The sequence below is a fragment of the Canis lupus genome, chromosome 3 (assembly GCF_003254725.2).
Source record: "Canis lupus dingo isolate Sandy chromosome 3, ASM325472v2, whole genome shotgun sequence".
In the NCBI taxonomy this organism is placed as follows: domain Eukaryota; kingdom Metazoa; phylum Chordata; class Mammalia; order Carnivora; family Canidae; genus Canis; species Canis lupus.
In genome coordinates, this window is record NC_064245.1 from 84,142,876 (window position 1) to 84,714,136 (window position 571,261).

The window sequence follows — 571,261 nt, forward strand, 5'->3', positions numbered from 1 at the left end:
AATAAATAAATAAATTCTGGAGCTGTAAAGTACAATAACTAAACTAAAGAATTCACTAGAAGAATCCAAAGGCAGCTTTGAGCAGGTGGAAGAAAGAAAGAGCCAACCTGAAGATAGGAGAATGGAAATGAGAAAGAAAGATTTTAGAAAAAAAAGAAGGAAAGATAGAAAAATGATTTTAGAAAAGTAAACAGAACCTAAGAGACTTGTGGGACATCACCAAGGAGAAGAGGAGAGGGAAAGAGGCAAAGAGAATGTTTTCAGAAACAATGGCCAAAACTTCGCAAATTTAATGAAAGGCATAATTATAAATAACCAAGATACTCAACAAACTGCAGCAGGATAAACTCAAAAAGACCCCCACTGAGATGCACTGTAATCAAACAGTGGAGACACAACGAATCTTTAAAGCAGCAATAAATCAGTAACTCATCACATACAAAAGATCCTCAATAAGATTATCAGCAGATTTCTCATCAGAAACTTAGGAGGCCAGAAGGCAGTGCACTGATGTATTTAAAGTGCTGAAACAAACACATAAAAACCCAAAAAACCTGTTCACCTATATCTGGCAAAACTAGCCTTCAAACATGAAGAACTTAAGACATTCCCCAATAAACAGAAGCCGAGGGAGATCGTTTCTTCTAGACCTTTTCTGCAAGAAATGCTAGAGAGAGTTTTGCAGGTTGAAAGGAAAGGACATTAAACAGCAACTGGAATTTGCATAAAGAAATAAGGATTACAGTAAAAGTAAATACATGGGCAATTATAAAAACTAGTATTGTTATAACTTTGGTTTGTAACTCTCTACATCACTTTTGAGTCTAATTTTGTTCTCCACATCACTTAAGAGTCCAATTTATTTAAAAACAAAACAATTAGCTTATTAGCTTATGTTTTTGGAAACACAATGTATAAAGATGAAGTTTTGGGACTTCAGCAACCAAAAGCTTTGGGAACTGGAAAGGAATTGTGAAGGAGCAGAGATTTGTATGTTATTGAAGTTAAGAAGATATAAAGTCAAATTAACGTGCTTTAACTTTAGAATATTAAGTGAAATCCCCATGGTGACCACAAAGAAAATAGCTATAGAATATACACAATAGGAAATGCGAAGGGAATTAAACATCCCATTTCAAAAAATCAGCTAAACACAAAAAGCCAATAAACACAGTAATGCGGGAAATGAGGAACAAAAGAAAAGCTATAAGGCATAGAAAACAAATAGTAAAATTACAGAATTAAGTAACTCATCAGTAATTACTTTTAATGTAAATGGATTAAATTCTCTAATCAAAAGACAAAGATTGGTAGCATGGATTAAAAACATTATCCAATTATATGCTGTCTACAAGAGACTCGCTTCGTTTTTTTTTTATAGTCCTTTCCTTTCCCCTAAGTTTTTATTTAAATTCCAGTTAGTGGGGTGACTGGGTGGCTCAGAGGGTTAAGTGTCTGCCTTTGGCTGAAGTCCTGATTCTAGAGTCCTAGGATCGAGGCTTATGTCCACTCCTGGCTCAGGAGGGAGTCTGCTTCTCCCTCTCCCTCTGCTTCTCACCCTGCTCATGCTCTCTCTCTGTCTCAAATGAATAAATAAAAATTTTTAAAAGATAAATTCCAGGTAGTTAACAAACAGCACAATATTAGTTTCAGGTGTAGAATTTTGTGATTCATTACTTACATTCAACACCAGTGCTCCTCACGAGTACCTTCCCTGATCCTTATCACCTATTTAGCCCACTCCATCCCTCTTGCCCACCTTCCCTCCAGTAACCATCAATTTATTCTGTATAAATAAGAGTCTGTGTCTCGGTTTGCCTGTCTTTTTTCCCCCTGTGATCCTCTGTTTTGTTTCTTAAATTCCACACATGAGTGAAATCATATGGTATTTGTCATCCTCTGACTGACTAGTTTTGCTTAGCATAATACTCTCTTGCTCCATCCATGTCATCACAAATGGCAAGATCTCATTCCTTTTTATGGCTAAGTCATATCCCATTATATATATACATACCACATCTTCTTTACCCATTCATCAGCTGGTGGACATTTGGGCTCTTTCTATAATTAGCCTGTTTTTGGTAATGCTGCTATGAACATTGGGGTGTATATGTATCCCTTTGAATCAATATTTTTGGATACTTTGGATAAATACCTAGTAGTACAATTGCTGCATTGCAGGATAGTTCTATTTTTAACTTTTGAGGAACCTCCATACTGTTTTTCAGAGTGGTTACACGAGTTTGCATTCCCACCAACAGTATAAGAGGGTTCCCCTTTCCCTGCATCCTCACCAACATCTGTTGTTTCCTGTATTATTAATTTTGGCCATTCTGACTGATGCGAGGTGATATCTCATTGTAGTTTCGATTGGTATGTCCCTGATCATGAGTGATGCTGAGCATCATTTCATGTCTCTCTTAGCCATCTGTGTGTCTTCTTTGGAGAAATGAAAAGATTCACTTCAGATCCAAAGACACAAACAAGATGAAACTGAAAAAATTGAGGGGCACCTGGGTGGCTCAGTCAGTTGAACATTCTACTCTTGATTTCGGCTCAGGTCAGGATCTCAGAGGTGAGATCTGGCCCCATGCTGGGTTCCTCAGTCAACTACAAGTCTGCTTGAGATTCACTCCCTCTCTTCTGTGCCTCCCTATCCTCCCCTCGCACATGCTCTCTCTCTCTCAAATAAATAATCATAAAACAAAAACAAAAACAAGACAAAATTGCAAGCTGCAAAATTGAATCTATACCAGTACAAGTTAAGCAGTTTGGGAAGTTTGTTATTCTGTTGGAGGAAACCACAGACGTAGCAGGCATGCTTCAACTTGATCGTTTTCAGGGTTGGGTTTCACTAATGAACAGAGGAAGGATTTTTGTGTGTGCATGAGAACCTCCAAGATGTCCAGTAGAAGGATTCAACAGGGAATGTTTTCCATTAAAAAAAAAAAAAAAGTTTTTGCTTTGTTAAAAGCTGTGTGAGTGTAACTCCTGATGGGGCAAGAGCCTTGATAGGAATAAACAAAGACATTGTCGGGGCAGGGGGGGCAGGAGTTATAAAAATAACACTCCCCCCCCAAAAAAATAAATAACACTCCCTGGGATGAAGTTTGTGTCATCTGTTCTAGCAAGATGAGAAGGGACCACAAAAATCTTAGGAACCTGTGGTGGACTGAAAGATTGATCCCAATTCTTCATTTTCCTGCTAGAAAAGCACATTTTAATACCCTTGACATGGTTTCATGGTGGGCGGACTGTTCTTTCCACTCTGGACTTTGGGTTTAATGTGTGACTCATTTTGACCAGTGGGATATTAGAGGCTGTTGCATGAGCAGAGGCTTAAAATGCCCTAGTCAATCCCTGCTCACTTGCTATAGCCACGGGCTCTGTAATAAGATGCTTGGAGCAGCCCAGAGCCAAGCCCAGTCACCCCCAGCAGGAAGCAGGGTCTCCCTGGACCTGTGAGCAGCAAATAATGCTATGCCTTCCGCCACAGGTCCTGCACTTGCTGGTCAGTGCAGCAAGAGTAGACCAACAACGTGGTACCCCTCAGACAAAGCGGTTATATCGAGGTCAGATTGTTGTCAAACTTAAAATGATACTCATTTATTTTTTTATTTTTTACAAAAATTCGAAGCATTACAAATCTGCTGACCTTTCCTGTGATGAGCAGTAAATGTTGCTAGAATGCTAATTAGCAGATATTTGATGTTAACTCCCTCTTCAAGATAATGGTGATTTTTAATGATGAGTACAAGTCATCGTTTTTAAATATATATTTATGCTATGGAAGGATTGGCTTATGCTGGAAGTTTCCCACAATATTTCAGGAGGCTGCTCCAAATGACTTATGCTTGTTCCCTTTAAAAGCAGGACACTGGAGAGTCTTAGAAACTGAATTTTCTTCTGCTTGGAGACTGCATTTTCTTCTACTTAAAAATCCTTTTTTGAGCTTAAGACCAGTCTATTTTACTGTGTGTAAGTTGTCACTCAATAAACAACATTTTTTTTCCATTTCCTTTTTTTTTTAATTGAGGAATAATTGACATTCAACTTATTAGTTTCAGGTGTACCACATGATTTGATATTTGCATATATTCCAAAATGATCACCACAGTAAGTTCAGTTAATATCCATTATCACACATTTTTTTCCCTTGAGATGAGAACTTTTAAGATCTACTCTCTTAGCAACTTTCAAATATGCAATATGGCATTATTAACTAGAGTTGACATGCTGTAAATGACACTCCCATGACCTATTTAAAAAAAATTTTTTCGAACAGAGAATTTCAATGGTTTTTAAACACATTTGTTAAAAATATAGAGACAGAACACCTTACAGTTAGTTTCTAAGAACGAATGATTGACATTAGGGAAGATGGAAATTTCCTGCCTAAATTTCAGTAACAGCCCTTGCATAATTGATGGGTGGGGATTATGATTTGGTAAGCAAAGCAAATGCTACACTACTTCCAGGCAGATCCACATGTCTTAGTTGAGGTATCTTTCTCAGCTATAACAGACACAAAATCAAGTACCAAAATAAGCTGAAATTCGAACCAGACTTTTGAATTGCTATGTTACAAAATGCTAAGTCAAGATTCTCAAAAATAGTGAAGCATATTCAATCACTTTGCTGCCACTAAAAATATTATTATCACTATTAATAATATATAGTAGTGGATATAAGTAATTTTCAATACGAAATACATAAAATTGAATTACTTTAAAATATTTTATTTTTGTAACATCACTGTTAAGTATCCATTTTGCATAGTTTTATTATGTACATGACAATGGTATATGTAAGCAATTTTTAAATAAGTAAACCTATATGAGCTCAAAGTAAACCCTCAAAAATGTTTTACCCATAGGAATGGCACAATCTGAAGTTTCAAGCCCACTCCCCTAAAAATATCTTACGTCCATGGGCTCACACTTAGGCACTTCTTGTCCAACATCTTTAGTTCTCCTTGCTGCCTCTTGCTTTCTATTCAGGCGTGCACACCTCCATGCTGTCTTGAAATCAAACACACAAGAACATCCTCGTTTGATCCTGTAACTTCTTCTCGCTGAGTTTCTATTTCTCTCCTTTTTACTGCTAATTTCTGCTCTTAGTAGGGCATTAGCGATGCCCCTGTTGCTTGAATACTCGTTACCTTCATGCTTCTTTTTTTCCTTACCACCTTCCCCAGCACACACACACACACCACACACAGACCCTGTTTGGAAGAACCTACAGATACATCTCTGAAGCTGGTCGTTTGGATGTTCCTTCAGATCTTAACGCCAAATCTGAAAAACTTTCCTGGGATGCCTGGGTGGCTCAGCGGTTGAGCGTCTGTCTGCCTTTGGCTCAGGTCGTGATCCCGGGGGTCCTGGGATCGGGCCTTCCTGCAGGGAGCCTGCTTTACCCTCTGCCTGTGTCTCTGCCTCTCTCTCTGTGTCTCTCATGAATAAATAAAATCTTAAAAATAAATAAATAAAATAAAAATAAAAATTTTTGGTTGATCATTGACATTCTAGCCCCCAAATTTATTGCCCTTTTGTATTACTTTAAAAACTATACACAAAATAAAATCTTTCACCTTCGTTGTGCATTATTATGAGAAATCCAGTGTCTTGTTAGTACAGCTGAAGATCACTGAGTGAGAGATACTAGTCACTCCCCTCAAGATGGTTGTACCAGCCTGCTCTGTTGGGGCCCTCTCACCATCTTGCCATCTTGCCATTCTTGGACACCACCCCTTCTTTCATTCCCCATGTCCCTGCTGACAAGTTCACTGTGAGGAATTATCACAGAAGGAAAAAAAAAAAAAAAGACAAAACAAAAACCAACTAAATATGACATCGGTGTAAGTCAGATACCAAAAAATTCCTAAAGTTCACTGGCTGTGCCCCTTCAGTGGATGGGGGACAGGGGTGGAATTGGGAGCCAGGGAGGAAAGCCAATATTGGCTGTCTACCTCCTTAGCCACAGGCCAGCCACCATGTTGCAGAGAGTCCATTCCTCAATCAGATCAAAGACCACTCTCATCTTTCCACACCCCCAGGTCTGACTCCCCATCTCTAACTCACACAGAGGCTAGACTTCTAAAGGCCGCATACAATCCCTGCCCCCTAGGAAAATCAGGCTTTGACCTTATCACATAAAACAGTTTAGTTCTGTGATTCTCAATCCTGGCTACACACTAGAATCACCTGGGGAGCTTTTTAAAAATGCCAGTGATTGGACTGTACCTGCCGAGATTCAGAGGCATGTGCTTCGAATTGGGGCTGGGGAATGGTTCTGTTTGAAAAGCTCCCCATGTGGTTTAATGTGCAGCCAGAGTAAAGAAATCCCAGCTGTCTGCTCCCCGTGTCCGCTCCTCCATTCGAGTATAAAAGTGTGCATTCTTCTTTGCATAGCTAAAGACCTACTCACTCCTTTCTCCACCAGAAGCAAATCCCAACTGATGACCTTTAACAAAATAAATAACAAGCAGAAGCTCTAAAATTATTCATTTTCCCTTAAAGGCTGCACAGTCCCTCAGATCAAGGCCAACCGCTCAGGCTTTTTGTAAGTGGGAAAGACCAGTTTCAGCTTGGGTCAAGAGGGATTGTGGCAGGGGGTGGAGTCTCATCTCTCTCTTCTGGAAAAAAACCTAGGGGCCTGTGACTTTAAAAAAATTTTTTTATCCTTTTCCAATTCACTGCAGTAAACATTGCCATCTCCCCATTCGCATTGAAACTTTATCCTATCTTGACTAGAGCAATGTTTCCACAAGCCAAGTCTCCCTCCTGGGGCTCATCACTGTTTGGTTCATCGTCTGCCTCTTCTTCCTCTTGCTTGATTTATTTTAGGCCCTCCCCAAGGCTTAGTCCTTGGCTCTCAGCTTTGTTTTGTGTTCACAATTCCTCAAATTGGTTATTCACGCTGATATCTTCAGCAGTCACATCCACCCTTTCTTCTAAGTGTCCTAAGTGCTCGTGTTCGTGATACAACGGCGGACTGGAATCCACAAGGCCCCTGCCTCGCAGAGCGTGCACTCTGGTGGGAGGAAGCCCACTTATTCAGAAGAGACACACAAGCAAATGTACAAATGCAAGTTGTCTTACGGACAGGGACAGAGCTCTGAAAGAGCGTATGACAGAGGGACAAAAGGGATGCCTCTAGTTGGGGACATGAGGGAAACTGACATTTTGAGGAAGGATAGCTGGAAGGCAGGCGGGGTAAGGACTCCCCTGGTCATCCTTCCTAAGAGGAAATGACCCTTAAAAGCATTTACACCATCTTGGAAGGAACCCTCCACCCTTTCCTACGTGAGGGATAGATGACAAAAACCTGATTGGATGAGTGGCACAGGGAGGATTAATCAGATTAAAACAGCCAACTAGTCCACAAAAACAAAAACAAAAACAAAACACAAGAAAACAAAACAAAACAAAAAAACTCTAGACTTAGAAATTCCAGTGGCAACCCTCTCAGGCTCCCTCCCTCCTTGGGAGCTTCGTACCCTCTCACCCAATAAACTTTACTATCGTCCAATAAGCCTTGCTTTGCTGCCCACCACCATCTACCCCTTCACTCTTCAAAGCTGCATGACCAAGAACAGTGGGCTCTGGTGGAGAAAAATATCCTGCAACCATCTGAGCTGGGGTCTGAAGGGTGAGAAGGTGGGATCTGCAGGTGCAAGGGCCATGGGTCTCCCCAAATAATTTGTGAACTCCTTAAGGAGACACTGGGTCTCCAACAACTTCTGCTGGACCCAACACTCAGCACCAAGCCTCAGAAGCTCAGGAAACACATACTGATGTAACATCCTCCCCTCCCCCAAATAACAAAACATCCCCGAGGTGACTGTTTTGTTCACCTAGCACATCTCCTCCAAGTAGAGGAACAGACTTTCTCCTTCCATTCGAGTGATAGCCCCCTCCAAAGCCCTGCCTGATTCTTTAGCCTCTGAGCGGGGCTATATAGTCCCTTATTCCCCTGACAACTTGGCCTTTCTTTAGCCCTCTTCCCTACAAAACGAAACAAATCAAGCCCATCTTCAAAAGGTAAAAATAAACAAAGAGAGACCACAAAACATGACAGGTGGTGTTGACTTCTGGAACATTTGGGATCCGGTTCCAATCCCAGGCACTGCTGGAGCTGATTTTTATGATTCCCATAAAATTTGTATTAATTCTGTGAGCGTGTATAGGACCCACAATTAATTTCAACCAATTTGGGTTAAAATTCTGCCCCTTACAACTGACAGAGGACTAATGAAGGCACTCTGGCTCAACTCTAATTCACAAACAGGTATTTTCAAGGGGGTCAAATTTGTCTTTAATTAACAGAAAAATGGTGGCCATTATTTATGATAAGTAAAATCAACAAGGACATGGCACCGGAACAGCGAGATGAAAAGGCAGTGGTTGCTACTGTTACGAAGCTCACGGTCAGCAGGAAAAACACTCAGCAAATAGTTCCCTACAGAATGACAAGAGCAATGACAAAATTATATACAGGATATGGTCATTCTACCACTATATTAACTCCAATTTCACCTTGTCATTTCCCATTTACGGACAACTAGTATTTAAATGGCATTTGCCTCTGTCCTCTGTCCACCCCCAATGTGGAGGAGGACAATTTATTTAAAAATGCAAGGCAGTTTAAAAAATCTTATAATTACCCTTTCCTATTCTACATACGTTCCATTCATAGGTATACGTCAAGTAGCCAGTCAGCTTGCCTTTTCCTCGGTTGCGAAGTAAATCATTTGAGAGCAGGAAGGTTTGGGAAACATTGTCTTAACCCTTCTCCTTCACCATGAATAAGCTGACTCTGATGCTTTCTTCACACATGTGCAACGTTTAAGTCATTTTTCTTGGCTCTTTTTCAGGCTGTGTCAAATTCTTTCTAGAAGCGAGGGAATGGAGAAAGAAGATGTGAGTATATCCAATGGACTATAGCCCATCAGAAGGCTGAATACCTGCCATCTACATTGGCGTGGATGGAACTGAAGGGTATTAGGCTGATGAAATAAATCAATCAGAGAAAGACAATTATCCCATGATCTCACTCACAGGGGGACTGTAAGAAATAGTGCAGAGGACTGTAATGGAAGAGAAGGAAAACTGAATGGGAAAAAAATCAGAGAGGGAGACAAGCCAGAAGAGACTCTTTTTTTTTTTTTTTAATTTATTTATTCATGAGAGACACAAAGAGAGAGAGAGGCAGAGACAGGCAGAGGGAGAAGCAGGCTCCATGCAGGGAGCCCAACATGGGACTCCACCCAGGCTCTCCAGGATCACACTCTGGGGCTGAAGGCGGCACTAAACCGCTGAGCCACCTGGGCTGCCCCAGAAGAGACCCTTAACCCTGGGAAACAAACTGAGGTTTGCTGGAGGGGAGGTGTGGGGGGGGAGATCGGGTAACTGGGGGATGGGCATTAAGGAGGGGGCGTGATGTGATGAGCTCTGGGTGTTATATGCAACTGATGGATTATTGAAAACTACATCTGAAACTACTGATGCACTACATGTTGGCTAATTGAATTTAAATTTTTAAAAAAAATTGAGGGGATGCCTGGGGACCCAAAGCTTTCCTTCCAGATCAGAAAAGCACTCTCACTTTCCTTGTGATTCCCCTGAGCATATATTGAGCACCAGGCTGGGCGTGACCTGGAGCAAGTTGCTAATTCTGGGAACCTCAGTTTGCTTATCAGGTAAGTGGGGATGACACTGTTACCTCTCACAGGATTCCATGGAGCCTGGCCTCTTATGAATGCCCAATGAAATGCCAGCTGCTGTCCTTCTATAGCATTTGGTCCAGCCTGGGTGTCACTAAAATGCCAAACTTCTATGTGTTCCGTGTGTAATCGAGTCTTTCACGACCTGACTCACTGCCATTCATTTTCCCCAAAATTTGTCTCACTTGTTCCTTTTGAAGTTTTTTTCCCCCCCTCAGGAGATCATTTTCTCTTTGGCAAAGGTGACTTTGAATTACATTTATTTTCCTCAATGTGTTAACGACGGGCTCAGTGAAATAATCAACAAGCAATATAAACAAGCTTTAAAATGTTTTCATTCACATAATAAGAACTAAATCATTTCGACCTCTATCTTATAGGCTACCAATCAGCGTGATTCTCCAGGGTGACTTTCAATCATCTGTCACTCTGCTGATATCACATCTTCCTGATTTAATGAGGAAAATCCTTATAAACATCAGATTTTTATGAACTGCCTGAAGCAGTGGTAAGGAGGAGAGAGAACACCAGAAAGACCTGGCCTTGCTTGCAGAGAGAGAGAAACATCCAGAATAAACTTGAATAGGCCATGTAGGTGGCTAGAAATAAAACCAACGATAAAATATTTAACTGCCTTGTAGGAGTAGGAGCCAAGTTCAAGTATTTTAGCTCCAAAAAAAAATTACTGCCAGCCAGGTTCTATTCTAGGCACTGGGGATATAGGACTGAATAATAGAAATTCCCTGCTTTCATGGATTTACAATCTAGTGGGAGATGACAGACAAAAAAAAAAAGGAATGTGTACATTACATTAGGTGGCTATTGGTCAGTATGAAGAAAATAAACAGGTAAGAATGGGGGTGGGAGGTAGAAGGATTGCATTATTTTAGAAATAATGGTCAGGAAGACCTTTATGATGAAGTGATATGTGAACTGAGATCTTAACGGAGTGAAATATCTGGCCATGCAGATATCTGCAGGAACACATCTTGGGCAGAGGGGACAGCAAGTGCAAAGGCCCTGAGGCACTGACATACTTAAGGAAATGGTAAGGAGGCCAGTGTGGCTAGAGCATGGGAGCCCGGGAGGGACAAAGGAAGAAGGAGGAGATAATGTCAGAAAGGTGGTGAGGTGTCTTGTCAGACACAGAATAGCTTTGTGGTTTTTTTTGTTTTTTTTTTTAATAATAAATTTATTTTTTATTGGTGTTTAATTTGCCAACATACAGAATAACACCCAGTGCTCATCCCATCCAGTGCCCCCCTCAGTGCCCGTCACCCAGTCACCCCCACCCCCCGCCCACCTCCCCTTCCACCACCCCTAGTTCGTTTCCCAGAGTTAGGAGTCTCTCATGTTCTGTCTCCCTCCCTGATATTTCCCACTCATTTCTTCTCCCTTCCCCTCTATTGCCTTTCACTATTATTTATATTCCCCAAATGAATGAGACCATATAATGTTTGTCCTTTTCCGACTGACTTATTTCACTCAGCGTAATACCCTCCAGTTCCATCCACGTTGAAGCAAAAGGTGGGTATTTGTCGTTTCTAATGGCTGAGGGATATTCCATTGTATACACAGACCACAGCTTCTCTATCCATTCATCTGTCGATGGACACCGAGGCTCCTTCCACAGTTTGGCTATTGTGGACATTGCTGCTAGAAACATCGGGGTGCAGGTGTCCCGGCGTTTCACTGCATCTGTATCTTTGGGGTAAATCCCCAGCAGGGCAATTGCTGGGTCGTAGGGCAGGTCTATTTTTAACTCTTTGAGGAACCTCCACACAGTTCTCCAGAGTGGCTGCACCAGGTCCCATTCCCGCCAACAGTGTAAGAGGGTTCCCTTTTCTCTGCATCCTCTCCAACATTTGTTGTTTCCTGCCTTGTTAATTTTCCCCATTCTCACTGGTGTGAGGTGGGATCTCATTGTGGTTTTGATTTGTATTTCCCTGATGGCCAGTGATGCGGAGCATTTTCTCATGTGCATGTTGGCCACGTCTATGTCTTCCTCCGTGGTAATTGGAGATAGAGCTGACCAGATTTACTGATGGGCTCAACGTGGAGGCTAGAAGAAAGCAAGGGATCAAGGTCGATCCAGAGTTTTGCCCTGAGCAACTGGGAGAAAGAGCTAACATCTACTGAAATGGACATGGAACAGATTTGAGATTGGAGGTGGAGGGGAGCAGGGTGGGGATTTGAGAGCTTGGCTTTGCCACACCAGGCAGGGCCCGGGCCAAGGTGAAGCAAGTATGGTGTTAGCCTTAGACAGAAAATTGAAAATTCAGTAATCAAGATAATATTTTTTTAAGATTGATTGATTGATTGATTTGAGGTGGAGGAGGGGCAAAGGTGGACAGAGAAAGAGAGAATCTGGAGCAGACTCTGTGCTGAGCGGGGCTCGATCTCATGACCCTGAGATCACGACCTGAGCCGAGACCAAGATCAGACACTTACCTGGCTGAGCCCTCCAGGCGCCCCAAGATAAGTATTTTATTTTTTTAAAGATATTATTTATTTATTCATGAGAGACATACAGAGAGAGCCAGAGACACAGGCAGAGGGAGATGCAGGCTCCACGCAGGGAGCCCGATGTGGGACTCAATCCTGGGTCTCCAGGATCACACCCTGGGCTGAAGGCAGGTGCTAAACCGCTGAGCCACCCGGGCTGCCCAAGATAAGTAATATTTTAAAACATACTTAAAAAAAATAAAAATAAATATTTAAAAATATTAAAAAATAAAAATTGATGGTGAACAAAATATCAAGAATTTAAAAGTAGGCTATTATGGCTTGTTTGTTCGTGAGCCTGTATTGTTCTGCAGCAGGAACGACCATTTACATCAGCCTGTGGTTCCCCGTGGGACCCCTCGTTCCCCTTAATGAGGGTTGACAGTGGCCTTTGGGGATTAGGTCACAGAGCTCTACGTATCGCCTTTTTTTTTTAAAGCGTAGAACTTCTGCTGCCTTCAACACCCAGTTCAGGACATGGAGCGTGTTCTGATAAGCGCAGAGAGGGGCTCAGCTGTCTTCTTTGACTTTATGCTGCAATGTGCTCAGCAGGGGAGCAAATCCGAGCAGAAAGAGCAAGTGTAGACGTGGAGCCTGGAGTGCTGGAGACATGAATGTGGCAGTGTGGACCAATAAATGTGGTATTTGGAACCATGGGCTGGTTGAGCTCGGATGGAGAAACAGCAGGAAGGCAAAGGAAGTTAAGTGGTCTGAGGGGTACACCCTGGGGAAGGATACGAGGACGGGAGAGCAGCCTCACAGACATACCCGAAGAGGAACAGGCAGGAACCCACATGAGGCAGCGTTGTCACGGAAATCAAGGAGCAGGAGTATTTCAGAAGGAGGGAACGGAAAGCTATGTATAGAGATACGACTTCCGCATCTATAAGATTGGTAAAGATTTTCCAAGGTTTTAGTAAACTTGTAGCAGGTGGAATGGTGACTCCTGGGGAGATGGACCCACATCCTAATCCAGGAACCTGTGGACGTTAACCTTATGTGGGAAGTGGGTCTTGGCAGATGTAATTAGTTTGAGGATCTTGAGATGAAGAGATCCCCCTGAATTATCCGGATGAGCCTGAAATCCAAAGACAAGTGTCCTCATACGAGGAAGGTAGAGGGACATCAGGCAGCCGGAGGAGGACAAGGCCCTGAGGACAGAGGCAGAGTCCAGAGTGAACAGGGCCACAAGCCAATGACACCCACGAGTCCCTGGAGCTGCCGGAAGCTGGAGGAGGGAAGGATGATCCTCCCCCAGAACCTCTGAAGGGGGCATGGCTCTGCCACCATCTTGATGGTGACTTCCGGTCTCCAAAACTGTGCAGAAATAAATTTCTCTCATTTTAAGTCACCAGATTTGTGATCATTTGTGCACGGGGACCTCAGAAAATGAGCGTAATTGAGGGAGGCGGGGAAACCAATTCTCTCACACATAACTGATGGGGGGTAAATTGGAGAGCACCTTTTATGGAAGGCAATTTGGTGAGATTTATCACCATTTCAAACACACACACCCTTTGAACCAGCAATTCCAATGACAGGAATTTATCCAACAGCTAGACTCACATGCCTACCAAGTTATGTATGTGCAAGGTTGTCCACTGGAGCACCATTTGGAGCAATAGACTAGAAACAATCCTAAATGTGTTGACCTTTGTGTTAAAGGAGCTTGACTCTGATACGGAACAATAAAAACATGACTTCATGTGTTCTCTCATTGTGGGCCTAGCTTTTTTGTCCTGCCCCTACATGAAATCACAAGCTGTTCTCATTTTTTTTCCCCCCAGACACTTAAGATAATAAAAAATGCCTTTGGAGATTTTTATTACCATGTTGCCCCTGTGGTATGAGCCTGAATATCCAGGCTGATATTGAAACTGTCGTACTCTGAGCCTGTTTATGGATGGCCCCCCTCTCCCCCAACACAGGTGGGGAGTCTGCAGCGGAGGGAGGGGCTCGTTTCCATCCGGGCTCCTGTCCTCTCTGCCCCACACTGAGTCAGCCTCTGACTTCTCCGGAGTTTAGAGGGCTGGAGAGGGGCAGGGGCAAGAAAGGTAAGGGACAGAAGAAGGCTTAGTTAGTTGTCATAGATACGATCTGGCAATGGTGACTTCAAGGTGTCAGGGTGAACCAGTCAGATTTACATGAACTATAACCACAGACAGCCACCGATGAGAAGGACTCAACAGCCACCATCTATGTATGGACAACCTGGGTCAGCACTGGACCAGGTGGGCCGCCAGGACTCGGTTCCATACTGTCACTCCAAGCCATACTTCTTCCGGCGTGTGGCTTCTCCCTCTCCTAGGGCCTCACCCAGCTCTGCTGTGGGTGGGGAGGAGGAAAACCACGGAGGATCCTGAGGGGTACACTTCCCTTGGGAAGGTGTCTGTGGCACCCTCTGCTGTCCACCCCCTGTTGGCTGGAGCTCAGTCAGATGAGCCCACCCAACTGCAAGGGCAGCTGGGAAATGCGGTCTAACTGTGTGCCTGGGCGTTAAAATGCATCGCCTGGTCTCCACTTGTGTGGAGACTCTCAAGCTGATTCTTTATCTGGAGTGATGCTTTCAGGGACCCCCCCCCCCCGCCTGCCAGAGATGCCCCGTGTGGTTACAGCTTCCTTCACCACCACCAGCCCGTCGCCCCCCACAAATGGGCCGTTATGAAGTCGTCTGTTGGGCTCACAATACCCCTCCAGAAAGCTCTTTTGGGTGGAGTCCAGGATGACTTCAAGCTGCATCCCTTCAATTTGTCCCCAGTGGGGGTCTCTACTCAGCCCCCTAAGGCTGCATCGCCCAGCCACCTGCCTTGTAGAATTTCTCTGAAGTGGGTCAAGTACGAATCCAGGAGTTACTTCACCTCCAGGGACGCATGCTAAGATCTCTTGCAACCTGCAGAATTTGACGTAGGGTGTGGAGGCAACGCTGTCCCCTCCGCCCTCGTTGAAAGAAGGCCGAGTGCACAGCACACGCAACTGTCCTCAACCTTGACCCTGCAGAGCATTCATCTGGGGTCACGAAACAGGTTCTTCAAAATTTCTTTTGCAAGTCCTGCAGAGATGGCCTCGTGTCTGGCTTTGGAATGTAGAAGTTCTTGACACACCGTGTTGCCTGCGGTGTTTTTGCCATGTAAGAGATGTTTGCTGCTGTTTGTTTGTTTAACACAGTCTAATTCGTCATTCTTTTGTCCCTAGGTCAAAAAAATTTTTTTTTCTCATCCTATTCCTGGTCTTAAAACTTCGATTCTCCTTCCAGTTCTCCCATTACAAACCGAACTGCTGTGGGCAAAAATCACACTATGGGTCTAAACCTTTGTTCCTCTACCAGCAAAATGTGAAGTAAAACCTTGACATAGGTATGGTGCAGGTTAAGCTCACCATTATCTGTGGAAGCATCTGGCACCGTGCTCTGAGCAACTGAACGTTCGCCAAGACAGACTTTCATTCCAGTCCAAAGGTGTCCAAGCTGTTTGTAAACTGCACATCAGTGAGTGAGTGGTGGTTTGAGGCTTAGGTTTGCCATGAACAAATGGCTTTAGAGGAGAGGCCCTGATGAGAACGAATTTGCTAGAAATCGAACCTGGACTTACCCTTCCACGTTCCTCTCAGTTGGATGCTCTTATTTTGTGGGCAGCGGGCCGCTCTGTATATGAAGAGCTTGGAACAAAAATTAGGTTCAGATTTTACTTCATTTCGGCCACCCCCCAGCCCAGTCCTGTGTAAACACTGCCAAACCATAAAAGCTACCTACTGTTTCCTGGGAAGATCTTTTCTGAATATAAAGCACCCTGGGAAGCGGTGGTGGGGGGGACTGATAATGCGCTCTAAAATCAAAACAAAGGAAATAGAGCAACTGGGGTCCTGGTCAATGTTTGGGTGATATTTAGTCCTGACAACCAGGGAGCCCTGTCAAGTTGGCATACACGGGGAACAGTGACACGGGTGGTCCTGATGGGTTAAGTCAACCTCTGGCATGTCCGGTAGCACAATGACGTCACAGGCCAAGCCTGAGGCTCACTGTCACCTGCTGGGTGCTTTCTCTCACAGTTTGCTGCAGGAAGCATCTCCTTCTTCTGGGAAATTGGATGTGTGTGAAAAATGGGTAGCTCAGGTAATTTCCAAAATCAGAGATGGAAATTTTCAGCTATTTCCGATTCTTGGGGCTCTGGTCAAGCTCTCACTGGGTATTGGGGCACATGCCAGCGCCCGGTAAGTTCTCATCTAATTGAGAAATTAGACAAAGGTGTTCTTTTTTTGAGCAAGCGTGTTTATTTGCTATGCTGCTGGGTATTTGTCTCTTAAAGTTAGGGAGGGAAAAAAAAATTAGAGAGGAACTTGACGCACAGGGTCCCAACTGAGGCCGAGTGAGGCAAGGCCCTGTGCCAGCTTTCCTTGTTCCAGCTCTCCTATCTTAAACGAGTGTCCTTTCGCAGTCTATTTAGTGCCCTGTTTCTTTGTTATTTATTTATTTATTTATTTATTTATTTATTTATTTATTTATGCTTTTTTGTTAGCGATTTCTCTGCTTCAAATAGTCCCTGTGAGTAATGGCGAAATGTTCCCAGTGTTCCTAAGGGCCAGAAGGCTTGCAATGCGCCCTGCAGAAAAAAATGCATGTCAGATAAGCTTCAAAAATACGCGTGTCAGACAATGAATCAACAATATATGCTAAATACAGTGTCTTTAAACAGAAACACCCATGAAAAAGGTATGACCAACTAATGAAAACGAGGCTACAGGAGTCCTTGTACATACCCAACCTTCCTTTTCCCCTGGGAATAATGGTTGAACATCAACTAATTTGAAGTTGTCGACAACTTTATAGAACATTACTACTGCAAAGAATGAGAATCGACTATAATGATAGCCGTCACTGTAATATACCAATATGTCATTTTGTCATCATTAATACACAATAGTCAGGACTATTATTATTCGGACAGAAGAATTGGCAATGGAACATTCCAGTCCAAGGGCCTCCTGATAAAGCCCACCCCTGGGGTGGGGGGTGAGGGTGGGGAAGGAGCGAGGACAGGGGCTGGGGAGTTGCAGGAACTCCTAAGGGTGTGCTAGTCCTTATATAAGCATTATTTCTGGAGACCACCAGAGCCCTATTTAATCCCTAGGCCCCATTAGCCCTTTCTCAGACACAAGTGATGTGGTAAGATTTTATTTCAGAGTCTCCACATGTCTGTTGCAGGATGTGGTCAACCTGCTTTGATGTAATTTTTTTTCATAGTTGGGGTGGGAGGGGGTTGCCAATGGGAAGTGCTAACATGATGAAAGGGTTGGGGAAATTGGCTCTAGGAGAAAAGACTAATGAAATTGGCATAATTTTCCACAAGGAGAGAGGCAAAAACATCATAATAGCCTTCCAATAGACAGAGAGACCATCATGAAGGGCTACGAGTGGATATTCTTTCTGTCAACTAAGGACAGATGGCTTGAGCTGGGAATAACACAGACTATTACTAAAGCTGAAGCTTCCTGGCAAATCCACAAATCCCGCATTAATAGTGAGTTCCTGTGAGTTTTTTTCTTTGAAATGGCTTCCTTGTTCCTATTAACAGTAAAAGCAAAACATGTCCTGCTTTAGCAAATGAGACAACACAGAAAAGGATAAAGGAAAAAGTTAAGCATGCTTAATAAGAGATGGCCACTGTTAATTTTTTTAAGACTCTGTTTTAGAGCATTTTTAATCTCTAATAAGATTGAGAAGATGTAGAGATTTCCCATACATCTCCTGCCCCATGCATGCATAGTGCCCCCTATTATCAACAACCCTCACCAATATGGTATATTTGTTATAACCGGAGAACCAACGTGAACATGTCATAATCACCCAAAGTCCATAGCTTACCATAGGGTTGCCTCTTGGTATTGTACATTCTAGGGGTTTGGAAAAATGTATAATAACGTATATCCATCGTTATAATACCATACAATGTATTTTCACTGCCCTAAAGTCCTCTGTCCTCTGACTACTCATTCCACCCCCTGCCCACCCAACCAACTCCTGGCAACCACTAATCCTTTTCCTGTCTCCATAGTTTTGCCTTTTCCAGGACGTCAGACAGTTGGAGCATACAGTACTTAACCTTTTCAGATTGGCTCCTTTCACTTAGTGATAGGCATTTAAGTTCCCTCCCTATTGTTTCATGGCTTGATAGCCCATTCCTTGTTAGCACTGAAGAGTTTCCATTGTTTGAATTTCCAGTTTCTTTATACACTCCCCTGCTGAAGGACATCTTGGTTGCCTCCAACTTTTGGCAATTATGAATAAAGCTGCTTTAAACAACTATGTGTTGGTTTTTGTATGCACTTAAGTTCTCAACTTTTTTGGGTAAATACCAAGGGGCACAACGATATTTGTGCGGTATTGTGCGGTATTTGCTGCGTTGTATGGTAAGAGTACGTTTAATTTTGTACAAAACCACCAAAATGTCTTCCAAAGCGGTTGTACGGTTTTGCACCTCTACCAACAATGAATGAGGATTTCTACTGCTCATCAGAATTTGTTATCAGTGTTTCAGATTTTGACCATTCTAATTGGTGGGTAGTGGTATCTCATTGTTATTTTAATTTTCATTTCCCTGATGTCTTTGGTGAGGTGTCTCTTAAGGTCCTTGGCCCATTTTTTAATTGGGTTGTTTGTTTTCTTATTGTTGAGTTTAAAAGTTCTTTGTATATAGTGGATAACAGTCCTTTATCAGAGGTGTCTTTTGCAAAAATTTTCTCCCAGTCTGTGGTTTGTCTTCTAATTCTCTTGACACTCTTTTACAGAGCAGAAGGGTTTATTACTTTTTTTAATTGACTGAAGTCCAGCTTGTCAATTATTTCCTTCATAAACTATGTATTCATTTTTCGATGCTGTATCTACAAAGGCATCACAACACCCGAGGACATCTGGAGTTTCTCCTATGTTATCTTCTATGAGTTTTATAGTTTTGTGTTTTAAATTTAGGTCTGTGATCTATCTTGAGCTAATTTTTGTGATGAGTGTGAGATCTCTGTCTAGGTTAAATTTTCTGCATGTGGATATCTAGTTGTTCTAGTACAATTTGCAGAGGAAAGTTTCTTTGCTCCATTGAATTGCCTTTGTTCTTCCGTCAAAGATCAGTTGAGTATATTTATGAAGGTCTATTTCTGAAATCTCTGTTTTAGTCCATTGATTTCTTTTTTTTTAATTTATTTTTTATTGGTGTTCAATTTACCAACATACAGAATAACCCCCAGTGCCCGTCACCCATTCACTCCCACTCCCCGCCCTCCTCCCCTTCTACCACCCTTAGTTTGTTTCCCAGAGTTAGCAGTCTTTACGTTCTGTCTCCCTTTCTGATATTTCCCACACATTTCTTCTCCCTTCCCTTATATTCCCTTTCACTATTATTTATATTCCCCAAATGAATGAGAACATATGTTTGTCCTTCTCCGACTGACTTACTTCACTCAGCTATTGATTTCTTTTTTTCTTTAATTTTGACTTTAGTGTAGTTAACATAAGTGTTACATTAGTTTCAAGTGTACATATAGTGATTCAACATTTCTTTACATCACCCAGTGCTCCATCATGACATGTGCACTCCTTAATCCCTATCTCCTATTTCACTCATTTCCCCCCACCCACTTCCCCTCTGGCAATCATTAGTTTGTTCTCTATAGCTAAGAGTCTGTTTCTTGGTTTCCCTCTCACTCTTTTTCTCTCTCTCTGCCTCTCAGTCTCTTTCCGTTTACTCCTTTGTTTTGTTTATTAAATTCCATATGTAAGTGAAATTATTTGTATTTGTCTTTCTCTGACTGACTTATTTCACTTAGCATTATACTCTCTAGCTCTATCCACGTCATTGCAAATGGCAAAATTTCCATTAATTTCTTTGTTTATTCTTTCTCCAATACCATACTGCCTTGATTATTATAGCTTTTTTTTTTTAAAGATTTATTTATTTATGATAGATATAGAGGCAGAGACACAGGAGGAGGGAGAAACAGTCTCCATGCCAGGAGCCCGAGGTGGGACTTGATCCCGGGACTGCAGGATCATGCCCTGGGCCAAAGGCAGGCACTAAACCGCTGAGCCACCCAGGGATCCCTATTATAGCTTTTTTAGTAAGTCTTAAAGTCAGGTACTGTCAGTCTTCCAACTTTGTTCTCCTTCAGTATTGTTTTGGCTATTCTGAGTTTTTGCGTCTCCATATAAACTTTAGAATCCATTTGTCAATCTCCATGAAATAACATTCTGAGATTTTGATTGTAATTGCACTAAATCTATAGATCAAGTTGGGTAGAACCAACATCCTGACAATATCTAGTCTTCCTATCTATTAACATGGAATAGTTCTCCATTTATTTAGTTCTTCTTTGATTTTGTTTCTCAGAGTTTTGTAGTTTTTATCAAATAGATCTTGTAGATATTTTGTTAGGCTTATACCAAAGTTGAAATCTTTTTTCTTTTTTGGATGCTAATGTAAATGGTATTGTGTTTTTAATTTCAAATTCTACTTGTTCATTATTGGCATATAGGAAAAAAATTGACTTTTGTATATTAACCTTGTATGCTGCCACCTTGCTATAATTGCTTATTAGAAATTTGTTGTCAAATATTTGGGATTTTGTACATAGACAATTGTATCATCTACAAACAAAGAAAGTATTATTTCTTCATTCCCAATCTGTATACCTCTTATTTCCTTTTTTTTTTTTTTTTCTTTGACTTATTTCATTGACTGGAACTTCTAGTATGATGTTAAAAGAAGTGGTGAGTTCCTTGCCTTGATCTTAGTGGAAAAGCTTCAAATTCCTTTCCATTAATATTTTATTGAATGGTTTTTCAGAATTTTGGGGGGTACATTTCCTTTTATGGGAGAAGCATAGAGATAAATCCCCAAATTGCATCTGACACCTTTGGCATGAGACTGTAATATTGTTTCCTTTTCATGGAAACAAATAAGGTTCTTAAACAAGGTATGCCAACTAAAATCACTATCTCTTTTATTTTAATGAAGGACAATAAGTGTCATCCAAAAATCTGTACTTTAGAGTTCTTGTTTAATAAGCTCATTTGTTTGTTCTTTTGGTATGCATTTGTCTCCTTAAATTTTGGAGAAACTTATCTCTTTTCCTTCAATATAAAGACAAAGTCTTGAGTGGACTTCTTCATTGGTTCACAGTTGCCACCCTGGAACAGAACTCTCCACTTGATGGGGATGACCTGACCATTCAGGCAGCAGGCAGTTCAGGCTCACTGCGAGAAGAGGGCATCCTCTTCTCATCTCCAATACAAATGAAGGATACTAGTAACAAGCCCCAAGATAATTAAGAAAACTTAGTTTTCCATCTTCAGGAAGGGGACTGAAACAGTGCAGGGAACATAATCACCATAGCTAATACTCATGTAACATTTACTATGTGTTAGGCACTGCCATAAGAACTTTAGGAATTAAAAAAAAAAAAAGAACTTTAGGAATTAACTCATTGAAAATTCTGAACAAATTGAAGAGGTAAAAACACCATCCCCCTTTTACAGATGAGGAAAACCAGGCTCGGACAGGTGGGGAACTTGCCCAATAATACAAAGCCATTAAGTGGTAGAGCTGAGCTGTGAAACTAGGTAGTCTGGCTCCAGAATTTGCATATGACCATTAGGCTGATACGGTCTCTCAAACAGCATCTAAATACTATTCGGGCATTGCACTTACAGAGGATAAAAGGCTTGAGAAATCAAGGTATAAAAGTCATGTGAAACCCTTGTTTTAGTCTGATGATGGCTTTCCTGAACAGTAAAAGATGAGAAGAGGCACACACACACAAAAAAGTAGGGTGGAAAGAATTCAAGCAATGGTATTAGGATGGAACTGCATGTGAATCCCACTGCTGCCAGGCTGGGCTGCGCTACTTTTGGAAACATTACTTCACATCTTGGAGCTTTGATTTGCTCATCTGCCAATGAGTTGAATGATACTCGTCTCACAGGGCTGCTGACAAAAATGAGATGTTGAATCATGCCTGTGGCCTGCACTCTGCCTTCTTGTCTCCTGACTCCTGAGTAACTGTGGGCAGCCTCTGTGTCTTGATTGCTCCCTACTCACTTGTGTGAGGAACCCAAGTCACTTTTTAGTTTTCCCCCAAGAATGCACTTGCACAGAAGCATCTGTAAATAATATAGACTTGACTGAGGATTGTGTAGGAGCAACGAAGAAGAGCTTTGCATATCACTCACCACAGCACATGAGTTAATGTTTTTTCCCCCAACTTCCTTCTCTGCTAACCTGCCTCAAGAGGGCATGAGGTCATGCGGGCTATGGCTTGAGCTCCCCCTACCAGTCTTTCTCTCCCTTTTTTCTTCCTTCTTTTTTGTTTTTCTTTATTGCCCCAACTCCCTACTCTCAACATTTAGACTCTTTTTCCCTCCAAGATCTTTCAGCTGCAACAGTCCATCAAACTTTTATTACCCTATTACTTTGGCTCTAAGTCAGCTCTGAATTCTACACTAACACATACGAACTTGAGACATTGCTCAGCAAACAAAGGCCCTCTCCTTATTTTATCAGGACCCATTATGTGGTTATAGATCACTGCATTAAAAACCTACCCCCAGTCTTACTGGCTAACATAACAACAAGCATTTATCTCTCACAGTTCTTTAGGTTGATTAGGCTCAGATTGGTGGTTCCTCTGCTCTGCATGGTGTCAGCTGGCCTGATGATCATCAAGAGGCTAAAATGGTCCAAGATGGATTATTCATATGGCTGGCAGTTGGTGCTGGCCTTCTTCTGGAAGCCAAATTGAAGCAACTTAGTCCTCCTCCATGTGGCCTCTCCACTTACTTGGGCTTCTCACGGTATGGCAACTGGGTTCCAGGAGGGAGCACTCCCAGCACCTGGAAGCAGAAGCTGCAGCTCTCTTAAGGCACAGGCTTGGAAGTTCTATAGTAAAAATGTCTACTACTTTCTATTGGTCAACGCTAGAGACAAGCACATTGAGGGGAGGAGAGGCAAAGAATTTGTGCCATCTTTCATCCACCACACCCATCGTTTTGAAAAAAGGATTGTCAATAACAAAATGTTCTTCCATTATCAATTCAAAGGATTTGAGATATAAATGCCGGAATGAAATTTCTGACTTTTTCCATCTCTTTCGATGAATGGATACATCAGTGGGTTTACAGGAGTGAGAAGACAAAGAATGCTAGGAAAGACCCTAATTTTCATATCTGCTTACGAGAACCCTCTTTTGCTTAATCTTAGAATACAAACCCCAAAACAATTAAGATCATATTGATCAGATAGCTCTTCTTTTTTTTTTTTTTTAAAGATTTTATTTAATGAGAGACACAGAGAGAGGCAGAGACACAGGCAGAGGAGAAGCAGGCTCCCTGTGGGGAGCCCAATGTGGGACTCGATCCCAGGGCCTCAGGATCACGACCTGAGTCAAAGGCAGAGGCTCAACCACTGAGCCCCCCAGGCATCCCAGATAGCTCTTCTTTATCTCCTCTCCAGCTGTGATGTATTGTTCATCCTTCACTCACCCTAAAGGGGGTGGGATATGACAGATGACAGAGAGGGGGTCCTGGCCCATATGTCTGCCCTGCTCTCAGGCTCAGATTACCAGCATCACACTCATCAGCACATCCCTGTGTCAAGACCCTGAAGTGTTCCTCCTCTTCCCTTCATTTTCTTTGCAGATTAAGTTTATTATCATCTGAATGGTACATTTAAAATCTGACAGGAAATCAAAAAGCAATATATTTTATGTTGCCAGTAAAAAGCAATTGTCAGATCCCAGCGAGCCACAAGAGCTGAGTCCAAACATTCTCCAGTAGCCGTAATGAAAAGAAATAAAGAGAATTCTTTTTAACTGCCCCACGTCAGCCTTCGCTTTAGCAATAATACATTCAGCAGTAACCTTGTAAACAGAGCTTGAGGGAACTGGAGGAAAAGTCTACATTGTGACCCAACTCATTCCTCTTGCTAATTAAAAGAATCTCCTAAGTCTAGACATGGATTAACTTAAATTCCTCTAAAAGACAGAAAGTAATTTGGACAATAAAAATAATTAAACTTTCCAAATATGTAAGAGCAGTTCTTAAGAGACTGGGAAAAACAAAAGCTTCTTCCTTAGAAATATAAATAATTTCCTGAAGTAGAACCGAGCTGGTTTTTAGGCAATCCTGAGAGGACTGAAATAGTTTCATTTGGACTCAAATTATGTGATTTCTGATGACCTTCCAAATATATTTTATTCAGTTGACTCTGGCATGATACATGTACACATCTTAAAGGAGGCACCCACCATGGGGGCATCAGTCGGATTGTTCATGTTTTGCTTGACGTAAGCACTGGATTCTTAAGTAGTTGAATCTATCGATCTGTTCCTTTGTGATTTCTTCTATTGCTTTTATGCACAGAAAGTCCTTCCTTATTCCAAGATTGATTCAATATTTGCCTATATCTTTTTCCAGTCCTTTTAGGGCTCCCTTTTTTACATTAACCCTTTAATTGCTAGAATTTATTCTAAAGCATTACAGTGACTGTTTTTTACATGGTTGGCTGACCAGCAACTTGGATACATCCTTCACGCGCATGTGTGTGTGTTGGGGGCGCGGAGGAGTGTTCCCACCTTATCTGTTTGTTCTTCTCCCATGGTAGAAGCCAGAACTCGATGTTCAGCTGCCTTCGGAAATAGGGCACAGCTATATGACCAAGAATCAACCAATTCGTGTGGAATTTCAATTAAAAAAAAAAAACAAACAGTGATGAGCAGAGTAGGGGGTCTCCAAAAATCCATTCTGGGGAGCATGGTGGCATAAAGCTCCAGACCTCAAAGGCAGTGATGATAGAGGTTTTAGTGGCACCAGCTTCCTGGCTACAGCGGTGAGGTCTGGAGGTTAGTGCTCAAAGGTGAAGGGTGGGAGGGCCTGTGTTGTATTTGGGCTATTCCTGGTTGCATAAGTCCCCAGGACTGATTCCTGACCTGAGAGAGTCTTGGGGCTCCTTAATATCTATTAATAAGTTCCTTTTCTGCTTAAACTAGCTTTAAAAGATTGTGTTGTCTGCAACCAAGAACACTGACTGATTCAAAATGCTTTGAGGTGAGAATAGAACTTAATTTTTTTTTCAAATACATATTCAATTGCTCCTATATGAGTTGTTGAACAATAATAGCAATCTATTTTCCCCCAAAACTAATTTGAAATGCCATCTGCTATAGACTAAGATGATTGTGATCCCCTAAAATTCATATGTTGAAATCCAAATCCCCAGTTTGACGCTATTTGGAGGTGGGCCCTTTGGGAGGTGGTTAGGTCAAGAGCGTGGAGTCTCATGAATAGGCAAATATAAAATATACCCCCCAAAGTGACTTCCCCACCTTTCCACCATGTGAGGACAGAAGGAGAAAAAGACTGCCTGTGAGCCAGTCAGGGTTTTTTTTTTACCAGACACCAAATCTGCTGGCACATCGGTCTGAGACTTCCCAGCCTCCAGAACCGTGAGAAATAAATTTCTCTTGTTTATGAGCTGTGTAGTCAATGATATTCTGTTGCAGCAGCCCAGCCCAAACAGACTAAGACACCATTTTATTTCTTTAAATACGTTGGGGTCAGTATCTGCACTCCTGATTGTGTTTGACTGATCAATAGTCAGTTAAATTGTCTGGAAAAGGAAGGAAAGCAGACAACCACAAACCTTGATATGGACTGTGACAGTGTATCTCTGTTTTCTGATTCTACCTACAGATAATTGTGTTCTTGCCTTGACTGCTATTCATATCATTTAAAGTAATGTGATTTTTACATTCTGAGACACCACTCTTAATTCTTTTTCCTTTAACAAAGCCAACCGTGGAGATGCCTACCCCCTCCATACCCACGTCAAACAAACATTCTGACGGCAGTTTGAGAACTCTGCTCTTTAGCTGTTTGGTACTATAAAATAAAAAATAAAAATTCAAGGGATGCACAGAATTTTTCCATTTCATACAGCTCATATAGACAGCTCTCTTCTTTTCCGTGTAGGAGGAGTAAAAATGAAGCAACAAGTATACTGAACCATGAGTCTACAGGCAGGGTGGCTGTTATCAGGGACCCTTTGCTCCCTGCTGCCTCATTTTCTACTTCAACCAGGTGTTCCCACACCCTCTCTTCTCACAGCCTCCAGCTAGGGAAGTAGAGGAAAGAGTCTTAATTTAGGCGTCATGAGGACTAGGCTCAAATCCCATTCTACCACTAACTGGCGGCGTGGTATTGGGCAGCAGGCTCTGAACATAGGACAACAGCCACGGGTCTGAGTGGATAATTAGTTTTCTAGGGCTGCCATAACAAATCACCACAACCTGTGTGGCTTGAAACGACCAAAATTTATTTTCTCATGGTTCTGAAAGTCAGAAATCTGAAGTCAAAGTGTGAGCAGGATTGGTACTTTCCAAAGGTTCTAAGGGAGAATCTATTCCACGCTTCTCTCCTAGCCTCCAGTGGTGGGCTGTGATCCTTGTTGTTCCTTGGCTGACAGAGACACCCTTCCAATCTTGCCTTGATTTCCACATCACCTTCTTTGTTGTGTGTCTCTGTCCTCTCCAGATCTTAAAAGGACATCAGTCATTAAGGCTTACCCTAAATCTAAGACGACCTCATTTTGAGATCCTTGATATAATTGATATATTGCCAGGACCCTGTTTTCAAATAAGGTCATATTCTGAGAATCTGGGTGGACATGGTTGGTCAAGGGGGAACACTATTCAATCCAGTACAAGGAGTAAGTAAAGATCAAAGGCGAGAGCCTGGCTGAGGTCAGTGCCTAATTCCTGCATTCTGATCTGGTCGCCTGGGAGCCAACACAAGAGATGGGTCAGAGCCAGAGGGCTAAATGAGGGCAGTAAGAAGCCCAGCTCACCAGAGAGAAATAAGGCAAGGTGGATAAATGAGGATATTAGCAAGATTAACCTGAAGGTCAGGGACACTTGGAGAAGTATGAACATAACCAAAGGATCAAGGGAGGTAGAGCAGAAGAGACAGTTTGCCACTGCTGCTGATCTGGCTACCCACACTAGCCTTCCCATGTCTGTGAAGATTAATTCCAAGTGAACTGGAGTGGATCCCAGCCTCTCCGGATCCACAGGGGCCAAGCTGCTACTTCCTATGCAGCCCCTGAGCTGATAGCTTACCAGACGGTTGGCTGATATGCATCTGCAGCTAGAGTCTGAAATTCATTTTGCAGGACGAGCGGATAGGCATGTGTTTTGCCTAGAAGAGCTTCGATCTACCAGACCAGCTTCTGGTCCATAAGCCTCCTCTGTGTTTGCTCTACTTTCAGGTCCCTTCTGCATCACCTCCTTGATTTTCAGTAGGGCTCCCCACTTGGACTGAACCCCTGCTAATCTGTGAGGTTAGACCCCGTAGCCAGCATGTTCCACCACTGCCTGGGGTCCTGTTTCTGACTAACTTTTGCTGCTAACAGACATTTGCCCTCTTCTGGTTTCTCTCTGAAGGACCAATTCCTCCCCCAGTTTCTGTCCTGTGCCATAGGTGGACTTAATTCCTATTCTAGCTCTAGGGTGGGCATGTGTCTCGGGGTTGGCCAATCAGATATTTTCCTGACCTAGTGATGAGTTACGGGATGCGCATGTCACCCAGTACAAGCCAATGAGACATAATCAGGCTTCTGCTGGGATTTTCTGGAGAGGGCCAGATATTCTTTTCTGCTGATTATGAACCAGGAGATGCTGGCAGCTATCTTGCCACCAAGCAGAACCTGAGAATAGAGCAAATATACAGGAAGGTATTGCTCAGAGGTGGAAAGACTCGATTTAGCAACATCAACTGAATCTCTGGATCAAGACATATTTAAAGCTAAAATACTCTTGAACATTTCAATTTCATTAAACTAGTAATTTTATTTTTTTGCTTAAAGTCATTGGAGTTTGTTTTAAATTTCTTGAAACACAGACTCCCGATTACTACCTGCTACAAACCTGATGGATCCCCTCTACCCCAGAATTAAAACCCTGCCAATGCCTAGCTTCTGGGGTCTCCCATGCAATTGTGCCTTTCCTCTGTACCCCACTATCACTCAGGGCTGTCTCGAGGGGGTGGACACTCACTACTTTTGGCTACCCAGTATCTGCACACATCACCCTTTCTATTCAAAGGGATTCCTCTCCCTGATTCCTGGCTACTGGTAGCATGGACACCCGGCCCAGATTTTTGAGACTCAGGTGTTCCATTCAGAAGGTGATACAAAGATGTAGGGACAGTACTCATAGCAGAAATGGTGGTTTTGAATCCAGTGGCCACAATGCCACCATGGTAGTCTAGCCAGAAAGTTCCTGAGCTGTGGTTATGGCTTTGTTTCTGCTACTCTGGGTTCCTGCTACTTTTTCCAACTGGCTCTCTAAATCTTCCATCATTTATATGAGAAATATATCTAATGACTCTTTTTTCTGCCCAGTTTACCAAGCTTAGTTTCTGTGGCTTATAAACAAAAGCCCTGATGATACATTTGATGTGCACATCAGTGCACTTAGTGCCCATGGTTTCCATGGCCTGCTGGGCACTAAATTTTGCACAGAAAGTGGAGGGGCTCTGAAAAAAAAACAAGCATGAACAGTGGTAAACAATGCTCTCCTCCTGAATCAAATGCTACTGAAACTAGAAATACACACTGCTCATAGGAAGCCCACATCTAGGGTGGCTCAGTGAGTCAAAGCTAAAGGTCTCTTTAACAAGCAAGAACTTAACAGCTCCTGACCTCTGTGTGCTTCATTTTGCTCATTTGTAGAAATAATAATGTGAACCTTGCAAGGTTTTGTGAGACCTAAATCCACCGCTGGATTGTATGTTTTATGGGATAATCATCATGTATATCTTGCTCACTATTGAACAAAACCACTAGGTCCAATAGTGCCTAGAATGTGGTATCTACTCCATAGATATTTCTTCAATTAATTAATAGAATAATATTTGTAAATCACTTAATCAGGCCACCATAGAAAATGACAAATGCTATGACAAGATTATTAGGATCATAATACAGTTTAGCCCCAGGGTTATCCATTCAAGTATGATAGATCTCCAGGGTCAGGATATCTTCCAAGCAAAATTCCTAGTTTCAAGGAAGGGCTCAGGAAAGTCAGACATTTTCATTGGGTTTTCTAGACAACAATGATGTAAGTGTTTATATTATGACAAGCAACTCTTGCTGCTGTAACACATCTCCATGACTTCACAGAAGAGCATTTATTTCTAGCTTGTATAAAGTGTGATAGAGGTCAGATGATGCTACTGGATAGAATGTCTTCAATAGTGACTCAGGGATACAAGCTCCTTCTATCAAATGGCTCCATCATCTCTGGAGACCTTTGCTTCTAGCTTTGTAGCTAGGGAGCAAAATAGCATGGAGAATGGCCCAGTGTATTAGTTGGGGTTCTCCAGAAAAAAAAAAAAAAAAAAAAAAACAGAGCCAATAGGATGTGTGTGTGTATATGTGTAGATAGATAGATAGATAGATAGATAGATAGATATAGATATCTATCTATCTATCTATATAAAAGATTTATTTTAAGGAATTGGCCCATGCAATTTTGGGGACTGGCAATTCCAAACTCTGGAGGGTAGGCAGCCAGGCTGGAGGCCAACGAAGAGCCAATGCTGCAATTTAAGTCTAGAGGCCAACTGTCAGCAGAATTCCCTCTTGCTTGGGGGAGGTCAGTCTTTAGTTCAGTTCTTCAACTTATTGGATAAGGCCCACCCACATTATGGAATGCAATCTATTTTACTCAACTACCCATTTAAATGATCATGTCATCCAAAAATGCCCTCACACATCCACAGTAATGTTTGACCATACACCTGGGCACTATGGCCCAATCAAGCTGACACAGAATTAACCATCAGACACAGACAGTATACTTTATTGTTAGACCTGGAAGTGGTACATATCACTTTTGACCACATTCCACTGGCTATAATTCGTCATCAGGCCCCAATCTCCCCACAAGGAAAGCCAGGGAATATAATCTTCCCATGTGTCTAGGAAGAGGAAACTGGATTGGCAAAGATCTAGCCAGTCTCTGCCACAGTGTTTTTAACATAAAGAATCCTTGATCCAGGAAAGAGCAATCCCAAAAGTTCTAGAAGAAAGTGAGGAGGATGTCCAACAAGTTGCCAGAGTGCAGAGGGTGGCAAGGTATTGGATATCCTGGGAATTCAGAGCAGAGTGCAAACCAAGATCACATGACCAAGTCTATTGTCTGGAATATCATTTGAAAAATTTAGTGGAATTAAAATAATTTTAAGCCTTGACCAACAGCCTGTGCTGAATATTCTTTTTGGCAAAATAGCTATGAAAATCACCAGAATAAAAAATGCATTACTGTGCTTTCAGGTTTCATTCCTGCCGCGCGCCACCCCCCCACCCTTCCCACCCCCCAGTTCTTAGTACATGAGACTTTCCTCGAGAGAACTCACTTGGATACCGTCCTTCTTCAGTATGGAAGCCAGTGGGGTCAAGAGAGAGTAAAAAGCAGTGGTTTGGAGGAAAACTGATTCCTGACATTGGGGACTAAAAATAAGAATATTATGGTCAGGGGCGTCTCGGGGGCTCAGTTGGTTAAGCAACCGGCTCCTGATCTCATCTGGGGTCTTGATCTCAGGGTTGTGAGTTTAAGACCCACATCGGGCTCCATGCTGGGCATGGAGTCTATTTTTTTAAAAAAAGAATATCATGGTCAGAAAATGTAAGATGAGTCACAAAGTACAATTATTGCATAGTGCCTGTTTAAAAGGAGGAAAATAGAATGGAAAGAGCACATCTTTTATAATGAGACACACAGTTCAGTACCATGGTTCCACACATCAGGCAAGTTTCTGAATATTTCTGAATTTTACTTACAATGTTTTATAAGTAGAGATTTAAAAATGTGTACCCACAAAAAGAACACATCACACATGGTAGGTCTCAGAGTTGAAGTTCCCTGGAAATGCATGGCTTTTAATGAGCCAGGCAAACACATCTTATCTCATTTAACCATCACAACAACACTATGAAACTGAGACTATTATTGCTCACATTGTCCAGATGAAGAAAGATTTGATAACTTGCCTGAAGTCATAGAACTAGTAATTGGTATAATCAGATTTGAACCCAGGCAGTCTGATTCCAGAGCCTATGCTTTTGACTACATAGTACATATAATGGATAACTTAGAGTACGGGTATGCTGTAATGCTGGTTCAGAACACACAAATACATTATTGCTAGAACAGGGAATCCAAGAAATGGAATAAAGAGCGATTTAGGAAATATGATACAGATGGCATTTCAAACCAAAAGAAAAAGGATGAACTAGTATTTCATGGAGTGTGTTGGAATAATTGGCACCAATCTATTAAATTGAAAATAAACTAAAAAGTGTTATGAAAACATTGGAGAAAAATCAGTTCTTGATTGAGGTTGGTTTTCCTTACGATGAAATGAAACCAAGAAATCACTATGTCAGGAAAAACTGACAAATTTACATGAAAATCTTCTCTTTGGCAAATTAGAGTACAATGAATGATCATAGGTCATGATATAAATAATTCTATAATATGAAATCTTTCAGAGACATGAGATAAACACACAATTATATATATTAAGTGTCCCTTCAAAATCAATAAGAAAAGGTCAAAAAACTAAAAAAAATACAATCAAACGATATATTCAGGAAATTCACTGAAGAAATATTAATGGTTAGTAACTATTAAAAAGGAGAAAATGCCTACCAATAGTAAAGGAAGAGTATTTAAAATAGCAACAAGACTCCATTTCCCATCTGCTGCCTGGTAAAGATATTTTTTAAATTATTACCTCTGGTATTGACAAGCATATTAAGAAATAGTCATTTTTGTGTGCTTGATGACAGCATCAACTGATAAAACCTTTTTGGAGCATTATTTCATGATATCTCTCAAAAATATATGAATATATGTGTTTAATCCGTGTCCCCAAAATTTCACTCTTAGAGCTGAACCTTTAGAAATAGTTGCACCAGTGTGTAAAGATATGTACAGAAGGATACTTGTTGCTTTATTGTCTATAATCATAAAAAACAGACAAAATTTAGGTGCTCATCAATTGGAGAAGGGCTAATTAAATTATGGTATAAATAAACTATCACCGTTATGCAACCTTTGGAAAAAATGAAGTAGAACTCTAGGTGCTCGTCTGGAAAGTGTCCATCACATATTCCTAAGTAAAAATCAAAACTATCACAGAACAATCTAAAGAGTCCCTACTGCTACACTGAAGAAGTGAAAATTGAGAATGAGAAAAAGGAATATTTTTTATACAGATATGTACCTTTTTTTTTTTCAGAGAATATGTTTGAAACGCATACACAATTATCAGGAAAGATCCAAATATAATTTGTGAACAGTAATTATTTCTGGAGAGTTGGGCAGGGAAAGGTGGGTTAATGGAGAGTGTTTTGTGCTTTTAATTATGTGTTCTTTATCTGAAATCAGTGCAGGAAGTATGTGCGAATTTTATAATAAAAGAGAAGAAAACAATATGCAAGAGAAATACGCAAAAAATATCATCCTAAGGTCAGCAGCTTTTACGGTTGTCTCTTTAATCTCTGGATCTACAAATAGAAAGAATGGCCGAGAATATTTAGAAGCAGAACGTATTCCAACCACGCAGGCTGGATGGCACCGATTCTCAGGTACTCAGGGAATGGGAAGATGTGACCGCAAAGCCATCAACTATTATTTTTTAGTTCTCAAGAAGGATAAAGGAAGCTCTTGAAAAATGAGAGCACATCGCCCTTCTCCTCCAAATGAAGAAAAGATGACCTTGGGTTTACAGGCTGGACATTTTAAACTCTGCTTTTATCGCTGGGAAATATATTAGAGAGGGACCTTATGCAAGTAGAGATGCAGCCTGCTGGGATAAACAGGAAGCTGCTGGGGGGAGCGGAGGGAGTGACATCATAATGAAGTGGCCTCTTAGACTTTCCGGTCACACTCAGAGGGGTGGAACCACTAGCCCATTGAAGGTGGCTTGGAGCAGGCAAACACACCAGTCCCACAACCAGCTGAGCTGAGTCACACCTGCTGTGCTACTTTTGAGGACGGGGGTTATGACCAGAACTCGGTCACAGAAAGCCAGCTCACTGGTGTAGGCCAGGCGTATTGGCCCTCTCAACGCGACTTCCAGCAGGATCCCAGTTACACAAAAGCTGTGTCCCCAGTTATGCATCAACAGTATTTTCCATCACCTCTTTCCTCCTGTGGTCCCACCTAAAATTTAATGTCTAGTGAAAAAGAAGGCCCTTCTACAGGGCACTCCCAGGGTGAGGTAGGGTGGATCTGAGGGGGTGGGGGTGGGGCTCACTGACCAATTTTCAAGGGTTCTTGGATGGTGTGTTAGTCTAACATTCCACTTGTAGAACCATTGGCTAACTCAGCTTCACCAGGACCTTACACCCTGAGACGGCGGAAGTTGACTCCGATAAAAATCAGGAAAAGGGGCAGATGCCAGAGGAACAACAAATGTCCACTGCAGTCACATAGGACAAATCACCAAAACCACCTGAGCCTCAGTTTTCTCATTTACATGATATGTGTGAAAACTCATCTCCTGAGTTTTCACTCATGTTGAGAGGATTCAAGTTATACAAATGAAAACACTTGTAGTTCAGAGAGCGCGATTCAAATATATTAATATCACTGTTGACCTTGAATAATAGGAAGGAAAAAATTAAATGAGCAAAAGAAAAAAAAAGAAATGAATCCAAAACCAGGAATGTCATATACGAAATTAATACGGCAGTGGGAAAAAAATCAGCCGGGGCCACAGACTTCAAAATGATGGAGCAACGTGACAATTTGTTGAAGAATTACTCTTGACGTTGGCATAGGAAAGAAATATCTGTCTGGAACTGGGAGCCAGGGAAGTCTCGGTGTTCTTGAGACCAAGGGGAGCGCTCAGCCTCGGCCGCCAGGGATTGGGGGCAGCAGTAGCAAACAGCAGTGAGAACCCAAAATGAGCTCCAAAGACAGATGTTAGCATTCTTCTGTAGACAAGAAAAATGCTGAACTCTTCTCAAAATGTAAATAAAGGCTTACTCGGCCTGCCTCTGTTCCCTGGCTCCCTGAATGGCCTTGAGTCGGCACTACACACATTTGGAAAGATAAAGGCATTAAGGTTTGCTTTATGAAAAGCAAACATTTGTCCAACATTTAACTTGTTCAGGGCTACCTGCGCAGGGTCATTAGATAATGCTTATTTCTCCGGAGGGAATAGGACTTTTCACTCCCGTGGCAGCGTGATGTCTCGGGAAAATAGCAGCTTTTAAAGGCCAACATCTGGTTTAAATGCCACCTCTGCCAAAACAAGCCCTCTGTGCCCCGTTATCGTACCTCTAGAATGGGGGTAACACGAACCCTCGCTTTATCGGTATGCTGTGAGGATTTAGTGTGTTAACACATGGAGACCAAAGCACACGCAGCAAATAGCCGCCAAGATCATTATTATCATAACTAATCAGCAACATTCTATCAATCAAGGAGACTGCTCATCGAAGCAGGTGTGAAATCAGGATTGCAACGAGGTCAAACATTTCCTTTTGGTGGCGTGGAATACCCCCTGAGATTAGGGAAAGGAAGATAGGGAAAATGAGAACTTACTAAGATCCACAAGGGCCAGGATTATATCTGTTCTGTCTATTGCTCTGTTCCCACCACGTTGAATAGCGACAGGTCCATATTCAGTGCTCGATAGGTTGTGTGTCGTGCAATTCCTCACGTTTTGCTTTATTTGCTTTATTTATTTCTTATAATACTGAAAGGTAGATGTTATTGCCATTTTACACATAATCCAAATAAAACAAGGCCACCTTAAAAGAAGCACAAATCCCACCTGATGGCATGGAAGGCGACATGAACATGCGGGGGAGCAGGATGTGGAAGTACGTGGTGGTGGTAGGGGGGAGCAACATTGCACAACGGCTCTAGACCCTCTCTCCAGAACTCAATATCCTCCCCATCAGAGAGGGGCCCAGTCACCTCTCTCTTCTTCCTCCCCGCAACGCCACACCTTCTCAGCCACCTGACATTCCCTGGTCCTCTCTCCTCTCCACTCTCAAATCTTTTCTCCCTGTGATAGAAAACATTCACGTTTTTCCAAAAAAAAAGTTATTTTTCCTTATACAATATATTAAATTTGCTGTCAAGGGAAGCAATTTTATAACCGCGAAGCGTTATGTTCATTGTGGGTTACATACGAGTCTTGCTGGGGTCTTCCCCAAGTATGTGGACCCTTCATTCCCATTCGCCTTGGTCTCACCTGCTTCTTGACATGGGTCCTGACACTGAAGGAAACATTTCCCTTAGGCTCCACAGAATGCCATCTTGGCCCCTCTCCTTATTTTTTTTTCCTCCCCATGAGATAATTCTCCTCACCATCATGACCCTACCATCTGCTCTAGAGTCACCAGGTTCTTGCAGGCTCATCCCACGCCTTCCTCTTTACCTTCATCATCCCTTCACTCATCTGGAAACTTTTTAATTCTGCAGTGATTCGTCCTTCAAAATCTCTCCAGAGCCATTTAGAATAGAATCGTAACTGTGTTAAAAACTGAACTAATCGATGATTCCTAGCATAGAAGTTACTAAAAGGCAAAGCCTCTAAAGACAAATCCAGTAGGCTTTCCTTATAACAAAGACATTGCCTCTCCGCTTGTTGCACTAGGACAAGGCCTACTTTTGACCACCGTGTCCATTAATATTTACTCCAAGACAAAAGATTACCAAAATGTATTATGAACTGGTAATGGAAACCATGTTTTTCCATAAATAAACGAATTTCTTCACATTTCACACGCTTTGCTGCCTGGGTCTTCAAGTCACTCACTTGTTCTGTGGTTTGGATATCTCCCCAGTAAGACTTTTCTACTTGTCAATAAATTTGAGCTATGGCAAAAGACAGTGCTGAACTCAGTTGTTTCCCATCAGCTGTAAATTTTCTGATGTTTAATCAGTGACGTTTATAACTAAGATAAGTTCCATTTCTCATACTTTCGTCTGAATTCTGATAGGAGTGAGGAGTGACATTGGCCAAAGATGCCTCCCTTGTATTATTAGGGTTTGTTCAGTGTAGGAATTGCTGATGTTGATTACGGGCTTCTCTGCATCCGTTACCTACACAGACCTCTCCCCCAGTGTGAATTCTGTGATGTCGCTGGAGGTTTGCACTCTGCCTGAAGGACTCCTCACAATGATGACATTCAGAGGCTTCTCTTTGATATGCATTGTCTCATTCGACGCGAGGCTGGCGTCATAGTTGAAGGCTCTGCCTTCTGAAGTCATTCTACTCATAAGTTTCATCTTTATTATTCATTATGCGGTGCCTAGTAAGGTCTGAGCATTTGCAAAAAGCTATGCCCATTACAGTCACAGGTTTCAACCACAATATGAATGTCCCAGTAGAGAGTCAACACCGAGCAGTGGCTAAAGAGCCTTTCAGATTCATTATATCCAGAGCATTTCCCTCCCAGTATATATTCCTTGATGTTGACCAAGGTGTGAGCCAGGGCTAAAGACCTCCTTCCATGTGTTACATTCACGCCTTTTTATTCTAGTGTGAAGTCTGTGATGTTGATGGAGCTGTGAACAGTGATGGAGGCCATCGCCCAGTCCTGATCCTCAGTGAATTTCCCCCAAAGAGTGAATGACTACTCTTAAGCAAAATAATTAAATCTTTTGTGAATTCACTACATTTCTGATGGGACGAGCACTGGGTGTTATGCTCTATATGGGCAAATTGAATTTACATGAAATATTTTGAAAAACTCACTACATCTCCAGATTGTCATTCTTGCATAGGTTATGTTAGCCTTCATTTAAGTGTGTTTCTTTTGGAGCTGTGATCATGTGGATGGTCATCGTGTGCTCTCCCTGTGGGAGAAAGGTGTTGGACACAAAGAACTAGCTTCCACTAAACTTGTCACATCTGTGCTCTTTTCACAGAAGGAGTTGTTGATGGCTGCCTCTGCCTTCAAACTGATCACCCCCTTGTTCCAGTTTTTGACTACGCAAAACTATCTTTCGGAAATGGCTTGTAAGATTTTCCATCATTAACTTCCGGTATGATCCTTGATGCAAACCCAACTTTGGAGTTCACCTCTTTGCCACACAGATCACTTCCTTTTCTATGCGTTCTGATGGGACACATGATCAGAACTGAAAACCCCCAACCACTGTGAGACGTAGAATAATGGTTCCCCAAAGAGGTCCATGTCCTAATTCCTGGCACCTGCTGAGATGTCACCTCACATAGCAAACAGGCTTTTGCAGATGCAATTGAGGGCCTCATAATGGGGAGATTATCCTGAATCATTTGAATGGCCCAATGCAACCACAAGGTCCTTAAGAGGCAGAAATGGAAAGACAGGGAGGGAGATGGGACCGAAGAAGGAAGGTCCACGTGATGGGATGTAGGGACTCTGCTGTGGTTGGCCTTGAAGATGGAGGAATGGGACCGTGAGCCTCCAGAGCCTGGGAAAGACAAAGATTCTTCTCAAAGTCTCCAGGAAAAAAAAAAATAGGTCTACTGACTCTTGCTTTTAAGCCCGAGGCTCTCATCTGCCTTCTAATCTACAAAACTGGAAGGTAATACATTTGTGTTGGTTCAAGGCACTAAGTTTGCAGTAATTGTGATGGCGGCAATAGGATACTAGCACAGCAACGGTGACCACCACCCCTGCAGCTGTGACGGCGTACAGGGAGGCTGTCTTTGCCTCACTGTGGCAGACGTGGGAGCACGCCTCTCTAATCTCCCATCAGGAGAGAGCCTATTGTGGTATGTGATGCGTGTAACAGCTGACAGCCTTGAGGGGCTGCACCTACGGGACCCATGACAAGGACATCCTCTCGTTGGGTGCTCCCAGCTGATGACTGAGCCTGCTGGGTGTCCTAGAGCCCAGCCATTCCTCCCCATCAGCCTGGCAGCACAGAGCTGCACTGCTGACCGAGTCTCTTCTTATCCAATCTTCCTTCCTTCCCTCTTTCTTCACAGATGTCCAACTTCCCTCCTACACTTCCTGCTTCCTCTCCTCTTTATCCTACAGGCATCCCCCTCCAAGCCAGTAACTCTCAGTATATCTAATTCCATCTCGGTGTCTGTTTCATTGAATACCCAGAATGACACACCGTCCAAGGCCCAGCTCCAAAATTCCCTTGTCCTTGTAGTTGGCCATGAAACAGTCTCCTGTTTGCTCCTGTCTGACTCACCACTGTCCCTTCATATCTTAAATAATTGGCCTCCCTTAGTTGGTTTCTTTAATTCTCTCTCTACCTCTCACCCTGATGGAACCCATCCAGAGCCCTGGTTAAGCAGACAAAGATCCTTGCCCATTTCAAGGATACTGTGATGTGCAATGTGTGTGCATGTGTAGGTGCGTGTAGAAGAGGGTTAATACTAATAATCTAATATCTGTCCTTCTTTCTCTGTCACATACTGATAAGGGACCCAAGGCTCAGAAGGCCTGAGTAACTTGGCCAAGGTCTCACACCGAGAACATGATGAAATCACTTTCAATTGCCAATCTTGCTGATCGTAAAGCCCTGCTATTTCAACCAAATGGTGCACACTCTGTGCGTGCAAACATATTTCTGAAGACCCCCACAGGTGTTTATTCTAGAATTTAGATGCATCTGGAAGAGTAGGGGAAGAATCACATCAAGACCCTATTTACAGGGATGCTTGGGTGGCTTAGTGGTTGAGCCCTTCGGGCCAGGGCGTGACCCTGGGGTCCCAGGATTGAGTCTCACATCAGGCTCCCTCCATGGAGCCTGCTTCTCCCTCTGCCTGTGTCTCTGTGTGTCTCTCATGAATAAATAAATAAAATCTTTTTTTAAAAAGGCCCTATTTACATGAGGAATGAGGATCATCTTGGGAAAACACTCATCCCAGGCTAGAGTTAAGTGTGCAGATGTGATCCAAGCTCAGCAAGATGACTATGGAGGGAGGGCTGGAGCCCAGCATAGGATTTCCTAGTCACTTCCACAGTCTGCCTTCTGACTCAGGCCCTGGGGACGCATACCTGAGTCCTGGAAGAAGTAATTATAGTAACAAGCTCTTTCTCAATATATGAATAGAGAGAAAAAAAAAAAAAACCACTCAGTGATAGTATATCCAGGTTTTTTTTTTTAATGTGGGTTTTTTTGTTTCTTTTTAAAGATTTATTGATTTATTTTGGAGACAGAGAAAGTGCATGCTTAGGGTTTGGGGGTAGTGGAGCAGAGGGAGAGGGAGAGACTCAAGCAGACTCCGTGCTGAGCATGGAGCCCGACTCAGGGCTCGATCTCATGACCCATGACATCATGACCTGAGGCGAAACCAAGAGTCAGACGCTTAACCGACTGTACCACCCAGGTGCCCCAGTATGTCCAGTTTTAATAAAGCAAAGAGGAAAGACATGAGGGCACAGACAGTGTGAAAAATGTTTATGACAAATAAAAGTCCCTCTCGGTGCAGCCAGAGGCAAGAGCGGGCTGGGACGGTCTGGGCAGTCAGTTCCTGTAAGAGAGGCAAGTTGCCAATAACACAGGAGCCAGAGAAGGCCAAGGGGATTGCAAGGTAAATATTCAAGGGAGCAGCTGCTCACCACTCCTGTGATGCTAACAATGCCAGTGTCAGGCTCTAGAATGTTCAGTGCCCCGTAAAACGTTTTCTATGCTCTGTAAGCGACAGGACTCATTCCATATCTGTGCTTTCCTCCTGCTTCCCGCGCCCTCCCCTGTGCCCCCCATTCAAAAGGAAGGTGATGCTTCCGAGGTTTTGAGACCCTTGGGATTTTGTTTTTGTCTTTGTTTTGTTTGTTTTTTATTTGAGTCTGGTTGACACACACAGTGGTACATAAGTTTCAGGTGTACAGCCCCGTGACTTGGCAGGTTTCTACATCATGCAGTGCTGCCCACGAGTATAGCTACCCCCTGGCACCACGCGGTGCTCTTGCAGCCCCATTGACTATACTCCTTATGCTGTGCCTTTTATCCCCGTGACGTATCCACTCCATGACTGGAAGCTTGGATCTCCGGCTCCTCTTCACCCATTTTGCCCATTCCCAATCCTCCTCCCCTCTGCCTGCCATCAGTTTTTTTTTTTTTTTTTAATTTAACCCACATGCTTGGCATGTGACAGCGTTTAATAAATGAAAGCGAATCTATTTAAAATAAGAGTAGCACATACACCCTCTAGATGATTTGGAAACTAAAGCAGAGACCACTCTCACCCTCAAGCTCTTCCACTGAAGTATACAATTTTTTTCCTGTTGATTCCAAAACCTGTGAATATGCTTTTGTTGTTTCTCGGTGGGAGTCATCCCCCAGAGTCTACATTGTTTGGTCAGAATGGTTGACTCCTTGAAACATTTACCCAGGTAAGAGGTAGCATCAGCAAAGATTTGAGGAAAGACGATGCCTTCAAAGGTCTTTTGAATGAGCCAATAAGTCACTGCTAGTGACTCTATTTCTCCTCCATCCCCAGTATCAACTTTAGTCTCGGTTTTCCTCTCTTATCACCACCTCTAATTCAGTGGACTCCAAACTATGTTCGTGAGACAATTCATTGATGGCAAGAAGTTCTATTTCTTTTTTCTTCTTGTCTTTTAAAAATCCCTCCATAGTTTATTTTAAAGAAAAATAAATAGACCTATAGAAAGGGAACACACTCAAATATTTTTGGCTGATGGAAGATAGACGAGAAAAGTTGAGATCTCAATTTTAGTCTCTCATATTTCAAGCTTTCCGGATCCTTTAAGGTTATTCTTTTTTTTTTTTTCCAATCTTTCACTCATCAGATATTCATTGAGTGCTGACGATGTGCTATACCTGTTCCAGGGGTGGGTATACAACATTCAGATGGGAAATTTCCTTGTGGTCACAGAACTTACCGGGAGATACAGACAACTTTTATATATCTCTATATAGATACAATGTTAAATGCCATATAGTAATAGGAACAAAGAAATAGGTCAGGAGCTGGAGATGATGGATGGTGCTATTTTAGGTGAGGTGGTCAGGGAAGGCCCCTCTCAGAAGGTGGCGTTCAAGTACAAGTTAATAAAATCAGGGCAGGAGCCAAGCAAGTTCAGGATGGACTGCTGTAGCAGAGAGCCCACAGTACAGCTGCCCAAGCAAGATATAGATTTATCTCTCGCCTAAGTATAAGACTAAATATAAGTAATCCAGAGTTGATATGATAGGGACTAGGACTCTTCCTCTGGCTTATGTATCATTCCCTAGAGCAGGGGGTCAGCAATTGCTGGCCACTGTCCCATAATGGGTTTTTTTGACATGACCCCATAACATTCACCATCCCATCCTCTGGTCCTCCCTCTTCATTGCTCCCTAGTCTATAAGCCCCAGGGCAAAGGTAATGAGGCCAAGCTTTGAGGTTGGGATCTGGCAAGGAGCTTCCCTTGTGCAAACTTCAGGGCCGGTGGAGGAGGGGCCACAGCCTGAAGGAGTCTCTGAGCTGTGAAGCTTGTGAGCAATTTGCTTTCCTGAAATGTGGAGATCCCAGCAAGACCGGTCAGGGAGGAGCACTGCAGCGAGAAGGGACCAGGGGTCAGGTCTACCTGAAACACCACCCCCGGGGTGCAAGGGCCAGCAGGGGGGGCTCCAGGCGGCCCTCCCAGCTTCACACAGGGGAACGTTGGGTGGGCTTCGCTCGTGGATGCCACCAACGCCGCCCCAGGGGTGGCCCAAGGGCCGTTAGAAGAATGTGGATCTGCATCGTCTCGAGATTTCACAAAGAGGGGAAGACAAAACGAACCTCTCCTTTCCATCCCCTGTGTTTGTGAGGTTGGTCAAGAAATGAAGCAATTCGCATAACATCACGATTTGTGACCATGAGGCCTGACACAATCCTACCTCATTGCCAGGGCTATGTTTAAAATCACAGATAAAATAAAGAGCGTGAGGCTTGAAATATTACACATAGATTATACTAAGTGGCAGCGCTGTCTCTTCCAAAGGTTTAGAGGGCAGGACCATCTTCCAGCTCATAGCCTGTGGTACATCAGGACTCCTCGCCTCTCCCCACCGCTGCGGTGAATTAGGAAGGCTCCATACTTAGACCCTAAGAAAGAAGCCATCATATGGGATCTAAATATAAAAGCATCTAGCTTGCTTCTCTGTGCTAATCACAACACTACAGAAGGTTGCATGAAGGAACCAGTAGGAGTGTGCTCATCATGGTGACCCATACAGGAAAAAGAAGGGGTGGGGTGGGGGTCGCCCTGGCCCACTACCAAGAGGCAGAGTGTACGTGAGCAAAAGTGGCTCCAGACATTGAACCTGGCTCAGGCCCTCTCTGCCTTCCCCCCTCATTCTCTCCAGATACCCAACCGCCTCCTGGTTGCTCCATTTCCAGAACCAAGTCTCGGGAAAGCCCCGAATGTGATTTGTTCTAAGGAGAGTATGACTGATAAGAGCCTAGTGTGGCCCCAATCCTGAGCATCTGGTTTTTAACAAGAATGAAAGAATCTGGTTCTGAGAAAGAGAGTGCATGTGAAAGCCAGGAGGGCAAGGCTTCCTTACCTCATACCACGATGGATGGATGTCTCTTCGGCCCTAGAGCTTGGGGAGGCCTGGAGAAAAGGAGAGAGTTTCTTTAAAAGCTCTATGGTGCCAAGGTGACAATGCTTGACTTAGCCACTCTGGAAAACAGTTTGGTAATTTTTTCAAAAAGGTAAACACACGCTTACCGTAAGACTCAGCAATATCATTCCTGGGAATTTGTCCTAGAGAAATTAAAACTTAAGTTCACATAAAGACCTGTCCATGAGGGGCACCTGGGTGGCTCAGTCGGTTAAGATCTGGCTTTGGCTCAGGTCATGATCTCAGTGTCCTGGGATTGGGCCTGGGTTGGGCTCCCCACTCACCGCAGAGTCGGCTTGTCCCTCTGCCCCCATCCCCCCACCTCGCTCATGCTCTCTCAAACTCTCTTAAATAAATAAAATCTTAAAAAAAAAATCAATCCATGAGAGTTCACAGCAGCTTTACTCATAACTGCCCCAAACTAGGAAACAACCTAAATCATCTTCTCTAAGTGAATGGATAAATGCCCTATAGCACAACCACACGGAAAGGTACTCTCGGCAGAAGAAAACAACAAACTACTGATACACACAACTTGAGTGGACCTCAAATGCCTTATACTGAATAACAGAAACCAGTCTCAAAGGGTCCACACTGTCTGATTCCATTTATATAGCGTTATCAAGAGACAAAAGGAAAGTGATGGAGAACAAACCCATGGTTGTAGGGGTTGGGGTAGGGGAGGATGCGCCTATAAAGGCAACAAGAGAGTGGGGTTTTTTGTGATGATGGAACAGCTCTGTCACTCGCTTATGGCAGTGAGTGTATGAATCTGTATATATGCCCTAAAATTTGTAGAAGTCTATGGACACGCCCCCCAAAAGTCAATTGTACCATATGATGATTTAAGACTTTTTCTTTTAAATCTTCAATACATCTAAAGAAGGAGTGTTTGATGTGGCTTATGGAGACCTGGGTCTCCACTTCTTTGCAAGTGTGATATTCACTCACCCATTCACTCATCAGCCATCAGCCAGCCAGCCCTGCGTTCATGCCAGGCGGCTATTACAGATGCACAGCCAGAAGGGAGAGTTTCTGCTCATAACCAACTTGTTCCGGGGGAGGAAACCAAAGCTTATACGCATGATTTTAACCTGGTTTGATAGAGATACGTACAATGGCAGGATGGAGGCACCTAGAAGGGGGCCCCAAGTCACACTGGGAAGGTCAAAGGTGATGTTGCCCTCAGAGCCTCTGTTCGCTCATTTAGAAGTTTGGAAGAAATTCTTATTTCTTCCAGATTTTGTTCATTTAGAAGTTTGGAAGAAATTCTATTTTTCTCATCTGTTCTAGAGGCTTGTTTGGGGAATTAAGTTCATAGGAAGGTGTATGACCTGTAGAGCATGGTCATACAAGAGTCTTAGGAATATTCAGATTCAGAAAGAGCTCTTTGCTCTCTCAGAACAAATGGGCGATTTTAAGAATAGTGATTTCGTAGGTAAGTTACAGGGTGGGGAGAAGAAAACAGGAAGTCTCTGCATCTTCCCAGGCTGTTTTTGAAACATGTTTTTATAAATTTGCTTTAAAATTTTTTCAATGAAAACTGAATTTTATTTCCTATTCAGGCTTTTCCCTGCTGTGCTAACAATTGGATTTCTACAACATTGGATGGAAATGAAAATAAAACAACCTACTGTAGAAGTTATAAACCAAAATCAGACATGATGTTTTTTTCTACTATTCATCCTAAAAGATCTCTCAGACTTTCTGTTTTCCTATAGAAAATAAATCTATAACCAATGGGTAAAAGGTGAAGGCAGGCATTATTTTTGCTCATACATAGAAAAATTTTTTCTCTCAAGATTAGTGATGAATAATAATAATTACTTTTGAGCACTTATTATATGGCAAGTGTTTTATAGGCAATATCTCATTTAATCCCTAACAACAGTCCTCCAGATCAATGCTACTTCCATTTTACAGAGGAGGACTCCAAAGCTTGGAGGGGCAAGTATTTACAGTTGACCCTTGGACAACATGGGTTTGAACTGTGTGGATTAATTTACAGGTGTTTTTTAATATATATAAATACAGTATAGTATTTATATACAGTACTCAGTACAGTAGTATAAATGTATTTTTTCTTCTTTATGATTTTTAAATAAAATTTTCTTTTCTCTTATTAAAAATGTAGTATATAATAACATATAACATCGAAAATATGTGTTGACTACTATGTGATTAGTCAGGCTTTGGTCAACAGTAAGCTAAAAGAGTTAAGTTTTGGGGAGTCAAGATTTATACATGGATTTTTCAACTGCTCGAGGGGATGGACACCCCTGATCCCCACATTGTTCAAGGGTCAGCTGTGTTTAAGTCATCCGGAAGGTCAATGTTAATGCCAGAACTCCAATCCAGGGATGTAGGTCACAAGCACAAAGGATAAATGGAGAGAAAATATTTGTCACAAAGTTAGAAAATATTCAGTAACAGAATAGTAGAGAGCTCATAAATCAATGACAGAAAGAAAATGCGTAGAAAAATTAGCAAAAGAAACAAGCAGGTAATCCACAGGAGAAAAACACAAACAATAAAATACAAAAAGATGCTCAACATCGCTAGTAATCAAAACTGCAAAATAACACAAGGTACCTTTTTTCATTCATGATATGGGGAAAGAGTGAAAAGATTGATAATAGTAATGGTTGGATGTTGATATGTGTGGATCTGGTACATTGCTGGAGGGAGTAGGAAATTTGGTGGTATCTTTTATATTTTTTAAAATGCACCTAATCTGTGACTCAGCCATCCCAGTGTTTTGGTGTTCCTCTAGACAAACATCTGCTCGTGTGCTTGAGAAGTGTGTATAAAAATGTTCACTGTGGTTATGTCTGCAAGAGCAAGAATCCAGGAACAACTTAAAGGCGCTTAGTAAGAACACAGTGATAGTGGGGCACGTCCACAAAATGGACTACCACACAGTAGCTTAAAAGAATATGGCAAGATCTACAGAGGCTGAAAATCCTCTAAGATGATCTTCTTAAGTGGGAAAAAACCAAGTAGCAAGAAAAAAAAAAAGATGTAGTACAATATCATTTGGGTAAATGGCCCTGTAACGCACAGCGACACCGTGTAATTTCCAAGGGGACATGGATGGGTATTTAATGATAGAAAAAGGATATAAAATGAACTGGTAACAATAGTTATTTCAAGGAAAGCTCCTGGAATTAATTGGTCAAAGGGACATTATATCAAATGGTTGGGTTTTTCCCTAAAGTAAATGTACTCCTGAATTACTTCTTAATCAACAGTATTTAAAATAAAAGAAAGGAACCAGATGTGGTTGACTCCATAGCCAGAGGTTATGGTCACCTTGGTTCTTTACCTATGGTTTATGGTTGGATTTCTGCAAGTTCGCGAACTTCCTGAAACCACGTGTGCAACTGTGTGCCTCGAGGAGTGCAAGTTTCTCCTTCGGTGGAGACTCATAATATCGAGTTTCCAAGGGTGACTTAAGACCCAAAGGTGATCAACAACAACTTTAGTAGGACACGTTCGTGTTCTGTGGTGGCCTTAGCAGAGTGGCCCAGCCTTTCTGGAAAACGGGCATCCTGGTGGTTCTCACCTCATGGGGGTCAATGTGAGGATCACGTGAGCTGGTGTGTGGAAAGCTCTGGAAACAGAAGTCCATGACCTTAGCTGTGACTACTACTTTCAACGTTGGTGCCATTGTGTATGGCTTGGAAAGAGCACTTCACTCGGGAGACTTGAGTTCTCAAGAGAGTCACATCACAAGGTAAGTCCGGGAGACGATGCCATCCGGCCAGTCTGGAGGTCCCGCAGTTTCAGGCTCCTACTAAATTTCTTCCATCTGTAAGAACAATAAAATGCCATCAAGTGCCATGCGCCCTCCCGTCTGTCTGCCCAGCCTTTACCTGGCGAGCACCAGTGCCTGCTCGCAGTGTGCTCGATGTGGTCGGAAGGCGGGAGGCTCCAGGGGCTCGGAACCCCTGCGCCACATCCCCAGCTGGGGGCTGGGGTGCCCTGATTACTCCCTGACCTGTCCCTGGCTTCCTCAGATAACTGAATTTCAAACTCGAGCTTTTATTATTGACAGGCAGAGACAGTATCTATATTTCTAGGCCTTGCATCCGCTGGGCCTGGGAGGGGGCGGAGGCCCAGAGTGCTCTCCTGACCCTCCTCTCAGCAGTAATCAGCCAGCTCGGCCTTGCGGGTGCTTAGACATTTCAAGGCCCTCGTGCTCCCACTGGCTTTTACTTTTAGTCCAGTTAATGGATTCGGTAGTCGTGACAATCCCAAAGTAGAGAATGGACATGTGGGTCGACCAGAGGCCAGCCGGGCTCAGCTTTCTAAAAGGTTCCCTCAAGAGCCCAGTTGTCAGCTCCCCCGCACCCCGGATGCTTGGGAACCTCAGGGCTTCAGTGACCGACAGTGTGCGGCAACCTTGTCTTCCTACGGTGGGCACTTGTCCCTGGGTAGTGACAGTAAATGAGTAGGACACTGGCTGGCAGACACGGGCCCAGGCCTCCGCCGTCCCCAGAGGCGCAGCCACAGCTCTCTTCCTCCACCGAGTTGTCTTCTAACTTAGGAAGGAGGAAGGGGCTTGGGGAGGGTTGGGGACACCAAAGGGGGGCGGGGAGGTGCAGGGCCAGGTGGTCCTAACAGAAGCTGGGGCTCCATCAACGGCGCTTGTGTGGCTCAGACATGTCACCAGAGTTCATCCAGAACGTTCCAACCGGTGCCTCATCCCACGGGATCCTCACAGGGCTCTGTGAGGTTCATACTACGATCTGTACTTTAAGGATGAGGCGTTGGACATTCAGAGGGACAAAGGCCCAGGGTGGAGCCCAGCTGACGTGAGATCGCGGAGGCTGCACAGTGGAGACACACACTAGGTCCTCGTGGTCACCTCCAGGCAGCTGCCTCTTGGCGTCCTGTTCCGAGCAGTCCTCAGAGACCCGAAGAAAGACCGGGGGACTCCTTGTCTGCCCGCAGGCTCTCAAGTTACCACCATCCGCCCCCAGGGGTGTCTCCCAGTGTGTGTCACACGCTGTGGAATTCCATTCTGAGATTCATGCCCTGGAGTCCTTTTTTTAAAAAATTTATTTATTTATTCATGAGAGATAGAGATAGAGATGATAGAGATAGAGATAGAGATAGATAGATGGGGCGGGGGCAGAGACCCAGGCAGAGGGAGAAGCAGGCTCCAGGCAGGGAGCCCGATGTGGGACTCGATCCCGGGTCTCCAGGATCACACCCTGGGCTGAAGATGGCGCTAAACCGCTGCGCCACCGGGTGGCGACTCCATGCCCTGGAGTCTTAGAGGCTCACCAGGCCCTCGGCAACCGTGCAGAGACCCCGATGGGAGTGGGAGTCGGCCAGCAACCGCTCTGGGTCCCTGTCGGACGTGGCAGGTGTTAGGGTGACGCTGATGCGGTGATGCAGTGAGTACAGAGGCCCAAGGCTGCACGTACCGCCTCTGTGGGACGGATCTCCCTCACCTGCAAAGAGGAAATGATAACACCACGGAGTTCTGATGCATCAGGGGTCCCGAGGAACGGAGCTGGGTGCTTGCCTCGAGGGGTTGATGACAGAGCTGCCCGCAGCAGGCCCGGTCCTTGTCTTCGTGAAGCTTCGGGCTAGTGGGGCAAGGGCACACACGTAGTATCACGAACCCGAGGGAGGGCTGTGCAAGCGCAGAGGAAATGAAGGAAGAGACCGGGAGACATCTGGACATCCACCAGGGCCCCTTGGTCTAGTCCGGGCCCAAGGGGCGGGTTGGCTGCGAAGCCTGCTCCCTCGCAGCGGGTGAGGCCTAATGGGAGGAAGCCAGGGGCAGAGCGGCTGGGAAGAGAGGCCGGTGTGTGCCCGCAGCCTGGGGGTCAGGGGACAAGGGGGGCCCGGAGCCAGCGCATCCTGCATGCATGGACTGGGGGACGGGAGGAGGAAGGGTATAAGATGAAGCCAGGAGGAGGGGCAGGGCCCTACTGGGTTAGAGAGCTTCGGGTGACCAGTGACATCCTGGTCTGTGTTTTAAAAATGCAAGTTACTGCATGAAGAGGGATGGGAGGCTTGGTGTGGGGGGGAGCAGGGAGATGGGTTTTGAGGCCTACGACATTCCCCACGTGAGCGGCGAGGGCCACCAGGGCTACGGCGGAGGTGGAGACCTAGGGACACGGGGAGAAATTGGGCAGCGGTGTATCTTCCACCTGAGAAGCAAGACGGTTTGATGAAGTCCCAGGGAGCGGGATCGGAGGGCAGGGCTGTGTGGCAGTGAAGGGAGAAGGCAGAGCAATGGGGCTGTGGGCTGGAGAAGACCGCTCGGAGGCGGGGTAACGTCGGACCCTCCAGAATGCTCGGCCCCAGGTCGGAGGCAAGGAGTCAGACAGGAAACCTGCAGGCTGCGGAAATAGGATCTGAGTCAGAGAAGCGAAAGCCACCGTGACGTAGCCTGAACACAGCTGAGGAGGGATAGCGTGAGGCAGCGCCAGCAGCTAAGACACGCAGACTCGAATCCACAGTGTTTTTGTTAGGATTGGGCTGCAAAAAAAATAAAAATAAAAATAAAACTAAAAAAAAAAAAAAAAAAGAATTGGGCTGCAAGAGGCAGAAAAGCCAAAGTAACATTTGCTTAATAAAGTAGGTTTATTTTTCTTTGTCACATACATGAAGTGTAAAGGTAAGGAGTCCCGGGCCAACGGGTACATAAATTCTAAGACCATCAAGGATCCAGATTCCTTTTAAGAGCCTGTCCTGCTACACTCGACCACCCGCCTCGTGATACAAGGAGGCTGCCCCCGCTCCGGGGATCACGTCTCCATCCAAGCCAGGGGAACGAGGAAGAGGAAAGAAAAGGGTCTGCGAGCTCCCTGTAAAGATACTTCTCAGGAGCTGCACGCTCGTGCGGCCTACACCCCGTTGGCCAGAACCCTGTCACGGAGCCGTCCCTCGCTGTGGAGGAAGCTGGAAAACATTGCATTAGCTCTGGGCAGCCACGTACCCGGTTAAACATTGGGGATCCAGTTACGACATAAAAGGGGGAAGGGAGGCAGCGACAGCTCCACTCAGCAGCTGCTGACAGCCAGATGTAAGTCAAACATCATTATGTTTGAGTAGAGTTCCCATCGAGCAATGAGGACGACATGAAGACCATAATGAACATCCCATCTGGAAGGTTCTTCCTCCAGGGAGTCCTGAGCCTCACTCCCTCAATTCCCTCCCATCTCTGCTCTGATGCCACCTCCCCTGATCCCTGCCCCTCTTGACCCCCCTAAGCTGGCTTTGTTTTCCCTCATGGCACTTACCACCGCGCGACATCGTGTCCTCTGCTGACCTAGGTGCTTCTTGGGTGTCCCCCGCTAGGCTGGGAGCCCAGTGGGGGGAGCTCGCTGCTGGGAACCCAACCCGCGTCCAAGTTCCCGCCTCATGGCACCTGTTCACTCCATATTCGTTGATGGGATAAAGAAATGGGCAAAGCACACCAACAGTCCCTAAAGGGCGCTCTGGTTCATCTTAGGTTTGCATGAATAGCCAGAGAAGGAACGCGACTGGCAGCGAACCCCGTGGAAAACAGGGGGCATCTGTGGCCATGGAAACCCTGCAAATTAAAACAACCTCCAGGCGCCTTTTTTCATACATTAAATCAGCAAAATGAAAACGGAGACTGATACCCTCGGATGCTGGTAAAGAGGATAAGGAACCAGTAGTAATAAAAGGCAGCCTTACAAACGGGAACGAGTAAATAAAATCTTAAAAAAATTAAAAATAAAAATGAAGAGGGATCCTTGGGGGGCTCAGCAGTTGGGCATCTGCCTCTGGCTCAGGTCGTGATCCCGGGGTCCTGGGATCGAGTCCTGCGTCAGGCTCCCCGCATGGAGCCTGCTTCTCCCTCTGCCTGGGTCTCTGCCTCTCTCTCTCTCTTATGAATAAATAAATGAAATCTTAAAACAACAACAACAAAACAAAAAAACAAATGGGGAGGAGCTTCTAGAAAGCGGCTTGCCAGGGCCTCGGGCTACCGGTTGGAGGAGGTGGTACCCTGGGCATTGGCAGCTGGAGGGGGTGACACGCCGGTGCATCCGGTGTGAATGGAGCCCTTGGAGCTGGCTGATGGCAGCCCCGAGGTCACCGATGTCCACCCTGTGCTACAAAAATGTGTGCATGAGTGTTCCCTACAACGTCACTTGTGAAAATAGAGGGCTAAATCCAATAACAAAACATTCAGCCCTACAGAAATATTTTCGGAAATCGAAGTACATATTCTTTTTTTCTTAAATATTTGATTTATTAGAAAGAACAAGCGGGAGTAGGGAGGTGTGAGGAAGGGGCAGAGGGAGAGGGAGGCGTAGACCCTCTGACAAGCAGGGAGCCCCAATACAGGGCTCGATCCCAGGACCCTGGGATCAGGACCCGAGCCCAAGGCAGACGCTTGAGACACTGAGCCACCCGGGTGCCCCAGGTGCACCTATTTTTTTTAATATATTTATTCATGATAGAGAGAGAGAGAGAGGCAGAGACACAGGCAGAGGGAGAAGCAGGCTCCCTGCAGGGAGCCGGACGTGGGACTCGATCCCAGGACCCTGGGATCACTCTTTGAGCCGAAGGCAGATGCTCAACCAGTGAGCCACCCAGGGATCCCCTGGAGCACCTACTCTTAATGAAAAAATAGACACCACTTTGACATAATACTCTGGAGAAGAACTAGAACATGACAATGAAATAGTGCTGGGTAAAAAAAAAATGAATATACAAAATAGTATGTATGCAAAACTCTGTAAATTCTCTGGGTAATAAGGTTATAGATTTTTTTTCACTTTCTTATCTAACTTTTAAAAAAGTAAACACATTTTTCCAAACCTCGCAAAATGTCAATTTCTCATTTTCAAAGTTTTCATCAGGGAGACGTGGGTGGCCCAGCGCTTGAGCCCCTGCCTTTGGCTCAGGGCGTGATCCCGGGGTCCTGGGATCGAGTCCCGCGTCAGGTTCCCTGCAGGGCGCCTGCTTGTGTCTCTGCCTCTCTCTCTCTCTGTGTAAACAAATAAAATTTTTCTTTAAAAATCAAAGTTTTCATTAAAACTGCATTTTCAAAGAGCAGTGAGGAGGATGCATGCCATACACAGAGTGATTCCAAAGTTGCTTTTAAAAAGATGTGTTTAGAGGGAAAGGCTGGAAAACTATGCTCCTAGCCATAAACAGACATGATCTTTTTTTAGTAATTTTTTCTATTTAAATTCAATTTAACAGACGTGATCTTGAGGCAGGGGCATTAAGGACGAGCTCAATAGCCCTAAGGACAAGAAATATGGTAAATGCCTGCTATTCTCATTTGCTGAACGTTCATGACATGCCAAGCACTCCCCTGGGCGCTTTCCACACCCGGTGACCTGTAATGTCCCAGCCGTCGGGGGGGAGGGGGGGGCACAGCCACCTTCCAGGTAAGAAAATCAAGTTCGAGCGAGGGAGGCAAAGCGACTTGCCCAAACCCAGCCGTGGCTGGCCAAGCAACAGCCTCAGCAAACAGGATCCCCCTGCAGAAGCACGTTCCTTTCATCAGAAAGGAGCCACCGTGGTTTCCCCAGGGACAGCCGGTGGGAGTCCCCCCACCCCAGGCACCCAGGTTGCATGCACTCTGCAGGGAGCAGGGGTCCACCCCTGGAGTGCCCCAGCCCTACCAGGAGGTTCCAGAAGATGGGGATGGCTAGATGGGGGGGGGGGGGGGGGGGAGGGAAGAGGAGAATTCTAGCAGGCAGGGGTCTGGCTGTGTTTGGGAGGAGACTGAAGAATAAGGAATTTATTTCTTTTTAAAACATTTTATTTAATTATAAAAAATAGTGAAGGGGAATAAAGGGGAAAGGAGAGAAAATGAGTGGGAAATATCAGAGAGGGTGACAGATCATGAGAGACTCCTAACTCTGAGAAATGAACAAAGGGTAGTGGAAAGGGAGGTGGGCGTGGGGGGGGTGACTGGGTGACGGGCACTTGAAGGGATGAGCACTGGCTGTTATGCTATATATTGGCAAATTGAACTCCAATAAAAAGAAAGTAAATAAATAAATAAATAAATAAATAAATAAATAAATAAAATTTATATTGTTAGTTTGATAGTAAAAAAAAAAAAGATTTTATTTATTTATTCCTGAGAGACACAGAGAGAGAGAGGCAGAGACACAGGAGGAGGGAGAAGCAGGCTCCCTGCGAGAAGCCCAATGTGGGACTCGATCCTGGGACTCCAGGATCACCCCGGGCCGAAGGCAGGCGCTAAACTGCTGAGCCACCCAGGGATCCCCATGACCCCTCTAATTATACCTCTCTCTCTCTCTCTCTTTCTTGATCCACAAAATTGGCAATGACCGTGTGAGGGATGGGCTAATGAGGAAAAAAAAATACTTAGGGATTTTTTTTTTTGGTGTCTCAGAACAATTGTTCCTTAAGATGGGGTGGTTTAGGGAGCGGCTACGGATTTCCTTACCTTAGAACCAAGTGAGGTTGTGCGTGGTGGTCTGTCTTTGGAGTATTTGCCAGAGAAGAGAGTCTCCAGCACCACAGGGCTTGGGGGGGGTCGTGCGGGAGGCGCCCACTTTCTGCAGCGGGTACTGCGTGCCTGGAAGCAGGGAGGCATCTACACCGTTTCGACTCAATTTAGTCGATGATGATCAATTTGCCTGGAGCTGGATCTGAACACAGGTTAGGCTCCGAGGTGACCCGGGGCACTCCCGTTTTGCCCAGTGTATTAATAATAGTCACCTGTGTCCGTCTGTGGACTGATTTCACGAGGGCAGGATTCGTACCAGCCTTGCTGGTGGCTTGTTCCCGGCCCCATCCCAGCGGCTGACGCCTGGAGGCACCAATACATGCGTGAAATAAGGACTAATCCCCTGGAAATGCATCAGTTCCTCCCTCGGAAGCCCTCAAATCTCCCGTGGGAATTCTCTCTTCTGGTTTCATTCCTACGTGACCCTGGGCCGGAGACTCAGAGAGAAAAATCCAGAGCTGGCCAGGAGAAGAGCCAACGTGACGGAGTCGTAAAAAGGGACAATAAGCAATGAAATACTGGCTCTCCCTATTTTTTATGCTTCATCCATTCACATTTCCCAAACGCATACTTTATGCCAATCACTGGGCTCCAGTGCTAGAGATAGAGACCCCTTCACCCGGCCGTGGTAAGGGGGGGTGTAAATAGAGCATCCCTACATCCCTAGCAGTCGCCTTATCCACTGACGATGAGTGTCCAGCACCGTGTCCCAGGCATTGTTCCAAGGGCTTCCCACGGATTGCTTTGTTTAGGGGCAGCATTGTGTTATCCCCATTTTAGAGATGAGCAAGCTGAGGCTCATCATCAGCTCATCATGAGGTGCGGTGATTTGTCCTGTGTTCCTCAGCCGGCCAAAGGGGAAGGCCAGGCGCGGGTGCCCGCCGCTGGGTGCCTGTGCTCATCTCTCAATGGCTCGCAGGGAGCTTCCCAGGAGAGGTGACCCTGGGATCACTGCCTTTGGAATCACAGGGACGTTGGATAAAAAAGCAGATTTTCAGGTCTGGGGCTAGAGGGTCAGAATCCCTGGGAGAGGGAGCCTGAAAACCCCCATTTTTTGTTGTTTTTTTTTAAAGCACTAACCCAAGCGTTTCCGATGTGCACTGACGTTGGTAAAGATGTGCCACACTCACCGCTTGGGAGTTTACAGACTCCCTAGCACCCACCCTCCTGTACTGCAGCCTTGCCTCCTGCCAACTGCTGAGTTGCTTGGAATAAAGAGGAAAGGAAGGAGGGAGGGAGGGAGGGAGAAGGGAGGGAGGCAGGTCAGCGGAGCCCCCTCCTCTCCTGCCCTTGGACCTGCAGCAGCACATCCTTCCACCTGCTAAAGCTGCTGATGGGGGCGATGAGCCTCAGGAGGGGGCTCCCTCTGCAGCTGAACTGCCAACTGCTGGGAATGGAAGCAGGGGGACATAGAGCTGTTCCCAGGGCTCTAAACCTGAATGGCGATCCCTCCCCGGAGCAGGACAGGACCGCACCGGCCCCCTCCTAAGGGGCAGAGTCCAGGCTGGAAAGATTCGGCCAACAGGGCACCCGGCAGGAAGGAGGAGCAGAGCCGAGGGCCCTGACCACAGACGGGCCGCAGATCCTAGGATAACACAGGGGGTTCCAGGCCGCGGGGAGGGGAGCCAGGATGGGCATGCGGGGGGGGGGGTGGGGGGTGGCCAGCGCTGGTTCTCCCCAGCAAATCACGGAGCCCCTCTGAGCCTCAATTTCTCTCTCTGCGCTTGGAAGGAAAATAATAACTTATTTGACGGCCTCTGGTATTGTGATGTGTGATTGGGTGCACACCTCCTGGGTCTGGCCCTGCCCCTGGCTTGAGGCAATTGGCCGATTTTCATAATAAATGTCTCTGAAGCCGTCCTGATCCCCATTGGACAGAAGGGAGTGAGTCTCCGAGGGATTGAGAGACCTGCCCGGCAGCGCCCAGCAGGTAACGGGGAAGCCAGGATTCGATCCCAGGTCCGCCTGGTGCCGAAGCCTGGCCTCTTACTGACTGCTGGCAGCTTCTCCAATCTTCCTTCCACTTCCAGTTGCCGTGACCGTGGTTTCAAAGAAAAGAGGTGTCCTCTACCCTCCCAGCCCACATCCTCAGCCCCCGCAGCACACGTGCCAGGTGGTTCATCCGTATTCAGCAAAGACGCAGTGCGGAGCTCTGTCAATCGAGAGCTGTCGGTACACAGCGGCCCAGCGACACCTGGCCAATGGGCCCAGTGTCAGCCCCGCCAAGTGGCATGTTGGAAACACAGGTGCCACGGCTGTCATCTACTTCCCCAAAGGTCTCAACTGAGGGGACCATCCGTATGAAGGACACTAAGGGACTTGGAGGGTGACTGAGCTTCAGCGAGAGCCCAGACTCCCAGGCCGGCCTTCCCCTCTGATCTTACCTCTCACCGTTTGCCCCTCACTCGCTCCTACTGTCAGCTGTTCCCCAAAGAGGCCAAGCTCATTCCCACCTCAGGGCCTTTGCACTTGCTGGGGCCTCTGCCAACAGCCACTGTTCTTCCTGCCTGGAAGACGCTTTCCCCAGATCTCCCTTAGGCTTCCTTGTCTTCCAGGTCTCGGATACCAGCTCCCCTCCTTCCGATCGCCTTTCCTGAGCACCTCCTCTGAATTAGTATCCCCAATCCACTCCCCTCCGGCCCATCCTCTGGCTTGACTTCCGTCGTGGTGCTTAATTCTCCCCGCAAGGGTCCTGTCCACGACTTGGCCTCCGTGTTCAGAAAGTGCGTGGCGAGCGGTGGCCTCCCAGTGAGTCTGTGCCGAGTGAATGGGCAAGTGAATACATGAACGAATGGGAGATCTCACTAAGGTTTTTTTGTAATAAGGATCCAGCAACCTCCATCCCAAAGCACCCCTGTCCTTCCAGCTAACAAGGGCAGCGACCACGAGAAATAGCCCTGGGGTTGGTAACAACTTAACAACCGGCGGGCGGGCCTGTCCACACGCACGGCCGGGCATGGTTCCAAAGCTAAAAAGGCACTAATTGCTTTTCTATAAGGAGGTAGGGCGGCAGTCCCTGCGTGCCCTTCAGTGCCGATGGCCTGCATTATCGTATCTGTTACCGTCTTGATTGTCCCTGTGTCACTCAGCCAGCGTGGGCTTTCTCCTGCGCGTGTCCAGGTTGGGGCCAGGTCCCCACTCAGAGGCGAGAGGTACTGACTGGGGGAGTGAGCGTGGCTGTGTCTGGCGTGGGTGCCCGGGGCGGACAAGCGTGGGAAGGGTTAACTGGCAGCCTGCGGGCTGCGCTCGGGGCCCTGGGCCTGGCCGGCACGGGCACGGGAGGGGTGGGCGCCGAAGGTGGAGCCGGCGCGGCCTGCCCTGGGGGAGCCAACGCTTGCCCAGCCCGACCCAGTGCGGGAAGTCACGTCGGCCGCAGGAATGGCTGGAAAAGCCCACACCTGGAAACCCCTCCCTCCCGGCCCCTCGGCGGCAGGTCGCCCCGGGCAGGCTCCCCGGGCGCCAGAGGCGTGAGCCCAGGGTGCGCACTCACCGGCCGCCGGCCGCCGGCACTGGGACAGCAGCAAGCGAGGATGGAGGTGGCCGACAGCCTGCTTGGGAATGGCAGCGACGTCCCCCCGCCCTGTGAGCTGGGGCTCGAGAACGAGACCCTGGTCTGCCTGGAGCAGCCCCGCGCCGCCAAAGGTAGGCGCCGGCCCCTCGCTCTTTCCATTCCCCGGAGATGAGGTGGGGGGAGAGCTCAGCCAAGACCAGGCTGATGGGGAAAACCGAGCCAGGTCCCCTTGGGCAAGGCTGCGCGAAGTCAGACGGTCGCAAGTTTGGACGATGGAGCGAAACGCAGGACGGAGTCAAATGCCCTTATTGCTCCCCGCCGGAGAGCTGAGGGGTCCCCGGCACGCGGGGTCGGGGTGGCGGGCGCTGGGGTGGGGGGATCGGCAAAAGCCAAGGGAGGAGGAGCTGAAGTGCAATAAGCCGGGGTGTGTGTGTGTGTGTGTGTGTCTGTGTGTGCGTGCAAGTGTCAAAGCTGGAACTTACCAGCAGCGCAGAAAAGGTGCTGTCACCATCTAGCTGTCACCTTTCCTGGGGGGGAAATCCAGCGTGAAAAAGTGATGAAAGGGAAATGACGCTTAGCAGCTGGGCGAGAAAGCAGCCACCAGTCACTGGAGAAGCTTTGTTCTTAAGAAAAAGTGGGGCCCCGGGCGATGCTTTAACAAACCGACCCTTTAGAAGCCACCGGGTCACTCGGTGCGCTCCTCCTCCTCGGTCTGTTTCGGCCAAGTGCTGTCAATGGAGGGATAGTGGGGCTCGGTGGGGTCCACCCTCCCTCGCCCCTAAAATAAATTAAAATTAAGAGTCTGCAGGAAACAGCCGTTGACTTGGTGTGCTCAGGTTTTAACGTTCTGCTCCCGTCCCCTCCCGGCTCGCCCCGTCCCCCCGCAGAGTGGCAGCCGGCTGTGCAGATCCTCCTGTATTCCCTGATTTTCCTGCTCAGCGTGCTGGGGAACACGCTGGTCATCACGGTGCTCATTCGGAACAAGAGGATGCGCACCGTCACCAACATCTTCCTGCTGTCCCTGGCCGTCAGCGACCTCATGCTGTGCCTCTTCTGCATGCCCTTCAACCTCATCCCCAACCTGCTCAAGGATTTCATCTTCGGGAGCGCCGTCTGCAAGACCACCACCTACTTCATGGGTGAGTGGCTGCTGGGGGCTCTCGCTGGGCTCGACCTTCCCAAGCCCCTGGCAGCCTCAGCGAGGCCAGAGCCAAAACAGAACAGAACCCCAAAAAAGCATCTGGCTGTGTGGGGCTGGGTGTGGGGACGCAGGTGCTAGTGTTAAGGTAGGTCCATTCTCCTGTGTCCCCTCCCCACCTCCCCCCACCCCGGGAGTCAGTCCCCGGTCGTCCGTTTGCAGAGCTCAGTTTCTCGGAGGGAGTTGCAGAGAAACCGCAGAAGAGGTTGGCTTTGCTTGCTTGTGCTAGAAAGATAAAAGGACTCGAGCCACCCGGTCCCTTCCTGGAAGGTGGGAGCCCTGCCCAACCCAAGCCGTGGCTTCTGCGGGTGGTGAGGGTGGTGGAGGAGGGTCCTTTCTGTCGCTGCTCCTGCCTTCCCAGGGAACCAGGGCTAGGTGAGAACCAGTTGCATCCCAGCTCTCGATGCCTGTGTCAAGATTCACTTCCCAGCCTGATCCCAAGGGGCTGAGACCCTCTTGGACAGAGAGAGAGAGAGAGAGACAGACAGACAGACAGAGAGAGACAGAGAGCCCCTCTGGCACTATGTGAGGAGTTGCCTATGCTCCCAGAGCCTGTGGGTCACTAAGCTCACCCCGGTTGGCTGAGATATGCAGCTCGCTGCCTTTGCCAATCAAAATGATGACGGTGACAAATAAAAACCAGGAGCGCTGATATTTTTGAGTACTTTTATGCACCAGATGTTGTACAAAGGGCTTTTACTCCCACCGTCTCACCTCCCAACCCACCCTGCAAGGTATACAGTAGTCATCCTTCACAGTCTCGCCGAGGAGGGGACAGAGGCACAGAGAGGTCACCCATGTGCCCAGGGACAGCCAGGTGGTAGGTAAGCCTCAGGGCAGAGATGTGAGCCTGGATCGGAAGCCACCACGGTGCCGGGTGAGTAAGCTGCCCCAGTTGCCAACTGCCGTAGCTCTCCTGAAGCTGCACAAAGAGATGTCTCGGCCTCCCCGTCTGCCAGGTTGCCTAGTTCTTTCCTTGCCCATCCTGAGAACTAGCTGCGGGGAGGAGGGGAGGCGGGGAAATGAGGGAGGGGAGTTTTTTGTTCTGACCTAAGCCTTGCAAGCTGTGCAGCGCTGAGTTGGGCCGGCTCGGGCAGGCCACCCAGGAGAGCTTTCAAAGTCTTACCTTCTCCCCAGTGGAGGAAGCGGGATCCAGCCCTGACAAAACGGGTGATGAATTACTGATCTGTGTGCCACAGACAAACAACCCAGAAAGTGTCAGTCCTTGTCCAAGAACTCTGAACACGAAACCAGACTCACAAATGGAAGGGGTCATTAGTAAACAATGAAGCAATAATAGTTACCAGCATCCCCGAGGGCTTTCAGTTTTCAAGGCCCACCCATATGTATCTTATGATAATATTATTTAAGAGTCTTAGCCAGGGTCTGTGAAAGGAGATTAAAAGCGAGTGCTTGTGTGATTGCACAACACTGTAAATGTAATAAATGCCACAGAAGTGCCCGCTTGAAAATGGTTAATTTTATGTGATGTGAGTTTCACCTGGAAAAAAAATAAAAACCCAAAGGGTTTTTAAAAATAGCTAAAATGAAAAGCAAGATAGTGCTGAAGCTATTTGCGATGCCATAACAGTTTTGTTGGATTTTTAAATCTGGGGATCTTGATTCTTCCCTTGATTTTGTGTTCTCCTCAATACTATTCCTAATATTCATTAAGTTAATATTCATTAAGCTCCTCATAGGCAGCCGAAAGAAAGAAAGAAGAAAAGGAAACAAGGAAAGGAAAGGAAAGGAAAGGAAAGGAAAGGAAAGGAAAGGAAAGGAAAGGAAAGAAAGAAAAGAAAAGAAAAAGAAAAGAAAGAAAAGAAAAGAAAAGAAAAGAAAAGAAAGAAAAGAAAAGAAAAGAAAAGAAAAGAAAAGAAAAGAAAAGAAAAGAAAAGAAAAGAAAAGAAAAGAAAAGAATGCTTACCTGATGGTGGGTTTATAATAAGAGTGGGCCCATTACACAGACTTGACCCTGAAGTCTTTGGAGCTACACTCTGTAATCTAAATGTCATCAGTTCCTTGGGGTAAAATGTAGGAAAACACAGACCTCCTGTCTCAGAATGTGAGTTTTTATTTAACAATCTTGGGGTTGTAAATCCCTTCAAGTCTCTAAGGAATACTGTAGGTATTTTCCCCTAGGAAAAGAACATTTTTAGACATGGTTTCAGAGAATTTCTTCTCCCAAACTTAGATCAACTCTAAGGTTTAAGAAATCCTGCTAAAGGTAATCAGAAAAAATTGACAGAATGCATGGATGAATAATTAAGGGGACTTTTAAGGGCATAAGACGTGATAATAACTATACACGCTCAAAATACCAAAATTAAGGGTAATTAAGCTTCTCTGACGATGCCTACGCACATCATTTTAAATGAGGTGTTCTGAGGTCTTTCTCCCTGGTGACACATGCTTGTCCTACGATACACGGAACAGCAAACAGAATGCTGCGGGAAGCTCCAGTCCCCCCACCAGGAGCAACCTTTAGTTACAGAAAGGCGTGCCCCCCCTCATCCTTTCTTCACTATGTGCTTTGTTGACAAACTGCTTTTTTTGTTGTTATTTTTATTTATTTATGATAGTCACACACACAGAGAGAGAGAGAGAGAGAGAGAGAGAGGCAGAGACACAGGCAGAGGGAGAAGCAGGCTCCATGCACCGGGAGCCCGACGTGGGATTCGATCCCGGGTCTCCAGGATCGCGCCCTGGGCCAAAGGCAGGCGCTAAACCGCTGCGCCACCCAGGGATCCCGACAAACTGCTTTTTAAAAATTCACTGTGTTTCATTCTTACGACAGTCTGTACTAGACATTCTCTGAAAGTTTTAATGCCTCCCGCCCAGACCCCAGTGACCTTTCCGGGTCCCAGGCCTTGAGAACCCCGGGCTCCTAGGTGAGTTTGATTTCAGGTTATGCTCCGCACTGGAGCTTTTCTCTGGGTGGCCCCAAAAACCTCTTCTGCGGGGTAGGAACACATCTCACCCCCTTGGTTATTGATTAATGAGCAACTTCAGCCTGAGAAGGAGTGTGGCTGCAGTCGAAATTCAATAAACTTCTTGAATAATTGGCAGCAAGATGCATTCGTAGAGACATTTCTTTAACTGCCTTAAGTCCTCTTTGAAGCTGGGAATAAATCATTAAAAAAAAAAAAAAACAGGTTGAAGCTGGGAATAAATCATTAAAAAAAAAAAAAACAGGTACATGATACTTCCTTACCCCCTGAGTGTTGTCGCTTGTTATCAAACCTGTGCAGAGCAGATATGGCTGAGCTAGTGTGCAAATAAACTTTGGATTTCAGAGCCAAAGAAAGAGTGCTCCTCTGTTTTCCAGGCACGTCGGTGAGCGTATCCACCTTTAACCTGGTAGCCATATCTCTGGAAAGATACGGTGCGATTTGCAAACCCTTACAGTCCCGGGTCTGGCAGACGAAATCCCACGCTTTGAAGGTGATCGCCACCACCTGGTGCCTGTCCTTTACCATCATGACTCCCTACCCCATCTACAGCAACCTGGTGCCTTTTACCAAAACTAACAACCAGACGGCGAACATGTGCCGCTTTCTACTGCCAAATGATGTGATGCAGCAGTCCTGGTAAGGCCTGTGGTGTTTATTCGTGTAATACGACTTGTTCGAGTCCACGCTTTTTATAGGAACTGGAATGTGTTGTCCGGAGTGGCCGGGGGATCAGTTTCCTGGAGATTTGGGGAAGGATTACTGTAACCGCTTCTTTAGGATAATGGTGAGAGAGAACACCTGGTCTCTGTTTTAAATGCCATCCACATATTAGCTCAGTTAATCCCCTCAAAACCCTATAGGGTAGGTACTATCATTGGGCCCGTTTTACAGATAAAGCAACTGAGACCTGGAGGGGTTAAGTGAGTGGAGCAAGGTCACAAAACGAGAAGATGCAGAGCCTCTCTGCTCACCCACAGAGCAGAATGCCTCTGGATGGTCTAGGGGAGGGTTCGGCTAGAGGATCTGGGGGGTTTTGATTTTCCTAAGAACTGAAGATAAAGCAGAGAATGAGTCCCAAACCCCACGTGGGCTTTTTTTTTTTTTTCTTTTTAAGAGCTATGGTTCTGGCACGGAACGCTTCCCTAGAAATAAACAGGCTCGAATCTAAGACTTGATTCTTTGCTGACTAGCCAACCGACATTGGGCAAGTTCACGTAACCGCTCTGAGGTTCAGGTTCTCTGTCTATGCAAGGGTTCAATAATACAGGTTGCTGGTTTTTTTAAAATCTACCTCATTGGGTGGCTGTAAGATTCAAATAAGAGTATATGTATGAAAGTGTCATTAAATAGCTTAAAAAATACAAGCAGAGGGTACTACGTTTACTAATTCCAAGCCTATTTTAGGATCAGGGAAACTAGACACTCAAAAATGGCTCAAAACTGAGATAATCTCTGCTTCTTTACCTTCCTTTCTTTTTTTTTTTTTATTTCCACCGAGTAACATACGCACACACACACACACACACAGAATTATCTTGCAAATGAGAGAAACATTTCCAAGACTTGAAAAGGAATCTTATCAAAATATGTCCAATTGAAATGAGAAATGGCCCCACCACCATGAGCCTCTGACAATTTTATGGCCTGATCGTGTAACCTTACACATGCCAGACGGCAAAAATGATTTAGGGGCCAGACTCATAAAGAAGGCTGTGGTGCTTCAGGAATCAAACCTGTTTAGAGAAAGCACAGCTCTGCCCCGGCCAGGCACTAGAATGGGAACGCCACCGTGCCAAGGGGTCGGGCACAGCCGGGACACCAGATTTTGCAAAACCAAGGAGATTTTCCATCATTCCTATGTATGCGTTTGATGGTTCTGTTGTAGAGTCAACACATAGTATATTGTGATGCTGAAGAGCACTGTTCTAGAATCGTATTCTTTGGGTTCAAACCGCACCTTTGCCACTAGGTGTGTGACTTGGGACGAATGAGTTAATCCCCATGAATTTCAGTTTCCTCACATGTGAAATAGGTATTATGATCATAGTGCCTACCACAAGGATGACGATGGGAGTTAAATCTAATGTTACGTATGTGTATATATGAAATATTAGTCTATATATAATACTTAGCTTGGCACATTGCTCAGTAAGTCCTCAGTGAGCGTAAGCTCTTGTAAGTATTATGTTTTTGGTAGCAGCTTTATTGAGATTATTCACATACCCTTTGTTGTCGTTCTCATTGGTTTTACATGAAGATGTGTTTCAGGCACAGAATCACACCAACCTTTTCCAATCTAACTCGTCCCCATAAGAGACTACCTGAAGAAAAAAAAAAAAGAGAGAGAGAGAGAGAACAACCTCAAATGACTGAACTTCCAGACATAGAATTTCCGAGGCTATTAAATACTAGTAATTAATGTGTTTGCTCAGACCAGTTAAAATGGAGATGAACCCTATTTATTCCATCCCGTCTGAGTCTGAAATACTAGAGTTGATGGTTATTGAATTTTCTTTTTATTTTATTAGGCACACGTTCCTGTTACTCATCCTCTTTCTTATTCCTGGAATTGTGATGATGGTGGCATACGGATTGATCTCTTTGGAACTTTACCAAGGAATAAAATTTGATGCTATCCAGAAGAAGTCTGCTAGGGGTAACTATCTTTTCGCTCTCTGTTTATGCCAACATTTCACAAAAGCTTGTCTCCCGTGACTTAAATAGATACACCCAGCGTGTATGTTGGGGATTTTTGCAAGTATCCTTAGGAGGCCCTACGTCGTAAGGCACAGTCATAAGACCTCGCGTCCCTATTCCCTCATCTGTAAAATGGTGAATATGTTCCCCTCAAAATGGTGCTGCGTGGAACAAAATGACATAATGTGCACGTACCCAATTATCACCTGAGGGTTGGGCATCCCTCATTTTCTGCAGTGCTGCGTTCAAAGGGACCCCTTCCGCAACCGAAGGGAATTATAACTCCGATTCCCCATCCTTTCTTTGTCACACGCAGTTGCCCAAAACCTAGCTTCTTCCCACGCACTGCGATCCCCTGGCCACTAAAATTTACCCCCACCCCTCTGTGGATACAACTGGGTGCCCTTCTCACTCCACCCCCACCCCTCCGCTCTTTTACCACAACTAGAGCTGCTTCCATCTGGGTTGATTCCTGCTCCTTGTCCAGGCCTCTCAGTAAACGCATTCCAGAGGCTGACCGAGCAAGCAGGAGCCTTACCTGAGAATCTGGGGAGGGGAAGAGTGTGTTCATTATCTAATAATTATGATCCTTATAATTGACGTGCATAGAAGATTCTTTTATTATATAGTATGTGTATGATAGAGCCTATATTATTGTTTTCTAAGATTTAATTAATATGTATTTGAGAGAGACAGAGAGAGCAGGGGCAGGGGCAGAGGGCGAGGGAGAGAGAGAGAATCTCAGGCAGACTCAATGTGGGTTTTGATCTCAAAACCCGCAGATCGTGACCCGAGCGCCCTGAGCCCCCCCGGGCGCCCCACATTGGTTTATTAGTGTTAAGTGGCTTTTCCTCTGAAGGAAAGGGCCACTGTCGATCAGTGATCACCCTTGGCAGCGAGGCCCCAGGGTGCTCAGGCTTGGAGCGACCCCCTTGCTGCAGCGGGGAGGCTCCCTCGCCCGTCCCCAGCAGTCAGGGGTGTCCCTTGCCCCCCTGCAGACAGGAACCCGAGCACCAGCAGCAGCGGCAGGTATGAGGACGGCGACGGCTGTTACCTGCAGAAGGCCAGGCCCCGCCGGAGGCTGGAGCTCCGGCAGCTGTCCACCCCCGGCAGCGGCAGGCTCAACCGCATCAGGAGCACCAGCTCTACGGCCAACCTGATGGCCAAGAAGCGGGTGATCCGCATGCTCATGGTCATCGTGGTCCTCTTCTTCCTGTGCTGGATGCCCATCTTCAGCGCCAACGCCTGGCGGGCCTATGACACGGCCTCTGCTGAGCGCCGCCTCTCGGGGACCCCCATTTCCTTCATCCTCCTGCTGTCCTATACCTCCTCCTGCGTCAACCCCATCATCTACTGCTTCATGAACAAGCGCTTCCGCCTCGGCTTCCTGGCCACCTTCCCCTGCTGCCCCCACCCCGGTCCCCCAGGGCCGAGAGGCGAGGCGGGAGAGGAGGAGGAAGGCAGGACCACGGGGGCCTCTCTGTCCAGGTACTCCTACAGCCACATGAGCGCCTCGGCCCCGGGCCCCTGAGCGGGACCCCACTCCAGAGGGGCAGCAGGCAGGGGGCGGAGGGGGGGCCAGAAGGAAGATGTCATTGCCGGTGGGGCCTGTGCACGGTCTGCTCTTCCTCCTTCCTCCGGGTTCCAGGGGAGCTCCAGCAGAGTGGGGCCGTGACTTGGTCTCTAGGCAATGCCAGGCAGCCCATGTCCAGCAACATTCACCATCAGAAACACCTCAGCAGGCCAGTAACAGGAGTCCAACGGGGCTCCTACTTCAGATGCAACGCCAAACACATGTTCAAAATGGAGATGTGGACCCTCCTTGAGCTTTAGAAGCTTCTAGAACATCCAAGGTGGGCCCTCCCCTCTAGTGACCCAGTTCTATGGCCCGCTTCATCTGCTGGTGCAGAAGGATGGAGGCTGCTTTGCCCCTGGAGAGAGTCTATCATGTACACAGTGTAACCATCCCCCGCCCCCCGCCCCCATCAGAAGCAAACCCTCTTCTGGTCGTGTGTTTGAAGTGAGACAACAGCCTGACTTTTTTCTTTTGGAGGTTGGTGAAGGACGTTCAGAGACATAATTTTATCCAAAGAGCAGAAGGAAAGTTGTCTTAAAGATTGAATTTGGAATTTATATTTCTAAAAGGCAAAGAGATGTGTGACAAATGGCTCCATATGGAATGCGAACTTCCCATAGTGAATATTAAGAGCCAGAAGGTACGTGGAGATTTTTTTCTGCTTGAATGACATAGATCGCTTAACTCTGTCTTTATATGGTGATGTTGAACCCCATGGCCTCTTGGCCTCAACGTAATTTCCCATACTCCTCTGGCACTTCCTCTTTTCCAGAAAGACTCGAGGTACAAAGGAGAGTTGTAACCTATGTACCTGCCCAAGAGGGGGGAAAACACGTGTAGTCAGTCCCAGGATAAAAACTGGCATACGCGGGCTCCATTCACAGATAGCTTTGGTTTTTTGTTTGTTTGTTTGTTTGTTTTTTATAAATTTATTTTTTATTGGTGTTCAATTTGCCAACATATAGAATAACACCCAGTGCTCATCCCGTCAAGTGCCCCCCTCAGTGCCCATCACCCAGTCACCCCAAACCCCTGCCCACCTCTCTTTCCACTATCCCTTGGTCGTTTCCCAGAGTTAGGTGTCTCTCATGTTCTGTCTCCCTTTCTGATATTTCCCACTCATTTTCTCTCCTTTCCCCTTTATTCCCTTTCACTATTTTTTATATTCCCCAAGTGAGTGAGACCATATAATGTTTGTCCTTCTCCAATTGACTTATTTCACTCAGCATAATACCCTCCAGTTCCATCCACGTCAAAGCAAATGGTGGGTATTTGTTGTTTCTAATGGCTGAAGAATATTCCATTGTATACATAAACCACATCTTCTCTACCCATTCATCTTTCGATGGATACCGAGGCTCCTTCCACAGTTTGGCTATTGTGGACATTGCTGCTATAAACATCGGGGTGCAGGTGTCCCGGCGTTTCACTGCATCTGTATCTTTGGGGTAAATCCCCAACAGTGCAATTGCTGGGGCGTAGGGCAGGTCTATTTTTAACTCTTTGAGGAACTCTTGGAGGAAAACACAGTTTTCCAGAATGGCTGCACCAGTTCCCATTCCCACCAACAGTGCAGGAGGGTTCCCCTTTCTCCACATCCTCTCCAACATTTGTGGTTTCCTGCTTTGTTAATTTTCCCCATTCTCACTGGTGTGAGGTGGTACACAGATGGCTTTGAAGGTCAAGGCTGTCTGTGCTGTTAAATACAATCTATGTATTTGTCAATAATTGTATTAATTTTATATATATATACACACACACAAACCAAACATATAAGTATGTTCTTTACATATAAGTGTATTCTCCTGTGTGTTTAAAAAAAAGAAAAAACAATAGTGAATGGATGTGGGAATTCAATCATTGTTATCGTTTTGCATTCCTTTACCACAGCTGGAATTCCATGTGAACTTATCCATGCAAATTAGGGTTGAAATCTCTCTCCTCTAATTTAGAAATCTCGATGAAAATAAGACATGAGCTATAAATTTAGATAGTAGGAGGCACATTTCTAAATTAGAATGCATCAATCCACTCTGCCGGCGCGTCTCTGTTTATCTTTTTTTTGGGGGGGGGGCAACATTGTCTTGACAGTTCGATAAATTAACGCAGGCATTTTTGACAGAAACAAGGGTACATGCTAGTGTAGGAATAAAAAAGGAAAGAAGACTGGAAGGGAGGAGGGAGGGAGGGAGCATGGCTTCCATTCCTCCAAGCCTCTGACAAGCGAGCTTTTCTTTCCCTTGCTTTCATGGGACCATGACCATCCATTGTTCCAGGCCTGACATTCTTCTGGATGCACAAAGGTCGGAGATTTCAATCACGGAAAAAAAAATCAGTGTGAAAAGGAGAAAGGGGAGGACAGTGGCAAGAAGGGACCATGAATAGGGGAAGGGAGGTGGTGTAACCTAATAAGATGTGAGTGTCACCATTTGATTTTTCAGGTGGGAGGGCCATGTGCTAACAGACAAAAAATTACTGAGGACAAGACCATATATTATAGGGGACTTTTCAAGCCGGATGTTAGTTTTTCTATTTCTCAGGCTGCGATATCATGTTTAGTGTTTATGACTGGTCATCTTAAATATTTCAAGGTAAGCATTCAGCGGCCTAAAGCAGGTACTGCTAAATGATAAAAGGCGTAAGACATGAAGTTGTCTCCATTATTTAAGTAAACTCTACAAAATCTAATTTTCCTTCCAGAGGAAAAAGCCTTCCCCTTCAACACGGTTAGCATATATAGAAAGACAAATCGGGCCCTCCCTGCGTTATTGGGAACCTCAGGAAGTTCCAAAGGTGGAACCATAGGGCTATCAGATTCGGCAAATAAAAATAGGGGATGAAAAAAAATAAAAATAAAAATAGGGGATGTCCTGTTAAATTCTAATTTCAGATAAACAACGGATCTTTTTTTTTAGCACGAGTATGTCCCACACCCTAACATACGTCCTGTATTTTAGGTAGCAACCCTACTTTAAAACAATTTTTAAAATACATGAAAATATAAATGAGATTTCCCAGATAGAGGACAGTAATGTATGTGCCTCTGTTCACTAAAATTTATTGGATGGTCTTTCATATGATGGAAGTTTAAAAAAAAAAGAAGAAGAAGAAGAAGAAATACGTTATTAACCTCCAGACTCTGTGTCTGACCTTTGAGAACTCTCAACAGGCTGATTTTACTTGAGAAACATGTTTATTAACATAAAGCTGTCCTGGTACTTTGTTGAATCAAGGGCCCGTATTTCATGCCGAAGTGGATGACTAATGTGAACTTGAACAAAAGGGGATGTACAGTTAAGAAAACAGATTCACCAAGTTCCTGGTATCTTCTAGTGTTTTCCAGTAGCTTCCACGCATCGCCGGTGTGGCAAATTACATCTCTGATCTTGGCTTAACCCACGTGTCCCAATGGCTTCTGCGCCCTGGTTGCTGCAGTACTTTCTCATAATAAACTTGTGGTGAGTGAGCAATGCGTGGATCTGTGTTGGTCCCACATGTCTGCGTACGCTCAACCTGTATCACCTCCATCCAGCTAAATGTACTTGTGAGGCTCGTGATCGTAGCTGTTGACCCTCCGGCCTCCACTGTGATTCCCTCCAGTGTTTTGCCCGGCACTGCACACCGGGACTGATCAATAAACGTGGTGACTAACGTCTACCCTGCCTCCTGTGCTTGGCCGAGCGCTCTTTCTGTCCGCGGCCGTGACTCTCCACAAGGGCGCATGTTCTTGGGAGAGTACCCAGGATTTCTAGAGGGCTTTTTCCAACACTGTGTGGATCTTCAGCCAAGAGTTGGCCATGTGAGCATCAGCAGATGCACATGTTGCCTTCTTTCCCTTCCTTTTGTCCCTTCCTGTGGGGGGGGCAGGGGTTGCGTGTGCATGCTGGTGGGGGTGTGGGTGTAGGTGTGAGTGTGTGCGTGCACAACTGGAGATTTTACTAATGGGAGGATGTTGTGTCTGTGAATAGCACCCGACAGATTTTTTTTTAAGGGCTGGAGAAGGGGTGCCTGGGTGGCTCAGTCGGTTAAGCGTCTGTCTTTGGCTCAGGTCATGATCCTTGGGGTCTTGGGATGGAGCCCCTCATCAGGCTCCCTGCTCCACGGGGAGGCTGCTCCTCCCTCTCCCTCTGTCCCTTCCCCAGCTTGTGCATTCTCTCTCTCTCTCCTCTCCCTCTCTCTTTCTCTCTTGCTCACTCTCAAATCAATAAATAAAATCTTTAATTAAAACAAATAAAATAAATAAAAAGGCCAGGCAAAAGGACAAATACCGTATGATTCCATTCACGGGAAGTTACTAAAATGATCAAAAATCCTAGAAATAAAAATAGAAAGGTATTTAGGAAGGGCTGGGGGAGCGACGAGGGGGAGTTAGTGTTCAGCAAGTATAGGGTTTTCGTGTTGCACGATGCAAAGTTCTAGAGGTCTGTTGTGCAACAACGTGAAAATCCCCAACAGTACTGAACTGACACCTAAAAATTGTTAAGGTGGTAAATGTAACATTACACTTTTTTTTTTTTTCAAGCAAAGTGGAAAAGCGAGGCAGGAGTTGGTCTATCACATCCCTCGATTTTGCTCTTCTCTGGCCTCGCTCTCCTTAAGGAGCGGAGCCAAGAACCATCACGACATCCCAATCCCTGCGGAAGCGCCCAGCTCACTGGGTAGGGCTGTGAATTCTCTGGAGGCCCCCCAGGAGCCCTTCGCTGCTTCCTCCCGCCTGGTGCTCTCAGCACGACCCCCCCCCCCAAACATCTGGTTCCAACCAGGGAGCTCCAGCCCTCCGCTCCTTTGACTTGGATGCATCTGGCCCTCTGGCTTCCCAGCCGCCGTTGGGAGGGGGGTGTAGGTTCCAAATTCCCTGCACCTGCTCCTGCAGCGAAGGGCCAGCGGCACCCCCCCCCCCCCCACCGCTTCCCTGCCAGCCCAGCCGGGGAGGGATCCCAGCTGCTCCTGCCAGGAGGAGAGGTCAGGCGGCACCGGTTCTCCGGCACCCCGCGTTGCTCGCAGCGCATACAGGTGCCCGTAAGTGTTTGGGGGATGAACGAATGAGTGAACGAATGACCATATTTCGATGCAGTTGTTCCTCAATGCGATTCTTTCCTGGCCCCTTGGGGGCAGCGGGAGGATCCGGCGCGGAGCGGGCCGTCGAGCCGGACAGGGGACAGCGCTGCAGGCAGCCGCCTCCCAAGCCCAGCGCCCCCCGCTTTCAGGTTCACCGACCAGAAACGCCTGGCCCGCGGGCAAAGCGGAGTCCGGACGCCTGTGTCCCGACTCTAGCCCTCGTGCTTACCTCCTGGGTGGCTCCAGGCAAGTCACAGCCCCGCTCTGACACTGCGTGACCCAGGGGCTCAGAATGCGCCAGGTCCCCTTAGAAGCCCACACCTGCTCCTTCACCCCATTGGCTTCCCTCTGACTTTGCAGCCAGAGGAGCGGCCCGACGCCCAACCGCGTAGCACCTCTGAGGAAGGTGGCCTCGGGAGCACCTGAGGGAGGGCTCCCAGGCCGGGGAGGAGAAGGGCGCAGAGAGGAGGCTGCAGCCCCCGCCCCGTCTAGGCCACAGCTGCCCGGAGCTACCCGTGGAGAGCTAGGCCCCGGCGCACCAGCCCCCTTCCCATTGAAATGTTGGCGTGACAAGCCACTGCCAAGAGAAATTTGGCCTGGGTGACGGGGACCAACACCGATTAAAGCCTGTTTTGTGCACTGTGCAAGTCACTGGTGACAGCAGGTGACAATAGACACGAAAGGACGAATGTCTGCTATGCGTGTCATTCTCAAAGCCAGGTGTGCGAGGCGTCATTCTGCACATCTCGCGGGTGAAGAAACTGAGTCTCAGAGGGGGCGGCGACGTGTCCAGGGTCAGGCAGCCGGTGAGTGACAGACAGGATCGGGCCCCATCGGACGCCACCAGGCTGCTGTGGAGGTTAGGTGGCAGCCCGTGGGGTCCAACAGTCAGGCGGTCAGTCCTGTCTCCCGGGACGCCTTGCAGTTGCTTGTCCTCGTGCCACGCCCCCCTCGGAGGCCAAGTCCTGCCGGCATCCTCGTCCCCTCCGTCCCCCGGGACCCTCGGTCCTGTCTCTGAGCCCCGGGCTGCGGAGGATCTGCGAGCTGGCTCTGAGCGCCGTGCCCTGGCTGCTGCTGTCGCCGTGTTTATTTTTAGAAGAAAGATAACACGCTTTGTCACCTCACTGGGAAGCCGAGAGGTAATGTCCCTAAAGGAGCTCTCACCTCGTCGCAAACCATCGACGTTATTGAGGCAGACCCAGTGTCTGGGAATCATCAGCAGGTGACACACCGAGGCCAGCGGGCCCATCAGCCTCCCGCTCTGCCCCTCACCTGTTCCCTGTTCAGTGAGCCCCTCTTTCCCGGTGAGATCGGCACCCCATTGCTCCCTGCAGGGCACCCCGGGGGCCTCGGGTGTCAGGCAGGCTGGAGGTCCCCTCCCAGAGCCTGCGATACCCCCTGGGCTGGGGGCGCAGGCCGCGCGGGGGTCCTCGGCCGGAGGACCCCTCGGGGTGTGAGGGACGTTGAGGACACTAAATTTGAAACAATATTAAAGGAGCTCAAAGGAAGATTTTCCACACGTGGACTGTGGCCGCGGACACAGGCAACAAGGCCTCTGAGGTTCCAAAGGGAGACAGGCTGCGGCGCGGTGACCTGCCAAGGGGTAGGGACGCGTGGTCTGGGGTGCACGTGTTTCTCCACCTTTCTCTTGCCCCTATAAATGCAAAAGGGGGGGGTCCTTTGAGATGAGTCGGCAATCCCGTGCTGTGGCCTTCTCCTCTCACCGCGGGACCAGGCAGGAGAGACTTCCAGAAACATTTGGAGAAGGTGGGCCTTTTTGCCCGAAGGGAAAACGAGCATCGGGTCTTTCTTTCCACGGGACCTCAGCTGGGGGAATAGTTCGCGGGGAACTCGGGTCTCCTGGATGCAGCATTTGATCCTCGTGCGCGGTGCTGTAAGGCGAGCAGGGAGAGCCCAGCCGGAGCTGGGCTTCGAGGACGGGGTGCGAGCTCTAAGTGGGTGGGAGCTGCTTACAAGCAGGGATCGCCCCAGCTGGGGGGCTAAACAGCGGTGCCTTCCTCGCGGTGCAGAAAGCTGGGGAGCCCAAGACCCAGGGCCGCCTGACTCGGATCGTGAGACCCTCCTCGTGCTCGTGCTTTGCAGGACGCCCTCCTGCCACAGCTTCAAACCAAGGAGCCAGACTCTGTCTCTGCTTACAGGGGCTCGAATCTCACTCGTGGGGGCTGCACCCTCACCTCTTAGTTACCTTCCAAAGGCCCCACCTCCTACTGCCCTCGAGCAGGGGATCGGGGTTCAGCAGGTGAATTTCGTGGGGACGCAAGTATTCGGTCCCCAGCAGAGAGGACGGAGGCTCTGGTTCCGCGGCCGTACCAGGCCCCGAGGAGGCCAGCCAGGCCTGCTCGTTCACGTGGGCTGTGCCAACGCGACAGGAGCTGATGGAGGCCGCGTCACCGCCTCAGGACACCATGCGGTGTTGGAGGGTCCCCCCCACCCCACAGTAGGTGGTTGGGGAGAGGGGTAGGGTCTGGGGAGGGGGGGCAGTAGAAGGCTCTGGAAAACCTGCAGTGCTGCCCCCCAGGGGAAAGAGCCGGCACTAGCACATCTGGCGTGACAAAGAGGATTTGTCCACGGAGCAAGAATCACAGAGCACCTCACTTTTGCTGGTTTACCACTTACCCCCTCTTCCTGAGGACGGGGGAGATGGAGCAGGGACGAGAGAAGAGGAGGGAAGAAATCCGTCAGCCTCCTCCTCCCGGGTGGGTGTCTTGCCCGGGCTGGTCTGACTTAGGGGGGAGGCGAGAAGCTGCAAACTGGATGTGAGATACAAGGTTTGATTTAGGGGCGCCCCCGAGGGGCTCAGCGGGTGAGCATCTCCAGCCCAGGGCGTGATCCCGGGGTCCCAGGATCGAGTCCCGCATGGGGCTCCTTGCATGGAGCCTGCTTCTCCCTCTGCCTCTCTCTCTCTCTGTGTCATAAACAAATTAAATCTAAAAAGAAAAAAAAAAAGGTTTGATTTATATCATATCTGATACCTACAAATTAGGTCATCCTAAGGAAGAGAAAAAAGAGGCGGGAGGCGATGGGCAAGCTAGGGGGGCTGCCCAAGGTGACTGTGGGGGCACTGGGGGTCCCCTGACGGACAGGGATTGAGGACAGAAATGTAAAGCCATTTCCTGCTCGATCCGAATCTTTCGCCGTGTGTGCTGCATGCGGAGGGGTCTGGTCGACCGTCACGCCTTGGGAGCGGTGGCCCGTCGTGAGGGGACCTAAGACGCCGTGTCGCTTACTGGGCCAGCCCGGCGGGTGTACTGGGCTGTTACTGGGAACACTCTTTTTTTTTTTTTTTAAATATTTATTTATTTATTTACTGGGAACATTCTAATCAGACTCACGTCTCTACTTACCACCCCAAAAGCCACAGGAGCCTCTCAGCGGACCTCCCGACTCCCAATTCTCTCCCGTCCTGCTCACCCCACTGTCCCATCATCTAAAAGCCCCTGCTTCTTAGCCTGGCATCAGAGTCCCCAGCACCTGGGAGCCAACCCTCCTTCCAGACTTCCTTCTCGATCAATCAGGCTTCTCTTCCTTTCAGAGCAGAATGACCTGCTGCCCCCCAAGTTTGCACTGGGGGCACCGAGGCCTCCCCTAGTTTGCTCTGGGCTCCTTTTCTCTTTGGCTCTTTCTGTGAAAACCCTGTCGCTCTTCCTAGCTCAGCTCACACCGTTGTCTTCTGCATAAAACGTCCAAAATCCTCTGTTGGAAAGGCTTTCTCCCTCCTCTGAGCGCCCCTGCTTTTGTATATTTTTAGTTGTCCCGCAAAACCTCGTCCCCACCCTGCTCCTCATTGCTTGCACTCTGTACGGGCGGTGTTACGTCTGGGAGCGAAAAAGAAAGTCCAGTTCTGAGGCCTCTACCGCGGTGGAGCTGCACCAGAGGAGGCAAGCTCATTGTCTTCTGTTAGTTGTTGGGGTGCGGGGGGGGGGGTTCTCCGTTCTCACCAGGAATGCTTCACAATGCACTGTCCAGTGAAAAAAAAAAAAAAAGCCTTAATCGGTAGCGAAAGTTTGCTATTTCCATGGTGCCATGACTCCCATCACGGGCAACTTCAAGTTACCACATTGTTGAGCGTGGAATTGGGAGATGCCCACCATTTTAGAGGTTTCCACCTTGTCATCCAATAACATCAAGAGCACAGATGAGAGCAGAGGGTGGTAGGCGAATTAGGAAGTGATGCTTTCTGAGTGTTTATTACCAAGTGCCCCGAAAACTTAACAATTGGCCCTTGCAAGCCAATAAAGTCCAATTCTCACACACCCCTGGTCCTACCCGATTGCTATGGACACGTTTGTGTCCACCCCAGATTCACATATTGAAATCTCACCCTCAACGTGGTGGTATTTGGAAGTGGGGTCCTTGGGAGCTGGTCAGGTCACGAGGGTAGCAGCCTGGGGAATGCGATTAGCACCCTCGGAAAAGAGACCCCAGAGAGCTCCTTGCCTTTGTCACCATGTTGAGGACACTTGGCTATTTATGAACCAGGAAGTAGGTTCTCACCAGACACTGCATCTACTAGCACCTCGATCTTGGGCTTCTCAGCCTCCAGAACTGTGAGAGAGAAGTGTTGGTTGTTTAAGACTCTCAGTGTGTGATATTTTGTGAGAGCAGCTGAATGGGCTAAGATACCAAAGAAACGCATGGAGAAATCTACTTGGGGTTTCTGGATTTCTTGGCCGGTTTTTATGGCAATTTGCTTCAACAACAAGCAACCCCCAAATCTAGCACAGAGCATCATGTCTTGGGGTTTGCGAAATATGTTTGATGAACGAATATCCCTTGCCTCTAAAATAAAGGATTGGGACTTCGTTGGTGGTTTCTAAATGTTAACACAAGGAAACTTCTCATTTTTACCCCAAGCAGTTCTGTTCGGCCGCCCAAGTAAGAAAGAGGTAATGGTAGTGTTGTTCTGTTTGAAGGAAGGAGGCTTTAAGACACTTTCTTGAAGTCCTAGTGGAACCCCCTGGGTTCCGCAGAGCATGGTTTGAAGACCACTAACTTAGCTCCATGCCAGGACGAATAGGCGATGATCCTGGGACCTGTACTCTATCAGCCGTTACACCAGTGACTTGAATAAAGCTTGGCCTCAACTTCCAGACTTGCGGTGCACTTGGTTGGCTGAACGAGCAGACCTCTTTCCACGAGGCTCTCCTTAGACGCGCTTGCAAGCTCCACGCCAGCCCACCCGACCAGGCCACCCACCCCGCCCCGAGCGGTGTCCTGGCCCCGTGAGTGCCGGCCAGGGCCTGGGGCCCGTTGTCTCTCCTGCATCGGAACAACCCGTGACCCCGTGTAAGAGCCAACCTTTCCCAGCTGGCCCGCGCCAGCAGCCATCACGGGGCTCTCAGGCCGGCTGAGATGACCCGAGTTTTCCAATCTGGAAAGCTCAGCCAAAAAATAAAGGCCCCGACTAGGTTCTATCCCCGCCTTAGAGGACTGGGATTCCCCAGATCCCGAGCTTGCACAGGAGGATCAACGGCCTGTGACCGAAGGTGCGCCCCGACCTCCCACCGTTCCCAGTCCCTACGTGGGTTTTCCCAAGGCCCGTCCCACTGGGCTCTAGTGACGGCAGCAGCCGGAGTGCCTGCCCTTCCAGGGCTCGTGCAGCCGGGCCGCGGGCACTGCCCGAAAAACTCGCGGGGCGTGGAGGAGGAGCAGCCAGAGGTCAGGTGGAGGCCCTCTGCTGAGGAATACACGCCCCCTCCCCACGGGTCCCAGCACCTAGCTGCGAGGGCACGCTGGGGACAGGTGTCCCACATGCCTCCTGCCGGGACTGCGGTGTGTCCCCCTCAAGGTCACGTGCGGCAGTCCTGACTCCCAGGACCTCGGAATGCGGCCGGATTTGAAGACTGGGCCTTTCCCGAGGTGATGACGTTAAAATGGGGCCCTTTGTGGGGGGGAGACCCTAATCTCATCTGACTGGTACCCTCCTTGTCTTTGAGCAGACCAGGGACACCTGGGTGGCTCAGCGGTTGAGCGTCCTGAGATGGAGCCCCGCATCGGGCTCCCTGCATGGAGCCTGCTTCTCCCTCTGCCTGAGTCTCTGCCTCTCGGTGTGTCTCGTGAATAAACAAAATCTTTTTTTTTAAGATTTATTTATTTATGATAGAGAGAGAAAGAGAGAGATTGAGGCAGAGACACAGGAGGAGGGAGAAGCAGGCTCCATGCCGGGAGCCCAACGCGGGACTTGATCCTGGGACTCCAGGATCGCACCCTGGGCCGAAGGCATAAAATCTTTTTAAAAAGAAGAAGAAGAAGAAGAAGAAGAAGAAGAAGAAGAAGAAGAAGAAGAAGGAGGAGGAGGAGGAGGAGGAGGAGGAGGAGGAGGAGGAGGAGGAGGAGGAGGAGGAGGAGGAGGAGGAGGAGGAGAAGAAGGAAGAGGTAAAGAAGAAGAGAAGAAGAAGAAGGGAGGAGGAGGAGGAGGAGAGGAGAAGGAGGAGGAGGAGAAGAAGAAGAAGAAGAAGAAGAAGAAGAAGAAGAAGAAGAAGAAGAAGAAGAAGAAGAAGAAGAAGAAGAAGAAGAAGAAGAAGAAGAAGAAGAAGAAGAAAGAAGAGGAGGAGGAGGAGGAGGAGACGAGGCGCCAGGTGCATCAGCACAGGCAGTGGCCAGGTGCAAGCCATGGAGAGGCCTGGGGGGGGACCCGATGCTGCTGCACCTTAACCTTGGACTTTCAGCCTCCAGGACGGTGGGTGCAGCGCCCCGAGGGCCGCCCTCCTCCCTCTGGCCCAGGGCAGAGGAGATGAAGCTCCCCAGAGCCCTCCCAGAAGCCCGGAGAGCCTGGGCCGGGTCCTTCCACCTGCTCCCAGACCCCGCCTCCCTCCGCTGCTCCGGTTTCCTCCGCGCGGAGCACAGAGCTGCAGCTGCGAGAAGGAACCAGCCGCGGGGGGGGGGGGGGGGGGGGGGGGTGCTGTCCCATAAACGGAGATGGGCCAGCGACGGGTGTTCAGCCCAGCGGAGGAACTCCCCCGAGCCCCACCCCAGCAGGTGTTTCCTGGGCCCTTCCAGGTGTACGCTTGCCCGAGAAAACACGAGAGGCCACTGGAGTTAGCATTTCCGACTCGCAGGGAACAGCGGGGCAGGGGAAGCGTGTCCCGCGGATCGCCGGGCCCAGGACTGTCGCCGGGCAGGTGCTGCGGGGGGGTGGGGGTGGGGGCAGAGAGGTCGGCCAGGCTGTGGCACCGTGCACCCAGGGCAGAGGCGGGCACAGGTGCATAGCAGGTGCTGGACCCCCGGGAGGGGGCAGGGGGGCCCCGGGGACACCACAGGACACTCCAGTGGGAGGGTCGGCGCCCCACATGGGCCTCAGGGCGCCAACACCAGGCAAGGGGCCTGTATTCCACTTCTGGAAACTCGGGGGTGCGGGGGAGAAGTCACGTCTCCAGTCTCTGAGCCCCCCCGCCACCCACGGCTCTTGGCCCCTTGGCCTGTAGGACACCAGCCGCTGGCCTTGTCCCCGAGGCTCCTGCCTGCATGGTGCCCCCCCCACCACCACCCCCTCCCGTCTCCCTCTGGCCAGGCCCCTCGGGGTGGCCTCGGTCTGGCGGCATCATGGGACATGCACAGGTTCTGGAGAGTACCCCAGACCCCGCATCGGGCTCCCCGCAGGAAGCCTGGTTCTCCCTCTGCCTGTGTCTCTGCCTCTCTCTGTGTCTCTCATGAATAAATAAATAAAATAAAAAAAAAGAAAATTTTTCTTAGCATTCAGAGGCTGGAAGTCCAAGATCAAGGTGTTGGTGGGGCTGGTTCCCTTTTGGGGCCGAGGGGCACTCTGCTCTAGCCTCTCCCCGATACCAGTGGCCGGCTGGCCGCCTTTGACGCTCCTCGGCCGGTAGATGCGTCCCCCCGTCTCTCCCTTTGTGCTCACGCAGTGCTCCCTGGTGCTCACGCCCCCGTGCCCCGATCTCCCGTTCCTGTAAAGATGCCAGCCGTGGTGGGTTGGGGCCCACCCCAGTGACCTCATCCTAGCTGAGGGCGTCTGCGATGACCCCATCTCCGAGTAAGGTCACGTCCTGAGGTCCTGGGGGTTAGGCCTTCAACATGTGAATTTGAGGGACGCCTGGCTGGCTCATTGGTTGAGCATCTGCCTTCGGCCCAGGGCGTCATCCCGGGGTCCTGGAATCGAGTCCTGTATCAGCCTCCCAGCAGGGAGCCTGCTCCTCCCTCTGCCTGTGTCTCTGCTTCTCTCTCTCTGTGTCTCTCATGAATAAATAAATAAAATCTTTTAAAAACAAAACAACACAAAACAAAACATATGACTTTGAGGAAGGGGGTGTACCGTTCAACACAGAGCAGTGGCTTCAGGCCTAGTTCTCCAGCCCTCTGTGAGATGGGCACAAACCACTGTGCCCGTGAAGTATGTGCTCATCTCCCGTGCTGTTTCCATCAAATGCACGATCCTCTGGTTGCTCAGCTCATGTCAGAAAGCGGTTTCAATGTGTGTGTCTCTTTCCTGTCTTCACAGCTCTTTGAGGTCGAGTCTTTTTTTTTTTTTTTTTTTTTTTAATGGGGCACCTGGATGGTTCAGTCAATGAATCGTCTGCCTTCAGCTCAGGTCATGATCCCGGGGTCCTGGGTTTGAGCCCCACATCAGGCTCCCTGCTCAATGGGAAGCCTGCTTCTCCCTCTCCCTCTGCTGTTCCCCCTGCTTATCCACGCTCTCTTCTCTCTCTCTCTGTCAAGTAAATAAAATCTTTTTTTTTTTTTTTATTTGAGAGAGAGAACACGTGAGCCCAGTGCAGGGGCGTGAGGCAAAGGGAGAGGGAGAGAGAACCCCAAGCAGACTCCATGGAGCGTTGAGCCCGTCACAGGGCTCGATTCCACAACCCTGAGCTCATGACCTGAGCCAAAACCAAGAGTCAGATGCTTAACTGACTGAGCCACCCAGGCGCCCCTTGAGGTGGGTATTTTTTTAAGATTTTATTTATTTATTTATTTATTCATGAGCGACACACAGAGAGAGGCAGAGATACAGGCAGAGGGAGAAGCAGGCTCCATGCAGGGAGCCCAATGCTGGACTCGATCCCAGGACCAGGGAGCATCACCTGAGCCAAAGGCAGAGGCTCAACCACTGAGTCACCCAGAGGCCCCCAAAGGGATATTCTTTTTTTTGTTGACCTTTGAACCTTTTATTGGCCTCCTGCTCCTCAAAGGGTACCCTGTTTTGCTGTCTCAGTGCCTCAGAATTTTGGTGTCATTGGTCTCAGACACCACCTTGCCATCCACGGCCTTGCGGGTGGTGGTCTTCTGGATGGCCTGCAAGGAGTTGCTGTTGTCCAGGGCGTCAGTAAGACTGAAGTCCTCCCTGTCTTCCAACAGGTGACGATAGGTGGCAGGCTCAGCCTCCAGCTTGACCTTGACATTCAGCAGGGCCTCCTACTCCTGGGCCTGGGGCTCCCCTCTGCCCGGGTCTGGGACAGCTTGAACTCCAGGTGCAGCAGGACCCCACTGAGTGGCTCCATCTGCATCACGTAGTGGTGCACGTAGTCTCAACCTCCCTCAGGCTGTTCCCCAAACAGGCTGTTCAGGTTTCTCATGGAGTCCAGGTTGATCTCCAAGGACTGGGCGGTACGTCTCAGCTCCGTGAGGGTCACCTCAGCTTCTCCGATCTCAGCGGCCTGTGTGGTGACTCTCCTCCATCTGCTGGGACCAGTACTTGTCCAGCTCCTCCCAGTTCTTCTGAGCCAGCTCGTCATCTGGGCCCGGATATCTGCCATGATCTTGCGGAGGCCCTGAGATTTGGGGGCATCCAACCCCACCATCAACCCAGAGTTGGCAATTTGGTTTTGTGGGCCCTTTACTTCCTCCTCATGGTTCTTCTTCATGAAGAGCAGCTCCTCCTTGAGAGCCTCGATCTCTGTCTCTAGCTGCAGCCGAGTGACATTGGTGTCATCAAGGACTTTGCGGAGCCCATGGATGTCACTCTCCACAGACTGGCACATGGCCAGCTCCGTCTCATACTTGACTCGGAAGTCGTCAACAGCAAGCCGGGCATTGTCAATCTGCAGAACGATGCGGGCGTTGCCCACAGCACTTGCAAAAATCTGAGCCCTCAGGTCCTTGATGGTCTTGAGGTTATGCCCTCAGTCTCTGACCTGGGGTCCCTCCCTCTCCAAGTGTTCCCAGATTTTCATCTCCAGCCTCTGATTATCAGCCTCCAGTCTCCTCACCCTTTCCTGGTAGGAGGCCATGTGGTCATTCAGGTCTTGCCTGGTCTCCTTCTCGCCCTGGATGCCCCCTATGCCCGCCAGACCCCCAGCCATCACTGTGGCCTGGTCCCTGGACCCCCAGCTGCCCTGGAAGCTGCTGGAGCCAGATACAGAGATCCAGGAGCCCGAGCCCCCTGCGCCTGCATAGACGCTAGCTGCACTGCTGCTGATCGGCTGGACCCAGTGGCTGGGTGACTGCATGGAGCCCAGGGACCGATAGTTGAAAGAGAAGGTGGAGCGGGTGGTGAAGCTCACCCTGTTCAGAGAGTAAGAGGGTGACACGGGAGGCCAGGACTCAGGCTTGGGCCAGGAACCAAGGGGGGTATTCTTAACCTCATTTTATGGTTGACAGAGGTTGAGAAACCTGCCCAGAGCCACATCCACTCATGAGGGCAGAGCAGGAAGTCCCAGCTGAGACACACGCATGCACTGGCCCCTTCAGAGGAGGGACAGGTGAGTGAGGTGCAGGACAGGGGCCCATCTGAAAAAGTCCCTAATAGAAAACTGAGCCCCTTATAGGGACTGAGCAGGTGCCCTGGTCTTCTAGCAAGCTCTGACCCCCACCATCTGACTCCCTGCCATCTGATCCCCACCAGCCAGCCTCCACCATCTGACTCCTCACCATCTGACCCATCTCCATCTGACCCCCACCATGTGATCCCGACCGTCTGACCTCTACCATCTGACCCCTTGCCATCTGACTCCCACTATCTGACCCTCTACAATCTGACTCCCCACCACCTGACCCATCTCCATCTGACCCCCACCATCTGACCTCCACAATCTGACTCCCACCATCTGACCCCCACCATCTGACCTCCACCATCTGACCCCCACCACCTGACCCACCTCCATCTGACCCCTCCACTCCACCCCCACCTGCACCATCTGACCCCTCACAGGAACAGTTTTGTGCAGCATTGCTTCACATTTGCAAACCTTCCTGCTTGCTGTTCCTGTCCCCCCCCCCCTTAGATCCGAAGCACCCGCAGGGCAGGCCCAGGAGCGTCTGCATGCTCCAGTGTGCCCTGCACAGGGTCCACCCAGACAGGTGCCAATGATACCACCAGCCCCCAAACTGTTTGAACAAAAGCCCAGATGGAAATGGATGCCATGGGGTAGTTACATCATTTTCCCCACCCTGCCCCCTGATACTTTAAACAGGTGGGCTCGCCAGGTTTTCATCACTCATAAAACCGCAAAGTCAATGTTGCTATTTCTTCTTTCTGAAGCTCCATCACACCCTAGTGACTTGTTAGTAGACATCTGGGACTTCACCCGCCCCCAAGTGGCCCCTGCCAGGTGTTGGGGGCAGGGCGGGTTTTCATGCCTCCCTGTCTCTCCCACCGGGTGAGCTTCCATAGTGTGAACTGGGTCCTGCTGATTCACGAGGGGCTGGGATGGGCGGCTGGCATGCTGGCCCCACCGACGGGGCTGGAGAACCAGTGTCACCGGAGGAAGAAAAACGCTGCCACTGTGTCCTGCAGCCCCTGGTGCCGAGCTGCTTGCGCAATGCAAGACCAAGGCCAAAGGTGGGGGGCTCTGCACAGGTGCACTCAGGGCACATGGGACAATGTGTTTGGGCCTATTATTGTCAGTTCCAATCTGTCAATTTCTTATTTTTTCCTTGGCAATAACAAATTACACTTATTAACTATGAAAATACTCTTTTTTATTGAATTTCTTGTGGGAAAGATAATCTCGTTAAAGTGAGTTGGAAACCCCAGTTCCTGGCCCTCTTACCCCTCTTTTTTTTTTTTTTTTTTTTTAGATTTTATTTATTTATTCATGACAGAGAGAGAGAGAGAGAGGCAGAGACACAGGCAGAGGGAGAAGCAGGCTCCATGTAGGGAGCCCAACAGGGGACTTGATCCCAGGTCTCCAGGATCACGCCCTGGGCTGAAGGCGGCGCTAAACCACTGAGCCACCTGGGCTGCCCATCCTTCGTTTTTACAGGGGGAATTTTGAGAAATTTTGGGATCCTGGACAATGGCTGATTTTTTATCGAGGAGGGTGGTGGTGCTGGACCCCGGCTGAGCAACAGACGCTTGAGCAAGAAATAAATGCTTGACATATGTCACTGAGCTTTGAATGATTTGTTACACAGCATTACCGTGGCCATAGCTGACTGACTCAGCGCCCTTTCCTGTTGCCTACCTCCCCGCTCTGTGCACCTCCCATCCTTTCTCCTGTCTTCTCTCTGTCAAAATCTTTCAGCCTTGGGCCACCTGCATGGCTCCGTGGGTTAAGCACCTGCCTTCGGCTCAGGTCGTGATCCCAGGTCATGATCGAGCCCCGTGTTGGGCTCCCTGCTCGGCGGGGAGTCTGCCTCTCCCTCTCCCTCTGCCTACTGCTCCCCCTGCTTGTTCTCTCTCTCTGTCAAATAAATAAATCTTAAAAAAAAAAAATCTTTCAGCTTAAAAGGTCTGAGGCCAACATCTCACCTCTCAGAATAAATGAAAATTACAGACTTTTCGCTTCTCAAATGTCTCTTCGTGGAAAGACAGCCTTCGCTGTTAGGATTGCAGGAACCAGCTAGCAGATGACGAAGGCACCTAAAACTGGGGACATATTTTTTATTTTTAGGTCTCCTGATTTCACAGTCCTAGCAGCCTAGGTGGGGCTGACCCTGACACACAGCTGATTTTAGGGGGGAAGGCTTAAAATACTGAAAGAAGGACTTGGCCAAAGCTATGCTTCTGTTTCATTCCATCATTGGCTCCGAAGAAGCTGAAGCATGAGTTTGCAATTCTAGCCGGTGCATGAGGACTTCTCCCTTTCCCGAGCTCTCCCGGAAAGTTTGGCCAGATCCCCAGCCCAAATGGCAGCATGTGCTCGGGAAGATGATTAATGTTAGCGCGAGGCTCCAGAGAATCTCTCAGGGCCCTTTTGTTTATTAAATAGAAAAATTCATGTTTAAATATAATGTCAAGGGGATGACACGGACCAACATGATCCAAGACAGACTGCCGGCCCTAACCATTGATAACTACGTGTTCTTCAAGTTTTGACTTCTGGGCTGAGAGCCCTTAAAGCTTTTCCAGGAAGTCTCAAGCTACTCAAGGAAGAGGTCAAGGGAGGCCGGCAAGGCCTGTCTATTTCTTGCCATCATCTGCTCTTCATGGCAAAGGCTGTAGCTTTCATGCTGCAGATAAAGTACATAGTCGGGTCAAAGTCAGGATCCGTAGAAGGGGGCCGATCCTGACTGCCTGGCCTGGGCTAGAGAACACCCATGGGAGCCATGACTCTCTGTTCGGTCTTTCCCTCCTTTAGCGAAGAGTTATTGAGAACCTCCGCCGTGCCGAGCCCCCGAGCCCCGCTCCAGGACAATGCTCAGGCTCCCTGGTTGGGTCCTGGAGGTGCAGACACACACGAACACAGAAGAGTGGTTTGGCAATATGGACTATGAAGGAAACAAAAGAGGACAATATGGTACCTGTGGCCAAGAGGGGATGCGCTACACCTGGGTCAGGTGGCCAGGAACGAACAGAAGCTGAAGCGTCCAGGCTGCTTGCCCTGTGACAACACTACTGTAAGAACTTCACGCATATTTGCTGGTTTGAGCCTCACAGCAACTCTGGGGGAGGTACTACTCCTGCCCAAGAGGTGAAGTAACCTGCCCTGAATCACAGGGCTGGGAAGTACAGGAGCTGGGTTGCAGGCCCAGGCCTTGGCGCCACGGTTCTCACATTTACCTGCTACACCAACATGCTACCTCATGGAGCAGGTGACGTCAGAGCTGAACCCGAAGTAATAGGAGGGGGGCCCACATGAAGATCCGGGGAAGAGTGGGGCCACTGCAGTCCCATAGGCAAGAGATGACGGAGACATAGATCAAGGTAGCAGCAATGGGCACAGTGACAAGTGGCAGTTCGGGGATCCGTGTTCACTCTTGGGGTCATTCTCCATTTCAACGTCATTTGTCCTGCTAACCTCTAAGCTCCGCGAGCACCTGTGCCTCGTCTGTTTTCCTCATCTTATGTCCCGATGCTTCATACGGGGCCGAGCTCATAGACAGATTTAGTAATTCTTTTTAGATTAATGAATTCATTTAACTGGAGGGCACCCGGGTGGCTCAGGAGGTTAAGTGTCCGGGCTCTGCGTTCAGCGGGGAGGCCGCTTGGATACTCTCTCTCTCTCTCTCTCTGTGCCTCCCCCCTTAAATAAGTAATTGCATCTTTTTTTAATAAAAATTTATTTTTTTTTGGTGTTCAATTTGCCAACATATAGCATAACACCCAGTGCTCATCCCACCAAGTGCCCCCCTCAGTGCCCATCACCCATTTACCCCCACCCCCCGCCCACCTCCCCTTCCACCACCCCTAGTTCGTTTCCCAGAGTTAGGAGTCTCTCATGTTCTGTCTCCCTTTCTGATATTTCCCACTCATTTGCATCTTTTTTAAAAAATGAATGAGTGGGACGCCTGGGTGGCTCAGTCGGTTAAGCATCTGCTTTTGGCTCAGGTCATGATCTCAGGGTCCTGGGGTTGAGCTCAAGTCCTGGGGTCCCTGCTCAGTGGGGAGCTTGCTTCTCCCTGTCCCTTGGCCTGCTGCTCCCCCTGCTTGTGCTCTCTCTCAAATAAATACATAAAATCTTTTTTAAAAACATTTATGAACATTGGACCAGTCTGATGTTACTTTGAATCTCAAGTCCTTCACCTGTTAACTGTTGGACCTTGGTTACTTAACCTCTCTGATCCTCACTTTGATTTTTCCAAACAGTGGGAGCTATAAGACAGTCCCAAGGTTGGGTGTCAAGAGAATTAAATGAGATAGATTATGTAGAGTCAAGCACAAGACTGCCGTAGGACAGGCTTACGGAAATGGCGGTGTCTGAGTTGTTTTCCCTACAACACACACAGCACGGTTGTTCTAGGGACATGAACCCATTGTAGAATTTCCAGTTGAAAGGGCCTTAAGGGGCCCCTGGGTGGCTCAGTGGTTGAGCATCTGTCTTTGGCCCAGGGTGTGACCCTGTAGACCCGGGATCGAGTCCCACATCGGGCTCCCTGCATGGAGCCTGCTTCTCCCTCTGCCTGTGTCTCTGCCTCTCTCTCTCTCTCTCTCTCTGTGTATCTCTCATGAATAAATGAAATTAAAAAAAAAAAAAAGAATAAAGGGACTTTAAGTCCTTGTGACCCCAAGTGTGGTCCAAGGACCTGCCCATCCGTGTCCTCTGGGAGACTGTGAGAGATAAAGGAACTCACACCTCAGACCCACTGCATCTGAGTCTCTGGAGGAGAGACCCAGTTATCTGTATATTTAATGAGCACAGCCCACCCCCTCATCTTGTGTGATTCTTATTATCAAAGAAAACGTTGGGATAGCTGAGCTGGCTCCAGTCCGAGATCCCACCTCCCAGTACTGCTCTGAACACAGGGACCCCAGCCCCCAACCCTGCGCTTGCTGCCTGGCCCTCCGCACGCCCACCCGCCTGCTCCCACTGCCATGGCTCAGGCCCTGCTGCTCCTAACGAGCCCCTGGCAACCTGACAACCACCCCATTAGCCGTCCATGCTGGGCCATCAGCTGGGCTTGGGATGGTCCAGTAGCATCGCACACAGTGGGAGCACGACCCGGGCTGGCTCAGCCCCCGATGTCACCGAGGGGGACACCGAGCTCCCCTCCTGCCTGAGGAAACACAAGGGAACAGGAAGCTGCCTGACGGGAAGGCAGCCTCACTTCTAAATCCCAAGCTACATAAACCCTAAAGGTGACGTCTAAGCCGGGACAAGTTCCTACCACCCCATCAAACGTTTTCCAGGCACATCCACACTCACTGCTCATTAACCAACTCGGAGCCCAGGGTGTCATAAAAATGTGTTCATTTCTAAGACACGATCGAAACTTCCAGAAACTAAATTTTCTTCTCCTCATTGGTGCAGAACTCACCCTAGTGAGGCGCAGGAACCTGCTTTTCATCCTTGGTGACTATTCATTTGGATCTGCCAGGCGCTCTGAGACGAGAATGCCTTGCCCACCACCCCGTACCACCTTCGCTTGGCACCTCAATACATCTGCTTTTTTTTTTTAATTTTTATTTATTTATGATAGTCACAGAGAGAGAGAGAGAGAGAGAGAGAGAGAGACAGGCAGAGACACAGGCAGAGGGAGAAGCAGGCTCCATGCACCGGGAGCCCGACATGGGACTCGATCCCGGGTCTCCAGGATCGCGCCCTGGGCCAAAAGCAGACGCCAAACCGCTGCGCCATCCAGGGATCCCTACATCTGCTTTTAAAAATCAGTTAGGGACCGTCCGCACGGGGGTGATGGGCTGAGTAATCACGCTGAGACATACCTTCAGCGAGGCAGGGACCTGCTCTCTCTGCCACCAGCACCCTCCCCGGCACGAAGTGGACATTCGTTTATATTGCTTGATAAATGCCCTCGAATACAGAGACGTGAGTGGACTTGAAAAGATGCTCATCAAGATGATGACTGGGGGCAGGGGGGGGGCGCCTGGGTGGCTCAGTGGTTGAGCGTCTGCCTTGGGCTCAGGAGTGACCCCGGGGTCCTGGGATCGAGTCCCGCACCAGAATCCCCGCAGGGAGCCTGCTTCTCCCTCTGCCTGTGTCTCTGCCTCTCTCTGTGTCTCTCATGAACAAATAAATTTTAAAAAAAGAAAAAGAGATGGTAAGTGGAGGCCACATGGGGTTCCTGCTTTTACCCAGGCTGTCTGCCTGAGCCTTCACTGTGCCCTGGCTCACCTTGAGCTACATCAGACAAGAAAATCTGGGGGGAGCGCCGGATCCTGGGCAGCCACTCTGGAAAACTGTGTGGAGGTTCCTCAAAGAGTTAAAAATAGACCTGCCCTACGACCCAGCAATTGCCCTGCTGGGGATTTACCCCAAAGATACAGATGCAGTGAAACGCAGGGACACCTGCACCCCGATGTTTATAGCAGCAATGGCCACGATAGCCAAACTGTGGAAGGAGCCTCGGTGTCCATCAACAAATGAATGGATAGAGAAGCTGTCGTCTATGCATACAGTGGGATATTCCTCAGGCATCAGAAACGACAAATACCCACCATTTGCTTCAACATGGATGGACCTGGAGGGGATTATGCTGAGTGAAGTAAGTCAGTCGGAGAAGGACAAACATTCTATGGTCTCATTCATTTGGGGAATATAAAAAATAGTGAAAAGGAATAAAGGGGAAAGGAGAAAAAACGAGTGGGAAATATCAGAAAGGGAGACAGAACATGAGAGACACCTAACTCTGGGAAACGACCAAGGGATAGTGGAAAGGGAGGTGGGCAAGGGTTTGGGGTGACTGGGTGACGGGCACTGAGGGGGGCACTTGATGGGATGAGCACTGGGTGTTATTCTAGATGTTGGCAAATTGAACTCCAATAAAAAAAATTAAAAAAAAAACAAGATATGTGCAAGGAAGTTAAATTAAAATCCATATTTTCTGATTGGGTTTTTTCACTGAACAATTAAATATACATGGTTTTCCTTGGCTTGAAATTTATGGCCTTGTTGACCTATAATCATGCCTTCTTACTGTGTGTATTATAGAGCAAATTCCATTAAATCTAAGTTTCCTGCAGTTAAAAAAGAAAAAAGAAAGAAAGAAAGAAAGAAAGAAAGAAAGAAAGAAAGAAAGAAAGAAAGAAAGAAAGAAAGAAAGAAAGAAAGAAAGAAAGAAAGAAAGAAAGAAAGAAAGAAAGAGAAAATCCGGTTTCCAGGCCAAGTTCAAACTTGCTGCCACCTACTGGCTGAGACTTAACACCTGAGTCCATTTAAATTTCAACCAGGCCCAGGTGAAACTTAAAACATTTGCAGAAAGTTATGGAAACAAGGTCAATTAAAAAAGACTTGGCGGTGATATTCCATTTTCAAGAAGAATGAACATAAATTGTTTGGGATTAAGTGTTTTAAAGGCTTAGATTATAAATTAGGGCTCAACGAAATCTCCAGTCAACAAACTACGTTACAGGCTCATATGATGGATGTGCTGTTTCTGCCGGACTTTTCGGCCACTCCTCCACAGTCTGTGAGTTTGGAAAAAAGCAAGTTGGGTCTGAATGTGTCTCCTGAAGACACTGCAGCTCAGAAATGTAGAGATTCAGAAGGCTGGCAGGTACAGCAGTCTGCTCAGTAGGATAAGCCAGGAAATCCATCCTCCCTGTTCCCCACAGTGGGGGGGGGGGGAGAGAATATTTACTATACTTTTTGAATATCTGATCTTTCATGGAGGGGGTTGTGCTTGCAGAGAAACGCAGAGCCCTTCACACTACCTCCCGCTGCATATCAGGGGAAGGTCTGGTCCAAGAAGTAAAATTGCCCCAGAAAGAAAAGGCCTGGACACACACACTCACACACACATTCTTCATTTCAAAGATTCTTCCAAGACTCAGGTGGCTCAGGAATGGCCACTAAGAAACTGATGGTCCTAAAAAAAATAAAATAAAAATAAAAATAAAAAAAAGAAACTGATGGTCCTAGAATGGGCCCTGACTTTTAGACACCGACAGATCCGACGTCTGGTTGCTGATTCTTCAGACTGATGTGGAGCCACGAGCCCACTCTGGGCCGGGGGCAGGAGGGCACACGAGGCTGTGGTCCAGGAAATACTCTGCTTCCTGGAAAAGAGATTTAGGGCCTCTGAGGTTCTCCTTGAGGACAGGTGTGCCTGTGTGTGCGTGACTTAAGAGTGGCCTCTTGCACAACCTCTCGCTGTCTGGCATTGCCAAACCGTCCCCGCACCCCACCTCGACCCCCACCCAGTGACCCTGGGCAGTCTCCCTACAGCTCATCGTTCTACAAACTCATCCAATAAAGATTTATGGAGCCATAGCAGGCCCTGGGAACACAGGGGCGAGTGAGACAGCCTCTCCTCTCTAGGCCTCGCCTTCTGGCCCGAGAGAAAGGCAATAGGCAAGCTCACAAGTGCAGAAGCAGTAAGTGCTACACAGAAAAGAAAACGGGGGATGAAGGTTGGTGCTTTGATTGGCTCCACCCCAGACCCAGATTCCTAAATACGCAGAGAAGGCAGGGGAGATCACTTAACGAAAATCTTTTTTTTTTTTTTTTGTTAAATTTTTATTTATTTATGATAGTCACACACACAGAGAGAGAGAGGCAGAGACACAGGCAGAGGGAGAAGCAGGCTCCATGCACCAGGAGCCCGACGTGGGATTCGATCCCGGGTCTCCAGGATCCCGCCCTGGGCCAAAGGCAGGCACCAAACCGCTGTGCCACCCAGGGATCCCCTTTTATTTCTTTTAATAAAAAGCACACATATCTTTGTCCTGTCTCTCCTTGTTTCTTTTCTTTTTTCTTTTTTTAAGATTTTATTTATTTATTTATTCGTGACAGACACACAGAGAGATGAGACACAGGCAGAGAGAGAAGCAGGCTCCCTGCAGGGAGCCTGATGGGGGACTCGATTCCAGGACCCCGGGGTCATGGCCCGAGCCCAAGGCAGGTGCCCAACCGCTGAGCCACCCGGGGATCCCCTTATGAAAATCTTGAGAAGAAGGTGCAGAGGCCGCGGGGGAGGAGTTACAAATGATCGGCGCTGTGGGAAACAGGGAGAGGGGACTGACCATCAGCAGGGACAGCAACTTGGGGCAGGCCAACTTCCCCCGGGTGCCGTCCTAGGCACTTCTCAGAGGTGACGCAGTCCTGGTGATGGGCCTGTGGATCGGTAGCATCAGTAGTCCCAACTCAAAGAAAACCCACAGAGGGGTTAAAAGACTTGCCCAAGTTTACATAGCCCCCCCAAAAAATTTTTTTTTTAAATTTAAAAATATATTTTAAAAAAAGCAGAACCAGGAATGGGACCCAGGCAGTCAGCTCCAGAGCCCATGCGCCTCACTATGCGCCCTGCGGATGGTCCTGCGGCTCTGAGCCCTGGTGCCAAGCGGGGCCCCACACGTGATAGGTGTTCGCTGTTGGTGGAAGGAATAATAAGTAAACGGAGCACTGGTTTTGCCTGCGTGAGTTTCTTATCCTCAGACCACAAGTGCCTTGTTTTCTGGGAAGATGCTTTATCCTGCTTCCCTGTCCTCCCAGGCTGGAGGTTCCTAGCGGGCAAGGACATTTTTTATTTTTAGGGGGAAATGAATACATGATCACGATGAAAAAGAAAGGCCCTCGCCACCCGCCTTAGATGTGATGCCCTTTAAATTTGTACCACGAGCAGCACATTGGAAACAACCTTTCTGGGCGATTCTGAGGACATCGCCTGTCTCCCCGCTCTCCTGGGAAAGGAGTCTTCATGCCACTCACCCAGCAGTGGGTGAGGGCCACCGGGTCCCACAGGCTGCAGACCCGCAGATGCAAGCTGGCAGCTGCCCACAGAGTGGGGACGAGGGCTCTGGGTCCTGAGGGCTGGAGGGACAGGGGAAGCCTATGGCCTGAGGCTAGTCCTGTCCCTGGCACCAGCGGGCATCGCCCAGGTGCGGCATAGCAGCTCCGCCGGTGGGTGCCTTTCCTGTAAGTAAGCCCCGTGCTTGAGCGTGAGCGGGACCTCGGGGCAGAGGAGACCCACGGCGTCCTTCAGTCACCCACGCCCTTACCCATCCCTTCGGGACACCGCTGAGCCCTTACCAAGTGCTGGTCACTCAGTGCTAGGGGTTTGGAAAAAGAGAGACCAAGCAATCATCCTCGTTACTGAAAGGTCAGGGAGCCAAGAGCACCCAATGAGGGTGGTGGTGGAGGGTGAGGAAGAGACCCGGGACAGCTCCCAGATGAAGTGATAATCGGGGCCGACCCCAGTAGAGCAAATAGGAGTTCAAGGTGATGAGGGTCAAGGGGAAAGGCATGAAGGCAGAAGGAAGAGACAGGGCGAAGGTGGTGAGGAGCGGTTGACCCAGGCGGTGTGGCTGGTGCCGAAGTCGGGGGACGACGGACAGATGAGGCTGGAGAGACAAGCAGGGCCCACCCCTGTGGGACTTTAGGATTTGTTAGGAATCTTGTCCTTCACACTAGGGCACTGACAATCCAGTAACAGGGAAGGGGTTGAGGGGACAGAGATGTGATGCATTTCTATTGTAGAGAGGTCCCCTGGCTGCTGCGTGGGCGAAGCCGACTCGTGGAGAGGCTAGTGGAGAACTCCATACGAGAGATGCTGGACGTCTGGATGGTGGAGGATGGCCTTGGCCAAGGATAGCGTGAAGAGACGCGTAGGACCCGAGTCAGCAAGACAGCTGTGATCAGAGCAGGTTCAGAAATGTACTTTATAGTCCCACTCCTCCCACCGTGGGACAACTGCGAGGCTTCCGAGGCCCTAGGTCCTCGGTCTTCTTGGAGGCCTTTCCCCACATTCATGTCAGGTACCCACATCCCACGTTAAATAAACGTGGTTCTGCAGTAAAAAAAAAAAAAAAAAAAAAATTTGTTTTGAAAAGATTCTTATAATTTTGCCTTTTGAAGTATTCAGCTACATGTTTAATACACTTACGCGGTCAGGGTCTTAGCAGTCTTTGGGCATAGCCAAAAATCTTAGCCAAGTGAGAAAACCTAACCATAAATCATTTCCAAATATAGTAAAATCTTATACCTTATTAGATTATACATCATACATATTATGCATTAATATTTTACTACATCAAATAAAATATAATAAAATGAAAGATATTTGAGTGTTACATTGGATGATTAATCAGGTTAACAGTGTAATATTTTGTGTCCATCTTGCCCCCGGCTCCTCTAGCCCTGCCTCCCCGCCCCTCCCTGGGCCTCACCTCCTCTCAGCCCCTGGTTGACCTTGGCTGTTGCCGGAACAGCCACCTGGGGCAGGAGCCCCCCGACAGCACCTCACCCGGGCTAGGTCTCTGCCCCGGGGCTTCCCTGCCTCCCCTTCCTCTAAGGGGCCTACGGAGGACCAAGGTGGTCCTTTATTTAGAAAGCACTCACCCCACGTAAGGAGCTCAAAAGGGTGAACTAGAATCGTGAGCCCTGAGTCTTGATTAGAATTGTTACAAGGGCACCCCTTGACCCCTCGACCATGGGGGAAGGATAAATGTTATCTCCCCCGCTCCCCAAGCAAGGGCACTGTTCTATTTCTGGTCGCGTCCTACTCGGCTTTCAGGGTGGTGCCCAGTGGGATGAACCGCCCAAGTGATGACCTTCCCAGGGCGCGTCTACGTGGCTCTCCCCCTTCCTCTGCACACCATTCCGGCCTCCGTCCACGGCTCCTTGGGTTCCTTTCACAAAATGAGCCATCTGCCTGTAAGCTGTCATCTCAGGCTCTGGCTTTTGAGGGAACGTAGGCTAAGACAGTTGGTACTGAAAGTGGTCTACAATGCAGGTGCCCCAGGGACACTGGGGGACATTGGTGACCGATGGATTTCCTCGGATCCCCTTTATCTGGAAGGGGCAGCAATTTGTCCTTTCTGGAACTGATGCCCAGGCCGGATCGGCGTTTGCGTTCCCTGCCCACAGCACCACCACCAGCGCGTAGGGCTTCGGCTCAAGCAACCGATTTATGGCGGAGAGGCCTGGCAGTGGGCGCATGGCCCTGAGATCCACGGGTTCTGCGTGTACAGTGTCACCTGGAAGCAGCTGCCTAATAGAATGATAGAAGGAACTATTAATGGTTCAGCTAAGATGCCAGCTCAGAGAAGCACCCTGGGGGTGGGGGGTGGGGGTGCTGTCCTTCAGGATGTCATACATGCACTGAAAGGTGCCCGGGTAGCTCAGTTGGTTGAGCCCCTGACTCTTGATTTCAACTTGGGTCACGACTTCGGGGTCACGGGATCAAGCCCCACATCGGGCTCCACACTCAGCGCAGAGTCTACTTGAGATTCTCTCTCTCCTTCTCCCTCTGCCTCTCCCCCGACTCACGCTTTCTCTCTCTTCCTCTCTAAATACATAAATAAAATCTTTAAAAAGAATGTCATACATGCACTGAATCATGGACCAAAAATATGCAACTCTCTTCCCAAGAGAGAATACTCAGGTCCGGGAAACAAAAGATTGAAGTGGGGTTTCTGCCTTTCACTATCCCTCCCAGGAGCCTGCTTACGGAGTTTGCTCCCTGCTCCTCAAGTTCAAGGCTTTGCCAGGGCCTGAGACTGGTGACTGGTGAATTGAGGGAACCCATGGTTTACGGCTTTCTGAAAAGGTGACGGATCTAGGGCGGGCAAGAGACAGAGGGAGGCGAAGAGGGGGAAGATGAAGACGAGGTGGCCTCCTGGAACTATCTGTGAGAGCTGTGGGTCCTGGGACCGGCCGTGCAGGTGGAGGTCACCGGCCAGAGGCCTCGAGGAAGTGGACGTGGGCATGACAAGATTCTGCACCCAATTCCACTGTGGGGTCCCCGCCACCCGCAGCAGCTAACTCTGGGGCCCCAGCTGCGTGTCCTACCACCTCACTCGGTTCTGACCTGGAGATAGCATCCCATCCCGATCCCACAGGTGGCGGGCTCAGCCCTACAAGACTGCATCCCTGCCCCCCTCCCCACCTTGGAAGTCCATTGCCAGTCCAGCTTGTCACCTGCCACTTCGGTTGCTCAAGGCAGAGCGGACGCACAGGGAGCGTTAGGTGTTCTTCAAATTTCTACTAATGAAACTGCTTTTGAGGAATTTCTGTGGTATTTATCGCCCAGTTCGATATTAAGCATCAGTGAGACCCGCAGGCAGTCAGGGACCCTGTGAGAACCCGGCTCCAGACGGGCTTGATCTCCTCCGAGCTGTGCGGGCTGTAGGTGAGCCTTCTGGGCCACAGGGGGACATTTTTCTGATCCTGTCCCTCATCTTCTGACCCACCAACTGGCTATGGATTGGGGGTTCCAACGCCCCCCCTCCTTGGGTTTGATTGATTTGCTAGAGCAGCTCATGGGACTCAGATGAACGTTTTACTCACTAGGTCACCAGCTTGTTGTTTATACAGGATATAACTTGGGAACAGCCACCCGGGAGAGACACATGGGGCAAGGGGGGGTAAAGGGTGTGGAGCCTCCATGCCCCCGCCTCCCGCCCCCTACCACCCCCCCACTGCGCGTGCCCTCTCTGAACCCCTCCTTTGGGGTGTTTAGGGAGTCGTCATTACGCAGTCACCACTGCTTAAATCATGGGCCTTTGGTGATTGAACTGAAACCTCCAGGGCCCTCCCCTCCCTGGTGCTTCAAGGCAGGGGGTGGGGTGGGGGGGAGGTGGCGGTGGGCCCCACCTGAGGGCTCACAACCCCGCAGAGGACTCCACTGGCCACCACCCCCTGCCTTAGGGACTTTGGAAAAGTCGTCTCATTAGCATAACAAAAGAAACGTCGACCTCATTTATCACAGGAAATTCCAAGGGTTTTAAAAGCTCTGCCAGAAATGACAAAGACCAAATATGTCTTTTTTTTTTTCAAGATTTACTTATTTATTTGAGAGAGAGAGAGAGAGGGAGAGAGAGCACACATGCGTGCAGGCAAAAGAGTGGGGGAGAGGGAGAGAGCAGCTTAAGCAGACTCCCCCCTGGGAGCAGAGTCGGCCGGTGGGGCTCCTCCCAGGACCCCAGACCCAAGTTCAGGACCTGAACCGAAACCAAGAGTCGCAGGCTTAACTGACTATGCCACCCAGGCAGGCACCCCTTTGAAGATTCATTTTTTAAAAGATTTTATTTATTTATTCATGAGAGACACAGAGAGAGGCAGAGACACAGGCAGAGGGAGAAGAGGCTCCCTGCGGGGAGCCCGAGGGGGACTTGATCCCGGGTCTCCAGGATCAGGCCCTGGTAGAAGGCGGTGCTAAATGCTGAACCACCCGGGCCACCCCAGCTCCTCTTTGTCCATGTGCATCAGTCAGTGGACACTGGGGCCCTTCCCATGGGCTGTTGTCGCGGCGCTGCTATAACCAACCCGGTGCACGTACCGCTTCAACTTTGTGTCTTTGTGTCCTTCGGGTGAATCCCCAGTGCTGCCATCCCGGGGTCACAGGGCATTTCTCTTTCTAACTTGTTGAGGAGCCTCCCCCCTGCTTCCCAGAGTGGCTGCGCCAGCTCGCGTTCCCACCAACAGTGCAAGAGGCTCCCCTTCCTCCGCATCCCCCCACACCTGTGACTCCTGTGCCCTTGATGTTGCTATCCTGACGGTGCGATCTCACCGCGGTTTTAATTCGCATTTCCCTGCTGCCCGCTGCCGAGCGACGTTGCGCATCTTTTCACGTGTCTCCTGGCCACCTGCAGGCCTTTGGAAAAAAATGTCTATTCGTGTCTTCTGCCCATTTCTTAACTGGATTGTTTGTTTTTTGAGCTCTAGCGTAGGAACTACTTATTAGGCTCGTTGCTGGAGGCAAAGGAAACAAAAGCAAAAATGAGCTTCTGGGACTTCATCAGGATAAAAAAGCTCTTGCTCTTTTATCAGGCAACAAAACTGAAAAGGAACCTATGGAATGGGAGAAGGTATTTGCAAACGACATATCAGATAAAGGGTTGGGATCCAAAAATCTATGAAGAGCCTTACTTTAATTTTATCTGCAAGGACGCTTTCTCCTAAGACGGGCCCCATTCACAGGTTTGAGGGATCAGAGTGTGGATATAACTTCTTGGGGCCACCATCCCCCCCGGTACATATGGACAGACCCGTCTGTTTATTCTTTCCCCGGATGATAGGCACCTGGGTTGTTTCCAGTGTGGGGAGCATGACAAATGCAGCCGCACTGAACGTCCGCAGGTCTTCGCTCGGACCTACGCTTCCACTGCCTTGAGTGTGGGACTGGGGGGGTCATCCCTTCACCTTGCAACACATGAGCCGCTTCGAGAAGCGCAAGTGGCCTGTCCCTCTCCGTCCACCTGTGGGTGGCCGTGCCCAGAGGCCCCGGGCCCCAGCCCTCGCCACTCGGCTCTGCCCCGGCTTCAGGCAGCTCTGGTGTGGTCCTCCGGCCCTGTGCGGTGGCCCGGGCCATCCTTCCAGCCTGGAGGACAGCTATAGGCCTGGGAGGAGGAGCCTGAGCAGCCCCCTGGGACCCAGTCTCCTTTGCCTGGGCCTGCGGGCTCAGGCCCTGACGTGGCCTTTCTCCTGCTGTCACAGGGGCCCCGGGGGAGCCTTGCACAGCCCCGCCCAGATGCCATTCCCTAATCAGCCTGTAGTTGCCTTATCTCGAGAAACAAATGAACAGTCCCCACGGCTAATCTGTTGGGGCTCCCCCACGGGGACAGGAGCTCCGACAGCCTGGCCTGTGTTTGGCTACACTTGTCCTCCTGGCCGTTCAAAGGAGCCTTCTGTTTAAGGTCAACATTTGCTTTCGAAACTTTCTTTGTTTGGCCTTTCTTTTTTTTCATTATTTGCTTCTGCTCTGTCCTTGCCCGGCGGCGTGAGAACGCCCGGATGCCGGGGCCCTAAGCCGCGGGCACCTGCGTGGGGCGGCCGTGAGATCCTGCGCACCTGCGTGACCCTCCAACACCGGCCTATGTGCCTGGACCGAGACCCTCAGACTCGGCAGATGGAGGAGCCAACGGAGCTGTGGGGAGCCTGGCCTGCTGGGGACTCACCTGTTTGGGGGTGGGGGGGTGGGGTGGGGGCTCCTACCCTGCAGGTGAGAAAGCTCCCCCGGGAACCGAGCCCTGAAGCATCTCCACCTCCTGCATCCACCGCTGGCTCTTTGATTTATTCATCTGTCCTTGACCTTCTGGCTACACTGCAGCACTAACTCAGCCTGTCAGAGGTGTCCTTGCTGTCATCCTTCCCCCTCCTGGACGCATTCCCATCCACTTAAAAAATTTTTTTTGGTGGGGAGTCCCTGGGTGGCTCAGTGGTTTGGCTCCATCTTTAGCCCAGGGCCTGATCCTGGAGACCCGGGATCGAGTCCCGCATGGGGCCCCCTGCATGGAGCCTGCTTCTCCCTCTGCCTGTGTCTCTGCCATTCTCTCTCTCTCTCTCTCTGTGTGTGTGTGTGTCTCTCATGAATAGATAAATAGAATCTTTTTTAAAAAAATGTGTGTAGATGCGTGGCAATGACAATGGATTTTAGTTTGCGAGGTTTACCTAAGCACTCGTCTTTGAAGTGTTTTTTTCATAGCATTACATTTTTTTTTTTGCTTGTTGATGTCTCCTTTTCCCTTACGCTTTTATTGTTTTGCTAAAATGTCTTCCTTCTCTAAGAGAGATAGCAGTTCTTGAATACTAGACTGCATATGCTTTGTATCGCCTCGTGAAGGCTCTCTACACTGTTTTGTTCTTGGCATATTGCCCTACGTCCCAAAGTTCTGTGGGAAATGTGGGTTCACAACTCTGCCGCTGTATAGACCGTTATGAGGGCTAAGATCTATATGATATAAAAATGGGGAAATGAAACCAAACTATCAAACCAAATTGTCAACCAGTTATCATTTTTTATTAACAAAGCAAAATTGCCTTGCCGCCCACTGGTTGTGCAGCGAAGTTGTGCATGGCAAGGATGCTTGTGGCAAAAATGCTGGATGCTCCTCCAGACGTAGAGAATGGTCGATGCAAAGGCCCTGGGGTGAGAGCACGTTTGGTGAAATCTGGGGAAGACAAGAGAAGCCGGTGTGTCTGGAAACCAGTGGGCCCAGGGTGAGGGCGAAAGATGAGGACCAAGAGGCCGCACGGCACGTTGGCGGGGACCAGGAGGGGGACTTAGGGAAGGGGGTCGGGGGCTTTCAGCAGCAGCAGGACACCTTTTGGAGGAATCCCCGTAAGAGGGCCCGGGAGGAAGCAGGAGCAGCTGTTGGGCGGCCACTGCGACGGCCAGTGGTGGCTTGGCTCCCGCGGTGGCGGAGCAGGTGACCGGGGTCACGGTTTGCAGGTGTTTCCCAGGACCTATTGCCTGGCCTTCGGGCTGGGCGAGTGGCGTGAGCCGGACAGAGGACCAGGACTGACTTGGAGTTTCCAAGGAGGCCCGCGAAGAACTGGGGGTGCCCTTTACCCAAAGCGGGCGGTGGGCTGGGGGCGCTGGGATGGGCCCGGGAGGATGTCGAAGGGTGGCCCTCAGGCGTCCCCAGTTCTGGGGACGTGGGGAGTCATCGCCGCAGGAGAGAGGCGGGAGCCACCACTGTGGGGGGTCGGCTGGGAGTCGAGGGGACAGGACTTCGCTCTGGGGCTGCCCCGGGGGGAGGTGGGGGCCACGGAGCCTTGAGCGTCCCTAACCTCCCTCCACCTCGGAAACGGTGGGTTGGCAAATATTTGTCTTTAAGAGCAGAAAATAAAGTGTTTTGCGTGCCTTCAGGTGCCGCTTTTGATCTTTTTTTTTTTTTTTAAGGTTTTATGTATTTATTCATGAGAGACACAGAGACAGAGAGAGAGAGAGGTAGAGACCCAGGGGGAGGGAGGGGCAGGCTCCATGCGGGGAGCCCGACGCGGGGCTCCATCCCGGGACCCCGGGGTCACGGCCTGGGCCCAAGGCAGACACCCAACCGCTGAGCCCCCAGGTGCCCTCCTCGATCTTTTGAAAGATCTGAGCTTTAGCCACACGGTTAGAAAGGGCCCCACCGGGCACAGCCCCGGGTAGGCCCGGTCCTCGCAGCGCGGCCCGCTGAGCGCAGCTCCCCTTGGGTGCCGGCGCCCTGCTCTTCACACCCAGCTGGGGGGCGCCTCTCGGGGCAGGAAGGGTTAAGCGGCACCCTCCCAAGGGGCGCCCGGCGTGAACACACATCCAGGGCAGCGGGGTGGCCACGGTGGCGATGGTGGAGCGTAGGAGGGTCGTGTGTGTGTGTGTGTGTGTGTGTGTGTGAGAGAGAGCCTGGGGGCTGTGCGGTCGGGGCCCCCCGGCTCACCTGGCACCCACAGGCCTCTTCCCCAGAGGAGCCCAAGTGTGGCTGGGTTCATTCAGATCTAAAATCCCGGCGAGGGGAGAAGCGGCCTCCGCAGAGCCAGGCCCCCCGGGAAGTGTCTCCGCGGAGAGATGCCGCTCACCGAGGCTCTTGTCATCAGCCATTCAGTCTCTGGGCTTGCACAATTGCTCTCATGAGAAAAGCTTAAAAATGAGCGGTTTTGGGCAGCCCGGGTGGCCCAGCGGTTGTGCACCTGCCTTCAGCCCAGGGCGTGATCCTGGGGACCCAGGATCGAGTCCCACGTCGGGCTCCCTGCATGGAGCCTGCTTCTCCCTCTGCCTGGGTCTCTGCCTCTCTCTCTCTGTGTGTGTGTGTGTCTCTCAGAAATAAATAAATAAAATCTTTAAAAAAAATGAGCAGTTTTGGCGTTTTTTTAAACCAAAGATTTTTTTTAAACTTAGTTTTTTTTTAACTAATATATATATATATATATTTTTTTTTTTTTCGTGCAACATTCCTCCAGCCTCTGGGTACACCAATTTCTTGGGTGCTTCGAGGCTCTGGGGTTTCTGACACGTTGTCAGTAACGGAGGCTTCTGTGCATCCTGTCCTTGCGCACGAACACGTGGCATTTTTCGACAGGCCACGCCACGGGCCCTGTAACACGCACCTGCCCAGCCCACTAGCCAGCGGTTTGGCATCGAAGGCCTCCCCGAGTGTAAAGAGAAATTTTCACTCTGTGTTGCTTCACAAAAAGCCCGGCCTGGGGCAGCCGGGTGGCTCGGTAGGTGGGGCCTGGACTCCCCATCTTGAGTTCAGATACAACAACAGCAACAACAATAGTAACACCTGTTCTAAGGCCACTATAGTGAGTTCACAGTGACTTGGAAAACAATGACGTTGGTTCAACAATCACCCTTGTGGAGTCAAGAGGCACTTCGCTCTTTCTGCCAGTCACTCCCATTTCTGTCTGGGGGGGATCCACGAGGCCCTCACTACTCGAAGTGGGTCCCCTGGGAGTTTGTTAGAGATGCAGGATCTCCACACCCAGGCCCACTGACCCCACTGACCTACTATAAAGTTTGAGAAGTGCTGCCCTGGGCTTGGGATTGGAACCTTCCTTGGTGATCCCATCAGGCTAGGACTTTAGGCTCCATCTACCTGCGGGAGGCTCCCAGATGTGTATCTCTAGCACAGGCCGCGCCCTGAGCTCCGGACCCAGACACCTGACTGCTCACTTGACATTTTAACTTAAAAACAAAGAGTTATCTCAGGACACCCAGGTGGCTCAGTGGTTTAGTGCCTCCTTCAGCCCAGGGCGTGATCCTGGAGACCCGGGATCGAGTCCTGCATCAGGCTCCCTGCACGGAGCCTGCTTCTCCCTCTGCTTCTCTCTCTCTTTCTCTGTATGTCTCTCAGGAATAAATAAACGAAATCTTAAAACAAAAAGAAAAAGAAATTGTTATCTCAGGACACCCGGGTGGCTCAGGGGTTGAGCATCTGCCTTTGACTCAGGTGGTGATCTCTGGGTCCTGGGATCGAGTCCCGCATCAGGGTCCCCGCAGGGAGCCTGCTTCTCCCTTTGCCTGGGTCTCTGCCTCTCTCTCTCTGTGTCTCAGGGATAAATAAATAAAATCTTAAAAAAGAAAAGACTAATAGTCATTTCAAAATTACCAGACCTAAAATCTACTCTGCATTCCCTCCTGCCCCTGCCAGCCCTCAGGCTCCTCATTCTTGCAAGTGGCACCTGCGTTCTCGGGGCTGCCCTCCCTGTGGGGGGACGTCCCCCTGAAGTGGCCCAACACAGCCGGCAGGACGGCTGCTGGATCGGCTTCCTGGGGCCCCGCTCAGCCTCGGTGCCCGCCTCTGGCTAGGCTGGCTCTTCCCCAAGGAGGGGCTTGCCCGCCCTCCCTCCCTCCCTCTCTCTCTCTCTCTCTCTGGAAAGTGGGCAGATGTGACGCTGCTGGGCTGTTTGGGTGCTCAGATGCCATGACCTCACCTCTAGATGAGCGACACTTTCAGGTCGAGCCCTTAGTAGGTACATACGTGTGTGCGTGCAGATAAATAAGGTTTGTGGATACGTCCGGCCTCTCTCCACTACAAGGAAAGCTCCCTGTAAGCGGAGCTTTTTGGCTTTGCTTTTGTGTTTTAAAGATTTTACTTATTAGAGACAGAGAGAAATAGAGTGGGTGTGCACGAGACGGGGGAGGGACAGACGGAGGGGGAGATGCAGACTCCCGACGCGGGGCTCCATCCCAGGACCCCGGGATCCCGAGCGAGCGGAGCGAAGGCAGGTGTGTAACCGACTGAGAGCCAGCCGGGCGTCCCTAAGCTGAGCCTGTGTGGCTCCCTCTGCAGTACGAGGCTGGAATGGAGCAGAATTCACCAGTTCCGCGGGGTTCCTGACGCCGGGTGCGGGGCACAGGCTGCAGAGCACACGCTAAGGGAGGGCGCCGCGGGCCCCCCCCTCTCCGAGGCCACCTCCCCGCTGCTCTCCAGCAGGCTCGGGAGGCCACCAAGCCCCCGGGGTCCCCTGGCCCACAGGGGGCTTTGCCAGCTGGGGAGCCCTGCCGGTGACCCTCGCCCTTCTCCCTTCATCTCGTCATCGGTGAAATTAGGGTAACCGGGGCCAGACTTCCTCCCCAACAGGACCTCAGCTGCAAGGACACCCCACCTTCGAGTGAACCTGAGCGCTGAAGGGGGGACAGGGGTCACCCCCAGGTCCTCCCGACCCAGCAGTTCCCCTCGCAGGTCAGGTCCTCCGTGGGAACGAGGCCCGTGGGGGCTCCCGCGTGCTTCCTGCCCAAGGGCTGCGGGCCCGAGAAGGTCGGGCCGCGGGGGCAGCAGAGGCCCAGGCCGTGGAGGGAGCCCCCCACACGCTGAAGAGGCCGGCGGGGCGGGAGGGGGCTCCTGAATGGAGCCCGGTGAATGGGCTCGCGGGCATTTACTGAGGAGTAAGAGATGTTTCCACGTAAAGCCTTTAGCACGGAGAACACTCTTAATACGTCGGATTCGGGGATCCCTGGGGGGCTCAGCGGTTCAGCGCCCGCCTTTGGCCCAGGGCGTGATCCTGGAGTCCTGGGATCGAGTCCTGCGTCGGGTCCGGCAAGGAGCCTGCTTCTCCCTCTGCCTGTGTCTCTGCCTCTCTCCCTGTGTCTCTCATGAATAAATAAATATTAAAAAAAAAATACATCGGATTCCAGAATTTATGGTTTGTAGCCCCCAGTGACTGCCTAGCGTCTGTTCCCCGTCCTCGCGGCCTCAATTTCCTCTGTGGGTAATGATCTTCCCCTGTCAGTCTGGGCCTCAGCACGGGACCAAATGAGCCCCGGAGGTTCCTTCTGACTGACCTTCCCTCTAAATGCACAGTGGGAAAAAAATAATAACAATAATAAAAATAATAAAAAAATAAATAAATGCACAGCGGGGGGCAGCGGCCTAGGTCCCACCAGCACTTGCTGTATCTGCAACACTGAGTCTGGAGCAGAGGCCTTCGGGATAAGACAGGGAACGCCCGGGGCGAGGGCCCCCCAATGAAGCGGGCTCCGGAACCCACAGGCAGGAGTGGTTTCCAAGCGTGATCCAGGCCTCCCTTCAATCCCGTGGGCTTCTGTTTTTCTCACAAAATCTCCTTCCCCTAATAACCAGTCTTGGTTTCTGACTTTAAGAACTATTTTAACCCCAGCGAGGGCCGTCGCAGTGAAGATGTGCGTTTGTAAACCTTTGAAGTATTAACAGCAAGACAGTCGGATCACTGTTTTCTCAATGAATAGGCCAAAACCGGGCTTGAGGACCAAACCCCCCACTGATCCTCAAAGACCCAAGGCAAATGGACTCCTGAACCCGACTGAGGGCAGTCGAAGCAGGTGTATCTGGGCTTGGAGGCTACCCAGAGGCAGGACCACGGCGGAGGGCTTCTCATTTGTGCCCCTCCTAGGAGCTAGGGGTCATCCCGCCCCACTTAGAAATGGGGCAAAGGAAGAGTGGAGAGCTGCACAACCACCCAGATAAACCACTGGCGGAAGGGGGTTTATGATTTGAGCGCCAACCACTCAACGGCATCATCCAGACCCTGGTCTCTGAGCTCTGGTCTTCCTAAAGCCGACGGAGGAGGTCCAGAAACACCTGAAGTTATCAGCATTGGCTACTAAACCTGTTAGACATGAAGACCCATTATTATCTTCACTGGGAAGATGGAAAATGTTTTGAAGTCTATGGGATCATTCTAGGGTTATGACATTTTGCACATGTACATGGAGGACAAGCCAAGCAGTCAGCCGGCGGATATCAACATAATAATAATAACAGGAACAAGAAAACACCTGGCAACTGAATAGCACTTTCAAGTTTTCATAAAGCATTTTCAACCTGGAACTATGTGTGGATTTTTCAACTTCTCTAGGGCTGTTTTTCTCAACTGTAAAATCTGAGGATAGAAATAGAACAGCTGTTCCCTATAAAGTTCCTTAAGACCGAACTTGTCACAGAACCACTCCCTAGTAACCCGAGTCTAGTGTGGCGCTTAGACCACTGGGCCAGTCTCTTCATGGCTCAGGCATGAGCTCACAGGGTTGTGGTGAGGAGGACATAGTGGCCTTCAGTTTCCAAGTGGCCAAAGTGACTTCTCCCAGTCTTGCCTCACCTCTGGTCTCTCAGCCCAGTCCATTCATCATCTTAGCTAACTATGGAGAAACCCCAGTCAGGACCGACATATGCTGTAAACCCGAATACCATCATAGGGACGGACGCCCAGTATGTCATTTATTTAAACTGCAGCCCAGGAACAAGCCCGGCTATGGACGGAATTGTGCCTCCATGCCATCCTTTCATGTTGAAGCCCTAACTCCCAGGGACTCCCTCTGGAGATAGGGCCCTCGGGAGGTAATTAAAGTTAAACGAGGTCCTAAGGTGGGGCCCTAGTCAGATAGGACTGCGGCCTGCCGCAAAGACCAGATGTCTTGTGTGCCACGTGAGGCCACAGTGACGGTGGCTGTCTGCAAGCCAGTAAGAAAGTTCTCACCTGAACCTGACCATGCTGGCACCCTGATCTGACTTCCAGCCTCCAAAACTGGGAGGAAAAAAATCAATTTTTGTTGTTTAAACTACCCAGGCCATGGTATTTTCTTACGGCAGCCTGGACAGACTAAGACAGCCCTTAGTGGAAATTTTCCCAACTGGCCACACCCTGATTGAGCTCAGAGCCTAGATTACTGGCTTTAAAAATTCCCATTTGTGTCTTTAACAACGAGGTCTAGCTTCTGGCACCGTCCAGAACTAGGGATGGACATTCCTGTTTCTAAGCCAACAGCTGTCTATTCCATTATCCTTCAGCTAAAGTTCTTTCCCCCAAACCACATCATTTGCACTTTTGGAATCTCAAGCTCATGAAACCTCCAGGACATTTGGCGATTGTTAAAATAACAATCATCCTTGAAGTCACAATTATTTTTCCCCAAAACTTTTCATTATATCATCTAAATATGTGCAGACCATATTAAGAACTTAGTTACCATTAGTGTTGTGTGGTGAGGAAGAACAGAGGAGAGAGGAGGCTTGCGAGGAGAAAAGTTAGTTCTAGGTAAATGGAACAGCGGTCAGGGACCACCCAGGAGGCCACCGTGGAAACCACCCACTTACACTGTTTACTCCTTTTTATGAAGGCAAGGGGTGCTACTAGATCAGAAGTTTGGGATTTAAATAAATACTAGTGACCTTACTCTGTCCAGCACCCGTAGAGATGATCAACCAGATAAAGGTGCCAGAAATGACTGACCTACATGTTCCTAAGAGTAAGGTGATGGGACGTAAGAGATGAAGAGCAAGGACTACAACCATTATGCCAGAAAGAACTCGATACACACCTAAACTTCATACTTACCTTTAAATATTTTTTTCCACAGAATACCACAGTTTAAAGTGCCAGCTCTCGAAAAGCAAAACATTCTATAAATTCCAAGTTTTCTCTGTGTGTGGTATAAGCGGGTTCTTGTGGTCAAAACCTTCTCCCTTCTCCGTAGTAGAGAATATTCATCTGCCTTTTCAATGAACCAAGAGGAGTCGTGATTTCCATATATGTGAGCATAACACCTTTAACTATTTATTGACTATGTGCCAGGCACACAGGCGACTTTATCCCGAACCCAAAGAACGATGTGTATGGCTGTCCAGTCTTACAGGTGCTAGAGCTTGGCCATATGGTTTAGGCTCTAACCCTTATGTCAAGATGGATCACCTCTTTGGATGCATCAGCTTCATCCATCTCCCTCATGATTTCCTAGCACTAAACTTTTTTTAGGGTTTCTTTTTAGTCTATCTTCCTAGACTTTTTTTTTTTTTTAATTTTTAAAGAAGACTCCCTTCAGTGATAGCTTATGACTAGAATCTGATGTAGCTTTGCCCTCTGCGTCTCTGTAAATGGCAATCATCTAGAGGTTCAGTGACAAGAAGAAAACATACTTAATGGATCTTTGGTAAGATTGCTCAGAAAGGGCTCATGCACTATTTATAGGAAGGAATATATGCTTATTACTCTCTTCTAAATTCTACATCAAGTAATCACTCTCAATCTCCACCTTTAAAAGCTTACAACTAAATTGTCTCTTATTTAACAATCATTATTTTTAGAAGCAAGAGATCTTTGGCAAAATTCTGGTAATCTATTTTTTTCTTTTGGGAGAAGTCAGATAAAAAATAAACTTGCTATGATTTAAAGAATATGTAACATCCCCCCCCTTTTACTTTCTCTATTACACAAAGAATGCTCTCTCTGATTAGGAGCCCCCGCTAAAAGCATAAATCATCATTATATGCTCTTCTGTATAGTAAATCAAATGGCAACTTTATATTGGAAAGCAAGCTATTGCTAAATAATACTCTTTAATCTTGTTGAGAGTAGCTTGAAGTGTTCCTGAACTGGGAGATACGCCCCTTGAGTGACAAAGCCCCTCTCCTTATTTACAGGGGGGAAACCCCAGAACTCTCTTGGAAGCACGACATAGTTAAAAACACCAAAAAGGAAATCCACATAGCTATCAATTCGATGTGATGCGATAGCAAGGTAAGATTTTGTCATACACAAAATGTGGTATGTAATTTAATTGTATCTTTATGAAGTATTCTGAAATCAAAAAAAGATCATACATGCATCAGGCACATCCAACAGAAGACTTTTACAATGGTTTACATTTCCTTTTTATTTATTCCTTGAAACTGCCCGTATTGCAGGATTCTCATGGATGAAATATGGAACTGAGCAGATTCTTTTTTTTTCTACAAAATTATGGTATAAACTTGCTCAATTTTCTATCTTATTGCTAATAAACCTTACAGGCGCACAGTTTGTAAAATAAACCCCTTAAGGACTGAATGCATAGAGCATGCTGCAAGGTACAAGAAATAAGCTAAAAATGAGCATAAAAACCTACATCTGGACCAACACAGTACTGAATGCTGGCAAACATTTATCACGACACAGGGAAAAATTAATAAAAGGAGATACAGTTCAGTCCTGAAAGGGTTAAATAGAAACCCTAATATATTATTGTTTCTAATCATCCATCCCACATTACAGTGCTTGAAAACAAAGTCAAAAGTCTGGCACAGAAAATTACACACATTTGTTCAGTACTCATCAGAAAACACAGCTGCTTTTGAAATCAAAGTAAGTAACTTGGTTAATAATTGAATAGCATTTTGTTTAAAAAAGGAACCCCTCCCCCCTGTGGATTATCTGGTTAAACAGGATGAGTTTATAAGTTCTCAAAAACTGCATTGGGAATATTCTGTGAGGGCACAGATGGTACCAGTTTCGTTAAAAAGAAACACACAACTAACCAGTTATGACCGCAAATAAGTCTGTGCAGAAGAGCGATAAATTAACACACAAATGAGGATGCCTTTAGTTGCCACAGTTGAAGAGAAGTCAGCAGCAGGTTAATTATTATCCTAGTGTTCAATTCTGAAATCATTCAAAATCAAAAGGGCATTCTACATTCAAAGCCCTTAACTTGCCTTCCCAATTTGTATGATCAATTCAATGGAACTAATAAAAACACACTGGATCACAGACTCAGCTTCTAGCATACTTTTAGAAATTGCATAGCTCATGAGAGCAGAAGACACACTTCTAAAACAGAATTAAAAAACAAAAAAACAAGAAACAACCCCAAACTCGAATGCTCTCTACTTTATCTGAAGCGGTCGGCATTCTAAGAAGAGAGTCTTTATGAGGAAAAAGGACCAGCATCTCTAGTAATGCCATCGGAGGAGGGGTTAGGTTCTACTATAACCAGAGGTCAAGGCTCCTATAAATTACACATTGAAAATGATTCGTAAATCCACAAAGTTCTTTTTTTTTTTTTAAAGCAGCTGACAAAAGAACTACTGATAAAAAATGAAGCTACAACAGACAAATAATTTCAGTCTTTAGTTTGTGGTATGCAGAATGGCATAAAATAGCAAGGGAAATGCCTGTATAAGTACATTCTTGGACTTTTCAAACAAACAGGAAAAGGCTTTACAGTTTAATATTTCAAAATTATCTTATTAAAAGAAACAAAGAGCCAAAATAAGGTATAAATAGTAAAAAAAAAAAAAAAAAAAAAAAGCAAAGTTCATTTTAATAAAGTCATAGAACTTGAAAAATTAATTTGAGCTGCAAAGGTAGGTAAGGAATAGTTTGTTCTTCAAAAGTATCTCATCTGTTATCAGTTAATTTAATACAGTTTCATAACTAAATACCAAACCTGGGAAGTGGAGGAAATGTGTGGCCCATTCAAAGTAAAGCAGTACTGAAAATATTTCCACGCTCCGAACAAAAAGCACTGTGTAAAGACTACTTCCGTGACTCAACAGAGAATAAATACTACTCAGAAATAAGCAAGTTTGCAAGACGCTAGTAAACAGTTAAAACAAAGACAGATAAGGCCACAATTCTGCCCTCGATCACTGAAACAGATTTAAAAAGTGTGAGGCAGGGTTAGCTTACGAGAGAAGCTAGTGACTGGAGCAGATCTGAAGAGAAGGCTATATAGAGAGAGTAATGCAGCCCGTGAGTAATTAAAAAGGCTTGCAGTAAGATAAAACCACAATAACTTTGATTTAACCACTAATGTGTTTTACAAATGACTTCCCCCTTGAAAACTGAGGAAAAGGTGATTTAGAGAGGTTAGGAATTGTATTTACAATGGCATAGTCTGAGCAAAAGAATGAGTGATGAACACAGCAAAGCTGGGGGTGACCAAAAAAGCTACTAATAGGGTATTTAAAAAATCTTCCAAAGAAAATGTTTTCAAAATCGCCCAGGACACCAGAAAGACAATGTTCTGTAAGGAAACACTGCAGGAAGTTAGTTCTGCATTCATAAGGTACTTGTGGCTCCTGTTTTATGGGACAGTAAAAGCTTACCACAATCTAGAGGTAGTTTTTAACTCTAAGAAGGATGATTGTATTACTAGACTGTGTCCTGTAACATTACACACATGGTTCCTGTACTAAATGTAGCCCAATTGAGTCTGCCACGATTTCTAAGAAACCGAACAAAGGCATAACCCAAGTGCAGGGATGGAAGCAATGTAAAACCGGCGAGCCTGGCATATGAGTCCAACACAACCCTGAATGCAACTAAATCTTAACTGAATGGAAAAGAAATGTTATCTGAGCAGGAGACATTTGTGGAGATGCTCAGTGCTGGGGAAGAGAAGACGAAGAAAGGCAGGAGAGATGTGGAAAGATAAATTACATTTGCAATTTTATAATCTCACAACTATCTGTGCTAAAGTACTGTCTTTCAAGCTATTTTAGTTGGTCATCTAATAAAAGGATCTTGTTTTAAGGTTACAATGATGTTTTGACCTAGGCTACCAAAAAAAAAAAAAAAAAAGTAAACAAACACATGCTTTTGCTGAGATTTTCCTCATTTATCCAATAAGGGCACCATCTACCAACTGGTAGCAAATACTTCTCATGATATATATATTTTTTTTGTCATACGCTGACAAAGGCAGAAAACACCCTGCTGAATGAAATCACTGGGAACATTCCAAGTTCAAAATAAAATGTTTAACTTACACATAATACAAGGTATGTACAAGATCAGGGGGTTAGGGGTTGGGGGCGCTGAACAAACCCTGGAACATGGAGATACATTTACGCATGAGCGAAGGGGAGAGGACGCTTCAAATACCAACATGTTCTGTGCCATTAATTCATTAATGACGAAATGGCCATGTTTAATTCCATGTAAATGTTAGAACCTCTTGGAATACCACTATAAATACCTTTTTTTTTTTTTTAAGAAAAAGGAAAACAAGGAAGTAAATACGGACAGTGTCTGAGAACAGAGACGAAGTTAACGTACATTGCATGTATTGCAGGCAAGGCAGAGGCATTTCTTTTTAAAGCTTTTGCACAGACTTCATATAATCTTAAAAAAAATACGCGGGCCTTTACAAGATTTGACTTGCTGAAATCAAAACAATTTCGACTCATAAAAAGTCATAAGACATCAGCTTAAAAAAAAAGTTCCAGCCTTAAACCAAAAAAAAAAAAAAAAAAAAAAACCAACCAAACAAAACCAACCAGAAACAAAAACAAAAACCTGGAAGAATATGGTAATCAGATTAAACAAGCATGGTCGGGCTTGGAACTTGAATGTACTGAAGAGCAGAAGCTCCAAGGGGCGGAGAGGGAGGAGAACAACCTATTTGGTAACAAAGGTGGACTATATACTGTGATATAAAAAAAGGTATGGTGAAAATGTACCTTTTGCTAAAGCTTATACAAGTTCCTTGGTCCGTAAAAACTATGTTAGGTTTGTGCCTTCTAGTTTGATTAACTTTTATTCCAGCCACATCTCTATTTCTTGCCCATTTAAACAAAACCAAACAAAAACCAACCAACCAAACAAACAAACAAAAAAAGAACAGCTGAAAAAAAAATCGATTTCCAATAGTTTGTACATTTTGACGTTTTGCTTGTCTGTTTTACTGTGGCTTCTGCACTTCCAATCAGCACTTGCAGGTAATGGGGTTTTGGAACAGTATCACCTGGTATGAAAAGTTTTCCCAAGAAACCACAAAAGATTGTTCATCTTTTTCCTTTTTCTTTCTCTCTCTCTTTTTGTCAACATTTTGCCACACTCGAGTCAGTTTAAGTCCTAGCAAAAAGACGGTAGTTAGGACACCACTGTTGCTGCAGAGGATGTGACACTGGTTGAATTTGTGCTGACGTTTGTGTAACTTCCCTCGCTGTTTGTGTTTGATTCATTAGGGGGCACTTGGCTGGAATTGGCTCGGAGGATTGCTCCTGCTGCGCTGCAGTGTGGCCGAGGCCCCGGTTCTGGTGTGTAGGTAAAGGTAAGGCTGGTAGAATAAATGATCCCATCGTTACGGACCAAAGTTACTGGAACCTGGACTGGCTGCCGGACCCATCTCCAACCTTCTCGGAATGCAGAAATGTCTGGGACAACACAGAGCATGCTCTCGCCACATCTGAGGGGGCAACAGAAATCACTTAAAATAGCCACGTCCGTTTTAGAACTGGGACTTCTGACACACTACAATCAGTATTAGGAAAGGATCTCATGTACACCACCACCCCCCCGCCCGTCAAAAACTCTAGATGATGGAAAAAGCTTCATTAATTACCTGTACATAGTTTCAGCTTCTACATCTCCAAACCACACCCGTAAATTTGGAGTGAAATTCTGTCCTGTAAGTTCAAGCATTGCTACGTCCCCACCGCCATTCAACTGAAATTCACAGAAAATTAGACACTGTTGAGAAACTTTTCATTTTTCATTAAAGTGCACAGATTAGTTTTTCATTTGACTATGATCTATGGAAAAAAAATGGATGACTAAAACTCTTCTTTTAAATTATACGATTATGGGGGCACCTGGGTGGCTTAGTTAAGCAACCGCCTTTGGCTCAGGTAAGTGATCCCAAGGTCCTGGGACAGAGCCTGAGACATGAGACACAAGACATAAGGGAACCTGCTTCTCCCTCTCCTTCTGTGCCCTCCTCCCTCCCCACACCCCTACCTCTGCCATAGTCTCTCAAATAAATAAATAAAATCTTTAGGAAAAAAATAAATGAGTATAAAGACAAAGTGAGCTAATAATATATCTCAAGATAACATAAGAGTGAATTTAAACTTCTGTTTTCTTGTATAAAAGTATGCTCTTATTTTTTTTCTTTTTTTCTTTTCTTTTTTCCTTTTTTAAACCAACAGGTGATGTATTAACAAAATCCTCAAATCATAAGATTTGAAGAAAAATCAAATTTATTGTGAAATAAAATCATCCCAAGTCAGGGCCGAAAGCAGTTGCAAAGAGCTAAGAGTCAACGTGTGAGGAGGTGGTCTTACCTGAAGACTTTCTACGACAGGCACAGGGGTGACGGGGGCAAGGACAGGGCCCATCCCCTCATAAAACGTATACTCCGCCTTATCCGTACTAATGATTGTCCAGGAAGCTCCATCATTTATCATCTCTTTATTTGGTTCTTTTGGGCATGGAGTGGCCTTACAAAGAAAGAATGTTCAGAAAGGCAGTATTACATACACTGCAGGGTAAGACAATTCTAACAAGGTAGCACTCAAACACTGGACTTAACAGGGGAAGAGTTTGGTAAAAATTCATGAACATCCCAAACACGGTGCTTTGCCAGTCCTTAAACACAAACAGAATATTTAATACAGCAACCTCACATTCAGCAGCTTTTATTATAATATGAAATATTTTGGTGACATTATTAAAAATGACACCTTTCACAATGACCATTTGAGAGTACACCGGTACCTGAAAACATCAGTATTTGTGGTTTAAGTAGCTATTTAGAAGTCTTTACGGGGCCCTAAGAAAGAAACCAGGCGCCCCTGATGCTTAGAGGCAGTTAGAAACTCGTGCAATTTCAGCAGGAGGGAACCAAGATGTGAACTGGCACTCGCCTATCCCTACCTTAAAACACCCAGACCAGCCCATCAGCTCTGGCTGAGGAGAATGGCTGCATGTGGTCATCTCTCTGAAACAGGTCTTTAGATGTTTACAAATGAGTTTCACATCAAAGTATAATTATCCTATGCAATGGGATACCCATGTCATACACGAAAGACTTCTGAGTGAACACAGTAAAAAATGAGCTTTCGAAACATCTCATCATTACGATCTTGGAAGACCCCAATGTAAATCTAGTAATTATGAACCCTCCCCCAAAGTACACGTGTATCTATATATGATGTCTTCACACAGTTTCAGGAGATTCATTGAACAACCAAAATCTACTTTTGGATGATCTGAGGAAAACTTTTCGGTTCCCAGAACTGCAATTATTTCTACAAAAACATTGTTATAGTTTTGAGTTCTTCATTAAGTTAGGGTGACTGCCATATCTTAGGATCACGTAGGTTAAGAACCACTGGACTCGAGATAAATATGGGAGAACAGCTTTGTGTATTTGGGTACAAATAACATTAAATGAGAGTTTCCTGTTTCTGTATGCTGTTAAGCAAAGAGATGGCACATTTTTACCAATAATTTAAGAACATACCTGAAACTGGATTATTCTTTCTTGAGAAAGGCACAAGTACATTCTTTCTGTATCCTTAAGGTAAAATGCACATTTATGGAGTTGTGACACAGGATCATCTGCATCCAGTAATGCGGTCTGCTTATCAACCTTCCTAATTATCTATATTTCAATGATAAAGAAAAAAGTCATCACATATGGAGAGCTTTCATTATGTACACTGCCAGGAGTACAGAGAAAGAATATGCTATAATAATATATCGCAGTTCACAAAGACATTCACAAACAATGAGGTGAAGTGTAAAAAACACTTTCAGATCATAAACATAGTAGAATGTGGAAGCGGTTACCTTCTTCTGTAAACACCTGAAAAATAGGGCAGGCAGCTACTTGTTTTCCGGATCATTGCTTTTCAAACTCTGATGTGCATACAAATCTTCTGGGATCCTTGTTAAGAACATATCTGTTCTAATCCCACAGATCTCATGGGGGCCTAACAGTGTGTATCTCTAACAAATTGACAGCTGATGTTAATCCTGCTGGCCAATAGACCATATTCTGTGTAGCAAGTTCAGTGGACTCTTCCAATAATATACAATGACATCAAAGGAAAACCTAACTCTAAAAGAATACTATGCGTATGCTAGTCAATGCAGTCCATTATCTATAGATCTGTTTTAAAAAATCTAAATTAAGTATCATTTTGCGGCTTAGGAAGCGGGCTCAAAATCACCTGGTTGGAAGCTGAAGGACCAGAGTGCGATTCCAGGGCTGGCTGGTTGCCTGCCCAGCCTGAGCTCTATTATATTTTATAATTCAAATATTTCACAAAAAGCACAGATGAAAGAGAATCCTATCAAGTCTGAGATGTCACTTAACCCATAGAAGGTAATCACTGAGTGTTTGATGATTATGAAGATCACTCTCAAGAGCACACAAACATGTTACAGAACTATTTCTCATCTAAAATCAAAAGTAAAGAAAATCCTTCCTTGACTACACATCCTTCTCCCTCCCTTTCTACTCCATTTCTTTGCTTATGGCAAACTCTCATCCTCACTGTCCAATCTCCTGAAGTTAACTTCAGCCTTTTGTCTCAAAGTCTCCACTATAATTGCCCTTGTGGAGAGCCACCCAGGACTTTGGGAGAGATGAATCCGTAGGTATCAGGAGACATCTGTCCTTAGCTTGCTAGCTTTCTCAGAAGCACTGACACAGCTGTCCTCCTTTTGGGGACAGCCGTGCTCTAACTGGCCTTCAGAGTACCCCAGGGCCAAGTCCTCAGACCCCTTCTCCTTCTTCCATCCTCTTTCCTTTCTGCACTACTTGGAGGTTGGCAAATCCTAAAGTTTTATCTCCAGCCCTAGGCTCTCTTCTCTGGCACTCATATATTTAGCTAGACTCAACAGTTCCACTTAAGATACTGAATAGGCTACCAAAGTCTTAATCAAAACACCAAATTTTAAAATTCCTCCTTTGCATGATCCTCTTCCAACTCACAGGTCGATAAGCAGCACCACCATTCACTCAATCTAAAAACCTCAAGTCACCCTCGACTCCTTGTTTTCTCTTACACCGAATCATCCAATCTATCAAAAAATTCTGTGAAGTCTCCTTTCAAATAAATCTGTCACCTCTTATCACCTTACCACTACAATACTGGTTTAAGATGCCACCACCAGCTCCTGCCTGAATTATGACAGAAGCCCAACCACTGTCTCTCTGCTCCCACTGCTATACCCCATGTTTTCCTCCTTTCACAGAGCAGCTGAAATTACCCTTCTAAACATAAACTAGCCACCAGGCCCTGTTTAAAACCCTCCGGTGGCCTCCTAGTATATGTAGATAATATCCCAATTCCTGCCACTTGTTCCCTCCATCCCTCTCCCCAGCTCGGGCTACCATGGCTTCATTACTAGTTCTCTCACATTCCCATCTCAAGTTCTTTTTGCACTTGTGCTGTTTGAAATGCTATTCACAGTCTGTGGTTCCCAACTTCATCCTGGTCTCTGCAAATATCCCCACTCCAAAGATTTCTCTGACCACTCGAAGGACTCCCCTCAGTCTGTATTCTCTTTATCCTGTTTTAGCTTTATTTTCTTATCACTTGTATTAACCTTTAATATTTTAATATGGGTGTTTCTTTAGCTGATTTTTGTCCATCTCTCTAACAAAATGTAAGCTCCATGAAGACAGAGAGCCTGTCTTGCTCACCAATATATTTCTGGTGTCTGGCACTGTCAGGACTATTTGCAGGATGCACGTATGAATGCAGGATGTAATACTTTGCTCCACAATGAACATCCTTAATAGTAACTACTCAGTTTTATAAGGATTAAATCAACATATGTAGAAGTACTTAGAACAGTACTATCAATATCATGTGAAATTGTTGGCTTTTATTACTTTAAATCTTAATATTCAAAGATTCTTCTTTAACTAAGCCACAATAGTAAAAAAAAAAAAAAAAAAGGGTCCCAATCTTTTAAGTTAACATTCTTTGCATTTACAGTTTTTAGTTCTGCAGGTTATTAGAATATTGGCCATTCTATTAAAACCATGCCAATTTCTGAGTTTAAGGGCAGACAGTACACTTTTAGCAATTATAACTTCTAAGTCTGGAAGACTGACTAAACTCAAACAAAATGTTTCAATTCAGTGCCAAAGTCTTTGAGTTATATTTAAATTTGATGAGGTTTGAATTTTAGAGAAACAACTGATTTTTGAATAATGTTAAGTCTAAAGCGTCCTCTAAGTCTATAGCACTCACTCATGCTTCTCCCATCACGTAAGAGTCATGATTTGTATAGAGTACTGTTACTTGAGTGCTCCACTGTTTCTCCACTAGCTAAGAATAAGCACATTGAGACCATGAACCATGTTTGGCTCAATTTTATTCCCCACAAGAGTTCTTTGGACATAGACACTGCTGAATGACCTCTCACCAATAAAGAAACCAAAGATATTCACTAGTGTTTGGCATCAAAAACTTGCTTTGGTCATTTCTAATTATTGAGAAAAGTAGGGAAATCTGATACCAGGTATTGCAAATATTCTAACTTAAGCTATCTGTCTGGTGAATTCTACATTCATAAAACATCAGGAATTATTCCAGCTGGTGTTCTCTCCTCTATGCTGGCTCTGTAACTTTGTTGGTACAATATTTAACATATTTCTGAGATAAACTGGATACAACACTGTCCCCCAGCCTGACCTTGAATCAGGGCTACTCATAAATCCCCTCCATCCTAACTAAACTGTACTGTTTCAGAAAAGAAGGGGGAACACAAAGGAAGGAGTGTAGGGGCTTTTGCTTTCATTTTGCTAAGAAATGCAGTTTTTACAGTTTCAAAATCATCCTAGGGAACAAAAAGCCTTAAACACCATGCTTCTCTCTCAGAGTATGAAATAACAATTTAATTTTCAATAAATCTATCTTCTTGTGGGAGAGTAAACTAATAAAAACTATACTTATATTTTTAAAGAAATAAGAATGCCTATGCTTCTGAAAACCTGGTCCCATGATGGGATATAACAGGTACCACAAAAAATGAATACAGAGTATCTGTATTAGTTAAGGAAAGAAATCATAACATAATTATTTAGTGCCCTCTATTGAACATGTACAGATATACAACCAAAAAGGAAAATTCCATAAAAATTTATTAGAGTAGTGTAACAGAAAGTCATTACGAATGAAATCCATAAAAACTGGCTGACTTAAATCGTTTTTAAAATAAAGTGGAATATAATTGTGAATAATGAATAGCAGTGATTATAGATGCATGTTCTTAAATTAAAAAGCATGAAATTGAAGTGTATTTTTACATTTGAATGCTGTGCCTATTTTACTACACATATGACTAAAGCTAAAGTAGAGCCATACCAATCTTGGGAGTGCCATGCCAGTAACAGAACACACAAGTTTGACTGTTTGTCCATAGTGGATGTAGCCATCGCGAACTGTGAACTCTTCTCCTTCTGATTCATCATCATCCACTACAGTAGAGTGAAAAAAAAAAAGATCAAATTATTATCTTGTAGGATTCATTAACTTACTCAGGAAAACAATAAAACAATATATACTTATATGTCTTATTATCAAAGAATTTAACAATTTCACACTAAAAACATCAAATATGCATTCTCATACTCACAGAGATGAATATAAAATGCTCCCCATTGCTGAGAACTGGCATGGAAATTACCTCCTTCTACATGTAAGTATCTGGTACTAACTGTCTGGGATCGAAGTCGATTAAACAGAGCCACCTTTGTTCCTGAGGCAATGCATACTGCAAAGAAAAAATAGCTTCTATTTATGTGATTGGGAGAAGGGAGCTGTACTTGGCAAATTGTGATTATTCTTTACAAATTGATACTACCCCCCCCCCAAAAAAAGTCAAAGTAACTCATTGATAATGTTATGCTAAAAAGATAAACTATGACCATAAGAATAATTTTAAAAATTTTAAAAATTTTAAAATGAGGACTACACAGTATGTTTCATGCAGTGCTATACAGTAAAGGGAAATTATTTTTTAAATAATAAATATCAAATAGAAAATTGATTAAATATAATATCATTCACCTATTTAAATAATGTGCATCTAAAATGCATTGATAAATATCTCCCTAGAAGATCCCGGAGTGGAAAAGCAGACTCTAAAACCCTCTGTATACTGTGGTTTCATCAGGTAAATACACACACACACACACACACACACACACACACACACACACACACATTTATGTGATTGCACGTTCTCCATGTGCTCAAATCCAATTCTATGGAATGTATTCATAGAGAGAGGTCTAGGAGAATGTTTACCAAAGTTGATGCCAACTGCCTCTGTGATTTTAGAGATTTTGATTTTTTTCTAAATACCTTGAAGTATGGTGGTGCATGAAATTTCATGGAGAAAACACACACACACACACACAACAAACCAACCACATCTATGTAAGCAGGAAAATATTCTGAAAGTGAAATATGTTTTTTGCCAAGAAGATACTTATGATCAATAGAAAAACAAAGTTAGAGGTTAAATAAAATCCTCTAATTTGAATTAGAAATAGTCTGGGGGTGCCTGGTTGGCTCAGTCAGTTAAGCATCTGCCTTTGGCTCAGGTCATGATCCTGGAGTCCTGGGATGGACCCCAGGTCAGGCTCCCTGCTCAGTGGGGAGTCAGCCCCTCCCCCTCTGGGTCTCCCTCATCCCACTTGTGCTCTAATAAATAGATAAAATCTTAAAAAGTCCAAATACATGACATTAGCAAGAACCCTCTACTATCACTATAAATAAGCCTTGTCCTTCAGCAGCAACAAAAAACCACAAAGAAAAACAAATTTAAATCTGACCAAACTTCTAAATTAAATCTATAAAACCAAACTTAATAGACAGGTTCCTCTGAGCCCTGTTTTCAAGTAGGCCTCTACCTCGGGCCCAGGGATTGGCCTGCCCAGCCCAGTTACTCCAAGAACCTGCTAAGTCATCTTCCCACCCTCGGTATCTGATCAAGTTTCTCATCTCCCACTCTGCCTATCGGGCCAACTTTTAGCAAAAAGCCTGCTGAGCAGGCTCCTCTAGAACACCCTTACCCTTAGTGTTTCCTCTTAGTCATTTTCTACCCACCGACCCCTCTGTCCCGTAGCTCCCGCCATGCTGCTCCTTGACTATATAAATCTTTACTTGTCCTGGATGTATAGAGAACTGAGCTCAGTTCTACATTGAAGTTTCTTCTCCATACTGTCATAGTACTGAACAAAATTCACCTTTATCACCTTTAACTAGTGTCTGGCTCTAGTGTGTTTCTCTTTGATACTACAAATTTACAAAAATACATTAAACTACATCTAGGAAATGAAATTAACAAAATCTAATATGTGGAAATCTCCCAGAGCTAAATGTCTTGGTCTCCTGAATCAACACATTACAAGGGGGGAGAGAGACAGAGAGAGAGAGAGAGGGAGGGAGGGAAGGAAATGAAAATGGAATCCACAGATGATAAATACTCAAGGACATGTCTACACATTATTTCTGGTGGAGATTCAAAATGTGAATTGTGATTCAAACAAAAAACTTAAAAAATAACATTTTAGACAATTTTATATTTGATCGACTAGGTATTTGATGAGATGAAATTATTTTTTATAGTTGTTTTATGACATATTTGTTTTTATGTGATCATAGTTTTATAATTATATTAAAAAAAATCCAAGAGCCCCTATCTTTCAGAGATACATATTTATAGATGATTTGTCTTGGATTTACAACAAACTAAAATGAGGCAGAGGAAAGCAGGGTGAGAGAGGAATATAGATGAAGTAAGACTGGCCTACAGTTAAGATCACTGCCAAAGTTAGATGATGAACACAAGAGGTTTCATGTAATTATGTAACTTTCTACTGTATTCTATTTGAAAACTTCCATAATATAAAGTAAATGATTACAGTAATAATGACTGAGAGAGCTAAAACCAACCAATACATAAAAACTCAGTAAGTTCATAATAAGACAAAATGAAACAAAACAAAAGCAATTAAACTACACAAAACTCCTAAAACCTCACTGGGCACTTTAAAAGAAAGAATACTATTATTGTTATTCTACAAATTAGTAAATAAGCATTCATCCTACCTTTCCTCTGTAGACTATACTTGAAACAAACTGCTAACAAATTAAGTCATAAGTAAAAGAATTAGAAAAAGCCCTTCGTAAAACGCTGGATTTAAGCAGCAATCATCAATAGTTAAGGTTGCTGAGGAACTCTGTAACAGATGGATTAGGCTAACAACAGCTCAACTTACTCTAAACAATTTTAAGGATCAAGAAGTGGGGTGATCAGATATCATATGGCTTCTGATTTGAAGGAAACAAAACATATAGAGGACCACCTAATTCTAAACTAAGTCTTTAAGTCTAACCAGCAGTTTATGGAAAATATGAGAGACAGAAGCACATGTAATCAGCCAGATTCAGAATATGGAAATTCCAAAAGAAAAATGCCCAGTTTCTTCAACCAACAACATGGAAGAAAAGGTTGGAGGGGGAGAGAATACCCTATTACAGATTAAAACGTATGGACCTTCTTTGGATCCAAGTTTGAACAGGCCAACTGCTAAAAAAAAAAAAAACACCATGGAAACATAACTGCAAAAAGTCTGCAGAGGGACTGGCTTTTTAGATGGCATTAGAGGACTACTGTCAACTTTTTTAGGCATACTGTTGCTTAAAAAGAAAGTTATCTGTTAGAGTCACTCCTGCAGAAATGGTGGCTGAAAGAACAGGATAGCTGAGATTTCCATTAAAATATTCCACCTGTCAGAGAAGGAAGAGGCCATGGAAATAATAAAACAGCACTGGCAAAACCTGTTGAGGCCAGGTATATGGTCACCTTACACTCCTTTCTCCCTTTTACTAAGTCTGAAAGTTTTTCATCACAGAGAGTTAAAATAAAGAAAAGCAAAGGAGATGTAGGAGTTGAAATCTATAATTTAAATCAGACAGCATTTATCTTTGGTAGTCCAAAAATTTGCTCATGAGACAGCAATCTTTGCCAGAGTAACCATATTAAAATTTTTGTTTAGGTTTTCAGGATGGCCTTCCAAAGCCTGCTTAAGAATAGTGTCTCTCAAAGAGGAGCTTTTGACATTCTTGGTGGATCAATTCTCCATGGAATGAGAATGAAAACATTTAGCATCACTGGCCCAAAACACCCAATGCCATCATCACTCCCTAGTCACTCATGGCAAAAGGGAATAAAACCTCCATTTTTCCATATGCCTCTGGGGAGCAGTGAAGAACCCAGTCTGGTTGGGAACCATTTCCCTAGACCAGGTACTGTCCATTTCAATTAAAAAAAAAAAAAAAAAAAAAAGAAAGAAACCCATAAAGTGGCAATAATAAATTAATGTGACAGTTTCAGATAAAGTGAGGGCCACAAAAATATTAGTAAATAAATTTGCTATCAAAAAGCATAATTTTTAATTTTTAATTAAAAATATAGTTGAATCTATCTTATCAATTTATGGTGGGAATTGGTGGCAAAAAAGAAAATTCAAGCATACATACAGTCAGCATTTTTCAATGACTGCTTCTTTTTGGAAGGTTTGGAAATGACTTTTATCCGCTTGCTGAGGAACACACCAATGTCATCGCTGTTGCCGTAGAACATCTTTACAGACAACATGAAGTGCTTTCTTTTGTCTGAATCAGATATGTACAATGTTTTGGCTGTGCAATAGTTCTGTGAAAGAAAAGGAGAATTTCAATAGCACCAAAACCCTGTTGGTTATGTACTTACAGCTCAGCATGGCCGTAGCTAGGTTTTCAATGAATGAATTCGATGAATAACTGATAAAACTGCAAAAATTACTGAAATTCATCTCTGAAGACAAAGCACTGTCAGTCATCTTTATCAAGTCTATAAAATACTAACATTGTGATCCATTTTACCCTAAGACTGTTTTAAAAGTTTTCTGTTTTATATAGCTCTACACCTATATCACAGAATTATTAATGCTACAGCAGTCTTTTTTAAAATAGAATTTTACAGTTAAAAAAAAAAAAAGCCCATGACTGTATTTCTTCAAAGAACACATATACATAAGGCTATCTGAATTCAACAGAATTATGTTAAGAGTTTTTAGCAGTGGTCCTTTTGAAAATAGTGCAGTGTTTTTCTTAGTTAGACTTTAGAGAACCACCTGTAAATCTGATGAAAACAGCATTAGACTAATCAGATAGTTATAAAATATTTTAATGCCAGAAAGTGATATGAACATAGATTAAAGAACTCTTTATAAAAAAGGGGGTGACTGCCCAATGGGTAATTCATATTATTATATCATCCAAAGACTGGACTGAGGGGTGCCTGGCTGGCTCAGTCAGTAGAGCATGAGACTTTCGATCTCCCGGTTGAGTTCAAGCCCCACTTTGGGGACAGTGCTTAATTTAAAAAAAAAAAAAAAAAAAAAAAAAAAAAAAAAAAGAAGAAGAAGAAGAAGAAAGAAAGAAAAAAGAAAAAGAACAACAACAACAACAACTAGATTGAAAGGTAACAGAGAAAATAAGCACATCAAGATGGCAGTTTACCAGAAAATAAATTCTGGTAACTGACAAGATAGAATTAAGGAGATATTGCACTAGCAAAACAGTAGCAACACTCTCAATGCTATTGTTTCAAATATATATGACAAATTCTAAAATCTTTCCTACTCCCCTGATCGCCGTGAATTAGGCAAAGAAATGAATTCTTGATCTCTTTTTCCACATTGGATAAATGATGCTCAAACACAGCTTAGATATTTAAAATATTTGAATTATATTTTTTAAAAGATCAATGTTCTACCTTAAAATTAGGTTAAACAAGTTTCTTTGACTACCTCTGTTGTTTCTTTTAAAAATTAGGAAAAATGCAACTCATTTAGGAAATAGCTAATGTACTCTAGGTTCTTGATTTTTTAAATTGTAATCACAAGCAATTTTAGTAGCAAAACAAAAACAATGCCGCAGTTTATTTCACTTCTCAATAACAAAATCATGTAAGAAAATGCAGGTGCCATGTGACTATTTTACACTCAATTAAGTTTGCAAAAATTCAGAAGTATGGTAAAAGCTTTGAGAAGCTTTGTACTGTAGAAGACAAAATGAAGATAAAGTTAATAATAGCAATAAGAAAAATGAAAACAACAGTACTTCGCACTCATGCAGCTTTTTTTTCTCAGGATCTCCAAGTTCTAAGAGATGCTGCAAATACAATAAAAAACACTGAAGGTCAGATTAAGCCTAAACTATGGAATTGTTCTGCACCATAAAAGACACTAGGAAAATAAGTATCAACGTACTAAAGCAGAGAGTTACAGGAAACAAAAATAAAATGTGTGTCTAAATGAAGACAAATTCGGGATGCCTGGGTGGCTCAGCGGTTTGGCGCCTGCCTTCAGCCTAGGGCGTGATCCTGGACACATCGGGCTCCCTGCATGGAGCCTGCTTCTCCCTCTGCCTCTGCCTCTGCCTCTCTCTCTCTCTCTCTCTCTCTTTCTCTCTGTGTGTGTGTCTCTCATGAATAAATAAATAAAACCTTAAAAAAAAAAATAAATGAAGAAAAATTCTCAAGGGAAAAAGACTTTCACCCAAAGGGTTTTATTTGGAAAAAGCAAATGCATGTATATCCCTTTGGAAAAAAAGGAAAATGTATCCCTATTTTTACAAAAGTGAGTAATCTGAATCCATAAAACAAACAAACAAACATCATACCTGGGGTAACTTAATTAGAACCATTATTTAAAAAAAAAAAAACTGTAAGATTACAGACTACAAACTACTCAAATTCCATTCTATGGGGGCAGGGGGAAGAACGACTCACTATTCAGAAAAAGTATTACAGCTTTGAGAAAATAAATAAAGTTTAAAGTTACATTTGTCATACTAAAAGGCTAGATTAGCTAACAAAATTCTAGAATAGAAAATGGCATGTAATAAACCTTTCTGTAAATAATGAACAATTCAAGAACAACTCTTTGAAGACAAGATCTTCATGCCGTAGTAAAAAAACCTTTGCCCCGAAATGAGTATCAGATCTAATACTGCAAAAGTAGAAATATGTGAATTATACAAACAGTGCTAGCAAGAGAGGTTTAGGGAGTATATTTTTTAAAAATATGTAAGAAAAACACAAGTGGGCTAAACAGGGAGTTAATTCATGTTTTATTGCTTACCTAGTTCCAATTATGTAAGATATAAAATTGAGGAAATTAATATTTAACAAATTTAAAACCTTAAGTGAAATCTCAGATCCAAAATATTACTAATAGAGTCAAATGTCATGACCATATTAAGCACTACATACAGTACTTTACTGTAATGCATATTAAGTACAAATACCCAATAGTACAAAAATAAATAGCCCTTCTTTTTGAGTAATGGCTAATTGAACCATTCATTGAGCAGACTGTTGAAAGAAAAGAGTATTACCTTAAATGAATGGAGGTAAAGTGAGACAGGCAAGAGCAAAGGGCCCTCTCTCTGAAGCTCAGCATTGTAATGCTCCGGCTGTCTTTGCCTACCTGGGCCCACATCTACCATGTTCTTACATCTTTAGGTTCCAAGCACAGAAGATGCTCCTTCCACCTGGAATGCCTTTCTGCTAACTCTCAACTCAACAAGTCTTAACTTTATATAATGTGAGACTTCTCTAATAGCATTTTTCATTAAAACTAGTATTAACTAGTAACTTAATATTTGGCTTATAGACATTATACTACCCATTAGTAGATGCTTTCAATACTAGTTAATGCTCAAGGTTTCAGGTATTCTTTTGTCTTCTGTGAATTTTTAAGGCTTGGGGAAAGAATATAATGATATAAGTTGAAGAAACAATACTAAGCCACGATGCTGGGAAAGGCAAGTGGGGATGCTGTTTGTTTGTTATTACTTCCTTCAAAATGCTGGAAGCTGATTAAAAAAAAAAAAAAGAAGGGGCGGGGAGACGGCTGCATGGCTCAGTGGTTGAGTTTCTGCTTTCCGCTCAGGGTATGATCCTGGAGTCCCGGGATCAAGTCCCACATCTGACTCCCTGCATGAAGCCTGCTTCTTCCTCTGCTTGTGTCTCTGCCTCTCTCTGTCTCTCATGAATAAATAAATAAAATCTTAAAATAAAGCAAAATAAGATAAAATAAGATAAAATAAGATAAAATAATAAAATAAAATAAAATAAAATAAAATAAAATAAAATAAAATAAAATAAAATAAAATAAAATAAAATACTGGAAGCTGGAACTGGTTAAAGCAAGCAATGGAATTCGGTTAACAGTTGTATACACTGGTAGCTACAATCTCTGGCTTCTCACTACCTACCTAAGTATTCTTTTCATAGTACCAACTGTCTAAGTGGAGACCTATAACTCTTGAGACTTTCTACAAAATAGTAAAATAGGGGAGACACAGCTAAGACCTATCAGATCAGCCTATCACTTAAATATATCCTTGGGCTCAAGGGCCATAATTTAGATATATTTCTTACTGTTCTATTTTCTTTTAAAATGAAACCACCTTTATGGTAATAAGCTTTACTACCAACCTAATTTAAAAAATACATAGTTGATAAGTTTTATTTATAAAAATTATAAAGATACAAATGTCATAAAAATATTTGAAGAAGGTCATTATTAAGGCTTCTTAGTGTGCATTCTGTGTCTAGCTCATCACCTTCAATGTTACCTGCCAGCCCCCATCCCTATTGCCAACTACGATAAGGCAAACACTAAGATAGTCAGTGAAGATTTACTGAATGAGGAAATAGCTTCTTTTGTATTATTTTAAAGGAGAGTCATATGATCGTTGAGAACAAACCATTTTTCGAATTTTAATATTAAGGGAAAAAATAATAGTTAAATGCTAACTCAGTAAGAACTATTTTTGAATACTAAAGGTATAGACTGAAATGATTAGTTTCTAATAAAATACAATTAATAAAACTAATAAATAAATTCCATTTCCTAACAAATTAAACCCCTAAAAGTCTGAGTAAAGCTAATTGTGGCTATTTTTGTCAATAGTGTAGTTTTGTTCCACAGAGAAGCTAGACATTTACAATCTTTACAACCCACGTAAATACTTCTAAGAATTTCTCTCTTTGCTTCCATATAAGACTGAGAGTAAAATATTACTGAACTGTGTATTTTCACTGTTTATTGAGTCTCATATACCCGTCAGACACATGAGAGAGTAGGCTTTTCAATTATTATTGGCTTCCAATGGAACTTTTTTCACAGCCTGCTAAAACTGCCCCCAAGCTGAGGAAGCTTGCCGCGTGCCACTTTTAGATGTCCACAAGCTCATTACTAGACCATAGCTATTTGAGAACTTTATCTCTGATGGGTGAGGCTGTGTGTATCTGTGGGAAGGTGTTCAGAATATTGCTACCAAAAGCCATAAAAAGAAAAAAAAATCACCACCACAAAAACAAATAAGAAAACCACATGCTGCCATGGTGCCTTTTAGGAGAACCAACACAGTTTTAATTTACCTTTCCTTCCAAGTTCAGCTGCTGCATTTCTTGGTCACTATTTCCTATTCCAATAAATGCACATGGTTGAGACTCTTGTTCAGAACAACCATCCCGTTCCATTTGTTCTTTTTTTTTCTTCCATCCACTGCCCATAAGATACACACAAGGAGGAGGGCAAAAAAACCTGAAACAGTGGGGGAAACACACACACACACACACATACACACACACACACACCACACACAAAAAAATGCAATTAGATTCAAGAAAAATATTTCCTTTCCTTGAACATATGAATACAAAATTATATTGAACTGCATAAGTAACCTCCTAACGAAACATTTTGGTGAAGCCTTTTGAAATGCAAATAGTCATGTCCAGAGCACAGAAATCAAGGCTTCCACAAAAACTACATTTGTTCAGAGCAGGTTCATCTATATTGGAATCATGCAATCAATTACATTAAATACTTTTTGGAGCAGGGAGTCTCCCTTTAATTTTCATAGAGCTCAGAATTCTGAACTATTGGAATTCAGCAAATCCAATGAAGTCTAAAAGGTTACAGAAGATGATACACCACTGCGGAATCTGCAATTATTAATTAAGGTCTACTCAAAAATGATATATTATTAATCAAGGACACTATTGTTAGGGCTAATACACTTAACTATATTTGGTAATTAACCTGGAAAACAGAGTAAGAGCAGCATCCTAAGTAGAAGTTTTCAAAATATTAATAAAAGTAGAAAAATTAAAAACAAAGTGAATGACTGGATTACTATGTTTTCTGTATGTTCCACCCTGAACACCTGGTGCAAGTGGATGACTGAAAGAACAATGACATTGTACCCTTTCAACTCACAGATTACCAACGGATTTGGTTTGCTAGCTGCCAAAAAACCTGCCTTCAAAAATTCTTCCCACCTAGAATAACTTCCTTATATCGTTGACCCTTGAACACTGTGGGGGTTAGGGGTGCCAGCTTTCTATGCAGCAAAAAAAAAAAAAATCCATGCCTAACTTCTGACTCCCCCAAAACAGTAGCCTACAAATAGCCTACTGTTGACCAGGAAGCCTTACCATTAACATAAACAGTCAACACATACTTTGTATCTTATATGTATTATATGCTGTATTCTCACAACAAAGCTAGACAAAAGAAAATATTACTAAGAAAATCTTAAGAAAAATACATTTGTAATATATAGTATTAATTGAAAAAAATATGCACGTAAGTAGACCCTGCAGATTGAACCCATGTAGTTCAAGAGTTAACTGCTATTTTCTCTCTAGCAATTAAAAAATATCTATTTCAAAGCCTAGCTCAAGCCCCTATTTTATAGCTCAGATCATCAATCCGGTCCTTACACAGGGTATAATTTGCTTTTGCTCAATTATACATATTGGCTTGTGCATACTTTAAAACGTTTACACCATGTCTCATCAACGGGTCTGAAAACCAAATACCTACTCAAATAGGAGCTAAGTAAACTCAAATAGTAGCCAGGTAACTAATTTAGTGGGTGAACCAGGCTACAATAAATAAGTAGGAATATCCTTTAATAACACAAAGAAGTAGGTTCCCTCCTTTCTTTCTTGAAAACACACAGTCCTGATGGTAATTCCCACTTTCTGTATAGTTATGAGTAAAGGAAAATTTTTATTTCTTTTAAGCCTACTAGAAGAAAAAGAAGAACTTAAATGCAATGATAAGCAGCTATTGGTGTGTGATTCTGATGATAACGAGGCACAATACAGAATAGCAAGCCTGTGAACACACAGTTTGCTCAACTACTGGCATGTGGACCTAGTGTTGGTCACATCCTCCGATTGTTCAACAGATGCTTGAAATTAAATTTTATATGAAGTTCCTTATAAAATTTAGCCACTAATTTATGTTTTTTAACACTTTGTAGGCCAAGAGCGTGCAGGCTTAAGTGACAAAATGTGTACATGTGCCTATTTGTGTGCATGTATGTAACACACTGACAACACCAGGGTGGATTTGGCCTCAGCCCTTCCTAAAGGTAGTTAGTATCTACTTTTTGTTTGTTTCCCCCCTTAGCACCTACTACAATATTGACTGAACTGAATCAAAACTATGTAACAACTACTTTTCACTCAACTCTAAAGACTACTTTAGGAGCAATTTATATTAATTTATAAGTGAGCTGGGTTTATGTAATATTTATTAATTTACCACATTATTACACCCCTAGTCTGTACCCCTAGTGTATGAGGCACTGGGAATATAGGAGTCAAAAAAAAAAAAAAGACAAAAATTTCTGTCCTGATGGAATTCACACTCTAATAGAAGCGACACACAATTAAAAAACAAAACAAAACAAAAAAAACATAATTGAGTAAGGTAGCTTATATATTCTGTTAGCTGGTGAGAAGTACTGAGGGAAAAAATTAAGCAGATAAGGAGTACTTAAAATGTAGAATACCTACGTAGCCAGGGAAAGCTTCCTTAAAAGGTAAGCCCGAGTTACATCCTAAAGCAATGGGTAGCTGGGGTAGGAGTATTTCAGTTGAGGGAAAATCAAGTGTAAAGGCTCTACAGTAGGAAGGACTAAAACGGACTGTGTCTAAACAAACACAGACCAGTGTGGCTGGAGTTGAGAATAGAAGATGAAGCCTAGATAATGGAGAAGAAGATGAAGTAGGCCCTGGGGGTCAAGCTGAGTGAGGAGGGAAGCCACTGAAGTCTTCTCATATTTATCTAAAGCAATAAAAAGGCAGCAGAGCAGCTTTCATGCCTACATACTCTCACTGTGGCTGTGGATACAGAGGTCACAGCCGAGGTAGTGGGCTCAGCTCCAGGTCACTCCAAGTTTGGAGGGATGCCTGGAGTAGCTGGGCTAGTACTGGAGTTGGCTCAATTCAAGTCTACGGCAGGGATCTTTCTGGCCTCTCACACTGGGAGCCTCCCAATGCTTACCATGGCACAGACTCAAATACCTAGCTGGCACACTATTGGGAGGTTGAGAAGGCATCAATTTAAGAAACTTGCCTCCTATTAGTGTTTTTTTTTTTTTTATTGAACGCTGATATTAAAATTCCTTAGTAAACTGGTATACCAGCTATAAAATTCAGAGTGGTGCTTCAGTAGAGTGTACCAGACATGGGAGTCAAATCTCAACAAGCTATCATAAAAGATATTTTTTATCTCACACCTAAAATAATATAAAGAGGGTTAAAACTGTAGAAGATTGGGTAGTACTGGCTTTCTCAAGAGTATTGTGATAAAAGGGCATAAACAAGGTATAAAATTAGGTTGCCAATCAATTCTTCATCACTTAAAACTCAGACAAGATTCTATATTGAAAGTGCTTTCCAATAAGAAAAATAAAGACTTCACAAATGCCTTGTGTTTTTTGTCAACTCTACAACAATTCAAAAAAGTTGCAATGTAAGAAAACAGCAAATCCAGTACAATCTAAACATCGAGACTATTTCTATATAATGCGTTGATGAAAACCGTATTCTAAACACCCCATATTGTCACCCCCTAGGAAACAGCTAATGAGTCAGGTTTGCATTTCCAAAGACTTCAGTAGTAACATCATTAAATAGAAGATAAGCATACACACAGCAAAAGAACACAGACAAAAGAAAGGAAATTTTTCCATCTCTTTGGGTCTTCCTCAATTTCTTTCAGAAGTGTTCTGTAGTTTTTAGGGTGGAGATCCTTTACCTCTTTGGTTAGGTTTATTCCTAGGTACCTTATGCTTTTGGGTGCAACTGTAAATGGGATTGACTCCTTAATTTCTCTTTCTTCAGTCTCATTGTTAGTGTATAGAAATGTCACTGATTTCTGGGCATTGATTTTGTATCCTGCCACACTGCCGAATTGCTGTATGAGTTCTAGCGATCTTGGGGTGGAGTCTTCCGGGTTTTCTTTTTTTGTTTTTAAAAATTTTTTATTTATTTATTCATGAGAGACACAGATAGAGAGAGAGGCAGAGAGGCAGAAGCAGACTCCATGCAGGGAGCCCAATGCGGGACTCGATCCTCGGTCTTCAGGATCACGCTCTGGGCTGAAGGTGGTGCTAAACCGCTGGGCCACCGGGGCTGCCCTCTTTTGGGTTTTCTTTTTTCTTTTCTTTTTTTTTCTTTTGGGTTTTCTAAGTACAGTATCATGTCATCTGTGAAAAGGGAGAGTTTGACTTCTTTGCCAATTTGAATGCCTTTTATTTCTTTCTGTTGTCTGATTGCTGAGGCTAGGACTTCTAGTACTATGTTGAATAAGCAGTGGTGAGAGTAGACATCCCTGTTGTGTTCCTGATATCAGGGAAAAGGCTCTCTAGAAATGACGAATATCTACCATTTGTTTCAACATGGATGGAACTGGAAGGTATTATGCTGAGTGAAGTAAGTCAATTGGAGAAGGACAAACATTACATGGTTTCACTCATGTGGGGAATATAAAAGAATAGTAAAAGGGATTACAGGGGAAAGGAGAGAAAATGAGTGGGAAAAATCAGAGAGGGTGACAGACCATAAGAGACTCCTAACTCTAAGAAACAAACAAGGGGTAGTGGAAGGGGAGGTGGGTGGGGGGGGGTGTTGGGGTGACTGGGTGACAGGCACTGAGGGGGGCACTAGACGAGATTAGCACTGGGTGTTACACTCTATGTTGGCAAATTGAACTCCAATAAAAAACTATACAAAAAAGAAAAAGGAAATTAAAGAGAGTGAGGATTAAAAAAAAAGTCACCTAATTGACAGAAGAAAAATTAAAATACACCTGATACTGCCATATGGAATCACTGAGTTTTTAAATTTGGGCAGTTGGTCAGTATGTACCAAATACTCAGTGAAAAGTCTGACCAACAAGTGGCCAGCTCCCAGAGTTTAAGAGCCACTATAAAAGAATATGCTACAAAACAATGTGCCTTGATTTTCTGCATGTCCCCTACATAGCTCTATCTAGCAACTGTGACAAACAATGCTTTTTTCCTGCCACTTGGTGGCAATATGCACACATTTACAATGTTGCTCATTTCCTAGTTTAAACAATCAGTCTTTATTTTCAGAGAATGATTCAACAACTTTTTCCTCAAACCAGGAGATGGGGTCTGGAAAATACCTTACAGATTCAAAGAAGCCTTTTCATTCAGCCCAATACATAAAATAGGTCAGGTTAGACAAAATCCAAACATCATTTATGTTATCTGACCTTTGCAGAATCATTATCCTTTGATGATTATTCAATCCAAAAGTACCAAAATAGAAATGTTTTTACACACCACAGTTACCTCATTTAAAACACATTCTCAGTATGACTTCAGGAGCATCACCTCATTGTCTACATGGCTTTATTGTCGCCTCAACAGCATCTCTATCACCTTCACTACTGCTTAATGACTTCCGTTGACACAAAGTTGAAGGAATACTAATATGTCAAATGTAGTTTCCTTGTGATTAATGAAAATTTTCCTCCATACAAAATAATCTTTTTAAAAGTCTGTTTTACTTTAACCTGGAATAATCTTCTTTAATGAAAAAGTAAAACTAATCATTAACATCAGTGACCAGATGTCCAAAAAAATAAATATTTGTTATTAGGCACCAAAGTTAATACCAAGGACAATTTAAAATTTAAGGATAAATTTTCCTGACCTAGTATTTCTTTTTTTTTCTTTTTTTTTTTCTGACCTAGTATTTCTAGCCTCATTCACTGGAGTTATTTTATAAGCCAAGAAGACTGTGGTCATGTCCCCAAGTTACCTTGTGCCTTATGCCTTAGCAGCTTTTCAGAAAGGCCTGAATTTGGATTAACAAGAAAGAAGGCAGATCTTACTCTTTCCACTGTGTATGCCACCAGTAAGGGGCCAGACTTCGTCCGGGAGGCTGGACCACACGAGCAGTTCCTTACCACTAATCCTTTTTTAAAATCAAGTAATTTTAATAGGTTTTCACCCTTTGTTGTAAAATGAATACATATCTACTCTGAAATTTTAATAACACAAATATGTAAAAACACAGGAAAATAGTTCCTTTGGCCTTTTTATTTCTTCATTCTTTGGAGGCCAGAAGCTTAGATTCTTGAAGCTCTGCTTTACCTGGTGTCTTAGACAAGCCAGGACATACCCAAATAGAGAGGAAGTGAAAACAAAGGCAATCACAACAAAGGATAACCTTTAAATCACCTACTTGAGAAGGCACTATCTCTTTGTCCTCATTTATTTTTGATAGTGACTAACAGGAAGGAACCTCATTTGGACTTAGGCGTAACTTCTTAAGTAGCTGTTCCTTTCTATTTTCCCCTTGGGGCCTCAGTTATCCAGTATTAAATGACACAGTGACTTTCAAAATTCCTAGTAAAGATCCTTTTGCATAGTACTGGCACCTAATTTCCTAACCAAAATAAGGAATAAATGAATTAATGAATGAATCCAGTTGCACCAAAATGCACCTTCAAAAACCCAGAGAAAGAACAGCAATAAACACGTCTACTAATGATTTCCATTAGACGCAGCCCAGGTTCTCTCAGCTGATAGTAAAGGAACGATCCAAAGCAAAGTTCACAAAGTTTGTGTTCTTTAGGCATCATCATCTCCTCCATCTTCAAGCTCTACTATATGTGACCAACACTCAGACACAAAATGGAAAACTATGAAAATTAGGGCAATAAAAAATATGAAATTTGGAGTTATAGTCACAGGGGTTCTAATCCTGGCTCCATGGATTCTTAAATTAAGATGAACCTAGGCATATTAAAGTCTCTGATCTTTCATTTCCTCATTCACAGAATGAGGATTATAACATACTGACTTTACAAGATTATTCTGAGGATTAAAAATTTAAAATATCTGTAAGGCATTTCCAGTCGGGTCCCTGATTGGAGCTGAATAAAGGACAAGTGTTTCTTCAGGTTCATTATGAAGTGTAAGTCTGGCCTGCTAGACTAATCAAATATTGAGGGTGTTTACTTGTTCTGTTTCTTCGAAAGACAATCTGCTCTGCACACACACCCAATTACATTAGTTTTTTTTTTTTTTTTTAAACAGAATATCCAGTAACAATGTCATAAGAAAAAGGAGCCACTATCTTGATTTGGTTCTGTGTCTCAAACTGTGGATACCAACTTCTTCCCATATTTAATTATAAATGAGATGGTTAAGTCTTACTAGTAAAAGAGATTCACCATCATCTCAGCTTGGATTGAGAGGACTTTAAGAGATCTCTTAACTTTCTTCCAGCACAAGAATTAATCACACAGTTACATTTTGCTCCTCTTATGCATTATGCTAAGTTTTCTCACAAACTCTAAAATTCTAAGTTATCTCACAAACTCTAAAATATCAGTCATCCCTTTCAACCCAACACCCAACCCTGAGTTCTCGTTCTTTCTCTCACTTCAGTTTGGTGCCTTTCTGACCAATCCAGAAAATCTTTCATCTTCCCTCACAAGCAGCCTTTGTCCACAAAATGCTTAACAGTCTCAAAGAAGTCCCAAAGACAAGAAAATCCCAGCAACCAAATGAAAAAACAAACAGCAAAAGTTTATAATTATACATCTTGAATGCTGAAATTTGTTAAGATACTGCATCAAATACTAAATACGAAGATCACTTTGTTATACTTTAATTCTGCTAATCTGACTTCTAGGTTATTTCCGCAGTGGCCACATTCTCAGTCGTACAAAGTGAGTACTAACTCAGTTTTGCTATTTTTTCTTAACCTGAATAGGCACAGGGTCTAGGTGGACAGGACTGGGAGCTCTTTTCTTTATAATCACTCCACGGTTCAAATTCAGGGATTTGTTTAGCCTTCTCCTTTTCAAAAGTACTTTGGGGAGATCACATGTTTATAAAACTACATGTTCCACCAAAAGGAGAGCTATTTTTTGAACAAGCTAATGCACCACCGAAATACTTAGGGAATATCATGTGGGCTGCCCACCCCCCATCACAGGCAATTTATGGATTATTTCATTTCATGACATCGGGGATCTAGCCAGATGATCTTTACTATATATGCCACAATTCACTTTGTTTCTCCCTTTCAACAGAGACAAATGCCCTATTTTTCATTTTGTACTTACAAATTAACCCAATAAAAGAAATCACCTCTAACTTGTGTATTAATACATCATTTGCAAGTTCACTTGATAGCTACAATTAACTACCCACCAGAAAAACGACCTTACCTTTTTTCATTTCCATATGACTTCTGTGCAACTTTTGCATGAAGAATAAGTACTGTTTGATCCCCTCGCTCTTTTAAGTAATTTCGCATAGCTTCCCTAAAATAAGATATAAATATTACTATTATAGGAGTAGGATTTAGAATATTACTATGCTCTGTGATGAAAGGAATGATTAAAAATATTTTAAAATAAGCAAATATAAAAATGAAAACAAAGCAAAACAAATCCAATAACTAAACTTAAGGAATATTATACAATGGGGCAATAAATACTGTTTATCTTCAACTCTATATTTTATTCTTTAAAAGAAACTGTCCCTCATTCCTGGAATTTATGATGTTACTGAATTAAATCATAATTAGAACTTATAGAGAAGAATAACTATAGAATAACTAGAATCATTATATACATTGCTTATTTTGCTTTCAACTGTTTATAAAATTAATGACATGTAACAGTTTCATATTTAATAATCTAATTCCCCACCACCACCAGCACCACTCTCCCAGCTATTAGAATCAATATTTTCCAACAACTACAAAGCTGTAACAAATCATTAGGTCACCTAAACTTATTACACGTTTAATTATTACATGTTCTTAAAATAACAGCCTACATAATACTACTATGAAAAGGCCATCATTTATACATAAGCACACAATTACCCTGACGGATGTTACTGAAGATAAAACAAAATTTCATAAAGATTAATTCAAATTAGTGAAAAACCAAACGATTTCAACTGCCTATTATGCATAAGCTTCATAAGAAGCCACTGTCTGAATTTGCTGAATCCCAATTCTTGAGACGTTTTACGCATGATGAAATTAAAGCAAAGGTACTTCAAAAACAATCAACGAGCACTTTTAATGCATTAAATGCTATTTTATTTATATTGTAAATAAAAGACATGCAGAAGAAGATAGCTATCCAATAACAGTACATTATTAAATGTAGGGAATTCTAGACTTGCAGCACTTAGAATGTAAGTGGCTGGGGGCAAATCAATTCACCTCACGCAGTCAGATAATAATGCAGACCTAACACAGAGTGGTTGTGGGGATTAAATGAGATAATCTAGATGGCAGCATGTGTGGTTTCTGATTGGAATACTTGTTAGTGGGACACCTGGGTGGCTCAGCGGGTGAGCATCTGCCTTTGGCCTGGGGCATGATTCCAGTGTCCAGTATCGAACCCCTCATTGGGCTCCTTGCAGGGAGCCTGCTTCTCCCTCTGCCTATGTCTCTGCCTCTCTCTGTGTCTCATGAATAAATAAGTAAAATCTTAAAAAAAAAAAAAAAGGAAAAATAAAAAAGAAAAAAGAAATATCTGTTAGCTGCAAGGCAGGGCAGGTAACACTGAGATCCAATAGCTTGAGAATTAATCCCTACCTCTGACAAAGAGCTTTTATTTTAAAAGTCCAGTGAAGACAAGAGTTTGGAAAACAAATTGTAATAAAATACATGACTCAGAGGTATGAACAAAAAGCCCCACTAAGGCAATATTTGTGTAAAGGAAGGGAGCCGTGATAAAGAACTACAGTTAACTCTTGAACAAAGTCGGGGTCAGGGGAGCCAGCACCCTGCACAGTCAGAAATCTGCATACAATTTTTGACTCCCCTCAAACTCAACTACCAATAGCCTACTGTGGACTGGAAGCCTTATCGACACCATAGTCGATTAATACATATTTTGCATGTTATATATGTATTATACACTGGATTCTTACAATTCAGTATGCTAGAGAAAAGGTTTAAGAAAACCATAAGGAAAATCCATTTACAGTAATGTATTGTGTTTATTGAAAAAATCTGCATATAAACGGACTCATGCAATTCAAATACCATATTGTTGTTAAAGGGTTAACTGTACATGCTTCGAAAAATTTCTTAGAAGAGTTAAATTCAAAAGGAAGAGGAGCAGACCCAGGAAGTGGGAAGAGGAAAGAAGGCGGCATTCCAGGATCTGGAAGTAGTAAGTATAAAGACACAAGAGACCCCACACATTTGGGTACACCGAGATTCAGGCTGAGGGATAAGGCAGACACAACGAAACAGCAGCTGCTATCTCTTGAGTATTTATTGTGTGCTAGGCCCTGAACTAAGCACTTCCTGTGCACTACTTCATTTAATCCTCATAAACCAGAAAGGTAAGAGGATTCTTAAAACCACTTTGAATTTCTTGCCCAATGTGTTGCAGTTCCCGGCAGTTCGGAACTCAATTCTTTAGGAGTCTAAAGTGAGCCATGGCTGTGATGAAAGCAGACACACTGGGTAGTGTCCAAGTGTGAAAGGCTTGTTAAACCCTTTGAAAATGTGACCTTTGTACACTTACATACTAGGTCTGAAAAGTTAAGTCAAATATCACTCTATGATAGATGATGATAAAAGTGGTAGCAAGTAATAAAATTTTTAAAAGACCCGGGAAAAAATTTAAGTGTAAATAAATAAATAAGCAAAATAAAATCCTTCTCTTTGAGAACTGGGATGAGATCATTTAATTTTATCCAAACCCATTATAGAAACAACACCCTGGTGCTAGGTAATTTGCTGTGAAACACATATACACATAGGTCTGAATCTTAACTGATCTCTTACCAAGCCTGAGTTTCCTCAGTTGTAAAATAGACGCATACATACATATTTAAAGTAAGTCCAACAAACTAACTTATACCAAGTATCAGTAATCTCTTGCTATTATTATTATTCTCTTGGAAGGGCTAGTAGGGAGCAGGAGGACAAGGCATGGCAATACTTCCAATGAAGTTTGACAGCAAACTTAAAAAGGGCCTGGAGGTAAATGATCCCGCACGTCATTTGACTTGAAAGGCGCACTACCTGTGGGCACAACAGGTAAACTGCACATTTACCCATTTTCCCCTTAAAGATTTACTGAGAGGCTGTTACATCCTAGGCACTGACCATCATGCCAGTTGCCTGTATTGGAAGCAGCTATGTACAATTCTGATCACGACAGAAGATTTCAGATCTCAAGTGGTTTATGGTGAGTGCAAGATGACAGCTCTAGTTTTCATTCTCTCCCTTCGTATTTATAATATGAATTCTTGAAAAAGCAACAAGAACCTTCAGATAATCATTAATAATAGTTATCTAGTAACTAATTTGCCAAATAGGTTCTTTCAACAAGGGGGAAAAAAAAAGAACCCCTTTGCTTCCTTGATAGAACTTCAATGTGTGAAAATTCATTTCCTCCAGCATTCTTAAGGAGCCATAACAAATAAAAATGATATACTCTAAAGAAACACAATTCAATAAAGCCTATAGAATGAGAGCCCACGTGCCTTCCATCTAAATAGAGTAGGGTTTCATCAACAGAATGGGGTTTCAGTTTCAGCACTGCTGACATCCTGAGCAAAACAATCCTTTGCTGTGAGGGGACTGTTCTGTGCACTGTGTGTTCGGTTTCCAAAGTAACCCAGTCCCATATATACTGTAGCCACAAACATTTTAGAGAGCTGCAGAGTATACCTTGGGGTATTTGGCAACATTTCTAGCTTCCACCATTTGATGTCAGCAGCACCCTTCCTCAAACTGTGACAACCAAAACTGTCTCCAGGTTTTGGCAAATGTGAAGAGGGGTGCAAGGGGGAGTCATCTGGGTTAAAAACCACTGGTTTAGAGAAAAGTCAAAAGTATTTCAACAAGATGGTAAAGTCATCTGCTGTTCTTTTAAAAAAGAATAAGGGAAATTTTATCATTGAAAAACATAATGTAAGTATTATAAGAATCTTTCTAGTAGAATTACTACTTTGTATTACTGAATTGTTAAAAAGTAGCAAAGTTAAAAGTAGTAATTTCTTGGAATAGTTACTATTCTAACAACTTTGAAGTATATTCTTTGTTGACTTGTTTCATTTAATGATTCCTTTAGAAGGTAAAATATTCATTCTGAATAAAAACCAATTAAAAATTATGTGAAGAACATTGTAGCAACTGCTTTTGAAACAGTCTGCTTACTCAAAACATAGAAGCTTATCTTTTAGAAAAACAGTATTTTATTTCTATCGATATTTTTACTAACATAAAATCATGGCAAGTGCCATGCTAGGTTATTATGTTCAAACTGCCTGTCATTGTATTTGTTCATAATTTTTTTTAAAGATTTTATTTATTTATTCATTCATGAGAGACACACATAGAGAGAGGCAGAGGGAGAAGCAGGCTCCATGCAGGGAGCCTGACATGGGGCTTGATCCCAGGACTCCAGGATCACACTTTGGGCCAAAGACAGGTGCTAAACTGCTGAGCCACCCAGGGATCCCCCAGAAACCCATTTTTATAAAGTGTTTCCAAAGTAACCCCGTCCCCATATATACTGTAGCCACAAACATTTTAGAGAGCTGCAAAGTATACCGTGGGAAATACTACTATAGGCTAGGTTTTAGAAACCATGCCAGCAGCCTTTCATACTCCCTAGGAACTAAAAATGCCTTTTACATTTTTAAGGGATTGTAAAAATGAAAAGAAAGCTATGTAACATTATGTGGTCCTCAAATCTTAAAATATGTACTACTTGGCTCTTTACAGAAAGCATTTGCTGACCCCTGTGCATAGGCAATTAAAAAAAAAAAAAGATAATTTTAAAAGCTGCAAAACAGAATGAATAATGACATTCTAATTTGTTTAATCAATTACGTATACCACACGGTTGACATTTAATTCAATTAAAAAAAAAAAAACCCACCTCTTCCTTGAAACTGGACTTGGTGATAGGATACTTGATAGCTCAGAAGCCTGAGTTAGACTCTTCTCACCTCTCCTCTGGAATGTTGCCAAAAGACATCCAGATTCATGCCACCCCTCAACCCAAACAAAGTCCATGGAGCTGCCCTATTTCTGTCAGATTCAATAGTTAGGTCTTTTACATCATCACAGACAGTACTTCTCAAAGTGAGCTCCACCAACAGTGTCAATTTGCAATGGAGAGTGCTCTATTCAAAGACGTTTTAGAGCAACTAGATCACATAAAGTAAAACCAATTCTTTCATGGCAGGACTACTCAATCTTAAGCAAATCTCTAAGAGAGGTATCTGTAATACTATATTGGATCAACTATTAGACCAGACCAAGATCTGTTGTTTTTTCCCCGAGTGCCAGTTCTGAAAATGATAATCCAGAAAAAGGGCTAAAAAAGTCCCTCATAATACTAAGGAAACATAAGGATGCCACAGTAGGTTTCTATACCTATTGGTGACCAAGGCCAAACAACAGTACAGGTCATGTTCCTAGGAGAATGCTGGCAAATCTCATTCCACTCCCTCTTATGATAAAAATAAAATGAATGATCCATACAGAATTCTATGGAATTCTATGAAAGTTCATATACAGGTAAACTGCTTAATGTCCTTTCTCACAGCTTTGAGACAAATCCTTTCATAAATTTTTGGTTTCTAGTCCCCCTCCCAAACATACAAGCCATTACACTGTAAGAATTGGGCCATTCATCGCTAATAGAATATCACTTCTGTGTTCTACTATTTTAAGTTTATTTTGGAAATAAACAATTTCACTACTTCTTTAAGGCTTTACTCATGTAGAGGAAAATCTGAGACTTGAAGATTTTGATAACATGATAACAGTAGGGAGTACTCATATTCAAAGGTAGATCATCACCTTGGTTCTTAGATATCTAGGCCTGGATGATCCAAACTTGGCTCCTTGAATCCCAGGGACCACGTGGACCCTTCCTATTCCAGCTCATTTTTCTTCTTCCCCAAGATGCCCTACAAACATACGACTGGCCTAAGTAAAGTTGGATATTAGTTGCGACTACTTTAATATGAATTATTTACTACTTATAAACTATTTGACTAATAACTATATAGACTGAAGGTCACACGTTACTATCAATGTATATTTAACTTAATGGTTTTATTTTACTATAAATCTAATTTGTTTCATTTTGACTTGGTTTATATGGTGTTTGCTACTCGTGGTTGTCTTATGATAAAGTAAATGGAAAATCCATAATTAGGTTAAAACATGAATATTGTGCTCTATAAAACATAAAGTAACCTCTGACTTCTAGAAAAGAACCAGAACAGACATTAATCTGACCTAATCTAATAAGGAATGGATGATTCTCTTGTCATAAGTTGAAGGGAATGGATCATAAATAGGCATAGCAAATAGCTGCTTAAGCTATGATCCAGGGCAGACAAGAAGAATACACTGCTTTAAGAGTTTCTCATTAGGCATTGGTAAAATGCTTCTCAAAACTGCATGCTATGTTCAAGAAAGACAAGACATTCAAAAAGAAGAAAATGGGAGCTCATTCAAAGACAACAGAATCCCAAAATTAATACACAAATATTTATAAAATATACATAACCTGTGTTGAAGTAAACAACAGATACAGAGGTTAAATCCTAACTCTCCTTTTAGGATGTTATTACTTACTCTAGGGCAACCTGAAAACAAGCCAAGGAAGAACTTCAGAAATTCAGTTTTTCCAGAGTCTGACCAGGAGAGGAATGGAGGTATGTACAAGTACACTGAGAACAGAGGCATGGTAGGGAGACCAAAAGGGATGGGGTTTCAAAAAAAAGTATTAGTCCAAGTGACAGGGAAAAAGTTTTCAGAGTAAATAACAAAATAGTTCCAACAATTACAGCAAATCTTTAAAAAAAAAAAACAAAAAACCTAATGAAGGAAATCCCAGTACTAAATGAATTCAAGCAAACGCATGAGTTGGTGGAGAGCAGTCTGCAGTGTCACAGAGGGGGAAGAAAGTTAGGAGTACACGCCTTTGAAGACTGCCTATAACTCAAGCATATTCAAAATTCCAGTTCTAACCTTCTGATAATTGACAACACAGCAAAGTCTCTTAATACAATGGGGTATTACACTGAATAGCATCTGTGTTTTCTAAAAGCATGTGTTATATAGCGCTGCTGCAGGTCATAACTGCGGAGCTCAGACATATTCCCACATAAGGGACAGGCACACTCGCTGTGATCTAGTCAGCATTCCCAGAGACTGACATCCTGCTGTACTAAAACTAGTAGTTTCACTGATGACCCCAGGCTCTAAGTGACAAAATGAGAAGCTTCCACAATAAAAAAACAACTATTTCTATATGATAATGTAAAGTCTGGTTATTCTGTCTTTGAATCCACAGTTATACTTGAAAGCCTCATGAAAGGGACTATTTCAAGAGAACAGGATGCCCTTGGAAGTTAGGACTCAATGGTTTCTAAATGTATTTCTGAAAGAATGTAATATTCAAAAGAAAAAAAAAGTGAATCCACAATAATGCTGAGTAGAACATGGTGTTAATTATCCTTAATCAAAAATTTACATTTTGTGTATGTAGAACTGCATTCTAAGCACTATCCAAAACATTGTCCTCTAAATAGACCATTATTTAATACTGCTTAATTCAGAAGATGAGGCTAGGAACAGAATAGAGTAGGTTTAAAATACTTATTTTTTAAGGAACCTTCTCTAAATTAACTCCCTACCTCCCCTGCACCCCAATAAAAGGAGATATATCAACTTCCTTTAAAAACATTTTAGAAAAAAAATAAAATAAAATAAACATTTTAGAACGCCTGGGTGGCTCAGTGGTTGAGCATTTGCCTTCAGCTCAGGGTGTGATCCAGGGGTCCTGGGATCAAGTCCTACATCAGGCTCCCCAAGAGGAGCCTGCTTCTCCTTGTGCCTGTGTTTCTGCCTCTGTGTGTCTCTCATGAATAAATAAAATCTTAAAAAAAAATTTTTTTTTAATTTATTTGAGAGAGAAACAATGATGCAGGGGGAAGGGGAGAGGGAGAGGGAGAAGTAGACTCCCCACTGAGCAGGGAACCTGACTCAGCTGGATCCCAGGACACTGGGATCATGACCTGAACAGAAGGCAGACGCTTAACTGACTGAGCCACGCACTTGCCCCTAAAACATTTTTTATAGAATAAAAGACACTAAAGTTTTCCTAACAGCGAAAACTCTTAAAAGGAAAAACTGGGAAAATGTGATTAAAAGGAACCAGAGGAAACCTAAATTTGCTATACTATCAAAAGGGAAAACTTCCTAATTTTTAACCTTGGGTTTAAAATTAAATTTTTATCACAGAATTGGTCGCTGACTTTACATTCCAATTTTCTGTTTTATAAAAACTATTTTACTAAATTTGCTTTATGCTAGCTTTCATAATAAAGAATAAGGAGCGCCTGGGTGGTTCATTTGGTTAAGTGTCTGACTCCTGATTTCAGCTCAGGTCATGATCTCAGGGTTGTGAGCCTGAGCCTCGTGTTGGGCTCTGCACTGGCCATGGAGCCTGCTTAAGATTCTCCCTCTCCCTGTGCCCTCTGCCTCTCTCTCCCTCTCTAAAAAATAAAATAATAATATATTTTTTAAAAAAGATAATAAAGAATAAAAATCCTAAGTTTGCTCTCTTTAAGAAAGAGTTAAAAAGACATAAAAGCTTAACTGAATTATCCCTCTGGAAGATACATTAATCCCTTTTAAGGTATTTTTAAAGGACAAAAGCTAATAAAACCTTGTACAACTTTATTGAGATTGAATTGAAACACAATAAGATGTATAAATTTTAAGTGTATGGTTGGGTAAGTTTTAGCATACGTATATACCCGTCACCACAATCCAGGTGAAGATAGTCATCATTCTCAAAACACTACCATGAACATCTGTGTTCAAGTCTTTGTGTTCACATTATGTTTTAATTTTTCTTGATTACATATGTAAAAATGGCATGGCTGGGCCCTATGGTAGGGCACTTTCTTTTTAAAGTGCCATATTATTTTCCAAAGTTGCTGTACTACTTTACATACCCACCACCAAGGTATAAGAGTATTAGTTGTTCTAGGAAGTATCTCATTGTGGTCTTACTTTGCATTTCTTTAATGCATATTTGCCATATATACACATTGTCTGGAGTATCTGTTCAAATCATTTTCCCAAATGAAAAACAGGTTATTTCCTTATTATTGACTTTGTTTGGAGTTCTTTTCATAATCTGGATACAAATGTTTTATTCCTAATTTGGATGAAGTAAAACTTATTCATTTCTTTTTTCCAGAGGTAGTGCTTTTGGTGTTATATCTAAGAAATCTTTGCCTAACCCAGGGTCACAAAGATATTCTCCTGTATTTTCTTGTAAAAGCTGCATAATTCGAAGTTTTACATTTAGATACATTTTTATATATGGTTCCATGCACAGATCACAGTTATTTTGTATTTATGTGTATGTAAATGGTAGGGACATATGGATATTCAGTTGTTTCGGAATCCTTTGTTAAAAACTCTAACTAAATTGCCTTTGCACCTTCATTGAAGAACATATATCTCAAGAACTATTTCTGGCCACTATTCTGTTACAGTGATGATCTACTTAGTTATTCTTATGCCAATACCATCCTTGATTACTGTATATAGCTTTCTACTAAATTTTGAAAACCAGTAGTCTAAATTCTTCTATTCTTCTCTTTTTTCAAGGTTGTTTTGGCTAGACTAGGTTGCTTGCATCTCCATATAAATTTTAGAAACAGTTTGTCAACTGCAAGAAAAAGTCCACTGGGATTTTGAATAGTATTATGTTGAATCCATAGATGAATTTGGGCATCTTAATATTGAGTCTTCTGTCCCAAGAACATTTATTTAGGACTTCAAGTTCTCTCAACATTTTAAGGTTTTCAAGGTGTATAGTTTTCGTTATGACTGTGTCAGATTTTCCCCTAAAAATTATGTTTTTTGATGCTTTTAAATATAGCATTATTATATTTCAATTTCCCATTGTTGATATAAAAATACAATTCATTTTTATATGTTGATCGTGTTTACTTTGATAAAACTCACCAATTAGTTTTAGCAGCCTTTTTTTAAGACTCTATAGGATTTTCCATGGCAAAAATCCACAGATCATTTTCCACAGATCATGATGTCTGCAAATAAAGACAGTTTTACTTCTTTCTTTCCAATGTGGATGCCTTTCTTTTCTTTCCTGGACTTACTATACTAACTAGAACCCCAAATACAATGTTAAATGGAAGTGGTGAAAGCAGACAACCTTGCATTGTTCCTGATCTTGAGGGAAAACATTCAGTCTTTCACAATTAAGTATTGTGTTCACTGTAATTTTTTTCATAGGTATACTTTTTCAGAATGAGGAAAGAACCCTTCTATACTTAATTTTTTTTCTATACTTAATTTGATGAGAATTTTGGTCAAGAATGAATGTCAAAAGCTTTTCAAAACCCCTTGAGATGACCAGATGATTTTACTTTTTGCTCTGTTAATATACTGAATTACAGTGACTAGCATTTTTGAGATAAAGCCGTACTGTTATTTTGACTGTGAAAATTTAAGACTTTTTGTATCTGTGTCCGTAAGTAATTGGCTTATAGTTTTATTTTCTTGAAATGTCTCTGTCCTGAGTTTAACAGGGCAACGCTATCCTCATAGAATGAACTGGAAAGAATATCCCACTCTCCGATTTTCCGGAAGAGTGTATATAGAAGTGGCATGATTTATTTCTCAAATGTCTGGTAGATACTCACAGTGAAATCATCTGAGCCTGTAGTTTTCTTTCTTTCTTTTCTTTCTTTCTTTCTTCTTTCTTTCTTTCTTTCTTTCTTTCTTTCTTTCTTTCTTTCTTTCTCTTTCTTTCTTTCTCTCTCTCTCTCTCTCTTTCTTTTCTTTCTTTCTTTCTTTCTTTCTTTCTTTCTTTCTTTCTTTCTTTCTTTCTTTCTTTCTTTCTTTCTTTCTTTCTTTCTTTCTTTCTTTCAGATTTTATTTATTCATTCATGAGACACACACAGAAAAGGCAGAGACATAGGCAGAGGAAGAAGCAGGCTCCCACCGGGGGGCCTGATGTGGGACTCGATCCTGGGACTCCAGGATCATGTCCCGAGTTGAAGGCAGATGCTCAACTGCTTGAGCCACCCAGGTGTCCCTGAGCCTGTAGTTTTCTTTGTGGGAAGATTTATAATTACAAATTTTATCTGTTTCTTCTTGAGTAAGCTTTAGTAGTTTGTTAATTTCGAGCAATCTGTGCATTTCTTCACAAGTTGTTGAATTTATTGGCGAGAAAGTCATTTCTAATGTTTGCTTGTTACCTCCTTTCCAGTTTTTTTTATGTCTAAAAAGGTCTTTGTCTTGCCTGGAGGTTACTACATTTTTCCCCTGTGAGTACTTTAAAGTCTTGCTTCACTGTCATCTCCCTAGCAAGATTTCAGAAGAAAACCCTCATCATCCTCATCTGTCTTCATTCCTTTGTATATATCTTTTTCTCTGTTGCTTTTTAACATTTTCTCTTCATCACAAACTTTAAGTAATTTGATGACAATATGCTCCAGTGTAGTTTTGCACTTGGGTTTACTGAGTTCTCAAAACTACGGTTTTACAGTTTTCACCAAATCAAGGAAAGTACCAGCTGTTATTTCTTCATCTCTTCTTTTAAGTCATACACCCCCCTCTTTGAAGACTCCAATTACTCGGATATTAGCCACTTGAACATAAACCCCGGTTCACTTATGATCATGTTATTTTACCACCTTTCTCTGTTTATTTTGTCTAGTTTCTATTGCTATGTATGCAAGTTCATTAGTCCCTCTTTGAGCAGCATGTAGCTGTAATTAATCCCATCAAGTGTGTTTCTCCTTTAGTATTATAATTTTCATCTCTAGAAATCTGATTTAGGTAGCTTTTTAATCCTCTATGTCCTCTATTTTATTTGTTCAATCTTTAGCTCAGGGATCGCAAATCTGATACAAACCTCTTTGTGACAGAAAATTGTACTCCAGTGTACAGACATGTCCATTGGTTCTTTTGCTGCTTTTCTACAAGAGTTGAGTAGTACAACAGAGGCTACGTGGGCCACAAAAACTAAAATATTTACCACCTGACCCTTTAACAAAAAAATATGCAAACTCCTGATGTTAGCATACTGAACATTTAGAAGTCAAATATAATATCTGCTGTAATGTCTTGTCTGATTCCATCATGCATGTCATTTCTGGGTTGGTTTTAATTGAGTTTTCTCCTTATTAGGGATTTTATTTTCCTGCTTCATTGTATGACTGGTGTTTTGATTAGATGTTAAGACTCAGTAAATCTTACTTTTGAGTATTTGATATTTTTCTATTCCTGTAAATATTCTTGAGCTTTGTTCTGGTATACATTTAAGTTACTTGGAAATAATTTGATCCTCTCAATCTTATTTTTAAGTTTTGTTAGGTAAAACCAGAGCAGCATTTAGTGTTGGTCAAATTTTGCACCACTACTGAAGAAAAACTCTTCTGTGCTGTAGTACTGTAGCAGATGTATCATGAGTTATAATATTTTTCCACTTTAGTTACTGGGAACAGTCACTTTAGGGATTTTTTCCTCTAATTCTTCAGATTGGTATTTATCTCCCAGCCTTGGATAGTTTCCTCACACATGTGTGCTAATCAATACTCAGCTGAAGACAAGATGGGACCTTCTGTAGATCTCTGGATCTTTTTCCTCACCAGCTATTTGTCCTGGCAACTCTAGCCACCCTGGACCCCTAGATACCTAAGCTCTATCTCTTCACAGCTCAAGGTGCTTACCAGGCTCCACCTGGATTCCTTCTGCCTACATCATGTCCTAGAAGCTCTCTAGGTACTATGCTAGGGCAATTCCAGAGCTCATCTCCTTTGTTTCCCTTCTCTCAAGGATCACTGTCCTTTTTTGCCTGCTGTCCAGTACTTTGAAAATCATTGTTTGATATATTTTGTCCAGGTTTTTAGCTGTTTTAGTTTGGAGAGTAATTCCAGTCCCTGTTATTCCAACTTAGCCAAAAGTAGAAGACTTAAAAGCTAACTAAAATTTTCCAAACAGGGAAAATTGCTTAAAGGGTAAATGGAAAAAGCATGATAAGGTAGACAGGACTTAATTATATTACTGTGTATGTTTAAGGAAAGGAAAGGATAATTTCCTAAGGATATTTATTATCATCACAATGATTGCTATTTTTACAGATATCCATTAAAAGCAAGTGATTTATTCATCAAAATACATTTTATGGTTAGGAGTCATTCCAATATATTACTATTGATAATAAAAGTATCAATTAAATTGCAATTTAAAAAATGTCTATACATGTGAATTAAATAATTCTGCTTAGAATTTCTTCAAGAAATATACAAACATGTAACTGTATCTAATGTCTTTAGAAATTTTTTGAAATTTAAGTAATTTCAGACTTCTAGGAAAATAGCAAAAGTAGTGCAAAGAATTCCTTGTCCCCTTTTCTCCAGACTCCCCAAATATCAGTATTTTGCCATATTTATATATTTTTAAAGATTTTATTTATTTATTCATGAGAGACAGAGAGAGACAGAGAGAGAGAGAGAGAGAGGCAGAGACACAGGCAGAGGGAGAAGCAGGCTCCATGCAGGGAGCCTGACATGGGACTCGATCCTGGGTCCCCAGGACTGTGCCCTGGGCTGAAGGCAGTGCTAAATCGCTGAGCCACCAGGGCTGCCCAACCATATTTATATATTTTTAAACCATTTAAGAGTCTATTATAGGCATAAAACCCTTTTACCCAAGATACGTCAGTGTTAGTTTCCAAAAAAAAAAAAAAGATATGCTCTTAAAACAAGCCAAATGCAATTATCACTGATACAAATACTTGTATATACAGATTTTATTCAAATGTTTCCAATTGTCCTACAAATGTCCTTTATTTGGGAGGTGTAAGACAGTGTTGAGAAACTAATACCCTTGGACCACATCAGGATAGCCACCAGTTTTTCTAAATTGAGCAGGAATACAGACATACAGTTCATGGATATATTGATATTTTTTACTAATCTGGGGATATAAAAACTGAGATGAGAAATCATAATAACCTCAGTGTGGACCAAAAAGTCTAATATGTTTATTATCTGGCCCATTATAGAAAACATTTGCTAACTCCAGCTTCAAAACAAGAATTTTTTTCCTGACCCAGGATTTACTGAATTTAGTTGTCATATTTTTGTTCTCCATTAGTCTGCTATTCCTCAGGCTTTGTTTTTCATGATCTTGATAAGTTTGAAGAGCAAATGCCATTTATTTTATAGAATGTCCCTCATTGTGCCTATTTTCTTATGCTTAGACTTAGCGTATGCATTTTTGGCTGGAATATTACAAAAGTGACATTATGTCATCCTCCTCAGGATGCACTTGATGTTTATTTGTCCCTTACTAGTGATATTAATTTAGATCACTTCATTAAGGTAGTGTCTGCCAAGTTTCTTCACTGTCATGTTACTATCGTTCACTTTATAATTAATACATACTTTGTGAGGATATGCTTAGAAACTAAATATATGGTTCTCATCAGTCTTTAAACCAATAGTTTAAGATTTCACTGATGATTTTTGCCTGAAACAATTATGACTGTAGTGGTTGCCAAAGTGTGATTTCCTAGTTCCATCATTCCTTCTACATTTATTAGGTGGAAAAAGAATTCCTCTCCTTCACTATAGGATCATTTCTTTAACTCAGTGTAGACTTTTAAACTGTATTTTATTCTATGGGTTCTTATCTATTACCGTCATTATTTATTTTGAGGATGAAAGTGTTCATGATTTGGCTAAAGGGAGCCTTCTCAAACCAGTTCTCTTTCTGTGTCCCTCTGGCATGTCCCTATAATTCTTTGCATGAAACAGCTTTTTAATAATAACAATGATGTGAAAATGACCCAAATGGTCATCAATGTGAAATACTAAATAGGGAGTAGTGTGAAGGCAATGAAAAACTATGGAGACGTGAAAGAGAACAAGGTAGAAGATGTACAGTTAAGTGGAGTTAAAAGGTCCAGAACAGTAAACTATGAATGCTAGACTTAAAAAAAAAAGACAAAAAAAGCCAAGCATATGCTTATATATGCCTGTAATTTTCTTGAAAGATACTCACAATGCAGGATTAACATTAACTCTAGGATGTAACTGTGCAAGTGGCTGTCTTACTTTTTATTTTATAACTGCTGATTGTTGAACAATTTAAAAATCATTTTCGAGACTAATACTTTCAAATTTAACATTTGTAATTAAAATATATATTGTAAAATTAATTTCTATAATTAGAATACAATGTAATATTTATAGTCTCCTTAAAAGTGAGTATAATCTTATATTTTCTTTAAAATTCTTTTCTAGGGCAGCCCAGGTGGCTCAGCGGTTTAGCGCCACCTTTGGCCCAGGGCGTGATCCTGGAGTCCTGGGAGAGAGTCCCATGTCGGGCTCCCTGCATGGATCCTGCTTCTCCCTCTGCCTGTGTCTCTGTTTCTCTATGTGTGTCTCTCATGAATAAATAAATAAAAATATTTAAAATAAATAAATAAATAAATTCTTTTCTAAAGCATTTATTAAATTACCTTAAATAATCAATATATTGTGACTATAATTAATAAATTGTGACTAGCTAAATGCAGCTAGATTGGCTAGAAGGAAGCTATCTTTACATTGTCGCCCTTGTTATATTAACTATATAATACTCAAGATTAATTCTTGAAAGGTTTCACTTTCCCCTTTGAACTGTATCCCATTATCGTCTTTTTCTGGGGGGGGAGGATGTGAATAAGCTTATGATATAGATACTAATATTTGAAAAACTTCTTTTCAAGAGCACCTAACAATTTTTAAGATGACAGGTTCTGATATTTTCATGAAACATTTGGGTAAAAGACTAATATTATGCTTACCTCGTGAGTCGTTTAGGTGGAGGCCGCTCACCAAATTTTCTGGAAAAAATAAGAAAAAATAAATAAATACATAAGCTGTATGACACATTTCCACAGTAAGCTTTTTAGGCACCGTGAAATCTTCTTTATGACTTATACTTCAGCTCTACTAATGAACAGCATAAAGGAAAATCCTCTAATAACCATCCATGCCCAGAAATGGTAAAATAATGTACTTTAAAAATGGTTCGTAAACAAATCAACACACCCTAACTAGGTCTTACACACCCACTCTAAGCATGTAGCACAATGATTAGATGAGGATGACACCATGCAACCAACCAACCAACCAACCAATCAACCAACCTCAGCAATGACAACAACCAAAGATCTCCAGTCTCACACAACCTGTGACACTCAGAAAAATCCACAAAGCCCAAGAGGTGGTGGTATAGAGCTTACAAGTGTTTGTCATGTGTCAGGCACTTTGCTGTACATTCTTTATACCTTACCCTCTTTAATCATTACAAAACAACTCTGAACTACATATGGACTCACTAAAAAAAGATAGAAAGCAACTTGCCCACGAAGTAAATTAGTAGCAAGCCGAGTTGAAATTTAAACCTAGATATTGACAAATATTATCAACATTTGTATGGAACCACAGAAGACCCAGAATAGCCAAAGTAATCTTGAAATATAACAAAGCTAGAAGTATCACAATTTCAGATTTCAAGATCTACTACAAAGCTGTAGTAATCAAAACAGTATAGTACCAGCACAAAAACATATACATAGAACAATGGAACAGAACTGTAAACCCAGAAATAAACCCATGCTTATATGGTCAATTAATCTATGACAAAAGAAGCAAGAATATACAATGGAGGGCAAGAGGCTCTTCAATAAACAGTGCAGGGAGCACTGGACTATGATATGCAAAAGAATGAAACTGGATTATTTTTTAATACTACAGACAAAAATAAACTCAAAATGGATTAAAGACCTAAATGAGAGACCTGAAACCATAAAAATCCTAGAAGAGAACACGGCAGTAACATCTGACCTTGGCCAAAGCAGTATTTTTCTAGGTGGGTCTCCTAAGGTAAGGGAAACAAAAGCAAAAATAAACTGTTGTGACCACATCAAAATAAAATGCTTGTGCACATCAAAGGAAACCATCAACAAAACGAAAAGGCAACATACTGAAGAGGAGAAGGATCTGTAAATGATATATTCAATAAAGACTTAATATCCAGAATATATAAATAATTTCAATAACTTGACACCAAAATAATCTGATTAAAAATGGGGAGAGAGGGATCCCTGGGTGGCGCAGCGGTTTGGCGCCTGCCTTTGGCTCAGGGCGTGATCCTGGAGACCCGGGATCGAATCCCACATCGGGCTCCTGGTGCATGGAGCCTGCTTCTCCCTCTGCCTGTGTCTCTGCCTCTCTTTCTCTCTCTGTGACTATCATAAATAAATAAAAATTTAAAAAAAAAAAAGGGTCATGTCCCCATTTAAAAAAAAAAAAAAAATTGGGGAGAGGGCCTGAATAGACATTTTGCCAAAGAGGACATACAGAGGGCCAAAAGATGCATAAAAAGATACTGAACATCACTTATCATCAGGGAAATACAAATCAAAACCACAATGAGATATCATCTTACAGTCAGAATAGCTAAAATCAAAAACAAAAAATAACAAGGTCGGCAAGGATGTGAAGAAAAAGTAACCCTTATGGACCATTGGTAGGAATGTAAATTGATACAGCCACTGTGGAAAACAGTACAGAGGTTCCTTAAAAATTAAAAATAGAAACTCCTGGGACTTAGTACTTCCACTACAGGGTATCTACCCAAAGAAAATTTAAAAACTCATTCAAAATGATATATGCACCCTTATGTTTAGTGCAGCATTACTTACAATAGCCAAGATATCAGAGCAAATTAAGTGCTGATGAATGGATAAGGAAAATATGGTGTGAGTGTACACACACACACAGGAATATTAGACATAAAAAAGGAAGATCTTGCCATTTGAGAAAACATGGATGAACCTAGAGGGTATTATGGTCACTGAAATAAATCAGACTGAGAAAGACAACAACCCTATGATTTCACTCATGTGAAATCTAAAAAGAAAACAAACACTAAGTGAAAAAACAGAATCAGACCTGTAAATATACAGAATAAACTGATGCTCGCTAAAGGGAAGGAACATGGGGGTGATGGGCAAAATGGGTGAAGGGGAATGGGAGATGCAGGTTTCCAGTTAGGGAATGAATAAGTCACGGGACTATAAGGCACAGCATAGGGAATATAGTTAATGATATTTTAAGTGTTGTGCACTATCAGAGTGTAACTACACTTGTGGTGAATGCAGTATAACATAGAAAGAAGCTGAATCACTATGTTGTACCCCTGAAACTAGTGTAACCTTCTGCAACTGTATGAAAATAATTTTTTTTAATCCTAAATGTTGACTACTTAACTAGCTTATAGTATAAGGCCCCTCAGAAAGAAATATGCTAAGTGGACTAACAAAAGCATTTCACCTGGTTGTAAGAAGGGCAAAGAGAAAACCTAGAGCACGGACAAGGATGCACAATGCAGGCTAGAGTCAGAGTATAACACGGAGGGTAAGAAAAACGCTCTAGAGTAAGGCAGTTGAGTTCAAATCCATGATTATTTTCTTACGGTGTGACTCTGAAGTTACTTAACTCTCTAGACCTCAGCTTCCTTGTGTAAAATGGGCACAGTGACTGTGTTTACCTCAGAGGCGTTGAAGGGATTAAATGTGTTAATAGAAAACACACAGAACAGTGCCTGGTATGCAGTAAGTGCTCAATAAATGTTGGTAATTATTACTATATCTTAGTTATAAACCGGTAAGCCAAAATAATAAAATAAAGGAGTTAAATGAGGTGCTAACAAGGATGAATGAAAACAAAGGAAGAAACTAATTCTTATGTGATGACCTATTTCCTCTGAAATAGGAAATGTGGTCTTCTGAGAGATGGTGGAAACACAACACTTGAAAAAGGACCAATAGAATTTTGTTTTCTTTTTTAAAGCAGATTGCAGTTATAGACTGGTTAAATGACTTGTTCATAATCACAGCTACAGGCTGTAAAGCCTAATTTGACTTCAGATTTCTCCACTGTATTTAATGTCCCACAATATTATTAACTTTGATGATAAAGGTCTTGGAATACAATGCGGTTCATTTTGTTGTGTAATTTAATGCTATTTGCGACACTGTTTATGAACTCAAAATTTATAAGCAGTGTGTATCTGTCACTATCAATGTTTGTTAACCCTGAAATACTGAAAAGTGACTTAATTGAAATAGCAAAAATATGACTAAATAATCCAAGTTTTTATTGGAAGAATTACTTATTCTTTGATTTTACCCTCCAGGACATTCAATTTTAAAAACCAAGAAACAAAACACAATGTTTTAGTAGCAACATCAGTAAGGCCACTGAAGACCATAGGTTTTGAAATACTGGCACATCTGTGAAATTCAGTTACGGAATTAAAGGCAAAAATCTACTCCTGAATCTTTTTCCACAGTAAAGACTTCTTTGAATCTTTGAAACTGATTAAATGTACCATTATAGCATGTGATTAAAATGTAACTGCCTTACTGGGTTAAATATAGTTTACAAAAACCAAGAGGTTTAAGATAGGCTTTAAAATACTTCTTTGTATGTGTAAGAGCACAGCTATACTTTATAAAAAGAATAAATAGATAGATAGACAGATAGATAGATAGATAGATAGATAGATAGATAGATAGATAGATAATAAATTAAAAAATAAAAAGAAGCAAAGTGAGACTTGGCCAGAATCTACCCAAGGGGTTAAAATGGTGAAAATTTGACAAAGATATAGTTAACAAATGAAATACAACTTTTTTTTTTTTTGAAATACAACTTTTTAATGAAGACGAGGACACAGTACTCTTTATACTAGCTACTAGTATTCCAATCATCAAGCACCCTTTGGGATCTAACATAAGTGTCACAGGACTAGTAAGAGAGCCAATGAAATGTAAATTTTGTTTCTTGGTGCTCTGAAATGCTTTCAAAATTAAATTACCAACTAGACATTAATTAAAATAGCTGTTTCTACTTCTTTTTGGAAACACCTAGATGAAGTTAGATGAAGTCAACAATTACAAAACATGCTCATGCAGTAAAACTGCTCCCATAGAATACATGTGCAAGAGAACTCTAATAGTTTGCATGCTAAGCTTGAACAGCACTTCAAATTTTATCATCATTCTATCTTGGTGCCTTCTTAAGGGTAGGGGATCTTATAAACATTACTAAGATTAAACTGTTTCTTGAGTATATAATAAAGCATCTCCAATAATTGTCAGGTGTGACCATATTCCTTTATTTAATGAATATGCGATCACATTCCTATTTATCTCGTTAAAACTAATGGTTACTGTATCCACTGCAATGGAGGAATAAGAAAACGGGTTTTCTGAGAAAAGTCCTGAAATGCATTTAGTAGGTTCACAACGCAAAATTCTGAAGGTTGCAATTGAACTAATTCTAACTATTTAACAAAATTCATAGGTCTACATATTTGACAATGTTAAGTTATATAACAAGGTTCTATATGGATCCTGCACTTAACAAGATCCATTTCACTACTAATCTGATATATAACTAATACATAAAGATTCAAATTATCTACTGCAAAAAGGTCCAACTTTAAATATGAATGACCCAAGAAAATCCATAATGTAATATTTATATCATGCATCCAAAATATTCACTTTTCAGCAGAAATGACTACAGTCCATTATTAATTTCTCAGAGATGATGGAGGTGTAACCAGTGGTCCCGGGCTACTGAAACAAGACAACTGAGAAGGATGTAACCTCCTGGACTATCACATTTATTAAACATGTTTCTATGAGAACAGATATCCTATGGGGCAGACTTCAAAGACAAGTCATGCTTGCAGCCAGCCTTATCGGGTGGAGGAGAAACATGCTTCCTCTCTTAATTCCATCTACTGGGTAAAACATTTGAAAAGCACTGTTTTCCTTAATTTTTTATTCTACCTTTTCTTTACAATAAAAGAAAAATTTCAACTTAACTTTCAGCAATCTGGCAGCAGTTTGTGAAAAGCAGCAGGAAGAGCAGAGAGAAAGAAGGGTGAATGACACTATCATCTCCAGCTATGCGCAGCATCTGCATTCTTAGGTATCTCCAATATTACTGTCAGATTAAGGGTGCCTTTCCAAAAAAGCCATACCTGAAAAAGGACTTTCCCAGGTTAAATCTGCAATACACCGTAAGTCTTCCGATCTAGATGGCGTAATTGAGTCGTGAGAACACTGGCATCCATTAACATTGCATATGAAGATCTCATATGGAAAGTATGCATCTTAAAATCTATGGCCTCCACAAGAGGGGGCAACAGGACACTGGGCAAACTAATTTCATATATTAAAAGACTGAATAGGGCAAACTGATATCAAATGCTTTCTAATATGATACATTAAGAAGACACAGTATCACTTCTGTGAAGTTACTGTCAAAAAATTCAGAACTTGAGTTTAAACATGAGGAAACTTAACAAACCTAGAGTGGAAAAATCAACAAAATAACTGAACTATACTTTTAAAAGTATCAAGGTGATAAAAGACAAAAAACACTAAGGAACTGGCCCAGATTCAGAGGCTAAAGACACATGATAACTGAGTGCAACATACTATCCAGCATTTACTTCTGCTTTAAAGGATATTATTCAGACTGACAAAATCTGAATAAAACGAGCAGAGTGGGGCAGCCCATGTGGCTCAGCGGTTTGGCATTGTCTTCAGTCCAGGGCGTGATCCTGGAGACCCGGGATCGAGTCTCATGTCGGGCTCCCTGTGTGGAGCCTGCTTCTCCCTCTGCCTGTGTCTCAGCCTCTCTCTCTCTCTCTCTCATGAATAAATAAATTAAATATTTAAAACACAAAACAAAACTAGCAGAGTGGAGAACAGGATTATAGCAATTTTAATTTCCTGGTTTTGATAACTGTACAGGAGTTATGTAAGAGACTGTCCTTATTTTTAGAATAATCACTGCAGTACTTAGGGAGAAAAGAGAATGTTGTCTACTTCTCACCTTCAAATGGTCTAGAGAAAATACGTGTGTGTGTGTACATTTAGAGGAATAAAGCAAACGTGGTAAAATGTTAATACTTGAGATATCTGGGTGAGCTCCTTTGTAGTATTTTTTGCAATTTTTCTGTAAACTGAAATTATCAGAATAAAAAGGCCATACTCAGAGAAACATTAATCTCTTCATCAAGTTGCTGGCCTGACCCTGCTTGCCACAGAACCTGGTGCTGACAAACCTATCAAAAAACATTCATGGGAGGTGTCACATAAAAGACTATGGCCAGCTTCCTGGCATAGCTTTTATGTTCTCACGACAATTATGCAAGATTCGCTTGCTGTAGATGTAAAGCGTGATAATACTCAGTGCTAGTGTACAAACGGAGAAACAGGAAATCTCATGCACTGTTGGAGTTTAAATTTGTGCAACCTTTTTGGAAGACATTTTAACAATGTCTGCTATAATTCTAGATGGGAATTCAATAATTCTAGATGTGAATTCGAGTTCCTAGCCATTTTGATCCTAGAAATTTATTATGTAGGTAGGCAAATATGCATACCAAAATACTGGATAAAGCATCATTTATGTTAACAAAAAAAATTTAAATTCCATGTGTACAATTAGGAATAGATTGTTGAATACATATCACCTCCCAGTCACAGGTTACAAACACACAACAAAAAGTGATCCAGTTAGTAGCATTCGTTTTCAAGGAGGAAGTAAGATCTACATTTTCATCTTTTCCCCCCAAGTGCACATATAAAACAATACATATACCCTACACACAATTAATTATTTGTGATAATGGTGGGCAGTGGTAAAAATTTCATTTTGCTCTACAATGCATTATACAATTTATTTTTTTTAAATTTTTTATTTATTTATGATAGTCACACACAGAGAGAGAGAGAGAGGTAGAGACACAGGCAGAGGGAGAAGCAGGCTCCATGCACCGGGAGCCTGACGTGGGATTCGATCCTGGGTCTCCAGGATCGCGCCCTGGGCCAAAGGCAGGCACCAAACCGCTGCGCCACCCAGGGATCCCGCATTATACAATTTAACAGGTGTTTTATTCTTTACTAATTAAGTTTGACTTAGGTAAACAGCAAAATAAAATTGCATTCTCTGGGTATCAACTCACACACCAAGTCTGGAATACAAGTAGCTTAAAATTAAAACAGAAAAATGCATAGGAGTTAAAAATTTACTCAAAAAAATTTCACTGAGCAGGCTACTTTAGAAAAAATATGCCCAATTCAAATAAAGTCACACCCTTATGGAAAACACAAAGGAAAATACAATGTAACTGAACTTTAAATAGGTTCCACTATTAACCAGCTGTTTAATTTTTGTTAAGAACTCCATCAGAATCTTTACTTGGCTTTATGAACTACCTTTTAAGGCAGTGTTCAAGGAATGGAAAGTGTCATCTGATGAGAACACAAAATGTATCATTCATGGGAGAGGTAGGAAAGTGCTATAGTTAATTAAGTACATGAGGTCAGGAACTGGGTTGCTTAAATCCAAATCCTGGCTTTAATGAAAACTAATGGAAGGCACCTAAACTCTAAGTCTCAGTTTCCTCGTCGGAAAACACAGATAAAAGTACTTCTATATAGGTTTCTTGAAGAATTTAAAATGTTCCTATGTGTACAGCATCTAAAAGAATGCAGGTCACTGCAAAAGCACTCAGTAAACACCACTACTCCTCCTTCAAGACTGGATCAATGATATTTATTCTAACAAATACAGTAAAACTGAGATGGGCCTTTGAAACAAATACATATGTATACTGCTTTAGAAATCCAGGTAAATAACCATACACCTCATAAGGGACTGGAATCCAGAATACAAAAAGAATTCCTCTAAATCAACAACAAAAAATCTGATTTAAAAATAGGAAAAGGGGGTGCCTGGGTGGCTCAGTTGGTTAAGAGTCTGCTTTTGACTCAGGTAGTGATCTCAGGGTCCTGGGACTGGGCCCAGCTTCAGGCTCCTGGCTCAATAAAAATAGGAAAGGGGAAAAGGACTTGAATAGACATTTGTCCAAGAAGATAAAAAAATGGCCAATAAGCATGTGAAAAGATATTCAACATCACTAATCATTAGGAAAATGCAATTCAAAACCATAATGAGATACCACTTCACACCCATTAGGATGGTGGTGATCAACAATAACAGAAAATAAAGTATTGGAGAGGATATAGAGAAACTAGAATCCTTATACATTGCTGATGGGAATGTAAAATGGTGTAGTCACTGTAGAAAACAGTATAGTGGTTCCTCAGTCAATTCCAATTCTGGGTATAAACCCAAAAGTGAAAGCAGGGACTCAAATAGATACTTATACACCAATGCTCATAGCAGCCAATATTCACATCAGTCAAAAGGTGGAAACAACCCAAATGCGAAAATAGCAAGTAACGAGATGAACAAATGGGGTATATACATACAATGAAATATTATTAAGCCTTAAAAAATATATATGTATATATATATTATTCTGAAACATGCTACCATGTGGATGACCTTGAAAACATTATGCTAAGTGAAATAAGCCAGATACGTAATAGAAAAGTAGAATGGTGGTTGTCAGGAGCTGGGACTGGGACTGGGGCTGAGGCAGGGGCAGGAGAGCAGAGAGAGGTAGTACTTGATGAGTACAGAGTTTCAATTTGGGAAGATGGAAAAGCTCTGGAGACAGATGGTGGTAATGGTTGTACAATAATGTAAATGTACTTACTGCAACTGAACTGTACACTTAAAATAGTAAATTTTATATTGTATACATTTTGCCACATGCAAAAATACATTCAGTTTTGCCTTAAACTATGGCTTACAGAGAGATAATGGCTCAGCTTTGAGGGGTCCTATGTTACTACTGGTCAAGTGACAGCTGCCTAGTAACTTAAAAACAGACAAGTAGGTGCCAAAACAAAATAGACAAGGGGTATAGGTAGAAATAGTACACATGTGTACAAACATACACACACATACCCACAAATACACACAAGTGGTTCCTACTACTATTATAGCAAATATACAAAAGGAAAAAGAGAAGTCTGTTTGAGAATCTATACTTTTCAAGGAAGAGTAGCTAAACAGCATGCAAAGCAACCCATCAAAAACTGTTTAGGACTAAACATCTTTCATTGAAAATCCACAAGTGACCATGGACAAGTGGCTTATATATGAGATGAAGTCACAAAATTTTCTCCCATGTACTTCTGCCTCACCCCCACTTCAAATTGTAAGCAGTGAAGATTTTTTCCTCTCTACAAATTTTCTGTCAGACATGTTAAGATTGTCAGTTCTTTAAAGGCTAGGAAGTCAACTGAAATTTTTTTGCAAGAAGAAATAAATCTCATATTAATCAGAAGAGGTATTAACTTTTATCTCTTAAACATTCTTTCTAACCCTAATGAGACAAGGGAGTAAGAGAAGGAAGGAGGGAAAGAAGGAAGGAAGGAAGGCAGGAAAAGTAAAAGACATTTTCCCCCTACCTAAAATGAAATATAGAAGGCCTAAGGTCAGGATACCTGCGTGGCTCAGTTGAGTAACGGATTCTTGATTTTTGGCTTAGGTTGTGATCTCCAGGTAATGGGACTGAATGAACCCTGAGGAGGGCTCTACACTTTGCTTGTCTCTCTTCCCCCACCCCTGCTCTTGTGTGTGATAGACAGATAAATTCATTCTTTTAAAAAAGGGGTGGAGGGGGAGGGAGAGAGAGGGAGGGAGAAAGAGAGAGAGAGAGAGAGAGAGAGAGAGAGAGAGAAAGGCCATAGGAATATATAATCATCCATAACAGGTTTTTGTTTGTTTGTTTGTTTGTTTACCTGTTCTTCTAGTTATCTGTTAACCACTGCCTAGGACAAGTGAACAAGAATTGGTACTGATAGGTTAGAACCTCCAAAAGTGGCCATCAATAATTTCCACTGGGGAAGTTTAACCTACAGCAGAAAGGGCCAAGGAGATTTTTAATAGGAAAGGATATGAGGAAGACAAATAAGTTACATTTCAGGAGGTTTCTCAGGGTAAGTTCCTAACTCCAAAGAATTAACAAACTACAGAAAAATAGGTAATTTTCAATTTTCAAAAAATGTATTAATAACTGCCAAAAGACTTTGCAATTTTAAAATTGGATTCTATATGGAGTCCTAACACTCTAAAAATAAAAGTTTCCATGTACCTGGTGAGGAATCAAAGGATAAATATGGTGGAGAGAGGCCAAGCATTACACATCATATGAAAGGAAACAGGAGAAGTAAGTAGGAAAAGAGTGTTTCCCTGTAAAAGTCAGGTCCAGTGGGTTTCTCCCTAAATTAATCCTGATTCCATAGATTAAAATAGGTTCAGAAGCACTACCAAGCAATTAGGCAGTATGTGAAGATCCGTGCCTTTTCCTTAATAAAAGCACACTCTAGAATGTAGTGATACTGCTAGATCACTGACAAACATATGCTTGCTGACTTCTGATTATTACTGCTGATGAAGTTCAAACGTAGTAAAAACTTTATAATCACATTATGTGTAAAAATGGGTACCAAAAGACATGTACAAGAATGTCCATTACATCATCAGACATAACCCCAAATTAGAAACAAGCCAAAAGGCTATTATAAGGAACAGATAAATTATAATCCTACAATAGTGCTATTCAGCAATCAAAGTAAACTATCACCACACATATGACCAGTTTATCACTAGCAAAAGCTGCCAGACCCAAAAGGTACATTATTGTATCACTCTGCTTATATGAAATTCAAAAGCAAGCAAAACTAATCTGCAGTGTTCACCAGGATACAGGTTACCTTCAAAAATGCAGTATAGACTAGAAGGGGCTATAAGACGGCTTCTAGGAAGCTGGTAATTTCTTTCTGCATCTGTATATGATGTTCACAAATCTATTCACTTTGTGAAAATTTACTTCATTGTACATTTACAATTTATGTACTTTGTTTCTGTAAGTTTATCACATTAATTTAGAAAAAATATTTGTGTATCTTTAATATTTTTGAATGAATGGATGGTTTTGAGGGAAAAAAAAGTTCCTGGACTTCATTCTTGTCTTCAGATTTTAATATCAAAATTTTATAAGGCTCTGATTTCTAGTCCTTGGCTATACCACTCGAAGATGTATTTCATATTAAAAAAAGTTAAATATTATACCAATGAGGATATAAGTCCTAACAAAACTGGTCTTCTTCCCTCTTCACCCAAATTGCAGATCATATTCCAACAATCTTCTCTCCTACTTAGTAGGCAAAAAATTAGGATCATCTGTGGTCTTCTGTTTGGCAAATCACCTATCACAAGATTATGCATTAAAAAAAATCAGTAAAAAAAATCACTAATTATGCAGTGTCATAGAAAAATATTGAGCATGTACTAGGACAAAAATGTTCCCCTTATTAATCTTAAAATTGGCTTCCTTTGCTTATCTCACCCAAAACTGAGAAGAGGAGGAGAGAGAATGGTATAATTGTTTTCCTAGAGTCTGGGTCTTTTTTATTTTAACCATTTAATACACATTTAAGTGCCTACTATGGGTTAGGCACTGCAACTAGACATGGAATATATAGCAACAAATAAGATACGCTGTCTCTATCTATACAGACCATACTAATAGCAGTAGTAGAGGGCCCCATTAGGCTAGGAACTGTGCCCTCATATCTCAACTTCATACAGGTGCTTATAAGGCAGGCGCTATTATCAGTCTTATAAGGCAGGTGCTATTATCCTTATTACAAGAAGAGGAAATCAGCTTAGAAAGTACTTGCTCAAGTTTACGTAATGGTAAATTTTGTTCAAAACATGTTACGTTTTAAACATAGTTTTAAATATAAAACTACGGTAAATTTTGTTCAAAATGTAACGTGTTTTGAACAAAACATAATATGAACTTAGATCATGATTTTCCATACGCTCTTGCATTAAGATAGAATTTAATTACAGTTCAATTCTGGATACTAACATGTGGAGAGGGTGTCTGGGGAATAAATTTTTATGATAGGATTATAAACTGCAGTAATTGATCCTAAAACCTTTTATGATACAAGATTTGGTTTGCTTCAGTGAGAGGTCAACAAAAAACCCAAAAGGAAACCTTCTTTCATTACCCTTCCAATACTTTAGCAACTGACTAAATTTCAGAAAGAGAAAGGGTGAATTTTCCTTTGAATACTAGAAAGCGGAAAAAATGCTGTCCAAAGCTATAAATACCTAAAATTTAGTAAATCTAAAGACAACTGCTGTGGAAGCCATATCTTGGCTACCACATAGATACATACAGACATGTGTACACGTATATGTCATAAATTTGACAATTACTCATACATTTCCCCTGCACAAGGGCAAATGTTACAATTACACTGGGAGCTAGGAGTCTCATGACTCTGTTTATACTATCAATCACAATTCTGCAAAGTACATTTTTTTCTGAGCTGAAAAGGACCAAGAACCTACAGACATCTTCAGTTAACAAAGAGGCTTTACTTTTTTTTTTTTTCTGTTGGTAGAAATTATACAGGCACAGTACTGGCCCAACCTCCCTCAAGCCATCCATGTTTGGCCAATTTCTTAAATAGCCAAATCTCAAACACATAGTCTGGTACTCTAAAGTATTTGAATTTAGCAATGCATCTGCCTTTTATTTTCCTCTTAAATAATCCAGACCCAGAATATTTATGGACAGGATAGATAGTGCATAAAGGTAGGGCTATAGCTCAGGTTTATTTATTTAAATTTTATTATTTGAGAGAGAGCGAGCACACGTGCACAAGTGCAGGGAAGGGGCAAAGGGAGAAAGAATCTGAAGCAGACTCCTTGGAAGCTAATGGGGGAGGAGGGGCCTGAATCCCACAGCTTCAGAGAGGAGGACCTGAGCCAAAGTATGCTTAATTGACTGAGACACCCAGGTGTCCCTACGACTAAGGTTCATAAAGGAGTTAAGCACTTTCAAAGAATCCTGTCCCTAAGGGCAAAATAAAAAATGGTAATTATCCTTTTAAAATATATAAAATAGGACATTGGATTAAAATGGAGAATTTTATGAACAAAAATAATAAAATCAAATTTCATATGTTTGGAATGGGGAAGAGATTTCCAAAACGGTCTTTTAAAAAAACATTATATATTCATTTGAGAGAGAGCATTTAAACAAGCGCACATGTGTGGGAGGTTAGAGGGACAGAGAAACCCAAGCCTCTGTGCTGAGTACAGAGCCCCACATGGGGATCCCACAACCCTGAGCTGAAGTCAAGAAACAGATGCTTAACCGACTGCACCACCCAAATGCCCCTCCAAAATGTTTTTTATACCACCACTGCATGAATAAGGAAACACCTTTCTGCCTAAATGTTAATACCCAAAACAATACATTTTTTCTGAATTGTAGCTTTGCCTTCTGTTATCATAGGTCATTATAATAGACCTGCATTTGTGGTAACACCAAAACCACTCTGAAGAAGTGGTCTTAACCACAACTCAAAGCTTAAAGAATGGCTTTCTGCCAAATTATATCTGAGCCATCAACCTGTCACACTGCCTTCATGTACTGCTGGACCAGTACTAGGCCCAGCAGCTAGTATCTGCTCCCACAAGCCTCACAGGAGGCCCGGAGGCTCTGAAAGGTAATACACAAGACAGGGGCACAAGGGTCAATAGTGTCATCTGACAGCAAACTGCTTTGCCCTGGGTGGTACCATAAGCTACCTAATTCTCCAAAACTCACCTGAGAAGCCTCTGCCCAGCAAAAACAAAGGGAAAGGTTCTGAATTGAGAATGATCTTAGGGCAGCCCGGGTGGCTTAGTGGTTTAGGGCCGCCTTTGGCCCAGGGCCTGGCCCTAGAGACCCGGGATCAAATCCCGTGTCGGGCTCCCTGCATGGAGCCTGCTTCTCCCTCTGCCTGTGTCTCTGCCTCTTCTCTGCCTCTCTCTCTCTCTGTGCCTCTCATGAATAAATAAATAACATCTTTAAAAAAAAAAGAATGATCTTGAAATGATTAAAAATATAGATCATCAGTAACTCATGGTGGTGAAGTACTAATCCAGGAGCTTGGGGGTAGCCGTAAAGAAAACAAGGATAAGGCCTTTCGTAAGTGTAGGCTGAACTCTCACCATTTGGGTCATTCATGCTATGTATTTACTTGGTATTTTGCTATGCCATGAATTTAAATTATGTAAACTACAAAGCTGTTGTTAGAGCTAATTCAGTAGTTAACTGTACAGTCAACTGGCATCCAGCCTGACATCCAACTGTCTAACTAGAAAATAGGAGAATAGGTTTTCTTTAAATTCCACTGCAGCAACTTAATTCTTAACACCAACTTCTATACCTGTGTGCTCCCTAAAGACATGCTGTTTTTCTTCTCTATAGTATGAGTATTATTGACCTCTTCCCCTCATTTTTGCCTTCTGTCACAAGCCAATTCATTGACTAATACCAACTGTATTCTGAATTATTTCAGAAGGCTGGATGAAGCTCTCATTACTACCTAAATCCACAGCTTCTTAAACTGGCCTCATATATCAGAAGAGAAAAGTAGATAACAAACAACAAATAGAATGTATCTCCTTATATATGCTCTTATTTAATTCCCATTAACAATCCTGAGAAGGTAGGAATTATTTCCAACTTAGATGGGAAAGTTAAAGTTCAGAAAGTCACACGGTAGGACTTTCCCCTACTTTCTGATTAGACACTGCCATACTAAGGTCAAGATAATAAGATCCACCCTCTGGTCTTTATAATAAGACCCATCCTCTGGTCCTTAAAGTGCTTATCTTCGCCTTACCCAAATAAGGACTTTTTCCCCTCCTAATTTACTGAAAAATTAATTCCTATTTGCTTTTTCCATTAAACAAAGTACCTATCATATGAACATTTATTTAATGTTTCAGAAAAATCACGTTTTACCCTGTAAACTATTTCTCAGCAAACCAACACTGCTGAATCCCAAGGATGTAATACTATAGTAATCCAACTAGAAAATATGAAACAATGGCATAAAGTTAAATAAACCAGGGAAATCTGATGGGTTAATAGCTCTGGGGATTAGTGGAATCCAGAGCCTTTAAAGAATTATAACTAAATATCGCAGTAATGGGAAAAAATGCCAACCTGTTTCCACAATAAATTAAATATGCACAGTGGACTTTTTTTAGGCCATAACTTTCATGCTGAACAATCTTTTTTTATTTTTAAATAGCAGAAGTGTACATCAGAGAAATATGGCCAAAGCTATAAGCTTATATTATTCACATTAATGTTGACTCAAGAGTGTATAGTATTAATACCAAGTTTTTAAATATAAGCCTATACACAGTATATGTTCACTAAACTAATAAGCCAGAATAGCATGTCATGTTAAAAAAGAAAAAAGGCAATAAAAACAAAAAAAATTATGGAATAGTAGCTCAAACTCTATTATTTAGACTATTTTAACAATAATTATGAACAAGCCAATCTAAAATTAATAAATTATTATCTACATTGGAGAAAAAAATTATAAAGTCTCCCAAATAAGCTGATATTAAATTTACAAGCTTTACAATGCAGAGAAAAAGTAACTACTTTACCCAAGTAAATGATGATAAATTTCCTCACTTTCATTACAGTATTTTCTCCTCAGAGACTGTCCTGATATAGGTTACCATTATTACTTGCTCAACAATATCGTGTTCCTTAATGAAGCATGTTGACAACTTCCAAATAGCGATAATCCATGTTTCTGACAGATTCTGTAAGTGGCATCAAGATCTAAATGGAGCTACAAACAATACACCTGAAGGAGAGGTCCTTAGAAGTCCATATTCATTCATGTAATTTTGAGAAGTCTAAAACGAATTGAAAGGAGAGCTTACATATACTAGGTATAGGTCTCCAGTAATTTCACGTAGGCAATTTTTCATTGCAGTATCAATAAACAAATACTAACATAAAACCCATTATATATAAACCAATATAATGATACAATTAACAGGCTAACTTCCTGGGCTTTTAAAATGACAGTAGTTCCTGGGTCTGAAGGAAAGTTTAAGATAAAATAGATCCTTAATTCTAATATAAATTGGAACTTTGGAATGAAAACCAAAATTAAAAGGGGGTCATTTAAACTGTTGATTTTTTTTCCTGGTTATCCCTCAGTGCCTTGGTTTGGTTCTAGTATTCCATAAGAATTAATCCTACTAGTATGGTCTCTAAATCAACAAATCTTTTAATCTGAAAAAGGAATACTCCTTGCCTGGGGTCAGCCCTCTTGACTTCTGGACAACTTGTTAGGACCTATATTTTATACTATTTTCATAATATCCTCATTTCTCACTTGGTCTGCCCAGGTTTGAGACTCAAAAGCACTGTTCACATATTAAATAGGAATGTAGAAATGATATCCATGTTTGTTCAGGTTGCATGTAAATGAGGGAGGAAGAGGGTTGTAAGGTAGGAAGAAAAGAGAGGAAAACACTGGAATGTGAGAGAGCAGTAAAAGAGAAGAGAAAAGGATTGCCTTAGCAAGTGTCAGAGCCACCAAGCTGAAGAGAAATAAAAGCAATGGAGTGTCTAGCAGCCATAAAAGGGCAATTGTCCACCTCCTAACAAACTAAATCTGGTCAATCCCAAATATGGAAATGTTTTAGTTGAAATACAGAGCTTTTCTTCTGTGGGATACAAGCACAGATCACAATCATTCTTTCCCTATAAAAAAAACCTCACACTTGGAGATCTACCACTGTGAGAAAAATCTGTTGAATTATTATATAAACTATTTCCAACTTTTGTTCCCCCAAAGTCCAGGTCTTTCCGGCAAAAAAAAACAAAAAAAAACAAAAAAAACAACTTTAGTCCTTTCACAATTTTTCTAGGACTTCAAGTCTCTATATGTGTAAAATACAAGTGTTCATTTTAACAACCTGGAGAGCTGGACAATTCTAAGTCCAATACTCATTAAATGTTAGCTATTATGCATCCAAGACTTTTTTACTTTTTTTAAAAGTAGGCTCTACACCCAGCATGGAGCCCAACACAGAGCTTGAACTCATGATCCTGAGATCGAGATCCGAGGTGAGATCAAGAGTCAGACATTTAACTGAGTCACTCGAGTACCCCAAGATTTTCTTTTTTTTTTCCTTTTAGATTTTATTTTTTATTCATGAGAGACACAGACAGAGAGAAAGGCAGAGACACAGGCAGAGGGAGAAGCAGGCCCCATGCAGGGAGCCCAATGTGGGACTCTATCCTGGGTCTCCAGGATCACGCCCTGGGCTGAAGGGAGCACTAAACCGCTGAGCTACCCGAGAGGTCGAATTTTCTCAGTCTTTATATAAACTTTAACTCACAAAAGAGTGCATTAATGACAGGATGCCTGGGTGGCTCAATGGTTGAGTATCTGCCTTCGGCTCGGGGTGTGACCCCAGAGTCTGGGGACCCAGTCTCGCACTGGGCTCCTTGCAAGGGGCCTGCTTCTCCCTCTGCCTGTGTCTCTGCCTCTCTCTCTCTTTCTCTCTCTGTGTCTCTCATGAATAAATAAATAAAATCTTAAAAGAAAAAAAAGTGCATTGATGACAAAACTGTAGAAATGACCAACTTTTCAAGCAGTGAATACTTCCTTATATATCCACGCATTGTCTCCATTGGTAAGTTAAGAAAATGGCCTGTGTTGCCATTGCAGGACAGATGCAGGTCTTAATAATCTGTATTACCAAAAGTTCATTCGTCTGACAAGTATTTACGAAGTACCTGTGATGACTAGGCACTGTCTTGGGGCAGGGAAAACGTGAATCAACAAAACAAAGTGTGTAACTGCAGGGGTAGAGAGGGTAAGATTGAAAATTGGTTCCCAGCAGCTGGAGCAACAGCTTTCATTTCAAAAGCACTTTCAGGGGGTTTTCCCTGTTCCCAGTCATCTCAGTTTGATACGTTACCGGCATCTCCTACATCCCTGCCCCAGGGTGACCTGTACTCACAGATTACTCTTTCCAAAGGAATTGCAAACTTTTTTGGGTGAGCTTTAATAAGGCTAAATCTCATGCATACTTCATTAATCTAGATGCTTAGCTGCTACCATCAGCACTTCTAGCACATTTTTAATCACCTTCGTTTGTGCACAGTCCAACTGAAACACAAAAGCACTCAACCAAAGTAAAGCTCTGAAAATGCTCTCTGTCCTGCCCATCACCCCAAGCTTTCCTCCCCAGGATTTCGTATAACAAATAATCAAGGAACAGGAGGGAAAAGGCAGTTGTCCTTTCTGATCTCTATTTTCCAAAGTCGTACATTTCCAGTCATTATTTATAAAGATTACACGCTGACATGATAGTTGTTAAAGCAATGTCTGAAGAGTTGTGGGGGCAACAGAAGCTGCCACTATTGTATTCGAAGTTTACTCACTCCAATGTGTAAGGACCTGGCCACGTCGCAGATAAGGGCTCCAGAACGAAAACTGTACTCCTCATTTCAGTAACAGTTTTGGCATGTGTGCACATTTTCCATATCACCTACATACTAGTCTCCTCATGATCACCTAATAAGTCTGTACTTACAAAACAGGGGCACCTGGGTGGCTCAGTTAAGGCTCCCACTCTTGACTTCGGCTCAGGTCATGGTCCCGGGGCTCCGGGACCCATATCAGGCTCCATGGTCCATGCAGAGTCTGCTTAAGATTCTCCCTCTCTCCCTCTCCCTCCGCTGGCCCCTGCACACCCTCTCCTTCCCCTATCCCCGCAAATAAATAAATCTTTTAAAAAAATATTACAAGATAAACTTTGTTGTGTTTTTGAAAAGGAAAATATTCCCTGATTTTCATGAAAATTACTCATATAGCATATTCCACTTTTCGATGAGGTTTATGGTTAAGATGGGGTTCTAAAGTATTCTTTTAATAATATATCCCAGATACCAGACATGCAAAATAGCATTTTTCAAAGTAATGAAATATAAATTAGCTTGAAAAAGTACCGAATGCTAACAATGCTACTCTTTATAGAAAAGATTTTTAAACTTTACTTTCAGAATCTAAAACACTGCTTTAAAATTTTCCTGAAGCAGCTCATCTTCATTTTTAGTGTGTTTTTGACTTCTTTTTAGTAACCAAAAATATACTGGAACAATATCTAATAACTAATATAGTAATTTATGATATGTTCTTTCTTCTACTCCTAGGTATGTCGCTGGAGTACCATGGTAGCCACTGATCTCCATTCTAGGCCAACCAAACTAAAATGTAGTTTAGTTTCCTCCTAAAACTACACTTTAAGAGAAAAAAATCTACCAAAGAAAAAGAATACAAGTTGCTCTCATTCTCATGCATGATGATAACTAAAGTAAAGGGACACAGTTTTGAAGAACAGATGCCACAAAGTGACAGGATGAAATCCTGCTCCCTCAACAGGGCAAAAAGCATGAGGTAGCAAGTGATGAGATTGGAGTAAAAGGACTAAAATAGTGATGGAAAGCAAGCAATGTAGTTGATAAGGGAGAGAGAACTGGAGAGTCTGGGAGAAAGCAAGGTCAGGTGGGGGGTAGGGGTTTTTGGAGAAACAGAGTAATAGAAAAAAGGGATTAACTCTCCCATTCTCTGAATCCACACACTCTTGTTTTCTACCTTCACCACTAGCAACATATTCACCACTAGCAACATATGCCTGTACAAACTGGTGCAAAGACAAGCAACCATCATTAAGGTACTTATACTACTGATGGTAGTTGGGGGTGGGGGAGTGGTATTACTTTATCTTCTGTAATTTCAAAACCTAGTCTCTAAGTTTAGTATATTGTACCCAATTCAGAGCAGGAACCATGTTCATTTGACTCAAATTCCAAGAACTTGCAGAGAAAGATGAAATGTGCTTATCATCTTTTGGCCTCCTATTCTGGCAATGATTTCTTCCATTTTTCAACTCCCAAGTGTAGAAAACTAATATACAAATTCCATTGCTATGAAACAATTTACCAGAAATCTTCATTCTCTTATTGTTTTCTAGGGAGGAAGAAACTATTTTAGACACAACCCTAAAATATACATATGCTGACACTGTCTTAGTTTGAAGCTACATTTATCTTAAAATATTCACCAGAAACTGTGATCATCTTCAATAAATCTGTAAAACAAAAATCTGCCCGTTATAAGGACACTGTGGTAGGCACAGGCACTAATCCAAAAAAAACAAAAGCTCTAACATTTACCCTAAATATTGTAATATATCTGATTTATGCTTAATCTTTTTACAACATTAAACTTTTAATCTACCTTCTGAATAAAAGCAGCCCCTATTGCATGAAAAAGTCTTAACATAAAAGGACTGGGAAAATGAATTGGGTGAGCTTCAGTAAATATCATCAGGTTTTGGGTTTTTTTTTAACTGTATGGGTCACTTTCATCAATGTAAAGTAAGAGTAAATTCCTCCTTTACTAGGAAATATTCTAAATTCCTTACCTATGAGCCTTTATAAGTATTTACCAGGGTAAGCTTGGGCACCAACAACATAACAAAAAATAAAAACAAGGTTTCACATCTAATTAATTATAGCCTACCATCAGAGATAAGACTACTGAGCTGATAATCCTGCTTTAGATAGCTGAAGTCTGACTTTGGTCAGTTTGGCAGCCTCTATTTGTAAGACTGTAAGAGTCTCTCAGTTGATCATTAACTGAATGTGGGTCTCTGCAATTCAGTACATATATGTGCTCCTGAAACAAAAGTTTTACAAAACCATGTTGTGGGATATATTCACAACATTCGCTATTCTGTTCTTTTCTGCTTCATTTAATTTGAGGGGAAAGGCAGCAACTTATTAAATGGACTCCAGAATGGGCTGCCACTAGCAGTCTGAAGATCAGGAATCTATAGATGATAAATACCAGAATGTATGTCAAGGGGCAGTATACTAGATCAGTCTACTTAATAAAACAGACTTGATTAATCCCACCCAAAAGCTGTTGTTAAGTTCTCCTCTACTCCACTCCCTAGATACTCTCCAGTAATAACCTTCACTTCAAACGAAACGGATGGAAGAGTGATCCTTGAGGGTAATATACACCATGGCGTACCATTATAAGCACTGGAACCTATCCTGGTCACCTCCTAGCAAGGCAAAACAAGACAGAACTAACAGCACCTGTGAGAGACATCTGTGATTATGGTAGACATATACTTAGTGGAACTAAGATAATCCAATTAACATACTCATAAATGGGCATATATTTTGTTTATTTCTACATTGCAAAAATTTGAAACAAAAGGCTTTTTAAAAAAATACCCTTTTCTACATTCAGGCACTCTGATATTTTCTATTCTAATATGTGTCTTAATGCTGGTCATAACCCACTAAATCGATTTCTTGACCCACTAATGACTGGGTTGAAACCTGCAATTTGAAATATATAGTGTTAGACACACAAATCAACCTAGCAGGATAAGAGGACCACAGATAAATTATAGGTCTCTAGTGGCCACCTTTCACTAATGAGAAAAAGCCCAAAGAATTGAAAACATCAAACAAATAGTGATTGTTTATTTAGCTCTAGGAAGATCTTATGAGAAACTGTAAGACTCAAGATAAGAAAAAAATATAATACCACCCCCCTTTCAAACAACAGGTTCGTGATCTGGCATTTAATAATCACTACTACTGTTAATCTAACACTCGCTCCCTGCACAACATCGTGTGTATAATTTATTTACATAGGCAGATATTTATATAGGTACGTATATTTTATACATACACATATAAAATGTATTAACATAAATTATACAATTATGTACTTATTATATTTTTAATATACAAATTTAAACTTTTTTCCAGATAATTTTTATAACCTGTTAAAATAATTAAGTGTTAGATCTGAAACACAGGTCAGTTGGCCCATGAGTCTAAGCTCTTAACCACTAGGCTATAAACTTTCCACAGGAGTTCTGAGCCCTGGCTGTGCATCAAGAATCCTCTGTGGAGTTACAACAAAACAAACAGATGCCCAAGTGCTACCCAAAAAGAGATTTTTAAAGTTGAAGTAGCAAATATTACAGAGAATTACAGTTTGTAAACAATGTATCAAATATCATCTCTAACTCATGTCAGAAAAGATCTTTTTTTAAGAGCACACCACTGTGTGCCATCAGACACGAAATACCTGGTTGAAGTGAATGATTGCCTTGGTTAATAAGCAACCTACTTTACCTACAAACTGTGATTAGATCACTGTCATAATAGACTGGAATTTAATATAAAGCCATTTTGTCTTAGGTTTAATAACTAAATTCCATTTAGAATTTAAGTGCTGACATATCAAAAGGATCTTAACATAGGACAGCCTAAGTGATAAAAATTACAGACTGCACTAGTGTATTTCTATTGAATTTATCTATCCATGATTTAAACAGTTACCTTCTCAACATACTTTCCTTTATTACCTAAAAGATAAAGAATTCTGAGCCTAATGTAATATTAATAAACTCCACATTCTTCCTGGGCTCATTCACTTCCACCATCCATAAGAAAACATTTAGTAGCAAGAACACAGTACAAAATTAGGAGGTTTCTAAGGTTTCAAATAATTAAAAAGTGCTTTTAACTACATCAGTCAAATAAAATGTATGAACATAAAAACCGTACAATTTTTGACGGTTAAGTGGGTAATATGAAACCTAGAATTACCACTATTAGCAACCACAAATAACAGGGGGACTACATACCACAAACACATAAATGATTAATTACGTACATACATTAGTGAAGTGATAAAAATCACTGTTAATAAGGAGCCACTCATTTTCCTCTCAGGAAAAATTCTTTGTAAAAGACAAAAACAAGCACAAACTATAAATGGTTCACATAAGCATTATCTTGTTTGGTCAAATTAAGGCTCCAACTAAAGCATTTATCTATTTCCTATTCAGGCCATGGAATGACAACACTGCAAAGGACTAGTCTATGATGTAAACCAAAAAGCTAATTACAGACCAATACATGAATAATACCTAAACTATTTGGTGAAAGAAATTACAGCCCATTACTATTAAAATCCAGGGGAAGTATCTACCCCAGTCTCTTCTATAACCATATATCTCAAAAGGGAGGGGGATCACTCATCAAGCTTGTGATATATGGATTTTTTTTAACAAAAGAAAAAATACTATTGCCATAGATCCATAACCAAAATCTATAATCTAATTATTAAAATCTCTTAAAATATGTGATAATTAAATATAGAATCATGAGCATTCATTCTATCCATGACCTTGGGGTCACTGGGAGATTTCTAAAGCATACCTTTTAATCCACGCCATGGTACTTCAAGAACATGTTAAGGTAAGTCACAGCTTGGAACACTTCGATGCACCTCAAAACACCTCTGCCAGTGTATCTGTATCATTCTCCTTTCCTTTTGAGATCATAATGGTTCCGAAGAACTACAATGCTTCCATTTGAATGATAGTCTCATAATTTCAATGACTTAAAAACAAAAACAAAAAATAAGGACTTAAGTGTCAGTATGTTAAGCCACTAGTGCACTGTTAACTGCTGCCATGACTAAGAAAAAACACAGAAGCTGCTGCTGCTACTATGTCACTCTTGTCATTTTTAAGGTGAATCCTCATATGAATGAGAGGGAGTACATGCTTAATGGTCAGAGTGACAGCTTTTGCTTCATGGCGAGCCATCGAAACCCCACAAATCTCTTTGCCCCAACAGATTCTTCACCTTTCTTCTCCAGAAATGAAAATGACCTAAAAGACAGGTCTGAACACTTGGTAGGTGCTTCTGATTGACCAACTATACTATTCTGTGTTGTATGAGAGCTGGAAACCACCCACACTCCTGCACAAGAGGGAACTCGTTAATAAACACAGCAGAGGGCAACCCCGGGTGGCTCAGCGGTTTAGTGCCACCTTCAGCCTAGGGCGTGATGCTGGAGTCCCTGGATCGAGTCCCATCGGGCTCCCTGCATGGAGCCTGCTTCTCCCTCTGCCTGTGTCTCTGGCTCTGTCTCTCATGAATAAATACAATCTTCTAAAAATAAACACAGCAAAGAGTCCTGTCCCACCTAATATTAATGTCACTGAATCATTTTAATTCCAAGGCGCTCTAGTTTTAAAAAAGCTTACTTCCATTAAGAGTATGCACGTATCCATGAACAATAGTTAACTATCAAGTTGTACTGTTGCTCTGTGATTGCCTTGGCAGGTTATTGGTCCCCCTTTCCTCCTCACTCCAACCCACCTTTCTTATATAAGAACACGTAAAACATTACATTATTTTAATGATATGAAATTTGTGTGTCACATTTTAAATCTAAGGATTTACTCTACTTTTGCCTCAAGTTTGACACTCTGTAATAGTTACTAGAAGGAATACTCAAGCTACACAAAGAAAGTAACTAAATTATCAATAACATATTGATACCAATTATCATACACAATTGTCATAAGGCAATTAAAATTACTTTAGGGTGACTGATCAAGAAATTTTTTAATAAAAGCAAACCATAAGAAGGGCTTCTGAAGGAAAAGTCACTGGAAGAGGTTACACTCTGGGCCTGTGGAACAGCTTGTATAAAGTTAACAAGCAAGAAGTGGAAAATGACAAATTTCCCAGCTAAAGCTAAAAAGTATGTCCTAAGGAGAAAGTGGAACTATTTCCTGTTTAAAAGAAATAGACTCAATTGATGAAAACCTTTCAAAATCCAATGTCTGAAAATAACGTATTTCTGAGATTTAAATTTATTGCAGGTTGTGGGGAATGCAGATTACAAAATGTAGGTCACTCTTCAGAAACCTGATAATAGCAGCAGGATTGCACGTAGGAGAGAACTCTACCAGACTAGGCAGGAAGAAACTAACGAAGAACAGAATCAAGGGACCTGGTCCGGCCATCTTTTTTTTTTTTTTTTTTTTTTTAAGATTTTATTTATTTATTCATGAGAGACCCACACAGAGAAAGAAAGAGGCAGAGAGAGTCACAGGCAGAGGGAGAAGCAGGCTCCATACAGGGACCCCAACATAGGACTCGATCCCGGGTCTCCAGGATACACCCTGGGCTGCAGGCAGCGTTAAACCGCTGCACCACCAGGGCTGCCCCACAGCCATCTTTTTAAAACTGATTGTTACACCACTCCCTCTAACCCCTAACCCTTCCCACCTGATCTTATATGTTAAAACTACCTGGAAACACTGGCATTGTTTCTGATATGTACTCTGTGCCTCTAAATAAATGCATCCTCCACACAACTGTGAGGTTAAAGATCTGAAGTATATATAGCTCCTTCCCCCTGCACATAAAAATTAATGTCAACTATTGGGAAATAAAACAAGATATAATAAATATGCTAGATAATAAAGAATAAAAGCCTAGGTCTGAAGCACTCACTCATTACCTCATTTAACTTTCAGAACCTAAAAAAAAAAAAAAAAACTTTCAGAACCTTATTTTATAGAGGAGAAACACTCTGGTCAAGGGACTGATCCAAGAAAGCATAGCAGTAAAAGAACTAGGACTTAAATCTAGATCTTCTAGCCAAAACACCAGCACTCTTGTACTACAGTATTGTCAGAGAATACTGTTGGAGAAAAGGGGTGGTACTGAGACTAACACTTGCTGACACCGCACCAAAAACTGTGCTGAGCATTTTCATGTTATTTCATCCTTACCTCCCACTCCTAAGACTGACAAGGTGCCTCCTTTTACAGTGAGGAGATGGAAGCTCAGAGATTTAAGTAATCTGCTATGCCAATCAATCTTCCAGAAGAATGCAAGTCCAACAGTTATGTTTGTTTTTTAATCCAGCTGATATAACGATAATTTTACAAGTGCTTCTCATTCAAAACCCAGTTAACATATGTAAATGGATTTGTAACTTAAGACTATACACACTAAAGTAAAGCCACTAAGAATCAGGATCATATACACTCACTAAAATCAGAAACTCCATTTGTCCTACAAATGAAATCTACTATTTTCATGAAGTTATACACTTGAAGACCTTTTGAAGATAACTTGAAAATCACAGTAGTAATCAATATAAATTTTAGGTGACCAAATGAGCATGAAAGGTATTTTCCTTAAGAGGGTACACTGCCAGGGCGCCTGGCTGACTCAGCTGGTAAAGACTGTGACTCTTGATCTCAGGGTCATGAGTTCAAACCTCATGTTGGGTGTGGAGCCTACTTCAAAAAACAAAACCCAAAAAAAAGGGTATACTGCTATATTTTTCCAACTGGGCCCTGTCCCATAAACTAGTACCAGTATTAGCCTCATGGGAGGAGAAATTTATTAGCTAAGAGAGGTGAGGCCATTCATTCACAGTCAGGTTATCGCTAATTAAAAATACAAACAAAATAAAACAGAACTTTAAAAAAGCACAGATGGACAGCTCCCTTCAGTGCCTCAAAACACTGTTAAACTAAAAGAGAAACAAAAAGCACTGAAAAAAAATCCCCCAAATTAAGGACAGGAAACTCCTAAGCGACTTCAAATTTGAATGGAAACCAGGCTTCCACACTGCATGCCACTGTTGAGTAACAAGTTAGATGACTCAAAGAAACCATTTTTTAAATTGCTGAAACAAAATCTTGCAGAATTATTTAAGAGTCAAACTGTTATTGTAAAAAACTTGAAAGGGTCTTTTAAACAGTGTCTTCATCAATAATAGCATTAACCCTTCTGTTTAACTCATTTTATAAGCATTAATATCCAAAAGAACGGATAATAGGAATGGCCGTCAGAAATTCTGATGCCCAACTACATACCTTTGAATTTCAAAATTAATGTTTATTAAAGGCTGTGGATCTGTCTACAAAACATTTCACTTCTTATAAAAGAGACCAATACATTTCAATGCTAGTTGTTACAGCCTCCTTCACTACGCTATGTCCAAAAGAAGAGCTGCTGTCTTTGCCTTTCTAAACCCTATTATCTAACTACCAAAGACCTGGAATACACTAGGCACTAATGATCTAATTACATGAAAATGTTATAAACTCCATTTGGATACATGATTGACAACTAAAAGGAGAAAGTTCACGATATGCTCTAGACACATAAATACTTAAGTGAATGAAAGAAAATATTTAGGAATGGTTTATACATGCTACAATGACAATATTAAGAACAACAAAGATTTTGAAAGAAGGCAGCTTAACCCAGAATACCATTTTTGACTGCTGAATTTTGCTTTGTAACTATTGAATACTTAACATACAACCATTTTGAAGGTAGATCAGCACTACTGCTAAAGTATAAACTTCAGAAAATTAGAAACAGATGCCAGTAACTTGAAATTTTTGTGCTTTTACAAACAGCCTCACATAGTAATCTGAAACGGCAATGATGAATGCATTCTGATGTTCACTGCACTATTACTTACTGGGAATAGGACTGGGGATTTCTTTCTAATAACACAAGAATAAATTATGGCATATCCATACAATGGAAATTATAGTCGATAATACTGAAATTTGTAACATGGGAATATGCTAATTATACATGTGTTTTCCTACACTGGGTATGTCTGTATGTATTTATATATTTTAACAAATGTAGATTATAAATATATTTGTAAATATCTAAGCTCCATGAGATCAAGAACCATTTCAGACATACCTCCAGCACTTATCACAATGCCTTGAGAGGTGTCTTCACATAGGTGACAATAAAGCTTGATGGTTAGAAGAAAGGTCTCTGAAGAAAAGACTGCCTGGTTCTGAATGTGAATCCCAGATACACAATTTACCAGCTATACAATTTCAGGCAAGTTAATAATCACTAGGCAACTTATCTTCTCCTTTTGAAAATTTGAGATAAAAATAACATTCAGGGGATCCCTGGGTGGCGCAGCAGTTTGGCGCCTGCCTTTGGCCCAGGGCGCGATCCTGGAGACCCGGGATCGAATCCCACATCGGGCTCCCGGTGCATGGAGCCTGCTTCTCCCTCTGCCTATGTCTCTGCCTCTCTCTTTCTCTCTCTGTGACTATCATAAATAAATAAAAATTAAAAAATAAATAAATAAAAATAACATTCAAAAAATGGGAGAAAAAAATTAGTTAATACATGTACAGGCTTTAGAATACTATCTGACACATAGTAGTAGTGCCCCAATGAATGGGAGATGGGGTGAGAAAGAGAGACAGTGGGTTCAAATACCTGAGTAAATTAATGGATACTATCTTTAAAATACAGATAGAAATGCTAAAAGCATATACAAATATTGAATAGAGTTTTTCAAACTTTGCTTACCTCAACCCAACCTACATTTTTACATAACAACCTGATACACACTCCTGTAGTTATATTGTATCCTATTCTATCATGAATTTATTTAAATGCTAGTTGTAACCCACTAAATTCATTTCATGACAACTAGCAGGTCACTTTGTAAATCATGGACTCTTAAATTGCCCTTTATTTTTGTCCTTCAACTTTATTTCTAAACAAGGGGCAAGGGGATTCCTGGGTGGTGCAGCGGTTTGGCGCCTGCCTTTGGCCCAGGGCGCGATCCTGGAGACCCGGGATCGAATCCCACGTCGGGCTCCCAGTGCATGGAGCCTGCTTCTCCCTCTGCCTATGTCTCTGCCTCTCTCTCTCTCTGTGTGTGTGACTATCATAAATAAATAAAAATTTAAAAAAAATAAATAAACAAGGGGCAAGACTATTTACCCATTAAATCAAGAATCTAAGGTCAGAAAATACTCCAAAAAAGTTTTTGATTTCTCACATATTTTTTTATTCAAAATTTTATTCTTTACCCTTAAATCACCAGAAATCTTACAGAAAAATTTAAGACCATTAAAAAGTGACACAAATTTGCCAGCTTTTAACATATACCCAGATGAACTTACTCTTGAAGAAATTAAATTGGGTAAGAAAAGAACATAAAGTTAAGAAAGGAATGAAAGAATACAGGTTGCTGGGTTTAGTATCTAGATGGAGAACTGCATTCCCACAGGGTCTTTTCTGATCCAGCTTCTGGTCCTCTCCAAACTCATACAAAGACAACATATGTTCTAGCCACACTGGAACTTACACATCTCTCAGAACACACTATGGTGTTTTAGATCTCCTGGCCTCTGCACATGCTATTTTGCCCCACTCTCCCACATCCCTGAACTGCAGGAGCAGTGTGAGAAACAGACTTTAACATCACATGATAATATAAGAATAAAGGAAAGAAAAAAATGAAATAGGTGAGACTAGAAGCGAACAATCTTTTAAATGTTTTCAGTGCCTACAATGTATGACATGTGAGCCAAGTTGGTATTTTTACGTAAATTCTCCCAAGTTAATTATGTATAAAAAATGTTTAAAAAGAAAAATAGCAAATGCTGAATTGATGAAACAAAGTCTTTCAAATTAGATAATGTAATGTACTTGATGTGTTCTTTGGACATTTGAATTTTAAACAAGTTTGGCAAACCAAGTCCTCAGCAACAGTCCAGTTATATATGACGACAGAAAATTAACCACCACTATTATCAAAAGTATGAAAATCACATATTCCAGGAACTTCAACTCTAGTTTTTGGCAATGCTAAAAAGGATTATAATAAATCTAAAGCTAAATCTGATTGAATAATTTTTTTTTTTTTTATGATAGTCACAGAGAGAGAGAGAAACAGAGGCAGAGACATAGGCAGAGGGAGAAGCAGGCTCCATGCACGGGGAGCCCGATATGGGATTCGATCCCGGGTCTCCAGGATCGCGCCCTGGGCCAAAGGCAGGCGCCAGCCAAACCGCTGCGCCACCCAGGGATCCCCTGATTGAATAATTTTCAAAGAATCTAACAATAATGAACTACTCTGATTCCCATTCTGATAATAAAATCGTAAGTCCTTTTCCAATGAGGAACAAGGGGACATCAGAACCTACAACTAAGAGGATAAACTCAGGATCAACAAGGCTCAATAACTAAAGGACACTTGCGACCTAACAATTTTGAAAGATAGAGTATTCGGTTAATTTTACTTTGGAGGGACTCCCAAATGGGAAAACTCTTTTCTTAAAAATGTATGTCTTAATCTTCAGTAACTCTGATTAACAACTTCCATCAAAGTGGCCTGCTGCTGCTGCTACCACCCTTAACGTCGCAAACACTCAGGATTCAACCACGATGTGCATCCGTATTTTCGCTAGAATTCTAGATGGCACAGTAAACACAGGTATAATTTAAACATAAACACACACATGCATACACACACACACACACACACACACAACTATCCTTTTTCAAACGGACTGATGTTAGCAAGTTGTTACCTGTCCACAAGACCAAAGGTAGGAGGGTGGGGAAAGTGGAGAGGGACATGAAAAACCAGTAGTTCAAAAGTGTTGAGTAAAGGACATTAGGGAAGGAAGAGTAGTAATAGTAGCAGTAGTAGTAGTAGTAAAGCAAATCAGCTCATAAACCCCCACGTTTATTCAAAACAAATCAACAGAAGCTTCTTTCCATTCCAAGACTTGAGAGGAAACTAAATAAATGGTGAAGAGACTGAAACAAATTCACTTCTACTTTCTTAGTACTTTTTATGTACATACATACTTATAAAAGTGTTTATGGGTGGACGGAGTTTGTTATTTCTCCTTCAGCTTAGTTGCCCAGGGAGCTCTTTATTTAAAATAAAATGTAGGGGATCCCTGGGTGGCGCAGCTGTTTAGCGCCTGCCTTTGGCCCAGGGCGCGATCCTGGAGACCCGGGATCGAATCCCACATCGGGCTCCCGGTGCATGGAGCCTGCTTCTCCCTCTGCCTATGTCTCTGCCTCTCTCTCTCTCTTTGACTATCATAAATAAATAAAAATTAAAAAAAAATAAATAAATAAAATAAAATGTAAATTTTGGTGGCTTAAAAGAGTATGTTGTCATGAGTGATACAAGAATGTGCCAATCAAGTTCTGGACTTGGAGTCAGAAATCACAGGTCAGAAACTTACTGGACATGTAACTTGTCAGCACTCACAATGTGTCTGTGTCTAACACCAGAAAAAAGCTGCAGTAATAATGCTTATATGGGAAAGTATCTAAAACACTGCCCCCCTGAGGAGGCATAAACATTTATTTACTTTGCAAGCACAATCACAATGTCTGCTAATGCCACAATGTTAGAATCAAAATAAAACATGTTCCTAGGAATATTTTAATGTTCAAGAAGTACTTATGATTTAAGTTCATTTAAAAAAATGTTTGCACTTAATCTTTATTCCAATTATGGGGGCGATGATCTAGTCTGTGGCTCTAATTCATGCCTTCAAGCAACCTCTCCTTTCTCGACAAATTCACTAGCTTAACAAATATTTGAACAACTACAACGTGGCAGCCCTTTTTTAAGCACCAAGGACACTTCAGTGCACAAATCAGACCAAAGTCCTTGGCAGAGTTAACACAATAATTAAGAATTTCATATGGTGGTAAATGCTATGAAGAGAAACCAAGTAGGAAAGGACAAGGACAGGAGATGGGGTACAATTTTAAATAAGCCCTCACTGAGGTACTATTTGAGCCAAGATCTGAAGGAGGTGTTGAAAGGAGGATTCCATGCGAATGAAATAAACAGCAGGTCCAAGATTCCTGAAGCAGGAGACCAGCGTGACTAGAACACAGAGACTGTAGGTGGATACTAAATGAGACATTACATGAATGTGGGTGGGAGTGTGGACGCACATGTTCTGGGGGACACCACTGATCACGAAGGCCTTCAGCTTTTTATTCTAAATTTTGAGCCAAGGAAGATCAACATCTGAGCCAAGAAAGCTCAGCGGGAGTCTGGCTGGTGAGCAGAGAAAGATGGTAAGGCAGGAGAGAAGAAGCAGCAGAGATCAATTAGGCGGCTACTTGACTGTGGAAGTAGAGATGACGGAGCCTTACACCAGGGGGAAAGCAGTGGACACATCACTCGTGAGGAAACTATGGGCCTATTTTAAAGGTAAAATGACAACAACTCTGTTCACACACCGGATGGTGGAGTTGGAGGGAAAAAAGGAAGAGGCAATGGTGACTCCAAGGTTTCTCGAGGCTCAGCAACACAAAGGACGGAGTTACTTACGGAGACAGGGAAGACCTCAGAAGATTTAAGGAGGGAGCTTTCAGTAGTTTGGCTTGGACATAATAAATTGGATATGCTCAGATATTCTAATAAAGTTTATTACAGTTTATCAGAGCTTTCTGCCAAGGCTAGGGAGATGTGGCCAACCAAGTTAGTCTACTTAGTTCTCTCCTGCAATTGGATATAAATATCCAATTTAAAAAAAGGAAAACTGAGGAGGTAAAAGTATTATTTATTAAGCAAGTGTTCTGATAATCTTATTATTTTAATTACACATCCTATGCCATCTGCACTTCTCAGTATTAAATAAAAGATAATGTGGTAAGAATATTTAAGAAAATCTCTAATTACAGAGACTAATCTGGGAGAGAGAGAGTCCATATTCAAACACTGTAGAGGTAAAACAAGGCAATTTTCAACTAAGAAGAGCAACTTATCTGATTGATGCTCTCAAGCCACTAAAACACCTCTCAGCCTCAAACCCATAGATTAGAAATAATGATAAATAATAAATTTAACAGACAACATTCACAAAGTGCTCTCCACATGCTAAACATCTCATTTAAATCACCAACTACCTTCTGATAGCTTATCTTTTACAATGACACTGAAAGAAATAAAGCTAAAGAGCTATCCTATAACTTTAGTCATCCAAGAAAGAACTACTTTAAGTCTCCAGAGACTCTTTAATCTGTTGTTTTAATTTTCCATTACCATCTTCATCTATATTTTGTATTCTGTGCATGCTTTTCAATTTTCCAGTGCCAAATGTTATGAAAATTTGATGTGCAGCAATATATGTGGGTGTATGTTTTGATAGGAAAAGAACATCGAGGAAAAGCATACATTAATGAGTTCTCAACACATTTTCCTAAGATGGAATTGTACTGAAATGTATTAACAGAAGTCACAACTCAGACAGCAAGTCCACAATCACAACTCTGCTAGAGAGTAATGGACTGCAGAGAACAAGGCAAGTGAGTACGTGTTTTCTAAAGAGTAATGAATCTCCCTCATACACTGATTCTCACCTCTCTTTCTCATTGTAACTTCAACTAGAAAATTATTACAACAAAGGAATCAAGATTTTGGAGACAGTTTTACTATTAACAGGTAACACCTTCTTGATGGCAACTCATCCAGCCCTACCTTATAAAAACCTGTATCACCTAGGTTAGTTCATCAGTGCAGGGGATGTTTTATTTCATCCACTTAATCATTCAAAATTCTTTCAAAAACTGATTCCTCAGTCAACCAAACTACAATATCTATTACAACACCTCTCTGTTTGGGGCACTTCAAAGCGCACAAAATTGTGTACATATTACTAAAGCTTCTCAAAATCCCAAAGATTATATTAAAAACCCCAGGTCTTCTAAATTCTGTTTATGCTACACCTCTGACCATTATGGGGTCTACCCACTGGTAGGATAAGCATTTTAGGTCATTTTTCCAGTAGCCATGATATGTAGGAGTTATACCTTTTGTACTCCCCTCAGTGGCAACAAACACTATTTCCTAATAGTGGATCTATACAACAGTACCATGGCTTGCACAGTTTTATCAAATTCAATTTTATTGTGTTCATACTCTAAAAACAAAAGGCCCACCCCCACGCCCCCGCCCCCAAAAAAAAGCAACAAAAGCAACTCAAGTATCCACTGGCAAATAGATGGATTTTTAAAAAATGTGTATGCATACAATGGAATACTATTCTCTCATAAAAAGAAATTCTGACACATGCTGTGTAAGGTGGATGAAACTTGAAAACATGATGCTAAGTAAAATAAGCCAGTCACAGAAGGACAAATACTCTATGAATCTACTGATTATGAGGTACCTAAAGTCAAATTCAGAGATAGAAAAAGTAGAATTGTGGTTACCAAAGTACTTACTGGGGCTCAGGGTAGGGAGGAATGGGGACTTACTATTTAATGGGTTCAGAGCTTCAATTTAGGAAGATGGAAGAAGTTCGTTCTGGAGATAGGATGGTGGTGATGGTTGTACAATGATATGAATGTACTTAATAACACTGAACCATACAATTAAAAATAGCTAAAATTTAAAATTTTTTGTCACATGTATTTTACCACAATAAAAGAGTGAACACATCTTATAGAATATATCAGTGGAGTAACTTCTATTTCTTTATATTTTAATTAAAATTTCCATTACTTTCCCCAAACCTAGACTTTTCCCAAATATAATTCTCATTCCACTTTTACTGACTTCATAAAAGGCACCACCTATGCATTCAGAAAGCTACAACATTCAATGTTTTAACTTCTCATTCAAAGCCGCCAAGACTTAAAAACTGATTTTAAATCTGTACCACCACTTGAATCTGATTCCTTCCTCTCATTTTTCATGCTATGGCCTTCATTATAGCATATGATCACTGTAACCTCACAGCCAATCTCTTCCATCCTCAAAATCCTAGCCTTCACAGTTACTGCTCTTGAAATACAGCTCACATGTAAAATCTTTTTATAGGGGAGACACCTGGATGGCTCAGTCAGTTGAGCATCTGACTCTTGGTTTTGGCTCAAGTCAGGATCTCAGGGTTGAGATCAAGCCCCAAGGCAGGCTATGGCTCAGAGTCTGCTTGAAATCCTCTCCCTCTCCCCCAACTCGGGCTCTACCTGCATACACATATGTGCTCTCCAATAAATCTTAAAACAACAACAAAATGTTGAAAGGCTTCCACTGTCTATTCAAATTCAAACTTCTGAACAACACATTAAAAAGTACTTTGTTATTTGGTCCAGCCTACATTTCTAGATTCATCTTCCAGAAGCCCCTTACCTCCTAAACTCTATATCAGATTCTTTATTCCCTTTTCCCTCATCATATGTACTAGGCCCTCCTGCCTCCATGCTTTTACTCATGCTTCTTTATCTGTACAGAATCCCCTATTTCCATTCCTATTGAAATCTATTCATCAACTCTCGCATATGCCATATATATGTAAGTAATATAAACTTTTGAAGAACAATTTGGCAGGATCAAAACTATAAATGCATATATCCTAGCAATTCCACTTCTCAGTATGTCCCATAAAAATATTCATGCAAATGTGGCACACAAGGATATTTACTACAGTGTTGTTCCTAAAAGAGAAATACATCTAGTTGTGCACCAAATGGGAACTGGCTAAATAAATGGTTACACCTACATTATGAACATGGAATACTACACAGATTTTAAAAAAAGAGCAAAGTAACCCTAAATATATTCCAAGAACTCAAGAGTTGCCTTTAACTTTTAAAAATACACATAACACATAAAATATGAACACAACATGAGCCCATCTACCCTGAAGAAAACCCAAACTATGGGCAGCCCGGGTGGCTCAGTGGTTTAGCGCCGCCTTCAGTCCAGGGCCTGATTCTAGAGACCCAGGATCGAGTCCCATGTCGGGTTCCCTGCATGGAGCCTACTTCTCCCTCTGTCTGTGTCTCTGCCTGCCTCTCTCTCTCTCTCTCTCTCTCCCCCATCCCCACCCTGTGTCTCTCATGAATAAATAAAAACAGAAAGAAAGAAAGAAAGAAAGAAAGAAGGAAGGAAGGAAGGAAGGAAGGAAGGAAGGAAGGAAGGAAGGAAGGAAGGAAGGAAGGAAGGAAGGAAGGAAGGAAGGAAGGAAGGAAGGAAGGAAGGAAGGAAGGAAGGAAGGAAGGAAGGAAGGAAGGAAGGAAGGAAGGAAGGAAGGAAGGAAGGAAGGAAGGAAGGAAGGAAGGAAGGAAGGAAACCCAAACTCTATGTACGTACTTTAAATATGTTAAGTACACAGAAAATTGTCTGGAAGAATGCATCCCAAAATTTTAACAGTGGTTACCTGTGGGGAGGGGGGTGGAACTGGGGCTGATCATAATAATGACATAGGAATATATTCTTGTATTAACTGCGTAACATGTCAACAGATAACAAACAGGAAGAGCAGACTCTCACTCCTGATCTATTTGGCCCGAGCCAGTTCCTACCCCATTTAGCCAATGATACAGAACCTAACCGAATGGCAGTGGCTATAAAGAGCAAAACGCATGCAGCCTATCTTGGCACAGACGCACCTTGGCATTCACAGCTGTAACACACTTGGGTCCAGCTCTAGCAGCATCGAGAAAACAGCCAGTCTCACTAGGCCACTACTCAGGCTTACCTTTCAACTGGCTTTCTGTTTTCTTCCATTAAAGGAATGTTTACAAACACTGGCACTCGTGGCTTGTGAATAAACTCATCTGTCGCCAGCAAGAACCACATCCTGACTGGAAAGGCAGAGAACAGAGTCGGTCCCTGAGTATTCCTGAACAAAATCTCCTGCCTCCGCATTTCCAGAACTCATCTTCCTCTCGTGTAATTTAAATGTTTAAAAGTAAGAAGAGGAAGAAAAAAAATCCTTGCTTAAGTTTTGCTGAAACCCTCAGTCTGGATGAATAATTTCTTCTCCTATACTGCAAGGTTCCTTGTGAAAGGTGTCTGATCGTAGGAGCCTCTGTGTTCTCCTTATGTTATAGGTAAAAGCATCCATAGAGTCCCCACTAAAGCACAAAACTACTGAGGACTACACTGTCTTAACATATCTTTTGTAAAACTTAAGGTGTTCAAAATCCTTGCCTGTACCACGTTTTCAAGAAAGGACTCTGAAAAGCATTTGTGGAAAATATTCCAGTGTATGACGCTAGGCAGTTCACAGATATTTTTGACTTCAGAAATAAAAATGTCAATAGGCAACATCAATTCAAAGAAGACTCAATACTAAGTTTTAAATAAAGTTCCATTTCAATGTATCTGGCAAAACAAAAGCCTTGAATTCGAAGAGAATAACTCTCAAAATCTACACAAAGTATGAAGTATAAAACTTTCCATGGCATTTAAACAGAAGAAAGTTCATCCCTGTTGTAACCTAAAGGAAAAACCTTATCAGGTCTGTATCCCATTCATATGATAAGAGCCTAAACATTTTTTTTAATGATTTATTTTATTTATTTATTTTTTAAAGATTTTCTTTATTCATGAGAGACAGAGAGACAGAGAGAGGCACAGACACAGGCAGAGGGAGAAGCAGGCTCCATGCAGGGAGCCCGACGTGGGACTCGATCCTGGGTCCCCAGGATCACACCCTGGGCCGAAGGCAGGCACCAAACTGCTGAGCCACCCGGGCTGCCCTAAGAGCCTAAATATAATCACAGCTTCTGCATATTCTGATTATTTGATCAATTCCCTATATAAGTCTTTGCCAAAATATGAAAATACAAATCTCTTTTACTACATCTTATGTATGCTTTCCTTGCGATGTACATTTGGTGGTAAAAACACAATCCTGTCTTCTCATATTTTATATTAACTAAAATTGACAGATGCAAAAATTATTGAAAATGTTAAAATTTGCTGAAAATATTCCTTAATAATGGTATATGTGATGTCATGCTCTGAAGAATATTGTGAATTTTAAGAGCTAACATTTATTAGTAAACTTCATGTGTAGAAAAGATTGCCTAGTATTATCTCATTTACTTACCACCAGCTCTGTGGGTAGGTTTTAATAATTCCATTTTATAAATACAGAAACTGAGGCTTAACAAAGCCAAGTAACTTGTAGAAAGGAACATTTAAGCAGCAGAGCCAAAATTCAAAGCTTAGTCTGAGCCCAAAACTAATACTTACCTGCCACTCATCTTAAGTAATTTTATATATCCAACCAAAACAAAAATAAAATTCTGTTCTTCTACACTGTAGGTTTCTCTGCTGTGAATTACTTCTTAGGCAACTAGAAATAGGGGAATGAGGCTGGTGTGAAAGGAAGTCGTGTTGGCAAATAACACGATGTTTCCTAGCATGTTAATGTTTTGAGGCCACAGGAACAAGCTCCTTCACAATTAGAGGGCAACCCTTAGCAACAGAATATTGATTATTTTAAGGAAAAAAACCTGAAAACCTACAAAAGTACTTGTCTTTCTTGTAAGTAGTGGCTGATTCAGTGGCTTGAGGAATTGTTTCTCTTTCAGCTAAATTCACTTATTTGGCAAAGCTGCCTGTGCAGATGAGGAAGCAGAAAAAAAAAAAAAATCCCCCTGTATTCAAACAATGGACAAATGAAGAAGGCTACACATCTTGGAGTAGATTTTTAATTTTAATGAAAATAGGCTCTTACAGGTTCTTCCAGAACCTACATCTAGGAGGCTGGAGCTCAGGAGGGTTTAAGACTCCAAAGATTGAGGATTGCGTAATACAAGGTACACAAAAGCTAGTCTTTTGTTTTTTATTAGAATTGCTACTGGTTTGGGTTAATATCCAAGAGCAGAGTTCCATGGATTTTCAGTAATCTCCCCCATCCCTTTTGCTCCAATAAGCTTTCTTACTTACACAGCAGGATTTTACAGACTTGAAGATTTGTCAAAGATATATACGGCATCGTGGCAAAAACTCTTGTATGCAGGAGACGAAACAACTCTTATGAACCTCCTGCATATATGGACGTAATAAAATGTCATGGATAGTTTTTTGTTTGGTTTTGGTTTCTAAAAGCTTTGAGGTGAACGCCAAACCTAAAGACAAAACAATGTGGATCCCTGGGTGGCTCAGCGGTTTAGTGCCTGCCTTCTGTGCAGGGCGTGATCCTGGAGTCCCGAGATGGGAGATCAAGTCCCACATCCTGCATGGAGCCTGCTTCTCCCTCTGCCTGTGTCTCTGCCTCTCTCTCTCTCTCTCTTTCTCTCTCTGTGTGTGTGTGTGTCTCATGAATAAATAAACTTTAAAATAAATAAATAAAGACAAAATAATGAATGTGTGTTAAAACTGCTACCATTAGGACAAAAGTGAAGAAGTAGAGATCCACACTCCTTTGCATTTACAATTTAAATGACTTTTTGTTGATCCTTAAGCAAGGATCAACAATATCATAAACAATATCCACTCATTGTGATCCCAGGCAAAGGTGCCAAGAAACACACCCAAACACACAAAAGCAGCTCTTAGCATATTTTCCTTCTTAACTAGAGAAGCTGATATTATAGAGTAACCCTACTGAGTAATCTATTGCATCAACTAAGGCAGTAGGTTCTATCCAGCATACATCTAACTCCAAATATAAAAACAGAAAGCTCATAGAAAAAGATAAAACACAGTTTGTATAGAAAACAAGCCATGTAAAGATATTTTGAAAGACAGTTGCCCTGAATTAATTGCTATAACATAAAGCATTCTCAAAAAAAAAACAAAACAAAACAAAACAAAAAAACTGTTTCAAATGATGCCTGGAGACCTAAGTATGTGGTTAAATGGGTTCTAGTACCAATTCCAACATGCAGAGGGGATTTCCCACACTAATAAGCAATTCTCTAGAGACCAGCAGGATGTCCTACAATTCAGCTCAAATCTAACACTACCCAGAGACAGATTCCCCCAGGTGAACAGTTCAGTTCCACAAGACTGCCCCCTTCCCCCAAACATCAGATGCTGGTAGCAAGCCAAGGTTATTAAACCCATGCTTCTGACAGACCAACTATAGATTGGAAGCTCCAAGCACCTTCTCCTTGAGTTTGATTAATTTGCAAGTGCAGCTCACAGAACTAAGGGAAACACTTTACTTATGAGACTTCCTTTATTATAAAAGGATATAACTAAGGAACCACCCAATAGAAGAGATGCATAGGGCAAGGTATGGGAAAAGGGCAAAGAGTTTCCATGCCCTCCCCAGGGACAACATCCTCCCAAGTAAACACCTCAGCCCCAAGTCTTCACCAACCTGGAAGCTCTCTGAACCCTGATCTTCTGGGGTTTGGTGGAGGCTTCATTACACAGTCCTGATTTACTAAACCATCAGCCTTTGGCAACTGGTTCAACTTACAGAGGTGGGAAGGAGGGGAGGACTCAAAGTCACAGGGTTGGCTCATCACAGGGTTGGCTCCGTGGGCAATCTGCCCCCATCCTTAGGCGCTTTCCCAAAGTCATCTCATTAACACAAGAAAGAAACTCTTATCTCGGGAATCATTTAGGAAATCCCAAAGGTTTTAGCAGCCGTGAGCCAAGCACTGTAGGTAAAGACCAAAATATATATAAAAAGACAGTGTGGTCATCTGACTGACCAAATACATATTTCTTATAAATCACAATATCACAATGGTCAAATATATATGTCTTTTCTCATTGATCTAAATATTAGACCTTCGTACTGCCCTACTTCCCTATCTCTATCTGAATCTTAGTATTTGTTTCCCATGTCAGATTACATACTAATCTCTAGAATAGTACTACATTTATTGTTTAAATAAACAGCATTGGGAGAAAAGTTATGCACCTTACTATAATAAAGTAAAAATTCTTTTTTACAAGTAATTATTTAGGTAATCCAAAATTAACGTGTAAAACATATTAACTCCCGAAGAGAGGAAAAAATAAAACAAGATGAAACCAGAGAGGGAGACAAACTACAAGAGACTTTTATTCATAGGAAACAAACTGAGGGTTGTGGGAGGGGAGGATGGGAGAATGGGGAACTGGGTGATGGACATTAGGAAGGGCACTTGATGTAATGAGCATGGCTGTTATATAAGACAGATGAATTATGGACCTCTACCTCTGAAACCAATAATACATTATATAATAGAATGTAAATAGAATTTTTAAATGCAAAAAAAAAAAAAAAAAAGTCCGTGACAGATTCCCAGTAGGAGTAGAAATTCAAAAAACAAAAGAAAAAAAGGGGGAAATGTTAACTCCTGGAAAGTTCTTTTTCTTTACATTTGGCTCAGGCAAATAAATTTGTTCATTTTCCTTACCTAATTTAGAGGAAAAGTTATTCAAAATAATGTTTCTTACCAAAAGTTGGCCTGCCTAATTTTTTTTTATCCGTCCCCATGAAAATCCAGAAGCCACACAAGCAAATTAGTACTTTGGATACAACCTCATCTCAGATGCTCACACCCAATTATCTATTCTCCACATCAAATGAGAGTGACCTTGTTATTACCATTGTTTAGGCCAAAATCCACAGGGCCATCGCTGACACCCCTCTTTACTTCACATACCATACATAATCTAGGTACACGCTGTCTCTAGGCACACACACACTTTATAAGTGTTATTCCTGCTTGCCAAAATGTTCTTCCCCCATACATACACACCTCAATTCTCCATTTATCCATTTATCCTTTGGCTCAAATGTCACCTTTACATAAGTGAGACTTTACATAAGCACTCCATCTTGTTACAACCTCTTCCTGACATGATACTCCCTATCAACTTTTTCTTCTAAAGCCCTTATCTCAATATTTTACTTCTTTGTCTTTTGTCTTTCTCTCACTAAAATGTATTTTTAATATTACTTTTTTTTAAGATTTTATTCACGAGAGACACAGAGAGAGGCAGAGACTCAGGCAGAGGGAGAAGCAGGGTCTCCGCAGGGAGCCAGGAACCCGGGGCCACACCCTGAGCTGAAGGCAGACGCTCAACAGCTGAGCCACCCAAGCGTCCCGTTAACAACACTTTTTTTAAAAAAAAAGATTTCATTTATTTAGTTGAGAGAGCATGAGCAAGGGAGAGGGAGAAGCAGATTCCCTGCTGAGCAGAGCTGTCAAGGGGCTTAATCCCAGGACTCCAGGATCAAGACCAGAGCCAAAAGCAGACACTTAACCGACAGCCACCCAGGCACCCCAAAGTATGACTTAAGTAACTCACACCCCCAAGCTCCACCGACTAAGCGAGCCAGGTACCCCTTCTCACTAAAATGTAACCTCTATACACTGGCAAAGATTGTTTTGTCTTGTCCTAGTACCTAGAACACAGATGACACTCAAAAATCTTTAAATATGACACCAGAGCTCATTCTATGTCAGAAGACCCCAACCTGAAAAGAGATATCCCACAATATGAAGGATTGGTAATGGTGCTCTCACTGATTTGTTTCAGAATATCACTAATTACCTACTTCCATGACCTGAACTCTTAGAAAACAGGGAAAGGCCTTAGGATGATTTCCTCAACAAAACAGATATTGGAGAGAATACTAATAATCAAGCACTCTAAATAAATAAATAGCAGAAGGGTACCTCTTTCCTCCTAGTATTCGTTCTTTACCAAGTAAAAAAAAAATGATTAGCTAATCACATGAGACTATAACAGGACAGTCAAGGAGCACCTGGCTGGCTCGGTTCATAGAGCATATATGCAACTCTAGATCTTGGGGTTCTGCACTTGAACCCCATGTTGGACATAGAGATTACTTAAAAATTAAAGAAGGGGACATGAGAAAGATAAGAGAGAGGGGCACCTGGGTGGCTCAAGGTTGAAGGTCTGCCTTTGGCTCAGGTGGTGATCCCAGGACCCTGGGATCCAGTCCCGCATCAGACTCCCCACAGAGGAGCTTCTCCCTCTGCCTATGTATCTGCCTCTCCCTCTGTGTCTCTCATGAATAAAGAGAAAGAAAGAAAAGAAAGGAAAGAAAGGAAAGGAAAGGAAAGGAAAGAGAAAGGAAAGGAAAGGGAAAGGAAGGAAAGAAAGGAAAGAAAGGAAAGGAAAAGGAAAGGAAATGAAAGGAAAGAAAAGAAAGAAAAGAAGAAAGAAGAATAGAAGGAAAGAAAGGAAAGAAGAAGAAAGAAGGAAGAAAGAAAGAAGAAAGAAGGAAAGGAAAGAAAGAAAGAAAGAAGAAAAGAAAAGAAAAAAGAAAAGAACCAAGATACTTTTAAAACTATAGGCTTGACCAGGTCGAAAATGGCAGCGGGGCAGCTGTGTTCCGGCTCTCTGGGCTGCTAGGTCCGTCCGGGGCACAGCTGGGGTGGTCCATGTCGAGGGGTGCCCACGGCGAGGAAGGGCAGGAGGGCGAGGAGGGCTCAGCTCGCACGTGGAAGGCCCTCACCTACTGTGTAGCACTCCCCAGCGTGGGAGTGAGCATGCTGAACAGATTCCTGAAGTTGCATCACAGAGAACACAAGAGACCAGAGTTCATCGCCTACCCCCATCTCCACATCAGGTCCAATCCCCTTCCCTGGGGAGATGGTAATCATACTCTATTCCATAACTCTCATGTGAATCCACTTCCAACTGGCTATGAAGATGAATAAAGAGAACCTGGACCACCACCCAGTGAGGACCACAGGACTGGTTTGGACCATGACTCTGCACACGGACCAGCAAAGTATATGAGACCTTAAGCTCACCTTCCTTACTTTGATGACCAGTATACTAATCCTCCATCCCTTTGCTTATGGCAGGAGATGGCTTCAACAAATAACTTAGATTGGTCCATGAAAAACAAAAACAAAAAACCTATAGGCTTACATCTATTATCAATAACCTCATGCTACATATAAATTTTACCCTGAAATATTAGCAAATGACAGCATAAAGCAATTACAACTAGCAAGATTCTTAAAAAATTAAGTACTGGGGCGGCCAGGTGGCTCAGGTCCTGATCCCAGGACCCTGGGATTGAGGTTCCAGGTCAGGCTCCCTGCTCGGTGGGAGGCCTGCTTCTCCCTCTCCTCCCACTCATGCTCTCTGTTGCTATCTCTCTCCCACAAATAAATAAATAAAATCTTTAAAAAAAATTAGTACCCAAACACATACGACATTGCTATGGATTATGATTTTTTTTCTCTCCAATAAGGTTTAAGAGTAGTTATTTTCAACTGAGAACTATGGAAAATTTCCCAGAATTTAACTATGTATGTCTACATGCCTCTTTTGCTGTGGCTTCTTATAAAACAGTATAAAGTAAAAAGCCACCTATTATGGGAAAAGACTTGTTCTTCCTGCCATGGTAGAAACAGCTGAAATATGACTTGGGGAATAACATGAACATAAGCCAAAATGTATTTTCTGTCAGTAAATAACTGTATAAACATACACACAAAACAGTGCTGAAAATCATGAAGAATTTTATTAGGAAAAAAAAAGTACATAGCGTGGAAGATTTGCCATATAGTTGGTAGTATAGATGGTTTTACTAACATGCCTCAGTTTACAGCTTTTGCTGACTTCTGAATGAAATGCAAACATTTCTAAGAAAATATGTGAAAATATTCTCAACTGCAAATTCATTCTACAGTTAAATATTTAATGAATGCCTTTTACATAAAAGGCATTCTTCCAGGTGCAAGTGAGAGAGCATTGAACAAAAACACAAGGTATCTTCAGGAGGAAGCTTCTTTGGCTTCTTTAATAAAAGCATTCTATGGAAAAGCAATGAGAGCATTATCTGCTGAGAGTGGCTGCTTTAACCAAAATAAAAGGGAGATTCCTGTAAAAAGCTTACTGAAATCCCATCACACAAAAACTCATTCATTTCATCTTTCATTAGCAAACAACAAAAATGATGACAGAATGGCACAAAGTACTACCAGATGTTATGGACGTGGCCAGTTTCATAAAATAACCAATGTATCTTCATGAGATAAGGAGTAGCCACGAAAATCTGCTATACCACATAGAGGTCTGCTCTTTATCTGGTGGCAAAGAATTTAAAAGGGTTGTGAAACTTGAGTTACTCGTTTTTCTTATACAAAAATGTCCCCAAATTGATTAATTTTCCTGTGAAGACCAGCAGTTTCCTGTAGTATGCTATCTAGAAGTTATTTTTGTAACATTAAAAACACTTAAGGTAAACAATAGCTTGTCAGCTAAGAAAAATCACCTGACTTGTACAAAAATAAAATGAACTTGAATCTAGTCCTCTGAATGACTCTATCACAAGAAATTAACCAAGATTTTAAAAAATAATGGAGTATATTTATATTATGTACATTTTCCCAACTTAAAAATATAGCAAAGTGGTCTTTACAGTGCCACCACTAAAAAATAAAAATGAAGATAAAAAGGGATTCTTCTATTAAAGTATCTTTAAAACCTTACTTGATTTTTAGCACAATACTTTTTAACATTTCAAATTTCTGTACATATTTTGATGTGTCCATTATTAAAGCACAACGGTTCACTGTAATTCCTTAACGCGCAATTACATATACCGGGGTACATGTTAGCTTTCTACGGACACAGGTGAGCAAACAGAAGTCTGGAGATTATGATACAGTGCAAAACAGAACAAGCTGCTGCATGTGTCACACAGCTCACAGTTCGCATCGCTGAAGACCCCAAAGACACACAACCTTCGGCTTCACAGAAACTGACTAAATCCACCACTTCAATGAATCACAGAGACACCAAGCAAAAAAATGTGAAAAGAATCAAGCATAAAAATCACCCCTTCAGTAGAAAAACAATAAAGAACCTCAATCCTAAAATGAAACAGTCAATATGGAAAAGACTGTGAGGTTAACAGTCAAATTCCTGAATGTCCTCACAGTCAGAGCATTACTGAATGTGTTGTGCCCGCCTCCCCAGCAAAACCCCTTTAAAGAAAACCCAAAGAGTTTCATTCTTAGCTTCATCCCCCTTTCCTCTCTGCGTTCCTTCCAATCAGCATCCTTAGTCTTCCTTTAAAAGCTCCATCACAACCCTATGGCTCCACTCACACTAAATTCACTGCCATTGTTCCTGAAAGAGTTGTCTCCACGTCCTCACCCATGACAAACCATATTACAGCTCCCACCACTTCACGGAAATTGTTCTTGCCAAGGTCTTTGAAGCCCTAAATCTGGTGAACATTTGGATTTATAGCATTTGCCCTCTTTCCAGCATCTGACACAACTGACTAGTTTCCCTCCTCAAAGTATTTTTGTGACACAATGCTGTCTAGGTTTTGTCCCACCTCTTCTTTCATTATTAGTTTTTCCCCACTGGTTTCCACACCTCTACCCATTCCTTAAACATTAGTGCTCACCAGCAGTTTGTCCCTGCTTACCTCCAACTCTCCCAGAGAGTTTTGCCCCCTCCCAAGGTTTTAATTACCATCTAACAGCTTTCAGGTATGCCTCTCCAACCCTGACCTCTCTGCTGAGCTCTAGGACCCAGACCTAATACATACATAACTGACCACCAGATGTCTTCATCTAGCGCTCCTAGAAGGGCCTCAAACTCAAGACACACTAAACCAGAACCTTCTCCCCCTAACACTAACTCAACTCCTCTACTATGCCATCTATTTCAATGCCATTTCATCTCAACAAATGCCGCCACCTCCCTGCCCCTGACAACAAGCACCCGATTTTTTTTTTCCTTCTTGACAAATTTGTAATAGCTCCAAAGCTGAGATCTACCATAACTCTATTCACTCTTACAACTTGCCCAAAACAGTTATATTAAAAAAGTAAAACCCAGCCCTTATCTTTCCAAAAGGCAACATATCTCCAAAAACATCACTGTCTGCCTTTCAGATATCATTAAGAAATGATTTCAAAATTAAACATTTCTTGCTATTGAGTAAACATAGCCTACAAATGTAAAGTTCTTAGAATCATATTAGTTGACCGTGGTTTTGAAATTTCAGGAGCATAAGTATACATGTGAATCTCCAATACACGTGTGCATGTGTTTTTAAATTTCCAACACAAAGAAAACAGACATATTAACAAGGGGAAGACAATCCTATTAGTAACCAAGTAAAATCTCCATAAAACTTTTGAAAAAAGATGTGATTTTATAATTGTAAACCCCTGCATCACTATATTCTCTGAAAATCTTCCTCACACATAATGGAAACCTATCTGTAAGCCTAACAAAAACTCCCAATGCCTCAAAGCACTGATGGACTGGTCATCTGACTAGACAGAAATGAAAATAGCACACTGATGTCAGAGCTGATGAAAGTCAAAAAGTGGAAGAGGGTAGCTAAGGAATCCCTGAAAGGACAGCTGAGGCATTAGTAGCCACTACTGATTTCTCTAACACAAACAGATTACCTTCCCCAGGAGCGTGGGAACTACACACACTTCCAACTTTTACAAGTTCTCAAATTTACTAAGTCATTTTATCATCTGCATCATATTCTATTACCAGGTGTGATCTTTCAAAAGGTGTGATTAGGAAATCATCCAACATAAACATGAACCTCAGTAAGCAGTGTTAGGGACCAGTGCTAGGAAAGCCATCTGTTCAATGGAAATAATATTTCTACTTCCCTAGTGATTACAGCTATCCGTAACAACTGTGAAATCCCAAGAGAAGAAATTTTAACTGCCTCAAAACTAATTATTCATATAAACTGGCCAAGAAATTAAATGTTACACAAAGGGCTCTCTAACCCTCTAATATTTTTTGGCTAATTATTCCACTGGTAGTCTACATCTGCTCTGCTAAAATTTGCTTATGAATCAGAGGTAACTCACTGAGAATGCTTTTATATTTAAAAGTGACTACAGATAATAACTACAATTCACAAAAACTGTTACTTTTAATGTGCATAAAATCCTCCTGAAAACATGTCCCACACAATAAAGGAACAGATGTTACTGTCAAAGTTTAAACATTATTACTAGGAGGAATGAGACTAAATTTAACAAAAAAAAAGTTAATTTTAACAACACATTTTTTAATATCTTCAATACTCAACAATTTATCAGGAAACATGTTAAGAACTGCCTTTAAAAGTAAAGTGGAAAAAATAAAAGTAAAGTGAATCTATTATGATGATTTAAATATATATATAGTTCAGAGATTTACAAATATATATTCTAAGACTTTCAGAAATACTGGCCATAATCCCACATATACTGCAGTGGGAGTTTTTTGGTCATGGATCCTCATTTGTTCCAAATGTCACTTTTCCACCCCTTTTTTTTTTTTTAAGAAAAAAAAATTTTTTCTAGAATTCTTTTGAGAAATTTATCTTCTAGATACTTTGATAGAAAATACCACAGCTTCTTTATTTCTTGTAGCTCAGCTCTAGATGTGATATTTAAGATCTTGGAGTAAAACTACTTTTAATAACCTACAGTTAACTATTTGAACCTGCTCAGTAACTTATTAAAACCATATGCCTTTGAAATATGCACTGTGCCTAAAACTATTGATATGTATGAACTAATCATACCAAATAGAAAATACTTAAGTTCCAAACAACCAAACACTTATGGGTTTTAGTGGACTCAGTAAGAATCATTCACAAGAGCTATTATACACAGTAGTTGTTGAGAATAAAAATATTTGATGACAGACACTATGTCCATAAAATATTTTAAAATTACAATTTACCTTTATATACATCCAAATAATACATTTAGAGAAAGAATCATCAAAGCTGTCAAGCAAAATATTCCAAATTCCTTCAGTCATAAGAAAGAGCAGCAGCAGAAATGACTGCTCCAAAGATTACCAGAACAGAAACACTTTCTCAGTTTGTACTATCCTAACTCACCCCCCCTCAAAACACATTTACCCTTAGGGATTCACAAATAACAAACACAGAATTCATTTCAACCATGGCTACAATTTGTAAGCAGCCTTTCATTGCTCCATAAAGGCTCATCATTGTAGATGCTCATCAGTTTTTAAGCCACATCCACAGCTGGTGTCTTAGAAAAACAACATTTGCAGCAAAAACTTTAAAATTACATTTATAAAACAGTTTGCATAAAAACAAAATGAAAATTACTCCAGTATAATACAAAGAAGGAATGTATGTAGAGTACCAAAAGTATGAGACTCAAGTCATTCTTCATAGTAATACCTTTTGTTTACTCAGTATAAGAATTATTTTTTAAGTTCTCTAACACATATAGTATCATGTTTAACTTAAAGCCTAAAGAGCTATTATTGACACCAAAAAAATAAAAATAAAAAAGTGAAGCAGAGATATCACGAAATTAGTAGCGAATAGAATCTGTTTCACAATCTCCAGCCTGTGTTCTTTCCACAACCTTTCTTCCAAAATCATAAATTGAAATGCAGAGACAAAAATCCCACATACAACTGGTCTAAAAAAATAAAGTCTACTTTTAAAAATCCCACATAAACCAATTCCCTGCTCAATTTCATCCTCCTGCCTCATATCTTTACTCTAGCTGGACCGAGGGAAGAGGCTCTTCTGGTTAGCGATGAGCACAACTAATCATGTAGACTGATGATTAAAGGTTAATCATGAATTTGGATTTGGGGAGGAGGTGTAGAGAGGAATGCCCGGTGGCATTATCACATACTAGATGACACAATCATCATAACATGCTCATCACAAGAAATTGGAACCCAGAGACATGAGTAAATTCCAACTCTCCCACTAACTAGCAGGTATACATAGTTAAATTTCTCTAACACAGAGCAATACTACCTTCCACACCAGAAAATGGCAAAGGCTAAATATAACCACAGATCTCAAGGCTACTGAACTACACGCAGGTAATAGATTATATTTAAAACATATCAGATGAATCTGCACTAATACTGGGGGCCTATAAAACTTTCTAACATACAGTAGTATAAGCAGGATTTCCAATCAGTGAGAAAAGGACAGGGCATTCAAAAAGTGATGTTGCTGGAACACTTCCCTGGTTCATTCATTCATTCAACAAATACTTACTGAGTACCATCTATTTACCAAGCACTATTTTAGTAGGGCAGAGAAAGACAAAATCAAAAGGCAATACCTATCATGAGAAGTTGTTACATGCAAGTGAGAAAAATAAAATAGGAAGGAGAACAGAATGTATAGGATAATAAGTAGCGAAAATGTGGTAAAATGAGAAAGTACTAGAAAGGAGACCAAGAAAAAGGTGCTAGCAAGGTGGCAATCCAGGAGTGTGGTATCCTACAAGTGAAGTGGAAAAAAAAAAAAAAAAAAAAAAAAGAAATGGGGAAGCCCAGGTGGCTCAGTGGTTTAGTGCCGCCTTCAGCCCAGAGTGTGATCCTGAGGACCCCGGATCAGGTCCAGCGTTGAGGTCCCTGCATGGAGCCTGCTTCTCCCTCTGCCTGTGTCTCTGCCTCTCTCTCTCTCTGTCTCTCATAAATAAATAAATAAAATCTTAAAAAAAGAAAGAAAGAAAAAGAACAAGAAGGGCGTGATCCAAGATACCAAATGCTGATCAAGTCAGATAATATCTGAAAAAAAAAAAAAAAAAAAAAAACTCACCAATACATTCAGCTCTAGAGAGAACTGGTAAATTGAAAGGAGCAGTTTTGTTGGAGTGGTGGAGATAAAAGCCTGGCTGAAGTAGGTTTAGAAGAGTAGAGACAGAAAGAACTCTCCGTAGGAAGTTTGTTGCAAAGGGCAAAAGAAAAAACAAAACTAAAGGGGAGTGTGGAATCCAGAGAAATAATAGCATGTTTGTATACAGTCAAGGATACTTCAAGAGAAAGCTAAAAATTGATATCAGAGACAGGGAAGGCTAGTTGGCTACTCCAATGTCCTAGAGTATCTGAGAAGGGATGGGATCCAGTGCACAAGTAGAGGGCTTGCCCTTCCTTAAAGAGGAGTTCTCACAGTGATGTACAAACTCCAACAGGCATCAGAATCAGCTGCAGGGCTTGCTGAAACAGACTGCTGCTGGACTCCACACCTCCAGGGCTCCAGATACAGGAGGTATGGGGTGGAGTGAAAGAATGTGTACTTCTAACAAGTTCCCAGATTATCCTTTTGCTGCCCATCCAAGGATCTCATTTTAAGAACCACAATCTATACAACAGAAGACAGAAATAACTGAGTATATGAAAACAATACATTTGGTTACACATTAAGAAAAAATAAGGTCAGAGTCTACATCACATAACACACAGCAAAATCCAACCAACAAACCAACCAACCAAAACCCTCCCCAGAGGGTTAAAGGGATAAATCATTTTTTAAATTGTACAAGAACATTTATAAGAAAAGCACAAGAATGCTTGTATAATCTCAGGCATGAAGATGACAAGCAAAACACAAAGCCAAAGGAAAAATTACAAATTTGACTACATAAAAATTTTAAATTCAGTAACAAAACTGAATGACAAATGAAACACTAGGAGAAAATATAAGTTAACAAAAAGTATCATCTGGAAAATAAAGTTATTTTATACAAAATCAGAAAAAGACATTTCATCAGAAAAATATTGTCAAATCGAACTTTGAATGTAATTCTAGTATATACATTTATTTTTAAAGTAGTCTAACAAAAAGTAAATCTAATACTTCCTTTAAAGTAATAATCTAATAAAATCGTCTTTTCCTTAAAGCCTTTATTAGAGGGCAGCCTGGGGTGGCCCAGCAGTTTAGCCCTGCCTTCAGCCCAGGGTGTGATCCTGGAGACCCGGGATCGAGTCCCATGTCAGGCTCCCTGCATGGAGCCTGCTTGCCTGTGTCTCTCATGAATAAATAAATAAAATCTTAAAAAAAAAAAAAAAAAAAAGCCTTTATTAGAATTCTCTGGGACTGCCTGCCACCTAAAAAAGCTTGGAAGCTTTCAGGTAGAGATAAACAAAAGCTCTATCAGCACAGGGAAGGGCAATGAATGGCAGAGTCAGAAGTAAAGCAGTGTGAACTTGAGTTAAATTACTAAATACCTGACCCCCAGACTTCTTATGTATAAAATGGAGATACCATCTCCCTCAATGTAGTTGAGGACTCGGTAGATACTCAACAAAATGTCAATTCCCTAAAACCCCTTAATATGTTTGATAAACTATTGACAGTTAATAAAAGGATGTCAGCAATCCCACTAAAAATTAAAAAAAAAAAGTTGAAGACTATACTCCTAATTGTTCACAGAAGCTAATTTCCTGGCGGAAGACTACAGTGGCTGACTTTCCAAGATATATTTAAGTAACTGTTGAATTTCTTATGTATCTTTTTCCAACAGAAAAAATAATCTAAGTGTTTGCAGATGATATTAATTAACCCTTAAGAAAAACTTCAAAAAAAAAGAAACTGGGTTTCAGTGAATGATATGCTACTAAATCCTAAATGTAAAAAGATTTCCCCTATATTGTGGGGGGAGGCCAGGATGAAAAATGACTTGTTTACCAATAATTAGAAAATAATCTTTGAACACTACAGCTACTAAATTTGTTTTTTTTTTTTTTACAATTACAATAGGGAAATGGCCACTCCCACTATTTCTATCCATTGAATCAAATGACGACACTCCTTATAATAAGCTGTAAGCAAATTACTAAAACTATCACTACTATCTGTGGAATGCTGAAAGGATTTAATTCACTTCCTTGACATTTGGTTAAGCACAGATGACAGATATGACACATTTAATGAATTCCATAGTCAAGAGAATAATACTGTCTTGACATACACACTAGAAAAATCTCTGTATAAAAACTCTCAGATTCATAAATGAGTCCATCTTCCAGTGTAAAATTTCAGGTTGTGGCCTCCCTCCTTCCCTATAGGACAGTCTTTTTTCTAAATCTCTTCTTGTGTCCTTTCATTTTCTCTAACAGAGGCTCCAGAAACAACCAGCTCCAATTTGGTGCAAGTGGCAGAACTCAAGATGCTCCGGAGGCTAGAGGCAGAGCCTCGGGCAAGCCAGGGGTAACCGAACCCAGGAGTTCTGCAGCAAGGATGACTAAAGCAGGCAGAGTGGGTGAGAAGTGTGTGCTAAGAACAAATGTGTTCTAAAAGAGGCCACCCTCTTTTAGAGGTCAGTCAAAAATATAAGATAGAGAACACAAGCAGCATCAAAACAGGAAAACAGCCAAGGAGGAAAGAAGAGGCAGGCGTGGGGCTGATGGTTTAAGCAACACTGGCAGCAGCCCTCCAGCCTAGCTTGGGGCGGAGAGATTTGTATTCTTGGTCTAAGTCCACACTGAGGGGAAAAAAGGGGGGAAAAAGACAAAGCAAATTGCATGTAACATTAAAAAGGAGTGGAGGGACGCCTGGATAGCTCAGTGGTTGAGCACCGTTGGCTTAGGTTATGATCCCTGGGTCCCAGGATCGAGACCTGCATCAGGCTCCCCGCAGGGACCCTGCTTCTCCCTCTGCCTGTGTCTCTGCCTCTTTCCGTGTCTCTCTCATGAATAAGTAAATAAAATCTTAAAAAAAAAAAAAAAAAGTGGGGGGGGGGGCAATGGAGTGGTATAAATAGAACAAAAGACCAGCATAAGTCTCTCCCCAAAAAGCAAACTAGCACTAGCTCAATCACTAAAGGTATCTCAGCCACTAGCCAACTAGAAATCAGTCCATCTGTGCCTTTGCTTAAATAGTTACTTTAGAACACATGATTAGCAAGATCTTTTCCAACTCTGAAGTCTACTGAATCTAATGGAGTTAATAATCTGTAACACTGGTCACACAGGATGTAGTTACACACTAGTTACATGCCATGGTATGTTACAAGGAGAATACAATATACCAAATATAAATAACATAGAATCACAGCCTAGCATCCCTACAAACTATACTTCATTGCCTTTCATTAAGTCCAGTAAGAAACAAAGTCCCACAGTCTCCTCCTTTAACCATAAAAACCATAGCCTAAAGTCTAACCACTAGGCTTCACTGTCTATACATTTGGAGATGGGGAATTTGGTTACTTGTGCAGTTTCACTGAGCCTCCCTTCAGCTTTTCTACAGGACATTTGTAATGGCATTACGCTTTTTCTATTTTCCAATACTCTGAGTTTTCTATCTACTGTGTGTTTCATATTCCACTTCAAAAACTGTGGTGCAGAAATGGCAGAAAGACCATAGTCTAGGAGGTCAGTTTCTCCATAGGTTCTTAGAAAAACTAATCTATGCTGAATATCAGACTATCACTTAGACTAAGTGCCACCTAGTGGCAAGTGTTATATATTATTAAATCCTTGAATTCAAGTCCTGTTCATCCAGCAAGTAACTTTCTGGTTGGTAACAGTTGCACCATAATCATGCAAAGTAAGTAAAATACTGATCCTGTCCTTACAGAGGTCGCTGACAAATTAGACTTAGAAAGGGAGAAATACTCAATACAGATATATTTATGTAACTGCAGAAAGATGTTAAATGTCACAAAAGTACGCAAAAATTTACAGAAATAGGCAAATTAAGTATTCGGCATTTGTTCAAAAGCTAAAAAAAAAAAAAAAAACACTGTTGTGTAGGTTCTCTTGTACCTGCGCACCTCACTCACACTTTCCCATTTCTAATTACTTCATCCAGCTTTCAATCGTTTGGTTCCCCCACACACACTGTTTCCTCCTACCTTTCCCTGCTCCCCTATCTTATCCTTTAAATTCTACACCAGATAAGGGGAAAAGAAGGGCCTACTACTCCCAGAACTAAGGCATTTTATATCTCGTATCTCATTTAACCCTCACACCAATACCACAAAGTATTATTTTCTCTAATTTTTCAGACAAAGGCAAGACAGATTAAGTGAAATGCTCATAGCCGCAGCTCTATAGTGCACTGATTCCAAAGCTCTCTATATCATCCTGTCTCAAAAAGGGCTCCTCTGTTCTTTCCATTCCTAGGCCTGCTACCATGAGCATCAGATCTCGATTATATTTCTCCTACAGACTCCATCTATCTCAACCTATTTTACACTGATAACACTCCGTCTCACCTCTTTAACAGCGGCCAATGCCTTCCTACCAAACCTTGGTTGATACGCAAATCCTTAACTTAGCCATTCAAGGTCCTCCAAGAAGCCGCAACCACTTTTCCGAGTTTATTTCCTAACACCCCCTTACCAACTCTCACCTCTTCTATGAACTCTCTTCCAATTAAAAATAACCATTCACACCTTTGTGTTCCCACCAACATAATACATGTTACAACACTTATACTCTCCCTCATTATAACTATCTGTGCACTTTCCACTAAATCATTAGCTTCACCAGACTACTTAGTCATCTTTATAGGTCATGGTCTTGGGGTCATGAGATTGAGCCCCGTGTGAGCTCCCGTTCAGCAGGAAATCTGCTGGAGATTCTCTCCCTCTAGGGTCCCTCTGCACGCCCCCCCCCCCCTGCGCATGCACACACACTCCCTCTTTCTCTCAAATAATCTTAAAAATAAAAAACAGGGGTGCCTGGGTGGCTCAGCAGTTGAGCGTCTGCCTTGGGCCCAGGGCATGACCCTGGGGTCCCGGAATCAAGTCCCACATCGGGCTCCCTCCATGGAGCCTGCTTCTCCCTCTGCCTACGTCTCTGCCTCTCTCTCTCTCTCTCTCATGAATAAATAAATAAAATCTTTAAAACAAAACAAAAATAAATTGGCCAACCTCTTTAAAAAAAATAAATAAATAATTAAATTAAAAAAAATAAAAAACAAACAGAACACTAAGGCATGTTAGCAAAATAAGGCAAGCTCTTAGTGGGTCTGCAGGTTTCCAATAAGTGAATACCCTTCTTCCAATTATGCAAACCAGCCTAAAGCTAGTATATTCTGTCTGCAGCAAAACAGTTCCAAAATAAAAATTTCATAATAATAAACATTGGTTCTATACTTTACAAGGCAACTAATATTGCAGTTATAGAACACAATCTTTATCACACCAATAAAAAATAACAGGGTTTCATAAAGTGATAAACATTTTTTCTGGTTATAAAAACTTTTTATGAGAAATTCTCTCTTATTCATTTACGATTCTATCATCTAATTAACAATGCACAGAAAAAACATTGGCTCTAAGGCCAAGTTAAAACTATTGAATACAGAAAAGGGAGCGTGGGAGATAAAAAGAGCCAGCTTAATTTTCTAGTATATTCCAGCTCACATCCAACAGGTGCAGCATTTTCATCTCAAGGCTTTTGCAACTTAGGATACCTAAGCAACAGTGGTTTCTATATTGTTTTTGTAAACTTACAATAGTGCAAATATTTCCCAAGACTGCCATGAACATGACCAATCTGACTGAAAAGCTGTCATGCTTATCATTATATACACTGTGTCAACGTAACAAACCTACACAAATATTTATGCAGATAGGTAATTACTACCAATTATACAACCCAAGTCAGAGTGCCTCTAATGCTTGTTTTTCCTCAGAACTATGTTCAGGAAACACATTATCCTTTTCATACTACTAGAATATCATTTCATTCCCTGAAGCAGAAGCAGCCCTAATGAGGCAGTAAGTGACACCATGATGTTGTGCCAGGCCTAAGGGGCATCCAGAACTGTGGGCAGGGTGTATTAAAGGTGGTAGTAGGGAGGCATTCAACATTCCTACATTATTACGGCTGTTCAAGCAGAGAAGACAGCAGTAACAAGTAGACCCCAAAAGTTGAGGGTGTCTCAATGACAACATCCATGGTCAAGCAGTAATTTACCAAATATGTCTGCTCAAAATGCCAAGGCACATAGTTCAAGGGCTGCGGTCCTCTGCGCTAAATACACTGCTGCCTTCCTAAAACATGGCCCACAAACCACAGGTTACAAAATAAAAAGTCCATCTTGAACCCTGCCTGTGAAAGGTTAGCGGGAGAAACCATTTGTTACAACCAAAATATCTGTATACAGTGCTTTACTAAGTGTATATACTTAAACATATATTGTTCTGTTTGACCTTGATAGTCACATGCCCGTGAGATAAAGACAGCAAAACTGTCATTCCCTATTACACAGAGGTAAAGTCTGAAGCTTGGAGAAACTGCAACCTGCCCAGAATTCTGGAGGATTCCTGAAGATTATCAGATTATTATTTGGTTCCATGGCATGGGTCCCCCACACACAGCAAAAGAAGCAGTCCACAGAGTCAAGTTTCAGTGTACACCCCTAAGCATCTCAGAAGGACTTAGAACATGTAAAAATAGTAGAACCTTTTGAGAAACACCAGTCAACCATACAAAAAACAAAATGTGAAATTTAGGCTTGTCAATTTTGTACAAATGGTAAGTATAATTCTAAAGGAACTTTTATCCAAGATTTTACTATAATGTTTTTAGAGGATATGAGACTGCCTATAGCTGAACACATCAATTCCTTTGGGTAACTCAGCAATTAAACTCCCTAGAGAATCAATAAAATTCCCCCATGTATTTCAAATTTTGCCTACAGGTACAAAGTTGTGGCAAGGTTTCAAAGTACTTGAATCATCTGTTCAAAAACCCTTTTTAGTGTGTCCTTATCATGTGCTGGACACTCTTGAGTATAAGAATATATAAATGATTATGAAAAAAATGGTATCTGCCACCAGGTAACTAAATAAAAGCCTTTGACTGTTAACAGACAATTACAACTCCCAAGAGAATTATCCTGAGTCCTGTAAGAACACATGCAAGCGGCACTGAACCCAGCCTGGTGGATTTCAGAATATCCTCAGACCTAAGTCTTTGTTTTTTTGTTTTGTTTGTTTGTTTAAGATTTTATTTATTTATCCATGAGAAACACAGAGAGAGGCAGAGACAGGCAGAGAGTGAATGAAGTAGGCTTCCCATGGGGAACCTGATTCGGGACACACCCCCAGGACTCTGGGATCACAACCTGAGCCAAAGACAGGTGCTCAACCACTGAGTCATCCAGATAACCCCCCTCAGACCTAAGTCTTGAAAAATAACCCAATACCAGCACTTTTCATGTACTGGGAGGCATTAAACTGCTACACCCATCCAGGGAACTACAGATTCTCTAACATAGCTGGAGCACTGAATATGAAGGGAAACTAAGGCATACAGTTCAGCTAGAGAAAAAGTAAATGAAACAGTCATAGAGGACCCTATATGCCAAGCTAGCTAATGTTTTTTGAGCACCTGCTACATGCCAGGTATCCTACTAAGTGTTTTCTTGCATTCAATCCTCACAACAACCCACTGAGCTCAGAATAATTACCTTGCAATTGATGGAAAAGGCAAGAGTTGTCAATGTTAAGAGGTTTTAAATGGCAGAGACAGAATTGGTACCCAGTCCGGATTAAATCTGAAATGTGAAGTCATAAACTCTCTACTCCATTGCCTCTTTAATGAAGGCTGCTAGGGGGAGCCATTGAAAGGTTTTTAAACTAAGAAGTGAAGTGATCAGATTTGCTCCTTAGACTGTGTGGAATCAGGATAAAGGAGGTGAGTCTACTAACAGAAAAAAGCTGCCAATGTTTATACTAATCCATATGAGAAATGATGAGAACATGAATTGTGGCACTAGGGGTGAAGGACACAGACTCTAGATTTTTCAGGAGGGAAAATTTTCAGCTCTTAGTATCTAAACGTGAAGGGTTAGTGTTGAGAGGAATCCAGAAACTCAGCTTGTGGAACTTAGCTGGGACATGGTATCATCTACCAGGAACAGAGAAGCAACAGGTTTCATTTGTTCAGAGCACCTCCTAAATATAAAACGCTTTTCCTAGATCAAGGGCCAACACTGAAATCACGGTCCTGGTTGTTAGAAAATATTCTTTAGAGCAAATGAGAAGCATTAAAAACTATAAGGGATATTGATAACAGTCATTACTAATAACAAATTTAGCCTAGAGTCTAATGAAAACATCTTGTGCCACCATTTTTAAAACATAGTAACCCACATGCATAAAATAAAAACTTAAAAATCACCATATGCAGAAAACAAATCAATAGACGGAAAGTATCCCATAATTTTACAATGTGTTATTACATGAGTTTGACAGATTTTCAATCTCTTATACAACAAACACACCACCCTGTAATTTGACTTATCCCTCTCCCTCTAAGCTTATAGGGGAAAAAAAAATGTATTGGTTTTATTACCCAACTATAATACATATTTTCATTTTTTTCATCCCACTATCACCACTGTGACTTGCCAAGAACTTTGTTCATAACCTCCTACTTGACTTCCTATAAAATATGACCTACTTCACATCAGCTTATTTCAGTAACAGTTCCTAGACTTTAACCACACCTTTCATCCAAGGATGCTCTCTGTAAATCCTAAGGCACAGCAATCCTGTGCAGATGTGGCAAGTTATTACAATTCCCATTTTACTACATAGTTAGGAAATTGGCCCAGGGGAAGTAGAGTAACTTGGAAATAATCATAAAGCCAGATGCCAAGAATAACAACTTTTAGTCAATCCATGAGAAAATACTGCCCCTAGTTGAAATAACATGAAATTTAGTATTAGGAGGAAGCAAAAAATGTTTTAAAGCCACATCCTAGGTTTTTAAACTTTATTTTTTAAAATGACCCAATCCTAGAATTAAGATTTGTAAGAACTTTCAAACACACCATTTCCCCCACTCTAGTAATGCCTTATCGACCCAGCATGTCAAAGATTATTTAATGAGGTACAGCTGGCAAGAGTGGCTTTCCCCCTCAAACCATTTTTTTTATCTTATCTTTTTAAAAAGACATGGATAAAAATCTGTTATTGGACAACAGGTAACTTTTTAAAAACCTAATTGCTTAAAATCTTACAAAGCATATATTAGAATAGATCTGAAGATCCTACAAGTGAGCTGTTTTTTTTTTTTCCTGAAAACACACTTGCAGACCCAGCTGCAATATGCATGGATAATAAATTTAAAGCTTTAGTAGTCAATAATCAGAATGAAAGTGTCCCAAGCTCAACTCTTCCCACATATTTGTAAGATTGCTGCTGTTTGACAGAACTTAGTGAAGGCGATGTTTTATACGATCACGAAATACAGGTCTTATTCAAATTAGAAATAAAAAACACAACTCAGTTTGTAAAAGTTGCTTTTATGATGTTTGTGTGATCATTCCTACACGTACAAGTCAGAACAAAATACCTACCATTATTACCCCGTATTTACACTTTGTCGAGAGTCAGAAAAAGCATACTCAAGATTTCACCTTCAAAGGAATGATTATGCATGAAGAACAAGTACGGAGACAGACGGTTACTGGTAAAATCCACTCACGGAACCCAGACTGCAATTTTTCACAAAACCCTCACTTATCAATTATGAAACATGATTTTCCACTAATTAAAATTCAAACTACTAAGTCTCATCACAGGCTTCAAAAAAAAAAAAATGCTTTGACAACGTTCCTCACATTAAATTTTGTATATCCTCCACTAGTACCACTTTAGGTGGAACTTTAGTTTATAAAGAAATGACACTCCAAAGGATTCTCTGGGCAACACAACTTCTAAAGTTAGTGGTCAATTAATAAGGGGGAAGAAAACAACTTCCAAACGACACATTTAACCTAAAAAAAAAAACAAAACAAACAAACAAACAAAAAAAAACATTTCATCTAGTAAACCTGGAACATCGAATAATTCTTATCCCCAGCACCGGAATATTCAGGCTGCTTAAACACACCACACCACTCTCCGCCCACCCCTTCCCCAGCTCCCAGTTTTCACATTACCATGACAATAAGCACTCTGAACAATTTAAAGCTCCTTTAACATTAGAAGTGACTTTACCTTACTTAAGACTATTACTTAAATGTCTTTTAATTGCATTTGATTAATGCATTCCACAAAGATTCTAGGAGCAGTATTCATCAACCAGAAACCGCACTCTTAAGCGTGTTCCTCATTTCAACTCCAAAGATGGGACAGAAGGGTTGTCACAAATCTACAGGGCGAAAGCACATAATTACAAACTATCTGAGGATTAAGAGAAAAGTAAAACATTCATATCAAAACTCCCAATCAGGATGCCTTCCCTTTTACCCTATAGGAGTTACTAGGAAGAAAAAAAAAAAAGAAAAGAAAAGAAGTAACTCCAGACCTACGGTCTAGGAGAGGCTGAAATTCGCCCCCGGAATACGCAGAGGTCTGCAACATCAGAAAGCACTCGACGACTAGTTCACGGAGCAGAGACACCCCCGGTGGAGCGCCGCCCGTCCCGGCGCAGCAGCTGGCACCGAGCCCTCGGGTCGCGCGTCCCCCGAGCGGCCTGCGACACCCCGGGTCCGCCAGCGCCAGGCTGCGACAGCGGGGGGGGGGGGGGGGGGGGGAGGCCGGGGGCTGCGGCGGCGGCAGGGACCGAGGGACCCGGGGACCAGGTCCTCCTCCGGGGCTACTGCTGTTTCCAAGCAAAACATCCGCGGGCCCGAGAGGCCACGAAGCAAACTGGAGACGCTGCGATCCCGGGAGGCGGGGGTGCCTGTGCGCGCGTGTGTGCGGGTTACACGGGATCCCGAGATGGGGGCGCCGAGGGGGCGGGGTGTCCCCGCGGGTGCTGAGACCCCAGGCACCGCCGCCGCCGCCACCGCCGTGGGGCTGCAGCGCGCAGGGGCGGGAGGGCGGGCGGGCGGACGGACCGACCGACCGACGGACGGACGGAGTCCCCGGGGCCGAGCCGCTTCAGCCGTCGGCGGGGATGCGAGCGCGGGGGCTGCCCCGCCGACCCGGCCCCGCGTGGGGGACACAAAGGCTCGGGCCGCTCGGGTGCCGGGCGCAAGGTGAGCGCGGAGCCCGGGAAGGGGCACGAGCACACGCAGGGGCCGTGCCTGCGCGCTGGGCAGGGCACAACAAAGGGGCACGGGAGGAAGGACGGCCGAGGGAGGGGAGGGAGGGAGGGGGCGGACAAAGCGCCCGAGGCGGCGAGACAAAGGGCCGGGGGTAGAGAGTCGCGGGGGGCAGCGGGCGAGACAAAGCGCCGGGGGCTCCGGGGCCGCGGCCGGGCGAGGAGGCGACGAGCGCCCGCAGGAACAAAGCTGCGCGGGGCCGGGAGGCCGGGAGGACGGGCCCCGGGCGGCGGGAGGCGGCGGCGCGGGCGGCGCGGGAGGCGCGGGCGGCGCGGGAGGCGCAGGAGGCGCGCGCCCCGCACGGCGCCCGCGGGCCCCGCCGCACTCTCGCCCGCACCCGCGCCCGCACCCGCCGCCGCCGCCGCCCGCCCCTCGCGCCCGAGCCCGAGCCGGAGCCCGAGCCCCGGCCACGGCCACGGCCACCGCGGCGCGGAGCGGAGCGGAGCGGGCAGCGCACGGCCACGCGCCGCCGCCCCCGCGGCCCCGGACGCCGAGCGCGCCGCGGCCCCCGAACGCGCCGCCCGCCGCGGGCTGCGAGACGCCCGCAACTTTCCCCGATTCCCAGCGCTCCGATTCCCCCAGACTTACCCTGTCACAACAGGCGCCATCTTCCATAAACTCTCGCCAAAACTCCAACCCTCGCGAGATTCCCCCGGACGCCTTCCCCGGTCCCTCTCCCCCGCCCCTTCCCTTTCTCCTCACTCCTCGAGGCCACCCAGCCCCCGCGCGGCTCTTCCCCTCGCCGCCGCCTCCGCCGCCGCCGCCGCCGCCGCCGCCGCCGCGAAGAGTCGGACGCCTCGCGCCGCCCGCGGAGTAGGGGATCCTGCTCGCCGCCTTCCCTGGAAACCTACCCGAGCGACGGAGCATGCGCAGGCGGCGCCTCCGCGGGCGAGCCCGCAGTGTGGTCCATGGGGAGCGCTCCGGTTATCCGGGTTTTGGGACGCGCCCTGAGGGACGGACGCGGAGACTGAGGAAAACCGGAGGGGATTACGGCGGGGACCGGGACGGGGACGGGGACGGGGACGGGGACGGGGACTGGAGGGGTCAGGAGGCGGGGCCGAGGGGAAGGGAGGAGGGGTCCTGGGAAAACCGGCCGCGTCTCACAGGCCTGGAGGAGACGCCTCCTCAAATGGGTGTTTTCCAAGTGGCTTCCCGCTCACTCCGGTTCCCAGCCCTTTTCATTCATTCAGACGTTCATTGGACGCCTCCCTTATGCTAATGTCCGCGTTACAAGCCGGAGCCGCGGAGGCGCCCGGAGCCGGGGAGGGACGCGCCCCGCACGGCCCGCGCCCCCCCCCCGCGCCCCCGCCCGTGCCCGTGCGCGACAGGGCAGCGTGGGCCGACCCTCCGGGGACCCGCCTCCCCCTCCCCGGGCGTGGAATGAGGTCAGGCCGAGGCCCCTGGCGAGGCACCCCCCGCCGCCGATGTGCACCTCGCAGGCGCAGGCCCGAGCGCCCCGAGGTGGAGGCTGCGCCGGGACCGAGCCCCCGAACCCCACGCCGCACTCCCACCCGAGGAGCCCCCGGGGCGGGGAGCTGCCCGCTGGCCGAGCCTCCTCGCCGTGCGCGGCCGCGTGTGAGCCCGGGTGCAACGGGGACAGACCCTGCCCAGGTGCCCCGGGGGCCTGGCACCGTCCAGGAGGCTGATCGCCGCCCGGGACGCACTCCAGCCGGCCCACGCCCGGAAACCCCGGAGCACAGGCGGGCTTGCCGTGTGGGCATTTAATAGAAAGAAGGGCCCGAGCTCCGACGGCCCCCTCCTACCTGCCACATCCCCTCCGCCACCCCCGCCACCCCCGCCACCCCCGCCACCCCCGCCGGCCTTGCCCTTTCAATTCCTAGAGATTTCCCAGCTCGAGCACCGGCCCCTCCCGTAGGGAGCCCCAAAACCCGGAGAACTGGAATCCGCCGCCGGAGGCCTGCCCTAGGCGCTGCAGGATTGGCGCGGCACACGCGCGCGGCACTGCGCATGTGCGCAATGCGGGCAGCCCAGTCTCACGCTACACCTCCTTCCCACCGCCTTCCACTACTCAACTCAGACACAACACGGGCCGTGGGAAATTTCCTAAACCTCGCGAGAACGCGCCCACTGCTGCCTAGGCTTTCGCCCCCAAATCTCGCGGAGCCCGGGCGGGACAGGTGTTTGTCTAGCGCGGCTCCCGGCGCTGTCCGTGCCGCGCGTGCCCGGGCGGGGCGGGGCCGGGAGGGGGCAGCGGCGGCCGCGGAGGCGGGGAGCGGGCGGGCGCGGGGCCGCTGCGAGGGGCACGACGTCTAGCACACACACGCCGCGTGACACTGGGTGGCGGGGTGGGCGGGCTGCAAGGGAAGAAGGGGAAGCCAGGAGATTAGAAACCGCGCTCGGCGCAGATGGTTAAGAGGTCAGACCCGGGGGCAGGGGGAGCCGCAGGCCGGTCCCCCGGGGAGGCTTCCTGTCGCCTTCCTCGAGCCTGGTACTTTCCTAAAATGTGTTTGACGCCGCGCCCCCGGCCTCCCGGAGCTGGCGGCCCCCGGTGTCGGGTTTGAGTCATGCCTCTGAGTCACCTAGTCCGGCCACCCCTCGGCCTGCCTCGAGGCGAGTTCGGATTTCCTGAGCCACTCTCTTGAAGCAGTGGGTTGTTTTTTTTTTTCTGAACTACCCGCTGGCATCGCGAGTGGAATACGGGGGGATAAATAAATAAATAAATAAATAATAAGGCAGGTGGATGCTCTGCCTCGTCGCCCGGCACAGGGTCCACCTGCCTCTCAGGGACTCGGTTCACAGTCTCTTCTCCCCTCACCTCTTCTCAGCCTTTGGAAATTCATTGCTGCATCTGAGTTTCTGTTCCTGTGTGTTTTGTTTTCCTTTCCTCCCACCAGTAAGCGTTAAAACTACGGCTTTGCTCTCAACCTCGCCCTTCTGCGCGTTTGCAGAAATATTCATTCCATCGCGGGTATTATTTCATCAGACGTTTTAGCAACGACTCTTTGAAGCCGAGTGCCCTCTTTTGAATATGTTAGTCCAGTGAATTAATTGCTGGCTGGCTGCGTCCTTCAATCAGGCACGGTTCAGATTGCCCCGGTGTATTTTTCTTTACCAGCCCAGCCTGGGGATGTCTGGGAGCTGGGGGTTTGGTGATCCCACAGACCCGCAAATGTGGGATTGAGTGGAGCCTTGATTTTTGGAGGAGGAAAAACCCTCATCATCCTCTGATGGAGGCTCATCTCATGTTCCGCTTGTTCCATAGCGGACAAGAAATCAAGTTGTTTTTGTTTTTGTTTGCAAGGTTTTTCGTTATGTGTGATGCTGTGTGTGCATTCGCCTATCCCTTTGATTAAGTATTTCACGCAGAAAAAGGGAAGATGTAAGAGCATTTAAATATAATAGCTCCCTGTGCAAGTCTGACTTGGAACAGGGTAGCCCAGAAGGAGGACAGTGCCCATGGGCAAATTCTTTAGAGTCTTCAGCCCAAGAAGGCATTTATTTCAGTGATGCTCTAGTCTAGGCCATTAACTTAGTTTGGAACCAAGGCCATCTGAGAACCCCAGCCACAGAAAGCCATGGTGACCACAAGCCAAATCACAATTCCTCTTCGCCCTAAAACATGCTCTGCCCGCTTTCTTTTCCAACTCCAGTAAAAGACAGCTCCATCCTTCTACTTCTTTAAGCCAAGGATCTTGGAGTCCTTCTTGCCTCCTTTTCCTCTCACATCCAGTATCCAGTCTAACCAAATCCTGCCAGCCATTCCTTCAAAATAGACCCACAGTCCCAACATTTCCACACCTCCATGGCTACCAACCCGGTGTGACCCACCTCCTTTCTCACCTCCTCTTCAGAAAGTCTCCTAACTGGTTTTCCCTTCTTCCATTCTTGCCCTCTTTCAGTCTATTCTCAGTGGAGCACTCAGAACAACCCTCTAGAACTCGCCATGGTTTTCCCATTTCACTATAAGGACTTGCACAATCTGACCTGCTACTCAAATTCCCTGACCTCCTGACCTCCCCTCTTCCTCTTCCTCTTGCTCGCTAAGCTCTAGCTAGCAGGCTATCTTGCTGTTCCAGGACAAACCAGACACACTACCAACTTCTTTTGCTCTTTCCTTGCTTTTTACCTTGCTCGTTCTTTCACTGCTTTCAGATTTTTGCTTAAATGTCACCTGAGGGATCCCTGGGTGGCTCAGCAGTTTTGTGCCTGCCTTTGGCCCAGGGCATGATTCTGGAGTCCCAGGATCGAGTCCCACATCAGGCTTCCTGCATGGAGCCTGTTTCTCCCTCTGCCTGTGTCTCTGCCTCTCTCTCTTTCTGTGTCTCTCATGAATAAATAAATAAAATCTTAAAAAAAAAAAAAAAGTCACCTGAGACCTTTCCTAACCACTCTCCACAAAAGTGACTCTTCATGCTCCCTATTCCCTCCTTCTCTATTTTTCCCAAGGCACTTATAAATTAATATACCACATATCATACCTGTGTATTGTGTTTACTCTCTGCCTCCTCCCATCATAATGTAATTTTTTTTTTAATTTTGTTTATTTATTCATGAGAGACACACAGAGAGAAGAGCAGAGACACAGGCAGAGGGAGAAGCAGGCTCCATGCAGGGAGCCCCACGCAGAACTAGATCCCAGGTCTCCAGGATCAGGCCCTGAGTTAAAGGCGGCGCTAAACCACTGAGCCACCCGGGCTGCCCCATAATGTAATCTTAATGATCACCGGGACTTTTGTCTATTTTATTTATTGTTCAAAACTAAGCCACTAGAACAATGCCTGGTACATGATAGGTGCTCAGTAAGTATAGAATGAACAGGATGTCTTCCACAGCAAGGGAGAAATTATTCTGAAGACACACAAAGCCTTCTAGGGTTCAAAAGTATGGGTATTAGACCAACAATGAGTGCCCCAGGGCCAGCCTGCTCGGGGAGGAGAAGAGATCCTATAGAGCAATCATCTGTGTTGACTTTCTGGAAAAAAAAAAAATCTTGCTCCTGGGTTAGACCAGTAGATGAAACTACACTTATTTGAAGGGTTTCCTTTATTCATTTTAGAACCTCAAGAAAGAAAATACTATTGGCCAGATGTCAAGAAACAAGTATTCACATATATTCTAATGGGAGTGAAAATGGGTATAATCTTTATGAAACCAGTTTTGCAAAACTTGTCACTACCCGTTAATCCTACAACTCCATTTCTAGAAATCTATCCTACAGATATACTCACACATGTATGAAATTACCTATATATTGTAGCATCATTGATGGTAGAGAATACTGGTAACAATGTAAATGTCAATCAAGAGGTGTCTTATTTAGAAAAAAACTCATGGGGTCCCTGAGTGGCTCAGTGGTTGAGCGTCTGCCTTTGGCTCAGGTTGTGATCCTGGGGTCCTGGGATCGAGTCCCTTATCAGGCTTCTGGTAGGGAGCCTGCTTCTCCCTCTGCCTATGGCTCTGCCTCTCTCTGTGTGTCTCTCATAAATAAATAAATAAATAAATAAATAAATAAATAAATAAATAAATTTATTTAAAAAGTAATAAAATATTTTTTAAAAATCATACCTAAAACAAATATAACACTGTATTAACTCTACTGGAATTAAAATTAAATACTTAATTTAAAAATCATGATAGATTCACAGAATTGAATAGTATGCATCTATTAATGAGGTGCTTTTTATGTACTTATGTGAAAAAAATCACAAAGTTTAAAAAGCAAGATACAAAGTAGCATTAGATAAATACACACTTATTTGCCTATATGTATCTAAAATGGCTTTGGAAGGACACAATAGAAACTGTAAAGGACTCAGTGGTTGGAGGATGTAGTGAGGGGGTGACTTATCTCCCAGTCAGCTGTCTTGGATACTTTGAATTTTTGTATCTAATGCAAGTATTGCCCATTCAAAATACAAAACATAGAAAAGAAAAAAAGAATAAATGTGCCAGAAAAAAAAATTTACCATATAAAATTATTTCCGTTGTACTATTTGCTAGAAAATTATTTTCTTTTTTATAAAAAGATTTTATTTGAGAGAGAGAGAGAAAAAAATAATGACAGATAGCAAGAAAGTGAGCAGGGAAGAGAGGGAGAAGCAGGCTCCCTGCTGAGTAGGGAGCCTGACAACAGGGCTCAATCCCAGGACCCTGGGATCATGACCCGAGCCTAAGGCTACACCAACTAAGCCACCGAGGTGCCCTAGAAAATTATTTTCTAACAGACATTATGTACTTGACCTACCATCTCAGTAGAATTAACTGCAAAACTGTCAGTATTCCAGTCTTTGGGCAACACTGAACTCACCAGCAAGTCCATCCACACAGCAAGTTTAGAGTCCCTACCACTTCACGTCAGACATGATCTTTGGTGGTTTAAAAAGGTAGATAATGCAGAGACTTCAGGGGACTCCCTGGCTAACGGAGCGCAGTGTAATTCTAGGATAGATGTGGGAGTTTAATGGCAATGGAGTCTAGTGGAAGAAGTACCTAACTCTTGATTGATGGACCCGAGGAAGCCTTACAGAGATGATTATTGAACTGACTCTTAATAGAGGGGGAGGTTAGAAGACGATCAGAGGAGGAAGAAGCATGAGAAGCACAGGAAACAACATGTTCAGGCTCTGAGGTGTGAAAGAGTATCTTGTACTCAGGGGAACTCCAGGTGGGGGTTTGGTGCATGTAGAAGCAGCGGGTAGGCATTCTAAGCAGAGTCACAAGAAGGGTCTGGAGAAAGGTCCTCAAACCTTGGCGTCAGCATCTCCTGGGTCCCACTCCTTAAGACTCTAGAGGGGAAAATCTGGGCGGAAGCTTAGGAACAGGCATTCCTGGCAGGCTGGTCAGGGATTCTGATGCGAATTGTCCATGAGCCAAACTTGGAGAATCTTTGTCATAGGGATTAGACCTAATCTTTCTTCAAGAGTTTAACATTAAAGGGAGTAATGGCCTGTAGTTTCTTTTTAAAAACAATAAACAGGGATCCCTGGGTGGTGCAGCGGTTTAGCGCCTGCCTTTGGCCCAGGGCGTGATCCTGGAGACCCGGGATCGAATCCCACGTCGGGCTCCCGGTGCATGGAGCCTGCTTCTCCCTCTGCCTGTGTCTCTGCCTCTTTCTCTCTCTCTCTCTCTCTGTGTGACTATCATAAATAAATAAAAATTAAAAAAATATATACAGATTGCTGCTATACAAGTGTCAACATTAAAAAATAATAATAAAAATAAAAACAATAAACAAAACATTTAAATATTAAAGGAAATGAGGTTCAGAGCCCTTGAGTGTATATCCAAGGAGCATGTGAAGCAGTTAGTGGCAATAAGATAAGCACATTCATGAAGGGGGCATGCTTTGCTGTGGTGGTTTAAACTCGGTGGCACAGGGCAACCTTTGGCTCAGGTTATGATCCCAGAGTACTAGGATCCAGCCCCACGTTGGGCTCCCTGCTCAGCGGGGAGTCTGCTTCTCCCTCTGCCTCTGAGTGTACCTCCCCCTGCTTGTGCTCTCTCTGTCAAATAAAATCTGTAAAAAAAAAAAAAAAAAAAAAAGAATTTTTAATAAAAAATAAACTCAATGACACATTTCAACATTGCTTTTTTAAATAACTTTTTAAAAAATTTTTATTTATTCATGAGAGACACAGACAGAGAGGCAGAGACATAGGCAGAGGGAGAAATAGACTCCTGAGGGGAGCCTGATGTGGGACTAGATCCCAGGACTCTGGGATCAGGACCTGAGCCAAAGACAGATGTTCAACCACTGAGCCACCCAGGTGCCCCTCAACATTGCTTTTATTCAAAGATTAAGTGACACCATCTTGTATTGATGAGACACAGTAAAACATTGAACATTTTGCCAGGCAGCCTCATGATGAAGAACGTGGGCTCTAGCACCACGTTGCATAGGTTCTGCCTCTGAGCCCTTGGACAAGTGACTGCCTATTGCTAATGCCTGAGTTTTTGCTCCTACGAATTGGAGATGATAGCACTTAATTCACAGGGTTGTCATGAGGACTGAAGACGTTCATTATGTCATGAGGCTTCAAAGTGTTGCTGATGTCTAAATCACACAGAATGATACCTGTCACATATTTGCTGTGGCAGTGTTAGTTTTGATCATTGTTATTTTTTTATCATTGTTATTTTTATTCAATAAATCCATAAGTTGCATTCACCTAATGAAAATTCTTGCAAAGCATGTGAAATATCTTTAACACTTCCAAAATCAGTGTTTAAATTGATGAATGTACTGGTCATTTTATCCAGATTGGTGTGAATTCACTTCTTTATCCTATCCCACTCAGAAATGGCACTACTGCTATTATTGTTATTCCATTTTAAGAGGTGCTCATGTCAGAAAAGGTTGGGAAACTTGGTGTAGATGGCCAATGAGAGCCTCTCAGGCTGTAAAGCAGCATTTGGTGTGATTGGATTGTAAGGTAGCTGTGTGCCTAAGAAAGCTTTACTGACAAATCATATTAGAAATTAGGAACTTTTTCAGAGAAAGAAAATACCATAGGATTCCATTTGTATGTGGAATTTAAGAAACCAAACAGATGAACATAGAGGAAGGGAAGGAAAAATAAAATAAGAGATGCTTGGGTGGCTCAGTGGTTGAGCATCTGCCTTTGGCTCAGGGTGTGATCCTGGGGCCCTGGAATGAGTCCTGCATAGGGCTCCCTGTAGGGAGCCTGCTTCTCCCTCTGCCTGTGTCTCTGCCTGTCTCTGTGTGTCTCTCATGAATAAATAAATAAATCTTAAAAAATAAAATAAGGTGAAAACAGAGAGGGAGGCAAACCATAAGAGAGACTCATAACTAGGAAACAAACTGAGGATCACTGGAGGGGAGATGGGTAGGGGGATGGGGTAACTGGGTGATGGGCATTAAGGAGGACACATGATGTAATGAACCCTGGGTATTATGTAAGACTGACGAATCACTAAATTCTACCCCTGAAACTAATAATAAAGTATATGTTAACTAAACTGAATTTAAGTAAAAAATAAGAAAAAAAATTAAGAACTTTACTCCAGAGAAATTTCCTTCTTAAAAAAAAATTATTTATTTGAGAGAAAGCACAAGCGGGGGTAGGGACAGAGGAAGAGAGGAAGAAGCAGACGTCCCACTTTGGGGGCTCCATCCCAGGACCCTGGAATCACGACCTGATATGAAAGTAGGTGCTTTACCACCTGAGCCACCCAGGCGCCCCACTCTAGAGAAATTTCTTAACTTGTGGTTTTCATTCCTCTTTATACCCCCCCCCCACTTCTTTACTAACAGCATCCCCATAGTTTTCTACTACATGTTCATCAAGGTTAACAAAATGTACAGGAGACTGAAAGAGTGTCAAGGATTCCATCAGGCTATGTAATTCTAGAAGGAAAAGAAGGATTAAAAGAAATAAAGAGAACCCTGAAAATGACTCATGGAGTGGGCTTCAGGAGAACTTGAGTAACAAAAATAAATATTCACTCTTTTCTTTCCCATTGTGTTTGATTTGCACAGGATTCTTTAGCCCTGGAAATTTGATTTTTTTTCTCTCTCTTTTTTTTTCTTTGCAGCTCCAAAGCTTCACATAACTTGCTAACATGTGCAGCAGTTCAAGAAGGTGAAGTAAGAAAAAGAACGGGCCGTTCACTCTACTGATGTGGAACGTGAATGGAATCAAATGCACATTTGGTGTGTACAAATCTAATAATTTGTCAAAAGTTTTCATAGCTAATGTAATTGGAAGAAAACGTTTCCATGTGTGATTGATATGCCTTGTTCTTTTTATGGTAAAAACAAGATAAAGCCAGTTTTACAAAAAATGACAGCACTGTGCAAAAAAATAAAAAGACAATGCCACATGCATCACAACATACCAGTTATTTGTTTACAAGGGAATATATATATAAATTTTGATTTCCTAAACTTTCCCCTTTGTCATGTATCAGATATTGCAGTGGGTTTGGGTTCTGTGCTGAGCCAGTGTTGGACACCCATAGTTTAAAAACAGCTGGGATGTGAAGGAAAGAGCACTGGACTAGCTCTACCACTGCGTCCTCCCTCCACTACAAGTCAGAAGGCCAACTGTGGGCAAGCTCATTTTTCCTCACCTGCTAGTGGGGAATGTAAAACCTATTTCTCAGGCACAAATTAAGAATTGGTTCAGACATTACACAAAATAACAGTGTATGCAGTAGGTACTCTGTAAATGTTACCTCTTTAGAAGGGGCAGCCCGGGTGGCTCAGCAGTTTAACGCTGCCTTCAGCCCAGGGCCTGATCCTGGAGACCTGGGATTGAGTCCCACGTCGGGCTCCCTGCATGGAGCCTGCTTCTCCCTCTGCCTGTGTCTCTGCCTCTCTCTCTCTCTCTCTGTGTCTCTCATTAATAAATAAATAAAATCTTAAAAAAAATTCTGTCACTCATACTGATGCTCAGCTGAGTTTTGTTTTGTTTTGTTTTTCTATTAGAGGGACTAATACTAACTCCTTTAGAGATCTGTTGCAAAGATGAAACTAGAAAATTATGTAGATGATTAAATGGAAAGAATTGTCTCTCAATAAATTCATTGTATTTTTTTTGGGGGGGGTACATTTTTTTCATAAAAATCTGGCTATGGTGATATAGGAAATCAAGAGGATAGAAAAAGATCCCCACATTTTCTCCCCTGGCCTGTGTTACTATTAACCTTGGGCACAGATGGCCTTTATCAGTTTTTCGGAGAAAGCCTACCAGAAAGGTTGTACTGTTTGCATCTGTGTTACTTTGTGTCATAGATAGTGTAATGATAAGCATCAACTGATAGATTATGACCTTTGTGGCTAGCACCCTTGTCCAAAATAGACTAAGATCAACTTCGGAACCAGTCTATTCAAGCAGTGACAAATAGTGAGAGATAGCAATTCCTGTCTTGTGAAATACCTAACTGTGTCAAAAACAGTTGATTAACCACGAATCCCCTGGAACTTCGTAATCAAAGTTGTACATTGTCACTTTAATAATTGCCATTATATCAGGATGTACATATTTTAATTTTAACTAATTTAAAAACTTTTATTTATGTCAACATGTAGGAATTTTAAGAAGACATCTTGTGAAATTACTGCAGGAAAAAGGTTATCTAAGATAATTTCAAATTATTAGGCTAGTAATAAATATTGAGTATGGGCTTAGTTTCATGCAAGAGGTATGTTTGAAAAGTTTCACCTCAATCTCACAATGTTGTATTTAGTTTGTAAAAGGCATTTAGAAAAACTGTATCTAAAGGCATCTTTAAAGACTTCATGTTAGGGGCATCTGGCTGGCTCGGTCGGTAGAGTGTACAACTCTTCATCTTGGGGTCATGAGATTGAGCCCCATGTTGGGTATAGAGTTTGCTTTAAAAATATATAAATAGGGAAAAATTAGAGAGGAAGACAAACCATGAGAGACTCCTAACTCTGGGAAACAAAGGGTTGTGGAAGGCGAGGTGGGGGCGATGGGGTAACTGGGTGATGGTTATTAAGGAAGGCACTTGATGAGATGAGCCCTGGGTGTTATACTCTATGTTGGCAAGTTGAGTTTAAATAAAATGTAAAAATAAAGTTATTTTTTCCTTATAATAAATTCATAAATAAACAAACATCAACATGTGTTTTTTAAAAACTAAATAGAGGGCAGCCCGGGTGGCTCAGCAGTTTAGTGCTGCCTTTGGCCCAGGGTGTGTTCCTAGAGACCCAAGATCGAGTCCCACATTGGGCTTCCTGCATGGAGCCTGCTTCTTCCTCTGCCTGTGTCTCTGCCTCTCTCTGTCTCTCTATGTCTCTCATGAATAAATAAATAAAATTAAATTTAAAAACTAGGTAGAAATTTTGAAAAATACTCCATGTTAGATATTATAAATAGTACTGTTGTCTATATAGTTTTTGCTACTTAAATGGTTCATGATTAGCATCCTGTGGAGGCTAAAATATATTAAGGTATTATGAATATCCCACTAGTGGAAAAAACATTTCTCAAGATCTTAACTACAAATTGCCTCCCATCTAAGTACTTTGGAAAGATTTGGAAATTTATGCATGCTTCGTTTTTCTTTTTTTCTCCCAGCTTTCCAAACACTTGGCTTAAAGTCTACCCTCAGAATTACTCTTGACTTCAGTGCGAGTTATAAACTATCATCTGGGAGAAGCATTTGGCTCTTTCTTTTCAAGTCTAAGGTCCTCCAGAAATGTTCTTATGAAATGCGAATCTGATTTTCATCACACAGTTTTACCTACATAGCATCATATTTTCCTTCACCAGCAAACACTATTTTATTTTTAACTTAGCAAAGCTATATCTGTATTTGCATGGTACTTTCCAAGTTTCCGAAATAGGCAACAAATCAAAGAATCTAGGCAAAAAAAGGACTTAAGAACTGAAAGATAACTTCTGAAAAATATATTACATACAGAAGTATTTAGTTTTATGCCATAGAGGGTTTTTGAAAAGCTGTGTGCCAATCTAACATGCAGGCAAGCAGCTTTCTATTTAAAGGGATACTGTGATATACAGTTTGTCAGTCCACAGTAAATATAATTGAATCTACACTATCCCAAGCCTTCTCACAAATATCTCAATCAGTCCTCAGGACAAAGTAGCAGGGAGGGGATTTTATTCCTTGTGTGATTGTTTGTTTGTTTGTTTTAAGAGGGAGGAAAAGAGAGAGAGAAAGAGAGAGTTGGGAGCGACAGAGGGAGAGAGAAAATCCCAAGTAGGCTCCATGCCCAGGGCAGAGCCCAACAGGGGGCTTGATGTCTCCACCCCGAGATCATGACCTGAGCTGAAATCAAGAGTTGGATGCTTAACTTACTGAGCCATCCAGGTCCCCCCTTTATTCCTGTTTTTACAGGTGAGGTTCAGAGAGCATGACTTACACAAATTATACCTCTAGAGATGGAGTTTCTGATTGTCAGTGAGTTGTTTGTTTGTTTGTTTTTACTATGGAAATTTAAATGATTTTATTATTACAACCTAATAGAGTCTAATATCTTATGTCAAATACTCAGTAACTGATTATAATTTTAATAACTTATTTCCAAGAATATAATTGGTAATGAATTCAAAAAGATTTATTTTTGAATAGCTGTTTTTATGAACTAGTGAATGGCTAAAGGGTGGGTAGCCAAGGGAGGGAGAAGACCTAACTCCCTTGGAGATTTTTTGGTATGATTATTATTTTTAAAAATAATTCACCAAAGATACCACAAGAGAGGAACACTGCAAACTGATAAATATAGACACAAAATCCTCAACAAAATACAAATGGCCCTTACCTTACAATGGTTCGACTTACAAGTTATTGACTTTATGATGCTGTGAAAATAATATGCATTCAGTATAACCCATACTTCAAATTTTCAATTTTGATCTTTTCCCAGGCTAGCAATAGGTGGTATGATACTCTCTCATGATGCTGGGCAGTGGGAGCAAGATGCAGCTCACAATCAGCCACGCCATCACAGGGGTAAACAACTGATACACTTACAACCACTCTATTCCCATACAATCATTCTGTTTTTCACTTTTCTTATGGTATTCAATAAATTACATGAGCTATTCAATACACTATTATAAGTAGACTTTGTGTTAGATGATTTTGCCCATCTATAGGCTAAATGTAAATATACTGAGCATGGTTAAGGTAGTAGGCTAGGCTGAGCTGTAATGTTTGCTGTGTTAGGTGTATTACATGCATTTTCAGCTTATGATATTTTCAACTTACGTTGGATTTATCTGGATGTAACCCCATCATAAATCAAGGAAGATCTGTACTAATGAACACCAAACAAACTAGGAATAGAAGGAAATTTGTTCAACATGAGACAGGGCATCTATGAAAAATTCAGAACAATATCATATTTAAAGGTAAAAGACTGTTGTTTTTCCACTAACATCAGGAAGAAGGCAAAGATTTCCACTCTTACCACTTTTATTCAACATTGTACTGGAGGTTCTAATCAGATAATTTGGCAAGAAAATTAAATAAAAGGCATCCAGATTGGAAAGGAGCAAAATTGGGTACCAGCATGGCTCAATCCAGTAGGCATCTGACTTTGGCTCAGATCATAATCTCAGGGTTCTGGGATCAAGCCCCACATTAGACTCAGCAGGGAGTCTGCTTGTCTCTCTCCCTCACCTTCTCCCCTCCCTTCACTCATGCTCTCAGTCTCTCCCTCAAATAAATAAATAAAATCCAAAAGAAAGAAAAGAGTAAAACTATTCCTATTTGCACAATACATAATCTTATAGAACATTCTAAGGACTCCACTAAAAAAGTGTTAAAGTGACACCTGGGTGGCTCAGTGGTTGAATGTCTACCTTCGGCTCAGGATGTGATCCCAGAGTCCCCGATTCAAGTCCTGCATCAGGACTGCATGGAGCCAGCTTCTCCCTCTACCTATGTCTCTGACTCTCTCTCTGTGTCTCTCATGAATAAATAAATAAATAAAATCTTTAAAAAAAAAGTGTATTCTAGATACACAAGTTTAGCAAGGTTGTAGGATACAAGGATACAATGGATACAAAAATCCATTATATTTCTATATAGTTGCAATGGACAAGCCAAAAATAAAGAAAACAATTCCATTTACCATAGCATCAAAAAGAATAAAATACTTAGGAATAAATTTGATTAAAAAAAGGTTCAGTTCTTATACTCTGAAAGCTACAAAACATTGTTGAAAGAAATTTTAAAAGATCTAAATAACTGGAAAGGCATCTCATGTTCATGGATTGAAAGAAAGATTATTAAGATGGCAATACTCCCAGATCGATCTGTAGAGTCAACATAGTAACAATCAAAATCCCAGCTGTCCATGTTGCAGAAATGACAAACTGTTCCTGAAATTCATATGGAAATTCAAGGGAACCAGAATAACTAAAACAATCTTGAAGAAAGACAAAGTTGGAAGATTTACACTTCCTCTTTTCAAAACTACTACAAAACTATGGTAATCAAAACTATGTGGTACTGGAAAAAAGTAGGTATGCAAATCAATGGCATAGAATGAGAGCAGATATAAGCCCTCATATTTATGGTCAATTAACTTTCCAACAAAAGTCTCAAAACAATGTAATGGGGGGATGCCAGGGTGGCTCCGTGGTTGCGCATCTGCCTTGGGCTCAAGAGTGTGATCCCGGGGTCCTGGGGTGAGTCCTGCATTGGGCTCCCAGCATGGAGCCTGCTTCTCCCTCTGCCTATGTCTCTGCCTCTCTTTGTGTGTCTCTTATGAATAAATAAATAAAATCTCACAACCAAAAGCAAAAACAAAAGCAATGTAATGGGGAAGAAATAGTCTTCAACAAATGGTGCTGGGACAGCTAGATATCCACAAGCAAAAGACTGAAATTGGGCCTAAGCTTCATACATATTTATAAGTGGCCTTAAAATGGATCAGAGATCTAAATGTAATAACTAAAACTGTAAAACTCATAGAAAAAAGCATTGAGGTAAATATGCATGACCTTGTACTAGCAATGGTTTCTTAGATATGACAACAAAAGTATAAGCAACAAAAGAACAATAAACAGATAATTGGATTTCATCAAAACTAAACTTTTATGCTTCAAAGGGACACTCTCAAGAAAGTGAGAAAGACACCCCACAGAGTGTAATAAAATATTTGCAAATCATGTATCTGACAAGGATCTAGTAGTATTCAGAGTATATAAACGTATACACATATGTAAACAGTTCTTAAACTGAAAATAAAAACTAGGGATCCCTGGGTGGCGCAGCGGTTTGGCGCCTGCCTTTGGCCCAGGGCGTGATCCTGGAGACCCGGGATCGAATCCCATATCAGGCTCCCGAAGCATGGAGCCTGCTTCTCCCTCTGCCTGTGTCTCTGCCTCTCTCTCTCTCTCTCTCTGTGACTATCATAAGTAAATAAATAAAAATTTAAAAAAAAAAAAAAAAGAAAATAAAAACTACAACCCAGTTTAAATACAGGCAAACAATTCAAATAGACATGTCTCTACAAGATATGTAAACCATCAACAAGCCCTTGGAAAACTATTCAATATCATTAGCCATTCAGGAAATGCACATCAAAACCACAATGTAATACCATTTCACACCCACTAGGATGGCAGTAACCAAAAAGACAGATAATGACAAATGTTGGCAAGGAGGTACAAAATCAGAACTTTCACACATTAATGTGATGGAAATATAAAATGATGAAGCCACATTGAAAAACAGTCTGCCAGTTCTTCGAATGGCTAAAGGTAAACCCAGCAACCCCATTCCTATGTGGATACCCAAGAGAACAGAGAACATATGTCCACATAAAAACTTGTACATGAATATGCATGGCACCATTATTCATAATAGCCAAAAAGTAGAAACAACCCAAATGGCCATCAACTGATGAGTGGTTAAATAAAATGTACCATATCTATAAAACAGAATAATACTAGGCCACAAAAAGAAATGAAGTACTGGGGCACCTGGGTGGCTCAGTGGCTGAGTGTCTGCCTTGGGCTCAGATCATGATCCCCGGGTCCTGGGATCAAGTCCCGCATCGGGCTCCCCTGAGGGAGCCTGCTTCTCCCTCTGCCTGTGTCTCTGTCTCTCTCTGTCTCTCATGAATAAATAAATAAAACCTTAAAAAAAAAAGTACTAATACTTGTTACAGCATGGATAAATCTTGAAAATACACTATATGAAAGAAGTGAGTCACAAAAAGATCCCATATTTGTATGATTCTGTTTATATGAAATATCCAGAATAAATAAATCTGTAGGGATAGAAAGTAGGTTAATAGTTGCCTGGGGCTAGGGAATATGGGGCGGGGGAGGGGAGTGACTGCTAATGGGTGAAGGACTGACTCTTCTGGAGGGATGAAAATGTTCTAAAATCATGGTGATGATTGCACAGCTCTGAATATACTAAAATCCATTGACTGTAAACCTCAATGGGCAAATTATATGGTATGTGAAGTATGTCCCAATAAAGCTGTTAACCAAAAAAAAAAAGGGCAGAAAAAAATTAAAATGTAACTATTCAATGACATGATAATTTTTGTCTTAGTCGCTGATATAAATATTAGCGTGCAGGCAAATAAATAATAAACTCCACAGAATATCAGGGAATAGTCATCATTATGTCAGTTGATTTACCATCCAGCTTCATTTCAGAAGTGGACTGATCTTGTTTTAGGACTGATCTTGTTTTAAGATAAAAATCATAGTTGAAATGACTGCAAACCAACTTAATCCAAGGACTTCTGGTACATGATCCCATTTGATCCTCCCATGCCCTTGAAGAGGATTCCTACTCCCCCTTTTAAGAGCTAAGGAAGCTGTGGCCCAGAGAAATTATGTAGCCTTCCTCAGGGCACACTCAGTTATAGATATAACTAGAATATCTGTAGCTATATATCTGTGGGCTCTTCTGACCTCTCCTATAGCCCGTCTTATGCTAGGCCGACTGGGTCACTTTCTCTTTCATTACCATCGGTGAATTAAAATCCCAAGGCTGGGACTTGTAGGGTAATTACGTAATAGGTATGTTAATGTTACTTTGAGAACCTAAGAATTGGGACACATCTCTAGGCCACGGGGGAGAGCTAATGATGGGGGTGGGGAGTTGTGGGGTTGGAGTTGGAAATGGAACTTCCTTATTTTCAAATGTGCAGGAAAGGATGACGAAATTGAAAAGAAAATCCCAAAAGTTCCTTCCAGCTCTCAAGTTCAGTCAGTTTAAGACTCTACCTTAATGGCGCTCAAGGTACCTGGGATACAGATACCAATTTCTTTCCCCTCCTGACTTATTCTTGTCCCAGGATCCATGATTGAAGTGTCCCCTTCAGATCTCTAATGCCTACAACTTCATCAGGAGGCGTGTTTTCAGACTTTCTTCCCCGCTTAGTTATGCTCTGCTGGCAAAATGCACGCCAGAATTATCTTTGTAAATTTAGTTCTTTTATACTTATTTAGAAAAATCATCCTTAGGACACATATTTAATTGCAGTCTATACCAGGTCTACTTCTCATCCTTTGCTAAAATTGCCTTTCAATGTATGACAGATTGTAAAAACAAACCACTTTTTTAAAAACTTGATTATTTTTAGAATGAGTAATATGTACACATGGAACAAAATTTAAAATTTATAGTAGTGAATGCACATAGCGTCGCCAGATCTAGCAGATACAAATATAGGACACAAGTTAAAATACGGTTAAATTTCAGATAAACAACAAATAAATTTTTAGTGTGGATTTGCCCCACCTGGGATTTGGGACGTATTTGTACTAAAAATTATTTGTTATTTATCTGAAATTCAAATGTAAGCAAGTATCCTGCATTTTAGCTAACAATACTAACTGGCAGAAAAAAAGTAAAAATCCCTCTGGCTGTGGTCTCCCAGGGGCCCAGTCAGTTATCCTTTAGAAGGGCAATCCTATAACCAATTTCTTGAGTATCCTTCCAGGGATATTCTATAATTAACTTTCTTTTTTTGCAGCAAAGTTATCAAGCCTCAGTACAAAATAGATTTTGGAGAAACAGATCTAAACCAAATATAACAGTGTCTGTGTTTTTAATTTGGACTCATGACCGTTACTAAAGGAACTTAACAGAGACCATGTGACGCATAGGGAAGGGATTTTAGTTCATACCAACTGGGTAACCTTAAGTATGTTCCTTAACTTCTAGGATCCTTTGCAAAAGGAGGTTAATACTGGGGCACCTGGTGGCTCAGTGGTTGAACAGCTGCCTTCAGCTCAGGTCATGATCAGAGGGGTCTTGTGATGGAGTCCTGAGTCCTGTATCAGGCTCCCTGCAGAGAGACTGCTTCTCCCTCTGCCTCTGTCTCTGCCTCTCTCTCTCTCTGTGTCTCTCATGAATAAATAAATAAATTTTTAAAAGGAAGTTAATATTAATACTCACCTCATTCAGTAGTAGTGAATAATAAATAACACATGTAATATATATGCAAAATGCCCGGCACAAGGTAGGCGTAGGATCAGCAGAGGCCCTCTCTGAATGTTTGAGGGTATTCATTCATGTGTAACTTTCTTAAGAAATTCATCATAGAGGCCTCTGTCTGGAAACATAGGTCGGATAAACTAAGTCTGTCTCAGTAGAATCTTCTAAATTTGCCCTTGGGTAACCCATTAACTCAATTTTCTCCCTATAGCCTCTACTCCACCAAATACATCATGCGGAGCCCTGATGGCTCAGTGTATCCTATCCCACTTTCACCTCGTAGAATCTATTCCTCTGTCATCCATGGATTCAAAAAAAGTATTTACTGAACACCCACCCTGAGCAAGGCACCATTCTAGGTATTAGGGAGACAAGTTTGAGCAAGTAAAACAAGATGGGGGGATGGAGACACAGATAAGAAAAGGGTAAACATAAAAGTAAGACTATTTTAAATAATAATAGAAATTATGCAAAAAATTAAACAGGAGTGGAAAAAGGTGGGGGAGAGATGAGCTGACTTTATTCAGACCAACTGCCCTCCTAATACTAAATTTCTTCCATCGTTTTTAAGCTGCTAAGAGTAGTTTAATTGTGTCATTCATTTAAAAAGGTTTTGAACAATACAAGTAGAAAGCCATTTTAAGATCTTAAGACTCAGCAGTATGGGGATCCCTGGGTGGCTCAGCGGTTTAGCGCCTGCCTTCCGCCCAGGTCATGATCCTGGAGACCCGGGATCCAGTCCCACATCGGGCTCCCTGCATGGAGCCTGCTTCTCCCTCTGCCTGTGTCTCTGCCTCTCTCTGTGTTGTTTAAAAAAAAAAAAAAAAAAAGACTCAGCAGTATATAGAGACCAAGGTCTTTCAAAACCGTAGACTTAGCTCTTTCTACCCTTCTTTGGTAAAGTCTCCATGGGAAGAGGAAAAGTGATGAGCATTCAAGTTGACTGCAAATTATGAATGAGCAAAGCCTCAGGCCAGTTATTCACATTTATAATTCACCCACACCCCAGACACACACACACACACACACACACACACACGCACACAGTGCTGAAAGTTGGCTGTTTTCACACCCAGATCACAAGAGGACAAACCAGATTTGAAGCCATCTTTCTGCCTTATTTATGTTGGTTAATCTATAATTGCATGCCATTTCCACTACTCCCAAAACCTTGCTTTCTTCATTAAGAAGTTTTCATTAAAAAAAAAAAATTACTGTAAAGGAAGTTGGGATATGTTGAGGAGGTTTGGTGTAAATAATTCAGCATCACAAAAAAAGCACAATATAAGAAGTCCCCACTTTTCCTGTTAGATCACATACTATCAGAGCTAATATTCAGTAGTGGGAGTGATTCCTACGTTATTTTTAAAGCAACTTGGCTATCTTTTCTGAGACGCTGCTTGTTTGCCAGGATAATGCAATTCCTGTTTGTACATTATGAAATGAGTACAATTTAGGTAAAGAAAATCTTTTTCCTTGGTTCCTCCCAGTGAAATCATGCATTTTCATGATGATTAAAAGCAAAACAGCCAAAAATGCTATATTAGTTCACAAAAATTTCTCAGAATAGTGTGTTAAAACTGAAACTGACACATTACGGAGGTGGCGAAATCTACTCACATTCAATTATATATGGGCAGAGAAAGATTAGATACCATCAGTGTTTGCAGATCTACACAATGTGTTAACTCTGATATTGGAAATAAACATGACATTTAGGGTGAATCCTCTAGATGAGGTTGTTCTTCTAAGTAGGGTTAGAAGGTTTGATTAATTATTAGACTCATAAAATTAACTAAGGTATAAGATGAGAAATATCTAAGATATTATTATACTCAGCTTTGCTAAGATAAGAATCGTTTTGAGTTGTGACTGCTTGCCAGCCTCTTTCCTTTTTTTTTTTTTTTTAGATTGTATTTATTCATTTGAGAGAAGAGAAACCACCAGAGCAGACAAGCTGGGGGGAGGGGCGGAGGGAGCAGACTCCCCACTGAGCAGGGAGCCTGACCTGGGGCTCCATCCCTGGACTCCAGGATCACGACCTGAGCCAAAGCAGATGCTTACCCAACCAAGCACCTCAGGTGCCTCGCCTTCCAGCTTCTTCGTTGACTCTCCCTCCCCTGCCCTGTCCCTAAATATTGTATCTTTTGATGTAAAAATTATATTTATTTCATTGCCTCATTCTTTTTTTAGAGCTTTTCTTTCTTTCTTTCTTTCTTTCTTTCTTTCTTTCTTTCTTTCTTTCTTTCTTTCTTTCTTCCTTCCTTCCTTCCTTCCTTCCTTCCTTCCTTCCTTTTTTTCCTTCTTCCTTTCTTCCTTCCTTCCTTCCTTCCTTCCTTCCTTCCTTCCTTCCTTCCTTCCTTCCTTCCTTCCTTTCTTCTTTTTTTTGGAGTAGGAGGGAAATGGGTTGACATATCTTGCAGTACTAATGCAACTTTCTCTGTTCTCCCTTTTTTCTTGGACGTCTAGATTTTATTTTTATTTTTTAAAGATTTTATTTATTTATTCCTGGGGCACACACACACAGAGAGAGAGAGAGAGAGAGAGAGAGAGAGAGAGAGAGAGGCAGAGACACAGGCAGAGGGAGAAGCAGGTTCCATGCAGGGATCCTGACTTGGGACTCGATCCCGAGTTTCTGAGATCAAGCCCTGGGCCAAAGGCGGCGCTAAACCGCTGAGCCACCTGGGCTGCCCGGAAGTCTAGATTTTAAATGCTTCTAAAATGGTTAATTGTAATTCTCCTTGCACTCTTTTTATAGATTTACTTCTTTTTTTTTTTTTTGAGGGTTTTTGTTTTCATTTTTAAAGTTTATTATCATTATTATATTTTAGTAATCTCTACACCCAATGTGGGGCTTGAACTCACAACCTTGAGATGAAGAGTCATGTGCTCTACTGACTGAGCCAGCCAGGCGCCCCCAGATTTACTTCTTAAAAGTGCTTTTTCTTTTTTTTTTTTAGAATATTACTTTGTATGTTAATAACTCCACAGGTCTTCCTGCCTCTAAAATTTGGATTCTCTTGATTTGGTGATATCAATTTTGGTTTTTGTTTAACAAGTTAAGTAAAAGCCTTGTTGTCCTCTCTAAAACTTGTGTTCATCCCAAATCAGCCTCCACAGTTAATACTTGAATTAATATGCTAAAAAACAAGCTCATTAAAAATACTGCATTGAATTTAATTTTTATAGGAATTTATAAACCAGAATGTGTCCTCAAATTATCATTATATTGGACAAATATCAGTTATTAAGATGATCCTTTTAATACCTCCTCATCCTCTTTATTCACTGTAAAGGGTTTGGTCTCTTTTGGAGGCACACAACTAGTGTGGAGTGTAGCTTTGCCCATCTCGTGCAAATCCCCTGTAGGGTTTGTAAAACTGCAACCCATAATCCCCTCTTGAAAAAACACACTGATTATTTGTGCTTATGCTAGTTCCAAATATTACAATAGTTTCTGGATTTTTGCCACATTCCTCTCTGGATGGTCATTTGGGAGACTTTGTTTATAATGTGTGTTTTGAATGAAATTTTAAAATTCCAAGACCACAGGATGTAAGACTCAATTGTGGGTTAAACTTAATTTTGCATTTTTTCAAAGAAGCCCTTCTTAGATTACAACAATAGCAAACATTGAATAGAAAATGAGAGAAGATATGTTTTTTAAGGATTAGTGTATGAAAGAATATAAGAGAAAGCATGCTATTTCCAAGGATTAGGGAATGTTTTCAAAATGGCCTATAGTGTTTAGCTGGTGGCTGAGGTAGATTAAAACATTAAGTTGTTTTATGGATATCGGGAGAAACATTTTCTTTAGTAATTGTGCTAATTGTGATTTTAAAATCAGAAATAAAACCCTGAATTTAAAATAGCACCTCCCCCCAAGAAATTCGTTAAGTCCTTGGGGATAAACAGTAAAATAATGTTTGTTTTTTTTTTTTTTTTAATGTAAGGCAATGTTAAAAATATAAAAGCTCCTTGGGGACTTTTTCCTTCTAATAAATTCTATTTTTCCCCCTTATTCTCTTTGTTTATTTTAGGAGCTGATGCTTGTTAAAAAACCCTCAGAGATTTTAGGACAAAATAAATTGGCTTTTCAAAAAAAATGTAAATGGAAGCTTTTTGCATCTGATTACAAGCTTCAAGAAGGTTTTCGTAACGTTACAAGTGAAAGACTTAATAAATCGGTGCGTTTGACTTTAATTGTTTTGTGCTCGGGCTGGCTGTTACCATTGGATGTATTCTTGGACTCTCCACTGCTTATTAAACAGAAAACAGTGACCAGAGTAGACAAGTTAAGGCCAGCATCCTCTATCGACTGTAAACTGATGCATGTCTCCTCAAGATGTCTCAGTTTACATTCTCCCTATAAATCTCTCTCTCTCTCTCTCTCTCTCTCTCTCTCTCACACACACACACACACATACACACACACACACACCAGCGATTTCTATGACATAACCTTTCTGGAATTCTATAAACACAGGATATGCAACACGGGTTAACCACTTGTCTAGGAAAGAAAATAAGCAGACAGTTGCCCACAGAACACATCTTACATTTAAGCTTCTATGAATGCCAAGAAAGTGATCCAAGAAAGTGATCGCTTTGAGTCCCTGCCTGAATAATAACAGGACCTTGAAAACACTATTGCTATTTTAAATGGATGTTGCTTGTTAACAGAATGCAGAATGAATTATGGCCTCTGGATGAAGCTCTTTTCTTTTTGGTTGACCTTGATCTTCAGAGTGGGTGTGGTAGGTAGCCAACTACAAATGTAGAGCTTATATTGGGTACGTAGTACGTAGACAAATATTCTACTCCAAAAGAAAATAGAACGTAAATGTTAATGTCATTGGTTAAAAGAAAAGCAATTGTTATTCATCGAGGTAAAGAATAAGATATTAATAGTGCGTATATGGCAGCTTTCTTGAAACTTACGAAATAGAGTGGAGAATAGATGAAGGTAAGTAAAATGAATGAATTAATTAATTAATTAAAATTTTATTTATTTTTTTAATTAATTAAAATTTTAAAAAGGATAAGTTAATGGCTTCTTTGCTAAGACCAGAGTGACACTGAGCCTGGCTAATCTTGCCCTAACACAGGGACATCACCCACAACTTGGTGCCTCACAGCCACATTCAACAATGGACTTTGGGCCTATCTCTGTTCTCAGTGACCTGGGGGTGAAGAAAAGGGGGATTGTTAGAGGTAGGGTAGGGTGCGTGGGGTGGGTGTGGCCAACAGCCCTGTGCTCTGTAATTATCCTGGGAGATCACTGGGCAAGATTTAGCAACTTTTCTATTCATTCTGAGTGATGACATCAGAAAGCGACGCTGCTGCCGATTACAGAAGCTGCCTGTCAAGGAGTCCAATCTGTCCGTCTAGCCTCCACTTAAGACAGATCCCAAGGAAGGATCTTCAGTGGAGGCTGAGGGAATATTTTATATCCATTGCACCCTTACCAAACTCATCCGGGCTCATTAATTCAGGTGCTTTCTTTAGCAGATCTCAGTGGGAAGGACGTGTCTCTCGGTGATGGCTCTCCACTAAACATTAGGGAGCCAAGTGGTGTATTGTGGTTATACAATTATACAATCTGATTTCACCCTTGGGGCAACTCTGCAGCATCACAATCTGAATGTGAACCCAGCAGAAGGACCCAGATTGTGGAGGCAGGGAATCCCTTAGGAGGCTCCTTTCTCCCCCTTGGAACATCCCTCCATCAAAGGATTATTAGATGAGCGGGACCAAGCTGCTGAACATCCACAACCATCCCTCTGCTCCAATCCCCAAATCAGCCCAGTGATTGATTCTTGGACGTAGCATGGCAAAAAGAAGAGATGGAAGGGGCTGCCAGCAGACTGGCCTCTGTCATAACACCCATCATGCTTTCTGGTCCTGCATCCATCACGGTGCAGTTACTCTTGGCTTTCCAAAAAAGACAACTACTCACCAAGTGAAGCGACCTCACCGTGAAAGAGAGAAAAGAATCCCTCCTCCTCCCCACACCTGTGCACGCACACAGACACTCACACCTTCTCGTCCTGGACCGCAGCCATCCTTGTCACTTCACCCAACAAAGTCGTTCTTCTCATGGAGGAAATGTGGGTGTAATGAAAGAGGAGAAAAACGATCTTGTCATTTCCCTACTTAAATGTTGTCACTTATGTACAGCATTTCATCCCAAAGCCCCAACTTAGTTGGTCCAGAGGAAATGTCTAGAAGGGATCATTCCTGGGAAGGGCAAAACCTGGTGAACGGGGCAGCACTCACCCAGGGGCTCAGCGGTTCTTCCCTGGTTCCTATCTCTTCATCACCAACCCTATCCAATCCATTGGTAAGGCCCATTAGTTCTTTTCTTAAACTATGCCCCACATCTAATACTTTTTACCCTCTCCCCACTGCATCGTAGTCTAGGGCACCATCACCTCTCTTCTAGGTACCTGCATTACCATCCCACCTTCTTCTTACTTCGACTCTACCCCACCCCCACCCCTACAGTCCATTCTCTGTGGGATATCCTGGTGTGATCTTTAAAATGTAAATCATGTGACTCAAATTTGAAACTTCAATATGCATATCTATTATTTTTTTGTTATTCCTCGAGCATTTTGCTCTGGCAATGAGCGTTGAAATTAGCATTGGATTTTTTTGTTGTTGTTTTGTTTTGTTTTAACCCAAAAGCTGTGTGCTGTTTTACAGGAAACAAATTGCAAGCTGAAGGCACCACCTTCCGGATACAAGAGCAAAGGTGGGTGGTTATAGCTGTCAAAGGGAGAGGAAAGGCGGGAGAGCTCTGGGGGCCTGGAGCCCAGGAAGGAAAAAGGATGCTGAGGGCTGATTTGCACCCGGAGCAGGGGCCTTGGCTGAGCCGTGGAAAGACCCCTCCAGGGAGTGGCTCCTGCCCACCCCCTCTCCGTTTCTCCCGCTTCCCCCCTCCTCCCTCCCTTGGGCCTGTGCTCAAGCTAGATTCAAATACCTTTAATTCTCGAAAGCAGGGACACTTTCTTGCCTCACCCCACCTTTCCTCTGCTTAAAAGAAGGGGCTTCACCCCACTTTTCTTCCTGGTGAATATTTACTCAGTTTGTATGATGCCCCGGGCTAAATTTCCCCTACCAGGAGCTAATTTCTTGTTTCCCCACTTGCTCAGAAAATGGTAAAATTGTTAAACCTGTTCTTTTTCTCTAAATGGCCACTTTGTAATAAGATCTTTCAGCAGTTTTCCAATACCTAAGGTTTTCTATGTGCCATGAAAATTAATATTTATAATTCCATTTGACATAAAAAAAGATTATACCAAACACTGTCCTATTAATAGGACAGGCAAATAACCTCACCTGCTCCACGCAACCTACGGACCAGAAGAGGATCTAAACACACTTGTGGTTCTGACGAGCGGCCGGCCCACCTTGACTGCCTCCTCCTCGAGACTCTGGGTTATTGTACAAAGAGTAACACTTTTTCTCTCTACTCTTTCCATGCACATCGATTTTGTCTCTGCAGCACTTCTCAGCTAGGTAGTTTGGAAATATAGGTCATAAACGGAAAGCAAAGCTTGTAAATGAATACTTACTGGCTCAGGGCACAGACACTGTGTTCAAGAAGAATGCTTTTTATTTTTTTAAATGAAGGATGATTTACTTTATTACCTGCCCACTTCCTTGAGGGAAGACCAACAGCTTTAAAACAGAAAAAAAAAAAAAAAAAAAAAAAAAAAAAAAAAAAAAAAAAAAACCACACAGAAATAAAGGCTATTGATTTTTATGTGTTGAATTTACAATCCTATTCTGGAAGGTGGGTTCCCATGAATAAACAGGAATATTTATAAGTACTATGATATCTAAATAGAAGCACACTAAATCATCTACTTTTAGGGGAACATTTAGGGTGTATTTTTCAGCTAACTGGACAAATTCTGAAAGAACAGGAGTAAAGAAAGCACATTATTACTCAGTACTTTTATGGCAAGACTGGACAGCTGCTTGCACCTGCCCTAACTTTTTTTCGGGCTAAAGTTATCTATTCCAGGATCCTATGTCATGCAGTAGAAAGCTTTGGTTTCAATCAGTCACTAACCCAGGACCTTGGATATATTTGAAATTCCTTTTGGGGGAAAAAATTGGCCAAGGCTTTTGACAGCACTGCTTCTCACACCCTGGCCAGAGTGGGCTGGCTCTCCTTGGCGACAAGAATGCCTATTGGCATCTCACCCTTAAAGTCACAGAATCATAGCATTTGGGCCCCAAAACAGACTTTAGAGTTCAGATGGCCCTTACTTACTTTACATTTTTCTGTAACATTATATTAGCATTCCCTGCTCCCATATAGGAAATATCCAAAAACCCCTAATTTAACTGACAATGCAGAACGTTTGTATGCTAGATGGCTGATAGAGGATGTCAAGACAAAGAAATAAGATCCAGCAGCTTATTTAAGGACTCTCACTGACAACTCCTGATATTCGAAGGATATTGTCCAGCAGACGGATTAATCATCCTGTTCATGTATACTCTCCAGTTTACATCCCTTAATTTGGTAAAGAAATTGGAGGACAGTTGGCCTGGACGGCATTTTCTTTAGCTTCTTGATCAAATGTTATTTACAAAAGTTAAAGGTGACCTCTGTTGATATACAGGGATGGTCCGAGAAGATCTTTCACACAAGCAAGATTGAAGATACTGACCAGAATGTCAAGTTGCGTTATCTCTACACAGATCCATGTGATAAATTCCCTCCCGAATTTAGCTTTAGGCAATAAGAACGTGGAGGCCGGCTCTTGTCAGAAAGTGAAACCTCTGTTGCCTATTATGTTTCTCTTTTCACCTTTGCTGCCAGAAAAATATGAACCAAATTTATTGCCAAGTGTAATCTGATAAACTCTGGTGCCTAAAAGTATTTACTCCTCCTGGTTTCTTAAATATTTCATTTGTAAATGGCCTCAAGTCACTGTTGAAGTCTCAAGTCTGGAGGCTGACAATGAAAATTTAAATGAGAAAAAAAAATGAGTGAGGACAACTGGTGGGTAACAAGGAAGGGTCAAACTTGCCAGTGACACTTGTCTGTGCAAAGCCTTTTGAGGCAGTAAAGAGATCTCGTGTTTTGTATCAGAAAATCTGGGCTTAATTCCCAGCTATACAACTTAACTTGCAGAATAACCTTACAAAAGTTACCTAAGCCTCCATTTCCTCATTTCTAAATGGGGATATTAATGCTGTTGATCCACTGGGTTGTTGTGACAACCAAATGAGAAAACAAGGGGAGATGCTTTCTCAATAGTGAGTCACTCTAGATGTGTTCGTTGTTGTAACTTCCGTCCTCTATCTTGCAGTGCTGACCCGACCTCACCAGTACGTGATGTTTGAGGGAGTTTCAGAATAAGTCCACAAATTCACAAATAAACTTAGAAATTCTTTGATACTCCTCGTTTTAGGAGGTGGCGACTAATTTCTCTCCCCTGGAGTGAGGGCTGTATTTAACAACTTGTTTCTGGCAAATAGAGTGTGGCAGGAGTGACAGTGTGCGACTTGTGAGACTAGGTCATTAAAAGTGTTGTGGCTTCCTCTTTGCTCTCACTCTTAAATCACTCATTAAGGGGAAAGCCAACTGCTGTGTCATGAGGACACTCAAGCAGCCTTACACAGAGCTCCATGTGGTAAGCAACTGAAATCTTGCTAAGAGCCAAGCGAGCGCACCATCTTGGAAGCAGACCCTTTGGCCCCAGTCAAGTTTTCAGAATGCATCCTCCAGCCAACTTCTAGCCTATCGACTCCTGAGAGACCGTAAACTAGAACCATCTGGCTAAGGCTCCCCTGAATTCCTGACCTTCAGAAACTCTATAAAAGAAGATATATGTATTCTTGCTTAACTAAGCCCCTAAATTTGGGCTAACATTGGGGGTAAGGTGGGGCAATTTATCATTGGGGGTAAAGTGGGGCAATTTATCACACAGCAATAGATAACTGATAAAATGTCCCTAGTTACCTACCCGTTCTCTTGGAGAACACTATTGAGGACAAATAGCAGGTCTTATTTATTCTCCTCAGATGTTGTTATTAAAAGTAAGTCAAGTGCCTCAATATATTAGAATAAAAAAATAAATAAATAAAAATTAGAATCATTGCATTGGAAATCACCTCCGTGGGGAAGCCTGGGTGGCTCAGTGGTTGAGCATCTGCCTTTGGCTCGGGTCCTGATCCTGGGGTATTGGGATCCAGATTTGCATCAGGCTCCCCGCAGGGAGCCTGCTTCTCCCTCTGCCTATGTCTCCGCCTCTCTCTCTGTGTTTTTCATGAATAGATAAATAAAGTTAAAAAAAAAAAAGAGGAAACCACCTCAGTGCCATGTGGGGCAATACACTCATTTTGCAAATGGGAGAACCAGGTAGCAGAGAGGTGAGCTCTTCAAGGACATTAAAATGAATAGCAAACATAGGGCTAGACCATTTCCTGGTCATCTTCCATTTGATATCATCTTTCTTTCTTTAATGATCTAAAGAGCTCCTTTATTTTTGAGCACAGATCGAAGAATGATGGAATGGTTCAAAATTGATACTTTCTATCTCCCATACCATTCTACTTTTTTTCCTTTGCCTTTTTCACCTGAAAAATGCCAATCAGTAGTTTTTAGTTTATGACATCATTTTCCAAAAGACTGGGTGGCCCTCAGATAAGGAAATTGCCCCAAATGAACATATGTTGATGTGAACACCTTCTGTTTGTAAGACACTGTACACACACACACACACACACAAAAAGACACTGTACAGGATCAAGGAAGATGAACTAAGCTCTTAAGTTTCTCACAATCTCACAATCAGAGGTACTAAGCACAGTTGGAACAATGAATTATGGGATATTGAAGGACAGAAGGATCCTATTTACAGTGTTCTGTAATCACTCCCCCAGAATAAGGTCCAAAGCAAGTCTTCAAAATTAATATGCCAGCACGAAAAAAATGTTTTAAGGAATTTTAGACTAAACTCTTCAATACACTCCTAGTGAGCAATTTTGCTCATGTAATTAATAAGCTTCTCTAAAACATCAGGTGCTGTGCTAGGCTCTGGGCATATATATAATCTATATTCAGGTAGGGATAGTTCAAGAATTTCTATGTAAAACAGAATTAAGGAAGTAGCGTATGGTTGGAAAATGGTGCTGGGGACTTGTCTGGAATCTGCATTTGGTAACATGCCATCTTTACATAGGGGTTTGGGGTGGGATTTGAAATTGATGGCGATCGTGAGCCATTTGGAGCCATTGCTATACATACACTATTGATGACATTATTGTCTTTGGCATCAACTCCTATCCCTCTCCCTTCTCCCACATTCTCTTTTCAAACTGTTGGAAGAACAAGGCTGTAATCTTTATTTGCTAAAATTTCAAGGCAGAGAAGTCTTGCAGAAGATTTTCTGAAATAATAGCAGGGATGGTACCAGTTTGAGGTAGATACAGCTGTTCCTACATGGGGGATGGATGAAATGGACTGGGGTCAGGATGATAAATGTTCATTATTGTTTTAAGTTGCTCGGTTCTGTTGGATGGCAAAAGGTAACTAAAAGAAGGTGGTAGATATTCCAGATCACCGGGCCCTGGCTGCCACCATGGTCGTGGTAGAGGTGTGGAGGCTTAGATTAGTTTTCTGGGAATGGGGCTGTTATGCAGGAGTGCAAAAATGCCTTGCCAGACACGAAGATACATGTTTGAAGGAACATTTAAATTTAACCCGTCCTAGAGATGGAAGTCATACAGTAGGCTTTCTCATGCCAAACAAAAGAGGAAAAAAATAGAGTTGATATGGACCAGATAAGATGCTTTGGGGTATTCTCAACATGGTAATGTCACTCTCTAATCAAATAACTGCTAGTCAGTTGCAAAACCAAAATTTATTTCCATAAGTAGGAAGCTGTGTGTTGGGGAATCGTAATTACAGTAAGGGCTAATAAGTGAAAGACAATTTTTAAGAATCCAGCAACACAACTGTTGAGGAAATACATCTGAGCTTGTTCTGATGAATGAGTGTGAGGACAGTAATCTCATGATTTGTAACTTTTTTTTGTCTTTACCCCTCGTCTCTCATTTTTGGATTTTGTAAGTAACATATCCTAATAATAAAATAAGTACTATTGAAAAGAACTTCCCAGTTTGAGAGGTGCTTTCAGTAATCATGACCTGATTGTATTCCATAATTTGGATACATTGATTAATTTAGATTTTGCGAGAAAATGGAGACTTGTGGGTTATATAAATGGCTGATATCATTTACTTTATTAAGTTTTTGGGACGCCTTACCAAAACCCAAAAATCACCGTATTAAAAAGCTTATTTAAGTGCATTCTGTAGGAAAGAGGAGAAACTCAGTAGCTTCTGACTCCCTTTCCTTTAGAAAACCATGTAAGATATCTTTAATTAAAAAATAAGAGTTTAGGGATCCCTGGGTGGCTCAGCAGTTTAGCTCCTGACTTTTGCCCAGGGCATGATCCTGGAGTCTCTGGATCGAGTCCCACGTCGGGCTCCCTGCATGAGCCTGCTTCTCCCTCTGCCTGTGTCTCTGCCTCTCTCTCTCTCTATCATGAATAAATAAATAAAACCTTTAAAAAATAAATAAATAAAAAATAAAAATAAATAAAAAATAAGAGTTTATACTTCAAAATCAAAGTGGCAATAGTGTCTTGATTTCAACTAAATATTTCTTTCTGTTACAATATTAAACTACTATGAAATATATCAAGCTCATTTGATGTCATCATTTACATTTCTTAGATGCTCATTTGAATACAAAATGTGTCATTCCACTGTCTCTCTTTTTTAAGATTTTATTTATTTATTCACGAGAGACACGCAGAGAGAGAGGCAGAGACAAAGGCAGAGGGAGAAGCAGGCTCTCTGCAGGGAGCCCAATGCAGGACTCAATTCCAGGACCCTGGGATCACTCTTTGAGCCAAAGGCAGATGCTCAACCAATGAGCCACCCAGGCGTCCCCCACTCTCTTTCTCATGTACCAGTTTATTTTGTTTCTTTCTCAGATCATTTTGTTCCATGTTACCACATTTAATACTAATCTGGATATTGGAATTTGAGCACAATCTCAGAGTAGGTGGGGATTTTAACATGGTGCTGGCAGCTTATCCCAGAAGAAAGAAATGCACCGACGTGGTTATGTTCCTTTTCAAGGGTTTATTTCTCTTGGTGACCTGATTGTACTGTCCATAGCAAAATTCCTTTTTAGATGATTCATAGGCAAGATTTATATTAGCAAAAAGAAAAGGAGGATTAAGGATGGAGGGAGTTATTTACATCTTGTAGAATCCCTAGAAAATTTGATGGAACTATGACCCTTTCCCTAGATAAACACACACAGAAAGTTTGCATGATAATTTGTCAGGGGAGGCCCTCCGGGATCTAGATAATTTGGAAAGGATGAAGCACTTTGTTTGAAAGAGTTCTATGACTCAAATAGAAAGAGGATTATGATTTTTTAAAAAAAATATTTTATTTATTTATTCATGAGAGACACAGGGAGAGAGAGAGGCAGAGAGAGAAGCAGGCTCCATGTGGGGAGCCCAACGTGGGACTCGATCCCGGGTCTCCAGGATCACACCCCGGATTGAAGGCAGCGCTAAACCACTGAGCCACCCTGGCTGCCCAGAAAGAGGATTAAAGTAGAACAGAAGGGTTTTAAAAAATAACTTTATAAGTTCAAGACGAAGAACTGTTTAAATTAGCATAACTCTTTTGCTCCGACATCAAGAAATCAGAACTCCAGTGTCTATGATTATTTACATGTAGCCAGTTGAAGATGGATACACTTATTGGATAATCCCATCTTTCTGATTTGCCTATTCTGAAGAGATATATATATATACATCTTGCTTGTCTCCACCCCACCCCCAATGGCTGCTAAAAGTAACCCATAGAATATAAATCTTTTTCAAACACTGAATATTTTATAATTATGATAATAAACAAGTCAGAGAGAATTTTAAGATGATGTAGTAAAGTGGTTTCAAACATTTTTTTTTTAAGCAATGGGACTCTCAGTAGTATCCTAAAATATAACAGATTAAACTGGCTTTTTTAGCATAAATTGTTTTTATATGTTAAAATGAAAACAACTCTTAATTATAATGTCATTCCAAGAGGCTGTTTTTGTTTAACACAAACATTTAGAAATAGGATCTAATGGAAAATAGTTACAGGCCCATCCTCCATTGTATTTCTGTATTTAGTTTGGGCTACTCAATAAATATTAAGGAAATTCTGATTCAGATATAAATGTAGTTGCAAACAGTCACAATTTTTAAATAGTCACCTTTCAATCTCAGGATATTCTTCAAATAAATAAAGAGGGGAGGAATACAAAAAAACTTGATAGCAAACAAACAAAAAAAAACTTGATAGCACATGGGAAGTCTCGAACTTACAAAAATTTAGCATAAAACTCATCTGAGTGTCCATTCGCTTTTTAAAAATTTTTATTGTGATAAAATATACTTAACATAAAATTTACCATTTTAATTATTAAGTGTGCAACCCCATGGCATTAAGTACATTCACAAGGTTGTACAACCATCACCAGAACTATTTCCAGAACCGTCTCATCCCAAACTGTATGTTTTTAATTCAAGGTTTTCCAGTCCATTTTTTTTTAAAGATTAATTTATTTATTTAAGGGAGGAAGGGGGCAGAGGAAGAGACTATCCAAGCAGACTCCCACTAAGTGAGGAGCCCGACTCAGGGCTTGATCTCACCACCCATGAGATGAGGACCTGAGCTAAAACCAAGGGTCGGTCCCCCTTAACTGACTGAGCCACCCAAATGCCCCTCCAGTCCACTTTTGAAATTAATTTTTTCCATTACCCTGCTTCAGGAAGATTGACATCAGCTGCCTAACCCACAACAGTAGCGTGAATAGCTGTTTGCAGAGTCCTGGAACTCACATCCAACCCTTGCCCACCCCATCTGTGTCTGACAGCTCACCCAGAGCAGGGCTCCCCAGGAAGACTCCACCCTGACTGTGGGGGCCACTCTGACTGCAGGCTCTTCTGGAAAGACAGTATGCAGCAGGGTGCTGAGCCTCTGAAAATGCCTTGTCTGGCATTAATCAAACCATTTGCTTTTAGTAACCCATTTTAAAGCAGTAAAAAATGAAATTTGAGTCAAATGTTTGCAAAGCTCCTCAAGCACCTTTATAGAACAGCTTTAAAAAGTAATGGTGCCCTCAGTGATCCGAGGCACAGAGAAAGAAGTGACGGGGACAGATCCCACTGCCCGTGGGTAGCCAGGGCAGGGACGGCGCTCTCCCGGCCACCAAACGGTGCTGCTTTTTTGTTCGTGCCATCCTGAGAGGCAACATCTCTTTATGGGTCTAGTCTCGAAAAGACGATTGCAACGCCACTCACAAAACTCCTTTTGCCTCTCTCTGCACCTGAAAATGAGGAGTTCAGATGTGGCGTGCAAAAACCTGCTATCTTCCTGGGAGGTTTTACTGAAATTCATCACTGCTTGTCTAGTCTGGTCTCAGAATCATCCTAAATTAAAAGCAAGTCGAAGCGACTACAGAAATCGGTGTGAACATTTCAAGTATCATTTGCAAAACAGCCTGCTATGCAAACCTTGTGTTCTTCTGTAAGTGGACCCTCCACAAGCGCTAGGCTCAGATCACAGCCTCCTCTGTTCAATCAGGTTTAATTTAGTGATATTTCATTAAGAACTGCCAGATATAACAGACATTTACCACATACAGTTAACCTCTATCGAGTACCTACTATGTGCTGGGCAATTTTGCATCCACCAGTAAATTCATTTTGGCATTCCAGATTGCCCCCATAGAGATTTGATCTTCAAATTGTCCTTTGAATTGGCTCTAACAGGGCAGCCCCAGGGGCGCAGGCAGCGGTTTAGCGCTGCCTGCAGCTGGGAGTGTGATCCTGGAGACCCGGGATCAAGTCCCACATCGGGCTCCCTGCATGGGGGCTGCTTCTCCCTCTGCCTGTGTCTCTGTCTCTGTCTCTTTGTCCGTCTCTATGAATAAATAAAATCTTAAAAAAAAAAAAAGAATTCGCTCTAACATCTTTCTGGTTCCCTCATGGATTAATGAGCTAAATGACATCCTTAGCCTATGTTCGTTTTACATGTGCGTGAGAGTCATGATTTTACCCTTTTGGCAATTATATCTTAGCCCCTTATCTTTAGAAGAAGAATTGAAGATGAATATGCAGCAAATGCGATAAAGTAACCAGGACACAAAGACAGCAAATAGAGGGTAAAGGAGCAGTCACTGAAGAGCTCCTAATTAGAATGTCAAAGCCGTGGCTTTTTCAACAGACACATGAAAAGATATTCAGCACCACCATCACCAGGGAAATGCAAGTCAAAACCACAATGAGCTATCACCTCACACCTGTCAGACTGGCTAACATCAAGAACACACGAAACAACATGTGTTGGTGAGGATGTGGAGAAAAGAGAACACCTTTGTGTGCTGCTGGTGGGAAAGCAAACTAGTGAAGCCTCTGGGGAGGACAGTAGGGAGGTTCCTCAAAAAAAAAAACAAAAAAAAAAAACAGAGAAAGAACTACCGTATGATCCAATGATTGCACCACTGGGTATTTATCCAAAGAATGTGAAAATGCTCGGGATGCCCAGGTGGTTCAGGCGGTTAAGTGTCTGCCTTTGGCTCGGGTCATAGTCCCAGGGTCCTGGGATCTAGCCCTGCATTGGCCTCCTTGCTCCGGGGAGCCTGCTGCTCCCCCTGCTTGTGCTCTCTCTCTGACAAATACATAAATAAAATTTTAAAAAATATATGAAAATGCTAATTAGAAGGGATACATGCACCCTTATGTTTATTGCAGCATTATTTACAGGATATGAAATAATCCTAAGTGTCCGTCAATAGATAAATAGCAAAAGTAGGTTTATATATATGTGTATATATATCATGGAATATTATTTAGCCATAAAAAGAATGAGATCTTGCCATTTGCAACAACATGGTTGGAGCTAGACAGTATAATGCGAAGCGAAATAAGTCAGTCAGAGGAAGACAAAAGCATACGATTGCACTCCCGGTGAATTTAAGAAACAAAACAAATGAACAAGTAAGAAAGAAAAACAAAGGAGACAAACAGAAAGACAGACTCAACTACAAAGAACAAACCGATGGCTTCCAGAGGGGAGGTGGGTGGGGGGATGGGGGAAATAGGTGATGAGGATTAAGAGGACACTTATCTTGATGAACACTGGGTAATAGGTGGGATTGTTGAATCATCATATTGTACACCTGAAACTAATATAACACTATGTTAACTACACGTAATTAAATCTTTAAAAATCGGGGATCCTTGGGTGGCTCAGCGGTTTGGTGCGCCTGCCTTAGGCTCAGGGCCTGATGCTGGAGACCCGGGATCGAGTCCCACATCGGGCCGCCTGCGTGGAGCCTGCCTCTCTCTTTCTCTGTGTGTGTCTCTCGTGAATAAATAAATAAAATCTTAAAAGAAAAAATTTTTTTTAATTGCAGGCAAAAAGAAAATAAACCTTTGGCATTCTCAATCACAATGCTATACACAGTGCGTAGCACATAGTAGGTGCTCGGTAAATATTCAACAAAGGAGCTAGCCTGGAAAATAAGATATATAGATAGATAGATAGATAAATACCAGGAAAAAGAACATGAAGATATCATGCACAAAAAACTTGTAAACATGATAAGGATACCGAAGCCAATTCTTAAAAGCATGACAGAAACCTATGGGGGAAAATAATACATTTAAAAACATGAATCGCGCCAGCAAAATTCTTCCTCTGTGCTTCTGGGGCTGGAGAAGGTCAGGAGGGCATTTCTCTCAGGGAAAAATATGAGCCCACATGTACAAACGAAGTCTCTTCCTTCTGCTAACATTTGCCTCTATCGTGGCTATTCTAGATAGTTGTTTTTTTTTTTTTTAAGTTAATTTCTTTTTTATCCTAGATAGTTTAAATCCTGCAGAAGAGATGAACAGGCTCCCACCACCCCAGTAAGCCTGTGCGTGCTTCATCCCATGCTTTTCACAAATCAGATTTTTTTTTAAAAGATTTTATTTATTCATGGGAGACACAGAGAGGGAGGCAGAGGGAGAAGCAGGCTCCCTGCAGGGAGCCCGATGGGGGACTCAATCCCAGACCCCGGGGTCACACCCTGGGCCAAATGCAGATGCTTAACCGCTGAGCCCCCCAGGTGTCCCCACAAATCAGATTTTCCCTGGTGCTGCCCTGGGCTTTCTACAGCTCAGGCTGGCTGGCACCTACCTATGCCCATCTCGAGGGTGACCACAAGGCCCCACCGCCCTCAGGCTTACAGCCCAGTGCTCACCCCAAGAGCCGGGAGAGACTGGTCTGGTGGTGCAGGGGGTGGAGTGGAGATTCCTATATCATAAGCTAAGAAATTCCATAAATGTTGGATTTTTCATGAGGGCTAGTGTTACCGAGAGGGATCAGAGCCTAATTTTCACAAGTTTGGCTTTTTTACTTAATAGACAACTATGTGGCCTGGTGATTCTGTAACAGTGAAGCCAGAATGCCGTCTGGCCAAAAGGAAAAAAAAAAAAAATATTGAAACCAATCTCACAGATTGAAGAAGGAAGGTATTACTTGACTCTGTGCTTGCCCCAAGGGAAAGAGAGAAGGATTTCTTTGCTAAATCGCCTTTCTCCGAAGATACAGGGACACTCAACCTGGCACTTGGCTTGTGAGAAGTTTTCTGAACACAGTGTGCGCTCAATTAAATGTCAATCAGCGCCGCTCCTGTCAGGCCTGATGTCACAGTGAAGCAAAGACTTGTTTTCTCTCCCATTTAAGGGACTCTTAAATATTTCACATACAGCATTTAGCCAGAAAACCCACGGAAACAGAGACGTGGTCAACAGAGACGGTATTTTGGGTGTATTAACAACGAAGCACATATAAGCCTGGAGCCCAAGGGGACTGGAGATTTTCCACGGATTGTGTTTGTTTTAATTTTTTAAAAAGATTTTATTTACTTATTCATGAGAGTTACAGAGAGAGGCAGAGACAGGAGAAGTAGGCTCCATGCAAGGAGCCCAATATGGGCCTCGATCCTGTGACCCCAGGATCATGCCCTGAGCCGAAGGCAGACGCTCCACCACTGAGCCACCCAGGTGTCCCTGGACTGTGTTTTAATCGACTTCTGCGGATTGTGTCCTTGCAGGGAAGCAGCCCCACCAGCACAGGTGGCTTCCAATCCTCTGAGGCAGCCAGTGTCGCCCGAGCCAGACCCCTCAGCCCCCAGACCCCATCAGCCACATGGCTACGGCTTTGTTTCATCATCCTGAAGAAGGTGTTTTAAACCCAAAACTATAAAAGGTAGGTCTACTCTACATGGGCAATAGCTTCCAAGTTAGCACGTCAGTATTTCTTGTGAGCTATAAAACCGTGGTTCAGGGAGGTGGTGACAATTATGATATGTCAAGACACCTCCAGCCCGGGTGGTTTTCCTCCAAACCATCAACTTAACATGTTGCTTAACCACACAGCGAGGCATGTAGCCTTCCCGGGTTTTCATTTCTTCTTCTGGACTTGTTTTTTTTTTTTTTTTTTTTTAATTTTATTTATTTATCCATGAGACAGAGAGAGAGAGAGAGGGACAGAGACACAGGCAGAGGGAGAAGCAGGCTCCCTGCAGGGGGCCCCATGGGGGACGCAATCCTGGGTCTCCAGGGTCATGGTCTGGGCCGAAGGCAGCACTAAACTGCTGAGCCCCCCAGGGATCCCCTGGACTGGTTCAGGTGTGTTCTCTCGCTGCCCCGCCTGGCGCTGGGAGGAGTAGGTACAATGAGGATGCTGGGTCCCCACCTCCTCATTTTCTTCCTAGGAAACAGGTAGCCCCGAGACGGAGACGAGGAGCCTGCACAGCCTCCCGGGGAGCAGCCGCGCTGGGATGTGCATCCAGGCCTCGTGCATTTTAACTGAATCTGCTTAGGATGCCCCTGCCCCGGCTCGGTGGCAGCTAGAAGTCAGGGGACCACAGCAGCAGCGTGGAAAGGACTTCCGTAGAAGGTCACGCAGGCCGGACGCCGTCTGCCGCTTTTTCTCTGCATGACCTGGGGTGGGCTTAGGGCCTTGCGATGCTTCGCTTCTCCATTTCTGAGATACGGATGACGTCATTTAAGAACATCTAACTGGCTCGTTTAACGCAAGCACGAAGTGACAGAGGAGCCAACTCCTTGCTCAAACGTTCTCTATCTCCGTGCCTTCCACCCCCCACTCTGGCCCTGGTGCTTGTTTTTTTTTTTTTTTAAAGACTCTATTTATTTATTCATGAGAGACAGAGAGAGAGACAGAGAGAGAGGCTGAGGCACAGGCAGAGGGAGAAGCAGGCTCCACGCAGGGAGCCCGACAGGGGACTCGATCCCAGGACTCGGGGATCACACTCTAGGTGGAAGGCAGGTGCTAAACTGCTGAGCCCTCCAGGGGTCCCCTGGCCCTGGTACTTTTTGGAAAGATTCTCCTTGATCAGAGACCCTACCTTCCCGTAGCTTCTCTTGAGTTTCACAAATTCCTCAATTCCTTCATCCTCCCACCACTAGGTCTTGAGCACCTGCTACGTGTGGGGCGTCGGGCCGGGCCAGGGTGCAGTGGGGGACAAACCCAACCGGCCGCCCGGGTTCCTGAGGCTCGGCGGCCCCACTCTAAGGGGCCACGGGGCCGGGGGGTGGGCGGCAGAGGGGAAGAGTGGAGCAGGGGCTGGGGACACGTGGGCCAAGCTGGCCAGGAGGCAACCGGCAGCAGAGGTGGTGGCAGGGGACGCATCGCGGTGAGGCCTGCGTCTGCAGCCTGGGGCCTCCATCGCCTCTCCACCCACCAGGTAACATCCACGCAGGGACCCACAGGTGCTAACGGAGTGGGCCAATACTGCGATCCCTTTCCCCAAACCGGAGGTGACACGGGCGGCGCCAGGGGCCGCGATCAGGGCCCCGACAGCTGGTCCCCTGCAAGGGGTCAGTGCCCGTGGCCTCCTGTTGGTTGTGGGCAGCTTTCCAGGAGGGAGAAGGGCCGAAGCGGGAGCCCTGGGAGAGTGGGTGCAGGGGGGCCTCCGATGACCCCTGCCCTCTCCTCCCTGCGAGCTGCCGGGGCGGGGGTGCCAACGGCCCCCTGGCCCAGGGCCTTCAGCCGCCCTGAAGGCACGTGCCCATCGCCGGGCATCGAAACGGTTAACAGAGCGGCTCTTCTGTGGGCTTGGGGTCTATGCCCTCCTTCTCTTAGATTCCCGAAGAGCCTTGGAAATCCAGAAAGCTCTGTGCCGCCGGCTGCCCTTTGCTGCCTAGAGCTGGAAAGGCCCTTGCCCACTGCCTGCCAAGGTCTGGGCCTGCAGCCGCGCTCGCCCTCTCCCCGAGGTGGCCAACCCGCCGGCCTCGCAAAACAGGGAGCCCAGCAAGAAAAAAAAAGTCACTTGAATTTTATAAAGTGGTAACTACTGTGGGGCTTCATGTCATTAAACCTAAATGCCATCGACGGGTGAGGTAACAGCTCTCTTTATGTCAGCTCAGGAAGTTTTACCCAAGAAGAGGGGTGGTGGTGGGGGGCTGCTTGCCAAATCAGGAAATGTGAATTAACTGACAAGGAGTTTTAAAAAATGGGGCTGAGGCAACCCAGAAGAGAAGTGAGAGCAGAGAGAGAGAGTCCTACAAAGGCACAAACTTGGGCCACGCGGGCCACTTTGCACAAGTCAGTTCGGCCTGTGGAGCCTTCCTTCTCTTTGGGGCCGGTTGCTTTGAAGAACTCCGGGGGCCAGAAATTCCCCAGCTTCAAGCCGCCTTCACGGAAGGGAAACCTACGGTATGAACAGGGATTGCAGCCTCTGCAGTGTAAACATTCACCTTGGGCATGGAAAGTCTTGCTCTTGGGGAATGCATCGGGCTCCCCGTGTCACACCACAAATCTAACCACGGCTTTCTGCGCAATGTATGCTTTTAAACAATGACTACATTATGTCGGTCAAATAAGGCTCTCCTCCACCGCCACCCCCACCTAGCCCTCCCCTGGTTGGTAGACCTACCTCAGGGTTCCAAACATGGTTGGCACACCCTCACCCTAAGGACAGAGAGAAGAAAGCCCTGTTTTTTAAGCAGGTGTGAGAAACCAAGAATGAATCACTTTGGAAAAAATGAAGACAAAATGCAAGTTTGCCTGTCACCGAATCTGTAGTGACTTTTAGAAAACATAATTAACCTTTTCATTTTCTCATGTCTTCAAATCATGCACTCTCTCTCTCTCTCTCTCTCTCTCTAGAAAACAGAAGCCAGGGGCACCTCCCCGGGTGGCTCAGTTAGTTAAACGTTTGCCATCAGCTCAGGTCATGATCTGGGGGTCCTGGAATTGAGCCCCACATCGGGGTCCCTGCTCAGCAAGTTGCCTGCTTCTCCCTCTCCTCTGACTTGCCATCCCCTGCTCATTCTCTCTCACTCTCTCTCTCTCAAATAAATAAATAATAAATAAATAAATAAATAAATAAATAAATAAATAAAATCTTTTAAAAAAAAAGGAAAGAAAACAGAAGTCAAAGGTCTGAAATATGAGGAACTTCATCCAAAGAGTTTTTGCCCTAAACAGCCTTTTCACTCCCCTACCAAATTTCCAGACCCAGTCTTGGTCAGGGCTGCCCTAGGCAGGAGACATCCTAGGACAAGGTAAGTGACCCAAGGCACCAGCCCCGCAGAGAGCACTGTGTGACCGTGTGTACCCGTGCATGTCTGTGCACGTGGGAAGTATATGTGTGTGCACACGTGTGTGTATCACGGTGACACTGTGCAGAATGAATGAAACAGGGCATCATGGATTATGTGTTGGAGTCTCGGGGGTCTTTCCAAATTGACAAACCAGGCTTTGCCAGAGGGCTAGGGCTTTGATGAAAACCGCTTCACACTAGTTGGACCTGGGTGGGATAGAGGGGGATGAAGGCACTCAGGAAAGACCCAAGCAATGCTTTCCAAACTCTAGCACCTGAGATGCTTGTTAAAAAAATCTCTGAGGCTCCCCTCACCCCCCTGCCCCCCGAGTCAGGAGTCAGGAATTGGTCTCCTAAGCACCATACCGGCCACTTCACATGTTGAGAAACAAGCCAGCTTACGCGATGGGCCGGATTCTTTGTTTCCGGGGAATCTTTCTGGTAACTTTTTAATAAATGTGTTGCTTCCTTCTGAGATTCTGGATCCTTCTTAACAGTAAATGCTAGCTGCCTCAAAGCATTTTGGGGATGCCAGTTTCAATTCTCTGTTCCTTCAGGCATTCCTGTCCCCTTCCTCCCCTTCACTCCTCTCCCTTGGATTCTCCTCCTCCTACCACCCTTCACCTGTTCCTCCTTTTCCTTCGTGTGGTTCGAGGAATCATTTCATGGGCTTCCACTAAAATTTAAGGTGCTGGGGTTATCGAAAAGCATTAAGATGGAGCCCCTGCCCTTATGAAGCTGAATTCCGGTTGAGGAGACAGACACAGATTGAACAGATCATTTCAACAGAAAGAGCCAGGAGTTAAAATAACCGAGTTGTAAGGCTCAGAGGGAAGGGTATTTGAGAAAGTGCTGTGAGCAAGGCCAAGTGCCGTAGTCGTCTGGGTAGCTGAAGTGGGGGTACAGTGGCAAAGCCTGCTCCAGGCACCCCAGCTCCCCCTCCCACCAAACGAGAGCACATGTGTTTATTTGTCAATAGCCAATTTAAGAAACCAGGAGAATAGCCAGAGAAGCTGGGTTTCAGAGAAAAAGAATAAAACTGACTCAAAGTTAGAATGATGGAAAAAAAAAAAGTTAGAATGATGACATGGTACAGGGTCTAAAACGCCCAGGATTGAACACACGTCTATCAAGTGGTACATGAAATCTGTTCTCAACAGATTTTCTGAATTTAGACTTTTGCTTCCCACATTTGCATGCAAAGGGCATGGCTGGGAGGTGAAGCCCAGGGACCGGGAGATAGATACTCACCCCCTCCTCCGCCCCCCTCTGCTGCTGCTGATCCCTCTCCTCTCCTTTCGGCCTTGCTCCACCTTGGACAAGACGCTCTGCTTTTTTGGTTTCCAGCTCATAAAATAGGCATAATAAATGCCTTTGCTTCCAGCTGCTTGACAATGATGCTAAGAAGATTTAGGTGCTAATTCTGGCAAAATCACCTGAACCCACTGAAGGAGCAAAGAGCGTGTGTGCCTTTAGTGAGGAGAAGGGAGAAGCAGAGGATCCACATGTGGTTCACTGTACTCCTTGCTGGCTAATTAGGAAACAGATTCATTAAGGCTCAGGCCCAAAGAAAAAGCCCAAAGCGTGAAAGAGAGAGACCAAAGAGAATTACATCATTTCCTCTGTATCTTCCCTAAGGGCACCCTGGTATTGGAGAGAATGACTCAGACCACAGAAATGAAGCAAAAACAGCCCAACTTCCAATACTGATTATTTTGGACCAGGACCTTACAGAGAAGAGGACACTTCTTTGGAAAAAATAAAGGAGTGAGGCAAGCAAGGAACGTGGTTTTCTGACGAGACTGAAAATAAAGCAGGGTAGGAAGTTGAAGCTAAATCATAGCATGTGCTGTTCTTTCCCCTCTTCCCTCCGTATACAAATCAAAACAGCTTACAGACTAATCAACAGGGTTTTAGGAATATTTAGATTCAGTGAAATCCTTGGAATAGAGACACTGGTTTAGAAGCTTACACTTAGTATTATTTTTTTAATATTCAGTTATTATTATAGGACGGTCAGATGGAATCGGGATCAATTAAGTCAGAGGATCTTTTCAATCAGACTTCTGCAAGTAGCTGTTACTCTTACATGGAAATTGTAAAGTTTCCTGCCCTGTGAATGCCTATCAAATTCATTCATTTGCCTTTGGCAATAATGTGCCCTTAGAAATCTATTGTTCTTGCTCAGGTGATGATAGAACACGCTGACATTTACATATGAATACAGGTTGCTGCCCTTTTTTTTTTTTTTTTTTTTTTTTTAGTTGGTCTAACACAGTCAGAAGAACTCAGGAATGATCCTTGGGCAGTGTCTTTGGCAAATTCCTAAATTGGGAGTCTGCTCTTCTGGCTACTGAATTGCATCTACACTGGAAGGCTGGACCCTGGACAAGCCTTGGCTCATCTCCAAGCCCCACCCTCTCCAGATTCCACGGCTCGGGAGCACACACAGGCAAAGGTGACCTGAAACAAAATCAGATCCTCTTCTATTTTACAGATTTAGAGATCCACCAGCCTCTGGGAGCCCCAGGAAGAGCAAGTAAGATAAACGGTGGATAAACCCATCCCCTGTTCTACCTTGAACTCGAGAGAAGAGACAACTGGTTGACGATTTGCATCATCAGAAGGTACAGATATAAGGCTATTTGGGTTTTAAAAATTAATGTTATTATGGAAGAGAAGAAAAGCACCTCTTTGGAATTTTTGCAATAAGATGGTGATGAAGAGGTTCAGATTATGGAAAGAAATTTGGAAAACTTTTTTGATAATTGGCACTTCTACCTTTAGTATAATTTTACCTGATGTTTTTACCACTGAAGCTTTTGTAACAGATGCTACCAGTGATGACTGATGTTTTTTGGAAACTTTGTGGCTTACAACTCTCCTTCTACGAAATGTCATTTATCTACCGATCCATTCCTCCCTCCTTCAATCCATCCTCTGTTTCCGGGATATAGATTTTGTGCTACCCAGTGTGTTAAGTGCTAGGAGCTCTACAGGGAACAAGATGTGTCAGGACAGTCTGCTGAGGAAGAAGGGCTTAATAACTTTAGGAAACCATAAAATACCTCTTACAGTGGGCAGAGGGCCATGGGAGCACAGGAGAAGGGCATTAACACCATCTCGGGGGTTAATGGGCATTCCTAGTTTAGTGAGAAGCTTAGCTGAAACTCAAAGACATGAGCAGTTGTGGGGCAGGGGGTGGGGAGGGTAGAGGTAGGGTGGGCATGGGGCAAGTGTCAGTGTTTCAGTGCGACTAGGATGGAGAGGGAGAGTGTGTGAGAGAGGGTGAGTGAGAATGGCTTCTCGGCCTTTTGGCTAAGATCAAGTGTGAGAGGGTGAGTGACCGCCCACACGTACGTGATGCGAGGGAAGGGGGAAAGAGAACAGCAATGAGAAGGCTAGAAAGATGATCAGGAAGGGAATTACATGGCCAGATAAAGAGTTCAGAAGGCAATGCAAGTCTGCTGAAGAATTGTAAAGTAGAAGAAATGGCAGGGTCAACTGTGCAGTTTAGAAAGATCAATCTGGAGGACAGACTCTATAGAGGACAAACGCTATGGAGGACAGACGCTATGGAGGACAGACGCTACAGAGAGAGCAAAGAGGACAGTCTGTTAAAAGTTGCTGCAGTGCTCTGGGCTGGACATGCTAGAGATGGAGATTAATAAGGATGTATCGATTAATTCAACACATATTTACGGAGGCATACTGGGACCAGACTGTGGATGAAAATGCACCTATCTCCACAAAGTTTACAATCGGGGGAAGGAAATAGAGATAATGATAGAATTATACAAAAAATGTAAAATTACAACTGTGATAAGTTCTACTGTGGCAGAGATGGCCCTCCCCCTACATCTGTTGTTTGCTTCTTCATCCACGTGGACAGAAAAGCTGCATTTCCCAGCTTCCCTTGCAGTTGGGTACGGTTGTGTGACTGAAGTCTAGCAAGGACTTGGATAGGGAGTGGAAGGGAAGTAAAGCAAGAGGAGCCTTGTTCTCTAAATGTGTGGAGACACGTTGGTCTGACAACCTGAATCCCAGCCCAGGAGTGTTATGTGGGCAGGAATTAGTTCCTAATGACTGAGTGGTTACATATTTGGGTCTATTTGTTACATCAGCTCAGCACAGCATAAACCAATATATACTGTAAAAGGGAGGCACAGAGTGCAATGCAAGAGCACAGTTGGGGCACCTGACATAATCTGGGGAAGGAAAGTCAGGAAGATTTTATTGTGGAGCTGTGAGGATAATTCAGAGTCTCCTGAGACTGGTAGAAGTAGACCGTTCAAGAAAGGCCCAACCAATGGGCTCCAAAAGACCAGATAAATGGATGTGTAGAAGAAGAAATTAAAGATAATATCCATAAATAAATAAATAAATAAATAAATAAATAAATAAAGATAATATCCAAGATTCTGCTTTGGGAAACCTGATGGATGATAATGCTGGTGTAGGAGCATAGAGGAAAAAGGACAAGTTTTGGTGGGGAGATAAGAAAATTTTGGACATAAGAAATTCATGGTGCCTGAAGACCACACTAGAGATGTCCAGACTGTTGGAATTATGTTTCTGAAACTCTGTAGAGAAGGATTAGGTGGCAGGTAGACTTTGGGGAGTCTTCTCCCTCTAAATAATAATTAAACTAAAGGAAGTAAAGCAAACAAGATGAACAAGATGGTGTAGTGTCAGAAACGCAGAGGGTAAAACATGGACTCCCAAGGAATACCAACGTAATGGAAGAATCTAGGAAGAGGAGGCTTCAAAGAAAACTCAGAGAGTAGCAGTCAGAATGGTAAGAGGAAACTGGAGGAGAAAGGTATCCTAAAAACAAAGGGAAAAAATGTTACACCTGTATCTTTACTTTCTAATTTAAAGAAACTTAGAATGAATTTTCTCTGATACTTTTGCATGATAGGAATCTGATTTAGGATGGCCATAGAACATTGCCAGATTAGACAGTCATTTGAAAGTTCTGGTTTAAAATATTGGAAAAGAATTGAACACCAATAAAAAATAAATTTATATAAAAAAATAAAAAAATAAAATGTTGGAAAAGTTCTTCCACAATGACAAACAATTTATATTCATGTGTTAGAAGTTTTGCCTACAATTATCCAAATTGCACAGAATTTCTAACTCAAAGCATCACATACCTGGTCACATTCCTGGTGTTGATAGAGCACTTGATATTTCAGGGTGCTATTTGGGTCTACATCATCATTAGAATAAAGTAGAAGGTGGAAGTAACTTCATAAGTATAGTGAAGTATTCCATCGTAATAAGAAAAGTATAATCTAGACTTTGAAGTTCCTTTCATTGTGGTTTTCTTTTTTCCCTTTGATTTTGCAAATTGTCAAAAACAGATTTTGTTTGGAATAATTTTAATCACCAAAAAAGGACCAACCACTTCCCTCTCTTCTTCCCCTTTATCCTGTTTTTACTTTTCTCAGTTCTCTTACCTTTGACCAAAGGATAGAACCTTCCCCATTTCTTCTCTACTTCCCAAAGCCCAAATTAGCTCTTCTGGTTGCCATAAAGCATTTTCTCAAAGAGATTGTAAAAACACATTTCTGCCTTCTTCTTCTGCTCTTATCTTCCACCTCCCTCTCTTTTATTTTTATTATTTTTTATAAGGTTTATTTATTTGGGAGAGAGAGAATGCTCATAAACACATGCAAGTGAGTGAGCAGGGGGAGGAGCAGAGAGAGTGAAAAGCAGACTCCCCACTGAGCATGAAGCCTGACAACACAGGCTTGATCTCACCACCCTGAGTTCATGACCTGAGCCAAAATGAAGAGTTTGACACTTAACCAATGGAGCCACCCAGGCACCCTAACCTTCCTCTCTTTTAGAAAGAATCTCCTCCTCTTTCCTGTTTATCCACTCATCTTAGCCCTCCAGCTGATGCATCTCTTTCTTTCCTGTGTCTTCTCATTCTTTCTCTTCTTCTACCTTTAAATAGTTTCTTTGCTTCTGCACTTTGGCTTAGTGCCACCATGAGTCAGTGCAAGATTTTCCTCAATTCCAAAAGCTGTATTTTAACTTTAAGTGGGCACAATCATGCCTTTTCTCATGCTCCCCCCTCCTGTATTTTTTTTTCATACATTTTATGTGCAAGATATTGTTTTAAGTGGCTTAGAGGATAAGGCATTGGTCGTTTTCTCTGCCCTCAAGGAGTTTATCATCAACAAGTAAAAATTCATGGATTCCTAAAAGCAATTATAGTAAGAGGTGTCATGCATGAACAGCACAGCTAATGAACCATAGTGAGTTCAGAGGAAAAAAGGAATCCAGGTGGATTTAGAAAAACCAAAATGGCCTCATGGAAAAGGAAAGGAGCTTTCAGCAGAGCTGTGAAGGATTTGCATTTTATGGTTAGTCAGAGCCCTGCAGAAGTACAAAGGAGTGAAAGAGTGGCATTTCAATGAAGAGCACTTCCAAAATGCAAAATGGACTACAGGGTACTATTATTTCCATCTCTTCCTAAGTCAATGCCATCAACAAAACAATAGGCCAAAATATTGGCCAAAAACCCTTCAATATTTGGCCATTTTGAAATGTTAGAATTATCAGAGATTCTGGGTTACAAAAGAACAGACAGATAAGGCACCTGGGTGGCTCAGTTGGTTAAGCATCTGCCTTAAGCTCAGGTCATGATCCTGGGGTTCTGGGATGGAGCCCCATATCTGGGTTCAGCTCCCTGCTCAGCAGGAAGTCTGTTTCTTCCTCTTCCTCTGCCCCTCTGCCAGCTTATGTGCATTCTCTCTCTCTCTCTCTCTGTCAAATAACTAACTAACTAACTAACTAACTAACTAACTAACTAACTAACTAAATAAATAAATAAATAGATAAATAAATTCTTTAAAAAAGAACCCAGTCAGGTAACAGCTGCTTTTTTTGTATCCTGAGTCAACTAAACTGTTTGGCTATAGATTCAACAGGTGAGAGAGCTTATGTTCAAGAGCATTAAAAAAAAAGTGTATGATGTTCAGTTTGGAGTTTGTCACAGCCAAAAATGGAACTCTAGCAATAAGAGAATAGTTGGCAATGACCCTTTATTTTTTGGTTTATTCTTAAATTTAATATATATTTTTTTGTTCTGATTAGCACTCTAAGTACATGAAAGAGGATTTGTATTTGTAGCAGACAAAACATATATAGAACCCGCCATGCTCCATATTCCCTGCTAGACATGCAGGTCCAGGCTTTGCTCTGTGTGATCCTGCTACCTTGGCTGCAGCTAGTGGACCTGGGAGTCTGTCCCAGCTTGGGGAGGTGGGTGATACACAGCCATTGATAGACTTTGAGATAGCTCGATGTAAGTATTCTGCATGATGGAAGCATCATCTATTTGGTGAACTGATAGGTCTACTCATTTTCCCGGTCAGACCCCCTTTCCTTCTGGAGTTTGATTGTAAGTCCTACAGAAAAAAGCCATAGCTGATAAATAGAGGCAAAAGAAGAGAGATCCAGAGCAGAGGCAGGAGCAAAAAGAGGTAGAGAAGACATAGAGAAAAGTCCATTGACAGTGAGCAGATTATGAGACAGATGGCCAACAGAGATGTCAAGTCATCACTACGGTAGACAACTGGAATTGCTGTTGGCTGACTAGAGCTGCTATTGCAGCCTGAAGAAAAATGAATGCTGCTCTGTGAGGCCTGGCTGTGCAGCTGCGGAGACCATTTTTTGTGTTTCCCTGCTTCTCCATATGTTTTTAGCAACACATCATTTCCCCACTAACTGACATAACATGAGTGTCTCTGTTCCTTCTTGCAGAAAGAATCTAGCTCACATAGTAATTTACGGATTATGTTTTTATACCAGGCCACCATGGATAGAAAACATAATTTGGAGGCCATACCCTGAAACCTGTTGAAGTTTACACATTGCTGATAAGATAGTAAGATCCTGGATTGTCCGAGATACTCAGATTGTAGATGGCTTTCTCTTCTTTTTGGTTCCTCTATCTTTAAATGTCTCTACTGCCAGCTACTATTGAGAAGATGGGTGGATACAGGGAGAAGCAGCCCAGGCTAGCTACTTATTATTTCTCCTAACAGTTTGGTGATGGGAAAGTAGAAACAAATGAGTAGATGGTAAAGCATAGAGAAGCAGATTGCACATTGGTTTAAAGGTATGTACTTGAGTCTGAACTTGAGCAAAACCCAACCTCTTTCTGACTTAGTTTCTTTATTTGTAAATAGGAGTAATAATATTATTTTATAGGATAGTTTTGAGGAATAAATTATTTATTGATGTAAAAATCTTAGAAAAGGGGCTCCTGAGTGGCTCAGTGATTGAGCATCTGCCTTTGGCTCAGGTCGTGATCCTGGGATCCGGGGATCATCAAGTCCTGCATCAGGATCCCCACAGGGAGCCTGCTTCTCCCTCGACCTGTGTCTCTGCCTCTCTCTCTGTGTCTCTCATGAATAAATAAATAAAATCTTAAAACAAATCTTAGGAAAGTGAATGATACATAAATTTTAATGATCTTATTATTATCTATGCCCCTGGACTACACGTAGATTAAATAGGATCAGGCAAATAACACACCCAGTGCAGTACCTGACACATAAACTCAACAAATGTTAGGAATTGCTGTAACAACAGCATAACAACTAATACTGTAATTCCTCAAGTGGCTTCTCAGTTAATGGAGTAATCATTTTATATCCCGATCGACCATATTCTGGGTTGGTACCCAGGATCAAAAGTTGCAGGTAATTACAGAGTCATAAAGGCAGTATCATGTAATGATGAGGAAATCGTGGAACTACCAAGTAGGAGACCAGAGGTTTAGTTCCAGGTCTAGCACCAATGGGCTTTATGACCTTAGTCTAGTCATTTGATCTCTTTGAGTTTCAATTTCCTCATTTGTTAAATGAAGGTACAGTGTTCTCCAAGCTCATAAATGCTGTGATTCTAAGTTTCCAAGTGGCTTTTAAAATTTTAAAAGCTCGGTTTGCAGATATACATTTCCAAACAAATTAAAAATCTATCCTTGCAGCTGGGTATTGACTTCAGTTCTTCTAGACATGGGAAAACATTCCTTTTTCATTTCCTGAGACCATTTTTCACAGGATCGGAAATAAGGAATGGTGTACATTCCACTGTGTAGTGTTGCTTTCTAATCATTTTTATATATTTTTAAATGTATACTTCTAGCATAGTATAAACTAAATGGCTAAAAGTTTAGCATGTTTAAGGGTAGAACTATAATTAAGTGTGGACTAGAAAAAGTAATTTGGAAATTATCTCTGGCAGGCATGCATGACCTGGGTGGCTCAGTGGGTTAGGTATCTGACTCTTGATTTGGGCTTAAGTCATGATCTCAGGGTCATTAGATTGAGCTCTGGCTGTGCACTGGGCATGGAGTCTGCTTAAGATTCTCTTTCTCTCTCTCTCCGTCTGCCCACCACCCCCTCCTCGCTCTCTCTTAAAAAAAAAAAAAGGAAAAAGAAATTATCTTTGGCAGTATCTAAAATTTGTCCCTATTGTCTTCACAGACTTTATTATATTAAGAAATTTTATAAAGTTGTCAATCCTGTCAGTGACACCCTGATTTCTCCAGAAACATCATACTGGCTGAAATTTATGTAGCTTTTTTATTATTATTTTTTTTCTTTCCAAAAGCCAGGGAGCCTGCTATTCCATTTTTATTTCCAAAGGCAGGGTGGGGTTGTGGCTTGGCAGTGGAGGGTGTGGTTCTGATGGGGCTGGCTGGGCAGGAAAATAAACACTACAACATGTGGTTGTGATGACAGTTCAGTGTCTACAGACCATACATCCTTGAGAACTCTGTGTTTATGCATAAAATATCTCCAACTAACTTAGAACTATTTATGAATCCAAGGGAGTGCTGCTGAGGAAGAGAGAGAGAGAGAGACAGAGACAGAGAAAGAGAGACAGAGAAGGAAGGTAAGGAAAGGGGGAAATAATAAATGAATACAGACCACGGAAGTATTAAACAAGAAGAGCCCTCAATGATCATCTAGTCTAGCTTACTAAATATATTTCATAGGGAAATCTGAGGCCTAAAGAGGTTCAGTACCTGCCAGAGGTTACTCCATTACTCAGCAACCAAGCTAGGACTAGAACTTAGGTGATTCCTGAACTTGGGTATTCATTCACTCACTCATTCATTCATTCATTCAAACAATGTTGCTGAAAGACTTCCATTCACTTCCACTTCATTTAGGCTTCATATTAGGCATTTAGTGACAAGACACTGTGCCTTCATTAGGCTTCATATTAGGCATTTAGTGACAAGACACTCCAGTAGCTTATAGTCTAAGGTAGGGAGATATCAAAGCATAAGGTAGTTCCCAATAAAAGGTAGGGATGAAATCAGAGTACTGAGAGCTTTAAAGGAAATAAAACAAGGTGGTAAACTCAGGGTGATGGCATGTGTGGGGAAGGAAGTCTCTAAGGAGTTAGTTGAGTGACGTGAAGGAAATAACCATGCAAACGTTATAAAACAGCATTTTTAGGCAGAGGACATAGCTCTAAAGTGGGAATGTATTAGGAGTATTTGAGGAGAGAAAAGGTGTGACCCTGCAGCATGGTGAGCCAGAGGGACAGTGGTGTCAGTGGTGGTGGGAGAGGGAAGGCATGGGCCAGATCAGGCACGGCTGTAGGACCGCAGTCAGGATTGGGTTTTATGCTATGTGCAGTGGGAACAGTTGGAGAGTCTTAAGCAGGCAGTGACATGATTTGATTTATAGTTAAGAAAGGCCACTCTGACATATTGTATGGGGAAGGGGCTAGAGTAGAAGCAAGGAAACCAACTAAGATGCTACAGGACTTACTTAGGTGCAGGATGATGTGGACCATATGGTTGCAGTAAAGTTGGGAGGAAGTGGACAGACTCTGGTGCTAAGGGAAAACACCATTAGGCATGTCCCCAACCTTATTACTTATTACTCAACATTTTTATTACTAAAAGGGGAAAGATGGAATGTCTAAGTAAAGCAACATTCCAAAACCCTTCAACATGATGATCATCATTTTTCATTAATGTTGTTTTAGGCCGTGTACCTGTTTAAAATATGATTACTGTTTGTAAACTGAGAGGGACCAGAATCTCTACCTTATGTCACTCCAATTTTGGAATAAAAATAATCACAAGAAAGCAAACAGATGCCAGGGTTATAAAATACAACAAGCTTCCAGTTTATGGTCTGAAGTCAGCATAGGTTTAGCTCAACTTCGCGTACGCCTTATAGATGTATATCCATGTAGACATTCATATTTCCATGATTTTATTCATGACCAGGGCTGCAGGGGCAAGACCACAATATATTCCGTGTAAAAGTGGATCGGCAGACGTTAGAGATAGTTCTAACACTGAGAGTTGAAATATCTGCTCTGCAGAATTTAACCAACCAGGAAGAGTTGATAAAAATTCAGTTAATGGGGCACCTGGGTGGCTCAGTCAGTTAAGCATCTGCCTTCAGTTCAGGTCATGAACTCAGCCTGATCTAGCCCCACATCCCTGCTTGGCGAGCAGTCTGCTTCTTCCTCTCCCTCTGCCCACCTACTCCCGCTTGTGCTCTCTCTCTCTCAAATAAATAAAAGAAATAGTTTTAAAAATTCAATTAATGAGACTTTAAGAGTTTTTACTTTGTTTTTTTGTATTTTTGCATCCTATAATAATAGCATTAGCAAATATGACTTTGATTATACGTGTAGTATTCGGTTACCCAGTTGAGAATATTTTCCCATGTGTGGAAAAGGCTTAAGCATGACATAAAGCTCATGGAACATGCTCAAAACCTACAGCTCAAATGACCCTGTCCTATCAGTAGCTGTCACTGAACACCCCTAATACTCCCCCAGATGCTTTCAATATGTTACACACAATCCTTAGGCAGACATGCAAGTTTGGTACTGTTATCGATCTCTCATTTGGAAAAGAGGCAGCTGGGGTTCAGATGTGGTGGAAACAGGGCAGGATGGAAAACCAGCCTAGTTCCTGGGCCCGATCTTTCGGATATGCCCGATGTCATGAATCATTCATTCTGACTTTGGCATAGAGTAACATTTACATATAAATCCATATTCACATTCAAAAACTGATGTTCTCCGGCCAAAGACCTATTTAGCTGTTTGTGCTGACATTTCCCATCGTGACGGCTGTGGTCTGGAAATTCTGCATCAAGTTAACTGCTAGGTTAGTGTTTCTCAGACTTGAGCAATGTATGGAACTTTTTGATAGGGAATAAACATGTATCATTGATTTAAATTACCTTTCAAAGGACGCAACTTTAAAATATATAAAGAGAAAACTAGTTATAGACTCCTTGTGTTTACAGCTTTGACATGTGCAATAATAGAACCCAGAGTGAATTTAAAAATTAAATTCAAACCATAAAAGGAAAATTTTAAAAAATTAAATTCAAATATTTCTAGAGAAATTCTTCGGTCCACATTATTGCAGCCTTTCCCCCCCACCCCCCACCCCCCATGAAAATAGCACTGACTACTGTCACAGGTTCTTTTTACTCAAATTCTCACTACTGTGACTCTGTGATGGACCCATTCTTCTACTTTCTTCTATTCGAGCTACTTCAACACCTTCATTCTTATAGTGCACATGACATCACTGGCTCTGTAACAGAGTGAACTTGCTAGGTCTACCTCTATTCTTTTTGTGTTATCCTTGACTTGGCATCATGACAATTATAGAAACTGCCCATAAATTAGGGTACCAACGTGGGTTGGCAATACTCAACAGCTGCTCATGCAGATGATCCGAATAATGCTTATAACTACATTTTAGATTATCTCAAAAATGAAAGCACAAAATTGCACTTTATAAAAAAACGTGTGGACTTATAAGAGTATGTCTGGGAAATCACAGGTTCCACAAAACCCACTTTGAGAAAACTTACATTTGCATTGTATAGTCTCAGATTCTTTCTTCATTTTCACCACCCAGGTGGGATAATTTTTTTTAAGATTTCATTTATTTATTCATGAGAGACACAGAGAAAGAGGCAGAGACACAGGCAGAGGGAGAAGCAGGCTCCCTGCGGGGAACCTGATGCGGGACTCGATCTCAGGACCCCAGAATCAAGACCTGAGCCGAAGACAGATGCTCAACCACTGAGTCACCCAAGCATCCCCAGGCAGGATAAATTTTACTTCCATAGAATGTCATCCTCACATCCATCATACTATCGAATACAAAGCAAGTGGTGAAAAAAATGGGGTAGCCCCATCTGTCCTGACTTGAAGACATGGCCACAATTTATTAAGTGGCAAAAGCAGTATAGCAGGATAAAAAACAGGCACTCAAAACAGATGCTTGTACACCAGTGCTCAAAGCAGCATTATTCACAATAACAAAATATGGAAAGAGGCCATGTCCATCAGTAGATTAGTAGATAAACAAAATATGGTCTATACACACAATAGAATATTATTCAGCCTAAGAAGGAATGACTTTTTGAGTCTTGCTACATCATGGATGAACCTTGAAAACACTAGCCTAAGTAAAATAAGAAAATAAGTCAGACAAAAATGAACAAATATTGCATGAGGTATCTGGAATATGCAGATTTATAGGAACAGAAAGTAGAATGGAGATTACTAGGGGATGGGGGAGGAAAGAATGAGGAGTTATTGCTCAATAGGTACTGAGTTTCTGTTTGGAATGATGAAAAATTCTAGAAACAGTGGTGATGGTTGCATAAATTGCAAATGTGCTTAACACCATTGAATTCTACACTTAAAAATAGTTAAAGTGGTATATTTGATGTTAGATATTTTATTTATTTATTTATTTATTTTGATGTTAGATATTTTAAAAACACAATAAAATGTTTTAAAAATAAAAAGTGTCAGCATCCATGATGTGATAATATATGGCATATGCTTGTGTATATGTAAACACACATATACATACTATATACATACATGTATAAATGCACAGGGATTTTCTCTAGGATATGTACTAAATTATTGAGAGTAAAAAGTTAAGAGGAGTGTTATGGATTGAACTGTGTCACCAGAAAAAGATACTTTCAAGCCCTAACCCCCCAGAACCTCTGAACATGACCTTATTTGGAAATAGAACGGTTGCAGATATAACTAAGATATCATAGTAGGGAGAGCCCCTAATCCAATATTATTTGTGTCTTTATAAGAAGACAGGCATGTGAAGACAGACGCATACGGAAAACATCACAGGAAGACGGAAGATTGGAGTGGTGCTCTTACAAACCAAAGAATGCCAAATTTTGCTGATAAACCACTAGAAGCAAGGAAGAAGCAAGGAAGGACTCCCATATAGGTTTTAGAGAAAGTGGGGCCCTGCCAACACCTTGATTTCAGACTTCTAGTTTCTGGAACTTTGAGAAAATAAATTTCTATTGTAAAACACCTAGTTTGTGGTACTTTGATATGATAGCTTTAGGAAACTAATACCATGGGCTTTATTTTATAAATATATATATATATTTAAGTAGCCTCCATGCCCAATGTCGGACTTGAACTCATGACACTGAGAAATCAAGAGTTGCTTGCTCTCCTGAGCCAGCTGGGCACCCCTATACTCTTGTATTGTTAGATATTTTACCTTGGATATGATTGAACTCTTCAACCAAAGGAAAAATGTTCACTTAGCCTTGTTAGTCATCAGGAAAATGCAAATTAAAATTACAATGTAAGACCATTACACACGCACCAGAATATCTAAAATTTAAAAGACCACTCAAAGTTGGTGAGGCTGTAGAGCAACTGGAACTATATATTGTTAGTAGAACATAGTTGTTATAACCACTTGGAAAACTGTTTATTTATTTATTTATTTTAAAGATTTTATTTATTTATTCCCGAGAGACAGAGAGAGAGAGAGAGAGAGAGAGAGGCAGAGACACAGGCAGAAGGAAAAGCAGGCTCCATGTGGGGAGCCCAGTGTAGGACTCGATCCCGGGTCTCCAGGATCAGGTCCTGGGCTGAAGGTGGCGCTAAACTGCTGAGCCACCTGGGCTTCCCAGGGAAACTGTTTAATAATGTCTCTTAAAGCTGAAAATAAAGATACCTGTAGTAATTCTACTTCTTGATGGAGACCCTATGTAAACTTACATATGTTCATCCAAAGACATTTACTAAGATGTTTATGGCAGCCCTATTCTTAGTAGTTCCAATCTGTACTAATCCTAGATGTCCATCAACAATAGAATAGATAAGTAAATTGTGCTATAATCATATAATGGAATACAATACAGCAGTGAAAATACATGAAACAACATGGAAGGATCTTAAAAACACAATGTTGAATGAGAGAAGCCAGATACAAAAGAGTACATACTGTGTGATTTTAATTTATACAAAGTTTAAAAATAGCTAAAACGAATCTATGTTGCTTTGTGATTACTCTTTGGCGGGGGTAGTGGCTAGGAGAGAGCTCAAAGGCAATGTCTAGGGAATTGGTGTTCTGTTTCTTACTCTCAGTGGTGGTTAGGGGGAGCTAATAATTTATTATGGTGTATGATTTGTAACTTCTCTGTATGCATGTTATAGTTCAATAAAGTGTTTACTTAAACCCTAAAAAATCATTCTTTTTGTATTAGAAATCACCACTTTTTCTTTGGCTTCTGAGATACTGTTACTTTTCTCTCTCCCAGTCTATTAAATCAACAATTTTTTTTTCTTTTGTGACCAACTGTATACAAGTCACTGTGCTAGGCAAAGGATTCCACTACTTTGATAGGAAGATGACAGTCATATTTTTAAAACTTAAAAACTCTGTTCTAGAAGCTGCTTGTCAAGACTTTCTATTACTCTTCACAATTCTTTCCTATCAGAGATTTGCATTCCCTCTTTGGCTTCTGCATAAAGCTGTTTTGACACAGTGGTCACCTCCCAGCTGGTTTTCTTGGCTTTTGCCCAAGAAAATCCTGCTTTCTGATCTCTGGTCTCTTGTTCTCCCCAGCTGTTCCTAATCTTTGAACTCTTAATCTGCCATCTTGGATAGATCAGATTCTTCCTGGCTCCTCTCTCCCATCACTTCTTTCAAGAATTTGAAGAATGAAAAATTCCTTCAAGTCTGCATTTCTATCCCATGGAGACTTGAGCTTACTCTGCTCTCAGGGAATTATTCATTATTATATATATTATATATATCTCCTAAATATAATTATGGCTATATCCAAAGAGGGTCTGGCTATATCCAAAAAGGGTTTGGTTTCCTGTTTTGTATTATAGTTTGTATTGGATAAAGGATTTTCAAGAGAAAACATTTTTTACTTCAAAACAGGTAAACGAGTATCTTCACTATTATTTATCATTATCTAGGAGGTTCTAACCATGTAATAAGACAAGAAAAGCAAATGAAGCTTTAAAATACTGAACAAGAAAAGGTGAAGTTATTTTTTGTGCATGTTATGTACTTTTATGGTTAGAAATCCAAAATGACTCAATTAAAAATATTAAAACCTACAAGAGAATTGGAAGAGTGACTGAGCATATGATAAATATTTAAAAAAAACCCCAATAACTTCTCTTTATATTAGTAATAGTGAGTTACATATAGAATATACAAAATAGGGATCCCTGGGTGGCACAGCGGTCTGGCGCCTGCCTTTGGCCCAGGGTGCGATCCTGGAGACCCAGGATCGAATCCCACGTCAGGCTCCCGGTGCATGGAGCCTGCTTCTCCCTCTGCCTGTGTCTCTGCCTCTCTCTCTCTCTCTCTGTGTGACTATCATAAAATAAAAAAAAAAAAAAAAAAAGAATATACAAAATAAATTCTTTAAAAATAGTGTCATGAACAAATTGAACTATAGATGTCTAGAACCTGGGCAGCCCAGGTGGCTCAGTGGTTTAGTGCCATCTTCAGCCTAGGGCGTGATCCTGGAGATCCAGGATCAAGTCCCACATCGGGCTCCCTGCATGGAGCCTGCTTCTCCCTCTGCCTGTGTCTCTGCCTCTCTCTCTCTGTGTCTCTTGTGAATAAATAAATAAATAAATCTTAAAAAATAAAGAAGTCTAGAACCCACCTAGAGAAAGCAGTAAAAAAAAAAAAAAAAAAGGAAAGAAAGCAGTACAATTTCATTGAAGTAAAATAAAACATGTCTTAATAAATGGAGAGATATATCAAAATCTTAGATTAGAAAAAAATCATGAAAATAAAATATTTCCCAAGTAATATAAAAATGTTACTGGATCCAGTTGAAGTCCCACTAAGGACTGAGTAATGGAATGAATATTAGAAAATAAAAAGTCAAAAATTGTCAAAATAATCTTAAACAAGAATAATAAAGGCCAATATGCTATGCAATGTATTTTTAAAAGTATTATGAAATGACAGCAATAAAAATAGCATAGTATGTCATATAGATAATAGATAATACTTTTGTAGCCCTAGAAATTGGTTTATTGTTTTTTATGAGCAAGGTGCTTATAAATGAGCCACACTATCCACAGTAGGATGTGAAGCCCCTAAGCAATATAAGATCCTGCTGAACTCAGGAGTTCCACTTTTCCCCTTCCATTTAGTCAGGCAACACACTTAAAGTAGGCACCAGACTGTGCTTTAAGAGACAACTGTGCAGGAGACCCTAGAGTTTGAAAGTCTAATGAGAGAAATAGGCAATTACAGTACCAAAGGGCAACACATCTGCCTGTGGGGATCTTGCTTCTCCTCATTTCTATCAATTCACCTGAGCCCCTAGTCTGACAGGTTATATGTTTGTGGTCCCTTAGCCAGTGCCACTGGCATTTTCTCAAAGAGCCAGGCTAGCAAAAATCCCCAGAAAAGTTAATATCCTTGTAGCAGGCCATCAAAATGTAAATTATAACTCACTAGAACAGTTCTTCAAACTTGCAATCTTAGGGACGCCTGGGTGGCTCAGCAGTTGAGCATCTGCCTTTGGCTCAGGGCATGATCCTGGAGACCCGGGATCAAGTCCCACATCAGGCTTTCTGCATGGAGCCTGCTTCTCCCTCTGCCTATGTCTCTGCCTCTCTCTGAGTGTCTCTCATGAATAAATAAACAAAATCTTAAAAAACAAAAAACAAACTTTCAATCTTAAATGTCATAGCAATCAGCATACCGAAATCAATCTTATTGATGTACGCTAGCAATGAACAATCTGAAAATGAAATTAAGAAAATTCTATTTATAATAGCACTAAAAAATATACTTAGGAATAAGTTAAACAACAACAACAAAAAAACATAAGACTTGTACACTGGAAACTACAAAGCATCATTGAAATAAATTAAAGAAGGCCTAGATAAGTGGAAAGACATCCCATGTTCATGGATGGAAAGACTTAATATAACTAAGGTTGCAATATTCCCCAAATTGATCCACAGATTCAATTTTATTATATGTGCTCCCGAAGCAAGCACTGATCCACAGATTCAACACAATCCATATCAAAATCGCAGCTGGCTTATTTGCAGAAATAAAATTCATGTGGAAATAAAAGGGGCCCGGGGTAGCCAAAGCAGTCTTTAACGAGAACAACAAAGTTGGAAGATTCAGACTTTTCTATTTCAAAATGTATAAAGCTAGAGTAATCAAGACTGTGTGATACAGGCATGAAGACAGACGTGTGGATCAAGAGAAGAGAATTGAGAGTCCAGAAATAAACTTATACATCTATAGTCCATTGGAACGGTGTGATCAAACAAAATACAGGATACCCAGTTAAATTTGAACATCAGATAAACAACATTTTTTAGTAGGTCCTGTGTAACGTTCAGAACATACTTATACCAAAAAATTATTTGTAGTTTATCTGACATTCAAAGTTAATAAGGCATCCTGTATTTTTATGTGCTAAATTTGGCAACCCCTAAACTGGGAGGCAGGACAGACAGGCTTCGCCCACACTGTCATCTGCCAAAATCTCTGGGAAGAGGGTGGTGGGAGTCCTAAGCGTTTAGTCACTTAAGTTTTTGCCAAAGAGATTCTAGTTTCTTTACAATAACATCCTTTACAAGGAAAAATAGTGCAAAGTGGCAAATTGCATTTTCCCTCTCATTAAAAAAAATATATATCTTGGCTTTGAGTAGAACCAGGATGAAAATAGAGAACGAAACAGAGTATAACTGGATTTGCCATAATCACTGAAACAATTAAGGAAACGTTTTCCATTTCCCCATAAACAGAGTTCCTCTCTATCAGAGTCTCCCCCACCCTCCCTCTTCTCTCTTCTCTCCTCTCTTCCCAATGCATTGTGACTGGTCTGGAAATATATCCTGGGATCCTCGGTTGGCATTTGCTTTTAGTACATTCCGAGGTCAATTTGGACAAAGTTTACAGTCTTTCCTTGATTACATTGCGCCTAAAGTGTTAACCCTGTTAGCAGTCACCGCACAGATTTCCTCAATGAGACTCTTGTGTGCTTGACAATGTAACTATTTATTTGCAAAGTCACTACCATTGACATTTGTGCTGCTCAATGCTAAGTGTTACCAGCGCTTTCTTTATGTCACTGTTTCTCTTCAGTAACCAAGAAAAGCAAAACAAAGTACAAATAACTGCTTATTCAGAAAGAAATCTTGGATTGTTCCTTAAACCTGCTCCAGGCAGCACATACAGACTTTGGAGTGATCTGGAAAATATGAAAAGCACTTGGCTGGGAGACAAAACCCAAACTGATCTGCAGTGATGGCAAAAGCAGAAATAGGAGCTCAATAATAAAAATAAATCTCTGGACGACTGATTGTGGCTTCAGGAGGAAGGAGACGGTCTCAGAAGTTAGACAGTTATCTGTGCAGCTATTGCTTGGGAGAAGGTGGGGGAGGCGGGAATCTTGGGGCTTTGCTTCAGGGCCTGTCCATCAATTGTTGGCTGATTGATTGAAAAAGGCAAATGGGGCCGCAGTCTCGCTGCCAAGGGTTTTATTGGGCCTCAGCCCTCCCCGGGTGCCTGGAGCGGGGACTCGCTGTGGTCCTCACCTGCTGCTTTGTTCCAGCAAAGCTGGCGTCTTGCAGCCGCCGCCACTCAGGCCTCTAAGCCGTTGTCCCGGCTGTCCTGAGGGTGTAAACCCTGCCACCCCCATCTGCCCCGCCACCTGCCTCCCTGCCTTTAAATATCCTCCTGCAACCCCACCACTTCTGGGAAGCTCTCGGGATCGGTCGCCACCCACTTGTCTCCAACTGCCGGCACCATCCCCTGGCGGAGCCACTCTGCAAATGACCACATCTCACTGCTGCTGATGGTTTGCGTGGCACCATAGAGGGGGAGAAACGCATGCGCTCGGAGGTGGGGGGGGGGGAACAGGCTTCATCAGCCCTGTCATCAGCACTGTGACCTCACAGTCGTGGTGATTGGCGGCACAATCACCCCGAAACCCCTACAACCAGAGAGCCCTGGCAGGGTGCAGAGCAAGGGCTGGGCTTTCACTGGCTCCCTTTTATTTTATCCCCGTGTTAAAGCTACAGGAGAAGTGCAAGAATTCTTGTTTTTTGGGCCAGAAATTGAAGGGGAGATAAGAAGCTGGGGTCAAGGTCAAATAGCTCCTTCAAGGTGGTGCTGGAATTGGGAGCCAGAGGGTCTGAGCTCTGACTGCCAAAGCCAAGTTCTTACTGTCAAATCCAGATGCCAGGTGAGGGACCTTTCTTATTTCTCAACAGCCCCGTATAGTGTGTGTTATCTCCACCTCACACTCATCACGAAGCGACTAAGTCAACAAGTTTTAGTGGTTTATGCATGATCGTGCCTTTAGGAAGGAGGCAATGTTTCCACATAGGAGGCTTACACCTGCAGAGGAAAACAACAAAATGCATGTTGTGCTCTAACAAGTTTGCAAAGTGCTGGGTCACATCTAACTAAACACGTTTTTTTTTTTTTTCCCCCTACCAATTGTGTTATTGTTTACCCATAGGACTTCCTAGAGTCTTTAATGCCACAAAAGGTGCGCTGTGAGTCTCCAGAAAAAAAAGGATTTAATAGCCTTCCAAATGTATTGGACCATGAAGCTGTTTGTGAAACACTCTACTACACTATTTAAGACATGACACCTGCGTGACCAAGCTACAGCTAGAGATACATGTGTTGTTGCTGTTACTTGTTTAGGAGGTAGTGACAAGGTTGCCCCAGGTGCTTCCCAGGCTGGTCGAGCTGTTGAGCCCGCCAGGGCCGACTAGCTGCATTGGTCCTCGGAGCCTGGCCCCCAGATGCTGTTCGCTTCATCAGTTCATTGAACTGGTGTTTGCTTTTGCTGCTGTTTTGCGCTCTGTGGCTTTCTGGATTCTTCCTGTTGGATTCTAATGAGGGCCCAAGTATTTCATAAGGGAGTCTCCTGTTAAAATCCAATAGAACAGGGGCACCTGAGTGGCTCAGTCGGTTAAGCGTCTGCCTTTGGCTCGGGTCATGATCTCAGGGTCCTGGGATGGAGCCCTGCCACCATCGGGCTCTCTGCTCAGTGGGGAGCCCGCCTCTCCCTCTCCCTCTGTGCTCGCCCTCTATCTCTCAAATAAATAAAATCTTTAAAATCCAATAGAATAGAACTCAGGGCAAAGTGAAGAGTCCGAACCAGCCTTAGTATAGGTTGGCATTCAGCACTCTGCAATAGTAGCTACCGTGTGTTCAGTAGTTACCATGTTCCAGGTTTAACATGGGTTGTTTCATTTACCTCTTCCGACAACCTGTGGGGTAGATGCTGCTGTCGGAACTTCCAAGATGGCCCTCATGTGGTTCCCTCCCACATCGAATCAGGGGCTGCCTTGGGTGACCAACAGAATATGGCAGGGGTGATGGCACGTGACTTCCGAAGGTAGGCATGAAGTCCCGGAGACTTGGACCTTGGTCTCTTGGATTGCTTGCTCTGGGTAGCCAGCTGCCATTCTGTGAAGACACTCAAGCAACTCTGTGGAGAGGCTGACGGGGAAAGCAAATAACTTGCCAGCTGTGCGGGTGAGCCGTCTTGGGAGTGGATGCTCCAGCCCCCGGTCAGACTTTCGGAAGACTGCACATGCCAGGCGACACCTGACTGCAATGTCATGAGCGACCCTGGGCTGCACCCAAATTCTTGGCCTGTAGGGATGACTGTTGTGGTTTTAAGCAACCAAGTTTTGGAGCAAATTGTTACAAGCAAGACATAACTAAAGCACACACTCTTACTGTCCCTCGTTTGAGGAAACAGAGCAGAGAGAAGTGAAGTGAGTTCCTCACAGGGCTTACGCGCTGAGGGTCACAGCCAGGGTTTATGGGGCTGTGGTAGGAAGCTGCAAAGGACTCTTCACAGCCCCCAACGCTGCCCCAGAAGTCGGTTAGGGGATCCAGAGGTCTATTTCGAGGCCCGTTTATTCAGTTCAGTGCTGTGATAATACAGAAACTCCTGCAGTCTCTCCATGCTTTACCTCTCCTGACCTTCAGGTCCTCGGAGGGTAATACCATCTACCTGGTTGTGGGTGAAATAATTTCATATAGTAAAAGTGCAGGCAGATTCCGGGCACGGGATATTCTAGGCGCCCTTCCTTTCCAACTCCTTCTTTAGCATCGGGCCTCGCTTTGGTGGTGAGGAAGACAGAAGGTTAGCCCAGCCAACAATCTGTCATTCCCACCCTAGAGGGAATTAGCTCATCAGAATCCAGTCCTAACTGGCAGGAGACTGAGAAGACAGACTTTTTTTTTGCTTGGAGAGCAAAGGACAGGAAGACATAATTTTTGAGTACGGGTTACTTCGGGAGCAGGCTGGCTTGGATGGGCGCCCCGCAGAGCTTCTGGAATAAAGGGCATCATGAGGGCCCTGCGAGGGCAGGAATGGGGCCCAGCCACCCAAAGTGGGAAGGATCCTTTCTTCACCAATACACCCAGGGCCGCCTGGCCATACCCAGAGTACACCAACAGAGGTGACCTTTGTGCCAGGCATCACCTTGAGTATTTGCGACTTCAGTTTTGGCCAGGAGAGACCAAGAACAGAATGCAGTAATTCTTTTTCCAAGCTTTTCTGTTTTGTTTGTTTGTTTTCCAAACTCACTGAGAGTCAGAAGTCCTTGGTTCCAGGTGTAGGTATCTTCAGAGATCCACGAAAACCAAAGTTAAGTGTCTTGGTTTAGGTCCCCTAGCCAAACAGAGGCAGAGTTTGGTCTAAAACCCCAAACCTATGCTGTAATCGCCCCGTTTGATCAAATCAATTTGATTTGGGCTGAAAGGCCCACATGTCCCTTCTTCCAAAAAGCTTTTCCTCATTAACATCGCCGAAGGTTACTTATTTTTGAAAATTGTCAGCACCAGTATGTCATCTGACACACACTATTCAACACTTTATTAAGCAAGGGTGTTTGAACTTGTAGCATGTGCCAGGTACTCTACTACCTGCCAGGGCTTCAGCCATGAGCAAAATGCAAAATTTCCCTGTTTTTATGAAGGTTACGTTTACAGGTGAGTGAATGTTGTAAGCGAAACGACAAAATTATAAAAGAAGCTAAAAGGTGATGGAGAAAAGCCAAACGGGGCAGTGGGGGAGGGACAGGGTCTGCGAGGTGGTTGATGCAATTTGCAGATAGAATGGTTTGGAACCTTCTCACTGCAAAGGTGACATTTGGGCAAGACTTGAAAGACTTGAGGGAGAAAGCCATGTGGTCATCTGGGGGAAGAAATACTGCTCTTCCATATATTAGTAGGGAATTATTCTCAGGTTCTTTCATGCTTGTAATTTTATTATTCTTCTGTCCCTTAATAAATCCTCACGAGTGTGTATTTCATCTTCTCCTTCCTTTGGGTCTAATATAAGTGCCTTCTGCAGAATGTCATTTGTGCCACAGGCTTTTAATAAATACTTGTTGAATGTTTTGGTCAAAGTCATTTTCTCACTATTGCCCTTTTTAGGCAAGAAATTAAGGGAAACCTACAGGAGTCTGGTACTCCGTCCAATAGCCTAAATTACTTAGGACGTACAAACCAACATTCAGCCGTACTATCCAACATTCCGGGTTAGTATTCTTTGCCTTCCATAAACAGTACATCTAAAAATATTTACAAAAGTCTTGGCTTCTCCCAAATTCAAAACAGGAAACCCCTATAGTCTCTCAGCCGCCTTTATTCACCTCCAAACCTGAAATGGAATCCACCATCACTATTTGTAATTATATTCTTTTTGTACAATCAGCTCTGACACTTTTTGAAAATGGTTTCCTGCCTAAGCTAGAGACATCCTGTTATTCTTAATAATATTCTGTGCCACCTAAATATTAAGGTGTCTGGAATTCACAAGGACAGAAATCATTCATGGCTAGTAACTTGTTCCTCCTTGACTTTTGCAAAAAGGGACACTTCACAGAAACACTTTCTAATCTCCTTTTGCCCGAGAGTCTCAGTTTTCATACCAATGAGACCTTGACCTTGCTTGATTGAGTGCTTTTTCCATAAGAGTATATGCTCTGAGCTTGCCCGCTTTGATTTTTGTTTTGAAGAGACAGATTGGAAATGAAACAGAATTACAACAGTGATGATCCTAATGACCCCAACAATAATTCACAGCAAGTCCAACACAAAAGAGAGTCGGCGGCTGAGTAATGGGCAAGGCAACATCTTCATGAAACCAAGGGAATTGGAGGCTTGGGGCCTATCATTCTCTAAAGGACAACTGAGTTTAATCCCAAATAGGGAAGGAAAACTTGTTGGAAGAGACAGATCAGATGACAGGTAAGAAGACAGTCAACTGTGTCACAGAGGAGCTTGCTACCTTGACACCTGTGGTCACATAAATGCCATTAAGGATGAATATTAGGAGAACATGAATGTCACCACTCATAATTTTTTTTTTTCCTTCCGGTATTTCAATTTACAGCTCCGCACATTCTCTCATAGTCAGCCCTCCAGTGGATTCACTAATGCCTTTTTTACCATCTGGGGAAATACAAGTCCAACCATGCACCAGCTATTCTGAATCTTAATCATTTCAGGATGCCAGTTAGACAAAAAAAGGGACTGACTTAATTCTTTTTTACAGTGCATACAATACTGCTGGAGCATCTGGAGAAGGAAAAGCAGCTGCTCACTGTGTAAGTGAGACCTTGGGCAAATGATTTACCATTCTGAACTTCGCTTCCTTTCACTGTAATGCGGGGGTGATAACACCAAACTTAGATGGTGCTGAGCAACATTAAGAAAAAAAAAAAAGGAAAGAAAGAAAAGAAAAAATAGCCAGCTTACACCAGGCTCTGGGTACTCTTTTAAAACCCTTATGTGTATGCATTTATTTCATTCTCACAACAATCCTATGGCCTCGGTGTTATGATTTACAGATGAGGGAACCAAGTCAAAGAGACCAAGCTATTTGCTTGCAGCCACATAATGGTGGAACTGGCCACAAAAACCACGTACTCAACTGCCACACTAAAATATTTCTCTAATGACGGATGTCAAGTAGCCAGGGCTCAATTAATGGGCTATCGTTATAGGGAGGTGATACAGTATTTCTTACTTAAAGAGATGCAGTCACAATCGCTTCCCTGAGACTCCCGAACACATTCAGATGGGAAGAAAATGGGAACTGATAAAACAGACACTTTTTAAAGAAAGATTTTATTTATTTGTTTGAGAGAGAGAGAGCGCGCACAAGCAGGCAGAGTGGCAGAGGGAGAGGGAGAAGCAGGCTCCCCACTGAGCAGGGAGCCCAATGTGGGGGGTAAGGGGGGGCGTGGGGGATGGCTCGATTCTCAGACCCTGGAATCATGACCTGAGCTGAAGGCAGATGCTTAACCAACTGCACCATTCGGGTGCCCCACATAAAACAGACACTTTAGAAATAATTGGATCGGGGCGCCTGGGTGACAGAGTTGGTTAAGTGTCAGACTCTTGGTCTCAGTTCAGGTCATGACCTTGGGGTCCTGAGATCAAGCTCTGAGTTGGGCTCCCTGCTCAGCATGGAGTCTGCTTAAGACTCTCTCCCTCTGCCCCTCCACCCCTTCCTCCTCCCTCACTCTCTCTCCCAAATAAATAAATATAGCTTTAAAACAAATAATTGGATCAAGTACATTTCCTTTTGGGCCGCATGTCCTAAATTTACAACTGGGCTGAACTGATTGGCCATAAAAAAAAAAAAAGTGATTTGTTGAATCAAAATAGATTCCAGAAATGCTTGGCCAGGTCACTTGTTTCATCCCATTTAAAATAATCGCCTTGGTTCCTTGAGGCTCCAGCCTTTCTCCTGTGGTTTTGTGGTTCTTTGGGGGTATAAGATGGAGTTAAAATATTGATCTCTTTCCTTCAATCAATAGATTTTGTAAACAGGTCACATCGTGGAAATGGCTGTTTCTTCCACTATGCATTTTAATGTTCAGAATCCATCACTTTTGCTGATGTTTATAAAGCCCTCTTCTATGTTTCCTTGTTGGATATTGTCGGAGGGCCCAGAGGAGGCCTTTATCTCTGCCATAATCTCGGAGCCAGGGGATGAAAATGACGGAAGAGTGGAACACTTCACTCAAGGTGTCGAAATTTATCGGTGGAGATATTTTATCAGACCTCATTATGAGACGCTAGAATGCAAGAGCTATGCTTGTCATTTTTATTTCACTCCGGGTACGTTTTGTGGGCCATTTTGATGCTAAGACAAAAGTGTGGGAAGCTAATGACTCTCTGAAGAAAAAAGAAAAAACAGAAGAGAAAGGAACTGAACTTATTTGCCAGGAAACAAAAAGAAACCATTGATTGTATTAGAAATAAAGAGGATTTAATGAAACGAGAGAACTTACCTAAAAGACCAGCTGTGTGTGGGCAGTGGAGCCTAATGGTTAGAACAAGATCTCATTTGAGTGTCTCAGATTCAAACCCTGGCTCTGCCATTCGCTTGCCGTGTTAGTGTTAAATGTTATTGTTGTTAGTATTATTGGCATATTTGTACAAGTCACAATAAAAACACCAGTTTGCTTGAATTATGGTACCTAGCAGTGTAGAAATGAGAAAGGCAAAAAAATCAGTTGTTTGCATCCATTCCACTCTATTGCAGGGTGAATAGCCCTGCAATGAATACGATATCTCATGGTGACTTTTTTTTTTTAAAGATTTTTATTAATTTATTCCTGAGAGACAGAGAGAGAGAGAGGCAGAGACACAGGCAGAGGGAGAAGCAGGCTCCATGCAGGGAGCCCGATGTGGACTTGATCCCAGGACCCCAGGATCACGCCCTGGGCCGAAGGCAGGTGCCAAACTGCTGAACCACCCAGGATCCCTCATGATGACTTTTTAATTTAATTTAATTTTATTTATTTTTTCATGATGACTTTTAAAAACCGACTTTAGAGGCAGTGGTAGAGCTCAGTCACCAAGCATATGGTCTCTTTCATCAGACTCCTTGAGTTCTTTTTTTTTTTTTTTATTTTCCTAAGATTTTATTTATTCATTCATGAGAGAGAGAGAAGGAGAGAGAGAGGCAGAGACACAGGCAGAGGGAGAAGCAGGCTCCCTGTAGGGAGCCCAACGTGGGACTCAATCCCGGGACCCTAGGATCACGCCCTGAGCCAAAGTCAGGCGCTCAACCGCTGAGCCCCCCAGGTGCCTCCAGACTACCTGGGTCCTAATCCTGACTCAGTACTTTGCATTTGTTATCTCCTTTTATCCAATTGTGTTTTCCTGCTGTCATCTATGGTGGTTATCCTACTATTATTATCCTCTAAACATGCCCAGATGGTGTGGGCAGTATTATTGATCTGCATTTTCCAGGCCAGGGAAATGGAAGCTCAGAGGGCTGGGAGGTCTCTTGCTCAGGGACACACAACTAGTAAGTGGCAGAGATGGGATTTGAACCCCGGCCTCAATGCACCCACGTCGGGGTCCTTGCTGTGGCTTTGTTGGGCCTCGCAGTGAGGGGAACATCCCGATGCAGTGGAGTAAGATGAAAATGGTAAGGGGCAAGTGCTTCTGGCTAGGAGGCGGCGCTCGAGGGGGGATGCAGTAGGTCCCCCTTGTCCGTGGTTTTGCTTTCTGCAGTTTCATCTCCCCGCAGATGATTGATCCTCCTTTCGGTGGATCGTCCCAAGGTCAACAGCAGCCGAGAGCTGCTAGGTCACAGTGTGGCCGTCCTTCACCTCATCTCATCTCAGCACGTAGGCATTGTGTCCCTTCATCACCAGGAGTGTGAATCCAGTGCAATAAGATATTTTGAGAGAGAGGCGACATCCACGTAACTTTTATTACAGTATATTGTCATAATTGTTGTATTTTGTAATCAGTTATTGCTGTTAACCTCTTACTGTGCCTCATTAATCAATTAAACTTTATCAGAGGTGTGCATGAAGAGAAAAACCCGTGGTGTACGCAAGGGTCAGTATCTGCAGCTCCAGGCATCCACTGAGGGACGTCTCGGAGGGACCCGGGGGGCCCATTGCAGCCAAGTCAAGGGCAGCACGGCCAGCGGGTGCTCTTGAGCGCCCAAGAGAGAGGAGGAGGCACAAACAGTGGAGGACAGCCGTGTAAATCCGTCACCCACTTCTAAGTGTGCCAGGGTCCCCCTCCATATGTTAGAGCACACCGACCCACTCAAAGCAGACGCCTCCCCCTTGACTCAGCTACACCGCAGCCAACTTCAACTGAGGAGGCCATTTGGCCCACCACAAACGCCCATAGAACTTTCCACCACAGTCAGTCAGATCCCCCCAAAAGGAAAGAGAAGAGGGGCACAGAGTTTATTAAATTTCTTCTCGGCTCCCTGCCTGATCCTCCATCCCCGCTGCTTCACTTGTTTTAATTTCTCCCAAGGAAGCCCATGGGTATATGCTGGTTTGCTTGGCCACGGTCATGGGTACTTTTTAGAAAAACAAAGCCAGGAAGAGCTCTAAGGCTCCTGTGACTTGCACCATCGGCCCAATGGTTGTTTTATTAAGTGTGGATTCCGCCTGTGGAGTTGAGTTAATGGAGGTGGGAAAAAAAGTCAGGGCCAAAACAAGGAGCCATTCAGACGTAGTATTCGAAATAGCAAGGTAAGCAGGGTAACAGAGAGTTTCTGTACCAGGCCCAGCAGGGCCAAGTCTATATGAATGAACGGGGAGTGGCCAGACCCCACCCGGTCAAGCCATGCTTGGAGACCCAGCAAGAGGGAACAGACTTGTTACTCTGGGCCTCTGCTCTTAGCCCGCTCCGGGTTATTTCCTAGGGGAAGGTCCCTGGGGCTCTGTCCAAGTCCGTTTTAAGATTTGAGTTTTACCTAGAGTTTTGTTGATTAGTAACATGTTGTGTTCTTGGGTGTTCTTTTTCTTCTCTCTCTTTTCCAAAGAGGGGGACTGTAGAGTCTTGGCAATAAGAGCCAACTCCACTCAATACAGACTTGGATGAGGAAGCTGGTGAACGTGGGACAAAACACCACTGGGAAGGGGAACTGAAAGTGGCAGGGATCACGGCTATCAGAACCGAACGTCACCATTAAGGACAAATGTTTGTGGCCCCCGGGATCCAGCATCTCACTAGAATTCTTACGCTGGAGGGATTCTTGTACGTCTCTACGTGGGTGTGCGTGTGAGCATGCGTATGTGTGCAATTGTGCGTTTGGGGGTATGTTTTAAAAGGAATAACCCAAACAGAAAGAGACAGTCTGCAAAGCAGCAAGTGGAGAAAATGGCAAAAGGGGGAGCAACGGATAAAGTAGCCAAACCAAGAGTCTGCCGCTGAAATTACAACCAGATTGCCTCGGAAAAGCGAATAAGCTTGAACAAATAAATCCCTGTGGCAGATTCGCTTTCACGAGCGTACCTGTGAGACAATGTCCAGATCCCTCCTTCCAGATGAAAGGGAACCGTCCAGCTGGGGTGGCGGGGTGGGGTGGGGTGGGGGGGATGCTAAGGCGATGTGTCCAGTAAGTGCAGGAGCACGGGAGCCCTGACTTTCCTGGAAGAGGCCCTGGCCCTAATGGCCTGCGCATCTTGCCAGAACTGTCTCACGGCCGAGAACTGCCGGTGAGGCCTGGAAACAAGTAGCAGTTCAGGAACCCCAGAAACTGGAGATGTGAAGGAGCATTCTCTCGGGACACTGAGGAATGAGAATGTGAAAGCCAGCCAGAGCCGGGCTAGGCCAGCAGGGAGACGTGCAGCAAATGTGCTGACATCTGACATGTATCAGCAGCACCCAGATGCTCCACCACCAAAGCGAAGGCTGCTCTGCATTTATGGATTTCCACATCATAAGCGGCAGATTCTGGGAGAGTGTTCTCGGAATGAGGTGGACATATGGACCCTGGGCCTGGTGCCTCCCATATCCTGAAACAGCAGCCACTCCAAATGCAAAAAAAAAAAAAAAAAAAAAAAAAAAAGGAATAAATGAATGCAAGACTGTATTCCAATAGGATGGTACTGATTCAATGTCATTTAGAGCCTGATACAGGGTCTCGTGGCAGGTCCTTTCCACGGACTAGATGAATATTAATAATGACCATAATAATTGCTGGTATTTAGGATTGTGCACTGTGGGCCCTGCTCAGTATTTGCATTTTCTTATTGACTCCTCACAACCACCCTTTGAGGCAGACATGATTACCATCCATTCCCATTTTACGTAAATATTGGGGAACCAGCCAAGTTGTCGTAGCCAGGATGGGCCGGAGCTGGGATCTGAACAGCAGGTCCACATTCAGCCCACCTCCCTGCTTGGAGGACTGACCTTGGTTAGTTAAGGAATTACCCAGGTCTTTGTGATGACAAAGGACACGGGGAAGGATTCTAATTTAATTTCATGGCTGCCAATCATGCAGGATGGAACCATCAGATGACTCAAAGGAAAGCTTTTTTATTCTTCTGCTCTTGCTGCGTAATCATTCTCCACAGGGCTTTCTTGAGACAGAGACACAGGTGAGTATTTGGGGGTTAAGCAAAAAGAGCCACTTCCAAAGCTCTTTGATATGGTCAAGTGAGGGAGGGGGGTTCATCCCCCCTCTCCCAGCCCTCATGTCTCTGCAGTTCTGAGCAAGAATAAGTGAAATTTGGAATGACACATGAAGGCCCTGATGGATCCTGGGGTGCCTTCCCCGTCACTAAGGACTCATCATTGAATAAATTTAAATTATGTTTGGCCTACTTTTCTCCTTAAACCAGTTTTCTTGCATGCATTTTAATTCTGAGAAAATTGGATGACTCTATATGGTATCCATGGCAACCTTCACTTAAACAGAATATGAAATGAACCAGGCCACTCTGTGCTTGACATTCTAGATAAATGGAGCTAACCGCAGACAGAATCATGTTGGCACTCTTCAACAGAATCTCAGGAATTCTATGTCTATAGAGTCGTAGAGAGGGTCAGATTAAGCCCTGTGTAACCCACTTGCATAGACGGCCAGCACATCAGGTCATTCTGAGCCTCAGTTTCCCCATTTCAGAATTGCAGAAATTGGATGATCACCTCCTCTAACTGTTCTCCATCCCTGATTTTTTTAATCTATCCAGGTTTTTTATTAATTTTCCTTCCCATTTAGTGACATGGCAGTTGAAGTACCTTACTTCTATTTTTACTAGTGTTTGTCTTCGATTTTTTTTTAAAGATTTTATTTATTTATTCATGAGAGGCACAGAGAGAGAGAGAGGGAGAGAGAGAGAGAGAGAGAGAGAGGCAGAGACACAGGCAGAGGGAGAAGCAGGCTTCATGCACTGGGAGCCCGACATGGGATTCGATCCCTGGACCCCAGGAGGATCACGCCCTGAGCCAGAAGGCAGACACTTAACCGCTGAGCCACCCAGGCGTCCCTGTTTTTTTTTTTTTTTTTTTTTTAAGTAGATTGTATTTTTTACAGCCATTTTAGGTTTATAGAAAAGTTGAGCAGAAACTACGGAGTTCCCCTATATTCCCTCTCCAACCTCCTAGTTTCTCCTATTATTAACATTTTTGCATTGATGTGGTACATTTGTTATAACTGATGAACCCACACCGATACATTATTAACTAAAGTGCATAGTTCATATCAGACTTCACTAGTGGTGTTGTATGTTTGTGGGTTTTGACAAATGTATAATGACATGTATTCACTATTGCTGTCTCACACAAAATATCTTCACTGTCACAAAAATCCCCTGTGCTCCATCTATTCATCTCTCTCCCCCTACCCACCCCCTCCCAGTCACTGGCAACCACTGATCTTTTTACCGTCTCTAGAGTTTTGCTTTTTCCATAATGTCATGTAGCTGGAATCAGACAGTTTGTAGCCTTCAGACTGGCTTCTTTCACTTTGCTATATGCAGTTAGGTTTTCTCTGTGCCTTTTCATTGCCTTTCATTTTTTAAACAGGATTTATTTATTTGAGAGAGAGCACAAGTAGGAGAGGCGGAGGGAGAGAGAATCCTAAGCAGACTCCATGCTGAGCAAGGAGCCTGTCGTGGGGCTGATCCCATGACCCTAGATCAAGATCAAGAGTCTGATGCTTAACCAACTGCACCACCCAGATGCCCCAAATCTATGAGGTGGGTTTTGTTACTCCCATTTAGAAAACTGACACACGGAGGATTCAAGTAACTCCCCAAAGTTCAGAGAGTTAGTAACTTGTAGAACATGGTTACCAACTTGGACAATCATCCTCAAGTACTGGAATAAAGTGGGGGATAAAAGATAGTTTCTGAGTCCTGAGTCTCTCTTGACCCTGTTCTATCCTCTGATGCTACTCTTTTATTCCTAGGAAAAATTCTGCTCCTCTTTTTTCTCTTCTGTTGGCTTTGCTTCCTAGGGACCAACCCAACTTTTCAGCTGGGAGCACAAAACCTATTACCACCAGCCCAACTATCCTGTAGTACATGATCCTCTTGTGCTCTCACTCCCCTCCTCCCTGAATCTTGGCTCTCCTCTGGCTCTAACTTGTCATGTCAGGGTTCTCTTTCTCTGATCTTTCTGGAATGCCTTTCCTCTTCTTCATTACCTGCAAAGCTCCTGCTACTTATACTTTTTTTTTTTAAAAAGATCTTATTTATTTATTCACGAGAGACACAAAAAGAGAGGCAGAGACACAGGCAGACGGAGAAGCAGGCCCCCTGCAGGGAGCCTGATGTGGGACTCGATCCCAGGACCCCAGAATCACAACCTGAGCTGAAGGCAGATGCTCAACTGCTGAGCCACCCAGGTGCCCATCCTGCTACTTATACTTTAGGACCACCTTCAGAGATAACCTCCTTCATGAGATCTTCCCCAGACCCCTAGGCCAAATTGAGACAGCCTTCTCTGAGCATCTGGATACTCTACTCATTTCCCTATTACAGTCCTTGACAAAGTGAGATGTACATTGCTATCTGTTGACTTGCCTGTGATCTCCTTAGTGTGGGAGAGCATGTCTTATTCATCTCTGTATGCTCAACCTTTCATGGAGACCATCACATGGGTTATTCCTCAATGTGAAACCCGTATAAAACCCAGCAAGTCCTATGGTTCTCATTTCTGGAGTGCTCCTCAAATAAGTACATCCACACAACATGGATGGACCTAGAAGGTATTATGCTAAATGATATAAGTCAGACAGAGAAAGACAAACACCGTATGATTTCACTTACATGTGGGTTCTAAAAATCAAAACAAATGAACAAACAAACAGAAACAGACTCATGCATACAGAGAACAAACAGGTGGCTGCCAGAACGGGAAGGGGTGGGAGGGATGGGAAATACAGGTGAAGGAAGTTAAAAGTTACAAACTGAGTTTGTGAAATAAATAAGTTACAGGGATGAAAAGTACAGCATGGGGAATCTAGTCAATAATATTATAATAACGTTGTATAAATACAGATGGTGACTACATTTATTGTGGTGAGCACTGTGTAACGTATGGAACCGTCGAATCATATGTTGTCCATCTGAAACGGATATAACGTAGATGTCAACTAGACTTAAAAACAAGAATAAAAAGAAGCACATCTACCATCAAGTATTATCATCGTTAACCTGGTCTCTGAGGAAATATCCAAAATGTATGTTTTATGCCCTGTAAAGCCTTTAGAAACTCCCCATCTCTGCCACCTGCAGTAGCCTCCACAGGCACGGCAGCTTTCCACTGAATTCATTCAATTCATTCATTTACTCCTTAATTCAGTCACTTATTTGCTCATCTACGCAATGAGGAAACATTTCCTAAGAAATGTTAGCACTGGGCAGCCCGGGTGGCTCAGCGGTTCAGCTGAGCCTTCGGCCCAGGGTATGATCCTGGAGACCCAGGATCGAGTCCCACATCGGGCTCCCTGCGTGGAGCCCGCTTCTCCCTCTGCCTGTGTCTCTGCCTCTCTCTCAATCTCTTTGTCTCGGAATAAATAAATAAAATATTAAAAAAAAAAAAAAAGAAATGTTAGCATTGGTTCAGGTGTCAGTACTCCCAGGAGTCAGTACTGGTTCCTCCAAAACGCCCTCTCTTCCCTCCTCTCACTTTTCAAATCTGAGAGTCCTTTCCAGACAGCTAGCCCAAGGGCTTTGCCATTCTTCTCCTCCTGTAATTCCTCTGACCTTTGTTCTGAAGATCGGCTTAACCTTTCTGGCCTCTTTAGTTTCCTCGGTTGGTCCATTAACAGGATTCCCCTTGATAAACCATAGTCTACAAACTGACTCAGAAAACTAGAATCCACACTCCTTAAAATTTACCTAAGGGGAAGGGGGAGGATAACGAGAATTAATACATTAACGATATCTGTCCTTGTTACAGCTTAATGTGTACGTACACGAGCAAAAAATAAGGATCTGGGCAATCATATTCCGAGTTCCAAATGAATGATGCAATCAGTAGATGCTATAGGATTAAGGGCCAAAATATGTGTTCGGGCCCCAGATGAATTCCCTTGTAGTGATCTAACCCCTGCAGTAGGGTGACATCAGCACGGGACTCCGGGCCAGAGTTCTCTCCTCGCTCTGCCCCTGGGCACTGGGCGGGCCACCAAGAATGAGGGCCTTAACTCTCGGAGCCTCTAGTTCCTCATCTCTGAGATGGGGATGTTTATACCAGGAATACCCCTCTCTGAAGCACTCGGAGACTCCAGTGACATCATGGAGGCTTGTTCCTTCGAAGCTCAGGGAATGGCTGTTCAATCTGAATCCCCCAGTTCTACATTCTTTCCGTGTGAGACCCAGAGGGAGGCAGGAAATCCTGGGACCAGAGTCCAAGGTCTGTCTGACAACAAAATAGTCTAAGTCCAACCCCCTATAAACTCTGTTAGGGCAGAGATTTCGTCCTTTTTGTTCAGTGATGTATCCCGAGTGCCTACCACGGTTCCCAGCCCATTGGAAGGGCTTGCTAAGCATTTGTTGAATTAAAAAAAAAAAAGAAAAAAAAAAAAAAAGAAGTTCATCTTGCAGTGTAAGAGGTATTTTAGTGCCTTTGGAACCTAGGTCTGTAACACGTTACTGAGAGTGACTATTGATACAGCCTTTTGAGAGTCAATCGATCCAAATTTAAAACGCACACATACATCTCTGCAGGTGCGAGATAAACACCCACCCTCCGACTCTTCAGTTAGGTCTTAGGGTAACTCATCCGCCTACTGCGTGGGCCCGCATGGGGCGCAGGTGGCTCCCGCTTACGGAGCCTGGCCGCGGTGTGAAGTAGTGGTTGAGAGCACACCTTGGGAAGCAGGGGGCCTGGATTTAAATCCGGCCCCTGCCAAATAGCAGTGTGGCCTTCACCACGTTCCTTAACCTTTCTGCTTCCCTGTCTGCGAACTCCAGATGGAGAACGCGTGCCTCGCAGGGCTGGGAAGTGTGTCATAGGGGTTCACGTGTGTAAGCGTGTGGCCTCCGTGTACACGCCCGCTCTACAGACTTAGGTGCGTGCTCACTTTCTTTTCATGGGGATTTTGGAGACTCGCCACAAGCCGCAGAGCTGGGGCCTGAAGGCCCGCCAAGGGCTGGCCCACCGCACTCCCCAGTGACCACAGGCAGTACCAGCATGTTGTCCCCGACTTACGAAGTGCTTGGGTCCTGATCCCCATTTGCCAAGTACTCTATCCCAATGCCTGACACGGCCGCCCTGCTCACGGCCAAGGAAACACGAACAGTCACCTTCTCTGGCTCATCTTGCTTCCCCTGACGAGGGTGCCCAGGACCTGGAGGCAGGACCACAAGGAATCCAGAGGATCCTCTTCTTAAACACCAGCCCTCCCTCCCCCTGACTCCCAAACCTGAATTTCCACCTTAGATAATCCTAACTTTACTTTCCCCTTGACTCATTTTTCTTTTAAATTCATTCCACGGTATCATTTCCACCTTTGAAAGATGCTCGACATCCTTTTTTGGGACAAACGGGGTTGTAGATACACATATCACCTTTTAGGCAGGGGAGTGGGGTTTGGAGAGCCCAGGAGGGGCTGAGGCTGGGTGTTGGCCTCGGCTCTGGGCCTCAAGCTCTCTGAGGGCTGGCTCTGGGGAGAAGGGCTGGGGAGGAGAGGTCGTGAATGTCCCCTGAGTGCTGGGACCTGTTTCTCGTTAGAGCCCTGGCTGCACACAGCTCCATGCCCTTCTGCCCCCCATCATGCCCTTCCCAGCTCTGAGCACCCTGACCTGGCTTTTTTTTTTTAACCTGGCTTTAAAAAAAAAAAAAAATTATTTATTTATTTATGAGAGACACACACGAGAGAGAGGCAGGAACACAGGCAGAGGGAGAAGCAGGCTCCCTGCGGGGAGCCCGATGTGGGACTGGATCCCAGGACCCCGGGGTCACGACCTGAGCCAAAGGCAGGTGCCCAACCACTGAGCCCCCCAGGTGCCTTGACCTGGTTTATTTTTAAGGGCTAATCAACAAGTGGTTATGGATGCCTGCTGTGTGCGGAGAGAGGGGGAGCTGTGGCCGAAAAGAAAGGAGAGGCCGGCCCTTAGGCATCCTGGCGCAGATGGCAGCGGTGACCGCCACGGCGTGGTCGGAGGGCCACTTATGAACCCGCAGGCGCCCGGCCCTGGGGTGGGGGCCCTGTTTGAACCCCCGAGCACGACTTGGCAGGAGTGCTTATACCTTCCTGCTTTCCGGCTGAAGTGTCCTTCGGGTGGGGCCGGGCGGGGGCGGGTGCAGAGAGGCCAGGACGTGAGCGGAGCCATGCACTTGTGCCCGCGGCATCCATCAGGGTCCTCCAGGGGAATTTGCTCGGCAGCCACAGTTCTGGGAAGGACTTTCACTTCTGCTGGAGTCCTCTGCTCGGTTCTCTCTGGGTCACATCACTGAGACCCTGCCTGCTGCTATTTCCCCATCAGCAGCAGACGGCCTGCGTGTGCACAGAGCCACAGGCCGCAGCAGGGTGGATGCTGAAGGGCCGATCGCCAGCGCATGGGGTCTCCCAACCCAACTCCTCACTTGAGCAAAAACGTAACTAGGCCCAGACCGGGCCCGGACTTGCTCAAGGCCACACAACCCGAAAGACCCCCTCGTGGGCCTTGAGTCTTCTAGTTGCCTGTGCAGGGCTTGTGGTAAGTCAACACGCTCCCATCAGGGTGATCTCGCTGCATTTTATTAAAGTGGACGTGCCTTGGGGATCCCTGGGTGGCTCAGTGGTTTAGCACCTGCCTTCGGCCCAGGGCCTGATCCTGGAGACCAGGGATCGAGCCCCACGTCAGGCTCCCTGCATGGAGCCTGCTTCTCCCTCTGCCTGTGTCTCTGCCTCTGTCTCTCTCTCTCTCTCTCTGTCTCTCATGAATACATAAATAAAATAAAAAAAAAAAAGTGGACGTGCCTTATTCTGTTGTTTTATTCCCCTCCTCTGCCCTTTCCAAAACCTTTGAGTGCAGATCTACTCTTCTCTGAGTATCTACTTAGCAAATCTATGTGCCCAGCACTTGTGAGATGCTGCAGGAACAACAAAGACCCCAAGATTGAGGTGTGTCACCCGTGCAGACCCGTGGGGACAGATCAGACCAGTCCGTGAGACCAGGACTGTTCAAGCCCAAGTCTGGGCCTGAGAACAGCCTCAGCTGCAGAGCAGGCTGGGTCTTGGGGGGGAATTGAAAAAGTTTTGTGTCATAGTGGAAGGAATTGGGTGAAAATACCAAATACTGGCTCGTGTTTTTGTTGGTTTTTTCCAGCTGGGCGAATTTTCCATCCTCTTCTAGTTTTACATTGAATACAAACGACACTGCCAAGAGAGGAAGGATGTCCTACCTTTAAACCAGGAGGCCCACTCCCCCGTTCCGAGCACAGGGAGGGCACATAGCCCTGAATCTTGAGCTGCTTCTCACAACTGCCCAAGTTATTGGGCATCCAGTTTCCTCGAGACAATAATTGGGCTATTGGGGTCTACTTGGGTCCTCTTGGCATGGGGATCACCGGCTAAAATAGCTCAGGCCATAAAAACACAGAATGAAAATACTTGTAGCAACCACACATCCACATATTCCATGCAGAGGCTATTAAAACCTCCAAATTACACCAGTGTCGCTCTTCGAGGCCACAAGAGTGCATAGCTGAATGGAAAAGGAAGGGATATTTTCAGGGTGAGTTCAGTACCAATCATTATAAGGTTTCCATTTGCCCTCCTAAAAAGGTCTTCCTCAAGCCTTTCAAATTAATTTATAAAAGCTGACTCCCTTTTCAAATGGTTTTACCAGACCACAATAAGGCATGGTCTTTACATATTGCTTTTCCCAGTATGACTAATCAGATCTCTGGTTGGGACAGACAAGATCCAGTAAAATTTGGTGGTTTGACCTACCATTCTACTCTAGAACTCCTCTGCCCCCCTCTCTTCTCTGGTCCAAGCCACTGCTATGTTTTGCCTAGACTCTCAGTGGGCATCTTAACTGACTGGTCTACCTCCCAATTTTCCATTCTCACACCCATTCTCCGTAAGACACAGGGCTCACTTCTCAAATGCGTACCTGGCCATGACCCTTCCCTGCTTAAAATCCCTAGTGGTTCCCCATTGCCTCCAAGTCCACACATTTTCCCCAGAGCTGACGAGGTCTTCAATGGTCTGGCCCTGCCCACCCTTCTCTGACCTCTTCCCAGGCCTCCTCTAACTTGGTCTGTGTCCTCAGATGCTCCATGCTCTCTCTTCAAACTTGCCAGCTCCTCTGCCTGGATGCTGTCCCTCTCTCCTTCACTCTGCTAGTTTATATTTACCCTCAGGTCTCAGTTACCGTCCTGTGAGAAGAGGGAGCAAGCCTCTCATTCACTGCTTGCAGTTGCTTGAATGGTGGCCCTCACCCTCCACCAACTCTGCCCATCTAGTACCTGTGAATGGGACCTTTTTTGGGAAAGGGGTCTCTGCACATGTAATTAAGTTAAGGATCCGGAGATGAGATCATGTTGGATTATCTGGGCAGTGATAAGTGTCCTTACAGAGGAAGGCACAAGGAGGTTGGGGACACACAGTGAAGGCCACGTGAGTTACACGCCACGAGGCAAAAAGCACTTAGAGCCTCCAGAAGCTGGAAGAAGCTGAAGGATTCTCCCCCAGGGTCTTAGGAAGAAACACAGCCTTATAGATTTCAGACTTCTGGCTTCCAGAACTCACAGAGAACACATTTTGTGTTTTTTTAAACCACTCCCTTGGTAACTTGTTGGGACAGCCCTAGGAAACATACCCTGCCGTACTGCTCATATTGAACATGCTGCCCAGCACTGAGGAGGTGGCCCCAAACCATGTCTTGGATGAACCAAGTCCAGGAGACTGGCAAGAAAATGAAAGGGATTGGGGAGACTGGGAGAGAGGGAGGTGTGCTAAGAGGTGTGGAAAGTTAGTGAAAAGTTTCCAGAAGCATCTCCAACGTATGGGAGTGGTTCTCCTCTTAGACGAGGGGCCCTGGAGCCTGGGACCTGCAACCCCATTTTCGTCATACTCCAGTGGGCTTCCTGTCATCTCAGTAGGTGGTACAAAGGCTCAGAAATGTTTTCTCATCAAATTAAGTTTAATTTGCTTTTAACAGGTATTTGTTTTAAAAACATATTTTAATCAATTAGCAAGTATATTTGAGCATCTTTGAATCCCTTCAAACTTTATGTGAGTTGAACAGACTCTTGGTTTCCCCGTGAAATTTGTTCCTTTCCCAGCCCTTCCATCTTGGTTCATGGCACTGCCCTCCACTTAGTTGCATAAGCCCAAGACTTGAGTGACACCCTTCTGTTCTCTCTTGCCATCTCCCCTACCTGAAGTCCTCTTATTTTTTTTTTTTAAGATTTTATTTATTTATTCATGAAAGACACACACACACAGAGAGAGGCAGAGACACAGTCAAGGGAGAAGCAGGTTCCATGCAGGGAGCCCGACGTGGGACTCGATCCCAGGTCTCCAGGATCAGGCCCTGGGCTGAAAGCGGCGCTAAACCGCTGCGCCACCTGGGCTGCCCCTAAGTCCTCTTAATTCTGTCTGATAACACATCTCCAGGTGGGTCACTCCTTGCCACCTTCAAGCCTCCACTCTAGTTCAAGCCACCACCTCTCAGCCCTGGATTCTCCAGCGACCTCCCCACTGGATTCACAGCCAGCCTCTTGCCCACATTGCAATCTAGTCTCTACCTAACACCCAGAGTCGCTCTTCCAAATATAAATCTGATCTTGGCAATTCTGTTTGAGATCTTTCCATTGCTTTTCCTTGCATTTGGAAAAAATCCAAACACATTAGTATGATTCTCCCAAGCCAAGGTGGGTCTAGCCCCTTCCTCCCTTCTCATTCTCGTTTGGTCTCACTCTTGCCTGCGACCACTGCGCCACAGCCTCACCTGTCATTCTGTTCTTCGGATAGTCTGATCTCACTCCTGCCTCAGGGTGTTTGCATTTGCTGTATCTACTGAGGAATGCCTTTTTTTTTTTTTTTTAATGATTTCTACACAAGTAGCTCCTTCTCTTTATCCCATGCCAGGCTTCTCAGAGAGGGCTTCCCTTACCGTCCTCTGTTCAAAGTAAAACGTAGCCCTCTTCCCCAACTGTCCCATGGTACCCTTATAATTTTCTTTGTAGGCAATTACAAGCTAGCTGGAGGTATTACTTTGGTAGGGCTGATAAAACAAAGTACCATAAACTGGGTGGTAGCAGGTGAGTTCTTCTGAGGTTGCGAGGGAGAACCTGCTCCAGGCCGCACCCTAGCTTCTGGTGGTCTGCTGCCAATCTTCGGGGTTCCTTGGCTTCTGCTGCATCACCCTGATAACGACCTTCACAAGGTATTCTGTGTGTGGCTCTGTTTCCAAATTTCCCCTTTTCATGAAGGGGATACGGGACCTGCCCTTCTCTAGAAGAACCTCATCTTAACTAATTATATTTGCAAAGACTCTAATTCCAAATAAGGTCACATTCTGAAGTACTGAGGGTCAGGACTTCAACATATGAATTTTAGCATTGGACACAGGTCAACCAAGAGCACTGTTGTTTACTGGTTTGGTTCCTTATTTCTTGTCTGCACCAGTGGAGGCTACGTTTCTTGAGGGCAGAGATGTAATCTATCTGTCCTACCCACTGCACTGAGAACAGTAGCTGGCCCCAAGGCTCTCAGTAAATAATCCTTACTAGACCGTGGTAATGGTTGCACAACTTCGAATAGACTATAAAAACCACTGACTTATACACTTTAAAGGTATATGAAATACATCTCACAATTCTTTCATGAATGTATGGATGCTATTATTATTTATTGTATAAATCTCTCTTCTTTCTGGGACTTAGTTCTTTTCTCGGTAATATATCAAAATTCCCCAGATGTTTAATGACAGTGACATCTTTGAGAATCTGATGAACATTTCCTCCAAGTAAAATGCCAACAGCACGTGCCTGCGTATCCACACACAGCTGCACAGAGTCCATTCTTTTTTTAAAAATTATTTTTAAACGATTGTAATTAATTATCTGACAGATCGAGAGTGCACAAGCAGGGCAGAGGGAGAAGCAGGCTCTCCGCTGAGCGGGGAGCCTGATACGGGGCTCCATCCCAGGACCCTGGGGTCATGACCTGAACTGAAGGCAGACACTCAACCGACTGAGCTCCCCAGGTCCCCCGTAGAGTCCTTTCTATATAATTGCAGGGAGTTCATGGATACCATGGACCAAAGTACTAATGCCTAATACTCTGGCTCTGAAATTATGGGATTCCACACACCTGTGCTCTGCAAAACACAGGGACTCAAACAGAAAGTGAAATTGCCTCAGCTTACAAGGAGCTTCTAGTCTACTTGGAGTGGAAAACACCCACATAACACAAAACCAAATGGAGAAGTGTAAGCAGTTCAGGGAAAGGTGTCATGGAGGCTCTTGGGTTGAAAGTACCTGTGACTAGGCTTTCCACTGCCAGAGTGACAAAAGAGCCAGACATACAGCAAAACGAAGAGAAAGAGCACGCGAGCTTGATGAGGGATTTCAGAACCAAGTCTTCAAGAAAAGTGGGCTTTGTCACAACAAATTTAATAGAAAGTCTCACTGATATTTCAAATAAAAATGGTTTTATTATTTTCCTTTAAAACCTATTAATGTCATATAGCTTTTTTTTTTTTTAAGAAAATAGCAATGATGGTTTTGATACGATGGGAATGATTTTGAAGCAATGTAATTGCTTTCTGCTGCTCTTCTGCGCCCAGGCAGCCCCATCAGCCAAGTCATGAAGGAGCCAGTTTCCACATATGGATAGGTCTTAACCTCCCTCCCTCCCTCCCTCCCTCCCTGAACTCATACACCAAGTAAAATTTCTCATAACCAGAAGTTTAATAAAGAGGAGGGGGTTGTCCGGGAGGGCAGAGGAGGTAGCCAGCAGTTAGAATCTTCATAAATTCAGAGAAGACAACATTCTCAGAATCCTGTGAAACTCTCCCAACTGGGTGGAGAGTTATCTCTTCCCCTCTAAAATGTACACTGTAGTCCATTAAGGACATTTTTGGAGCCCTAAATAAAAAGCTAAATTAGCAGAAGGACTTTCTGGAAAACTGGCTAGAAAGAAAACTGACCCAACAGTTGTTTTAAGTTCTATACTGGGTTTTCACATGGGTTTAAGATGGCAAGATCATTGGCCCAAACTGATTTCTTGGCCTACCAATGTCACTGTAAGTTAAGGGCAAAGCCTACCACTCAAAATGAAAAAGACACAAGCAGTAAAGAAGGTGAAGTGAGGTGGGGAAGGACAGAACAGGGGGAGGGAAGAAAGAAGCTGGTAAGAAGGCAGGAGACGGAATATGGCTTGGTTGTTTGGTTGACTTAAGAGAGTAGACTTCAATTTTTTAGGTCCATCAATTTTTTTTTACCTTTTTTTTTTTTTTAAAGATTTTATTCATTTATTCATGGGAGACAGAGAGAGAGGCAGAGACGCAGGCAGAGGGAGAAGCAGGCTCCATGCTGGAAGCCCGATGTGGGACTAGATCCCCGGACTTCAGGATCATGCCCCGGGCAGAAGGTGGTGCTAAACCGCTGAGCCACCCAGGGATCCCTTTTTTTACCTTTTTTTTTTTTTTTTTTTTTTAAAGATCTTATTTATTTATTTGAAAAAGAGAGAGACATAGTGAGAAAGACTATAGGCAGGGTGGAGAGGGAGAACAGGCTTCTGGCTGAGCAGGGAGCCCATCACAGGGCTCCATCCCAAGGACCCTGGGATCATGACCTGAGCCAAAGGCAGACGCTTAACCCACTGAGCCACCCAGATGCCCCCTAGGTCCATCAATTTAAATATAGAGCCTTTCCTACAACCTGACCCTGGAAGGATGAAGTGAGTGATTCTACACTGCTGAAGGGTGTATTTCAAACTATCACACATATAAACCAAGGGTCATATATTTCAGGCAAACCTGAATATAGTCTCTCCATGAACAGAAATCTCACAGAGGAAGACATAGACATGGCCAACATGCATATGAGAAAATGCTCTGCATCACTTGCCATCAGGGAAATACAAATCAAAACTACAATGAGATACCACCTCACACCAGTGAGAATGGGGAAAATTAACAAGGCAGGAAACAACAAATGTTGGAGAGGATGCGGAGAAAAGGGAAGCCTCTTACACTGTTGGTGGGAATGTGAACTGGTGCAGCCACTCTGGAAAACTGTGTGGAGGTTCCTCAAACAGTTAAAAATATACCTGCCCTACGACCCAGCAATTGCACTGTTGGGGATTTACCCCAAAGATACAAATGCAATGAAACGCCGGGACACCTGCACCCCGATGTTTCTAGCAGCAATGGCCACGATAGCCAAACTGTGGAAGGAGCCTCGGTGTCCAACGAAAGATGAATGGATAAAGAAGATGTGGTTTATGTATACAATGGAATATTACTCAGCTATTAGAAATGACAAATACCCACCATTTGCTTCAACGTGGATGGAACTGGAGGGTATTATGCTGAGTGAAGTAAGTCAGTCGGAGAAGGACAAACATTATATGTTCTCATTCATTTGGGGAATATAAATAATAGTGAAAGGGAAAATAAGGGAAGGGAGAAGAAATGTGTGGGAAATATCAGAAAGGGAGACAGAACATAAAGACTGCTAACTCTGGGAAACGAACTAGGGGTGGTAGAAGGGGAGGAGGGCGGGGGGTGGGAGTGAATGGGTGACGGGCACTGGGTGTTATTCTGTATGATAGTAAATTGAACACCAATAAAAAAATAAATTAAAAAAAAAAATGAATATAGTCTCTCGCTAAGAAAGCCTTTGTTGTGATAGGAAACCGGAAGTCACCATATCCAGCAAAGATCATATTTTAGGGGGAAAATTATCGTGTTTTGGAGCCACATTCACTGGCTCACTAGAACCAATTGTTAAATTCTCAAGAGCTTTGTCAGCCGGTTGACATCATGCTGGTAGTTTGAAATAGGCCACGGCAAGAAGATTTATACATGGGAATCCTATAGATCAAGGCCTTGTTTTCTTTTTTTTCCTGGAGAGCTTGCTACTAAACATGTACCAGCACAATGTCTTTGTATATGAACATTTACAGTTCTAACAGCAACAAAGCAAAACAAAGAATAAACAATCTCTAGCCAACCAATATGGAATAAATATAGATACTTCTGGAAAAACCACTTAAAACTTGCCTAGAATATTATCATCGAAGCAGTCAACAAAGAGTGGTCAGGTACCTAGGTTAGTGCTGAAGGGGCAATGAAGGCATCCGATGTAGATGGAATCATTGAGTAGCTTATCATCTGGGGCGACAGGATGGGCGTACATAGAACAGTTGTGTCAGAGTATAAAGCAAAGTGTAATTACATGTAATATTGTCTCGTAAAGACCGGGTGTAACAATTCAGAGAGGGAGAGATCACAAAGTGGTTAACATTAAGAAAACTGTGCAAAACATGGTCCTCTGTGAATTCAAAGGAGTAATAGATAAACCAGCTTCATCCTAATGAGACGTCTGGTTTGCAGCAAAGGGATCCACAGACAATTAAAAAATTCCTTTGACTTTCTCTCCCTCTTATTTAATATCACTATCACTCATGAAATATATTATTAGCGCAGAGAGACGGTTGCTCTCTGTGAGAGAGGGTGACATCTCTGGCATGTGGCTATGTATTCATTCCTGGCCGGTTGATGAATGGATCAACCTTCTTTTCTGCCCTTGAGAGAGTGCACTGCTTTCGGACCTAGAGCCGTAGCTACCATTTGAGGAGGCTGCTTGAGTTTGAGAGACTTGAGTTTGAAGCCAACCTCTGCCACTCGTTAGTGGTGTGACCTTATCCAAGCGATTCATCCTCTCTGTGCCTCAATGACCTCATCTACAAGATGAGGAAAAGAGTCATATTTGTCTCATTAGGATAGTTTGAAGATTGAACTGGATTAATTCTTATGCAGCTCTTAGAACAGGGGTGAGCACGTGGCAAGAGCCATATTTATTATAATTGTTATTATTATTGCTATTTTTCTGCTGAGTTTGAAGCCCAGTACCTGCCATGTGGATTTCGCAAGCTTGTGCAAGTCACCCTTGATCTTGAAACCTTGGATTGCTCATCCAAAGGACTGACACAATCATCTCTACCCACTCTGTACAAAACAGAGTTTGTGAAATCTCTTGGCAGGCTGGAAAGTTCTGCATGGATGTGAGCTGCCAGTGCCGGCACAAAGACGTCTGTGCTTAGAATGAGCCCCCTTGGTTCTTGGCCTCGTGATGGCTTGATGTATTTGGGGTGTTGCCGTGGTTCCTACTGCTGATGGGAATCCCGTCGCCATGTCCCAGTGCACAGGGTTGCGGGGTGCTGTGTCTTTCACTTGTTTCCCTTGCTTGTCTTTTGTAAGAGAACATCATATAAATGCACTCAAAGCATCTCTTCTAAGAAATTAGCTCATCATTTATAATCTTCCCACTCCCCTTCCATTACAGCACAAGTCCCCCGAAGGCAGGGACTGCTTGTTGGGTTTATTCATGGCTGGACCCGAGTGTCTAGACAAGAGCGTGGTGTGTGATAGGCACTCAGTACACGTCCAGGGCAGGAATGGATGCTCGCCATCCTCAGCTCACATTTCTTCCAAACTAGAAAAGTGAGCTGAGAGTGCCCTAGGAGTGAATCGGGGCACTGTAGGCACCCCCAAATGAACCACTAACACTCGGCACTCCATGTGGACAGGCCACTCCGCCAGGTCCTCTGGGCAGGCGGGGGCTGGGGTGGGGAGGCAGGTATTCAGAAGATGGCAAGACCTCGGTTAACTAGAATTATTTTTTTCTTAAGGAAGAAGCGGCCCAACTTGAGATCTCATAAATTTCATCACTCTCCCACCCTAGTTCCACCTCCTAAACCTGCCCTGTCCATCGCCAAGGCCACCTCCCAGAAGTGGATACTCATCTGGATCTAGAAGGATCGCGAGGAACTGGTTTCCAAAGTGCCATCTAGTCAGTATTTATCTGCTAAGGTTTTCCTTTTCGGAACCCAGATGTGAGCCACAGAGCCTTTTGTCTTGTTCTAAGGGGCTTAGAAAAGACCGTCATTTCCACATAAGAGAAGAGAGGTGGGAAGGCGGAGGGCTGTTGGGACCTGAACCTGGAGAAAGCGGAATTGATTTATAGAATTCTGCAGGTGGGTGAGGCCTGGAGCAGAAAAGTAAACACTAGTCACCTGTGCAACTGGCATGTCATGATTTTCAGGAGAGGTACAAAGATTTAAGGGGCTTTTACGTGGTGTAATCCTCCTTTAGAAAACTATCAAGAGTTCAGAGAGAAAAAGACCCCCAAAATGTTTTTTTGGCTCTGTTTCCTATAGCAACTATGAAAAGCCATGAAAGAGGAAAACTGGCCAGGATTTTTTTTTTTTTTTTGAGGGTATGAAAGCCTCTCATTTTTATAGTTTTGAAAATCCTTGGAGTTTAACTTTGAACTTTAACCAAGAAAAATTATATCTTATAAACAATGGCATTTGTTGATTGGATGAAGGACTAGATCAATATTGGTCTTGGCAACCTGTTTTGGCTGCAGTTGCCTGCAGAAATATGCTCGTTGTGGTGTTAAAAAATTATGTCAGTTCCTCACCCATGTGCCTCTTTTTCTTGGAGTTTTGCCTGAGAATTAGTTTCCAAAGATACTTCCAGAAGTTAACCTAGAGCCTGGCCTCTGCAGTGAAGGAAGTTACACATAAACTCTCAGAAAGCAGCCTGCCACGGTGAGCTTCTGGGAGGGACGGGGGAAGAAATCTCCACCTCTGGGGAAAGGAGATAACACAGGGCAACTTCTAAGTCCACGAGGATGGTCACATTCCCTCTCGCTGCCAAGTTTTTCACTCAGACTCATCACACTGAGGGGGAAAGACACCAAACCAAACAAAAATAAATCAGTGTTGGTAAGTGAAAACCATTGCTTTGACAGACAATAATCATATTGCAGCCACGATGGAGCTGTCTACGTTCGAAAGTCTTAAATCTTTCCATTTTGGCCGGCGGTTGGCATGTGTAAGGGGGGGAGTAGCAAAGCTTTTGGTGTTTTATTTTAGACTATCATGTTATCAATTTATTTATTCGAGGCATAAGACTCTAGGCCACATGTTTACTTGTGCATATATTTATCAAGAAAATATGCCTATATCATATTTACTTTCCTCAATTCAGCCGATTGAGTGGGTTATTTGTCCTTACTCTTTGCAACTTTGGGTTGGACTTTCACATGTGAGTGTAATAACCAGAGCGGTGCCCAATTGTGGAAAGGGGACAATGCAAAAAGCTAAAAATGAATCCCACACCATCACTGAATCTGACTCCAGGATTGCAACCACTAATCCAGCCTTGTTTGCCCTACGTGGTTTGCACTGGGCGTGCCGTGTCCTATATGCAAACAGTTGGAGTAAAAGATGGCCCAGGGCTGGAGCTGCCCCCACCCCCGTCCCTTCTCCTAGTGGGAAGGGAGTACACACCTGCCATTGCCTGAGACTGAGCCACGAGCCCTCACCTTGTGCCCCCTCTCAGCACCTACCTGCTGGCTGACCCCCCCACCCCCTGTGCTCCTGGTGGCAGGGAGATGGGGGGCACCCCTGGACCTCTGAAGCCCCTCCCCCATGTATCTCTGCTATGAGAGACATCTCCTTTCAGCCCTGGGGCCCCTGGCACTGAATCTGGGATCTTGGCATACACTTTGGAAAGGTGGCCAACTCTGCACTTGCTAGATTCTCACAGTTTTCTGACCCACATCTTGGGTGAAGTGAGTGCAGGGGGTGGGATTGTTCTCGGCCCAATTCAGGGAAGATGTGCCAGGGCACATACTAACAGTAATAAACCCGGGCTATTGCTAATGCTTTTTGAGCACTCACTACCTCTCGTGCATTGTGCCAAACTCCACATACTTCATTCTATGGAATCCTAACAACCAGTGTATGAGCACAGCACTATTTTTTGACGTGAGAAAACTGAGACGGGGCATCTCACAACTAACAAAGGTGCTGGAATTTCCTCCTGGCCTGTCTTACTTCTGAGTCTAGTTACTTCTAACTTGGATTAACACCCAGGTCATCTTGCCCCACAGGCTGCCTCCTTGCAAAGCCCCATCTATCAGGGTCCCGGCCGGCTGTCCGCACCCATACACACAATGGGCGATGTCACAGATGGTGGGCCTGCATCTGCCTGCCCCCGGGGACCAGACCCACTGCCTTTCTCTGTGAATCATTTCCAGAACTGTTTTGGAGTGCAGGGGGACCCTTCCTTATGTCCTGTCTTCAAGGGCTATCCCCAGTTTCCTGGGCATCAGGACAATTTCCTTACGTAGATTGAGCATTCCTCAAGTGCAAGAGCGGTGTCTTCTATTTCTTACTGAATTCATAAATAAAATAAAAAAATCACTGACTCAGGGATGGAAAGAGTCCTCGGAGACCCGCCCAGTGCAGTCGTGTCAATGGGAGAACGGAGGCCCAGGGAGTTAAACAATGCAGCAGAAGGTGCAGGGCCAGGGAGGACCACCACGCCGCCTCCTGCCCATCACGCACAGGAAATCCTGTGCCCATTGCTCTGACTTGATGTATTCTGGTAGAGTGAGGATGAGGGGAGGCCCCTGAGCAATTACTGAAGGGCCAACCTCAGGGGTCCCATCCTTGCTGTAGAAGCCCTCTCTGCCATAGAAGCCCTAGGGAAGGAAGAGCCGTCTCTTTCCCTGTAGCTCACCATCCTTGTGAAAGAGACAGACATTTTACAACAATCAGTGTGAACACATATTGTGCTAAGCATGATTCTCAGGATTTAACAGAAATAAACGAATTTAATCCTTACAACAAACCCACGAGGAAGTGACTCATTCTCATTTCTATTTTGCAGATAAGGAAACTAAGACACGGAGAAGTTAAGAAACTTGCCCCAAGCCACACAACTGTTAAATGGCAGGGAATTGGACACAGAAGTTGGCCTCCAAGGTCTAGCAAGCATTGTGCTCCACTGCCTCTCAGGGCTCTCCTCTCCAGGGAACAAGGAAGCACTCCACAGGGTGCTGTGTGTGTGTGTGTGTGTGTGTGTGTATGTTTGAAAGGTCAAGGTGAAGTTACATACAGTCCTTTGAGACAGAGAGGAGGTGTGGAGGGGCTGGTTGTGTGAGTGGCAGTGCACCCTGCCCTGTGCCCTGAACCCCTAAGGTGCAGTGTTCAATGGGGATGGCTGTGGGGGAAGCTTGGAGGATGGAACTGAGGGCAGTGAGTGTGGGAACCTGTCGAAGACCAGAAAGGGAGAGGTTGCTGGTAGTCACCACTTTTGCGCGGGTTCCACAGACAGCAACGGCCCATCATCCATGCACTTAGCAGACAGCCTGTAGTTTGAGGCAGATCCTGTCGGAGTGGACGGTGCAGCAGTGAACAAAGCAGCCTCAGGTCCCTTCTCTCACTGAGTTGACATCTTAGAGGAGGATGACAGACAATACAGAGATAAATGCATTTACGAGAAATCGTGCTAAGGGCCATGAAAATGAATACAGATGATAAGGGGACAGAGAGAGAGAGAGAGAGAGACAGTCGTACATATAGGGTGGTCAGAGAAAGCGCCACTGAGAAGTTGCATTGAATATGGCCAAAAAGGGAATAAGCCCCATGGATGTTTGAGAAGGACTATTCCAGGCAGAAAGGACCAGACCATGTAAGCACTTGCACTGCAAAGCCTTTGCATTTTACTCTGACTGTGATGAGAAACTCTTGGAAAGTTTCAAGCATAGATATGATCTGACTTTTGATTGAAAAGAATTACTATGGCTGCTGTGTGAAGAATAGATTTAGGAGATACAAGATGGAAGTGAAGCAGATAGAGCCTTGATGCAATAATCAGGGCAAAAATATGCTGGTGACCTGGACTAGGGTGACAGCAGCAGAGGAGGTGAGGAATTATGTTACTAAGCAAGGGACAATCCTATTTGCAGATGGATTGGATATGGGACTGGGGGGAGAGGGACAGAGGGAGAGAGAGGAGGGGAAGGGGAGTGGGAAGGAGAGGAAGAGAGAGAGAGAGAGAGAGAGAGAGAGAGAAGTCAAGAATGACTCCAAGGTTTTAGCCTGTGCAAACAGGACAATGAAGTGTCATTTGCTGAGATGGGAAGGAATGAGGATGGAGCTGTGACTTGGTGTGGGGAGGACTGATCAGGTTTTGGAGACGTTAAATTGGAAATGTCTGTTCAGCATCTGAGTGGAGACGTCAAATAAGCAGTCAGCTATAGGAGTCGGAGTTGAAGGGAGAAGTTAGAACTGGAGATTGCTTTGGAAATGATCAACGCAGAGATGATCCGCAGAGCCATGGGGCCAGATGAGCTCATCTAGACAAGGACTGATGATAGAGAAGAGGTCCAGAGATGGAGGTCTGGGGTTCTCTGATTTTAGAGTTGGAGAAGATGAGGAGGAATCAGTAGAGTCACAGAGCAGGAGTGGCTGGGGAAAGAGAAGAACAAGCAGAAAAGTGGAAAGAAAAAGTTTTTTTTGGGAAGAGAGAGAAACTGACCATGTCCGTTTGAGTAAGATGAAGACAGAAAAAATTACCATATGATTTTGCAAGTAGCAGCTCATGGGTATCATTGAAATGAAGGACGGAGGACGCATGACCTTCCACCCAATTTTGATCTCTGTAAAGCCCCATGTTTCTTGTGCAATGCAGGGGGCAAGGATGAACCATGGGGTATTCCTGTGATTTGGCAACTCTTGATCCTTTTTTTTTTTTAAGATTTTATTTATTTATTCATGTGAGGCACACACACACACACACACACACACACACACACAGAGGCAGAGACACAGGCAGAGGGAGAAGCAGGCTCAATGCAGGGAGCCCAACGTGGGATTCCATCCCGGGGCTCCAGGACCACCCCCTGGACTGAAGGAAGCGCTAAACCGCTGAGCCACTGGGGCTACCCTTGATCCTTTTGAGTGTAGGGCAGGTTATAGGTTTAATTTGTTTTAGGACATTAAAGAAATGTGGCATTTTCTGTACTCTGTGGTGTCAGAGCAGCCTACACCAGTTGCAATGAAATTTACTTCAATGCACCTTTTATTTCTGGAGACTGAATTGTGGGTCATGCCTCTTGGGGGTGGAAATGGAAGAGAGAAGTAAAGGCAAAGGAAGGGTAGAGGTTTTGCAATAAAGCTGTGGGAGTCATAATGAAATATGAAGGCAAAGCCCATTTGGTCTTTGGAGTCATACTGACGCCATATTGGGGAGGAGGATGGAGGCACTTGTAAAGGGAAGTCCAGGACATGTACTTGATGCAAAGCTATCACAACAGAGCTAAAACTCTTTGAGTACCAGAGAGACAATTAAGAAATACCTACTCAGCTCTGTCACCCAGTTAAGTAAAAGTTACACCATCCTTTTTCCATCACCAATATCCCAATTATACCACGAATTTGGGACCACAATTAAAACCAGGAGAACAAACCCTGAAGGCAAAAACCAGTCAACAAGTCTGAGTCACAAAATTAGGAAAGCATCAAACATTTGGAAAGAGAACCCACTGGGGGAGGGGAGCTTTATATTATGGGTATTACCTACCACAAAGCAAAATGAATGAAGTTGCAGAGTAGGAAGGCCCAGAAAAGTCTCTTGAGAGTGAGAGGTAGCACATAGAAATGTGTTCATTCATTCAATTTGGTTTTGGAAAACCACCCACATGCCAGGGCCTGGAGATACATTATAGAACAAGGTGGGTGTGATCCCTGCCCTCACACCATATACAATCAGTATAGCTGAATTAATAGACAATAAAGGAGAAATTACAGGCAACTTGTGTCCCAGAGGAGGGGCACCTCATCATACGTAGGGAGTCTAACTCTATCTTCCTCACAATTTTTTATGTTCCTCAATAGCAAATGCACTTGACATCCCAGGTCTGCAGCTCTGCCTTTAGGGGCAGCAGGGAAAAGGAGAAGCATCAGAATCGGATGTCGAAAGATTACTGGAGGGTGGATGGCACCATCTTCAGTCACTGAAAATAGAGTAAACCACAGGGCCCAGGCCCAGCCAGAAACATGTACAAAAGAGAAGAGCTCACAGGGTCACTGGGACTGAATAGTACCGGCCGGGATTTGTACGTGGGTCTTCGTTTTATTAAGGATGCTTTTTATTGAGATATAATTCACCTACCATAAAATGTGTCTTTTAAAAGTGTACAATTCAGTGGTTTTTAGTATTTTACAAGGTTGTGCAGTCATCAGCACTATCCGACTCCAGCACATTTTTAATCACCTCAAAAATGAACCGCTTGCCAGGTTTTCGAAAGATGCAGGTCTGTGCCAGTGTTTCTAATGTAGAAATTGAGTATCTTTGTTCAATAAATTCATAAACTGCATGAGATTAGAACTGTAAAGCTCATTTCCAGGGGTTTCCTGCCCCGTGACTCCCAGCCCCTGCATGCTTGCTCTAGACCTTCAAAGTCTACTGACCCAGAAGAGCTGTCACATGCAGCATTGTCCTCTGTTTCATTCTAGCGTGTGTGTGTGTGTGTGTGTGTGTGTGTATAACAGATTAGTGAATACCTGTTATCTAGAATTCACTAGATTCTTGTTCCTCTTGTCAACCTTTCTGCATCCTATCTAACCCCCACATACAGAAGGAGAATCATACCAGCCTCACCTTTGGGCTCCTTGGGGTATTTCACAGGCCCCTCAGTTGAACTTGTCTAAAATGAGACTCATTAACTTCTACCCAAACCAGCCACTCTCCCAGGGTCCTTTATCTCAGTGAATGGGTGACTATAATCTCCAGCCATTTGGCTATTCAAAGTGGAAACCCAGGCAACTTTTGTGACTCCTGCCTCTCCCCTTCTTCCTGCAATCACCCAGTTAATTCTCTTAAATCTGCTTCACGGGCACTCTTGAGCCTGTCTACCAACTTCATCTCCACAGTGGCCACTATCCTGGTTCAGAGAACCCTTGCCTCTGCCCTGATTTACATCATCAACTCCTACATGGGTCTTCCTATTCCCAGTTCTGTCCCTCCTTCCTTTCTGTCCTCCACGTTTTGTGATGTGCAAATCTGAGTGTGCCACCTTCCTGCTTTAAACCCTCCATGGCTCCTAGCTGTTGTCAGGATCAAGTCCCTGTTCCTTTATTTGGCTTATAAGGCCTGACTTGATCTGGTCCTCAGCCTCATTCTAGCCTTCAATCTCTCTCTCTCTCTCTCTCTGTTCTTCCCGCACCATGCCTCACCCCACCTTTGACAATCGTGCTGCTCCTCACATAGGTATCTTGCTTTCCAATCTTGCACATACTATTCCCTTTGCCCTGGAACATTTTTCCTGCTCTTTCCAGCCACCTGCATCCAGGTTACTCCTATTCAAACTTTAGGTCTGGGCTTAGATGTTGCATTTCCAAGAAAGCCTTCCTTGGACTCCTCCTATGTGTTCCCATAGCTTGAGCACTTCTTCCCTAGCAAAAGGGTCATCCTGCTACTCTTCCGTGAAGCCCCATGACAGTGCTCATCAGCATATCCACAGCACTTCAGGGGTGCCTGGAACACGATGGGCACTCCTCAGTATTTGATGAGTAAATAAAAGAAGGCAGTTCCTGGTCCCTAACAAGCTAGAAGGGAAGCGAGTTTCCTGGTACCAGCCCTTCTAACTTTCCCTTTCAGTTAACCCTGCATTGTAGCAGCCTGATATGCTAGCCTTCTCTTTGGGTTCTTGAAGATGTCAAGATCTATAAAAATCACAAGAATGACTGCTTAATGGTATAATGTCCAAATTTATGACTGCTAACAGAGGAAACAAATTTCAAGGGCAGGAATTCTTTATTGCTCCTCTCACATCATCTCCCACAGTTGAATTCTCACTCCAGGGTCTAACTCTGGCCACATGTCTCCTTGTTAAGAATTTTCCAGGAATGGGAAGTTAGTGTTTCATGGGTGCAGAGTTTCAGTTGGGGAAGATACAAAAGTTCTGGAGATGATGGTTGCACAACAGTGTGATGTACTTAATGCCACAGAACTGTACACTTAAAAGTGGTTACAACAGTAAACTTTATACTTTGTGTATTTCATTATAATTTAAAAAATTCATCGGCTATGGTTATGGTAGTTTATGATCACACGGGGCTCAGTTTGTATCCTAGTTGGTCCTACCAGCTGCAAGATCTTAGCAAGTAGCTGAATTTCTGCATCTGTAAAATGGGTATGATCATTAACAAATATTTATTAAGCATCTATCATGAGAGAGGCAGGCTAGCATCATGGTTAAAACTAGAGGCTGGTAGCTTGGTTTTGAATCTAGCTGTAGGGGAATGGGCAAGCCAGTTTTTTCTCTGTGCCTCAACTGCATCATCCGGAAAGTGAAAATAGTAGTTTGTTTTGTTTTGTTTTGAAGTGATAGGGTTGTTGTGAGAAATAACTGAGTTAATGTATGAACATTGAACAGCATCTGGCAAAAGCTAAGTGCTTATTATTACTATTACTATTTGCTTGAGTTAGCGTATTAAAGTACTTAGAACAGTACCTGGTTGGAGTGTTATGTCTAATTACTATACATTATTATGTTCCAGTTATAGAAACTGGAGATACAGCAGTGAACCATTTAGTGAGGGAAATGGACAATAAAAAGAGAATGTAAAGGATGGCAGATAGCATCAGATATACCAGCCTCATCTCATTGTGGTGAAATTGCATGACATAATATATGTAAAAGTGGCTCATGGAGTCAGAACCCGGCTCACACTGGGCATTTAATAAATGTCAACTCTCTTCTCCTCCTCCAGCTCTTTCTGTCTTTCCCCTCTCATTTTTGGAGAGAACCCAGTTAGAGGAAAGACAGTCCCCGGACCCAGGGGAGGCTCACCATGCCCATCAGCTCAGCATGTGGAGGGAGCAGCTCAGGCCAGGGCTTTGCAAAGTTGGTGGCAATTTATGTGGCAGTTTTTCTTGCCACTTTAAAGGAAGTATGAATCATTTGTTGTTTGGCTTCCATTTCCTGGGAGGCTGCAGGCCCAGGAAATCTGTGGTTTGAGCATCAGTGCAGAGATCAAATGAGATGGCTATTGATGGTGAAGTATGTAGCTAGGACCACTGACAATCATCTCTTGAGCCAGGTGACTCATCTTGAGCTGGTTCCTCAGCCCTTTGATTGCATTCAGCTCATGAAATGAGTCGAATTGCCAGGTGTAGGATGATTCTTTCTTAGCTGTGCTGGGTGCTTGAGCACATCTGGACCAGGCTGGGGCAGGTATACCAGGGGTCCAGCCTGTGTTCTTAGTTCCATTTTACACAATGGAAAGGAGGCCTGGGGACACTATCCACTTGTGTGTGGGACAGTCAATGAGTGGAAGAGTCGAGAAAGCTTCTCCAGATTGTTCCACCCCACATTATATTATTTCCCCAACTACTGAGTAGATTCCAGTGCAACCAAACCATTGGTTTTACTACAACCTCATCCATACCCACCTTAGTTTAAGTACACTTATTGGACATAGCTATACTCTAGTGTAACAAAACAATTGGGTCAATCGCATGGAGTTTTTGGAAGTAGAGTTAACCAGTTGTTAGAAAAAGAGAGGGAGAGATTGTCATGAATGACATATGCTAAGATAAGAACATTCACCAAGTATTTGTATACCATTCTTCCCTCTGTGTCCTCGTTCTCTTTCAGACATTTCCTTTGAACCAAGGAAATCCTCGAGAACATCTATTTATTTATTTATTTAAAAGATTTTATTTATTCATTCATGAGAGACAGAGAAAGAGAGAGAGAGGCAGAGGGAGAAGCAGGCTCCGCACAGGGAGCCCGATGTGGGACTCGATCCCAGGACTCCAGGATCACACCCTGAGCCGAAGGCAGGTGCTAAACCACTGAGCCACCCAGGGGTCCCAAGAACATCAATTTAAAATGAAGATGGAATGGCCCTCCATGACAGAGGGATTGGACTTAATTCTATACACCGCAGTGGGATGATCTGGTCCTCTCAATGATGGTAGACCTCGGCACAGGATAAAGAGCATGAGGGAGCTCTGACACAAATGAAAAAAAAAGCTGACATCTGTTTAACCTCAGTGGTGGGTACCAGGATGTCTCTTATATGACTTTGTACTTTTATGTATTTTTGCAATATTTCATACTATAATGGCATGGAATTTGGAGTCAGAAAAATCTGAGCTCAAGTTTCACCTCCTTGGACAAGTCATCCAATTTCTCAATATGTTTATGTAAAATATGGGTAACAATAAGTAATTCACAGGTTAGTTATGGTGATCAAACAAGATAAAGCAGTTAAAGCCTTCTGTCAATTTCAAGGTATTACATTAATGTTATTAAGAGTAATGATGGCAGTGACAACGATAATGGGTTGCCTCACTACATAGTGAATGACCCTCATGGAAAGAATTTAAGCAGAGGAAGGTATTCAAGAAGAGGACACCTGGCATATGAATGAGGACTCCTGTTGTCCTGTTTTGTGAGGAGATCAGACTGGAGACATCTTTTCCGTTTTTGAGATTCCATGATAGTCTTGACCAAAAGCTGAAAACTCAAAGACCCAGGCCAGGCAGAAAACAGTTGAGTGAAGTGGGGGAAGCTTGTAGTCGGGGGTAGTGGGGTGATGGAGACCGTGGACCCAGAAGAAGTTTCATTCAAAGGGAGCAGTCATGACTTAGAGCCAGCCAATAATTACTAGAATTCCACAGATATATGGGCTTCCCTGTTGATACATATTCATATCTGAATCTATCAACATACACCCACGTATATGCATGTATGTGTCTATATGAACACATATGTTTAAATAATTTAATTTTTTTAGTATATTCAGAGTGGTACAACCATTGCCACAATCAATTCTAGAACATTTTCATCACTCCAGAAAGACACTCTTTACCCATTAGCAGTCACTCCCATTCCTGTTATCCCTGATCCCCACACAACTACTAATCTATTTTCTGTGTCTGCAGGTTGGTCTACTCCAAATATTTCATATGAATGGAATCATATAATGTTGGGCCTTTTGTGGCTTGTTCTTTCACTTAATATAATTTTTTTAAAAAGATTTATTTATTTATTCATGAGAGACATACAGAGAGAAGCAGAGATATAGGCAGAGGGAGAAGCAAACTCCCTGCAGATGTGGGACTCAATCCCAGGACCCAAGGATCACGACCTGAGCCAAAGGCAGACGCTCAACCACTGAGCCACCCAAGTCCCCCTTAATATAATGTTTTCAAGGTTCATCCATGCTGCGGCATGTATCAGCCCTTCATTCTTTTTTATGATGAATAATATTCCATTCTAGGGATTGTATGGATTATATGGATCTACCGTATTTCATTTAGCTGTTCATCAACTGATGGACATTTGGACTGTCTCTACTCCTGGGTTATTATGACTAATGCTGCTGTGATCATTCATGTACACATTTTTACACAGACATGTTGTCATTTCTCTTGGGTATATACCTAGAGGTTGCCAGATATTTTAATTTTTCAGCAGAAGCAGAACGAACAGAACCCCTTTTCTCCCACTCTCTCTTTTTCTTTCTTTCTTTCTTTCTTTCTTTCTTTCTTTCTTTCTTTCTTTCTTTCTTTCTGTGTGGACACAAAGTAAAAATACTGATTCAATTTTTAAAAATTCAGGTGGGCCAAACCCAAAACATATTCAGGGACCAGTGTTCAAGTTTTTCATTGACCTTGGTTGTTTTGTCTGAAAAAAGGAAGATATGAACCAGCTGACCTCCCATGGATCCCTTAAGCTTTAAAACTTCACTTTCCTAGGATTTTATTAAAATCTCACATACACATGCATTCTTTTATATATAAAACCCACTTTTGATTTCTCAAGGGATTTGGAAGTGATTTACAATACTAACTTAATATGACAATTAGAAATTAGTTCATAAAGAGAACTCATAATTGCATTGGGAACCTGAGGTGAGAGGTCAATAGGAGACTGAAATCTTATTCCTAGGTCCTGGTAGGTGTACACATATGTGCAGTTAAGGAGGATGTGCAAAGCTAGGGCAATGGATATGTCTTGGGACACCAATAATAACAACTTATTTAGGAAGACATTTTTAGTGCTTCTTTTGTGTGTTCTTTTGAAAGACATGTTCCCTACTCTGAGGAGCTCATGTCTCTAGGGAGACACACAGGTCCACACAATTAGACTCCAGTGAAATAAATGCAAAGTAACTTTGGTAGCTCAGAGAAGTACTTTGAAGTGTGATGGGGGTGGGTGGGGGCCCATAAGGATCAGAAAAAATGGACTGGGGCTTGTTAATTGACTGAGCTCTCTGAAGTCATGTGACCCAGTGGCTCATCACTAAAAGACTCTATGGCATTAAACAAGTATTTCATCTTAGTGGAATTAGTTTCCTCGTCTGTCAATGGAGAAAAGATAGTACCTGCTTTTACAGGTGACTTTTCTTTTCTTTTCTTTTTTTTGAAGATTTCTTTCTTTATTTGAGAGAGAGAGAGAGCAAGTAAGAGCATGGAAGGGGGGAAGAGGGAGAGAAAGAGAGAGAATCTCAAGCAGATTTCATGCTGAGCATGGAGCTGGCCATTGGGCTTAATCTCATGACCCTGATTAGCACCTGAGCCAAAACCAAGAGTGGTACACTCAGTCTAGTGCACCAGCCAGCTCCCTGATTTTTCTCTTTTCTGAAAGAAACAAAGTGTTTTACAAAATGCCTGCATGCTGTGGTACACAATAGGTATCGATTATTGTTATTGTATCAGTCTCCCTTAGTGTTTTCTCATCTGGGCTGTGTGTGTGTGTGTGTGTGTGTGTGTGTGTAGTGGGAGGGGTGGCTTTTAGCTGATGCTGAATCCTCTGGGAACATCTCTTACCCGGGGCTGCAGGTACTATTAGATTTATGGGAATGAGCTTCACAGCGTCAGCTGTCCAGTGGAGAAGAGCAAAGCCAAAAGCCAGAAAACAAAGGTGGGTAGTTCAACAGGCAGCCGGGAAATCAGAGATAGATAACATAGGAAACCATGGCTCAAAGATAAACAGAGGGGATGTCCGAACCCACACCTGTGTGTCTATTACCTGGTCACCTGCGTCTTTGCAGGTGGTGCCGGGACAATCGGTTGTACCCTTGAGTCAGGGAAGAAGGCGACAGAGTTGGTCCAATGGAAAAGGGAGCAGATGCTGCTCTAGGTAAAGGAAGCAGAATGTGCATCTACATAGGCTTGAGAGAATCTGGCAACGAGCCCTGGGTAAGACTGCAGCCCAGCAGAGCTTGGGATAGAGACGCCAGGTGAGTTTGGGAGACCACGAGGGGAGGCAGATGACGAGGGGGCTCTTGGATATCACGCTTAGCAGTCTGTTCTTCATTCTCGGTGTCATGGGAGTCAGGGAGGGGGTTTGAGGAGAGGAATGACACTGTCAGATTTCTGGAGTGAAAAGCTCCCTCTGGCTGCTGTGTGGGGCTTGAGATGCGGGAAGACCATCTGACCGCAGAGTTAGCCATTATGCAAGAGCAGAGGTAATAGTTACATGATTTATTACACCAGCAATTATAATAATGCCAATGGTCTGGAGCAAGTTAACTGGGAGAGTCAAGGCTCAAACCCAGTGGAAAATGTTCGGGGAGGGAAAGTCTTGAAAAGTCTTCAAGCAAAAATTGACACTGAAACAAAGAAGGGGGACATTTCGTAAAAAGAACTACCAAAGTCAACTTTGTAAAAGTAAAAAAAGAGAAAGAATCTCCATGGATAATCTTTACTTATTCCAAAACTGAGACAAGGGGCACCTTCACTTTCAGTACGGAAACATGAACCTATTTGTCATTTCTTAGCTGCTCAGACGTATTTCTTGGCTTTATTTGGCAGCAAGCGTGTGGCTGCCATCAGCTTGTACACAATGGTTGGTGAATGCTCATACCCTCCTCTGACTGATGCCTTCTATTTGTGCTTTGGCGATTGACTTAGTTTCCTATTGCTCCTGTAATAATGCCACAAACCTAGCGGCTTAAAACTACACACATTTATTATTTTACAGTTTGAAAGGGCAGAAGTCTGACATGGTTCTCCTGTGGCTAAAATCAAAATGTTGGGAGGGCTGTGCTCCTTTCCGACGGCTCTAGGGGAGAACCTGTTTTCTAGCCTTTTCCAGGCTCTAGGGACTGCCTGCATTCTTTGCCTCGTGGCCCCTTCCTTCATCTTCAAATTCAGCAATCACTCACTCTGACCTCTGACTCCATGGTCAGGTCTCCTCTGACTCTCAGCCTCCTGCCTCCCATTCCCTTATACGACACCTTTTGATGACACTGGGATCATCCAGGACATGTTCTCCATCGCAGGATCCTTAACTCAATCACATCTGCAGAGTCCCTCCTGCCATGCACTGACGGGTCCTAGGGATTGGATGTCTTTTGGGGAGGGCATTATGTGTCTACCACAGTGGTTGTTATTATGGAGTAGTGGTTAATTATGGAATGGAAATAATAACAGATGAACTCATGTGCTGGGGAGGCGATGCATGTGATAGTTAAACCTGAGCATTGGCTTTGAGGAACCCTTGGATGACATGCTGCCTTCTCCAGCTGCCAGTCCTGTGGCCTCTGAGTGGCCATTCCTCCTCTGGTAATGGGGATGTTTAACAGACCCGCCTCACAAAGTTGGCCAAATAAGGACCAATTAAGTGCGAGTGTATGTCAATAACTCTGAAAGATGACTGGCACATCGTAAGTGCTCATTAAATATTGGCCATTATTATCTGATGGATGGGTATCCTATAATCTTTTTGTTCTTGTGGTTGAATTTGATTACTAATGGCAACATCTGGGTGTGTGCGTGTGTATGTGTGTGTTGGGGGAATTTGTGTGTTTAAGAAAAGTCTGATTCTTCATGCCTGGGACTTATCATTAGCCGGAAAGAAAAGTGTCTGACAAAAGTTGAGCTGTCCAGGCTAATCAATTATGCTAACTCTTAAAAGATAGACCTGGAATATTTTCTGGGACCACTAAGATTTCCATGATATGTTGGATAAAACCTACAGACAGAGATTTTAGGTTACATTTTTCAGATAATGTGTATGCTATTCCATGAGGTTGTTAGAATTGTTTTGATAAAATCCTATCTTACTTACTTCTTTTTTTTTAAAGATTTTATTTTATGTATTTATTCATGAGAGACACACACAGAGAGAGAGAGAGAGAGATAGGCAGAGACATAGGCAGAGGGAGAAGCAGGTTCTGTGCAGAGAGCCCGATGTGGGCCTCGATCCCAGGATTCCAGGCTCACGCCCTCGGCCGAAGGCAGACACTCAACCGCTGAGCCACTCAGGTGTCCCATATCTTACCTACTTCTTATGAATAAATATGTAGGTATTTGATGCATGTTGGTCCGATTAGTTTTAGCAGTATACACAAATACACTACTTTCCTATTAAATAACTTCATTAAACAGAAAAGTTTGAGCCAGGAGAACTAATGAAATTGACAAAATTATTTCTGATTTTTGGACATAATTCCTATTTAATTATTCCCGAAGCCACATATCAGAGCTAGAAGCACACATTCACATGACTTAGAGAAAGAATATCATCCCTTCTATCACATTTCCGCCTCCACAAAGATCATAATTCTGGCAAAATAGCGTGTTATTCTATTGCAAATCAAGTAATGAGAAACAGTATTGTCATCCTGTTTTACATTCATTATAACATTAATTATATCTGATCTACATCAATGTAAACTTGGCTGCTTTTTAATAATCTACTTTCTGTGATGCATTCATAATTTATTTCTCAGCGGTTTTCATAATACTCTCCAAAATGATCATTAAGACACTCATTTAAGAGATATGGTCACATTTTTAATGACAAGAAATGCATCTAACTGAACTGATTTGTCTGATAATTGCGTTACACAAAAGAGTATCTTTCATTAGTTGAATGAGCCAGGTCTGAATAAGATTTTGACAAAATTTTATTTAAAGCACCCAACAAGATAAAAGCATTAAAGTAGTTATACTCTAAAAGATGTAGGGAAATAAATATTTTGGTTTTCTCCTCTCTTACCAAAACAAATTTAACAAAGTGCCTCTAAAAGAGACGATAACAAGTAAAATAATAATAAAATAAGTAATTTACAAGTCTTGGCCTTTTTGGTTATACTTCACAGAATGAGACATTAATGACTGAATAACAAATCCTTTCTCAAGTTAGATGGTTTTTAATTATTTAATTTCAATAAAATTGGAGAAAGACCTAATCGAACTTATAGGTGCTTAAGAGTTACATTGTGTTTGGGCATACAGTTAGGAAGGAATTCAAAGAACTGAATGTCGGGAGTAGCAATGATTCTAATCTTTTAATTAGATTACTTTTAATCTTCCTAATAGTAAGTGATAGTCATTCTAGGATATCTGAACTAATCGAGGGGGAAATATCTCTACCAATCTCATTGAAATGCATTAAAACTTACTTTTGAGATTATAATTATATATCAAAAGTTAAAATATATTGATGATATTTTGATCAATTGTATATTGCTAGTAATTTAAGATACTTAAATCTCAAAGAACCTCTCTCTCTCCCTCCCTTCCTTCTTTTTTCTTTTTTTCTTTTTTCTTTTCTTTCTTCTTTCTTTCTTTCTTTCTTTCTTTCTTTCTTTCTTTCTTTCTTTCTTTCTTAGATGCAATAGAATTGAATTCTTTCTCTCTTTCATTTTTTTATGTTTAGAGCCTAGTGGCCAGAGGAAAAAAATATTCAGATACGTGTTGGAGAGAAGCACAACAAGATGATGAACAGAAAAAGACTAACATAAAAAACATAGAGTAGGATAAAATTCTGAGGAGGAAGACAAACAGAATAGCAGTTTAAGGAGATAAAAGAACAACAGTAGAATTTCTCAGTTGTGAAAGAAAAGCTGGCTTGTGTACATTTTTATTTTTTTAATTTTTATTTTGCGCTTGTGTATTTTTTTTAAATGGGTGGCAAATTTGCTAAGATCTTGGCTGGGTAATAACTCGATAGAATTTGTTTAAAATACTGATGCAACTGTTTTCCTTTCAAATGTCAGTTTTTATCCTGTGTAATGTATCTTCTGCAATCATTTAATCTTTGAATGATAAATTAAAGTTTAGGTAAATTAAGCATGTATGCAGAGGTACAGTTTTCAAAATCCATTTTTAAGGAGGAAAGTGTTGAAGTCTGCTGAAAATGATGGTCCACTGGTCTGGAGAGCAAACGGCCAGCTCTGGATCTGTGCCTCACCTCTTGGTTCATTATTGACGGTCCTGCTCTGACCTCTGTGTGTCCTACTCAGGCTCACTCTGCAGGAAAGAGAGCATCGGATCCCGGGGCCCAGTCAGTCGCTGTTGCCTTTCAGTTCACTCTGCTTGATTTTATTAAACATGACTATTTTCTCAAAGCACATTTTAAAAATCCACATGTAGCCCTCACTCTGTACCAGATATTGTTCCAACGGCTCTATAAATGTTAACTCATTTAAGCCTCATGAAAACCCTGTGAGGTAGGTACTGCTATTGTCCCCATTTTCCAGATGAGGAAACCAAGGCACAGAGAGATTAAGTTGCAGAAAAATGTCACACAGCCAAGAAATGATGGAACCATTTCAGGATTTCTTATATAAACAACAACAAAAAAAGAGCAGAAAGAAATGATTCTATGCTTTGTACCCGAGTGGGCCCCACTCTCTGGACTCCTTTCTCCCCCGCTGAGGCCTAGTAGGTCCTGCTCCTATTTCTATAACCCACACTGGCCTGGATTACAAGGAGACTGGATTTGCCTGTGAAGATCCAAAGAATCCAGTTTTGAGATGCAATAGAATTGAATTTCAGTGGCCTGTTTACTGACGCTGGCTTCCACAGCCGTGAATCATCAGAAAGATGTTTTATTCAGACAGGAAGGCGAGGTAATTAGTATTACAGGTCACTAGTAAAAGGCCTCAGAAAGCATCAAACCACCCCAAGAAATGATTTTTCCTGGCCTCCTCCATGCGACCTCAGAACTCCAGCTTCAGGGATCTGGAGCGGGCGAAATGCGCTTCTGGTTTCCTTTGCAGCAATGAGGAAAACAAATTACCCTGACAGCACGGTGGAAAGGAGAAACTGTTTCTCTGCCATCGCCTGCCGCTGCCTGCCAAATGACTTCCATTGGGCTTGCCATCTGACTCTGGCAGAGTCAAAGGCATCGAAGAGAGAAAGGTTGCGAGAACTTTGAGAGTGAAAAATACCTGCGGAAGTTTGCCACTTTGCCAAAGGAAAACCACTTTGAAAATCCAACTCTCTTCTGAAAAAAAAAAAAAAAAAAAGAAAAAAAAAATCCCCCCCTTTCCCAAACAACATAATGATCTTAAAAAAGAAAAGAAAAGGAAAAAGAAAAGAAAAGAAAAATCTTGCATTGATAGCTAGATTGGTATCTATCTTATGACAATGCTTTCTGGCAAGATAAATCTACTTTGGGGCAACTCTGGAATATTTCAATGTTCTCAGTATTATACAGGGCACTTGAGAGCTATGAGCCAACCCTCGTTGCCACCTGTTTTAGGAATAGAAGCATCCCGGGCCCAGTCCTGGGAAGAAAGCCTGTATGGATCAGCCAGGTCCCACTCCACCGCTAGCCAGCCTTAAATTTGTCAGAAAAATTTCCGAAAACCTCATTCTTCCCCCCACCCTCTAAAGATTAGATTGCCTTCTAGTTGTCTGAGTTGCTGGAGATAGAACTGAGGTGAAAAAAAAAAAAAGCTTTGGTCTACAAAGAGCTGTGCCAACACTGGGCTGTGTTAGTGGCATCAGAGAGACATAGCAGCGTGGGATGAGGTAGATGATTTTTTTAAAAGATTTATTTATTTATTTTAGAGAGTGGGGAGAGGCAGAGGGAGAGAGAGAATCTCAAGTGGTCTCCCCGCTGAGCCCGGAGCCCCATGCAGGGCCTCGACCTCACCACCCAGAGATCATGACCTGAGCTGAACCCAAGAGTTGGAGGTTTAACCAACTGAGCCACCCAGGCTCCCGGAGGTAGATGATTATTAATATGATCCTGTGCCCTGACTCCCCCCTGGCCCCTGTCCTGTAGAAAGGAATTAAATAATATTTAATTATTATTTATAATATTTAATTATTAAATTATTTAAAATAAAAATAATTTTTATTAAATAATAAAAAGTCGGGAGTTTGGAAGAGACGAGGGGAAAGGATTGCATTTGCGGTCTAGGGGGACAGAGGGAAGAAAGGAAGTTGCTGCAGCGAGAATGGGAGAATTAGGGTTAAAGGGGTTGCAGGAGGGTTATGATTTAAGTCCTCTTTAATTTTGTTTTGAAAGATGCAAATCAGAGGTTACAACATTTTTAAAAATCTCCAATGGCTATTTGGACTGTGCTTCTTTGCATGTGACCTCATGCGCCAACACCGGACAGGCCGTCTGAACGTCAAGGGCTCCAGGAGACGCAGGAGAGAAATCATAGCAGTGATTCACAGCACATTTTTCCAGTGATAAGTCTTGAGGGTCCCAGAGCAGGGATGGGACCGTTTGGTAATGAAGAAAATGGGGAGGAGGGAAAGATGAGAGCATGTCTACGGTCTATGTTCTCCGCCAAATTCACGTGTTGAAGTGCTAATCCTGGGTACCTCAGAATCTGCCTGTGTTTGGAGACAGGGCCTTTAAAGAGGAAATCAAGTTAAATAAGGCCATTAGGGTGGGCTTTAGTGCCACCTGACCATGTCCTTATGAAAAGAGGAAGGCGAGACTCTAGAGGAAGGGTCATGGGAGGGCACACTGAAAAGGTGACATCTTCCAGCCAAGGGGAGAGGCCTCAGGAGAAACCAAGCTTGCCAACGCTTTGATCCTGAGCTTCCAGCCTCCAGAACTGTGAGACGATAAATTTCTGTTGCTCAAGCCCCCCTAGTCTGTGGTATTTTGTTATGGCGGCACCAGCAAATTAAGTAACACCATGGCACCGGATCTCATTCTGGTACTGGAAGTGTCAGTGGCTCTCGTGACTATCTCCAGCCCACCTACCTCACGTCATCAGAACTTCTTGTCATGCCCCCTGCTATCATGGTTACTCCTTTGGTGATATTGCTTCCTCTCTATCTCTAGGGGTTGAACTCCTACTGGGTCTTCAAGGCCCAGGTCAAAGACCACCATCTCCTTGACCTTCCTCATTCACTTTGCTTCTAGTACAATACTGCCCCTAATCCACAGGGGATACTGTCCAAGACCCCCAGTGGATGCCTGAAGCCGGAGATAGTAACCAAACCCTATAGAAGCCATGCTTCTCCTACACATACAGACCTACGATAAAGTTTAATTTATAGATTAGGCACATGAGAGATGACGAACAATATACTAATAAAATAGAACAATTAAATGGGGCGCCTGGTGGCTCAGTCAGTTAAGCGTCTGCCTTCGGCTCAGGTCATGATCCTGGCGTCCTGGGATCGAGCCCTGTGTCGGGCTCCCTGCTCAGCCAAGAGCCTGCTTCTCTCTCTGCCTCTGCCTGCCACTCCCTCTGCTTATGTTCTCTCTCCCTCCATTGAATAAATAAGATCTTTTTTAAAAAATTGAGCAATTATAACATTATACTATATTAAAAGTTATATGAATGTGGTTTCTCTTTCTCTCTCAAAATACCTGAGGATACTCATCCTTCTTCGCGTGATGATGTGAGAGGATGAAATGCCTACACCATGAGCTGAAGTGAGGCATTGTGAAGTGATAGGTGTAGACGCTGTGACATGGCACGGGGTTACTATTGACCTTCTGATGACTCATCAGAAGGAAGATCTTCTGTCTCCCAACCACAGTTGACCACAGGTTCAGGTTTTCTGAAAACTCAGAAACTGAAACCGTGGAAAAGGGGGACCTACTGTAATCTCCTACTTAAGGCTAAGAGAACGCACAGCCTCTGGACGCAGATGACCTGGGTTTTGGATTCTAGCTCCGTGTGACCTTGGGCAAGTTACTTAACCTCTTCAAGCCTCATCCTCTCCCCTGTGCATGGGAATAACAGTAGTAGCATTGCATAGAAGTTGAGAAGAATATGTGACATGATGCCCGTAGAGCTCACTGTAAATGTCCAATGTGTACCATTTATTTTCTTACTACTCAAAATTTATTATCCTTAACATGTTTTAAGAATTCTTATTCCCATTGAATTTTTGTCTTATTTCTTAAAGCTTTCATAATATTTTATCTGTTTCATAATAAAACAGAACTTGTGTTTTCATAAAAAATTTGATTTTGTCGAAAATTCTGGGTATTGAAGCAACACATGCTTATTATAAAAATGTTGCTAAAAACAGAAAAACAAAAGGGGAAAAGAAATCACTTACAGCCCTGCTGTCCGGGATCTACTGTTAACACCTTCCATCTTTTTTCTATGTGTTTTTTGTTTGTTTGTTTTTTTTCTATGTGTTAAATGCATGCTTTAGAACAAAAATGTGATCATATTAAACATACTGTTTATGTAAAATGCATTTTTCAAGAGGGTAGATATTTTTTCTATATTAACAAATATCATCTGCATCAGAGGTCCACACTGGTGGCTTGTTGCGATCCAGCTTATAGGTTTGTTTTGTTTAGTTTGCATAGGGTTCAATAAATTTCAGCCAGGGCAGCCCCGGTGGCTCAGCGGTTTAGAGCTGCCTTTGGCCCAGGGCCTGATCCTGGAGACCCGGGATCGAGTCCCACGTCGGGCTCCCTGCACAGAGCTTGCTTCTTCCTCTGCCTATGTCTCTGCCTCTCTCTCTCTGTGTGTGTCTGTCATGAATAAATAAATTAAATCTTAAAAAAAAATAAAATTCAGCCAGCTTAAAAAGAAATTGAGATATTTTACAGAAAAATCACATTCTCCTGCTTTGGAAAATCTGAAGCTGTCGCCACACTGAGCCTGCATTCCAGAAGGCTAGTTACTGGCTAGAATGGAGACCTGCTTTTACCTTGCTGTCCTGTCCCATGTAGACCCCTGGTCTACATCGCCATGTGGGATGGGTGTGTGACATTTTCTGGCTATTTCTGAACAAATCTATTCTCCTCAACTAGAATCAGCAATTCGAGGGCAGGGCCTCTTCTACTTTAACTTCTATCCTTGGGTCCTCAGTACCTGCCACTTATAAAGCTCTTCATAGTAGGGATACATACATACTTGAATGAGTGCACTTATTTGTGACATTTCACATATTCTTCTTCTTTTTTTTTTTTTGAGATTTTATTTGACATGATAGAGAGCAAGAGAGCACAAGCAGGGGAGTGGGAGAGGGAGAAGCAGGCTCCCCCCTGGGCAGGGAGCCTTCCCCACCAGCTGACGTGGGGCTCGATCCCAGGACCTCGGGATCACGACCTGAGCTGAAGGCAGATGCTTAACCGACAGAGCCACGCAGATGCCCCCATTTCACATGTTCTTATTGCTCTAGGAATGCAAGGAGGATTCTGAACCCCCCCAGAGCCCAGGGCTGCTTCTGGCCCTCGACAGTTTCCCCAGCTGGACCCAAAGTGGGGCTCCATCCACACTGGTAACTTTGAGGAATCTGACATCTTTCTTCCTGGAGGAGTCTTAAAAGCTTTCAAGTAATCGGTTCACTTCCCACTAAAATGCGGCCAGCTGTCAAGAGGAAGATGACAGCTCTTGAATAACACCATTAAGCCTTTCAAAAACTCTAACATTTGGAGAGAGTAAAGAAAAAGAAGTCTGCCCCGATCTACCAGTGTGGTTGCACTTGCTTTTTTGTCTCTCTCCCCCGTCTTCTAAGCACTGCGACATGGGGTGCGCTCTGCGTGAGTTCCTGGTGGGTGTTGGTACTCAAATTAGAAGCTGGAGTTCAGGGACAGCTGGCATGCTCTCCTGTTGCTCCACCCTGGAGGCTGCACGTGAGGCCCAACCACAAGATGCGAGCAGGCCCCTTTAATCCTACACCAGAGCTCTGGCTTCTAAAACCTGATCCTCCAAAGTTTGGACTTATATAACTTATTTGTTTATTTTTAAGCCAGCCCTGTCCAAGCTGAGAACACTTACGACTCCCTTTTGGAAAAAAAATTGGAACCCAACATTATCATTAACTGAATCAGCAAGCAATGGTTCTGTTGAAAATACCAAGCGGCACAGTTCTGAGGACTTTTATTGTCATGTGCTCAGTGGCATTATATCGTGGGGTGGTTTCTCTGAAAATGGTTCCTGGGGTTTTCTCTCTGTCTCTCTTTGTCTCTGTCTCTGTCTTATAAACTGTGGCCTGAGTCCACGTGGGGTTGGAACTTCTTCGCTGTGAAGAGCCCCCTTCGCTTGACAAGGGATTAGACAGTCCTCGCTCTATAATCGACCCCAGTGCTTCTCCAACTAGTGCAGTTGCTGGAAGACGTAAGGGCCTCTGCAGAGCAGGGCAAAGCAGAAAACATGGTAAGACACATCCCTTTGGGTCAGATCGGCTGCCATTTTGTATTAGATGTTAGACATAAGGAAACAGGTGCCAAGGGTCTGAGGAGAATGTACGCGAAGGAGCCACTCACTGCTATGTTATGTCTATTAGGGAAAATGTGGCCAACACTCAATCTTTAGCAGCAGAAGAATAATAACTAAAGCACGTTGTCTTCAATGTATCGGTTAAAGGTTCATCAAAGTCGTGCAGCTTCTTTGGAGAGTTTTTTTTTTTTTTTTTTTCCTTTGGAGAGTTTTTAATGATGTGAGAGAAGTTCTAGAACTCGTTAGGTTAGGAAAAGTGGAAGGCAGAGTCATGGATGACGTGTGAGGCCGATGACGTTGGTTGTGTGCACAGAGATCCTCAGGAAATGCACCGCAGTTTTAGGAAAGGTTCTATCTCAGCATGAGGGGATTATGGGTAGTTTTTGTTTCTTTATACTTTTAGCACTTTCAAATTTTTCCCACAATGAGAATTTATTGCTTTCATCATCAGATATTAAACTGATTATGAGGCAGCCAACTTTCCTGGTGGTGACAGATTTGGGTGCACATTTTCTTTCAGTGCCATTTTCCTTGGCTCTTACTATCTACCCTCTGTCCTCACATGGCTTCTCTAGTGAGGGTTTGGAGGAAAAGGCTGGGACTTAAGATGAGGAGGGTAAGATGTCCCCCTATGTATGGAACCACAGCAATTTCCCTTGGGACCTGGAGGTTTGTGGGCATCTTTGTAGCTGCATGTGCTCCAAACAGATTCCCGTGTGCGGATTCATAGAGCTTCATAGATTTACAAAGGAAACCAGGCTGAAGGTTTCTAAATGATTGATCTCATCTTCAGGTGGGAAAGAGTTCTAGCAAGATGTCCCTTCCTTCTCTTGATCCCCACAGGCTCCCCGCTCCCCTAAAACAACACCAACTGAAGTGTACATCGAAGTTTTCAAGGTCTGGTGAGGCAGCCTGGTTCAAGCAAGGTGACTAAGCTACACACACTGAGCCTTGAAGGTTGTCCAGCTGAACGAGGACTGGTTTATTCCTCGGGCCAGCCAATTCCTTCAGTCCTGTGGGTTTCCTCCATGTGTTAAATGGATGTAACATGACTCGAAGCTTCTTTTGGAGCTGTGTCCCATGACCTCATCTACCACTGCCTAAACACACGGGGTGAAGTGCTCTCTGCAAGAGCTGAAGGGTCGTGTTGAAGGCGGACTAGAGCTGGGAGACAGAGAGACAAGACTTTTCTTAAGAGTGTTTATAGGAAAGGAAAGGAGCGGAGTCTTTTAGCTACCAAACGTGGCAACAATTCAGTTCAATTGCAGCCACCCGGTGTTTATTGAATGATCCTCTACACGTTGAACAAGGCATCCAAGATTCTCCCCAGACTCCGTAGAGAATGTCTCATTTTCCTCCATCAGCATCCCATCTAGGCCTTGGTTTAAGGCTCGGAACCCTGTGCGGTATCGTGGAAGTAGTGTCAGTCCTGAAATCAGTGGGTTTGGGCTGACAATTTCATCTCTACTCTGTCGCCTGCAAGCACTGTGGCTCCTGCCAGGTCGCTTAATCCCTCCCAGACCTCGTTTGCCCATCTCTAAAATAATGCCAGCCTCATGAGGTTGTTCTTGGGTAAGGTTGCTGGATTCAGGGAATGAAAATATAGACATCCAGTTGCATGGGACTGTCAGATAAACAACAAATGATGTTGAGCATCAGTATGTGAGTACTTTGGGCATACTCCTACTGAAAAATTAGTTGTTGTTTATCTGGAATGCCAGACAAACAACAAATAGCATTGAGGATCAGTATTTACCATAAGTACTTCGGACATACCCATACCAAAAAATTAGTTGTCCCAGTGTAACTGCGTGCCCTGTATTGTGCCTGAGAATCCTATTCTTGAGGCTGGAAAAAAAAAAAAAGGCATCTATCTGAAAGCCACTGCCCACAGTTCAGTGAGTACTCTTTCCTCTGTACCTGCTGCTCTCCCAGGGTGAGACCCACAAGGGGATTAATTGCTTCCCCCTTTCCTAGTAGGGGCAGAGTGGGGGAATGAAAGACTGTGTGACCAGGTTGGTGGAGGGCAGGGGAGGATGCTGGGTGAGGGGAGGCCATCTCCATAGGAGGAGTAAGGGAGGAGATACGTAGGCTGGTAAGAAGTGAAAACTCTTCTTAACAGACGGCTTTAAAGACCTTGGCACCTAGTGTCCCTTGGTTTGGTGTGCCTGTGACACACTCTGCTCTCTCCAAGGCTGCGAACGGAGGTGACGGTGCAGGGCCAGGAGAAGCCAGGATGGGGATACTGACCCCAGGGAAACCCCGTCCAGACATGACCATTCCATAGACTTCAAAGGCCAACTGTTGTGGTCGACAGAGGGACTTTCCTGGGGGTAATTTTTACAAAGGAGGGGTTGAGGTGACTGGGTGCCCCGGAGACCTTACTGCAACTTGGGGGAAACCCAACGAATGAGCTGACACAGACCTGTCCTCATCTCTTAGGTCTCCTTGCCACCGCCTCCCCCAAACCTGAATCCCCTTGAGCTTAAGCTCCCCCAGCTCGTGGGGTGGAAGCGGCAGGTGGCATCACAAGCTGCTCCAGTGGCCCCCAGAACCTCAGGGTATAATTTTCCTTTTCTGATCATCTGAATTCCAGGCGAAAAGCTCAGCTGTTGTAGGCTTCAGGGATTTTTCCACCAGGATTGAAATTGGGGCCAACAAAGCGCGGGCATGCAGAAGGCATTCTTTTCTGCTATTCAGATGCACTCTCCCTTTAGTTAGGGCATTAGAAAATGGTGCTTTTCCCCAGAGTCCTAGATGAAAGTTTTGAATTTCATTAAAGTGAGAAAACACGGAAAGGGAGACCATCACTTGCTGCGTTTCTTAATCTGTTCTGTTTTTTCCCTGTATCCCTTTTTCTTTTTTTTTTAAACATCTAGAGAACATTTTAATAGGTGCTTTCATATACATATTTGATATTAAGAAAACTAAAATGAATTCAAGCCATGCCCAGTGCAAAAATAAATAAATAAATAAATAAATAAATAAATAAATAAATAAAATAAAATAAAATAAAAAGGATGGGGTAGAGGGAAGAAAAGAAGAAGAAAACTTTAAAGTGAAATGTCTGTCTGCTGCCCTAGCCTCGATTTAAGTCTCCTGGTCAGCTTGGTACTTTTATTCTGGAAGACAAGAAGTAACATCTGACTATTATTTCCTAATTTGTTTTCTTGTAGTTTGACTAAAAATTTTTAAGATTTTTTATTAATCCTATGAATGTTATCTTTAAAATGTGAGTTTGATGGGCTCTATGTATGCCCCCCTGTAATGTGGGAAGACAAATATATGCTATTTTTTTTTTTTTTTTAATGATAGTCACACAGAGAGAGAGAGAGAGGCAGAGACACAGGCAGAGTGAGAAGCAGGCTCCATGCACCGGGAGCCCAACGTGGGATTCGATTCCGGGGTCTCCAGGATCGCGCCCTGGGCCAAAGGCAGGCGCCAAACCGCTGCGCCACCCAGGGATCCCCAAGTATATGCTATTAAAATGTAAACGTACTAGGGGTGGCCTGAGTGTCATAGTTGGTTAAGCATCAGGCTCTGGTTCAGGCTCAGGTCGTGATCTTGAGGTCGTGAGATTGAGCCCTGCATCAGGCTCTGCGCTCAGCATGGAGTCGGTGTGAAGGTTCTCTCTCTCTGCCCCTCACTGCTCACTCTCTTCCTCTCAAATCAGTAAATAAATCTCAAAAAAAAAAAAAAAAGGGAACATGCTTGTCTGTGTATCCCTTAAAACGGTCTTCTGGAAACAGAGCTCTATTTTGTGGAGTTATTTGAAGCCAGTTGACATCTATCACCCAGGTAGTAGCAGCCAAGTTTGGGTGAGATGTTTTCTCCATCTTGGGCACTGGGCTTTGCATGCATTAGCTCACTTATCCCCTCTATGAAGAAGGTATTCTCAGGGGCCCCATTTTACAGATAAAAAACCCCCAAGACCTATGGAGGCAAAGGTCATCTGACTAGTTAAGTGAGAGTCAGATTCAAACCAGAGCAGTCCGAGTTCCGAGTCCATGCAATCACTTCTGTCCTTCACCTCTGACAAAAAACACAGATATTGATACTACCACTTGCCAGGAAAAAGAAGCAGGCAACAGTCCTGTCGAAGAATGAGTTCATTCAGTACTAAATGGTAAGTATGTCCTTCCAGTAACTTCTAATGCATTGCATGCGGTTCCCAACTTGCAGAGGGGTTGGGATTCCAGAAGTTGATTTAAAGGCAATTTCCCCATCCCCCTCCTCTGGGCTGCAAGGCACTTTGTGTACACCTCTCCCGTTGCACTCAGCACGTTGTCTCTTAGCTGCTTACCCGGCTCACCCCCCACGGGGCTCCTGCTTAGGGCCTTGCACCTTGCCTCGTGGCTCCTTTGCTATTCCCAGCACCCAGCACAGTGCCCGGCTCAGGCAGATGGGAAGTGTACACACGTTGTATTAAATGACAAGTCATTTGTTTGGAACTCAGCACACATTTCCCAAAAGAAACGCATGACAAATGGGAGGGGAAGCATTATGTTTCCAACCAGCCCACAGAAGTTTCTTGTAGTCTACCAAGAGAACCAGTAAGGAATTTGGAGCCATGGGTGGGCCCAGAGGTGGTAGGTGGGGAAAAAGAGAGAAATCTTCCTCCCCTTTCCTGAGTCAGATCGAGATGAAATTTCACATGGGTCAGAATTTATCTTTGACTCCTTCTAAATTGCCCTTTTTTTTTTTTTAAACCTCTCCCATCCTTGGGTGCCACCACCTCCAGGCTCCCTACTCAACACTCAGCTGTGGTCTCTCCATCAGGTCTTCCACTCTTTCCCCAAATATCCTACTTGCCACCCACCCCGCTCCCCCGGCCAAAATTCCTGTTTCCTGAGTGCAGCTGAGCTAAGTTGATTTTCAGCAGAAAACAATGCCCTTGAGTGAATTCTTGCTAACGTGTGAATGATTGCCCAATGCTATGCATAGGACTGTTGGTAGCCCAGTAGTTAAGATTATAGGATTTGGAGGCCGACCTAGATTTGAATCCTGCTTCCACCTCTACATTCTATGGCCTCGGTAGCATAATTTAACTTCTCTAATCCTCAGTTCTCTCACCTGCAAACTGGGAATAATTGTAGTTTTACAGGGAGCCAACACTTTTATGACACTTATCATTGTCATATCAGCACATATTGGGCACAGTTGTAAGAACTTCCTCATCGACTCACTTGGTCTTCACGTCAACCCCAAGAAGTAAGCATTCTTATTATTAACCATTAAAGAGGGGGAGTGGCTTTTTTGAAAGAGTTTCTAATGATAAATTATTCTTTATTCCTGCCTTCCTTCTTCCCAAAAGGCCTGGAGGCAAAATCCTACATTGCCAAGGTCTTCTGGATGCAAGAGGGCAGTCATTCCTGGGAAGAGATTTTTCAGGGCAAAGAGAGAGGGAGGCTGCAGTAGCATCCCCCGTGGCTGAAAACTCATCCGGGGAGTCCATTCCCTTAAGTGAGTCCTGTTTCCACAGCTTCTTCCTTGCTTCTGCCTCTGAATGTACCGAATCTGCAAGTGGTCCAAGTTTTTTTTTTTTTTTTTTTCTATCCCCTTTCTTTCTTTTTTAATTTTTTCACACAGCCCATGGCAGCTGCAAGGTGGTGGGGGCCAGGCGGATGGCAGCAGCTGTTTGTATGTATGGGCCCTCTGTAGTCTTTTCTTTGTGAGTCAGGGGCCGTCTGTATATATCACAAGCCACCACCTGGCAAGACATTTCGTTCCCTCTAGGTTGTTTAAATGTTTCCTGGATGATATCATAAATGCAAGAGGATGGGAGGAACTTTGAGATGCTGAGTTCCAGCCTCTTGCTGCCCTCCGGCCCTACGCAGGGAAACATCCCAGGGTGGTTTTTGTCCCGCAGATTAGCAGACAACCTTGGGTTTGCTCTTTAGTCCTTCCCATTTATCAGATGCAGATTTGAAAACCACGGGGGAATTGCATTTGAACAGAAGTAACAGTGTAGTCACAGAAAGCAGGGAGCCAGAAGCCTAAGGTAGAGGCAGGGGGCAAGCCGGCCCCTGGAGATCCTCTCCATGGGTGTCCTTGTGATTGAGTGACTTCACTTCTTAGGGTCAAAGCAGATGGGTGGGCGGCACTATCTCTCATCCCTCCTGAGCTAAGGACTCTGATTCTCGGATAAACTCGGGCCGGAAAGGCTGTTCATCCTTCCTGATGTCAGCCTAGAGATGGCCAGTCCATCACGATGCTTGTAAACCCGTTCAAATGTGTCCTTACCCTGAAAATTGAACAATTGCCTCCATGCTAACTAAAACGTTTCTTAGAATTTGAGGGGCTTTTGTTGTTGTTACTAGGACTTCTGAAGCTTGGAGAGACGTCTACCCTGTATTCTTATTACAGAGATACGTTTGTTACATATACAGTGATGCATCTGTTTTAACATAGGTAATTAGTTTTTAAAGACCCAGGGGCAGTGATAACTATTTTTATATGACATTTATATTTAAGAGCTGTTTCACATACACCACTTCATTTGAACCTTGAACTGAAAACCGGAAGGGCAATTATACTCATTTTTATATCAGAAAAGAGACTCAGGGTGGATAAACCTAAATACCTTTAATAACATCTCATCTTAGGGTTATTAAATGGAAGAGTCAGGACCCAAAGCTTGCATTCTGTTGACTCCAAGTCTAGTACTGAAGCCATGAGACACATATAAACTAAACCCAGCACCGCCACCCAACGTACCAACTCTCCCTGCTTGAGTTTCTGCAATGTCCCTGGTACTTTACTAGGTGCTTTGCATACAACATCTCGAGTCTTTGAAGCAACTATGCAAGGGAAGTATTATCAGACTCAGTTTAGAGATAAAAACAGCAACAACAACAACAACAATGACAACAGCAAAAAACGGAAGTTCGGAGAGATTAAGTAGTGGCCCGATGGCTAATGTGTGCTGAAAGCAAAATTCAAACCCAAACTCATGTTTTTGACAGTGCTGCCTTTCACTTAAATATGCATCACCTGAAATGAGACCGAATATAGTTTAATCTTTTGGACCTTTTTAGGGCACATGAATCATTGTCCCATGAAAATACAGTTAACAGAAGTACTAGTGGGTTGAATCCCATTCAGCCAACTCGAACCTCAATTTTCCCCACCATGCCTCACTCTGCTGGTTGGACTGTCTTTTCTATATTTTATTTTCCATTTTTTCAAAAATATCTGCTGTTACCTTTTTTCTAGGCCCTTCTTAATGTGTCTCTTCTTCCATTTTAAGAGATTGACGTTTAACAGCCCCATGATCTTCTTAGAACTCCTATGATGGCTTACCTCTTCTTTCCCAAATTCCAGATTCTATGTCCTGGGATCATTTTACATTTCTTCATAATCCACTTTCCTGACAATTTTAGCTAGCTAACCCTTGCCTGTCTATAAAGTCAGAGCAATGATTCCTGCTCTGTCCGCATCTCATCATTTTGGTGATGCTCCAACCATGTATAGGGAAAGCATGTGGAAAAGTATTAAAGAACAATGAACACAGACCATTATAAAATATTTTGCTTTTGGAAAACCCACATTGTATAAAAATGAGCTAACTAAATCAGGTGGAGATTTAGATGTTCTGGATTTATTTATTAGCTATGATATATAATATATGCTAATTGTATCAAATAACTTGTCACTAAAGCATTTTCAAAGAGAGAGAATATGTGCATATTTTAAAGTAATGTGGTCTCCGTGCCGTAGACAAAAAAACGGGTGAGGGTTGCTCGAATACAGTGTTGGTGCCTCCTGGGCTTCCCCGCCACATCTCCCTGGTTTCTTTGACCGTACACTCCTGGCTAGCATCCTACAAAACCCACACCTATGGGTACGGTTAAGTACCCTCTGTTAACCTTCTCTTGCAGACATTCCCACATTTTCCAGTATAAGAGCACATTTTAAAAAGTATTAACTCCTATTGTGCAGTTCCATGATGAGAATGAATTTCTGGCATCCAGACTCCGAAAATACTCAGTGAGAAAAGGACATTCCAAATTCAGTAAAACTTTGAGGTGGATTTATATTTCATCGGTCACAACTGCATCCAAATGCTTTTGGAAAACACACAGACGTGTCTGAGATATTCTTCTATGTTTATAAAAACACTCAGTACATATCTGTCAGATGAATGCATGAATAAGAAGAGAATAAAAATTTGCAGACACTACTTGTGATACGTGTGGATTTGTGACTCTGTCATAAACTCCATTCCCCTCTTCCTGCCTTGGGAGCCAGAGCTCAGAGTTTAGAAATCACTTAATTGTTTTCCAAATACCCCACATACAGTAGGCACTCACTAATTGTGTGCTGAAAGTCCATACGAATGCATGGATGAGTCCTGCTTGTCTCCCAGCTAGATTGCAAGTTTTGAGAATAGCAGATATGTCATGGGCTGTTCCCAGCAGAGCCCAACATTGTGGTGAGAGTGGCCTGCTTTCAATAAGCAACTAACTTGGTTAGCATCCCCTACCGACCTTTCTGGAAGGGGTTATTAGAAAGGAAAAGGCCAAAATATAAAATGCCTAGAGGGAACATGGGCACATACATGTTTTTGATTGTAGAAAACTCCCGTGTTTCTCTGCAGAAGTAAGTAGGGAGAAACCAAGGAGGCAGGAAAACATAGGGCAGTGGGAAAAGAGCCCGAGGAAGAAGTTGTGCTGCTGGCCCTAAGGGAGGGAGAGGGTCTGGTTAATGGGGTAGAAACCTCAACGTTTGAAGCCTGCCTCAGTCTTCTGCTGAGCAATCTAAGGCCTCAGCAGAGTAGGCAATGTGACCAGGGCACTGTTGGGTGGAGTGAGACAGCAGAGGGGATGCTTAGCTCATTACACCTTGAGGTGCAAGTGGCAAAGAGCAATATCCTTATTCATAGATCACCAGCTAGAGCATATTAAATATTTCTATGGGCAACGTGACATATTCTGTTGGAGGAAGCACTCACCTTGGCAATGCTGGGTAGAGCGGTCCAATCATCTTGACACGGGTTCTTTTTGGAGGCTCCAAAGTCATGAAGCACCGTGGCAAGAGATAGCCACTCGCACCCCGAGTCTGATGGTCACTTCACCTTGTAGCATGGGAAGTGAAAGTGTCAAAATGAAGAAGAAGAAAGCCAGCATTCTCTCGAGAGGGGAAAAGTGCAGACACAGGCTTTTCTCTCTCTCTCTCTCTCTCTCTCTCTCTTTTTTTTTTTTTTTTTTTTGAAGAGTGGAGGGTTCAGAAGTGCCCTGACTATAGACGCTATCTATAGAGACAAACAAGAAATAATCTTTCTTCTTTCTTGGTTTTCCTTAGCTGCTCCTGAGATCTGAGGCCTGTTTTTTTTTTTTTTTTTTTTTTTTAATAGAAGAGCAGCCTGGGAATAAATTGCCAAAGGGGGGGGGGGGAGGTGGGGAGAAGCAGGGGAATGATGCTCCAGCTGCTTTAAGTTAATTTGATTTTTTTTTCATGTCTCATGGCTGCCTTGATGTTCCTGACCTCCATTGTTTCTGTTGAATGGAAATCCTTGGGTGAACTGGGTTCCCCCAAGTGTAGACAGAGTCTTAATCATAGCTGGGTGGGAAATTTCAGTTTTGTAGCTGTGAAAGCTGAGGTATGGTGATGCAATGTGCCACATCACAGGGCCCTCTAACCCATAGCGTCACACTCTCTAGGGTTCAACACTCACCAAGCATACCTCTTAAACAGAGGTTCAACCCAGGCACATTTGTGACCTTCTTAGTCTTCCATTAGTCATCCCTCTTCATCAAGATGCATGTCACCTTGTACATTTTGGCTGGAAAGAGGGGCCTGAGTGGGATCTGCTGGCTTTGGAGGGTGGATTTGTCTCGAATGCAGTCAGGCTGGGCACCCTGAGATGGGCAGCAGACAGCATGGGATCTAATAAAGGGCACATGCCCTGGAGCTTCACGGCCCCAGATGTTCTAGTCCTACCACTATGTGACCATGACTATGTGACATTGGCAAGTTACTTAACCCTTTTATTGTCTCAGTTTGTTCATTTGTAAAACAGAGATAATGGTACTTCTTCCCTATGACTATTGTGAAGATTAAACAGATTAATATAAATGAAGTGCCTAGAACCATGTTGGCCAGATGATAGGTACTTGGCAAAGGCTATTATTCTTATTTTTATTGAGTATATTAGAATGAATCTTCTTCACCTGTAGAAAAACAGCCATGTCACAGGACTGTAACCTGAAGTGGTATTGAATGTATGATTAAATGAAGAAATGGGATGAATGAATTAACTTTGTGCTCTTGGGTAAGACATTCCACTTTCCTGGCCCTTTCTAGCTCCTCTTAAGTAATGCTACGCAGATCATGGACTAATTAGCTTTGCCATAAGGCAACCAAGTTGTCCTGGTTCATTCTGGGCTTTGTGATTTTAGCCCAGAAAGTCCCAAGTCCTGGGAACATGGTAGAGTGGGACAGTGGTTACCCTGGGACCCTTGCTATGTTCCACAGAACACTAATGATGGATCTCTTGGGCCTTGAGATGCCCTGTCCTATGTCCCCCACCCCACTATATCATCTAGTGTTACCTCAACTAGGGTGGCTCATTTCTATTCCATGTGATCTATTACCCTCCCATAGTCAGACGAACCCATAGTCAATCACTTAGGGATCATGCAGTAATCATATAGAGGTGACAGTATTCCAGGGAGAGAGTGGACATAGTAACAGGGCTTCCCGAGGCCCAGAACGGGTGTAGTGTCGCTTCTGTCTCATTCTGTTGGTCAAAGCAAGTCACAAATCCCAACCAGGTTCAGAAACTGGAGAAATAGGCTCTGCCTCTTGATAGTGTGAACATAGATGCAGGAAAGTAGTAATTGCAGGCACTTTTGCCAATTGCCATAATTATTCAGAGCTTGTGTTTGGTACCCCTATCCATACAATGCAGTGGCAGATCAGAACAAGGTAGAGAAAAGGAGGCCTCTTCCTCTTCGACAGATTCTTAAAAACTGTGAGAGAGACAGGGTGGCTCTGTCTAAGCTGCCTCAATTCTGGGAACAAAGGCCTGATTTGAGGGAGGTGCACGTGAGGAAGAGGCTATGAATTGCTGTCAGACTCAACTTACATTTTCTTGAAGTTAGATGTGGTGGTCTGTGCTTCACCCCCATTCTCATTCCTTCTATCCTGGAGATCAGCATCGTTTCAGAGAACAGATTCTCCATCAACTCCTTCCCAGAGAGCAGAGCAGACTCTCTCTTTCCATCCCTCCCCCACTTATAGACATGTGGTATGGGTGAGAACAAACTTCTATGGTTTCAGTCTCTGGAGCTTGGATCTGTTTGTTACTGCATATTAACTATCCTATGCTGACTAGTAAAGTATTTAATGAAAAGCCAATTCTGAGGAACATTTGTAAAAAAGGACTTTGTTAGTAAATAAATTTAGGGACAATGAGAAATTGCCAATTTTCCTTTGGTATTTGTTCTCCTTTTCTGCATTTTGGTGACAGAAGTCTTCTGAATTTTGGCCTGAGATTTGGACACCAGACTAGAGGCTGTATTGTATCTCTTTGGTCTGGTTGTGTCCAGCTGGCTAAGTTTCGGCGAGTGAGAAGTAAGCACATGTGATGTGTGTAACTTTCATGTTATCTCCTTAAAGAGAAAACGTCTAGTCCCAGACTCCCTCTTTTCTGGCTTCTTCTGCCTGAGAAATGGTAACCACTGCTACCTTCTTAGAATCCATGTGTTGAGGATGGAAGAACTAGTTGGCCAGCCTTGGCCCACTCATCTTTGTGCTGATATATGCAAGGGAAATTTACTTCTATTTTAGCCACTGTATTTCAGAGGATCTTTGTTATGGCCAACTAAGGTGTACTCTAATATCACACTAGATCTTCTCATTGGAGTTTCATAGGGGCACTCTAAATTTTGAGCTAAGTTTTTGAGGTGTCCTACAGTAAAGTGACCAGTTCAGATTTTATTTGCTGAGAGAATCCCTCCTCTTTTATAGAACATTTGTTGATATTCACTTATTGATATCATAGAGACGACTTTAAAATAAATTTGTTCTTTGAGAAGTGCTGGGAAAAATTCATCTTGGTAACCAGGAAGAACTGGGGAGTTACCATTTCTAATGACTGTTAATAAGGTGCATGACACCCACCTACCTCCAACTCCAAGTCAGTTTCTATTGCTTTCTTCTTAGAAAAGCAGCCAGGTAGTGGAAAGGGCAGGAACTTGGACAACAAGTCTGGACTTAAATTAAGACTCTGGTGACCTTGGGCATCCTCTTCACTTCTCCGGGTCTCCATTTATTCATCTGTAAAATGAGAACACCATTGCCTACCTCTCAAAGGGTTGTTTGGATCCTGTCTATAACAGTGCGTGGCATGTGAGTGTCCTCTTACTCTTCCTATTCTTTCCTGGCCATCCATGAAACTTCTGTCAGGGTTTCACAATCCTTTTAACAAAGAAATTCACTCTCAGGTCACCTGTAAACACTCCCCTCTCAAGTCAAAGTCAAAGTCAAGATCAGTTCTACGAATGCTTTTCCTCATGTTACCTGAATTCTGAAAGGGGCTACATTTAAAGCAGGGTGAGAGGAGGGGGGTGAAGACAGCTATTAAGCTAGTTGTAAAAGTCATAAGGAAGAGTATTAGCTCCCTTTTAGGGGTACTAAGTGGATACTAAGGAAGACAGGTGACTTACTTCCTCATCTTTCAAGGATCTGAATAACCCTGGGCAAGTAGTGAAGACTCAGATCTGATTGTGGGTTTTTCTGGTAAAGCCAAGGATGATACATTAGAACTCAAGTTAATTAGGAATAATTATTGACTTGGCCAAACTATCTTTAGTTGCCGGGTCCACAAATGAAAGGAAAAAGCAGTGAAAAAAATTGAGCCAGGAGGACTCTTACATTGGAGCCTCCATGAGAGTAAGGTTGGTGCCTTCTCTTCACACTTTCTTTTTCTGCAGAGACTAGCATGGCTTTTAGGAACATTTAGACATACTCACTGATTACCTTTTCCTCTTCTGCGGGGTCAAACTTTTTGAAGAGACTTTTATTCATTTAGGATTTTAGGGGTATGAGCAACAGAAACTAATTCAAGCTATCTCAAAGAGAGATGCAATTTATCTGAAGGACCCAGGGAAGCTCAGCAAATCTATTGAACAACGAGACCTTGAGAAGAGCAGAGTCAGGGTAACCCCAGAGGCCTCAGCAATCAGAGCCAGTGGGCCAGCTCTCTACAGTGCCACCATGATGTCAGAGGGACTATGGTTGGTCCAATCTCAGATGCAGTTCACCTTTGGCCAGAGCTCACATTGGTGATGTTGGGGATATTACTAGAGAATGGGGATTTACTATGAATTCAACAGTTCCCCAGAGCTGTGTGTTAAAGACTTTGTGTGTCAGTTATCTTTTGTGCATAACAAACTATCCCAAAAGGGTTTAACAGCAACCATTTTACTTGCTCATGATTCTGTGGGTCAGCAATTTGGGCTGTGCTCAGCTGGGTGGTTCATCTGTTGTTGTTTTTACAGTTTTAAAAATTTAAATTCAATTTGCCAACATATGGCATAACACCCAGTGCTCATCCCATCTGTTGATTTTGCTTAGGGTCATTCTTATGGCTGCAGCTGCCTGGTAGCTCAGATGAGGCTAGATGGTCCAAAAGGGTTTCACTTACATTTGGGAGCTGGTGTTTAATATCAACTGGGAAAGCCTATTGCTACTCCATATGACTTCTCATCCTCCAGTAGACTAACCTGGGCTTCCTCACGTGGTGCTTTTAGGGAAGGGATAGGAAGGTTAGGAACAAAGGGAAAGTACAAACAGGAAAGCAGACAAGTCCACACAAATTTAAGGGGTTTGAGGGAATAAATTCCTAAGGGAACTAACATTCATCAAATATGTAATATATGTCAGGCCCTGCCCAAGGCACTTGTCAGAAAAATCATATCTTTCACCCCAGTAGCCCAGTGAGGTAGGCATGCTTACTTATCCCATTTTATAGATGAAGAAGGGAAACAACTTGCCTGAGGTCCCAAATCTGATAAATGGCAAAATCAGAATTTGAATTCAGGTCTGTTTACTTCCAAAGTCTTAGTTGTTTCTCTTCCCTATGGTCCTGCTGGCTCCAACCTCAGAGTGGAAGGTAGCTCTTGTATCTTCATTTGTCCACTAACAGGACAAGAAGGGAACTCTGGATCAGAAGCTGGACAGGGAAAACTGAACTAATAAAGGAGGTAAGCAGGAATGGAGGAGTGTCAAGGAAGCTCCAAATACTTTTATCTCCTTTGTCCATGCACAGAGTATTCATTGGGTGATTGTTCAAAAACTGGAGCAGTTTACCTTATTCTCTTGACTTTATAGGTTCATAACTACCATCTGACAGTCTGACAGGGGTTGGCAAATTCATTCTGCTCTTTTCCATTTCTCAAGCTCCGTGTCCTAAAGAAGTGAACGTGGTTACCACATGGATTCATAATTATGAGATTTGGATAGGAATCCAGAGCAATCTGGGTTCAAGTCCTGGATCTGCTCCTTATGAGCTGAAAGATCCTTAACTGAAACATTGACATAAGAACAATATATACATGTTATGGGGTTATTGTGAGGATCGATTAAGAATACATGGAGGGGCACCTGGGTGGCTCAGATGGTTAAGCATCCAGCTCTTGGTTTCTGCCTAGGTCATGATCTCAGCATCATGAGATTGAGCCCTGGGTCAGGCTTCCACATGGAGTAGCAGAGTCTGCTTGGGATTCTCTCTCTCCCTCTCCCTCTCCCCTCCCCCAACTCACACTCTCCTCCTCCTCTCTCTCAGTAAATAAATAAGTAAATAAATAAATAAATAAATAAAATCTTTAAAAAATAGATGATATATGGAAAACTTAGCATTGTTAATGCACTTAGAAAGCACTCATTAAATGCTGGAGAAGAACCATTCTGGCTCAATCTCGTACTAGCTATGGGATCTCCTGCAAGTTTACCAGTCAGCAGAGGGTAGATCATGCTGCTGTAACAATCTGAAAACATCAGTGGCTTGCCACCCAGCAGAGAAATAGTGCTGGCTCACACTACTTAGCTACTACGGATTGGCTGAAACTTGGTTTCTCCACCCCTCTCTGGGGCCCAGGGCAGCCTCTATCTAGAACATGGCCAGTCTATGTGGCAGATGGAAAACCACAAGCTGGAAGACATGTGTCATCTCTGTCTACTTTTCATTGGCTAATGCAAGTCATGCAGCTACTTCTGAGTTCAATAGTGCAGGGGTGGAAAAATCCTCCTGCAAGCAGGATAACCAAAGGAAGGGAAATCATAATATTTTATCATATAGATGTATAATGTACCAGCTATTTATCTTGAGTCCTACCTCTCTGTAAAGTATCTGGCATGTATTACGCATTATTGAATAAGAATACTATCATTACTCTCTCAAGTATTCTCAGGCCCCTTCTCCCAGTTTGGCTTGAAGAGGTGTCAGGTCCAAAAAGTCCAATTGTGCCTTATTTAGCTCAACATCTGGAGAGACTCAGCTGTCCCACATATTTGTTCCTAAATCATTGAATTGCTCACTGAATTGGCCGCCAAGCTACCTTTTCCAGACAGGAGAAGAGGAAAAACTTACTTGCAAAGGAAAAGAGAAGGTTCCTCTTGGCCAGGCTGAGGCCTCTTTTGGAAGTCAGCCACAATAAACAGAGAAGATTTGTAACAATGAGGATACCCCAAACAGTGTTAAACTGAATTTCAGGGGATCAGGAGGGCAGAACAGAAGAAACAGCTCTTGCATCAGAAGGCTGTCATCTGCTGCCATGTGATCTCTGACAAGTTTCTTTACTTCTCTGTGCCTCAGTTTCTTCATCTGTGAAAAGGGCGATGGTGATGGGAATGATGACTATTGCTCATCGAGTGGGGATGACAGTAAAATAAAATAACATATATGAGGAGTTTTATAAACTAGGAAAACTATTCCATGATGGTTTAACAAAATGGCTAAATTGAATAAAAACAGTTAAATTTAATAAAAATATGAAGTATGTCTTAATTGACAGTAAATATGGAGTTAGTTGTTGAGTCCCCAAAGCCTGAAACATATTCCCAGTTCTTAAAGATCTCCAAAGGGTTGTGAAGATGAGAAAGTTATATTATTTAGGTGTTTGATTTGCTGGAAACCATCTTCTGCAGTAGTTCAGCATTAGTCAATGCCGACTAATTTTTTTCTCTAGAAAATTAGGTGGATCTTGCAGATGCAAAGACACAGCATGGCCTCCCGGAACAAAACAAGACGTACTGAGTCTTGGGATAAGATTGAGAGATCAAAAGCCAGGTGGGCTGTTTGCTTTGTTGCTTGGGTGCCATTTGGTATCATTTCCGTATTTCACTCAGTCAGCGTTGCTCAACTTCCACCCTCTCCATCATCAAAAAGTATTTTTAGTCCCTTTCATTACAGGAAATCTTTGGCGTTGCTCTCAGGGTTGGTCAGATGAGGGAACATGAGTTTTCCATTGTTAGCACGTCTGTAAATAAGAGCTAGCAAATGCATCTTTACATCTTGGAAAGCGTATTTACTCTCATCTGAAGCTGCATCTCATATTTGACCGTTGGCGGGGACCAGAGCAAAGGCGCAAGAAGCTCCTTCACTAGCGAGAAACTGGCCAACTCTCCACCAAGTAGGTGGTTCCCGAGGAACTTTTCCCTCACCCTCTAAGACTGGGTACCCATCCTTGTTCTTGTCCCTATTATTTATATCACAAATATTTCATCATGTAGTACTTGCTCTATACCAGGCACTGTGCTCCAGGTGTGTTAACTTAATGATACTGTCACAACAATACTATGAAGTAAGTACTTCTTGGAATCCTCTTTTCCAGAAGGAGAAATTGAGACACAAGAAGATTAAGTAGCTTCTCAGAGGTTGCCTATCTCAGATTGTTTTAAGGATTAAACGAGTTAATGATTGTAAAGTGCTTCACACAGTACCTGGCACACCACAAATGATCCACAAGTGTTGGCTAAGTAAATATGCAGAGTCTAGGACAGAGTTAGACTTCAAGGGCTGAACATGTTTGCAAGCACAGCTGGGGGCCAGAGCCTAATTTTTAACCCCCGTCTGCCTCTCCCTTACAGTGAGATCTTGGCCAAGATTGCTTAGCCCCATCAGGGCCTGTGGTCATCATCTGTTGAATGTGTCTGATGATAGAGTAGACCTTTCTTGGGTCAAAATATTGTTGCTTGTGTAACCTATAACAGAAAATTTACCATCAACAACCAAGTTTTAGAAAGAGCCTCTGGGGTGAAGGTCTGTTTGTGCCTGTTTGGGCTCTGAATTCAGAAAGGGGCATGAGATTCCCTAGAACCTCGTACCTGGAGGTGGTGATAACATTGAAGGCAGAGTTCAAGGGCATGGGAAGCCAAATTAGTGTGGAACAATCCTTAGATGTTAACTGCAATAGCATGTGAGGGTCCAGGGAGCATACATTTTGTCTCTTGAGGCAGAGCTGACACTGGAAGACGCTGGTGAGGTGGATGGACTGGGTGGAAAAGTGGGGAGGAAGTTGATGAGGGAGAGCCAACCACTAGAGTGGCATAAGTATGGATTCATCCATCATCGCCCATCTCTTGAGTGTGACATAGGCTATTACAATTCCCCATGACAACAGTACATTGAGTCCACCCAGCCCTTCTACCATTTTAGAGTGACCCCCTTCCCACCCTCCTACATTGGACAGGCGGCTGAAGGGAGGCTCCGAAAGGTTAAGTGGCTCTCTCTCCTTCTCCCCACTTTGAAGTTGGGGAGTATTCTGAGTTTCTCATACAGGCTTCTTCTCAGCTCTCCACAGATTCACGTGACATGAACTTTTCCATTTCCCTTCTGGTTTTGGAAAAACTTCTCACTTCCTTCTTCAACCTGACTCTACAATTATCAGCTCTTCTCAAAGCACTTCCACAGCAGGGGCTCATGGGGGAGGATGTGTCCCCCACTGCCCGTGTTTCCACAGAGAGAGGGGGAGCTTCCGCTCCACTCTCAGGAGAGAAACCGATGACAGACACACTTCCTTCACCCTCCACTCTTCCTTTTTTCTTCCTGGAAACGGAAGTAACTTTCTCTGGCTGGTGAGACTGGGGAAGGGTCCTCTCCTGAGGAGTGGAGGAGGATAGCAACCTTTATTCCAGATCTCTGGAAGCAGCATCCTCGGCTCCTGTTGGTTAGGGCTCTGGTCAATCTTCTGGGAGATAGTTTATCCCAAAGTCTTCAATAAGGGAAAGGGATATTCCTTTTCCCTGATTGAATAGGACATTCAGGATATTCAGAATTTCAACAGGGTCTTAGAAGCCTCCACATTCTCCAGCCCGCCTGCCAGAAACAATGCTGCTTTCACTATTCTGACTGAGTTCTTTGTCTCTCTCTCATTTGGATCCCCACCCAGAGAGGGGCCAGCTTGTGGTTAATTGTCACAATTATTGTCTGCAACAGCCGAGGTCTTGGTTTCCACATGGGGTAGCATTCTTCTTCTCTTTGGGTACCATTGTGCGTGTGTGCACGTGTGCTTGATGATCATCTTTCCCCTGATTTTTAATAGCAGTCCTTAAGGAATATGCAATTCTATTGAATTCCTTTGTCCTGTCCATAATAATTTACTAGTCTATTTAGTTGGCAAACGTCTAATGGATATTTGCATTGCACCTGGTTTTGTGCAAGAGGCCAGGGATACAAAGATGAAAGGATGCATTCCCTTCTCTGGACCTATCAAGCCGGTGGGGAGACAAACATGCAAATAGGCAAATCTAAAACTCTGCAAAAGTTGCTATAGTGGAAACATACTGAGTGTAGCAGAAGTGTAAAATGAATGTCAACAAGGAGGGTGGTGAAGAAGAGGGAGCTCTAAAGCAGGGAGATGAAAGATGAGGAGTTGGCCAGGGGGCCAAGTGAAGAGAGGGTCTCCTTTCAGGTAAAGAATAATGGGGGCACAAGGAAGAATGGGGAGGTCAGGAGCCACAAGTAGTTGTCCACAACTAGAGTTAGAGTGCTAGGTGGGAGTTCCAAGGAGCTGCAGGGAGAGGATGGGGCCAGTTCATTGGGCCCCACTGTGCCCTGCCAAGGACTTGAACTTTATCATGTGGAGGAGGGTTTCTCAAACTTCATTGATGATAAGTATCACTTGGTGGACACTTGCTTAGAATTTGAATGCCCCAGACTCACTCCTGTTGGAGGACCTTAGGATCAGACTAACAAGCACCCTAGTGACTCTTAGAATCAGGCACACTTTGGAAACACTGCTGAATCATGGGGTTTGAAGCCAAGAGGACAGCCATGGAGAGCATTGACTTTTTCTGACATCAGTCTGTTATGTGGAAGATGCATTGGAGGCAGGGTGGCAAAATTGGACGGCTGGTGACAGGTGAGATCATGAGAACCCAATGGGAGGAGGTGCAATGGGTGGGAGTTGAGGAGGACTTCCCAGTAGCAATGTCCCAGATGCACCCACCTTCCTCTCACTTGAGCAAAGAAAAATATCTTCTTGATATTATATAACTTATCTGCTATGGGCTGAATCACGTCTCCCCTCCACACTCCAAATCGATAACCTTAAGCTTTAATCTCCAAAGTGATGATATTTGCAGGTCAGGAGGGTAGGGCCCTCATGATGGGATTAGTTCCTTTTTAAGAACAGATACCAGAGAGCTTGCTCTGAGGACAGAATGAAAAGGCAGCTAACTTTCTGCAAGCTAGAGCCTGATGATATGGGCGTCCTGATACGTAGTTCTGATGTTTAAGCCACCCACTCTGTGGTATTTTGTATAACAGCCTGAGATAACTAATATATTATTTAATCTCCCTTATTAACTCCCTACCCCTCTGGGTAGCAGGAAATATATTTAGAAAAAAAATCTAGTAATTTCCCTATGATTCACCAAAATTCCTTGCAGTCAAGGGGTCACTCTCCTCTTATCTTGACCTTTCAGCAGCATCCAGGGGAGTGGGCCATGCCCTTTACCTGAAAACACTTTTTTTTCTTGCATTCTGTGATGCTGCATCCTGTGAGCTATCTACTCATGCCCACCGTGGCCACTCCATCTCTATCTTTGGTTGAATCCTCCTCCTATGTTTCACTTTGACTTTTAAAATCTGTCTTGGATCCCTTTTTCTATCACATCTTTTCCTGGTGACCTCACTAGTATTTGCTTTAAATTCTATCTAAATGTTGAGGCTTTCCAAACCTATTTCTCCATCACTGGCTTTTCCCAAACACTCCGGATTCTTAGTCAACTGCCTCCTTAGTGTCTTCCCCTGCATGCTTAGCAAACCCAGTCCTCACTCCTTCAACCAGCTGTCTCTCCATTTTGGTAAAAGGTGCTACTATTATCCCAGTTGCTCAAGTAAAAATCTAGGTGGTTTCCTTGATTCCACTCTCTCCCTTAAATTCCATATCAAATCCATCAAGAAATTCTAGAGACTACTTCTGAATATTCTTCTCTCCGTGTCCTAAATCAGTGATTCTCAAACTCGAGTGTACAACAAATTATCTGGATGCCTTATTTTTTAAAAAATATTTTAAATTTATTTATTCATGAGAGACACAGAGAGAGAGAGGCAGAGACACAGGCAGAGGGAGAAGCAGGCTCCCTGTGGGGAGCCTGATGTGGGATTTGATCCCAGGACCCTGGGATCACAGCTGAGCCAAAGGCAGACGCTCAACCACTGAGCCACCCAGGGTGCCCCTGGATGCCTTATTAAAACCAAAATGCCTGGCCTCACTCATCCTCAGAGCTTCTGAATCACTAAGTTCAGGGTGGGGCCTGAAACGTGCATTTCTTTCAAAATTTCAGAAGATGCTCTAGTCATGTACTGTACTTTGAGAACCATCATCCTATAATGTCATCAACTTATCAAGTCTCGCATTATTCCTCCCCTGGACTACCATAACATTGTCCTCATTTGGAAACATTCTTTTTCATGGATTTTTTTTCATGCTTTCTTACTTTCTAGTACTTTTTAAAAAATATCATTTTAATATTTCAGAAAATTCCGGCCTTGGGAGTTTCACTCTCTAAAGTCAGAATGTCGAAAACTCAAGTTCCTAGCTTCCTTTGCAACTAGGATGTAAGCTGGTGACCCAGGCTTTGCCGTTCGGAGACTTTGATTCAGTGCTGAGCAGCTTGAAAAAGGAAGGTCTGTGTAATCTCTTTTATTTTTGGAAACAGCAAAAGACAACTGACTTGGGGGCCTCAAAGAGTGCCACGGTTGAGTTCCATACAAAGAAGTAGCACCAGTTGGGCATCAGCTGCAGGGCTTCCCTCCTTGCAGTTTTCGGAATTGTTCCCGGGCCCTCAACCCCCGAGTCTTGTTTTATGGGCCCTCCGAAAAAAATCTGTGAGCCCAATGCCTTTTAAAATAAAATCCTTCAGAAGAGATTAATTTATTTGATTGAATATTTAATTAAAATACTTACAGAAAATGAAAATAAGTTTCTTTCTGCTAAACCAGCCGGGGTCAGCTTTGCTATTTGCAACTGAGAACTCCAAGTGATAAACCCTTTTGGAATCCATTCTCTGCTCAGTAGATTTCGCACACAGATCTGATTCAGTCACACACCCTGTCCTCACCTTATTTCTCAAAGCCCTCTGGGACCAGGCATCTTCCCATGGCTCTTGCCCACTCTGGCCGACACTTACCAGCCATTGTTTATTTTCTCAAACAAGCAAGCTTGTGACCACCAAAGGGCCTTTGCACATGCCCATGCTTCAGCCTGGTGGGTGCTCCCTTAGGATCTTCACATGACTGACTTTTTGTTAGTTATTCAGAACTCAAGTTTCCTGATAGAAATGAACATCTCAGCAGAAAACTCTTTTCTAACTATGCAGTCTAACGGGGCTAACACGCAACGTATCATAGTAGTTTTGTCTACTGCAGAGCACTCGTCACTCTAGTGTTTCTCTTATTTGTTAATGAGTTTACTGTGTGGCTCCTGAAGAAGACAAACTGTGAGAACAGGAGTTGTGTGTAAGATTTTCTCCTTTGGTTTATTGCTTGGTTTTTCATTTTTCTTAATGTTGTCTTGGGAAATACAAAAGTTTTTGATTTCTTAATGTTGTCTTAGGAAATACAAAATATTTTATTTATTTATTTGAGAGAGAACACACACACACACACACACACACACACATGAGTGGGAAGGGGTAGAGGGGGAGGGAGAGGGAGAAAGAATCTGAAACAGACTTGCACTGAGCACCCCACAACTGTGAGATCATGACCTGAGCTGAAACCAAGAGTTGAGGCCGGCCTACCGAGCCACCCATGAGCCCCAGGAAGCACAAAACCTTTCAAGTTTGATGATGTCTGATTTATCAATTTGTTCTTTCATGGATCATACTTGTGGTGTCATATCTATGAAATCCTTGCCTAACCTAAGGTCTTAAAGATTTTCTCTGTGTTACCTTCTAAGTGTCTTATTGTTTTAGCCCTTGTACTTAAGTCCATGATCAATTCGAGTTCAGGTCTGTGTATAGTGTAAGGGTGTAATTGATCTTTTTGCCTGTGCCCCTCCAGTTGTCCCAGCACTGTTTGTTCCAAAGGCTGTCCTTTTTCCAAAGAATTGTGTTGGCACCTTTGCTGAAAATCAATTGACCATCGATGTAAGAAGAAATTAAAGATTTATTTCTGGACCTTCAGTTCTATCCCATTGATCTGCATTTGTAGATCAAATGTTACAATTTGCTTTTGTAGCATTTGTCTCTTGAATCTTTCTAGAATTTATTTTGATTCATGGCATGAGGTTAGGGCCAGAATGGAGCTTCCCCCCTCAAAATAGCTAACAAATATCCTGGCATTGTTTCTCGAATCATCCTTTCCTTCTCCATTGATTGGCCATGTTTATTAAATGGTTAAAAGACATTTTTATAAAAACCTCCTCCATGTTACTCTGACTCATTCCATTTCGCCCCGTCCAGCATTTTAGAAGCCCCTAATCCTCTATTCTGTTTAACCAAATGACAAAAATTGTCCCTACTTCAAAAGAGCTTATGTTGGCAAATAGGAAGAGGACGTTGACACATGTTAGAATAATAAACACGGAACAGATATTTGCATTGGGCCTCACAGAGGGTTAGTGCATTTGTGGAACAGCAACCGAACTGAAGGCATTCTCAGGGGAGTTTTGTGTTTACTTTGGGTGGGGTCGTGGACAAGTCACCCAGCCCCTGCTCAGATTGTTCCTACCCGTTTGTTTGACCCTACCTTACTCTTTTGGGTGGTGGTTGTGGGGTTTTAGAACATCAAACAAGTATGAAATTCTACAGGAAGACTCTACCCATCTCAACATGGCTTAAAAATTCAACATTTTTCTCAATGAAGACACATGAGACATATTTGTAAAACTTCCAGAAAATCTAAGGCTGAGAGGAGCAGCTTGTAGGACAGGTGATCCATTTAAGGTTCAGTGGGTCTGGACAGGCTGGAAAGCACTGTTGAAACCAAAAAGATAAAATGAAATTCAGAAAAATGTAAACTACTGCATTTTGCCTGAAAAGAAAAAAAAATCAATACCAGAGTGCAAGAGGTTTAGTAAAAAGAATGAAATTTTAGTTTGCCTGGAAAGTTGATGTGGATGTATTGATTCAAGCCTGTTCTGTTTGCAAGGAACAGTGACATACATTTTTCTCAGGACACACAGAGAGGAGTTAAGGAATCACAGGGAGGGGACGTGGGGGGAAAGTTTCAACTGCAGCCTACACAGGCTTCTCCAGTCTGGTCACCCAGTCTAGCCAAAGGAGCTGCATCTTGCTTGGGGTTGGGCCAGAGGCAAGACCATCGCTGCCACTGCCACTAACAACAAAACAAAACAAAAAATATTTTTTATTACCTTTTAAAAAAAAGATTTTATTTATTTATTCACAAGAGACTCATAGAGACAGGCCGAGACACAGGCAGAGGGAGAAGCAGGCTCCCTGCGGGGAGCTCGATGTAAGACTCGATCCTGGGACTCGGAGATCATGCCCTAAGCCAAAGGCAGATGCTCAACCTCTGAGCCACCAGGCATCTCAAAAAACAAAAAATATTTAAGAACACCTAAAACGTGTCCAGATTTCCCAAGTCATCAGGAACTGGGCTCTTGGTAGCTCAGCCTAAGAATTAACTTGTTTTATTCCTTTTACATTTCAGCTGTGGCCTTGCCTGTCCCGAGACTGAGGATGTTGGCTGCTTTAGAAGGTAGGGGACATAGAAATAAATGACGGAATTTTTTTCTCTTCCTTCTTCATTCTTCCTCTCTATAAAGAAATTAGAGCAAATAAACCATGGGCAATTTTGTTTAAATATTGAGATGCATTTTGCAACTTGTTTCTACCTGTTACAGCAGGAATTAATAAAAAATTCAAACCACACGAGAACTTTATGGATACCTTGTGTACTCAAATACATTTTAAAAAGTTGTATACATACTGTATGATACCCTTTCGAAACCTAACGGATAATAAAAAGTTTATCTTTTCATTAAATACTGTCATGCAATGGTGGCCTTTGAATCTTTTTGGTAGCGAATTATTTAAAAAAATAAAATGTGAAATCTTAATGGTTATCTCCGGCTGGGGAACAAATCACCTTAGATTTAGCAGCTTACAAAAATGACAATCACTTATTCATTCATGATTCTGTAATTTCTACAGGCTCAGCAAGGATAATTTAATCATCTCTGCTCTGTGTGCTTGATGTGATGGCTCCATCCCAGGGGCCCTAGGAGCCACTTCCAAGGTGGCTTCACTCCTGTGGGGGCACAAATCATGTAGGGCCCTGAAAGTCCCTTAACTGGAAGGGCTTTGGCTTTTGCTTTTTGTGAGATGGAAAGCCAGCGGGAGACTTGGGGCCAAACAGCGACATGATATAAATCAGGTAAATCAAGGTTCACATGATTAGCTTGGCTGCTCTGTTGCATATAAATTAAAAGAGGGGGAGGACCAGTTAGGAAGCAACTGGGGACAAATAATGGTGGTTTGGACAAATGAGGCAGCAAGGGGAGCCGATAAGATTGGACCTGGATTAATATTCATCCCTGATTCCTAAAACTTCCATTTTGGCATTATTATGATATACGAACTTACTTTTAGTGTAGGGTTTGAGGTAGTCATCAATTAGATAAAGATTTCTTGAATGCTTATTCTTCATCTCATGCTTTCACGGTGTAGAAAACCCAGTGGCAACTCAAGAAGTAGCTGTGGTTTGGGCGTGAACAATTGACTTAGCTCAGGTAATTGAGCACCTGCTGGCAAAGAACCTAGTCCTGGTCCCATCCTCTGATGGAGATGCGACCCAGATGGATGCTTCGTAAATTAGATCCCTTCAATGGGAGAGCCAGCTCTACCCAGCCCCAACTGGAATGTACTCTTGCAGGGGGTAGAAATCGTATCTCAGTGGCCTTTGTGAGTGACCACCTTCCCCTCACAGCTGGTCAGTGATGGCCCAACAAACCCAGATCGAAACGAATCACATTCCATCAGTCTTCATGCTAGTTGGAGCCATGTAGAGTGAAATTTCTGAGAACAGACCCTATTCTTGGAGGCCCCTGAGTGCAGCCATAGCCTCCTGGGCTCCATTTGGCATTTTTTCTGTTCTTTTTCCTCTTTGGGGAGCCCCAGTGTTCTGCAGTTGTGACATCAGCCGGTGCCCCAGCTGCCAGATGAGCAGAACAAAAGATGTGACTCGGTGACTATTCACATCTGTACTTCTCACAAGCAAACAGACAGATGCCCTTAGCAACGGGGCTCTCCAGCTCGGGGCAGGGGAAATGCACCCCGAAGGGGGAAGTTTCCCTCCTAAGAGCTGATAGAGCCACTTAGCGCTGACAAGGAACATCATGAAACAAAACATTAAACTTTGATGAACAGCAAAGCCTTGGAGGTTTAAGCTCCAAGTCCACAGAGATGTCCTAATCTATATAAACACCCTGCATGCAAATTCCGGCAGGGCTTTGGGCCTTATTTGGATGGTGTTTTTCACTTCCTACCTCAGGAGACAGGGCTCTGAAGGCAAAAGGAGATGCTGTGGTTTTCTTATGAACCCGAACTCGAGTGTAGGGAGCACTTCTTAGGAATTCCTGGCCTCGGCCAGCTCCCATCCTTGGCCCCGTGCCCCCGCCTGGCTCTCTTGCATCCATGCTCGTGGTTTCTTCCTCATCTCAGGAGTGAGTCAGCCTTTCACTGAGTGCCCTCCCTACCCCTGGCCCGGGTCACCTTCCCTCCTGAAGGCTTTCAGGCCAGGGCCCAGCTGAGTGACATAGCCCAGAGTTGGTAGAAGGACAACCACTCAGTGAAAACAGTTGCAAGGTGAACTGGTTCTCTACTGTGGATCAGACACATGCTCCTAGGCCTTACCCTTTCATGGGACTCTCGCGACCCTCCAGGATCTCCGTGGTATTACCAGCCTTGTTTTGCAGACACGATGACTGTAGAGGCTCATGGCCATAAAGTCAGTTGCCCTGGTTGCACAGGTATCGGTGGCAAAGCCAAGACTTGCCCCAGGCAGTCTGGTTCCCAAATGTGGATTCCTAACCATCATCCTCCATCTTGCCTGGCATCTCATTTGGGGGATGGTAAGGAGAGATGAACTGCTTAGACATGGCAAGGAGGAAGAAAGCTGAGCTTTCCCCCTCTCCATTGTAATTCACTCTGCCGTCTTCAAATATTGGAAACTTTTTTTTTGTTTGTTTTTGTTGTTGTTTGTGGAGGGGAGTAGCACTTCAGTTTCTCTATGTGGCTCTATTTCTGGCTCTAGGGATAGCACAAGATGCTGGTGACTACTACATGACCAAGTCAGGCCAATCGGAGCACTGAGGGCTTCTGTTTCAACCTGTAGCGAAGCAGTCTCACTTGTTTCTCTGTAATGGTGAGTCAGGGAGGAGGCAGCCTCTGCCGCTATTGGCAGCCATCTTGTGACTGTGAGTATAGTTCCAGTCTGAGAATGGAGTCAACACGCAGCGTAGAGCCAAGTCGAGAGAGTGACACCAGAGCCTGACCTCATCCTTTGAGCATCTGAACCAAGCCATGCACTCTCCAGTTATGTGTGCTCATAAAATCTTATTTTTGCTGATGTCTGTTTGGGTCGGGCTTACTCTTACTTGTAACCAAAAGAATCCTGGTGGATACATTAAGCCTTCAGCAAAAGTGTGGTCTATGTCACAGTCTGCTGTAACCGGGTCATTAAGGAGGCCGCGAGTCTATGTGGGGAGCTCAGGGGCTTGGGCAGAGCCACAGCAGCTTCAGATGTGGACCAGAGCTACTTGTGCGGCCTTTACCAAGTACCATTTCAAGTGCCTTTGTTCATATTAGCTAATTTAACTTACCATTATCTCCATTTTTTAAAAATATGGGAGACTCAGAATTCCAAAGGCATGAGAGAAGCTGGAGAACAGATCCAAATTCACACAGCTTCAGAACTAGGAGTGTGGTAGTGCCAGCTCCAAATGCTGCAGTCTTGCTCTGGGCATGCTCTCAGTGTTGTGCTCCACCGGCCTCTCAGGACCAATGGCAAAGGAGCAGAGGCTCCAAGTGCATTCACAGGACGAAAGAACATTCTTGTAGCAGACAGTCTCTTTTAAAAAAATTCTTTACTTTAAAACATGAAATACAGAAACATGAGGGAAAATTCAAGGGCATTTGTTAAGGAAATTCTGAACCACCCAGCTAGAGACTAAGACTCTTATCCTTTTGGTTTTCCCTTACTGATCCACCCATGACATTAAAGGAGAATAGAAAACAGAGGGTCATGGACAGGCACCAGCTTGGCCAGCTCTGTGCAGAGCTACTGTTCTCCAGAGTCCATCTACCTGTCTCCTGTCTCTAGGGTCTGCTCTTCCCAGACCCTGGCAGTGAACCACCGAGCCCTCCCCAGTAAGGCCTGTTTGCCTCAATTTCAGAGGGAGCCTCCCCTACAGCTGGAGGAAAGGTCTTGGCCCAACCCTCTGGCAACCTGGCCTCACTGAAGCTCTGATTCTCTGCATCTCCAGTTAGTAGATGCTATGTGCTGAGTGAATAGAGGGGGTGAGCATAGGGCCCCTGCTTTGCTCACCACCACTTCCCCATGCCAACCTCCTCATTGAATCCTAGTTCCCCTTGATCCCAGTAACCAAAAAACGCCTTGTTTTGAGCTCAGCTATGTGCCAAGCACTGTCTTAAGCACTTAGCATGTACTTACTCATCTAGACAATCTTATAAGGGAGGAATTACTATTATTCCCATCTCTCAGGTGAGGAAACTGAAATCTCCAAGACACTATTTGAGGGCAAACACTGATATGTGTTGGAGCTTAAGACTCGGGAATGGAGGGGCACCTGGGTGGCTCAGCGGTTGAGCATCTGCCTTCAGCCCAGGCCATGATCCGGGGTCCTGTGATCAAGTCCCGCGTCGGGCTCCCCAGAGGGAGCTGCTTCTCCCTCTTCCTATGTCTCTGTCTCTCTCTCTCTATTTCTCTCATGAATAAATAAATAAAATCTTAAAAAAAAAAAAAGACTGGGGATGGTGCTCTATCCCTCGTGGGCATACCCCTTGGGTAGTGACTATCTCCCTAACTCCCTGCTGCTGTGATGTGGTCCCTTGTCTTGGAACCACAGGTCTGGCAGTTGCCTGAATTGCCCATGAACTGGCCCAGCCCTTTAGATGCACTGGCTTATTGATTATTGTTCCATCCTCCTCCAGGCCCACCTGCCTCTCCATCTTGGATTCAGATCGATTTCAGGTGGTCCTAGTTAACTCCAAGTACACGCCTGGCATTTAGGAAACTAAGCCTCACATTCTCTCAAATCCTGCTACCAGGAGAGGCTGTGCTGTGCACTTGAGTTCTTGTATTGCTGTCTCTGGTCAGTAAGATGGGCCTTTAGGCCTCATTTCCTCTTGTTCTTTGGGGCAGGGCTAGGGCATTGTGGAATAGGAGCAAGCAGGACTGCTTATAATCCTCTGTCCTAATGTCTATGAAATGGATTGTGGTGCTCCAGATGGGTCACTAACATGAGGTGGCCTCTGGCCCCAGCCCTGGAACTCACTCTGAACATGATGGTTTATACCCCTGGAAAGACTCAGAATTCCAGAGCGGTGATATTTCCTTGGCTGTGTTTGGTGGGGATTAGCACTCTCAGCCAACTCTTGATTATCTGTGGGAGAAGGGAGAGGATAGACCATTGACATTTCCAAATAATCCTGGAACTTATTCTGGCCAACAGCTCCAAGTGTCCCCTGTGTTGGATCTCTTTCCAGAGCATCTACCGAGAAGTCAGATCTATGGACTTGGCTTTCAAATCCTCCCCACTTTTCTTCTGTCTTCTGTTTTGCCTTTGTTTGTTTTTTTTTTCTCTGTGAGAGAAAAGCCTCCAGCACTGGATAAGGAAAGAGAAGAGCAGCAAGAGGATTGATGTAGCAAAGTACTCTGTGTAAATAATGGAAAATCCAACTCAAGCCGGCTTAAATAGTACAAGACATTTATTTTGTTATATGAATAACTAAAAAGTCTGCTGGTTAGGATGACATCAGGTAGAGTTAGCTCCAGCAACTGAGATTGCCAGTGCCATGTTTCTCTCCTTCTACCTCCACAGTGTGGGCTTTATCCTTAGATTTTACAAGGCTGTTCCCTGGCAGTTCTAGGCCCTCACCTCATGCCAGCAAATAGTTATGAAATGTCAGACCTCACGTCCTGAGAGGTAAGATATCCTGTCTTTTGGTAGCTCCTAAATGTGAGGAATATCACTCTTTCATTGGCCTACACTGACTTACATGCTCTTCCCTTAACCAATTATTGTGTGTGATAGGAGGTTTATCCTTATTGACTTATGCTAGTTGGAATCCATCCCTGGAGATGGGGTAGGGTCAATCCCATCCAACATACACATACTGAGTGCCCAAAGAGAAATCAGGGTACTGTTGACAGGAGGAGGACCAGATGCTGGGGGAAGCAATAGGTCAACATCCACCATACTTCTATGATCCACATACCATAATGCTCATGGCACCTAGGGGACAGTTACATCTGATAGTGAAATGGAGTACACACTTTTCAAAGCCCTTTTCTCTCTCTTTTCCTTTATTAGATCTTCAGGAAAAACTGTGCATCAATTGCAATGGCCACACATGATTTTCCATGTTTTATAAATAAAACAAAGAGGCTTAGAGAGGTACAGTGGCTTGCTCAAGGTCACTGGCCATACTTGGCAAACCTAGGCTTGAACCATGCCCTCTCTCTCCATCACACTGTGGGCAGAAGTTAGCAGTTGGCAGAGCAGGGTGAGCTCACTGGACAGTGTCATCGCTGCCTCCCTAAAGATGGATTTGGTTAGAGTAAAGAAAGGTTTAAGGTCTATAGACAGGTAGTTCAGACACAAAGATTACTAGACTATGTGGGGTGGGACTAGTAGAGAGTCTAGAACAGAAAGGGTGGGCATTACTCAGTGTTCTTCAGAGAAACACAACCAATAGAAAGTTGATTGATAGATTGTAGGAATTAGCTCACACAGTTATGGAGGCTGAGAAGTCCCACGATCTGCCATCGGGAGGCCAGAGAACCAGGAAAAGGTGGCGGTATAATTCAGTCTGAGCCTGAGGGCCTGAGAATCAGGGGTTGATGGTGCAAGTACTGGTCCGAGTCCGAAAACCTGGGAACCAGGAGCTCCAATGGCTGAGGGCAGGAGAACATGGGTGTCTTAGCTCAAGCGGAGAGAAAGAATTTGCCCTTCCTCCACTTTTTTGTTCTATTTAGGCCCTTAACAGATGGATGATGCCCACCTGCATAGGTAAGGTGATCTTTCCTCAGTCTACCAATTTGAATGCAAAATGTTTCCAGAAGCACCTCCATAGACACACTCAAAAATAATATTTTATTAGCCGTCTGGGTGTCTCTTAGTCCATCACAGAGTGAGTCAGGACACATGCATTAAAGTTGGGGGAAAAAAGTCCCTCAAATTGTGTATGTCACTGAAGGTAAAACTAGGGTGAAAAGAAGATTCCAGGGACTTATGAAAGAAAAGAGACTTATAGGGAGAAGCCTGTGCCTTCTCCGGCCAGCCGGCCCACCCAACCCCACAGTCACTCCCTGCTGTCCTACCTGCTTCTCCACCTGCCCTCATGGGGCAACCTCACCTCGGTAATCAAATGGAGAGGCCTCTGAAGGCAGAACTTCTCTCTTCCACCTCTCTTCTGACCCCATTTGTCAGGCTTCTACTGGACAGACAGATCTGTTATTTTGGAGGTTTTATTTAGTTCTAGAAGTGACTTTTGAAGATGTTTACATGATACGGAAACTGTAGAATGTAGGCTTCGGTGTCTCAAGTATTTGGATTGGAGTTTGAAGTCTACTTCTTAGTGACCGTGTGACCTTGAGCAAATGACTTTATATTCCTGAGGTTGAACTTTTTCATCTACGACATGAGTGAATAAAAGTCTCAGACCTTCAGGGTCACTGGGGTAAGGCAAATGAAGAAGTTAAACAGTGCTCAATGAATAGATTAATATGTGAAAAGTGCTTAGAGTAGTTCCTGCCACCAAAGAGGTGGTAAAAAAAAAAAAATTACAATGTTTTGAAGCTCCCAATATGACTAATTTTTCTTTTCCATCTAAGTAATCTAAATTTTTGACATGACTGACCACCAGCAAGGTGCTGCCAGCGGCAATCCAGAGTGAAAGCATGCCCTGGGAGAGCAGGCTGCTTTCATTCAGTGTCTACTGCCCTCTGGATTTGTTACCCACCCCCCTGCAGCTCCTTGCTTCTGGGTCACTTGAGGGGGACGTCCCTCCAGTTTCCTAACCATGGCAGCAGGTATGGAGGCTGGGGGTGTGGGAGTGAACAAGAAATGAGTTGAGGGACAGGTCTGGGTGGCAGTGTGGGCAACATGGTTGGTTGGTGTGAGAGAAGAGGAGCAGGAAGCCAGGATATGGAGACTTGGGAAAGAAGGGATCCTTTCGGCGTCTTGGATTGTGAAGCTGGGTGCGTCGCTGACCTGCTTTCCCCAACAGAGCAGCAGCCAAGTTGGCCCTGAAGGAGAGACACCCAGCACACCTGGGGCCTATCTCCTCAGTTCCCATAGCTTAGAGGCACTTCTCCATCAGAGCCTGAGGTGACCTTTGTGTGTGACCCATGAAGGTTAGCACCACAGGTCCTCACTATTTGGGGCTCTTTCCTCGTGGCTAAAGTTAGCTCCCCCTTCTTAAGGCTTCTGCCAAAGAGGACTGCTAAATTCTGAATGTTTGTGTCTCTCTTCCCAAATTTGTATGTTGAAACCTAACCCCAGTGAGATGGTATTTGGAGGTGTGGTCTTCAGGAAGTGAGTAGGGTATGAGAGTGCAACCCTCATGAATGAGATTAGTGCCCTTATGAAAGACACCCAAGATAGTGCCCTTGGCCCTCCCACTGTGGGAGGACATGGGGAAGAGACACCATTTATGAACCAGGAATTGGGCCTTCAGCAGACACCATATCTGTCAGCACCCTGATCTTGGACTTCCCAGCTTTCAAAACTCCGAGAAATAAGTTTTGGTTGTTTATAAGCCACTCAGTCCATGGTATTCTGTGATAGCAGCCCAAATGGACTTAAATAAGGTTGGAAGGAAAGACATTTGGAGAAGCATAGAAGAAGTGAGCTGGCAAGAGCCTGGGCCCGAGGTCAAATCTCAGCCCTTCTGCTTGCAGCATTTGTGACTTTGGGGAACTGCCTAACCCACCTGAACCTCAGTTTCCTCATCTGTAAAATAAGGACTGCTAATATTTGCACTCTCTGCCTTGCAGGGTTGTGTCCACCGCTGCCTATAACGGAAGTGCGTGAATTGTCCTCAGCTTCCTCATCTGTAAAATGGGGTTACGAAGCCTCCTGCAGAGGGTTGTGGTAAGGCTTAAATGCTATGAGGGATGCAAATTACTCACCACAAGGTAGCTCTCAGGATTACTAAACTCCAAGGTGCTTTTATATCCTGGGTTAAGGAAGAAGTCCTATCGCCTTTCATTGACTGAGAGCAACTTAGACATGAAACTAGGCTACATGTGGGGGGCAGTGAGGGTGCTGAGGGGAACAGGTGCCTTTACTGCACCCACAGGGCCCCAACAGTAGAATTAACGAAGCAGGAGGAGTGGTTGGGAGTTTCAAGGAGGAAATGCAGTGAGGAATGAGGCAGACAAAGGTCCATCCTGTTGACCTCAGGAAGCGTAGTGGTGGCACTTGAACTGCAGAAGAATTGCTGTACCAAGGCCCGCTGCAAACCTGGCTTGGGTTGCCATTCCTCCTGGGGAGTTTTGCTGAGCTGAGGATGCTTCATGCCAAGTAGACTAGGGATTCCAAAGGATCTTGGCAAAGATCCTTGTTAAAATGTACATTTCTGCCCTCTCTCCCCAATCAGAATGGACTAGAAAGGTTCTGGGAACCTGTATTTGCAGGGAACACCCCAGACAGGTCTTCTGGCTTGAGAAGCATGGACCAAAAGGACAAAAATAAAACATTATACTAGGGATCCCTGGGTGGTGCAGTGGTTTAGCGCCTGCCTTTGGCCCGGGGCGCGATCCTGGAGACCCGGGATCGAATCCCACGTCGGGCTCCCTGCATGGAGCCTGCTTCTCCCTCTGCCTGTGTCTCTGCCTCTCTCTCTCTCTCTCTGTGACTATCATGAATAAATAAATAAAATCTTAAAAAAAAAAAAACATTATACTAAACACTAAATTCTCTTTACACTCTTTCCATAAAGCAATCCTTTGTTCTCAGGGCTGGCTTCATGGGTATGGGGGGTTCTATGTTTAGAGGTTTAATGCTCTGCTGTGGCCATCTTGAAATTCTTAATGTTTGAACAAGGGGGGGGGCACATTTTCATTTTGCACTAGGCTTCACAAATTATGTAGCAGGTCCTGTTCACAATATAGATGAAAATTACAGAAAAGATGGACTTGCCTAAGGCTACATAGCCAAGTTGTAGAAGTGGGTTTGGAATCTTGGTGTATCTGATTCCAAAGCTTTGCTACCCCATGACTTTAAGGCTCAAAAGAATGGAAGGACTCTAATAATGGAGTTTCAATTTCTGCCACCTTATTAGGTCTTAGGCTGGGGGGACCCTTCTCTGGGCACCCTCAAACTATATAGGTAGGTTTCCATCTATGCTCTTGCCCATAAAGATAAGGCGAATGTATAAACTCACTTAACTTCAGGGTAGGGATGATTCTTTGTAACTTCAGGCAGACAGCCCCTGTTGGAGAAATGTGGAGAATCCTTCTCTTCCCTGCCTCTCATGTTAGCTTTACTATACAGTGAGGATATGGCAATAGGGTGGAATGAAAAGTGGACAGGATCTAGAGCCAGAAGGTGGGAGTCCAAAGCCAGCAATGACACTCACTAATTGAACAGCACAGAGTAATGGGTCTCTTGAACAATGAGCATCAGTTTTTTTCAAAACCTTGAATGCCCAAGGTTGTGGTGAAAATGAAATGGTTAGGGGTAGAGGAAACAACGTATAAAGGGTCATATAAGCTCTGGGACATTCATGACTCGGAAGGTTGGTTGGTGCATGCATAAGGAAATGGTTTGGCTGGAGTGAAGGACGCCCGGGTCATGAAGAGGGAAGTTTTGCCTCAGGGTAGGCACCTCTGGTGTCCCTCAGGTGGAACTGGGGCTCATTGGTGGTCTGGAATGGGAGCTCGGTGGCAGATTAGGGGTGCCACAGGGATTGGAACTCTATGTTCTAGTTGCTCAAAGCTGATCTGTCACAAAGGGAGGCCGAACTACCAATAATTATAGTAAAACCCACCTACGATGGGGTGGGACACAGAGAGCTCCGTTGAGAGAGAGGTGTTTGGAGTGTCAGCATATTTTGTGTTAGGTAAGAACCCAATCCCTTCTTGCATCAGAGCCCGGGATGGGGGACAGCAGTTTGAGAATCAAGGAGAAGCAGAAAATAGCCCCTGGAGAAGGAGGTTTGCTATACATCAGAGACAGTGTTTTGTTTGGTTTTTAAAGCAGGATGTTGCTCCTAAATCTTTGCTTTTAAGACTATGGGGCTAAGATAAGTCAGTCCTCGGGGACTACAGATAGCAAGGAGCCAGGGGCTCACTGGAACAAGGACTCTGAGGCTCTGAGGCAGAGAGAGGTGGGGGACAGGGTGAGGGCAGATGGTCAGAGTGGCTCTCCGTCTGCACAGACAAGAGTGAGTCTCTAGAGGCCTCAAACCCACTCTGTGGGAAAGGTGGCCAATGTGAAAGCTCCATGTTGAGAGGCAGGTGCCAAGGGCTGGTTAAGAAGGAACAACAGGTCAGCACAGCCTGGGGTGGATGAGCGCTCACAAATTAGGCTTCCGATACAAGAGATGTGAAATAGCTGGGTACTCTACTTGATGCTAGAGAGAAGTTGACTTTACTGCTTCTCAAACTGGGGTCCAAGGGTCCTTGAGTGTCTGGAGATGAATCTTGGGAGTCCATGGATTCTTTTCGAGGATATTTACATTTTAGGTTTTCATATTGATGACATCCTAAAAAAAAAGTCAGTCTAAACATAATCTGGGTCATCTGGGTCAGCGGATTTCAATCCCCCCCCCTTTTTTTTTTGGCATCCACTCACAGAGGAATCCATTTTACATGATGACCTGGTTTCCAGTATGAATATGAATACACTGATATTCATACTCACATAAACAGAGCGGCTGGGCGGCCTGTCTAGGGCAGTGCAGCTGCACCAGTTGTGAAAATAATAGGAACATTCCAGGCCACTTGGTAAATAGCTCTATAACCTTTTAAGTGTCACCACTACTACCTCTCTGATGGTGTTGGTTCCCTCTCTAGGATCCTCCCCCACCCAGGATGCAACAACCAGCAGAGGTGAGAAGAGGGGGGGAGTACAGTTTCCTGTGATTGCTGTGACAAATGGCCACAAACTGGTAGTCTAAACACCAGACATTTATTCTCTCACTTCTGGATGCCAGAAGTCTGAAATCGGTTTCACTGGGTCAAAACCAAGGTATTACAGAGCCGTGCTTCTATCTGTGTCAGATCTCCCTCTGCCTTTCTCTTATAAGAACACCTGTGATTACATAGTGTGGCCCACACAGATAACCCAGGATAATCTAGCCATCTCAACACCCTAAACTTAATCACACCTGCAAAGATTCTTTTTTCCTTCTAATGTAACATTCTCGGGTTCCAGGGATCAGGACCTGCAATTGCTGAGGATCATTATGCAGCCTACTACAGTGAGCTTGGAGGGCCCCTGCTCCAGAGATGGTGCACCTGCACTTCTTTGGATTGGTCGCCTCTGTGTGCACATGTATGAAACAATTTTCTGTATACAATACTTATTGACACCATATGACAAATTTTGAGAGTTTTTCTTTTCTATATCTTTTTTTTTTAATAAGTGCTTGTTTCAGTACACTAAATTGACCCACTGTTGGGTTGTGACCCAGTTTGAAAAACACTGCAATAACTTATAACCTAATAACTTAGTGATGCCACACTTCCATTCTCTATATTTGTGTCAATGGCACTAAACCTATATTATTGCAAGGTTAATGAGAAAAGAACAAGAATAGAGAGAGCTTTAATATGTACATGATGTAGTATAGGACTGACATAAAAACAGACACAAAGACCAATGAACAGAATAAGAGCCCAGAAATAAATCCAAGCATATATGATCAACTAATTTTTGACAAGGGCAACAGGGATACATAATGGCACTGGGAAAATAGGACATTCACATGCAGAAGAATGAAACTGGACCTTTGTCTTACACCATATATAAAAATAAATTCAAAATGGATTAAGGCCTAGACTTAAAACTGTATAACTCTTAGAAGAAAACATAGGGGAAAAACTCCTTGATATCAGCCTTCACAATGATTTTTAAAATAAGACACCAAAAGCTTGGGTGCCAAAACCAGAAATAAATAAGTGAGGCCACATCAAACAGAAAAGCTTCTGCACAGAAAGAAAAAAAAATATCAACAAAATGAATAAGCAACCTACAAATTGGGAGAAAATATGTACAAACCACACATCAGTTAAGAAGTTAATATCCAAATTATATAAGGAACTGCTACAGCTCAACAGCAAAAACCAAACAAACAAAAAACCCAAACAACCCGATTTCAAAATGTGCAAAAGGCCTAAATAAACATTTTTCTGAAGAAGACATACAACTGGCTGGCCAGCAGTTATATGAAAATGTGTTCAATATCACTGATCATCAGAGAAATGCAAATCAAAACCACAGTGAGATATCACCTCACACCTGTTAGAATGGTTATCTTAAAAAACAAAACAAAACAAAAAAAGAGATAAGTATAGGTGAGGATACGGAGAAAGGGAGCCTTTGTACATTTTTGATGGGAACACAAATTGGTACAGCCAATATTATATCTATGAAGGTTTCTCAGAAAACTAAAAATAGAATTACTATTTGATCTAATGAAACTTCTGAGTATATACCTAAGGGAAGTGAAATTAGTCCTTCAAAGAGATACCTGTGCTCTTGTATTTATTGCAGCATTATTCACAATAGCTAAGATATGGAAACAATTTAAAATTCCATTGATGAATAAATGGATAAGTAAATTGTGATATATGTACACACATACACAATGGAAAATTATTCATCCTTAAAAAAGGAGATCCTGCCATTTGCAACAAGTTGAATGAATGGAGGACATTACACTAGGTGAAATAAGCTGCACACAAAACGAAGAAAACCTGCATGATTTCACTTATATACGGAATCTAAAAAAGCCCATCCACAGAAGCAGAGAGAATGGTGGTTATCAAGGATGGGCAATGGGGAAATGTTGGTCAAAGAGTACAAAGTTAGAGTTAGGTAGGATGAATAAACCTAGAGCTGTACTGTGCAGCATGATGACTATTATTAACAAAATGCCTTGGGGTTGTGAATTTGAGCCCCATGTTCAGTGTAGAGATTACTTAAGTAAATAAAACTTAAAAAACAACAACAACAACAAAAAAAAAACATTTTAAACCTGTAGGTTTTTTGATTATTTTATTTTATTTATTTATTTATTTTTTTTAAAGGTTTTATTTATCCATTCATGCGGGACAGAGAGGCAGAGACACAGGCAGAGGGAGAAGCAGTCTCCATGCAGGGAGCCCGATGTGGGACTCGATCCTGGGACTCTAGGATCATGCTCTGAGCCCAAGGCAGATGCTCAACCGCTAAGCCACCCAGGCTGCCCATTTTTTGATTATTTTAAAATAATCTTTCTGCCTCGAATGTTAAAGATAGAAAAATTAAATTAAAATTAAAAAAAAGATAGAAAAATTATGTGGTACCCAAATAGAAACCCTCCATCTCAGTCAAGGCCAGGTGGGGAACCCCTGTGAGTGAAGGGACTGGTTGCCACTACACTGATGCTAGTTCCTCAGCAGCTCCACTTTGAGCCTAAGCCAATTTGAGTATTTCTAAGTAGGCCAGTCTTACAATATCATCACGATATTTCTAAGAGTTGGAAGGGCCAGTCAGTTTATAAAAACCCAACCTGTTGGTTTTTCAGGAGAGAAAAATCAGGCCCCAAAAGGTAAGTTAATCAAGGTCACTGGAGTTCATGATGAAACAAAAACTTTAATTCAGACAATAATCCTGACTTCCAGTGTAGACCTCTTTCCACAGAAACTTGATTCCCCTTCCATGTAATGTTTGTATTTTACAAAATGCCCACTATATTAAATACAAACACAAAACCAGTGTGTAGCTACTCTGAGGTCCTTTTAGGGTACATGCATTCATTAGATAGTTTTGGATACAAATATTCTTAGGACCCTTTGAAATGACTTACCAAAAGGAAGGCCAACAAGCAAAACACAATCTGACCACTCGCTGGTTATTAATTCACTTCATTTTCTCTGAGCCTCCATTTCCTCATCTGCAACATGAAACGACGGCCCTGTGCTCGATGTCCTCATTGGACTAATACGAAGCTGAACTGAGATGATGTATGTGAAAGAACTTGGTGTTAATATAGTGTAGAGCATTTTCAGACATCACCTTATAAGATGCCAGTGAAATCATCAGAACATAGACTAATAGAGTCATTGAAATGGAGGGAATGGCTGGGCTCAAGTCCGCTTACAAGATGTGTAATTCCAAGCAGAGTAACATCACGTCTGGGTCTCTATTTCCTCAGTTTGAGAAATGGGGATAGTAATAGTGTTTATCTTATAGGGCTTTTATGAGGATTATATGGATTAATTCCTATAAACCACTGTGTGGCACATAGTAAGTACTCAATAAGAGTTAGCTATTATTATTATCTTGCAGACTTGCTGATGGTGATGTCTTTTCACTGTTGTAGAGGTCTTCTCACTGTTGTACTCGTGTGAAGCTTTAAAAGTCAGCAAACTTAGTGCCTCTGGAAACCATAGATGGGAACCTCTACACCTCTCCTGGGAATCCTTCCATTATTAGCATTCTAGTAGGAAAAGCAGAGCTGCCTACCAGAGCCAAGTTGGCAACCGAAGCAACCTGCTACCCCCACTTCCCAAGGCCCAGTTTACATCAGTGGGAGCTTGACAGCACGAGAAGGGACCCGTGTTGGCTTTGACCTGGCTGCTGGAGTAGAGCGAAGGGCAGCAGGGGCCTCAGGCAAAGCCGCCCCTTGTGAGGATTCTGGCAGAGTATACAAGTCAAACAGGATCAGGGTGGGGCATGATTTGGCCCAGAGAACCCATTGGCACCAGCTCGTGAAAGGTGGGAACAGGGAGTGCCCCAGATGATTCAATGGGTGGCATGTTTCCCTCTGCACAGCTGCCAAAAATGCCTCTCAGGCACTGGTTAAGAGGCAGCGAGTACAAGGGTGGCTGGAAGGCCAACCCCTTCAGGGCCACTCCAGTTTCTCTCACACCTCTGCGCCTTCACAATGATGATTTTCTCTGCTTGGAATATCTTCCTCTCCCTACCACCTGGACAAAAACCTAGGCCCTAGCTCATTTTTCAGGTCCTACTTCAAGACTGTGGGCAAAAGTTTCTGGGCTCTACTAGGCAGAGCGAGGTGTTTTGGACACCTCACAAACCATATGTATCCCACCCACTGTTCCCTTAAACACTCCTTCTTATATATGTACATTGTAATGCTCGACCCACTATCGCACGTTACAATTGTTTGCTGGTATGTGGTCATGCCAATGGGGATGCTCACCGACAAGATTTCCTCTAGCTTTGACCTTGTCAAAGTGGTGAGTCTAGAAGGACATGATTATTTTTTCCCCTTTTAACTTTTTATTTTTATTTTTTTAAGATTTTATTTATTCATTCATGAGATACACACACACACACACACACACACACACACACACACAGAGGCAGAGACACAGGCAGAGGGAGAAGCAGGCTCCATGCAGGGAGCCCGATGTAGGACTTGATCCCGGGTCTCCAGGATCACGCCCTGGGCTGAAGGTGGCACTAAACTGCTGAGCCACCCGGGCTGCCCTAACTTTTTATTTTGAAAAAATTTCAATCTTACAGAAAAATTGAAGAAAAAAAACAAAGCACAGAAGTTCCCCACATACCCTTCACGAGGGGCATGGTTCTACCATACAATCCTACCATAGCTGAATGGCCAAGGGGAGCCAGTCCCTAGATGGTGATGTGGGCCAGGTTAAACCAGACTCTCACAGTCAGGGATTTGGACTGGGAGAGTCTCCAGCAATGAGCAGTAGTAACTGAAGCTGAAAGGTCATGACATACAGAGAACCTGTGGTGGACGGTGTGATGTGCTGCCCAGATCCCATTCAGAAATGAAGGATCTATTCCCTCAGCTGCTGATGGCACTGCCAGCAGATAACCCTCGATTGTCAGCTTTTCGGGAGAATTGTCTCTACTGAAGACTCCCCTTTCTCCCCATCTAAGCATGTGTCCTTCCCAGGGAAGCCCATTTCCAATGGTTGCTTGGGAAAATTTGGAATATCATCTCAGCTTCAGAGTGATTTAGTTGGCTGAGGCTTTTGTCAATACTACGATGACCAAGAATCCCAGTTTGCCTGGTATAGCGGCAGTTGCAGGGACAAAAGCTAAAATCTGGGAAGTCCCTAGCAAATGAGTAGGTCATGCAAGTCAAGACAGCACTGCGGCTCAACTGCTCTCCCCATTTATTTCTATCAGTGTCTTTTTCCTTCTGCAGGTGGGAATCCCAAAAGTACTCCCTAATAAACCTCTGGCCTGCTAATCACCATCTCAGGGTCTGCTTCCCAGGGGACCCAAACTATGACCCTGGAGAAGCGATGATGTAAAAATTTAAATTATAAGGCATTGGAAGCTCTAAATAAGCAGGAACTATAAGGTAGAGAAAAGCTATGTTATAGGGAGCCCAGAACTCAGTTGGGGATGGAAGTGAAAGAAGCTGACGATAGTAGTTATGTCAATAGCAGCTCTGGGCTGAGGGTTCTAGAACTATTTTGGGTCTCTAGTAAATAGATCTTCTTCATTCTTTTCTAACTTTTATCATAAACTTAAATATTTTGCTCATCAGTTCAATGTTACATTTTTTTTTTTTAACTAGAATATGAGTTCCATAAGATTTTGGACAAGGGTCTATAGTATTTGAGACCCATAACTATCCTTTAAGATCATGCTTCATGAAGGCTTCTGTAATGGCATCTGTCTTAAATTTAGGCACCTCCACTTCCCATATTGCTCTCTGTGTTTCTACAGCAAACTCTCCACTTATTTGAGATGGTTTGGGTAGGTTCCCATCTTTGTATCCAAAATATTAACACTTCTGCATCAGCAAGGGATTTGGTTGGTTGTTGTCCACAGAAACCAATTCTGGAAATCTTAAGGGAAAGAAATAAACTTACTGGAACAATATGAGGGGGTTCTCAAGATCAAAGAAAGACAACGGCTAGAGAATGGGCAAGAACCAGAGGTTCTGGGATCCCTGGGTGGCGCAGCGATTTGGCGCCTGCCTTTGGCCCAGGGAGCGATCCTGGAGACCCGGGATCGAATCCCACGTCGGGTTCCCGGCATGGAGCCTGCTTGCTTCTCCCTCTGCCTGTGTCTCTGCCTCTCTCTCTCTCTCTCTCTCTCTATCAAAAATAAATAAATAAATCTTTAAAAAAAAAAAAAAAAAAGAACCAGAGGTTCTGCCACTAACATCATGATGATTAGAACCTCCAGCCATACTCAAGGTTCTTATAACACCATCAAAATTCCTCGTCCTGGGAGAGCCTCTGGTTGGCTGATCCTAGTCATATGCTCACCTGGAGCTGCACCAGGAATGGAAAAGGAAGAGAGAGAGGAGCAGCTAGCAATTTTGACTTCTGTGGTGTGAGAGTGTACTGACTATCTCAAACACACAGTGTGGGGGATTTCCCAAACGAGGGAGTGATATGCTAAGAGGAAGTTGGGGTTAAGGGCTGGAAGCCAAAAAACAACAGATGTCCACTTCAGTGTCCATCTCCCTTATAGGCTAGAAGCAGGGACTATGAATTTTCATCTTTGTATCCTAGATGCCTAGTGCCTGGTACTCAGTAGGTGCTTAATAGATTTTTTTTTTTTTTTTTAAGAAATTGCAGGTTAGGGGATTCCTGGATGGCGCAGCGGTTTGGCGCCTGCCTTTGGCCCAGGGCGCGATCCTGGAGACCCGGGATCGAATCCCACGTCGGGCTCCTGGTGCATGGAGCCTGCTTCTCCCTCTGCCTGTGTCTCTGCCTCTCTCTCTCTGTGTGACTATCATAAATAAATAAAAAAAATTAAAAAAAAAAGAAATTGCAGGTTAGGTGGTTTCTTTTATTCAAGAAATCAACATATATGGGAAACTGGTAATTGTTCCCTTAGGAATGCAAAGATGGATACATATAACACCAATTCTTGGAGGCTTTAAGATCTAGAAGTTGGGTTGGGGCATACAGATAGTATATCTGTATACATATGTATCATGTGTGATGGACACCCTCTAGAGTACAGCTATTTCTCCATCCATGCACCGGGTGAGGCCATGAGGAGTTTTGTCGTTCTGACCCCTGGTTGTGTTGTCATAAATGGAATCCCCAGTCACCCTGTGATCCACCAAGAGGGTGCCTAACTAAGGAGGAGGGGTTGTTTTTCTCTCCCTGTTCCAGATAGCGTGTTACCCCCCACCCCCAAGCTATCACATGCAAATCTGTCCTCCAGGGAAGGTGTAAGCACCTTTCACTCAGTGCTTGAAGGGGACATTAAAAATTTCCTGAATCAGGGGTGTAGAAAAATCAACCACTGCGCTCCTAGATGGTCTCCATCCCTCCCCACCAAAATGGGGGGAAGGCATTCAGTGCCCACACTTCAGAATGCCCCACGTCAGGATCCAGATTGTGCCACCCACAGATGCTCTGTCTTGTCCTCACGCTCCCTCTTCTTTTTCTTTATTCTCTCTCTCCATACTCCTCCCTCCCAAACTAAGTCCTGGCTTATTCACTCCAGCCCATTTCCTGGGACACACTGTGCTTCTCTCAGAATTCACCAAGTCTCATATCCTCTTTTGTGACTTCTTGTGGTCTGGCTTCTGGAACCTGCTAATAAGTCAAAGGCATGGTCAAGGCTACTGTTTCTCCTGTTGGTGAAAAGACTTGAACTACAGTCCCAAGAAAAAAAGGTTTGGGAGTTCCCACTCCCACTCCTAATGACTCTTAGCTTTGCTCCAGGCATCTAAACCAAATAATACACGTATCTTTCACTGCTGAAACTAGTCTCTTGCTGAAAAACCTTAGGTTTAGACAAGATAACCATGTAGCTCCTGGTAATATTACTTTAATTCACTATCCTCAAAGAGCATTTATCCACCTTCCAACTCTGGGTTAGATTACAAAACCCGTTCTGTTAAATTAACAATAAAGCCACCTGTTCCAGTCACTCCTTTTTTCCTGGGTTTCTTTCCAGGCTGTGGGATGGGGGCAGGGGGCTGCGAAGACTCTCCTCACATGCATACATGCGTTAAAGAGAAAGACAGGAGGAAAATGGTGGCAAAGGCAGCTAGTTTCCCCCTAATATCCATTCTCCCCATTTTCTATAATCAAAACAAACAAGCAAACCTGAATTTTTAGCTACCTACATGTTGTCCAGAATACAGCCTGCATTTCCCAGCCTCCTTTGCAACTAGATGTGGCCATAGGACTAACTTCTGGCCAACGGGATGTGAGTGGGAGTTTCCTATGTAATTCCTGGCTGGTACCCTTAGAGGGAAGGGATATGCTTTTCCTTTTCTCCTTTCCTTCCCCCACTTCTCCCTTCCTGCCAGATCACAGACATGGCAGCAAGTCATCTCAGACAATGTGTATAAGGGCGACATCCCAGGGATGGCAGAGCAACAAGATGGAAGGAGTCCAGGTCTCCGGCACAGTCCAGTTGCCATAGCAGCCCTGAATTATTAATGTCCAACCTGTTCCTAAAGGGAAAATGCATTTCTAGTCTATGTCACTATTATTTTGGATTTCTGTTAGAGCGGCTGATCCTATAATTCACGAATCCATAAACCGTGGCTTACAGGCTAAATCTGGCCCACCACCTGTTTTTGCAAATAAAGTTTTATTGAAACTCAGACATGTCTCTTCATTTTTGCATTGCCTATGGCTTCAGTGGTTAGGTGCAATAGAGACCATATGGTTCACAAAGCTTAAAATATTTACTATGTGGAACTTTACAGCAAATTTTGACAGTTTGCTATATCCTATTAATTCATACATGTATTGAAATATTAATGATAGTTACTTATGGATATTTTACTTTTTCCTTATGTTTTTCCCATTTGATCAGTTAATCCTTCTCAAAAGAAAAAAAAAATCTCCACATAAAATGGATGAATTTACAATCAATTCCACCCTGTATGAACCGGCAATATCCACACTTTTATTGTTATTCTCCTCCCTACCAGAAACATTCAAGCCACTCACCAGTTTTTATAAAAATATGGGGTCTGCTATTGTATTTGGTAGGATGATTTGTTTGCTCAAAGCCAGAATTGGACTTAATAGGTATAATTTATTGGCTCCATCTTTCTCTCCATCTCTTGGCTCTGCTAATTTGTAATCATTTATCTTTAAATGGGCTCTTTGTGCTCTAAAAATATGGCTGCTGGAAGATTGGAGCTTGTATCTTTCTGACTAATAATTCATAAATGTGTCCACATATCAAATCGCAGAGACCATTCTGGTTGGCCTTGCTTGAATCAAAATTTATGTCTGAACCAATCATTGTATCTAAGAGGAGGGAATGATTTGATTAGCCAGATGAGGAGGCTCAATGTCAACAATTACATGGATTTCTCTCAGAAGAGTGGTTTTATTACCTAAAAAGGACAAAAGGGAGCCCATGAGATCAAAACAAAACAAAACAGACAAACAAACAAAGCAAATGGCTGCTCATTCTAGACACCTTAGAGTTCTTGTATGTAGTTTTGATTGCTTCTGGGTGTGTGATGTTACATTTATTTGGATGCTAATGTCCATCTCTATTGTCTGAGTTGGATGTGAATTGACGATTGTTTAAGTTACTACACCAAGGCTAGCACATCACAGTATCTATGTCAACTCAGAATTCTTTTTCTCCTTTTTTTTTTTTTTTTTTTTTGCTTTTAGCCATGACTATAGTTTATAGAATCTAACTGTCTGAACACTGAAACATAGGCAATATCCAGCTTCCTGTAAATAGCAAGATGTAAAAAGGCAGGATAGAGGCACCTTGGTCGCTCATTGGTTGAGCATCTGCCTTTGGCTCAGGTTGTGATCCTGGGATCCTGAGATCAAGCCCTGCATTGGGCTCCCCATGGGAGACCTGCTTCTTCCTCTGCCTATGTCTCTGTGTCGCTCATGAATAAATAAATAAAATCTTTTTTAAAAAATGGGGATGATGAGATTAATCTCTCAGGATTGCTTTAAGGATTAATTTTCTATCTCTATCCTGACAGTTGATTCCATTCTTTTCAATTATTGGGTGCAAAGATGTGTCTGTCAGTTGGACTCTCAAGTTACTGTCAGTCCACAAAAGAGCATTTGGCAAGAGAAAATTTGTTGACCAAATAAAATTCATAAGTGAAAAAGCAACTAGCTTCAGATCCATGACATTATCAGATTAAATCTTACGCCCATGGAGGCTGATGTTTCAGGTAAGTGCTTAGAATCTATCATTTTCTGTAGGTTTCCAAGGGGCATCCAGAAGGATTTTGTTAAATTGCTGTTTCAGTTACTACCCACCTTTGAAGATGGTAGATGGTATTTTTCTTTTTCTTTTCTTAAATTCATGTTCATTCAACTCAGTCTAATCACAAAGGGACTAGGGGAGAGTCATAGCTAGGGCATCTCGGAAATTCTAGGTTACATTCTTGCTTCTAAGCCACAATACTCTTGCCAGGCTCTAAACTGTCCATGCCTTGACTGACTCATCTATAAAGTTGAGATAATGATCTTGAGTAACCTATTGGTTAAGAAGCTGACATATGATCATTAGGAGATAAAAGGATAAGTCAGAACTTTCAAACAAGATAGTATCAAGCAGTAAGCTGCCAAAGTCAGGATGAAGACCATCAGGTCTCAAAACCTTACTGTCTGAACAGTATAAAAGGCCATAAGCACTTATACATTTCACTAATATGCTATGGGGCAAGACAGAGAAGACTCAATCTGTCTTTGAAGAGAAAACAAGGGTGCAGAGAGAGCTACTTCATGCCTCAGTGTCCCATAGAAGGCTCTTCTAGACTGTTGAGAATAAATATTTACTAATTTGTTCCAGGTGATAGGGGTTTACTGTAGGGATGCTTAGCTAGTAAGAAAGCACAGAAAGTCAACAACAGCTGAAGAGTTCTTTGAATGCAGATCCAGAAGCTTGCTTACGACTGCACACCATTCCAGGTCCCAGCAGCCACTCTAGTGGTGCATCTGTCTGATGACTCAGCTGTGCCTTTGTTGCTTCTACTGGACTGAGTCTGTACCTACTGCTCTTACTGACTCTTGTTCCTGCTTCCCCATGCCCTACTTTCTGTTCAACCTCATGCTTCTTGCTCACCCACTGCCTATGATGCTTGCATACTGGCATCTCTCATGGCTTTTTTGGTTTTCTCAAATGCTAGTTCTTCCAATTACTCCCCTTCTATGTGGCTTAAATGCAAACTTTCCTAGAAAGAGAACCTGCCTATAACCCAGATACTTTTGGCTCAGGCACAAAGCCTTTTTCAATCATTTGCAGCCAGGGTGGTTGGGTCTTACTATCCAAAACATGGTAATTTATATATAAGCTATGAAGAAAAAGGTCTATGCAACTCTCAGGCATTTTAAGGCTTCATACCATGTCTATTACTTGCATATATTTGTTTAATCTGTGCTTTGTACCACAAAATTGTTGAGGCTGTTACACTGATAATTCCACTGTAGTATAGAAGGTAACCTATACCTTATGCAAGGTGCTAAAATGCTATGTGGAAATTTAGTGAGAAAGTTAATTTAAAACTGGTGATTCAGAAAGGCCTCATGGGTGAGGTGAAAATAAAATGGATAGAATTTTGATTGAAAGGAATGAGGATAGTGCATTTTAGGCAGGAAGAATGGTGTAAAAAAAAAGCACAGGGAATGGATGAGCTACCCAGTTTGAGTAGGTTGGAGGCTTTCACAGAGAGAGAGGAAAGGGAGCTCAATCTGAACAATTAAAATGCCAACCTAAAGAGCCTGAACTTCATTTATTGGGTTGACATTGGAGGAGGCATTAAAGATTTCCAATGTGGGCAGTGACAGGATTGGAGCTGTTTTTAGGAAGAGTCTTCTGACAGCTGGGTATGTAATGGGTTGAGGTGGGAAACAATGTAAGACAAGATGATCGTTGTTGTGCTAGGGTGTACCAGAGAAAACAAAGTGAGATGATAGATGTGAAATAAGAGCCTATGGTTACTGAGTGCTCACTATGGGTAGCCCTGTGCTGGGGGATCTCCTCACCCTATTTTATATGCTCCCATTGTGATATTATAGGGTAGGTATTATTAGTCTTATTTTGCAGATCATGAAACAAAGACTCAAGTCAATGCAGTAATAACCTGTTAAAGATCACGTATTAGGGAGTGATAGAGCTAGAATTTATCCTTGGGTCTGGAGGACTCCAAAAGTCATGCTTTTTGGACTACTCTAGACCACCTTCCAAAGTCATTGGCAACTGACTTAATAAAGGGACAAGAAAAAAAGCTGTGTCAAAGAGAGTGTCAAGTTCTCAAGAGCAGTTAATGGAGAGTGTCCTAGTGCTCTGGGCAGGAGATAAATAAAGGAATAATTTTTGGAGGGGAGAGTTGGAAGTGTAAAAGGAAATCTGGGGAAATGTACAGGGTTATGAGCTTACTTAGACCTTCCCTTAAGGCAAAAGACATGAATCAACCTAAGCAGCAGTGGAAATCATAGGACATAAAGAGGTCAGGAGACTCAATATTACAAAAGTGGACCAATCAAGTGCTCCATCTCTTCTCTTGTATTTGGACTGGCATGAATGGCCACCTCTGTTCTGAAAGCTACATTGCCCTAAAACCCTGATTGGTCTTCCACACCTGCCTGCTAATGTTAAACAATATCAACATGTGGGCCCTGTCTACCCACTCCTAGGAAGTGGAGAGCCCTGCCCATAGTCCTGAGGAGGAGGTGGCAGCCATGTTTGTAACACATGAGCCCACTGACCTGGCCACAGCAGGCTGGAGAGTAACCAAACCATGGATTGACCAGTAACCTATGCCCCACCTGGAGGTTGATTAATGATGAAGGATGAACTCTTTTGCACACTACACATCTGACAGACAGACTGGTATCTCTAATTTTTTAGACCTCTCTAGTCACTTACTAAATAGTGTTTAAGGACAGGACTGAGTCCTTATGATTTCCTCTTATCACTGCATCCTACAGGTCCAGCTCCATGCCTGGCACATTAGGCAATCAGTAAATATATATGATGAATGTATATTTAAATCTTATCTATGGACACAGCTTTGCCTCAAACATGGAATTGTGTATAGTTACTATTTGTGCTTTTGCTACACTGCTCAATAATTTATTCTGTCGTAGGCAGTTATGACCATGTCTATTTTCTCTAAAATTATTGTGAATGCTAATAATGCTAGGCAGCTTTTCTGAGTATTTTACTTGTATTGACTTGTTGCTTCTTCACAGCAATACTAAGCATTAAATACTCTTCTTATCTCCTCTCGAAGGATGAGTATATGTATTCAAGGACGTTCTTTTGTCTCAAGGTTACAAAGTAGCCCAGCTTTCTCTGTAGGGTCTGTGCCCATGACCCTTTCTGCTACATTACCCTTTTGGATTAGATGGTAAGCTCTGTGAAGTCAGTTTAACTCATCTCCATTATTTAATACTTGTCACCTAGCAGGTGGTCAGTACATGTGTGTGATGCTGAATTGAATCATCTTTTCCCTACTTGGCCAACATGGACTGCATCATTTCATGCTATATATTATATAATATGTAATGTAGTGAGGCCTGGTCTCATGAGGTATAATGCAAGTTCAGATACTATTGGGGAAGAAAGATTATCAGAATTTAGGGTTACAGGGGGACGTAAAGTAAGATATTTGAAGTCAAAAACCCCAGAGCAGGATGGTTGGGCTAAATGCTCCGCATACAGTTTTGTGATCATGGAAGAAGTTTGAGAGGATGGGGAATGGGGAAGTCACATGGGCAGAAGTGCCGAGGGTAGAATGTCATTGATACTTCTCCCCATTCTGGAAGAACAGCTTGTTCTGTAGAGCAATATTGGCAGTACTCTGCTTCAAGAAGTCAACTCTCCTGCCTCAATCAACATTTAGTGTGCATTACAAATTCAATAGTAAAATTTTGACAATTTGACTTTTCCTCAGAAAATATGACTTTTCCTCTAGAAAAATGATTGTGGCTTTCAATCTGTGGGAAGTCAGTGTTCTTGGAGTTGAAGATATTTTCACCATAGGGTGTATCTAGGCCCGATCTTATACAAAGATACCTTTGTAGTGCATTCTCCTGGTACCTGTGGTGTCTCGGAGAGGAGAACCCAAGCCCCACAGGTGGTCCATAGCAGATGTGCTGGATTCAGAATCTTGCAGTCTGCCTCTCAGGATCTTTCAGCTTTGCCTCTGGCTCAGATATGGGAACATCTGCAAGTCTATTAAAGAGCAGCTTATCTAGGATTCATGTGAGACCTGAAGGCCCAAATCACATCAACATGGAATCCATATTGCAGAGTGCGACCCCAGGAGGACAGAGGGTATCCTTAATGACAAAGAAGGCAAAGAACCCTGGTGCCACTTTGAGCTGTTTGGGGTAGCTTTGGCAGCCTGTGATATCATGGAAGTGGCCACAGGGGGTGGTGGCATTGGCAACAGCAGAAGGTCAGTCATAAAGTAGCTTTATGGAATCCTGTGTGGCTTGATTGCAATCTGTTTGTTGCAACTTTGTGGGCATGAGAAGCTATAGAGGGAAATAATGATGTACACCCAGGGTAGCTGAGAAGATAGTCCATTGAGACATGCCAGGTATCTTCAAAAGCCTCCCAGAAACTGTTGAGGGAATTTTGGAGATAGGGAAAGCTAAAGATCCTGCAATAGCAGGCTGGAAAAAAAATTAGTGTGTGAACCTATTTCCCTCAGGACTGTGCTCCTCGAGAAACTTGGCTTGCATACAGATTAAGAACAGGTATGACTTTCTGTTTCCAGCTCTTCACAGCATGCCTAGCATTCCATATAATGAACACAAGCTGCAGGCAGCAATGATGGACTGGTTTTCTGACATCATCCCACCCCATTTATTGATTTGACAACCTGTCAGCTCAGTGCAGCCTGTTGATGCCTCCGCATGAGTCAGTCTGTTAGAGCCTGTCAGCATGAATGGATGTGTGTTTTCCGTGCTGATAGCCCAAACAGGAAATGTTGGCTTGGTGAATATTACTGAATGAGAACTTGATGAAAATTTGGAATCTCAAACTAAATGCTAATTTTGATATGGTTTTATTTTAAAAAATTCAATTCTTGGTGCCTGTTTATTTTTAACAGGATGTTAAAAAGGGACTCTCTCTATCTTAGAGGTTTTTCAGAAGCTTCAGAAGCTGAGAACAGCACAGTGGTTGCCCAGTACAGCCTCATATGACTGATAAGGGGCTAGACCTCTTGTGTGAAGCATGCTGAGAAATTACAAAGCTTTTTCTGCCAGTTTTAGCCCTAAAACTATACCTACGCAATAGAAGGAGAAAATAAAGAAGTGAGGAGGCCGAAGGGTATGTGTAGTGGGAAGAAATCCATGGGGTACATCTTGGGGGTTCTGGGCATTTCTGTGAACATTACATAGAGGTGTGTGTGTGGGCTGGGAGTGCATTCCCTTCACCTTATGCCAAGTGAGGAGGGCTTTTTGGAGAGCTACTTGAAGAGATAGGGTAAAAGTCTCCTGGAACTTAGGGGTACAGGGACTGGTGTGTGACTCTCACAAGAAGTCTACAGGCTTGGGGCTGGGTCAATCATCTTTTCTTTTAAAGCAGAGAGAAGATGGGCAGTGGTATCTGAGTAAGCTGCACTGTTAGTATTGTGAACCGTTGGCATATGGCCCCTGAAACGAAGTTGGTCTGGTATCATCTTCAAAGACAGCTGGACCAATGGCCTTTGGAGGATCTTACCTTGGTTGAGAGTTCTTAGCTACAGGTGATGGAACTCCCTCCAGTCAGAGCTACAGGGAGAGATTTAGTATAAGGCGTCAGTGACCTACGGAATCTTTGGAACAGGTTTTAAGTCTGATCTCTGGGAAACCAGTCTCAGAACCTCACCCTGGGGAGAAAGCTGCTGCTGGCCTTCTGTTGTCTCCGGGACTGAGCTGTACCCGCCATCACCCACATCAGTGCCATGGAAGCCGTGTCCGCCTGCCTATTTCCTCACATGACTAACTCGGGTGTGAAAGCCTCATGCGGTGTCTCCAATCAGCAGAATCTTGGTCACATGCCCATGCCCTAGCACCAAGAGAACTGGAAAATGTTGCGTTGTGGATTCTTCTGTGGGAAGCTGGGTTCAGACTGTGAGGATCTATAAACATGCAAGAGGGTGTGGAAATGACAGTTGTCCACTTACCTTGAAAGAAGGATTGGCAGCTGGCAGTCAGGGCTAAGGAGAGACTTCAAAGCAGCCACCTGGAGGAGAGGCGGTGCCTAGAACAAGAGTCACATTTGGAGATGATTTGGAGAGGCCTAGTAGGAACTTCCCAAAGAGTCAGCCACAGAGCTCCAGGAAACCATGAGTTAGCTGTGGACATCTGTCACGGCACAGGGCACAGTGGGCCTTTCCAGCCGCTCCTCTCAAGCAAGTCATTTTTCTTTCACCTTCTCCTCCTACCATCCCCGTGTGCTGCACACTGGAAGTCCTTAACTAGCAGCTATTGAGTGGGAGAGGAGATAGAGTAAGAAGGATAGAGAGGTCCACTATACCCCTTTGCCTCCCGCAAGCCTGTGTTGAAGGATGTGTAAAGCGTCAACCAGGTGAAAGCTTGTAGTCCCCCTCCCCCAACTAACTTTATTGAGATAAGATTTTTAAAAATATTTCATTTAAATTCAACCCACCCAGTGCTCATCCCATCAAGTGCCCTCCTCAGTGCCTGTCACCCAGTCACCCCATCCCCCCATCCCCCTCCCCTTCTGCGGCCCTTTGTTTATTTCCCAGAGTCAGGAGTCCCTCGTGGTTTGTCTTCCTCTCTAATTTTTCCCCACTCAGCTTCCTTCCTTTCCCTTATGGTCCCTTTCACTATTCCTTTTATTCCACATATGGAGATATGATTGAAACATAACATTTATAAATTACAAAATGATCATTACCATAGGATTAGCTACCGTCTCCATCCCGTCACATGACTATCATTTCTTTTTTGTGGTGAGAATATTTAAGATCTCATCTTAGAAACATTCAAGTGTTTGATAACAGCATTATTAAATATAATCACTACACTGCACATTAGATCCTCAAACTTATCAGACTCATAACTTGAAGTTTGTACCCTTTGACCAATATCTCCCCATCCCCCTCCTCCTGTGACCCCTGGTAACCACTGCTCTGTACCCCCTCTATCTCTGAGTTTGGCTTTTTAGAATTTCACAATTAATTAAGTGATATCACAGTGTTTTTCTTTCTCTGGTTTAGTTTACTTAGTATAATGCCCTCAAGGCCCATTCAGGTTGTGAAAGCTTGTAGTTTTGCTTATTTGATTATTACATTGGATTGGTCTCTATATATGGTTGAAATGACCTGAAGACCTTTTAGTAGCTAAGAACAATGGGGAAAAGCATGGGACTTCACTGAGTTTCCCCACCGAGTAGGGAAGAGGACCAAAGAACACATTAAATGGGCAAAGAGAGAAAGAATAAAATGAATTTTGTCTGCCCGCTGGTTTATTAAACCAGCTGGTTATAAGCATTATTATTACAAAGATATATCTGTTGTTGCTTTAATTTTATTCGGTTCATAAAATCAACTGAGAATACAGTAGGCAATGCAGAAAAAAAGAAGGCAAGGGGGAGACACTTGCAGCTTATTGTTGCTGCTGTTTTTATCTCCAAAGTCTGGTTATAGAAGATCAAGAATGAGAGAGATCAGTCCAAGTTCCTGGACAAGGAGGAACTTAATAGTGCCGCTGTGCTATTCTCTTCATAAACATTATTGTCTTTTATCCTGAGAAGAGCCCCATGAGGTAGGTATAATCACACCAAGTTTATGGATGAGGAAACTGAGTCTTGGGCAGGCTAAGCAGAGTCCATAGTGTATTTAAATAGCCCAGTGAGGGCTCTATCTTTTAATCTTCTCTACTGCCCAATCAATTTGTGCTGTGTCTTAGATGTGTCCACCCATCTGGTTGTTTTTTTTCTTTTTTTTAAGGGGACATTTATGTTACTATAATAATAGATGATTTTACTGAGAACCGAAGATATTTCAGTCACTTTTCTATACATTTCATACATTTTCTAATTTCAGTCTCCCATCAGCTCTACACCATAGGTGCTATTGCGGTTCTCACTTGACAAATGCAGAGTGTCAAGCAAACTTGCCTTGAAAGCCATGTAACTGGTGAGTAATGGAGTAAGGATATATAATCTGGCAGGCTGACTCTTCAGGGCAGACTCTCAACTACCACATTTTACCACCATGGGATGTGCCAAGGCTGAGTAAAAAGAAGAAAAGACCAGCCCACCAGATTCCCAGCCTTCTGGGGATGGGAGTGGGAACAGTCTTCCTTCTCCTGTCCCTTGTGTTATTACCTATCCCTGCTGCTCTCCCCACATTTCAGTGGTAGGGATTCAAGGTGAATCACCTCTTCCATTTGAGCCAGAATGCCACCTTTCATCTCTCTTCTGGGATTCTGCTTTGTATAAGCCCTCTACTATATCTGCAAATCCACCTTCCACCCTGATTTATGAACTAGTGGATCTCTTAGGAGACAAACTGTCTTAATGAGCCTTTTTTTTTTTTTTTTTTTTCAATGAGCCATTTTGCTTGAAAAAAGGACCATCTGGGCAGACAAGCTTGGATGAGAAGGCAAGAATATTAAAACCACCCAACAGAGAAATATATAAAAATTAGTTGGAGGGAGCAGGAGGGTGTTGACTCCATGGCAAGATGAGTCAGGAACCAAGTGGAAGAAAGAACCAAAGAAAACTCTTTGAGGGTCAAATTGACCAAGGGACTTTAAAGAAATGGACTCATGTTCAATTGTGTGGTTTTCTGTAACAAATAGTGATGTAATATCTTAGCCTTTGAGTGAAGTCTGCTACATACAATCTGGTGGCACTTTCGGAAGTGAAGTGTTTGAAGAGTTGGCTTGAGGGCAACACCTTGGAGAAATCCTCTGGTGGAGGATGGAGTAGGAAGCAGAGGTAGAGAAACAGTGGAAGCAGGAACCTCAGAAGGTTAGAAGAAATATGAGTCACCTCTCCTTTCCAAAGCACTTTGGCATGTTGGGAAGAATATGAATTTTATTGGGGTGTGTAAAATGGGTATTTGAGCCAATTTCTACCTAAATTCATGGCAACCTGAAGGACTTGGGATCACCCAGAGTTGCATCTCTCTTCTTACTCCACACTGTCAGCTTCTTTTGCTACAGGCCTTCCAACTCATTCTTGGTCTCTATCTTCATCCCAGCCACTCCCATTTAACACAGACTTTAATCTTTCTCCTACTCTGAACTTGACTCCATTTCCTGGCTTCTGAGTCTCTCTCCTCTTCTCAACTCCTCTATTCAGGAATGACATCCTGGGTAAAAATCTCCCTGCACTAGTCAGCTCCTGGGAACACCCCTGTTTTCTATTCTACCCTCACTACTCATTCAGTTTATCTCAGGTCCATGTGCAGAAACTGGGAAGAAGTTGGGATTTCTGTAGATCCCCCTTGAGAAGGAGATACATCGATTAGCATTTGGCTGCAGAAAACAGAACATACATTTAAAACAGAAAGACATTTATTAATGAGTATTCAGTGGCTTAGATAACCATAGGGAAGGTTGAGTTTATAGGAACAACACTCAAGCCATACCACAGAACTGGAGCACCAAATTAGCTACAATCAGGAAGCTGCTTCTGGCTCCAGCACCACCTACCAACATTATCAGAAATCCAATCCAACAGTCACGACACCAACATCATCAAGAATATGCCATAATCAGTGAACCCTTCATAACTGCCAGCTGTAGAGCCTTTACTTAACAATGGATGGCTCAGTCCTGCCACTAGACTCATACGAAGCTAATGACCAGTTGCTGGGACCATGCTGATTCTGTCATGGTGGCATTTGCCTACAGAAACATAGTAGAAGAAGAAGGGTAGCATTCATCTTGGTGTCTACCTCAACTCTTGCACTAGTAATTTCAGTAATGGAGTCAAAATGATGTCTAGAACTCTAGCTGCAATGAAGCCCAGGAAATACTGCTTAGCTTACTAACCTCTTCTGCACAGGAAGGCACATCAGGAGAAGGTTGGAAGGGATGTTGCACTTTGATCAATTGTGTTTATCACAGATGGTTAACCTCGATCTTCAGTGGCTCTTCAGAATCTCTTTTTCCAAATAGATTTATGGCTCGCCTCTTTGGAATGACTGAGGGTAGTCCTGTTTGGCTTAGGAAAGGAAAACTTATTATCAACTATTATTTATCATAGACTGCATTGTAGCCTCTTCCAACTTGTGGATGCACAGTAATTTAGGAACGGCCAAAAGTAGATAAATAGCCATTTCCCCCTCTTGGTACTAAGCCATTGAAATTTGTTGGCAGTTCATACTATATAGATGGCTTGAGGTCTATGAGGTAGATATCTTTACTGGGGCGGTACTGACAGCAGAAAGGATAAACTCTTCCAGATTTTTTTTTCTCTAGGGAAATACAAGAAGCAATAAGTTGAGTAGTTGATACTTATTTTCAGCACCATGTTTTAATTTTCTCCATCTCTCTTGCAGCCTGAAATCACACGCACTATCTTTTCTCTTGTTTTTTTTTTTTTTCAATCTTTGAGTGTTCTCCAGTTATGTCCAGCTGGTTCCAGTCATTAGCAGACTCTTCCCAAGATAGCCCAGTCCTACTGGAAACAGGAAATACTGGAAACCACACTAGAAAATCGGGTCCATTTCTGGCCTAGTTTTGCCAGAGTTTTGATAAGTATCCAAACTTTTGCTTGTTTATTCAAATTGAGCTTCTGAATCTCTTGAGATTCAACCCTTGCAACTGGTAAGCCAACAGCCTGAAGGAGAAGAAAAAAATCACACATTTTCTGGCCAATCCTTGGAAAAATGTCTGTCTCTTCTCTCTGTCAGGATACTAATTTACACATGTTTCAAAGCTGAGGTCAACTGGTTAAAATTGGAAGGACAATTTTTAACAACTGAACAATCCAGCAGTGAAAATTATTCAGATTATTCCAAAACCGAATTAAATCTTATTTATTTTTATTTAAGGTTATGGAGGAATATATGCATTATTAAAACTACATGGATTGAATCTCAAAAATATGGCTTAAAATTTATAATGAAAATCAAGTATTAGGGATCCCTGGGTGGCGCAGTGGTTTGGCGCCTGCCTTTGGCCCAGGGCATGATCCTGGAGACCCGGGATCGAATCCCACATCAGGCTCCCGGTGCATGGAGCCTGCTTCTCCCTCTGCCTCTCTCTCTCTCTCTCTCTCTCTGTGTGTGACTATCATAAATAAATAAAAATTAAAAAAAAAAAAAAGAAAATCAAGTATTGGATCATAAAATCAGATAACTTATATTTAGAAGGGAACCTTTGGGCACCAGCATTCCTGATTAGGTCATTTTCATTTATCTTGAGTTGGTGGGTGTTATTGTAAATATGGTTTTGTTTCTCTTTAAAAATATTTGGCAAATATAAGAATGCATTTGTTTAGAGGAAGGCAATAAGTAGTATTAGGGAAAAAAACATGACATAAAAATATCCTTTCATAAGGAATTGGTGTTCGTTCAAATTGTGAGGCTACTTTCATGAACTTGGGCAAGTTGATTGACTTCTTTGAGCTTATTTCCTCATCTATATTGAGTTCAACTTTTTCTGTTCTCTCTTTTGTATCCCTGTTGGTTAAAAGAGCTCAATTTAAAGTTAAGAAAGCATATTCCACTAATTTTTATTCCATTTAGTCAATGGAATGTTCCTTAAATATTTCTGAGAGTCTCAGGAGTGTCTCGCATTAACTCCCAGACAAATCCACTATGTTGACCACCATGTGGAGTACCTCTTTGGCTTACCACCTCTAATGTATATCATCATCACTTCTGGCTATCTTTGGGCAGTAAGGTCTCCTGATGGGCACTGCCTCTCTAATGCCATATTTAACTTGGTGCAGTCATCAATACATTGCATGCCTCACAATGTCAAAGCTATAAAATGGTTTGTAGCCAAGTTGGGATTGAGACTGGCTCACTCCATGTATTACCTAAGATGTTTTTGGTTGCAGATAATAGAAAATTCAATCCAATCTGGATCAAGGGAGTGGAAATTATTGTCTGCTAGACAGTTCAGTAGAAGTCCAAAGATAAGAAGGCATATGTACCAGTGAGTGTTAAGTTAGAGTGAGAAATGGAGACCCAAACTAACAGCAGCTTAAATGAGCTTTATTTCTCTCACACATGTACAAGGCCAGAGATAGGAAGGCCAGGGCTTCTATCATAACTGTGCTCAACAAAATCTGGAGAAGCTTTCATCTTTTTTCTAGGTTCCTTCCAGCTTACTACTCTGTTATTTCTGAAAGAAGTAAACACTGTGACCATAAACCAAGATGTTGGCTAGAGCTCCAGTCATCATATTTATCTCTCAGAACAGGAAGAAGAAAAGAGTAAGAATGTCCGTGAACCAGATGTCTTGTAAGGAAGGTCCCTAGAAGCTGCCACACGACATTTCTGCTCATGTTCATCAGCCAGAGCTTAGTCATGCAGACATACCACATTGCAAAGAGAAGATACCTTTATTCTGGATAGTCACATGCACAACTATAATAGGGACTCTCTCACATGGAAAATGCAAAGAATGAATTTAGAAGGGATAGTTTCTGCCAAAGCACTTTTCAGGTTGATGAACTCTAGGGGCTTCAACTCTGTCTTCTTATGATTCTCTTGGCTTTGTTCTACTCAAACAAAGTAGAGTAGTAGTTTAACTACTCAAACAAAGTAGTGTTTTAGCTTCCTTTGAATTTCACAAGAAAGCAACAGAAGCAGTTCCAGAATATGCCCACCATGACAATGTCCAGAGAGAGGAGGTTGCTTCTGCACATTCTTTTAAGGGAACATGAAAGAAGTTTCCCACAAGACCATAGCAAAGCTGGATTTCATCCCTTGCTCACATTTGAGTCAATCAGTGGCAAGGGAGAAGAGTTTATATCTATATCAGTCAAGCTCATTATGAGACTGGAGGTGAGGCCAGCTTTCCCAGTGCAAGCTTCCTCTTCAAGGAAGAAGAGTGGACAACTGAACAAAGTTGGGATTGTGTTAGGAAAGAATAAAAGGGGGGTCCCTGGGTGGCGCAGCGGTTTGGCGCTTGCCTTTGGCCCAGGGCGTGGTCCTGGAGACCCAGGATCGAATCCCACATCGGGCTCCCGGTGCATGGAGCCTGCTTCTCCCTCTGCCTGTGTCTCTGCCTCTCTCTCTCTCTCTCTCTGTGACTATCATAAATAAATAAAAATTAAAAAAAAAAAAGGAAAGAATAAAAGGGAAGAACATTAGTTGGGTGGAGGACCCTCTCATCGGGCCAAGGAAAGGTGACACTAAAGCTTACTTTTTATGGCCCATGGGCATACGTGGTTTTTAGAGAAATGACTCTTTATGTTTTCTTTTGTGTAGCTTTGCTGTTATAACTCTTAGGACCCAGACATGAATCCTTCTTATCTTCTTAGGACCTAGGTATGAATCCTTATAAGTGGGTTCAAGGATATCGATGGTAAATACCACATTCTACTGACTCTTTCAATAGAATATTTGTAAATGGGTCAAGATCATTGTGTTCAACTTCCTTTAGTGTGAGATCTCTTTGATAAAGTTCTTCACCGTTTCATGCAGATAGATATCTGATGGATTACTCTCCTAGGCACAGCAAGATGGATATAACTTAAATCCAAATTGGAACCTACACTGTATATAAAATGGGCATAGGAGTCACTCACCCCAAAAATATTGCTTTGAAAATAAAATATATGGCCTCTGAGACTTTTTTTAAAAGATTTTATTTATTTATTTATTCATGAGACATACAGAGAGAGAGAGAGAGAGGCAGAGACACAGGCAGAGGGAGAAGCAAGCTCCATGCAGGGAGCCCGACACGGGACTCAATCCCGGGACTCCAGGATCACACCCTGGGCTGAAGGCAGGCAGGCACTCAACCGCTGAGCCACCCAGGGATCCCCAGCCTCTGAGACTTATGTTCTCATTTCTTCATGCCACCAATCCCCAGAGAGCATGTGCCTTGTAAGACGCATGGTGGTAAATAATACATAATTGTTAGGTGTTTTCAACACTAGATTAAATAAGCTGGCACATGTGAATTACTTAGTATATAATAGACATTTTACAAACACAAGCCTTTTCTGGAGAGGCTCTTAATGTCATTGGTGGCCTCTACTCCAGAGGAATTTCAACAACTCAGAACTATTGACTGAGTCCCTGGTTTACATGAAAACATCAAGAACAAATTCATTTTTTAAACTACCCCCAAAATCATGTCACATGCTGAAACACCAGAATGACAATTTCTCTACTTCTTTGCCCCTGGGAGAAGAGTGAAAAGAAGAGCATCTTTTCATTGTCATCCAGTGGAGAGAAGTTCTATTGAGATTGCAAACATGAATAGTTGAGTCCAATGTGGTGAGTGTCTAGCAGCGCGGAAATGGTGGAGCCCTGGCTAAATTGATTTGATACTTGTGGTAGTTATTGGATGAAACATTATTTTAATGAAGAAAGAGGCAATTGTTAGTAAATGTAATTTAACTATAATGAGGTTTTAAAAACTTGCATTTTATTATTGATCTTACAAGGCCTTGTAAGAGAAGAAATGGTTGGAATCATAAATCAGTTTCTTTTTATTAGATATTTAATTATGGTCTTTTCAGACAAGGCATGGATATTTTCTGGGTTGTTTAAATATTGTCTAATCATATAAAAATTACCTTAGAGCATTTACACTTTTTCTAATTTTTTTCCTCATTTGAATAGTAGTTATCCTATTGAACAGTAATATCCTTCATATATTAAAGTATACTCTAGCAGCTAGCAGCTCTTTGATACAAGTTTATGTACTTGTTCACACATGGTGTTGACATGTGTGAAATCTAATTGTGTTAAATAACTCACTGGGAGCAATGCGAAAGGACAGCCTCATCTAACAAAATTGATTTTTTTCTGTTCTCTAGGAAGACGCTATAAGTCAGCCATTCCATACATGGTGAGAGAATCAGGGATTGTTTTTTTCCAGGGGCTGGGGAGGAAGGTGGACTCCTCTCTTTCCTCTGGCCTTATTCAATGATCAGCTCTATCCCCAGGCTCTGTCCTGGGGGAGAACAGGACATCCCTCATAGACGTCATCAGAAATGACATAAAGCTCATAGACTAGGGTTCTCCTTTTGGGAAAATGATTAGTCTTTACTACATACTTTTACAATGATCTCTCATTTCTGCATTCTCTGAGTTTCTAATTTTGAATCTCTCATTTGCTCTTCTACAGGCATTCATGGAACATTGTTCTACACTATTTTCATGGTGCTCACATGTTCAGGAAAGGGGAGGACCAAAATTAATTATATACTAAGATTAAATAATCATGATCGTGTCAGATAATGAAAGTGCTATAAGCTAATGAAACAGGTGTAGTGGAGACGAGCGAGCAAGGGCCACATTAGCAGGAGTGCTCAAGACTTCTCTGAAGAGGTGACATTTGCTTGGAAGAGGAAACCTGGTTGAAAGGGTTTTTATCTCTAGCTACCTTGAATCATAGTTATTTTTTCAAAAGATTTTATTTATTTATTCATGAGAGACACTCAGAGAGAGGCAGAGACAGAGGCAGAGGGAGAAAGCAGGTTCCCTTCGAGGAGACCAATGTGGGACTCAATCCCAGGATCCTGGGATCCCACTTTGAGCCAAAGGTAGATGCTCAACCACTGAGCCACCCAGGTGTCCTGAGTCATAGCTATTGATTGCAATATCCCGTTCTTTATCTTAAGCTTCTCAAGGGCATTATCCTTTTCGAACTCATCTTCGTATCCTGCAGAGCTTATTACCTTGTGTGCCTCCTGCTTGGGAGATAACAATCAACAGTTGTTAAATGCGTGATGATTACCTCGTAGACCTACAATACTCTCAAAGCTGAGAATTAGAAACTACATTATACACAGAGGCCAAGTGACTTGATTAAGGTAAGTGAGGTCTTGGGATTCAAACCTACTCCATCATGCTGATCCTTCTGGAAGCCCATAGAAATTTTGTTTGTTTGTTTGTCTGTTTTTTGTTTAAGAGTGGGAATGCATTGGGGTGCTTGGGTGACTCAGTTGGTTAAGCATCTGCCTTCAGCTTAGGTCATGATCTCAGGGTCCTGGGATAGAGCTCTACATCAGGCTCTCTGCTCAGCGGGGAGTCTGCTTCTCCCTCTCACTCTGTCCCTTCTCGCTACTCATGCTCTCTCTCTCTCTCTCAGAAATGAAGAAATAAAATCTTAAAAAAAAAAAAAAGGAAAAAAAAGAATGGGAATGCATTTAGTTAGGGGATTTCAAGCTTTTTGAAATCATTGATTTGATTTAAAATAAATACCAGTATATATCATGAAGTTGATTCAAACTTAAGTACCAGTTAAATACCAGTTTAAAAAATATGAAACACCAAGACCAAGAAATTGACAGTTCTGTTGGAACACTGGTGATGTAGGTGGGATGCGGAGCAGAAGAATGGAATTTTATCTGGCTTATAGTTAATCAGTTTTCAGAGCCTTTGAGTGGAGAGCTGCTTTAGATCACAGACCAAGAAAAAAAAAAGTTTTGACGGTTTACAATTCAATTCTAATTGTCTAGGAGTAGGAAAGCCCAACACTTTTGATGAAGTAGAACTGGGCAGTAGCCAAGAAGTATTGTGGAAATTCAGGTTGTAAAGAGAATTTTTTGCTTATCATCTGGCTTATTCTGATATTATTTTATTGCTTTTTGGTGACTGCTATTGGACTTTGTGGTATTTACATTTAACCTAAGTTGAAAACCTATGTTTTTGAAGATACTTGTTCTGGAGAAGAAAATGTCAAACAAGCAGAGTTTGGGGAACTATTAGTCAGAAGACAAATGTTTCGGTAGACAAGAAAATGCATGAAGCATAGATTACAGATATGTAATGTATGAAGTAAGTGAATTCAGAGAAACTTGCACCAAACAGCAAGACATTGTGGGAGAGCAGAGGAGAGGAGAAGGGGAGACTGTCGAATGTTTACATTCTTTTGTATTGAAGAGTGTGATGAGCCAAGAGCACAGTTGGAGTTCAGCGAGGAGCATTCCTGGTGCTGCCTCCTCATATGCTGTCATGAGAAAAGTCACATGCAAATGAAGGAGGCTGTGATGAAGGGTAGACAAGTAACATCATTTTGGGAAAAGTTTGCCGAAGAGTTTAGCAAGATTTGTCCACTCAACAAAGGATGAGATTATAAAGGGAAGGGTTTGTTACTATTTTTGCTGCTTCTCCTTGCTACCACGGAGAGTCCAGCCCACCAAGAGTGGTTAGGATTGCGTGGTAGGAGACCTCTTGGTATTTATGTCCTTGTGGAGTCCCTTCCCTTGAGTGTAGGTGGGACTTACTAAGTCACGTCTAACAAATAGAATATGTAGAAATGATTGGGTGTCATCACCAAAAGATTTGGTTATAAATAGACTGTGGCTTCCTCTTGAGCACACACTTTTCTCTCCCTCTTTCTCTGCTACGTCCCTCAGTCTGGGGGAAGCGAGCATGCACACATGGGAACAGGCCCATGGACTGGGTCTAGTGAGGATTTCTATGGCCATGCCTTGTGCTGTGTGACTGAACACTCTCTACCATTTCTGTCCTGTGCCTTCCCCAGCTTTTCCCTTGGGTGCTGGCTAAGAACAGAGACTCTGGAGCCAGATACCTGGTTTCAACTCCTGGCCCCACACATAACCACTGACTGTGCGACTTTGGGTGATTTAATCTAACATCTTCATGCTTTGGTTTCCTTATCTGTAAAACCAGGGTAGTAATGGCACCTACCTCACAAAGTTCTTGTGAGAATTAAATGTGTTAATACATGGTAAGGGCTTAAAATAGGCCTGACACATACTTTATTGGTACTTACTAATACTTTCTGAAATCCAATTTTTTTGTTTGTTTGTTTGGGGAGGATGTGACAAAGAGCCAAGTTCTATTTTAAGAATAAACTAGAGCACTAAGCATCTCAGCTCTGCCCATAGTGTTTCTCTTCAGCTAATAACTGCTTTGCTGCTCTACTGTCTCCCTCCAATAGACGCTGTAGCTTGATGAGCACCAGCATTCTGGTGTCTCCAGAATTCTCTTTTCCTCCCTTCCTGGCTCTGTCTCTTCTTTTTTCCTTTTCCTTAACCAACACTAGCTGGTTCTATGAAGGCTTCTCCCAGGCTGCATACTCCTATTCATCATCCCACTTAGTTGAGCACTCGGAGGATGCGCATCTTTGAAAAAAGAATTATTTTTCCTGCTGCAAATATATTTCTCCTCCTGTCACATTAATATATCGATATTAAAGTATTAGGATTTGAGAGATATAATCAGATTTCTCTTTCTAGTTTATTTTCTTACTCTAAAAGAAGGAAGTTTGGTAATACCAATTAAATACATTTCCTGATTGTACAAGAACTATTTACCGCTGGCTTTGTCTTTAATGGTATTTGGGAATGAAGACACCCCACAGAGTAAAGATGAAAGTATAAATGAGAAATAGAAAAAAAAAGAGTCTGAATGCAGAAATAGTATCCTCCAGTAGATGTTCAATACAAAAAAAGGATGTTTGATAATACGGACCCTTGGGAGGAAGAGCTGTGGAAAGGCTTAGGATATGCTCCCGTCTCCACACTACATGAGTCAGAAATCTCCCCAGTCAAGTAGACTGAGGAATATGCTAGGCTTGGTAAATCCCCTTGGCCCTTCCCTTTTTGCTTGGTAGCCTGGTTTATCCCTGGGCATGCCCACAGACCTTCTCCCCAGTGGTATGATCAAGGGGACAGTCTTAGCTCATCAACCGTGGGGCCAGAATGACCTGCTTTGAATAATTAAAGTCCCAAGGGCTCATGATTACTCGTCCCTTTGTTGAGCACCATATACTCAAATTCCAACTCATAGGATATGGGATAAAAATCAGACTATTGTGTGTGCTTTAGGTCCAAGTACTTTGTGTAAGTTAAGTGATTTAGCCCATAGTCACATCCCAGATTTTTAGGAAATAACAAGAATGAAGCATTATAATCACACATAGAAGCTTTTGAGAGTGAAATCACTTTTATAGAATGTTAACACTGAAAGGCGCTTCACGGTCCTCCATTCAAATCCATTTGTTAAATGGAGATGGAGCTGAGGTCCAGAAATAAGTGACCTGCTGTAACTAATGACAAACTAAGTGTCAGAACCCCCACTACAGTGCTCCCTACACCACAAGATGCACCCATCATAAAAGCTCAGTTCTGCTTAGCTTTCAAGCAGAACCATGTGGACAAATGTAATAGCAGAAGTCACACATCAGTTTGAAGATGGGCATTTGTAAAAAGCCTGAATGGAAAGCATGAATGTGTTAATATAACACTTCTCTTGACCCCGTGACCCCCTATTTACCAAAGGTACTATATTACTCTTACTTCCTTTCTAGACACTTGGTTACAGGGATGTTGTTTCCTCTCGTTTTTACTGTCTATGACTAAATAAAATTTCCTGGTTAGAAATCTCTTTAACCCCCGGTAATTTGGCTTCTGTTTCCACTCCTTTGTTAAAAGCTGCTTTGACAAAGTTCATCAACAGTAGCTTCACATCCATATTTGTTCTTTTCTTTCTAGAACTCTCTGCTGCATCTGACACTGTGAAGGAGTCCTTCCTCCTTTTCTCTCTTGCTTTCCTCCTATCTCTTTGAACACTTCTCAGTCTCCTTTTGGGGACAGCTTCTAACCACCTAGAATTCTTGTTCTCCCTGGAGTTGTTCTTGCTTTATTCTTTCACGTGCTTTCTTGGAAATACCTTATCCAGTCTCCAAAGTTTTAATCATTATCTGTTTTGGTTATGTGTTGCTACAACAAACCACCTGAAACTTAGTGGTTTAAAGCAACAATAAATTAAGATCCCCACAATTCTGTGGGTTAAGTGGGTGATTCCTCTGGTTTTTGTAGTATTGGCCAGGGTGCTGAGGAGGATGATAGTTCCAAAATGGCCTCCTTCACAAGGCTGGTGATTGATGCTGGCTCCTGACTGGGAGTTCAGCTAGGGCTGACAGTTGAGGGTCTTTGTATTCTTCTACATGGTCCTTGCCTCATGGATGTTGAGCTTCCTTACAGATGGTGGCTGTGTTCCAAAAAGAAGGTGGTAGAAGCTGCCAGTTCTCTTAAAATGGATATTCAAAAGTCCCAGGTGTTACTTTTGCTGCATTGTATTGACCAAGGAAGTCACGAGGCCAGCCTAGGAGAAATAAACCTCTTCTCTTGATGGAGGAGTGTGACAAAGGTTCTCTCATTGAGACCAAACTCCGCTCAGGCTCCTGACTTTTGGACTTTCATGTACATCTGCCTTGTCCAGTTTTCGTGAGAATCCTGCTAAGCGGGTTTAGCCAGAATCCCTCATCTTCCATATCTGATCACCCTCAGGATCTGATTTAGGTTCCTTACCTACCATCCCCTGGGTGATGTCTGAGCCCCCTGGCTTATCTTCAGCAAGAATCCTACTGGAACAGTTTAGCCAGAATCCTCCTTTATCCCCAACTTTTCCTTTTAGCTATTTTCATCCACTGACCCCCACCCCAAACTTGCTTCTTGGCTATAGATGGCCACTTACCCATGCCATGTTCAGAACTGAGCCCGATTCCATATTGAGATCTCTTTTTCCTTATTGCAATAGTCCTGAATAAAATCTGTTTCACTTCTGTGACTATAGTCCAGTCCTAGTTGTCCTTTGACAGGTAACATATACATTCAAGGAGGGAAGGAATAGATAGTGGATATATTTGGAGATTTACCCACCAGAGTTGGCTCTCTGACCTCAACAATGAACAATACTCTTGTGTGCAAAATGCACTCATCTCTCCCTCAAAATTCTCATCCCCTATGGCATTCACTCAAAGTCCAAGATATCATTTAAATCAGGTGTAAATGAAGATGAAGAGGGCACCTGGGTGGCTCAGTGGTTGAGAGTCTGCATTCAGCTCAAGTCATGATCCTGGTGTCCTGGGATTGAGTCCCACATCAGGCTCCCTGTAGGGAGCTTGCTTCTTCTTCTGCCTGTGTCTCTGCCTCTCTCTACATGAATAAATAAATAAATAAATAAATAAATAAAATAAATGAATGAATAAATAAATAAAATATTAAAAATATAAAATAAAACAGATAAAGATGAAGCACCTCTGGTCTGCTTCAGTCATGGTCTTTTGGGTGTGGAGATTTATGAAACATAATAGCAAGCATCTTGTAGTGATCTACATTGTCTGTCTGAATAAAGTAATAGATGTTCCGACTCAAAAAAGGAAAAGTAAAGGAGGTACATATTACCACCACTGTCCTTAGCAGTTTTGAGATCCAACTGAACCCATGTGGTCATTTTTCTCTGACTCCAGGGGAGAGAACAGTTCCTTGATTAAGAGTTTATTTCTGCTCCATGTGAGTGGTTTTCCAAGGAATTTGACTCCTCCCTCTGGAATCTTGGCTTCTCCTTCTGAGTTGTCCTTCCTTTCCTAGAGGAAATACCTTCTGTTTGCTACTGGGTAGCTTTCTCAGCCTCCTTCCTGCTCATAGAAAGGGACCCGGGACCGCTTTTCATTTCCTGTGATCCATCCCTTACCACATTCTAGATCTATAACCTAAACATCATGCATTGTCGTTCTCCAGTGAAACATTTCTCTTCTGATTAATAGCTTCTCAAGCCCTGTTTGTTGAGTTTAAAGTGACAAAATTCCTTTTTTAAAATGCTGTGGACTGTGTATTAAATTATAATTCATGCACATAAATCTCTTTGATATATGATCCTCAAAATCAGTGTGCCATGGGGCAAAAATCTTTAAGGTTCTCAGAAGTCCTATTGTCTTACTGAAAGGGTCTAGGAAGTTCTCCATGAGGAAGATCTTTTATCGAGTTGAGAAGCTTCTGAGGTACTACCTTACATATTTCTGAGGTGTCAACAAAACGTCTTAATATCACATCCTTGATCTGATCTTTACCAAAGGCTATGTTTTCTTAGAAGCCTCTGGTTTTGATTTTTCCCTGTGCCTATTTATATATTTATTTATTTACGCCCCACCTCCTTTTTTTTTTTTTTTTTTATGATAGTTACAGAGAGAGAGAGAGGGAGGCGGAGACACAGGCAGAGGGAGAAGCAGGCTTCATGCACCGGGAGCCCGACGTGGGATTCGATCCCGGGTCTCCAGGATCGCGCCCTGGGCCAAAGGCAGGCGCCAAACCGCTGCGCCACCCAGGGATCCCCGCCCCACCTCCTTTAAGTAATCTCTACAGGGACACCTGAGTGACTCAGTCAGTTAAGTGTCTGCCTTTGGCTCAGGTCATAATCCTGGGGTCCTGGGATAGAGCCCCATGTCCTGCTCTCTGCTCAGCGGGGAGTCTGCTTCTCCCTCTCCCTCTGCCCTCCCCCCCACCCCAGCTCATGCTTACTCTCTTACATGTGCTCTCTGTCTCTCTCTCTCAAATAAATACAATCTTTAAAATAAAATAAAATATTTTAAAAAGTAATCTCTATACCTGAAGTGGGACACTCTACCAACTGAGCCAGCCAGGCACCCCTCCCTGTGGCTATTTCTTACTCTGCGTATCTCTTATTTCCCTGAAAGCTGCAAATACAAAATTGTTTTAATTTCCCATCAAGCAGATTTTGCATCAGAAGTTCTGCCTCTAAATTCTGCTTGAAAACTGAAAAGTTCCTTCTTAATATCATCTCATTCTTCTTGTACTTTATTATTGGCAGCTAAAGGAAGTTGTCACTCTGCTTGGAAATCTTCTTAGCTAGACCCATACATCAATCATCCCACTGATTACATTTTATATATTTATACATATAAAATTAGGTTTTTGTTATAAGCATCACTGCACTCTTTCAGTTACCAATTTATCTTCCTATTGCCATGGATTAAGCCATTTAAAACTAGTAGCTTAAAACAGCAATGATAACCATTCATAACCATTCATTATCATGATTCTCTGGGTTAATAGTTTGGGCTTCCTCATAGAATGGCAGTTGCATTCCACGTTATGATCCAAGAGGAAATAACTAAAAGTTTTCCATCTTCTTAAGTCTTGAAACTCAGAAGTCCCAGAATATCTCTTCCCCAGCATTTTCTTGGTCAGAGTATTTACAAATTCAGATGAAATTTGAGGGGAGGGCCACAGAGTCCTCCTGTGGGTGGGGGAGTGGCATATGCATTACCTGGAGGGAAGAGATTGATGGCATCTTTGAAATTAGTGATCACACCCTCCAATCACACCCTCCAGGCTGTAAGTACTGAATTTACATTTCCAACTCTGTCAACATTTCCTTGGTTTCAAACCCTTCTGCTTCCTATTGGGTTTTCCCACATGCACCTCAAATCCGTATGCCTGAAACTAAACATCACTCTCATTCCTAGACCTGTGTCTCATCCTCTGCTCTTTATTTCAAAAAATGATAGCCATCCAGGCCAGAAACCAGAATTCATCCCAGTTGCTCTAGTTCTGTTACCATTTTGGCTCCCATGCACACATAACTGACCAATGCTAGCTCTTTGCTCTTTCTCAAATATGCTCTCTCTTCTCCATTCCTAATATTATTCCAGTTTAGGCCGTCAGCAGACTCTCTTGCTTGGCGTGTTGCATTATCCTCCTTCTGGGTTTTCAGATCTCCATTGTAACCCTTGTGGTCAAGTTGAGGTGTGGTTTTATGCCAATTTGGCCACTTGATCAAATAAGTAAGATAAAAGTAGAAAGAAGGGGAAGAAAGGAATTAAGGAAGAAAAAAAGAATAAAAGAGGAAAGAAAAGAACCCTTTTCAGGCATAGATTAAATTATTTACACTGATGATGTCATGGTTTAATTTGTGGAAGGAAGTAACTAAGAAATTACTACTTTTGGGCAATAGACTAATAAAAAGAAAATTGTAATTTCAAGACAAACTTCTTTGTCCACTTTATAATCAGTTTCTTTTATTTTTTTTTAAGATTTTATTTATTTATTCATGGGAGACACAGAGAGAGGCAGTGACATAGGCAGAGGGAGAAGCAGGCTCCCCACAGGGATCCTGATGCGGGACTTGATCCCAGGACCCTGGGATCATGACCTGAGCTAAAGGCAGATGTTCAACCACTGAGCCATCCAGGTGCCCCTCTAACCAGTTTCTAACATAAGGTCTTCTATAAAGAACTATAAGAAAAGATAGTTAAAATTGCCATCCTCTCATCCTATATATATCTATGGAGAGAGAGAGAGAGAGATCTATATATTAATTGCTAAAGTGATCTAATATCATAGTATTCTTTGCTTAAACTCCCCCCAATAGCCACCCATCTCCTTAACTAGGCCCACAGAGCCATACTGGCTGGACCCCCATGTATTCATTCAACAAATGTATATGGTGTGCCTTTAACATGTTAAGCTCCCAACTATACCTCACTTATCTTTCTCCTCGTACTCTATAGTATTTCTACCTCTAGATTGCTTGTTTCTCCCTGCACACACACACTTTTTATTCCTGTTGTCTTGGTTGTTTTCCCTCTGCTTCTTTGTCTCCCTAACTTATTCCTATCCACTCCTCCAGATTCTGGTTAGATGCCACCTCCATTCCAATGACTGGACTAAGGGCGTCCCCAAAACCCTTCCTTATCCATCATCTTCTGTCCAAATAATACTAGTATTACTGTTTATAACCCTATCTTTCTGTAACCTTCTTGAGAAAATAAATCATGTCTTAAGAAACTATAATATAGTGATTTATAACCCAGTTTCTGAAGACCTACTGAGTTTAAATAACAGCTCTAGTATTTACTACCTGGATAATTCTAGGAAGATACTTAGCCTTTTGGTGCCTCATTTCTGCATTCTTAAAGTGAGGAATCATACTAACAGGTATAGATATTATAGGTTTGCTTTGAGGATTAAATGAGTTAAGACATACTTAAAATAGTGCCAGACAGGAGGTAGATGAGGGGATGAATGAAATAAAGGGGATTAAGAATACACTTATAATGAGGAGCACTGACTAATATATAGAATTGTTGAATCACTACCTTGCACACCTGAAACTAATGTAATACTGTATGTTCCTTATACTTTAACTAAAAACAAAAACAAAAATCAGTGTCTGGAACTTGGAAAGAGGACAACAAGCATGACCTACTCTTACAATTGTTGTTATGATGACTCATCTAGCACAGCACCTAATGCTTAATAAATATTTGTTGACTTGAATTCCTTCTTTTTGCTTTTTTCACTTTATGGCATGACCTTCCCTTTTTCTTCTCTTTTTTTCTTTTGCCAATTTCCATAGCTCTCTGTTTAAGTCATAGGTTGTCTTTAACCTTTGGAAGGTGGGATTTCCCACACCACCCTCCCCCCACCCACCCCAACTCCCTCCGACCTGGGGGCAGTTGCAGAAGTAAGTGAGACCCAAAGATATAGTTCTATTTCCCATCTCTTAGCACTGGTGAATGTCTCCTTGGCTGATTGTGAAGGTTCTTTCCCAACACCAGTCAAATAGAAGCAATATCTATCAGTGGTTACTGCTTCTTCATCTGCCCACATCCTGAGCAAAACAGATGGGGGAATTCTTTATGTATCTAGAAGAATCCCAAAGACATATAGTCCATTTGAATGCCTAATTGCCAATCATGATTCAAAGAAAATGTAGCAATGAAAAAGCATGTGAGTCCCTCCTCATAAAAACAGCTCTCTAACTGAGGAAGGGGGTATCCCCTAAGAGGTAGAACCAGCCAAGAACTGAAATAGTGATCTTGTTTCTTGGCTATCCCTATGGTTTCCTGTATGAAAATAAAATGAAGTTAATCATGTCTGCACCTCGCCAATATGGCTGCCCCAGTTGTCAGGAGACATTTTTCTACAGCCCTATTCTGAGAACTTCTTCGTTTAAAAAATTCTTTGCATTTCCCTGAAGCTTCCTACACAGACAGTCCTGACTTCTGAATTCACTCTTATTTTTAAAAGGATCACATGATTCCCCTGTTACAAAGGCCCTATTACTACTTTTGTCCAGTAAGAGGAAAAGTCTCTATGTTAGTTTTTTGTCTCAAATTCCTTTATGTGCATCAGGAACTGAAGCACTGCTGCCTTTGACCTGTGGCCCTGGCTAATAGCTCAGAATCTCTTTATAATATCTCCTCACAGGAGACCAAACGGAGAGGACCTTCTGGAGCTCCTAGTGTGAGTAGGGCATCTGAAAGGATGGTTTTTCTCTAAAGAATGCCCTCCACTCCTCTCTTGCATTTTAGAAGATATGTCTGTTTACATAAGGCAAACAAAATGGTTTGGTTATGTAAAAAATATAATATGACAACATAAAAACACCTCCAAGGAGCAACCAATATCCAAACAAAAGCAAATACAAACAGTAATATCCCTTTGGCTTCCATATCCCATAGAATAAGCGAGTTACATGCAGATTCAGGAATTAACTTTAATGCAGTGTTTCTCACTGGGGGTATTGTAAGAAGGTGCCCTCCTTGGGTCCCTGCCTTCTGAGGTCAGTAGTGCTCAGCTCTCCTTCTTGTCCCTTCCCAGACATTGAGACAATCCAGTAGAATTCTACAGATTTTCAGATGCCATCCCCCATCCCAGGGGACAGTACCACTTCTCCCTAATACCAAGCTGAAAATCTTGTACTAAAGAACGCAAGTAAACAAACACCTTATATTAAATTCCCATGTGCCCTAAAACCCTCCCAACATGTGAGTAGGTATTTACCATCGGCCCCAAGTCCAGCATTCGCTGGCTTATAGAGATCACTCTGTGTGAATATAACCTCCCCCTGCCCTTAATTGAGTAATCTATCCTAATTCAATTCAATCTCAAACTGGGTCAACCAGTTTCTGTCCTCTCAGAATTGTTTACTCAGAAGGTGAAGTTGTCTCATGAATGGCAGCTCCTGCTGCTAAAGATCCTGAACCCTCTCAGTCCTTAGCTTTCCCAATATTCATTAACTCTCCATTTCACTGGATTAGTCTCGCCAATACCCTTCCTTACAATTGTCTTTTTTCTTATGCCAACCACAAGTGATTTTTCATGAGTGGCCAAAAAGTTCTTAGCTAATTTATCATTTTAATCCCATTTTCCCAATTTTTAATTTTATGTGAAGTAATAGTTGGGGGGGGGGGGTGCTACTCACACCAATCTCAACAATGGGTTGAGGAATTCCCAAACGAGACAACCAAGAGCTGACCCCCAATGACAGCTTCCATGATGCCCATACCTAGCAGGGATGAGAACGACCAGGCCATTGTCCTTCTTTATCTCTGGAAAGGTCCAACTTGACTTTCCACCAGAAAAAAAAAAAAAAAAAAAAAATTTGCCTACACTCATAAATTGGCAAAATATACCTCTTGTTACAATAGACATATTGCCTCTCTGAAGTCCTTTTGGATAAATTTCACTAAAGTTCCCTATATCTTTTTGTCTGTCTTCCCTGCAACATACACAAACATTGTCCAGACCTCAAAGATACAATGATTAGCTGTGGTGGGGTTTTTTTTGTTGTTGTTTTTTTGGGTTTTTTTTTAGTTCATTAGCCCTTCTGATATATTAGTAGATTATCAAAAGCAGTTTCAGTATGTCATAAAATCTGTTTGGTATTAAGTTGATACATGATGTGTTTTTCTCCATCCAGCTACATAGTTTCCTTCAAATCTGGACCAGATGAGCACCCTGGGACTTGTATGAGCTCATGTGTGTATCTGCATGGAATGCAATGCACTGCATCCCATTGGATGTGTGGAACACGTGCTTGGCCCCAATGGAAACATCCTTAGGCACTGATGCCTCAATTAGGGAAAAGATAAAGACACAAGATCAGATATGGCATCTGTAAAACATTAATATCCTGGTGATGCTCTCCATTTAAGTCTATTTTTTTGGTTTTCTTTGATGGCTAGTTTAGGCAAAATTGTGATGTGCATAAAATTGCCCTTATGCAGCCCCACCCTTTGGGAATAGCATCCCATCTCTGCCCCTGCTGACTCTTACCTTCTCCCTGCCTCAAGCTTGCTAACACCCCATTGTGTGTTTCTGCTCATTCATTCAGTAGGCCACGTTTGAACACCTATTAGGTGTAGGTATAGGGGAAAGGGAATGATAAATAGTCTTTGCTTCCAAGATGCTAGGGAGGGGACAGGAATGGGAACAATTGTTTTACAGTGGCATGCATGTATGATTTGGTGCTATTAGAGAGGTGATGTGTCCAAACTAGTCTGAGGGAGATTGTGTGGGTGAGGGAAGGCTTCCTGGAGGACCAACTCAGGAAGAGAACCTTGGACAACACCCAGGGATTAGGACTACTGCTGGCCCATCAGAAGAGAAAGGCCCCCCTTCTAGCAAGAGGCAGGTTCGTGCATAGCACACAGTGTGGCAAGCTGAGTGAAACCTGGATGTAGTCTCTACTCACCCTCTCAGCTCGGTGGCCTAGTGACAGCAGCAGCCGGCAGAGCCTTCCATATCCATGGGGAGAGCCCTCGGATATTCATTTCCTGGGGCTGCTATAACAAAGTACTACAAACTGGGTGGCTTAAAAGAGCAGAAAAGTATTCCCTTCCAGTTCTAGAGGTGAGAGGTCCAAAGTTAAGGTGTTGACAGGGCCACATTCCCTCTGAAGTCTCTAGGGGGAATCCTTCCTTGCTTCTTCCAGGTTCTGGGGGCTCCAGACATTCTTTGGCTTGAGGCCACATCATCCATTCCCTGCCTCTGTCTTCACATGGCCTTCCCTTCTGTATATCTCTGGTCAAATCTCCCTCTGCCTTTTTCTTATAGGGACTCCTGTCATTCAATTTAGGCCCTCCCAGGTAATTGAGAATGATCTCACCTTGAGAACTCTAAGTTGATTATAGCTGCAAAGGCTCTTTTTCCAAATGCATCAAATTCTTATGTTTGGGAAGTTGGCACATGGACATCTCTTCCTGGGGTTGACCAGTCAACCTGCTACACCATGTGAAGAAGGGAGGGAAGGGGTTTTTAAACAGTGGCACAGAGTATGGAAAGCCAAGGAGGTATGGGAGGGCAGGTTGTTTCTGGAAATGGCTTGGAACCCTGAACACAGGGTTCCAGGGGTTGGGGGTAGGGAAGAGCTGAGGTTACCTGGGAAGCAATCTGCCTTTATGCTGGCCAACAGGCTTGGACTGTGCCCCGAAGGCAAGGACCAGGTTTTACATGATCTTAATTTTAACTCAGAAAGATCACTGGGGTTGAAGGTCAGAGGAGGAGGGTGAGACTAGAGGTGAAGAAATTCTTCCCAGAGGGTGTCACTCCTACTGAGGTGAGGAATTCAGAAAGTGAGGGCAGGAGACCCAAACACAGTGATTGGTGACTGGTGTGAGCTCTGTGGGGAGGGAGTTGAGAGTCTGGGTTGATCCCCAGGTACCTATCAACACTCCAGCCCCAGCAATGTGCCCACCTGGTTGTCCACATTCACGTGGTACTGGACACATTAGCTCTTTGCAGACAAGCCACTTGCACTTTAGAACTTGAATGTGAGTCTTTAAGAAATCACATTTGGACTCAAAAGAATATCCCCTTGTGCTGGGTGGCTTGGTGTCCCCCAAAATTCATGTCTACCAAGAGCTCATATATGTGACCCTTGCAAAAGGGGCTTTGCAGATGGAATCAAGTTAAGGAGGAGATCATACTGGGTGAATGCAGGTCCTAACGCAAGGACTGGTGTCCCCCTCCGAAGAGGGAAGTTTGGGCACAGAGCTACACCCGGAGAACACCCTGTGCTGACAGAGGCAGGACTGAATGAGGAGTCTATAAGCCAAGGAAAGCCAAGGATTGCCTGCCACCAGTGGAAGCTGGGAGGAGACAAGGAAAGATCCTTCCCTAGAGCTTCCAGGAGTGTGGCCCTGCTTACACCTTAAGTTTAGATTTCTGGCTTCCAGAATGGTGAGAGGATAAACTTTTGCTTCTTCAGGCTGCCCAGTTTGGGGGTAATTGTGAGCAACCCTAGGAAACTAATATACATCCTGGAAGGTGGGATTTCCATACACTGTGGACAGCCATGGGGAGTGATATTTCCAGGAATTTGACTGTGGTGCAGAAAAAAAAGAGCATGGACCATCAGGGCATGCCCAGGCCTGTCACTGCGCCAGGAGTCTCAGAAAGACCTTCACCTCAGAAGGGTCTTGTGAGGATTAGATAAGAAAACGAGTGTGTCTATCAAAACATTGCTTAAGGGCTCAGTCTGTTAAGCATCTGCCTTCTGCTCAAGTCTTGATTCCAGGGGTCCTGGGACCGAGTCACGCATCGGGCTCCCTGCTCAGTGGGGAGTCTGCTTCTCCCATTGCCCCCACCCCCCCTGCTTGTGATCTTGTTTTCTCTCTCTCAAATAAATAAATAAAATATCTTTTAAAAAAACCATTGCTGGGCAGCCCGGGTGGCTCAGCGGTTTGGCACCGCCTTCAGCCCAGGGTGTGATCCTGGAGACCCGGGATCGAGTCCTGCATCGGGCTCCCTGCATGGAGCCTGCTTCTCCCTCTGCCTGTGTCTCTGCCTCTCTCTCTTTGTCTTTCATGAATAAATAAATGAAATCTTTAAAAACAAAAAACAAAACAAAACAAGACATTCCTTAACATGGTCAAAAAAGGGGAGGTAGATGACAGTGAAGGTGGTGGTAATACCGAGCAAATTGAGGCTAAGATTCGTGTGTACTGCATGCTTGGAATCAAAAGAAGCACACACACACACACATATATACATACTCACTACACAAACATACACATTCACATGTCATGTCGAGTAAGAAAAGTAGCTGGGCATGCTCCCATTTAAAAACAAAGAACACGTCTTGAGCCTCCCAGATGGCTCAGTGGGAGGAGCATGTGACTCTTGATCTTGGGGTTGTGAGTTCAAGCCCCACACTGAGTGTAGAGATTACTAAAAAAAGCAAACCTAAAAAAAATTAAAATAAAAAAAATATATCTATGTGTGCATGTAACGAGGTGAGCATGGGGACAGGTGTGGGATGCTACATAGCCAGTCAATGAATTTGTTACCTTAAGGGAAGGTGATAAACTTTATTTATTAATTTTTTTACATTTTTTAAAAATTTGAATTCGATTTGCCAGCATATAGTATAACACCTAGTGCTCATCTAATCAGGTGCCCTCCTCATTGCCCGTCACCCAGTTACCCCATCGCCCTACCCACCTCCACTTCTGAAACTTTGTTTCCCAGAGTCAGGAGTCTCTCATGGTTTGTCTCCCTCTCTAGTTTTTCCCCATTCACTTCCCCTCCTTTCCCTTATAATCCCTCTCACTATTTCTTATATTCCCAGTATGAGTGAGACCATCTGATGATTGTCCTTCTCCGACTCACTTATTTCACTCACATAATACCCTCCAGTTCCATCCACGTCCGTGGTGGGCATTCATCTCTTCTGATGCCTGAGGAATATTCCACGGTATACATAGACCACAGCTTCTCTATCCATCCATCTGTCCAAGGACACCGAGGCTCCTCCCACGGTGTGGCTATTGTGGACACGGCTGCTGTGAACATCGGGGTGCAGGTGCCCTTTCACGTCACTGCATCTGTATCTTTGGGGTAAATCCCCAGAAGTGCAATTGCTGAGTCGTAGGGCAGCTCTATTTTCAACTTGTTGAGGAGCCTCCACACAGTTTCCCAGAGTGGCTGCACCAGCTTGTGTTCCCACCAACAGTGCAGGAGGCTCCCCTTTCTCTGCATCCTCGCCAACATGTGTTGTTTCCTGTCTTGTTCATTTTGGCCATTCGAAGGTGATAAACTTTAAAAAAAGAGTGCGTCCATAGCAGGTGCGTGTGCCATTCTCCGATGCCACACACCCACACGAAAGCCATTTCTGTCATCTTTATCACCCTCTGCTTTCGTGCCACTTTGCTTCCCAGAGCCGACAGTCCCATATTTTGACAGTTAAAAGAAGCAATGTATTTTGTTTACAAGTAATTTTTGAAAACAGTCTGGCAGTTCAGAGTTTAAACTCATTATTATCCTTTTCCTCTGGTCTCAGGAGCTCCCTCAGCCCTGGCTCCCTCCCCGATGACCTCCAGGAGGGATAGGACAGAAAGTGACCTTTCCTGGCCGTTTCCATCTGTAGGCACCTGGCACAAATGCCTGTTGGGGTGTAGCTCAATAATCTCGTTTCTTGATTTGGGGACCCCTGTCGCAGAAGTCCATGGGGCCTTATGTTCACGCCTTATTGAGATCCCTGCACCCAGAGGCCTTGTGGTCCCCATGTCTCTGGGATTTATCTGGTATCAGTAGCTCCATGTCCCCTCCTGGAAGTTGCACAGAAATTCCAGGACAACAGGCCATTGGAACTGGGGTGGCTTCTCCATCGGTGCATGCGTACCTTTCTCTCGGCCTTCTTTATTTTTATTTACTTATTTATTTGAGAGAAAGCCAAAGTACGCAAGTACAGGGATGGAGGGAGGGAGAGAATCTCAAGCAGGCTCTCTGCTGAGTGCAGAGCCCGAGGTGGGGGCTCGATCTCACGATCCTTGAGCTCATGACCTGAGCCAAAACCTAGAGTTGGACACTTAACTGACCCAGCTGCCCAGGCACCCCACTGTCAGCCCTCTTTAAACCGCCCTCTGGGCAGCACCCTGTCACTCGGCACTGTGACAAACACAGGGCTTCTGTAAGGGATTTCCTGTTGTCTTGAGCTGGCCTGCGGGGATGAGCATACAGATCCTTGCACTTGGAGTTCCCAGTTGGTCTGGGTTTTCTGATTCCCTTCACTTCCTCTCCCCCTAGGGTTCTCCCTGAAAGGGGAGGGGGCGGTGAGTACCCAGGTGGAAACTCTTCCTCCTCCCCTCTCCCCTTCTTGACCTCTCCTGGGAGTGGGAGGGCTCTCTCCTTACCTTTCTTTTTATCCTGCCCTTACCCTTTTACCCTTTATCTTCCTTGTCTTCTACTTCATAGTATTTACTGAGGCAGGAAACAAGTGAGGACGGGCTACAGAATGAGAACTGAGATAATTAAGAGAGGGTAAATACGTTGACAAGGTTTACTTTATCCCTTCCTTAAACCCACCTTTAAATTCATTCATTCATTGCCTGGGTGGCTCAGTGGTTGAGCGTCTGCCTTTGGCTCAGGTCATGATCCTGGGATCCCAGGATCGGATCCCACGCTGGGCTCCCTGCATGGAGCCTGCTTCTCCCTCTGCCTGTGTCTCTGCCTCTCTCTGTGTGTCTCTCATGAATAAGTGAATAAAATCTTTAAATAAGTAAATAAATAAATTCATTAGTTACTCCAGTGGGTTGAATGGTGGCCTCTCAAAGGCTACGTCTGCATCCTAACCCCTGGTACTTTTGGATGTGACCTTATTTGGAAAAGGGTCATTGCAGATATAACTAAGTGAAAGATCTCGAGATGAGATCATCCTGGGTTGTGCAGGGGGCCCCAAGTACAATGACCAGCATCCTCATATGAGACCCACAGAGGGAGAAGAGCACAAGGCCATGCGGGATGGAGACAGTGGCTGGAATGATGTAGTTACAAGCGAAGGAATGCCAACGATTTGCTTGGAGTCACCAGGTGCTGGAAGAGGCAAGGAAGGATCCCCAGCCCCCTCCCAGAGCCTCCAGAGGGAGCACAGCCCTGCCAACACCTTGATTTTGAACTTCTGACCTCCAGAACAGTGAGAGAATCATTTTCTGCTGTTTGAAGCACCGAGTTTGTAGTAATTTATTGCGGGGGCCCTAGGGAAGCAATGCAGATTGATGAGGAGCAGGACAGATTTTGATGTTAAAATAAGAAGAAAGAGGCAGATGCAGAGTGTCCACGGAGGACCTGGTGGATGGGGGCTCTGGAATAGCTGATCTCGTACTAAGGGGAGCTGCCTTGGTCCCGGGGCTCCAGGGACCAAGCTGTCTTGACCCTCTTAGCAAGATTGCGAATCCCTCCACCTGTTCTCTTTGCTAATAGAACTGTTCTTTCTGTCAGCCAGCATGAACCCAGGATGCTGACCGAGTTCAGAACCGCTGTCTCTTGATACTGATCATACAATAAAAATGGCACGCTGATTAGTCAGCCGGAGGAGAGAAGCCTTTTTCCCATTATAAGCATGATCTCATGCTGTAATCTCCTAGCCTGCTGCCAGCCGCCGGGTGCTCGTGGTCACCCCACAACAGGTGAGCCCTGCGAAGAGGCAGTCCGACTACATGGTTTCAGCTGCCCTGCCGACCGGCCTACCTCCAGCTCCCCGACACGCAAGCACAACATCCAGCTCATGTGTCCCTGAGTTTCTTGCCACCTTCCGGGGCTCACCCTTCTTTCAAAGTAAAATAACTCCAGCTTCTGACCCATAAGACTTCAGGAAACCCAGGCTCTTTCGAGAGTGTATACATAATTCTGGTGGTCGCTTGCCATTCTCCATGTGGATGGGGTTCCCGCTGCCCAGGCCGACTCGGTGCATTCCATCGCCTCTAAGGCAGTGCTCACATGAGGCTTCCTGGCTTGAGTGAAAACCTGAAGGAATGTCAGTGCACAGAGGAGAAAAGTAAGTTCGGTGCTGGCCATAACCACACCCCAAAACCCTGGACCAGATGTCATCCCACCCAGTTCCCTAGTGGTCTTCCTCGATCTTCAGGTTCCCACATATTGCTGAGTGTGGCCCTGCCCTTTCCTCACCTCTGCACAGAATTTCGCTTGGACCATGTCTTTCCTCCTCCAGGGCTAGACCCCAACAGCTTCTGCCTTCTATCCCACCAGAGAAAGACCTAAATCCACTAACATCGGAACAACTCCCCCACCTTTGACTTCGATGGACAGCAGAACTTGAGGAGTCTCCTTGTGTCTAGGCTTCCAATTCCAGGATGGAATTTCCCTTTTTTCTCCAGTTAAAAGTCCAGTGAAGTGCTTTTTCCCTATAAGAAAGCCTTGGCTGTCACAGACCAAGTTGGCTTCCCATTTTTAGCAGCACAAAGAATTGGAAAGCTTTGAAATTACCATTCTAACTTAACGGTTCTGGAGAGCCTGGATCCAATTCCCACTCAGGATTAATGCCCACATAGAGAATTTCCCTCCCCTTACCTCCACTACAGGGAAAGTTTTCTGCCAGCCCAAGGGAACTGGATCTTTACAAAGCAGAAGCTGTATTTCTTCTTCCATTGTGTTCTAGCATTGTGTGACTTTGGGCAAGGAGTTAACTTGTCTGACCTCACAGCCTCTATCTGTAAAATAAGTGTAATAATACCTCTTGCATAGGGTCATTGTAAGAATATTTAAAGGCAGAATTTAAGAAAACTGTTTAGCATGGCGCCTGGAATTCAAGAACTATTCAAGAAATCCTAGGCTCTACTTGTTTCTCTCTTTATGTGATTAAACAATGGTTTGCTTTGTTGCCTTATGCGAGTATTGTAATGCAGTTCTGAGAATTATATGAAGGTTCAGAAACTTGTTAACAAAGATACACTGAGTCTTCAGAGAAGCTGAAATGTTCTGCTTTGTTGAGTATCTTTTTAGCTATGTCTTTGCACACATCTGTACTTATTTCTTTTTTATTTATTTATTTATTTATTTATTTATTTATTTTTATTTATGACAGTCATACAGAGAGAGAGAGAGAGAGAGGCAGAGACATAGGCAGAGGGAGAAGCAGGCTCCATGCACCGGGAGCCTGACGTGGGATTCGATCCTGGTTCTCCAGGATCGCGCCCTGGGCCAAAGGCAGGCGCCAAACCGCTGCGCCACCCAGGGATCCCTGTACTTATTTCTTTAAGATTAATTCCTAGGTGGGGAATTGGTAGACACAAAAATATGTGCATTCTTAGGACGTTGGCTACATATTACCCAATTGCCCCCTGGAAAGTCTGTACCAGTTTACATTCTCCACAGCCCTCCAAAGCCCTCCAAGCGCCTTTCTCTTGGAATCTTTTCTGTTTTGTTTTGTTTCTATCGAAGTTCAATTTCCCAACATATAGGATAACACCCAGTGCTCATCCTCTCTCTTGGAATCTTAAGTTTTTCTTAAAATTTACTAATTTGATGAGTGAAAAGCGTTATTGTGGTTATTAAATCACTTTCTAAACCTGGAAAACAAAAACTCCACAATTCCAACTCATGGATTTTCAAGATGAAGATCCCAAGACTCAGAGAGATTAACTGACTTGGCCAATTCACCTAATTAGTAGGACAACCCAAATCCATGTCCCATGTTTCCTAACTCTGGAATTCTTTCCATTATACTCAGGAGAGGCAGAGTTAGCCCGGGGGTAACACCACTCAGGGCCTACTAAATAACGAGGTTCAATTAGACCTAGGGGAGTATGCAGTAGAGGAAAGAGTCAATGAAGGGAGCTCTAATTAGCGTCTGGCTAATTCATCATCCGATAATGAGTATGGCACTCTCCATGTTAGCGCCACCTACTGCTGAGAATTTAAGCTCGCCCAGGATTTCTCTCTGAAGTTGAAGGTAGAATGGGGGATGATGGGAGATTCAGAATGGTTTAAATTGTTTTATTCTAGGTAGGAGTAGACAAAGAATTCAGTATGGAGTCACTGAGTCATGAGCCATTGGGACTTCAACTGCTGTGGTCTCCTGAATTGCTGTGAATGAAGTGGTTCCAGTTTCTTACAGCGGCAAAGTCAGTTTTCTGTTCTTCCTATTGTGTACATGGCAGGCAGCTTTCTTCATTTTTCTATAACCTAATTTCTAGTGTAAGCCCACATTCTGCTAGTGGCAGGAAACTTAATATAGAGTGACTTCTGGAGTAAAATCATCCATTTTGGTATTTACGCAGTCATTTCTGGTTCTAGTCACTTATTTCAACATTTCGTTCCCTTCCCTTCTTCCTGGGGTTGCAACTAAGATCCTGAAGCCTTAAGATTGTTTAGGTGTAGGAAATGGGGTGCTGAGGTGGGTGAGGAAGGGATGGGGGTGGTCTGGTCCATGGACATCTTTAATCTGATAGAGGCCTAGTCTTTGGCCATTGGCATCTATTCATACTGGCACCCAATGGCCATAGTTGGCGTCCTGCCCAGATCTTAATTGTTAGGGAGCCCTCCCTCTCCAATATATCCTCTTTATCCCAACTTCAAGCCCTGCTCAGATCTGCTTATCTTTTTTTTTTTTTTTTAGCCATTTCGTTCCCATGGAGGAATGTACAGAACAAGGGAAGATGCTGTCCTACACATTAATGTTATAGGAACATCCAGGGACTTTCTCAGGGCCCTTCTGCCTGCTTCACCCTATTGCCCATCTAGGACACTATTCCCAGCATAGGGAAGAGGAGCTGGCAAATTATGTCCTGTAAAAGGCCAGATAGGAAATGTCTTAGGCAAATCCTCAACTCTGCCGTTGTAGCACAAGAGCAGCCAGAGACGCTTTGTGGATAAGTGGACATGGCTCAGTTCCAATTCCAATGGAACTTTATTTATAAGACCAGGTAGTGTACTGAATTTGGCCCTTGGGTGGTAGTTTGCCGACTCCATATATTTATCTGTGGTGTCCCCTCTAGCTCCAGGCATCTTCCAAAGAGCAAGGCTCAAATTCTTTCACGTCCTAGTGCCCCCTAAACCTATCTTGAGGATTTATTACCTTGCCTCTGAAAGTCATTAGGTGTGGGAGAAGGCAAGGTACATGACCCCTCGGGGATCTGTCAGCCTGTGGCTCTCTTACTCCCTTTCCTCTTTCTCTGACTGGAGCAACTACCCTCACTTTTTTTTCCATTCTATTGTGTAGAGTGAATTTTATGTTGCTCTTACTTGGGATTTAGATGCAGTTTAGATTCAGTTACACCTAGCTCTTGCAAATCACAAACCTTTGCTCTGGAAGCTCTAAATTCTGTAATAAGAGTCAATGGCTCAAGGTCAAGAACTTGATGTTTTATTGTCCACATTCTTCATAACCCTTCCCTTCTCTGGGAGCCACCAATGCCGCAAGTGACTCTTGCTTAGTCTGGGCCTTGACTGAATTTAACCCATACTCTAAGGGCAGCCAAAAATAAATTTTCTGGCCAAAGTCTTTTCATCTGGGTTTATCTTATGAGGAACCGAGAAGAATAAGGTTGACCTGAAATTCTTAGAAAAAGCTGCCCACTGACATGAATAGAAATAGATGCTTTCAGGGCAAAACCGTTTAGAGCAGAGCTTTTCAAACTAGGGGTTACAACCCATTAGGACATTAAGACAGAAGTAGGCAAATTTTCAGTAGAGGCACAAGTCATAAGTATTTCAGGCTTTGTGGGTCATACTTAACATGCAACTCTCAACTCACTACTACTCAACTCAGCCATTATAGCGTGAAAGCATTCATGGACAATGCGAACGTGAATGAGTGTGGCTGGGTGCCAATAAAACCTTATTTGAGGGCACTGAAATTTTAATTTCGAGTAATTTTCACATTATGAAATACAATTCTCCTCATGATTTTTCATTTAAAAACATAGAAACCATTCTTAGCTCACTGGCCATACACAAAACAGCTGACTGGTTAGATTTGGCCCTTGGGCTTTAGTTTGCTGACCTCTGCATTAGGGGGGCAGGAAATCAATTAAGTGAAAAGCTAGACCAGGAATTTTTCCTAAAATGAAATTTAAAAAAAAAAAAAAGGAAGGTAAAGAAGAGAAACTGTCAGACTGCACTGTTCGTAGAAAAGGTTTTGTGAGATGTTTATTTCCATTAATTCACATACGTATGTGTGCATTCAATGGTGGGACAAAATGTAGTTCTTATGGAAGGATATGATGCAAAGTCATCCATTTCGAGAAACATTCCTTTCAGTATGACATTTCTTTTCTCTAAAGTCATTCTTTTATCCATTCCACACCTCCAGATTTGATGCAAGCATTGCCACCTAAAATACCAGACAGCAAGTTAAATTTAAATTTCAGATTTTTAAAAATGAATACTTTTTTTAGTATTAGTATGTTCCTTGTAATATTTAGGAAGGATTTATACTGGAAACATTCCTATTTCTATCTGAAATTCAGATTTAACCAGGAGCCCTCTATTTTTTTGTTTGTTTTTTATAAGTCTGACAGTCATAGTTGGTTTATAATGAATTGCATCCATTATTACTGTAATCATCTTAAAACTCCAGGAAGGGGAGTCCAGTTTAGTTGGTAACTTAAGAAAGAAACCTGACATTTAAATGATTCCTCCGACACACCGGGATCTGAGCCATTTCACAGTTGCATAAGTACTAACCTTCCTTACAATGTTCTAAGAAAGGGAGCTTTGTTGTCTCCATTTTGCAAATGAGGAAAAACTGAAATGCAGCTTGCTCACCAGTGAAGGTAGAACAGGGATAAAAGGATGGATTGGGGGGATGCCTGGGTGGCTCAGCTATTCAGCTCCTGCCTTTGGCCCAGGGCGTGGTCCTGGAGTCCCTGGATCGAGTCCCGAGTTGAGTTCCCGGCATGGAACCTGCTTCTCCCTCTGCCTGTGTCTCTCTGTCTCTCTATCGTAAATAAATAAATAAATAAATAAATAAATAAATAAATCAATCAATCAATCAATCTTTAAAAAAAAAAAAGGATGGATGGCCCTTCGGACTCCAATTTCTCGTTCCCTCACCAGGTGGTTCTCAGAGGCGGGCTGTGTGGAAACACAACCCGCAGTTCTTGGTCCTAGTAGAGCACTGCTTGGTGGGAGCTGGCCAACCAGGGTGTTGACAATATAAATGCATTGTCTGTGGGGAATTTAAGCCCAGCATCAGGCCAGTGAAGTCCGGTTTTTATTACAATAAAATACCCTTCTGCATCAAGGCCGACTCCCACCCTCTATGATAGGCCCCTACTTGGTACATAGTTGGTGCTGAGTAAATGCTGCTCTCATCTTTCTTCCTTCTTTCTTTCCCTCTCTCTCTTTTTTAAAAAAGATTTTATTTATTTATTCTTGAGAGACACAGAGACCCAGACAGAGGGAGAAGCAGGCTCCCTGCGGGGGAGCCCAAATGGGACTTGATCCCAGAACCCTGGGATCATGACCTGAGCCAAAGGCAGATGCTCAACCGCTGAGCCACCCAGGTGCCCCTCCTTTTCTCTTTCTTTCTCTCTACCCTGGGGCTGGCAAATAAGTTACAAACCACTTGCCAACTATAATTGGTGATGACAGCCTGACTGTCGGGTTGAGGAGAATTCTGAGGTTGAGTCTTTGCTCAAAACAAAAGAATGCTCTGCTTGCTCAGTGATGTCTGCCACAGGAAGGTGAGTAAGGGGTGGCAGCTTCCATGCCACGTGTTTGCCAAACCACAATGAAAATCTACAGCCTCCGGACAGCAAATAACTACACTGGGCAGCTATTAAACATGAATCCAAAGCTCCCTCCCACTTAAGACAAGGCAAGAAGGGCGGAGGAAGGGAATTTCTGCCCATCAAATCCCAACTCCCACCCTCAACACACACCACTTGTGAGTGACCTGGAGCTCCAGGCTGTGTGGATGGTGGAGGCATAAGCAGATAGGCAGGGAGGGTGTGTTTGTTTGGGGCCAAGGGTCAGGGGCAAATTCATATCTCCCCTCACTCAGCCTCTCAGCGCCTTATGCACGTGGCTCGTGCTCAGCGTGACCAGAGGTCTCTGCTCGCGTGTGCCTTATTGGAAGCAGTTGAAGAGGAATGCCTTCTCTCTCCTCAGATGTGTGTGTGGCTGAAGAGAGGGCTACAAAAATAGTCTGAAGGCAAGAGTTTCCATTCCTCTATGTCCCCAAAGCAGTTTCCTCTTGGACACAAACCTCCATCTTCCTTAAATTCCCAGATTGAGTAACTTCTTGGAAGGCTTTCTTGGTTTTTTTATTTTAAGATTATTTTTCCAGCTGTAATTTTTCTTGAATCTGGAATTTTGCTCTTTCTGCTTCAAACTTCATTGTAAATCCAAGTGTAAAATCAGACTTATAAATAGCCTTTGTGTACAGCAGGCGTTTGGGTGTGCCATGTTTTAACATTGAAATAGTCTCCCATTTAGATGACTCCATAATTCCTCTGCATCTCAGTTTACCTTCCCGCCCCAGAAATTAGAGGTAATCATTGGAAGGCCTTGGGCAGGCCTTCCTCTAGGAGGAGTTGATAAATTTAAGAGTGCCTTTAAGGCCAAAGAGAAGGAATGTTCAAAGGCATATAAAGGCAAATTTGGCTAGCTATTTGGATCTTTAGTAGTTTTGGCAAATACCGTATTTTGTTGAGTCAGTATCCTGTGGACCTAGAAATGGCTTCTAAAACTATCTGGTCAATTTTCCCTTGGGGAGTGGTTCTGTGAAAGGTCAATGATCCCTCATATGGGTCAGAGTAACTTTGTATTTTGTACAGAGGTCAAGATATTACTCATCATATGAAGGATATTACCTTTTGATGATTCTGGCCTATGTACATCTAGAAATTGCAGATTTGGGATGCCTAGGTGGCTCAGTTGGTTAAGTGTCTGCCTTAAACTCAGGTCATGATCCCAGGGTCCTAGGATCGAGCCTCGTGCCAGGCTCCCTGCTCAGCCAAGAGCCTGCTTCTCCCTCTTCCTCTGCCCTCCTCTGCTTGTGCTTACCTGCTCACTTGCTCTCTCTCAAATAAATACATACATACATACATACATATCTTTTAAAAAATAAATAAAAAATGAAGATCTGATTTTTTTCTTAACACACCAGTGAGACAAGGATCTCCAAGGAAATGGGTCCAGACTCTGGTGCTTTGTTTTGTGTTGCCTCAGCCAGATGACTTAGTGAGTCATTCATCATGCTTTCCCTATGGATTATTCACTGTTGTTTTTCATCATGTCTTTAAACCCAACTTCTGGGACACTTAGTTGGGTCTCTTCACCAGACTCTCTGGAGCCATATTAATTTCTACCTCAGAAACTTTGTTCCCACTTTGTTTTAGATCCCCCCAACCTGTCTCTTCCTCTATACCTAGTCCCCTATCCAGCCCAGCCTTCAAGATCCCATGGATATCAGCTCAATCAAGCCATCCTTGACTATTTGTCTAGTACCCTACAATTTCTCCCATTCCTGAACTCCTGCTGGGAACTTTGTCAATACTCAATCTTTGCACTTGATCTCAGATCTCCTGTACTTGTCCACATTTTTCTGGAAAGAAAAGATGCTGCCATGCTTTCTCTATATTTTCCAGAACGTGGAGCCCAGGTTGGGCCTGCCTCAAGCAACTCTGGATCTATGAATGGCTGAGACATCTTAATTGGGCCTACAGTTGACACATCTAAGAACACAGAGGTTCCCTTTATCTTTGTGGTGTTTGACCAGAGCTTGCCCCCAACCATACCCAATTACAGGAAAAATAGTGTTTGAAGTAGGAAGCTAGTTCTGTGAATCCACATTTCCTTTGTTGGGCAATGATCTAGCTGCATGTGGCATAACTTTTGCTGACACATAGTGTACTCATTTTTTAATTTTTTCTTTTTGTGTCAGTAAAAAACTATTTCCATTCAAGTCTCAAGTGGTGAAGGAGGGTAGTGGTTCCTCTGTGACCTTGGACAAGTCATTTCATCACCTTCAGCTGCAGTTTCTCTTCTACAACTTTTCCAGCTCCAATGTTCAGCAAGTCTATGGTTTTGTGGCTGCTAAACCCTCCTCACATCTCATCAAAAAGATTTGTTCACATGACAAAGGGAAGGACTACCTTAGCTACCTCTCCATTTTCTGCTTTGGATCTGATGTTGACCGATGGAGTTAGGAGTGATGTTAATCATCAGTGGCCTGGCTGGGCCTTCTTTCTCTAGTGACTATAGCTCCTTGTATCCCACTAGCTAAGACTCAGAGCTCCCTTTCAGGGTGGTTGCTTTGACTTGTCCACTCAGGGGCATCTAGACAATCTGATTTGGGGGAAAATTGTTCTGCTAATCTTTCTCTCTACCATGATGTATATCCTCAGTAGCATAAACTGTTTTGCCTGTGGTTTTGCAACATTGGCCAAGCCATTTCTTCTGTTAGAGCCTTTGGAAAATTCACATGTTCTAGTGATTAATAAAGCAACTAATAAAGGCTTTAATAGATGCCCTTTCTCTTTCTTTTATGTAGTTGATTGCAACAACAAAACTGTCTACCATTGTTAGCCATAATTTTATGAGTTGTCTTTGGTGACTTATGTTTCTGCTGTTATCATTTTAGGTGTCACATCTTGAGGATAGATGTCTTGGGTAAGACATGACATGAGTTGATTTTCACGTGTTAAAAGTTGGCCCTTGTGCTAGACAGAAAGTAGAGGAAACTACTCTGTTATTAGGGTTTTCAAAAGAATGTTTACATCCCTGTATAGCTAGTTTGATTTCTGCCATGATGGAAGAGAGATCTAAGGTTAGAACCAATTAAGAAATATCTATTGTCTAATTGCTGCTATGTTTAATAAGCTACTTAAGACAGAAAAATTATTTTGTGGAATTTTAAAAAGTCATTTGACAAGATATCTTTTGGTCTTCTAAAGTACCTGCAGCATTTTCACCAAGAATGCATTATTCAGTGGGAAATGGCAGTGGGATTACTCCTTCTCGTTAAGTAGATTTGGTGTGTGATTTATGTGCTTATATTTCCATGCACACTCAGGGAAGCAATTCCCCTTTCAAATGAACAAAATAATGATGCCAAGAAAGAGAGAGAGAGAGAGAGAAGAAAGAAAAGAAAGGAAAATCAGAATTTCAGAAGAAAGTAAATTGCTTAGATTAGAACTGAAACCATGTGGGGCTCAGGAATCTTGTAATATCCTGTTCATTAAAAGTTCTTCAAATAAATGTGAACATATAGGAGAGAGAGAGAGAGAGAGAAGAGAAAGAGAGAAGTCTTGCATTTGGATTCAACAGCGTGTCAGCCTAATTATATTAGACAATGGTGAGCTCAGTAATTCCACTTTTGATCCATTGCTGTGTGAAGTTCATTATTATCTGTTTCAAATTATTGTTCATTTCAAGAGCCCTACAATGAAAAAGCATGTAAAGACTTTGAAAGAGCACTTGGTGCCTTCCCCGAAAGCTTTGTGAAACATTTCTTTGGAAACGTTTCTGCTGAGGCTGTGCATTGGTTGTGAGTGGGCGTAGGGGACGGGCGTCTGTGTTTCCCCTTTTCAAATTTGTTTACCTTAAGTACGTTTCCATGGAAACAAGGCCTGCTTTTGAGCTGGCTTTAAGGGTTGTCCACAAGAAGAAGGAACAGAAAAATATAGATAGCTAAAATTCTCATATAATCCAGAAAAGGTCATTCAAGGCAAGAGAAACTCAGATGTATCGAGCCTGTCTTAAGACTGATGGTTTAAAATAAGTTTTCTTATTTAACTCTGAGAGCTTGATGATATTATCTCTGTCTTACAGATGAGGGCCTTGAACTTCTGAACATTTACTCAAATAGTAAGTAACAAACGCAGATTTGAACCCAGGCCTGTCTGATTCTGAAACCCACGCTCTCTCTCTAAAACCATGTTGCCAATAGTTTCAACCTTCCTCCTACCTCCCTCAAGCATTTTCCAGAACCTTATAAAAATGGGCCACTCTTGATTTTACCTTCTTTGGGGTAAATAAAGTACTTGTGAGGAAAGAGATACTAGGAAAAAAGAAAAATAAGTGGCCTGAATATTCCAAGTATGAAATCATCATCAGCAGCAGCAACATCATGAACACTTGCCCAAAATATTTCCAGAATCCTCGGCTGGTCCAGGAAAGCCTCATTTAGCTAACAATCCCTTGAGTAAGAAAGCCTCCATTTACCAAAGTATTGGCTATGCTCTGCTTTGAAGAGAAGACAAGGCCATGCCCTGGAAAGAGTCCTGCAGTGACATGGGTTCACATCTTGCCCCTCCAAATGGGAGCCCCTACAGGATCCTAAGAAGCTTCTTTGAGCGTCAGCTATAAACAGGATATCTTGATGGAGCAGGATCTGGCCCTCAGCCATTTCGGTCAGTGGTGATAGGCAACGCCCTTTTTTATACTCATGATCTCTATCTCAGATACATACTAAGTTCAGTTTGTACAGAGCATTGACAAAGGCTATGAAAGAACTCACACTAAGGGAAGTGGTCTTGTGTGGAGAGATGGGCCCAGCAACCAGGCCTGAGTGTTGGAGAAGAAGTATGGCCCCAGTAATGTATTTATTGTGGCTGATATTAGAATTTGACCCCACCCAGGACTTAAAAAACTTTGACATAAATGCCATAGCCCTAGAGGTTGAGCAGCTGAGTGTGGGACCTTCTAACTCCTACTCCAATGGGCTGTAACACAAAAGGAACATTTTCCTATTTATTTTGGGGGTGACAAAATCTCTGGCATTGAGGTGCAGGTATTTTCAGCTCTAATGGTGATAGAGGTGGGACTGCCAACTTGGAGGGGCCTCTCCATGGAACACTGAGGACCTGAAGCCAAAAATCCTAGTTCTGTGAGCTTTGGGTAAGGAGACGACCAAAAGGGATCCTTGGACACAACTAAGTTTTCCCAGAGTTTTCCCAGCAATCTATAGCGAGGGCAATGCCTTAAATATTACGCTTCCTATAGTCAAAGAAGTAGGGTTTTGCAGCCACTGGGATTTAGGGCGAGATGAGCATGAGACTGGACTACACTCACTACAAGTTACCTTTTAGGTTATTGGGATGATAAAGTGCAGTGCCAGGTGCAGAGTAGGCCTTCAATAAATGTTAGCTATTTTGAGCTGTCTGGGGCATAAGCAGGGATTGGCAAGGTAGGCAAGTTCCGGACACTGGGCAGAACTTCTCAATGCCACCCCAGATCTCAAGGGGCATCGAGCCAAACAGATCAGCTCCCAGGGTGCATTCTGAAAGGAACATTAGACACAGGAAGAGGAGAGAAGGTGTAAATCCAGAAACTGGCTGAAAGGACTTGGAGTGAGAGAGGCCAAGCTATAAGGCCTCCAGCGGGCAGGGCTGGTGGGAGCAGGAAAAGATGAGGGTGGGGTAGGGGATGGGAGAAATAAACCAAAGTCACACACTGACTTGGAGCCAAGCAGGGACTGGAACCTAATGGCTCTTTTCTCTTCCATTAACTTTTCCATTTCGACACAATTTAAGACTCACAGGAAAGTTGGCAAGCACAGCACAAAGAGTCCTCATACACCTCTCACTCCGATTTCCCAAATGTTAACATTCTACCTCTTTGCTTTCTTCTGTATAACCAGCTCTGACCTCTGGCACTGTCTACACCCATCCTCGTATCCTCATTCATGCTGTATTTTTTCTGATCCATTTGATGAGTGATGTCCCTTTACATATTTCAATGTCTATATCCTAAAAATAAGAGCATTCCCTTTATCAAGTCGCAGTAGGATGATCCAATTCAGGAGATTTGCATTCATACAGTATCATTATCCAATGTTATCCAATGGATACATCCTATCCAGATGTCACCGATTGTCCTAATACTATCCTTTAAAGCAAACGAAAATCCCACATTGTCTGTTACATTCACTTGTCACATCTCTCCAGTCTCCTTGAATCTGCAACACTTCCTTAGTCTTTGTCTTTCACGATACAGACATTTTTGAAGTACACAGGTCAGCTGCTTTATAGAATCCTTTTCAATTGGGGTTTGTCTGATGTTTCCTCATGAGTTCGATTCAGTAATATTTTTTTGGCAGGAATGATGCAATATGTGCTCTTCCCAGTGCATCCTATCAGGAGATCCTTGAGGTCGATTTTTCCCATGACTCAGAACATTAACTGTGATCATTTAGCGGAGGTGGTCCCTGCTAGGTTTCTCCACAGTTGGGTCACTATGTTGATTTTGTCATTAAAATAATAGGGAGGACGGATACTTTGAGACTATGTAAGTATTCTGTTTGTCTCAAGCTTGCCCCCTTACATTCACTACTCAGCGACCTTTTTTACCCAAATCACATCCCACGATTACCAAATGGTAATCTCTTATCCTCTCTATTTCAGTTTAGTGAGCTAGGAGCGTGTGTGCCTTTTGCATACCCCGCATGCCCTCCATGCCTTAGCTTGGTTCTACCTCTTTCCTGAAATGCCTGCCTCCCCCTCGTCTCTTACTGTTTACCAACAATTTAAGACCCAACTCAAGGTTCATCTCCAGGGACATTTTCCCTGATTCATTTCCCCTGATTCATTGATATTCCCTTGCTCTCTTTTGTACTTTGGCCTTTAGATGTTTCTCAGTTTCTATCCATTTCTCGAAGGCTTGGCTTTTCCTTACAACATGACTAGGGCAACATCATCTTTTATAACATGTTTTTCAAACTATCTGGTGAAGAACCAGTTTTTGAATGTTTCCAAAATGCTGAGGAAGAACTTGTGGTCCCAGTGTATGTGACTCATCACTGGAGTTTAGCAGCATCCAAACTGGTCCCTACTGCCCTGTTCACTGACACAGGCCCATTGATCATGGGCTTGGATGTCATGACAAAGTCAAACTTCCCTAAAAGTTTAACATGAGCCAGTTACATTTTGTACTTAACATTTCTGAACTTAGAATGGGTTGGTAAAGCTTTGAGTAGCATGTTTTAGGGCATCCCTTCCCTCTCCCTACAAACACCCCCACTCTCAGACCCAGGATATTTGCATATAGTAATCAGGTGAGAGAGAAAAGCCTTTCTCTTCCCCCAGTAGTCTCCCTTCTACCTGAGTTTGCCCAAGATACTCTTTGTGACATAATTACCACTGGAGACCTGAGACTTCATGGGTGAAGAAATGATGAACAGTGGCTCCTGATCAAGAATGAGGTTTAGGGATGTGAAGGGAGCATTAAGATTAAGAGAAGTAATTGCCTTAGTAACAGCATCATGTTTTAGAGGAATAAGCACATTTGCATTTGTCATTGGAATAATTCAGTCTACAACAATCAAATCAAATGGAACAATGAACTCTCCTACTCTATTTCTCTTGGTAAAAACAGAGCTCTTCATCTGAGATCTCCAACATTAACAAAAGAATGCTATTTTTATAGACTTTATTGTGTTTGTTGTTGTTGTTGTTGTTAAATACTACTCAGGCATTGGGGCCAGTAGGTGCTAGGAAAAAGGAGGAAACAAAACAGAGTCCCTGCCTTCATGGAGCAGATGTTTCACTTGGGGAGGCAGTGATAGAGCCTACAGGGAACAACACTAAGGGGCCCTGAGATCACAGCAGCAATTTGGTGGTCACAGATGACCCCTCCAAGGAAGGGGTTTTGGAAGTGAGAGCTGAAGATGAGTAGAGGTGGGCCAGTGGTGCGGAGGATGTGCTTTTCCAGCAGAGATGTCAACACACACAATGGTGGGTGGGAAACCACATCTTCCAAGTGACGCTTGGGGAGTCATGTGAATAGGTACAGAATGAGCCCAATGTGGTTGTAAGATTGGCAAGAACCAGGCACATGAGTAGTGGGCTGATGGGGATCCTGTTCCTAGAGCCACAGAAAGCTATTGAGAGTTCCTGACCTGGGGAGCGGAAGGCTCAGGGTGGGCTCTGTGGGATGAGTTAGAAGGCTATTGGCGGTGATGCTGGCTTGGATCAGGCAATGGAATCTCTTGCTCTTTTCATCTTTGGGGGACTTGCCAACAACTGAATTAAATCCTTTGAGGGATGAGTGGACAGCATTCCCATTTTTCAGATGAGGAGACCATCAGAAAGGGCCCCAAATTAAGTTATTTCTGCACCCTTTGGGTAGTGAAGAGGAACAAGTTCTTGGAAAGGCTGAGACTACAGACCACATGGAGCCCAAGGGTGTGGGCTGCTGAGAGATTGGTTCAGGACTGCATCCCCCCCTTGGCAATGCCCCAGTTGCCATTTCTAGCTCCTTCTGATCCACCATGGGTGTGTTTTTCACCCAACAGATCTTGAGGACGACAGGTTTATAATAGGAAATCAAAGCTGAGCTTTGGCATGGGACCTATGAACGAGTTCCTAAGAGTCTTGCTGATTAGGAACAGAGGAGAAGGCCGGTACGTTAGATCAGATTGTGAATTACAGTATGTCGTCAGAGGATCAGTGTGATGACTACCAAGAATAAAGGTAAGTCAGTTAGGAGTCATGTATACAAAATGGTTTTCCTTTGCCTAATAAACTAATTTGCTGCACAGTGTCATCAGACGCTGGTATATTCCCATCAACTGTGGGAAAAAGAATAAGAAAGTTTTAATAATAAGCCAGTCATCACCTATTATTTACCATGTACCGTAATAGAATCCAATCCTAACAACAAACCATTCACGGCAGGAGGTCTATTATCACACCCATTTTGCAGATGGACAGAGCTAAGGCTCAAAGAGGTTAAGTAAGGCACCCAGGGTCACACAGCCTAGGGGAGGGGGTCGGAACCTGAGATTGCCTGGTGTCCAAGCTTGTAATCTATGCTAGCACTGGGGAAGGCAGGGAGGGGTCTGTGTGATTTACTTCTTTTGCAAATTAGAATGAGCTGGGGGGTGGGGGGGGTCTTCCTCTGCGAATGTCACTCTCAATTGCCGGCACTGGTGGCTCCAGGAAGTGTGTAGAACCCTGAACCCTGGGTGTATCAAGGATACGAGTGTGGCCAGGGAAGGTCAAGTGCCTGTGTGTCCCCTCAGGAAAAAGGTTGAGAACCAGTGGCTTAGTAAAGAAATCACGAAGACTGACTGGGGAGGGAGGGAGAAGTGATGTCAGGGTGGGGCTGCCTGGGGACACTCTTCTTCCACTTTCAGCCTCCTCTTCTACTCTGCGTCCTGGGGGCCTTCTCCAAGGTGTTTGTTTTGTGTCCCTAGGGCCATCTGCAACCACGTGGCTCTGTGACTCTGGAAATGCCCTGGGTACATAATCTAAATCCTAAGGACAACTGTCTGCTATGGGGTCCCGGGCAGTGAGGCTTGCTGGGACCCGGAATCCTCCTCATCCAAAATAACCTCAGCGGCCCCCAGCTCTGGCCTCTCTGACACAGGCTCTCCAACAGCAGCTGGAGGGAAACATCTGGAGATCAGCTTGACACCATCACCCACTGACCTTGAGACTCCTCGGTGGTTGCCTTCATCCTTGCTCGTAATGCCATTGCCTCTTGGATCTGCCCTCCTCTTCATCTCCAGCCCTGGCTCTTGCCAGAGATCCCTCATTCTATCTTGCGGCTATTGAGCCACTGGCAATTCCCCAAATGCCCCTGTGGACCGTCTCTCTTTCTTGACTTCACATGCACTGAACCACCCCACCTGAAATGAAAACTCTTTCTTAACCTTCTCTCCTTTTTTTAGAAAATTGTTGTCATTTTATTATATCATAAGCCATTGAAACATCCGAACAAATCAATATTTGGGCGGTCACTATCTGGGCGGTGAGGCAGCTGCTTTCTCCTTCACTTCTTTGGGTGACTAGAGCAACTTGTCAGTAGATTAAAAAAAAAAAAAAGACAACCTTTTGCATTCCTTAAGTCTTTCCAAGGCATGTGCTGGTACGACTCAAACTTCTGTCAGATGCAACTAGTCTAGCATCCAAACACGCACAGTAGTAGCAGCGCACTGCGCCCGCTCCCACCACAGCCCTGCTCATTTGTGTGTGATATTTGGAGCATCTGGAGGAGTGTGAATAGTATCAGGAAGAGGAGGGAGGAGGAAACCGCATGAGTGCCTGGCTGGAAAGAGGTCAGCTGAAGTCGTGCAGGGCAAGCCTGAACACGGCATTGGTGCAAACCCAAGCATCATTGATGTTCTTTAATAGGAACATCTGGTGGAACCGCATGATGGGGTCTTCATCCGCCGTGAGCTGGCCCACAACCATGCTGATGATGCAGCTATCTGGCGTGGGCTGATGGTCCTGTGCCATGAGGCTGTGCTGGATTTTCTGGAACGGAAGGCTAGACAACTTCCCCGCAATGGCAGCTTTCCCCTGGAACTGCTGTCCTTCCCATGCAAGGCATGATGCATCAATAGACATTGTGTCTAGTTGGGTTCTGTCATTATCAAATAACTGGTAGTAATGCTGAATGAGGCTGGATCTGATCTGCTCCCAAATTGGCTGGCCTCCCATTCTGGAGTGTCACCCGGCCTCGTTGGACCCGAGGGGCTGGCACGATGGCAGCAGTGGCGGTGATGGCCATTAACCTTCTCTTCATTACTCAACCAATTCCTCTTCATCTCTGAGACTCAGCTCCAGGGTAACCTTCCTTCTTCTCTCTACTGAGGTCATACTTGCATCATAGAATTTCTCACCTTGCATATGTGAGGTGTGTGTGTGTGTGTGTGTGTTCTGCTGTTCTCCCAGGTGAATCACACGCTGCTGACACCTGAGAAGCACTGGCCTTCCCCTGGGGGAAGAGAGAATGAGCATCCCGTCAGGGTCTGCCCCTTTTGTTCGGTGTCGTGCCAAGGCGAGTGACAGAGGCTGCACTTGAAACTACGTCTTCGGGTGGCAAGCCTGCATTTGTCCCTGTTATGGCTGCATCACTGGGGTTAGGAGCGTGAGCCATGAATGTAGACAAACGTAAGTGCTCATCCGATCTGCCACCTGTTATCTGTGTGGCTTTGGGCAAGTTGCTTGACCTCTCTGAGCCTCAGCTTCTCATCGGTGGGGTGGAGAAAACTAAAGTAGAATTCAATGCAACAACCGATGCAAAGAAAATATTTTATGCACAGCACCTCCCGACCAAGTGCTCAGCAAATATCAGTTATGGACGCTGCACGTAAAACAGGGGCTTTTATCATGCATGGACGTTTAATCTCACTGAAGCAGCTACTCAATCACACACGTATTAATTAGGCGACTTTATAATTCAGGGTGTTTGCCAGATGCTAAAAATAGAAGAAGACTCCACTCCATCTAATGAGACCACAGAAGATTTAGGTAATAACATAACAGATAATTCAAATTCATAAAATTGCTCCTTGCTCCAGAGAGTAAGGGCTCTGAGGTCTCAAAGAAAGAGAAGCTCATATCGTATGAAGTGATTAGGAAAGGCTAACGACCTAGTCAGGGTTTAGTAGGGCCTTGAAGAGTGGATGGAAATTCACAGCCTGGGAACTGCGTTATAACCTAACGGCGGGAATGGGGTGGTCAGTAGGGTTATTCCCTTCCGGGAACATGGCAGGAAGGCCTTCACTTGTTTTTGTTTTAAGATTTGTTTATTTATTTATTTACTTACTTATTTATTAGAGAGAGAGAGAGCACAAGTGGGAGTGGTGGAGGGAGAGAGTCTCAAGCAGACTCCACACTGAATGCGGAGCCCGATGTAGGGCTCGATCTCACGACCCCGAGACCATGACCTGAGCTGAAACTAAGAGTCAGGCATTGAACTGACTGCACCACTCAGGCCCCCTGCCCTTCTTTAATTTCCAGAGATCGGCGTGTCTGTGTGGCCTGCGGGGCTCACTCGTAACTCACCAACGAAATATGAGCATAAATGATGGGCACCCTTCTGGGCAAAAGCCAATGTGTCCCTTTCTATGATCTGTTTTTCTCTGTCACAGTGACCGGCAACACGAGAGATGGCAGCTGCTCTGTCAGTGTCCCTTCCTGAGGGACTATGATAAGCTGATCCATAGTGGGCATGTAGTTTGTGCAAAAAAAAGAAATATTTGTTACCTTCAGCCTCTAGGACTTTGGGGGATATTTATTACTAAGACATATTGACTGATACAAATACTTTTTGAAAATAGCAACCAATACGCTGACTATATGCTAGGCACTGTTTAAAGCTTCTCATGGGTTAATGTGCTGAATCCTCCTATCAACCCCATGAAATAGATGCTATTATTGTCCCATTTTATAGATGAGAATATTGAGGCCCAGAGAGATAGGTGTCTTGCCCAAGGCTACATAGCTAGTAAGTGGCAGATCCAAGATAGCCTGACTCTCAACCACTTACGTATATATGTCCTACACATGCAAAAGATAATTCAATGCCTTCTATAATGTAAAAGCCCAAGTATATCTGCTGCAGGCACAGTTGGATCCAGGTGCTCAAAACATATCAATTGGAAGAATCACTCTCTGGGCTCTGCTCTCATCCTCAGATGCTCTTCTAATGAGGCCTCCTCATCTCCAGGCTTACATTCTAGTGCTAAGCAACTACAGAGGCAAGAACTATCCGTTCCCCCAAATTCTCACAAAAGCTCTTTAGAGAAGCTCCCTCTGCTTTCAGTCCGTATCAATTGCTATCACTCTACCTGAGGAGGAACAAGTGGGTGCTGGTCAGGCAGTGGTGCTGTGAAGCTGCCAAAGAGCCTGAGAACTCTAAAATCTGCAGTTGCTGTCATCATAAAACTAAACAACCCCCAAAAGGTTACCAGTAATATTGTCAAACATTGTCATGGCATTGAAGATGGCAAAATTCCAGGTTGGAAATTTCTGGAACTTGCATGAGCATTGGAAGGATCTCTGAGTTCTGTTTTTTTTTTTTTTTTCTTCCCCTTTGACTTCCTTGCCTGAGTTCCTTTTGCTCTCCATTCTTCAGCCTGTGCAGAGTTTTATGCCCAGATATGGTTCCCCGGTCCCCGTGGACATATGCACACACGCACACACACACAGACATGCACATGCACACACACACACCCTCTTTGCTTTTGTCCTCAGAGCAGTAGTAGAAGGGGCACTGGATAGAGGTCAGGAGGCTTGGCCTTTCATTCATCTCCACTCCCAGTGAGCTTGGCAGGGCCACCACCTTGCTCTGGGTCTGTTTCTCCACCTGAAAATGTGGCCTTGGGTCAGATGATCCCAGACCCTTCCTCCTTCCATACTGTTCTTGGCTTCAGCTCCCTTCATCCACCCCCTACTTCAACCCCACCCCTGGCCCAGAACCCCAGACCTGTCCCTGGCCTCAGCACGGCCCCAGCCCAGCAGTGTACCCCCTCTCAGTGACTCCCTAGGGCTTAGCTCCTAGCTCCCTCAGGACGGCTGCTCCACTGCACCCCAGCAGCAGCACCCACAATTCTTGGGCCTGTTCTTTCAAAAGCCAACATCTTCCAGCCACGCATTCATGCCTCGCGCCTCAGCTGGGACCTTTATAGGCAAAAATGCAGGAAATTCTATAAATGTTCGCTCAAATAAAACGAACCACACACAAAGCACCATGGTATGCTGTCAAAGAAATATCCAATTTGGTATCGGTGTTCCTTTGTACGGCTCTCTGCCTTCATGGTGGTGCCCCGTCTCCCCCTGAGAGGCAGGGTGCTTCAGTGAGCAAGGGACACACTTGACATCTGCCAAGCCCAAGCTCCCCTCCAGGGCTGGTCTGCCAATTTAGCTGCTGTGTAACCTTGGGCCAAGTACTGGAGCTCTCAGTAAAGCCTCAGACCCTTGCAGCAACATGGTGGTGGGTCCTGCAGCCCCTGTCTCCCTGCTGGGGCCATCGGGGTTGAGTTAGATCACTAGCATGGTGCTGGCCCCTAGCAGGCTCCTTGATTGCTGGGGATTATTGCTTTCTGGAGGGAAAAAAAAAAAAAAAAAAAGTTGTACGGGATATTACAGAGCTGTTTCCAAAAAGGCAGCTCTCTCCACACTGCTCACGGCTGCAGCGCTCAATGACAAAGCAAGGTGAAGAACGCCGTGTTTCAAGAAAAGAGGGGCAATGGGATTCAGTTCACATCTGTGCGAACAGATACAAATACACAACACACTGGGCAGCCCAGGTGGCTCAGCGGTTTAGCGCCGCCTTCAGCCCAGGGTGTGATCCTGGAGACCCAGGATCGAGTCCCAGGTCGGGCTCCCTGCATGGAGCCTGCTTCTCCCTCTGCCTGTGTCTCTGCCAATCTCTCTCTCTCTGTGTGTCTCTCATGAATAAAGAAATAAAATCTTAAAAAAAAAAAAAAGACACAACACACACATATGGACTGTACAGGTGCATGAGGACTAAGGGAGCCCAGTGAATGCGGCCCGGGGACGGCCTCCCCGTCCAACTCAGTGTGTTCTTCAGGCTTTTGCCCCCTGCGCACATAAACTATTCCCAAAACAGAGTTCAAAACCATCAGGATTAAAAGTCACCGCCCCCCACCCCTCTTTGCAGAAAGCTGAGAGGTCTGGGGCTGGGGGAGGAGGGGGAGAAGGAATCCCCAGCAGATTTCGTGGCTCCCTCAGAAAGTCCAGGCCCCGGAGGACCCGTCACCTGCAGTCACCTTGGAAAGTGGAGGCTTCAGATCTCTGCAGGACGCCGGCCTCTGATCAGAGATTCCTCTGAGGGATGTGGGGCAAGTAAAGAAGCTTCTGAGTCACTGTTTGCATCAAACGGAACATTGGTAGGATGCTCTTAGCTGACACAGTGGTGCCGCACCTGACCTCCCGAGGTGCCATTCCAGCTCTCTTGCTCCCCTGCCTGAGTCCTCGGGGGACAGGGGCAGCCGGGGCCTCCCCCTCCAGCCTGGGCGCTCAGCATCCTGCTGGCCTCCTGCCCAAAATATCGGGGCCCCCGTCCTGGGGCTTTGTGGGTGCCCAGGGCAGCTTGGGTGCTGGCGCGGGCATGGCCTTGGGAGCTGCCTGCAGGCTCAGGCCCCAGGGTCCTCACCCCCAGGATAGGCCACCCTGAGGCAAGGTGACACCGTGTCCCCGAGGCCCCGCTGGGGTTCCTCCTCAGTGGCCGGCAGCTCCTCCAAACAGGGATCCTCAGCAGGTCCTCCAAGCAGGGGCCCTGGGTGCCCCCCCATCCTGTCCCGGGGTTCCTGGGGTGTGTGCCCTCACACTTGGTCCTGAGGTCACCCTCCGAGGGAGCCCAGCCCAGCCAAAGGCACAACCCCGGAGGGCACAGGCCAAGCACCCACCCGTGGCCTTGTCTCTCTGCACCCTCTGCTCTGTCCCTCGGAAGCTTCCTGGGAAGACCCCAGCCCGACCCCAGAGGGCAGGCCCTCTCTTCAGAGCTCAGGCTGAGGGCAGCTCCCGAGTCCAGCACGCTGAGCCCTGGGCAAAGCATATTCAAAGCCAAGGGAAACCTGTTGTCAGTTAATGAGCAGCAGCATCTCAACCTGTCTGCCTGAGCAACATCTTACAAATTGTGATTTTTTTTTCTTTACGCATCTATTGCATGTTTGGAAAAAAAAAGAAAAAAAAATGACTGTCAGTCTTCACCAGGCTCTTTCACAGATGTGCTGCTTAGGGGTTTGTGGGTTCTTTTTTGTTTTCTGATTCCTTACTTTCTGTCCAGGAATTAAATTGTTGCTTAAGATGGCCTATTACTTCCTTTTGAAGGCTGATCCGTCCCTTGAAGGGGGTTCTGCTTCAGGAAGAGCAAGGGGGCTGCCCCAAGGCTTGGAGGGGAGCTGGGGGAGCGGGGGTCCAGCAGGCAGGAGCTGGGGGGCCTCCCTCCAAGGCTCAAGGCCTGGCCTGCGCTTCCCAAGCCCGGGGCTTGGGCCCAACTGGACGGCGCAGGACCAGTGTGAGGGGGAGCAGGTGGGAGCCCCACACTCCCCGAGCCAGAGGCAGGAGGGAGGAGAGAGGCCGGGGCGGGGGGAGTGAAGCATGCCTGGTCCCCAGCACACTGGACTGGGGCCCCGAGGCAAGCCTGCCCTGGCAAGCGCACCGAGGGTGGCGGCGTGTGACACCCCTGAGTCACCCCTGTCACTACTCCAGGACAGTAGAAGCCTTGCTAAAGACCCAGGCTCCTTCCAGAAGATCCAGCCTCATGAGGCAGGGGCCCTGGGGAGGCCCTGTTACCAGGCCAAGGGGTGCATCCAGGGAACAGGATGTACCGCCAGGAGGGTGTGCGGCACTCGGCGTGCTCACAATTTCTAAATGACAGAGGGGCAAGATCAAAAAGCTTTGGGCCCACTGTTCCCTTAAGCCCTATGTCTTGTGTTATAACCAGTGGGGTTTGCCTGCAGGGACCCGGGTTCCACGCGTTCTTAGAGGTTCTGCGCCCCATTGCAGTGCCGGGCATCCAGTAGGAGCTCAATCAAGGGGACCTCACGGTGTACACAGAAGCTTCAGCATCTCCCTTGGGTTTGTCTGGATCAGGGAAAAGGGTGAAGAGTGTCCTGCACTTGGGTCATCACAGGTGAGTTGAATTTGCTGGCGCCCCTCAGTGCTGAGTCTCCGGGGGTGGGGGGTCCCCAGGTCCATCCCTCGTTGACGCCTCCACACCAGGGTGGCGCTTGCAGCAGGCTCACTGCAGCAGGACTCCTCCTGCTCACACGTGCCAGTCTGAAGGGTCCACTCTTGGTGACGGATTTTTCTTTACGTTGCCAGCTGCCTTTGTGGCTCCCCCACCCCCACCCCCACCCCCGCCCTGAGACCCGATCCTTCACGGCATCCTGGGAGTGGCCAGAGCTCGTCTAGAACTTTGACTAAGAGGGAATAGAGATATTAGAGCATGACTTTTGGGCAAAAAGTGGGCTTGCAAAGCCCTAAGAACCAGAATCCGACGCTCGAAGCTTTCCCTCCCGCTCCCCTCCCCTGAGCCCCTCTCCCTTGCTTGCCCCCATCCTTCATTTAGCTCATCTATCCTTCTTCCGACAAGTCTGATTTTCTTCCCTTTAAGTCTCAAAAGCAATGGAGCATTCCAGGAGCGCAGCCTGCTGCCTGGGTGCGGATCCCAGGCCTCACTCTTACTGGCTGAGCGATTATGGGGCAGTGGCTTAACCTCACTGTACACCACGGATGTTGATGATGATAGCATCTACCTCATGAGGCTGTTTGAGGATGGAATATATGAATAATTGGTTTACTTTGTTTTAAATACAGTGATAATTGTAAAAGGCTTAGGAAACTGCCTGGCGCATGGTAGAGGCCATGCGAGGGCTAGGTGGTGTTATTCCCTGGCAGAGTAAATGCAGGTGGAAGATAATAACGAGACAACACACACATCAGGATGCTCAGATGCTGCCCTTGAAAGGGCACTGAAGCTCCTGGAAGTCTCCAGAGAAACAAGAAACATCTGGGAAACAAGATGGCCTTGCTTGGGATGTGGCCTAGGACGGGACTTCATGTTCTCACTTAGAGTCTTGGCTGGGCTCTAGGACTCTGGGCAAACCAATTAATGTCTCTGGGCCTTAATTCTTTCATCGGTGAAAAAAGAGGGAGAGAGAAGGGGAGAAAAGTTCAAAGAAAAGAACAGAACAGAACTTGGCTCCTAAGGACTGGAGGGACTAAACAACTCTCAGTGACTTTGGAAGTCGATGCTGGAAGACAAGGGCCTCTCTAGGATCCTCCGGACCCCTGGGTGCCGGGGATGAGCTTGTTGCTGCCAGATGGTGGAAACGAGCTCTCGCAGGTTACGTTTCCAATGCACGTGAACTAATGTAAGTTAAAAATAAAAAAGCATTTCCTGTAAATTGCGGTTCATCAACATCTTCCTTATCACTTCTTTGACCACAAAGAGATGGAAACAACTTCTCTGGGGCGCGCAACTCATCGGTCTGTCTCCCTCACAGCTCTGGGGAACGTCACTTGGGAAACCTAAATGGAGACACAGGGTTGACCGAAGGGTTATTTCTCATTTGTGAAGATATTTGAAAAGGGGATAAATGTATAGAGAGATAGAGAGACAGCTGTAGGACCCTATATGTGTGTGTGCGTGTGTGTGTGTGTGTGTGTGTGTGTGTGTGTGTTCTATTTATTTTAAAGACTATTTTTTTTTCAGAGCAGTTTTAGGTTCCCGATAAATTTGAGAGGAAAGAGATTTCCCATATATCCCTGCCCCCACACATACACGGCCGACCCGGTTATCACCATCCTCCCCACCCCCAGAGTGGGACATGTGTTGCATTGATGAACTTACACTGACACATAATCACCCCAAGCCCATCGTTTGCCTTCAGGTTCACTCTTGGTGTTGTATGTTCTATGGGTTTAGACAAATGTGTTATAACATATATCCACCCTTATGATTTTCAGAGTATTTTCACTCCCCTAAAAATCCTCTCTGACCTGCCTGTTCATCCCTCCCCTCCCACCCCTGGCAACCATCGATATTTCTCCCCTTCTCCGTGGTTTTGCCTCTTCCAGACCACATACAGTTGGAATCATTCAGTCTGTAGCCTTTTCAGGTTGGCTTTTTCACTTAGTAATATGCATTTAAGGTCTTTTCATGGCTTGATAACGTTTCTTTTTAGTGCTAAGTAAGATGCCATCGTCTGGATGTGCTCGTTTATCCTTTCACCTACCAAAGGACGCCTTGGTGGCTTCTGAGTTTTGGCAACCATTGATAAAGCTGCCAGAAACACCTGTGGGCACGTTTCCACGTGCACGTAAATTTTCAGTTCCTCTGGGTAAATATCAAAGAGCTCAACTGCTGTGTTGTGTGATAAGAGTATGTTTAGTTTTATAAGAAACTGCCTAATTATTTTCCAAAATGGCAGCCCCATTTCGCATTTCCTCCAGCAACAAATGTGAGTTCGTGTTGCTTCACATTTTGATAGCATTTGGCCTTGTCAGCATTCTGATTTGGGGCCGTTCCAACAGGCATGTAGTGGTGTTGGTTGTTGTTTTAATTTGCATTTCCCTGATAATATATGATGTGGAGCATCTTTCCTTATGCTTGATTACCACCTGCATATCTTCCTTAGCGAGGTGTTTGTTAAGGTCACTAGCATTTTTTAATTAGGTTGCTTGTTTTCTTATTGTTGAGTTTTAGGAGTTCTTTGTAAATTTTGGGTAGCTGTCCTTTTCAGACAGGTCCTTGAAATTTTTTTCTCTTAGCCTGTTCCTTATCTTCTCAACCTCTCCATAGAGTCTGTCATAAAGCAGGAATTTTTAAGTTTAATGAAGTTCATGGAGTGTCCTTTTGATGTTGTAGCTAAAAAGTCACCACTGTGTATTTGGTTATATATTTTAAAAGATATTTTTAAAAAACAACAATGTGGGCACCTCAGTGGCTAAGTTGGTTAAGCCTCTGCCTTCAGCTCAGGTCGCAATCTCAGGATCCTGGGATCGAGCCCTGCATCGGGCTCCCGGCTCAGCGGAAAGTCTGCTTCTCCCTCAGCTTCTGCCCCTACTCCTCCTCTCTCTCTCTCTCTCTCTCTTCCTCTTCTTTCTCTCAAATAAATAAATAAACATTTTTAAAAATAAAAATAAAAAGATAACAGAAATATGAAATTGGGGCTATCCTGGACAATCTGAGCTGAAGTACAGGGAACAATTGTTCATCTCCCTGGCCTCAGTCTGTCACTTCCCAGGAAGCCCTGATTTCCATCTGTGGGCTCCATGCTCAAGTCAGCCTGCAGAGATGTGTGATCTAGCTTAAACCAGTCAATGGGCTTGGGCCTTGGCCACAGTGATTGGCTCAGTTTTGGGCAACTGGCCAAAGCCAGTACAAGCAAAGTGAAGTTCGGGCTCTTACTTAGAAATTGAGGGCCAACGTATTCTCTCCCTTCTTTGGAGACAGCATGGTTTATGGGTGTGAGGAATGAAACTGCTGTAGCCATTCTTGCTACCTGGAAGGTAGCCACTCTGAAAACAATCCACATACAGAAAAGATCAGTGGTGAGAAAATGTTAGAAAACAGAATGGGGCCCTCGTAAGATTTAGACCCTCTGGAATAAATTGTGCCCGAAGACTGTTCTCAATCTGGACTTTTGGGTTACGTGATCCAATAAATTTTTCTCGATTGGTTGGGGTCTAGTCAGAAAAAAGAGAAACCACACGAGATATTTCAAAACACAGGGGCTTAATAAAAGAATTTGTTACACAAGCAAGAGATCAAAAGGAGGATGCTGAGGTAACCCAGAGATTAATAAATCCTGAGCCAACAGAAAAAGAGAGAGAGGGTGGTTGCCAGAGCTTATGACCTTGGAGAGAGAGGGTCTCATGCGATTGTGCTGGGCTCCTTGGGGGAAACCCGCATGGCTTGTGTTCAGACCCTTGAAGCTCTCAGACCACTAAGGGGAGAGGAGGCAGGATGTGATGGGTGCTCGCACCCCTAAAGTGGCAGGGTGGTTGCTCTGATGGCCCAGAGCACATGGCCCACTGGATGAGAAGCTAGTGCAGCCGGCACCCCAAGTCCCAAGGGACACGGCTGATGGTCTAGTTCCTCTTCAGGGCCATGGTGAGGGGGCTCTGGGAGTCCCAAAAGGAGCTGGAAGTGAGCCCACTGTCGATGCCTGCTGGAGAGACACTGCCAGGAGCTGAAAGTCAGAAATGAAGTTCTTCTCTCCTCCTGTCTCCGAATCTCCCTCTAGTGCCTCTAACCGGCAGAACACCATAGAAAACCAGTCTGTGCAATGTGGCTTACAGAGTACCCTTCCCTCGCCACAGAGCCAAAGGGTGAGCTGGGAGCTGAGAGATGAGAGGTAAGGACCAGTCACGATGGCTTCCTGTTACTTGCATCCTATTGATAGACCCGATTGTCATGATTACCATAATTGCAGCCTTATCCCACTTTTCTTTGGGCTATAATCTGGAAACCATCTTGGTAATCCCAAATTCTACTGTTTACTCTTACATCCTCTGTTGATTGCTGGGGTGTTCATCTTCCACTCTCTCTGATGAGAAGACCAAGCAAGAGGAGGCCAGATACCAAGTTCACGCCAAGCTGACCACTTCCTTTTTGGAAAAGCTCCTAGTGGATGGAAACGTTGGGATCCATCGCAAGAAGAAAATCTGAGGCTTCTTTTTTGGGGTGGGAATTGGACTAGGATGCCTTTGGCTTCAAGAAACAGGAAACCCTGACTCAAATGGCTTAAATGATGACAAAACACTCTCTCACATAACTGGGACTCCAGGGGTAGGCAATTTCGAGGAAGGTTAATTCCTCAGCTCATCTATATCTACAAGGATACAGGTTCTTTCCATGTTTTCTCTCTAGCTTGGTCCTCAGCTTACTTCTTGGGACAATACCCCCACATGGCTGTAGCAGCTGCCTCCATGCCAAGTTATTCAGATACAACGCCTAATAGAAGAATAGCATCGTTTTTGGGGGTTTTTTTTTTTTTGGCCTCTTTCTCAGATCAAGGGTGCCTTTGCCCCTTGAAACCCCCTACTGGAGTTTCCATAACTGATTAGACCCAGGTCTTGCCCATACCTAAACCCATTACCAGCAAGGGGACCAGAAGCACCATGATTGGCTCGGACCAACCAGAATTCACTCCTGAGCTGGGGCTATGGTGTCCATACGTACCTGTATCATCAGTGAGGGTTCAGAGTTGCAGAACCCCTAGAGAATTGCTCTCCATAAAAACATGCAATCGGATTTGTCACAGGGTCTTCATCCTCTGCAACTGTGAGAGCTGGTTAAACCCTCTCTATAGGCCTGCTGTCTTTGCATCTGATGCTGCGGCTTCAAAGCCCACGGAGCAGGAAGTGAGGAAGACAAGGTAGGTGTGACACACGGGAGAGCAAGGACAAGCTGGACAGGGACGGACTGGAGCCGGGGCTGTTCTGAGGGTCCCCAAGCTCAGCAATCTGCAGAAGAGGTGGGGGCCCGTCGTCACTGAGATCCAAGATCCCCAAGGCATTGGAGGAGTCAAAGGAGGCTCCAGACCGAAGGCGAAGCAGGGCCACCGTTCCTTGATGATGAGATGAGCTTGGTGATCCCACTCCGATCTTCTGAGCTTGACGTGGACCCTCCAAATCTCAGACAAAGGCATCTCTCGTGGCCCCACCGGAACCACGCAGGAAGGGAGACGCTGGGAAGCAAGGCTTGGGCTGGCCCTGCTGCGTACGGCAAAGCCATCCTGTTACCTTCCCGGAGGAAGCGATCTTGAACCAAACTGGGGTGTTGTAAGGGAAGAAGAAGGAAGAAGCAGATGTTGGGGAGACAACCAAACGTGTCTGTGCTCCAAGGTGAGCAGTTTTCAGCTGCTTCGGGCTAGGATCCGACGTCAGGCATGGACAGTGTGTGTACAGGGCGCGTGAAGGTGGGCCACGACGACAACACATAACGGAAGGCTGCCCATCCCCGCCTCCCCCCCCCCACCCCCAGGCTTATCAGGGGCCAAACCCTGAGCGAAAACACTAAAGAAAAATAAACTCATGCCTTCAGCACTTGGTGCAACGCCTGCCCTACCTCTGAGTCACCACCGCACTGTTCACTTCCTCTGCTTGGAACCCCCTCTCTCCACTTCCTGTTCTCGTTCGGCAAGCATGCATTAAGCACCTACTGTTTGCTGGGTGCAAGGGATGCAAGATGAGGAAGAAATAAACTCGAGCTCCCACTCCAGGGGGGACGCTCCTTCCTCTGCCCTAAATCTCCCTCCTTCCAGAACCCTTCCCAGATGTCTTCTCATGCTCTCCAGCAAAATCTTGCAGCCCCGGCACCAGTCTCTGCACGGCTGTGAGTGATTATCTACAAGGATGTGTGTATATGGACATGTCATTTTTGTTTTTAATGAATGCTTTATTTTTGTTGGTCCCATCTTCCCCCTGGAGCGCATAAGCACTTTGAAGGTCGGGTTTCTGTTTCCTTCACTGCTCATAACCACGTGCAATGTGCGGGGCGGCTGTGCTCAAAAGGGAGAAATCCAAGGGTTCCCAAAGACAAGAGGCAGCACTTGCACGTGCCTTGGAAGCTGCAAAAGGGGTGCCTCACAGCCATCGGTGTGGTCCTTGACCCCCTGTTGTTATCAGCTCTGTTGTGAGCACTATTATTGTCCCACCCTACTCTGAGGAAGCTGAGGCTCAGGGTGGTTGTGGGACTTGTCTAGGGGTGCACAGCTGTGGCACTGTAGAAGCAGGGCTCCAGTTCACGCTCCTGCCCCGAGGGATCTACACTGGGTCTCACGGTTCCACCGACCTCAGGGGGTGTGGGTGCGGGTGCGGGTGCCTTGTCACACGTTCATGAGGGGCTTATTCTGCGGGGGGGGGGGGGCGCCTGGGTTGAGGCTCACTAGTAGGTGTCACTACCAGGCTGAAGGAGCTCATGTAAGTTGAGACTGAAGCTCACATCTAAGGTCTCTCTAATAGCAAAATGCATGTGTTCAACCGCTATGTCATCCTGCCATAACCACTATCATGTTTTAGTGAATGAAATTCCAGAATTCAGGTCTCCACACCTCCATACCTGGGCCCTGGAGTTAGATCACCAGGGTTGAAACCCCAGTTCTGCGGCCTTGCGCAAGCCACTTGGTATCTCTCCGCCTATTCCTGTCTCTGTACAATGAAGATGAAACAAGCAATAAATATTACCAACTTCACAGGCCAGTTTGAAGACTAAATGAAAGAAAATTATATATATATATATACATATATTTGTGGTGCTTTCCACCATCTCTGGCATGAGGGCGTAAATGATAAGTATTAGATTTTTCTTTTTTTTTTTTTTTTTAGATTTTTCTATTATAGAATTCTTACTATTGACCTCGTCCAATCAGTCTGGGCAGCAGCTTGCCTGGCAAAGCCATCTTTGGCAGGGCATGGTTAGCACTTTGAAAGTTGAGTTCTGGGGAGCCTCGGATTCCCCCAGAACCCTGTACCTAGACCCATCCTTGCAGCTGCTTGGGAAAGCCTGTGCGTGCAGCCGGGCTGCAAAACCCAGGCCTTACTGATGTCCTGTCTTAGCCGGCCCCACTCAGCTGCTCCACACATGTTCCATAAATGGGAGTCATTAGCGGAGAGCCCCATAAACACTCCCTGCTAACCATGCTGTGCCTGCGTGTGCTGGATGTGGGGCAACAGCTCCATCAAACCCCTTAGCCCAGATATGAAACAGCTATCAGCGTGCATATAAACCAGCATGTCCTAAAAAGAGCCTTCCAGGGGCCAAGCGGGGGGAGGGGGGACGGCTTCTCTTGGCCGCCTGACCAAACTGCTCTCACTTACCTCCCTATTAAGGACCAGTTGGTTCAGACAAATCATCACAGGGATCTGGCTCAGACTTCTCCACTGGGACATTTGAAAGTGATGATCTTCTTTGCATTTAATAAAACTTCTTTATTAGGTTCCCCAAATCCCAAGTTAATTGAGGGAGCGGATTCACTGCAAAGGAGCTGACCTGTCCTGGGTTTGCAAGGCTGAAACGATTCCATCAGCAAGCACATACGAGAGCATCGTGTGTTCAAGTGGCTGGCAGGGGTTATCTCGAGGAGCAGGGAGCTGTGTCAAAACACGGTTTTAGGGGATCCCTGGATGGCTCAGCAGTTTAGCACCGTGATCCTGGAGTCCTGGGACCGAGTCCCACATCAGGCTCCCTGCATGGAGCCTGCTTCTGCCTCTGCCTGTGTCTCTGCCTCTCTCTCTCTCTCTCTCTCTCTCATGAATAAATAAATAAAAATCTTTAAAAAAACCACACACACACAGTTTTGCTCACGCTCAATGGTTCTGGTGGAGCCTGGGATAGGGGAAGAGCCACAGCATGCATGAAGCTTCTGCTACACTGAGGGTCTCAATGAGAGGCTGCGGAAGAGGCGTGAATGTTCAGAGAACTGGGTTTAATATCCCTGGTGCAAGCTCGTCGACCAGGTCTTTCCCAACAAGAAGATGGAAAAATTAGATGCATTTAGCAAGAGCTTCCCCAGTTAGGTACAATTATGACAGCAGAAACAGCAGAGAGCAGGTAAATTTGTCTCTCTGAGCCTCAGTTTCTCCATTTGCAAAATGAAGATAAAGCTAGAATGTGAGGTGTTGGAGGAAGCAGGATGTGTGGGCTGGGGTTATCCCTGGGGCTGGCACAAAGAAAGACACAGTTACTGTCCCACCCTCCCCTGAGGGCCCAAGAGGGTGTTCCGGGGTGGGAGGGGGGGAGCCCCAAGTGTGGAGCCTAGTGAGGGGCCTTTAGGGAAACCACAGCTTAGCAAGAAACTGTCCAGAGCTTGAGGCCACCAAGGCCAACTCCTGATTACTCTGTGGCCCTCTGCCAAAGGGAGTGGGAAGGAGAGGGAGAGTCTGAAGTTCAGAGGGGCAGAAAGAGGAAGGGGGGGTGAGGAGAAGGCAGAACAGAGAGGAGGCAACTCGCCAAGCTGGGGAGAGGAAGAGGTGGGCAGTGGCCAGGCCTGCAGGAGGGCCCACTGGGCCGCTGCCTCAGCAGCAGAAGGCACCGGGGCCCTTGGGTCCAGCCCAGGCCCTAAGGGAGGGGACGGGGCACTGTTGGTTCTCCCAAGGTGAGGAGCTTTTGGGAGGGAAGCAGGTGCTATAGAGAGGGAAATGGGGTGGGGGGGGAGGCATTGTTACTTTGCCATTGTCATTAGAAGGGCTAATGACAGAGATGTCAGACGGGCAGCCCTGGGTGGGCTCACATAGGCAAGGGGGGGAGGGGGGATGACAACTCCCAATCACAGGGATTAGATGGGTGACTGGCTAAGGCACAGGTCCCAGTCCCAAGCACTGCCACTGAGCCCCCCACGGTGCTTCCCTGGGCTGCCCCCAGGAGCTGCATCCTCTGCACTCAGCTCCTCCCTCCCCCTGCCCCGGGCTCAGAAAGCGTCCCAGTCCCACAGCCCCACAGCGACCCAGGCCAGGATACCTCTCTGGGCGGAGGCAACTCCTTGTATGGCTCCATCCCCTTGAAGAGCTCTCGGAGGCTCTTCCTGAGACGACATCCCCCTCTAGCTCTCAGACCAGAACCTCCTGCACAAATTCTTGACACCGGACAGCATGCCTTCCTGTTTTCCCATGTCCCACTCCCCTTATATTTCAGGGGGCTGAAAGGATGTGTGACTGTCCTGAGCCTTTCTGACGGTGCCCCTTCTGTCTGCCCTGCTGCCCTAGACCTGTGCCCCTTCTGTCTGCCCTGCTGCCCTAGACCTGTGCCCCTTCTGTCTGCCCTGCTGCCCCAGTCCTGTGGTCGATGTTAACGACTTGAGAAACAGATCTAAGAAGCTGGGGGGGAAGCATCGGGGTGTCATTTCCCAAAAATGCAGATGGAGTTTCCTCCTCCTGAACCCCCAACCTGCCAACCTCTGTCATTTCCACAGTGTGCCCCATTCCCTTCATCACACCACGCCCACCGCTGGCCTTAGGTTTTGTTTATTATCCCTTTAAATTACATACCCCCTTAAGAGAGAAAAAGAAAGTCTGATATGGAGAACAAAGAAAGTTATGGCCTTTTAAAGTACTTTTATGGAGGCTTTTCATGAACTTTACGAACGGAGTAAAAAACAAGTGTGAAAGGATTTTTCAAGGAAGGAACATGCTTTTGCAATTTGCTGGAAGTTTTCCCTTGTGTTCCAGAAAAGCAGCCTCCCCATTACTCACCAGGGAGGCACGCAGGCCAGGGAGGAAGGGGGCTCAGCGAATAGAAACAGGCCTTCCCCCCATCCATGTGCAAACAACACTTAATAATCAAATTGAAAAAACACACAAATGAAATTAAAACGTTTTCCAAATGGGCTGCAGCCCTGAGGCCAGACTTCATGGGGCCGTGGCTGGGCGAATTTGTATCTTTGCCTTAATTGGGCTCCAGGCAAAGTGGCTGCGGGGAAAGCCAGATTCTGGTGTCAACAGGAGGGTAGGACACAGCCACTGGAGGCAGGGAGGCCGGCTGGGAGCCAGCACCCCGGCCTCTCTGTTGTTTCTGCTCCCTGGGGTGTCACCCATCTCCTGGGACTCAGTTTATCAAGCTGCCCAGACCTCTCCCACATGGCAGAGAGCCCCTGCTCGCCCCTGTAATCACACTGGCTCCCTCACTCTGTCCAATCAGCATATGGACGCGCTATCTTTTCTCCAATCTTAAAACAAAGACAAGAAAGAAAACCCAAAAGCTCAAACTTCTCTCGACCTAACTTCCCCTTTGGCTGGGAACCCATCTCTCAGCTCCTGTTTCAGTCGCCTGGACTCTGGTGTCCAGTTATTCCCTTCTTGATCTCTCCTGCGCTCCATCTGCTCAGGCTTTTACCCACCTCACTCCACCGGAACTGCCCTGCCGAGGTCAGGGTCAGCGGTCCTGTGTGGATGAATCAGGTGTCAGGCCTCATCCTGACCTCCCTGCAGTAGGGGGCCAACTCCTCCTCCCCGAGACACTGCTGTCACTCCACCTCACTCCACTGCTTTCTCTGGGTTCTCTCCTCTGTGCTGGCCAGTCCTTCAGAACCACGTTGGCTCGTCTCTCCTGGCCTCCTGGCCTCTTGTCTCAGAGCATCCCAGTGAGCACTGCTCGAACCTTCTCTTTATACTCATTTCCTTGATGATTTCATGCAGCCTCATGGCTTTGCAATTACGGCATATGCTGATGACCCCCACATTTTTATCTCCTTAGCTTCTTCCCTGGATTTCAGACTTGTTTTCCCAAAGGCCTACTCAACATGACCACTTGGATGTCAAATAGACATTTCAATAGCATGTTGAAGATCCAGTCAAGTCCAAAGTCTTTACAATGACCCTACACCTTCTACCCTCCTTGAAACTTTCTCACCCTCTCTAGCCTCACCGGGCTCCTTGCCATTCCTTTAAAGGGCCGGACAGGGTCTCCCTCTGTACTCACTGTGTCCTCTCCTTGGGAGGCTCTTCCTCCAGATATCCACACAGCTAACTTTAGTTTTGTTTTCTCCTGAACCAGGATACAATCCAACATATTGTTGTGGTTCAGTCTTTTTAGTTTCTTGATCTTGAACTTCCTCACCCCTTTTAAAAAAATGATATTGATTTTTTCTTTTTTTTAAGAAGTCGTCCTGATTGCCTTGTAGAGTGTCCCTTGCTCCACAGTGGCCAGACCATCTCCCCTTGGTGTCATTTAACTTGCTCCTCTATCCCTTACATTGCCTGTAAACTTGGTCTGTCACCAATCCTTCTTCTATGGGTCTCATGCGAGCACTTGACAATCCTTCCTGTTGCCTTAGGCTCTCTGACGGTTCCCTGAGCAGCCATTAGCAGCTCCTTCTCAGCCAGCCTCCTTTAGATTGCTTATCCTTCCTCACTTATGTGGCCACATAAAATGCCATTGTTCCCCCAAGGGTTTGACTCCAGCCACCCTGTCTTCTCACTATATACAAATTCATTTGCTTCTATTTTTGTATCTACGTTCTTGATGCTAATGGTATCCCAAATTTATAGCTCTAACTCTCTGCTAGAATCTTCAGTTAGATAGTGTTCATTCTTGTACTCTCTCCTCTCCCAAACTCTCTCCAGAACCAGCTTTGTCACAGGCGTTGCAGAAGAAGTCAAGAACTAGATAGATGCATTCCCAGCCTTCAAGGAATTTACTATCTATTGGGAATGACAGACTCTAAACAAAGAGGCTGGAGAGCAGGCAGGGTGATGCATGTGAGGTACAGGAGGTCACATCGAGGACTTTGGATGATAGCTATGAGAATTGAGAAGGCCCTGATCAGATCTGAGCAGTTTGCTCTCAAGGCAATCACTCAGACCACCATGCAGGAAACAGACCAGAGGGAACAAGAGCAGATGTGCATGTCAAATAGGAGACAGGTAAGAATTGATGGTACCAGCCCCAAATAGTCATTATCATCATCTTTTCCTAACATCTGTTCTAGTTTTTCTCATCTGGCCGCTTAAGTATGTAGGTGTGAAGCCAAGAGCCATCACCTTAATTCATGGCTTCAATTGCTGCAGTGGTTTCCTATGGGACCAGTTATCTCTACTTTGTCTTCATTGGGACGGGGATGGACTTTTCTTCTTCTCTTACGTCTCTTCCCCTCCCCTATCCTGACTTTCAGGAGTTCTTGTCCCCAAAAGTAAGTGAACTGAATATTATAATGTAACCTAGAAGGCCCCCTATGCCATGCTAGGTGCTGAAACTCTGTTAGCTGGTTCATTTTTATACCTGGAGATGCACCCAAAATGTTTTTTTTTTTTTTTGAGACATTCCAATATCAGAACAGATGTCCATCTTCATTTTGTATCCCTCCTCCTCAAATTGCAAGACCTCAGGTCCCTTCTGTCCCCCATCTGGCAGTTGGACTGGTGAAGTAGGTGGTGACTGACACCTAGGAAGAGACGTGTTGTGGTGTGGAGTGGAAAGGGCAGGAGGAGGAAATTAAGGTTCAGGGAATAGCAAGAAGTTGGAGAAGGATCCCAGTAAGAGCTTCTCTGGTACTCTTTGCTGGCCTAGGGCTAGCTGTGGGATTAGTCCTGAAAGGGAGCCATGTTTTCCACCCCAAAATATGACTCTTTGGCATAAGAATTATTTTAGGCTGATTATTTTTAAGTAACAGCAGATACAGGAGAAGCTCTAAAAACTGAGTAGTTAACCTTTTGAAAGAAACATTCACAGGGGCACTTGGGTGGATCAGTTAGTTAAGTGTCTGCTTTTGGCTCGGGTCATGATCCCAGGGTCCTGAGATCCAGCCCCACGTTGGACTCCCTGCTCAGTGGGGAGCCTACTTCTGCCTCTCCCTTTTTCCCTCCCCCTGCATGTGCTCTCTCTTTCTCCATCAAAGAAATAAAATCTTAAAAAAAAAAGAAACATTTACAGCTGACCCTTGAGCAACATGAATTTGAACCACGTCGGTCCTATGTAGATAAACTGTTTTTGATAAATAAAGTTCAGCACTATAAATGTATATTTTATGCCTTATGATTTTCTTAATAACATTTTCATCTCTCTAGCTTATTTATTTTAAGAATATAGTATATAATACATATAACATATAAAATATGTGCCAATCAACTTTTTATGTTATTGGTAAGGTCAGCAGTAGGCTTTTAGTAGAGAAATTGTGGGGGAGTCAAAAGTTATGTGTGGATTCTTGGCTGCAAGGGGGTCAGTATCCCTAACCATTGGTACAAATCTCTACTTGGAACAGTGTCTCCTTCTCTGAATCAGGAAGAGAAGGATGACTAAATCTTCAGAAACTTATCAATGGGGAAAGCATGGCTTAAATCTGCATAATAATCATACTCTTGTTTGCTCTGTTTTGCCTAATAACCTTCCACAACTGGCTCTCCCTCCACCCTCATTTGAGTCTTGAGTCTTGACTCACTCATCTTGAGTTTTTAGCTGGAGATATTATTTAAGGTGGTGGCTTAGGCCATTTCAGGGAATGACTCAGTTTTCCTGGATATCTTCCATGTATATAGGAGGTATACATGCTATTAAATTTCTGTTTGTTTTTCTCCTTTTAGTACAGAAGGAGTCTCAGCTTAGAACCTAAAAGAGTAGAGAGAAAAAAGATTTTTCATCCCCTACAGTCCTGATGTTTCAGAGGTTAATGTGAAATGGGAGGAGTTATCCAAAGAACCCCCTCAAAACTCCTCAATACACTCCAGACTCAAAGTAGATCAGACTATACCACTCGAACTTTATTAAGAAGTAAATGAACTTTCTTCAAAGGTATATGCACACATGTGTGCATATGCTTCCTGGTTAAGGGGAGCATGACCCTAACATCCCCTTCTCAAATGTGAACAGGTACCTGGATCCCTCCAGGGTGGTGAACAGAAGTCTAAGTAAGTGAATGAACGGATAAACATATGCATGCCATGCATTGTGAGGTGTAGGGTATATCATCATTCAAGGCAGGTGAGATGTTTTCTCCTCTCTGAGAGTCAAGATCATAGGTAAGGAAAAGGCTAAGAGTATACAATAGGATAGTTAGGAAGGAAAGATAGAACTGACAGGGAGAGGGCAGAGCTAGGAAAAGGGGGGAAGGGAGGGTGGCTGGGGAGCTAAGACCCAACTTTTGGGTTTCCCATGGCTTTACTAAAATTACTCAATTCTTGGCCTGTAGAAGAGTAATTCTTCAAAGAGTTCAGAAAATGCTTTTTGAATCTGAGGCTGAGTGCATTCCAACTCTAAAACTCACTCTGTTCCTCAGGTCCTCAGACTTGGGTACAAGTAGAATGGAATGCACCAGGTTGAAAGTGTATAGGAAAGTCCAGCTGGTTTGAGCCTTCCCATTAGGACTGTCTAGGTAGATGAGTAACAGAGTCAAGAGGGGTAGCCTTTCAAATGTTTAACCATGGTGAGTCACCTCTGCAGAGACCCCAAGGACATAAGGACCCCGTGGCAGCCAGAAAGTACTTCTAAGGTGACATCTTGGTGTTGGATCCTTTCCTGGAACAAATGGACAATAAAAGTCAACATTGACTAATATTCCTTGAGTCCCCACAGAACCTGAGCCTGAAGAACCCAGAGGCAGTCCTTAAAGTATCTGTCCTTGAATATTTATGCAGCTCTGACCGTGGACCAGGCATGATGTATGGAGGAGAGGGGTGAACAAGGTAAGCTCCCTTCTTAAGTATAGTTTAGTAAGGCAGGAAGACAATGACACAAATAATTGCGGTTCAGTGAAGGAAGAACTATAAAAGTGCATAGAATGTGCGGCTGAGGGAGTGCAGAGGAGGGCACCTCTCCTTGACTATTGGAGAGGAACTTTTGAAATGAGTCTTGATGGTTGAGTAGAAATTCTTCACAAAGAGGGTAAAAGATACCTCTGGGTGGATCGTCCAGCCAGAAGCAGCATGTAATATAAAAAGATACGGGGAGAAAAAGAACTGAAAGCAGGGATTTGAACAGATACTTGCACACCAATGTTCACAGAAGTGTTACTCACAGCAGCCAGAAGATGGAAACTACTCAAATGTCCATTGGCAGGTGAAGGGATAAACAAAATGTGCAATGCACATACAATGGAATATTAATTAGTCTTAAAAAGGAAGGACATTTTTTTAATTTTATTTGAATTCAATTAGCCAACATAGAGTACATACTTAGTTTTGGGTGTAGTGTTCAATAACTCGTCAGTTGTGTATAACACCCAGCGCTCATCACGTGCCCTCCTTAATGTCCGTCGCCCAGTTACTCCAACCCCCATCCCAACTCCCCTCCAGCAACCCTCAGTTTGTTTTCTATATTTAAGAGTCTCTCACAGTTTTTCTCCCTCTCTGATGACTTCCCATTCAGTTTTTCCTCCCTTCCCCTACGACCCTCTGCACTGTTTCTTATATTCCATCATATGAGTGAAACCATATGATAAGTGTCTTTCTCTGATTGACTTATTATTTTGCACAACATGACCCTCCAGTTCCATCCACATTGATGTAAATGGTAAGTATTCATCCTTTCTGATGCCTGAGTGATATTCCATTGTATATATAGACCCCAACTTTATCCATCCATCTGTCCAAGGACATCTCGGCTCCTTCCGCAGTTCGGCTATTGTGGACATTCCTGCTATGAGTGTTGGGGTGCAGGTGCCCCTTCGGATCACTACAATTGTATCTCTGGAGTAAAAATACCTGGTAGTGTATTGCTGGGTTGTAGGGCAGCTCTATTTTTAACGTATTGAGGAACCTCCACACTGTTTTCCAGAGTGGCCGCACCAGCTTGCATTCCCACCAACAGTGCAAGAGGGCTCCCCTTTCTCTGTATCCTCACCAACATCTGTTGTTTCCTGTCTTGTTAATTTTAGCCATTCTCACGGGTGTCAGGTGGTATCTCATGGAGAATTTGAATTGTATTTCCCTGATGCCGGTGTGGAGCCTGCTTAAGAATCTCTGTCTCCCTCTTCCTCTATTGCCCCTAAAAATAAAGGGCTAAAATGGTAACTTTTATGTTATCTAGGTTTTACCCACAATTTTTTTTTTTAATTGACAAGGAAAAAAAGTTGTGGGAAAAGGAATGATCGTGGTGTATTTGGAGAAAGGCAACACGAAGGTATGACTGAAGCTTCAGGTGGAATGAGAGATTGGGTAATGGGAAGCTTAGTCTCGGTAATAGAAAGTTCTGTACCCAAGGAGGTGGGGCCTCACATATGGGGAATGGAAAGTTCACAGAGCTGGGAAGCAGGGAAGTACCAAGGGGTTTAAGAAAGTTCTAGCCGTGAGAGAAGGAAGCCCAGAGGGGAAAGGCTACCTAAGAGGCACTGCAGGAGGCTCTGTGAGATCGGAGGAGGAGAGCTGGCACCTGCCATGGAGATGAAGAGCAGGCAAGAGTCTCCAGAAATGAAGTCGAACAGATGAAAATGTATACCTGCGGCACTGAGTGAGAGGCTGAAGGAGAATGGGAAGCTGAGGATGTAGCTGGTGAGGCTTCTAAGGGAGCAGTGGGACCACCCACTAACCTAAGGATTTCAGCAGGAACGGTGTTTTTTAGGGAAGAACACAAATTTGATTTGAGATATATTTAAGTTTAAAATGCACTTGTATTTAGTACCATGTGATTATCTAACTTATTTGTCTCCATTTCTTTTATATCTCTCGTGTTCTTGTGTCTTCAGCTAAATATTTAAACACACAGTTCCAGTGTATGCATTCATTCATTCATTCATCCAGAAGGCACTAATGAAGCACATCTGCATTGCTCATGGCACTTCTTTGATCTTCAACCTCACTTCAGTATCAAGAATAAGCAGCGTATCTAGGCATGGAATACGGGTGTTCTGCTGTGGGGTGCTTTCACAGTACAAGAATTTCTTCCCCCTAAAGAAATTGAGCCAGGTGTGTAACAAAGCCCTCTCTATGCTGGTATCTCATTTAAATTCTGACAGCCACCCCTGTGGTCATCACCATTATTCTTCTTTGGGGAGGGAAGGACACCAGGAAACCTTTGAGGGTGAGGGACAGGTTCATCATGATAGTGCCAACTGTGGAACAGGTATATACGTAAGTCAAGACTTATCAAATTGTATATTTTAAGTTTGTGTGATTCACTGCATGATAGTTAAACAAAAATCTGTTCTTTTTGTATTTTCCTTCATTTTTTTTTCTTATCACTTCAGCTTGTTTCCCTTTGTGTGTGTGTGTGTGTAACCATTTTCCATCCCCTGTATTCTCCAGAACTGCTTTGGGTCAAATAGAGCAATTCTATTTGTTTGTTTCAGGTATGATGTAGATAGGACAAATTTACCCTTTTAAGTGTATATTCCTGTGTGGTTTGACAACACATACATATGTGATCCACCACCACAAGCAAGATAGAGAACATTTCCATCCTTTCCAAATTCCCTTGTGCCCTTTGGAAGTCAATCCCCTCCCCTCAGCCAGCTTCTGGAAACCACAGTTGCATTTTCTTTCTGCATGGTTTTGCCTTTTCCAGAATGTCATATAAATGGAATTATACAGCATGTAGCCTTTGGAATCTGCTTCTTTCACTTGGCATGAGATTTCTCAACCTTAGCACTATTGACATTGGGCCTGCATCATTCTGTGGTGGGGGCTGCCCTGGAGCATCCTGGCCTCTACTCACTAGATGGCATCTTTCTCCAGTGGCATCTCCTTCCCCAACTGCCACGACCAAAAAGGTCTTCAGATGTTGCCCAATGTCCCTTGTGGGGACCGAATCGCCCCAGATTGAAGACCCCTGACCTAGCACAATGCATGTGAGACCACACGTGTTGGTTCATGTATCAGTTGGATGCTTTTTACTTACGCAATGTTAACTGCTATTGCATATGGTCTGTGTAAGATATGATAATTCAGAACAAATCCCCGCCCCCCCAAAAAACACACCCCTGAATGGACATGAACCAAAAACATGGCCGGAATAGGTCTCTCTGAGATGAAGCAGGGGCTGGTATAAAGATGGCAGGTTCATTTTCCTCTGAAAGCATTTCTTCCTCTAGACAAAGACTTGAGTTATGGCTTTCAATCCAAATAGGAGGTGTGGGCCAAAATATCTACTGCTCCCAAAGTTCCCATAAAGTAGCCACACTCAGGTGTCGACCACTGAAAAAGTGGCAGTGCCTCAGTCACCTCGAAGAACAGCGTCCCTCCTCCTAGGTGGGGTGAGCTTCTCAGTCTATCTTGGTGTCTCCCTTATAAAGCAGGAATTATAACACTAGCAGGACGGTTGGTGCTGCTTCAGGGAAGTGCCAGGAAATGAAGGAAGAAAGCGAGTCCAGCCTCCTGCGAGTGGCTGGGCGGGCACAGCCATGTTACCACTCTGGTTTCCACTGTTTGCTTCTTGGCTCAGTTGTGCATACTTCATGCCGTCTGTCCACTAACGGCCTGCACCCACTTAATTGCGTGTGACCACACATCTGCTGTGTGGTGAGCAGCCGTCATTGCGCTTAAGGGGTGGCAGAGAGCTCTCGGCAGGGAAATGCTCTCCAACATTCTGGAGCAGGGAAGGGGGAGCTAAAAATGCCCTGTGCTTGGCCAGACAGAGTGCACTTGGGATTTGTGCTGATTGCATGGAGGCACTGAAGTTTCTGTTTGGAACAAAAAGCCTTCTAGGGGAAGCGTTAGAGGAATGGGCCTTTGCACTTTGTTTCGGGAAAACCCTGTTTATAATAATAACAATCACATGATTTTGCAGGGCTGCATTTGTTGACTGATGAAGTAAATAAGTGAATAAATTTAGTATACAGCTGGCCCCCAAGGCAAAACTGGGAAAGAGATAAAGTTGGTCACGGGCACTTCCAGACTCTTTGTAGGAGCCCTTTTCTTGCCTTTCAACAAACGTAACAAGTATTGAATGAGCAACTCCTATGCCGTAGGCCCTGCGCTGGGAGGTAAGCGGGGGCAATGGTACATGTACATCAAAGCATCGCACTGTACTGTAGTATCATTTTGCCAATTGTATCTTGATAAAGCTGAAAACAAGAAGAATGCAGGAATGATAAAACACAGCCCTCACCCTCCAGAAGCTCACGGTTGTGTCATGTGGACAGCTGGAAACAGCTGGATGGCCGTGTGACGGAAGCACCATGTAGACACGGACACGGACACGGCCCCTGCTCTTGGCCATCGTGCTCTGCTTTCTCATGTCATACGGCTGAGTCTTTAACTGCTAGATGTTGAATCCCAGTTTGATTCATTCAACAAATACTGTGTGTCACATGCTGTTCCAGGTACCGGGTAGGTAGCAGTGGACCACAAAAAGATTAAAAATCTGCCTTCCTACGTCTTACAGTCTAGCAGGGGGAGGCCCCCAACACACAGACGAAGAAGTAAATTACACGGGAGCTCATATAGGGAAACATAAGGCAAGCGAGAGAAATAGGACCACAATTCTCATTCACTAGGACGGTGAAGGAGGGCCTCATATTTGAACAAATACTGGAAAGAGCCGGAAGGTCAGATATCTCTGGAAAGAACATTCCAGACACAGAAATCAACAAGTGCAAAGATCCGTTGGTAGAAGCATGGCATTAGAGTGACACTAAGGAGACTAGTTTACATGTGGTGGTAGGACAAGGTCCAGGTGTGGGGCGTCAGATGAGGAAGGTCTTACAGGCTATGGTGAGGGCCGTCCCCTTCATTCTGTGTGTGATGGTATGTGCTACGGTCTGAAGGTTTGTGTCCCCCGCCCAGATTCATATATTGAAATCCTGATGCCCAATGTAATATTAGGAGGTAGGGCCTTTGGGAGGTGATTAGCCCATGAGGGCTCATGAATGGGATCACTGTCCCTGGAAAGGAGATCCCATGGAGTCTCCACAGAGACTCCTTCACCTCTTCTCCCAAATAAAGATACAACAAGAAGCTTGTGACCCAGAAGAGGGTCCTCCTTTGATGATGCCTGCACTCTAATATTCAACTCCCAGCTTTTAGAAATTTGAGAAATGCATTTCTGGGGTTGATAAGCCATACAGTCTGTGATATTTGTTATAGCATCCCATCTGTCTTACAGACTAAGACAGTAAGCTACTGGAACATTTGGAGCAGAGGGATGAAATGCTATGACGCAGGTTAATAGGAACCCAGTCTGGCCGCTGCATTGAGAATAAACTGTAGGGGGCAAAGTAGATGAAGTTAGGATGCTCTTAAGGTAATTTGGATGATATAGACAGTGGGCTTTGACCAGTGGAGGGGACCAGAAGCGATTGAGTTTTACATATATTTTTAAGTAGTGCCATTGGGTGGAAAAGAAAAAGAAGAATCAAAGATGATGCCAAGATCTTTGGTCTGAGTAACTGGAAAAACAGAATTTCCATTTGCTGAGAAGGGGTAGGCTATGGGAGAAGAAAGTTGAAGAGAAGGGTCCGGAGCTTCATTTTTGGACACATGAAGCTTGTGAAGCTATTAGTGATCCAAGCAGTGAAGACAAATGGGCTGTTGGCTGTAAGAGTCTGCAGTTCAGAGGAAAGGTTTAGGTTGCAGATGCAAAACTGAGAGTCCTCAGGGCACAAAGATCACAGGAGCATGGGTGAGGCTACCAGGGGGTGAGTACAGACAAGGAAAGACACGCTCTGCACTCAACTTGGGAGCATGCCAACATTTAAGGTTTGAGGAGACTGAGAAGGAGCAGGCAGGGATATAAGGCACATTATCTTGGAAGAGAAGGAAAGAAAGGGGTTTAAGAAGGAGTGAATGATGATGAATGGGGATGAATGCTGTTGACAGGTCAAGCAAGGTGGGTTCTAGAAAGAGACCTTTGGATTTAGCATCGCTCAGGTCACCATCAGCTTGATAAGAGCAATATGTGGGGAGTGATGGGGACAAAAGCCTGAATGGAGATGGTTCAAGAAGAAGAGAGGTCCCTAGTTAGCTCAGTCAGTAGAATGTAACTCTTGATCTTGGGGTCATGAGTTTGAGCCCCACCTTGGGCGTAGTCTATTAAAAAAAAAAGAATAGGAGACAGACAACACTTGAGGAAAGTTCTGCTGTGAAAGGAAAGAGACATTTGTTTAGAAGATGGAAGAAATTCCTGCACATCTGTATACTGATGAGATGCCCATGGAGGAGGGACGTTGATAATGCAGGAACTGAATCTGTGAAGCCCTGACCTAAGACTACGCAATGGCATGATGCAAACTAACTATGTAGACTAAGTAGCAACCCAGAAATACTGACAGTATAATGTCCTGTGGTTAAAAAAGAAGAAATAAAAAGGAATGGACCTATAAATGCAAATGGGCAAAATACAAGCACTTGAGCAAAGATGTGAGGAAAACGTGCAGCATGCTAATTGTTGCTCTGAAAGTAGCAATTATGGGTAATATTTTTTTTTCTCCTTCAATTTCTAATCGTTCTGTAACATTGTTTTGTTGGCATTATAAAAATATTTTTAGATGAGTTGAATCGCTGTTAGCGACCTTGCACCATACAAACATGATAGGAATAAAGACTTTGTGTGGATGAAATTAACAGTGGATTTTTCAGCTGATGTGTTTGATCTGTTCATTCAGTGAGTGTTTGTGGAGCACCTGCCATGCCCAGGTACCCGGGATAAAGTGGTGAACAAGGCAGCTTGAGGTCCCAGTCCTCAGGATCACTCTGGTTACCAGAGAGCAAAGGGAACAGCCCAGTCAAGCTTGAAGGAGGGAGAGTAGGAAAGCCAGGACCGCATTCATTCCCTGAAAAAAAGCATTTCTTATTTCCAGCAGCCGTGCCGCTCATACCTGTCCTTTCAGGTACAGGACCTTGACTCAGAATTGGAGGATCACCACCCATCACATTTCCAGGGACCATTACAATGACTGGTCTCCCTGCCTTCTTGGCTTCTTCCTACTGCCCAGATCCATATTATTGCTACGGCTCTACGGGGCTGGCCTGTCTTGGCCGCGAGTCTTGGGTTGGCATCACCCACGCTTGCAGCTACAATGCAGCTTTGTGTGCCCATGGAAAATTCCTTTCCCAAAGCTGCGCCCAGTAGCCAAAGTCTGTGTTCTCAACTACAAGGCTAAATCACCTCCAGATCCCCAGGCTTTATCATCTCCAGGGGCCATTCATCAATACTCCCGTCTTATAACAACATCGGTCCCTGGAAAACAGAATGGGAGTATGAGACAGCACACCGGTCATGATGACTTTTAGACTCAGTCTCGGGACCACTCAACAGGAGGTGACACTCTCTGGTACTCAAAGGTACCAGAAAAGGTACTAGAAACCATGGGAAAAACCACTCGTTCAAGTCTCTTAGGGAAAATAAAAATAGTACCAAGAAGAGAATAGAATGTCATTCATATATGTTAAAAAGCAACATGGTGGAGAAGGATGTGGACTTTGGTGTTAGACGGGCCTGTCTTAACATCTTGACCTCATTGCTTTTTGCTGTGTCAGAAACAAAACCTCTGTGCACCCAATAACCTGTAAATGAGAATAATGTCATTGTCATCAGGAATAAAGGAATTAAGCATAAAATATGTGACACACTGCAGGTACCTAATCAAGCCTCATGATATCATTTCTCCTGCACTCCCACAGCTTTGTGGTGGTAACAGTGTGAGCACATGCTTGTGCCTGCAGGTGCATGTGTGTGTTGAATGTGTGGTCCTAGCTTGCACCCAGGAGCGGGCTTGCTGAAAGGTGTTTGGGTCGAAGGAGAATGAGGGAACAGTTTGGTCCAATGTTCCCCAAAGGGCAAAGAGGAAGTTTGCCTTAGACCCTGCTTCCTGCCCTGGTCCCAGAGATGTGAGTTGGAGGAGGGACCCCAGGAAGACACCGAATGAGTTATTTTTGTGAAGGCCTGTATGATAAGGAGAACTGCCGAGTGAACAGGGTAAGTCCTACTTCTCAGAGCGCTGGCAAGGTGCCACCACATGGAGGCCTCAGGACAACACCATGCCACACGCCCAAGGGTCTGGACACTCGGGGTGGCACATGGCAGCAGCCGGAGCAGGGCAGCATTCTCAGGGAGGAGTCCACCCCTTCTCAATGGCTTCTGGACTTGAGTAAGGAGGGCTGGGCAATTTTTCTTCAGTTCACCCGAAATACCCCAGGGATGCAGAGAAATTACCCAGAGGATGTTGAGGGCAACAGGAGTCTTGCTTCTACTAACAGGGGTAAGATGCAGGCTATCTCTGTGAATGTACTCCATGAGCTGGTCCTGGGCCTCTACCCTGGATACACTCCTTGCCTTTCTCCCGCTCTGCTCTGTGTTCCAGGGAGCTGCCCTTGACGACTGTGTTTCTGAGGCCCCTTATTATGGACTGAAAGCTTGTGCCCCCTCAAATTTATATGTTGGGATTCTAACCTTCAAGGTGATGATACTTGGAGGTGGGCTTTTGGGGAGAGATTAGCTCATGAGAGCAGGGCCCTCATGAATGGAACTAATGCCCTTGTAAAGGAGACCCCAAAGATCTTTCTTACCCCTTCCCCTCTGTGAGGGCACAGTGAGAAGACACAGTCCCTTGACCGTAGACTTTCTAGCCTCCAGAACTGTGAGAAATAAATGTTTGTTGTTTAAGCCATCGAGTCTTAGTATTTTGTTACAGCAGCCCAAACTAACTAGGATCCTCTATAGCAGTCGGCTTTTGACAAGCATTAGCAGGAGGTGGGGGGTTGAATGGAAGGAAGAAGGCAATGTCTGGGCTAGAGAAGCTTCTATCTTCTCTGTGGCTCCAACTCATACTGAACAGTCCAGTCATAGCTCTGGCTTGTACCAGGTCACCCTGCTCCCTGGGCTCCATGATGGGGCCTTGTCTCTTGCCTCTCCAGCCTTGAGGTAGCAGTGACTCCTCGAGGTCACTCATCCCTGGGTTGCCTCATTGTCCTTGTCTGGTTCTCCCCTCCTCTATCACCAGTATAACCAGTTCCCTCTTTTGTAGAAATGACACAGTGCCTGTTTTCCTATTTAGACTCTATTGCTACACCAGTCTTTCCCATAGGCTGAGGCGGCCTGAAGCATCTTGGGTTATATCTACTTGGAGATTTTGGAAATAGGGGAAGAGGGCGTTATAAAATTTATGAGATGATAAAAATGACCCCCACTGAGTTATTCAAGTCTTACTAATCCAAGCATCTCTCTTCCAACAGCCCCAGGAAATAGCAGACTTGTTCTAAAAACCCAATGAGATAATTCTCTGGTCTTTCTTCCCTCAGCTCGAGCTCATATGGACTGACTTGCATGTTCGCATCCCACTGAGGTTAGGGCATTCGATTCCATTTCAGATTTACTTCCTTCTTGTGGGTAGACAGTTACAGTAATGGTTCCCAATGGAGCCAGGGCTCCCTCCCTACATCCACACCCTGGTGTCATCCCCTCCCACACTGACTTGGAGCTTGGCCATGCAACTTACTTTTGTTAATGGGACAGCAAATGTAACATAAGCAGAGACTGGAAAAATGATTGTGTGTTGAGCCTTTTCCTCTCTCTTGCTGCTTTTGGAAACTAGCCACCATGTGACGAAGCTGAGGCTGGTCTCTGGAGACGCATGGCCCAGCTAACAGCCAGTATCAATCGCTAGAAAAGTGAGGAAAGCCATCTTGGGCTACCAACACCGTTTTGAGCTGCCACATGACTGCAGCCAGATGCCCCCAGGTGAGATAAGCAGAAGAATCACCCAACTGAGCCCAGACCAAACTGCTGATCCCCAGAACCATGAGTGAATAAAACAGTGGTTGTTTGTAGCCACCGAGGTCAGGGTGGAATGTCGTGCAGCAAAGACTAACTCGTGCAATTCCCTTTCTGCCTTTGGCTCTTTTCTACCAACATACCAGCCCTTTCTTCCTGTTAAGCAACCCTTCCGGAACTCTCTGGCCCTCACAGGCACCTCGGCTCACCAAAGGCAAATTCACCTTCTACCAATGGCCATCTCTCTACTGCTTCCCCTCAAGAGTTAAGCCCTAGCTTCATTGCATGCAAAGTTGTCTTTAAAAAAATTTTTTTTTTGGAAAAAAATGTGGTTTTGCTTCCAAATGATGTTCCAAAGCTCTCTGGCTCACCAAGGAGTAATCCTTCAGCTGGAAAACACAGCGATGCTGCTATTTTAGTATGGCACCAAGCCTCTGGCTTCTTGATGCCGCCAAAGCTGCCGATGCTTCTTCATGGAAAACTCTATCAACTGCCTAAGATACAGAGACTTGTCCCAAAGGGATATTCAGAAAGGAGAGGCCCTTGGCTTCTTTCCGCTCTGCCTCTTTCTACCCAACCCCTCGGTCCCCTGGCCAAAGATGGATCTTCTTCCTCCGGAGCACTGAACTTCTAACCTGCTTAAGTGGAGGCCCATCTGTTGTCCCTGACCCTTTGGCCTCTCCCCACACTCGTCCTAATTGTTCTCTGATGAAAGCTGAACGTAAGCCTATGTAACACTGCAAAAATGCGCGGCTGGCCGACCAAACATTAACAAGAGAGACAGCTATGAGAAAACAATATGCCTGTTTGCTCGACCTCCCTTTCTGCCGCAGACTAATTCTGGAAACTTTCCCACTCTCCGAGGGAAGAGGTGCTTTGCTAATCCTGCCAAGTGTCAAAATGGATGGCGTTTGAACAGCTTCCTCTGGTTAGTGCTGGTTTTCAGACTATCCCTTGATAGGGACTCTTAGGGATTCATCGCAGAAAACATCTCCCCCGGATCCACTGGAGGGGGGTGGTGTTGGTGGGAGGGGTTGAGGAGGGGTCACTTCTTATGGAACTAGTTACCTTTTCTCAAGTGCTGCTTTTCCCTGGAGGAAGATGAGGTGGGCAGCGGTCACTGAGGAGAAACAGAAGCTCCAGAGGCCACCTCAGGGACTAGCGATGACTCATCAGCCACAAGGAAAGGGACTGGCGCTTGGAGGAAGACCAACAGGTTCAGAGCCCAGGCCAGTGGTCTAAATGTCAGCTGTGATCACCTCTTGGGAAATGCCGTCAGGATCCAAGATTCCTAGGCCTCGCCAATCTGGGTCAAAGAAGGTTCGTGACAGCAGTAATAGACCTGACACCACTTGCTTCTCTCCTTCTCTCCAAAGGTTCCAGGAGCACTCCTTTCTGGTCTCGGGTCTTTGGGGAACCTTTCCTTGGCCCACTCCCAGCTACATCATCCTTGGAATCTGTAGATCTACCGCTCCTTCCTCTGTGGCCCCACTGTGTCCTGGACATTCTCCCACGGAGAACTTCTACACCGTGGATTACACTTGCCTGTCTGCAGGTTTGTCTCCTTTTAATGGGCCCTGGCCTCCCACAGAGCGGGGACAGGTCATATTTATTCCATATCCCCAACTGCCAATCTAGGGTGTGCACTCAATGGGTGCTCAGTAAATATCCTCATCTTCCATTTGACGCGGAGAAGGTAGCCTGCCTAAGGTCACCCAATAGGTGAGGCCTGTGCCTAGACTTGTCCTAACTAAGTCTGTCCCATTCCTCTACACCACCTGGCCTCCCCAGTTAGTGACCCTTGCCCATGTCTCTCTGCCTTTCTCTCTGTCTCTGTCTCTCTGTCTCTCTCTCTCTCTCTCTCTCACACACACACACACACACACACGTTACAAGAGAGTATGGGTAAAATCACAGATTGTCAGAGGCAGAGATGACCTAAGACATCATGGAAACCCACTCAATTATTTAACAAATAAAGAAACTGAGGCCAAAACCATGAAATCATTTGTGTGAGCCGATGTGCTCTGAGCCAACTTTAAAATGTGGTCTGGGGCGATTCCTATTGATCATCATATTCAACTTATCACTTCATATCAGAGCCTCCTAGTCAGTTTGACTCATGGTCTCATGGAAGAAACGTAGCCAAGTGCTACACGGTGCCTGCCTTCCGAGAGACTCCAGTGTAGTTGGGAGAGAAATACGAGCCCAGCCATAAATCCAGGGTAGGACGTGAGGAATTTGAAGCGGTTTCAGGCCCTCAGAGGAGAGAGAACTCGCACTGAGTGCGCAGAGGCAGGAAAGCCTCGCACAGATGATGAGAACCGGAGGTGAGCCTTGCAAAGAGGCTGGATGATGGGAAAGCCGGGCCTGGGCACAGAGGGGGGAAAGCGCGCCGCAAACCTGCCCATGGTGTGGACTCTGCCTGAAGGCGGAGGATGGAGGTGGGGCTGCAGCAGGGGTGGGGGGGCCCGGGCCCGGCTTTGGGGTGATGAGGGCAGGTAGGAAACAAAAACATCTTCACCTGGATCATCAGAGGACAGAGGGTGCTGACAAGCCCACCTTGGGGAAGGGAGCAGAAGGGACAGAGGCCTGGAGAACAGGGCAAGGGCGAGGGCTCCTGCTGGAAGGCATTCATGGGCTTTGCGCTTCTGTTTCCCACCCTCCTGGGTCCACCCTCGATAACCGTGGGCCGTAAGAGGAGGAGGGGGTGCGGGGTCTGTGCTTGCAGATTCCTACTGATTTCCGAAGGAATTCCAAGAGAGAAAGAAGGACACCCAGCTAATGTTTAGTTCAGGTCATTCAAAATAGGATTACGCAGAAAGTTCTAGCCTTTAGGAGCCAGACCATTATCTGGAGAAGGGATTTTTCCAAATTCTTCCTCACTCCCTCAGTACATCAAGACTAAGCCTGCAGCTCAGAGTCTTTCCTCTTGCAGGGCAAGAGCCCAAGGCCAGCCGTTTAGGGCTTACAGGAGAGTCAGAAAGGAGGAAATCAGGGGAAAGGAAAGCCCACCCTTTTTCTGTCCCTGAAAACCTTTTAAAAAGAAGAGGAAGTGGACAGAGTGTGAAGAGCCGAGCAATCCACGGAATTGCCCTGCTGTCCCCATCTCCTGCAGGGGGGAGGCTGCTAGAGAGGTGCCCCCCTTGGGATGCTGGGTGGAAGCCCCTTCACGAGCCGCCCCTTTAGAACCAGGGCGCAGCCGCAGAAAAGGAGCTCCAAGTGGTCTGCCTGGAGGAGGCCTGAAGTTCACTTTCCTGGGGTGCAGGTGCTAAGGTGGGAGACAACGGGCCCAGGAAAGGGCCTGCTGTCGTGATACAGGTGACCCTCAACCCTGCAGCCATGGCTAAGGAGTGGACCTCCCAGCTGATAGACTGGAGAACCAATGGGAAGAGCTCAGGGCTGCTGCCCAGCTGAGGCCGAGGCACCAACTGTCCCCAGGCCCGGGCTGGAGGAACAAGCCACACTTCCAGTGCTGGAGTCCGGGAGGTCAAGGCCAAAACAAAAAGGAGCTCTCCCCCAAGACCAGTGCACAGCACACATCCAAGGGCCTTCATTTGCCATGGGTGCCATGAGAGGAGAAAGCTTCCCTCTCTCCCTATTCCAGGCCTCTAGGGTGGGGGGCAGAGCGGGGGATTGTCGGGCACGCACAGTGTTTTTCCTAAAGACGGAGCATTATCTGAAGGGTTTAAAATATCCGTTCAGAATTTAACTGGGTTGGACATTTAGCTTTTCTTCCCCATCCCACTAACTAGTGGGTGGGGTCCAGAGGAGAAAGACCAGATTAGATCTGAGCAAAATAATGATACTCTATTTTCCCTTCACAGCCCATGTGTGGTGAGTTATATTTGTGCAGCCGGCGACTCTGAGCGCCGGGCACACCAGCGCCAGGCCTGAACTGGGCTCCCATGGCCTGGGCAGGGGCCCCAGGGAGCCTGTGAAGAAGCCCCCAGGGCTGCTCCCACAGGGTGGGCTCTGTGCCAGGCGGGGGTGGGGGGGTGTGGGCTTCCCGGCAGAGCTGAAGGGCCCCCCTACTCCTGTCCTGCCCAGTGGGGAGGCCTCGAGGAGGGAGAGCAGTGCAGCAAGAGGAAGGGTCTCTGCTCCACAAGGTGGGAGGCAGCTCCCCCCCAGGGCGGGGGAGGGGGGCAGGATGCAGAGGGGAGGGAGCCAGCCTCAGCAGGCACCAAAGAGGAGAAAGAGCCGGAAAGGCAGCCCCTAGAAGGAGACCTGGGAAGAGAAGTGGGGGCTCCATGTCCCGGGAGGACCCAGAACAGGCCCAGGGCCTTTGCATGTGCCCAGGACGGGGAAGATGGTCCACAGCGGTGCTGGGAAGCCAGAAGGCAGGGCGGGGGCGGGGAGGGGGGTGCTAGGCTGCAGCATAGTGGGGGGAACCCCCAGTGGAGGAGCTCAGGAGGGCCCGGGGGAGGGGGAGGAGGGGGACAGAGAGACGGAGGAGAACAACCCGGGAGTCTGGGGCGCACGGCCGGGGGCTGTTCCCGAGGCTGTGGCGCCCAAGGGGGACGCTCGGGGCCCGTGGGGCGCAGCAAGTGCACCCGGGGCTGTGCACCGGGGCCGGGGGCGGGCGGGGGGAGCCCGGGGCGCCCCCCTCCCGGGAGCCCCACCCGCGAGCCGAGGCGCGGCCTTCCGCGGGGCGCTGCTGCCCCCTCCTGGGGACGCCGGCCCCTGTCGCTCCGGAGCCGCTTGGGCCGCCCTGGGGTCTGGACGATCCCCGCTGGGGCCCGGATCTGCGCCCCCCGACTCCCCCCCGACCCCCGCCCCGAACCCCCCACCCCCCGGGCCCGCCGGCCGCCGCCTCCAGGCAGCCCGCGGCCTTCCTGCGCCTTCGGGCCGCATCCGCGCGTCCTGCCCGCGGTTCCACTGTGTCGCCAGCCCCGGGGTGGAGCGTGGGGGGCGCGGGGGGGGGGGGCCTGGGCTCAGACGCGGGTCAGGGCCGCGGGTCCCGGAGCCCCCGGGCCCCCCTGAAGCAGGGCCGCAGAGGGGGCCTGGCCGAGGCTCCGGCCGGCACGAGGCGGGCGCCCCGCAGGAGTCACGGTGGCTGCCGGTGGGGTCCTCCTGGGGTGGGCTGACCCTCGGCGGGGTCCGACCCTCCCCCCTGCCCCGCCCCGCCCGAAGCCGGCCCCCCTCCTGCGGAGCACCCCCCCCCCCAGCTTCCTCTCCCACCGCGGACGACTCCCCGGCTCCCTCCCGCAAGCCTCCCCATCCCGTGTCCCCTTCTCGTCCCCGCTGAGCGCGCCCCGCCTTCCAGCCCCGTGGGCGCCGTGGCCTCCGCCGGCCCCGAGGGCTCCAGTGACCCCCACTTGCCCAATTCTCAGGCCGCCTTGGATGGCTCCGCAGCGTCTAATGCGACCGGACATGCTTTCTGCAGATTTTGCGTCCCTTGAACTTCCTGGGACACTCCTGCTCTTGCCCTCACCTTAAGCCCAGGCCACCTAGGCTGCCTTGCTGGCCACCTCGCTGGCCACCGGCACCTGCTGCAGGGCCCCTCGTGGCTTTGTTTTCTTTCCATCCTATACACTCAACTGAGGGCTGTGCCCCCCCCACCCCCGCCACCACCCAAGGCCAGCTGCCCTCTAGGGCTCCAGCTGCTCCCCAGTCTGTCTCCAGCTCCCCTCCTTGCTGGGACGCCCCCCTACCTCTCCATGCAGGGAGGCCTGGCTGTCTCCACCGGATGGGGAGAGACACCACCAACCAACTCTGCAGGTCCCAGGCCCTATGCTCCCCAGGCAGCTCTTCCACAGAAGCCTAGGGGACATTTTTAACTCCTTTCTCTCTCTTACCTGCCCCTCCCCCCCCCCCCCCCCGTCGTGCATTCTGTCCATTTGTCCATTTCATCTTCTTCCTTAAGGCCTGGAATCCTTTTTGCACTGCCACGGCCTCAACAGCAATTTAGTGGGCGCTTCTTATATGTGCCAGGTACTGCTCCAAGCGCTAAGCATCCTGCACACGTAGCCTCAATTCTCTTAACAGTCTGCTGGGGATAGGGAGGGGCTGAGGCATTGAGAAGTTATTTTGCTCAGGGTCATATAGGTAATAAGTGGCAAAGCCCAAATGGAGCCTAGGTCTTGCTGACAGCAGAGGCCTTGCTTTTTAGCATGTTTTGCAGTATTATTCCAGGATCGTGTCATTCCTCACGGAGATCGTCACATCGTCTCTCACTAGCTTTCCTGCCTCAGTGTACTATCAGCGAGACGACTTCCCCTCTGTTGCTTCCTAAAACTGAAATTTAGTACCAGGGCTCTCTTCAGATCCCTTCCATGGCCTCTGCTGCTCTTAAGCTATGCTCTGGAGCCTCCTCCTACTTTTTTTTACCCAAGCTATTTTTTAAAACTTATTTTTCATATTACACATGCAGTTTTCCCTGGATCCCCAAGGCGGAATCAAGTGATTTATCAGTTAGGACTAGCTTCAACTACATGTAACAGAAACCCTAATTAATGGTGGCTTAAGTGAGATCATTAATGCCTCTTGCAGAGTTTGGCGTGTACAATTCAGAGTTGGCATGGTGACTCCTTTTTATCGCCAACCATCCAAGATCCTTTGGTCTTTTTGCTCCACCATTCTTAACACTAGTTTCCATCTTTCATGTCTCCTCATGGCGCAAGGTGGCTGCTGCAGCTCTAGCGATTCCAACGGCTTTCCCAACAGCAGGAAAGAGGAGGGGTCAAGTGCCAAAGTGTGTTCTTTCCAGCCGGCTTGGATACTTTAATAAGCTCTCCCAAAAGTTGCATCCGGTGACTTCCAATATGTATCTTTGGTCTTTCAACAGAAAAATTGGGGAATATAGTTTTTGAGTGAGGTGCATTGGAAACCCTACTAGTGCAGAGGTCCAGTTAGGGAAAAAGAAGAGGAGAGTGAAGATGGTATAGACAGCTAGTCTCTGGCTAGATTTCCTTCCTCTGCGTCCCCTGGGCACTCCTGCATACGTCTGCCATTGCTCCTTCCACATCTCCGTGTAAGTATCTGTCTATGGATTTGTTTCTCATACCCATTTGAATACTCCATGCGGAGGATGGCACCTGGCGCGCAGTAGGGGCTCAGGATAAGCTGCTATTTGAATCTCTTCCATATTTAAAGAGACCACAGAATTCTGCATTGTAGGCCCCATCCTGAATTCCATCACTGGACATAGGCACGTAAGAGAATGTTCTTATTCTTAGGAGATACATGCTGAAATATTTAAGGGTGAAGGTCATGACAGTAACTTACTCTTAAATTGTACAAAAATAATAGTATGTGTTATATTGAGCTGCAGATATTATATAGGTATAGAGAGTGTGTTGGCTAATAGGTAAGTAGAGAGATAGATGAAAGAAAATACGGCAAAATTTTAACAATTGCTGAGTCCTAGTGAAGACTAGGACTGTTCTATTGCAACTTTTCTGTAGAATTCTTCTTACCAAAAGGAGAAGTGACAAGGCTCACAAAAATCTAGAATTTGAGACCTAAAAGGAGGATGTTGCAAATTATCCAGTTTGTTCTTTCAGAGAGATGACATGTCTTCCCTAAGGCTCCCCTGCTCTTCTTCAGCCATAATAACAGCTTAGCTTCTTATATGTGCCCACAATCGCTTCTCCACAGAGCTTTGAGCATGCTGTTCCCTCAGCCTGGAATGTTCTTCCTTCTGCCTGTTGCCTGATTCCTTCTAATTATTCTTTAGATTTCTGTTCAAGCACCACGTCCTCTGGGAAGCCCTCCCTGACTCTCCTGATGGTGTCAAGAGAGGCTACTACAGGCTTCCGTCGTACATCAGCTGTTTCCCTTCATCAGCTCAGGTTCACTTTGCATCGATTTGTGTGATTGGTGCTTGTACATCTACGACAGTGGTCATTAGAGCAGCTCACCCTCACACAGACCCCATCCTTGCTCTGAACCAAGTTCCATTCTAGGCACTTTGCATGGAGTGAGTGCCCACTGCAAGTCCCAAATCCACAAGTTCAGGGTGAGCAGATCTCTCTCCCAATCTGTATGTCACACTGAGACTTGGTTACATCCACTTGGGTGCCACATAGGTATCTAAGGGCTTCTTCTCCTTCCCTTTTCCTGTTTCCTATTTCAAGAAGTGGCAACAGTATCCACCCAGCTGTCCCCACTCCACACTGGACACATTGTAAACCCCTCCCTCTCCCTCTGCCACCAAAGCTACTCTGTCACCACTGCTCCTCTGACCTCGGAAATGTCGCAGTCCATCCACTTCTCTCCCTCTCCGCTACACTGCCTCTCATTCAGATTGCCCTGAATCCCTGCAACTGAATTCCATCAGACCTGTCTTTGTCCTGTTTCTATTTTATCCCACACCTCAAATCCATTCTCCATGCTGAAGCCAGAATTCCCTCCTAAATTGTCAAGTTCTCCGCCCCACACTCTCCTGCTGAAAACCAGCCCAACAACTTGATGAGCTAATGAACTTGGAAACTCTCACAGTATAAACATCTAGAAATTTAAGTACACAACTGAGTTTGTAAAAGAGAAGGACAAGTGCCCTTGTGTCGGAAATGAAGAGGACATTGAAAACAAGAGTGGTTGATACATGAGGTGATCCCATGCCGCCCTGGGAGTCGTCGTTAGACCTTGAACGGGCCCCAATGATAGAGGCCTAGGTTCTCCTCAAGGGATGCAACAAAGTTAAAGCTTGGCCTCCATATTCGGCCAACATCTGCTTTTCAGCTCTGGCTTTAGCTTTAGCCTTTGGAAACCCAAATATTCCAATACTTGTTTCGGTGGCATCCTAGCATCCTTAAACTTGCTCATCATCAATAATCCACCAATTTATTGACTGATCTCACCAGTTTTTCCACTTCTGTCTTTTCTCCAGGATCCAGTCCAGGATGCCTTATTGCATTTAGACTTGTTCCATTTTTAGCTACGTATTCCTTAATCACCTTTTCATGTGATGACATTGTAAAAATTATTTTCTATAGACACAAGAGAAAGATAAATACAATTTTTTTTCTAACAGCGTTAAATTTATTTTCTGTCACTGATCATTATAATTTTTTCTTTTGGCTTTATCACACTTTTGGTAATGGCACGTAAATTATTGTGAACCTTGGAAAGACCTCTATGAAATTTCTTTCACAAATGAGCTGTAAATTCATAGTGTGTTGATGATTGCATGCACTGCATTCTCAAACATATTGCTGGTGAAAGAAAACTTCCACTTTGCCTAGCCTGTGAATAAGGATGAATCCTCCACTTACAATTTTACATTTCTGATATTAGAAGAATTTTCCATGGGCTAGAAAATTGGAGATGGCTCTAAACATCTTAAATTTTGTTTCTCTACCATCCACATATTTTTGGTATTGAGCATTGTAGGATTTTTTGCTTGTGTGCCAGGCACGGCAGCATGTGGAGGGTAGGAGTATTTCTGGAAGCCATTCCAGAATCTGTACACCCAGCAATAACTGAACTATACATGGAAATGACTGCAAACCATCTAATATATCCCATGAAACCCATTCTAAATGTAGGCCGAGTCTTTTCCCTCCTTGTTAAGTCCCCATGGTCATGCCAATGCCACCAACATGAGGAGAAGTTGGAAAAAATTATAGCGAATTAATTCTTGTAAATGTTATTTTTCTGGGTTTTATAATGTGTATTTTACGTTGTCAGATTTCTAAAATTTGTTGAGATTCCTTTTCTTGTCATCGATGTTTACTTTCATTCTTAATTCATAGTTTGCATTGTTTCTTTCCTAAAAAGGAACCAAAATTGAATAAGCTTCAGGCACCAGGAAAACTGGATCTGCCCTTGACTGAGAGAGTTCACCACTCACAAACAAACATCAGTGAGAAGCTACCAAAAGATACTCTTCAGGAAGAAGGAAATGAAATCCAGAAGGAAAAGGGGGGGCTTCAAGAAGCAATGAAACAAACGTTAATTAAATAATAGTAAGATTAATAGGAAGAAGCCATTCCTCGCTGTTCTGGAAGATGACATGAACACTGTAGAGTGGCTGGCAAGGTCCCATGTGACCTGGTGTTTGTTGGCATCTGACTTTATTGGGCACCACTTCTTCTTACCACCTACTGGAAAATGGCCCTGAGTCTGTGCATCTGCACTGGTGCCTCCAGGCATTCTCACATTCTCTTCCTTCTCACTAGAACACTCTTCTGCTTCCTTCTTAAGGAACAGAAACCGCACGCTGTCAGCCTAGATGGGACTGTACTGTCACAGTCCCTTCCCTTGAACTCTTTCCTTGCCTCCATTCCCCCACCAGACTGTGGTCTCCTGGGGCTGAGACAGAGCCTGGTTCCTTCCTTGCAGTGCCCCAGCACCTAGCACAGAACCTGAAGCTAGTGGACGCTCTGTTAACATCTGCTAAATAAACAGGTTAACTGAGACTTGAAACAAAACTTTTGCTTTTCAGCTCTTGTCATTTCAACTAGTGCTAATTGGGACTAGTCTTCACGGTCTCGGTACACTCAGCTGAGTGAAAACAGACCAGTTTCTTTCTGATAACTGTGCCCTTCCTTTGGTCCTCTTAGGGTACAGGAAATGCTATAGACATCATGGTTGGTGTTCCTTCCAGATCCCCTCAGTGTACCCTGGAGATGGCCTCCCGAGAGTTCCACACTAGCCTGGGGCTTCGTGTCTCTCTCAGCCTGAGAACTTTCTAGGGCTACGGGAGTGTGCTTGGGAGTCCCCACGCCAGGAGCAAATGCTCAACCACCAGTGACAGCTTCCTCGCCTGTGGGACAAGCTGAGGCATATCCCACACAGTCTCTCGGAGGGTCCTGAGCAGGACTGAGCTCCAGATGCCCAGAGTCACTTCACGTCTAACCTCGTGTGCTTCCTGCGTTCGCTTCCTGATTAACCAACTTTCATCCAGTCTTTGTCTCAGGGTCTGCTAAGGACACAGGGCGGTTGTTCCCATGGTCACATGTCCTGGCGCAGCAGTGTGGCTGTAGCAGGTGCAGGAGACTGGGTAAAAGCTCTGTTTGGACCCCACAATATGGCTCTGGAAGAAAGTGGTTGGAAAAGAAATACTTGAAATGTGTGCATTTCGACAGAATGAATCGTTCAGCTCTGAGCTTCAGGAGGTTTCAAGCTTCAAATACTGGAAGAGGAGAGTCTTAAAAGCAGGGCAGTTTCCCATTCAGAGGAAGAGGAGCACTGAAAAACAAAATCTTGGTTCACAGAAGTTTCATTGGAGTGACTCAAGTATGAAAGTAATTCTCTGGCCAGCACGTGGGCCAATGTCTTCATATAACACGGGCAGCTGAGCTGGGGAGACTGCGAGACTCAGGCTGGGACCCAGCTTCCAGGGAACTTAGGAAACCTGCTGTTGCTGAGTACATAAACTCTTAGTATTTGAAAACAATCAGGACCACTTCGGGGGTCCCTGTCCTGTGACTCATCCTGCAGAGGCAGGGCTGCTGGACATAAGCCTCCAAGAAGGGAAGCTGGAGGGGTCCTCACCATTACCTGATTTGCATCTTGCTCATCTAGGAAGGAGATTACTGCCCAGCACCTGCCGAGGCCCCTCCCGTGTCCCTTCCTGGACTTGGGGATCAGCAGACCAGGAGCAAACAATCCCCATGGGAGTCACTCCCCTTAGGCAAAGGAACTTGGCCAGGTTGTAAATCTCGCTGTATTTCGTGGGCGCCTTCAGACTCTAAACCATGCCAACGCAAGAGGAGAGTCCTCAGAGTTGAACAGTTTGTAGACAGATACCCAGAGATTGGAAAAGAGAATCCATCTCTGGACTTGGTTGTCTGGAGAGAAGGAGGCCGGCTCCTAAAGAGGTTTCCAGAGAGGACTGGAGTGCACAGATGGTAAAGCCATCAAGGGGAGATGGTGCCAGAGGTCAGCACAATGGGCGCCCTTGTGCCTTGTTTGGGGACTTCTGTGTTTGTGTGTTTGTGATCGCCGTCCCCCGTGCGACCCCAAGCTGGGGTCTGCTAAGGAAAGTAACCTGGCTCACAACGGCACTCTTCCAGGTCCACTTGAAAGTTTGAAAAACCCTTGGATAGGAAAATAACCTCAGGGAGCCAAGGCTTTCTGCACTTGGTGAAGCCCTAGACCCAAAATACACATAAGAACACTCTGCTTTGAAATGCCTGCAGAACTCCTATCTGAGTCATCTGAAAACAAATAAAAAGGGACCTAAACAAACAAACCTAATTGTGCACGGAAACACGGCCAGGTTTCCAGCCTGGCTTTCCCTCTGTTTTCATTAGTCAGAAGCCAATGTACGCAGCCTTCATGGTATCCAGAACAAGCAAAATATTAAAAACAAATTGCCGAGGTTTCTCCCCTTCCCTCCTCCCTTCCCGGGGCACCACACAGGCCAAGTTCCCGACTTCTCTCTTGGCTTTCAGACTTCTCTCTTCCACTCTTGATGGACAGCTGCCCGCTTGCCAGGCTGCCCGTGGTCGACCAGCGGCCCTGGTTGATGCGGACACTCGTAAACATCAGCAATGACTGGGTACTCAGATGAAATTAAGAAAGGAATGTTTGGGGTCTTGAGATATTATTATTTTTACCAATAGTCAATGCGACTGCTTTGAAAATCAGACCTGCCAACCCAAATTCACTTGGGTCTACCCACTGCCCTCAACCCCCTCCCACCTACCTTTCTACTTCCCTCTTCAGCTTACTCCACTGTGAAGTAGGCATTCCACTGCAGTGGACATCTCTTGTCTTATTTCTCCATGGTTGTCAAACTAGCAGAATTAAGCCTGAAGCTGCTAGTGGGGAGAGTTTGTAGGACAAGAAGAGCAGAGCTGAGCGTTACAGAGTAATAAGAACTCACACGACATCATCTGAGCCCCTGGATCCAGCCATAACTGAAGACTGACTACCCTAGACTTTTCTGTTATAAACAACTAAAATCCCTGTTTTGCTTAAACCTCTGTCAGGGTTGTTGTATCTTGCAACACATGTGCGAACACCCTCACCTGACAAAATGCCACCTGAAATTAAATCTTTGCATCTTCCAAGTGGACTACTACACTTTTTTTTTTTTTTTTTAATTTCTGGGAATGATCTTTCAAAAGAAAGATTTTTTTGTGTGAATTTAGTTTCAGGTAAGTGTTGCAGGGAAGTTCAGAAGACAATTCACTTTAGCTCTGAATCCTATGAGAAAAATTGCCTCTGACCCTCGTAGTATAGTAAGAGATGAATGAATTCTCTCACCTAACTCATATTCGACACAAAGAAAAAAATAATGTAGTAATTGCTGAGGAATTTCTTTGCACTCCTTGGCTTGTTTTGATGATCAATTCCAGGCATCCTATTCTGTGAGGCCAGGGGGACATCTAAGTGCCAAGATTAGTCTAGATCCAAAGCATGTGAAAAACAATAACAACAAATCCTTGCCAAACAAAAACCAATGATACGTAGACAATATTTGGGGAACAATTAAAACTGTAGGGCCAATATTTTTTTTCTTGTTCTATATGCCATGAATAGGTGGTGATTTGGCTTTTGGTCCCCTCCTAATAATTAACCAGAAAAAGAACTCGTATTAACTCCTTTATTCCAGTTCTCCAGTTAAGAGTGGGTATCAGGGGGTGCCTGAGTAGCTCATTTGGTGAAGCATCCAGTTCTTGATTTTGACTCAGGTCATGAGATCAAGCTCCACGCTCAGTGTGGAGCCTGCTTAATATCCTCCTTCTTCCCTTCTTCCTCTGCACCATGACTCCCACTTGCACTCTCCCTTCCTCTCTCAAAAAAAAAAAAAAAAAAAAAAAAAAGGAGTGGAGTGGCTGTCAGATTGGGTAGGGGATGCCACACAGGGATGGAATAGCAGCCTAAGGAACTGGGCTAACTAATTAGAAAGATGAACACATTTTGAAACCATTAGTTTTGAAATTGATGGCTATCCTTCTCAAAGGAGTTCCATCGGGGCTTGGTGCAAATGTCACTTCCTCCAGGAAACCTTCCTTCATGCTTCTATTGGAAAGAATCACTCCTTTCTTCTGTCCTTTCACAAAATTCAAAATGCTTGATAATAGAAGTAGCTGTAGGAAGATGGAGATTATTTTTACTCACAAGAGTCTTTTTGGGGAGAACATCAGAATAAATAATTCAGCAAGTCCTTTGGGATGAGGTAAGGGATAAAGATCTAGAAGTATGTGATCAAGTAGCCCAAGACAGTCCATACCTTGACTTCTGTACTGCACGGGTCTAATTTTGAAAATAGAGGAAGAAATATTTTGAGGTGTGGGTGGGGGCTGAGAGAGCTGCGTTGCTTTGCATGACAAAGAGCAAAGAGAGGCCTTCGTTCAAGAGAATCCGGGGAGAGGGGAGCAAGTGGGGTTCAGAGCTGCTCCAGGGAAGTAGGGGGAACAAGATGCTTCTGGAAGTGAGCAACAGAGGGCAAAATGTGAAGAACAGAACATCTAGATAGGTTGTCGACGCTGTTGACTGTGATGGGTACCACGTACCCCCTTGTTACCCCTCCCAAGCTTCCAGTCACGCCTCCGTTGTTCAGACACACATTTGTCTGATGTGGAACTCTGAAGGGGAAGGATTTCTTTGTGCAAGTACACACAGAGAAAACACACGTAGGTATAAATCCAAAGTTCACATTGACTTCTGGGTTCCATTTACTTGCACGCTGTCCCAGGTGATGACAGAGCTCCTGCAGGGAAGGGACCATTTTCACTTGTTTAAAAACCTTTAAGTCAGATGAATTAATGACCTAACTTGCAGAGAAACATCTGAAACAAAAATTATAGCCTGAGATTCAGATAAACTGTTGTGGGTGGCTAAACTCCTGGAGCTCAATATATATTGTGACCATCATTGGCATTATCCGTAGGCACATGAATACAAAGGAGAAGGCCAGGCAGGTTTCCTAGTTCCTGGAGCTGGGAGGTCAATGGGGCTTTTATTTTTTTAGTTTTGAATTATACCTTGTTTTAGTAAGCGGAGTCATGCCCTTTGGTAATCTATCCCCCACACTGATTCTGGACTGGCCTTGACTAGCTTTGACCAATGGGATGTTAGCAAACAGACCCATGAAAAGAACATCACGGCTCAGTCCCTTGTAGCTCCCAGAACCTCATGACAGCCACCGTGTAAAGCAGCCTGGGCTAGCCCGCTGGACGATGGGAGATGTGGACACCAGCCAGGCCACCTCTATCCCCCTAGCTGACAGCAAGCCAACTGCCAGCCATCTGGGGGAGGCCATCCGGCCCCAACGAAGCCAGTCCAGACCAGAAGAACTGCCCGGCCACCCCTCAGAATTGCAAGGAAGATGAAATGTTTGTTCTTTCAGCCACTAAATTCTGGAGTGCTTTATTACCAAGTAGAAAGTGACAAATAAACCTTTATCACCTTTGGTGGGTTAGGAAACCAAGGCTCAGAGAGAAAACCATCTCAAGTCAAATTTGTAGTTAAACCATGCAGCTGGGGTTTGGTTTTATGCCAGCCTCTAGTCCCTTACCCGTGTAGTTCTATGGCCTCTCTTCATCCAAAGGAGCTTAGTTTCAAGTCCATGGCAAGTGCTACTCGCCGGCACTGGGGACTCATGATTGGAACAGGCCCGATCGCAGTGCTGACAGGAGGCTGAAAATGTTGGGTGTTAGTCTAAAATTCCTAACTCCCTGTGGTCTTCAATCTTGTCTGCAGATGAGAATCATCAAGGAGTTTTCTGAAATCCTGATGCCTGGGCCAGACCAAATAAGTCAGAATCTCAGAGGGTTAGAGTCCATATTCTTAAAGCTCCCCCTTAATTCGAATGCATTGCCAAGTTTAAGAATCGGTGTCTTCCACTCCCCTGAACAGGTCTGATGGAGGTTGCAGAAATTGGAGCTCCTTAACCTAGAAATGTCTCCTAGGAAGTGAGGGAGGGGCCTCCTAAGGAAGAGGGACCAGGACAGAAAGCACAATTGATTGAACACATATATGGGATGGCCAGGCGCTGCGTTATTATTCCCTGGTCTCAAGGACTGCAGAAGTGACAGTTACAAAAGTGCATAATCACAACCACACTGTGACAAATGCCATGCTTACATGTTCCAGGTCACTGCAGCTGCTTAGAGGAGGCAGAGTTACTCTTTTTAGCTGGGTTCCAGAAAAGGTGTCATTGCACCGAGTCTTGAGAAAGTCCAGAGGAGATCTCTGTCCATCAGGAATGGACGGCCACTCAGGGAGGTGGGTGAAGCAGAGATGGGTCAGCCCTGGAAGCCGGGAGGATGCAGGGGAGGATCTTACACTGGGTGCAGGATGAATAGAGGAGAAATAACGACCCCTAAGACCCATCCAACCATTGATCTTATGTATCTCTCAAGAGATTGGGCACCAGAGCTTCCGGCAGAGCTGGGCCTGCCGGTGGGGGCTAAGTGGTCCCAGCAGGGAGTCAGCTGGCCATTAAAATGAGGGTGCTATTTGGACCTCTGACCCTGGAAATTCCAAGTCCTGACCCCATAACAATAGCTTCTGAGCCTTCTGGCACTTTCCTTCTCAATGTGTAGTCGTGAGCCAACACCACCAGCATCACCTGGGGGCTTCCTGAAAATGCAGAATCTTGACATCCACCCAAACCTTCTGGATCAGAATCTGTATTTTAGGGCAGCCCGGGTGGCTCAGCGGTTTGGCACCGCCTTCAGCCCGGGGTGTGATCCTGGAGACCCAGGATCGAGTCCCACGTCGGGCTCCCTGCATGGAGCCTGCTTCTCCCTCTACCTGTGTCTCTGCCTCTCTCTCTCTCTCTCTCTCTGTGTCTCTCATGAATAAATAAATAAAATATTTTTTTTAAAAAGAATCTGCATTTTAATGAGAGCCGCAGACAATTCCTAAGCACATCAAAGTTTAAGAAGCATGGTTCTAGTACCCTCTAGTCCCAGGGGGATGAATATATTCGCAGCCAGGGCGTGCTCTAGGACGCAGAGTGCCCCTCGCACACTGAGCCAACAGCCCTGGTGTGGAGGCTAGCAGCCGGCAGAGAAGGTGTGAGCCTGGCCACAGCAGAACACAGCATATGCTAGAGAACATACTGATGTGTACGGAGCAGAACCCAAGGTCACGACCAGGGAGCTTGCATCAGGAACAAGTGTACTTTGAGTTCAAGAGCAGAGCTTCTAACTCTCTCCTACTCCTTCCTTGGACACCTTTACCAAAGAAGGTTGGCAATCTGTCAATGTTGGCACAGTCCACAAAAATGCAACTCTGGATCTGCCTCCGGCCACCTTTTCTTCTCCCTCATTTGTGAGATTCAGGGATTTGTGTAGTTAAAGACAAGACCGGGCTGCCGCAGCCGTGCTTTGCCGGGCCTCAGGTGGTCAGAGTCCTGGAAGACCCCTGGGCACCCCCGCGTGAGCCCTGGGTGCTCCGGGCAGAGCCATCACTTGCTAAGGCAGGTGGAGGCCCCGGGTCCACGCTGATGTCCTGCCTGCTAATGACTTCTCCTCTCGTCAATGACCTCTTTGCTTCAGAATCCCCAGCAAGCTGCATTCCTGACCAGAGATGTCAGAGGGACCTCATGTGAACTGCCAGCCACTGACTCGCTTCTGAGGTTGGAGGAAATAGCTGGGAGGCTGCCCTCACCTTCCAGCCTGGAATAACCCATTGCTCACTCGGAGGCCACCCGCTTGGCTCCAGGCTGCCTTTGGCAAACCTTGCTCCTGGCAGGCCGAACCCACAAGAACCCTGTCATTTCTGAGCGTGTGTCAGGGTGTGAGGAGGGAGGGAGACTGCAGTGTGGCCACAGCGGAAGCCAAGCCAGGGAGATGGCCCTGCGTGATGAGGGGAAGGGGACCTAGTGCGCAGTGGACCTGAGCAGGGTAGGAGTCCAATTTCTGGACCCCGAAATTATCCTTGTGAGGCACTAAGAAGCCTCAATTCTGAGAATCAAGAGAGGGATTGTGGGGTCAATGGCAACCTCCCAAGCCAACCACAAACATTTGGCTTGATAATATGAGCTGACTGACAATCCTTCCCAGCACTACCTCCTCCAGGAAGGACTCTTTGGTTCCTTCCTTCCAGCTGTTTTGTAGGTGTTTATTGCTGAGACCCCTAGTCCAAGAAAGGACAAATCTCTGCTAAATTCTTCCTACTACTAAATTCTTCCTGCAGGATTTTATTGAAGTTTAGGGCAACAGAAGCACAAAACAGAGGGAGTTCTATAACAACGGCTTGAGCTCAGTATCCCCACTTCCCTGACAGACCTCCAGGTGACACGGGACTGTGGCAACCCTGTTCCCAAAGTGGTGCCAGTGACCCGGAGCCTCCCCCAGAACGGCACTTCCCAGTCATCTTCTCCCCTTACAACACAGATCCAACTGCCCTTTGTCCCCTGAGGAAAGAGGGAAATTTCCCACTGCCTAGACTAAGACCCTGTCCTTTTTCTGACCCAAAATGATTGGAAGTATCGGCTGCCTGTGAGACCCCATTGATCCGTTGATCCTTTGACCCATTAATCCAGTGACCGATTGGCTTATTGCCTGTCAGAGAAACCCCATCCCTCCCATTGGGCTGTGGTCTTGACCTCTTGCCTCATTTAAGATACAGCCAGTGATTTCCAAAGCCTGGGTTTTTCCGTCTGAAATGATCCCAACATGTCCTCTCCCAGGCCACATCGTGGTCACAGTTTTTCCTTTGGCATTAGGAGCAGAGAAGATCAGGCTCCCAATGTCCTGTGACCAAAAGTAAGGCAAGGGGACACACCGCTCCCCAAAACAAGCAAGATGTGATGCTGCATAAATATGGATTGCAGGTGGAAAATGTTCTCTGGCTTAGCAAGGATCCAATGCTGGGAGCATATTATTATTGCATAGATGATTATTATTATTGATAATAGAATACTTCTCAGTCTGCATTTCAGGGACTTCATGCTGTTGGGGCTCTGAACCCCCTAGTGGTAGAAAAGTACTCACATAAGGACTAAGAGATCCCCCCAAGCGGTCCCTCTCAAAAGGAATGGAGAATGCACCCCGCCAACAAAGTATTTCGTCTAACCTATAACCTCTGACAACCCGGCAAGTTTCCCAGCTTCTATGACTTAACATCCACTAGGGCTTGTTACTAATATGTAACAAATATGTGCTCTGTGCCAGGCATGGAGCTGGGTACTTTACATACGTGACCTTGTTTAATTCTCACAGCAATTCTGGGATGTGGGTCCTATTATCCATATTTAACAGATGAGGACACTGAGGTTCAGAGAGGTGAAATGAGTGGCCGAGGCACGATTCAAACCCTTTCCAGACTCCAAGCCCATTCTCTCTGCCACCATGTCCAAAATCCACATCACCAAAGGCAAGAAAGCTTCACACCGTGGAATTTCCAGGCCCATATATATTTAAATTATCCTGTGATTTTTTTCTCATAAAAACACTTGAGCTTGTCAGATATGTGTCTTGATTTGGGTTTTGGCAATATGCTGACTCTGACGCCTTGTTTTCCAAATTGGCCTCAGCAAAACCTACATCGTGGCACTTTCAAAAATACAGATCCCAGCATCTTACCCCGAACTTGTAAGTCAGAATTTCCAGGAGGCGAATCAGAGAATCTGCATTTCTAAGACAAATTCCCAAAGTAATGTTTTTGATCAACCGAGTGTGAGAAAGTATCTCCTGACTATATGCCCAGTCCTGACCGATGCTGAGATGGGTGGGAGCACAAGTAAAAGATGGGTGAGTAATGCTCCTTACCTTCAAGAAGCACATATTCCAGTTAGGAGGCAAGATGGATTCAAATCCCACAAAGTGCCAATGATTAGATAATAAGCTGTGTACTCCTCATTCTGGAACAGCTGTTCTTCAGAAAAGTGGCAAATGGTAGATGAGAGGACAGAAGGAAGAATCAGGGAGAGCTGTGTGGAAGAGGTGGACCTTCATGTGGGTTTTGTAGGTTTGGAGGTGGGAAGAAGAAGAAAGAAGGGCATTCTGGACAGAAAGAACTTCAAGAACAAAAGCCTTGAGAGGAGAATGAACTTGGTAGTTTTAGGAGGCAGGGAGTGGGTCAGCCAACCAGTCTGGGGGTGTGGAGAGAGAATGTGCAGGAAGAAAATTAGCCTAAAAAAAGAAAAGAAAAAGAAAATTAGCCTAAACAGGGCAATTTCTGGCAAAAGTTTGGTTTGGATATGCGTAGTCCTAGGGAGCCACTGTGTGCTCGGGAGTGGGTATTCACATGATGAAAGGTGTAAGGTGGTGACCTCTGCTCCCCAGCTCCTTGAATTACGACTGCAGATGAGAGACCTCTGCTCCCCAGCTCCAGATGCGAGGCTACACTAGAGAAGATCCGGTGGTGTCTTAAAACCCAAGGCCCCCCTGAAGCCTTAAGCAAGACTTTCTTAGCAGGCCTCCTGAATCTGCAAGCTCTATCTTTGAATGAGATAGAGAAGGAGGCATTTGGGGAGTGGGGTGGTGTGCACACCTATTCCCTAGTTGGAGAAGTGAGGGAGGAAAGGAGACAGTGTTGATATATATATATGTCATATATATACATTTATTTTCCCAAGGGAAAGGCTTCAGATAATGTCAGCGGGTGGTGGAAATTCCTCATAAGCAACCTCAAGCAATTTGATGTGCCTCTAAATTATTTTGGCATCAAAGCCTGATCTACCATATGGAAAGAAAGAAGCGCCAAAAGAGAGAGGCTTGTACTTGAAAGAAACCAGGAGCCTGGCTGCCCTGATTGCCCTGACGTACAGTAGAGATGCGCCAAAGCTTTCTGTAGAAAAAGGGGGACATTCTGAGGAACCAGCTTCACTGGGTTGCAACAACGGCACATGTTAAATGAGTCGTCCTAAAAATGAGAGGCTGAGTTGATCAAGACTCTTGGTTTAAGTGACAGAAACCCGAATTCAAAGTAGCTCAAGCAAGAGGGAAATGTCCTGGCTCAGGTCCTGGAGTCATTTGACTTCAGGCACAGCTAAATCCAGGGCACCCTTGTGATAAAATCAGAACTCTCTCTGGTCATCTCAGCTCTGCTTTCCTCTGTGTGGCCTCATTTTCCGGCACTGTTCTTCCGTGTTGTAGAAAAGGGGATGCCCGTTGGTTCCAACCAAGGCCACTGTGTCCCATGAATGGGGAACTCTGGCTTGTTGCCTGAGTTTTATGTCTCTCATGTGGGGGAAGTCTGGCCTTTGATGGACAGCCTATCAGAATCCCAAAGTGCTGGGCGATAGCGAATTCCCCCAAAGGAAAAAAATGTGAGGCAGGAAAAAAGAATCAGATAATCGTGACAGTGCTATAGGAATTCCAAGTTCAGAGAATGGTCCTGGAAAGCTTCCCCAGGGAGCGCAGGCACTGGGAGAAGACAATGGGGTGTTAAGGCATGGGGTGGCTTGGATTAAAGACATTAGAAGGAGTCCAAAAAGATTTCCACCAATATGACTATATTTAAATGTTAATTTCCCTTCCTTGTCCCTTTTTTGGTGCCAACCTAAAGGTAGGATTGGTGCTGAACAGAGCAGGATTGGGGGGCACTTAAAGGTCAGAATCATGATTATCTTTAGCTGTAATTTAAAAAACAACCCTGAAGTCATTCAATATTTTTCTCCTCCTATAAAACATGAAAAGAAAAAAATTGTGTTAACTACCCTTTGCTACTGATCTTGTTATTGTTGAGTAAGCTTCTCTTTCATCTTTAAAAATTCAACATTTTTACATTTCATAGCTGGGGTTACCAACCCAGATAGTCCATTCATCATTGTTTCTTGGGTGCATACTTGCTTTTCTTTTTCTTTTCTTTTCTTTTCTTTTCTTTTCTTTTCTTTTCTTTTCTTTTCTTTTCTTTTCTTTTCTTTCTTTTCTTTTCTTTTCTTTTCTTTCTTTCTTTTCTTTTCTTTTCTTTCTTTCTTTCTTTCTTTTCTTTCTTTTCTTCTTTTCTTTTCTTTCTTTCTTTCTTTCTTTCTTTCTTTCTTTCTTTCTTTCTTTCTTCTTTCTTTCTTTCCTCCTTTCTTCCTTTCTTCCTTTCTTTCTTTTTAAAAGATTTTCTTTATTCATGAGAGACACAGAGAGAGAGGCAGAGATGTAGGCAGAGGGAGAAGCAGGCTTCCTGAGGGGAGCCTGATGTGGGACTCGATCCCAGGACCCCAGGATCATGCCCTGAGCTGAAGGCAGACGCTCAATCACTGAGCCACCCAGGCATCCCTCCATGTTTTCTTTTTGAGTTAATTTTTCTGCTTGTTGAAATACACATTAAAATTTATTTCAGCAACTGTCTGTGAGTAATACTAAGTTTTTAATCTTCATATGCCAAAACATCTCTAATTTAGCTGGGGATAAAATCAAGGTTGTTAGTTATTTTCCTTCATTGCCTTCCACATCCGTGTTTTCAATGAGAAGCTGTATAGAGTGGTGGTTGTGAGTGTTTGGAGCCAGGCAATTAGGATTTGTTTGTTTTTTAATTTTTTAAAGATTTTATTTATCATGCTCTGAGATGAAGGCAGATACTCAACCGCTGAACCACTCAGGTGTCCCAATTAGGTTTGACTTCCAACTCTCAGTCTTAACTACCTGAGACCTTGGGCAGGAAGTACTATGCTTCTCTTCTGTTCAATCTCCTTGTGTATAAAGGGCATAATAAGAATCCTATCTCGGGGATCCCTGGGTGGCTCAGTGGTTTAGCCCCTGCCTTTGGCCCAGGGCATGATCCTGGAGTCCTGGGATGGAGACTCCCTGCATGGAGCCTGCTTCTCCCTCTGCTTATGTTTCTGCCTCTCTCTCTGTGTGTCTCTCATGAATAAATAAATAAAATCTTATAAAAAAAAAAAAAGAGTTCATGCTCTAAAAAAAAAAAAAAAGAATGTTATCCCATAGAATTCTTGTGAAGATTAAATTAGTTAATACACCTGGAATACTTCGTGTACTTCCTGGCACATAGTGCCATTCAAGTGTTAGCTGTTATAATTTCTACCTCTGACTTCCTCTGTTGCTGATGAGAAAATTATTGTCAGGTTAATTGTGGTTCTTTTTAGGTAATCTAGCTCTTCTTTATGATTGCCTCCAAGATTTTCTCTCTATCTTGAATACTCTGCAACTTCACTCAGGATGTGATTTTCGGTTTGGGGAGCTCAGTCTTCCTACCATTCTGAAAATTTTCAACCATCATTCCTTTATTATGTTTTCTCCACTATTTCTCTCTGTAACTTCTATATGCTATATGTTGTTGCCTCCCAAACTGCCCTCCATACATCTTAATTGTTTTTATATACTTTTAAATTTTTGTCCCTTTGTGCCATGTTTTGGGTGAACATCCAAGCATTATCTTTTAATTAAATTCCTTTCATGACTGCATCAAGTTTAGATTCTATCCAATTCATTAGATTTTTTTCGCAGGGATTGCAATTTACATTTCTAAGATTCCTAATTAATTCTTATAATTTAAAAAATATAAAAAATATATATTCATAATATATAATATAAATTAATTTTAGTAATTATTTAAAATTACTTTTCCTATCTACCTTTTTTATTTAAAAGAGCTTATTTCTGCTTATTTTTGTTTCACTATTCTAAATTCTTGTTTATGTCCTATTGTTCCTTCACTTTCTTAAATAAATGCTTTAAAATATTTAAATTATTTTTCAGACTGCTTTATTATTTTAGTTTCACCTGAGGTGAACAATTTATCAATAGTTGATTGATTGGTTATTATCAGTTAAATATAGATTTCTCCATGTCTTTCAGACTGGGGGTTGATAGAGTCATTTTAAACTTGATATCTTTCTCTCTTCTTTCTTCTCTTCCTTTCCTCCCTATTCTTTTTGTCTCTTTGTCTAAAAGTTTGCAATTTCCTCCATTTGCCCTACCTCTAACTGAGCTTTATATGGATGAGTGCGGGTGGCTCACTCAGCCAGCGTGTGGCTCAGTTCAGGTCCTGGTTCCTGTGTCACTGTCCACCATGGCATTCAGCTTCACATTATATATAGACCTGAGCAGTGGTTAGGAGGAAGAATCTGGCAAAGGCCAGAGAGGTCTCACAGGCAAGACCCAGGCCTTGGGAGTCCCAGGTCTCTAAAATCAGGAATCAGAGTTACAATCCTTGGGTTTGAATCTGGAGGGTCATGGTGATCCAGAAAATTCCCTTGGGACGTGTTTGGTGGGATGGTGCAGCATGCTAACCTCTGCGAGCAACTTGAGGACACTGGCCTCTGGTTTCTTGGCTTCTTTGACCAAGGAGGCAGCCCTCAACTAGGGAGCAGCTGCCTGAGAGAGAGTCCTTCTGCTCTAGTTATGACCTCCCCCCTTCACCTTCCACACTCTGGGCAGGCTTATCTCCTGGACCTCATGCCAAGCCTGTATCTTCTCATGTCAGGGTTGTCTTCATTTTTCCTTGTGCTTGGAGAGGCCTTGGGGCTCAGCTGTCAAGTGTGAGCCTGTGGCCTCTGCTGCAGCTGTGAAGGGGGCAGATGCAAGGTCACCTCATTCTCTTTCCCCAGCCTAGCAGATGGCAGCAAGGGCCAGTCAAACCAAAGATCCTGGCTGTGTGGAACTGAGGCAGGGTGCTGCTCAGCCCCTGATCCCCAGGACTATAAACATTTCACAGACTACTTCTTTGAGATAAAGCTCTGGAAAATTGGTTGATATGCAAGTATAAAAATATAGGAATGTTTAAATACCATTCTATGTAGAGGGGATAGGTTTGAATACGGGCTCTCCTATTTCTCCCATATGTGATCACCTTGAGCAAGTTAGCGACCATTGTAACCATTAGTAATAATGGTTAGTGACCATTATTTACTGTATTTAGACTTAGTGTAGGAGCAATTATGAGTTTTAGGTTGTGTTTAAAGGGATTTCCTTTAGCAAGGTAAGATGTCAGGCTTGGAGCTGGTGGCCCAGGGATTGGTTTGCATGTATTGGTTTGCTTAGGGTTAGTTATTTTTCTATGACTATGGAAGAAAGAAGTTTTGTGCACAATATCTGAAGAAGAAAGGTGAACAGTGCATGTGTTAGTTAGGACCCTTAGTGTTGCCAAAAAACAAAGACTAATTGAAGTGAGCTTCAGCAAATATTGGGAGTTGATTGCATGGATTCCAAGATATCCAAGGTCAGGTCAGGGATGCAGCAGACCTTCAGGAAAGATCTAGAACCAGGAACTCTATGGGAAGTTGCTAAGATTTTGTTTCTTCTCTCTGCTCCTCTCTATGAATCTGTTCCAACCTGATCCTCTGTAAACCAGCCTTCCTGGGGCCTCCATCCACATGCTAAAACCCAGGTTCCTCACAGCCTCTGGATTTTCTTATTAGAGACTTAGCCTCATAAGCTGCAGCTTAGAAACCACAGTGAAGAGAGAGCATGGAGCTTCTGAGTTGGTGAACACATGGAGGTTTGGGGAGAGGGGTGCACTCAGAGACGGCATGGAAGCTGTGCACACTTTCTTCATACCTTTTGCCTAATGTGTCTCTTCCATCTGACTCTTGCTGAGTTATATCCTTTTATAATAAACCAGGAATCTAAAGTAAAAAAAAAAAAAAGTGAGTGAGAGAGAGAGAGAGTGTGTCTTTCTCCCCAGGTCCCAGGGGAGGGGCCTGGTGTGTCCTGCTTCAGTCCTGTGTCACTACCACTCACTGTTGTCAGGGGGAGAGGGAGCTCTGACTTATCAGGCCTGGGTTGTGGGTCCCCTCCTACAGCCTGATTCATGGGATCTATTAGCAGAAGAAAGGAAATGGGGAAACTTGTCGAACAGGGGAAATAAAGAAACATAAACACCACATCCACTTCAGGGTGACTCCCTTCCCTACTTCTCCCACCCCCGCAGACCTAGCCCAGCTCTGATGTCCAAGGTCAGGGCAGCTACCCGAAAGGACAGTTTCACACACAGGACTAATGTTTTCCCATAGAGTCCGGGGCAATGGTGAAGTCTCAAGAAGGAAGCCAAAGCTGAAAAATATAAGTGAGCCTAGGCTTGAACTTAAGTGGGAACCACCATGGGGACCCCCAGACATAACCATGAGAAACTCTGGGTGGAGCTGAACTCCAGCATGAGTATCATAGTCATGGCATTAATATTATTAGGTCACAAACTCATTAGGCCTGGGAACACTAGGGTAGTGTACAGATGAATAATTCATTTATAAGAGAACATCCAAGTTTCTTCCGAAGTTTTTACCATAATAAATAACTGCAGCAATCTAGATAGATCTTCACACATATTCTTGACTTATTATTATTTGTGAAAGTCACAAGTAAGAAAAGCCAGAACAATAAGCAGTGGATAATAAAGTCTCTGGATGCAGAAGCAAGCCTTAGCCAGAACTCTTTGGGTTGCAAGCAACAGAAACTCAAATCAAGCTAGTTTCAGCAAAAAGAATATTTATTGATGCCAGAAACTGGGAGTTTCTGAAATGGAATTTATTTCAGGCCTGATTGGATGCTGAGACTCAATATTATTCTCTCTGTATGTATCTCTCTAGGTCCATTTCTCAGCATGTCTTTCTTGGGATATTGGGCTCATTCCTATTACAGAAGATAAGCTTCCTCCATGTGGCTTTGGTGGAGGTGGGGTGAGGTGGGGAGGGAGTGAAAACACAGACAGGTTCAGGTTTATGTCATCCAATCTCAGTAACAAGTAAGCTCCTTTCTCCTAAGGCCAGACATGCAATTCCAGAAGAGTTTGATTAATTTTACTAGGGTGACATTCTCACCCATCATTGGATTCCTGGCCAGAGGAAGTGGGTCTTATGATCAGTAGCCCCAACAGACCCATGTGGAATGGAGGAGGGCCGGTTGCTAAAGGGAAGAGGATTGTTACCGGAATAAATAAGTAAGGATTGTTGGCAGTTCAAAAGAAAAGATAGGCAAAAATTGACTTCTGTGGGCTGTGCCACCAGTGTGCCCTGCTACAAGGGACTCAGGGCGAGGACAAACAGGAAGTTCTCTCCCTAAAAGCAGAAATGAAACCTACTTCTGTGCATCATGGCACACGATGTAAACCACACTAAGGTGTGGCCTCTGGGGTGTGTTTATAGGGATATGTTTTTGCCCTCTGGTCAGTGTAAATACAGCCAAGGACCCATCCCTTCTTGGGAAGATGATATGATTTTGATGAGAATCTCATTCTCCTCCCCACCTCAAACCATCCCATGGCTCTCGGTTTCTTACAAAATCCAAATCCAACTCTAGTGCAATGTCCAATTGCACTATGATGCTACGGGAAGAGCCTGAGCTTTGGGGTAGGGCAGCCCAGTTTGGATTGCATTGTGCGACCTGAAGGCAAGTCACATGAAACTTTCTGAAGGGAAAGCTGGCAGGTTAGGGTCCGGGTTCCTGAAGTCACCCTACCTGCACCACTTCCCAGCCACAAGCTCTTGAGCACATTATTTAACTTTTCATGGGGGGATCCCTGGGTGGCGCAGCGGTTTGGCGCCTGCCTTTGGCTCAGGGCGCGATCCTGGAGACCCGGGATCGAATCCCACATCAGGCTCCCAGTGCATGGAGCCTGCTTCTCCCTCTGCCTATGTCTCTGCCTCTCTCTCTCTCTCTGTGACTATCATAAATAAATAAAAATTAAAAAAAAAAAAAAACAAACTTTTCATGGGAATGACTTTAAGACTTACTTCACAAGCTTGTCCAACTGATTGATTGATTGATTGATTGATTGATTTTTTTCCAAATGATTTAAATGAGACAATACATGTCAAATGCTTAGAACAATATCTGGCACACCATAAGCACTCAATAAAAAATAATAATATTATTATTTCTCTTATCTTTGAATTCTCAGGACTTTTCAGAGTACCTAGCCCAGAATGAAATGGTTGTTGAATCAACCAGTGTGCCTCCGCCATCCATAACCTCATTTTCCTAATGTATGAAATGAGAACAGTATTCACCTATTATAATGAATCAATGAGAGGACGTATATAAAGCCTCTGGCACAACGCCTGCCCTAAGACAGGCAGTGTATGTTGGTTCCTTTCCACGCTCTCCCTTTCTCTGCCCCTGGCACTCAACGTCCGCCATAATTGTATGGGTCAAGTCCCTTCGAGTTGCAAAAAGTGCTGAGATGCAATTTAAATGGCCTTGCACTAATAAAGGAAAGATATTGGCTCAAGAAAGAGGAGATCCCAAGGTAGAGCTGGATCGGGCTACTCAGATCCAGAAACTGGAATGACATCATCAGGACTTGGTCTCTCCTTGGAGCTATTTTTTTCCTTTAGCATTGACTTCGCCTCAGATGGAATTGATCTCTTTAGTGCTGCCCCAGATCTTCACCTCTCTGCACCTCAGTGTTTTTATCTGTAAAAGGGGGAATAATTAATGATAGATAACTAAATAATATATTGGTATCATGCCTAAAGTGCACACGGCACTGCCTAGCACATAGGAAGCTTTGGTATGTATTATTCTCATTGTTGCTGTTATTCTTTAGCAATTCCAGAGGCAAAGGAGCTTCTCCTTCTACTTCCAGAAAACTTTGAGGATGACTCTTGCTGCATCAACTCAGCCTGCTTGCCCTCCTTTGAGCCAACCACCATGAGCAAATCTGATTATTCGGGTCTGGGTTGTATCCCCAGCCCTGGAGCTCCAACCAGACTTGGGGTCAGCCTCTTTTTTCACATGGACTAAGAATTGGAGAGAGGGGTCTCCCTAAAAAAAGTCAAGACATTTCTAACAGAAGAAAGTGGCCCCCAGGACAGGTAGGAACAGCCAATGTTCCAGTGGTTAACTCTGGCTCCAGACCCCAACCATCTGTGAGATCGCAGACATGTTACTTAATCTCCCAAAGCCTCAGTTCTCCCACTTGTAGAAATGGGACACTATTTCTTCACAGGTATTTGCTTTTCAACTTTTTATTGTAGAAATTTTCAAGGATATTCAAAAGTAGACGTGATGGTAAAATGAACTCCAAACCCCCATCACCCAGCTTTAATAATTATCAACACATGGCTGATCTTTTTTGATCTGTATCCCCCACTTCCTCTCTCCACACCCTTCTCTTGGAAAATTTTGACGTGTGTTGCAGATACCATATCATTCCACTCATAAATGTTTCAGAATGTATTTCTGAAAAATAGGAACTCTTTTTTTCCTTACACATAACCACTATACCATCATCGAAGCTAAAAATATTAACAATATATTCTTAATATCATTCAAGAGTTCAGAGTTCAAATTCTCCTTATTGTCTCTGGGATTGTTTTTCCCTCTTGAAATCATTTGCATCAGGACCAAAGCGAGGTCTATACTCCGCATTCGTTTGCCAGTCCCTTAAATCTGGTTCAATCTTTAGGTCCCGACAACTATCAACACAAACTCAATCTTATTTCATCTGTATCTGCTCCCTACCCCTTGACCACCCGTCTTCTCTCCTGGAGCACTCTGAAGCAAATTCTAGACACCAGCATCATAAATTTCATCTCTAAATATTTCAGTTTGTACTGCTAAGACTCTCACTCTTGCCTTTTAAAATGCAACCACAATACCATTAGTATACCAAAATAATAGTAACAGTAATAATTTGATATCATCCGAGACTATCCACCCATTATTCAAATCTCTCCAATGGCTTGCTTTTTTGAAAAGTTGATTTTTTTTCAAATCAGAATGCAAACAAGCACAGTCATTTCATTTGGTTGATTTGTCCGTTAAGTCTCCTCCTTAGATTCCCTTCCTTTTCTTTTCTTCCCTTTCCATTTCATTTGTTGAAGAAGTCGGGCCATTTGTCCTGTGGTTTTCCCACTTGAGATTTTGCTAATTGGGTTACTGTGATGCCCCTTAAAGCATGAGGTGGGAAGCCTCTAGGCTCTGGCACCCAGCCACCCTCTGGTGGCTGGAGGAAGTTCCTTAATTTTTCCACACCTCAATTTTTTCAACTTAAAAGAAGATGATACATTTCTCTTAAAGATACTTAAAGCTTAATTAAATAATGAATGTGAGGAATTGAGTACTATGCCTGCTATATCACAGGTGCTAAATTAATTTTTTTCTTAAAAAGAATTGTTGGGGGATCCCTGGGTGGCTCAGCGGTTTCGCGCCTGCCTTTGGCCCAGGGCGAATCCTGGAGTCCCGGGATCGAGTCCCGCGTCGGGCTCCCAACATGGAGCCTGCTTCTCCCTCTGCCTGTGTCTCTGCCTCTCTCTCTCTCTATGTCTATCATAAATAAATAAAAATAAATCTTTAAAAAAAAAAGAGCTGTTGGTGGAAGCAATCCAAGTATTCACTAATAGATGAATGGATAAACAAAACGTGGTATATACACTATACTGGAATATTATTCAACCCTAAAAAGGAAGGGGATTTTGACACAGGCTACATGGATGAACCTCGAAAACATTATGCTATGTGAACTAAGCCAGTCGCTAAAAGACAAATATTGTACGATTGGTCCTATATAAGATTCCTAGAGTAGTCCACCGCATGTAAACAAAGAGCACAGTGGTGGTTGTGAGGGCTCCAGGGAGAGGGGAGATGGGAGTTAGTGTTTCATGGGTATAGAGTTTCAGCTGGGGAAGATGAAGCTCTGGACAAGGATGGTGGTGATGGTTGCACAGCAATGTGAATGTACTTAATGCCACTAAAATGTACACTTAAAAATGATTAAAATGGTAAATTTTGTTATGTATATTTTACCACAATTAAAAAATATTTAGCTGTTAAGTCAGTTCATATTGTAGAGAAACAATTGCCTCCAGCCACACCCCTGCCTTTCATTTCCTGTGTCTTGGAGACCGCTGGGCGGTGATCACAGCAGAAAATGGATGTCACCGATCTGAAATTCTGGCCCCCATCCTTGAATCCACGAGTGTTCACTGAGCATCAGCTCTGAACAAGGCCTGGCTGAGGGCCATGGTTCAGGTGCAGAGGACAGAGGGAGAATGCAAAGAAGATGCACAGTCCCTGGTCTTTGAGACCTGTAATTCTCATCAAATTGGGGAATTCTCATCAAACTGAGCAATAACAACACAATGTAGCACAAGACAAGTGCCTCCCAATAGTAAATGGGAATGAGCAGTGTGTCCTCGGCCTTCACTATGGCTTCAGTAAAATACCAAAGAGTCGTCACAGACTCATGGCCTGGTGCGCCTCACCACATGTCCTTTCTTCCCCCACTCCACCACCTGGAGGCCTGGAGGAGGCCCACCCCTGACCACTTGGGCACTCAATTCTGTGAGATTTTTGAATAAAAGAACCTAGAAAGGGAATGGCAGAGGTGGCCAGCGACTTAGGCTGGTCCTCTTGAAGGTACCTGCAAAGAGGAGACTGCAGAGAGAGTAGGTCTTCAGGGAGAATCTGCAGACAGAAGCCAATGCTCAGAGAGAAGTGTAGGCAAGAGAAGAGGTAGAGGAAGACAGACACTTGGGCACTAAAGACAGCAGACACTGTTCCTGACCAGCTTCCAGTCCCACTTTCAATCCATGAAGCGTATGAACTCGCCACCCTCCAGGATCTGAGATCTCTCCCACATATCCTCCCCACAACCTCCACTTTCCATCAGCTGGAGTGAGCAGAGGTCCAGGCTGGGTCCCTGGAAGTCAACTCTGAGATGGAGGTACGCGGGCGCCATGTTCTCCAAGGACTGCTCTTGGGATGGACACAGTGGCAGGAAGAGAAGGAAGCAGGAGTGGACGGAGGGAGGAGCCACGCTGGCATGCAGGCTCCCAGCCTGAGCCAACCCGTGCGTATTAGTCTGCTGGGCCACCGTAGCAAACCACAGATTGGGTGGGCTTACACGTCAGAAATTTAATTTTCACATTTCTGGAGACCTGAAGTCAGAGATCAAGGTGTCAGCAGAGTTGGTTTCTTCTGAGGCTTCTTTCCTTGACTTGTAGATGACCACTTTCCTCTGGCATCTTCACATAGCCTTCTCTGTGTGTGTGTCTGTACCTTAATCACCTCTTTCTAAAAAGATACCTGTCATATTGGATAAGAGCCCACCCAGAAAGGCCTTTTTAAAGGCCCAATCTCTGAACATAGTCACCCTCTGAGTCCTGGGTTAGGGCTTCAACATGTGAATGGGGACAGCAGAGGGGGAGGTGCCACGCGCAATTCAGCACATAACACCATGGGAGGTTCAGGAGTTTAGAATGGCCCTTCAGAATTATTCTAGTTGGGCCAAAATGGCCAGAGCTGTGTGGATCAGCCGTTGGATGTGGGAATATCTGGGAATGGCATGACTTTGGACAAGGCCACTCTCTGCAGCTGAGTCAATCAATGCACAAGGTGTCTGACCGTTGAAGACGGTCTGCTAACTGGCCCAGCAGCTGGGACAGTAGGTCCTTCACTGAAGACGGCTTTGGGTAGTGCATCACAGGCTCCACCACCTCTGGGGCTCCACTCCATGCAGCCCAACAAACCTCAAGACAAGGTTGTTATGAGGGTGAGATAAGACCGTAATGCTCAGCTTCCTGAGGACAGAACAGTGTGCTGGTCACTGCGTGCCCCTGCCCAGGGTAGACATGGGTGGCTACCCAATCCAACATTCATACCTAATCTGTGGCATCACCCACCTCTACCTCAGAAGCAGGAAAATCTCAAGTCTCATATTCTCAGTCTTTCTTCCAGGGGAGGAGATGCTGGGTGGGCCTCTGAGAAAGCTCATAACAATCCGGATAGACGTGATTGGTGCTGCCCCTCCCAGGCAGACAGACATGAGAGAGTGAGCTGAGGTGATGAGGTAAGCCCAGCAGAACTGCAGAGAGGCGAGGGAATGAAGCAGGGCTGGGATCTGCAGACTTCCAGACTTCCTGTTAAGTGAGAAGAGTAAAGTCCTCGTTATTTAAAACACTGTGCAGGGAGTTGAATGGTGTCCACCCCCCCCACAACCCTCCCACCTTCCCCCCACTCCAGCCCAAAGCTGTGTCTTTGCCCCAGAACCTGTGAATGTTACCTTATTTGGAAGAAGGATCTTTGCAGATGTAATTAAGTTAGGGATCTCAAAATTAGGGGGATTGATCAGAATCAGTCCTAAATTCAATGACAAGTGTCCCAATAAGAGACGGAGACGGAGAGAAGACACAGAGAAGGTGATGGGAAGATGCAGGCAGAGATTGGAGTGGTCCCTCTACAGGCCAAAGAATGCTGAGGATTGCCAGCAGTCCCCCGGAAGCAAGGAGATGGACATGAGACGGATCCTCCCTCAGAGCTTCCAGAAGGACCCGACTCCACTCCTACCTGGATCTCAGGCTTCTGGCTCCTGAACTATGAGAATATATACTTCTGTTGTCTTGAGTCTTCAAATCTGTGGTGCATCCTTAACAGGAAACTAATGCACATTACATGCTACGTTGTCTTTTTATTTGTACCCTGTCTTTGTCTGTTGAGGCTCTTATAACAAAAATGCCAGAGACTGGGTGGCTTATAAGCAGTTTCGGATGCTGGAAGTCCAAGGTCAGCGCGCCGGCATGGTCAGGTTTTGGCCTTCTTCTTGGTCGTAGCACGCCAATCTGGTTATAACCTCATATGACAGAAGGAGTGAGGGAGCTCTATGGGGTCTCATTCATGAGGGATCAACCCTCATGACCTATACACTTCCCCAGCGCCCCATCTCCTAATACCATACATTGGGCATAGGATTTCAACATGCAAATTGGGGGAGACGCAAGCATTCCAACCACAGCACGGCTCAAATCTTAATAACCTAGCAGGGCCCAGTATACAGTAGGCACTTACTAAGCATTAAATGGATGAACAAATGTACTTAGAGCACGCGTGGGAGGTGGGGAAAGGTCAGGTTGGAAAGGGGGGCCCTGAAGGCTGACCGAGAGGACGCTGCTACCACTCCAAATGTGGCATTTGGCCTTTTTCCTGGGGGTCATGGGCCGTCATCGCAGGGTTCCAATCCAGGAGCAACATGATGGAAATGGTGCTTTAGGAAAATGAATCTGCTCTCATTAGCATGGACTCTAGACCTGCTGAGACAACAAGGCAGAGATAAATGGTCCACATCCATCCTTGGAAATGCAAGCAGGTGCCCAAATGAACCACACTCTACACTGGCTGAGCCAATGAATTAGCTCAAATCTTCCGGTTGGAGAAGTCTCCAGAGCTTTCAATTACAAACTGCAATCATTTACAAAGACAATGGGGCATTACGGTAATCACTCAATGAGCCCCTATAAAGCTGCCAACTATCTGTCCTCCCACCTAGACCTTGGACCTGCCAGCCTGCTGCTGCCACCCACCAGCCTTGCCCCAGGGCAAGGATTCCCAGCATCTCCCTGGCTGGTTCCAGACCTGGAGTCACTTCTCACACACTCTTAGCTCGGACTCCATCTCAGGTTCCGTCTGGGGTCCTTTCTGGCTGTGTGCCCCAGATTCAAGCCCTTCCTGCCCCAAGCTGCAGGCCCATGGAATCAACTTATGCTCCCAGCTGCGACTGAAAAGTGACTCCCCCTCCATGGGGCGGGCTCCCTGCTGGTCCCTTAAGAGGAGCACGACCTAGCTTGGGCTTGAGTTCAACCCTGGCTCAGCCCCTGAAAGGGGTTTTAAGTCCTGTGAACCTCAGCTTCCGCAGCCGATCACAGGGCCCCACTCACAGAGCCTCTGTGGGCGTCGGGAGGGGTTTAGTCCGTGAGATGAGACACGGACTCTACCCCTGACAGATCTTGCATTGTCATGGAAGAGTAGAACCAAGTTATTTTCATTTATGAGAAGGTCGAACTGAGTCAAGTGTATTTTACCGAGTGCCTTTGGTCCAAATCTCATTGACAAATCCTTCAAAGTAATCCTGCTTTTAAGCTGACCCTAAAGGTGCCATCCCGGATTTCACCCCCCTCTCACGCAGCACTTACATGCAGCCCTCTGATTTCTTTTTTTTCCTGAAATATAGTCTTTCCTTAATTCAACACATACCCGCTACTCCTTGCCATCCCGAATGAGAGTGGACAGACGATCGGCGTGGTCTCAGGCTTCCCTGGAGAAATGAAATATGGTGAGCACGTGCCGTGGAAGCACGTGCAGCAAACTGGATGCACACGCACTGAGACTGAAGGCTGACTCGGTGCCAGGCAGCACTCCAAGTACTTGACTCGGACTAACTTGCTCAGTCCTTGCAAATCCCAGGAAGTCAATATTACATCCTTGATGTCCCCAATGCACAGGGGCACAGAGGAGGTCAGGACTTGGTCTGCTATATGGCTGCTACCTGGAGCTGAGATTTGAGACAGGAAGCCTACACTTCACCTGAATATGCTAAGCACATGTGCACACACCCCCCCCAAAGTCTTCAGGACCCCACTATTCTGCTCAGGAACTGCCAGCTTGTTCTCAGTCCATCTCAGCCCTTCGCTGGGCTCCTCTGTGTCACAGGGATCGACAGTTTCCAGGCTCGTTTGCCTCTGGCTTCCAGGTCAGTTCAGGCAATAGGAAACTCTGGTAGAAGATGAGGGGGCGGTGGGTAGAGGAAGGGAGAGCCAGGGTGTTCCCCCTCTGTTTCCTGTGGTGTCTCCCACAGCCCCTGTGCCTTTTCTGTGGTTCCAGCTCCTTCCGGATGGTCCCTCCTCCACTGTTTCACAACCTCCAGGCAGTCCTCACTCAGGGCCCAGCTAAAAGCCCAGGCTCCAGAGCACCACCATCCTTTGTGCTGTCAGCCTGGCAGTGGTGATTTCCTGTGGTGGATAATCCCTGGGTCCCCTGGTTGCCATGTTTATCTTCTCTGTCTCTCCTCTTGTCACTGGTCAAATCAATTCCCTGTATTAAATCCCCTCTGTGTGAAAGACCTAGGTTGGTTTCCAATGTTCCTCTTTTTTTTTTTTTTTTTAAGATTTCATTTATTTATTCATAAGAGACACACACAGAGAGAGAGGCAGAGACACAGACAGAGGAAAGATGTGGGACTCGATCCCGTGTCTCCAGGATCACGCCCTGGGCTGAAGGCAGATGCTAAACTGCTGGGCCACCCGGGCTGCCCTCGATTTTCCTCTTAGATCCTAATAAATCATTTATGTGAATTAAAAAACGTAAAAATATATGTTCTGGTGGAAAGACCGGCCTGTGAATCAAGATACCTGGTATGGAGGCCACATTCTCACCCACCCTAATGTGAACCCCTTGAGCTCTTTGAGACAAAGAGCTCCTCCCCAAGCTTTGGATTTCTAATACACAGTGTTGTTGGATCAGGGGCGTGTGCGCATGCATGCATGTGTGTGCACACGCTAAGGATATTCCTCCCCAGAGTGTACATGCACACATACGTACATGTTCGAGAACACATGTTTTCCACGGATCATGTGAATTCGAGGATATCTGTGAAACGCCACCATCGCCCATGGAGAATGAGGATAAAAGAGTAAACAGAAAATCAGAGAGTCCTGGTACAGACGGAGGATGGCAGCGTGACACAGCGACTGTTGGAACTTGAGGTCCTGTAGGAATAAGTCTGCACCCCTCGTTGGGCCTGGGGCCGCCTCCCAGGTCTGGGGGATAATGTCTGAAACCAGGCACAGCCTTCACCCTACGGATTCGAACCGCAGCCCCGCTTGAGCCTTCCACGGGGCCCCTGGTGCCCGTCCCTGCCCCACGGGTGGGACCCCCAGGGCTGCCCAGCGCCCCAGGCGGGGAAGAGTATGCACTAGGGGGCCCCAGGCAGTGTCTGCCGGAGCGGAGGGGAGACTTTCTTGCAGGGAAGACGTCTGGGAGCCGGGGGAGGGCAGAGGACACCCATCCTCCCTGGCAAGAAGCACCTGGAAGCCACGCACGCCTCGCCCGGGGCGCCGCAGCCTGCGGAGGAAGCGGGGCCTTGCAGCTCCGGGGCTCCTCGGCCCCCCGCGGCCCGGCCGGCAGGCTGCTGGCGCCATCTAGTGGCCGAACGGAGCCGTGGCCGGGCGCGCCCCCGCGGGCCGATTGCAAGCCCCCCCCCGCCCCCCCAAGGACCAGGCCGCAGCGGCCCATTAGCCAACACCGGGGCGTCGCTGTGCCCTGCGGGCTTGCGGGAGTAAACCTCCGGGGCCATTGCCCGGAGAGCCCGAGGAGCCGCCAGCCAGCCCTCCGGCCCCCGGGCGCTCCGGGGCGCAGCATCCCCGGAAACCTGGCCCCGGGTTTCACCTGCAGCGTCTCCGGGAGCCAGGAGAGCCTTTGCTACGAGAAGAATCTGTCTCCTGCGGTGCAAAAGCCACCTGCTTCCCAGAGTGTGCCCCCCCCCCCATCTCTAAATCACAATTTCACAACCAGTTGTTGGCTCACACTCAACACTTAGAGCCCGTCCGCCTTCTTTCTCATCTCCTTGCCCGGGAAGACACGGCGGCTGTTTCGGGGTCCACCAAGCCCCGATGTCCTCCCCAGGATTCCGTTCCACCCGGTTTGTTAAGACAGCTCTGCGGTGGGGACGGGGTCAGCTGCACCTGCTGGAAGGGGCCCTGACTGATGCATAATCAGCCCGAGCTGTCACCCAACAGGAAAGAATAATACTAATACTGGGAGAAGGAGACTTGAGCCAGGTTTGGGAGCCCACAGTCCTCTCCTGCCGTCGTCCAGGGATGGACGGATTCGCAGAGGCGGAAACAACTTCCTTTGCCACTGTCCTTCCAGGGAGGGGAATGGGATTTCCGTGCGTGTCTTTCCCGTCAAAGACTTGATTGCTATTGGGACCATCGGCAACGTCCCCCGCGCCTAAGAGGGGCCGCGTCCCTCAGCAGTCCCGTGACTCCCCCCTTCCTCCTCCCTGCCAGAGGGAAAGAGATGCAGGTAGGACCCGGGAGTGGGAGAGGCTTCCCTCTCCCCCTGCCCATCCCTTTCCAGCGGCAGGAACCTGCTGGAAGGTGCTAGAAGGAATTGCCTTTTGTCTCTGGGGGCAACGTAGGGTTTTGACAGGCCCCTTTTACTTCCCCGACAGCTTCTCCATTCAGGCAATTTCACGGCTTCTTTTCCGCTGCTGAGCCGCGTCTGTGGCAGGAGGGTGGTTAGAGGCAGCCGCGGGCTGAGCGCTGCTCCGTTGCTCAGCGGCCCCCCTTGGACGGCAGCGGAGGTGGTGCCGCAACCCCCGGGAAGAGCCCAGAGTTAATGGGGTGATCTGGGCAGCCCGAAGGGGAGCAGTGTGTCCTGGTTAATTGTTCAGCACAATTGGACAGCTGAGAGCTGTCTGTATACTTACTTTTAATGAATTGGGATATAATAAAGTAGAGCTCATTCATTCATTTAACAAGACTTTATTGAGAGCCACGCTACAGCTCGGCTGAATGCAATTAGCCGATTAAACAGAAGCGTGCTGGAGGGGAGGGGAGGGGAGGGGGCGGAGGGGAGGGCCGGGTAGAGGGAGCATCTAGGTCACATGCTTGGCCTGTTGGGGAAGAGCAGGAAGGCAGTTGGGGCGGGGGAGGGACACCGACAGGTGGGAGGGGAGGCCGAGGCCCCTACAGCTTTGCAGGCCACGAGGGTGGGGGGTGGAGGGACTTGGGATTTTAGCCTAAGTAGGATGAGCAGCTACTGCAGAGCTGGAAAACCGAGTTGCTTCACATCTCACAGGGGCCTTAAAATGCCACGGCCTCCCAGATGCACCCCCCTTCTTAGCATGGCACCCCCAGCTCCACCTCTGGACTCTCCTCCCACCCACCCTACCCCCGACTCCACACACACCAGGTGACATCCCTTTCTCTGCCCAGCAAACTCTTCCTTCCAGACCCAGCACGTCATCACGGCCCCATATCCAGGCTCCTTTGACTTCCCCAGACCGTCAATGCCCCCCTTTGCCCCGGAGCTCTGGGACACACTCCTGTTCTACAGGGTCCATACGGTCTCTTTAAGGGATCTCGGCCCCCAGGCCTGGAGCCCCAGGAGGAGGAACCCAGTGCTGGCCTGGACGCACAGAGGAGGTGCCGGAAGTTCTCAGTGGGTGAGTGACAGGTGAAGGGGTGAAGGAGTAGCTGAGGAGGGGTAGCCCCAACTCCCCGGCAGCTGCCAGGCCCACGGGGTGAAGGAGGGGACCTAGGCTGAGGCTGGGAGCCGGCTGCCCGGCTTTACACTCAGCCTCCACCAAGTCCTCCCTAGGGGACTCGGGGCACCTGCTGGGCCCTGATTTCATCCTGTACAAAATAGGGACCATGATAACGCCGTCCCCTGACCTGTAGAGTCCTTGAGCGGATTAAAGAAATGAATGCATAAAAATGCTTCGCACACAGTCATCGTCCAGAACCAGACCGTGCTAGTGTTTTATTCTGGCAGCTCCTGCCGCTGCAAGGGAGGGGCGCTGCAGCGGGTGGTGGGGGAACCTAGGAGGGAGGCCAGCCCTGCGTCCTCTCCCCAGCCTTGCCTGGGGCAGTTCCGAACCGTAGGAGTCATTCCTAAAAGGCTCCTGTCGGACGCGCTGGAGGGAACCACGTTTTCATGAGTCTCCCTATAATGCCAGTGTCTTCTGAAACCCGCCCTTGACCTCTTGGGACCAATTCCTAGCCCCCTTTTCCTATAGAAGCAGCTGGCTTAGGGAGGCAGGGGTGGGGCCGTGGAAGGAAGTTAGGCCCTGAGCCAGGACACCTGGGTTGGTTTCTCACTCTGCCACCTGTCAGCTAAGTGGCCTTGGGCAATTTGTTTCACCCCTGGAGGAAGGTGGAGAGAGGCCAGGCCAGACACCACCTCTGCAGGCTGGGGGGCGGGTAGCGACAGCATTTCCGTGGTCAGCTCGCAGAGTCAGGCGATGATGGCTCAAATTCTGCCCTCTGTCAGCTGTGCGCCTGGGTGACTTACCCAGTCTCCCTGTGCCTCAGTTTCCTCAACTGGAAAATGGGATCATAACAGCTCCTACCCTGTGATGGGCTGAATGGTGCTGCCCTCCCCCAAACTCAAATCTTTACATCTGAGCCCTCAGTACTTCACAATGTGACTGTTTGGGGACAGGGTCTTTAAAGAGGTAATTGAGGGATGCCTGGGTGCCTCAGCGGTTGGGTGTCTGTCTGCCTTGGGCTCAGGGCCTGATCCTGGAGACCCGGGATCGAGTCCCACATCAGGCTCCCTGCATGGGGCCTGCTTCTCCCTCTCCTGTGTCTCTGCCTCTCTCTCTCTCTCTATCTCTTGTGAATAAATAAATAAAACCTTAAAAAAAAAAGAGCTAAATGAGGTAAAACAAGGTCATTGGGGTAGACGCTCCTTCAATAGGACCAGTGTCCCATAGGAGGAGGAAATTAGGACACACACACCGAGGGAAGGCCATGTGAAGACACGACAGAGAGGCCATCTACAAGCCAAGGAGAGAGGCCTCCGAAGAGATCAATCCTGCGTACACCCGACATGGACTTCCAGCCACCAGAACTGGGAGAAAATATATTTCTTTTTTTCTTTTTTAAAGATTTATTTATTTATTTATGATAGAGAAAGAGAGAGAAAGAGAGAGGAGGCAGAGACATAGAGAGGAGGGAGAAGCAGGCTCCATGCGAGAAGCCCGACGTGGGACTTGATCCCGGTCTCCAAGACCGGGCCAAAGGCAGGTGCCAAACCCCTGAGCCCCCAGGGATCCCCAAGAAAATACATTTCTGTTGTTGAGGCACCCCTACCCCCCCCCCCCCCGTCTGTGAGCTTTTGTTCCGGGGGCCTTCACAGATCCTCGAGGACGCATCCCAGTAGGTGGTGGTGAGATGACGTCAGGTGCGTGGAATGGGGCCAGGCAGGCCGCAAGCTCTGCACATCATGGGAGAGCTCCCAGTGCACGCAGGGCTCTTTGGAGGCATGCGACATCTGACGGGGGATCCCTTCTCTTACTTCTACTGAAGCCTGAGGAGTGTTCAATGTTTATGGCATGCTCCCTGTGTGCTGGGCATCCCTGTCGTCGGGGGGCATGTGGCCTGCCTGCCGGGAGCTTGCATCTAGTCTGCAGAAAGAGAGAAAACAAGGAAACCATGGAATAAATAAATCCTTGCTAGGGCACCTGGGTGGCTCAGTCAGTTAGGCAGCTGCCTTCAGCTCAGGTCATGATCTCCGGGTCCTGGGATCGCGCCCCACATTGGGCTCCCTGCTCAGCCAGGAGTCTGCTTCTCCCTCTCCCTCTGCCCCTCCCCCTGCTCATGCTCGCTCTCTCTCTCTCCAAGAATAATCTTTAAATAAAATAAATCCTTACCAAAGGAACCAGAGAATATATGGAAGCAGCAGACTGTGTGACAGAGAAATGGGGGGTTGACAAGGGCTGACAAGGTGCCCAGAGAGCCGACATGGATCTGGGGAGACAAGGCAGGGCAACACGGCAGCCTCAAAAGCCTGAGGTGGGAAGGCACCGAGAACGCTGGGCTAAGATGAGGCCAGCAGTCAGTAAGGAGTCAGGATCCCCTCCTTTTCTCCTTTTTCATGGGAATGGAGCAGAAGCCTGGGTTTGGGCCTCAAATGTGTGTCAGTCTGCTTACCAATAAAACGCGAGGTAACAGTAGTAGCCTCAGAGGTGTAAGGACAAAGAATTTATATGTGTGGCAGATTCAGCACAATGTCTAGCACATGGGGGGAGTTGGAAGCATTAACGTACATTATTATTACTCCATGACAATAACAACGAGCACCATTTGTTGAGTACTTACGACATGCTGGGCATCTCAAAGCGTTACCTGGAATATATCATCCAGTCTTTATAATAGCCTGTGGACATGGGGACTGTCATAAATTCTATTTTGCTGCTGGGAAACTGAGGCATACAACATTGTATCCAAGATCACATAGCAGGACACTAACTCAAGGCAGCCAGACCCCAGGAGAGGGCACCTGGCAGCAGAGGCTGATACAGTCCTGGCGGGGAACAACACCTCTGTTGGTGTCTTCGTTCAGAGTCATGGGGCGCTGGGGTGGCTCAGTGGTCCAGCATCTGCCTTCGGCTCAGGGTGTGATCCTGGGGTCCTGGGATCAAGTCCCGTATCGGGCTCCCCGCAGGGAGCCTGCTTCTCCCTCTGCCTGTGTCTCTGCCTCTCTCTGTCTCTCATGAATAAATAAATAAATAAAATGTTTTTTTTTTAAAAAAAAGCAGTCTCAAAGTACACGTGTGTAGCATGCACACACACACACACACACACACACACCACCAACTGATGTCATCACCCGGACCTCTGAAGTGTGCACTACATCTGCAGGGGATGCCTATCCTTCCCCTTCTCCAGAGGCTCAGGAGAGGGTGAAGCTGATTTTAAATTTCCAGCCAGTTCAGGGGCTCTGCACCTTGCCTTGTCAGTCTGTGTTGAAGAGATCGACGTGTTCCATTCTTGCACGGCGGAGGGACAAAGCCCAGCAGGGCAGGATGGAAGGTATTTGCTCCACGTGCTCCCTGAGAAGTGAACTCTGCTTGACAGATTTTCTCATTACGGTTTTGGTGACACACCATTTCTTTGTACCGAAAAGAGGGGAGATTGGGGATCCCCCATGTGTGGAACCATGATGTCTTGGCAGGCAGCTCCTATTATTGCCGTAAACTCAGTGGGCAGGGCAGACCCGAAAGAAGGTGTAATGATGCAAGTCAGGGCGAGTCATGGCTGATAGAACCCATTCAACATCTGTCTCCCCAACAGTTCCAACTGCCGGGCTCTCCAGGGCCTTTCTGGTTGGTTCTTCGAATCAAGGCCATCCCCGGGCCCTTCTGTGAAGAAGGCCAACCTTGCCCCGGAGACTCCATCTTCCTCCTTTGTGCCATATCAGTTAGGACTGCATTTGGCTGAAAGCAACAGAGATCCAAAAAAGTAGCGGCTTGCATCATACAACTGGTCCTTTCTCTCTCATGTGAAAGCTGGGAGGCCGGAAGCCCAGGGTTTGTGTGGTACTTGGCCCAGCCCCCAGGGACTCATGCTTCTTTTCAGTTTATCCCTTAAACTTCTCTTAAAAAGGGCTCTTATAAAATATAGAATGAACATAAGTCAAAGTCTTATTGAACCCATTTAAGTATGATGATGAAGCTGATTCACAGACTGAGGTATTTGTAGGCAAGAAAAAAGAAAGAAAAAGAATGTAGAATAGGATCCAGGGCCAGGATCATCCCCGTGGCACAAGACCACAGCTGGCGCTCTAGACATCACGCTCATGTTACTGGCAGGTAGATGGAGGAAGGCATACAGAAAAAGGTGCTCATTCACCATCTTTTAAGGAAGGTTCCTAAAAAGAGCCATAGGACAATTTCACTTTCTTCTCACTTAATCACATGGCCACGTGCACCTGCCAGGCAGGCTGGGAAACATCATCTTGATTTAGGGCCCAGCTAAAAATGGTGGAATCTACATTACAGAAGAAGGGGGAAATGGTTACAATTTCACGAGGCAATTTACCCCTGTCAATCCCACCTCCTCACCACCAAACTTCCCTGACAGAAGCGAAACTAACATTTTGTGTAATGTGCTAGGCATCGTGGACTTTCCCATAAGCTAAGTATCTGGGTCACTGAAGAAAAAATTCAGAGTGGTATATAAGTGTCAGATTTCTAATCTTGTCTTAGCCATTTACACACGGTGATGGCTTGGGCAGGTAACTAAACCTTAGTGTTCTCATAGACAAAGTGGGTATTATGATGCCTGGGTCACAGGGTCATCGTGAGGATTAAACAAAGGGCAGGTAGAGGTCTTGGCACACCGTGTGTGTCCCTGGCTTTGCCAAGCTTATGAATCGTCTGAGCGTTAGATTCTTCACTGATAAAATAAAGATCTGCTTTATAAGATGGTGAGGCTTAAATGAGATGAAAGATATAAAGCATTGGCACAATGCTTAGCTCTTTTTTTTTTAAATATTTTATTTACTTTTTCATGAGAGCCACAGAGAGAGAGGCTGAGACACAGGCAGAGGGAGAAGCAGGCTCACTGCCAGGAGCCTGATGTAGGACTTAATCCCAGGACCCCAGGATCATGCCCTGAGCCAAAGGCAGATGCTCAACCACTGAGTCACCCAGGTGCCCCACAATGTTTAGCTCTAACAAAACAGAACAGTTGGGGGCTGCTATTATTTAGACCTCTCAAAATTCCTGCAAGATGTCAAAATATGATTTTCAAGTACTTAAAAACATGGCTCTTAAAGAAAAGGGCTCTTATAAAATATAGAATGAACATAAGTCAAAGTCTTATTGAACCCATTTAAGTACTGAGGGAACCAGTATGATGATGAAGCTGATTCACAGACTGAGGTATTTGTAGGCAAGAAAAAAGAAAGAAAAAGAATGTAGAATAGGATCATCGAGTTAGGTACAAATGGTTAATACTCTGCATGGCCACGAAGTCATAGGTTGTCTTTTCTACCAGGAAGAAATCATTTTCCACGATCATCTCTACGGGGCAAAACTCTGCAAGTTAACACACAACACTTAGCGCCCTGGCTCTATTCAATAGCAAACAGCAAAGTCAAATATGGGCAAGTTTTCCCAGAGACTTAAATCATCCTTGGTGAGCCCGGATGCTCCAGCACGACATTGAAAGGGCATGCAGTCATTTTCTGGCTTTATTTCCATGTTTTGGAAACATTTTGTTAACAAAGGTCATTCTCGCTTATTGAAGAAACAATCGCTCAGTCCCTAATCGTGACCTGGAGGAGAAGAAGAAACAGCCCCGGCTTCCCCAGGTTCTCCCTGTCTGCTGTGTATGAGGCGGGGAGGGGGCTGTCGAGACTGCTGAGTTTACCATGTGAACACACAGCTGGCCCTCCAACCCCAGGCAGACGTCCAGGGAAGCAGAAAGAGGAGAAGGAGTCAGGTGGAAAAAAGGGAGAGGACCTTTCTGGACTGAAAGGTCCCTGAGAAATGGCACGGGGCTGGGGGGTGGGGATTGGCAAACAGAGGGAGCTGTAGCCAGCTGAGTCCGGCTGAAGCAGAGCTCCTGCACTTTTACAGATGAGAGGTTAATTAACTTGTTCAAAGTCCCACGGGTAGTAAGAGGAAGAACTGGGCTGGTATGAAGTCCACTCATTTCCCCCACACCACCTCTCCTCTCCTGGCTTTTTCAAATCGGCCCTCCAGGGACCAAAGGTCTGCGCTAGCCATTTGCACTCTGGTATTAATTCCAACCAATCTATTGCTTCTCCCGGGGTGCTTTGAATTTTAGGCTTATCCTCCTGCAATGAAATGGAAGGTGTTGACCTGCATTCAAGGAATCCCTGGCATCCTGGTGGTGCTGGAGGAGAGGGACCTTCCTTCCCCCTGCCCCTGAAACCCCAGCACCCCCAGAGAGTCAGATCTCAGCTGCTCGGCAACCAGAAATCAGAGACGAGAGCAGAGAGAGCAGAGAGACGGCACGTCTGCTCTATCACCCAGATGTCAGCTCCTCTTACAAGCCCGTTAGATTTGATGAGAAAATGTTGGCCTCCGGGCCCGAAGATGGAGGTAACAGGATCCTCTGACATATTCAGACTTATAAAATTGGATGTGGTTTAATTGCCTGAGAAGTTATTTCGAGACGTGCCCTGGCCTTCGTGGAGTCTGAGATCACGAGTGATACTGGGGGGAGGGAGAGACAAGCTAAACTCAATAGCTCTTATCATTCCACACTTTAAATCATTTGTTTCTTAGGGGGGTATTAGTGGAGTCCCTGATGCATACGGCTGGGAAGGAACCCTGCGTTCCACTTCACCCCGCATTTAAGCAACTCATAATCAGAGGCAACCAACCTGCCTCTTTGCCTCTGATGCCAACCTTGTTCAAAGGAGGCAGCCCTCCTCAGGTCGCAAACAAGCCTTGCTCATTGTCACCCCACCTGCCCGCACAGCCCAGGTCTGTCTCTCTGAGCTTAGAAAGCCACCCTTTCCTTTTCCCACCTTCCGGAATCCTCGAAGGTCCGGGTCAGGCACAGCCAAGGCCTTCCCTGGCTGTTTGTTTCCCAGAGCAGGGCACCGTGGGGTCTCCACCTCCCCAGCAGCCTTTTCCCCAGCCATCCATTTAACAGATGTTTATTGAGCACCTTGTTTTGTGCCAGGCGCTGGCAATGGAGCAATGAATCAGATGGCCATGATCTCTTGCTTTCGCAGAGCTTAGTTCCGGTGGAAAAACCCTTCCCACTCCGACCGTGAGGAGGAACCGCCACTTGACATCAGGCTACTCTGTTTATTCAGTTGATGAATACTAATGAGTGCCTGCTGTGCATCTGGCACCGTTGTAGGCACTGGGGCTGCAATGGGGGGAACAGAATAGACGAAGCCCTTGCTCCCTCAAAGTGCACGTTTGGAAGTAGGTAAGATAGACCACAAAGCAATGAATGTGTCAAGTAGTCAGAAATCTGTGTAATGAGATCAAGGGCACAGCAGTGTGCACGGCGCCGGTTTAGATACCATGACCAGGGAAGCCTCTGATGAGGTGGCATTGGGGCCAGGAGCTAAAGGAAGTGCAGGCCGGGTGGAGGGGAGTTTATAGCCCTTGTTCACGGAGCTTCTGAGGGGCCAGCTCAAGGCCGGGTATTGACCCTCCCAGCCATTCTTTGAGAGAAGGAAGGTGGCCTCCATGCCCTTCGCTTACGGGTGAAGAAACTGGGTTTCAGAGAAATGATCTAACATGAAGGAAGAAGTCTGAAGCCAGGCTGTCTGGCACAGAACCTGCGAGTCCCTTTGCAGAACTGCCCAGTTGTTTCGGAGTGCCCTGGTCCCAACAGGTGGGCTCAGACTTCTTTTTTCCTGCTCACCGCATGCTGAGAACAGTGCTGCTGACTGTCCTGGGATGTGGGGCTCAGGCCCGCGCTTGGCAGCTGCATGTGACTTTGAGCGACCTGTGTAACCTCTCTGACCGTCTGTTTTCTCATCTGCAGTGGGGGAAGTAGGACCTACTTCATACGATCAAGGTGAGGCTCACATGACGAATGGAGTCAACACACCGGAAACAGTCTATCAAGTGTCCCTAGCAGGATGCTGATGGAGGTTTGGGTGGTACTGTGGGTTGAGTGGTGTCCCCCGAAAAGATATGTTGAAGCGCTAACTTCCAGTACTTGTAATTGTGACCTTGATAACAGGGTCTCGTTTGTAATCAAGGTAAGATGAGGTCACGTGCGATTAGGGTAGATCCTCCCCCGGTATGACCGGTGTCCATGTAAGAGGATAAGAGACACAGAGAGAGCGGTGAACAGAGTGAACCCACCCCATGTGACCACAAGGCAGAGATGGAAGAGATGTGTCTACAAGCCAAGGAATACTACGGATCTCTGACAGCAGCTAGGAGGAAGGCGTGAGCAGATTCCCTTCCCGAGCCTTGAGAGACAGCATGGCCCTGTGGACACCTCGACTTTGGGCTTCTGGCCTCCAGCACTGAGAGAGACTACATTTCTCTTGTTTTAAAAAGCCACCCGCTTGGTTGTCCCGTGCGACGGCAGCTCCAGGAAGCTAATGCAGATGGCAAATTCCTGGAAGAACCGCGAAGCTGGATGGGAACAGGGGAGCTATATCTTGGCGTGTGTGTTTGGGGTCAGATCCTGAGGGATCTGCTGGTCTGTGTGGTGTTGGAGCCAGATGACCGAAGCCTAAGGGTCTGGTTTGGAAGCGGAGAGAGAAATCTGGAGAAGGCTCTGACTTTATTCCTAACCCAGAGCGCTGTGAACCTGTGGCTTTCGCCCACAACTTCAAGGGTGGAATCTTGGGGTTCAGTCTGAGTGCCGGGGCCACCACAGACCTCCCGGCTCAGAGAAGGTGAGAGCCCACAGGCTTTTCTGGACGTCATGCCAGGACTCATAAGGCTGTCTGTTTAAATACAGATGAAATCAGAAGCATGGGCCTTCACCAGCACTTACATAAAACCCAGATTGTCAAATTCAAGGGAGAAAGAGTCAGAACGGCCTGGCCAGAGTCTGGGCCAACATTCCAGAAGACTGATTCAAGACAGGGAACAGATTCCCGGGCCCCCCAGCAATCTCCAAACTCTCTGTAAAAATATTAACACAAGCTCAAGTGAAGTCGCATGGGCAGATACAGTATCATATCCCTGTGGAGATTTGGAATTATAGCATCTTGGGGTGAGAGGGACCCCCAGAGTCAGCCCGTCTGGAATGGCTGTTGGAAGCAGATGGACCTGGGTTCAAGTTCTGTCTCCTTGACTGAGGAGTGCCAGCTCCAAGCTCCACGATCTTGTTCTTCTCTCCTTCTCTGTGTAACGGGCACCAGCTACTGGCCTCCTAGGATCTCATGACACTTGGACTGCACTTAGCCGAGTCCCATCCCAACCAGCGAGAGAGCCACGACTCTTGCTGTTCGGGTTGGTAGTGAACCCGGCTCTGCAGCAATGCTGGGTTCCCCTCTATGAAGGGCCCTCCCGCCTATTTCCAAATTCTCCAGCCCATGCATCTCTGAATAGCTCAGTTAGAACATTCCTGGCTACAGTAAGACGGCTCCTTGTGAGGAAGCTTTCCTTTGCTGAGATGCGCTCTGTCAAGTGGCTCCGGGCCCAGGCCCTGGGCCTGTGCTCAAACCCATCTCCAGTGTAGGAGCTTTATGCCTTGGGGCAAATTACTCCGCCTGTCTGTTGAGGAAGGGTCACAAAGGTTGCGGGACCTTACCTGACCTCTCAGCGCCCGGGCATTCTCGTCTGGGACGTGGTAATGATGATGATGCTAGTACTCGCCCCCTACAGTTGTCCTGAGGTTGACCGGGATGACATAGACTTAGAAGAAAGCCTGGTATACAGGAGGTGCTCAATAATTAGCTGTTACTGATGTAAGGTCCATCCCTGGGCTTAATCCTATGGTGTCCCTCCCCCGATGTGTTTCTGATCACCATCCGCTGCTTCTCACGCGCTCAGCCTGTGACCCCCCAGCTCCGCAGCACCCGTCCCAGCCCGGGAATCCAGGTGGGCTCCAGGGCAGGCAACCTACACACCTGCCGGGGCCCTGCCCTTGCGTGAATGCTCTGCAGCCTCCACCTTGAGGTTCTTAACCGGTTTTGCACAAATCTGCACTTTCGTTTTGCACTGGCGCTTGCAAATGACCCTGCTGGTCCTGTCCGGAAAATTGGCCCCATGGCCTCTTGCCCTCCTGCGTAGGTAGAGCTGGGCAGCGCTGTCCTCAGCAGTGCCTGCTCCTCCCCTGGCCACTTCCCACTCGGGCAGCAGGACTGGTGAATGTGGGGCTTAGCTGTCCAGTGTACCCCCTCTTCTGTCTCCTCATTCACCGCCCCCACATCCCCCATCCCTTGCTCTCCACCCTCTCTGACTTTCCCTGCTTTTGCTTGGCAGCCAAGGTCAGAACAGCTTGCCCCAAAGACAAGAACACAAATCTCACAGAGGAAGACCTAGACATGACCAACAAGCACATGAGAAAATGTTCCCCATCACCTGCCACCAGGGAAATACCAATCAAAACCACAATGAGATCCCGCCTCACACTGGTGAGAATGGAGAAAATGAACAAGACAGGAAACAACACATGTTGGCGAGGATGTGGAGAAAGGGGAGCCTCTTGCACTGTTGGTGGGAACACAAGCTGGTGCAGCCACTCTGGGAAACTGTGTGGAGGCTCCTCAAAGAGTTAGAAATAGAGCTGCCCTACGACCCAGCAATTGCACTGCTGGGGATTTACCCCAAAGATACAGATGCAGTGACGTGAAAGGGCACCTGCACCCCGATGTTCACAGCAGCCATGTCCACAATAGCCACACCGTGGGAGGAGCCTCGGTGTCCATCCACAGATGATGGATAGAGAAGCTGTGGTCTGTGTATACCGTGGAATATTCCTCAGGCATCAGAAACGACAAATACCCACCATTTGCTTCGACGTGGATGGAACTGGAGAGGATTATGCTGAGTGAAGTGAGTCAGTCGGAGAAGGACAAACATTATATGGTCTCATTCACTTGGGGAATATAAAAAATAGTGCAAGGGAATAAAGGGGAAAGGAGAGAAAATGAGTGGGAAATATCAGTGAGGGTGACAGATCATGAGAGACACCTAACTTTGGGAAGCGAACAAGGGATAGTGGAAGGGGAGATGGGCGGGGGGTTGGGGTGACTGGGTGACAGGGCACCAAGGGGGACACTTGATGGGATGAGCACTGGGTGTTGTGCTATATGTTGGCAAATCGAACTCCAATTTAAAAAAAAAAAACAGCTTGCCACTGGGGTATCTGGGTGGCTCAGTGCTTGAGTATCTGCCTTTGGCTCAGGTTGTGATCCTGGGATCCTGGGGTCCTGGGATCGAGTTCCACATTGGGCTCCCCTCAGGGAGCCTGCTTCTCCCTCTGCCTGTGTCTCTGCCTCTCTCTGTGTCTCTCGTGAATAAATAAAATCTTAAAAAAAAAAAAAAAAAAAAAAAAGGAAACCGGCTTGCCCCTGCCCCAGATCAGGTGCCCCAGGCCCGGCGGGAGGCATCCCCTTCCTCGAGAGGCGCCCCTCTCCTTTCCCCACCGTGGGGCAGGTGCAGTCTACCTTTCGGCTCGCTGTGGTGGAAACGGATATGGTCTTTGGCCGAGTGGAATCACGGCGGCCTGGATACACTTACAAGGATTGCAGAGGAAGCGTTCCAGTTTCTGGGCCCGGAGCCTGGGTGTGAGACTCAGCAAGGGGCTCCTGCCGCAGGGACGGACGCCTGGGTGGAGGACGGGTGGGCCTGGAGCTTGGCATCCGATCGGGGAAATCGGGAAGGATCCCCGCCCGAGCTTTCCACCGGAGAGGATGCCCATCTGTCCTTTCCCCGGGGCCAGTCGTCGCCTCACTTCTCTTGTCTGATTGATAGAAGATCAGAAAACTGGGTTAGTGCTTAGCGAATAAAGTGGCCACCAGGAATTTTATTTTAGTTTATTTTTTGATCGTGCTCGCCATGTAAGAAAACATGCAGGGGAATCAAGGGGATTGAAGATGAAAGAAGGCAGCATGTGCTTTAAGCAAAAAAAAAAAAGAAAGAAAAAGAAAAAAGAAAAAAAAAAGCTAAGGGGTCTAAACTCGCAGAAAGCTCCTATCCCACCAAGTGCTTCCCCCCAAGAGAGACGGCAGCACCTAGGCCACGGGGTAACAGCAGCGGGCGTCTCTAGAGCAGGGCGGGGGTGGGAGGCCACAGCCGTGGCTGTCCCGAGAGACATCGGTCCCCGCTCGGCCTTCAGCCAGGGCCCCGAGGAGGCTCCCGAGGGTGGGGCTCAAGATCCCTAAAGGGGGGACGAGGGGGCAGCCTGGGCGGCTCAGCGGTTTAGCGCCGCCTTCGGCCCAGGGCCTGATCCTGGAGACCCAGGATGGGGTCCCACGTCGGGCTGCCTGCATGGAGCCTGCTTCTCCCTCTGCCTATCTCTGTCTCTCATGAATAAATAAATAAAATCTTAAAAAAGGGGGGGGGCGGGGCCTGGAAATCCACGGGTGCTGCTTGAACTCACACCCCCCAGGCTCCTGCCATCAGGCACAGGGCCCACCACGCCGCCCGCTGGGGCTGCTGGGATAATCCTCCATCTCGTGGTGACCCCTCAAGGGCACACCCCTCTCATCAGCTGGGGCAAAGCCTCTTCCAGGTTTCCCTGGTAACCAGAGCCTCCTGAGGGGGGCGGGGGAGTGGGGGTCTGGGGGTCGCCACCCTGAGGGCATCTCCGAGTGGCAGGGCAGCAGGCAAGCACTGGGTGTCCGAGTCCCAGGGCAGCTCCAGCCACTGCCACCCGCCGGGACTCAGGCAGCCTGGAGGCCCGGGGAGGGTCCCTGGGGCTTCCCGACAGTCTGGGAGCCCAGGCCCTGGAGACAGGAAGGCCTGCTGTGGGTGGAATGTTGACTCAGACCCAGGGCCCCGGGGATGGGGGGGCAGGGGCAGAAAGGCAGCTGTTCTAACCACACCACACCCAGGGATGTGAAACCAGGACTGGATCCAGGAGGCTGGGGCGCGAGGGGGCAGGAGCCAGGTTCCCCAAGGTCGATCCCAGGGCTGGGGTTTCAGCTGCCGAGCTCGTGGGGCTGGGGAATGCCACGCACCCCTGGCCCCGGGGGACAGAGGGGGGAAGGGGAGCACCTCAGCTCCCTACAGGCGCTGGGAAGGGGGAAGAAGAGAGGAGGCTTGGCCACAGGGACTGGAGCCCTCACCTTGCCACCCACTCCCTGGCTGGTGTGGGCACGTCCCTTCCCCTCGCCTGGGCCTGGCTCCTCGGGCTCCCTCGGGGGCTTCCAGCTCCCACTGTCTGACATTTGAGCTCCCCACGTCCTGAGCTGGCTTTGCAGAGAGCACGTGGGGAACGAGGAAGTTGCCGAGAGCGGCCTGGTGCTTTCCCGGAGGGCCTGGGTGGGGGTGGGGGGGGCTGCCCAGGCCCCACGTGGCAGCCGGGGCGTGGGCCTCGGTGGGTTGCTGCGGGGGGCGAAGGGGGAGCTCGTCGGATCCCCTGCGGCGGCGGCGCCTTTCACAGCTGAGGGTCCTGGAGGGGAGGGGCGACGTTGGGAAGGCAGCTGGCAGGGCCCGAGGCCCGGGTCTGAAGGCCAGGCTGACACTAAAATGAGGCCGGACGAGCATATTTAATGACACGGAAAAATGTTCAGTGATAAGGTGGGGGAAAAAGCAGGTTATAAAAAGCAGCATATGTAGGACAATCCTCTTATTGTGGGGAAGAAATCTTTCCCTCTAAATGCACACGCACACAGAAGGAACAGTCTGAGAAGGCAGGGAGTGATTATCTCTCCCTCGCGGGATTCCCTGGGGCCTTTTCTTCTTTCTTTCTTTCTTTCTATTTTTTTTTCCTCTTTCTCTCTCTCTCTCTCTCTCTCTTTTTGTGGTGCTTTGCTGTTTTTTTTTTTTCCAAGCTTTTAAATTAAAAAGATTGTTTTTCTCCCCTGCACAGATGCCTTGGGGTACAAACCCTGCCAATCACATGGGCTTCGATATATACAGGAAGTTTCTGTCCCAGCTTGGCTGAAGGTCCAGGTCCTAGATGGCCAGGTCTTAACTGGTAGAGGCCCAGGTGGCTTTAGAACTTCCGCATTGGGGGATCCCTGGGGGGCTCAGTGGTTTAGCGCCTGCCTTTGGCCCAGGGCGCGATCCTGGGGTCCCGGGATCGAGTCCCACGTCGGGCTCCCTGCATGGAGCCTGCTTCTCCCTCTGCCTGGGTCCCTGCCTCTCTCTGTGTCTCTCATGAATAAATACATAAAGTCTCAAAAAAAAAAAAATTTCATCATTGGAGTGACTTGGCTGGACAACCTAGGAAGCTGAAGTTACATTCCAAGTAAAAGGAGAAAACATCCATTGCCCATATGACTACGGGGAGAGGCTCGAACCTTCCATAACTTCCTCTTCCCCGACCGCCATGACACCTGCCGGCACTTCCGGTCCCAGCTCCCCTGCCTCAACACAGCTGATTGGACAGACCGTGATCAGCTGACCCCACCGCAGCCAATCCCTGCATTGGCCAAGTCCTGAGGCAAAAAGGAGGAGTCCGCCAATCAGATTCCCTGCTGAGTCCCCCCCCCCATCAGACCCCCTGCTGAGTCCCCCATCAGACCCCCTGCTGAGTCCCCCAATCAGACCCCCTGCTGAGTTCCCCAATCAGACCCCCTGCTGAGTCCCCAAATCAGACCCCCTGCTGAGTCCCCCAATCAGATCCCCTGCCGAGTCCCCCCCAATCAGACCCCCTGCTGAGTCCCCAATCAGACCCCCTGCTGAGTCCCCCAATCAGATCCCCTGTTGAGTCCCCCCAATCAGACCCCCTGCTGACTCCCCCAATCAGACCCCCTGCTGAGTCCCCCAATCAGATCCCCTGTTGAGTCCCCCCCAATCAGACCCCCTGCTGACTCCCCCAATCAGACCCCCTGCTGAGTCCCCCAACCAGACCCCCTGCTGAGTCCCCCCCAATCAGATCCCCTGCTGGCAGACCTGAGCTGAGAACTTGGGAGGAGGGAGGTAGTTAGCAGAGGGAGTAGGAGGTGAGAGGACTTGAGAAGAGGGAGCTCGGGGACAGGGAAGGCGTGAGGACCCGCAGGTGGTGCAGATTATAAGAAAGTGGAAGTAATTGTTAAGATATAAATAAACGAATAAATGAATAGATGAATAAATAAATAATAAAAATAAGCAAAAGACACTATGAGCTATGAGTTTTTTAAAAAGGCACTTGACGGGATGAGCATTGGGTGTTATTCTGTATGTTGACAAATTGAAAACCAATAAAAATAAATTTATTAAAAATATATATATTAAAAAAAAAGATTACTGAGAATTAGAAGCAAGGAGAACCCAAATGGCAAGAGGAGGAAAGAGCATCAAGGGACCGAGGTTGCCATGTTTCTTCTTGGTCTGGGTTCTCAGAAGCAAACTCTTGAGACAAGGATTGGAGCGCAAATTGGCACTGGATTGGGGCAGTGGTCCCGGGAAAGTGCAGAAGAAGGGTGGGAAGGGATATGGGTGAGGAAAGGTAGCCAAGAAATTGTGCATTATCCAGCCTGCAGGGGGAAGTAGGCAGCAGGGTCTTACTCCAGGGGGAAATCCGAAGAGCACACCAGGGTTAGCCCCAGCCAAGACAGAAAGGGGTTGGAGCATCTATGCAGCAACTCCTGGAATCACTGGTGGAGGGCTGCGCCCATAGAGTTGACTCCCTGACACCCTGGCCTACTGCTTATAGAAAGAGCTGCCTCCAGACATCTGGGTTGCTCAGTCAGTTAAGCATCCGACTCTTGGTTTCAGCTGAGGTCATGATTTTGTAGGTCCAGAGATGGAGCTCCCCCATTGGGCTCTGTGCTCAGCAGCGAGTCTGCTCGAGATTCTCTCCTTGTGCCTCTCCTCCCACTCATGCAACTGCTCGCTCGCTCTCTCTCAAATAAATAAATAAATAGATCTTTATTAAAAAAAAAAAAAAGGAATGAAGGAAGAAAGAGTTGTCTTCCATGGCCCCAGAAAAAAGTTTCTTAGGCACAGAAATGTATACACTGGCAGGGGGAGGAACAGAAGCCGACTGAAAGGTCTGAGAGCCATAGGCAAGGTGCTGGGGTCTGCATCATTAGAAGGAGGAGTGACAGCCCAGTGTGAGGGAGATGATGAGGCAATGGTCAACCCCTTGAACTCCCTATTTTTTTTTATAGTTGCCTAGATCTTGAGCTTCATTGCAGTAAGCCCCCAAGATTTGAGTGAGCCCAACTAAGACCCTGAGACGGAAGACAGAAAGAGTCACTCCTCTTTTCTAGGACTCCATCCCCTCCCCAGCCTCCCACAGGGAAAGGCCTACCCTCTATTGTCTGAGGTTTAAAAACCGTAAAAGATTGTCACCTTGCATTGATTCTTAAATAATAGAATTCGGATTTACTGACACAACACCTCATTCCCTGCTCCAATTCCCAATGACTATACTAAGAAATTCTGTGGGAGCTCCCCAGGTATGGGTTGAGAGGCCCTAAAAGGCTCTATGCCTGTTTGCCACCAATGCCACCATTATGGCCTCCTTGGACAGATATACTGGAGTCTACTCTAAGCCAGGCACTGTGCCTAGTCGACACAGCAGGACTCACAGTCTAGTAGGCAGTAGACTCAGACACTACAAATTCCCTCACAATGTGGCCAGTGTTAAAAGAAACTGTGCTCACAATGGTGGGGAACATCAAGGTGGAAGAAATGAATTCTGCTTAAAAAAGGCTTCACAGAGGAAGTGGCTGTTGAACTTGGTCTTGAGGGATGAATAGAAGTTCACTGGCAGAAAAGACTAGAAAAGCACCTCCCCACCCCCGACTGTGAAAAGCTTTACATGTTGGGCTGAGTTTTCATTTTATTTGGTGATCCCCGAAGACCCACAAAAGGTTGGCCTTGGGAACTATCAATGCAGAAGCTCTGGGAGGGTAATAACCATCGGTTCTTAGAGACGGTGAGCGCATCAGATCACTCTCACACCAGAGAACAGAATAACCAGGGCACTGGGCAAACATGAGAGCAAAACTTATGTTCTACTATTTACTGAACACCTGACGACGAGCTGAGCCCTGAGCTAAGCGTGGCAGGAGTCCTGGGCTTAATGTCACTTCGGAATAAGTGGAGAAACAAAGCTAACAGGCCTAAGAAATTAAACAATTCCTGTGGTGAGGAGAAAACATATATTATTTTAAGAACTAAAACAGGAGTTCTTTATAGGGAGACAACTGGGCTTTGCTCAGCAAAACACGTTATAAGCCATTTGTCCTGGGTCGAATAGCGTCTCCTCAAGACTCCCGTCCACTGATCAAGTTAAGATGAAGTCATATTGGGTTAGGGCAGGTCCTAAATCCAATAGGACCAGCGACCTCGCAAGGAGAGGAAGATTTGAAAACACACAGACTCGTGCCCAGGGAAGAAGTCCACGTGGCAGGTGACACCGAAGCAGAGAGTGGAGTGAGGTGGCTGGAAGCCCAGGAAGGATGGGGGGTTGCCCCCCCAAAGGGTCCTTCCCTAACCTTCAGAGAGAACATGACCCAGCTGCCACCTTGCTTTTGAACTTCCAGTCTCCAGAACTGGGAGAGAGTGTTTGTTGTTTTAAGCACACACACACACACACACACACACACCCTTTTGTGAAGTGTGTTACAGCAGCTCTAGGGAACTAATACACCATTTGAGTGGAAACAGATCCCTGGGGAAAAACTGGAAATGGAGAGGCCTGAAGTGCTCAGCATGAGAGCAGGAGAAGCAAGAGACGTGGAGGGGTGGAGGTTGTAGGGAACCCAGGGGGAGAAAAGGCCGGCACGCCCTCAGGAAACCGTGTGAGGGAGTAATGTGGTGAATGTGGAATTTGTCCCTGGCAAAGATTGCAGAGGGACAAAAGAATCTGTCACTTGCCTGTTGAATTTTAAGACGGTAGAATCAATAACTTTCCCCCTCCCTTCTTGTGTCAAAGATGACTCTCAAACAAGGAGAAGGAAGACAGCAAACAAATACAGCTCTGATGCGCCTTTGTCACCCCGAACTGCAGAATTTGAAAATGGAGAGCAGACGAAGGAGCTGGAAGGGGAGCTGGATGGACAAAGGGATAGATTTTTAAAGAGTGAACTCCTCATACACCCCAAAGAGGACACCATGAGATAAAGTTTAATAATAACTGGACCAAGAAATGGTGCTATATGGGGCAGCCCAGGTGGCTCAGCGGTTAAGCGCCACCTTCAACCCAGGGCCTGATCCTGGAGACCTGGGATTGAGTCCCACATCGGGCTCCCTGCATGGAGCCTGCTTCTCCCTCTGCCTGAGTCTCTGCCTCTCTCTCTCTCTCTGTGGGTCTCTCATGAATAAATAAATAAAATCTTAAAAAAAAAAAAAAAAAAGAAATGGCGGTATATGGATGTAATACCTGAAGAGAACCCTAGAGCCCTAGAGGAATGGTTGACTTCCAGAAAGGAGGTGGGAATGGATATTACTATTGTTTAGTTTTGTTTTTTTTTTTCTTTCTCTCTCTCTCTCTCTCTCTTTTTTCTTTTCTTTTCTTTTCTTTCTTTTCTTTCTTTCTCCTTCCTCCCTTCCTCCCTTCCTCCCTTCCTCCCTTCCTCCCTTCCTTCCTTCCTTCTTTCTTTCGTCTTTATGGACTGTTAAAACTTTGATGTGTTACTTGGGCTTAAAAAAGCAAATTAAGAAATTTTTTTAAGTTAAAATTTAAGAAAAAACAATTTAAAACATAATTACTTTTTTTTTTAAATTTCACTGTGCTCCAGTGTAATAGCCCAGGCCTTCAGTTACAGTTGTGTGTGCTGCCCTGGGGAATTCAGTGGCAAAGAAGAGTGTTCTCAAAACTGGGAAGGCTGAGAGGGGCCAGCTAGCTGCAGGATGGGCCGAAGGTGTGAGGTGAGCTCCAATCCCAAACCCAAATGCTGGTGATGAGGAGGGCCGTTCTCTGGGCACAGCTGGTGAAGCCAGTTTTTGGACTGGCGAGGACCACAGGGAGAGCAGTCAAAAACAAAACAAAACAAAACAAAACAATCGTGTAGGTTTAGCTCAGTGTCTCTCAAGCTTTACCCAGGGACTTTATTAAAATATAGATCCATTCAATAAAATTCTGCATTTCTTACAACCTTTCAGGTAGTGCCAGGCTGCCGTCCACACTTAGATTGGCATGGCTGGAGGCTAAAGGGCACCCGATGACTCTCATTTAAAGGAGGGTTTCCCCGGAGCGCCTGGGTAGCTCGGTCGGTGAAGCATCTGCCTTCGGCTCAGGTCATGACCCCGGGGTCCTGGGATCGAGCCCCTCATCGGGCTCTCTGCTCAGTGCGGAGTCTGCTTCTCCCTCTCCCTCTGTGTTCTCTCTCCCTCTCTCTCAAGTAAATAAATAAGAAATCCTCATAAAAAAATAAAGAGTGCTTCCCACATGCAATCATTCGTTTAAGCACTAATTTATTCCTCCTAATAATATTAGTGTCCCTATTTTTCGGATGAGGAGACCGAAGCAGAGAGAAGTAACTCCCCCTCTAAGGACACGGAGAGTGGAGCTGGGATTCGAGCCAGGCAGCTGGTCCCACCATCTGTTTTCCTAAGAGGCGATGCTCCTGGCACAGAGAAAAATTGCATCATATGTGAATTTTCATCTGTAGGTAACAAGAGATAATGAGAGAGAGAGAGAGAGAAACGCTTTTTTAAACTGTAGATAATTGCCTGCCGTCGTTCCCACTTAGCCATGCCCTAGAGAGCGTGGGGTACCTCCCAGCTATAAATCTGGGGTTCCCTTGGTCCATCCCAGTTCCTTCCCACTTGTCAGACTCTAATGGAACAACATCCCGCCCGCTGAATTTCATTCCAGTGTAAAGACATATTTTGCCACGCGGCGCAGACCCTTCGATGCAGGCCAGCCGCCCATCCTGCGCTCAGCCGAGGACGCGGTGACCTGCTCCCGCTGGAAGAGCAGCTGGTGCGTGGGCCTTACCGACAGAGGAGGTGGACGGCACTCGGCTCCAGAGTTCTCCTACTGTTGTGACCCTATATAGGACTTCGGGCCCAGCCTGCATCCCGTGGGCGTCCCAGGCACCTAACAGTTGCTGAAGTCGTCCCACTGCGGCCCCTTGTCGCCCTGCCTTTCGCGGACTGGTCTCTCTCCCCGGCCGGCCTTGACTTCTTTCTCTGGCTAATACCTACTTCCCCTTCAGACTCCAGCTCAGGCGAGTAGTACCCCTCCCGGAAGCCGTCCTTTGCCCTCCCCGGATGAAGTGAACACCCTGCTCTGTATCTACCCCACCCCCCACCCCATAGAATGCATTGCTCTACATGGTCAGGGGCTCCTGTCTGCTTCCTTCACTGTTAGGGTCAATTCCTTGAGGGTAGGATTTTTTTTTTAAGATTTTATTTGTCCATTTATTTATGTGTCCATTGTCCACAGACAGAGAGAGACAGAGACACAGGCAGAGGGAGAAGAGGCTCCATGCAGGGAACCTGATGTGGGACTCGATCCCGGGACCCTGGGGTCATGCCCTGAGTCTCAGGCAGATGCTCAACTGCTCAGCCACCCAGGTGTCCCGAGGGTAGGATTTTTTTTTTCTCTGTAACCCATGAAGACTAGCCCATGTCTGGTTCCTAATAGGCTTTGGACAAGTGTTTATTGAGTGGACACGGAAAGTGGCCGAGCATGCGCTCTGTGCTGCCCCTCTTCCTGGGACGACTCCAGTGGGCACTTGCTTCTCTCTCTCTCTCTCTTATCTAAGTTGTATTTCTCCTTCAGTTTTCAGCAACACCACCCACTTCCTGGTGCTTCTGGGACAGATGCTGCCCTTTATGACACATCTCTCAAGTTATTATTTCTGGCACATTTGTCTTCCTGCCCAGGCTGTCTGTCCCTAAGGCGCTGTCCCTCATCTGTTGCCCCTTCTAGCACCCTCCACAGCACTGGGGACTCAGTAGGCACCCAATCAATGCTTGCTTAGCAAATCAACAAATAAATCAGTGGGTGGTGATATTTGTGAGTTCAAAGTCAAGGCTTCCATGGGTAGCCAGGGCCGGGGAGACGGGGGCAAGAGATGCCAAGGGCGCTGAATGGAAGAAGGCGCTCCCTTGAGAGGCCGGCTGTGGACTTGCCCTAGCCTGACGGCGAGGCCTCCTTCCATCTGGGGCCCTGGGTGCTTGCGTGCCTCACCCTATTCCTGGCCCTGTTCCCGCTTCCTCCTTGGAGAACTCAGGCCTCTCTCCATGCAGGCAACAAAAATCAAGCACACACATATTAAGCCAAAAAAGCTGGAATTGATTCGCTCATTATTAATAAAAAAAATCACAAGAAGGGCAGGGCTTGGGGATTCCTGGAACCAGGAATTCCAGCAGAATTGGACCCCTCTCCGCCCTTTCTCTTCCCCTTTTCCCTCTGCTCCTGGTATCAGACCGGCACCCTTTATGATATAAAATCTATTGGCTCTGTTCCTCCGGGGGGCCCTCACTGCTACGAGGCCGATAGTAGTTTCTTGAGAAAATGGATTCATACCGTCTCCTCCCAGTCCCCCTCGAATCCCACCCTGCATGTGGCGTGTGGAGAAAGGGGCAGGAGCCTGCCCAGGCCACCTGGGGCCTCGGGGGCACCGCTTTCATCTGTGTCTCTTGGATCGGGGTGTTGAGAGCATCTGAGAGGGCCCACGGGGCCCTGCAGCCTGCAAGGGGAGTGCAGAGGCCCTGGGGGCCCGGAACACCTGCTCCCCATAAGGCAGGGGAGGGGCGCAGGGGATGTGGGATGCAGGGGGCTGGCAGGGAAGCCGAGGCTGGGATGAAGAGGTCTCCCAAAGGCTCGGCGCATGGGAGCGGTTCTCAGCACCCCCCCCCCGGGACCCCCCTCCCCAAGTGTCAATGCTCTCTAGGGACCACGGGGTTGTGCAGGAGGCAGGGAACCCAGGCTCCAGAGCACCCAGCCCCTCAGGCCTCCTTTCTCTCTGCCCGCAGCCTGACTGGCCATGCGGTCTTTCCAGGTTGTCAGGGAAAGATCTAGTCCTTGCCTCAGGGCAGGGCTGGGCCCCTTGGAGCTCTCGGAACTCCAGCCTCTGCCCCACTGGCTGGCTGGGTCCTCAGCCAGGTGATTCAGCCTCTTGAGAAAGTAAAACAGGGGGCACCTGGGGGGCTCAGGGGTGGAACATCAGCCTTTGGCTCAGGGCATGAACCCTGAGGTCCTGGGATCAAGTCCTGCATCGGGCTCCCCATGGGGGGCCTGCTTCTCCCTCTGCCTGTGTCTCTGCCTCTGTGTGTGTGTGTGTGTGTGTGTGTGTGTGTCTCATGGATAAATTTTAAAAAATAAAATAAAATGGGGGTGCCTGGGTGGCTCAGTCAGTTAGGTGTCTGCCTTTGGCTGGGGTCATGATCGAGTCCCACATCAGGCTCCCTGATCAGTGGGGAGTCTTCTCCCTCTGTTCCTCCCTCTGCTTGTGCGCTCTCTCTCTCTCTCTCTCTCTCTCTCTCTCCTTCACCCAAATACATTTCCAAAAAAAGTAAAATGTGCATCCTAACACCTACCTCTTAGTTATGTTGTGAGGTTTATCAAATGAGATGAGGCACGTGGAGCACTTGGCACATGGGGTGGCCACCAAATGCCAGCCGTCGAGGGGCTGTCACCACGGTGTCCCCTCCATGCTCCCGGAGAGATGGGCCCTCTGTGCGGGGAGGGCCAGACCCCCCAGCCGACCTTGTTTCCCCCCAAATGCAGTGGTTCTGGAACTTCAGTGTGTGTGAGAATCACCTGGAGGACTGGCTAAAACCGGTTGCCGGGGCCCCCGCCCCGGAATGTCAGAGTGTGGGGGGGGGCAAGGCCTGAGAAGCTGCGTTCCCACCCTGTCCCCCGAGCGGGGCTGCTCGTCCAGGGACCCTGCTTTGAGGACCGCCCTTGTCACGGAGCCCTGCAGGCCCAGCTGGACGTGGGAGCCGCCAGGGAGGCTCACAACACCCCTGGGACTCTGACTGCAGGGCTCTGGGGGGTCACGTAGCTATCGGCAATGCCTCCCACACGTGTCGCCCGGGCCGCAGGTGGAGAACCGCGGTTCCTGGGGCGGTGCGGGGACAGCGGCCGTGCCCCCGTGTCTGGGGTTAGGACAGGGGGTGGCTGCCGGCTTGCTGTGCAGCGCCCCGGGGAGAAAGTGCAGCTCCCACACTCAGCGGGAGACCCTCCTCTCCGGGTGCCCTCTCTCAGCCCCCCCCCCACCCTCTCTCCACCCTGGCCCGTGAGGTCCCCAGCGCAGGCCTCAGCCCCAAGGTCCGGGCCAAGGCTGACCGGCTTCTCCTTCTGCGTCCAGGTCTCTCTCCGTGTGTTGGGTTTCTGGGGCTGGAGCGCTACCACTGACCACTGGAGTTTTCTGGACTGTAGGCTCTGACCTGCCGAGGGTCCCGCTGTCCCACGCCTGCCACCTGGGACTTGCCCCGGGTCTGCGCCCTCTGGGTCCGGCTCATGCAGCGGGACTTCTGCTCCCTTTGTGGATCCTGTGATGTTCGAGGCATTCATTTAAAACACCAGAGGTAAAGCCTGATATTTAAATTTCCTTACCCTTTGATGTTAACAACGCAAATAGATCCTCAAAGGGTATAATATTGACCTTGGCATCTCGGCTCCTTGAAAAAAAAAAAAAAAAAGGAAGTGCTCCATTGCTGAAATGCATCATTTCTAATTAGAGCCTTTGCTGGGCTGAGGACACTGGAAAGGCCCCTCCCTTGTCCTCCCTCAGCGCTCCCCACCCTGGCTTTCCTGCCCGCTGTACCTTCAGTCTGGTCCCCACACTCTGCCCCCAGCCTCTCCTTTCACGAGCCCCACTCACTCTGACCACAGAGAGCACAGGCAACTTGCCACCCCCCCCAAGGATGGAAGTAGGTGGGGGTGATTTATCATTTCCCATATATTTCTAGGTCTCAGCTAGGACTTTTCTCCCCTGCCCGGGGCCTCTCCAGCCCGGTTCATCTCCTGTATTAGTCAGGACATGATAAGTGATGCTGCTCTAACAGGTGCACCCCCAAATCTCAGAGGCTTACCCTCCAAAAAGGGTTTCTTCTCACTTAGGTTAAAACTGGGCTCGGCGTTCCTCCCCCATCCTGAAGCTGCACTGTCCTGAAACCGTAGTTTCCTAAGTACGTGTGTCACTGCGGGAGAGGAAGAGAGGGATGGAGGAGGGACACATTGGGCCTGTAAGTGACACAGGTCATCTCTGCTCCCTGTCGGTTGGCCCAAAGTAGCCGCGTGGCCCCAAGCAGACTGTGGGAAGCGCGTGGAATTTTGGGTGAGCAGAGCACTAACTGCTACATCACCCCTTCCCAGGAGAAGTGGCCCCGGGGAACGTACTCTGTTTTCATGATGTTGCCTTGGATTTCCCAGCAAGACCAGCCCAGGGTATGGAGGGGGTGCCCTTAACTCTGCGTTTAACTTCCAGATGCATACTCTGTCCTTCTGGGACTCGGAATCTCCTGGATCTTTCTGCTCTTTGTCAGTTGGGTTCCGTCGGTGGAAAATGAGCACTGGGGAAGTCAGAAGCAGCAATGGCAAGTTACCAGCAGGAAATGAGGAGGTTGGAGGGGAGGGAGTGCTTTTCCCATATGGACATAGTTAACCCTGTGACAACCCTCTTTTCCCCCATTTTCAGGTAAAGAAACCAAGAAACAGAGAGGATAAGTAATTTGCCTAAGAACACACGGCTCGAAATGGTAACATTTGGATTTGCACCCAGGGAGTCTAGCTCAAGAGTCCTTGCTGTTAACATCTATCCTACCACGCCACATTGCAACCCACGTGTGGGACCCCGGAGCCCGGCCTGCCTAGGTCTGGGGGCGCATGTTCCTGCGGCCTTCATCTCCTGGCTTCAGTGATGGCTCTGGCCCCCAGACTCCCCACCTTCTAGGTCCAAGGAGGCTGTAGTTGCGGGATCTCTGGGCCTCTGTCACTGCAAGGCCTCTGCTTACCCTGTGATTTCTTTTTCTTTCTTTTCTTCTCTCTCTTTTTGAAGCTCTCTAGTTCAGCACAGCACAGTGCTGCCCTTCTTTGTCAGTTTAATTGCATTTTCCAACAAGATACACTGAAGTCCTGACCCCAGGTCCCCAGAGTGTGCCTTTATGTGGAAATGGGGTGGGGGCGGTGCTACAGATGCAATTAGGTAAGATGAGGTCATAGGGGAGAAGGGAGGGCCCTTAATCCAAGATCACTGGTGTCTTTATCAGAAGAGGGAAGTTTGGACGCAGATGCGTGGAGAGAACACCATGTGAAGACAGAGGCAGTCACTGGACGGATGCGTCTACAAGCCAGGGAGTGCCAAGGATTAGCCACAGCCACCGGAGGCTGGGCGACAAGCATGGGATGGGTTCTCTCTCAAAGCCTCCAGAAAGAACCAACCAACCCTGCTGATGCTTTGATTTTGGATGTCTCACCTCCAGAACCACAGACAACAAGCTGGTTGCTCGAAGCCACCCAGTTTGCGGTGCTCTGCTACGGCAGCCCGAGTGAAGGAACACCCTCCTTTGCCGTGGCTGCTCCCTCTGTCCCCATCCCCACCACTGCCCTCTCTCACAGTGCCGCTCTGGCCCCTCTGGCTTCCTCGCCCCTCCAGTCGGGACTCCAGGGCCTCAGGACCTTTGCACTTGCTGGGCCCTCTTGCTGAAGATATGATTTCCCTCAGATGTTCACATGGTGCCTTCCTTCATCATACATTCCTGGGCAGGCTGGAGAGGCTTAAGGACCACTACTCATACTTCAGGTCCTCTGGTCCTCAGGCAGACTACTAAAATCTGCCCGCAACTGTAAACAACACCAAAGATCTCAACAAATATTCACCAGAAGAAGCAAACCTCCTGCAAGGAGCTTGCTGAGGAACGGACATTCTAGAGCTAGCTTGAGTTGGCTTGCCCACCCGGGATCTTCTGGCTCTTCTCTTCCACTGCGTCGTGTCGGAGATCAGCTGTCTGAAGTAGAAACAACAACGTGTCGGTCCGCAAGGTCTTTGGCCTCCAAAAGTCACAGAGAAGCCAATAATGAATGTCTTGGGACATTCAGCAAACTGGAAGCCCTGACAAAACTGATAGATTTGGTGACGGCTGTGACAAGAGAGCATGACTGAAGAGGAGGAATCAGGTCAAGGAGCAACCGACACCAGGCAAACAGAAACCACCTCACACCCCTGAGGGTCAAAAAAGAACAAAACAGAAACAAAAACAACAACAAAACAAAAGGACCACAAGGAAACCCCAGCAAATAAGGTTAGCGAGGATGTGGAACGCTTGCCGCATTGTTGGTGGGAATATGAAATGGTGTAGCCACTCCGAAGAAGAGTATGGAGGTGGCTCCAGAAAATAGAATTAGTGTGTGATCCAGCGATCCCACCTCTGGGTATATACAGAAAAGAAGGAAAAGCACGGTCTTGAAGAGTTATTTGTACACTTATGTTCGTAGCAGCGTTATTCTAAGTAACACTTAGTATGGCTTCCAGTAGCTATATATATATTTATATATATATATATATAAATATATATATACTATATTATATTTAAGCTCTAAGGTAGCTAAAAGCAACCCAAGTGTCCATCAGCAAGTAAATAAATGTATACACAAAATGCGGTACACACACACACACACACACACACACACGTGCGTGCACGCGTGCTCCCACACTGGAATATTACTCAGCCTTGAATAGGAAAGACAATCTGACACCTGCTGCAACATGGATGGACCTCGAAGATACGATGTTCAGTGAAGCAAGGTAAGCACAAGAAGAGAGACTGTGATTCCACTCACCTGACATACGCAGAGCCGCCATATGCATGGAGGTAGGAGGTAGAAGGGTGGCGGCCAGGGGCTGGGGAGCTCGGGGAGGCGCTGTGGCATGGATATAGTTTCAGTTTTGCAGGATGAAAGGAATCCTGCAGGTTGGCTGCACAGCAATATGGGCGTACTTATTGAGTTCTATACTTAAGAATGGTTAAGACGGTACGTGTTATGCTGTGTATGTTTTGCCAAAACTAAAAATTGTGTTTAATTAAAAGAAGAAACGTGAGAGTGATGCACCTGTCCGAGAGAGAGAGAGAGAGAGAGAGAGAGAGAGAGAGAGAAGAGTGGGTCTTTGGTTCAGCCTGGTCAGCGAGCTGTGGCCGCAGCCCAGACGCGTCTCCCAGGCCTGTTCCTTCAGCAGGTCCTGAGGGAGGTAGGCCTTGAAAGAGAGAGAGGCGTAAATGAGGTAGACATCCCCCCAAATCTAAAATCCTTCAAGTCTAAGACCTGATTTAGACTGCAGATGCCCTGCTTAAGCTAGAGAAATAAATGCATGGCTCTTTTTTTTTTAATTGCATTTTTTGAACAGGTAAGATGTGCATATTGTCCCAGATTCGAAAGGGGCTGCACAGCAGATGGTGTGCAAGTAAATTTCCCTTCCACCCTGGCCCAGCCACTCTCTCTCTCTCCTCTGAAGCAGCCACTGATGTGGGTCCTTTCAGAGAAAAGCAGACTTACTCCCCTCTCCCCCTTTTGTTTTTACCTGAATAGTAGTATTCTGGGCCCATTATTCTGTCCCTTGCTTTATCCTAAAAGTATATCCTGGACATGCTTCATACCCACATAGGTGAAAGTGCCTCCGTTTTCTCCTCTTTCCCTTGGAGGGAATTTATTTATGATCTGACATAAAAGGGACCATAGAGAGCCTATGGCCTGACGCCCACCTTCAGAGTGACCAGTTCTTGAAAGTCACCACCACTTCCTCCTCCTACTGTTTATTATTTATTTTTTTAATTTCCAACAAAAACAAGGAGGCTAGCACAAGGAGCCCCGTGGCCCAAGCAGATGCATTCATTATCAAGATTCTGCGACATTTACTTCATCTTTAATGTGCTCAGCTTTTGATTCCTGGCGGATGCATTTCAAGGCCAGCGTTTCTTCACGCCTACTCTCTTGTCGCTCTGAAACATCTCCACACTGTGTCATATAACCACAGATTGACGACTGTGCCTCGCGAAATTAAGAGTGATTCTCTGATATTATCCTACGCCTCGCCTATAAGCAAATTCCCCCAGTCGTTGCAGAAATGTCCCTTTCAGAGCTGGCTTGTTCAAGAAGATCCATACATTACGTGAGCCTGTTATGTCTCTTCAGTCTCTTTTAATCTTTTTTTTCCCCACCCTCTTTTCATCTCGAATACTCCTACCGCTATCTTTATCTCACACGGCTACCTTGTAGAAATGGGGTCAGTAGTCCTGCAAAATGACCTACTTTCTGGATGTGTCCCTTTGCCTCTTTGTGGTCTCATGGAAGTCATTGTACCTGTTCCCCGAGTCCTCCCCACTTCCTGTAAATGGAAGGGTTGGCTCTGGGGGCACAACAGGCAGGGACACCTCCTGCAGGTACTGCAGGCTGGGGTTGCAGCACTTTGGGAAACGCACCCTGTCCTACTTTCTGTGGCGCTCAGATTGATCATTGGTTGGGGGAGCGCAGCCTGATACCCCCCATAGCCAAGTCCCCCATCTGTCTGTCACCTAACGAGTTCATCCACTGGGGATCATTGCCCGAATTGATGATTTCCCCCGGAGTTACAAAATGACAATGCTCTGCTTCCCTCCTTCCTCCCACGTGTCTCAGGCTGCATTCCTCTGCCGGGCGTGCAGGACCCAGAGAACCCCTCTAAGCCACAGGTCTTGGTCTGAATGGCCTGTGGCCTTTTCTAAGACTCAAATCCACACCAAGATCTCATTTCTCGAATATCACAAAAAATCCAAAGACTCTCCCTTCAACTCAGAAACCAAGTCTGAGAGGACAATTCTAAAAAATCATTTCCCCAGGTTGGCATGGCTGGGAAGAGCACCTGGCTGCCCAAGGTACCTGACTGCTTGGGTGTAGAGCTTCGGAAAGTTCTGCTTCAAACAGAAATCAATCACATTATTTACTACCACACCCATACCCCCCCCCCACCCCCGCCCCAACACACACAAGATATTCAAAACCAGATCAAGAATTAAACCCCCAATGCAGCATTTCCTGTGTGTGACATTCTTTCAGAAACCTACGTTCCGTTCCGGGTTCCTGCCCTGGGGCACCCACTTTGGGAGGTCAGGGTGGTGACCTAAACCTGTTGCTAAGAGTTCTGGGAAAATAACCATTCGGGAACAAGACACCCCCTGAAGTTCAAAACGGAACCTAAGAACAAGGCTTTGAGAAAATTCATATTTCCTGTTGCTCGTAACCTTTCCTTGTTTGTCGGAGCAAGTTCTCAGGTCTTCCTTTTCTACCTGCTGTCCCACAGGTGAGAGTAATTGTCCAAGGATCACCTTTGGCTGAAAAGAAACAGGTTTTGGAACGCCCCTGCTGTGGTTGTCCTCACTTCTATTTGTCTCCTTGACACTTCTTTGCTCATCTGTTGAGCTGCTTGCTTGGGATTAGCCTGGCTGAAGGGAAAGTGTTATTTTATTTTTACTTAGGCTTTAAAAAAAAAAAAAATCAGTCTCTGAAACAAATCAATTCCAAAACCAATAAAATCAGAGGTTGGAAAAAAAAATCAGAGGTTGGGAGAGTTAGAAAGGGATGCAGGAGCATCTAGGCCATCAGACTCAGGGCTTTTCAGCTAAGAGGCATCTTTAGAGAGTTTGTAATCAATTCTCTATTTACAGTTATGGCAAACTGAGCCCTAGGGGGATAGGGTGACTTTACCTGGGATCCTGAAGTGAGGTTGAAGCTTGAAACCAGGTCTCTCCATTAGAACATGAGGGGCCCCTCCCCACATTTTACGCACAACGAGCAAGAGGTCTGGAGAGGATAATCATGTCATTTGTCCAGAGTTAGGGAGGTACTGAGAGCCTGCTCTGGGCCAGGTACGGCGCCAGGCATGTCATTACACCACATTGCTCCCAGAACGAGTAAGTGTGTCCTTTAGAAGGAGTAAATGTGTCCATTCTTCATGTGCCATGCAGCTGTTTCCCACAGAAAGCTCATTAGATGTGAATATTCAGCATTTTGTCATTGCAGCTTCTTTATCTCCTAATGGGTGAAATTCGCTCGCTGTGCTTTTTAAGGACAATTTTGCATGTATCAAAATATCCTCCAAAGGAAACAGCGACCCTAGATTCTCCGAAGTATGCCATTTCCTCCTCGTGTGAAGTAAGAGTGTGGAAGGGGCGGCCTAGAGGCCCAAGTTCTACACCTGGCCCTCCCCCCCCAACCCCTCAGCTGAGTGACCTTGGCCAAGTCCCCTGGCCTTCTCTGGCCTCACCTGCCTCCTGTGTTGAGCAAGGAGAAGGATATTCGCGAGAGATGATGCAACGACATCCAGCGGATGCAGCCACTGCATTCGTTTGCCAGGGCCACCATAATAAGTCCCACAGATTGGGCGGCTTTTGACAACCGAAATGGATTTTCTCACAGTCCAAGCTCAAGGTTATGGGCAGGCTTGGTTCCTTCTGAGGCCTCTCTTCTTTCTGTGTCTCCACAGTCTTTCCTCCCTGGACACCAGGATTAGGACGCAGCCTGATGCCCCCTCTTGATCCTAATCCTCTCTCTGAGACCCGGTCTCTAAATACAGAGGTGCTGGGGGGTCAAAACCCCAACATGTGAATCCTGAGGGACACGGTTCAGCCCACAACACCTACTCTGTTTATGTAACTGTGTTAGTCATTCTAGACACTGGAGAATCAACCGCCCTTATTTGTCTTCCCTTTGCCTTGCTGGAAGCACATCCAGGAGGCCGGGGCTCACTGGCACTCACTGGGATCACCGTCCCTCCATCACCCAAAGCCACTGCAGTTTTGGCAAGAGCTGGTGCAAAGTTCAGGGAGAGCCCAAACGAAGTTAAGAGTTGGGTGTTTGGGGGATCCCTGGGTGGCTCAGCGGTTGAGCGTCTGCCTTTGGCTCAAGGTGTGATCCTGGAGTCCCAGGATCGAGTCCCGTGTCGGGCTGCCGGCATGGAGCCTGCTTCTCCCTCTGCCTGTGTCTCTGTGTCTCTCTCTCTCTGTGTATCATGAATAAATAAATAAATCTTTTTTTTTTTTTTAAAGAGTCGGGTATTTGGTGAGAAAACAGCAACAACAACAACAACCAACCAAGAGTGACCCTTTTGGGACTCTCCATCCTCTGCCTGACTTCTCCCCCAGAGCCACAGACCAACGTGCAAAAGGCAGGGGCCCGCAGAAGCCAAGTCCTGCTCTCTGGGTTACAAACACCAAATGACGGTTGTGTGCTCGGGTATTTTATCTCTGTAATGTGAGCCCACGTCAAGTGGGAGCACAAATAAAAATTTAAAAAAAAAATCACCATTTCAGAAGGCAGGTTTTGCTTATTCCGCAAGGTAAATCACCAGAGGTGCCATTTTCCTGGGAATCTCCAAACCAGACTTCAGTTTGGTTTTTTGGATTTTGGATGTTTTTCTAAACACAACTGTCTTCATTTGAGCTGCCCAGAGAGGATGTGCCCCTCTGGGTTTTCCCTCAGCTCCAGAGGGCAGCAAGCCGCATGCCCCTTGCAGATGGTCACCCAATGTTCCAGCATCGCATTTACGAGGCTTAAGCGGCTCCGATGTATTCCAGGGTGCATATGCTCAGCAGAAAAGTTCAGAAGCTGGCGACCCACGTTTGCCCAAATTGATTCCACATCTGCCTTAAGTGAACCGCTCTCTCTGATACAAGCGCGCTTGGTTGTTTTTCCTCCCCTCCTCTCCCAAGCCAGTGTGTGTGATTAGAGGTTGAAAAGAAAGGGGCTATTTTAGAAAAGAAGCAAAACACGGTGAAGGTCAGCCTGGGGTTCAGAATATTGCTGTCGGTTTCTGTCCCTTCTTTGAAGGCGACGGAGTTAATTCTGCTGTTGTAAGACATCCCAGGCCCTCGCTCACTTGCTCACACTGCACAATCCTCTAGTGTTTGGAAAGCTTGTTGCAGTAAAAGTCTCAACCAATAGAAAAATCAGGAAACCTCATCTATCCAGAACCATGCAGAAATAAAAAGCAAAAACCAAAAAGAAAAAAAAATATCCTTGGGGCAGCCAAAATGTCACAAAGCCCTTGCAATTCAACTGTATCAGAGCTTCCAAATCCACATGAAAGGCGGTTACTTTCATTTGATGCCAGATTCCAAAATTTTGGCTAAGTGCTTCCCAATCTCACTGCAGACTGGGAGATGAAGCCGGGGCCTGCTCCTTACCAGCTGTGAGGCAGGGCAGAGAGAGATAAGGGACCCGGAAAGCTCACCAGCACAGCAGGTAAGCGCCTGACCCATCCCAGCAGCCCCTCAGGCACAGCTGCACAATCACAACAAACCCAAGTCATAAAGAGCTGCTGAATTATGTCCAACATCCTTTATTTAAGGTGGAAATGACATGTGAAACACATTTCAGAAAAGTAATTCAGATCATAAAATTAAGGGGCGCCTGGGTGGCTCAATGGGTTAAGCCCCAGGCTCTAGATTTTGGCTCAGGTCATGATCTCAGGGCCGTGAGATAGAGCCCTGGTCGGGCTGCGTGCTGAGGGTGGAGCCTGCTTCAGATTCTCCCCCTCTGCCTGCCCCCCACTCTCTCTTTCAAAACAAACACCCCACAACTCTTTGCACTATAAGTGAGATGCCTAGTCAAACCTCTTGGTTGCATGAGACAAAAACCCAATCTAAAATGGTGCAAAAAAGGAAATTAACAGTACTATTAATCCAGAAATCTCCTTGATTCAGACACCAGTGGATCCAGGAGGTGGAAACAGCAGCATCAGGACCTGGCTTCTTTCTTCTGTTTCCTCCTCCAACAGCGTTCGGTAGACCAGCTCTGCCCTCATGGCGGCAAGAAGGCTGCCAACACCTCCGAATCTGGTGAAGACGTCACCCTCCTCTAGTCTGACCACACAGGCCAGGAGTCCGCCCAACCCACGGACTGGCCAAACGTGGATCACATGCCTACTCCCGCGTAAAGTCAGCTTCACCCGGAGCAGGGCGACGGACGGGGTGGGACGAGCCAACAGGGAGTGGGAGGAGAAGAGAAGAGGGGTGCAATGTTCCCGTGAGAGAGGGAGCGAGGTGCTGGCAAGAGGAGCCGTTGAGGCCTACCGGGGGACATGAAGCCTGTAACTGTCTAGGAGATCCAGCGCCTCTTCCTTGGGGCTCTGGGTGTAACACTTAACCATTCACAAATGATTGTGACCTAGGACTTTTGTATTTGAAAAAAATGATCACGGCAATGTAAACGGATTGTGATGACTGAATTCCCTTTTGCACCATTTTGGGTTTGGTTTTCTGTCACTTGCAACCCAAAGGTTCTGGACAGCATCATTCATTCATTCATTCATTCATTCATTCATTGCATTTCATTTCCATTATGTACGGCCACCCAGAGAGCCCCAGGAGGAGGAGAGGGCTGCAGACTGTTCCCCAACTCTCCTGAGGAGCAGCAGGGACCCCTCCTTTCTCTCTGGTATGTTCAGATGGTCAGGGTTTGGGAAAGGCTGCTTAGGGGAGTAGTGAAGGGCCCCCTGCTACTTCCAGTCAGCTGGGAGAGCCTCAGGGAGGGCAAGCCAGGGGCCACCACCTGGGAACCCCTCCGCCGGGGCCGGTGGCCATGGGGTTAATGCCTTCTTGGGGCACATGTTCAGCTCCCCTGCCGTCCCACACACACAGGGGTGCCAGGGAGCAGGGCATGTCCTGCAGAAGGCCCCAGGCACGAGCAGGAGAGGTCTGGGAGCGTGAACTGGCCTCTGCCTCTCCGAGGAGTCCCCTCCCGGGTTGAGACCAGGGTGCTCTCATCTGCTCATGCAGCAGAACAGAGGAGCCTCGGGCAGGCCAGGAGCAGGGGAGCTTGCTGAGCATAGTGAGGCCTTGCGAGCCTTGCACTGGCCTGGACCTGAGAACGTGGGATTGAGCCTCCAGCTCAATGCTTTTCAGCCTACCTGGGGCCAAGCCCCGTTTTCATTTCTAAGCGCCAATCTACGGCAGCCCTGTAAAATACAATAAAATTAGTGTCATTGGGAAATTCTTTTATTATTATTTTTTTAAAGATTTTTCATGAAGAAAAAAAAAGATTTTTCATGAGAGACACAGAGAGAGAGGCAGAGACACAGGCAGAGGGAGAAGCAGGCTCCATGCAAGGAGCCCGACGGGAGACTCGATCCCAGGTCTCCAGGATCACGCCCTGGGCTGAAGGTGGCGCTACACTGCTGAGCCACCAGGGGCTGCCCTGGAAAATTCTTTTAAAATATTTTATTTATTCATTTGACAGAGGGTGAACGGCAGGCAGAGGGACGGGGGGAGAGGGAGAAGTGGGCTCCCTGCTGAGCAAGGGGCCCCCGCGGGGCTAGATGCCAGGACCCTGGGATCATGATCTGACCCCTGGCAGGTGCTTGACGGACTGAGTTGCCCAGGCGCCCCTTACAGGGCATCGCACCCACCGCCTCAGGCATGCAAAGCACGCACTCTCCTACTGAGCTACACCCCCCGAGGCGGAAATCTCTAAAAAAGTAAAAAACAAAACAAAACAAAACAAAACAAAAAACCCGAAAAAACAAAACCACAATGCAAACTTATGGTTTTAATTCAGATTCAAAAGATAAAAACTCACCTGTCACGTGGCCATGGACACATCTGAAGGCGTTTATGAATTAAGTAGGACGGATCGGGGTGACCTTGACGTCCAGGGTGACCGCCACGTGGTCTGAAGCTGCCGCCCCCTTCGTCTGCCCCCCTCTCATTCTGTCAACCGATCACTGGGTCCCTCCAGACACTAATGAGTGCCTGCTCCAGGCCACCGTCGGGCGGTCTCCCCCGCACACCTGCATAGCTTTGCTAAGTCCACACCCTTGTCACTCATGCGTCTGAATCCCCGCATGCTTCACGGCTCCGCGGAGCATCAGCTGCTCCACTGATGATACCTAGCGGCTCTCACTGATCTGGCCTCCGCTGGCCCTGGCATTGGCTGGGTCCACTTTACCTCCAGGGTCCCCACTGTCCCCAGCAGTCCTACAGGGTACGTTTTACCGCCCCTCCTAGAGCCTCTGCTCCTTCCACTGAACAGCATGGTTCTCTGGAAAGTTCCCGATTCAACTTCTTTTTCTTCTCAAGCCAATCTCTGCACCGGTTTTAAAAAAGCTTTGAGGATGACGTGCATCTAGAAAAGAACGTGAATTTCTCATACAGCTCAGTGGAGTCTCCATAAACTGAATACACCCGTGTAACCCGCACCCGGATCAAAAAGTAGGACCTAGCAGCCCCGTGAAGACGCCTCTAGCACTTCCCGGGTACTAACCCTCCCCCCTCCCGAGGGTAGCCACCGTCCCGAACTTCTAACTGCATGGCTTAATTTATCCTGTTTTTATTCATCCAAATGGAATCTAAAAGTACTCTTGCAACTGGCTTCATTTATTCAGCACTGTTTGCGGCTTCATTGTATTGTTCATTCTCATTGCTGTATCGTATCCCATCATGTGAATATATCACAGCTTATTTTTCCATTGTACTGTTGACGGGCATTTGGCCGCTGTGAACATTCTGGTACATGTCTACGGATGAATCTACAATTGCATTTCTGCTGCATCAGGAGTAGAACTACAGGGGCCCAGGGCTGGTGAATGCCCAGTGTCGGAAGATACCCCGAACATCTGGGAGGGCACTTTTCATGTTCCGCATCATCTCGATCTTATTTGTGACTTCATTTCCCTTCCTAGGTTGTTAGTGGTTTCTAACTGAATAAATACTGTTTATGCCCCGCCTCATTTTCTTACCCCCCCCCCCCCCCCCCGCCTCATTTTCAAACGAGGGATCTAACGTACAGGATAGGACACTGGAGTGAGAAAGCAAAGAAGACAAGGTCTGGAGGGGGAAAGGATAAAGTGAGTGCGGTGGCCCATATAAATTCCACAAGGGCTTAGGTACTTTGTAAAAAGCTGGAGCACAACTGTGGCTGAGCTTCCTGCCAGCCAGAGGGAAACAAGCTACCCACACGAGGCTCACAGGGTAGATGGAGTGACTGCTGGGCAGTGTAGCTATTTCTGGTTCTGAGAAGTAAAGACTTGTCAGCCTGAACCTTCCTCAAGAGGATATTGTTTGACGCTGAAAACGAAGGATCCAACTTCATTTTGGTAATAAAAAATTCTCGATCACTCTCCCTGATAGCCTCCCTTCATGTGGACATGACAAAGCATGGTTCACTACAAGTGTGCTGCAAGCAACTAGTGCAAACTAGACACACAATTTTCAGGTCTGACTAAATGTGAGAAACACAACTAGACTCAGAGCAAGGTCTAGGGGCCTATAGGGTCTCCGAGACCTTTTCAGGAGATCAGCATGGCAAAAAGGACTTTTATAATACCACTAAAGCTGTTTTGCTTTTTTTTTTTTCCAAGTCTGAGATAGAATTCAGTGATTCCTCAGTCTTATGTAACACCCAGTGTTCATTACATCACGTGCCCTCCTTAATGCCCATCCCCCAGTTGCCCCGTCCTCCCACCCATCCTCCCTCCAGTGACCTTCAGTTTGTTTCCTAGAGTGAAGAGTCTCTTATGGTTTGTCTCCCTGATTTCATCTTAATTTTTCCTTCCCTTCCCCTATGTTCAACTGTTTTGTTTCTTAAGGTCCACATGAGTGAAATCATAGGGTATTTCTTTCTCTTATTTTGCTTAGCATAATGCCCTCTAGTTCCATCCACTGTGTTGCAAATGGCAAGATTTCATGCTTTCTGATGCCTGAGTAGTATTCCATTGTGGGTCTATACCACATCTTCTTTATCCATTCATCTGCCAACGGACATCTGGGCTCTTTCCATATTTTGGCTACCGTGGACATTGCTGCTATAAGCATCGGGGTGCATGTGCCCCTTCGGATCACCGTTTGTAACCTTTTGATAAATACCTAGAGGTGCAATTGCTGGGTCATAGGGTAGCTCTATTTTTAAGTTTTTGAGGAACCCTCATACTGTTTTCCAGAGTGGCTGTACCAGTTTGCATTCCTACCAACAGTGTAGGAGGGTTCTCCTTGCCTTTTTTTTTTTAAAGATTTATTCATGGGGGGGGGGGGCAGAGAGAGAGAGAAATTGAGAGAGAGAGAGAGAGAGAGAGAGAGAGAATCCCTAGCCAGACTCCCCACTGAGCATGGAGCCAGACGCCAGGGTTCCATCCTAGGACCCTGAGATCATGACCTGAGCCGAAACCAAGAGCCGGCCATTTAACTGACAGCACTACCCAGGTGCCCCTGCTTCTTTGCCTTTTTTACTCTCATCTTCTTATGAGTATGTACAATGGAGTTTCCCAGAGGCCACGTGACATGTGGTATAGCAACAGCTCGAATGCAGAAGCAGATACTCTAGCTGTTAAGAGAATCTGTGCGCCAGACATTAAAGAAAATTGCAAATTATTTTTTATTTGGGAAAACAAATTTTCTTTAAGATTTTATTTATTTATTCATGAAAGACACAGAGAGAGGCAGAGACACAGGCAGAGGGAGAAGCAGGCTCCTCACAGGGAGCCCAATGTGGGACTCGATCTCAGGATCCCGAGACCATGACCTGAGCCAAAGGCAGATGCTCAACCACTAAGCCACCCAGGTGTCCCTGGGAAAACAAATTTTCACAAAAAATATGTCATATCACTCTATATGGGTTTGTTATTGATATTAAATAAATTAATAAACATTTTAAAATTGTATTTTAATTTCAAATACAGTACCTACAGGTAACCCACATGAGGAGAAACACTCTGGGATCTTCAAAAAATTTAAGAGTGTCAAAGAGTCCTGAGATCAAAAGTTGGGGAACCACTGATGTAGAGAAAGATTTCTTGAAAAGGATGTCATTGGTCACTAGTCCCAGAAGATAATCCATGAAAAATATTTTGTGGTCAAATACATTTGATAAAAGGTAAACCTCTCCTGGAAATCATCAAATTAGAAACAAAGAAGCCATGTTTACTTTAACTCTGTGTTTCCTCATTGTATCTGAGCAAGATCCCCTGTTCAGACGGCTTTCATTATCCTCCTGGAGGCATACCTGGGAGCCTCGTGGATGAACTTCAAGGCCCTTGGTCAGTCCCCAAGAGTAGCGTCTCTTACCACCCAGCTTTTGTCAAACGTGGGCGGCAGAGTCTGATATGACACCTCTGACAACATGAAGGCTGCTCCTTTTATTATAAACATCAAGGCAGCTAAGCAGGACATAGGGTTCCTTTATCTCTGCTAAGAGGTGTACCAAGGGCAGGGTGAAAGCCAGGACAAAGATCCCGTGGAAGAGACGAAGCGGAGTCTGTTCCAACTAACAAACAGGCTAACTAACAAACAGGCTCTACAACATCTCCCAGAGCAGATGGTAACCGTGCTTGCCTCGGTCATAAAGAAATCTCAATTAGGCACCCACAGAATGCTACACTATACACAACTTCCTGGTGCCCCCTCCAAGGAAAATAGTGGCCATATTTACCCTGAATGAGTCAACTTCTTTTATTGGATTATTAACTGTAAGTCAATGAAATGTCAGGGAATATCTACCAAAAAATGATGGCTTTGGTTTTGGAACTGTCAGTCTGGGTTTTTTTTCTGACAGTAATTATATCACTGTGTCAGTCCTCTGTTAAGCAAACTCCCAGTTCACAATAGTAACATTATGTCATCAGGCAGCTTATCGAAAGAGAACCCACAGTGATGTGCAAGGCACTCTGGGAAATCTAAAAATGAAAAGGAAGGGTTTCTCCAAAAGCGTATCGTCTAGTAAGGGGCCAGACAGGGCCCCAGAGAAAGAAAAGCATTCTCACCCTCATCTCTGCAGCAGCTGGTGAGGAACCTCGGAGAGCACTGCAACCAAGAAGGGTCTGTCTCAACACCTTTGCTATTTACCTTTCACATGTTTACTTGTACACAAAGTGAGAAACGCCACACAGTCGACTATCTTGTCAAATATGCTCTAGTCAAATAGTGCTTCTTAGCATACATTCATGAGCTTATATAGGATTTTCAAAAAGACTTACACCATTCTGAATTAAAAACAGATCATTTTAATAAACGTATTTTCACTCCTGTTAATTCGACACTGATTTCTGTTATGCATGCACGGCCATTTAGTTTATTTAACTCACTTCGCATTTGTTTTCCAACATGCAGCAACCTTCGATGAGACGGCTACGCTGAGCTGCTTATTCTTAAAGAGTACAATGTACCTTGTCCCCAAAGAATTTTATCAACCTTAATGTTTCCAAAGAGCCCTGTGAGGCTGCTCAGCACGGTGGCTTTTTACTGAAATTTCCTATTTGGAGGATGGCAAGACAGACTAGGATCTTCCCAAGTCCACTGGCTGCTTGCATTCACATCACAGCTTGGTTGGGAAAGCGGTAGAGACTGAATAATAAGTAGATCTCCTCCAAACACAGCTGGGTGAGAGAGCTTCATTTTTAGAAAGTAAAGCAAATCATGAAAACCTCCCTAATGGTGTGATTTGCTCCAGGGCTCTTTTGATACTTAAGAAGGGAAATATTAGTCCTTGTGCACAGTACTCTTATTTTCAGCTTTATGGAGTTTTCTTCTCCAGCCATCCTTCTACCATGAGGCAATTTATTGTACTTGCGGCAGAATGGAAAGCATGAAGATGTCTTTCATAATCGAGGTGGTGATAGCCTTCTCATTTCCTGCCAAATGGATCAGACCACACTTTTAACCCTATAGAAAGAAACATGAATCAAAACAGGATTCGCCTTTCAACTTCCTCACTTCCTGCAACTGCAAACTGGCAAAACGACATCAGAATTGAGTTGTGGAATTTCCATGTAGTTTGAGACAGTGCGGGCAAGCTGCCGGGAGCCTGGGATGCTATGGCTGGGCAGCCATGACCTCCAGGAGAGACTTTTAAATGGCTCAGAAATTGCCCCACAACAGGAAGCGATGCATCTGGCCAAGTTAAAACATAAATAACAATATTACCAAAAGAAAAAACAACCCAAAAAACAAAATAAACAAACAAACATTGCCACAGATTACAAGAGTTTTGGTTAATCAACTGGAAGCTTCTCCTTCTCACCCAACTTGGACCATGTGAAAGTAACCATTCAGCCACAAAGGGAACTTTTGAGCTGCTGTAATAAAGCAGAATCTTGCATCAATTAGAATAGCTCGAGAGTAAGCAGGCTTTTCCCCAGGAGGGTAGGGTTTAACTAGGTGCTTGGTAAATCGGTCTGCAGAACCGAGTATCCTTCATACTCAATCGCACATTTGTGACATTTTTATGCCCATTTATCAAATGCACAAGAGGAATGGGCAAACGTGCAAAATGTACTCCGGGGTGAAAATGTTAAACTTCTGTGCAAGGAACAGGACAATCGCCAGCCAGCGTCCCCACTCCAAAGATTTCTTGTGCTGCAGGGCCAGCACACACACAGTTACAAATGAGATTCTGCTTTGATTTTTAAGTTTACCTGGTGGCTGCACATCTTCCTGAATAATTCCAGCTCGATTTACAGCTTGCTCTTTCTCTGAAAAACACAACAGAAAAATTGCTCTTTACAAAGGTGGGGGCTGGGCCGTGGTCGTGGAAATCTATTTACGTGGGACAATGACAGGGGATGATTCGGAAACAATACACGCGAGACACTAATACTCAGAGCTTTTAGGTTATGGAAGTTGGATCCAACAGAGCAGAAAGACTGGGCATTTTCAATAAAAGCAAAGAAAGCCGTACTTCAAAAGAAAAGCTCCCGACTAACATCTTTTCTCGGTGATCTCAGCATTTTGGAAAGGCAACAAAACAACAGAAAAAGAACAATTTTGAAAGAGCTGGTGGGCGTGATATTAGGAGGGAAAGGCTGCTGAATTGAAGGAACAAGCACAATTAACAAGAAAACGATGTAGTTTCTATGTCTCAAATGTGCTCCGCCGAAGGACTAGACCCAGAGCTAAATATGCTATGTTTTTGATAGGAAATAGAGCAGAAAATTAATCTTTGGGTGGGTGGCTTTGGTTTGGATAATTGAAGCTTCCCTAATTGATTGCAGGTGCTGTGCCAATTAGTAAGCGCGTTCCAGCTATAGCAGCTCAGCCCATCTCTTTGGAGATGTCCAACAGGCGAGGGCCAAGAGAAATTGGGCATTTTATGTCTGTGGGCTTCAAGCGCTCCGACACATCTTTCTAAGTGGTTTAGAATAAACCCAAGGTCTGTGAAAACAAAGACTTATTATTTCAAGTATCTTGACAAACAAATGGCGGCTTTTCAGCGGAAAGACTTGGAGCCAGAGGATGTTTACTACTAAATTATAGTAATTAAATGTTGTAATCAGACCTTTGTCTTAATCAGGCTGACAGTGTTTCTTGAAATCCACATTTAGTTCTTATTTAATATCAGGCCTTTCTCTTTATTCTGGCCTCTGGATTCTCATAAAGTTACAAGAAGCGTAAAGGTACAAGAAGCAGGGATTTGCTAAATCGAATATTCATAGAACCTGCTTCTCGAGTGATGTGATAGAAAGTCAATCCCAAGTGACCTACCTGATAGTTTTATCAATGCTAAGTTTTGCTTTGGCAAATAAAACACTGGACAACAGGGATTATGTGAATCTCGGTATCTAACTCTACGACAGGCAGTGGGAAGACACAGCATAATGAAGCCCATTACAGACAAGGGCCCGGTGGTTTCCCCGGGCCTCTCTGAGAAGCAGCAGGTAGGCGATAACCAACACCCTCCGGACCAAGATATGCCAAAAGGTTTCTTCCATCTAGAGTGGATAATGGAGCCTCTCAGGTGTCGGATTTTCTAAAATGACTCCAACACAAAGGGTGATCTCATTTCCTAAGCCATTAAATTCCTGGAGGATTGAGCCCTACCATACTGCCAACGTGTAAGGTCTCGATGTACGGATGTGTCTCAAACATGCTCTTAGAAAATGCCAACCAGTGAAAGACTACACTTGCCATCGATTGTGCCAGGAATAAACATAGATACGATGTTCCGCACCTAAAAGGTCCACTTGCCAGTATTATGGAAGAGGTGGGGTTTTCTTATTTAAGATTTTATTTATTTGAGAGAGAGAGAGAGCATGCACGTGTACATGGGGGTGGGGGCAGAGGGTGAAGGGTATGTAGACTCCACACTGAGTGAGGAGCCCAATATAGGACTCGATCCCACCACCCTGAGATCATGACCTGAGCCTAAATCAAGAGTCAGATGCTTAACCGACTGAGCCACCCAGGTGACCCTGGGAAGAGGTGGGTTTTAAAAAAATAATAATAAATTGCCAGAAAGCTTTCTAAGCCATAAATTTAAGAAAATCTGACAGCCTGGTGTATTGCACACATTCTCCAAGAGGCGGGTACTACAAAGCTGGAGACACTGGCAGGCTGCCAAGCACCAAAGGAAGTTGACTTCTGATAGCAAGGACAGAATGTCTAATTGTATCCTAACCTCTCACAATGCAATGGAGAACCAAGTGAAGAGAAAGGAATCCCTGTCTTCACACTTTCTTGCTAATTGCTAATGAGGTTGGAGAGAGGCTAAGGCTTTATTTAAAATAGACCATAATCTCTTTCTAATCCTTGTCCTTATGCAACCACCTCGGTTTTTTTGGCTTGGACAGGCAATTTAAACCGATTTGCTGAACTAGTTCCTACCAAGTGATAACCGGTATTAGCATCCTATCTACATCCCCTGGTTCTTTAATCCATTAATGTTTTATAAATACTCTAAAGCCCAAGCAGTCTTATATAAATTCATGACATGACACAAAGACACTTTAAAATTTGTGAATGTGGAATTTGCTAGAAGGAAAACAAACCGGTCCCTCGGGACTTAGTAGTACGTGCCTCTTGCTGAAGTTGACAGTAAGTTTCTATTTTGTTGTCATTAGAGAAACAGCAAGTGTCTATAAACCTCAGGAAAAGAGCATGCTGAAGTCAGGGGTTTAACCATGTGAACAAATCAGGATAAGCTAATTACTGACTTTTCAGTAGTGAGCATGTTTCTATCAGGAGTGGAATGATTAAGACGCAAATAGGCAACCCTGGGCCTGGAGCTTTGTGATGCTGGTTAGCAAAGTCCCCGCTCCGGCATCTCAGCAAGCCCGACTCTGCCCCCTGGTGCTACGGCAGGGGTGTGATTTGTGGTTTTAATTGAGGATCGTTATCTTCAGTCCAAGGGCCAAAGTATTATTATTAACACTGCTAATGCCTGTGAGCGGGCTGCTCCTCCTATTGTAGTGATTCCACATAATAATTTTTAAGTCTCTGAAAATGAAAACATAGCTTTATATTGAAAGTCCATGCTGTCAAACAGCTCTAACCGTGTGACTTGTTGCTTTGACATCCACAACTCCACAACAAAGGAAGACAGTGTTCCCCGGCGCCCGCTGACCACTGACTGGCTGGGCGTGCGCTGGTGGAGGGCCAGCAGCTGGAAACCGAAAAGCAGGTGCAGAAGGTCAGGGCCTCCAAGCCCTGCCCAGAGAGAAGACGGCCTCAGGACCCTCCCTGCCATCTCCTCTTAGCAACGGACAGTTAAAAATAAAAGCCCCTCGAAACCCGAAGTCCTTGGACAAATGGCAACATTTGAGTATGGACTGTGTGTGAGATAATAGCATTGTGTCAATATTAAGTTTCCTGGCCTGGATAACTGCATTGTGGTTACCTAAGAGACTGCCCTTGTTCTTCGGAAATACATATCGAAGTGTCTGGGAAGGAAAGCTCATAGGGTCCCGAGCTTACTCTCAAATGGCTCAGCAGAACAACAGAAATAATTATACGTATATGTAATTCTGCACTCACATGTGTATGTATGTATGTGTAGACCTGTAATACAGCATCCGTGGGGGGAAGCAAATGCGTCAAGATGCTAACTGGTAATCTAGGTGACGTAAATATACAGGGATTTATCATACTATTCTTAGGTCTTTTCTGTTGGTTACGTTTTTTTTTTGTTTGTTTGTTTTTTAATAACTAAAACACACAACTGCAAAACAAATTTTTAGGAAGTTCTTACACTTCCTTGTGATGTTCCGTGACAATTACCTAAAGGCATCTTTTTTCACACAGCAAATAAAATATTTAGAAGTTACTTTTCCAGTGCTCTCATCCTGCTGCTGTTGCCTGGATCCTTGCTCCATCTGACGGCGGGGTCATCTAGAACTGGTTGTGCACCAGTGCCCAGCTGAACCAGCAGTGGGAGGCATCAAACGGCCATAGTGACAAGTGTGAACCTGTGGTGGAGGGGGACCAGATGGCCACCGGAAGTACTGACTCCTCCCAACGCCATACACATTTTGTTTCTCCACCAGAGTCTGGTTGAACCCAGGGGGCTCTGTAATGCCGGTCAGAAAATAAGGCTGCAGGCTAGCCCTGCACTGCGCTGGAGTCTATGGGCGAAAGAAACAAAAAGCATGTTCTAGCACCTGGCATGTAATAGGGCAGATGCTCCTCCAAGGTAAGAAGTATCCTGGATCAAGTGATTTCTTGCAACCGGAATGACAGACTTCTAGCTGGGGGCAGGAGGTGCGGCAGTTAAGAGAATGCAATCGAGTGGTAGGAGGACACAGCTCTCTCCGCAGCAATTCTGGGCGACCTTTCCCTCTGCTACTGAACCCTCTCCGCTGTCTTAAAGGCACATGAAGCAGTGCATCATTAAGGAGCAGACAAGGTCAGGAGTTAGGCTCTAGTGTCCACCCAGCAATTAATGTTCTCAGTGACTTTGGTTAAGTCACCTAAGTGAGGGGACTGAAGGGGCACGGGTTTTTGGGCAAAGCTCTTAGGATTTTATGCTTCTGCACATCTAATTAAAGTCAAAAAACAAGCAGGATCACAGAAAATGATCCTATTCTGTCTCATTTCACTGGCTGGCATAAGATGCATGTTATTTTTAAAAGGCCGTATTCGGGATCACTGTCTAGTTCTAGGACACACAGAGCCAGATTAGGCTCTGAGCTACAGCAGCTGTAGTCTCCCCAAAACGCGGGCTCTTCCAGCAAACCGCGCCGTGCCAGCAGGATGAAAGCTAAAAAGCATCATCTGGGATTCCCTCCAGGAGCACAACAGAACCGTCCCCCCATACTTCTGGTTTGGGATCGCTGACCACCAGTGCCAGCGCCATCTCCCCCAGTGCTCATTTCGGGACTGAAGTGTCATGTGTAGAACTGACCTTGTCATCCAGTAACACTTAGCGAGTGGAAGAGCTGAGGGTCACAGTGCATGTCAACATGAAACCCAACAAAGCAGACTTGCCACAGCAGCCTGCCTGCTTTTAAAGCATGGAAGATCTCTTTGACCTCACTTTATCTAAGCAGCCTTGTTCTTTCCTGCTGCCTTGAGGCTTGTTCCAGCAGAGACCCGGGAACCCAGCTGTCCCTGCACTCCCCATGCCGAGGCTGGCCCAGCTGACACTCAGGCCCTACGTGGGAATGTGGGCTCCTCCCTTGCCAGCCACTGGCCCCCTTCCCAAGGACTGGATGTCTGGCCTACGTTGCCCTGCACTTTCAACAGCTGTGGCCTTCTCCTCAGTCTGTCCAGAGTCCTGGGGAAGACAAACATGTGGAGGATGGTGGGGAGAGGAAGATCCAACAAGAAAGGTTAAAGATGGAGTGGCTGAAAGGCAGGAGCAAAAGAGCAAAGGGAAGATGACTGGCACCGGGTGGTCACAGAAGTTCAGGGAAGACGGTGCTTCCAGAAGGGAGAGTGAGTCTGGCTGGGGGTTGTGCCTCTCACAGATGACTGCACTTCCTGTGTTACAGACAGAACAGAAGTCCTCACCAACAACTTCCCCACACTGAACCTAGATATAGCTGCATCCACACCTGCCCTTCCTCCTGAGCCTGTGGGAGAGGTGTCCTGACTTTGGTCCAAGGCTTTCCTCCAACTGATCTCGAGATCCCCTATCACCTGTCGCTCTGTGAATTATCTTCACCTTTCTTTGTCCAGAGACCTTTTGGCTGTCCCACCTCTCCCTAAAAAACAAAACAAACAAACAAAAAAACCCTCTCCCGAGACCCCCTGACCTGCTGCAAATATATTCCGTCATTCTCTCCATACAGTCAAATACCTTGAAATAGCCAATTCAGGGGACAGCTGCCGGCTCTCTGCCCACCACCAAACCACTAAGGTGTTCTTAACAAGATAACTATGACCTTCACCTTGTTTTCATAAATCTACTGAGTATTTTTTTAACTTAAATTCAATTAGCCAACATAAAGTACATACGTACTTTATAAATACGCTACGTAAAGTACATACGTACTTTATGAATACTTTATGGAATATGCCACGTAGTCCGTAGCCCATCAGATGTAGCACGCAATGATTTACCCGCTGCGCGGGACACTCAGCGCTCATCACATCACATGCCCTCCTTAATGCCCATCGCTGAATACTTTCACTTCTTATCTTTTGCCTCATAGAAGCCCAGCCCTGCTGGCCATACCCCTTTGCACCCAGAGTTGTCTTTATGGGACGTGTGACTGTAGCCTCTGCTGGTTTTAATCCTCTTGCTCCAGCCACTCCTCCTCCATCTCCTTTGACAGCTGCCTCTCTGAGCACTTGCTCTTCCAACACCGTGTTCACCAGTGGTCTGTCCTAGGCCAGCTTGTCTCGCGCGGTCTCTGAGTGCTGTCTGGGAGCCCTCACCTCCCATGGCTCTGCCTCCCGTCCCATGCTGATCCAGCACCCCATCTCTAGCTCTAGCTCAGGCCCAGTGCCTCAGCTCCAGACTGGAATATTCCATAGCCCATCAGAAATCTCCAGGAGCATATCCAGATACCTAAAACACATGTGTCCAAAGTTGAACTGGTTCATCCTCCTCACTCCCAAAACCAGTTCCTTCTTGTGTTGCTTAGTTAATGACCAGCGCGCCACCATCTCCTCCGCTGCTGGAACCTGGAGGCTGTCACTCTCCCTTGTCTCCTCCCTCACCCTGTAGCGTTACTTCTTAAATATAGCTCCCCTCCTCCAGTCCCATGACCACCACTGGTTCAGGCTAGTCACCTCTCCGTACTCTCCTGTGACCACAGCAAGTACAGCCTCCTTCTATCTGGAATTCTTGTTCCCAGCCTTGACCCTGGGTGAGACTGAATCCGGTCGCCTCACTCTCCCGATTAAAATACTTCCATGAGCCTCCACTGGCTAGACGCTGGGGACAGCAGAGGGCTGTGGGAGTATTTTAATCAAGCCAGCAGGATGATCAAATTCAAAGAACAAATGGCATGACAGCAGACGTTTCAACAGACACGGAGAATTGGGAGTTCTGGACATATTCTGACAAACGAGGATGAACTCCACCAGTTACAGACGCTCAAGAAAGAAATATCAGATGCATCTCAGAATGAAGAAAACGGACACTGGGAAGCAGTGAGAAGTAGGGTTTGCTGAGTAAAGAATAGGGGCAAAGAGGAACAATCAGTGACTATAAAACCCTGATGGTACTGACTGGAGAGGAATAAACACCGGGAGTGCTGTGCGGTCCAAGGACCAAGGCATTCTCCTCAGGTCTTTGTATAGGAGGATAAGGATACTGACTAACTTTAAGCAGTAATCACAAAATAATCAAAAAAGAATGTAAAACTTAAAAAAAAAAAAAAAACAGAGGAGGTAAAAAGTAGAGAAACCGTGAAGGCAGAAATGGAGAGAAAAGAAGGAGTTGTAGATATAGAAGGATAAATAGAAAACACAGAACAAGACAGGGCAAATAAATCTATCAGTAAACATATATGAAAATTAGCTCAATCCAGCAGTTGAAAGAAATGACCAGATTGGATTAAAAAATCCAAGTTAGGCTGGTTATGAGATTTAAGGACAGATGCCAAGCGCTGCCTGGGTGACTCAGGCAGTTAAGCATCTGACTCTTGATTTCGACTCAGGTCATGATCTGCGGGTTGAGATCGAGCCCTACATTGGACTCCCCACTCTGGTGGGGGTGGGGGGAGTCTGCTTGTCTCCCTCTCCCTCTGCCCCTCCCCCTGCTGTCTTTCAAATAAAAAAATCTTTAAATAAATAGATAAATAGATAAATGAATGAATGAAGAAAGAAAGAAAGAAAGAAAGAAAGAAAGAGAAAAAGAAAGAAAGAAAGAAAGAAAGAAAGAAAGAAAGAAAGAAAGAAAGAAAGAAAGAAAGAAAGAAGACAGACAGACAGGCACAAATATAAGAAATATACCAGGAAAGTCTAACCAAAACAATGCTGGTAATTCTAATATTGATATGATAGACCTGGAGAGGAACAGGAGGGATAAAGAGGACCCTTTATACAATGATAATTGGAAAAAAGTCTCCAGAACATTCTCTATCGTGTGCACCTAATAATATGGCCTGAGGATACCTAAGTAACAGAATTAAGAAGCTTGGTCTGGAATCGGTGCACACAGAACTCTGTACCCAACAATGAGATATACCCACTTCAAGCACAGAAGGAACACTTCCATAATTGACCTGTATTAAGCCCACAGAGCAAATCCTGACCAATATCAAGGAATCAAAATCATATAGTCCTCATTCTTTAACCACAAATGCAAGTAAAGTAGAAATTGGCAACAAAAGAGCAACCAGAGAAAATTAGCAACTGTGACTGCTGGGTAGGGAATCAGGATTTGGGCTTGGCAGAAGCAGGGAGACCAGCTCAGAGTCTAAGGAGCGGGTGAAGGAAATGGGTTGGATGACGGTGGGGACAGTGAGACGGACAGAAGCGCTCTGACCATCTTGTACAGTCACGTATACCCGACACCTAACGCAGTACCAGGTACACAGCCGTTGCTAAAATCCAGGTTATAAAAAATGCAAAGACTAGTCCAAGGTGCTGAAATGAATTGCAGCTCCATCCTCCCTACAGACAGGCCAGGCTTCCATGGCCCGGTCACCAATGCCTCACCTGCCTGGACCCCAGGTTAGTGACAGGTCAGCCAGCCGGGCTTAAATCTCCTTACATCCTTGCCTTATAGCTCCTCTTTTTTTTTTTTTTTAAGATTTTATTTATTTGACAGAGAGAGAGAGTGTGTGTTCACGCATACAAACACACAAGCAGGGGGAGCGGCAGGCAGAGAGAGGGAGAAGCTTGGAGCCCCATGTGGGGCTCGATCCCAGGACCCCAGGACCCCAGCCCAAGCCAAAGGTAGATCCTCAACCCACTAAGCCACCCAGGTGCCCTGGTTCCTTATTTTTTTAAACATTTTTAGGGGATGCCTAATATAAAACTATACTAGATGTTTCCATACCTGTGATCTCATTTAATACACCCAACACCTATAGATTAAGGCCTGCAAAGTCCACTGCTACAGATGAAGAAACAGACTGGGCTCAGGCAGGTTACGTAACTCACCTTAAGACCCTTATCTTGCAAGGGATTTAGACCCTCACCTGCCCTGCTTCCCTTCTCACCGCCTCAGAAACCAAATGGTGCCCTCGTGTAGTGAAAGAGCACATTGGTTCCAATCCCAGGTCTGACCCATCTGCTGTGGGTCCTTGTACAAGTCACTTAACTGTCCCAGACCTCAGTGTGTCCACGTATAAAATGTGGGTGATGATCACACAGCAGCTACAACAAATGGTTATGAAAACTATGTGGGTTAATATATATATGAGGTGCTGGGAAGAGAGGCAGACATAAACTCTCAAAAAACACTAGCTGTTTAGTATTTACCTGTTGAAAGAATCAGCTATGAGTCTCAAATAAGAGTCGGCCAATTAACTAAAACTGAGCCAGAAAGGTGGGCAGGCATAGACTGACTGCTCTCGAGTTAAAATGCAGACATTTTAGGCACACTCAGTAAACATGCACCTAAAAGCCCTGATTTTGTCTCAAGCAACTCAGACAACCACAGATTCTAGGGTATCCCTATGAGACTATTGTCAGAGGGATCCCTGGGTGGCTCAGCGGTTTAGCACCTGCCTTCGGCCCAGGGCATGATCCTGGGGTCCCGGGATCGAGTCCTGCATCAGGGTCCCTGCCTGCATGGAGCCTGCTTCTCCCTCTGCCTGTGTCTCTGCCGTTCTCTCTGTGTCTCTCATGAATAAATAAATATTTGAAAAAAAAGTTAAAAAAAAAAAAAAAGACTTGCCAGGACGCGTGGCACAAGTCCACGCCTTCATCATCTGATCTAGCATGTCTCAAGCTTGGTACCATGCACACCTGGGCTGGGTAATCTAGGTCATGGGGGGCTCCCCTGTGCGCTGCGGAGGTTTAGCAGCATCCCTGGCCTCTCTCCACTGGATGCCAGTAGCACACTCACACTACCCCACTCCACCCCCAGCTGTGACAAGCAAAAATGTCTCCAGATGGAACCAAATGTCCCCTGGGGGACAAAAGCATCCCCAGCTGAGAGGCACTGCGTTTGTCTTCCTGGCAGACACCTTTCCAGTGGGATCTGGAGCAGAGCCCCTTGTCCCAAGTTCAATCCTAGATGCCCTAGTAAGAAAACAGCCTGGGGCAGGATCGGGTCAGGATGAGGGAACCAGACCACGCGGGGCTTCAAGCGCCCCCCCGTTTATCCTCAGGCACACGGGTAGGTGGACGCAGGCTGGGAGGCAGCATGCAGAGGCCACCTCGGTCCTGGGTGATGAAAGAAGCTCCAGGGCAATGCGGGTGTGTGCTTAAAATGCTCTGCCTTCAGAAACCAAATGTAGCATTTGTAACGGGCAGAGCATTTACACAGAGTTTCTGCCTTCACATCGCCAAGCTCTCAGCCTCTGCTAATGGTCTCCAGGGGCAGGGCTGGCCCTCTTCCATCTTCAAGATGATTCAGGTTTCCTGGAGAACAAAATGAGCCTCTAATGCCTAATATTTTCTCTCTGACAGATGGTTTCAGATGTATCAAAGTGCTAATCCTCGCTGAGGTATAGGTCTCCAGGAAGGAGAGTTTGGCTTTTAGGATGATAGAACTTGAATGATTAAGGAGGAAAATTACTCCCGGGGTATTGGGCATTGTCATGTGAGCAACCCGCTTTTAAAATGAAGGAAGACAGCAGGAGCTGAAAAAAAGATGTGGGGAAAAACTCAAAACACCCAGGTTTAACAGTGTAGGTCTGAAACATTTCCACTCAAAGCTGTCCCTGGGAGTGGCAACGAAGGGCCGTAAAGACACCTTCAGGCTCAGGATGATCAGGGCTCCATCTGCCTCCCTCCAGTATCACCAGCCCCGCCTTCCGGGGAGGGAAGACCTGCCTCGCAGCTCACTGGCTGTGCGACCTTGGGCCTGTCGCACGACCTCTCGGAGCCTCAGTGTTCCCGCCTGTCAAATGGGCATGACGACGACCTCAAAGCGACGCCGTGGGCGTCAGAAGTGGCAACGCTTGGGGCTCCTGCCTCGGGCTGTGGGGGGGGGGGGTGACCCCGCGGCAGGGCCTGCGGCTCTGCTCCCCGCCCCCCCCACTCAGTGTGTGTGTCTTTCGTGAATAAATAAATACATCTTTAAAAAAAAAGTGCCAACGCTCGTTTGGCTGGCACGTGAGCGTCCGGCCCCTGCTCCCCGAGAGCGCGGACAGGTAAGCGCTGCGGACCACGACGAGGCCACCTGGGAGTCTCCACGGAGGCCAAACGGGTCTCACGTTAGCGACGACCGGGCAAGTCAGGAGGGCGCCCGGGGGGAGGCGCGGGGTCTCGCGGCCGCTCGGCGCAGGGCTCGGCCCGGCCCGCCTGCCCCCCGCGCCCAGCTCCTCACCGCCCCGAGCCGGGCGCCCCGAGGCCGGGCCCCCGCGGGGTCACAGGGCACTCACGGTACTCCTCCGGCAGCAGCAGGGGCCGGAAGTAGATGGGGTAGAAGGCGGCGCCCACCAGGGAGATGAAGCCGCCGAAGATGAGCGCCGTGCGCAGGTTCGGGGACATGGCGCTGGGCCCGGGCTGCCCGCACCCCGCGAGACCCCGCGAGACCCCGCGCGCCGGGCCGTGACCCCGCTCGGAAGAGGCGGAGCGGCTTTCGCTTCCGGGCCTTGGGGGCGGGGCCAGGGCACGGGGGCGGGGCCTGCGGGTGGGCCGGCTCGGGGCGGGGCCTGCGTGGTGGGCGGGTCGGGGGCGGGGCCTGCAGAGTGGGAGGGACGGGCCCGTCGGGGTGGGCGGAGCCTGGGGTGGGACCTGCGGGTGGGCGGGGCCGGAGGCGGGGCCTACAGCGTGGACGGGGCGGGGCCTGTGGGTGGGCGGGGCCTCGGAGCGGCGGCCGCGGTGCTGGGGGCTGGGCCGGCCGAGAGGGACTCTTGCTCCCCTGGGCGGTGCACACCCTGTTCCAACCCCCGCCCTGCCCGCGGCCCGGCCCCCCCTCCGCTGCTCCCCCCGCCATTCTCCGGACCTCTTGGGTCACCCTTTCCCCTCGACCAGCCGCGCTTTCCCCTTCTCCCCACCCTTATCTGATTTCGGTGACTTTCCGCCCCGAGCTGCGTGCTGTCCGCGGCTCGCTGATTCAGTCCCCCCGGCTGTGGGCCCATTTTACAGGTGAGGGAAGCGCGGCTTCACGAGTGACCGCGCCTCCTGGAGGGCTGCTGGAGGGGGTGAGGGGCCCGGGGCCGCGCGCCCGCCCCGGATGGCCTGCAGGGGGCGTCTAACCCGAGCACCGGGACTACGGGATCTGGACTAGGGGGGAGGAGTCTCGTGTCAACGTCGGGACGGCAAGTAGATCCGTCCTGCCTCCGCCTGCCCGCTCCGTTCCCTCTGCTGCACGTCTGGGTTGCGAATGAGGATGGGGAAGGAGTCGGATCCGGGCAAGGCGGGGAGCCCGCGGCCAGTCCCAGTGATGGGACCTTGGGGCTGTGCCTTACTGCCTGGGGTGGGGCCGCTGAGGTTGGACGTGCTCCTCCCCTTCCTAGGGTCGCCGTCCTCCGTCCTTCCTGGGGGTAGGCGGCGCTGTGGGGGCAGGCGAGGTGCCCAGGGGTACGGAGCGGCGGAGATCAAGGTTTCTTGGGCCTTCACTCAACCCTTTATGAATAAGGATGCTACCAGCGGCCCTGGCCGGGAGCAAGAGGCTAGTCATCCGGACCCCGGCGGTATTATTTAGTCTGCAGAGACGTACGGTCTTTCAGCACAGGTGTCCTCTCCGTGGAGCGTTGTCGCGGAGCCAAGCTACCGTCTGCCTCCGAGGTTCCGCGAGCAGATAAATCAGGTGTTGGATCCGTCGGCAGATTTATGGACCCTCTGCCGTACCCCAAACACCAGGCAAAGTGCTCCGAGGGACGCAAAGATGAATAAGCCGTGACCCTTTGCTCCCCGGGATCCTGCCACGTGGATAGAGACAGGACAGATACAGAAAAAGATGACTGAGGAGGCGGCGCAGCTTGTTGCGGATGAGTGATAGGGTCCTGCGGCCGCGGGACTTCCAGGAGGAAGACAGATGACTGCACGGGTTGGCAGCAGCTCCTGGGGCTTGCGGGGGCTTGTTAGGGTGAGAACAGAGGACTCCTCCAGCAGAGAGGGGAGCTGGGATGCATGCTTTCTGTCCCGTGATATAAAACCCCAGGTGAGCGCGCCTTTGTCATGTTAGCAACCGGGAGGCCACTTGTCTTCCTGTTAATAGCACCCGAGCATCTTGGCAAACCACTCCTCTCCCATTCAGTCGAGGAGGTAAACTGGGCTTCTCCTCTGCCCACCCCACCCCACCCCCACCCCAATGATTTTTTTTTTTTTCCAGCTCCTGAGAGGTCAGGGGATCGCCAAGAGTGACCAAGCTGCCACACCACAGGGATTGATTGGGACAGGGCCCAGGCCTGGTCGTCCAGCGAAGCCGCATCCTCCTGGCTGCATGACCTCACCCACGTTGAGCCAACCATAGTGTCTCCCAGCTGCTGGAAATCTGGATTTGAGCTTGAAGGGATCAGACGCTGGGGTCACTGGGCACCACCATATGGAGACTGAGCATGAGGACAGTACAGCAGAAGCAAAGCCGAGAGATGGAGAGAAATCAGGTGCTGACATTACCTTTGAGCCCCTGGAGCGGGCTGTGCCTGGAAAAGGAGCTGCCCTTGGACTTCTCAGTGATAGGAGCCAATGAAGTTCCCTTTTCGCTGAAGCCAGTTTGACTTATTTTGTTTTGTTTTGTTGTTTGTTTGTTTTTGTTTACAAGAGGAGTTCTAGATGAAGTCACCGCGAGTGGGATTTCGTTTCCTTGACAGTTCCACGGGCTGCAAGTCAAGGATTACTCTATTTTATAGCTCAGGTCACTGAGATCCAGAAACTTCTCTTAGGGCCACACACCATTAGCTGAGCCAGGACCAGGGTTTAGTTTTCATTCCTAATCTGACAGGCTCCTCCCTGAGACCTGGCGGTCTCCATAAGCAAGCTTGGCAGGGTGGCTGCATGAGCCCTACACACAGGAGCCTCTGAAAGCCAGGCTAGAGACCGCCAGGATGACCTCCTGTCCGCAGTGCCTCCAAGGCACAGATGGATTAATGTGGGACAGATGAGCCACCCCCTCTCCAAGCAGCAAGTAACCGCAGGGCTTCTCTGTCCCCTGATGTTCATGTAAACGTTTTAGTCTGACCAGCGGCCAGGCCACAACCTATACAGACACACTCATCACCTTGCTAGCATCGTCACACCAAAAATTACTTACCTCTTGCTTGCCACTGAGTCCTAAGCAATACAGGTTCATCTCTTTGAACCCCAGGTTCTCCCCGTTTCTGAAGACCCCACTGACCTACAGATTCAATCGGCAGATCCTTATTGTGTGCCGACTCCAGCCAAGCACTGCACTAGTTGATTGGGAACACAAAAAGGAAGCATCAGCACTTGTGTATTTGACAAAGGTTTACTGAGCCAAGCACCGTGTGCCAGCCACATTTCAAAGGCTGGTGGATGCAGCCAGCAGCGAATTCACAAGAGAGTCTGTTGTCCTCGTGGCACCTATGGTGTGGTAGAGGGATATGACGAGGCAGTGGGTCGTAATTGCTTTTGGTCACTCAACCTTGCTGAATATTAGCTCCTGATTCCCCATTTGTGTAGGGAGAAGCTGGGGGCAGAGCAAGAATGATGAGCCCAGGAGCCACTAAATAGTAGAGTCAGGATTCAAATCCCATCCCGCTGACTCCAGAGACCTGCATTATCACCAGTGTATGCTGCCTCGCAAAGTCAGTGAGTTCATATTGTCTGAGTGTGGGTACAATTCCAACCACGTCCAATTGCTCCTTTTCTCCCAGAAATAAGAATTGTGAACGTGGGAACCCAGAGACAGGCAACACTACTGCGGTGAATTTCTTCGCACTGCTAATGTCCCGATGAGATGACCGCTTGTCTTCCACTTACCTGTAATCCCAGAGATTCTCTTCTTGCCCCTTGCAGTCTGATTCTCGGCTGTTCATTATATCCTGCAGGCCGCCCATATACGTCCAGTAAGCTCCCCTCCAGGCTCAGTTGGAGTCTGTTTCGGTTGCACACCAGCAGAAGACCTAACAGATACAGAAAGTCCACAATTACCTGCCACACGTAACAAAGACCAGGGGCTTGGGGCTTCCTAGCTGTGTGCAAGAGCCAAAGGAAATTTGGACCTAGGGGAAGGTATTTGTGCAAAGGGGGAGAGAGCTCCGGGGACAGGAGGAGACAGGCTGCAAGTCAAATATGTCAGCAGTCCTAGGGTGCATATTTTCATCTCAATCACTGAGGGAAAAAAAATTGGTTTGGGCTCCTATCTGGCACTTTCTCCTTCTTCCCTTGGATGTGAAGATTGCATGCTTGCAGGGAGCAGACCACCAGTGGTGTCTCACATGGGGTTCAGACAGACATCAAAGTTAATCCGCTCTCTGATCTAAGCAAAATGGTGATGAGGGTTTCTTGGGACAGCAGCTCCACTAATTGTGGCACCGCAGCCCGGCTGATGTATTTTTAGAATATTGTGGATTTTCACATAGTATCATTGCTTTCTGCAGGAAAACTGTCAGACTAGAAGCTGGGGGTTTGGAATACAGTGGTATCTAATGCAGGGTCCCCTGGACCTGAACTTTTAAGAATAAGAAAATAAGTAAACACTTTCCTTTTTTTTATCAGGCGCTGTGACTCTCTGCCCACTCATCTGTATGAATGTTTCCAATTTCAATCATTTGTCAAGTTTTACTTCTTTGATCTGTTCTTCACATCCAAAAGATTCCCCCAGATATCTGTCTTGGCTTATGTCTTGCCACCCTACGCTCTTAGAGTTTTAACTAATATCTTTATGACTTTGTAGGGGCCAAGGGCAGGCTGCCCCAAGGTGAGCCACTTTGGCGTGAACATTATTTTGAATTAAAAGCAATGAGGGAAAAAATAAAAAATAAAAAATAAAAGCAATGAGGGGGGACGGGGCGGGGGCGGGGGGCTGCCTGGCTCAGTCCATGATGCAAATGACTCTTGATCTCTCAATTATGGGTTCCAGCCCCATGCTGGGTATAGAGATTGCTTAAAAATAAAACCTTAAAAATTTTTCTTAATAAAGCAATCAAAACCTAGCAGATTGAGGAAAAGTTTTTTTTTTTTTTTTTCTCCTCCTCAACTGCCTGCCTGTACCAGGAAGAGCACTATTAACAGGGCTTCTTCTTTACCAAAGAAACTGATCTGCATAACAGGGCACCAAAGATCTCCTCTCACCTTTCTGCTAAGGGTCCTTCTCCCCTCGGTGTCATTGCAATCATGCCCCTCTCCTTAGCTCATGCGTGTCAGGTCACCTCACTGTCTTTGAGATTTCCCTGTCTGTGTGGATTCCCTGTAACTACCCTATTAAATTTGATTTTCTCTTGTTAATCTGTCTCATGTCAATTTGATTCTTAGTGCAGCCTTTGAGACTTGAAAGGCAGAGTAAATTCTTCCTCCCCAACAACTTCAGGAGCTAGGTGTCAAGACCAGCCTTTCTGTTGAACTCCAGCCTCCTGTGCCTGGGGAGCATCCTCAGGTTCTAGACCCACTTGCTTCTACTCTCTCCCCTTGACTCTCACTGCTGCTGGTTTGCTTAGAGGCATCATCAGCTCTCCCGTGCATGGCTTCCTAACTTGTCTGTAGGGTGCCATCCCCTTCCATCACTAAACTGTCCCGTTCGTGGAGTACCGAAAGATTCATGGAGCACCCAAAGTACTTCTGAAGACATAGATCTGGGATGCCTGGGTAGCTCAGTGGTTGAGTATCTGCCTTCAGCTCAGGGCATGATCCCAGGGTCCTGGGATCGAGTCCCACATAGGGCACCCTACAGGGAGCCTGCTTCTCCCTCTGCCTGTGTCTCTGTCTCTGTTTGTCTCTCATGAATAAATAAAATCTTAAAAAAAAAAAAAGACGTAGATCTGGTTAATCACTGCTCTTCTCAGAAGACTTCAGTGTCTCCCTAAAGTATGAATTACTCAGCCTACACCTCAGGGTTTTTTAAAAAAATATTATTTTTTAAATTTAAATTCAACATTTAACATAAAATATTTTTAAATTTAAATTCAATTAATTAACATACCTGAACTATTAGGTTCAGAGGTAGAGTTCAGTGATTAAGAGTCTCTTATGATTTGTCTCTCTCTCTCTGATTTCATCTTGTTTTATTTTTCCCTGACTTACCCTATGCTCCTCTGTTCTGCTTCTTAAATTCCACATATGAGTGAAATCATATGATAATTGTCTTTCTCTGACTTATTTCATTTGGCATAATACCCTCTAGTTCTATCCACATTGTTGCAAATGGCAAGGTTTCATTCTTTCTGGTGGCTGAGTAATATTCCATGATATATATATATGTATATATCATGTCTTCTTTATCCATTCATCTGTTGATGGACAGCTCAGCTTCTTCCATAGTTTGGCTGTTGTGGACATTGCTGCTATGAACAGAGGGGTGCGGGTGCCCCTCTGTTTCACTACATCTGTATCTATGGGGTAAATACCCAATAGTACAATTGCTAGGTCATAGGGTAGCTGTATTTTCAACTCTTTGAGGAACCTCCACACTGTTTTCCAGAGTGGCTGCACCAGCTTGCATTCCCACCAACAGTGTCAGAGGGTTCCCCTTTCTCCGCATCATTGCCAACACCTGTCATTTCCTGACTTGCTAATTTTAGCCATTCTGACTGGTGTGAGATGGTATCTCATTTTTTTCGTTTTGATTTGTATTTCCCTGATGGCGAGTGATATGGAGCATTTTTTCACGGGGCTGTTGGCCATTTGTATGTCTTTTTTGGAGAAATGTCTGTTCATGTCTTCTGCCGATTTCTTGATAGGATTATTTGTTCTTTGAGTGTTGAGTTTGGTAAGTTCTTTATAGATTTTGGATACTAGCCCTTTATTCTGATAAAACATTTACAAACATCTTCTCCCATTCTGTCGGTTGCCTTTGATTTTGTCGACTGTTTCCTGCCACTGGCCCGTTCTGATGAGAGACAAAATGATTACTCAGAGTCCGATATCTTGGAACAAAGAGAAGCCCAAGGGGGCTACACCATCAGACACCGCCAAGGAGGGCAGGTGCCGAGGTGAGGCCTCCAGTCCAGGTTGGCTCTCGGTATTATTGCCATAGAATGTAAAGGATGTGGAAGTGAGGAAGGAAAAACAACTCAAGAAACCAATCACGTGAGGGGCAGCAGGGAACTGAATATGTGACAATCTGCATGGGTTTGAGGAGCATGAACTAGGGGCTGCAGGAGATGGGACAACTGACCACAACAGGCCTGGCTATCTATCCACCATCATTGCTGTCTTCAGCATCTACTGAATTCAGTATGGATCGATGGCAGGAATAATTGGCTTTTGCCACACGTATAAAGCTATTGTCATTTATGCCTGTCTCTGTTCTTATTGTTTCTTTTACCTGCTGAAATCTTGCTCTCCCACACTTTCCTTCACTGTGCAGGAAGTTTTTTATTTTGAAGAAGTCCCAATAGTTCATTTTTGTTTTTGTTTCCCTTGCCTTTAGAGACGTGTCTAGCAAGAAGTTGCTGTGGCCAAGGTCACAGAAGTGGCTGCCTATGTTCTCCTCTAGGATTTTGATGGATTTCTGTCTCACATTTAGGTCTTTCATCCATTTTGAGTCTATTTCTGTGTATAGTGTAAGAAAATGGTCCAGTTTCATTTTTCTGCACGTGGCTGTCCAACTTTCCCAGCACAATTTGTTGAAGAGACTGTCTTTTTTCCACTGGATATTCTTTCCTGCTTTGTCAAAGATGAGTTGACCATAGAGTTGAGGGTCCATTTCTGGGTTCTCTATTCTGTTCCATTGGTCTATGTGTCTACTTTTGTGCCAGGACCATACTGTCTTGTAATATAGCTTGAAGTCAGGGAATTGTGATGACACGAGTCTTGGTTTTCTTTTTCAACAAAACTTTGGCTCTTTGGGATCTTTTCTGGTTCTACAAATTTTAGGGTTATTTGTTCCAGCTCTGTGAAAAATGCTGATGGTATTTTCATAGGGACTGCATTGAATGTGTAGATTGCTCTAGTTAGCATAAACATTTTAACAATATTTGTTCTTCCAATCCATGAGCATGGATTTTTTTCCCATTTCTTTGTGTCTTCCTCAATTTCTTTCATGAGTATTCTATAGTTTTCAAAGTACAGATCCCTTTCCTCTTTGGTTAGGTTTATTCTTAAGTGTCTTATGGGTTTTGGTACAATTCTAAATGGAATCGATTCCTTAATGTCTCTTTCTTCTGTCTCATTGTTAGTGTATAGAAATAAAATTGATTTTTGTGGATTGATTTTATATCCTGCCACTTTGCTGAATTCCTCTATGAGTTCTAGCAAGTTTGAGGTGGAGTCTTTTGGGTTTTCCACATACAGTATCATGTCATCTACGAAGAGTGAGAGTTTGACTTTTTCCTTGCCAATTTGGATGCTTTTTATTTCTTTTTGTTGTCTGATTGTTGAGGCTAGGACTTCTAGTACTATGTTGAACAACAGTGATGATAGTGGGCATCCTTGACGTGTTCCTGACCTTAGAGGGAAAGCTCTCAGTTTTCCCCCATGAAGAATGATATTTGCTGTTGTTTTTTCAAATATGGTTTTCATGATATTGAAGTATGTTCCCTCTATCCCTACACTGTGAATAGTTTTAGTCAAGAAAGGATGCTATACTTTGTCAAATACTTTTTCTGCATATATATGGAGGATCATATGGTTCTTGTCCTTTCTTTTATTTAATGTGATGTATCACATTGATTGATTTGCAGATGTTGAACCACCTTTGCAGCCAGGAATAAGTCCCACTTGGTTGTGGCAAATAATCATTTTAATGTACTGTTGGATCCCATTAGCTAGTATCTTGGTGAAATTTTTGCATCCATGTTCATCAGGGATATTGGTCTGCAACTCTCCTTTTTGGTGGGATCTTTGTCTGGTTTTGGGAATCAAGGTAATGCTGGCCTTGTAGAGTTTATGGACCTCAGGGTTTTTGTTTTGGGTTTTTTTTAAAGATGTTCTTTATTTTTTTCATGAGAGACCAAGAGAGAGAGGTAGAGACATAGGCAGAGGGAGAAGCAGACTCCCTGTGGGGAGCCTGATGTGGGACTCAATCGCAGGACCCCAGGATCATGACCTGAGTTGAAGGCAGATGATCAACCACTGAGCCACCCAGGTGCCCCCTAAAGTTTTGATCAACAGGTCCTTAAAGGCCACTGCGGCATCTGTGTGTCCTCAGCTGAGTGAAATTATCTATGTCTACGTTGCCACACTCTGTGCCTAAGGCCATAGCTGATCAGTATCTACATGTTGCCTGGAACACAGTCTAAATGTCCAAAATCTCTGCTTAAGTGAGGAGTGGGCTGACCCAATGAAATTCTCTGCCTCTAGAATTTCAGCTGGAAAGTCAGGGAGAGTCGAGGGGTTGGCCGAGGGAGCAGAAGTTGGACAGATGCACAGGGAGAGGCAGTAGCAGCATGAGGGGAGCTATGAGTAAGTTGTGGTGATGAATCAGCAGAAGCTGTGAGAGCAGAGTTTGGTGAGTAGATGCTATTCCCAGGCAATGAGAGAATTGCCTGGGAATAGCAGGAAGCAGAGAACAATGGGAGAGAATGAAAATGAAGATTCACAGATCACTGCTGCTGAGAAGTAACAAGCCTTAAGCCCTAAGGCTGTCTGGGATCTATTTATTCATTCATTGTTTTCTACCATTTTCTGTCGAGCATCCAGCATATGCCAGATCTTCTTCTAAGCAATAGACAAAGTCTTTGACTTCATGGATAAAAAACTAGAACAATCTAATAGATACAGAGAACACATTGGTGGTTGCCAGAAGTGGGTGGTTGGGGGTGGGCAAAATGGATGAAGGGAATCAAAAGGTACAAACTTCCGTTATCAAATAAATAAGCCATGGGCACGTAATGTAAAGCACGGCAACTGTGTAGTTCAGAACACTGTATTGCATATTTGAAAGTTGCTGAGAAAGTAAATCTTAAAATTTCCCATCACAAGAAAAAAAAATTGTCACTATGTATGGTGATAAATGTTAACTAGACTTACTGTGATGGTGATCATTTCATAATATATACAACTATTGAATCGTTATGTCGTACACCTGAGACAAATATAAGGCTGCATGTCAACTGTACCTCAATAAAAAATAGATTAAAAAACACATGGCAAAGTTTGACATTTCTTACAAAACTAAACATACTTTTAGCATACAATCCAGCAATCACACTCCTTGGTATTTATCCCAAAAAAGCTGAGTACTTGTGTCCACTCAAAAACCTGCACATGAATGTTTATAGCTGCTTTGTTCACAATTGTCAAAGCCCGGAAGCAATCAAGATGCCCTTTGGTAGGTAAATGGATAAATAAACCCTGCTACTTCCAGACAATGGAATATTATTCAGTGCCCAAAAAATGAGCTATCAAGGCATGAAAATTTATTGAAGGAACTTAAGTACTAAGTGAAAGAAACCCATCTGAGAAGACTACATACTACGTGATTCCAACTATATGACATTCTGGGAAAGGCAAAACTATGGAGACAGTAAAAAGATCAGTCATTGCCAAAGGTTAGGGAAGAGGGTTGGATGAATAGAACACAGAGGAGGTTTAGGGACGTGAAAATACTCTGTATGGCCCCATAATGATGGATACATGTCATTATACATTTGGAATGGAATGTTCCATGCCAAGAGTGAACCCTAATGTAAACTACAGACTTGGGAGATCATGGTGTGTCAATGTGGGTTCCTAGACTGTAACAAATGTGCCACTCTGGTGGAGGATGTTGATGATGGGGAGGCTGTGCATGTGTGCAGGCAAGAGACATGTGAAAACTGTCTGTACTTTCTGCTAAGTTTTGCTGGGAACCTAAAACTACTCTAGAATATAAAGTCTAGTAAAGAAATTCATGTTATAACAAAAAACTGGGAGAGAGATTAGTCTAGATTAAAAGAAACTAAAGAAGCATTCTGTGAGTGAATGAATGAATGAATGAATGAATGAATAAATAGCAGGTAAGGGGACTGTGTGTCGGGGCAACTATTTTTACTTAGGTGTCAAAGAAGGCCTCTTTGAGAAGGTGATGGAACCCTGAATGAAGAGAAGGGAGAACCATGTGAATATTTAAAGGATGAATAATCCAGGTGGAGGCTGGAGGGTTCAGGGATATTAGTGAAAAAGTGCTGAGCCCACAGTGGGCTTGCTCTTCAAAAAACAACAAGGAGGTCAATGTGGCTAGAGGGAAGTAAGCAAAGGAGACAGGGAAGGAATTAGGTCCGCAAGGTAGCCAGGTGAGAGCACCATGCCATGCCCCCCACCCCAGGCCATGAAGGATTTAAAATGTTATTATGCATTGCCTCAAAGGGGCACATGTACCCCAAAGTTTATAGCAGCAGCAATGTCCACAACTGCCAAAATATGGAAAGAGCCCAGATGTCCATCAACAGATAAATGGATAAGGAAGATGTGGTATATATACACACACAATGGAATATGACTTAACCACGAAAAAGAATGAAATCTTGCCATTTGCGACAACGTGGATGGAACAAGAGGGTGTTATGCTAAGCAAAATAAGTCAGAAAAAGACAAATACTATATGATTTCACTCATATGTGGAATTTAAGAAGCGAAACAGGAGTATAGGAAAAGGAAGGGGAAAATAAAATAAGAGGGAAACAGGGAAGCAAACCATGAGACTCTCAACCATAGGGAACATACTGAGGGTTGCTGAAGGGGAGAAGGGTGAAGGGATGGGGTACCTGGGTGATGGGCATTAAGGAGGGCGCGTGATGTAATGAGCATGGGTGTTGTATGCAATTGATGAATCACTGAGTTCTACCTCTGAAACTAATAGTACAGTATATGTTAATTAAAAAGACGTTACTGTGCGTGTGACTGTTGAGCAATTAGGGGATCCCTAGCAACCTTCCAATTCCAGCACCTTCTGGGAAGTCCAGAAGGCTTCTCAGTCTACTCTACGGTTTCCATTCTTCTATAAATTCCTGCCTCCCTTATCCATAGAGCCCTCTTGCTTCCCATAAAGCCCCTTTATTCAGAAAAGCAGGGATGAGTTTTCCTTTCTGTCAACAAAGTGAGGCTGTCCCCCAAGGTGTCATTTTACCCTGAACACCCCTTTCAGCTTTGCTTTCTTCCTCTATCCCATTTCTTCCCTCTCTCTAGAATGACTTCCTCCCAAGAGACTTGTCACCATCCTTCCCTCCAAGGAAACTTCAAATCCCATTTATTCTAGGGAAGTTTCCATGACTTCTTGAGCTGAGATGGACTCTTCTCTCTTAAATTCCTGTTTGGACTATTTTTGTCCATATAACTTACTACCCCAAATTTAGCGCTTAAGGTTTTTAAAAGTAATTTATTATCACTCAGAAATCTGCAGATTTCCTGGGTGTTCTGCATCCACGATGTGCCTGGGTGCTGGGACAGCTGAAGTCATCTGGTGGTTTAACTGGACTGAATCATGCAAGATGATTGGCTCCCATGGCTAACAGTTGATGCTCAGCTGGAGCACCTATTAGTGACATCTCCTAGCATGGAGGCTCTTTTCAAGAGGGAGCATCCCAAGAACATTTGGACGAAGCCATAAGTCTTCTGATGGCTTAACTTTAGGAAGGCACCCAGAGTCATTTCAACTGCGTTGTATCGAACAAGTCCAAATCAGGGGCCAGACCAGTTTCAAGAGGGGATCTAGCTCTCGATGGAGGTGCTGTTGAGGAATTTGCTCTTCTCTTTAATCTACCATAACTCCTGTGATGCTTTTCCCAAATTCTGATCATAGCCTTTGTTACCTTTTGCCCTATATTACAATTATTAAGGTGTCTCTTTATCTCACATACTGGATTTTCAGCCCTTGATGAGAGATTATATATTATATAACCCAAATCTCTCCATGTAATAGCCACCACCACCACAAACATTTATTTATTAAATGCCTACTGTACGTTTGATCTCATCTAATCAAACACATGGTCTCATCTTATCTCTACCCTGATGGGATAGACATTACCCCCATCATACAGGTCGGGAAGCTGAGGCACAGAGTGATTCAGCCTTGCCCAAAGCCACATAATTGGTAAGTGACAGAGCCAGGATTTGAACCCATTTAAAAGCCTGTGTTCTTATTTCCTGTCTTCTGTTACCATCTCATGATCTCAGTCTCGGCACCAAAGACATGTGCTTGAGTTGGTCCATGTTGGTGTTACTAAAGCGCCATTGAGTCAAAGAACAAAAGGAAAAGAAGAAGAAAGCAAAGCTGTACAGGAAGGGGGGCGGGGGAGGCACAGAGCTGTCATCAGGTGCTCCAGGTGGCTCCACACGCAGTCCCGAGGTCCAGCGCCCAGGGTCCTTTGCAGCCTGAGTGCCGAGCATTTGGGAGCTCGGCAAGAGTGAGAGTATTTATTAAACTTGAGTGCCCGATTCGAGACTTTCCTCCCAGATTCCAATTTTCTATCTGCCAAGATAAGTGATGGAGGTTTATGGTTCATGTTCTAACACATCCACCCAGGCCAGAGAACTACAACTTCGAATTTCTGACCTGCTTCCCCCCAGCCAAAAGTGAATCTAGATTTACTTCCCATCAGGAATAAGCACCATGTCCCTGCTCAGTGAGATCCTAGTTTTAGAAGATTCTACCTTTGTCCTGGGAATGTCCGTCCATGTCGCACAAGGGCCCTCTTGGCGGAGGGAGACGCTTAAACCTAAGGTAAGTGGAAATTTCATATCCAGGCAGATGGTTACAAAAATCTCCATACCTTTTACATTAAACCACCTCCTATGCCCTGTCCTATTAAGAACATAAGGTCAGTGACGGAACGAAGTCTGAAAAACCACCTCAGGCCCTGACTTGGGTCGCTTGACCTACTATAACAAAATACCACAGACTGGGTAGTTCATAAACAACAAACATTTATTTCTCACAGTTCCAGAGGCTGAGGAGTCCAAGAGCAGTGTCAGCATGGCTAGGTGTGGGCCTTCTTTCTGGTCCACAACGTGTGCCTTCTTGCTGTATCCCCACCTGATAGAAGGGTTGAGGGAGCCCTCCGGGGCCCTTTTAGAAGGCATTACTCCCATTCATGAGGACCCTTACTTCATGACATTAGCACTTCTCAAAGTCCAGTCTCCTAATACTATCACCTCTGAGGGTTGGGATTTCAACATATGAATTTGAGGGGCAAGGCAAGACATCCAGACCACAGCAGTTCCTCAATGCTCATGTGAACAGTCAATGCAAAAAGGTGGAGGGCAAAAAAAAAAAAAAAAAGGTGGAGGGCAGAGATATTTGTCGCCTCTCTCCCCCATAGCCCTCACACTCATAGGGCTGACCATCCTCTGCTCACAGAGGCACCAACCCCAAAGGACATCACCTTTGAATGGTGGCCACATTCTTGGCCATTACAGAGCAAGTGTGTCCTCAATGCTTCAAGGATATAATTATAAAGCCTGTACACACATTGGGAATGACAAAAGTGTTTCACTGGCCAGCCAATATTCTTAACTCTTTGTAGTCAATTCTTCTTGCTTTAGGTATACTCCTGAGTCACTAGCAGGCTATGACGTAGGCAGGCCAGATCTGAGGACCCAGAGGAGGTCCTGCGGGACCAGTCAAGAGGGTCTTTGGCTTCATGCAAGATAAAAATCAAAGGTTCAGCCAGGAGAATGAGAGCAGAGTTTTTTTTGATAGTGTAAGTGATCGAGTATAGCAGACGGAATGTCTAGGAGACTCAGGAAAGAAGTGAGTCTCACTATCATTTAGGGTTAGGGGTTATATTGGAAAGGGTTCCAGGCTACATGCTCCTTCAGGCATCCCAAGTAGGATGGGATCAAAAGCAAGTGTGAGGTGTTATTCCACAGCTGTAGGTAAGGGGGTATTGAGGCCAGTCAACGTTGGCTGAGGTGTGTTTGAAGCTAATGTCCTGGAACATGTTTGGAATCCAGGCCTTCTTAGATGTTATCAGGTGTATAGGGGCCGAGTACGAAACTCAGGGAATGATTAACTTTCTTGCCTCCCCTTTGCAGTAGGAAGGTAGCCTCTTTGTCTACTCAGATGCAAGGTGAGATACAGAACATGAGTAAATGGGGCCTCATAGAAAAACAGCAGAAATGAAGCCTTTCTAGGGGTGTCTGGGTGGCTCAGTTGGTTGAGCGTCTGCCTTCAGCTCAGGTCATGATCCTAGGGTCCTGAGGTCAGGCCCTACATCGGGCTCCTTGCTCAGCAGGGAGCCTGCTTCTCCCCCTGTCCCTCCCCACTCATGCTCACTCATGCTCTTTCTCTGAAATAAATAAATAAAATCTGAAGAAAAAAAAAAAAAAGAAGCAGGAGCCTTACTAAGATAGAGTCCCTTCAGTTTCCCTGTCTCAGGTAAAAGGGTACATCAGCCTAGAAAAACACTGCCTTGAGATGCTAGAATGTCTGAAATGATGGAACTCTGCCAAATGGTAAAGGAAACCCATTCTGAAAATACCAGCATCTTGGGTAGTAAGGTCAATAAATGTCATCAGGTCATATTAACAACAATATTTTCTAACGCAGGTGTTAGTTCTACTGAATATTTTCTCTCCTCTACTCCCTGCCACCAACCCCCATAACCACACTCCACACAGCAGCTAGGGCTAACTTACAGAAATTAAAATCAGATAGTATGACCCCTTGCTAAAGCATTCCAAATGCTCCCCAATCACTTAGAATAATATCCAAGCATCCTTGCATGTCCCAGAATGTTCTAGATCATTTGTCTGTGCCCATCTCTTCCACTTCATCTCCCTCCGTTCTCCCACATTAACTGGTCCCACCACTCAAGTTACCAGTTTGTTCTTGAACACATCCCATCTGATAGGGCCCCTGGGCCTTTGCACTTGCACTTCCCTCTGTCTGGAACTCCTGGGGCCCAGCTCTTGGCCTGGTTTTTGTTGTTGTTGTTAATTCAGGCATCTGCTCAGGGGGCAGTGCACCAGAGCGCTCACCACAATCACATAGTCTACAGTAGATTTCATTCCCCTCTGCTCCCCCATGTGTCCTTCAACCCTCCCTGTTCACATGTTAATCTTTGCCCTTCATTCTAGAACATAAGCACCACAAGTACAGGAGCTTTCTCTATCTCCGTGCTGTGTCTCCAGGACCTTCTGGAATATTTGGCACAGAGTATATGCTCAATGAATATTTGTTGACTGACTGGTGATATTAATTTCTTAATGCTTTCCAGGCATTTTAGGGACACTATTGTGTGGGAGAAATATTAGGAAACTTAATCTCCGTTGTGAAGGCGGGGAAAGCCTCGCTTCTCTTTAATTATTTAATTATCTTCAAAGCTTGAGATCTCAGGAAAATTAAAAATCTTCCTTATTCCAGTTGTCACAGCTACATGCTCTCAGGCCCGAGCCCAGCACCTGTAATTCTGACACCAAGAGCTGGTGTCTGGCCTTGGGGTAGGATCTGCATAGCAAGAAAGCATCCTCAGACCGTTACCACTGGCATCTTTTGAGCTTTTAATTAACAGAGTATTTTCTGTTTCTTCCTCATTCGTAGTCAGGATTTTGATGAACTGTAAGTGGGCGCTCTGTTACTTAGGGCTGAGAGGGGCCAGGGCTGCCCTTAGCCGCTGGCAAAAGAGTCAGCTGTGTTCTGGCTGCCTTAGCCCGGATCTGTGCCGTCCACACCCCAGGTGGGAGGATGGGGGATGCATCGCTTGTTGGCTGCAGTGTGTAGCTGCACTTGCTGGGATGCTCTGCTTTACCAGACATTTCTGTCTGCAGCAACTTTATGGATATGGGGGTCCCCAAGTTTTCAGCGGGGGCTGTCAGCAAGCAGCAGCTCACTCTGGCATTTTGTCATTTGGACACCTTCATGTCAGCATTTGGGTTGCATCCAGGCTGTCTCAGCACTTTGGAACCACCAAAGTCTGGAAATAGTTCATGCACAGAGCTGGCCTGCCAGGTGAAGGCTCCTCAGCCCAGTGGCGGCACACATCTGACTTCTCTCCACTCCATGGCCCCAGGTCCAGACCCCCACTTCTCACTGCCACCTGCTCCAGACCTTTCAGAACCAGTGAGGTCTAGAGGAGTCTGGCATTTAGATGCAGGGTTGCCGTGAGACAGATCTGGGTTTGAGTCTCTACCAATGTACTCAAGCCACCAAGCCTCAATATCTTTATGGTAAAATGAAAACCATAATCTATCCCACAAGCTTTTTGAGAGGATTAAACGAGACACAGCACGCAGTGTTTAGAACAGCAGATGTCAGCTGCTATTGTTTGGCCTCAAGTCTGTGTATGGCACCTTAACAAGCTCATTCAACTCTCTGGGCCTCAGTTGCCTCGTCTGTAAAATGGGGGTAATGCCTCGTGGTTGTGAGACCATGAAATGAGAGTGCGGGATGCATGGTCAAGCACTGTGCAAATGCCAGCAAGTTCCATCAATGAGCCATTTTCATGCTGGTCCGCCTCCGCCATGAAGTGAAGTTGGCTTTTTCACAAAACCCTACACATGAATATGTCATCTTTGTTAGTCATTAAACAGCTGTAGAAGTATAGCATGGGGAAGGTTGTATGCAAATGATGAAAAGTTTAAAAAAGGAAAGGAAGAAGGAGAAGCAGCAGCAGCAGCAGCAAATAACATTAAAATAATTATTGCATGAGTGACCGGACTATTGTTTCTCCAGGGAAAATAGTTCCCAGTTTGCTTAGAATAGCAGAAAGAGGGGAAAAAAGGATTTGATGGCTGTTTCTAATCTGTCTACCCCAGGGAAATTAGACCCAAGTTATGAGGCATTTTTCATAAAGCCTGAGTCTCATATAAAACAAACAAGGAAGAGAATGTCTGCGAGGCGAGCCTCAGGGGACTCGGACAGGGCTGTCCTTCGGGCAGGGACACCTGGGTGTGTCATTCCTGCCGCAGACCTTCCCTTTCCTTGTGCCCCCCCCCCCCCGCCCCCGCCACCACTGCCGTGGCCTACGGGCTCCCAGGTATGCCCATGAGGAGTCACCTCAGCTAGCCGTGTTCTGGTCCTCCTCGCAAGGGCAGGCCACCCGCCCCCCAGCCCTCCTGACCCCCAGCCCTGACTGATGCTGCTTCGAGGACCACAAAGGCAGCTGGGCGTTTGTATATTAAAGCAGCATGTTATGATATGTAAGCTCTAGATTTCTTCTTGTATTTTTTCAAACCTTACACTGAGAACTTTTGCAGAGATCTGTCTGTTTTGCGCTTCATCTTTTGTCTTCTGTCCTATGAACAGTTTCAAGGGTCAAGGGCATTTCCTATTCAACTCTCTCCAGTACCTTTTCCTGAAAGAGAATCCTCCTCTCTGTAGAGAGCCCATTCCACAGGAGGCTGACTCTGCCCTTCCCACTCACATGGCCTAGGCCTGGTCACTCCATGGATTCTATGCTCCTGGCATTGTGATGGTTTCGATGATCTAGATTATCAAGCAAATCAGATTCTTCCTTGAGTTTGTTTTTTTTTTTGTTTTTGTTTTTTGTTTTTTTTTCTGATGCTGTAGTCCGCAAAAGCTGTATCTTTCCCCTGGGGTTGTTGGGCTGGAGGATTTCAGTCTGAGGTTGCTGGCAGCCATGGGATGAGGGCCTGTTTGAGAGACCGGAGATCTCTGAAAGCATTGTTCGCATCCTGGATCCAGCCCTGCCTGAAGCCACCTAGCAGGGTACTATGTGAGCTAATACATACCTTCCATGCTGCTTTTTTTGGAATGGGTCACTACCAACTGAAAACATCTTGATCAATATCATTAAATTAGCCTTGTGTTTTGAAAATCTTGAAGACTTTAGATGATGGAATGAATGTGGGATAAAGAAATATGAAATAGAAGGTAGCATATTGGGTTAAGTTTGGAATATCTTTTTAAAACAACAGCTGGGGATCCCTGGGTGGCTCAGCAGCTTAGCACCTGCCTTTGGCCCGGGGAGCGATCCTGGAGACCTGGGATCAAGTCCTGCGTCAGGCTCCTGGCATGGAGCCTGCTTCTCCCTTTGCCTGTGTCTCTGCCTCTCTCTCTCTCTCTCTCTCTCTCTGTCTATCATGAATAAATAAAAAATAAATAAAAATCTTTAAAACAATAGCTCCCGTTTACTGCACAGCTTCTGTTTGCTGAGTATTTTACATACATCATCTCCTTGGCTTCATACCACCATCCTGCATGTAGTGTTATACCCACTTTAGAGGGAAGAACATTGAGGCTCAGAGGAACTAAGAGACTTGCCAAAGACCACTCAGGGAGGAAGTAGTGGGGACGGGATTTTGCACTCAGGGTTCGGGTCAAGTAATCCGTGTCATACAGATCTGAGCCTGTTGCTTACTCCTTCACGCAGCACTTACTGGACATTAGCTATTTGCCAGGCATGGTGTAGGCGCTGGGGATATGAAATGAATAAGCTAGTGCCTGTTTTCCAGCTGTTTACAGTCCAGTGGTGGAGACGCCTATAGGGACCTTAGTAGGAGTTGAATTGTATCCCCCAAAGATATCTTAAAGTCCCAATCCCTGGTACCTCTGAATGCAAGCTGCCTCAGGAACAGGGTCTATGCAGATGCAATCAAGTGAAGATGAAATCATGAGGGCAGGGCCTTATCTAGCATCCCCGTGCCCTCACACAAGGGAAATTTAGACACAGAGATGCAGGAGGAGAGCTATGTGAAGGCTGAGGCAGAGATTGCAGTAATATCCTCTATAACCCAAGGAATAGGCTTAACTGCTCAGAGGCACATTTTCGGAGACATAGAGTTAGTATCTTGGTGGCAGGTCCTAAGAGCAATTGGGCTAAATTCCGACTAACGAGAGAGAATTCTTATAGAAGTGTCATTTTTTGGTACACCTGGGTGGCTCAGCGGCTGAGCGTCTGCCTTCGATCCTGCGCCCTGGACTGCCCACTGCCACCAGAAGCCAGGAGAGGGGCATGGCACAGATTCTCCCTACAAGCTCTCAGAATGCATCCATCTCACTAACACCTTGATTTAGGACTTCTAGCCTCCAAATACCTCCACCCAGGGTTCCTCTTCCAGGAATCTCTGTATTTGAATCTCACCAAGGATTGCTCTCCTGTGTGGCCCACCCAGCTGCTGCCCTGGGAGCAGCCTCTGCAGCCAGAGTCTCACCCTCTCCATGATCACACAGGGGCCCACCCTCTAAGACAACTCTCCCTTTACCTGCCCTCTAAACAAACTCTGGTCCTAAAGGGTACCAGGGGCCCCGCTGTTTGCTTTGGACAGGAAAGTGCCTGGTGGCAGCGGTCAGCTAATGCCAGGACGTCACTGGTCCTTTATATTCCAAGGCTGTTTCCAGGATACAGGTCTCGTGATTCCGCCTTTGTGATTAATGTTGAAGCCATTTCTTGATGTAATATCTTAATAACACGGGGAAGGCACACAGGCTGTGGTAGCGCAATGTGACAGCACTTTTACCTGACCAGCCCTCACCCCAGCCTGCCCCTGGGAGTCAGGTAGGCAGCGCAGATATGCAAGAAGATGCAAGATGAGGGGAGCTAAAGTCTGAATTAATCAGTGATTTGCCTAGAGTAGTGATTAGCTGTGATTTGGACTTGCTGCCTAGCATGTCAAGCATTGGTTCAAATTCCTTAATTTTTAACTTTTTCACAATGCTGACGGGACTCTTCAAAAGATCTGCATGCACCTGCTGATGTGCTTGGAGGACAAAATACCAACACATTAAAAATGGGGAAGCCCCTACTAGCTAAAGATTTCCCTGTGGGTGCACTTCAACTTTCCATACTCCCGAAGAAGGGGATAGTGTTGGTCATAATTATAAGCAAGTGGGGGCCCTCTTGTCAATACTTTAAGGCCAATACCCTAATTTTGCCTTTTTTTCCCCAGATATCTTTAATAATGTCTAACAGAGTGGGTGCTTCTGGCCTGCTGGTAGCCTTGACTAAGTATAGAGGTTTAATTGGGGCCACAGTGTCCCTAGTATGCTTTTATTAGGTATGGTGATTAAGACTTGGGGGCCAGACTACCTGGATTAGGATGCTAGCTGGCTGTGTGACTTTGGGAAGGTCGGTTAACCTCTCTGAGTTTCAGTCTCTCATTGGCAAAAGGAATTGTTAGAAAGCATCAATGAGGTAATAAATCCAAAGTGCTCAGCATTCAGTAAAAAGACAGCCATGTTATTAACTGGCGACTAGCGGAGTGCTGACAACCCAGGTTTGTCTGGCTCCATTGCCCATCTTGAAAGCTGAGCGTGACTTCCACTGGAATTGCTCTGCACCGAGGGGTGGTTTGTAACAACTGGATGCAGAACCAGCAGCTGTGTGCTGTAGGAGCCACATCGGACACTGCTACATCCTTTCTACAGATGCCGGAGCCGAGAGTCCAAGCCCCCCAACTCACAGCCAGGAACTCCCCCCAACTCCCAACTAGTTGATGATCCCAAAATCTTAGGAATGTCCTTGCCTCTTTGGGAGGTAATAGAAGCTTTCCAGATTCTGTTCAGGTCTGTCTTCCAGGGCTTGTCAAAGGCCCATGTTGTAAGGCTGGGAGTGCAAGGAGAGAAGACCCATGTTAGGGTCTTTTTCATACCTCCTTCTCCCCATGAGGCACAGGTGACAGTGACCTCAGACCTGGATGCAGGGTTCCCAGCTAGCCCTTCCTTAGGGCTGCCTTCACAAGGTACCACTCACAGGATGGCTTAGAACAGACACACATTGCTTCACAGTTCTAGAAGCTGGAAGTCCAAAGTCAAGGTGTTGGTAGGGCCAGCTCTGTGACGGCTCTAGGGGAGAATATTCCTGTGCCTCTTTCAGCTTCTGATGTCACTGGGTGCCTGTGGCCTTCTTTGGCTTGTGGCAGCATCACTCCAGCCGCACAGCCACCTTGTCCTCATGTTTCCACATGGAGAAGGTTGCATGCTAGGGCAGCCTGGGTGGCTCAGTGGTTTAGTGCCTGCCTTCGGCCCAGAGCATGATCCTGGAAACCCAGGATGGAGTCCTGCGTCGGGCTCCCTACATGGAGCCTGCTTCTCCCTCTGCCTGTGTCTCTGCCTCTCTCTCATTCTCTGTGTCTCTCATAAATAAATATATAAAATCTTAAGAAGAAGAAGAAGGAGAAGGAGAAAGAAGAAGAAGAAGAAGGAGAAGGAGAAGGAGAAGGAGAAGGAGAAGGAGAAGGAGAAGGAGAAGAAGAAGAAGAAGAAGAAGAAGAAGAAGAAGAAGAAGAAGAAGAAGAAGAAGAAGAAGAAGAAGAAGAAGGTTGCATACTGAGGTCCTGGGGGTTAGGTCTTCAGCCTAAGTTGGGAGATGCAGTTCGATTCATAACACCCCCTGTGCTGGTTAATTTTATAGGTCAACTCAATTAGGCCACTGTAATCAGATATTTGGTCAAACTTCACTCTAGATGTTTCTGTGAAGGTATATTCTAGATGAAATCAGTAGACTTTGAGTTAAGCAGATTACTCTTCATCCAGTCCACTGAAGGCCTGAAGAGAAAAAGACTGACTTCCCTGGAAGAAGAGGGTATTCCACTTGCAAACTACCTTTGGACTCAACAGATGTCCTCCCCTGGATCTTGCAGCCTATCCTGGAAGATTTTGGACTGATCAAGCCACAATCATGTGAGCCCATTCCTTAAAATAAATTCACAGACTTTCTCTCTCTGTTTCAGTCTCTGTCTCTTCTCTCTCTCTACACACACACACACACACACACACAAATATATATAAAAACATACATATATGTATGTATATAGAGATAGATCTCTCTCTCTCTGTGTCTATATATATCTGTCTATATACACAGATATGGACGTCTATATAGACCTACCAATACATACACATATATACATATAATACACACATATATGTAGCGAGCGAGCAAGAGTTGGCTCTGTTTCTCTATTGGTTCTCTTCTCTGCAGAACTCTGGAGAACCTGACTCATAGCCCATCCAAAGATCCCTGTAACCAGAGGCCCTCCCTTCAGCCTCAGGATTTGGCGATGGTGCTACTGCTGTGGCAAGGCTGGCGCCACCACACCCAGACAGCTGAGAATGCCAGGGTGCCTCTCAACTCTATCCGCCTCACTGTAGACAAACCATCAGTCATCCATCCAACAAGCATTTCTGAGCCCTCAATTTTTATCACTCCCTTAGCAAAGGAAGGTTGAACAGTCCAGCCTTGGCATGAACTGCGATAAGAGATGATGGGGGAAGAAATGAAGAAATTTCTTAGCCTCACAGGATAACATGGTTCTGGAAGCCTCTGTTCTATACCAGGGAGTGAGAGCAAGCATCACCCTTTTAAAATAACGCACAACATTTTAAAGTCTATCACGTCGTCTGTTGTTTCGGTATTTATTGCGATGTAACAGACTGCTTCGAAATTTGGTGGTTTAAAATCATAACTATTTTATTTGTCCCTGACTGAGGATCAGCAGTTCATGCTGGGCTCAGTGGGGTGGCTCTTCTGCACCATCTCCGCGGGAGTCGCTTATGCAGCCTCTGCCACCTGGCAGCATCACTATGTGACCTAGCTCAGGCCGCTATAACACAAATGCCAGACTTTGTGGCTTAAACCACAGAGGTGTATTTCTCACCCTTCTGAAGCCCGGGAAGTCCGAGAGAAAAGTGCCAACCAATCCAGTTCCTGGTGAGTACATTCTTCCCGATTTTCAGAGGGACGCCTCCTTGCTGTGTCCTCTCGTGGCAGACACACAGATCATATCGCCCCTTTCACATCTTCTTATAAGGCCCCTATTTTCATTCTGAGGGTCCCACCTTCATGGCCTGATTACCTCCCAGAGGCCCTACCTCCTAAGGCCACCGCACTGGGGTTAGGGCTTCCACATATGAATTGGGCAGGGGTGCGGGACAAATATTTGGTTATAGCACTAGTCCAAGGTGGACTTAGTCACATATCTGGCGGTTGGTACTGGCTAATGGTGAGGCTTCTCTTTCCATTCAAGCTCTTATTTTCAGGATCACCAGCCAGGCCTTCCTTGCCCAACTGTTCTAACCCGATGACAGCGGAAGCTTCAAGGTCCCTTGAGGCCTAGGCTCAGAAATCACCAAAACGTCACTTCCGTCGTATTCCTTCAGCCAAAGCGAGTTACAAAGCCTTCCTATGTTCAAGGCAAGGAGGAACAGATGCACCGCTTGGCAGGAGGTGGTGCAAGGTGACATGGTGAAAGGATCTTTATGCACCGATGTGAGGTTTCATTATGGCCAACTTTGCAAACAACATTCACTAAGCAAATTAAACTGGTGAGTGGAAAGGGCGAGTTGTGTCTGGATACGTCAGCGAAGGTGACAGTGTGATGCCGGTGAGCACTGGCGAGCACAGGGGCCTCTCGGATGTGCAGGGACATTGCTATTTATTGTGCCATTCGATTGCGCACCCAGCGTGGAAGTCTTTTGGACTCTGTCTGACTCAAAGTCTAGTCTATCAATTTTTTTTCTTATGAAATTAAGTATTTGCCTCATCTCTGTTACAGCACAGCCAGGAGCATCTGGTTGAGCCTGCTAACTTATGTTCTTAGATTTTCCTTGGCAGAAATTAATTTTTTTTTTTTTTTTTTGCCTGAGAATTTTTTTTTCTTTCTCTAGGCTGAGTCTTTGGGTTAAGACCTGGGATCCACAATTCATAAATTTGTTCCTCTTGGTTCATTGTTTCAAAATGAGACTTTAATAGATTCTAAAGACTTAATAAGAGTGCTGCCTAGACACATAATGAAGTTACCGTGCTCGTGGCTGACAGGTAGTAATTTATTATTATCCTTGTCCCTGATAAGAGTCGTGCCATGCACAGTGGGCGCCTAATAAATATTAGCTATCACAACACAAGTGAGGGAAGGAAGTTTGTCCTTTTGTGTCTCAACCAACCGTTCGTAATACATCGTTTTATTACCACCATGTCTATTGTCTGTTAATTTTATCAATTATATGTAGAGGGGAACTATAGCAGGGTGTCTTTCTTATTGTTAGTTTAAATGTCCTAATTTATCCCGCCACCGTGTTTTGCTTAGCAGAGCAAGTCACAATATTTTTCTGTCCCTGCAGTGTGAGACTCCAGTAAGTTGATCTCGCTAACAAGGGATAATTATTAGCCTCCTGGAGAATGTTACCGTATATGCATTGCTAAGCGTTTCAGGAGGATTAGTATTTCTATGAATTTTTCGACAAGATGAGGTGACAGCCAAGAAAGATAGGGCTATTTTAATATTTGTCCCTGTTCCATTTACATACCCGTGGCCGGTAATTTGTTAATGCGGCCTGCCTTTCAGTGGGTGATCACGGCCAGGATTAGTGCCCCTCTACTGACCAGTACGCCCAACTCCAAAGCGAGAAGCAGACAAGTCGGAAGATGGGACGTTCCAGCCGTCAGCTGCGCTATTGCAAATCTGCAAGCACGGTTCAGCGATGTTCCAGGGCTTCTTCCTCACGTGAGCAGAGCTATTCTGGCGCTTGGAATTGCACAGTTGTTGTTTTTTTTTTCCTGAATTATTTGTTTTTATCATTGTTGGGACCAGACAGGGGGAGGAGAAAGGATTTAAAATTCATCAGAGGATCACTGATAGTCAGAGGTCAAGTGGGGCTGGGAAATCTTTGGCTAGCTAAGGATTTAAAAGAAATGAGAATCCTTCCGAAATGTCTGAGCTCGTGTGGACATCGACTACACCAGACACCCTAAGCAGCCCGCGTATGTGGGTGTATGAAATGCTTTGAATTCTCGGGATGCCTGGGTGGCTCAGTGGTTGAGCATCTGCCTTCTGCTCAGGGCATGATCCCGGGGACCTAGGGTCGAGTCCTGCATGGGGCTACCTGCAGGGAGCCTACCTCTCCCTCTCTCTGTGTCTCTCATGAATAAATAAATAAAATCTTAAAAAAAATACATTGGATTCTCTGAAGATATTTCTGGTAAGTTCTTCTATTTAGGAAAACTTCAGGTTAAACTGTAAGTAGGCAAAAGTTGGTCTATGAACTTGGAGTTGGAATTTGGCTGTCATCATTAAACATTTGTGAAACGCCTAGATCAGGTCATTCACGGGTTCGTTTAGTCAACCAACAGATTATTGCTGAAGGTCTCCTGTGAGTCTCCTGTGAGTCGGATGCAGGGTGGGCTTGGGGAATACCAGACGATGTGCGGTCCAGAGGAGGAGAGAGACAAGCAGATCGGCAATTTCAGTAGGATGGAATTTAGGGTAGGGCTCAGCACGCAGGGTTGTGTGCACACCCAGAGTTGCACCAGGCCCAAGAGAGGGGGGGTCTGGGTGGAAGGATCCTCTCAGGTGAGGCAGAAGGTGTAAGGAGAGGTGAGGCGGGAGGGGTAAACTGCGCCAAGTCTGTGGCAATCAGACCCCATGCTGTGGGCTTTGGCCTGTTGGAGACGTGGCAGGCTGTCAGAAAGGAAGTGGCGGGACCAGGCTGACTTGTGCAAGGCTCCTCTGCTTGTAGGGAGGAGGGTGGTGGAGAGAGGTGTCTTAGTTGGGTTGCCCAGAAGCAGAGCCTGAGACGGGCTTCTGGGGCAGGCGGTTTCCTGAGGGCGTGCTCACAGGTGGGACCTGCAGAGGTGTGAGGGCCTCCAGCCTCCTTCTGGGGCAGTCCTGGCTGTGGGCTGTCCCCAGAGGGGAGGCGACACCTCCCTGGGCAAGTCTCACGACAGGGGACAGCTGTGAGCTCTCAGCCCCCCTGTCAGGGGACGTGATGGAGCATCTACTTCCAGAGGGAAGGGTGGGCAGGGTAGGGGGCTCCTGACTTTTTCCACCGCTGGAAAGGCAAAGGGGAGTCGGCTCTTCTAATGGAAAATGCATTAGGCTTTCTGGAGAGAGCCGCTCAGGACGGGTTGAGAGCTACAGGACGTTGCCAGCGGTGTGGCTGAGGGCAAGACCTGAGAGGTATACCCATCAATCACGAAGAAAAGAGGCCCAGAGTTCAGAATTAATCAGAGATAAAGGGAGTGGGATTCCAGTAACGTTGAGGGACGTGTCAGGGAGGCATGGGTGAGGTTCTGCTAACTTTCCACAAATAAAGAATCCTCCCCTATTCCCATCAGAGGTGCTCAAGGTAATTTGCAAACATTTGCAGGCAAGTTTTCACGGGGCTGAACTGTGGGCAAAGGTCCCAGTGACCTCACAGGGAGCTCCCAGGGGACACGCAGCCAGGTGAGGCCTTGGTTCTGGGTGATTAAGACTTAGGGCCCCCTCGTCAGCAGAAATCCCTGCTCGCATCATTGAACTGCAGCGGCCCTGCAGCCCTGCAGCTTCTCAGAGCCAGCGTTAGCAGCCCACCCAAGCCATCCTCACCTGGCTGTCCTTCACTTTCCGAAATCAGAGGATGCCTTCGCTTTGATTAAGAGGGACAGTCAGGCCACAAGCAGAGGAATCGGCCTGTGTCAGTCTGTGGCCTCAGAGCCGAGGGGAGGGTCAGTCCTCCGTGGGGTGGCAGGAGATAGAAGGAGTTTGCAGAGACAGAGCCCAAACCGACCATTGCTTCCGAGCTGGAGAAATTGTCCCCGGACACCCCACCCGTGCTTCTTTCTTCCCTTACGCTCCATTTCTACTTTCCTTCCTGTCTCCTTCTCTAAGACACAGAAGCGCTCATAGGTGGTCAGGCCTGGACAGGAAAATGTGTCACTAGGACGCTCTTCAGGTCCCTGCTCTGGATCGGGGTGGAGAGGGCGGGGTAAATGGATTAGCAGGTGTCTACCAGGAGTCACCTGTGTGCAAGAGACTGTGCTGGCAGCTAGGAAGGGGCCTCAGGATTCTGTAACACATCCCTGACCCTCAAAGAGCCTAAAATCTATCCCTACCCAGAGTAAGATACCTACCAGCTAGGCTTGGCAGGACAGCTTTGGAGGCAGGCAGCCTGAATTTGAATCCTGGCCCGGCCACACCCAAGGCTGTGTGACCTTAGGCAAGTTATATAACCTCTCTGTGCCTCAGTTTTCTCATCTGTGAGATGGGGACTAACAAAAATACCTACTTCATAGGGTCATTATGAACATATTAACGAAAGGGTTCAAAACATGGTCATTAATAAATGAGAGCAAGGCAACAATCATTTATAGAGTATTGACTGTGCTGAGTGCCTTATATCCTTTATCTCGTCTAATCTGTAAAGAAACGTGAGGTGAGCCCCATCATTACCCACATCTTACCAACGAGGAAGTAGGAGCTCAGAGAAGTTCAGTAACTTGTACGAAGCCACAAAGCTAAAAGGGACAGAGCTGGGATTTGTACCCAGAGCCAGGCAGGGCTCTTAGCCATCGTTCTAGAATGTGTCTCCTATAAGAAAATCGATGAGGGCCCAACGCTTTAGCTACTCAGAGAACCAAGAGCTCCCTGGGAGTGTGGGCAGTCAAGGAAGGTTTCTGCCGAGTCTTCCACGGGCACGTAGGAGGTTATTTATTTATCCAGCCGAAATTTAATGAGCACATAATGTAATCAGGCACAAAGCTGGGGGGACACTGGGCGTAACGCATGGTTTCTACTGGCAGTTTCAGGGGAAAGAGGGAAATCATCAAATGCTACAGCAGCAGGCACAGGGCTCTGTAAGGGCCACACCAGGACCTTGAAGGGGCAGTGGCCAAATCCTGGAGGATGAGAAGATAGAGAGGAAGGGAGAGAGGACAGGAGCAGATTCTCAAGGAGGTGAGCGCTTACGGCACCGTGTGAGCAGAGGCTTGGGGCTGAAACAGCTAAAGGAGACCCTAAGTCTTTACTTGGCTGAAGCCAAAGCTGAAAGTGGTAGGATGGTAAGAAATCATTATAATAACCAACATCCTTTGAATCCTCACGGTGTGTTAAGCACGCTGCACTATCTCTTTATCCTGTCCCTGGAAGGGGCAAAGTATGGCCCAGGGGCCAAATCCAGTCCACCCCTGTTTTTGTTTTTAGCTCACCAGCCAAGAGTGATTTTTATAAGTGAACACTGACCATAGATTTCGATGATTGGGAACCCTAACTTTGAACCTTAATGAAACGAAATGTTACCTCCTCACCCCACGCCACCCCAAAAAGGATCACTCTCTCATTAGCAGGCCTGTATTATTAAAAAATTGTCCTTGATGATGATCATGTCTTGAACTTTGTCAATAATATATGTTGTGGAAATTTATTTTCTCTCTACTTATAGAAGTACCTATATAATAGCCTTCATTTTGCATTTTTGACCTATAAAACCTGAGATATTTACTACCCTGCCCTTTATAGGAAAAGCCTGCCAGCCCCTGTTCTTTCCAAATGCCCACAAGGCATCATTTTATTTTAGGATGGGGCGACCGAGACACAGAGGATGGTTTAATGGGACTCAGGTCACGGAGCTGAGATGGGGTGGAGGTAGGGTTTGAACCCGGGTAGTGTCAGCCCAGACCCACACTCTGAACCACACCTCCTGCCAGCGTTCCTTTGCAGAGCTCTGTGAAAGAAGCGAAGCACTTGACCTAAGTAAGGCCAGGGGAGAGGGAATGGAGGGGGATGTGGGGACCAGAAGAAGGAGGAGGTTCCCCTGGCTGACTTGATATGTGTGGGCCTGCGCTCAGGCTGTGGGCACGATGGGAGTAAGCCCCGCTCCCCAGGACAGAGTTCTGATCGGGGCATTGGATTTCTCTCTTAAATGATTAGGCTTATTCACAGGGTTGCAGGAAATGCTGGAGAAAGAGCAGGGCTGGTGGCCAAGGGGAGGGGAGGGAGGGGGTGTTTGTTTGGTTTGGACAAGTGGAGCTGGAGCCGGGCTGGGGGATAAATGTGTGGAGATGCCCAGGAGGAGGGTGGGTCTCGGGGCCGAGGGGAGAGAGTTAGGGCCCGAAGCCTCAGAGAACCAGGATTCACACGCCAAGGGAAGAAATTACTCCCTCTGTTAATAGGTGTTGAGAAGTGTGCCTTCTCAGAGTGGGGGTGGGGACAGAGCAGGGGTTTCATTCCTGAAGCCCTGGGCGGAGGTCCTGGGTTCAGGGGACCTGGGAGAAGGAAACCAGGTTCTTTTTTGAAACAGGTTATCCTGGGGCACCTGAGTGGCTCAGTCAGTTAAGCATTTGACTTGGGCTCAGGGGGTGATCCTGGGGTCCTGTGATTGAGCCTCCCTCTGACCCTCACCCCACTCGTGCTCTCTCTGTCTCATAAATAAATAAATAAATAAATAAATAAATAAATAAATAAATAAATAAACCTTTAAAAAAAAAAAACACCAAGACACGAGTTATCCATGTCACCATGTGACAGCTCGCGTCACACGCACACACACACGACAAAGGATCTTTAAAGACACATTTGTTGAAACTCCAGTGTGTGTATTAATTTACACAGAATTATCTGATTAGCTTCAGAGGCTGCTGACTTGAGCGTGAAGATTTCCAAGGAAAAGCAGAGGGAAGAGGCTCTGCGTGAGGGAGAACGCGAGGAGCATTCCTCCCAGCAAAGTTCCAGAACACCGAGCGAGGAGCAGCCTCCCATTACATAATCCCTACCTGGCAAAGTAAAAATCTTTGATTATCTATTTATGTCCTGCCGTCCTCGGGGCCCAGAGGAAATCAGGCGAGCCTAAGAGGAACCAATCTCCACTCCTTCCCCCTTTCCTCTCTCCTGCTTCGTGGCCTCGGTGACCTCGATGCCCTGGGCCGCGTGCAGCAGGCGGGCTCGGGGGTTCCACTGAGGCAGATTCTCCAGCAAGGGGCAGGCGCTGCTGGGGAGGGAGAGGCCAGGCTGAGGGCAAGGGGGGGCGGTCTGAGTCCACCTTGCCAACTGAGGTGGAATCCTAGAGACCCTAACGTTCCCCCAAGAATCCTCCGGGCAAATAAAGAGAAAAAGACAAGGCCGTGTGGCATTTTAGAGGAAGTGAGGGTTTATCGAGCTCATCGGGGTGGGCCTAGGTTTTGCAATGTTTGCCTTGGTTTCCTCGAGGCCAGTCTGGGTCTATAAGGTGACTGCGTGCAAGTTATAAAAAAGTGGTTCCCCTCCTCCCCCCTCCCCAAAGGTGGCCCTGCTGCCCCTGTCCCCTACCCCAGGCTAAGCCCGAGGGCAGAGAAGACACATCTGGCCCCCCAGTCCTGGGAGGGCCTAATATTAATAACAAAATTAAACTATTCATTTGCAGAGAGAGCACTACCTGGGAATGGGGGGCGGGGAGGGGCTGCAGCAGCCTGGCGAGGCAGGTTCAAATACCAACTTCCCGTGCGTATGCGTGATCTCAGACACTGGTGAGGCCTTTCCCTTGGGTAACAGGTGTAGACGTAGGCCTGGGGGCCCTCTTCTCCCGGCACTTAACCCTCAAAGGCACTTTGAAGAGCCACACTTGGAGAGGCTATTCCACCGAATAAATGATCAGTTTGGTGCTCTAAATGCAGCTGGAGGGCAAATCAACACAGTTTGGGAAATCCATTAAAAGAAGAAGAAGAAAAAAAAAAGATG

The 571,261-nt window shown here is 44.6% G+C and overlaps 4 protein-coding genes, 7 long non-coding RNA genes and 1 pseudogene across 22 annotated transcripts; 6 read left to right on the forward strand and 6 right to left on the reverse strand.

Moving 5' to 3' along the window:
* Positions 1-56,606: 56,606 nt before the first annotated feature.
* Positions 56,607-68,947, forward strand: CCKAR (cholecystokinin A receptor). 2 transcript variants are annotated; one of them, XM_035714088.2, is made up of 6 exons: positions 56,607-56,996; positions 57,753-58,004; positions 61,392-61,653; positions 63,546-63,673; positions 64,713-65,202; positions 65,768-68,947. In XM_035714088.2, the coding sequence occupies exons 1-6, from the start codon at positions 56,885-56,887 to the stop codon at positions 65,826-65,828; spliced, it is 1,305 nt and encodes a 434-aa protein (XP_035569981.1). In that variant the 5' UTR covers positions 56,607-56,884; the 3' UTR covers positions 65,829-68,947. The 2 variants fall into 2 exon arrangements, with proteins under 2 accessions (XP_035569981.1, XP_025293942.1); XM_025438157.3 differs by having other exon boundaries at positions 56,609-56,996; positions 64,713-68,947.
* A 10,584-nt stretch (positions 68,948-79,531) lies between these two features.
* On the reverse strand, positions 79,532-95,661 carry LOC112653531 (keratin, type I cytoskeletal 18-like; annotated as a pseudogene).
* Positions 95,662-106,313: 10,652 nt separating this feature from the next.
* RBPJ (recombination signal binding protein for immunoglobulin kappa J region) lies at positions 106,314-331,681 on the reverse strand. 9 transcript variants are annotated; one of them, XM_049108721.1, is made up of 13 exons: positions 211,506-211,646; positions 209,866-210,019; positions 173,008-173,190; positions 149,627-149,665; positions 133,934-134,029; positions 125,791-125,956; positions 120,834-121,008; positions 116,917-117,054; positions 116,646-116,758; positions 112,781-112,921; positions 111,600-111,755; positions 110,879-110,982; positions 106,314-110,722 (listed from the first exon to the last, which is right to left on the reverse strand). In XM_049108721.1, the coding sequence occupies exons 3-13, from the start codon at positions 173,022-173,024 to the stop codon at positions 110,407-110,409; spliced, it is 1,461 nt and encodes a 486-aa protein (XP_048964678.1). In that variant the 5' UTR covers positions 173,025-173,190; positions 209,866-210,019; positions 211,506-211,646; the 3' UTR covers positions 106,314-110,406. The 9 variants fall into 9 exon arrangements, with proteins under 9 accessions (XP_048964678.1, XP_048964679.1, XP_035569983.1 ...); XM_049108722.1 differs by lacking the exons at positions 209,866-210,019; positions 211,506-211,646 and adding an exon at positions 331,552-331,681; XM_035714090.2 differs by lacking the exon at positions 209,866-210,019 and having other exon boundaries at positions 211,506-211,654.
* LOC118354159 (uncharacterized) lies at positions 254,213-268,048 on the forward strand. Its single transcript, XR_004814175.2, has 3 exons — positions 254,213-254,352; positions 255,032-255,161; positions 266,691-268,048. It is a non-coding gene; the product is annotated as an uncharacterized LOC118354159 (long non-coding RNA).
* LOC112653909 (uncharacterized) lies at positions 272,872-279,366 on the forward strand. Of its 2 annotated transcripts, XR_003132617.3 has the most exons (4): positions 272,872-273,110; positions 276,922-277,153; positions 277,461-277,512; positions 278,731-279,366. It is a non-coding gene; the product is annotated as an uncharacterized LOC112653909 (long non-coding RNA). The 2 variants fall into 2 exon arrangements; XR_007409979.1 differs by lacking the exon at positions 278,731-279,366 and having other exon boundaries at positions 277,461-278,680.
* Positions 331,682-339,058: 7,377 nt separating the features above from the next.
* LOC112654049 (uncharacterized) lies at positions 339,059-365,244 on the forward strand. Its single transcript, XR_003132678.3, has 4 exons — positions 339,059-339,235; positions 346,726-346,773; positions 355,318-355,414; positions 365,065-365,244. It is a non-coding gene; the product is annotated as an uncharacterized LOC112654049 (long non-coding RNA).
* A 53,596-nt stretch (positions 365,245-418,840) lies between these two features.
* LOC112653530 (nuclear transport factor 2-like) lies at positions 418,841-419,730 on the reverse strand. The gene has a single exon (XM_035714846.2). The coding sequence runs from the start codon at positions 419,269-419,271 to the stop codon at positions 418,888-418,890; it is 384 nt and encodes a 127-aa protein (XP_035570739.1). The 5' UTR covers positions 419,272-419,730; the 3' UTR covers positions 418,841-418,887.
* A 71,098-nt stretch (positions 419,731-490,828) lies between these two features.
* LOC118354297 (uncharacterized) lies at positions 490,829-503,217 on the reverse strand. The gene is made up of 3 exons (XR_004814562.2): positions 501,901-503,217; positions 500,278-500,573; positions 490,829-493,187 (listed from the first exon to the last, which is right to left on the reverse strand). It is a non-coding gene; the product is annotated as an uncharacterized LOC118354297 (long non-coding RNA).
* Positions 503,218-508,112: 4,895 nt separating this feature from the next.
* Positions 508,113-512,219, reverse strand: LOC112653744 (uncharacterized). Its single transcript, XR_003132471.3, has 2 exons — positions 511,208-512,219; positions 508,113-508,320 (listed from the first exon to the last, which is right to left on the reverse strand). It is a non-coding gene; the product is annotated as an uncharacterized LOC112653744 (long non-coding RNA).
* LOC112653745 (uncharacterized) lies at positions 511,454-513,215 on the forward strand. Its single transcript, XR_003132472.3, has 4 exons — positions 511,454-511,714; positions 511,981-512,200; positions 512,736-512,803; positions 513,103-513,215. It is a non-coding gene; the product is annotated as an uncharacterized LOC112653745 (long non-coding RNA).
* Positions 513,216-527,608: 14,393 nt separating this feature from the next.
* Positions 527,609-540,517, reverse strand: SMIM20 (small integral membrane protein 20). Of its 2 annotated transcripts, none has more exons than XM_025437283.3 (3): positions 540,292-540,517; positions 529,042-529,098; positions 527,609-528,289 (listed from the first exon to the last, which is right to left on the reverse strand). In XM_025437283.3, the coding sequence occupies exons 1-3, from the start codon at positions 540,398-540,400 to the stop codon at positions 528,252-528,254; spliced, it is 204 nt and encodes a 67-aa protein (XP_025293068.1). In that variant the 5' UTR covers positions 540,401-540,517; the 3' UTR covers positions 527,609-528,251. The 2 variants fall into 2 exon arrangements, with proteins under 2 accessions (XP_025293068.1, XP_025293067.1); XM_025437282.3 differs by having other exon boundaries at positions 540,237-540,513.
* Positions 540,518-542,198: 1,681 nt separating this feature from the next.
* Positions 542,199-550,061, forward strand: LOC125754896 (uncharacterized). Its single transcript, XR_007409980.1, has 2 exons — positions 542,199-542,463; positions 542,624-550,061. It is a non-coding gene; the product is annotated as an uncharacterized LOC125754896 (long non-coding RNA).
* Positions 550,062-571,261: the final 21,200 nt, after the last annotated feature.

Coding starts and splice junctions, on each gene's coding strand:
- CCKAR (XM_035714088.2), top strand. CDS start 56,885: ATGGAGGTGGCCGACAGCCTGCTTGGGAATGGCAGCGACGTCCCCCCG. Junction 56,997..57,752: donor GCAGCCCCGCGCCGCCAAAG/GTAGGCGCCGGC, acceptor GTCCCCCCGCAG/AGTGGCAGCCGGCTGTGCAG. Junction 61,654..63,545: donor GATGTGATGCAGCAGTCCTG/GTAAGGCCTGTG, acceptor TTATTTTATTAG/GCACACGTTCCTGTTACTCA.
- SMIM20 (XM_025437282.3), bottom strand. CDS start 540,400: ATGTCCCCGAACCTGCGCACGGCGCTCATCTTCGGCGGCTTCATCTCC. Junction 529,099..540,236: donor GGGGCGCCCGGCTCGGGGCG/GTGAGGAGCTGG, acceptor TGTGTTTTTCAG/AGAAAGAGCAAGCTGTAAAT.
- LOC112653530 (XM_035714846.2), bottom strand. CDS start 419,271: ATGGGAGGCCAGCCAATTTGGGAGCAGATCAGATCCAGCCTCATTCAG.
- RBPJ (XM_025438223.3), bottom strand. CDS start 138,774: ATGGACTTTGTTTGGGTTGAGGGGTGGCATGAATCTGGATGTCTTTTG. Junction 116,759..116,916: donor AGCATTTTATATTCATCTCT/GTGAGTATGAGA, acceptor ACTCTACTGTAG/TGGATGATGATGAATCAGAA. Junction 112,922..116,645: donor GCATGGCACTCCCAAGATTG/GTATGGCTCTAC, acceptor ATTGAAATATAG/ATAATTAGGAAGGTTGATAA.